General features: G+C 41.6%; 5 protein-coding genes and 2 long non-coding RNA genes across 15 annotated transcripts in view; 4 read left to right on the top strand and 3 right to left on the bottom strand.

Annotated features, from left to right (window-relative positions):
- Positions 1–66,641: 66,641 nt before the first annotated feature.
- Positions 66,642–128,275, bottom strand: LOC125319390. The gene is made up of 2 exons (XR_007200704.1): positions 128,236–128,275; positions 66,642–66,935 (listed from the first exon to the last, which is right to left on the bottom strand). It is a non-coding gene; the product is annotated as an uncharacterized LOC125319390 (long non-coding RNA).
- A 12,419-nt stretch (positions 128,276–140,694) lies between these two features.
- Positions 140,695–143,208, top strand: TMEM252 (transmembrane protein 252). Its single transcript, XM_048292415.1, is given in 2 exon segments — positions 140,695–141,012; positions 142,860–143,208. Coding segments are annotated over 2 exon segments (624 nt in total). The 5' UTR covers positions 140,695–140,737.
- Positions 143,209–150,932: 7,724 nt separating this feature from the next.
- PGM5 (phosphoglucomutase 5) lies at positions 150,933–225,988 on the bottom strand. The gene is made up of 11 exons (XM_048292318.1): positions 225,641–225,988; positions 218,978–219,140; positions 216,337–216,483; positions 212,866–212,991; positions 210,144–210,334; positions 209,090–209,244; positions 177,162–177,277; positions 168,329–168,464; positions 167,201–167,384; positions 163,696–163,830; positions 150,933–152,494 (listed from the first exon to the last, which is right to left on the bottom strand). The coding sequence occupies exons 1-11, from the start codon at positions 225,899–225,901 to the stop codon at positions 152,405–152,407; spliced, it is 1,704 nt and encodes a 567-aa protein (XP_048148275.1). The 5' UTR covers positions 225,902–225,988; the 3' UTR covers positions 150,933–152,404.
- Positions 225,989–239,809: 13,821 nt separating this feature from the next.
- On the bottom strand, positions 239,810–261,670 carry LOC125319784 (COBW domain-containing protein 1-like). Of its 3 annotated transcripts, XM_048291348.1 has the most exons (15): positions 261,440–261,661; positions 260,220–260,306; positions 259,254–259,350; positions 257,964–258,055; positions 256,837–256,896; positions 255,750–255,787; positions 252,579–252,625; positions 251,728–251,814; positions 250,917–250,961; positions 248,359–248,415; positions 244,944–244,995; positions 243,082–243,150; positions 242,916–242,981; positions 241,004–241,133; positions 239,810–240,335 (listed from the first exon to the last, which is right to left on the bottom strand). In XM_048291348.1, exons 1-15 carry the CDS (start codon positions 261,549–261,551, stop codon positions 240,262–240,264), a joined length of 1,113 nt encoding a protein of 370 aa, XP_048147305.1. In that variant the 5' UTR covers positions 261,552–261,661; the 3' UTR covers positions 239,810–240,261. The 3 variants fall into 3 exon arrangements, with proteins under 3 accessions (XP_048147305.1, XP_048147306.1, XP_048147307.1); XM_048291349.1 differs by lacking the exon at positions 239,810–240,335 and having other exon boundaries at positions 241,010–241,114; positions 261,440–261,670; XM_048291350.1 differs by lacking the exon at positions 239,810–240,335 and having other exon boundaries at positions 241,041–241,149; positions 261,440–261,670.
- Positions 261,671–269,530: 7,860 nt separating this feature from the next.
- Positions 269,531–361,103, top strand: DOCK8 (dedicator of cytokinesis 8). 4 transcript variants are annotated; one of them, XM_048292113.1, is made up of 48 exons: positions 269,531–269,810; positions 289,085–289,187; positions 293,396–293,571; positions 296,571–296,642; positions 299,964–300,087; positions 300,820–301,029; positions 301,428–301,513; positions 302,677–302,743; positions 302,998–303,147; positions 303,778–303,858; positions 304,665–304,824; positions 305,418–305,557; positions 305,790–305,883; positions 307,023–307,185; positions 314,757–314,874; positions 316,552–316,622; positions 317,314–317,452; positions 318,953–319,054; positions 319,803–319,898; positions 321,012–321,246; positions 322,174–322,338; positions 324,094–324,269; positions 325,975–326,070; positions 327,020–327,115; positions 327,910–328,059; positions 330,471–330,584; positions 331,515–331,670; positions 334,373–334,512; positions 335,096–335,265; positions 336,563–336,705; positions 337,401–337,583; positions 338,203–338,338; positions 338,928–339,015; positions 340,719–340,815; positions 341,512–341,646; positions 343,606–343,758; positions 344,817–344,975; positions 345,743–345,843; positions 346,279–346,471; positions 351,018–351,161; positions 352,011–352,142; positions 353,755–353,889; positions 354,450–354,539; positions 354,971–355,207; positions 355,849–355,992; positions 357,037–357,143; positions 357,986–358,153; positions 358,761–361,103. In XM_048292113.1, exons 1-48 carry the CDS (start codon positions 269,758–269,760, stop codon positions 358,822–358,824), a joined length of 6,312 nt encoding a protein of 2,103 aa, XP_048148070.1. In that variant the 5' UTR covers positions 269,531–269,757; the 3' UTR covers positions 358,825–361,103. The 4 variants fall into 4 exon arrangements, with proteins under 4 accessions (XP_048148070.1, XP_048148071.1, XP_048148074.1 ...); XM_048292114.1 differs by lacking the exon at positions 269,531–269,810 and adding an exon at positions 282,128–282,302; XM_048292117.1 differs by lacking the exon at positions 269,531–269,810 and adding an exon at positions 282,176–282,306.
- Positions 361,104–380,289: 19,186 nt separating this feature from the next.
- On the top strand, positions 380,290–509,693 carry KANK1 (KN motif and ankyrin repeat domains 1). Of its 4 annotated transcripts, XM_048291664.1 has the most exons (14): positions 380,290–380,384; positions 390,649–390,755; positions 413,314–413,444; positions 459,268–459,384; positions 483,117–485,768; positions 495,580–495,798; positions 496,649–496,757; positions 497,763–497,972; positions 499,262–499,349; positions 502,003–502,222; positions 504,909–505,051; positions 505,599–505,799; positions 507,989–508,087; positions 508,706–509,693. In XM_048291664.1, exons 4-14 carry the CDS (start codon positions 459,348–459,350, stop codon positions 508,766–508,768), a joined length of 4,041 nt encoding a protein of 1,346 aa, XP_048147621.1. In that variant the 5' UTR covers positions 380,290–380,384; positions 390,649–390,755; positions 413,314–413,444; positions 459,268–459,347; the 3' UTR covers positions 508,769–509,693. The 4 variants fall into 4 exon arrangements, with proteins under 4 accessions (XP_048147621.1, XP_048147622.1, XP_048147623.1 ...); XM_048291665.1 differs by lacking the exon at positions 390,649–390,755; XM_048291666.1 differs by lacking the exons at positions 380,290–380,384; positions 390,649–390,755 and adding an exon at positions 380,500–380,606.
- Positions 509,694–516,839: 7,146 nt separating this feature from the next.
- LOC125319986 overlaps positions 516,840–517,379 on the top strand; it is a 2,875-nt gene continuing 2,335 nt past the window's right edge. The window contains exon 1 of the long non-coding RNA XR_007200951.1: positions 516,840–517,379. This exon is cut by the window's right edge and continues 142 nt beyond it. This is a non-coding gene — a long non-coding RNA (uncharacterized LOC125319986).

The following is a 517,379-nucleotide window of genomic DNA, read 5'->3' as shown; positions in this document are numbered from 1 at the left end:
CCACATGGTGCCCACTGGAGAAAGCCATCTTCAGGCTTCCCCCACTGCAATCTGTAGTTTTGGGATATGCCTTTATTTCAATCACCAGCAAGAGGCAGCTAGTCTCTCAAGCATGGAAGGGGCTTGCCAAGGGGACTTGCAAACTGTTTAGAGAATAGACTGATACTGGTTCCTGGACATAAAGGTAAAACAATTACTTGCCTCACAAGCACAAAAGGTTAAATGTGATACTCAGAGAAATGCACACCAGTACTCAAAAGGCACTGTATGGGCTTTTAAGTGTTTTCTTACTTTAAGGAAAAAATGGAAATGTCCATAACTGGAAAGATGTCTGTGAATTTGAAAAGTAAGAGCTGAAAAGAATTCATTTTATCAGAGAATAAGATGCTTACATACAGGTAGGTAATACAGTCATGTTTGAAGTAGCCTGCTCAGGTAGTCCTTTGTTTTATACTGCACTGTAAAATAATATGCAGCTAGAACATGGTATGATAAAAGCTGAACTGTTACAGTCAAGCTGTCTTGTGATGGGTGATGTATTACACATTAAAACCCTAAGGAAAAGAGGTTGTCTTTGGAAGAAAATGGTCTTCAAAGGATGCAGACTTCTGGCCTTGTCCATTCACAAGCATATGCTGCATCATCTGAGATTGAAGGTAGACAAGAAAAGGTGCTTTATCCTCCTGAACACATCTCCAAGGAAGCTGCAGGGTCCCGGCTCCATAGCCACTGTTCACACTGTGACTTGCCCTATTGGTATCTCAGTCAGGTAGATTTGTTTGTCATCATCTTTCCCTATCTGGAAACTAATTTATATTCTGCAATATGGAGCATCAGGTCCATTCCTGAGTGAAATGTGGAGATGTGCTGCATAAAGCTGACTTAGTGTCCTGTGACCCTCACTGTTTGAAAGTGATACTACCTGCCTAGCTGCAGCTAAATCACATAGAGATGCCCTTTCAGTAGAAGAAACAGCAACGTTCGTGGACTAGAGAATATATCTTGCTGTGCCAAAGAGACAATGATTGAGACCCACACCTGTCTGGCTTTTGTTTGTTTTTGTTTGATTTTGTTGTTTCATTATGTCCAATACCAAACTGGAGTTCCAGAGTTGAATATGGTCAAATATTATATTTGAGAGCTGTATTTTTTAGATGTTGTATTTTTTAAAGAGGCAGTTTAAATAAAAGTGCTTGAAGTTTAAAACATGCTTCTTGGTGGTATGTGCCATTTGTTACCACTAATATTCAAGCTTCATTCAAGTTCAATCTTCAAATTTTAAATGAAGTTTCAGTGATGTACAAGCTGGTCCTTTGTCTCAGGTCAAGTGTCATCCCTAGTATAAAAGAAATACATATCCATGTGGATTGCTTTAGACCAATTGAAATGCAGACTGGGGAACAAGAGAGTGGAGAGCAGCACTGTGGAGAGAGACCTGGGGTTGAACATGAGTCAGCAGCCAGGAGGGCCACCTGTGTCCTGGGGGCATCAGGCACAGCATCGCCAGCCAGGCAAGGGAGGGGATTGTCCCGCTCTGCTCTGCTCTGGGGCAGCCTCACCTCCAGTGCTGGGGGCAGTTTTGGGTGCCACAATATAAGAGAGATATAAAGCTATTGGAGAGTGTCCAAAGGAGGGCCACGAGGATGGTGAAGGGTCTAGAGGGGAAGCTGTAGGAGGAGCAGCTGAGGGCGCTTGGTCTGTTCAGCCTGGAGCAGCCTGAGGACAGACCTCACTGCAGTCTAAAACTTCCTTGTGAGGGAAGAGCAGGGGCAGGCACTGATCTCTTCTCTCGGGTGACAGTGACAGGACCCAAGGGAATGGCCTGAAGTTGTGTCAGGGGAGATTTAGGTTGGGTATTAGAAAAAGGTTCTTCACCCAGATCGTGGCTGGGCACTGGAAGAGGCTCCCCAGGGAAGTGGTCACAGCACCAGCCTGACAGAGTTCAAGAAACATTTGGACAACGCTCTCAGGCACATGGTGTGATTCTTGGGGTGTCCTGTGCAGGGCCAGGATTTGGACTTCAATGATCCTCATGGATCGCTTCCAACTCAGGATATTCTGTGATTCTTTGAATTTAAGAACTTTACTGAAAGTGGAGTGTTTCAGAAGGCTGTCTTCACTGAGAGAAATGCCAGAAATGAGGATTGCACAATGTGTCATGAAGGGGGTTCCTCAGGTGGGTAGGATTTCTTAAGGATGGGCAGGAAGGTCTAACTTCTAGAGTTGCAGATTTGCCAGCCTATGCCTGAGGTGACAGATTGACAGAATGGCTGGCTGGAAGGGACCTCTGAAAGTAATTTTGTCTAATTCCCCTGCTCAAGCAGAGCCACCTAGAGTAGGTTTCTGAGAGCTGTGTTCAATGGGGTTTGAATGTCTCCATGGATAGAGACCACCAATAGTGATGGTCTGGGCAACCATCACTCTCACTGTGAAAGTGTTTCTGATACATGATGAAGTCAAGAATATGCAACCAATACTATAGCAGATACCTGTAACATTTTGTACCTTGCCTGATGCCTTCTCAATATGACCATCATTCTCAATACCCCCACTCCACCTCATCCCCCATTTCCTGCAATCAGAAGCTCTACCATCCCCATGTGATCCAGCCTTTACCTCCCAGAGTCTCCTCTGTGCATTGGTCCTTTGAGGCAATTTAGCAGAGCATGCAGCAGCAGTGCAGGTGCAGAGGGACAGTCAGCATGTCACCCTGACCCCAGCAGAGCAGAAGTGTCACCCTGCAGCTGCTGGCCATGGTGTGATTAGTCATGAGCCCTTCCCTGCAAACACCTAGATGTGTGGTTCATGAAGAAAACTCCTCTTGCCTTCCCCCACATTTTAGGCAGGGAAGCATCTTCATCTCTGGCATCCTCAAGCTGGCACTGCCAGGGAAGCTCCTCCTCCAGCAGTGATATGGCAATAGCCAGGGTCACCAGAGAGATCTGTACCTGGATGAGCAGACAGAGACTTGAACTCCATGAGAGACTCTTTAAGATGGGAAATACTTCATGTTTTAGGATGGCAGGCTTTATTTTTAACTACATGCAAAATAAAAATTACTTGACCAACATTAATTTCAGGTATTTAAAATATATTACTTCAATTTTAATGATTACTTTTTAAATTGCAAAGGAGAGAAAGCTTTTATTTGCTTACGGTGAAATATCCATTTCAATTGGTATTTCATCTGTTTCTCATTCCTTACACTTTCTCCACAGAAAAGGGGAAGTTAAATATATTAAAAAAAAAAAAAGTGAAGAAAGCAACACTATTGCTTTTAAAAATAACATCTTCTCTCACTTTTAGCTTTCTGTCTTGAAGTGAGAGAAAAATAACACCAAGTAACATTTTGCCTTAGTTCCCAGTGGAAAAATTAATTATTTTTTATCAGAGTAATTTCCCTCTTTTTCTTCAGTGGAAAACAAAATAGAAGTAAAAAAGGAAAAAAGTATTTAACTGCAATGAGAATTAAATTAAAAGAAAAATATTTTCCACTGGACTATTAAAAAAAGACAAATTAAAAATAATTATTTTGCATAATTTTATCCTGACATTTGCTATGAGAAGAACATGTATCTTTTCATGAACATAAAATGATTGGTTCTCCACTGTTGGAGGGAAAATAGAGCAGTTTTAAGTAATTAGATCATGTTTACTAATTAGGATGATGCTTAAAATTCAGCAATAAATGATAATAAAAGCATTGAAGGCAGTGGTACCCATTGTACCACAAAGCTGGATGGATAATTAAAACATCATCAGCTGCAAAAACAATGGTAAGACAAAGTGGTTGGCATCAGGCAGTAGTTTTGAGCTTCCTTTGAGTTCAGGATTCAGTTCTTCTGAACAAGAGGGAGAATGGTTTGTTGATGTGGGATATAGTTAGGGTTTCAGGAGGTAAGTTTGTTAGATTTTTACTTCTTATTGAAGAACTGCAAGTTACAGAATTTTATTTGGGTTCTAGGGGTAAAATACAATTTATGTCCTATCACACCGACCCGAAGAACCTGCATGTGCTTCCTTTCAAGCCAGTTTCAGAGCTCAATCTTAACTTACGAGGGGAGGCAAATCAAGCCATGGGTTTAGAATGACTGTGTGTACACTATCATCTGCCTAGTTTGGGGTCAGCTGGAAGCTGCGAGTTCCTGCACTGGGCTGTTGGCTGCTGTGACACCCATGTTCAGCCTGGCCACAGGCTGCCCCAAACCTGCCTGCTCTGGCAGCACACCCTGTCCATGGCCATGCTGGAGGACCATCAGCCAAGGTGTTAGTCCCTTAACTCACTACAAGCACAGAGGAGAAAAATATCAATGGGCTGTTGGCCACGTGCTGCTCCATCCTAGATACTCAGGTGGGAAAAGCACATGGAGGTGCTCTAAAGAAAAGAGTGAGTGGGAGTTTTTTTTGTTTTCTCTCCAAGCTGAATTGTCTAAAGCTGCCTCTGGGAACCAAACAGCAAGTAGATATTCTATAAAATATTTTCATGTAGTTTTCAGATGTGCCTTACAATACTTTTCAGAAGCTGCCTGCTAGCTGTGCTAGTTCTGTAGGATTTAAAATTGGCTTATTATTATTATTATTTTACAGGGGTCCTGTTCTCTTGAGCACACGATGATAGAAATGACATTGCTACTATACAGAGAATAGGAAGCAAGAAATCTAGGCAAGCATCATTTCATACAGTGCACTGACCGGCTTCCATACACAGAATCTGGGGAACTGCTCTATCTTCCTACTAGAAAAGTCCAACAGACTGGTCCTACACTGGAGTCATCACAACTCTTCAAGGCTACAGCAATTTCATGTATTGCATAGCTGCAACCAGAGTAGTGCATCATTTTGCACCCTTGCCCAGGACTTCTGGTGCATGCAAGGATCTTGATGCAGCCTTTCATTCTAGCTCTCTTATTATGTAGAAAGCTACAATGACTCCGATTCCTAAAAGAATAGCTTGTGACTCTGATGTTGCCTAAACAGGGTTTAGCCATCCTATTGATGTAGCCTTTAGTCTTGCTGTTACAATCATCCAGTCTTTTAACTGTTTCAGCTACCACAAAATCTCATACTTTCTCAATAGAACTTGGTACTCTAACAGCATAAACGGTATAAATGGTTAACTTAATTTTATATGTATCTCAAAACAAATTCCAGAGTTGCTCATTCAGACCACCTACATGACTGACCATCTGGTTCCCTTCCCCTTTTGTGCACTTTATTATTTCAGCTTAATAGCAACATTACTATTTGTACAATTTTGCAGAATCATTTTGGATTTTTTAAAAATTTTGTTTGGTTTTTTCCCTTTGTTTTCTGTTTTTATTTATTTGTCTGCCCCATGCACTCCAATAGGCTGACACAAAGTAAAGATGATTTAAGGGTGCTCTTTAAATTAATAAGTCATTCCTAGTCATTGGTATTTTGCAGTAGGTTGGGATGTGCTGACTAAGAGTTGCACTGCAGAATTTACTGAAAGGCCTGGGCAGAGGGTGTACAGCCGGGGTGCCCGGAGAGGCCAGTAAGCTGAGCATTTTGCTGAAGTGCCCCTGTTTTGGGAGTGCGCAGAGACCACCAGCACTGTACATTCTGATACAAGGGTTCAACATCAGTGTTTGCTTTGTGCCCAAGGGTGTGCCTTCTAGTCCTGCCATGGCAGTGCCCCAGGAGTCCTTGTGGAGCTGGAACCATGCCATGGGACAGACAGGATCTGACATGATTTCCTCCTAGAAGTTGTCCTGATTTTTTTGTCAGGTAGCCTGCTTGCCAGAAGTTGCATTATAACCTCTTTTGGTAATTCTAGAGTGGTGTTATATTTCTGAAATATGGAGAAATTTTGTTCTTCCTCATTATTTGCAAAGTCAGTAGAGCAACAATGGTGGGAGCCATTGCTGAAAAGTATGATTAAGTATGATTTCCAACGTAAGAATATAGATCCATTACCAAGTACATTACAAAGTGCAGAACAGGAGCATTTTTTAAATGTTCTTCTCCAAATATTCACAGTCTGATTTTTGGGGTTGTCCTGTGCAGAGCCAGGAGTTCAATTCAATGATTCTTGTGGGTCCTTTCCAAGTTAGGTTATCCTATGGTTCTATTAAATATTCCGTTCAGGTTTCCCCAAGATAGCTTGAACTTCTTTGATTGTAGCTTTTTTCCCAACTTCTCCTTATGCTGATTTCATAAACATTTTGAATTCCAAATTTGGAAGGGTACAGTTATTCTTCAAAGCTCAAGGAAGGCAAGATTTTTTAGCCTGACTTACTTCACTGCAGTCACCCTGCAGACATACTTTTGATATAGCAGCTATTATATTGTCATTATGTGGAACAATAGTATATATTTATGTATATCACATAAATAATACAGAAAAACCTCTTTCTCCTCCCAGTAATACTGGAAATACTACTTTTTACATGCAGGAATATCTTTTTCCACAACAGCACAGAAATGTTGCTATTTCTGGGATAACACAACGTGCCATTGCACTCAGTTTTGTGAAAAGGCATGAATGAATATATCCTTTCCAAGCAAAGTCATGGAAATACATTGCATAGATAGAATGTAATCTCCATTTTTGAGTGATACAAAGGCACTGGATTTTAGCAACATATGATCAGAGCTGTGTTTTCCTATTTCCCTGAGAAAATCCCAGTTCCACAAACCACAGTGTGCCTACTCTGTAATAGGAAATAGGTCCACTAATAAAATGAGGGAACAGTTTTATTTATCTGGATATCCTTACCACAAGCTCTGTATGTTTTCTTTGGAGGATTTGTGTTGAGTAGGCTCAGTCACAGAAGATTTTGTCATCACTGAGAGAAAGCACTCAAACAAATCCCTATGACCCATTGTTCATTGCTATATTGCTGCATTTACACATTGTATTTTTAACAGCATTAAAGTCATTATAGATGATTCCTTTGATGAAAACTTTTGCTTATTTCCAGAGGAGTCTCTGATTACCTCTTGCTTTTTTGACATCTCAGGCTAAAGGCTCAGTCTTCCAGTTTGGCCACATCATTTTCCTTGGGTTCAGTTAGTGTCTCAGTCTGAACTGATAGTAAAAAACTCAGTAGGGAGCATAAAACAGTTGTCCATGGCCACTTTCATAGAAAATAAAAAGATATGGTAGAAGGACCAGTAAATCTCTATCTAGAAGAAAACTGCTAAAGCCACCTTATGGTGCAAAGTACTGAGAAGAGGAGTGAATGGAAGAAAAGACTGGGAGACTGTGCTGGTTTTGGCAGGGATAGAGTTAATTTTTTTCACAGTAGCTGCTATGGGGCTGTGTTTTGGATTTGTGCTGAAAATGGTGTTGACAATGTAGAGATATTTTTATTATTGCTGAGCAGTGCTTTCTGCCAAAACCTTTTCTGCTCCTCACACTACCCCACCAGTGAGGGGGCTGGGGTGTACAAGGACTTGGGAGGGGACACAGCTGGGATAGCTGACCTCAACTGACCACAGGGATATCCCAGACCATATGGCAGCATACTCAGCATAGAAAGCTGGGGGAAGATGAAGGAATGGGTGTATGTTCAAAATCACAGCATTTGTCTTCCCAAGTTGCCATTATGCATGATGGAGCACTGCTTTTCTTGAAGACAGCTTGCCCATGGAAAGCAGTGAATTAATTCCTTGTTTTTCTTTGCTGGTTCATGAGGCTTTTGCTTTACCTATTAAATTATCTTCATCTCAATGCATGAGTTTTCTTGCTTTTATCCTTCCAATTCTTTCCCCCGTCCTGCTGGTGAAGGAGTGAATGAGCAGGTGTATGGGGCTTTGTTTCCAGCTGGGGTGAAACCTGACAGAGATCAAGTGCAAAGGACACTGATGAAGTTATAATAAAATGGACAGGGAGTTGTTTTCTCTCTCAGAAATATTTTCTGAAGTCTAGGTTTTGGTTTTATGCCCCAAGGATGATCAAGGTTGATGGGAAGATTTTTATGCCATTGGCTTTGCAGAAAGCCCAGTTGGGAGCCTAGCATGGCAGTCTGGCTCCAAAGGGAATTGCTGGCAGGCAAAGCCCATGTTCTGCTAGCATCCAGCACATAAAAGGGATAAATATCAAGGCTGTGAAATATTTTTAGGAGAAAAAGTTTCTGAATAAGAACAACATGAGATCAAGAAAAAGTCATGTTTATTTTGGCTGAAAAAGGTACCCCAGGTACTATGCAAATTAATGTTAAAACACACGTTAGTACCTCCTTTCAGGCTGTTGGCACAGGAGGAAAAGTAGAGTCAGAGCAAAGAGGTGACTAGCAAGAGGGCCATGATATTGTCAATTGAAATTGGACAGTAATTACAAAAATAAGTATGAGCTGATGTAGGAAGAGACATGGACAGATACAGTAGATATTGAAACAAACATTAAATATGATTACTTCTCTTCCCATGCATTCTTCTTGAAAGTAACAGAGTGGGAATTCATCATTTGGAGAAGAAGAGGAAGAGGAATGGTTCTGGCACAATTCTCCTTCAGCCCTGCAAAACCCAGGGCATTTCACAAAGGGTAAGTCAAGGTGTGCACTGGCATCCCCTCCAACAATGATTTCTTGCAGCAATGGTTGTCTGTGTTCCCCATGGAGCAGAGCACTGGCCATGAAGTCAGCACCAAGAGGGCACCTGAAGATTCTCATGCACCTACAAAGGACACTAAAGCCCCTGCTGTAACCAACAGAACTGTTTGTCCCAGCCAAGGGCAGGGCATCACATCACAGGGTTGCTATACAGCATGGTGCTCATCAGCTTCTCCTCAAGCAGTACCGACGTGCTCTGGGTCCAAGGCCAAAAGATAATGGGATGCTCTTGTGAGTAAGCACTTCTGTACTGAGTGCACTGTGATCTTCATGAACTGCACATCTTTGGGGAGAAATTTCTCAGAATTCCTTGCAGACCCCTGCCTCCCTCTATTTCTGCCTTGTGCCACCGGTGGCTTAGCCGGAACATCCACTACTGCAGCAGCAGTAAGTGCAGAAGGACTAATGACAGGTGTCCATAATATCCCCAAATTGGTGTTGCCTTGCTGTCTGACCAGGGTAGCCACTCACATTTTCATTCCATATGAATCGTATTTCAGTGTCTTCAGCATAAATTCCCATTTAGAAGTTCTTCCTCGGGTTTTTGTTCTGTTTTGCTTGGAGCTTTCTGTTGTTGGTTGGTTTGTTGGTTGTGTTTTTGGGGATTTGTTTATTTGTTTTGTTGTTTTTGTTGATTTGTTTGGGTTTGTTGTTTTTTTTTTCTGAGCATGAGCAGGAAAACATACATCAAAATCTAATAAATATTGAACCCAACCTGGGTTATTTCGGGTTGATGCATCTATAGTGATATTTTGCACTGAGTATTTAATTAACAGTTCTCTTCATGATAAATAAACCAGAATAAAACCAGCTGATCTTCCAAGAACTGAATTTGTCCTCTACTGTTATTGGCAGTAAAAATTAATAAAATATTATTTAATCTGCAGTGTAAGTTTAGATAACTCTGAAAGAATGAAAGGAGCCCACCTGTCAAGGAAAACCATATATTTTAGCTTTGTCACATAGATGTATTTATATTAAATCATACAGTTGGCCTTCGTTGTTCTCCTGTTTTCTCATTTATAAACCACAGATTTTTCTTGGTTCTGGAAGGCTGTTCGAAAAAGTGGATATAAATTCTTCAAGAACAGCAAAATAAGAAGAGTTTCTTCTCTGGATTTTTGTTTGCATTAATTTTCTTCTGCTTAATTTCCTACATGTATATTTTGATTTTTCTGCTAATATTATTCAGTTGAGGGTTTTTACCTTAAGCATTTATAGCCTTGATGTCATTAATTGAAAAAGCAGGGAGATGCCCATATGCAAGGCAGTGAAGTTGAGATTATGTAGCATGAGAGGATGATCATTCTACTTTTGCAGACACCTAACCTGAGGGGTTGTCTTATCTAATCTCCAGATAAATTCTAAGCATGCTGTGGTAATATTACCAAAGGAGTTTATCGTATTGAGTGTTTATCATTCTCACAGACTCTAAGATCCTGGCATGCTGAAGAAAAGTCTACCTTAAACTCACTTTTTTATGTTTTCCCGAGAGAGTAAAAAATATACTCTGTTGGTGTAATAGTATCTCCGGTACAATATAGCAGCATAGCTCTCTTTTTACACGTGATACAATGCCTCTAGCTTAGTATAAAGTCATTATGCAGTACGCCCAGTTTACTGAAATTCTGGAAGCTGATAACAATAATTAAAATACTACATGACAAGTAGTATTTTATTATGCAATCCCACAATGCCTCAGTGAGCTGTTAGGCACACAGCCAACTGCTTTGAACCACCTGGAAGAATTATTTTTACACCTATCATGGATAGTGTTAGGGAATGATCTGATGGGCTTGCTGATCTGTAGTTATCACACACTAATCACATTGGTAAGATTTCATTTCCTGAGTAACTAGACTGATATTGAGTTAAGTGATAATGACCAGGAGTGAACATTGCTGCTGCCTTAATGACTGGTGCAGCTCAACACATGGCCCAAGGCTTAACAACAGGTCCTTAGTCAGCAGGCAGAGCCCCAAATGCAGCTGTGGGTGTTGTTATAAGCTAAGACTGGCTGCAGGTGTTTCAGGAGGAAGGGGAAGCAAAAAGCAGAATATTTGGATAGGCATAGGATATGCCTAAGGAATAAGGTGTCCATGAGCCACATGTTGCAAATGTGCTTAACATTTCAGAGCTGTAAATATGTGTAAATTTATCTGAGTAGCTTCTAGTATTTTTTTTTTTTTTAATACTTAAATTTTTTGCTGTCAAATTACTTAGCCTGTCTTTAAAGGTTACATTTCCAGAAAATGGGATATCCTCAGTCAGGACACTTCATCCTCTGATGTCCAGTTTAATCAATTATTGGCTTGGTTTTCAAATTTGTTTGCGTACCTTTCTAAGCCTTTGCTCACACTAGGACTAACCTGGGGCATGATGAAGTCACAGCAAAAATCACAGTTGTTTTACTGAGATGGTAATTCTTGTATGGTGGTTTTACAGCTTCAGGATACTGCCAGGTTAAAGTTTGTAGTGTTTCTCTAGTCCAGACCACCGTAACTGCATCTCTTGTCTTCACTGCAACCTTAAGAACACAATGGTCTGTCCTTTTGTATTGCTACTTAAGCTTGCATACTTGTACATTAGGTAACAAACATACCAGGATTTTTCAACAATAGCCATGACAAGTTACATTTGAAAAGGCACCATGAGTATTGGGAATAGTCACGTTCTCTAAGAAAGACACTAACCTGGGTTTCTAGGTTAGGATGGAAATTTTTTGATATATTCCTAATAACTCCTTCCTAGTGTCTGTTCCCTGTATTGCAGGAGAGAATGAGATGGTGTTCAGAGCAAAAGCCTAACTGGGGTGCTGTGAGAAGCACTCTGTGCAGGAGCATCCCTTTTCCTCTGCTTGTTATACTGGGAACTGAGGATGCTGAACCATTCAGGACACTAAATTAGATGCCCAAAAAAAAAAAAAAGTTACTTGAAAATAATAATTTAAGCTTATCATGTTAAAATTTTGTATTGTATATGGAAAGTAATTGAGTTAGTAGTTTTGCATGAAGGCTGAAGTAGTTTTGGTTGCTCAGCTGATGACAACTCATTGCTTCTCAGAAGATACTGACTATCGTTGGTGTGCGTCGTGATTTGTGAGTGCTGCTCCCCAATTTAGTGCTTCCACTGAGACTCCCTAAACCATGTTGTTGCTTGCCTGCTCGCCTTCCTCCTCCCCCTCTCCCGCACTGGATGGAGAGGAGAATGGGAGGCACAAAAGGTAAAGGTCATTTACTGGAATTTACTGGAAACAGCAATGACATAAGAAAACGAACACTGACAGCAAGAATATTAATAACAAAAATGTACAAAAGAGAGAGTGATTCACTTGCAAAATGCTCACTGCAGAGTTTGACCTGACCACAGCCATGCCATCCCGACTGCTCCATCCAGCTTGTAACTGGTGCCACCCAACCACTCCCTCTGGCTTGGCGCCAATATTATTACCCCCTTGCTCCTCTGCCATGTTCCTCAACAGAAAAGAACCCCTTCTCCTCAGAAGAGAGTCCCTTTCCCCTGCCCGTGGCAATGACAGCAATAGTGAGGTGATACAGAATAACCCCCAGGTCCTAGATGTGCCCCCTCCTGGCTACTGCAAAAATTAACCCTGTCCTGGTTGGAACGAGAACTGTAACTTAACTGAGGAGCATGAACACTTTGGCACTTGTTCAGTGGTTTTATTGCTGAGTTTCATCTAAGCTTACCTGTCCAATGAGGAATTTGAAGGAAAATTGATTTTCTGTTCTTAATAAGTCAAGGGCCTTTAAGCAGTTTTGTCTTGAGTAATACCTCTGGAACATCATTTTGTACTACTTTCTCAACATTTCAGACTGACAATTCAGAAAATGTATTAACACAAAATTCAGACAGACAGTGTGGTCATGACAGTCCCACGCTCTTTGAAACCCAGCTAGAAGCACAGCTCGAATTCCTCAAGTCTTTGCCATTTGCTGTAACACAAAAGGGAATTTATAACATGCAGTGATCATTTCAGTTGCCTGGCTGAGTGGTAGGCTGGTTTAGGGGCTGTCTGACAATGTCTTGCTCTTGCACAAGCCTTGGTCTGGTGGATTACAGCAGAGGGACCACGTCATGACAGAAGATGCCATTTGATTATGTCACACCCGTGACCATAGGGTCTGTCATAACAAAAAAAAAAAAAAAATTGGCATAACTGATCAATATCTGGGCTGTAAGAAAAATGGGTAAGTGCTGCAGGCATAGGGTTTGTGAGCTCGTACATAGATTGGAGGTGTACAGTATTAGCCTGTCATTTAAATCAATCATGTAAGAGAAAAAATTATAGAAGATGTTTGGGGAATCATAAACCTGGAAAACTTCCAGGTAACGATTAGTCAGGAGAGGTCTGAATGTATACTTAAATGCCTTATAAACTCTCCATCTTACAGAAAACTCTTAGCAGAAATCTTTGGGCAAGCTTCTTTCATGGAAGTTGTTCACAGCAGTGAAAGGGCAAATGGCAAAGGGCATCATCTCTGTAGTAACACTGTCACCAGAGGCTTGTGAACCCCATTTCCAAGAGCAGAGCTGGACAAGATAAGTGAAGCTATCACAACTCTCCTTTTCCCAGCTTTGGACCTGGCATGAATAGCTATGCTGCTTCTTGCTTCCCTGACAGCTTAAAAGAAATGCAGCCTGTAACTATACTGTTGCCAGCCCAATGTGACTTCTCTTTGTTATCAAAATGTTTGCCACAATGTGTAACACTGGAGAGCACAGACAAAACACCCTGCTTTAAGTTTGAATTTGCTATTGTAACCCCAAGGGAAAATGCTATGCATGAAACATAATATGAGAATGGGTTGGAAAAAAAAGACAAATGAAGGTTTTCCTGCTGTGCTACTCTCCTTGGTGATAGGCTTAAAAGCTGGTTTAAAACCAGAGCTCTGCAGGTGGTTGCAGAAGACAGGCACCGTCTGCACCACCTGGGTCTGAAGAAATTTCCAGTTTGATTGCATATAAGCAAGTTGCCTTGCAAGGTGCTATACCATCAGCAACTGCTGCCAAATGTGCTCCTTCTCTGGAAGTTTCAGGCTTTTAGCATTAGGACCCCATCCAACTGAAGGCTCAGCAGTGATGATAAAGCAAAGATAACAATCAGCCCAGCTAGACAGTGAGCAGTCTCTTTGATGTAGGTATGGAAGGTTACTTTTCTCAACAGCAACATTCAAGATTTTCTTTGCATTGTTTTTCTTGCATTTTATCTGGACCAGAGAAATGGGGGGCCTTGAGACTTCTGGCACATACCTCGTTATAAAAGTAGGTTAGTTTTGCATTCCAGCATCGTCTTGTACAAAACAGGATACTATCTATTACAAAACTCCTTTTCTTCGCCTCCTAAAAACTCATCAATATTTTCACTTTCTTTTGCTGTAGTGCTTTGAGTCCTCAGACTTGATTAGTCCTATCTCATATCCGAAGGCAATGCTGGAGATGGCTGAACTCCCTCACACAGCACAGGGAGTTGTGCCAGAACAGATTGCAAGGAGAGTGATGCAGCACAACCCAGCTCCCTCCTTCTCTCAAGATAGAAACTGGGCTTTGAAAAAAATAAGCCTCTCCACTAGGCATGCTCAGAAGCTCCCTACCGACTGCTGATTACTGTTGGCATCCACTTGCTGCCTGCAAGGTGTAACAAGCCAAGCCCCCAGCTCTTTTCTGATGTACAATAGGGTGAATCACTGGTTTTGTAGTCTTGAAAAATATAAATATTTGATGAGCTACAAACTATCATTGTCTCCCAACTCCTTTTCCTGCACTGTATTTATCACACAGGAACCAACTTAAAATCTCTGTCCATACAAAGATCACATAGCCACCCCTGTGAAATGAACTGTTAAGGTAAATGCATCTAGGTGTACCCTAGAGGATAATTTAAATCCTATCACCCTGTACTTTGGATGACAAAAAGACTTTGCCATGAGTTACAGATTTTCACCTGCAAGAGCCAATTTCTTTAGCCATTTGCCTTGGATTTTTCAAATGTCATGAATTTTCAGTGCTATTAGTTGAACTCAACATTGTTAAAAAACTCCTAGTAGTGCTACAACAGTGGTAAATTTTATCACCTCCACCAGAGTATTGATCAGAGATTGGACAACTAGCCTCCAGTTTCTTCTGAACATAGCAGAATGTCAAGCTGGCAAAATAGAAATCAGGCTAAGGGTAAGGTCACCAATAAGCTGAGAACAGAAATACCACATTCAGAGTGATGCAGAAATAATAAAAGCCAAATAATTAGCGTAAATTTTTAGAAAAAAATTTAGCATAAAAGAGTAAAGATTACCAAATGAAAATAAACAGTAAGTTTTAAATTTCTTTTTTAAATTCAGTGTCATCTTTCTATGGCAGAACTTGGACAAAGGGATTTTTGAGAAGCCTGATACCAGGAGCTCAGAGTTTCCCTGTAGTTACTAGCAGAAAGGAATATTATCTGTTTATTTCAACACATGAGAAAAATCAAAGCAATTCTGATATTAAGGTCGCCATAAAAAGAGGCTTGCCTGGTAATTCAAACCATGAGTTTTGACAAAGAACATTCACAGAGACAATCACAGAACCTGACAGTAAAGTTTGTTCCTTGTTTTCTCTATAGCTAGAACAATTCTCATAATTTACTGCACACTGAAAATAGTTTACTCCCACTGTTTCAACAGTCCCCAGTTAGATTAGAAACTGTTGCCCAACACTGTTGTATTACTCCCTGAAACCCAGTATCATGCATCTTCACAGCTCAGAAGCACTTTTGGACTGAATGGTTTTATTTGGATTATTGCAGCTAGAATAGAAAGAATCATTATAACATCTTTTTGATGAAGCACACAGCCTGTACAATGCACTCAGGAATATCACTGATCTTGGACTACTTCCCATGGAACAGCCCCACAACAGGATGTGACCCTCACTCTATACCTAAGGAGGCACAGCTTTGACATGGCACAACTCATTGATACTAAGCAGCAATAAAGATCCATGTTCATGAAGTGTTCAAGGCCAGGCTGGATGGGGCTTTGAGCAACCTGGCCTAGTGAAAGGTGTCTCTGCCCAAAGTAGGAGGGTTGGAACTAAGTTTGATCATTAAGATCCTTTCCAAACCCAACCATTCTGTAATGATTAATATTCCGGACAAAGCCTTGGGTTGCATGCAAAGCCCCCAACATGCTAAAAAAATGTCAAATCTGCACACTCCCATCCAAAAATTAAGTGCCTAAGATGCTTCACTTGGGAATATTCTGTTTGGGGCCATCAATATCTTTTTGATAATGTTTTTACGGCATCTTGAAGTTAAAGGACAGCCACGTGCCAAATTCCATCAAAATGAACAGGAAAAGACATAAAGAAAGTAAGAGCCATACAGCCTCCTCTTTTCTATTGTGAAGGACTCTTTCATCCCCCAAAGAGAAGGAATAATATCTCTAACTCCGATCTCTTATCCTGGGTTATTTCAGTTACTGGATATTATTTTTTCCTATTCAAAGCACAGCAATCTCTTTCATGAATTAACTTTGGAGTAAGAATCAGCTTTGGTGAAATAACAGATTTGAGCTTCTGAAACAGTTACTGCAGACCTGGGTAAGCACATCTGTAGATGAGAACCAGAGCTATTTCCAGGTCCATTAGTGAGAATAAGAGTGATGCCATGGTGATCAATGCAATTATTTTGCTTCAGATGGAAATGGTTTGGCAGGAACATTGCAAAGGGACATTAACTGAAATGGTTTTTTACTAGATAAATGATAGAGATGGTTTCTATATTGTTTTAAATGCATGTTTGCTCACTTGTATTTTCCAGTCTGAGACACAATGTATAAATTTATAATCCAAGCATATGTCCAAGCATGGTATTTGGTAATCAGGACACATGATATCCAGAATATCAATTTAGTAGTCTACATCTAATTGCTGAAAAATACACCTGAAACTGGAAAATACATAGAATGTTCATAGAATCACAGAATTGGTTAGGTCGAAAAAGACCTTTAGGATGACTAAGTCCAATGCTGCAAAGTCCTCAGCTAAATCACATCCCTCTCTAAGTGCCACATCTACACATCTTAAGTATCTCCAGGCATGGTGACTCATCCACTACCCTGGGGACCCTGTTCCAGTCTTGACTGCCCTTTCAGTGAAGAAATTTTTCCAATCTAAACCTCCTCTGGTAAAACTTGAGGCCATTTCTTCTCGTCCTATCCCTTGTTACCTAGGAGAAGAGACTGACCCTTACCTCCCTGCAACGTCCTTTTAGGTAGTTGTAGAGTGTGGTAAGCCACATCTCACACCCCACCCCAAACCAGACCCACCTCTTCTCCAGGCTAACCACCCCCAGCTCCTTCAGCTGCTCCTCACAGGACTTGTGCTCCAGACTCTTTTCCAGCTTCATTGCCCTTCTCTGGATATGCTCTAGCACCTCCATGTCTTTTCTTCCAGTGAGTGACCCAAAACTGGACACAGGATTTGAGCTGTAACTCTTTCTCCCCACCTCCAAAAGAGGATGGAGATTCCCCTTAGCCCTCTTTCTGTTGTTAATGCATTTACAGAACAGAATATAGAATTTATGTTATTGTAGCAATATAAATATGGAAGAAATATTCTATTCCTTCTATTGCTAAGACTGCATTTACTGAAAAAAGGGGCATATGCCATAGACATAATTTTGCTTAACTTAAATCCTTCATAATTTTTATTCCTTCTTTTCAACCAAACCAAAAGAAACCCCCCCAAAATGGATATGCTAGTGATGGATGAGCTAGCTAAAGTGTGGTTTAAGGCTGTCTGCATGCTTGATATGAACATTTGAAAAAAAAAAGTGACTTACAGCTTACTATGTATAGGTATAGACTTTTAACACAAAACAATGGTTTAAGATTCCATAAGATATTTGACAGCTCCCCTTTAATTTGCATCCTGGGTAATGCTGGAGCTGTTGGATGGATGCCATGAGTACAGCTCCAAAAAAACAATCCAGACCATTTTGATCTTGTCCTCCATTAGGGTAATGATATCCCAGGAGGCTGATGATGGAATTTCCTATGTTTGTGCCATGTCACTCTATGCAATTTTGATTTTTATACCCAGCAGTCATGCTTTTATGAACTGAGATCCTGGAAAGGAACATTTTCATACTCCTGTCTTTATGGGCAGGAGTATTTTTTTCCTTTCCTTTTTAAAAAGAAGACAGTCTATTTGTTTATTTTTTGTGATAAATTTGAACCATGATGAGACCATAGTATTTGTCCTTTTCTCTTATTTCTATAATCACTATCTTATGGACTTATTTTCTCTCACTGGAAAGGAGCCCATTAATAGACTCTTCAGTGGTATGATTCGTTATTCAGTACCAATGTATTAAAGCCTTTCATGTAATTTGCTAAAACCCAGATGTCTTCATTTCCCTGAGTTTCACATTCCTGCCCCAGATAGCAATGCTGGGAATGCAATAATAAAAAAAGTTGGATGCATACAGTGATCTTCCTATAAATAAGAGACATCACTTGGCTGTCAAAATGGATGATCATATTGTGTTTTACTGATAAATGGTGTTTACCTTTTATATTTAATGCATTAATTTTTTAAAATGCTTTAACACACAAAACGAAAACATCTACAAAGAAGTGGTGCTTTCTTTCAAGGCACAGGCACATATGCTTCATATCTCAGTAGTAACACACTGATTCACAGCAACTACAGCTTCTGTGACATGTTTTTGGATTAAAAGAAAATAAACGAAATGTTTGGATTCCAAAATACTGGCCAGATCTTTTATTAATTGAGTTACGTAAAAGAACTTGCTTTTCAGTGGATGCAAGAGGAGGCAGGGAGCATTTGGGTGCACTAGAATGAAACAGATTTACAGAGCAGTCTTTCTTCTGTCAGAAAAAAAACATTGCCAGTGTCTTATTGTCCGGAGCCAATCACATCAGTGTGAGACTGGGCACTGCTTTCAAAAGACATTGCACTGTCATATACTAATTTATTAATCCCATCCCTTGAGCAGGCACTATTTAATTGCATACTAAGACAAAGTTTACTAGCAGTCGGGTCAGAAAATTCATGAAAGGATCATGATGAGACTGGATTCGATCTTAATAGCTACATCACTTGTCAAATCTTTATTCATGAAATAAGAAACAGTGCTGAATTTCCACTTCGTGATGCTATTCTGAGACTACAGTGAGCTGCCAGAAGAGGTTCAGAAAAATCTAGGATGCAGGGCAGAGAAAATCCATCTGCCAGAATTTTTAAAAAGGAGGTCTTGCAGGCTCTGAACTGACTTTGAATTTTCTGAAGAACTGACTGATCCCTGGTCTTCAGAATTTAAGGCCTTCAGACAATAATGGCCTTTTGAACCAAGATAATATGCATTTAGCTGTCTGCTACATTAAAATCTCCTCTTTGGTAAGGAGCCTCTTCTATTTGGTGCCATCTTACCTCCATGCATACCCCCCCCCCCCAAAAAAGCCCCACCCAAAATCTGGAGGTTGCACTACAGCATGTACTGAGCTTTTGCTTTGATGATGGTTGTATCTGCCACAGCAGGCAGGGCCAGTGAGCTTGGTATGGGTAGAGCAGCTCAGGCCGATGTACCCAGGAGCAGCTCTTGCTGAGAAGCTGGCAGAGAGGCTCTGTGTAGGCACAGAGGTCCCATCAGGGGTGTACAGCATTATACATGTGCAAAGCCTGGGCCCAAGGACACAGAATTGACTGGGATGTAGGTGATGGCTGGTAAATAAACGAGCACACTGCACTGTCAAATTGCCATTGCCATGTGTTGACATCAAAGCTGGTGGAGTTATTCTGGATGTGTGCTGGTAGAGAAGAGATCAGCATCCTGCCCACTACATATGAAGTCTTGTAAATATAGAATAGCTTAACATGTTAAAATAAAGCATGTGTCAGCCTTTTATATACAGTTTGACTAACTTCAAAGTGGCTTCTGTAGCACAGAAACCATCTCATTTACAAAAAAAAACAAACCCAAAACAAACAAACAGAAAAACCCTTCAGAAGTGAGGTCATTTTCCTGGATCTTACATGCAGTATACCTACTTATAATAGTTTCAATGTGATTCTAAAGATAAGAAAAATTGCAGTCCTATATTCACCTTTTCCCCACTGCACATCAATCTTCTCTGTTAGACACATTTTACCCTACAGCCTTTCAAGATTATCCCTTTTTCCCCACCCTCTGAGTTATCTGAAGTCAGGCTTGTCCTTTGTTGTACAGACTGAGGAGGGGAAGGTATGGAAACCTGCTCTGTGTTACCACACATCCATGCACACTAGCCCCATGCACATCTGGGAGCACGGGAGGCCCCAGTGGCTGTGCAGCCCCCTGTCCATCTCCCTTGTATTCATCCTGCAGCTACAACCAGGCTGGACAACAGCCTTTTTTCCCCCCACCATGATCCATGATGAGTCTCTAACAGTGTGAAAAAGAGTGCCAGGCTATGGCAGTCTCTTATCACTATGCTGTGATGCCTGATACATTGTGTATTGCAGGCTCCCTGGTTTGTGCACCCAGGGATCAGTGCGAATTTGGAAGCCTGACATTTCCAGGCAGTGTTTCCTGGTTTTTTTTGAGGACATGAGGTCAGTTCCTAGTCTAATGTGTATATTTGTGGGGATGCTGCCCATCCCATATTCTGGGAAAGTTCAGAGAATACATCTATTGCAAAAGAACTGGGCATAAAAATTTCTGGTGAAATTCAGCCTATGTTCATAGCCACATGAAAATCATAAACCTCTTAATTTCCCAGTCTTCAAGAAAGTCTGCCAGGATGAAGAAAATATGGTTTACTAATGTAATAAAAAAGCACATTGTGCTATATGGAGCAGAGACACTCTCACACAGAGGTCACAAGCCTTTGTTCACTTTCCACCTGGCTAGAAGCATGTAGCTTCCTTGGGAAAAAAAAAAAAAAGTTCTTGTTGAATTATTCAGTTTGTCTTCATTTACACTCAGGTATACTTTATGATTACTATCATTATTCATTTGTGTTATTTCATTACCCACTAGCTCAATTCCAGGGTAAACTATTTGCTGGTGGGTGTTGCAGAAATCTGAAAGAAAACAAGAGTGACTACTTCACACAGGTGAAAATGTCCTTCTCTGGCTCAATCCTGGCTCTTCCTACGAAAGCATGAGCTGTGCAGTATTCAAGGCCAACATATTTCCACCAATAATAGAATTAAACAATTGCCCCAAACAAATAGATGCATGAGGAGGAAAATAAAGCAAGGGTAACCTGAGAGGGTGTTCATGTACATTAGCCGTGCACAGTTCAACTCACCACCTGCCTCCTCCTAAACCTGCATGTTCAAGATAGCACTGGGTTTCACAGAGGAGTGAGAATTTGCCTGATGCATGTGGATGAAATTGCTGCTTCCTGTACAGTAGTTTGTTCATGGTTCTCCTTCTGTCCCATAATGGTGGCTTTGTTATAGCCATGCTAAACATAAACACTGTACACTTGCACTGTTGTTCTTTATATGTATTTTTACATACGTGCTACATAGAGAAGCTAACATGTGTATCTGCATGCATGTGCTATCTCTACATGTATGTACAATATACACACAAACACCACATTTTTCTAAATGTATTAATCTACACGTAAAAGTTTCATAGGAATAATGGTATTTGAGAGGTGTATTAAAAGTGTATCAAGTGAGCATTCATGAGAGAAAGGGAGTAATAGAAACCCGAATTCAGGTTTCAGCACATTATTTATTTATTATTATAATACACAGCTTGTTTATAGGGAAAATAGAATTTTCACAGGATTAATGGAAAATTTAGAAGTCTTAATATATTTAATGCATGAGTTGCTTATTCAGATTTGTATTAGAAGGAAACAAATATATTGACTAACCCCTCTTAAAATAATATTTGTAAGTAGCTGCCTAAAACAAAATGGTGACTAAAAATGTAGGAGATTATGCCATTTTTCCTCTTATTGCTACAGCTCCTCTTTTCAGACTTCATAACTGGACTCAAACTGCTCTCCCAGGAGGAGCTAGGCCCATGGCTTCTTGAGCAGCGGGCTTCCAGAGGAAAGGGCTTTTCCTACCCTGAGCAGTCAGTTTGCCCTCTGCCAACCCACGTCTCTATCACCCCACCAAGCTTTTGTAAAGGCTGTTGCTTTCCAAGCACAGAGAAGCATCCCCTAAATTCTGAAACATGAATGAGCTGGAAGGATCACAAGCATGTTAGGATCTCTCAGTCTTGCAGATAACCAGACTTGGTAGCCCAGATTTGCTTCCAATTGCATATCAGCAGTGAAAGTGAATTGTCTGCAAAAGCACATGGTATCCCAGCTCCTCATTTGCATTTTCATAGCTTTAGGGTTTTTGTGAGCAAACATGATGCTTTACTATGAGCGTCAAAAGCAAAACACAGAGCTGAAAAATTCAGGCCCCCTATTTTTATTACATTTCAGAAATGGCCCCATCTATATTTTTCTAATATATTTCTGCTAATTTATACTCCGCAGAACCCCTTTGGCTACACAGAGGTCCCACAAAATGTAAGGTCACAAAGATACTGCTTCCAGTTTTTCTTTTATAAGCAATGGAAGCCCCTGACACTATTCACTCCTTAAGGTATTCCTCCATGTCCAAAAAAATCTCATTTAAAATCCTGGGTGGGAAAAATATCAAGATCTGAAAGACTACAGGAGACATAATATCTGCACAGGCCTGTGTGGATTTCAGGTGACAGCTGATCCCCTTGTTCATCACCTAACACCAGAGAGGAGCAAAATTCATCACTTGCATATAAATAAGTAGGTGAGCTCTGTGATGTATTACAGGACCACCCCCTCTGCTCCAGCAGCCTCCTAGATGGTCTCTGCCTGCAGGAAAGCCTCAGGTTTTATAAGTGGCACCTTCCTCATCTCTGCTGTTTTCTTCTGGCTGGCTGTGTTTAATTTTTAAATTTTGTTCAATCCATCTTTCATATCCTCTCAGCGCTACTTTCCTCTCTTCCCTCTGTTCTCTTTCCTAACCAGACACTTTCAAGTGTCTTCACTATAATTTCCAACCACAATCTATTTCTTTGCATGTTTACTCTAGGGAGAATGTGAGCACAAAAACATTAGTTTTCAGTCAATCAGGGACTTTCAAAATTGATCAAACCTCTTCTCCTCATTTTGTAATGATTATTATAATATTCCCATTTTGCAAAATGAGCTTTTTAACATACTTTTTGCTGTCTATGCTTCTAATGGCTTTCTAATTACCCAAATTTATAGAGAAATTTATATTTAATAAAGCTGATGTCTGTTTGCTTAACACAAGAGAATGTTTGCTAATAAGAGGGCATTTAAATAATCAACTACACAGCCCTCAGAAGCAATGCAAGAAAATAGGAAACTGCAAGTCACCATGGATTTGTAATGAAACAATGCTTGTCTACCCAAGCACTCTGTGTGAGAGGAGCACCTGAGCTCTACTGATTTAGCTAATCAGGGCAATGGAGGCCCTCCTTCCATGAAACAAAACCAGTAGATAATGAGTATCTCAGGACAAGCTTCAAAACCAAAATAATGAAAAGGGAGGATCTTAAGCCTGTTGCTGCAGCATTTTCCAAGGTAGGGGATTTTGTACTGTAAAACTTCAGAGCAGACACTGCCCAGGCAGTTTTCACTCAGTGCCTGGATGCAGCAACATGAGAATGATTCCTATTTCCTGCCCTAAACTCTAAAGTTTTCTCAGATGCTCCTCGCTCTCATTTCAGTAGCATTGTGCTTAACTTCTGGTGTCCTAGTTTCTTTTTCCATCAATACATTTAGTGTCATCTCCCAGAATCTTTGATTTGCTCACTTTCCATTGTTGCAGACACTCACAACTGGAGTATCTCCAAGAGTATGCCTCACAAAGACACATTAAAAGATAGCAGAACAGTTTGAATCCCAACATGCCTAAAGTTTCTTGATAACAAAATTTTCTTATTTTTCCATTTACATTATTTTTTGGGACGTTGCCACCTTCCTTAGAGCCCTTGGCCTTTTGCCATCACTTTGAAAGAGAAACCGCCACAAAAGTCAATGGGAGATTAGCGTAACACTCAGTGACAGATTTGGCACGTTGCAACTCTAATACTAAATTTGCTTGAAGGGTTATAAGACTTAATCACTGTTCATATCAACCCCCTTTGGCCATGTAATAATATACTCCATCACTGACGCAGCATTAAAAACCTGAAATTCATTACACACTGAACCACCCATGGTAATTTTGCCATCACTCACCCTAACCCTGCAAGTCAGCTTTGGTACCACAGATATTGTTTCATGGCAGTTCTGCAGTTCTTTTTAGTCATCACATTAGGTTGTCTCCATCCTCTTGCTACTTCTGCCTACCTTAAGGTTCTATTTTCACTATTAGTTTTTAAACTCCTGCCTCTAAAACTGTATGTGGAACATACAGACACGTGTGTTTTCATTCATTCATTCAAATTTATACACTCATTGTCAGATTCTTCCCAGCTGGCCCTTGCATACATACAGAAATGCTAATTCTGAAAGCAGATATAAAGGAAGGTTCAGCATATGTACATGTGAACTCAAACACCAGTTTGAATCTTGCTGGCATTTTGACCTTTTCCACTCACCAGCTCAGATTCAGAGGCAGAAATGTGCAAAAATAAAAAGAGGGGGAGTCTCTGTTTTCATCCAATATATAAGCAATAGGTGATACTACTGAAATGGGGTAACCGTTTAATCACTGAGAGAATGAAGTTAATTCGGACTGATTTGGGATGAAAACACAAAGTATTACTAATCCCAACTGAAACACAGCAAACACAATTACCATTCATTTGTACAAGTAAAATTGAAGATTTGCCAACATTCTTTTACAAACCAAGGACAAATAATAATTCTACACTAAACTTTTTCAGTTGAGTCTAAATGCACACTTCATAGTGTCTAACCTTTAATAAACAGCAAATAATCTCTAATAAACAGCAAGTAACCTCTAGATCAAATTTTAAATAAACTCTAGACTTGGCAAGTGAGCATCCCCAGTTAGAATTGGGACACTAACCAGGATCTTCACCAGGGCCTTTCAGCTGTCATCTGTGGGCTACTTCTGAGAAAGCTGAATAAGAAAAGCAGGGGCACACACACACATACACATACATATGGCATTCCCTGGGGAAATGCCACTCCACCACAAAGCAGCAACAAATGCAGCAGGTCTGGCTCTGTAAAGAGTGGCCTACAGGCTCATTTTCAGCTCACTACCTATTATCCCATAGCATTTCACCCTTACTTTCACAAAGGCCCTTGCTACACCTTCCCTTCTGATTTGCCTCACTGTTCAAAGTGTCCATGACAAAAAATGAGTGTGTGGTGCCTTTCACTGTCTCTGGAAGCATGGAGATGAAAGATGTCCTTTGTAAACAAGAACCCCTGCTGCTGCAATTTCAAACCATTGGGGCAAAACAGAGGCTGACAAGCTTAAAACCCTTTTTCACAGTTCCAGTTCTTCTTTCAGGGTTTTGCTGACTGAAATACTGTTTTTCTAGCTCTGTTACTGGACTTGCATCCAGTGTTTACATTGCATTACCAATATCTGCTCTATATTGCTTCTGGCGCAGTGTTTCAGATAGCATACATTTTCATTTTACAGGTCTCCAGCTTCCCTTTAACTTATGACCTTTATTGAAAATGAACGCATTTGTTTGCAGAATGTCAGGCGAAAGGGTTGAATCACAGGGGCTTGGCATCTGTGAAATGCTTTGCAATCCATTGCAGCTGTATTGGGAAAGTAGTGATGGAAAACTATAAAATGCCCGAGATTACAAGTTTATTCTGGAGGACCCTAACGTCCCTTTAGATTGACAAGCACATTTCACTCACCAAAACAAAAAAAAAGAGGCCTCTTGGGAATGACTCTCTTGATGCTTCCCTAACACACTCTTTTGTTGACTCTTCTATAAGCATTTCTGTCATTTTCGTCATATTTTTACTGCTCACAGTATCTCACAGTTCTCCTCAGTGGGCCCTAGGTGCTTGCATGAAGTGCTTCAGAAGCCAGATGGGGACTGGGTGAGTTCCAGAACGCAGCAGTGTTTGGCAACAAGGTCCAAACTGCAGTGCTGGGACATAACATGTTACAAAACAGAGGCAAAAAGCCATTTTTCTTTAATTTCAACAATTCATTAAACACTAGCCACTCAGGATCTTACAGTAGCCTAAAGAATGCTGTAGTCTAAAAAAGTTCATGCATCTTGTGATGCTTTGTACCAGTGCCCCTGACAAGGGGAAGGATTTATCAGGAGGAGAATGGGATGAACATAAGACTACTTGTATGCTGTTGCTGCCGATATTCCTGGAGATATTCCTAAAAGGGCCTCTTTACACCCAGACTTGGAGCTAAGGAAGTTCTACCTGAGAGAACCATTTGGGGACTGCACAATTTTTCAGTGTTTTAGGTGGAACCTTAAATTGGATTAAGTAATTTGTGGAAGGCAACCACAGTTATGCAAATCATCTGCCTACTGCCCACTACCCCACTGGTAAAGCTCTGAAAGTGTGCAGTGGCAAGGCTGTGTGCAGTTGCCCCCATCACACACCACAGATGGATGTCTCCATTCCTCTGAGTGCAGCAGAATGTGTTGGTTTCCCCTAAATGGGCCCAGCTTGCAAGAGTAGCAAAGCAATGAAACACAAAAAATGGGCCAGAAGTCAGTGGCAGAGTCCTTCTTACACCTAGCTGCTGCACTGGTACTTAGGTTGATCTGCTAGCTACATGCCAATTCATACAAGTTCTAATGACCTTGGCACTGGTCAGAACAACAGTATCTCTGTTGAACCTGAAGTTAGAGGGCTTTGAGGGCTTGACAGTATGTTTGGAACACATTTCTGGAGAAAAAAGTTGAAGTGACAGTGGCATTTATGTGTCATCCATGCATCTCAGAGTTAAGCTGGCATCCTAGGAAGACATACAGCTGATCGAGGTTAAGAGGGAGTGGGAGAGAGAAAAAACCCTGCTGAAAGAAAAGAATTGAACTAAAAGAAAGCATGGAGTCCCTGGGATTTATGGAATGGTTTGGGTTAGAATGGACATTAAAAGATCATCCAGTTCCAACACCCCTGCAATGGGCAGGGTCATCTTCCACTAGATCTGGTTGCTCAGAGCGCCATCCAGCCTGGCCTGGAACACTGCCAAGGGATGCAGCATTCACAATGTCTCTGGGCAACCTATTACCATGCTTCACCACACTCACAGTAAAGAATTTCCCCATAACATCTAATCCAAATATCCATTCTTTTAGTTTAAAATAATTCCTCTTTGTCTTATCACTATCTGCCCATGTGAAAAAATCTTTCTCGATCTTTTATATAAAACTATTTTAAGTACTGAAAAGCTGCATCTACACAGCTCTTTGTAGAACCACAGTGTATGCTGATTTGGAAGGGACCCACAAGGATCATTAAGTCCAGTTTCTGGCCCTGCACAGCAACATCCCCAAGAATCACACCATATGTCTGAGAGCATTGTCCAAACACTTCTTGGACTCTGTCAGGCTGGTGCTGTGACCAGTTCTCTGGGAGCCTACTCCAGTGCTCAATGACCCTCTGGGTGAAAAACCATTTTCTTGTATCCAACCTAAACCTCCCCTGACGCAGCTTCAGGCCATTCCCTTGGGTCCCGTCACTGTCACCCGAGAGAAGAGATCAGTGCCTGCCCCTTCCCTTCCCCTTACAAGGAAGTTTTAGACTGCAATGAGGTCTGTCCTCAGTCTCCTCCAGGCTGAACAGACCAAGTGACCTCAGCCACTCCTCATACAACCTTATCTCAAGGCCTTTCACCATCCTCATGATGCTCCTTTGGATGCTCTATAAAGGCTTAATATCTTTTATTGTGGTGACTAACACTGCACACAATTTGCCTCAGCAGGACATCTCAGGCAATGCTGTCATCTAAACCCCACTCCCTAAAAAAAGAAAACATCACAAAGCATAATAGACAATTATGATATAGCTTGCCTTCAAGGGACAGGTATCCTTACCTCTCAGATCCTGAGATACAGCCTTGAGGATGAAGGGAGGTATGATAGACACTAGGCAAGTCACCTAGACTGGCCTACTGGCAAAGAAAAATTAATGTATAAGTAGCAGACAGGATGTCTAAAAGGTGTTTTATGTGGAAAATGTTATGTTTATGTGGAAATTTCTTTCTCAGAGGTCAGCTGTTCTATTAGGGCCAATTCTTGTCTTCCCTTAGAAACTACGTAGATTTTTTTTTAAAGAATGATTGTTCAGTGTTGTTCTTATTCAAAATTTTTGTCTGCAGTTACACAAGATTATTTGTAGGCTATAGCATATTTTGTGATCTCTTCTTGATGTCTCAAACAGCTGGATCACTCCATAGAAAAACTGGGCTTCATTTCCAAAGCATATTTATTATTCCTTGCTCGGCTGCTGAAATACCTAACCTTGTATTTTCTCCATTTTTTGGTCACTGCATAAATGATGTACTTCTGGGCAGCTTTTTATTGATCTAGAAAAGCATTGTAAATTTTCCAGGTTCAGATTCAAGTTGCATTAACTGGAAAAGGCAGACCACCGTAAAACGCAATATTCTGAAGAATCAATAAATCTTGCTATCAGAACAGATCAGGGTTTTCACTGCCTCCCCTCCACTTTCCAGCCACCTCTTCAGAGGGAAGCAGGACGTCTTGCTGTGCAGGAGGAATGGTCACAAACCAAGTCCTCAAAGTACCCTCCAGCGCTGTTCTGCACAAGGCAGCAGCATCCACTCTTTGGCTACTGGGCTAGGCACAGATGCCAGAGCAAGAGAAGGGCTGGATTTGGCAGGTTGATTAAAGTAGTGTTGGCAGAGCATTTCAGGTCTACCAGTCATCTTGCTATCTTAACAGAATTGAGGTGTGCCAGGCCTGCATCAATCACTTGCATGATCCCTTTTAACATTCCTCTAATTATTAGTGTTAATTTTTAAAATTTAATGATGAATGTCAGTGTTTCCTATTTTAATTCCCTCAGAGAATTTTTTTCCTTGTAAATAGATTTTAAATGTCAAGAATAACAGAATGCCATTTTGATTTTTGTCCTCTTCTGCGTATTCTTCATTGTAAATTCACTATCATGGACATCTGGTCACAACAAAATCTCATTGCAAGGAATGCTGTTGCGTTAGATTTGTTGCTGTCTGTTTTGCAGTGGACAGCTGATCACAGAAATTTTATCCTGTGCAGCATTTATTCCAGGTCATGGATCTATTTCCAACAAGTGGAGATGAAGTTTCCCTACAGTTACTACAGCCACTTCAGTTCTGCATCTTTTCAGTATACAGAAGATTCATGCAAAGACATTACTCATTTGGCCAACACAGCCAAAATATCCAGGATAGCTGAGAAATGATAAAAGAACAGGTGGCCTTTCTGAGAGACTGGACAGGGAGAAAACACAAATTCAAGTGTTTGAACTTGCTTCAGGGTGGGATTTTAATCAAGACTGTCAAAGCCCCTTGTATTTTATTCTTAGCACAAGGAAAATGACAGATCTCACATACCACCAGTACCATCAGCAAGAAATTGCATATTTAACCCCAGCTACTTTGGTCCCACTGACTTCAGAAGTGGGATTCCATGAGAATTTGCCTCTCTAACAATCAGGAAATTCCTTAGGAAACCTGTGCCATCTATTCTTTGCAAGTCCTATAACCAGCACCTACCCATGAGGAACCATACATTTCTTTTGACAGCAGAAAATGCTGAATTAAAGGCAATGTCTGATTTTACTCTTGGTCGCCTTTATCACCTGGACTAAGATCTGGCATAGTACAGTCACAAGAAATCCTAACAGAGCATTGGCAGCAGCACTGAGCAGAGCAGCAGCTCACTTTAACAGATGGCATGGTGGGACTCACCCTTTCTTCCTCCAGCCATCCCAACGATGCCTTTATCGGAGGAGAGACCCCTGCACCCAACAGCAGTTTTGTTACTTCAAGGACCCACCAGGTCAACTGCTCTGGTTGCCTGATGCCGTGCCATCAGGGTTTCCCCCCATACCTGGATGTGGCCAGTCTGACAAGCGGAGGAAAAGGAACAAAGCAGTTAGGTCAGTATCTCAAAGGCTGGGATGGCAACAAGCAAAGCAGGTGGCTGGGGCTCAGTGGGATGCCCTCTGTCTACATGGGAACATTGCCTTTCTTTAAAAAACCCAAACCTCTGGTCTCAGCTTTACCAACTGGGCCCATTGAGGGCTGTCTCATTTTCCCCTGATTTAGCACTCAAATGTTCTGATGCGTTTTTCAAGGCGTGAGTAATCTCATTTTGAGTCTTTTTGCTTTAACCTACTGTTTTCAGCCTTGGTTTTCTTTCTAGGCCCTATATTTTTGAGTTTAAAATGTTATTCATCTGTCTTCAAATTTTCTATTTAATTTATAATTGCTCACTAAACCCAGAAGACAGATGTGACTATCAAATCTGTTTATTTTGGGGAGGGGAGGACAGGGAAAGGAGGGGAATGGAAACAGTTAATAGCTTTAGCATTAGGCGAAAAGGAATCACAACATTCTAGGGACTGTCTGGGACCTCTGGAGATTCTCTAGTCCTGATCCCAGCAGGGTCTGGGGCAGCAGGTTACCCTGGAGCATATCCATGTGAGCTTTTAATATCTCCAACAATACCCAACAATATTGCACCATTGTTAAGAAAATTTAAGTGTCAACAGAGAGCCACAGTTAGCTATAAAATAGTCTTGCTAATTCAGTGTGTTAACAATTTTTGGCAGTATTATCATCTGAGACAAATGATGTCTCATTAACAATTTGGGAACTTCCTCTTATGTTACCAGGATATTTTCAGTTGCATCTTTCCATCTAATCTAAGAAAATTACTACTGCTTTCCTGTTTTCTGATGCTAAGAATTAATTTGTTTCCTGGGGCATTTTAACCACTTGCATGATGCAAATGACATTGCAACCTGAGTATTTTATAATCCTGTATATCACTTTAATACCAGATGTATCAGATTCTCTTGTGACACTTCAGGAAATAGAGCTTTGGGACATGACATCTTCAGGTACTTGTACCTGCAGGCTGGTCCCATATCCTACAACGTACGCATTCATAGCAGTGACTGTGCCTCCTATCACTCACCAGTTTATCATTTGATGACTCTCAGCCCTCAGGCTTCTTCTAGTGACATACAACATGGTCCAGCAATTACCCCAGAGGGACCCCAACAGCTCACCTGCATCTCAGGAGAGTATATAATGAATCTTCCTCCTGGCTTACAGATATAAATCAGTCAAGAGAGTGTATTCAACCTTCACTGCCCTTGCCTGAAGCAAGTGCTGCCTGTTTTGCATCCCATCTGACCTGCTAGTAAGGTCGCTGCAAACTTATTGCCCCTGGTGAAAGGCCGTATTTGCACTGGTCAGCATGCAGAGGTTTATTTAGTAAGTTGAAAAACCTTGTAATAATTTTTCTTTCTTCTGATTTCATGATGATGACAAAATCTTGCAGGCAATTCAAAATTCAGTTCTACAACAGGGAAATAACTGAGCTTTCATTGAAAGTGAGCACTTGTATGTGCAAAATGAAGAATGAAAGATGTGAAAATGTAATGAGAGAGTCATTACCCTGGGGTGGAATGAAGCAGACCCTTGACCCTGGGAGACGCTCCTCCCTTACACGTTAGAGATATATAGATGCATTTGTAATCAGCACAGCCAGGGTGAAATAGCTAGAGAAAAACTAACCCAATCCACCATTTGCCTGGGCCTAGTAGGTGAAAGCACTACACTACATGAGAGGGACTCAGGCTGAGACTGAGGAGGAAAGAAGCCATGAAACCCAACTCCTCACAAGCACAGAAAATGTTGGAGTGACAGCTTGCTCCCAGGTTGCGGAAAGCATGGGGTTACGGAGCTGTCACATGAGTCACAGCAGCAAGGTCGGTCACTGCTGTTGTCTCCTGAGAAGACTGGATATGTATCAGGAAGGGGATCTCTGAAACAAACGTGCTGTTTCACACAAAAGCTGCCTGTGCATCAAGAAAATGCAAGGTTTCTCCAAGCTCCTCTCCAGCCTGCGTGTAAGTCCCACAATTGCATCTGTGCTCAGGTGAAGTCAGCTGAGGTGATAAACATTTCAATAAATCACATGGCTGACTTCTTCTTTAGCATATCCACTTACAATCTGTAAACAAATCCTGACAGGTAGTAAACAAATAAACTTTTCTATGAAATTATTTATTTCTATTCTTCCAACATTCTTACACAACGACAATACAGAAATCACAGAAATAATGTGGATGGCATTTTCTGTTGCCGTTGCAAACAAACAAGTTGATGCTAGCAGTAATGTTCAAATGACATTGTCAAGCTAGACTTTCAAAGCCAGCTTGCATTACCTTGATTCTGATCCCACAGAAGGACATGAGATCAGCTTTTAAGAAATACTGAGGATCTCAGCCATGAAGACTATTGTTCTTATCCATAAGCTATATTCCTATCTGAGAAGGCAATAAGCCATTCAAATGTAAATTACCTTGTGCCAGACTAACTTTGGACCCTGTTGTATGGATGGTTATATCAAAGAGAGTATTGCAGCTCAGACCATGTACCACAGATGGCTTCAGACCCAGCTTCAGTGGTCTGTTCAAAGTCTCAGAGACAGTCTATGGCAGAGTGAGATATTAAAATTGGTTTTCCTAATTTCTGGAGCACTGCTGCAACCACTCTTTTTACCAGCTTGTCACTGATTCTTCAGTATTTATGTGTGGACACCATGTTAATTTATGGTGTTTATTTACGAGTGTGTCTAGAACAGCTGGATTTGTCACAGGTGCAGAAGCAAAGTATCACATCAGACCAAAGATGAATTACTGAGATCATAATCTCATTCACAACTCAATCTCCTCAATTTAAAGGCAGTTAAGTTCTACTTTGATAGCATATATTTTTTCTTTTAATTAAAACATTATCTAAGTTCATTATATGTTAAGAACAGCAATTTTGATGATACTTCTCTTGCCAGAAACTCATCCTGCAATAACCATTTTTCCTTTTCAAAGCTTTTGTCTTACTCAATGTTAGAATATTAATACATTAAAACCATGATTGTCCTTCCAAAGTTGCAGCATAATTGTACTCCATTTTAGTATCAGAACATTATTCAGCAAAAATAAAACTAATTACCACAAGACCAGTTCACATTCAGTGTGCCAACTTATTTTTTAAAGTCCCACTAACAAAGGTATGCACACATTTTTCTCTGACAGTTCCTTGGAATACACTCTTTACCTTTGTGCTATTTTCCTGCTGTTGTGCTATTTGTGATTATCAGTGCAATTTTACTTTATTTTCATGGTACTTGCAGAGAACAAATTTCAAACTCACAGGTTTGACACCCAAAGCACCCTTCTCCAAAGGAAATCATCTCCCAAGCTTTTAATCACAAACTATATTCATCCAGAAAAGGCATGAAACCCTAAACACAACAGAACAGGGCCACATGATTGATGGTCTAGTCAACATGTCTCAGTCTTAAGCACCAAATTCTTGAAATGTTTGCCATAAATCCAGAGTTCAGGAAGAAGGGGGAAATTTTACTGAGAAGCTCAAGGATAGGAAGAAAGGATTGTCTCACTACCATTCTGGAAGAAGAAGGAGCACTGGGAAAAAAAAAAAAAAAAAAAAAAAGTCATGCACAGCTGAATTATTTACTCTGCTACCTAGGACATATTTGGAACAGTATTGCTTTAGAGGGGAGGTTAAACTCAGTGTTACTGCAGTCTGTGCTGTCAGGTGAGTCATATTTCTTTGGAGACAAAGTGGTTCGGGTTTTTTTTCCCAGTGACTGAAGTGCTTATATTCACTTCTTGTCAATCAGCCACAGGGGATTGTCTGGCAGATCTTGAAGTGTAGAGTGACAACATCAAGGGGAACACTACTAATAAAGGAGCAGCCATTGGGGGTGAAAAAGAATTAAACCTCTGCTGAGCCTGGCTCTGATTCTCTGTTCTCTAGGAATTAGTGTTCAACCAGGCATTCATAAAAGTCAGCTGAAAACTTACAGAAGGAGTCAAAAATGTGATTTCCCTCAGTGCTCTATCATAGAAATGCCCATATCACAAAGCAGAAAAGTGTTGCTGTTAAATACCTATCAAATAAAAGTAGGGCAAACATGCTGGAAGAGAACAAAGGGCTTAGAGAAAAAAGAAAAAATAACAAAACAGAAAAACCACCAACTTTTATTTTTCCTTGAAACTACCAGAACGTCTCTCTCTCTCAAGGTCTGTAACTGTGCTCTGTGTCAGTCCACAGCGTAGTCCGTAGGTTTTCAGGAAGCCCAAGTGTAACAGTGCGCTTCTGTTAGAGCTGTTTACATTATTCAGCTTGGTAATCTGGCTCCGACGGCAGCGCGGCTGAGCTGGCTGCGATGCCTCGTGGGAAGGGGTGGCATGCCTGACGGGCAGCGTTCCCACCCAGGGTCCCGCTGGAGCCAGCCAGATGCCAGACCACGAGCCAGAAGCCAGTTCAGCAACATGACTAATTTTCTGCTCTCCACGGCACCGCTGAGCTGTTTGTGACACCTCCCCCTCCTTTCTCTCATGCAACAAAGGCTATTTTATAGGGAGGGGCATTTCCAATTCAGGAGTAGGAAATCTGTGTATTCAGAATTTTTGGGGGAGGATGAGGGGAAATAATTACACATCAGAACAGCCAGTTGCTCTGGTTTTGTCTGATTGCTTAGCAAACTTTCAAAGGAAAGCGAGTAGTCACTATAGAAACTACCACATCATATGGCTGTCTGTGTCACCTCTGATATACGGAATATCTTTTAATAAGACATTTGTATTTTTTTCTGCCTTTAGAACACACTCTACAATAAATAGCTGGGCTTCTTTGTGTGTGGGTGTGTGGGGTTTTTTGCAGGTTTTTTTTTGTTTGTTTTTTGGGTGTTTGTTTTTAGGGGTTTTTGTTGGTTTGTTTGTTTTTTTGGTTTTTTTTTTCCTTGTTGGTTGGTTGGGGTTTTTTAAATTATCATTACTTCTTCAGGTTTGCTTTTCCATCATTGAATGCAGTACAAGGGTAGGGTGTATTTGGAAATCGATTTCCACAAGTGAGAAATTACCGGTCATTTCAGTCTGTTTGAGCTTCATTTTTAGTAGCAGCATCTTATCACTGTGGAAGAACTCTCATTGAAGGATAGGTATAGTAAAACTGAGTACAAAAATAGCCGTCAATCCACAGCTCATTGGGAAAGAGAGGTGAAGATATCACATGCCTACAAGTCCAGCAGGTCCCAGTTTGATGGCCAGTAATTCAAAACTCAATGTCTACAGAGAAAAAAGCACTAGCTGTTTGCATTGACTTTATAGGTAATCAAGCTGTCACATAAAAGGTAAAACATCACAAAAAGCACCAATATGTACAAAATCCCTTGAGACAGTGAAGCTCTCAGTAAGAAAAAACATTGAGAAAAACACAGTGCATGTAACCTTCCAGTGATCATTTCTTTGTAATTCATGGTGACCTATTTCTAGTTTATTATCTTCACCACGATAGAGCTGAGAAGATATAAATCATTCAATGGCACAAACCCACTGAACTTCGCCTTTGTTCGAATTTTCACCTCTCAGTTCCCGAATCTGGTTTTTCTTTTATTTCTCTTCACTGAAAGAAATGGAGGACTTCTGTCAGAAGTTTCTGATGTGCTGTCTAGGCTCCCTCTTTTCCCACAGTGAAAGCCTTTTTTTTTGTTGTGTGTTCCTTGGGACATTTGCGTGAATAAAGAATTACGTATTCAGCAGTACAGGATTATTTAATGAGATTCTCTGGATGTTTTTGACTCCTTCAGCACAGCCTCCAGCTCAAAACAACCTGTTCCACCAATCCAGCCTGCTCCCTCAGCCTCATGTCCTACTGTTCCACCACACAGGCTTAAGCATCCTTGCTAATCCTCAGACGGTACTGTCACCATGTATATTGCTGCTTGTTTATTTTTTCCAGACCCTCCTCATCCTGAAACTCTCCAGTATGCCAGCTGTCCTTCTTGCCTCAAAGCAAGTTTTCCCCTGCTTAGTTCTGCAGGAGCTACCAAACCTTTACTTTCGCCTAAAGTTGCAGGTTGCCCTCTGCACCCTCTGTGCATAGTGCAGAAAGCAGCAGGCAGAGGGAGAAGCATTCCTGGGGCCAAGCGAGGTCCTTCACGTCCATACTGTGGAGCTGGAGGGCAGAGGAGACAGGGATCTGTTGGTCTCAGATACCTGGGTGCGAGTAGTCCCAGGAGCCAGGTGAGGAGCTCAGATCAGTAGGGGATCTGACCAACTGGCCTAAACTGTGTCTGTCTTGCACAGAAATGAAAGCCTAGCAAGCTAGCGTTTCTGTCTTCATACCTTCCTTGGAGCCACCACAGCTCTTACTCCGTTGTTACCAAACCCAGGAAGGGTGCTTTTTTTTTTTTTTTTTTTAAATAATGCCTTCATTACATACTTCATTGCTTAACTACTGGAAAATTACTGTTAATCAACCATAGCGGGCTGGCCATTCCAGTCTGAAGACTGGAATGAATTAAGAAGTACACAGACCTGGATCTCTACCAAGCATTACTTCAGCAGAGCTTTCAGGCCAGTTTTGAATGAGATACTGGATAAATCCTACCCACCAATATAAACTTGGTCAGTAGATACTGTTGTGTATCAGCTTGGCAGATTCATATTCAGATGTCTGCCTGCTGTTAGACCTTGAAGTTACAAAGATAGATGACAAATAGAGGCATTTCCAATGGGCCAAAGGAGTCTGTTCACAGTGCAAAGCTATTTGATGTATTTTCATTTAGATGATGACAAACATACAGCTGGAAAAGTTGAGAGTTGAAGCAGAACGGGTGGACTGGTGACTAGATTACTACTGTCAGATCTGTATTCCAGTGGTCAGACAATTTCATACTAACATGTTGCATTATATCTGTAGATAATATGTAGAACTGAAGGCTATAGGACACACAGATGCAGTCCTAGTTCAGATTCAAAAATGTTCAGAGTCAAGCAGGTTAACCCACTGAACCCGCCCTTCCAGCACACCTAACAAAACAAGCATTAAGCACAGAACTGTCAGCAGAAATAAGGATGTGTTACTTCATAGCTACATGTGGCATTTGTACAGAAACTACGGAATCCCACACCTCTGCTGGGAACCACTGTGATGGACACGTTGCAGCACTGAAAAGAGCTCACAGGAAAACAAGGAGAATGACAGAAAGTCCAGGAGAAGCTATTTACTAAAGAAGCACAGTCTAGTCAGTTTAGCTGAGGAAAGGTTGAGAGGTGACTTGCTGCCTGTCCAGGAATAGCTGCATGGGCAGGTAATTACTACTAGCAGAGAGCTCTTCAGCAGGCAGGGGCTTAACAAGATCAAACAGCTAGAAGCAGAAGCCAGCTGAACTCACAGTAAAAAAACCCTCCTGTTTAAAAAAACAGTAACGAACAGAGCAATTTTCTAGGTTAATGTTATCACTTCAATGTTTTATATCAACACTCCCTTTTTTCTTTAAAGATGTGTCAGGAGTTGAGCTCTTGAGGTAGGAATAACTCGGTTAATTCCTATGGCCTAGTTACAAATCATGACAACAGCAGCTGCAGACCTGACTTCCAGGTCCATGTAACACACCTCTAAGAGAGGCCAATGGGGGTGCCTGGGGAAGGCTGGGCACAGCTCAGTGCTCCCACAGGACAGCCTCCCCAGTCTCCTCTGTTGACAGTGCCAGGAATCAGCCTGAAGAGATCTGCATCCCTGGAGCAAACTGCTAGCCTCTATACACCGCAAGAAGAGGCACAAGGCTCAACCTGCCAGAAACAAGCACAGAGGGTAAACAGAAATACCACCAAGAGAAAGATCAAACCAGCAAGCCTAGAAAGCTCCAAAGACAGTGAGAAGCCTGGGAAAGAGAACCCTCCCTGCTGGGACCTTGGGCCAAGGGCATTGCAGAGCTCAGCCATTTTCCTCCTCCCCTGAGGCCGCCTGCCCTCAAGACCATCAATGGCTCCTGTGGTCCCTTGAGTCCTCTTTGCTCACAGGCAACAAACACTAGCATCACTCCAGACACTCAGCTGCTGCAAAAGTATCAGACCATCTCCAGATGCTCCCTCATTTCCTTCCTCTTCCCTCATCCATGCTCTGATGATACCAGTCATCATCACCTGTCAGCTTTCCTTCATGAGGCCTTCTCCTGCTCATTATCACTGTCTATCTTCCCAGTTTTCCTCCTTTCCCCACACCTCTTAGCAATGTGCAGTGTGATAAATAATCCAGCATACAAATCCTTAAGCACAGCTTGTCCCTGTTGTGTGGCCACCAGGAGTAGGTAGATATCTGTTGGAAAAAGCCACACTCCTTCAAGGAGTCCAAACAGACTCTTCTCAACAGAGGCTTTTGGCAAAGGTGAAAATCTAGCACAGAGTTTCCAAAATTCTATTGTAAAAGAAGTCATGCAAGTATATAAAAAGTCAAGTTAGTCAATGCCAGGGAAATTATCCAGTGCTGTAAAAAATAAAAAAGAGAGAAAGGGAAAGAAAGAGTTTCAAAGCAAGTGCTATGTTAGCAAAAAAAGATAAGGCTCAACAAGGCAACAAAAGGGGAAACAGTGATTTACAATCAAAGTAAAATAGATTTTGTAGGTAGCCAGAAGGCTGTAGCAGTTGCCAGGACTACAGACCTGGTCACACAACGTATCTGGGAAACGTTATAGGTGAATGTCCTTCTTCACTAAGAAAACTAAATGTTTGCACTCTTCACATGTGAACCCATCAGCTCTTTGGAGCAAAGACTACATGCATGTAAACATAAAACACCATCAGTACTCAGTCATTAAGAAGAGTAACAAAATGTTCTGCATTGCTCCCAAAAGAGCAGGTAACTGCACCAGAGACTTGTCTAGAAAACCGTCATTAATTCTTGCAAAAATGTTATCAGAAGAAAATTCTGCTTCCATTAGGAAGGATGGTAGTTCAGCTCCCTTTGCAATTGGCAGCTATCTATTTTTGGTTCAGAAGTACATCATGTTAAGACCATAAATCTCAGAGACAAGGCTATAGCCTCATGCTTCTGTGGACAGCTGGCCACCTGCCCTCACAATAGCAGTGAATTTTGTCATTCACCAACAAGATTTTAATCATTGATCTACACATTCAAACCTGGATGGCATTTGCAGAAGACTTATCCCCAGATCACCTCACTGCAGCAAATCCCAGGAAGTTTGGACTCCTAGGTCAGCTCCATGCCTGCTCAAGTGACCTTTGCTACTGTCAGCACGGGATGCACTGCCACCAGAGCGTATCTCAGATGAGGAAGGGACAAGAGCCTCTACTGTTTGCAGGACTGCAGTTAAAAGCCTTGCAGTATCCTTCAGCCATTAAAAGATGAGTGTCCCTGTTTCTTATAATCTGTGAAAGCAGGGCATAATCTGTGAAAGCAGGGTATTCTGTATAATCAGATGACAGGATGGAGGTTATAGAGCCATTTCAGTTCCCCTTCAACAGTCACTGAGGCTTTTAATTGCATGCTGTACTCCACAAGGATTGCCTGGCCTGTCCCTGTGGTGAAGCAGGTGCTGTTTACCATTCTCACCCTCCCTTAGGAATTTTCTGAAAGGAAAATAGCAGCCTCCTTGAACGAGGCCTGTAGAAAACATGTTGATGAGGATATGAGAATTTGATCCCGTCTGTTGTCTCTTCTCTTATCAATTTGAGAGACATTCTAGCTAAATCTAGGAAGTTACAGTTTATGAGTATCCACAGCTGATTCCAACAGGCTTCCCTGACTGCACCTCATGTGTGTGCACTTCCCTGTGCACTTCCTGAGCTGTGTCCATTGCCACAAATATAGCCTGATGTAGCTCTATGACACTGCATATTTGATAGCTTTATTAATATTCTTTATAGTAAACCATCTTCACCCCAGTGTAACAGGAGTTGGAGCCTTACCTTCTCTGTGTATGCTGAGTTCCAGAAACTTTTGATTCCATGGGGAATACAGGATTTTCCATTTTGACAGATTTCTCTTCCCTTTTACAATCAGTGCAAAATTCTTGACTGGCTATCCTATAAGTTCAATTTTTTGAGAAAAATACAGACCTTGTATTCTATGTTTTACACAGCTGTTGGTATAATGCTGATTATGTTTTATACTTTCATGTCTGAGGGGCAGTTCAGCTGGTAGCATGTAGAAAAAAAGTATGTGCATTGAAAAAGCTCTTTAGAGGGAGAATGGTTGGTTTCATTTCCCATTGAAAAAACTGCAGTCCTTTGTGAAGAAACCTCTCTTACTAAGAAGTGCTAGAACAGTTTTTAATAGGCATTTACAGTGTGCGTGTTTAGGAATTGAGAAACCTCCCACTTGCCTGACTAAGCAGGCAATGAGGGCTCTCCCAATGACTGCCCCACTCAACTGGGCTACAAAGCATCTCCCTGATACTGGGGACAAAATATGCAAAGAATAAATTCTAAACATTTCACTGAGATTTCAGCTATTATTTATTTTTGTCCTTTGAAACAGCCATGTTCTTTGAAACAAAATCCTTCTCTCTGGAAAACACACCTTCTGCTGAGAACCAAAACAAAGCAGGTAAAGAATTTCAAGAAATTATTGCATGGGAAGTACTGTACCAGGTTAGACCAAATCTTCATCTTGTGTCTCATCATTGGCAGCTGACAAAAAATCCAGTGCTCAGGGCAGGGCAGAGTGAGTGTGTTGAGAAGCTGCCCCTGAGCACTCTCCTGGAAGCAACTGGCAGCACAGGATGTTGTCAGCCAGGGCAGCTGGGTCTGTCATTAGCAATTTCCAGTGGCTTTTGCTTTAAGAAGCTCAGTGCCTTTAACATTACTGTGGGAATTTAGCACCTATATGCTACTACTCCTGCACCCAGGAGTTCCCATGCTCAGCTGCAGGTCACATGAAGATCCACATTCCTGTGGCATAGCATGTGATGAAAAAAGCATTGAGCTGTTTTTCCTCTGCCCACGTACCTGTGTCTTTCAGTGTCTACAGAGCCCTCTCAACAACACCCTGTCAGCTCCTCTCCAAGGTCAAACCCTCTCATTTCCTTGGGCAGAGGCTGTGCTGCCTCTGGTCATCTCCTGCCTGTGGTTGAGCTTTTCTAACTTCTGCCATGTACCCACTGAGGCATGGGAACAGAATTCCACAGAACATCCAGCATGTCGGCACATCAGGAATTTACACAGCATCACAAGTAGGTATTTCCTATCCTCCTTCTGAGTAATTCAATTTTCAATCCCAAGCAAATTTAAATTTTTTGGACTGCTTCTGGTTTTTTGTGCTTTCAAAGATCTAATACAAAACCACCCTCTCGTTTCCAAGCGGATACAGTAATGGTGTCTTCAGTCCAGAAACCTAGGGAAACTGCCCCTTCCCTATAAAAAGTTCGGATTTTTATCAGTGCAGAAGATGTTCATGAAAAAGGGGAGGCTTTGCTGAAAAAAAATCCCAGCTGGTCCAGGAAGCAAACTTTCACAGACACGAGGCTAAACTGAGAGATTCATTGCACCTGATCTTCCACAACACTAACTCCTGCCCCAAGCAAAGCTGTGCTGTGCTTCTCCCAGCATCACCGAGAAACTGGTTCCCTACACAGGGCACAGCTCCTGCCTCTTCCATCACTCCCCTGACTAGCACTGTGCCTGTCATGTTACTAATTAGCCCACAGCATGATTAGTCAGGTCAGACATATTGTAAATTCAGTTCTAAAGGCTGTTAAACCCTGATATTTGAGTTAACCTTTAATTAAAATATTTATAAGCACAAACCATCCTCTCTTAGCACACTGCACCAGACAAGACACTGGAAATTAATTGGCCTAGTAAAAGTTAAGGATTAATAAACAGTGATAGAAGAAAGGACAGCAGACACTGTTTTAATGGTAGGCTGCCCTGAGTTTACAGCCAGGAGACATCAAAAGGAAAGCTGCAGTATCTCCACAAGTCAGTAGCTTTTTCTGTAGAAGGTGAGAACAGTAACTACAGTTCAGCCAATAGGTCAAGAGAAAACAAGTATGTTTGAAAGGGTAAGTGAAAAGAGTAACATGGAACATTTCTAAAAATACTGCTGATGTTAATAGAAAGAAATGAGCTAGCACTTTAGCAACAGGCAGAGGACTCAGCGGCTCCTGTTTTCTAACCCCACCTTCCTTTGTGGGCCTCAGCAAGCCAAGCTTGGTATCGATCTGAGGCATTTGTAAGGCTCTACCATTTAATTTCATTCTACATAAATCAACAAATTTTAGCAAAAACCCTCATGCATTTTTAGGAGTTCCTGGCACATCTGCATTTTTGTGTAAAAATAGCAAGCATGGGCATTTTTTGAATTTTGGTTATTTCACTTCTTGTAATGAGGAGCATTTTTAGTTCCTTGGCAGTTTTGTTGTTGTTAGAGAAATAACAAGGAAATTCTCAAATACTAATCTGCCATTTGGGGTCTGTGTCTTGCTCAGGACAAAACACTGCTCATTACCTTGGAGATAAGATGGTTATGAAAATTTGCACACATTTCTAAACCACAGCAAGAGATGACAATTCAGTTCAGGTTGTGACTAGTTGGTTTATTTGATATCTTCTGTAAAGGAGAGGTCACAGACCAGGGGACAAGCACTGGCCTTGTGCTTCTTCCAGACTTTCATGTAGGTTTTTCAAGGCTGGGTGTACCATGGGCCTGAACCTTCTTGGCCTGGTGGAATTAACCCCATCATTTCACTGGCTGGGCTACGTACCATCTTTGACTGGAAGCTTGTAGCTCTATTTTGTTCAAAAGACTCAGGCCAGATACACAGACAAATGATACTGAGCAACCCGAGCATGCGGCTCATCAGTGGTTATCCATCACCCAGCTGCACATTCTTACTGCTTGCTCTAAGTGCTAGGTGGCTTACAACTACCACAGGCAAGCCATTACATGTGCCTGTGACTGTTAAAATCTCTCTGAGGTTTCTATTCATTTCTAAAGGATCTATTTATAGGTGAAAAATAATCTCCATATTTTTAGAGACACATTTGCTGGACCCTTTTAGTGACAGCAGCCAGATCTAAAATAGCCATCCACTTTAAAAGGTAAGAGAGTTTTTTCCATACCCTTCAAATGAGATGGTGTTTTTTTGCACGTATTGAAATTCCATCTTAGGAGCACACACTATGCAGAAAATTCAGGTCTCTCATTGCAATCACACCCCTGTAACAACTGTGCAGACTCCCACCGTGAAGGTAGGGATACACAAGAAGTGTAACCAAAAGCCAGAGAGAAAATTATCTAGTGGGGAGAGAATAACTTAGGGTAAAAACAAGGTTAAAGCTAAGGTGTCCTTGTGTCACATCTGGGGTACTTTTACTTAGGAACAAATTGCAGTAAATTTTGTAGCAAAAGCCTGATGCTGTGAATGCACATGTATCAATCTGTGAAAGGTAATAGGATGACTTTTCTGAGAAAGGTATGAGGTCTAAGCAGCAGTCTAGAATTTTCTTTGTTTCAGAGCTAATAATAAGGAGAAAAAGACAAGAGAATCTCTTTTTACAGAGATAAAGTATGGAAAAATTGATTTTTTAAAATTTCTTCTGGAATTTCCTTTAGAAATGGCTGACATTTGTGATGACAGTTACATGTTTAAATGCAGATGGAGTTGAAAAAGCTCATATGTGTTATGCATGAAAAATGTATAGATAATTATCATGATGGGTTATTGTTTCCTTCCATTATGAGGTGCCTGCTGCTTTTAGGTTAAGTCCTAGAGAAAAAGTATTGGATTTGAATGTACTGCTACTGGAAAGGATGAAAGGCAATAGGTCACCTGGATTTAATTTGAAATCTTTGTGTTTATTAAAAATTATTTTTAAAAAAAGAAATTATAATAAAGAAGATATAAACTGAAAACACTAGCAAACCAGAAGGGCAGCAAACAACCACATCAGTTTGGGAGGTAACTGAAAAGCATCATGAAAAATAGAATCTAAGGAAGATTAGGGATTCTTAACTGATAATAAATGACTTTAGGAGGTTGCACAGTGACAATCTTAAAGGCAGGTTGGACCCAAACACTTTTCTGAAGGGCCGCTTTTTAATTCCTATATCTTTGCCACTAGATTCTTCTCCTAGGTTCTCACATCACTGCTGTGCTAATGAGAGACCATCTCCCGTGAATTTGTTCCTATCACTGACCCTGACTTCTATGCTTGTGTGCCATATATCTAATGTAATTGAATTAATCTCCTTTTACCGTAGAAAACTGAAATACTGCCCACTGGTGATTACTTCCATTTTCCCTCTGTCTACACTGTAAACTTAGCTAACGTGTCTTCACAGAGGACTCTCCCATGGAAAGAAAACCCATAAAAGTTATGAAAATAAATGAACAAGCAGGCAGATGCAGAGATTCACATGTGGATAACCACCATGGCTTGTTTTCATTAAGGGATTCATGCTGGTGGTAGTTGCAAAAGCTGATGAATTGAAGTGAGAGTGATTTTTAGCAGTCAAGGTACAGGCATTAGATGGGCTGCAAATCTGACGCTGCTATGAAAGCATCATGGTGAGATGATTGACAGATAAATAGACATATAAACAAACATACAGATAGTCTCTCTGTGCTCATATTTATGGTATTTCCATCTGTGGCTTGGTGTGATCTTGCTTCATCACTTCCCCCTGTAGATTAATTTTTGCATCTCAGAAAACTTGTGCAAACTGGTTTGTGAGAAGTTAAAGAGAGACATGCTTCTCCCTATTTCATAATGTCCTCTTTCCTTACTCTCCTCTTCCCCAGTACACACAAAAGATTCATTCCTGCTTGAGAAACTTGTGTCACAGCCCGATGAACTCTCAGACTGAATTCTGCTTCTGAGACATCTAGCTGCAGATATCTCACTGTACTGAAGAAAAATTACACCTATGCTGTACTGTGATTTGTCTTCAGATGCATTCAGAGTGTTAAAATCCAGCTCCACAACTATCACCTGACAGATCAGAGAGAGAGGGTGAGCCTTAAAAGGACAGCAAGCCTCTCTGGCAGGGACATGTGTTGGAACACACACAGTCCTGAGAAGGGGCAGAAGGATCAGTTTGCTGTACACGTCCTGCACTGAGGACTGTAGAAAACATCCCCGAATTTAGGCAGAAAAATATGTCAATTTAACTTTTAAATAAGAAAGTGAAATACATTGTACATTTAGGTCTGAAGCATGGTGGCATGGTTCATACAATCACATAGAGAATCACAGAAATGTTACCTGGGATGGCACCCTGGACATCTTTGCTCTGATCTTCTGTCTGAGGCAGGACTTTCTCCATATCTCTGACAGGTTGGTGGGGCTGTGCCTAGACAAGCCTTTAAAGCCTGTAAGGTTGGAGACCCCTCTGTGGAGTACTGCATCACCTCCTAAGGAGTAGGATATCTGTCCTGAGCTTGCAAGCTGCAACGCTGGGGCCTGATCTCACCAGCTGCTGCCACCCCATTGCCTTGGCAGTCACCCTTTGCACAACTGCAGGCAACTCTGAGACTGTACTGCAGACTCCTTTTTTCAGACCAAGCCACCTCAGCTCCTTCAGTCCTTCCATGTGTCTTAGGACCTGAAGTCCCAGCTAGACCCTCAGAGATGCCTCTTGTCCCCCTTGAATAGGAGGCTAGATGCCTTGTACAGCACCCTCAGTGCAGCCTCACCCAGGGCCATAGAAACAGGATTCATAACTCTCCATGGTGCTCTGGCTATAATATCCAGTATGTGATGTGCCTTCATCATATAATGCCCACTGGAAAGGACAGTAGGAAAAATCTGAGAATGGAATTTATTTAGCACAATTACAAGTTATTTTCATACAAGCAGTACTTGCTGGCAAGCATGTTTTCTGCTGCTGTTCCTTCCTTCCTAAAGTTCATCAGACACAGGACAAAGACAAAAAACTGCTTTTGCAGAAATGATTAGTAGTGTAGGAACATACATGGTCCTCTAAAACTTCTTAGGAACATAGATAAAACCATTCACAGCTATCTTTCTCTTGTATTTTTAAATCAACACGGATCATGTATTGACATGACTCCTAAAAACCAAAATTCTTTAGCCAGGCAGTGGTCAGGGGAGTCCATATTTCATGGGCATGGGACTTTCAAAAGCCACAGCTGAAGTAAAGCTAATACCTACAATTGTTTTTGAAGATTTGGTATGAGAAGGTATTGATAAAATTTTACTAGTGAATGATCCCTAACTGATTAATTACTTCAATTTCAAAAACTGGGAGCTTTGGAGAAGACTAGAAGGAGCTTGGAAAGTACTGTTTGAAATGCACAGTCACAGGGCTGCTGAAGGTGCAGGAGACTGTTGTTCGCAGAGGCAGAACTAGGCTATTGCATGCATTGGACATGCTTACATGCTTTGTGAAATCTCAGCATCCTTCCAACTAATATGGCACACATTATAGGAAAAGATCATGGTGTTTCTTTATCTTCAACAAGAGCTCATGAAGATTTCTATAACAATTGTGCAACTCCTGTGCACTGCTGATTGACCTTTGTGTTTGCTTGGCAGAAACAGCAGCCCTGATTGAGGTGGAGGTGCTGTTCAAATGAGAGGTAATCACAGTATTTGTGTTTATGGAAAACCTGAGCACCAGCAGCAAGATACAAAACACTTGATAGTAGTTTTCAGACATGAACTCATGCTAGATGTTACAGACTGTGCACATGATCCCAGTGGAGAAAAGCCTTCCCATAAAAAAAACATTCCACAAGACAGAAAAAAAATCATTTCATTCCTCATTCCAGCAGAATGTGAATGTCATGTCAGCTGCCTGGACCTGCATGCCAGATGTGAGCATGTCACTACTGCTCTGTATCCAGTTTGATATTGCCTGTCAGAAATGAAAGGCTGTCAGGTACTGATTTGAGCAGGTATGTGTGAGTGTGTGCAGTGTGTGTATGCACACATATGCAAAGTTTTGCCGGATACATGCACACATCGCATTTATAAGTCCACCAGAAATGTTTCCAGTGCAGAAAGAAAGCAAGCCACTTTCACTTGAAATCCTCATCTTCATCTGTGTTCATCTTTCTGAATGAAATGTAATTTTGTGAATGTTTCATGGTCAGAACCTCGTATCAGTGGTTTTCTTTCCCCCAGACATGTTAGTAAGATACCACACAGTTCAGAAAATGAGATTGCAACACTTAAACAGTCTCTTCAGATGATTCGTCCTGTTGACTTCAGCTAAATTTAGATTTTAATTTCTAAAAAATGAATGTAACTTTGTCATTGAGGATGAATTAGGGTTTATCAATGCTTCTATACATCCGGGTTCCAGCCCCTTTGAGGAGGTTACAACAGATTCCCTGAATTCAGTGCTTATTAAATAAATGCATTTGTTGCTAAGGAAAGAACACTGAAAAACATGAAAGAAAAGAAAATAGGGGCAGCAATGCAGAAAGGACATCCACAAGTCATGGCCAGTGCTCAGGAACTTCCACTGTCACCTGCCGTGGGAAATTGGAAATACGGGGTGCCTCTCTGTAGACACACCAAGAGGTATGTGAAAGTGATGATTTGCTTGAAAGAAGTGCATGATTAGAGTAGAATATACCAGGGTTTTTAAAAATAGTTTTAGGCTGGGATTTTCATGGCTCAAAGGAAATAGACAAGTGCACACTAGGTCTTGTGATTCTGGTAGCGTAAATTAAAAAAAAAGGAATTATGACGTGCTTTTTTGAAAAGAGAATTCCATGTAGTCACTCATTAGTTTTGTGAACCTTCATTCTGAATTCACGATATTTTCAGCTTAGAAGATGCCACATGCTAGTGTAAAATACGTTGCTAATCAGTCTGTCCTTGGCATCATTTATGTATCAGTTGTGGACTCTACATCATGCAGTTGACCTCTCAGATATCACGGCTTTACCAATCTATGTGGATAATTGCAGCCTTTTAGCTCCTCTGACAGGCATTATGTTGTCAGGCCAGGGAGAAGCTTGCTGGTGAACTCACAAAAGAGCAACAGTGTGTAGTCTCAGACAGCTATAAGATCTAACCCCCCACGCATTGCCAAGCATTATTTAATAGACTGTTAAACACTTTTTAAATTTTAGCTAGAACTGTGACCTAAATTTTATTTTACAAGTACATTTTTGTTGCTAGACTTTCAACTAAGACCTTCAATTTTTGTTTCATGAAGAAAAGGACCCGCACTCCTATCTGAGGTTTCTGGAGAAAGGTGTACCAAGGTGCAAGGAGCACACTCTGCGTACACTGCCTCCGTCAGGACAGTGAAGCTACATGATGCCCAATATGGTTTTAGGGTATGGAAGGGCTGGGGCCTGAGATCTGGTCCGGAGCAAAGGACTGGAGGAGGAATACCTGCAGGCACTGATTTTTCGGCAGGATATCCCCCAGGCAAGCATCCATCTTACTGGAAGTAAATAGCCAAGAGACACACCATGACTCCAGGCAAGAACTGAAATATCACACCTGGGTTCTAGTTTCTCCATAATGAATAAAATATGCTCTCTGGTCTAATCTAAACATACACATAAATGTATCAGTAAAATGCAGATGATTGAAGTGGGTGTAATCTCCTTAATTCAAATGAGAGCTACCATTCTCTGTGCAAAGCCAAACGTCACTGTCATGCTGCAGTTATGCAAGGTTTACCTCAGAGTTGGTGGGGGGTGAGAGAGGAGAGCATGTATGAGAGCTATCTATGAAAAAAATTAGACATTTTGTCTGAGTCAAATAAATCATAGCCCAATCCTACAGAATGGAGTATGCCTAACAAGCTATCAGAATACTAGTTAAAAACAAAAGTCAGAGAAACAGTACTATGTTTCACAATGACAAAGATGGCATAAACCTCATTTGTTTTAAATAATAAAGTATATTTATGAATAATACCCTTTTAGCTGCCTGCTGTGCCTATGCACTCTCATATCAGTGATCATGAAGCTATTTTCCCAGGAGGTTACTTTTCAGTAAGTCACTTCTGTGTGAAACATCACTTGTAAATGAGGAATGGGATCTATATAACCACAAATTTGATGGGAGACGAACTGCTGGGGGTGTTATTTTGGTGGTTGCTCTCTCTACACAGCCCAGGAAGGAGACGATGCATGACACATCATTTATAGACTCAGTGCAATAAAGTGTAAATAATCAAAAGCTTTTTGATATTATCCTGACTTCTTTTAGAACACATCTTCAATAGTTCAATTTTTTTTTCTCTCTGAAGTGTTTTGTTACACATCTTTAGTAATTTCCATTGTTTTCTTGATTAACCTCAGGATAGAATGATTTACTCTTTACATGCCTTTTCATTGTTGTGTTAGTGTTTGCATGCTCTGGGAATTTTCCTTCCCGTACTCATCATTTTCCACTTCACATGTGAATTGTCACACATTCTGCCTCTAGTAATCACTGTTAGCAACAACAGGTAATACAATTACAGCATTCAGTGTTTTAAGTAGTATTATGACTTAAAACCTCCAGTTTCTTCCTTCTTTTTACTGAATGTGTCCATGCTGTCCCTGGAAAATTCAGCCTGATCCTCTGGGTGCCACAGAACATCACTTCCCTGATGCTCAGGCGACATATGATACAGATAACATCCTTAATGAGACCAGACTGCCCCTGATTTATTAACCTCACTTTATATTTTATGACCTATTAAAAACCAAACCAAACCAAACCAAACCAAACCAAAATCAGAAAACTACACCACTCCCCCCCACCCCACCCCCAACTTTAAAAAGGTTTATTGCTCTGCTTGTAAGATGCTATCACTTTTTAAAGTTACAGATTTTGAGGGAGTGCTTTTTTAGACTAAAAAAACTCATTTCTGGCAAAAAATGTTTCATGTATGATCTGTAGAAATACGTATTTCCTTCACTCATCTTTGTGATTTGATTTCTATGCCTGTTTCTGCTCTTACTTCAGTCACCAAAATCTACTTCTTAAACAAATAAGGCTGGGCTCAATCCCTGAAAGTTTCATTTGAAACACTTTTAATTTTTAGGCTATTTTTACCGTGTTTTCCATGCCCATTAATTGATTCCGTTTCGTGTTTCTTTGGATAGAAATATTTTGTTGCTTTAGTACTTCAGAATGAGTTTCTTTGTTTCTTAGTCTTAAAAGACTGTTTCCAAAAAACATGAAGGAACAATACTGAAGAGGAGGCTCAGAGTAAGAATGGTTTCAAAATAAAATCTGTTAGGAAATTGATTGCTCCTCACACTTTTTAATTCGCACTTCACTAACCTTTGGGAAAAACAGACCCAGAGCAAGGCAGGATTCATCTTCCAAAGACAAAAATAGAAAGCATTAATGATTTTTCTATAATGTCTCATTTACATTTTTGCTGTGTTTCATAACATGCATTGGATATTTCTGTAATAGTAAGCCATTGAGATCATTCTGCCATATTATATTTGGTAATAACTTCTAATAATATAAATAATATATTATATTTATCTACCTAGATCTCTGTGTGTGTTTATATTGATGTGCATGACTGTGATCCAGCTTGCATAGGTACTTTTACATGTCTAAACACAACTCTGAAGTATGGCATATGAGATACAAAATATATGGTTTATTTAGTAAGTACATATCAAGCCAACTAAACAAAAAAATTCTATCAATTCTTACAAACATATGCAGTAGATACATTTCTGACACCTATGTTTTCTCTGATTTGTCACCTTTATCCAAAGTAATCAACTGAGTCAGACAGCAATATCTTTCTTTCATGATCTTTGTAGGGCCAAAAGGATTGATATTTCAATATTTATCCCATAAACTGGAATGTTTAATATCACTGAATACACCCCTATTTATGGGTAGAGCAGGAAGTCTACTCACCATTGTTAAATTTCTTCCAGACTGACACTATATTTACTAAACTCAGACTGAAATGCACAATTCGTTTTCAGTAAGATCTCCCTGACTGGGAATTTTAAAACTCTGAAATGTACACTCTGGTAGTGTTAGCTGCTGTGCCTATACCAATGGGTATATGTTATTCAGCACACACAGGTACTTCTGCACAGCTGAACACATTCATGAAATGTGCCAGCTTAAACACTACATATATGACCTGCTCAGTGAGGGCATCATTCACCTAGACTTGACTTTCTTTCCCTAACCTGGCAGATTTTCTAGGTCTGAGGTGGCTCCAGCTAGATGTCTGGAAATGCTTACTGTTTCTATAAACTAATAATAGTAACACCACTAAGTAAAATGCTTCCTGACATGTGTTAGTGCAAAAGATCAGGCAAGCCAAAGCAGTAATGGTGAAGCAAAGAGGGTGAAGAACAACTTTGAAATGGGGCCTGACACACTGAAGTCATTTTGTAAAAAATGACTTCATCCTGGATCCAAGGAACTTGTTCACACATCATATAGTCCTCTACAGAGCCAAGAAGAAATGCAAAATGATTTTGAAATGGTCTATTTTTTTGCACTTACTGCCTAAAAAATTTGTATTGGTCTTACATGGTGAACTTCAATAACAAATGTAAGCAACATCCACACCAGATGGAAGCAGATCATTTACCCCCTTTGTTTAAGCAGCACATGGTGGAACGGAGAGCAGTGATTGATTCTGCTTTTTTGTAGATGATTACACTGATTGATAGCATAACATGAGCAAGAAGGATTGTTCTCAGTCTCACTTGTTGAACATGCAGAACAAAGCAGTTAATTTTAGAGCAGAAGTCATCAAGAAGAGAGAGAGGGAAAGCAATTCTGCTAGCAACCCACCTCACTGTCCAGGAGACCAAGGTCCTTCAGGGCTACATGTCAGTGTTGGCTTTGAATTTATGCCATTTTGGAAAAGATCACCAAACTGTGCCATCCTTGGCCCAAGTTTTGCTGCATTGCTGATAAACAAACTTGTTTGTGGCATCAGGTCTTCAGGCTTGGTGAGGAGGGAGAGGGGTATTAACTTCACAGGTATAGCCTGCAGTCAGCATGCTTTAGGTATGCTGCAGAAGTAGTCTTCCACACTGAACAGAAATGTTCCCACAAAATGTTTTTTCCCAGTGTGCTGGGAGAGGGCCCCAGAGGAAGCCTCCCTGTTAAGATAAGCATCGTGCATACAGCAGCTACCCAAACTCACCATCAGGTGTTTCACATTTCATGTTTATGTGAAGTTTGTGTAAGAATGAAACCTACACGGTTTATAAAAGAAATTATTAAATGTACAAATGGGACCTCTGCCATCAGATCATAGTGATAGGAGAGGCCAGGGAGAAATAAAAGGTGTAAAGAAATCAGTAGATCCATTCACTAATCAAATACAAAGACATGAAGCAGAAATGCCTGTCCCACCATCCAGACAGCACAACCAGTGAGAAGGAAAATAGGAATGAGAAATGCTATTTTCAGTGAAGGGAGCTTGTTTGGAAGCAAAACAGGATTCATGTTGTTGGGTTATCCCTGCCTGTGCACCCCCTGGACACACCAGCCCCCTGGACATGCCAGCCCCCTGGACTTCCTCTGGCAGGGAGTCACCTTTAGACAAGGTGGCGGGAAAGACCCTTCTTGGTACGAACAGTACTGATGATTTTCTGGTTTCATACCTTCCTCTGTAATTGCCAGCATAATATCTGACCGATTTTGATAGAAAATAGCATGCTTAGTCTTTTCTTTCATTTGACTCCAGGAAACTGAATACAGACAGCTCTTCACTCAGAAGGTGTCAAACATATCAGAAAGAGGTGGATGGCTTGTGAAGTGCTGTGCACTCTCTGCAGATGAGGGTGACTTAGCCACACTAAAGGCAGTTGTCTACTAACCTGAAAGACCCTGACTGGGAGCTGCTAACATCGAACTCCAAGACTGAAAGGAGATCTCGAGGTTCATCGATAACCACAAACTCATCATTGTTGCCTAAGAGAAATAAAACCTGATTTTACATTGCTAATGGTCTCTGGGCTTTAAAAGCAAAACCAAGAATTTTGCTTGCACATAATGCAGTTCAGAATGAAAATGCAAAAAAACCAACCCCCAAACCAATCAAGAACACACAAACAGCCAAAGATATACTGCTCATAGTATTTGTAAATGACAAGTTTGATAAACAGTTTCCACATGTAGAATCACAAATTACAGTCAGGACTGCAGATGTGGCAAAACAGGCCACTTGCCTTCACTGGGCGCTCCCCAGAGGATTTGGATGCGTACTGTGGAAAGCTGCACTTGTCCTCCCTTGCCTTCCAGCTGACTTCCAATATGACCTTGGGCAAGTAACTCCCCTGTGCCTCAGATAGATGGCCATAAAATTGTGCTCTCATTTTAAACATTTTACTGACCTTGTTTATTTACATTGTACACTCATCAGAACAGGTTCTGTTACTTACGCAGTGTTTGTACAATAGGTAGCAAACAGAGACCCTGACCTTGGCTGGAGGTCACAGGTGACCCACCATGTTGTGAAAAACCTCAGGGTGTATCTAATCAACAGAAACACAAATAAGGGTAATCTTTCTCTTGTCTCATACCCCTACTATAAAGAATTTGAAACAGTCTACAAAACAGTTCGACAACACTTTAGTTATGCATGGATCTTTTTCTGTATGACTTTCTAAATTTATGTCTAATATGGAAAGTGGAAGACAGTGGACTTGACTTCTCCAGCACATGAGAGTATTTGTTACACTCAGTTCTGCTGCTTCAACAGCAGATTCAGTTTGGCATGAATCCTCAATTACATGACTTGTCTCAGTTGAAAGAGATGTAAAGCACTAGTACTCCAGGTGCCTGTGCTAAATTTAGAGAGGATATTCGATAATGTAGTGTTGTTTTCTTGTCAAAGGCGGAAAAAAAAATCCCCATGTAAAGCAGAATTATACCAAGCCTATGTCTGTTAGTTCACCTAAGGATGGAGGCAGTGAGTGGCTTCTGGGAGAGGACACCAGTGAGATAGCCAGTGGCAGACCAGTTTGCAGCTCCAGAAAAACAAGTCCCAGGACTACATAAGGAATGCTTCCATGTAGACACACATAAATTGCTTAATTTTTGAACTTTTACTACAGTGGTCACAGCAGTCTGCTTCTTAGCATAGGCAGCAAAACTCTTGCTCAACTGCAGAGTCTGCAGAGTCCTGCAGACAGCATGTCCTGAGCTAAGTGCTGCTCCTCCTTTTCTGTAAGGATGCCTAACCTCACCAGGCCAGAGTAGCCTTTTGTCTCTAGACCTGTGTTTGCACCTCTGAGAGCATGAAACAAACCTCAAGATGCATCTATTAGTTTCATTTACAAATTCTAGCAATTGTTTTCCCTAAATGTAATTTTTTCTTAGCTGTAAATGCCATATGTGAGGAATTGTTCTTTCAGAGCATCCCTAGGTCAATCTAAAATTTGCAATAGGCAGTGCCAGTCTCATCAGGGAGAACAAAGCGTTTAACTTTCCTCCATATCAAAACAGTGGTACCCTGCTGTGAGAAAGGACTGCACAGCAGAAGCAGGGAGAGACACAGGGGCGCTCAGGGACCAGCTTTGCGTTAGAGGAAATAGGGATTAGTTTTGCCCTCATCCCTCACAGAAGCAGCAAGGAAATGCTGGAACGGCTGGAAAGCAAAGAATAACAGGAGGTGGGCTAGATCTCTCCAGTATAAAAAATAGCTCTGAAAAAGTACTGGAAACAGTATAACTGAGTTCACTGGAGTGGGTGGTTGAAATTTCCGTGTTGTAGGTTTTGGGACATGCAGCCTCAAGCATGCAGAGCAGCTCAGTTGGAGATGCTGAGGATTTTCACTTCAGTTAGCGGCTGCCAGCGGTATTTACCATGCACTTTCCACAAACTCCACTGATCCTTCTCTCTCTGATCTGCAGTAGAGAGTTGAGCTTTGCAGTTATGATGAAAATTCCTCTCAGTTTTTGGCTAATGATCAGAACCCCACCCAAATTTAGCATACACACCCATCCTTCCCAAGCAGGCCAGCTCTGTGCAGAAAATGTGCTTGCTCTGTTTGTGAATGAAACCAGGAAGAGTCAGGGGAAGACGGGACTAAACTCATTCCTCTCTTCTTACACAGCACCTCCCCTCCATTGCTCTGCTGTCCCTGAAGCTGAAAGGAGAACACCACTGGAGCTCCTGTTCCACTGCAGGCAGGTCTCGCCTCAGGGAAATCATGTCCCTCTCAGCCAAGGCACCCTGCTCTATAACGCAGCCATTGCTTCATGGGAACCAGTCAGTGTGCAGCTTGCTCTATGTCTGTGACCATACGTCTCCACCCAGATGCTCAGCCTCACCTAGATTTTGCTTCACAGGACTTTGAATGTTGCAATACCAGGCTTCCCAGCAACACCTGGATGTGCAGTGTTTGGAAGCTGTTTGCTACCAGCTGTACTTTATGTATGGTGCTGTGGCAAAGAGATTTTAAAACCACTGAGGTCGTCCTGGAGGACAAATTTGACCTTTATCAGTGGCCACTTATAGACCAGGGTCCCATGTCAAAGCAGAATCAAAGAAGTGGTTTCTTTGAAATTCAGGGGAACCAAAATACATGGGAAACACAGAAAATACTAAAGCAGGTCACTGTGGGTTCAATTCCTGCAGACATAAGACATCAACGGTATCAGGATGAAGCCCCAGGAAAGGCAGTGCAGGCAGCAGGGCTGCAGACAGCCTTGCCAGGGGTCATAGCTGCCCTCACCCCTGTCATTTATCCCCACAGGCAGCTGACTCCTTTGGCAGCAAGAGGAGGAAGCAGCCCTAGGCCCAGGCAGGCATCCAGGGAGCCCTGCCTGTTTGCAGCCAGAGGCAAAGGCTCATGAAATCACACTGTGAAGCTGAAAGGCAGTTATTCTGCTCTCTTTATTTTTTCTTAAGACAAGGAAAACATAGGTCTACAAGCTGAAGACTGCTGTGCCATGCTGACAGCATTTCTTGTAGATGACCTCAGTATTTGCTCATTCTGACATCACTGTCAGGAGCAATATAATTCAGGCTGGTGTCCTGTGAAATGCTTCCTGGGCAGATTTACAAGAGAATAAGGGCATGTGCCCTTCTGGACAGCAAGCCACTATGTACTTTTCTTTCAAAACAGGCTGTGAATAGTAATGAGGGGGTTTTGAAATGTTCCCTCTTTTCCATTAAAAGGTTCACTGCTGATCACTTCCAGTGTATTAAGAAATGAGGGATTAAACCCTGAGGCCTTCATGGCATTCTCAGTAGATTTTGAGGAAGAGAATTCTGGTGCAGAGGTCTTTAAATTTCAGAGCAATATCCATCTTCTGCAGAATTAGAAGTTATGTGTTCAACGTAACATTTTGCTGTGCAAAAGATATATTGGTTGGAAAAGAAGGTAGAAATGGCTTCATAAAAGTCAATAATTGCTTTTTTTCCTGAAATGAAAGGGAGTGATCTGAGCTCTAGATCTCCCTTTAAATCCCAGGAATAACCTTGTCCTCTTTGATAAATCCCATGTCCTCAGAAAAATTTCCATCCTTGTACGAGTGAACAGAATGTCATAAATGAAATGAGCGCATCAAAAGCTGGACCAAACTGATCCATACAGCATGACAAACATATTCCCTGAACATGTGTGATAGTTAACAGAAGATCAGCACGCATGCTATTAATAGGAATTGCCCTGCACATTTTGTTATCAAGCACTGAACCCAGCTCAGCACTCTACCTGTGTTTCAGACAACATGAAATCACTAATTGCATTTTGATGACATTCAACTGAAAAATCAGACTGTCTAGGTCCCAAGGACTGCATCCTGGCCAAGGATGCCGTACTAATTTATGCTGGTGCCAAGTTGCAGTTGTATTTCCTTCACTGTGAGCAAAAGGCAGATAACCATTAACATCATGTAGAAGTGAGTGAGGAGAGGAGCCTAAATTGTGTCAGGGCATCTCTGTTGCAATTATTTGACATGCCTCTGCCACTAGAAAGGGCTAGTAATTGAGGCAAAGACCTCTCCAGCCACTGCCACTTAGTGCTACATGCCAAGACATGACTTGATTACTTCATTTTCCTGTTTATTGATCCATCCTCAAGGTGTCTTTTCTCCACAGTTACCTCAAGCAAAAATTTACAGGCAAGTAAAGCATACCAGGCAGTGTCTTAGTTGACTCTCTCAAAGGCATAGCAAACACATGACTGCCATCCGACTAAATGACCGGATATGATATTAAGGATGAGAAAGGCATGGAGTTCCAAAACTTCTGTGCTCTTTCATCCTATTTTCAAGCTTCCAAAGACTTAAAACACTCTGCCAAGTTACATACAATCCCCTTCTAACTGGGCAATTTTTTTTGTTGTTAGGCACAGCATGTGACCTGCAACATGATTTCTTCAAACAGGAGCCAAGACCTATACATTGACTTATTCTATACTGCTGTTGTTTTTGTGAAATGAATAATCACCATTCAGGTTCTAGTGGCTTCAGAATTTTACAATTATTATCACCTATGTAGCTCAGTGGAGGAATTTTATTAGGGAGCTCTATCCACATATGTGTTCTGCTTAAAAGGCTGTGTTCAAAAAGAAATTGCGCTTTTACATCACAGCATGTACTCAGAAGTTATTTGCTACTCAATATAAGTATAAAAAAACCCATGTAAAAATTCAAAGCTGAAATTTCTTGAAAATTATCAGCTAAAGCAGCTGATGTATTTTCCTGGTGCCTTATTTTTTGCCATGCTTGTAATACCCCAGCAGTACTGCAGCACTGTTAAAAGGCAAGAGCTAGAGGCTTCCTGTGCCTGTTTTTTGTTGAATTTGGTGGGAGTGATGTTTGAAATGGAGTCTTGGATAAATAAGAATAGTGAAGAATTTCACCATGGGGCTTAGGGGCACATGACACATTTTTCTTTGCATGGGCCACAGGGACCCCAGTGGGAATGTAGGGAGTAAATGCAAACTTTCTCCCTGCCTGCTCATTCACACCATCGTGAGGCACAGACAAGGACTCAGTTATCTGAGGCTGACCTCCGTCACAAGATAAGTTGTGAGAGATATTTTTGGGCAGCAGAACAGACATGGGTTTAGTCTTGTTAAACAAACAGCCTGTTGTTTTGCCAGTGTTGAACTGGGTACAGAAAAAATCCACTTCCCACATGAAGTTGATCTACCATACAAAGGAGCAGCTCTGGTTCTCATCATTCCCACATAATGCAAATCCTGCCACCTGTGATAAACAAGAAAGAAAAGGCTGCATTTCAGTTAATTTCTCTTCTGTCCTGTAAAAGCTCCTGTAATGAGCCTCCTTCCTATCAAACATGGTTTCATAAGAGTCAAAATGCAAAGAGGCTTACATATTACTTAGATTCTGCTCCGAGTCTTTGTGGAAAAAGGTAAGGCCAGCACAACCCTTCTTTCCTGTCTGCATGCTGTTATTACTACCAAACAGGTCACCACAGAAACAAGGGGAATGCTTGCAGGGCAGGCTGAGCTGCTTCTCTCTCCTATTCAGCAGAGGAGGAGGTTTGGAACATGTCACACTACTCAGTTCCAGAACCATCTTTGCTCTTGGGCAGATGGGATGCTAGGACAATGGGACAAGGAGTAATTCCTCCAGTTTCAAGCTTTTAATGATGCTGTAGCTTTCTCCAAGCCAAAAATTAGAATCTCATGAGCTTCTCCAAACTGGAGCTCCAGAAAAAATTTTATCTAGGTCAACTGAAAGTTTTTTCTTTTCTAACATTGTATATTCTTTTCCATTTGCCTTTCAAACAAATAAGACTGTCTTTCAAAACAAAAAAGAAATATATTTTTTCATTTGACAATTAAATTGATGATAAGCACCCTTTCTAAAGGAGAAAACAGCCCAGAGATCTCCTTTCTGTGATCTCTCCCCAGTGTACCAGTGAAAAACATTACCATGTCACAGTCCTGAGGTAACATCCAGCTGTCCTCCCCCAACAAACCCGGCTTCTCTGAAGTCCCAGAGGTTCACTTCCTGTACTGGGTACAAGATCAGTCAATGCAAGCCATTCATTCCTCACAATGTGATTGATCATGGTTGGCACAGGACCTGGCTTCCTCTCTCTTTAGAACTTTAGAACAGGTTATTAACTAATCATAAGTCTGGAACTGGAAATAGGGAATGTTTGAGTATGAATTTTCAAATGGATGTCACTGATGCCTGGCTTTGTAACATTTCTCAGTTCTGCATGCATGCCTATTAATACAGCACCTCAGCCTACTGTGCTTATGCTAATCACACACAAAGCAGTCAAGCTGAATTGTTATCCTTAACTTCCAGAACACTTTGGTGATACCTTTTTACACTACCTGAATTAGTAGTCCTCTCTCAGATTTGGCTGATGAAGAGTGGCTTTCATTTTCCTTATCTCACCAGTCATCTGTGGCTTCAAGCTTGAATTACATTTTATTTCTTAACATCTTAAGGGAAGGAGTGGGAAACCAGCAGCATTTAAAGCTGAGAGGTCTCTGTCTATAGTCAGCATTAGTGCCCTTCACATAGAAAGGAATCAGACATCCAAATTTGTTTCATTCCCACATGACCCCAAATGGGAGTGTTAAAATACAACACCTGCTTCTGAGCTGGAGTGGAAAGTTTAAAACTTGCTGAAGTTCAGAAGTGGCAGAGACAAAAGCACATCCGCCCTCTCCATCTGCTGCCTAGCCCTGGCACGGCTGTGTGTCAGTGCAGATGTGGTTGCCACCAATAGTCCCCATATCCTTTATTCCAGTGGATTTAGGTCCTGGCAGTCCCCAGGAACAACCTGACGGCTGACATTCTTCCCTAGGCTTTGTCATTTGCCTGATGGTGAGACACAAGGCTGCATGAACATCTCCTTTGGGACACCCAGTAACCTTCAGTGTTATGTGAGAGAGCTACTAATCTGAACAAAATGAAAAGCCTATTTGCAAGATGGTACAGTTACTGAGTGGCTGAAAATTTTCATGCAGATTTCATTGCTGTAGACTTTTAGGGCTACAGCTTTGCTTGTTTTAAACTGTGGGAACAGTTTAAAAGATACTACTGAAGCTCTTTGCAAAAGCCCTGCTGCTCTGCTGTGATTTCATTCATTCCTCATCTCCTATGATTGCCTTATTCATCTGTTTCTTGTCAGGCATTTCACATAATTCAGTATCTTTTAAAACAGCTAGAGTTTGCTCTGCAATTATGCATAATGTTCATTTCTTAATCCTACCAAGATAACTGTAGCCTTCATGGATCAGGTTTCTGCACATTGCTTTCAATTAATATGTGATCTAGGTGTTGCTGATGCAGTCATACTTCTACAAGAAGCAGAACTTGGTGAATCCACTGGTCATCTGATGCATGAGTCAAGGATCAGGCTGATTAAAACAGTTTGGGTTGCCGTCCTCTGGGATGCAAGGGAGCAAATCTTTCATGACTGAGGAATTTGCACATGTGCTATTCAATCCACAATAAAGGAAACAGCTTTGAAATAGCAGCTCTTGCACTATGGTACTTAGTGTAGCAGAAGGATTGCCTTGAAACCCATAAGGATTGAGGAGTGTAAGGAGTCTCAGCCCTAAGAACAGTAGAGACTAAACATTGGTAACAGAACTACCTGTTGAATGCCTGCAAACTGCTTCCACATAGATACAAGATCTGGTCAGACCTGAAAACCGGGAAAGTAAAACATTTCAAGTACACTTTGGAGAGGCACAGGAAACTTTCAATGTTTTCTGCTTCCCTGCTTACCTCTTTAGAGAGGGCAGAGCTCATTGCAACAGTATGTTTCAAGGAGGTTTTTCCTACAGCGTACAGACATCTCTTGTAGCTACAGCTGCTTGTGACAAGCATGCCACTGCTTTTACTACAGAACGGGGACACGTCACAGAATCAATGTCCGTGAGCAAAGCGACCCTCCAAAAGCACGCTTATGCCCTTCATGTTCAAACAAACATTTTGTTCAGGTGTGAGTCCAGCTGGAACTGACTCTATGGTGACTCCAAGTCAAGTAAAAGCCCAATTTTGAAAATAAGTTGTTTTTCTATGAATCAGCACATGCAATTTAACCTCTTCCCATAACAGAAAGATCACATTTGCAAATGAGTACCTTTGATTCTGAAACAAGGATAGCAAGGCTTTCTCTTCAGACTTCTAATGAGTTTGGTGCTGCAAAAAAAGCACTAATTTTTTGTACTTTAAATGCAGTTTTCCACTGCCGATGACAAGGTGATTGCATGGCAAGGGCAGCACTAGATGATCTGAAGCAGCTCTATAAATAAAGGTTGCACATTAAGGTCATGCTGGTGTCATTTGGTGGTGTCACCACAAGCCATAGAAATCCCTGGAGCAGCAAAGACAAGTCAGAAAGCCATGGCTACAGCTACGACTTCTTTGCAAAGCAGAATAAAAGCAGCTGTTTCAAATAAGAGTATGTACATGTTTAAATTGTGCCAAATGTAAAACAACATGGAAACACAAGGAAACCCCTCCTGGACTGCAGTGATACACCCCTGGTGTCACCAGGACTGTGGAGTCAGCAAAACTCCATGACAGATGGACTAACACCAACACTTTGTGCAGGTCTCACTTCTGAGTTCAGGTGGTTTTCCTCACATGAATTAACTGAGCTGAAAAGAACAAGTATCTGCAAAGTTTGCAGAATTCATGCAGTGTTGCTTGACAAATTTGCTTTCGTGTTTCCTTTCATTTGCTCAGATTAGAAGAGGGAAGAAGAGGGGAGACCTGGTGATTCTTGGCCTACCTCATAGCTGAGCACTGGGAGTACAGATGCTGTCGCTTTCACATTTCAGATCTGCTCCTCCCACAGCATGCTGGGTTTGGTGGACTTCCAGTTTCTTGTGGTAGGGATGCACAAAGCAGTTTCCCAATCTCCAAATCTCCAGAAGCAGCAAGGAAGAAGCAGATCATCTGACAAGCAGAATTACATGATGGGGGAGACCAGTGACTTTAAAAAAAATTATTTGATTAGAAGGAGAGTCTTCAGGAATTAACAAGATATTATCAGGCAGCGCAGAAAAAAAGTCCTCAGGAAAGCATTCTAGACACCTCTGTCCAAGGAATGGTTTGGAACTTTAAGGAAACTGTTTCTTGTACTGGCTAAGACACTGTATGAGCAGGTTAGGAAGTCTTGCCAAGCCCTTCCTATGCTTCAGTAAGAATAAGCTTCTGAAAAAGAAAAAAGATAGAAAATAGGAAAAAAGAAAGAAGAAAGAAAGAAAAAACAAAAGAGAAAAGAGAGAGAACAATTTAAAGGGATTCCTTCTGTTCTGGGTGACATAAAAAGTCAAAATGACAGCCTTAAAATGAAAGTGTTGACTAGGTTTTTCCAGCTGGGTCTTGATCACAGAGTGTTCACCAATCATCTCAGTTCTTCCATGTGAGATATGAGACGACCAAACCACCTTGCCCATGGGAAACCCTACCCTGTGCTTTCTGCTTGCTCAGGCATCTTCAGGAGACATCTGTATGCCTATAGGCAAAAATACTATGTGAGTGGCACCAAGAAGACCAGACAACTGCTGGATCTCCTAGAAGGTGCCTGGGGCCACATGCAGAATGGTCAGAGGGGATTTATTGGCAACTTGACCTCAACCACACTCAGGTTGCCAGAGGCACCTTTGGCTGGGAGATGTTTGATTTGTGGTACCCGGTTTTCTGGTCAACAGGTCCCACTTTCCCTGCGAATGCCAGGCAGTCAATTAAGGACCATGCAGTAAAATCAGTAGGAGGTAAGCCTAAACCACATGAAATCCTTCTTTACCAGTTCACCTAGCAAGTAGTAACTTCCTTAATTTGCTGCAGGGGTCTGGGATAGATGGCATCATCATGGTGGGAAATGTTTTAGATGAGCAGATACACCATAGTTCTACAACAGGATATGGACAGGATGTCTCAGAGTTATCTTCACCAACATATCTTGTACCACAGTCACAGAAGGAAGAGAGAGGGAGGGCTGAGGCTTACTTCTGTGCCCCATAAACTTCTCCTATCGCTGTAGCAGGACACAGACTTCAGGGCAGGATCTGCCAGCCTGATCCCACCAGGAAATCCTTGCACCCTTTATGCATCCTCATGTCTCTGTGCAAGAAGGCTCATCACATCTGGGTCTCAGATGGGCTGCTGGAAGTTTTCTTTATTTTGCTTTAAGACAATAGTTTCCATGTACCTTACATGCACCCTCATAATCCTCCTAGGGCACAGTAACATATTAGGCACTGATTTGCAAGCAGAGCATTGAGAACAGGAGAGTGAATCTCTGCCCTGAGGACATGCAAGGACTCTGCAGTCTTGCTTTGAATTGAGCACTGGTATCATTATTTAAGTGCTTCATTTTTCAAACCATTTAAACCAGAAGACTGTTCTCAAGCTAGGTTGGATGCAGTGTGTAAGGTGCACGAGAAACAAGAGGGATGTGCTGTGAGCTCCACACCACGTGATTGTACTACATGTGCCGAAGGCCATGTACTCTGACACACAGGACAAACTGTTGTGCAGTAGCAGCCAACAACGTGCTGCTCTAGAGGGAATCCCCACCAACTTGAGATGCTACATCACAGCACATTGTCTCTAACAGAGAAGGTTTCCAGTGCCTGAACAGAAAGAGTCCAGAGCTGCTGCAGATAATAATCATCAAAATGATGCTATCAAGATATTTACATGTATACAGCCTGGGGCAAAAAAATGCAGTGCTTTGACATGGCAATGATGAACCATTTGCTTCCTCAGAAGATGTAGCATTTCTGCTGTGCTCACCACAGGCTCACTGGCTGGGCACAATCAGATGTGACTCAGGGCTGTATGACTCAGCAGCTGTCCAGACGGCAGGTCATATGCCAGTGCCAAACCTCTGCCACTCTGCACTCTTACAAGGCAGTACAGAAGGAATGCATGTAATCAACATACTAGCTCTAACACTCAGCTATTAATCACATGGGTGCGTAGAGCTTATCCTGGGGGATAAGACTGAATACGCACATTACAGTTCAGCAGGAAAATATCTGTTCTTTTTTTTGGCTTTTGCATTTGTGATCTTTTGGAATCTGACTTCCCACACTCACCTTACTGCAGCAAGTTGTATGGCCTTGTGCTTCAGAAGAAAGATGCTGCCTGGCAGGGTGTCAGGGGCCCACTTGCCCAGCTGTGTGAACCTTTGTGGCACTGACATTGGGTGGATCTTGTCTTGTGGGACCATCAAGTCCACATCTGATCCCTCTGAGCAAATACAGAATGCTCACCTAGGTCTTCTAGGAGCAGGCATAATTTTGGGTGTCTTCCTCAAGATTGAGTCATCACTGCCCTATGCAAGATCAGATCTCTGCAATCTGTGGAGTTGGACAGCTTGAGGCACCCAAACTCACAAACCCTTTGTCAGAGTTTATACTAGTGCTGACTCACTTGCCTGCACAGTATGTGCATCAAGACAGAAACAAGAGATGTGGGCAGAACTCAGCCACTCCCAGACATGTTTCCTGTGGTAAACTGTTGAAGGCAGTTTTCAGAAGCCTTTACAATTCCAATAGGCTGGGTTCTCTTGCACAGGTATCACTGATATCTTAATGCCTTCACCTGCTAACAACTATCCTTGCTATCTCTTCATTTATTTGTTCAGCATTAACCATGAATTTGTTCAAATACTCATCAGTGTAACTGCACTGCTGAATCTCTGTAGTCTTTTGTTTACTCTGCCTAGATTTATTTCACACAGAAGATTGGCACAACTCCCAAAAGACACAAAACTAATGAAGGATTGATTTCCACTGTGACAATTAGTTGCCCATCCAAGTTATAAAGCAAGAAAGCCTGGCATGTAGGTGACATTGGGTGAGACTGTTTACAGTAAGTAAGTGCTTCAGTCTGGAGATTTAATGTAAAAATGTGATAAAAACAAACTGAACTTATTTTTTTGTAACAGTGAGGCTGCAACTGCAATATCCTTTCAAGGCTGGCTATTCCACCCAGCAGTGCAACAACTACACAACTCCTATGGTCCTAAGAGATGAGCAGAGTATTCTACCCCTCTTAGCTCAATTCCTGCTGAGTATTGTGCTACAAATATTATGTCCTTCCTCACTTGCAATAATTTCCACAGGTAACTTTATCTTCACTTGTATGTAGGCTATAAGTAACTCAGTAATCAAAGAGAAAACATCACAGTGATGCTGTAGATAAATTTACCTACACATAAGACCAAATGGCAAGGAGGATGTACTGTTGATTATTGATATTGTATCAGAAATCCTGTAATAACCAGATTAAAAATCATCAGAGCCATATGTCATCAAATGTGGAACTGTTCTCCACTGGGGCATAAACCTTAGCTTCTACAATGATGACAATGTATTTCCAGTGATTTTTGAAGACCTAATGTCATTCAGCCATTACAAGTCTAGCAAAAAAAATGGCTAATAGCTCAAATATCAAAGTAACAGACCCCAAAGCCAAACCCAAAGCTCTGCTGGACTTTACTGTTGCTACCAAAGGCAATGGTATTTCATAGTGCAATGGACACAAGGGAAAAGATGTGGGCACTTCCTGCATGTTCCCATCCCTTGCCGTGCTCATGGTTCACCAGTGTATCCCACCCTGGAAGGGGCAATTGCAAAGTTCCTCATCTACTTTTTGAAAATCAGAAATCTTTCCAGTGCCAGTTCCTCATAGTTTCTGCACCCAGCCAAAGCTGCCAAGCCATTAGCGAAGGTGCCCAGATGCTCAGCAGGAATGCCAGAGGGGGAGCAGCCCCAGCCCCACCAAGCACTGGGTCGGCTGTTTGGCAGGAGCAGGGGTTGCAGAGGGCAAAGACAAAGGAGCAGCAGCTAATCCTGGCAGAGTGTTCCTGCCATCAAAACATCTAGGGCACAATGTGAGATCTTAGTAATAACACAGTTATTATCTATGAGCTCCATGTAGTAACATGGAGTCTTATTTTTTAAATGGGAAAATCAGGCAATGCATTTTTCTGCTTTAAAAGAGAGAATATACTCTTCTATTCTAAAACAATTCATCATATTTTTCCCTTTTTATTGATTGCCAACTGTAAGAGACTACATGGAGTCAGATTCATACCAAGAAAGAGGATAGCAGTCCTACACTGAACTGTGTTTCTTTGTTTGCCATCTGAAAGCAAATACTGATGTGTAATGGCATAAAATCTCACCACTGACATCAGCACAGTCACTTGAACAGTGCTGTGAAAAAATGCAGCACTATCTGAAACAGAAATTAATTTCAGTTGAATAGTCCTTGATGCAAACTGTGCAAATCTCCATCTTCAAAGATAATGTAGAGGGTACATAGTGTAGGCCATCGATAGGAAGCCTTAGCCCTTGCCTGGCTCCTTGGTCACCATCCCACAATTCCCAAGGGGTCACAGTCCAGCATCCACTGGCTCTGGTGTGGGGTCATCCATGGGCTGCAAGTGGATCTTTGCTCCCCTGTGGACCTCCAGGAGCCACAGGAGAATCTCAGCTCCAGCAGCTGGAGCACCTCCTGCCCCCTCCTACGTTACTAACCTCAGTGTCTGCAGAGCTGTTTCTCTCTTCTCACTCCTCTCTCTGCCTGCAGTCGCACAAGGTTTTCCCCTCCTTAAATAGATTATTTTGGAGGTTCTATCACCATGGCTGATGCTCCTCCTTGGCCAGCTGTGGGTCCATGTGGAAGCCAGCTGGCACTGGCTCTGTTGGACATGGTAAACACTTCCGACCTCTTCTCACAGAAGCCACACCTCTTAGCCCGCCCCTACCAAATCCTTGCCATACAAACCAAATACACATAAAGAGCAATAATTTCTCAAAGATACATTCAAACACACCACGTGAGTGTCTGAAATACTCTCTAGGACGTGATCCGGGCAAGACTGCACTACAGTTTCTATTTCCTCCTGCAACTGGAACTATTAAAACATTATTTGAAAAATCAAAGGAGGGGTAATTTAAATATGCCAAGGAGTCAAGATAAGTCAATGTACCATACAATTTCCTGCAAACATGAGCTGAAGAGGATAAAGTTAAAAACAACTGTTTGAATTTGTGAAAGCAGACAAAACAAAACCAACTGAGCAAGGAAGAACTGCAGGCAACATCAAAAATAGGGCAGAAGTCTTAATGTTTGATAGCATTTAATTTAAATTAATGGGCTAATAAAAGTTATAGGATCTTGGGCATAAAATGTTGAAGAAAACAAGTTGGTTTTGCTGAACAGAGATTTTGTAATAAATGCGTTCACATATCTGTAACTTGTGCTTCTGTATTCCTTCCAGTGTTATTAAAAGGCAGTCACTCCACCTGCTTTGAAATTTCAGGTCTTTGACACATCTGGTTATATCTAATCCCATACACTTCCTCAGTTGGTAGGAGCTCAGAAGAGTACTTCAACCTGAAGACACCTGTCAGCATCTGCAAATAATGAAGAAATATTTCAAAATACAGTTTTGTTAGAAACAGCAGTTATTTTAGTAAGGAAAATACTCCAAGGCCATAGTCATGTGGTCACTTAGTTTGGAGTAATTCATCAATACAGTGTCACCAAATTATTGAAGTAGTGAATTATCAAAATATTATTTATCTTGTGCCTATATGTGACATGCACAGATAGTGTTTCTGTGCAAACCGAGCAGGTAGTAGGAAGACTACGATTGCTAAGTTTCATGGGTGCAAATATAGATATTAATTTGCAGTATGGGACTACTGAAATAGAGTAGTATAGTGCTAATTTTTGTGATTTAAAAAGACATAGCTAACAAAATCTGACATGACCATTATTTGATTTATTATGGATGTAATCCAAGGAATGAATAGAACAGCATGCTATGGATCCAGGTCTATGCTCTGTCCTTTCAACCTCCTTAGAAACCAGACAAAGAAAAATAATTAATTTGATTAATAAAATGAAACTTGGATATGTTCCATTGAATTCTTGTCTCAAGTCAATTTGGATATTTATATAAACCTTCTATCCACAACTGATCAAAAAACTGACTTTTTCTTTTAATTAAATATCTCATTTTCTTTATTTCTGGAAATACAGAAATACTGGAGCTTTGTTTCCCTGGTACAATCTAGCCTCCCTACAATGTATCTCAGTGAGATGAGAACATATTCTTGGAGACAGTTTTTGTAAACAAAAACATCAATTCTGTTTCAAACTTTTATGTGTCATTCAAATGGTAGAAGTAAAGAAGTATGTTTTATCCTCCACTGAAAATACTTTATTAGTGAGAAAAAATACTAGGTCACATGCTTAGATTTACTGCTTTGGTTCTAAATGATATCCTGTCACAAGACTAGCTTAAAATGTGTGAGTAGTCCTCTAAATTAGATATTAGATATGCACATAAATAATTAGTCTACATTATGATAACCAAAGAAATAAAAACAATCACTGACAATCAATCCAGACGCCATACAAGCTACATGCAGAGTCTGCATATTTTTTCCACTTTCCTTGCAATTCTAAAAATTATTTTTAATTTAATTCTAATAGCAATACATTAAACAGATGCAAAAATTATCAAGCAATATTTCTATTTTCTTTTATTGTCCTAAAACAGTATCTTCCTTAAAAATTAAAAAAAACCCCCCACCATTCAAATGAAAAACTTTTTACTACAGCTCTATTAAGCAGAAATAAAAGCCCAAGCATGGAAATTTCTATCTACCTCTGGTCATGCTTTGCCATGGTAGATGATCTGTGCTATATGGAGGATGTTCCTCATAAACTCAAACTTCCTGTTAGGTTTTCATTAATCAAGGTATCACAGTCATTTCAAATTTCTGTGTTTCAGTAAGGGGATTAATTTTACAAGGATCTGCATTAGAAATCTTGCATTACCAGTCTTTTATTCTATCTATTTCAAAAAGACTTCAGGCAGAAAAATATATTTTTCTCCTATTTGTTTCATATTTTGTCCTTTGCACAAAAAACACAGCCATGTGTAAAAACTGATTGCGACCTCAAAATTCTGCATTTAACTGCAAGAAAAAGGACTCAAAGGTCAGCCAGCTACAATATACACTGAAATGGATTCAAAACAGAGACACTGTTGGAAAAAGTAATAGAATATTGATGTCCCTACTCTTAGTGTCTCAAGAAGGTAAAGAAAGTGATAAATTATCATCATCTGTCTTTGGAAGGATACAGTAAGCAAACGCAGAGTCTTCCTTCTAGACCTCTTCTGTTGCTGCTTAGTGCTGATAAAACATTACTTCTTGGACCAAGCCCCAGGACTGGAGGCAAAACATCAACACACAGAGAGCAGATAGAGGATTTTCAGTCCTAAGGCTATTTTAAGGGTACCTATTACAGAAACCATTTGTGGTCTCTGTGCATATGCTTGTGGATTGCCTGTGTCATGCCTTACTATAAAGCAGTGAGGGAGAGCTAAGACCCCTTTCTGACTTATATTTACAACTATATTCATCATCACAGGTCTGCCAAATTTTTTAACTGATTGTAAGCAAGTGTTTACCTTTTGGCTTCTAAACTGATTTTATGAGCCCATAATGCTCTGCCTTGCTATCATCAGTCTTTTCTGGTCAGCTCTCTACCAGGCTAATTCCCATGGCATGATCCTATGACTCAGCAAATGGACACAGATACTGCCCCCAGCCCATATTGCTAGTGGTCAGTGCTGGCCATGAATGCACCCTCTTCCACTCAGTAGCCCATAACTTGCTTTCTCCATAGGGTTGCAGGGCAGATGAGCAGCAGCTAGTGAGAAGGAGAGAGTAACTGGGTGGGAAATCAGACAAAAGCCTATGAAAATCTGGGAGAAAAACTTAGCTGGAAGGCCAATGTTTATTATCATTGCTATTCTTGCCAATGAACCTAATGCATATATTTAGTCAGAATAAATGAACAGAATGCAAATCAGAAAACTGAAACAGTCAGAGAAAGCCATAGACAGGAATGAATACATGCTCCACGAGCACTGACTCATCTCATTTATTCATTAAAATATTTATCCTCCAGAAGACACACACCTAAGCACTCCATGCTGCCATCTATTATAGTATCCCAAGACTCTACTCCTTCAGATAAGCTTCCAGTGCTTTTAAGGAAGAACTAAGCATCCCACAGCATACTCCAACCGTAACACACAATGAAAGCTGCCCACAGGTATAGCAAGGTGCTAAAACAAGACAGCCCAGCCCCCAGAAGAACCACAGCAAGAAAAAAGCAAGAGATACACCAGAGGAGGGCAAATATGCCAAGCTGCACCAGAATAGCAAAGAAAAAAAGGTGGTTATGGACTTAAGTCAAGGTGAAAATAAGATAGCGCTGAGAAAGGGCTTTGGGGGAAGAAACCAGTTTGGTCAGATGGTAGAGAGAAGGATCAGGAAAGCATAGTAGGGAAGAAGAGCAAAGTAGGAAAGAGATTTTGTGACACCATAGTGTATTGCCGCCATCCCAGTCTTTGCATAGCAAAAATTTTCCTCGTTTTTCTGGTTTCAGCCCTTGAGACAGGTGGGAATCCTAAAAGCTTGAGCTTTTGTAAAGATTAAGTCAGTAAATGCCCAAGACTAAGCCTACTGCAATGGTGGTAGGGTGGTCTCCAGGGCCTTTTCTGTACCTTCCCAAGGATGAGACAGTATATGGCACTGAAGAGTATGCCAGTGCTCCTCAGTGCCAGCTTGTTCATTACTGCAATGACTGTGATGCACATTTCCTCTGGTCTACAACCAGTATTTATTAGCAATTACTCCTGCAAAAACTGGAAAAGGGTAGGTGATGTGTAATGGATTCAATATTGGTCCCACCATACCTAGAGATTGCAGACCACTCACTAGTTTATGAAAAGACTAACAGGTAGAGCCTGAAGTAAGAGCAAATTAGTGTAAAGAGTTTTTGAAGCAAATGTTAAATCACAAAAGCTATTCCACCTTCTAAACCACAAAGAATATAAATGTGATCTAAATGTTGCTTTGCTTTAACGCATCTTTGCAAATGGAAGATTATTATGCTGTTAATGCAAGTCCATGAAATGTATTGTATTCTTTCTTCTACTACACCAGACACCCAAAAATAATATCATTTCATATTTTCCATTTTAAACTTAATGAGCCAAATTTTCAAGTGACATCAAAAGGTCATTTTCAAAAAAACACGGAACAATTACACGCCTGATTTCTGTTCAGTTATCTTGACAGCACCTACATAGCAGGTAATTTGTCTTCCAGATGGGCAATTCTGTATCACACAGATACAGAAATGCAACTGATCTTACACAGACTGTAGCTCTTAGGGATTTGGTGCCTTTCTGATAAGTAGAAACAAAGGGCACAATGAAAACCTGTTTCCCTACTCCTTCATTACTATTAAATCCATACATTACTTTAACATTTTAAATATCTTCTGGAATTAGGTTTGGCTCTAGCATTTCCTGCAAGACTGTAATAAGAATGTTATCCACTAGCACTGAGTTTCTTAGAAACTCTACTGAATTTACTGTCAGGCCTGTTGTTCTCGTTTATATGTTTCTATACAGATCCCTTTTTTTTCCTCTCCTTGAAAAAGCTTCTGCAATTTCTCTTGTTACCCATTGATCAGAGTGGTAAAGAATGCTGTGTATCATTGAGCAACATCTTCTGGTACAGTAACTCCATTAGCCCTGCAGCTGCTGCCGCAGATGCAGCATATGCACTCTCACAGCAAACAAGCCTTTCTTAAAAAGCTGTGAGGGTGTCTGGTGACGGCAAGATTCCTGCTCCCTGCCTGGGGCAGGCAGTGGGATCTAGACAGCCTCTTTGGCCCCTTGACTTCTCACAAGGCTTGCAGTGCCACCATCTTCATCCTCTCTCTGGACTAGGATGTTACAGGGAGTTTTATGAATCACCTCCTTCTGAGAAATAGCACCTTTCAAGTCACATTAGCAGCCATTGGGAAGAGTTTTGCTTCTGCCTCGACTGCTCCCTGTTTGCCCCAGGGCTCCTGGAGAAGGATGTAGAGACACTGTGAGTCTGCACCATCTCCAGCCTGCCAGGATGAGGGAAACACAGACACTCCAGTCTGTGACTGTTTCCTGAGTGCTGATGGCACAGCCCAGAGAGAGTGTCCTCACCTCAAACATACCTACAAGTCTTCAGACAAGCAGAATTGGTCCATTTTCTCAGGGCAATCATGATTCCATGCACTGTCCACAAGGCAAGTGTTTGCTAACTTGGGTCAGTAAGTCAGTTGTCCTTTTTCCTCCCAAGCAGTTCACTTACAATTAGTCATTTACAATGCAAGGGGCAAGACGGGGCAAAGGCTCTCACAGCTTCTCTACTGGCTGGGGAGCCCATGCAGGCCTGTCCTTTGAGGGGAGGAGGACAAAGACAGTGCCACCATTCCTGGGTGAAGGCAGCCATTGGAGGCCTGGGGATACAGCTTTGGTCTGGTCTCACAGCAGCTGGAATGGAGCATGCTGCAGAAGCTGAGACAAAGCTAAGCCCAGGAACAGGTTCATTTTTGCCCTTTTGGTCAATGAGCACTCAACTCCAGTTATATGAAAACCCCTTCCAGAATTGCAGAATTTTAATTTTTACAGAAATTAAATGCATAAATAATGTACAGCAGCAGATTATCAGAGCAGGTAGGAGATATAACACAGATTTGACAAAACCCACTTCTACTTTGGTATTGCAGGAGCTTGACTGAAAGTATTAGTTCTTGCTACAGCATTTTAAAATTGCCTTACTTTATGGTCCTTTATTCACATAATGCCACTGTCTTCTGATACTGCAAGGGAGAAAATAATATATATTTTTGAAATATATTTTTAAATTGTTTTCTAAGGGATATCAAGAGACAGAATGAAATCTGCTGCCCAGCCCCTACAGTACCAGCCATTTGGAGGGCTGACAGTTTCAGGGGCAGAGAAAGGCAGAGAAGACAAAGCTTTAGAGTTAATAATTGGTGTTGATATGATTGGTAAAATATGCCAAAAGTCTAAGTGGCCTTATGACAAAACAGATCAATTCTGCATTTATGCTGACTGCAGAATCAGTCCCCATGGTTTTTGACCACTGAGCCCTGGCTCTTGTTGTTGCAGCTCCAGCTGTGTGCTACCTAAGAGAGAAAGCAAAGGCCTGAAAGCTGGGTACTGATTTCTTCTCCTATTAATTTTCTCTGTTTTGTTTCTTTTCTTCTTTGCCTCTGTTTCGTGAGTTCTTTTACTCAGAGTTCGAATTAAAATACAGGAGACAGGGAGTTTATCTTTGGATTTAGATGTTTATTATATCTTATCTATAATACAGCTGCACAGAGTGTGCCTCGAAGTTAACAAGGTGAAAATGGCACCAAGTTCTAACTTCCAAGATCTTTTAAAGTCCAATCTATCCAATTACAGAATGGCAACTAATTTATTTTTACTTATAATCCAGTAACTAAACATTCAGGTTCCACACTGCAAGTTTTTGAACCAATACCAAAACACCCAGATTTGTGAAGAAGAAGGAGGAAAGAAGAAGAGCTAAGCCCCACCCAATATCCTCCATATTGTTACTGTATCCCATAAACCTAATTTTTCTACATCTCTACATATCCCACCCAGTGAATTAACTTTAATTACACAGCAACAACCTCAGTGTTACCACACAATTTGGGAAGCTTTTCCCAAGGCCTCAGGTTAAATGCAGAGTGCTTTTGAGGATCATTGCCTATCAACACTGAAAGACTGAAATTCTCTGAACTCAGGGTTCCCACATTCTCCCAGGTTAAAAAAAAAAAAAGATTTCTTCACTTGGGTGAAAGGCAGATGTGTGAATCAATACCTGACAGGATTGTCCCAAAAACAGGAAGAAGGCTTAAACAGTTACTTTTATGTGTTTTATGGCCTTTGATTTTTTTTCCCTGCATTATCAAATTTTTGCAGCACCAGGATTTTGCCAACTGTATGTGATACCAAGACAGGAAGTTCTGCCAAAGGATTGCTTGAAGGTAGGGGAAGAAAGAAGAGAGTGTTCTTCAATTTAATGTCCATGATGAGCAGTTTATAAGGTCTGCATATTTAAAGTACTTTGCATTGTTCCTGCATAATTCCAGCCTTGTTTTAGAAGCAAAGACATGACTGATCATCTCAGTTGGATTCAGAAGTTTCCATTTCTTGACATCAGCTGACATTTTGTGAATTATTTAGAGTGGGACACTAAAGCATACATTAAATCTCCCCTAAAAGCTTAACTCTTCAAGGTGAATATCTGGGTTTCCTGACATTGGAACATCTCATCCAAAGACAGTATGCAGGAGCCAAACTCACCCTTTTGGCCCCTCAAACCTATTGCTGCCATTTTATCATTCTGCAGATTCAGACAATCTAATAAAGCACACTGAACCTTTGAAAATTAATGAAATCCAAAGACTACATTTTTTCCCAAGGCAGGAAACTGCCAGGCTCACAGTGAGAACTTTCGAAAGACAAACACTATAGGCTCTGCTGTGAACATTTTCCTCACCAAATATTCAAAACTGCTGTACCAAGGAAGACAATCCATTTCAGCAGATACCCACAGTCATGGTGCTAAACTAATTCCAGAAAATGATGTTCATCTCCTCTGGGATATGTGGGCAGCCATGTGAGGCACCAGAACACGTGTCAGCAACAGAAACCCAAAGGCTGCATGCTGAGAGACAGTGGCACAGAGTAAGGATATCTATCGAATGGGAGGGTAGAGGTTAAGGACTAGGACTTCCATTCACAGAATTGCAGAAACACAGAACGATTAAGGTTGGAAAGGACCACTGCAGGCCATATAGTCCAACTTCCCCACTCAAGCAGGGTCCTCAGGACCTTGGACTGTCTTCAGGTGGCTTTGGACCATCTGCAGGGAAAAAGAATTTGCAGCCTCTCTGGTCAATCTGTTCCAGTGTTCAGTCACCTGCACAGTAAAAAATTTCATCCTCTTGTTCAGGTGGAACTTCCTGTCCATCAGTTTCTGCCCTTTTCCTCTTGTCCTATTGCTCAGCAACATCAAGGAGGGCCTGGCTCCACCACCTGACACCCTCCCTTCAGACACTTACATACATTGATAAGAAATCCTCACAGTCTTTTCCAGGATGATCAGGCCCAGCTCCCTCAGACTTTCTTTGTAAGAGAGATGTTCCAGTGTTTTCATACTGAGGAGCCCAGAACTGGACACAGCACTGCAGATGTGGTCTCACCAGGACTGAGTAGAGGGACAGGATCACCTTCCATGACCTGCTGGCAATGCCCTTCCTAATGCCCCCCAGGATACCATTGGCCTCCTTGGCCACCAGGACACTCTGCTGGCTCATGGACAGCTTGTGTCCACCAGGACCCGCAGGTCCTTCTCTGCAGAGCTGCCCCCCAGCAGGTCAGCCCCAGCCTGTGCTGGTGCCTGGGCTTGTTCCTCCCCAGGTGCAGGACCTGTGGTGCATGCAGCCTTTGCTGAATTTCAGATGGTTCTTCTCTGCCCATCTCTCCAACATGCCAAGGTCCTTCTGCAGGGCTGCAGAGCCCTCTGGGGTATCAGCCACTCATCCCAGCTTTGTGTTCTCAGTGATTTTCCCCTTTTTACAAGTCAGGGATGAACAAGTTAAACAGTTCCGGCCCTAGGACTGAGCCTTGGGGGACATCACCAATGACAGGCCTGCAACTAGACCCTGTGCCACTGATTTTGACCCTCTGGGATCTCTTGTTCAAGCAGTTCTCGATCCACCTCTCTGTCCACACATCCAGCCCACATCCCTGAGTTTGTCTATGAGGACATCACGGGAAACAGCATGAAAAGACTTTCCAAAGTCCGGGTAGACAACATCCACCCACTGCTCTCCCCTCATCTATTCATGTAGTTGTTTCATCACAGAAAACAATCAAGTTGGTTACGCAGGATTTCCTTTTGATGAATCCATGCTGACTGTTCCTGGCCACCTTCTTGTCTTCATGTTCAGAGATGGCCTCCAGGATGAGCCATTCCTTCACCTTCCTGGGGATTAAGGTGAGACTGCCTGGCAAGCGGTTCCCTGGGTCCTCCTTCTTCCCAGTTTTGAAGACGGGGGTGCCATTTGCTTTCTTCGAGTCCTCAGGCACCACTCCTGATCTTCATGACCTTTCAAAGATGATAGTGAGTGACACAGCAATGAAGTCTCAGTTCCTTCAGCACTCGTGGATGCATCCCATCAGAGCCACAAGTCCAAACTTGTGGATGTCAAATTTGACTTAATGGTCTCTAACCCAATTCTTCTCAGGCAAAGGAAAGTTTTCCTTTCTCCAGGTCTTCACTCTGGTCTCCTGGGTCAGGGTTTCCCTAAGGGATGGGCTTGGCAGTAAAGAATGAAGCAAAGAAGCATTCAGTATCTCAGCTTTCTCTACAACCTTGATTGTGATGGTGCCATGATGATTTCTTGCCTTTTCTTTTATACCCATTTTATATACCTTTTTATAACTTTTGTATTCTTAGTGTTTTTTAGCCTACATTCTTAGACTTATTTGTCAAGCTAAGAGACTAAACATCTTAGAAGCCTCATAGTTAGGGATCAGAAAGCCCCAGACCCCAAGGCCCTCTCCAGAACACATTCTGTAAAGTAAGATAGAACCATCCAGGGGAAGGTTCCTTAGGGAGGGGGTCTCACTTGAGCTTCTCATTGGAGAATCCTTGATAGATATGCTAATTAGTAAGACCTATAATGTTATACCCAAGCTATTGTGGGTGTGCACTGCGGTGTGCATTTCAGTGCATTACACCTGGATGTGGTGCACCTAAGGATCCTTAAAATAAATACAGAGGCAAAAATCCCTTTTTCCCTTCTAACCATGTTTGATTCTTGATTTTAAGACCAGGAAAAGGCATCAGTGAGGGTCCCTGTTCCATTCAGTAGCAGGCCCATATTTTCCCTAGCATTTCTTTCATTACTGATGTATTTGAAGAAGCTCTTCTTCCTGTCCTTAGTCAGATTTAATTCCAGCTACACCTTGACCTTCCTCACTGCAATTCTGCATACTCTGACTATATCCATGTATTCATCCTAGGAGTCCTGTCCCTACTTCCACCCCATGTCTGGGTTTTCCCCATTCCTTGTTCATCCATGCAGGTCTCCTCTTCCTTTTTCTCACTTGCTAGCCCACGGGGATGGATACACCTTCCTTGAACCTGGAGGAAGTAATCCTTAAATACTGACCAGCTTGTTGGACTCAGTTTCCTGCAGGGCCATTCCCACAGCATTCTTCCATGAAGTTCCATGAAGAGGCCAAAACTGGTTCTCCTGAAGTCTAGGGTTGCAATCTTATGTTCTCCATCCTTGCAGGATACTGAAGTCCACAATCCATGGTCACTGCAACCAAGGCTGCCTCCAGCCTTCCTTGTTAGTTAGTTAAGGTCCAGCAGCACACCTTTCCTTGTTGGCTCCCTCACAGCCTCTGTGAGAAACTTAACATCGGGGTAACCTGAGAGAAACCGCAGGGATTTTTTAGGCCTTGCTGTGTTGTTCCTTCAACTGACGTCAGGGTGGCTGAAGTTCCCCACAAGACCCAGGACTTGTGACTGTGAGGCTACTTCCAGATGTCTGTAAAAGGGTTTGTCCACTTCCTCCTCCTCATCAGAGGGCCCGTAGCAAACACTCACAGCAGTGTCACCTTTGTCAGTCTGCCCTTTAATCCTAATACATAAAATGTCATCTCACTCATCATCCCCCCCCAGGCAGAGCTCCAGCTGCTTCTCTGCAGTTCTGTTCATCAGGCTCTGGGCTAAGCCTGTGGGGAGCTGAGGTCCCCATCCCTATTCACAGTAACTCCACTGTAGCATCAATGTGAATATTGCCTTGGTAAAGGTGTCTGCACAGCTCCTCATGTGTCTCACCAGTATGGATCATAAACATAGGCCCAACTGTCTTTGTGCTGCTTTTCTGTAAGATAAGTGACTATTTTCATAGGAGGGGATTTGCTGTTAATACTTGTGCTTGGAAAAGAGAAAGTTTATAAGGCTAATGCCCAAGCATGCCTAAGCACAGATTTCCCTTTTCAATGCAAGTCTCAAGAACACAGAAGATTTCTGAGCACATTTAACTTCTCTATGTCTTCCAGAAAATCCATGTGCCACCTGGGAACTGGGCAGTGATCTTTTAGGTCTTTATGGATGTACAGAACTCTCCCACTCTAAATACAAGTGAAATCCTAGACAGGAAGCCCTTCTTCAAGCACATGCCTTAGAAAAACAATATAGTGGGAATCATTCTGCATTAAATACAGATAGTTCAAAAATTTCTATGCCCTTCAGAAGACATGTTGTGCAGTGCAGCAGCAGTGAAGGACAATAGTTACACTGATTTTTTTGGTGATTCAGGAAAGGCTGAGTTTCAGCGTAGGAAACAGTCACTTTCTCTTGTATTGATGGGCTACTACACCAATAGAACAGACCAAGGCAGTGTTGGGGTTTTAGTTTAGTCTTAGGTTTTCCTGTTAAAGGAATTTTCTCCCATATGCATGTTGCTAGGGGACAAATAGCTGTACTTAAGAAAGACAAAAAGGGGAGTGGGGCGGGCCTGGCTACTCCTTTGTCTACACCTGGGTGTGGGGTCAGTTCGCTCTGAGCGTCCGGAGAGAGAAGCTGCAGGGAAAGGAGCTGCTGCTTCTTTCTTTTTGGCCGTTCTTTCTTCCTGCTGGAAGCAACGCCGGGACCCCAAAAGCCACTTTCCCTGCCCTGCTGGAGACCGAGCTGTGGCTGCCCTGCTCCGCTGCTGCTTCGAGCTTTCGCTACGCTGTAGCCCTGCTCGCCCTGCCTGCCTGGGCCTCCGTGGGGTTCTCCCATCTGGATACATCTCATCTGCCACCCGGGATTTGCGTTCGTCCCTGCCGTTCCAGCCTGCTGTTCCTGAGAGCCCGGGATCAGCTGCCCAGCGGTTTGTGAAGCCTTTGTCCCATCCCTTCCCGGGATCCCAGGGCACCAGAGCCGCGGGTTTCCCGAGCTCGCTCCGGAGCGCCCCCTGCAGCCGCGGGGGAACCATCGCACCTGCCCTGCTCACCGGGAGCCGCCAGCGCCCCTGCCGGCTGCGAGCGGAACTGCACCCGAGGGGAAAGGGCCCGACAGCCGAGAGGGCTGGGGCTGGGTTTGTGATTGCTGTTACTGCCAGAGTTGTTGTTGTTTTGTTTGACTGGTTATATACATATATATATAAAGAACTGTTATTCCTATTTCCCACATCTTTGCCTAAAGGCCCTTGATTTCAAAATATAATAACTTGGAGGGAAAAGGGGTTATATCTGCCACTTCAAGGGGGGCCTCTGCCTTCCTTAGCAGACACCTGTCTTTCAAAACTGAGACAGATCTTGGCGCCCAATGTGGGGCTCGAGGGCATTAAGAGATAGAGGTGAAAAAGGAATAACAGTTCCTGGATAACTTTATTTTGTGTGCTGGATATTGGAACCTTGTTAGGCAGCACTATGTGGTCTAGTTTACCCTGGTTTGGGTGGCATGTAGCCGTGGCTATATTCTTCCCCTTTGCAGCTCCTTACTTGAATATGGGTCCTCTGACTAAGGCTACCATTGCTGTTATCCAGCTTGCGTTATGGGTCGAGAAGGTGAGGAATTCATGGGTTTTTAACTTCCTCTGGAATGTGGGCACATGGATAAACAGCTATCACACACTGAGCACATGTTTTTGGGGTTATGTTAACAATGGTACCTTCTGTGAGGAAATGACACCAGGGGAAGTTTTCTCCCAACCCCTCAACCAGTTCTTTGGGCCCACCCCATCAATTTTCGAAGGGTTTAAATTCCCTCTGAATACTAACCATCTGCTGCTGGTAGGCCTACTCTATTTAGCATTCAAGGATAAGTTGAGATTGGCTTGGATATCTACCCGGACACCAGCCCCAGAGACTAGAGATCCTGCCCCAGAACCTGACATGGCCCCAGAGAGTAGAGTTCCTACCCCAGAGCCTGATCCTGCCCCAGAGCCTGACACGGCCCCAGACACTAGAGATCCCGCCCCACAGACTGATACTGCCCAACAGTCCACCTCAGAAATGGACTACCCAAACTGGGTGGGGGTACTGGCAAAAGGGATGCAGGAGATGTGCCAAGAGATGGGTCAGGTGCGCCAGGGGATATGCCAGGAGATGGGCCAGGTGCGCAAGGAGATGTGCCAGGAGATGGGCCAGGTGCACCAGGAGATGTGCCAGGAGATGGGCCAGGTGCGCCAGGAGATATGCCAATTGCTAAGGGAATACACCTCCTCAGCTAGTGAAAAACCCTCTCCCTGCCCCAAAGAGGGTGAGTCCGATGGTGCAGCAGTGGAACCCACGGATGTTACAACCGTCCAGGCTTCAGCTGAACCACAAGAACAACCACAGCCAGCAGCAGTCGCCCCTGTGCAAAGGAGGAAGTATAAGACCAAATCAGTACGACCAGTTAATGATGATGGGCAACCAGGGCCCTCACAACCAGCAGGAGAGCCAGAGCCAGAAATCATTACTGAGTCCCTGTCGCACGACAGTCTCCGTGCTATGCGAAACGACATTGTGCGAAGGGGGCGTGAGCCTTATACCACCTGGCTGCTTCGGGTTTGGGACCTTATGGGCACAAGTGTGCAACTGGATAGTGGTGAGGCAAGGTATCTGGGATCGTTGACCCAGGACCCAGGTGTGGACCAGATATTTGTGAGGGAGCCAGGGCCTCTCTCTCTCTGGGAGCGGCTCTTAATGAGTGTGAGAGAAAGGTTCATTCACAAAGAAAGAATGCAGGAGTATCATCATAGAATGCAGTGGAAGACACTCGAGCAAGGGATCCAACAGCTAAGAGAGGTGGCAATATTAGAGGTACTCTTTGGGAAGGATGGACAGCATGATAATGACCCCGATAAGGTCAGGTGCACAGGACAGATGATGTGGAACCTGGCAAGGCTAGGGCCATCGCAATACACCACCTTCATTGCAACGATTGATGCTGACAATACCCGAGAAACAGTGGGCTCTGTTGCCAACAGGCTCAGGCATTATGACAGCATGATCAATGGCCCGCTGAAAGCTCATGTCTCTGCTGTGGTCCAGGACCTCAAAGAGGAGATGAAGGAGATGAGGAAGGAAATGAGGGAGGAGATGAGGGAGGAGATGAGGGAGGAGATGAGGAGGGTCAGTGTGGCACCAGTGCGAGTCACAGGCCCCCAAGTCAGAGCCCGTCGTCCCCCTGCTAGAGAGAGAGGGTACACCCCACGAGCTGAGCTGTGGTTTTTCCTGTGTGAGCATGGGGAAGACATGAGAAGGTGGGATGGGAAACCCACCTCTGCCCTGGCAGCACGGGTGCATGAACTCAAGGAGGGAGGCACTAACCGAGGGGGTTCCGCTAAGGTGAAGGTAGCCTCAGCCTCCCGTGACCGAGCTGCCAGGTATTACAGAAGGGAGGATGATATGTCGGATCCCCTTGAAGGTACCTCGAGCATGTACGCCCAGGGAAAGAATGATAACCAGGGCTAGAAGGGCCCTGCCTCTAGCCAGGAAGAGGCACGGGAGAACCGAGTTTTCTGGACGGTGTGGATCCGATGGCCTGGCACATCAGAGCCACAAAAATATGATGCATTGGTTGATACTGGGGCACAATGTACTTTAATGCCATCGGGACATGTGGGGGCAGAACCTGTATCCATCGCTGGGGTGACCGGGGAATCACAGCAGTTGACCCTTTTGGAAGCTGAGGTGAGCCTGACTGGGAAGGAGTGGCAAAAGCATCCGATTGTGGCCGGCCCAGAGGCCCCGTGTATTCTGGGCATAGACTTCCTCCGGAATGGCTACTACAAAAACCCAAAAGGACTCAGGTGGGCATTTGGGATTGCTGCTGTGGAGGCAGAAGGCATTAGGCAATTGAACACCCTGCCTGGACTATCTGAGAATCCTTCTGCAGTTGGGCTCCTGAAAGTGGAAGAGCAACGAGTGCCAATTGCCACCTCGACAGTGCACCGCCGGCAGTATCGGACAAATCGAGATGCTGTGATCCCCATCCACAAGATGATCCGCGAGCTGGAGAGCCAAGGGGTGGTCAACAAGACCCACTCACCCTTCAACAGCCCCATCTGGCCTGTGCGCAAGTCTGACGGGGAATGGAGATTGACTGTGGACTATCGTGCCCTGAATGAAGTGACTCCACCGCTGAGCGCTGCCGTGCCAGACATGTTGGAGCTCCAGTACGAGCTGGAGTCCAAAGCAGCAAAGTGGTACGCCACTATTGACATTGCCAATGCATTCTTCTCCATTCCTCTGGCAGCAGAGTGCAGGCCTCAGTTTGCCTTCACCTGGAGGGGCGTGCAGTACACCTGGAACCGACTGCCCCAGGGGTGGAAGCACAGTCCCACCATCTGTCATGGACTGATCCAGACTGCACTAGAAAAGAGTGAGGCTCCAGAACATCTGCAGTACATTGATGACATCATTGTGTGGGGGAACACCGCAACCGAAGTGTTTGAGAAAGGAGAGAGAATAATTCAAATTCTCCTGCAAGCTGGTTTTGCCATCAAGAAGAGCAAGGTCAAGGGACCTGCCCGAGAGATCCAGTTCCTGGGAGTAAAGTGGCAAGATGGACGACGTCAGATTCCCACTGAGGTCATCAATAAGATCACAGCAATGTCTCCGCCGACCAACAAGAAGGAAACACAAGCTTTCCTAGGTGCTATAGGTTTCTGGAGGATGCACATTCCCGAGTACAGCCAGATCGTGAGTCCTCTCTACCTGGTTACCCGCAAGAAGAATGATTTCCACTGGGGCCCTGAACAGCAGCAAGCCTTCGCCCAGATCAAACAGGAAATTGCTCACGTCGTATGTTGCAGTGGGGATCCTGCAACACGCATATACCAAACCAGGAGTCCCGTGGAAAGGAAATATATATGGACAGACAGATTCTTGATAGCTGTTTCAGAGATGTTTATTTCTCCAGCCGCATGGCCGGAGCTCTGCTGAGGAACTGTTCCAGTCACGGGACCAAGGGTCCTTCTGCCCGCGCAGGGAACACAAACCAACCAATGGGAACGAGGCTGAGCAGGGACAGGGAAGCCCCGTGTCTGTGCCCTCAGGGCCCCTCTCCCAGGGCTACACGGCGGGGGGAGGGACCCCAACACCTCACCCATTTTATTTTAATAAAAGGAGAATGAAAACAACTGGATAAACATAACAAGAACAGTTTCAAGACAAAACAAGCCACCCTCCTGAGTCTTTAAATGTCCAAACAGATTCTGTGGAACATCTTAGGGCTGACAGAAGGGAGACAGGACTCTCTGAGCATGCTTTGTGGGGAAACTGAGGCAGGAGAGGGTTTAACTTCTTCCCTCCCCCTTTTCATCCCCCACTCGGCATTGGAAAGGGATTTTTGGGGAAACAATTGGCAAAAGCATGGTTTTGTGAGGGAAACCATGGATGAAAAAACGGATTGGGAATACACTGGGGGTAATAGGACATAGGGTAAAAGGGAAAGGTGGGATTAGGAAAGGGAAACTGTAGGGGGGGGCTTACAATGGAGATATTGTCTAACATGACTACGGTTTTTTGCATATATACTGCCTTTTACAGGAACACCATCAGGCCCAGTGACCTGCGATGCTTGTAACCCTTTTCTCCCTAGTACAATATTAAATTCCACCACCTCTCCATCTCCCAAGCTTGGGATGCATTTTTCAGGGTTATTCTTTTTAATAGCAGTTCTATGCACGAATATGTCTTGCTGGTTGTCACACCTTGTTATAAAACCATAATTTTGCTTAACATTATACCATTTTACTATCCCTAAGATCTTAATTACTATGATTTTTTCCTTTTTCTGAGTGTCTGCTGTTTTCTGTCTCGCTGCGTCTTTGTTCTCTCTTTCGGTCGCTCCCGTGTTGGAATTGTCGGGGCTGCTCGTGCCTGCGCGCTCTTCCCGGGGTCGCGTTCGGGGCTGCGCGGGCCGGGCCGGGCCACGCCGCTCAGTTCTCCGTGCGTCGCCTCCTCTGGTCGCAGCTTCGCTGCCGATGCCGGGCGCTGCACCCACGTCTCGGCCGGGCCCCCGAGCGACGACCCCCCCGCGCCCCGCTCCAGCGCGCCTTTCGGCTGGGCGCGGCTCCATTCCACCGCCACCGCCGCCAGCCGCCGCCCGCGCGCCGCGCGCAGCCGGGCGGGCACCGCCGGGTCCCGCCGCTCCTCGCTCCGCCACCGACACTGCGGCTCGCGTGGCTCCGCCCGCGCGCGGGAACTGCCTCGCTGCTGCTCTCAGAGCGCTCGGTGCACGTGGCCTGGGCCGCACGGTCCCTGAGCCAGGCTTCCCTTCGCCAGGACACAGCTGACATTGCTCAACAGTCTCGGTAACTAAATAATATTCACGAAAATATTCTTCCATCGGCATATATTTTGACTCCAGTATTAACTGTGTCCAAACGGTTTTCCAAAAGCCCTTGGTAAGAATTAAATCCCAAGAAACATAGAAAAAGTTCTTAAACAACCATGCCAGGAAGTGTTTCAGTTCTTTCTGAGCTTGAATCAAGCTAAAATTTACAAATCGTTGTTCAAGAATCATTTTAAGTTTAAGATAAATGTCCATATGCGGCTCTGAGAGCCAAGAGTCTTCCCACGGTTCCTCCATAGTTTAGATACGGAATAGCAAAGCAAAACCAAGAAGAGGAATCCAAAGTTTCCAGGGTTTACTCACACAAATCAGTCGCTTAGGGATCGGGGATCGTTCTGCTCACAATTTTCCACCATTTGTTGCAGTGGGGATCCTGCAACACGCATATACCAAACCAGGAGTCCCGTGGAAAGGAAATATATATGGACAGACAGATTCTTGATAGCTGTTTCAGAGATGTTTATTTCTCCAGCCGCATGGCCGGAGCTCTGCTGAGGAACTGTTCCAGTCACGGGACCAAGGGTCCTTCTGCCCGCGCAGGGAACACAAACCAACCAATGGGAACGAGGCTGAGCAGGGGCAGGGAAACCCCGTGCCTGTGCCCTCAGGGCCCCTCTCCCAGGGCTACACGGCAGGGGAGGGACCCCAACAGCCGTAGCCCTTGGCCCAGTCAGGACAGGACCAGAGGTGAAGAACGTGCTCTACTCTGCAGCCGGGAACAATGGTCTGTCCTGGAGCCTCTGGCAGAAGGTGCCTGGTGAGACTCGGGGCCGACCACTGGGATTCTGGAGCCGAAGCTACAGAGGATCTGAAGCCAACTACACTCCCACAGAGAAGGAAATCCTGGCAGCTTATGAAGGAGTCCAGGCTGCCTCAGAAGTAATCGGCACAGAGGCACAACTCCTCCTGGCACCCCGACTACCGGTGCTGGGTTGGATGTTCAAGGGAAAGGTTCCTTCCACGCATCACGCCACCGACACTACTTGGAGCAAATGGATTGCCCTCATCACGCAGCGCGCCCGAATTGGAAACCCAAGTCGCCCTGGGATCTTGGAAATAATTACGAACTGGCCGGAAGGTGAGACTTTTGGGTTATCTTCTGAAGAAGAAGAGGAGCAGGTGACACGTGCCGAAGAAGCCCCACCATATAACGAGCTACCAGAGAGTGAAAGACAATACGCTCTCTTCACTGATGGTTCCTGCCGAATTGTAGGCGCTAGCCGGAAATGGAAAGCCGCTGTATGGAGCCCCACACGACAAGTTGCACAGGCCACTGAAGGAGAAGGTGGATCGAGCCAATTTGCTGAGCTCAAAGCTGTCCAATTAGCTCTGGACATAGCTGAAAGAGAGAAGTGGCCAAAGCTCTACCTCTACACTGATTCATGGATGGTAGCCAATGCTCTGTGGGGTTGGCTGGAAAGGTGGAATAAGGCAAACTGGCAGCGCAGAGGAAAACCAATCTGGGCTGCTGAAGAGTGGAAAGACATTGCCACTCGGGTAGAGAAGCTATCCGTGAAGGTCCGTCATGTAGATGCTCACATCCCCAAGAGCCGGGCTAATGAAGAACATCGTAACAACAAACAGGTAGATCAGGCTGCGAAAATAGAGGTGTCCCAGATAGACTTGGATTAGCAACATAAAGGAGAACTGTTCCTAGCTCGATGGGCCCATGATGCCTCAGGTCATCAGGGCAGAGATGCCACCTATAAGTGGGCACGAGACCAAGGGGTGGATCTAACCATGGACAGTATCTCCCAGGTTATCCATGATTGTGAGACATGTGCTGCGATCAAGCAGGCCAAGCGGGTGAAGCCTCTGTGGTATGGCGGGCGATGGTCCAAATACAAGTATGGGGAGGCCTGGCAGATTGATTACATCACACTGCCTCAAACCCGCCAAGGCAAGCGCTATGTGCTCACAATGGTAGAAGCCACCACTGGGTGGCTGGAGACCTACCCTGTGCCTCATGCTACTGCCCCGAACACCATCCTGGGCCTGGAAAAGCAAGTCCTTTGGAGGCATGGCACCCCTGAGAGAATCGAGTCTGACAATGGGACTCATTTCAAGAACAGCCTTATAAACACCTGGGCTAGAGAACATGGCATTGAGTGGGTGTACCACATCCCTTACCATGCACCAGCAGCTGGGAAGGTTGAGCGGTGTAATGGACTGCTTAAAACCACCTTGAAGGCACTGGGTAGGGGGACTTTCAAAAACTGGGAGATGCATTTAGCAAGAGCCACCTGGTTAGTTAACACTCGAGGCTCCACCAGCCGAGCAGGCCCTGCCCAATCCGAACCCCTACAAACAACAGATGGAGATAAGGTTCCAGTGGTGCACATGAGAGGTATGCTTGGAAAAACTGTTTGGGTAAAGTCTGCCTTGAGCAAAGACAAACCCATCCGTGGGGTTGTTTTTGCTCAGGGACCAGGTTGCACCTGGTGGGTGATGCAAAAGGATGGAGAGACCCGATGCTTACCTCAAGGGGACCTTGTTTTAGGGTGAACTACCCATGGCTCTGTACTTGTATCAGTATCAGCATGTATATTTGTATATAATTTGGGTAATGCATAGATTTATATGGTTAAAAAAAGTTAAGTTTCATGTAACATGTTAGTATGGGAAAAAATTTGGGGTGGATAATGTTGGGGTTTTAGTTTAGTCTTAGGTTTTCCTGTTAAAGGAATTTTCTCCCATATGCATGTTGCTAGGGGACAAATAGCTGTACTTAAGAAAGACAAAAAGGGGAGTGGGGCGGGCCTGGCTACTCCTTTGTCTACACCTGGGTGTGGGGTCAGTTCGCTCTGAGCATCCGGAGAGAGAAGCTGCAGAGAAAGGAGCTGCTGCTTCTTTCTTTTTGGCCATTCTTTCTTCCTGCTGGAAGCAACGCCGGGACCCCAAAAGCCACTTTCCCTGCCCTGCTGGAGACCAAGCTGTGGCTGCCCTGCTCCGCTGCTGCTTCGAGCTTTCGCTACGCTGTAGCCCTGCTCGCCCTGCCTGCCTGGGCCTCCGTGGGGTTCTCCCATCTGGATACATCTCATCTGCCACCCGGGATTTGCGTTCGTCCCTGCCATTCCAGCCTGCTGTTCCTGAGAGCCCGGGATCAGCTGCCCAGCGGTTTGTGAAGCCTTTGTTCCATCCCTTCCCGGGATCCCAGGGCACCAGAGCCGCGGGTTTCCCGAGCTCGCTCCGGAGCGCCCCCTGCAGCCGCGGGGGAACCATCGCACCTGCCCTGCTCACCGGGAGCCGCCAGCGCCCCTGCCGGCTGCGAGCGGAACTGCACCCGAGGGGAAAGGGCCCGACAGCCGAGAAGGCTGGGACTGGGTTTGTGATTGCTGTTACTGCCAGAGTTGTTGTTGTTTTGTTTGACTGGTTATATACATATATATAGAGAGTAAAGAACTGTTATTCCTATTTCCCACATCTTTGCCTAAAGGCCCTTGATTTCAAAATATAATAACTTGGAGGGAAAAGGGGTTATATCTGCCACTTCAAGGGGGGCCTCTGCCTTCCTTAGCAGACACCTGTCTTTCAAAACCGAGACAGGCAGGCAGATTGCAAGCCTTATTCCTCTGAGGTGAAAATGAAGGCCATTTGAGAGTATTATTTATTTGGATAAGACCAGTGCTTTGATGAATTCTCAGCCTGTTAGGTTAGTATACATTAAAATACTTAATGATCTTCCATCTGTTAAGTCAACGGCATAGAAATTCTCATCAATAAGGTTCATCATCATCAATATGTGGGAAACAGTGTCAGCTACCTGTCTCCTAGATCCCAGAATCATAGAATCAGAGAATGATAGAATTAAAGAGACCATAAAGATCATTTAGTTTCAATCCCACTGCCATGGACAGGGACATCTTCCACTAGACCAGGTTGCTCAGATCTCCATCCAGGATGGAGCATCCACAACTTTTCTGGGCAACCTGTTCCAGTGGCTCACCACTACCACAAAGAATTTTTTCCTGATATCCAATCTAAACCTCCTCTTCTTTCAGTCTGAAATCATTCCCCCTTGTTCTGTTACTATGTGCCCTTGCAAATAGACTCTCTCCAGCTTTCTTATAGGATCTCTTCAGGTACTAGAAGGCCACAGTCCAGTCATCCTGAAGCCTTCTCTTTTCCAGGCTGGACAAATCCAATTCTCTCAGCCTTTCCTAATAGGATGGGTGCTTCATCCCCTCAATCAACTTGATGGCCCTCCTCTGGACTTGCTCCAACAGGTCAATGTCCTCCCTATGTTGGGCAGGACTACAAAAATGTTCTCTTCCCTGCCTAATATGCATGCATAGTCACTGTCACGACGGCATCTGGTGACACTTTCAATCCTGTGTCACCACTTAATCCTCTTCTACAACCACAGAAACGGAGACATAGAAGACCTTCAGTTACAAGGGAATATCATGTACCAAGCTTCAACTTCAAACAGCAGATTTAAATCCAGAGTTACATCCATAAGTCTTTGTCTTAATGAAAGTGAGATCTTTGGGAAATGAAAATGCAGGTACTCTTTTAAAATGTTGCTATTGGTGCCTTGCTTGCAATGATGCAGGAAATTGGTCATGAAACAGCTGTTTGAATCTGGAGGTGTTGGAAGGTGCAGGATACCACTTTACTCTAGACGTCCCTTTCCTTTCTTTTCAACATGCCTATTTTCCAGCTGACAGCATTTGCTTAAGTCTGAGCTTCTGACTAAGGGATTTAATGGCTGAAAAATTGCCGAAGGGTCAGAATCCTCCAGCTCGGTTCATCCTTGGGTCACTGCATTGATCTGAGACTGCGGACAAGAGCCAGACCTCTCCAAAGTATTTTATGCCTTATAGTGAAATGCAAGTATTGTACTTGATGCACTGTTTAGAAATGTAATTGATTTTAAAGAGCTCAGAGTCTCTTGGATGAAGCCACTAATGGCACACAAAGCTGTTATTGCCATTCTAAAACTTGCTGAAATAAAATAAATGCTATAAAGAGCAAGACCCTACCTAGCAGTCTAACTAAGATTTCTTTTTTGTACATCCTGTTTGGAAAACCTACTTGAACAAGTATGAAATTTATACCCTCCTCTAATGAATCAGGCAATGTGTTGAGGCTATTCCGGCAGCTAAAGGGTACATTGCCCTAAATTCATACCCACACAGGAAAGTGTGTGTCTGTCTGCATCGGTGTTACCTCTTACAAGCATTAAAGAGCGCATGGGTGCAACAAGGTAAATGCATGTATGGATTCAGCACAGGTTGGATACCAAACATTCCATGTGCATGTATGCAAAAGAAATCTTACTTGTCTTCATCACTCTCAGAAGATTTGCTCCATATATTCTTCTGCAGGAACAGCTGAAAAATGTCTTATGTATAACTATGTTACAGTATGCAGACATGGAAGAAAGAGGGAAATGGCTTTAAAATACTCCAAGCAATTTGGTCAGTAAAGCATGTTGTAGTACCCTGGCAGTCTTTCAGAAAGCTACACTACAGGTTTAACTGGTCAGCCATCTGTACAAAACTTTAAAAACATTTTCAGCTATAAACCATATAATCCATAGACCTGTTCCTTTCTGATAGAGCACAAGCTGTGACAGTCCCATATTTTATGCATAGCAAATCTCCTGTGTTCCTGCAGATCCATCCATCTGGTATAAATTAGAATCTCTGTGAAGGGTAGTATTGGCTCTTGGGTTTTTTTATTCATCACAAAGCAAAATGTATATATACTCTTTCTCCTTGTATTTTTTATTCATCACAAAATAAAGTGTAAATACACTCTTTCTCTTTTAAAACTGAACATGGAAAAAATATGGCAATGCAGCAAAGGAAAAGCAAAAGCACAGCATTAAAAACAAGCATAAGCGCATTTTTTTTCCTACTGTCTCACACAACATACAACCAGAGGGCATTTCATGTCTTTATATTCTCTCAACAGCACAAACATATTCTGCATATAAAACCCTGGGGAGAAATTACTATAGAGAAACTCCACCGAGTCCTACACTAGCCTACCACGTGGCTTTTTGATCTGCAAAAGGGGCTTTTCCCACCATCACACAGCACGAGCCATCAGATGCAGAATTAGTGGCCCAAGCCCCAGCTGTTCCTACTCATGAGAACAGGATTTGGGCTCTGCACATGTTACTGTACAGGCTGAAGCACCCCGGCAAAGCACCACTCCCATACAGCTGAGCTATATAAAGGAGCCTTGTATCTTGTGCAACTCAGAACAAAAATAAGCTTTTGCTGACAAATGCCGCCATGATTTTTTTGTTGTTGCAGAATAGAGGTTAGCTCAGTTGGTTAAAGCATGGTGCTAATAGCACCAAGATTGCAGGTTCAAGATGGGCCATTCCCTTAAGAGCTGTGGGTCCCTTCCAAATCAGAATATTCTGTGACCCATGATCTCTATCAGTGAAGTGCTAAATAATGTTTTGACAGCAATGTTAAAGGACAGTTTTAAACCAACTCACTGGTTTTCTAGGACTAGAAATAGAAAAAATTACCTGCAGTTTATTTTACCCATAGCTTATTGTCTCAGTCTACCAGTTCCTGAGAAGCATCGTGTTGATACTGCTGGTCTAAGCTGTAGCACTTGAGACGTTCCCAGACACTTCACTGATAAAGACGCTGATCATCTCAGACATAATTAATGCTGACAACAAATTGGTAGGATTGCCACAGACTTGCTGCCGTACCGTCCCATGGCTAGCACGTTGTCCTGGTACCGTGCGAACTGCTGCCTGCCCCGAGCGGACAGATGGAGTCTGACTGCAGCGTGGGGGAAGCTGGCGAAGCACCTGCTCATGTTCGCCTGGCTCCCTGATGGCAAGGTGTGCGAAGGAGGTAGGATAAAGCAAAGGGACTCCACGTGGAGGAAGTGAGTTTATTGCAGGGTAAGAAACCCATGAGGAAAGACAAACTACATGGCCAGGTGGGGCAGTTTTGTACCCCAACAAACAGGCATGGAAAACACAAAGTAACCAATGATATATCAGCCAGGGGATGTCATTAGGGCGGGGAGAAGGGGTTACAGCAAATGGGAAATGGGGTAGGTGGGGAGGACTAACAGAAACCAATCAGCTACCAAAGAACCTAGAGAAGAACCTAGATCACTCTGGGGAAGTGGCCGGATATGAGAAATACGAGGAAAAGAAGCTGCGGCTAAAGGTAAGGCACAGATTTATGTATTTTTCACAGCATTAGGAATGCTCAAGACTTTTGGGGCTGGCCCTGGGGTTGGTCATGGTTCACTGCAAGAGACTGCTGAAAGATATAGCTCAGGAGCCTGGAGCTGGCACAAGGGACAGAGACATTGCTCCCCCAGAGTGGCTGCACCAAGAGCTGCCACAACATTTCACTAATGAATTAACACCTTTTTGCCTTTCAGGAAATGCAATTGTCTGCTCTCGGGGGTCTCTCACCCAAAGACAGAGAGTGATTACTGCACCTTGCAGGACAGCCCTCAGAAAATCTGGCCTTGGACCCATGTGATCCCTGGGAAGCAAGGCTGGCTGAGCACACAGTGAAGCTGGAGTAAAGCATGCGATTGGGCTGAAGCATTTAACATGCATCCCTTCATGAAACACATGTGGGGAAAAAACCCTCTCATGAACATGCAGGCTTCTCAAAACTGTAAAAGACCGTCTATGCTAAAAAGCCAAACGTGTCCTGGGCTGCATCCAAAGCAGCGTGGGCAGCAGGGTCTGGGAGGGGACTCTGCCCCTCTGCTCTGCTCTGCTGAGACCCCACCTGCAGTGCTGCATCCAGCTCTGGGACCTCCAGGATAAAAGGTTATGGATCTGCTTGACTGAGTCCTGAGAAGGGCCGTGAAGATGATCAGAGTGATGGAGCACCTCTTCTAGGAGGACAGTCTGAGAGACTTGGGGTTGTTCAGCCTTGAGGAGAACAGGCTCTGAGGACAACTAACAGCTATCCAGTACCTAAAGAGGGCTACAAGAGAGCTGGAGAGGGACTTTTTACAAGGGTAGGAAGTGACAGGACAAGGGGGAATGGCATCAAACTGGAAGAGGTAGATTAGATATTATGAAGAAAGTCTTTATGGTGAGTGTGGTGAGACACTAGAACAGGTTGCCCAGGGAAGTTGTGGATATCCCATCCCTGATGGTATTCAAGGCCAGGCTGGATGGAGGTTTGAGCAACCTGGTCTAGTGGAAGATGTCCCTGTCCATGGTGGGGGATTGGAACAAGGTGATCTCTAAGGTCCCTGCCAACCCAAGCCCTTTTAGGATTCTATGCAATTATTTTTCTGCAGATTATAAAATCAGATAGGGTCAGTGAGCAGTACAGAATGATTAAAAAGGTACATTGAAGATGGTAATTATATGTATGAAAAGATCTATTTCTGTCTGTATGTGTCTCATAGCTCTGATTTCCTCCCCACTGCTTGTGGTAATTACACACACATAGCAAGATGCAGAGCTCAAGGAAAGCTGTATTTGTTCACACTACTGCCTGTTGAGTATGGTTTTGCAGTTTTTTTGTATTAGTGTCTGACAGTGTTGCAATTGCCAAGGATTCTGGTGACAGCGGCAGAATAGTTTTGCAATGTCACTCAGTGTGGCCAGGAATGGTTTTAATCTCACGGACGAGCATTTAACTTATGCAGTGCCCTTTGAATCAATGTACTCAGTACACACATTAATAATTAATATTGAAGTGCAATATAAAAATGTGACAATGCTGCACATTTAATCCAATATAGTTACACCAAAGCTGAATTTGGCCCACTGTATTGACTTACAATTAAAAACAGAGGCACAATTAAAAACAGGAGCTGAGAGAAAAAAGAAACTAAATATGTTGCTGTGGGGAAAATATACCCTACAACTGAAAAAATAACTTTATGAAAGAATAGATTAAAACCTGAAATACAAAACATTTATTTCTCTGTAAACTTAGCATTTGGAAAGTGTTTATGCAATGCTATGGCAGTATTTCCCTTATAGATATATGTTGAAGAAGAAAGGCAAAAACAAGCTTGTGGTACGGTGGCGTGAATCTCAGCAATAACCAGGTTCACTGCACAGAAGTACATGCAGCAGTTTGGGGTCTTTTGTTTTAATAAGCCCTCTGAAGCTGGAATTTTCACAAGTGCTTTTAAATTAGCTCTGCACCCTCTTTGTTGTATGAGGACAGCCTGTGTTTGCATCTATTGCCCACATGATGAATGTCAAAAAAGGCAGAATGCAAATTCAAGCTGCAGCCAATTAAAACTGGACTGGAAGACGTGCCAGGGGACTGTGGAGCAGCCGCAGCTCCCTGCTAGTTACTGGCAAACCTGTGGTCTGTGCTTTCAGTTGCAGACTCACACACATCCCCCACCCCAACAAGTCCCAAAGCAAACACACCATGCACTCAGGGTTTGCCTTGCCAGGCTCCACCAAGGACCTGGTTTGTCAAATGCTGCATTTGGAGGGAGTGCAGACCCCCAGCACAGCTGAAGTATGAGATCATTTATGGACAAGATGGTCCCAAACAAGGAGTGCTCACCACTTGCTTGGATGCATAGCTCTGGGAGAAAAATCATGTAAAAAACCAGCTTGTAGTGAGGCAAAACAAAATCAAGCAACTCAAACCATCTGAAGCACCTTAGAGTTCATGTGGGCATCTTTATCTTCTTGAACCCTGTAATCCTGTCATCGACCTCCTGCATCACCACTCACCTTCACTTTCATGCTTAATACTTGCAAGTAGGGTCTGTTTTGACACAGTGAGTTACTGGGAGACAGAAGGCTTTGCCCCAGTCAAGAAATTGAATAGTCATATCTCTCAGCTATAATACAGTTTACTTCCCACAAATGTAATAATACCTCCATGTAAAATTATACGTACAAGCTTCCAATATTATATTTCCTTACCTTATTCCCAGGCATCATGTAATATTTGCAACCTCAAAGATATAAAGCATTCCAGCTGCTCCAAAATTTTCAGAAGTTAAGTCACAAAAGTCACTGTGGTCTTTACATTTTGTTCTGGAGCTTTTAGAGACACTGAACTATACACAGGCAAGAGCAGGATTGCAGAACAGAGGAACAGCAAACATGAACTAATCACTCTAAGACAGCACAGTAAGCAGAAATTTATTTCAAGACCGGTTTAATCAAGACAAAAGATCCCTGCTCCAGATCAAGATGGCATTTTACATTTGGATCACATTAGGCGGAGGAAGAAACCTTTAGAGAATAAACAAACCTTTCCCTATGGATATTTCATATCAGCATCTCTTCTACACCTACAATGGTCCAAGTTGTGCTACACAGCTGGCTTTTCTGAGAAAGGAAATACCATTGGACAAACAGTCGGAGGCATCCAGGGGAACCCTGGTACTTTTAAGTTCAGATTTCGTGCCCCTGCTTTATGATTCAATGTTCCCAGGAAACAGGCTAGTGATGTGGGAACCTTGTGGCACAGAAGCACTGATGTCTCATGTTCAGTGAAAGCTGTGAAACTAAAATTTGCATCTCCTTTGCTAACAGCAGCCAAGAGGAATTAGGTACAAATGGATAAAGGTATGCTTAACTCTTACTGGAAGCTAATATGTCATTGCTGTTTGCTTATACAAGCAAACAGCTTCATAAAAGACCATCACACGCTCACATCTATATATCCAGCTCCAAAAAAAGTTTCTGCACATTTGTAATGATGGGCATTGCTCCTCTACAGGTGGTAGTGGTAAGTCAATTAAAGGAGTACTGACACCGGGGCCAAATAAAGAAGCCAGAAGTAGAAGTTGGAGGCTGCTGAGAAGGGATAGTGAGCAGACGATGAGACCTGCCTTTCTGTAGGCTACCAGTGGGAGCAAGAGGAGTTACCCATTGCCTCAGACACATTTCAACAAAAGTACTGCTTTCTCTATCCTTCATGAAGCTTTGAAATTTCCCTTGCTCAGGAGTGAGCATTGTTTTTTGGGTGGACCATGGTGGTGCCATGGGTGGTGCCCCAGCACAGGTTTCTCCCATCTGTGGCCTATCCTAACTGAAATGGAGGATCAGAGAGTTCACAATGAGATGAGAGAAAAACTAGAAGAGATCTTTTGTTCACCAATGCACACCTGCAAGGCCAAGGCTTCAATTTACTCAGTATTCTGAGTGGATGCTCCTGGGGTAGAGGAATGTTATTTTTTATCATCTTCAATAATAATGTTTCACTGCAATCTCCACAGGTTTCAGCATTGATTTGGCTGTAAAAGTAAAGACACTGTCTGGCCCTGCTCTAGTCCCACAGTTTCTCTGCAATTTAAGGACTCTGCTGTGTGGCTTCCAATGCAGTCCCTTGCTGGAACCAGCAGCAGCAGCAGCAGGCCTGGGACCATCATGGCATGATTCTGGGGCTGCTAGAGGAAGGAGGAAGTGAATGACACAAGGGCCTCTTGACACAAGGATGTTCAGTCAGCAGCTAGAGCACAAAGTTAGTACATGGCTGTAGAGCCATGGAAAGCATTTTATGCATTGTCTGTATGAAAACTGTATGGCTATTTTCCCAACCCAAAAGCTGTTTTTATGACTTTTGCAGCTCCATAATGCCACACAAATAATGCATTCATCCTGGGTGTGCTGGTTTTGTCTGGGGTGGAGTTACTTTCCTTCACAGGGGCTAGCATAAGGCTGTGTTTTGGTCTTGAGTTGAAAGCAGGTTGCTAATATAGAATGTTTTTGTTGTTACTGAACAGTGCTCAGCCTGCTCAGCAGGCTTTTCTGCTTTTTGTACTGCCAATCTGGCAAAGAAGTTGGGGGTGCTTGGGATGCTGGGAAGAAGCACAGCCAGGATAGGTGACCCAGACTGACCAAAGGGATACTCCAGACACTGTGGCATCAAGCTCAGTGTATAAAGTGGGGAGAAGAATGTTGAGGTGACTGAGCCAGCAATTGTGATGGCTGAGGGACTAAGGAGCCCTGAAATAGCAGAGGCCTGATGCAAGCCACTGTGTCTGGGAGAGGACCAGTGCTGCGCCTCCCCGAGTGTCTGCTGCTGATCTGAAAACCTCTGGAGTCCCAGTCCATGGTTGGCAACCCTCAGGAGGGGCTGTAGAGCCACCGCTCGAACACCCACAGACCCAGGAACGATGACGGGCCCAAATGCAAGTGGCTATGTCCAAGCGTGTACACCAAAGACACAGAGGGGTCTTTCGTATGGTTTCTGAAGTGTTTATTCCAGCAGAGGGTCCAGGGACAAAAGATGTTGACAAGGCAGGGTCCAGGGGTCTTACAGGGGTGCAATTAACCAATCCAGTTTAGGCAAAGGGGAGGAGAGAATACAAACAGACCAAGCAGAGACACGGTGGGAGGGAGCAGGGAGGGGGGGACCAACGGGGTATCAAACAACAAAGAACCTTCTAGAACCTATACCTATTTAACAGGATACTACATATTCAAAGAGTCATACACAGAACAGGGTGGGGAAATGATGAATCAATCGTGACTAAGTAGTTAACACAAGGGTCTGTGGGTGCTCACCTTAACCGCCAAGGGAGATATCAAACCTCTGAGCTGGCCCACCATGAGTTTAATGCTGTGGTTCGGCCCTGTGGCTCACCAACAACTTGGGCAGCAGCTACCACCGCCGCAACAGAGACCCGCTGGTGGACCAATTCCGAGGTTTAAGAACACCCCCTAAAATCATGGTGAGAAAGGAAAAGCCTCTCCCATCAGGCTTTGTGGTGCCATGCAGACTTGGTCTGTTTGATTGGCTTGTTACCCTGCACACCCCCAGAGCTTCCCCATTGGCTCTCTTTCCCTAGTCCCGCCTTTGTGCCGCCCCCGTGCCCTCAGATCATTGGTCTCTGATGCTCCCTCTGCTCCCGCACATAAACCCTGGGCACTGGTTGGCCCGCTCTCTTTTGCCTCGGGTCTCCTTTGCGGCTGGGGCAATAAACTGTTGTCTGTGGAATGCCACATGAGAGAGCCCTCCTGACTCTTTGCTTCTGTTAACGCTGAGCAATCTGGCTTGAGTGTGTGTGTGTGAATCCGTGCCTTACAGCCACGCGGGTGAAAGCAGTAAGCTTGCTGGAGTGCTATACTGCACCCACCGGAATGATTCCTGGCCAGGAACATTTCAGGGAAACACAGTTAACCCTTCACGAACCGCATGCCTTGCATTAGAAGAAGAAAGGAGGGAACATTTGGAGTGATGGAGTTTGTCTTCCCTGTCACTGTTATGTGGGATGGGGGCCTGCTCTCCTGGAGATGGCTGTACACCTGCCTGCCCATGGGAAGCACTGAATTAATTCCATGTTTTGTTCTGCTTGAGAGTGCAGCTTTTGTTTTCCTATTAAACTGTTTTTATCTCAACCCTCACGTTTTCCAGCTTTTACCCTTCTGATTCTCTCCCTGGTCCTGCTGGTGGAGGAGTGAGCAAATGGCTGTGAGGGCTCAGCTGGGGTTAAACCACGATATTGGGCCAACTAGAAGGCCAGATACCCACCCTCTTCCATGGGCCTCTTCTGGTGCCATCAGCCCCTCATCCATTCCACTGCATTTTGGAGACAGGAAGAGCAGTGACACAGGCAAGCTTCCCACTGCAGGCTGACAGAGGTTTTCCCTGACAAGTTTGTTGTGTTCGGTTATTGTTTCCATTGGTGCTTCACAGATCCTGAGTTAATGTATTTTTCTCCTGTCAAGTACAATGACTTGCATTAACCTTTTTCATGCAAATCAATCATCTATTTATTTCCCTTTGCACATATTGCCTTCAACAACAGATTGATAATGAGAACACATAGACTGACAGAAACCATATGATTAGGCCTTCATCTCAGAGGACATTGTAGTATCTGTCCTGATTTTCCTCCCTTTATCTCTGTCCTTAAGCAAGGATATCTCCTTTCTCAAGGATAAAGGAAAAGGAAAGGAGAAGCAGGGGAAAAGGCTTCCTGAAATTTGGCCCACTGCAGACTTTTTATGCTTAGGCTCAGCTATAAAAATGATTTCTAGTACTCACATACAAGGCTACAGTCACAGATAATTCTTTGTCTTGGCTACTATGTCATAACAATCTCCCAAACTGTCATACCATGGGGCTGTGGTGCCTGGCATGTGTTGGCTGGACATGTTTGAGCACTCACACTTTGGGAGTGTCATAATTTAAATACACCTTTGTCTCCATAAAAGGGAAAAAATAGTTTCCTGACATGGCAGTGTGTTGTAGTGGGGATTCCTACAACACGTATATATATAGCGAAGCCCGTGGAAAAGAAATACAAGGACCAATTCTTGGTAGATGTTTTCAGAGAGATGTTTATTTCTCCAGCCGCATGGCCGGGGCTCTGCCAAAGAACTGTGGCAATCACGGGACCCGAGGGTCCTTGCCCGCGCAGGGGAACACAAAACAACCAGTGGGGAATGAGGCTGACCAGGGGCAGGGAAACCCTGTGTCTCCCCCCCAGGGCCCCTCTCCCAGGACCCCACGCCAGGGGGGAGGAACCCCAACAGCAGTGAAGCCTCAGAAGGAAATTTTTTGAAGGCAGAAGTGGCAGAGGGAAGGTTAATGAAATGTGTGAATCAACAGAAAGAATTTTCTATTTGCCTCCAGTGCTAATTGGGCATTTACATTGAAGCAAATGAAAAAAAAATTAATAAAGCATTAGATACCAGACATTGAATCAGAATTATAGTGCTGGAGCAGAGAATATTACACGAGTTAACCATCTAATTGCTATTGGGGTAGAATATGGATTTTGCACAAGATTGCTCTCTTCAGCACTGCTCTTTTTGTTCACAGCATGCCTAATTCAGCTCTTTTGTTAGTGGGAAAACAGTCTCATACTCTCATTGTTGCTATTTTAATGCACAAACTTACACTCCCCTGACAAAGGGGTGGGGGCAGAGAAAATACACCTAGCACTGCATAATCAGGCATGGTGCCTTCAACAAGGGTGATGCATGGGCCAGTAACCCTTCTTGCTGCTCATGGCTCATGTCTCCAGTAGCATCCAAGGGCAAGTGCTGGCCAGGGAATGACACCTGCATTAAATGTTCAGGGATGGGCTGCTGCCTCCCCAATGTGAGTAATGCAAGACATCACTCTCCTGCTGCTCATTGCTGGAGTCCTGCCACAGATTTGTGCATGTACAGCAGCACCTGCAGCTTGGAAACGTATTTAAAAATGTAAGATGAGGGCTTATAATTTCTGGTGCTTCTATGTTCCCTGAGGGCAAGGAAGATACCTAAAAGCTACATACACAGCTCAGTAAGACGGAAGAACAGAGAAATACAAAGCCATGTTTGATGGGAATGTACGATTGTTTGGCACCTGCTATTAAAGTTTTATACCAGGAAAAAAAGGAGGAAGAAGAACATGTCTGGGAACACCTTCAATCTGGAAACACTAGCAGCTAAGTGGTTCACAAATACCACTGTTCTTTAATGCTGTTGACAAGAAATCCAGGACTCAACTAAAATACATGTTATTCAGAAATAACTCATGAAGTAATTTTTGCAAATTATCTTTGTTCTCACAAAGGGTTTGTAATAACTGCTGTTCAAAATTGTTTTGCTCTGTTTCACCCAGCTAATGAGCCCAAATCACTGCTTTGGTAATGGCAAGGGTTAGACTCAGATTGCTGTAGCAAATTCATAATCTCAAAAACAGTTTCCCAACACTGTTGCAAATTATTGACATAATCTCTGCATGTCTGCAGTGTGGAGCACAACCTCCGTTTTCAGAGCCAAGCAGTGCTGCTCAGAACCAGCAGTCAGAAGCCATGGCAGCTCATCTCAAAGCCCCACAGCCTGGCTATCGCTGTCTCCCCCGCCTTGGGGAGCACCACTGGAGGAGCCAGTGGGACTGCTGAAGCTGGACAGCAGAAAGGTGGGGTTTCCAGTGCAAGGCCTGAGGGGTTGTGTGTTGTCCAGCTGTTTCCCTTTGCAGACACCACAAAGTTTACCAGATGGTCACGGAAAGGAGGGATAACACACACCTCTGCTCCTTGTTGGCAGACAACAGGAAAGCCCAAAACGCCAATGCTCAGCTCAGGGGACACTTGCCATACCCACCGATTGGAGATGTGGGGTGTCTTCAGGTCCCAAGACTGAGAAACTGTGAAACACTGCTGATACTCACCTGAGCTCAGATTATCAGAGGGCCAAATACAGAGTGGGATCATCCACTAGAGAGACTCAAATCTGCTGATAATGGACTCCAATACTTCTGGCAGTAATTTCATTCTCTACGTTTTATATAAGATCCCAATGAAAATCTTATGAAAAAGAACTGAAAACAAGTGATGGATGATAAGAAAGAATCAAATGAAGGCTGAAAAGAAAGCAGGGTAGATTTCCTGCTTCTTGCCTCCTATGCTTATATAAAGAATGGCATACTTTAAATTGTGAAACCATTTCTTAAGCAGTTTATCTCATAGAACTCATTTTGCAGATTAAGTTTAAAAAAGAATATTTTAATTATAGTGACCTTCTTAAGAAATTCTTTGAAAATTACTGGAAAAAGGCATTATACAGGAGCTACACATTCCTCCACCATTAAAGGAAAGAGCGTCAAAGGATCTGAAACAATAACTGAACTACATGGTGAACAAAGATAAAAACTATCATTACGGTAAAACATTTAATTTAAAAAGCCATGAGTTTTGGCAATGTTATAAGCTTTCATTATTTGGGGCACACACCAGCTTCCCATCAAATGGGACTATAAAAAACTTCTTTTCTGGAAGGGTTGATTTATGATTGCCCATGTCAGAACCTTTGCATGTGTGTCTCAAATCTGTTTCATTCATTGCTGAATACTGGATTAGATCAGCAACTCATCCACTATCACAATTTTCAAGCTACTATTCCAAACAAATACAATAAAAAGGAATGCAAAACCAGCTTAGGTTCTGCTTAAAGAAACTGATTTTTGGGCATATTTAGCATGCTCATATTAGTAACTTTATGCTCGAAAATTTGTCCATCACAGCATGGACATCCCTTACAAGGACATTATTTTCAAGATATTAGTCAACACTGAAACATCCATTTCAACTGAAGCTCCTTTAGTAGTTTCACTAGGTAATCAAGTGGTAACCCCTGTTACTAGCAGTGCAGTTGTCACAAGATGCTTGCCTTGGCCATGAGACTGACAGGGAATGTGTGAGAGTATTTGTTGTACATCGATCTTCAGCTATGCAGAAATTGAAAAATGTGCATTAACAAAATCATACTTTCTTTAATACTTGAGAATTTAACTCTAGCAAACCTACTGGCAAAAATGGCTAATTGTAAGATCAGTTCAAAAAAAGAGAATGTCATTATTAATGTATCTGATCACACAGAAATGCTCAAAATGAATATATGGTTCTCTCTACAAAGCCCCTGTATAAAGCCTTCCTTCATAAACATTTCTCAGTGCTTCATTCAATATTTCTACCATACAAAGAATTAATTAGTATTCTTACAGATGTTAAATATTTAGAATACTTTTTAACTTCTCTGGAATGCTATTTTTGTACAGGCATAATTATGAAATATTTTTGCTTACTTATTTTACTGCATGCTAAACATAGCTGGTTTTGAGTTTCACAAAGTAAACCACCCCAAAAGTCCATTTGAAGACATTAGTGCTACAACCAAAACATAAAACTTGTCTCAGTTCGTCTTTTTCTTGGCCTGAAGTATTTAGAGCTGAGCTTCAATTGGCAAATGAGTCATCCCTTGTCTTGAGACTCTCTCCTACTTCTTTGATTTATTTCTTGGGATGGAAAAATCTTCACTGACAAGAAACAGCCTCTCAGAGCACAGCTAAATTACACATCTGAAATGAAAGCTGCATATTTGAGATTTTGGCTATTGAGACATCATACCTCTGCTTTTGCAGCTGTGATGCTCATAATGGAAAGGTATGCAGAGGACAAGACTTGCTGAGTGCCAGGGCCTGTGGATATGAGCACTCAGTGGAAATGACTCAGAGAGAAGGCTGCCAGGCAAGAGTGTGAGCATTGCTGCAGCCAGTTGCTTCCAGAAGGCTCACAAGCTGCCTGGGAGACTTTCCCAGAGGTCAGTGTTTGCCCAGGTGCAGCAGCCAGAGAGCAAGGGAAAGCTGGAACCACAGAGGTTCACTGCATTGCATCACTAGCCTCTTGTGCTGCTGTCATGTTGCTGGCCTTCAAAGACAAATTTGGAGCAGAGGGGATGGATTTACAAATTGTGTGGAGATCTCTGGTAAGGTTTAGTAGCTGAGGACATAGTTTTGTCCTTTTGGTCTTTTTGTCTATTGTATGGAAGAAATTTCAATCTCAAAAAAAATCCCCACCCAAACAAAACACCAAAAATGAGCACCTCAACATCTGAAAAGTATTTTCCAAATAGTTACTGCCTGCCTAAAACAAATCCCTGAGAACTAAACTATATATTTTCACCTTTGAGTGTCTCAGGCTTGTTATATCCCATACATTTATCCCAATCTACTCACTGCTTGCATTAAGCCAGTATTAGTCTGGTATGCTAAATGTAGAGAACAGAGACTGAGAAAGACCTAATATTAAAAATAAGTTCTATTTATGTATTTTCAAGTGATCAAGTTAATCTGTGTGTACATCTTGAGTGTGACAGTCACTAATCTGCCACAGCAGTTCAAACCAGACCATTTAAAGGAGACATTCTGCACCTAGAAGGTGCAGTGAAGTGATTCTGCACAGATCTATGAAGATAACTGCCATAAGGCTTTACGGTAACTTCTCAACCATAAGGCGCCATGAAAATGGATCATGAAAGATCATGAAAGGCATTCCAGCCTAACTTCTGCCACAGTTTGTGAATGGGTTCTTGCTAAGAAATGTGAAACGCAGAGTCACAGAATCACAGAATCACAGAATAACGAGGTTGGAAGAGACCTCCAAGATCATTGAGTCCAACCCATGCCCTAACACCTCAACTAGACTATGGCACCAAGTGCCATGTCCAGTCTTTTTTTAAACACATCCAGAGATGGTGATTCTACCAACTCCCTGGGCAGACCATTCCAGTATTTTATTATTTTTTCCATGAAAAACTTTTTCCTAATATCCAGCCTATACCTTCCTTGACGCAGCTTGAGACAGTGTCCTCTTGTTCTGTCAGTTTCTGCCTGGTGGAAGAGACCAACCCCCATCTACAACCTCCTTTTAGGAAGTTGTAGAGAGTGATAAGGTCACCTCTGAGTCTCCTTTTCTCCAGGCTAAACAACCCTAGTTCCCTCAGTCATTCCTCATAGGGTTTGTGTTCCAAGCCCCTCACCAATCTTGTTGCCCTCCTCTGGACACACTCAAGCATCTCAACATCCTTCCTAAACTGAGGGACGCAGAACTGGACACAGCACTCAAGGTGCAGCCTCACCAGTGCCGAGTACAGGGGAAGAATGACCTCCCTGCTCCTGCTGGCCGCACCATTCCTAATGCAAGCCAGGATGCCCTTGGCCTTCTTGGCCACCAAGGCACACTGCTGGCTCATATTCAGGTGGCTGTCGTCCAGCAACCCCCAGTCCCTTTCCTCCCAGACACTCTCCAGCCACACTGTCCCCAGTTTGTAACGTTGTAGGGGATTTTTGTGGCCAAAATGCAGAACTCGGCACTTGGACTTACTAAACTTCCACCTGTTGGACTCTGCCCATCCATCCAACCGATCCAAGTCTCTCTGCAGAGCCCTCCTACCTTCCAGTAGATCAACACAAGCTCCCAATGTCATCTGCAAATTTACTAATGAAGGACTCAATACCCTCATCCATGTCATCAATAAAAATATTGAACAGAACTGGTCCCAGTACAGACCCCTGAGAGACACCACTGGTGACTGGCCACCAGCTGGATGCAGCACTGTTCACCATCACTCTCTGGGCCTGACCATCCAGCCAGTTCCTGACCCAGCAAAGAGTGCTCCTGTCCAAGCCATGGGCTACCAGCTTTTCCAGGAGTATGCTGTGGGAGACAGTGCCAAAGGCCTTGCTGAAGTCCAAATAGACAACACCCACAGCCCTTCCTGCATCTACCAGGCAGGTCACCTGGTCATAGAAGGAGATCAGGTTGGTCAGGCATGACCTACACTTCATAAACCTGTACTGGCTGGGTCTGATGCGCTGGCTGTCCTGTAAGCGCTCTGTGATAGCACTCAGTATAAGCTGTTCCATTACCTTACCTGGTAATGAACCTTACCTGGTAACTGAGGTCAGGCTAACTGGCCTGTAATTACCAGGATCCTCCTTCCTACCCTTTTTGAAAACGGGTGTCATATTGGCTAGTTTCCAATCATCTGGAACCTCGCCAGTGAGCCACGACTCTTGGTAAATGGTGGACAGTGGTTTTGCAAGCTCCTCTGCCAGTTCCCTCATCACCCTGGGATGGATCCCATCTGGTCCCATTGATTTATGAATATCCAAGTGTCTCAGCAGTTCTCTGACTGCCTCTTCTTGGATGACAAGAGGACCATTCTGCTCTCTGACACTATCAATCAACCCCTGAGGACAGTTGTCTAGAGGACAAGCTGTCTTCCCACTAAAGACTGAGGCAAAGAAGGCATTAAACACTTCTGCCTTCTCATCTTTAGTTACTGGGTTGCCTGCCTCATGCAATAAGGAACAAAGGTTGGTCTTACCTTTCCTTTTACCATTAATATATTTGTAAAAACTTTTTTTCTTACTTTTAACAGAAGTTGCCAATTTAAGTTCAAACTGAGCTTTGGCCTCCCTAATTTTTTTTCTACATGCCCTATCAGCCCCCTTAAACACTTCCTGAGAACCCAGACCCTCCTTCAAGAGATGATACATCTTCTTTTTATTTCTAAGTTCCTTCAAATCCTCGTTGCTCATCCAGGCTGGACGTTTGCCTTGTTGACTCATCTTTCAGCACACAGGGACAGTCTGTTCCTGTGCCCTCAAGATCTCTGTTTTGAAGCACACCCATCTCTCCTGAACTCCTTTGTTTTCAAGGGCTGTTTCCCAAGGAACTCTCTGAATAAGTCTCTTAAACAGGCCAAAGTCTGCCCTCCGGAAGTCCAGCGTAAAGATCTTACTGGTATTCCTCCTGATTTCACCAATTATCGAGAATTCTATAATTTCATGATCACTGTGCCCCAAGCGGCCTCCAACCTTCACATCACCCACCAGTCCATCTCTATTTGTGAACAACAGGTCTAACATAGTTCCTCCCCTGGTGGGCTCACCCACCAGTTGTGACAAAAAGCTATCCTCCACACACTCTAAAAACTTTCTAGACTGCCATTTTTCTGCTGTATGAAGTTCCCAGCATGTGTCTGGTAGGTTGAAGTCGCCTACAAGAACAAGGGTTGATGATCCTGAAACATTCTCCAGTTGCTTATAGAATAAGCTGTCCACCTCTTCATCCTGGTTGGGAGGTTGATAACAGACGCCCAGTAGAATGTCAGCCTTGTTGGCCTTCCCCTTAATTCTTACCCATAAACATTCAACTTCTTCATCATTAGTTTCAATACCTATGACATCCAAAATCTCCCTAGTATAAAGGGCCACCCCTCCACCTCTTCTCCCTTTTCTGTCTCTTCTGAAGAGCTTGTAGCCATGCAGTGCAGTGCTCCAGCTATTTGACTCATCCCACCATGTTTCTGTGATGGCAATCACATCATAGCTTTGTTGTAATACCATAGTCTCCAGCTCTTCTTGGTTGTTACCCATGCTGTGTGCATTAGTATACATTCACCTCAGCTGGGCTACTGATTTCACCCCTAACTCAGGCTTGCCACCCTTGGGTCTGCTTCCAGACAGCCCTGCTACATCCCCTTCCCCCTTCAAACTTAGTTTTAATCCCTCTCAACAAATTCTGCCAGTTCATGAGCTAAAATTCTTCTGCCCTTAACAGAGAGATGCAGCCCATCCAGTTCCATTAGGCCAGGTGCTGTAAGGGTTGCCCCATGATCAAATGAAATCAAAGAACCTGAATTTCTGCTGATGACACCAAACCTTGAGCCACTTGTTGATAATGTGGGCTCTCCTATTCCTTTCACTGTATTTTTCTGCCACCAGAGGGACTGAGGAAAAAACTACTGTGCTCCCGCCCCATCAATCACCTGACCCAGTGCCCTAAAGTCCCGTTTAATTGCTCTGACACTCCTCTTTTCAATCTCATCACTGCCAGCCTGGAATATCAGCAATGGGTAATAGTGAGAGGGCAAAGACAATGACAAAGTGACTGAAGCAGAAAGACTGGATTATAATGCTATTCCTATTCATACCATTGGTAATAAAGTAAGTTTTATTCAAGTTTTGCACATAGCTGTACTATACATAAAAAGTCCACATATTGCCTCGATACCATACTCCCTCTTTTAGCAGAGGATAGAACTGGAGTCTTGTCTCAGGTGCACATAGTTGTCTATATGGGCACAGTTTGTCTGAAACTCTGGAAATAAATTTTTGCCTATCTGGTTTTTATTACAGAGTTAAAAATAAATAATCCTAGGGTTTGGTAGGGTTTTTTGGTTGTTGCTTTGGGATTCTTTTGAGACAAGAGTGCTGCATATGAATTTTTGTATCTGTAAAGACTGTGCTACAGCCAAACATCTTGAATCTTGACAACAGATTATGTTTTGCGGATGTTTTTGGAACACCGCATGAAGAAATACTATCTATTTAGAGATTAATAGAAAAGTAGGGTGAAATTTACTTCTAGATAATGGTTCCATTTAAATGATAAACTGTGCAGCAAAATACACCATAGATAGTCATAATTTAATCCTAAAGACTATAACAAATTCTGAAATACTCTTATTCATCTGCAGAAAGTGTTTCAGAATGATAAAAAATTCATTTTGTCAAATGTGAACATGCCCAAATACCAAAGCATCCTCTCACAAGACAATTAGGGCTTCATCCTGCTGCTGAAAGGCTAAGCATGTCTATCAGCTATTATATTTTACTTCCAATAATTTTGACCTGAATACCAGCTCAATTAGAAAAATCTGACTTTACATGCATTAACACACACAAACAATGCATTCCTTGAAGAAAAAGTTGGGGCCCAAAGCTTGCTTCAGCAAACTGATTTGTTCTAGAGTTAAGAAATTATTTGTCTGGGAACATCTTATAGGCAAATAGGGAATTGGAAAGTCATTTCACTCCATCACATATTCAATCTCAGGCCTGATTGCACTTTATGAACTGAGCTAGCAATTGAAACAGGTTAATCTTGCTCTATTCTATCCTATCCTATTTTTTATTTTGCAGAAAAATTTGCTGGCCTTTCAGTGTCTCAAGCTTGCCATCAAGCTTGGTAGCACTTTTCATATCCATAATATTGTAGGCTGAGAAACACAGTAGTGTTTGTGTATGCATCTTTTAAGACCTTTGCACCATTTGTATCCATCAAAGTACCATTTTAAACACTAATATGAAAATTACAATGACTGAACTTTCATTTTTGGAGAGTAGAAAGTAGACTTCGGTAAAGATGCATTTTGGAACAGACAGCAAGGAAGAATGAAGAATTCGCCTTAGAACCAATGACATGTAAAATACACTCACTCAACAGGACAGACTGTCCTCTTCCCTGTTCCTGTATCACCTTCTGTACTCAACACCCAGGACAGATGTAGTCTGAATTCAGTCAGCCCACAGTAGGAAAATGAAATTCCCTCTCCATTGTAAAGGGATCAGACTGTGATTGCCTTCCTTCCCCCGGAAGCATCAGGCACCCCTTTTCTGTGGCTGGGGTACCTGGCCTTTCCTCCACATGTCAAACTGCAGGCACACAGGCTCCACAACAGCATACTCCCTCAGCTGTGGATGCTTCCCATTTCTCCTCTCCTAGCACATCCCGCTGCAAGGTCTGGGATTGCTGGGATATCTGCAAACTGTTGTCTTGGAATATTTCATTGTCTGTGCAGATCTTCTCTGCATCAGGTGGCACGTTCTCACTTCCTCCTAAACTCTGTGGAATAAACACCTTGCTTTGAAATGGAAAATGCTGCACTAGTTGTACAGACACTGTACTGGGCAATGACTCTTTTCCAATAACTGGAACTGGTAAAAAGTATTGCCCTGTATTTACCTGAAAGAGAGATCCATAGACATTTAATTACAGTTGTGGATCTGGTTTGTGGGCATTAGGGTGCTCAGCTGGCACCTATGTCATTCTCCCAGATGAAGAATCAGTAAAATTGTACCCTCTGCAAACTTTACTCCTTGAGTCTTGCCACTTTTTCCTTTAACTGTGATCTTTCCAAATGCAAAACTGTGCACTTGTGAAAACATGTCAGAAGCTTGCAAGAGGTGAACACTGCTCTACACTCTTCTGGACAGAACACAAAGCCCTTTCTGAGATGACATTGCTTGTCACTACCAGACACAGTTCATTAATTTGTGAATTTTATAGACAAAGGGACATTTTCCTATGCAAACCTTTTTATGACAGGCTCTTTCCTCCCACCCTTTAGGAGGTTGCTTCCAATGGGCCAGCAGTGATGCTCACTGCCACAGCAATCACAGCCACAGTCACTCATGTATTTTTGCAGAATGAATGTTCAGAATATGTCCCTGAAGGGGATGTCTTTGAATAACTTAGTCAGAATTGTATTTAGCAACTCTCTTTTGACCCTGGAACATGGAGAACTTGAGTCAGCGAGTCTGCAATGACTGTGTTTCTACAGACTTTATCACTCAAAGAAAAGTCATGGACGGTGTGATGTTTGAGAGAGATACTTAATTATGGCATTAGAACATCTCCTCTCATTTATCAGCAAACAGCTTAGCAAAGACCACAGCTGATGTAGCAGTTGCCTTATTTGGTTTCTCCAAAGTTAAAGCAGAAATCTAGGCCTTCCTTTAGATGCAGTGGCATTTTGGAAAAGCTGTTCTTTTCCTGGCAGAAGCACACAGTATATCAATAGATTAATTTCTTTTCCTCAGAGGTTTCTGTTACATCTAATTGAAAATTGAATTTTACAGATAAAATATGTTTCTGAAACAAGATGTGGAGGGCCTTTGATCAGAGGGGCTTTTCTCCTCTGTTGTTTTTCCCTTCAATCCAGGAATAAGAAGATCACTGTAGCTAAATCCAATCACTACAGCCAAGCACAAGCTGTTCTCTTTTTTTTTCTTTTTTGCTGTGGTGCCCCTTGTGTTTCATACACTACTGCCCAGCTCTGCAGTGCATATTCCCACACAACAGCTACCAGCTCCTGAATCACTGGGAAATTGAAAACCAAGCTGTGATTCAGCAAAATGCCGATCAAACTGGAAAATAAAATAATATGCAACACAGAGTGAACCACAAGTAACTCAAAACCCTAAGGACAATAAATGCTGAAGAAAATCACTACTTTTCTATGGAAGAATATTCTTCATTAGAATTGTGTCATCCATCACCAGCTGTTACAGCAGTTAAAATAAAAACAGCTACAAATACATCAATATCTCAAATGCTACTGTTTCTTTCTTGCTTGCTATACACACAACAAGCTTAAAATAGACAACTCTATCAATGCTTGATTTTTGCAATGGCTTGCTCCTGCCAGACCAAGATCTCACTCTCTAAAAGCTTTCTAAAATGCAGGCTTCATTTGTGCATGGCTTTGGTCAACCTGACAGCTACCTTGTGAAATTCCCAAGTTGGAGACTTTAGTCCTTTCCTGATTTCAGACAGCTTCCAGGTAATGAGAGAGTTTTAACCTTCCCCTTATCTGGCCATCTTAGCAAAGCAGGAGAGACCAACAACAGAGAGGACTCATTCAGGGTCTGTGGTTAACCTTTGCTCTTACAGGTTGGTTAAGAAAACTCTGAGCCCATAGTGAGCCTTTTAGAGAGAACAGGGAATATTTTTGATTCCACTGACTAATTTCTGAGGACCCTGAAGAAGCCAAAAGGGTTTCCCCACAAACTGGGAGGGTGCCTGGTTAGACCAGCCCGTTATTCCCAACCATAAGCTTCTTCCACAGATTTCTTTTATGAAAAGCAGCACAGACCTCGCCCCACGCAGCAAAACATGTGAACTTACTCCTATGCACTGTCTAATTAGTCTCAGTGGAGAGTGAATCTCAAAATGTCAGCTCCTGCAAGTCATGCTTTCCTATATCAGCTGAGAATCTGCCTTCTAAAGGCTCTCAAGAGGACATTAAATGGATTCAAGTGTGACATTCTCTGTCACAGCTGCCTGTTCAAGGGGAGTGTAAAGGGTGAATGGAGAAGTTAGTGCAAGGTTACAAATACTAAGTACTTCAATGTCTAAACATTATCTTTTAGGATATTTCTATTTCAGCAGTACCCAAGTCAGCACTGGGAGCTGAGTGTGAGACATAGTCATTTCCCATCCATATACAGAGCAATCTGCAACACTGTACACACAACCCTTGCTTTTGTTCACTTTCTTTTTAGCTATTATTTTTTCCTTAGAGTTTTGAGTAATGAACTCAAAGATGAGAGAAACACCCTACTGTATCCAGAAAGAGCAAAATAAGATCAAGAGCATGAGGAAAGCATTTACAAGATTGTTCCATTATTTTTTGACATAAGTTTTCAGAATGAGTCTTATCTCTGACTTTCTGCATGCCACACTGGGGTGACACATACCTTCCACCAACCTCCATTTTGTGCTACCAGTGGCCATAGCCAGATACCCAAGTCAACAGCAGTTGCTGAAAGCCACAGCTGGGCTCCTGTCCCTACTACCCAGCTGAGTCTCTTTGGGTAACAGCTCTTCAGAGTTTGCCAGACTGTCATGCTTTGCCACTGCCCACATGCAGAACAGACGCACTCTTTTGCATCAGGCTCAGAAGAATTAAAGGAGTCTGCTGCTGTGGTTTCCTTATAAAGCATACTCCTTGTCAGGAGCTGCTGCAGACTCCTTGTCTCCAGCTGGTGCTGGAGATGTTACATTTGCTTTAACATCACTCACAGTTCCGTCATTCCAGATGAACAGCAGCCAGAGTTTCTCTCTAGCTTCTCCAAAGCACAGGTAGCAGGACTGAGCTGTGCCTGCATCTCTCATCCACCCTGAGTAACAGGATGAGGAAAAGGAAAATAAACCCTCCCCTTCCTTCCCACCTCTGTACTGGGTCTCTGCCTGCCTCAATTCCAGTAGCAGCCAAATGGCACTCAGCTGCTTCTTGGTGTGCCCACTGCAAAACTGCTATTTAACATCCATGGGAGATGGATCTAAATCAAAGAACCCAAACCCCGAGCTGAATACCCCAGGAGCATGGTGCTTACTGGTCTGGGGTCTTTCTTCCATGTGCCACCAAGGCTGAAGATGCTCTGCTGCAAGCTAAGACTGCAAAAATTGGTATTCTACTTCTGAAATCAGCTAATTTCTCTTCCTTGGCTAAAGAAATGAAGGAGATTACACAATTTTTAGAAAGAGAGAAAAAAAGGGAACTTCAGTGCCCCAGGCAGCAATGCTAAAGCAGATGGTGAGATGTGCTGCAGGGAGAGATAACCACAAGGATTAAAACAGCAAACCATGAGCCCTGGCTATTATCAAATAACTACTGAAGTATTTGTCAGAAAGAAGGATTTGTCTGAAATTCAGTGACATACTAAGGCTGAAATTTTTAAAAGCAATTCTTTGTCGATGCTTCCACAAGGAACATAGACACAGCAAACATCAGAAAAAAATAAGAGTCAGCTGTGTAGATTCAATAGGCTACATTTTAAAGGATTTTTGGTGTCAGGTTCCAACAACCAGTTTCAAAAACTGGAGACCTATTACCTCAACAGCTTGTGGGAAATTAGCCTGGATAATGGCCATTTATGTTAATACTTGCAAAATGCCCCTGTGAAATATAGAATGCTCACCCAAAACCACCTGGACACCTGCGTCAGGGAGCAGCAGCAGATGATGATTTCTCTTTAAGACCCAAAGGCTCAGAGCACTAGCAGCTAAGCTTTTCCTGGACTTCATTTAAATATAGAGTGAGGGTGATTTTTATGGGAATCGTGCCCTCTGTTGATGCAGGTGAAACACTTTACTGAGTGGTGCTGGCTGAGGTATGGCTGCTTCAGTAAAATATGTTCATAGCTAGGAAAGGTTTTGTTTCTTTGTATAGGTTTTTTATGGTAATTTTCTAAATAACCCCACAAGAGACACCTCCTGACAAGGTCTACATAGAAATGCACTAACCTGGAAAAGCTTTTCTGGTCACTACTTATGAACTTCTCTCCTGGGATAAGTGTGAGAAGAGCAGGCCCATGTGTCCACCTCCTTTTGGTGACTATACGCCTGAGATAAGAATAACAGTGTCTTGAGCAAACAAGAGCAGACAAGGCCGTGCACTGCCACGTGTGCGAGTTGCTCCATTTGCAGGATTTTAGTGCCTGAGCTAAAAAACAGAGCAAGAATGAGAAGACTAATAAAAAATTAAATTTATAGAATAAATTAAGCCTTCATGAGGTATCTGTATTTTCTCGTTTGTCCCTTCAGACATTTGTCTTTTCCAAATCATACTTCTAACAAATATTGTCTCCCAAAAAAATTGGAGAAGGCAGCAAAACTGTTCAAATGTACTATGGCTTATTCAGCATACAGAATATGCCAATATAGCAATACAGAATACACATTAATTTTCCTTTAAGTGTGTTCTTTAAGCAAGGCTCTCTAAGCAAGTGTTTTATCTCCCTGGTGTGTAAGGCTGCATTATATTGGCTCAGGTTAGATGTACCATTAAACCATTGGGGCAGCCCTCCAAGCACTCTTTTTGACCTTCTACCCTGTATACTTTTCTAACAGGACCCAGGTGTTGTGTTCATTAGGGAGATTTCTAATGGCATTCACCCCAAGCCTTTCAAAAGTCTAACTGCTTTGTGCTGGTTTTGGGTCCCCTCATTCTACATATGCTATATCTGTTTTCACGTTTGTCATGCTTGCTGGAGCTGTAAGCCACCCTTCCCAGCAACCAGCCATAGATGCATTATTTAATATCCTCTGATATGTATATTTTCTATTTTTATTTTTTTTAAAAATTCATTACAAGCAGTGATTTCAAATCTTGCTGCAATTCTTGGATGCGAGTTTCAAGCAGATTGGCTGCAGGGTATGTGCATAGATACACACTTGGATGGAAAAAAATCTGAGGAGTTCTGTAAAGGCTTGTTATTGCCATTTGAGAAGTGAATATGTTATCAGAGATCAAGACATAAAGCTTGGGAAACCGCTAGTGTGGTTCAGACTTACAAACTTAAAGCCAAGAAATCTGGCATCTGCCCAGTAACAATACTGGCTGATTCTCAACAAAAAGAGAAAAGTCTCATAAGGATCCAGGAAACTTTGGAAATGTTAATTAAATGTTGAAGTTAAGATTTTAAGTCAATGCACTTAGCCTGACCCCCTGTTTGCATTGCTGCCTCTGCCTAGCAAGAGACAGCCATCTGTCATGCAGCTGCACTGGCTTTCCCAGGCCTCACCATTTCTCCATAGGGAGATAATATTCATCACCCAGTGCCCACATGAAGTGTCCCTGAAAGGGACAGGGGAGGCAAGCACCTTTCCCTCCTATGTTTCTTACCCACCTTGTCCTGGGGTGGCTGGGACTGCTGTCCCTTAGCCTGGGGAAAAATCCTGCTCACCCTGCTCAGGTAAGAAACATTAACGTGGAGGGAGTTCCCAGGCTCAGGTCATATTCCTGCAGATTTACCATAGATGAAAGAGAAAAGGAATACCAATTCCCAACTCCTAGAGGCTCCAATACATACATGTGGGGAGACCTTATGGCATTTCAGTACTTAAAAGGGAGCTGTAAGGAAGATGAGCATAAACTTTGGGGTTTGAGCACAGGGTCTGTTGTCACAGGACAAGGGCTCGTGATTTTAAAATGAAGGAGGTTCAATTTAGATAAAATATGAGAAATTTTTTACAATGAGGGTGATAAAACATTGGCACAGGTTGTGCGGAGAGGGATCCCTGGTCATGGTAAGGGCTTGGACTGGATGATTTTTAGGGATCCATTCCAACCCTAACCCTTGTGTGATTCTATGATTACAGACAGAAATGTACCCTGTGATGACAGCTTCAGTGGGCACAAATAATGAAATCCAAATGGAAAAGGAACCTAAAAGTTCAATGAGACCATGCAGTACCACTGAAAGTCCCATTGCAAAAGGATTATCTCTCTCAAACTAGCTCAAACATCACAGGTGCTTTTGAAGGTGGCACAGGAGCACCGCAGCAAGGGTTTTGTTCATGGAAGCCAATTATAGATGCACAATTTCTTGGTTTCTTGCTCAGCTTGTCATGTTTGTGTACTTTACCTAAAAATGGATATAATCAAATAGTATGTTCACCACCAATTGTTATTATAGAGCCTATTTACATTTGTTTAGAATAGATAATCATAATATACCATGCTACGTTTTGCGCGATTAAGCATATCTATAGTCATTGTCATCCCCTCGCAAATACACATACTGGTTTATTTACACATTTATTTTGTGTCAAAACGTAAGAGTAATATATAAGGGGAGAGGCTAGAGACAAAACAGGCTTCTTAGCTAAGTCTTTGCCTGAGAGGAGTCTGATCAAACATGCTTTCCCATCTTCTGTATTAACTGGCTGATTTTTTTTAAACCCTGAATAGTAAGATAGTCTCTGGAAGTCTGAAATTCTCATAGAATAGTAAGTCATAACTTATCAACTTACCTCATCAATATATTCATTAATTTTATAGATTGGAAGAAAAACCTGGAGGGTTCTAATCCAGCTCCCTGCTTGAAACAGAGCTGATACCAAAATTACATGAGGTATTTTATGGCCTCATACAAAACCAAAAAGGTTTTGTATATCTCCAAGGACAGAGACCCCACATCATCCATCCCTCAACAGCCTGTTTCAGTGTAAAGATTGCCACAATGAGGAACCCTTTCCTAGTATATGATCAGAATTTCCCTTGGTGATAATTGTGTCCTTTTGTCCTCATATCTTGGAAAAGTCTCTGTCTCCATGTCCTCTATAACCCTCATTAGGTACATGGAAACAGCAACTAGATCCCCACCACTAGATCCCCTTTTAGGCTTTTTACCTCCCTGTTGAACTTGGTTCACCTCCCAGGAAAGGCAAATTCAGATGTGTTGTGTCACTCCTGGCCTCTTGAAGAGGTGAGAGGAAATGCATTTCCATTCACCTAAACTGTCATTTTCAACTCCTAACTGCAGATGACTATCAGGAAGATTGACTTTAAACATAACTATTTTCCTCAGTAGCCACGATTCCTGTTCTGGTCCCACATCAGGAGCAGCAAAACAAGCAGAGCACAAACCACTGTTATTTTTTGCTGCTTCTAGCTCAGCCAAACCCAGGAAACAGAGTTTCTCTAGGGACAGGACCTGTGAGACTACCAGGCCAAGGAGTTGTGGTTGCGGATGGAAAAACAGGAGTCTTCCATGTACAGGGTTTTCAGAGCAGCTTGTGCTTTTTCTATACCAGTACTGATCTGGTCTCTCCTTTTTTTTACCTCACAGTAGGAAAGCACTGAGAAAAAAAATCCCTGAGCACTTGATTTATAAGCCCTTTGAAGAAAGGACTGCCTCTCTTACACTTTCCATATAGTACCAAGCCAGATGCCAGATCTTAAACAAGAGATTCATAAATAGGTAGCTGTATTACTAGGCAGATAAGAAAATAGTACACATATAAAAAAGCCTTAAACTTGTCTTGCATTCAGAGTCATCAGTGGCTCAGCACTCCTCTCAAAAGAAATCCTGTTAATTTTAACATTGGGTTATGAACATGGGCCTCTTCCCTGTTTAACTTAGAACAGATGAGGCATCTCTGCATCAGCTGTTCACGCTGCTGCCTGTGTTGTAAATGCCAGGGTGATCAGATTTCTCCTGCTTTTTTAGATCTTTCCACTGCAATTTCCTAAAATAATAAAAGCGTTTAAAAATTACCCAGTAGTATTACCAGTGGTCATCATTTTTAAAAGGAGATAAAAAAGCAGACTAAACTGCTTTTGGGACAGCTCTGTTTGCATTGTCTTTGCTGACCATGCAACTGGGCGAGTGCCTTGAGAATCACTGGGTGCAGGGAGACCTCTCCTCCTGCCCCCTGCTTGCATGGGGCCAGGCTGGCTTCCAGTGCCTGCACACTCCTGGGAGGCATGAGGAATAGCCATATGCCTCTGTTGCACTTATATCAGGGGCTTCCCACCCTCACAACCCTGAATAATTAGTCGTATTATTCTTTGCGAAGGAAATAATCTCTTGGGATGACAGTAGCATATATCTATGCCTTATTTGGCACATGATGGGCAAAATTAAGTACCAGCAGACTTTTCAAAATGGGAATTTTCATCTCATGTCCTCTATAGCTCTGTCTTTTACTTGAGCTTTTTCTAAAGCACAGATGAGTGCTAATGGTGCCCACCACACAATGGTGCAGCAGAGACAACATTGTAGGTAACCAGAGTGTGTACTTGTGGTCAAGAAGGCCAGTGGTATCCTGGAGGGCATGAGGAAGAGCATCGCCAGCAGGTCAAGGGAGGTGGTCCTGTCCCTCTACTCAGCCCTGGTGAGGCCCCATCTGGAGTGCTGTGTTTGATTTTGGGCTCCTCAAAACAAGAGAGACATGGAGCTCCTAGAGCAGTTCCAGTGAAGGGCTACAAAGATGATTAAAGAATTGGAGCATCTCTCTTAGGAGAAAAAGCTGAGGGAACTGGGCCGGTTCAGCCTCAAGAAGAGATATTTGAGAGGGGATCTCATCAAAGTCTATAAGTATCTGAAGGGTGGGTGGCAAGAGGATGGACCAGGCTCTTCTGAGTGGTGCTGAGCAAGAGGCAGTGGGCAGAAATGGATGGACAGGAAGTTCCACCTGGACATGAGGAAGAACTTCTTTACTGTGCAGGTGACTGAGCACTGGAACAAATTGCCCAGAGAGGCTGTGGAGTCTCCATCACTGAGGATACTCCAGGACTGTCTGGACACAATCCTGTGCCATGAGCTCTAGGAGGCCCTTCTTGAGCAGGGAGCCTGGACCAGGCGACCACTGTGTTCCTTTCCAACCTGACCCATCCTGGGATTCTGTGATTCTGTAACCTTTAAAAAATGTTTGCTTTCCATCATCACCATCTGCTCATGTTTTGTGGTGTAAGCACCCACTTATGTAACAAACAGACATGCTCATGTGTTAGCATTTTTTCTTAAGCCATGCAGAGAACTTGAGAAAAATCACTAAAAGAATGAGGCCACATTCTAAATACTGGTCTCAAAAACCCATGAAGTTACAGGTCCAGTTAGAATTTGACTTCAGTTTGAGCTTGAGATTGGTCTGTAACCTAAGATCTGTAGCAGCTGAAATTTCTGCTTTTCCTTTAATTGGCCCTTATTACAGCACTCTGGTCAACACAGGGACAGATTGCTTGATGAGGTTGTGAAATACCCATACCCATCTGTGGAAAGGTCTGGAGAAACCCATGGTTGGTGTTGAGCAGGGATTTGACCACAGATCCGTGTTGTTCTCCAATCTAAAGCCTGCTGTGGCTCCAACACCTCCTTCCGATTCCCCCAGTTCCAGCTTGATTCCCAAGGCATTTTCTGTAGTTTCCTCTGACATGCACTGGAATGAGCATCACTTGTGCTTTGGTATAATGTCCCATCAGCATGTGCCCAAACTCTGTGGCAAAGGCACATCAGCAGCCTCTGGAGATGGCAGGGCTCGGTATCTTTGTTGTCAGCTCTTCAGTCAACACCGTTGGTGGTCAGGGGTAAGACAACAAGCAGAACTGTTTGCTTTTGGATTTTTTCTAAGTGTAGGAGGAACTTCTTTTTAAAAAAAATAATGCCTTGATGACTGCATTAGGCTAGATTTCAAGAAAAAAACCACCGTCTTCAGGCTGTAACAACGCAGGAGCTTTTCTTGCTTTCATTGTGGTCAGAGTTCAGCCTGGGGCTGAGGCCAGAAACCTTCCCTATTTTCATGCTCTCTGGCTTTGCTTCTCCTTCTTTCCCCTTTATTCAGCTTCAGACACTCATATACACATTGCTGAAACTGTTATGGTTGCCATAACACCCCTTTCCTTCTCAACTACCTCTGCCTTTCCCCTTTCAAGCCTTCCATTAAAAACCTTCTCCTTCATGACTCTTATAGTCCACATCATTAGAGATACTACTACAGGCTGTGTTTTACTGCACAGAAATCAAAGAGATCTTCTTCTCAGGCCCACATGCCACTATCCCTGGTTATTCCTATTGGTCTTCATTTTCCATGGCCTCCACTCCCTTCACAAAGTTTCTATGACAAGGAGTGCAGATAGCACTTGACCTGAAGCTGTCAGGCCACTCAGTCCTCTTATGGAACTAATGGAGTGTCTTCTCAACAGTGATATTCAGGGGGAAAAAACATGCCCTTATCATTTCCCCATGACAACTAGAACCTGTAGAGCAGATGTTTCAGTGAGCTACACACAATGATGCTTAGGTCAGAAAACAGTAATTACGGTCTAGCATTATGAAATATGCATAGTAATTAACTATGATAGCTCTTTATGGACTGAAGTAACCAGGGCATATTATGGGCTTTCTTTGTTTTCCTAGTCATCAGACAAGTCTTGGATAAGGTGAAAAATCAGCTTTCTTTTAAAATATTCTGGTCATTTTCTATGCAAGCTTTATTGAGCAACCACCATTAAAATTGCATTCCTTAACTATGCTTTAGGTTAGAGCACCAAAAAAAGAAGCAAAAAAACCCAAAAGAAACCCAACAAAAAAAACCCAACAACAACACAAAACCCCAAAATATTAAATTTTGAAAGAGAACTTTAATAGCTCCAAAAAACATGTGTTGTTACTTAATTTAGTGGTAGCAGAAATACCTGCAACTCCATTTTTTCTTAGTGTCTATCAACCACACATCAGTGATGCTGCTATGAATTATATGCTTCTAGCAATTATTCAGTTTGCAGTTACAATTTTAAAAAATACATTTAGGTAGCCATACTATTAAGGAGACATTCAAAAGTGGCTTAAAAGGGGCAATCATTAGATATATTTCAAAATGAAATATTAGTTTCCATGGGCCTGCATACTGCTGGTAGCAATCACTTCAGCAACAACCACCTCTAACATGGAAGCTAGCTACTTGTAAAATGGCATCTCTGCTTATTTGGGAATCTTCCAGCAGTGATGAGCTGCAGTTTCAGTGTGATTCCACATAAACTAAGCTTAAAGTTCCCTTAGTCTTCTTCAGAATTTGTCAGATGCAGAATTAATTCTATATTGTTTTATTACTCAAAATCAGTAATATACTCCAAGTAAGGCTTGGGAGATGCTGAATGGGGCAGTACTGTTAAAAAAAGCACATGAAAGGATATCACTGTAGAATCATAGAATCATTTATGTTGGAAAAGACCTTTAAGATCAGCAAGTCCAACCATTAAGCCGGCGCTGAAGTCCAGCACTGAACCATTTCCCTAGGTGCCATGTCTACATGGCTTTTAAATATCTTTGGCCATAATGACTCAACCGCTTTCCAGGCACCCTGCTCCAATGCTTGACAGCCCATTCTGTGTAGAAATTTTCCTAATATCCAATCTAAACCTTCCCTGGCACAGATTAAGGCCATTTCTTCTAGTCCTGTCACTTGTTACCTGGGAGAAGACGCCAAGCCCCACATCACTCCACCCTCCTTTCAGGCAGTTGTAAAGAGTGATAAGGTCCCTCTGAGCTGCCTCTTCTCAAGGCTGAACATCCCCAGCTCCCTCAGCTGCTCCTCACAGGACTTGTGCTCCAGAGCCTTCCCCAGCTCCATTGTCCGTCTCCAGTCTTGTTCCAGCATCTCAATGTTTTGCTTGGAGTGAGAGGCCTAAAACTGAACACAGGATTCAAGGTGTGGCCTCGCCAGTGCTGAGTACAGTGGGACAGTCACTGCCCTGGTCCTGCTGGCCACACTATTACTGCTACAAGCCATGATGCCACCAGTTCCTTTAGCTAGCAATGTGTTTTACAGAGAACAATGGAACATAAAGAGGAATAACTGTTTGGTGCCATGAAATTGTGCTGGTTTTTTGGTGTTTTGATAGCAATCTGAGGTATCCCAGTGAAGAGCTACCCCATCTCATGATGTTACTTCAGCTAAATGAGAAATTTGAACAGTCCAAGAGGGCACTAGTGATAACAATTGGGTACTGCATAGAAATTCTTTAGAATAACCATACCAAGTGAGATGGGGCTTTCTGCAACCTGGTTTAGTGAAAGATGTCCCTGCAACAGCAGGGTGTTGGAAACAGATTAAAGTTGCTTTTAACCCAAGCCATTCCATGGTTCTTTGATAAGCACAAGTGGTAAACTCTGGCCCCTCAATTCAATTCCCATAAATAAGGGCTGGAAAGACAGAGATATTTTTCTGCATTGAGCACAGATGACCACAAAAGCACAAGTAAAGTATTGCTTTCATCAACTCTGTGTGCATACAGGTCACAAAAAGGACTGAGGAATGCCTTTTTGTTAAGCTATAAACCACAGACCCACGTCTACTGACATCCTTTTGAAACCTTAATCAAGGAATATTATTACTGCATTTGCTGCCTCTCTAAATATGGATTATTGTCCTCACTCTGGCAGAGAACTTTCTGGCAACAAATGTATGAAGTGTGTATTAAGACCACACCACTCTTGCGCAAAGATATATAAACCACAGGTATGAAGAAGATTAATTCTGGTCACCATAGCATAGACTTGTAAAGCTGCAAGTAATAGCCCTTATTTAAGGAGAACTCACTTTTTACTATAACTGTGCCTTCACCCAGGCTGATGGCATACCTCTGTTTATTCTATGATATTAAATATACACAGTGAGTACTATCATTATGATAATAGGTTACTTCAATCTAATCACAGAATTGTAAATACAACACGTATTTATAAAGTACTGGTGAGATGTCCAGATTAGCTCAGAGCAGTGCAACATTTAAATGGTTTTATTGTGCGCACTTAATTTAATACCCGGCATTTTAGATACATCAGAATTATATGCACAGCCTGCTACTGCCATTCAGTGGGAGTTACTGATATAACACTGGAACAGCATACAGAAAAGGCTGCCAACACCGCCAAATAGGAGGAGTTCCTGACAGAGAGGTCCGTATCTATTTGAAGGTCTTGAAAAAGGTTTAAAGCATACAAAAAAAATCACTGTAGTATTTAACAAGGTCTATTGCAAACAAAGAGAGTGTCCTATCACCAAGAGGTTTTTTCTCTCCCAAGCTTTCCTTGCCAGAGGGCTGCTCCTAGACCCTCATTTCTTGAAAGCTGTGAGAGTGCATGTTTCTCTATTGGTATGGTAGCAAAGCCCCACCATTAACCAAACCTTTTTGTTTAAACTTTACTGGTCCCAAGAAGATCCTACAGCAATGCAAAAAACTTTTCTTTTTGTCTTACTCCCAGTAATGCTGTAGATCAGATACTGCTTTCCAAAACATGACAAATATCACCGAGAAAATGATTTGGAAAAGTTGTTTTTTCCAGCATCTAGCAGAAGCCCCACTACATACCATAATTCTTTCAAAATCCCGTTTGCAATAAAGGGTTTGTGAATCAAAACTCCTGCAAAGCACACAAATCTGTGAAAGAAGGCTGGGGAAGAGGGTACTTCTGAGATTGGGAAAAGTACCCTTGCAGTTAATCAGTATGACCACAAATGATTGTCAAATGACTGCCATGATTTTCCTAGGTTTGGCTTCAGCTCGAGCTAAAGTTAGTGCACAGCTTTGTGTCAGGGACACAAATGATCTTACAAGAGCTGTTGTTCTATCAAGACAGTCAAGACAATCACAGAGGACAAAGGCAAGGAAATAAATATTTCCTAATGAGCATGTGCTATATACGACAGTAAACAGCAAGTGGTGGTCCATGAATGCCCCACTCACTTATTCATTTGACTCCAGCAGGGCACTGGCCTCATTGGTGGGAGTGTTGGGATGGCAAGGGATGGTCCTTGCCTTGCCTTGCCTTGCCTTGCCCTTCTCTCTTTTATAGTGATTCTATTATAATATTATATATATATATATATAATATAATATAATATAATATAATATAATATAATATATATATACCTATATATATATATAATATAATACATTATATGCCTGTAAATTAATTCCTACTATATTCTTCATGCACGTGGCACTGGTCTTACCAAAAATATGCATCTTAGGCATTGAAGTCATCCTATTTTGAGGTCAATTTATCCTAGCTTCATGTAAAACTTTTCATACAAGCAGCAGTTTGCCTTTGACAAGCCAGTAACCCACTTAGAAATCCTGTATGTCAGCCAAGGGATTTGCACACCTGTAAGTGTCAGCAAAATAAACATTTAAAAGTTTATCCTGCAGGTAAGTTATAAAAATTGTGCTTCAGCTATATGGTTAAAAGGTACACGATTAAAATTGTGCTTCAGCCTGCGCTAAATGTGAGCCTGTGTTAACCTAAGGAGGTCTAGGACAGGGTGCTAGCAGTGTTACAACTATTTCAGCAGCACTTTTAACTGCAGTAGCAATGCAGAGTGTGCAACAGGTACTGTTCCCTCTTCCCATCCCGCTGTTTTCCTCATCACCAAAACCACCGTCAGGCCAAAACCAGCTTCTGGATGGGCAGTGATGCTTCATGCCTGTCTGTTTCAACTACAAGGCATACTGCTTTGCTCTGCTCTTGATCTTGTAAAACACATGGTTAGGGGTGCAGTTAACACATGGTCAGCTTTTATAGAAGAAGGCAGAATCCCTAAATCACTTTGCATGGATAATTCTCCACCAGGAAAGAGAGAAAGGCAAACCTCGATCTCACAAGTTAACGTGTATCACTGCAGCAGTATCATGAACATTGTTACTGACTCCTCAGGCAAAAGTCTGAGGGAAGATAGTCTTTTCCAGAACGTTTGGGAGCTGAAACTTCTGACTTTCAGAGCATGAAAGCCTGTCTGCAATTCTGCCTTACATCCACAGGTGTCAGTGAAAGACCAGCACTTCTGACATTTATGGGGTAAAAAATCCCTGAGTTGGATTAAACCACAGAAGTTAAACATAGCTTAACTCCATGACTGTAGGCTCATCACCTGGAAAACATGCAGTTTTCAAAGACTTCAAGAGACATTTCTTGGCAAGTTCAGAAACAAACATCCCTGGAATGAGGCAGGCTCAACAATTCAGCAGGGCAGTTCCTTTCCACACTGATCTAATCCTTTCCTTTGTGGCATAAAACCCCATCTCTTTTTCTTTAATTCCACAGGACAGACACCTCCAGTTTCCCCATCCCATAGCTCCTTCCATGTGCTAAATTCCTAGTGTGTTTTCCCTTTATTTCCCTGGACTCTGCAGGTCCAGGCTCATGTTCTCTGTCAGCACTGGATAGCTCTGCCTCATTTGTACTTTTCCACACCAGTTCCATCCAGCCACTTAGTGCCTCCTGCAGCCCTTCAAATTAAGGCTTCCCAAACAGTTCCTGCTACTTTGAGCACTGCTGGAGGAGTGAAGGAGAGGAGAAGCACCTTAGATGTGGCTGTTCCACAGTCCCCACACCCAGCCCAGGCTCATGGCATACATCTGGCTCTTGCAGTCATGAAGGCAAGATGGGTCTTAAGGAGAACTCTTGTGGCAAAGAGAGGGGATGGATCCTGGTAGCTGTCCTCAGGGCATGGGATCAACTAAACAGCTGCACTCTCCTGTCTCCTGCGCTGTCTACCTGTGCATAACGCTATTTGCATCTTTGTGACCTCCATTCAAGCAGGGTGCTCCTTCAGGAGATGAAGGACACAGCATCCCCTCGCAGAAACCACCTGGCACCGTCTGGGGATGTGTCCTGACGCACACCTCCCACACAGGAGTTACAGATGTAAAGCACCTCTTTGCTGTGAGGGAGAAAAAGGCATATAGTCCTTCCCCGCAGATCACTGCTCTATATCATCCTAGCTGTGTGAGCAAATGCCTACTGATTCTTCATTTGTGAAAAAACCCCTGTGTCACACACCCCTTTCCAGGGTGGTGTACATTATCACAACTTCCCTGCAGAAAATCCTTTCTGACAGGGAACATACTGTGGTGTTAAATCACCCTCCCTTGTCAAAACAGAGCTACAGATCAAGCTGGAAGACAGCTACATGGCTGCTCCGATCATTCCATGATGCAACTGAGAGTGACCTTGGCTTCAGATGAGAGCAGGGCTGCTACCAGCTGCTGAGGCTGGCAAAATCCCAGCCAAGCCAGGGCACGAGGGAGCTCCTTGGACAAGCACACTCAGCTGCAGGATGAGGCTAGGCTGTTTTGCCTCTGACAGACATGTCTGGAAGGGACGACTGGATGCAGCTGTTTCAGACATCCAGGAGCTAGGATTGCAGTGCTTGCAGGTCTGTGGCTCTTCAGAGGTTTTAGCACTGCACTTCTAGAAAAACTAATAAGAGGCATCTTCACCCATCCTATGGAAACTCTCACTTCTGTGAGGTCTTACTTTCCTTGATTTAACTTTTTTTATTTAAGGTTTACAAAGAATGTAGAGAATTTGAGAACTAGGAAAGAACTGAGGTGGATGTTACCAGTGACACTCATGAAATAATGATTGTTGCGTGGTGCTGTTAGCATGTTGTTGAGAAGAATAGTTATGCATATGGTCACTTCTGAAGTGTGAAATTTCTAGCTTGCAGGAGAAGGGAATAAGGTGCAATGCTTCAATCATGCAGGTTTCTTAAAGAAATGAGAAGATGGTCCTATGGAAAAACATGGGGAATTATTCCCTGAGTGAAGGAAATAATATATTAAGAAAATTTCTTGTTGTGCAATGAAAGTTAACATAAATTATTGCTTTTTAAAAAAGTATCAATATAATACATGAATGTATTTATATATGCATATATAAATATTATGGCATGGTGAAAAAATAATGTTTAAATCTGAAGTGTGGTAAAAGTTTCCAAACAAAAATGACTGTTCATGAGATTTTATGTCAAGTGTAAGCTTGAAAAGATGTGGAACTGCATTATACTAACTACTGTATCTTTTGAAAACTCCACTTAATTTCCAACTGTTCAAAAATCCTTCTGATGTAACTGAGAGAGCAACCAAACCAACACTACAGTCTGCACGGACTTACATTAATCTACACTATTGACTATCAGTGAAGTAGTTTCATGCCTAAAAATTTACAAATAGTTCTGGTTACTGAAAACCTCTCCAGCTGCCATTCTTCATCATAATCTTTAAAGCATCTACACAGTGTTCAAGGGAAAAGTCATAATTATTTTATTGTATTGTCCCATTGAGCTGATTTGAGTTTTGCTGATTTTTTTATTTGGAGGAAAAAAGTTCCATTAGATCTAGCTCCAAACCTGTTAGTCTTGCAGACTACTCCAGTTATGTGTTAGGAAGGAGAACCAAGTTGCCTGTAACTTCTGTGTGAGGTTGTGTCTGAGTCCTGAAGCTCTGGTCCTTTGTGATGTTCAAGCTTGCACCTCCAAAAAGCAGCCACCTGTGTGCACGTATTGAGATGAGCCATGGAGCAAACCTCTGAATCCCCAAACAGTGCACAGCCCTGTCTCACCAGCTGGCTGGTTGAGTCAAGGAAATGCCTTTGTGTCCTACCACAGCTGCATCCAAAGCAGACAGGCGGCAGAACCCTCAGGTGGGAGAAGCGTACGGGAGACAGGGAGGCACTATTGCTGAGCTTCTGCCTCTGGGGAGGAGTAAAATGATTTACTGGTGGTTGCATGGGGCAGGGCATGTTGAGAAGTACATTCAGGGCTGCCTCTGCTGCAGATCACCCTTGTAGCTGCTAGTGTTTGTTGGCTTCTCAGCAAGTTGGTTTGAACTAAGTATTAAGGATTTATAAGTGGAATTCTATTTATTTATTTATTTATGTTCTACCAAACAATACATTTGCTGTTTCTGTACAGCAAATTGTGAAGATAAAACAACTCTGACTTCTGCATGGGCTGGCAAATACTGTGCAGCCTTACTTGTTGAATGGATGAGAGTGTTGAATTTTTGATATTTACTTCAAGATGTTTGCTAAAGGTCTTCTGGACTGCACTTAATCAGACAAGGTTTCTTTTGAAGTAAGGAATGAGTTGGTGTGGATACAAAAATGCTGTTAGCAAGGAATTTTCCTGCTTCTTCAAAACTGTGAGATACTTTTCTCTCTCATGGAAGATAATAGCAGAAGTTCTGTAAACTATGAACACCTGCGACATTGTAGAACTTTGTGTATGGTACAGTAGAAAAATATTTCAACAATGGATGTTTAGGACTTCTAGCCAGTCCACCCAGGGGGTGGCTGATCCTTTGTCCAATTACACTATGAAGAAAAAAGAGTTTGTAAAATAATTAAATAAATCAATCTTGCTGCAGAATTCCTGCCTGCTGGATCTTCTTTCCTCCTCCTCCCTACGGCTGTGGGATGCGGTAATATCAACAGTGGAAATAAGTTGGGATTTGTGGATTGTCTGTACACGGGGGAAGCAAATAGTTAAGAGTCTATCAACTACTTCTACAGATGTAGATACAGAACTATATTTTGTATTGTTTTGTAACAATATGGTGTGACTTATTTTGCATTCATGTTTTGGAAGAGTGTTAACACATGTACACCAGTTGAATTCTACATATTATATGTGTATGCTTTTGGTTTCCAAAGAAACTAAGTGCTAGGCACTTTCTGCTGTGCTCAGCTTCTGATGTTTCTTTTTTCCCCGATATTATGATAATAATATTATTAGAAAGCAATGATTTAATTGATGTACATGTGTGTCAGAAGGATCACACGCAGTGAGTTTGCACTGAGTTGCTGCCACCAGTATGATGATATGCATGCTCAGAGATGAAACCACAGAGGGAAATCTGCTACAATAGTAGCCAAGTACTGGCCAGAGGCTTTCTTTTTAGCAGCATTCTCTAAATGCAATCATGTTTATTACTGCCTTCTAGAAATACCCAAATTATTTGGCCTATATGTACCAGATGGATGCTTTTTTTTTCCTGTTTTTGAAAGCAATGGAAGTACATTTCAGAGCTCCAAAAGCATAATACCTCAAAGTACTGAAGTAGCAAGGGGAACAATAAAAATTACTGTTGCTAGCTTGTTGATGGAGATGTCTTTCATGTTCGGCATTCACCAGTGTGTGAATCTCCCTTCTGCTGAAAATGTCCTGTGGCTTTTCCTGATGAGAATGCTGCATCTTTTGCACTACATCCTAAGTAAACTATCTCCTGCCTGAAATCCTACAGAAAAATAAATTATTCACAAAAAGACCTCTCTAGTGTGAAGTGCAGGAAGAGCTCTTGAGCTCTTCTAACATTTCTAGGGTTGTTTGCACTCTTTTTGAACATACAAAGAATGAAACGGAACATTTTCATCTGAAGTCATACATCACCATGCAGTTATCTGGAAATTTGTATGATGCATATCTCTATAGTCAATTAGGTGTGAGGAAACCTTTCCCTTTTTAAGCTGCTCTTAAATATCAAAATACAGCTCACACACAAGTGCTTGAGCTGAATAGTCAAGTCAGTCTGATGTCAGCTCTGCCCCAGGCACATTCAACACAGATGGCATTGCACAGGAATGATGTTGTGCACCAGAATGGAGGTACCTGTCAGGGCCACCGCTCAGCCAGCATGGCAAGTCCTGCCTGACCAATCTAATGGCCTTCTATGATGGGGTGGCATCCGTGGACAAGGGAAGGGCTACACATGTCATTTATCTGGACTTCTATAAGGCCTTCAACACAGTCCCTCACAACATCCTTCTCTCTTAAATTGGAGAGAATTTGTGATCATGTTTCTCTCACTTATGAGCTCAGGTCTTTTATTCTGTATTTAGTCTGACATTTCTTCTGCTCAAAGGGTTATCTTTTTCAATTCATGTTTGTGCAGTGTCTCACAATATTCTCATGAAGCCAAATTATCAGGTGGGAAACTGCATGGGATAAAAAGTTGCCAGCAGTGTATGAACCTATGAGTTGAGAAAGGAGGATTTCAGGCTAGTGGAGAAGATAAAGAGATTGATATTTATCCATAAGTTTTAGTTTTGTGAAGAATATTACCATCTTTTCGATTGTTATGTAAAAGGTGATGACTAGGAAGGTCATGAAACCTTAAAATAGACATGTACTTCTATAAAAATGATGAAACTACTTAATTATCTTTAGCGGGGGTGGGGGCGTTCCGAGTGCTGGGGAGACCGGCCAGAGTCATGATACGAACACCGATACAATTTGAGCATTGTGCTCCCTTTATTGTTTACTTACACTCACTTTTATCTACTTTACAAAGCTTCACGCCCTATTCCCACGGGACAGCCTCTAGGCAGCAGGGGAGCCAGCCAGTGTTTAACTTTTCCCAAGGCTGTTCAAGGCTGCCTGCAGCCAGGTGTCTTTCTGGCCTATCTGCAGCCTGAGCCCCTTCAGGGGTTCTTCTGCAGCAACCCTGGGTTGCCCAGAGTCTCCTGAGGGATCATATGCCCCTGTTCTGCAAGGAATCCCTCTACAATTATCCACTTATTTCACTCACCGCAGAAGATAAAATACTCCCATGATCAAGTTTTCCCAAGGCCAGGGCTGAAGGCACAGTCTCCTTCTTTTTTGTGGAGATACAGCTAGAAAGCAGAAGTGAGAGCACTGCTAAACTCATGTCAGAAGTAGACGCGCTAACGCTGCTAGGCCTCAAACCGTGGCAGGCAGTGAGGCCTATAATGAAACAGTCAGCACAAAAGGTATGCTTGGTACGTACCTGTGATAGTTAGTGCTAGCTTCTAGTTTTGCAGTGTTATTAAGAAACATAGATATGGTTGTTATAGTGATTGCTGCTTATATAACTGCTTATATAACTGCTAAAAAGGTATAAATACTCAGTTCTGTATCAATAAAATTGGCTTATTGCATCCGAGCAATCTGCCCCATCTCTTTCATCGCCGACCGTCTCGCAACACTTTTTGCCTTGACCTGGAACATCAATTTAAATGTCCATCTTGTTAAGAACAAAATCTTAATTCAGATGGGAAATCTGCGGGCCGGGGAATTGGGGTGGTGTTACAAAGGCATATTTTGCACACACATGAGTAATTAGACTGCAGTGAGTATGGTGGTTCTCCTTTGCCACTGCAAGGTGACTCCCTTCCATCAGGTAAGCTTGCAAACAGAGCACAGCAGAGCCTTAACATTAAATTTCTCACTAGGAGTTCAAGATGTTTTGAGTTACATCAAAGGAAATAGCTCCCACAGTGAGATCACGGTCCAAAGTTGCCTTTGTTATTGCACAGGTGGGGAGAGATCACTGAAGTTACATTACAAGAAAGTAACAAAGCAAAATTTAATCATTTATCTTCTAGCAGTCTTCTGTAGGTATGCTTTAGACAGTGAAGATGGATACAGGTCTGGTCTTCTGCAGGGAACAGAAGCACTGACCAATGGCAGAACTGAAATTGTGTATGGACTATGAAATATTATTAAAAAGCCTGAATTGTAATACAGTCATATGCTCTTCCCTTCCTTTTCCACCTGTCTAAGATCTATATAGAAGCCTTCTAGTTTATGTGCAGACATTCTGTATTAAAGGATAACAAGAAATTTCAAAGAGCTCTTTTTTTCCCCTTAAAAAACACTGATGTTTGTTGACATTTGCTGAACATCATGAGTCTGAAGAGTAAAATGCTGCTACATGAAACTCAGGTGTTTTGTACCTGAGAATTTAAAGAAAAAAGTGAAATTTCCAATAGCGAAACCCCATAAAGTTCACAGGTGTACTTTCTTGTGAGAGTTTGTTCTCTGTCATGCTTCATGTAGATCATCTTTGCTGGCCTCAGCATTTCCAGTGGAAACAATACAGGAGTAAATCAGACATTGAGATTAAATGAAACTGAAAGTAAAGCAATTTAAAAATGAACAAGGTACTGAAGGGTAAGTAGACACTTCATCAACTTTGATAGCTGCATAGTCAAGGGTTAGGGATAAAGGGAAGAAGTATTCTTTTTCAGTAACCATGAACAGGACCTGTAGAGTTCAGGAGAGTGTATTGCAAGCAAATAGGATGGAGTCAGTCAGAAAAATGGAAAAGAGTGAAAAATGTTGAACCCCAACAAGTACTGGATACTTTTTCTCTCTAAAATGTATCTATTGTCATTAAGCAAATAACACATTATTTAATAGTAAAGGAGGATTAGTTTACAGTGTTTCCAAAGTGAGTTGTCTTATAATAAACTCTTTCTTTTCAGTAATCTCCCTCTGTTGAGCTTTTGACGGGGTACCCTTCCTTCTCAGACCAGGGTAAAAGAGCAGAGGAGGCTGCTGTTCTGCTAAGTTCTTTATTTCATAGTCTCACAGCTTTCTTGAGGACAGAGTTCAAGGGGATTACATGATAAAGCCAAGCAGCAGCAGCAACAGCAGGCAAAACCAGCTTCTTCTATATGTTCTATATGCTCCATATACTCTATATGCTCTATACTCTGTATGCTCTATACACTATACACTATACACTATGTATACTATACACTATATACTATACACAACATACTATACGTATTTTCTTATAGAACTGTGGATTATATTTGTTAATTGACCAATAAAATTAACACACGATTCTAGTTTTCTTTTTCTTAACCTACCCCGCTCTAATTCTAACAATCCTAAGTCTTACACAAGTGCTACACAGGTATCACACAGATTTGCATATACAATTTCTATCAGTTCTTACTGTTTATGTGAACACTCTATCTAAAAAATGTGAACAGTATAATTCTATCTGTATTTTGTCTAAAGTAAAGAATTCTGTCAAAAGGTAACACTGCTGCAGTAAGAACTGTGTTTAAGGTCTCTGCTACAGTTTTTTAATGTTTAAGGCACTTAGCATATATTTCTACTGAAGTTAAAAATCTATATTTCTATTTAACTTTGGTGTGGCTTCATGTATCTCAGCTTGTCCAAAGGTTTTAATTCAATCCCTGTGCTTTGGCTTCCCTCTGGGCCTGAGTCCAGAGGAGCTTTCACTCCAACATCCCTCCATGAGATGGAAGGCTGCTTTAGTTTCACCACCACCTCCTGCTCTCACTGGGCTAAACAGGAACTCTCTGCCCAACCTTTTCTCATATTTCCTATGCTCCAGCTACAGCTATTTGAGTCATCCTTACCAAGAGTCATTCAACTATATTGCTATCTGTTTTGTAATGAGGAGTTAAAGTTGGACACTTACGTGCTGTTCAACTTGCAATGCTGCATGTTTTAAAGAAGAGCGCAGGAGCTTTAAAGAAAGAAGTTGGATTTGCAAAGACGATTCGGTAAGAGGAAGAAAAAAACTGGGAGAAAATGGTGAACAAAGAAGAGCAGGAAAGAAGAGAGTGAATGAGAAGCAGAGAGCAGAACTTCAGCCTGAGAAATAAAAAACCCTACTCAGAATTTAGGTAGGAACTGTTTCTGCTCTGGGGATATAATCAACAAGTACACAGTTATTAAAAGGTGAAGTTGCTCCCAGCTGCCCAATTCTAGGTGCTCCTTCACTTGGGTAGAGATGCTGAGCAGCTGCAAGCTGAAATGGATGAGAGAAAAAAAGGGAAAAAAAGTTCTTTTCTCTGATTCAAACTGTGGCCATTTGCGTGTAAATGCTGGATCAAATAGGAAGGGAGGGGAAAAGGGGCTGGGAAGGACAAAAGGCAGTGACATCATTTCTCTCAAAGACTACACAATTGTTTTAATTAGAGTATGTTGTATGAGTTCACAAAACTGTGGTTCAGATTAATCTGCTAAAATTAACTTCATAAATAGACCCTTACAAGGTCTATATCTTTCTTTTATAGAAGTCTTGGGAATACAGGGCAGGGAAACTCATCACGGTGGCTAAGCATTCACTGGTATTTAGTCCCTTTCTACTAAGTTAGTTTCATAGCTGTTATATTTTTTCCATGTTTGTTTCTGAAATGAATCAGGAATTTCCCTGTTCTAAGTCTACTCATTTTCAGGCTAAGTTTCTTTCTGGCGATTTTGAATCCTTTTTTCTTATGCTTCCATAGTCAATAATTTTAGTAGTTCTTTTCCTTCTGCCCTTGGTGTTCCCTTGTTGGTGTGTTTGTGGACAATAACCATATTGCCTCTCAGCTTTAATTTTGCCCAGTACACCATGTCCAGCATCTTCAGTTTCTTCCTGTACAAAGGCCTGCTGATTCACTCTTTACTCAATAGCACCTCTGTGTGTCTGCTAAAGGTTCAAAGGAACCTTGACCAGGATATTGTAAGTCATGTATGGAACCAGTGCCTTTGAATATGAATATTAACACTTCTTCATTCCTGCAGAAGAGATCTTTCTTGAGGCCTCTGTCTCTATTACAGTTGTGCCACTGAGCCTTGATTGTCATCAGCAGTACTGCAGATTTCTTCCCTCCCCTTTTGTGAAGACAGAAATGTTCTCTGTGAAATGTTACCTTTCTCTGTGTAGTCCTCTTGTTCCAAGGAACTTGAGTCACTCCAGTATGAACTACATTCCCTGCTTCTTCTTCTCCTTGCCAAGAATATATTTGATATTTCTTGGATTTACTCATCAGTTCCTCTTAAGTCTTAAATTCAAGGCAGAGTTGCTGTTTCATTCATCCAGACAATGCTTTTGCTTGACCCATGATCCAAAGGAAAAATTACATTTTTTTCCAGTTTTCTGTTAGCTTGCTGGTTTTTTTCCTGTGCCTTTCCTTCCTTGTGTTTTCAATCACAGAATCACAGGATCATAAAAGTATTTGGGTTGGAAGGGAACTTCAAAGGTCATCCAGTCTAACTCCCCTGCAGAGAGCAGGGACATCTTCCACTAGATTGGGTTGTTCAGAGCCCCGTCCATACTGACCTTGAAAGTTTCCAGGGATGGAGCATCTACCACCTCTCTGGGTAACCTGTTTCAATGTGCGCCACCCTCATTGTAAAATACTTCTTTCTTATATCTAATCTAAATTGACCCTCTTTTAGTTTAAAACCATTAACCCTTGTCCTATAATCAAATCATCAAAAATCCATCAATCAAAAGCAGTGGCTTTCTTAGATTCTTTTTGAGTGTCATTGTATTATCCACCAGGTCATTAACGATTTGTTGAAAACAAAAGTCTGTGTTACACCCTATGGTCTCCCTAACACTGATTCTGCCTCACCACGAGCTACGAGTGGTTCTACTCGCTGTTTCTAGTATCAGCCCCATCAGCCACACTTTAGATGTGTTTAAAACATCCCTAAATTTTATACCCCAAAGAATAATGGGGGTCTTTGCTAGCTTTTTTTGTCTCTGAGTATAGAATCCATCAAGGGATTCACAGAATACAGTATCTTGTGGTGGAAGGAACCCACAAGTATTGTGAAAGTCCAAATCCTGGCCCTGCACAGGACACCCCAAGAATCACATCAAGTGCCTGAGAGTGTTGTCCAAATGTTTCTTGAACTCTCTCAGGCTAGTGCTGTGACCACTTCCCTGGGGAGCCTCTTCCAGTGCCCAAACACTCTCTGGATGAAGAACCTTTTCCTAATATCTAATCTCATCTTCCTGACACAACTTCATGTCATTCCCTTAGGTCCTGTCCCTGGTGACCAGAAGAAGGAGATCAGTGTCTGCCCCTCCTCTTCTTCTCGTGAGGAAGCTGTAGACTGTGATGAGGTCTCCCCATTAATTCACTTGGACTTCCATGATGTTGCAGACCAGGTTGTATTTTAGATATGCATATATCTGTCTGTACCATTTCTTTGACCAGAAATAGGGTCTGCCCTCTCACTCCACACCAATGGAAGGACTTAGCCATTGACTTCCATAGAGACCCCTACTTTCCTGCAGAACCTTCGTGACCACCCTAACAGATGCCTCTTCTGAGGTGGGAAGTGCCCTTTAGTCTTCTCTAAGTGAAAATCCGATGATCTACAAAGGAGACAGAGTTTGCACATATGTTGTGAGGAGTTGAAGATGTTCCTGTATCATGTATAGTAGGAGATCTCCAAATCATTAGAAGCAATGCCACTACAGCCTTCTGTAGCAGCCTGCAAAGAGAATGGAAATGGTTCCCAGAGGGATGGAATTAGTCAGCTTTTGCAATGGGACTGCCAGCCTCTGCATGCACATGTGAGTCATGCATTTCAGATCCTGCAGAAGCTGGAGACATTTCTCCTTGAATCATCAGGGAGATACCAGCTTCCTGCACTCCATTTCCCTGTAAAGCAGCAACCTAAATGTAGGTCTCCTTGCTCTGTGCATTAATGAGCAGTGTTGTGTAGGTATTCCCTGCCAGTATCAGCAGTCTGGTTTACAAACTGAAAATTGAAGAGCCATGGGGGGTTCTGCTGACTTTTCTGAGTCCACTTGTCAAAACGCAGACCTTCAACCTCTAACCCTCTAACCCCCACCTCCTAAGACACTTCTTATTACTCTGGCCTCTTTTTTTTTTTTTTTTTTGGGGAATGACTTACCTGTTCTCCATCAGTCTGCCCTGTTCATTTCCACAGAAGTGCGAAAGCTTTGCACAATGCAAGCTTTACACATGCTGTAGTTCTTGTCCCTGTGCTTTCCCAGTCAATTCATATTTGTGTGAGCTGCTGCTTCAGCCACTGTGCTTTAGTCTTTTTAAAAATCATTTTGTATTTTCTTGTGATATCCATGTTCTTCATTTTCTTTGGCAAATGAAGGTATGCTGTAAGTGCTGAAAACCTGCTTCTTTACAAACCTGACTGCTTGAAAGATAGACTATTGAGGTTTACTTGAGAACTGATTAACTTGTTTGGTTCAAATCAGAAATGAGTAGCCTTCTGAAAGTCAAGTTACATACCAAAGCAGGCACTGCAATTACAGAAACAAATACAGATAACTGTAATTTCTAACACCAGATTCACTCTGAAAATAATTTTGGAAAATATTTTAAGATCCTGCTACTTGAGACCATTTGTCATCTTTGCATAAAACTCTGCCACAGGATATTCCTCTAACCTAGAGCAGGACTTCTGCATCTACCCCACTTAAAATTCTTAAAAGTTACACCTATGACAATTACACTCGACTAATGTACAATATTTGATTGTAGTGTTCAGCCAACCTCCTGGAATGATGTCAAATAAGAAGAGTTTCAGGAGGTTCAATCTAACTGTGTTACAATATTTAACTGTATTTGAAAGCCAGTAGGAATTCTTGGTTTAATATTAAACCTTCCAGCACTGCTAAACAGCTAGCTCTAAGCTTTTTGTGCTTTACCAGAACAAGAGCTACCAGCACTTCAAAGTTCAGTTTTGATCTGCTTTTGACGAAACTGCTGAAGCCTTCAAGCCAAGACAGAATACCTGACTTTGCTCCTGCTGCCAATGCCAAATAGGCATCAGTGCCAACAGGACTGTGCTTCAGTGCCTTCCACACCATAAAGCTAAAGACAGATTTAAAAACTGCTCAGGGCAGTCCTTGCCTTTCCTAGAGGAGGACAGCACTGTTCATATGGCAGTATCTATGCTCTCATGATTATCTGAGCCCTACCTGGAAGTATCTATAGAGGCTATATGTCTTGCTTTGAGTCCTCATACAAAAACATATTTTACTCCTAAACCTCAATTTAAAAATCCTTAGGACAACCATCTTCTGGAGAAAAGTTTGAAGGAGGAGTAAGAGGTAAAAGAAGAGTGACACTTAAATTTTGAATGGAAAATAATGCTTGTTCACTTCCTCCCTAAGTAATCTTTTTCCCAAGACATTTTATACTGTCATTAAACAATATAATCATCTAATTACCTATGATATCACTGTTCTTTAACTGGTAATTTCTTACTAAGTTATGATTGGAATTCTCCCAAAATCCTCACATGTGTGGTGGTAGAATACAAATCTTTCTGTAAAATGAACATTTCAGCTGGCATATCATCTACACTATTGATGCATGAACAAAAGTGAACTTGTCTCATGTACAGAGGACCCTTATTCTTTGGGGTCAAAGTTATCCATATTTGCTAAACAGGGCTGTAAAATCATTTCCTACTCAGAAATTGTGCAGATACAACTGTCCTGGAGGCACCACAAACAGCTGGAACAGAGCAGAACGGAGATGATGGCCCTACACACCCTCTAATCCACCCTTCTCAGCCAGGCTGTCACTGTTTACCCACAGCTCTGATTCTTGTGCTCAGGTAAACAGACACCAAGGCCTTCTGTTTGGTGGGCTTGGTTTTTCTTGTTTGTTTTGGGGTCTTTTTTCATTTTAAAAGCTTTCTATTCCACTGTACACATGATAATTTTTAACTCTTAATTCCACAGAAAGAACCATAGTGTCTGGTTCAATATATGTTCATATGCAGTTCATAGCTTTCCCAGGCTCCTGGATATCATGCAAGATGTGGTATTTTTAAAGATGTGAACATGAGACAAATACAGCATGCCTGTGTTTTCATTGGTAGAGCCTTCCTCTAAATCTTCTTGCTCAGAGAAAAAGAAGAGCAATAGCTACTGTATCTTCTTTTGGTTTTGGGGTTGTTTTTTTTTTTACACAGCTAGCATTCTGGTTTTGCCAGATATAAATTAAAAGGGAAGGCCTCAGATCTGCTGATAATCCATCATGTTCATGTCAAAGTTTTACAAAAATATACAAGTTCTGATAGATATATCAATAGTCTGACAGACCAAAGATAGTTCCACATTCATTAGGGAACTGTCCCATTTATGTGTAATTTTTTCTGACTAGACAGTTTACATCATCACTTCAAACTATTTAAAATAATGAAACATTAAACTATTAAACTTTATTGTTAGTTATCACAATTGTTATCACAATTACTGTATTTCATTCTTTTAGTAAATAAATAAAACAATAAAATTTGGAAAGAATACCTGGGAAAAAAGGACATCTGGTTCACCAAAAATAAAGTTTAAATATTTGTTAAAATATCATCTGTTAACCTCAACATTTTCTCGGTGATTTTAAAACTTAGTATCTAAATTCTCTTTATTTTAAATATTTATTGCTTGTTTATGTTACCTGTATCCAGAGTAAACTATTCTCAACCCTTTGGGGAAATTTCTCAAAAAAATCCTGTAGTGTACTGTCTTCAATCAAATTAGTTTATCCCTTCTCTTTTCAAGTAGCTGTAGAATGAATTATGCCTATTTTCCTTTATGAAATTCAATCATTCATTCTCAAATAGGAGCTACACCTCCTAAAACCATAGTATCTTCAAAAACCAAGAGTAGCCCTGGTTGTGTTTACGCATCTTGTTTTGCATAGGCATCATCAAATTCTCAGATTGGGAACTGGTCTGTGAAATATGATTTTGATGTTCATATTGCATCAACTCTCAGTCATTCTTAAACTTTCTATGTTCTCAAAACCACTGCAATTAATTCAGGTATGATACGGAGAAGAGACTACATCTGCAGAGCTTAAAATCATTTCTCATTACCTCAATTGCATATTTTCAATGAATACTGGAATTGCTAAAGAAACCCATTGGCAAATCTGCTCTGTATTATTGACAACAACATACAAAACCCTTTGAGTGAGTTATTACAACAAATCATGTCAGATAAGGATGTTAGAAAGTTAGAGAAGAGAAAAACAAAACTGGTGTAAATTCAGAGTTTTAGTTTTGTTAAAAATAATTCCTTTCAGACTAGAGCAAAACATATTCATATTCATATTCAAATTTCTGGTAAAACATCACTTTTTAGTAGCAAATGTGACCTCTAATATGACATTATCTTCTGTGATGTACTGTGATATGATATGCATCTGACACTAACACAACCCAAATATTTGCAAGAAAAAGTTATTTTTTTAATTTTCTGATTATCAAGATTTCCATTTTTTAAGCAGTTAAAAAATAAGTTTGTGTTTCACAACTCTCATAAAAATGTATATGGTATCGTAAATTTCTTTTTGAGTAGCATAATTCTAGAAACTGGTCCGTTGAAACCTTACATGTTTCAACAGGATACAGGATAAGCAGTGACCTTTCCAAGTGAAATGCAAGTTGCCAAACAATCACAATCGTCAAATCATCCAGTGGAACATCCATTAAGTTCATCTTCAATCAGACTTCCTAAGAAGTGTTTTTTCTGCATCTGGACTGCTACCTTTTGACCTTGGTCAGCAGCCAATTCTGCTCACTAACCTTTACACTGTGTTAACTATTCCCTTTTCCCACCTGATCTCATTAGAAGCAACTTTCTTCCTGTTTTTTAAGAGAAATAGGAAATCTGCTCATCCAGTCTGATGCAGTCCAAGACACTCACTGCCAATAAAATAATCAAGCTGCAAAATGTTAGGGAAATTGTAAAAGGTCAAGAACAACATTACAGAAAATATGAAGTGATGGAAAGTAAGAAAAATAATGGAACCCTGATAATTAAACAGTGTTATGGAGCTATTCTCACTTTTCTTTGTCCTTTTCCATTATATACCTGCTGAGTGAGATGCAGTAATTTAGAATCAAATGCTGTTTTCAAGGATAATATATCCGTAGTCTGTTGCAATAGATTAAACTGACCTCTCAGAGAAATCACCGAACTTTTGCAGCCTACAAAAAAACCCTGCAAATCTCCAAATGCAAAACAAGAGGCAGATATACATCTTCCCCATAAAAGGGGCTCCTAAATATGCCTTCTTCTCCCACAGCATCGCAAGGACTAACCCCTCATAGTCTGTGACCCCCCCAGTCCTCAGCTCCCAGGCAGTGCTGAGCTGGCCAGAGCACCTTGCAGCCTCTCCACAGGCCTGCTCCCTCCCCATGGGTGGGTTCTGCTTTCACCATCCTGTGGAGTCAGCAGCTGCCACTGACAGGTCTCGCTTGCTTCCCTTTAATTTCTTATGGTTTTCAGGGAACTGGCTGGCATAGAAAATTAGTTTTTCCTTGGCTAATGTTTATCATGCAATCCAGTTCTTCCCCATAAGTGAAGTGTAGCGTAGTCTCTGGCTTTGATTCTTCTGAGAGTAGTAACATTTATTTAATCTTTTTAACTTCCTTGTTAAGGGTTTTTTCAGACTATCTCTTTTTATCTCTTTTCCTAGTATAAAAAGGGGGTGTATTTGAATTCTTAGATCTTTTTTCACATAGACAAAATAGAATTTTCTCTACAGGTTTTCCTGTAACAATTAACTAATTCTCTATCACCACAGATATGATGCTAATGTTCCAGTTATAAATTTCAGTGACCAAACAGGTCAATGAGTACAGATCTGTATAGAAAACAAGAAGTAAAAATTATTCCTATCAACATCATTGTTTCAGAAATACCATCTTGTAGCAGAGGGAATAGCACTACAGAAGATGGGAATTACATTAATTAAATGAACTTTAGATAGCAGTCATGAATAACTCAGTATCTCTATTTAGGCGAGTTAAGATATGAAACATCTAAAACCCCAGACGTAATAAAAAGTATTTTGTAAAATAAAGTATGTTTAACAGATATGCAGAAAGTAGAAATTATACAGAAAAAAAGTATTATTGTAAACTCAGCTGGATCTGTTAACCTATGGGAAAACTAATTGCAGGAAGATGATTCATTAATATTTGAAACAACAGAGCATGAAGCAAAGATGTCCTGGAAAACAGTCCTGCAGCAGTAGGAAGATGAGCTGGTGGAATTCATAGCTGGCAAGACAGATGTAAATTACTTGCCTATCGATACTGTTTATTTTAATGTGTTTCCGACACACTACACTTTCGCAGTTGCATTTCTGGAAGAGCAGCTGTTGCTGTTGAGTGGGCATCCAGCAGCACTGACTCTACCATTTCAGTGTGCTTCACCTGCCTCTCATGTTCTCAGCCTCCATGCGCACCTTCCCTGCACGAACTCCTACCCCAACACATGAATTTACCCTCCTGGTTACCGATTTCCTCTGTCACAACTGGGCCACTTCTTGTAAAGACCTGAATTTGGTGAAGCCAGTGCCTAAAATAAGTTTTCCCTGACTCACCCCGCCCCTGAGAAGCATGCACCTGCACACATGCTAAGTGGCAACTTACATTAGTGGGAATCTGCTCCACTTTATGTCTTTTCCAGTGGAGCAGCTCTTTTAAGGGAAGTGATCTGTTTGCTGTGCTCAGCAGTTGCTTTTGCAGTTGAATTTTTTGCTGTTTTTGCCGTTGATTTTTTTGCTGTTTTTGCAGCTCGAACCTTACAAAGCAGTATAGGTAGGTGTGAGCTGCCTGCTGTAATACCCATCCAGTAATAACCACCCAAGTTAGGGAGCTGGAGAGAAAGCTGTGAGGGCTAGTCAGAGCCCAGCTTATCTTTGGGGTAACTTCACGTCTCGGAAACCTGCTTACTAAGAGAGGTATTGCCTCCTGCTGCTTCTTCTGGGAGCTGTCCTGTGTCCCAGTCTGAGGTGCTGGACTACTTTATGTACTGCAAAGGTCATGCAAATGCTTCATGTCAACTTCCTAGGTTCTCTGGACCAAGGTATTGGATGGCAACAGCTAGTGCTTAGAGAAGTAAATCCTTTGTTGAACCTAGATTGATACCTGTCAGACAGTACTATTCTTTAGTGCTACCTTATCTTGGCAAGTCAGAGAGAAAAGGTGAGATGACATGGCCTCTCAAAGAACAGCAGTTTTTACCTAGGCCCATTCCCCTCCCATGTCAATGTCCGCATGTATACAAAGCGTATTTTCCCTTCAAACTTTTAATGGGGATTTCTGAACAGCATTTTTTTGGTTGTTGGTTGTTTTTCTTTTAAAGTCAAATTTAACAAATCCAGGTCTCATTCATAAGCAGCGAAGTGTATAAACCACTGCAAATCATGCCATGAATGTAGCAGGCCAAGTTTACACTCCGGAGATTACAGCGGCAAAGGGATGGTTCAGAAAGTTTCTGCTTCCTTCCTTAAAGTAGGTAGAAGGTTACAAATTAATCTCAAAAGGGTTTATAAGTCTCTCAAAGAGTTAATGAGTAAGTCAGAACTGCCTGCTTTTCTTAATTGTTTAAGGGCCAGTTGGTCCTGTAGTATATAAGGTACCCATACATGAAGATGAGAAGTACAGCAGAGAGAGCCAGCAAACAAACAGCAGACAGGAACAAAGTGCTGTGTCTTCTGCAAAAGATGCCAAAATGTCTTTTTACTTTGATTAGTCTATTTATGCTCTTACTCAGCTTCTCCACTCTTTGCCTGGGAGTACTTTGCATGTCCACAGATTCCTCTATGTGCAGATGTGGAAAAAACAAGATAGTGTTTTATTGCCTGTTAGCTTTGGGGCTCTTTCTCCTTGTTACTGGCATTTTCTGGAGCACTTTCCATGAAGCCCTGAAATACAGGGCCCTTGGCATCTTCATTCGAAATCCCAGCCACAGAGAACTGCATGTCTGCACCATAGACAGGTATGTGTTGCAGATGAATTGGGAGGGAGGGATGCTATTATTAAAACATACTGTGAGAAGAAAGAAGCAATACAAGACTTTTACAAGATGCAAATCATGTAGCCATTTTATTATTTTTCTGTGGAGAGAATTGTAGTCTGAATTTTTATTTGCTAGAGCAAGCAGCAATGTGCAAACAGCCATTCATGCAAACAATACGTAAGGTAGCGTATACCACATGAAAGAGAGAAAGATTCCGAGTTTCCAAAGCTTCCAAAGTCATGCATGGAGGCAGCAGGTAGAGTTACACCAACCTCACTCAGGAGCATCCTGAGTTCCATCTCAGCAGACAATTTAAGATGCTGCTGTGGGGTAGATGCTCATGTAGGTTATCAAAGCTGAAGTATGCAAGGAGCCTCAGCTCATTCATTATATGGCTCCTGCTTAAATTTTCTTGTCTAATTGTCCCCCCTATTTGAAAATCTCAAGAAATTCAACCAGGCCAAGTGCAAGGTCCTGCACATGTGTTGGCACACATCCAAGTACAAACCCAGGCTGGGCAGAGAATGGTTTGAGAGCAGTCGTGGGGAGAAGAACTTGGGTGGGTTTGTTGATGAGTAGCTCAGTGTGACCCAGCAATGTACACTTGCATCCCAGAAAGCCAAACGTGTCCTGGGCTGCATCCAAAGAAGTGTGACCAACAGGCTGAGGGAAAGGGTTCTGTTCCTCTGCTGTGTCTTTGTGAGTCCGCATCTGGAACACCGCGTCCAGGTCTGTGGTCCTTGGCCCAGGAAGGGCATGGACCTGCTAGAGTGGATCCAGAGGAGGGCCATGATGATGATCAGGGGAATGAAACACCTCTCATATGATGACAGGCTGAGAGAGTTGGAGTTATTCAGCTCAGAGAAAGTTCCAGTGAGACCACAGCACCCTGTGTACATGAAGGGAACTTACAGGAAAGATGGAGAGGGACTTTAAAAGGAACATGTGGTGACAGGACAAGGGGGAATGGTTTCAAGTAGAGAAAGGTTATGTTTAAATTAGATATTAAGGAAAAAATGCTTTACTGTGAGGGCAGTGAGGCACTGGAGCAGGCTGCCCAGAGAAACTGTGGCTGCCCCATCCCTGGAATTGTTCAAGGCCAGGTCGGATGGACAGCCTGGTCTACTGGAAGGTGGCTGTGCCCATAGCTTGACCTAAATGATCATTAAGGTCCCTTCCAACCCAAAACATTCTGTGACCCTATGATTTTGTTTCTTAACAAAGTCTGATGCTTTGAGAGAGAGAGTTTCTTAAACTGATTGGCACTAGGCCTGGCAAAACTCTTTAACAGGGTTGCTGGATACAAATTACTTTTCCTGTACTGTTGTGGAAACCACACTAGAAACACTGACAATGGGTGCTCTAAAAGACCTATAAAAACAACATTCAGCAAATTTTGGTTAGATAAGCACAGATATACCAATTTTATTTTAAAACTCTGGAAAACAATGGTTATTGTAATAATGAATAACTTTGAACACTGATCTCATTCTTCTTCCAAATTAAACTCTTCTCAGGCACTTGTTGAAATACTCACAAGCATGAGTATTTGTATGCCATGGTTGGGAATTTTCGTGGGGAAGGGTTGTCTTTTTAGAATGCTGTGTTTTAATAAAATATTTTGTACCAAGACAAGGGAAATTATTCCACTTGTGCCTACTTTTTTATATTAATATAATCCATTGCTCCGAACACACTTAGGTGTCTGTTTACAGTTAAAGCCTCATCTAAATTTTGGAAACATAACAGAAAAAGCATCTAACCAAGCTCTGTGAGATAAATCACACTTTACCATGATGTGTTTCTTTTTGGTTTGCTTATTTTAGGCCTGACTTCTCTCCTCCCTCTTATGAAGACAGCATAGATCATGAAAAACTTGTGTCTCCACTGTCAGTTGCCTCCACACTAAAACAGCAAGAATTCATCAATATCCCTCTGCCTCCATATAGTGAAAGTAGTGCAGAGTTTGTCAGTGAAACAAATGAGCAGGAACAGCCACCACCATACACATTCTCTGTGTAGCAGCAGCAAACAGCTGACCAAGACCCAAACCCCAGAGTGGGGTTAAATTCTCATCTATCCACACAAGAAATCAGTTGCCAACAGGATACAGACTTCTAGAAGACCTCAGGAAGAGCAACACCTGTCAAAACATGAGAGACAGGCAGCCAGTAAAATCCTGCATCTGTGAAGCATGGAAAACTTGAAGAAGAGGGGAAGAAGAGCTGTGTCAATGATCCTAATAGTACACTACTATTGATACTATCTGTAATAGTACACTCGCTACTATTTCCTGTGAAATTGCACAGGAAAAATACTGATAATTTGCAACTTAGAGTGGAGTTGGAGGGGATATGTAAAAGTGCTCAATATTGCAGATTAGAATAAATCTCTGCAGAGATGGAAATGCTCAGGCTGTGTCTTGCAGAAGTCACCATCTCTGGCAACAGGAGTTTCTTATGCTGCAAGATAAATGAAGCATCATGGTGTTATCAGTCTTGTCTTGTGCTTCATAAGGAGTTTCAGATGAAAGCTGTCATTTATGGTTTTGAAACTTTAACTGATTTGGGAAACCTATTAGCTCAGATTTTATTTGGAATTTGCAGAGTATTTGTTGCAACTGATTATTTTTGTATTGTATGCCTTTCCAGTTATTTGTTTTATGTGGGGTAAAAATAACTGCTATTTTACTAGTGAATTCATGAATAAATTTTGTATTTGAAACAAATGCCTTGTATTTGCTTATATGATTTGAGGTGCCCATGATTCAGGATAAGGGCACAATAAAATACACCACCTAGCTGCCAAAGAGAGAGCTCTGGTTATACTTACAGCTACTCAGAGGGAGATAGCAATTGCAGGAGGAAAAATAATCTCTGACTCCTCTGAGCCAACTCTAAGAGCAATTGCTTTTGTCACAGCTTGCTCAAGACTGTGGGAACTGAAAAAGGGACCCTGTACCCTGTTTCTGACGCAAGCGGCCTCATAATTACACAACACCAGAAAAAATACAGGCTTGGACTCTTCCTTCTTCAGCTGCATGTATACTTCCTCCTACAAAATCACTGAGGCAAATTTGCATTCAGGCCACTGTCATCTATAATTCCAGATTACAAGAAAAATTTCATGAGGTTCACTCAGATTTGAACTTGTAACATTTACTTTAGATGGAATTTTTCTTTTTGGGTTGGAAGGTTTGAATTAGAGGGGCCTTTAGAGATCATTCAGTCCAAGCCCCAGTGAGCAGGTACATCTTCAATGAGATCAGGTTGGTCAGAGCACTGTCCACCCTGACCTTGAATTTTTCCAGGGATGGGGCATGTATCATCTCTCTGGATGACCTGTTCCCGGTTTTGTCACAGACCAGCAAGACAGAAAAGCTAGCACACTTTCCAGATGCTCACATACTGTAAGACTACAAGTCAAGCATAATGACTGTACATGCAAGCCATGATGGTAGCCATGGCTAAGGCCAGGAAACTGACAGTTGCATCAGTTTTGCCTTTCAAAGAATTTCATCCTTTATGGGAAGAACATACAGTTCTTCAATGGCTGTAAGTAGAAAGGAAAAGAATGAAATCGGGTGGAAAAACTACAGAGGAAGAAAAACCCTTTCAAGACAAGTTGAGGATGAGAAATGTAGTAAAGTACCCAGAGAGAGAAAAATGAGTGCCTGAAAGAGACAGAAGATATAAATATTTTTCAAAGTGACTGAGAAGCAGCACAGCACACAGAACAATAAGTCAGAGGAACAACACATTATTTCCAAAACAGTCAAAGAGAGGATCTACTTGAGTGACCTTGTTATGGTCTTACCTCTTAGCATTACCATACCCATCCCCCAAAACCTCTTGCATCTTTACTCCAGAGTTCCAGATTCTGAAGACAGCTGGCATTGCTCAAGTATTAATGCAGGCATCAATCACAGCAGATGAGGCTGATTAACCAAGAGATATCCCACAGCAAAATGCTTGTCCTGTGCATGCTTAGATTATTTTTTTTTCCTATGGATATCTAACTTTTCCGCTAGGTGATATTAAAGCAAGACCAAATGAGTGGGAAATGGCTGGGACTACAGTTCTGGGTCATACAGAGAGCAAATATTGCAGGAGCACCACTAAAGTTTGGTCTTGGAGCAGTTCACTATAGCAAATGCATTCAGCATTTCCACATAATTTATGAACAATCAGGAAGACCTAAACCTCTCTTCCTTTCTCCCAATTCCACGAGAGTCCTGCAGTGCCCCTTTTTAGCTCCAGCCCTTTGCAGATGGGGTGAAGTCATAATGGATCCAGAAATGTGAAACTGAAGATAAATGCATCTTCAACCTGCAGTATGCAATAAAGTATTCGATACAAAAAAGTTATTGAGATAAGGAGAACAGTAAAGTTAATACCTAATATTTTGATAAAATCTAGTTTTAAGTTTGTCTTTTCAGCTAATGAACAATTTTATTATGAATGGAAAATGGCATGGACAACGAACTCAAAATTGTCAATCTTAAAGCAGCAAAAGGTTTTAAACACTTTGCTTTTGATCATACTTAATAGCATTAAATTATCTTTGCCAAGAGTAGCAGCTGGAAATTTTGCATTAAAATAAATTTTCTTTGGGCTAAAGGATATGAACCAGTCAAACTAAAGCTTCAGAGCAGAACAGATTCTTTCAGTGCATTGACAAACAACTTCCTGACACTGCTGACTGAAGAGCCAATCTTGGCACTCGCAACACCAGAAGAAATGCATGGGCATGAGAAGGTTTTTGCTGCAGTGATCATGAAGTGGTGAATTCAGAAATTTGAGAGGAGGGAGAACAACAAAGAGTGGAACCACAGCTTGCAGAGAAGACTTTTAACATCTTTATAGTTGCTTGGAAGAGTCTGGCCCTGGAGAAAAGATGAGTCCAGGACATCTGTTTGATTCTCACAGATCACCTCCTTCAAGCTCAGGAATGGTTCAACTGACATGCAGAAATCAAACAAAGGCAGCAAAAGGCCTGCATGGATAGCCAGAGAGCTCCTGACTAAATTCGGATATAAACAGGAAATGTATGATAAGTGGAAGCGGGGACAGTGCAATTAGGAGGAATACAGAGCACTGTCCAATCATGCCGGGATGAGATGAGGAAAGCCAAAGCCCACCTGGAGTTGAATGAGGTGATGTTGTGGTTTAAGACCAGCTGGAAATTAAGCTCCTAGCAGCCACTTCCTTTTCCCCCATCCTCTCCAGTGAGAAAGGGACAAAAAAGGCAGAGATTATGGGTTGAGACAACAATTTACTGGAAAAACAGTAATGAGATAAGGAAAACAAACAGTAACAGCAACAATAGTAATAATAACAATGTATAAAAGATAGACATTACATGCAAAAAATGCTTATGGAAGTCCAACCGCCCCATTTTTACCATGGCCAGTGACATGCAGCATTTCCTGAGAAAAAAGAGAAAAATGGCAGATGTTACCGCAGCCCTGGTGGCCACACAGCTTTTCCCAAGACAAAGGAGAGAAGGGTGGACATTACCATAGCCAGCGTGGGGCTTTTTATCCCACGCCTGAGACAACGGAAAACAATCATGGACAAGCCCCCCAGCCAGACCATCTGCACCTCTCCGCCCAGACCACACCAACTGCACCACTCTGTCCAGTGCTTTGCTTCCACAGGTAAAGAGAGAACAAAAATGGCTGTGCTCCCACTCTGCCGTTTCTTCCATCCAAAGCCGTGTTCCACAGCGATGTCATGAGTCATATAGAATAAATCACCTGTGCACATCCATATGGCTTCAGTCTCCATGCCCTTCCCACACCCCCATCCCAGCAAATGCAGAAGTAACTCTGTCCTGGACAAAACTAGGACAGGTGAGAAATGTGAAGGGTAATGGGAAAAGTTTCTACAGCTACACGAGTTAAAAGAGGGCATAGAAAAGCCTGAGGTGCTCAATGTTTTCTCTGCCTCCATCTTTACTGGTAAAAGCAGCCTCAGGAATCATAGGCCTTTGAGACTAGAGGAAAAATATGGAGTGAGGAAGACTTACCTTGGATGGAGCAAGAAAAGGTCAGGGACCACTTGAGAAAACAGGACATACACAAATCCATGGAATGACTTAGGATGGCATGCACAGAGGTGAAGAAGCTGACTCAATGCCATTGCAAGCTACCCTCTATTGCCTTTGGAAGATTGTGGGTGACTGGGAGTGGTCCCTGAGGTAATAGAGCAAGTATCACTCCTGTCTTCAAGACAAGGAGGATCTGGGTAGTTACAGGCTGGCCAGCCTCACCTTAGTTCCTGGGGAGGTGATGGAGTAGCCAATGCTGGAAACCCTTGCCAAAGCTATGACAAAATCCTTGCCAAAGCCAAGGACAAGAAGGTGATTAGGATCAGGAAGGATTTATGAAAGGCAAATAGTGCTTAACCAACTTGATGACCCTCTGTAATGAGATGACTCGTTTGGTGGATGACAGGAGAGCAGTGAATATTGTTTGCCTCGCCTTTAGTAAGGCTTTTGACACCATCTCCAAAAACATTTTCATAGACTGATAAAACACAATTTAGGTAAGAGGACAGTGAGGTGGATTTGAAAAGCAGCTATGCAGCCAGCTGCTGTGATCACTGCTCCAAAGTCTATCTGGTGGCCAGTTACCAGCAGTGTCACCCAGGGGTCAATATGGGAGCCAATACTGGCATCATCTGGATCATGGGGTGGGGCACATCTTCAGCAGTTTTGCAGATGATACAACACTGGAAGGAGCAGCTGGCAATCCAAGCGAATGTGCTGCCATTCAGAGGAACCTGGAAAGGCTGGACAAATAGCCCAACAGGAACCTCATGAAGTTCAAAAAAGGGAAGTGCTGCCCTTGTGGATGAACAAACCCAGGCACCAACACATGCTAGGGCCAGTGGGCTGGAAAACAGCTCTGCAGAGAAGGATCTGGGGGTCACATGCCGAACAAAAAGTTGTCAACTCATCAGCAACTCACCTGCAAAGACAGCAAATGACATCCTGGGTTGCATCGGGAAAAACAGTAGCAGCAGGTGAAGGAAGGTGATCCTTCCCCTCTGCTCAGCACTGGTGGAGTTAAGATACATCTGGAGTGCTTAGGGCCAGGTCTGAGCTTCCCAAGCACAAAACAGACATGGACATTGCACAGTACCTCCAGCAAAGGGCCACAAAGAAAAAGGGACTGGAACATTTGTCGTATGATGAGACACTGAGAGAGCTGGGAGTACTTAGTTTGGAGAAGAGAAGGATCTTACTGATTTTTAGAAATATTTGATGAGAAAGGAAGAAGTATATGGACTCAGGCTCAGTGACAGGATAAAAGGCAATGGGCACAAACTGAATCACATGAAATGTCATCTGAACACTCAAGGTTTTTGGTCTTGGGTTTTTTGTTGGGTTTTTTGGGGTTTTTTTCACTATGGGAGCAGTCAACCACTTGAACAGTTTGCCCAGAGAAGTTATGGCATCTCAACCTTTTGAGATAATCAAAACCAACTAGACATGGTCCTGGGCAGCCTCCTCTACCTGACTCTCCTATGAGTTGGGACACAGACTAGGTGATTTTAGTCCTGATGAACTGGATGGCCCCTTGCTGGGGTTTTAAGAGTTCTCCTAGGTTTTTTTCCTGTTAAAGGAATTTTCCCCATATGTGTTGCTAGGGGGACAAATTGCTGGGTACTTCAGAAAAACAGAAGAGCTAGCCATTGGGGTGGGGTGCATCTGGCTACTCTTTTGTTTCACCTGGGTGTGTGGACAGTCGGTCCCAGCATTTGGACAGAGAGGGAGGCTGCTTTCTTCGGGTGCTTTTTCCTTCTGCCAGAGAAACCCCAGGATCCCAAGCCCGCCTTCCCTGCCCCGCTGGGAGCCAGGCTATGGCCGCCCTGCCCCCACCGAGCCTTCGCTGCGTTGTAGCCCTGCTCGCCCTGCCTGCCCGGACCTGCGGTGGGGTTCCCACCGCGGCTCCACAGTTTGGATACATCTCGTCTGCCACCCAGGATTTGTGCTCGTCCCTGCCGTTCCAGCCTGCTGTTCCCGAGGCTCCAGCCGGACACCGGGATCGGCTGCCCAGGGGTTTGTGAAGCCTTTGTCCCATCCCTTCCCGGGACCCCAGGCCGCCATTGCCGCGTGCTCCCCGAGCTCGCTCCGGAGCGCCCCCTGCAGCCGCGGGGGAACCATCGCACCTGCCCTGCTCACCGGGAGCCGCCAGCGCCCCTGCCGGCTGCGAGCGGAACTGCACCCGAGGGGAAAGGGCCCGACAGCCGAGAGGGCTGGGGCTGGGTTTGTGATTGTTTGCTGTTACTGCCGCAGTTATTGCTGTTTGTTTGACTTGTTATACACATATAGATATATAATAGTAAAGAACTGTTATTCCTATTTCCCACATCTTTGCATAGAAGCCCCTTGATTTCAAAATTATAATAACTCTAGAGGGAAAGGGGGGGTCACATCTGCCATTCCAAGGGATGCTCCTGCCTTCCTTAGCAGACACCTGTCTTTCAAACCAAGACACCCCTTCCTACCTTGAGGATTCTGTGATCCTGTGGTTCAGGTGAGTAGTATATTGCCTTCCAAATTGTCTCTGAACAGAGAAAAGCTGAGGTTTTGGGAAACAGAATTGTCCAAGTAAATGTTAATGCAATCACAGCTGAGTAATACAGGAAATCTTGCAACTTCCAGACTTGAGGAAGCTGATAATTAAACAATAGCACAAAAGGGTGTGGGTCTCTGTCACAGTGCCTAGACACTGTGATAAGATGAACAATATTAATAATCGTTTTCTCTCTGCTGAATGTATGATCTGTTTTTAAAGGAGCTTTGCATCTTTTTTTTAAGTTCATATACCTTGCTTTTTTCCATGCATTCATCTCTCATGTTAATAATTAAAAGACCTATGGAATTGCAGCACACTCTATGAGACTGCAGCTACAGTCCTCTCCCACACACATCAGGTATAAAGAGCTGTACTCAAGCCTCACAAAGTTTTATTTATCTTCTTGCTGAGAAAAATAATTAACTGGTGGAAAATACCAGTTACATTTTATCAGTATCACCTACCACCATAAAAAAAGGGATGGTGAGTGGATTTGGGGTTAGGCTACTTCTGCAAGTCTGCTGTTTGACAGCTATTCAAAACCACACACAGGCAGCCCTTTTCTCCATTTCAGTACACAGGCACAATTAATGTTTCTGCAGCCCAGGACAAAGTCAATACAGAGATTTTAAAATATACACTTTGTTTACAATGACTGCCTTCATGAAAGCAGACTGCCATCTACTGCAGCTCTAGTGACACCTTTAAAAGCACAAATATGTGCTTCTTCACAATATATTCTTCACAGTCCTCACCTGTTTTTCTTGAGTCTTCCCACTGCATCCTGAAGGGCACCTGGCTTCAGTACATCTTTTTAAACTACATTCTCCCCATTCCAGAAAAGCGTGGCAAATGGGATACTCCATAGTATAAACAGCTAGTTCACTATGTGATCAAAAATCATTTCATTGTCAGAGAGTGTGCAAGAGATTTTAGAAATTTTAGTGGACTGACTTTCAGAATGTTCTTTCACACAACGCAGTAATTTGAACCATCATAATCCAGAGTGTGTCTATGCTTGACCATGTGTTATCTACTAGTTACAAGTTTATTATCCTGCTTCTAGAGAAGTTTAATCTATAATAAAGTATTAGATAAACAAGGTTTTTGTGAAGATGAATGCTCTTACATTCAGAAGTAGATGTCCAAACTGTGCAAGAATGTCATAGTCATATAAAAGAAAAATCTTTATAAAAAGAACTGAAGTCTTAAAAATCTCTTTTGGTTTATGGGAACACTTAATCGTAAGGTAGGAAACTACGTGAGAACATTCATACCTCATTTGTTTAGAGTCAATTAAGTAATAATGTAATTGTAATAAAGGCAATTTTATTAGGATGCTTGAAAGTGCAGGGTGTCTTGTCCACAATTATATATTAAGACAGATATACAGCATTACTCTTTATTGTATACTAAGTGCCATAGCCATTTTTTGACAGAAGTGTTGAAAGAAATTGAAACAATTTCCTTTGCTGAGATATTATATAACTTGTACTAAAATTTGACAACCACAATGAGTTGAAATACACTGCAAAGACGCAAGCTGCACAAAGCCACCTTGACGAATGATAGAAGTGACCACACTGTTTCCAAGGAAGCAAAGCTTTCAAGCAAATCACATGCATAAAGTGTTTGTGTTCTTTATCAGAGCACAGTATTGTAGCTAGAACTGCTGTATCATTTCACAAGCAGAAAAATGCTGATGTCCATATCCCCAACAGCCTTCTCAGACCTATGCCGGGACATCTCTTGCACTCCCCAAATTTCTATTGCATGATCCACTGTTACCAAGAGTCTAATAGAAACTGTGTCCAGAGGGTGAATCAGACTAGTGTTTCTATTCAATTGATCAGTGTTTAATTCCCTCTCACTCACTCACTTTGTGGTAAGTGGAGCATGAGTATTCCAAAGACTTAAAAAAACTTCTGTAACTCCTTCTTAAAGAATTGCTGAACTTGCAGAGAATATCCTTCAAACACAGTAAGCACCAGTATCATCTCCTGACATGAGGAATATTGCGGAAGACAGCCATACCCGACATATTGCTGGAAGGACAAAATCAGCTCTATAGCACAAAGGCCTCCTTTTGGAGGAAAACAACCAAAGAGTCAAAAAATATGGAAAATCTGAAGGCACAAGTCACATTGATATGTTTTAAAAGCAGGGGTAAAAATATATGGAATAACCCCATCTTTGGGAGCAAGTGTAAGTGTGTATACACCACTGCTGTCAGTGTGCATCTGTGAGCAACAGGACAGGCTGGAGAAGAGGCATGGTACCAGGGGAGGAAACACACCCTGCGCAGAGCTTAGTACATGGCCTTCTGACTCAGACATGCTCTGTATGCCTCTTCAGAAACCTACCAGAAGGTGATGAGAATCCCAAACAATACTCACCAAGCATGTCTTTGCTTTGCAACTCCTCCCTCTCTCTCCCTAACTGAAATTTCTCCGACTTTTATCATAACATTCAAAACCAAGCAGTTGTCATTTTCTGCTACATTACTGACAACATTTGAACGTTAAGGCCATTTTTTTTGGTTATACTGTTATGAGAAATTACAATACTGCAGGTAAAACAAATAAGTCAATATACTATTGCATTTGGAGATCAATGCAAATGATTATGCTCAATGTTATATTAAATTTTTCTTCCCACCCTACTTCTCTTCCCAAGAAAACTTTTAAAATCATACAAGGCACAAATGGCTAACAAGTCTTAACAAGGTTCTGTCTCTTCCTTGCTGTTCCTCTTTTGGCCCTGGTTTAACAATCTTCCATGGCTTCAGGTGATGACAGTGGGTCCCTTTCGGCCTGTCCTCTCATGAATCTGAGATATTTTCAGTGCAATTGCTATAAGAGGACTCAGCACAGCCTAAAAATGAAGAAATACATTGAATTACATAAAGCAGAAATATTGAAAGACATCTTACACTTATAAATCCGTCTTGTAACTGTAGAATTATACAAAAATAATAGTAAATAATTTAATAATATCAAAAACTGACGCAGCTCTAGTGTCTATTACTGTTATACTTGACTCAATGAAGTATCATGCTTAGTATATGCTTTGTGAAGTGTTACATTGAGTGTACCTAAGTTATGCAGAAAAGAGAAACCAGTAAATATACACTGTACTGATCACTGTCTCTGTGTAACAGGAATTGTGGAGCTCTTTGAAATCTGCAGTCCAAAACAACCTAGAAATCACAGAGGTAGAATTGTTTCTATTCTGATGAGTGGAAGCCACATAGATGGTATTTTCTTCCTAAATACACTTAATAAGTGAAGCTTAGGGTCAGAAGTTACTGTAACAACTACCTTAACAGAATTCACAGATGTGTGTTTTGACTAATACCACCACATGCAATTGTATTAATAGATAAATTCCAACAGAACGGCATGAACTTTCAAGTTTCAGGCTACAGACCTTATTAAATGGCCATTTATATACCTGAATAGGTGACTTACAGATAACAACTATGGTAGTAACACATGAAAATCAAGTAAAACGCTATTTTTAAAATGGCAATTGGATCTTCTTTCAGTAAGTTAAATGATTCAGAAAGATAAAATGGCAGAGCTGAGTTTTGTGTGGAAACTTCCTTTTCAGAAAATCATATATTTAATAACCAAACTAATTCTCCAACCCCTGGAGATTTCCCCCAGCTGCCCCTTTCAAGTTAACTAATTCCAGCTTCACACACATTAGGTTTGAAAATCAAATGAAACAAAACAGTAATTCTAGAGAAATTTACAGACATCTTTTTTTATAAGCCTAATATAATCAATACTTTGAATCTGTTTCAGACACCTAACAGTTTCTGACAGGATGAGGCGATTGCTTTATTCATGCAAACAGTCAGACAGTTATATCAAGAGTGAAGAGACTAACCGTGCAAGCAGAGCCATGGCATAACACCATGAATGCCACTGGTGTCAAGTGAGTTTATGATTAAGCTCAGTTATGTGCAAGTGTGAGCATGTTATTGTTAAAAAAGCTCCATATTTGTAGATATCTATCTACTGAATAATCATTGAAGCAGAACACAAGTCTATTAAAGTCAAACATACTTGGAGAAGATTAATATGTAGAGCACAAATTCACATCCGTAAGCAAATGCTGCAAAAGTAAATATTAAAATGTGCCAATTTATAGGGCTGGAGACTAAAGCATTTGAAGTTCTCTGGCACTCCTCTAAGTAACCTCTTCCTTATTTAATCTAAAAAGCACAGGAAAAAATAAAAAGCAACTCTACTGACCCGCTTTATTGGACCCTGCTTTTTAGGCAACAAATGCATTCTGAATTTTAAAAAACCAAGACCACAAGCAACACTACACAATGCTGGAAAAAAACACAGAAACAAATGAGTTTATTCATTTACATAACAATTTAGCTTGCCAAATGATTCCAGTTACTACTAAGTATTCTGCTGTTGCAATCATGCTTCTCAACAGAGAAAGTCCTTATTTAATTGTCTTTTCACACTTCAATTTAATTTTTACACTTTCTTCATCCAAAAGATGTAAAAAAGGCAAGAGTGCATTATATTTGGAATGGCAAGAACAGGACAGAATGACAAGAAACAAGGACTGCATACGGCTTTTAAAAATTCCTTTACCTCTGCCATGAATAGTTTACATTTCAGTTGCAAGAGATAAATCTTAGCCAACAATCATTTATCGCTAATATTCCTCTAGAAAGACTTCTGTATCTCAAAGAGATCTTTTTAAAAAGTATTCTTCAATGGTTCTGTCTACTTGAGAAATTGTACATTGACATTTCAACTCTAAATGACAATTGAAATTACTCTGTATGTTAAATAGCACATTCATCTCTTGGCAACTGTTTAGGACACATGGTATGTTACACTTTAGATAAAATTTAAGAATTGAAAACTAACAGAACTGACTTAATAATCTTACTTTAGCAATCACCGATAGAAGTTATATCTCTAAAAAAATAACTGGGAGGAATGATTACAAGGAAATAAATCAAGCAAGCAGGTATCTAACATCAGGCAAATAAAGATTAAAAGCCTTTTGCTTGGGAATAATCTGTACCAGAGCTGCCAGACACATATCATTCCTGCTTGGCTCATTAGCAATTTTTCTCTCTGTGATCTTGCAAGAAAATTCCATACAATGTCCTCTCTTCTAATCAAGGTCTCTGATAAGATTTGTCCCATGATACATCCAGTTTATCAGAGATTTAGGCAGGGCTAAAATGTACAGGGCTTGAAGCTTAAAAGCTCAGCATGTGCCTGTACATCCTGCAGGGCTTCTGCCAAAAGGGCTCAACACACAGCTCAGCACAGTGTGCCTGCTTTGGCCTCCCATTCCAAAAAACCCAGAAGTCTTTGGAAAGGTTTATGCTACAGCCACCTGTCCTAAAAGTTCTGTGGTTCATCATGAAACAAACTGAACTGACTCCGTAACTACCACAGCACTGGTGGTGTTCAGCTGATTACCGTGAAGCACACCTTCCACAGAAGAAAAGGAAACTGACCTCTCTATTCTTGTGCATGGTTTGCCTGTTAACTCAAACAAAATTACAGTAAAGGTCAAGAAGCCCGTTGTTCTGCCGCTAGCAGCAGAGGAGGGCAGGCATGACGGGTGAAATAAACAGAAGGAAAATGTAAACTGAGTGGTGCATGAAGACATCTGTGTTTGCAAAAGATTAGTTCTTTTCTGGTATATCCAAAGAGCTTTGGGGGAAGATCAGATTTGATTAACTAATTTCCTCGATTTGTGGAATATTTTATAATTACTGTCCCATGATTTATTTCCTTTGCAGTCGCAATTGATCTAAAATTTTATCACTCTATGGTGTGACTTTGGGAAGAATCTGAAGCTAAATTACCTGAATAGCACAAACATGCTGCATTATCTAAGAGTATGTTCAAACAGATGTAAGTCTCCACATTCTGTGTGTCCTTTAAGAAAATCTTACGACTTTTAATAGTAAAGACAAAACTTTTATTATGGTTCAACTCCAGCCAGCAACTAAGTACCACACAGCTGCTTGCTCACACCCTGGCAGATCAGCAGAGAATTGGAAAAATGTAAAACCCGTGGGCTGAGATAAGCACAGCTTAATAACTGAAATAAACTAAGATACAATAACAAAATGAATCAAAAAAGGAGTAAGAATAAGGAATAAAATCCAACCAAACTCCCTCAAGTGATGCATAATGCAGCAGCCCCCTGCCCACTAACTGATGAGCAGCCTGACCTGAGCAGCCATCAGTCCCTCACAGCTAACTCCCCCACAGTTACTACACTGAACATGATGTTCTGTGGTATGGAATATCCCTTTGGCCAGTTCAGGTCACCTGTCACAGCTATGATCCCCCCCAGATTCTTGTGCACCTCCTCACTGGGAGAGCACAAGAGAAAAGTCCTTGACATAGGTTAAGTTCTACTTAGCAACAACTAAAACATCAGTGTGTTATCAACATTTTTCTCATACCAAATCCAAAACAGCACCTTACCACCTACTAAGAAGAAAACTAATTCTAGCCAGATGAAACCAGAACAACTTTATATGATTTTTATAGACCATACTGTATGTTCTAATAGCTAACCCGTGCCATGCTAAAAACCCAGTGCTTCAAAAATAAACAGAGGCAATAATTGTCTAGCAAACTGCCCTTGTACTTAGTGTTGTATCAGTGTCTTGACAGAACCATAGAGATTCCTTTTGTTTTGTCACAATTAAGTTATACAGAACCCAGAACTTCTGAATTGTTGATTTCAGTTCCCTGCTCTTGGACCATCTCGCACCATAAACAATCACTTTATATAATCACTCATACATACAATCACATATAACAAAATTTTTTCATGTAACAAACAAGATTCACCTGAAAATCAGGGAGTTTGTTCCTCTGCTGCTCGCTGTTCAAAAATGGTTTCAGAAATTCAGTGTTTGATGATCAAGACATATTTTAACCTTTTTTTTTCCTTTTTAATTGGCTTGCCTTTTTCAATAAAAACGCAAAGAGACAACTCCTGCCCCAAAATCTTTGCTTGGCTGCTGCTAATCTAATGATTCTGTAGCTAACTAGCACACTGTTTACTAGTCTTTGGCAAAAGTAATTGCAGCATTTGTGCATCCTGCTTAAAGAGTACCCAATACAGAGGGCACAGGACTGAGGGAATTGGTTGATGTAGTTGCACAGCCCCTCTCCATGATATTTGAAAAGTGACTGCAGTCAGGGCAAGTCCCAGGTGACTGGAAAAGGGGAAACATTATACCCACCTTTAAGAAGGGCAGAAAAGAGTACCCTGAGAAATACTGACCTGTCAGCCTCACCTCTGCCTGAGAAGATCATGGAACAGATGCTCCTAGAGCTGTGCACATGTAGGACAGGGAGGTGATTCAGGACAGACAACACAACTGCACCAAGGGCAGGTCCTGCCTGATCAACCCAGTGGCCTTCTGTGATGGGGTGACTGCAGCAGTGGACAAGGAAGGGGCTACAGATGTCACTTCTCTGGACTTCTGTAAAGCCTTTGGCACAGTTCCCCACAACCTCCTTCTCCCTCAAAATGGAGAGAGAGGGATTCAATGGGTGGAGTGTTCAGTGGATGAGGAATTGGTTTGACAGTCATGTCCAGTCACGTCAGTGGTCAATGGCTCAGAGTCTCAATGCTACTTCAGTGACAAGTGGTGTCCCTCAGGGGTCCATACAGGGATCCATACTGTGTTATTTAGTACTTCCATTAATGACATGGATGAAGGGATCAAGTGCACCCTTAGCAGATTTGCAGATGACACCAAGCAAGCGGTGCAGCTGACACACCTGAAGGATGGGATGCCATCCAGAGGGACCTGGACAAGCTCAAGAAATGGATTCATGGGAATCTCATGGAGTTTATAAGACCAAATTCAAGATGCTGTACCTCAGTTGGGGCAATGCCCAGTATCAGCACAGGCTGGGGATGAACAGATCAGAGCAGCCCTGCCCAGAAGGACTTGGGGGTGCTGGTGGGTGAGAGGCTGGACATGACCCAGCCATGGGCACTCACAGCCCAGAGAGCCAAATGGACACATTTGGGCTGCATCCAAAGCAGTGTGGGCAGCAGGGCCAGGGAGGGGATTCTGCCCATCTGCTCTGCTGTGGTGAGACCCCACCTGCAGTGCTGCATCCAGCTCTGGGGTCCCAGCACAGGAAGGACATGGACCTGTGAAGCAAATCCGAAGGAGGGACTCCAAGCTGAATGGAGGGATGGAGAACCGGCCCTATGAGGAAAGGCTGATAGAATTGAATTTGTTCAGCCTGGCGAAGAGAAGAGGGGGACCTAATCGCAGCCTTCCAGTACCTACAGGGAGCCTACAAGAAAGAGAAACTTTTTACAGTGACACAGCGACAGGACAAATGGGAATGGATTCAAACTGAAAGAGTAGTTTAGATTGGATACTAGGAAAAAATTCTTTACTGTGTGGCTGGTGAGGCACTGGAAGAGGTTGCCCCAAGAAGTTGTAGAGTCCTATCCCTCATCTTCAAAGCCAGGTATGGACGGAACTCTGAGCAATCTGGTCTAGTGAGAGGTGTCCCTGCCCATGGCAGGGGCGTTAGAACTAGATGATCTGTAAGGTCCCTTCCAACCCACACCATTCTGTAATTCTGTGACTCTGTGACAACACCTATTTACTGCTGACAGAATTTCCATAATAAATAATACTGTACTGTAAACAGAGCTCATTAAGTCGTTATCAGAATAATCTGGGCTACTGACTACACTCTTTCCAGGACACTTATCCTGGAACAGCAGGACATACTGTAAAAGAACACACTGGGTTTACAAGTACAACTATAGTGGATCACTTCTTTCGTTGTCTTTGTGTATGAACTTCCTGTCTGAATCTTATCCAAGCTCAATAATACATCCATGTGGCTAAGACAAAGGACAAGACGTGTGGGGATGTACAAATATCAAATAATGAGGTGACATAATAAATTAAGGCTATAAATGAGACTAAAGGTCAATAAACATATCTCTACATTTTACACCCGTATTAAATTTACGACAACTCATAACTCTGTTCACTTAAAAAAAGATGCATGCCAATGCATAAAGGTCCAATGCATATAAGATGTCAGAGAGAAACATGTTGTTTGTTACAATGAACTGAGCTTTCTGAAATGCTAGTTGGATGCCTATTTGAATAGTTAAAACCAAATAATTTTTGAACATAAATCCTCCATGTAAAAACTATCTGGAAAGCAATATTCTCAGGGATGCCCAGAGATGAGAAGGGCATCACCTGTGACAAGCCACATCAATGGAGTGGTCTTTAATTCTACAGCAGAACATTTCAGTTTTAGGAAAGTGTTGTGCATTGTTTTCAAGACTTTGTTTTAGATCTAGATTGCATCACCACTCTAAGTTACACTATTTTAAAATGCATAACACACTGAAATGAATTTGATTACTTTGAATTGAAAACATTGAATTGTTTTTGATACACTTCACAGAGAGTATGATAGTAATTTTTCTTTATTGCTCCTGGTTTTCACTGTTGATACTGGCTTACAGAAAGAACTGAACGGAAAAAAATAGCCACCCCTTATGTCCCAGGTGTCCATGAAGCTGCTTCTGCAAATTTCTTTAAGGGGATCATTCAACAGCTAGAAGTCACTGCTGTTCACATTTATCCATGACCTCAGACTTCTAATTATTAGTGTATTTTACCACTTTCCCCTGGACTCTTTTGTTGTAGATCAGGAAGTTGTGTATGCTTTATTCGAGGTAGAAAGTATTACCAATTGATTGTATGAAAGATGGTACTAAAACATGATTTGGGTGACTCTTACATTCATTAGCACCTATAGTTTACAACACAGCTACTGGCCTACATATAAACTGAACAAAAGGTCAAAAAGGTCCACTTCAACTCAGAAAGTGCCATAATTGGTGTTCCAGAATAATATGCACATCTCGACATGCACATTGGAAGATGTAGTTCAGATATTTGCTTATCTGTGGAATATTCACCATCAGCAGTTACATTGTCAAAGATTACAGAAGTAAACTAAAAGAACTTGAACACTACTGAAAAGTTGGATAATTAATCTTGCTGAAAAGAAAGGAAGGAAAAAAGGATGCTAGTACGAGGCGAACTCAAGCTATTTACCATAATGATCCCACAAAATGGAACCTCCAACACGAGTGAGCTTTCTGTCAAGACAGAGACATTTATTTCTTGTGATAAAAAGCAAAAAGATATATCAAGGAATTTTTGCCTTTCAATTCACGTATTGACTGGAATTGTCACCATGCAAAAACATGAAGCAGTGCATTATCTAAATTAAGATGCTGGAAAGAGGTGGTGCAATAAGCAGACCCAAATGAGTATTTAATTAAGCAGCCAACTATCAGATAATCTTAAGTCTTGGTTTATGATATAAAAGGTATGGAAGGGAGCTTTTCCTGATGAGCTGTTTCAGAAAGAGTGTAATAATACAGAAATTACATATAGTCGTCTCTTCAATTACAAAGATCAATTACAGAAAAATATGCATTATTATTCCAAATGTAACAATTTTCTTAAATACCATAAGGTAATACATAAAGTATGTATTTAACTCACTTCTTTATGTCAGTGCTTTTTCCGTAACTGACCACTTACGTATATGCTATGTTCCTATTACTGACAGCAAATAGACAACAAAGTTCTTGAAACTTCAAATCTGTCACAGCTCTTTGAGATGTGTGCATGTAGTACGAACTTCATAGCAAACCAAACAAAAAAAGCAATTAGAGTATCAAGAAAACTATGGCACTCCTTCCTAGCAATGCTGTTTTCTGAAAAAGGTGGTTTTTATTCCGTCTCTTTCACATACTCCACTGAAGACTATCAAATGTTCTCCTGGGTAATGTTTAGTTATTTTTGTACATGAGGATCTCCTAAAATTTACGTCCCGCCTTGAAGTCAGCCATCTGCCTGTTGGATACAATCTATGACCTTGTTGTTTCTAATGCACTCCTGTTGTTGGCAAAGCATACCGCCAGGGCAAGGAAAGAGAAGCAGTGGGAACTGTGCAATAATATGCAATGAGAAACTAAAGAAAGAATTTATTGTATAAATTGAGATGAAACTGCTATTTAGCCCAGATTTCGTGCACGTGGCAGGAGATGAGGAGGGTGTTTACAGTACCATGTATTTCCTGAGGAAGTCTGGATATTAAAATGCCTGTCTGCACTGTATAAATGCAGGAAAGTCCCTGTAGCAAGTTTCAAGGCAATGACATTCCTACCCCTGGGATTATTATGAATATCCTGATTAAACAGAGCAAAAGTGTTGCGATCTGACAGACTCTGATACATGCACAGAAAAAATCCCTTCTAACCTTTTTTCTGTCCTTGGGAATAACAGACCCCTTTTGGTGTGCTGAGTAAAAGACCAAACTGAAATCCTCAAGGGCAGTCATAAGCCCTACCAACCTGCTTAGGGTCCCCTGAGGACCTTCTCCTGCACCCAGCCCATGGCACATTACAGCCTGTCCCAGGGGTGTTGGTCCCTGCCTGAGCTAAGCTATAGGAGTGCTTGTGTCCAGCCTTATCTCTGGCTCTGCTGCCAGCGTGGACCTCAGTCTCATGCTATAGGCAGCTCCTTTCCCTGAAAAACTGCTTGGATATATGTTGTATCTTGTCTCCAGTTTTGACTTTGACCCTGTCTCCTGGGTAGGTCCACACTGTTGCCCTGTTTCCAGCTTTGTCTCTGGTCCCATCTCCTGCTGCTCCAGATGAACCCTGAACTTGATCCATCACTTGTTAAGGGAGCTTGTTACCAGAGACCTGCCCTGTCCTCCTCTCTTTGCTGCTGTGGGACTGTCCCTGGACAAGGAGGGCACTGCCTGTGGTGCAGCAGGTCTGGGTGTCTGGCTCCTACAGCCTTGTGCAGCAGACCCATTCTTGCTGCTCCCTGGACATGGTCTGTATTGCTGGTGAGACTTTATGTGCCTCTCTCAAGCAAATGCAAGCAGAACAGGAAAGAAATGTAACAGCAGGGCAGCACATTCCTCATTTTCTGAGGACAACCACTGCTCCCTCAATCTAGTCTCTTCACAAGTAGAAAAATCACTGAGAACATTTGCTGTTTTCCACTCATTTAAAAGAACGAATGATAAATACTGAGCATTGACCGTAAGTTACTTTAGGAGCCACACAAGCCTAAATTCTGCCAGAGTATGACTTCTCTCAAAAAAAATAAAACAATCTGTTAATGCAGTAACAATTCAACTTTAAAATGACCATGCTCATTTGCAATAAAATAGTCAAAAGTTTAGCTACATAATGTCGCCAGTATATGCTCCATTGTTTTCTTGTATTTTCTACTGGGATTTGTCAGAAAAGAAACATGCTCAGATTACATATTTTGATTATGCATCACAAAGTTACTGTAAGTCCACTTCAAACCTCTAAAATCAACTCATAGCCTGTCTCTTACTGTGACTTACTTTCATTTCATCTATGCCTTATCTGCATAGCACAAAGAAGCATATTTAAAATGGTCAGTGCAGTCACAACTGATAAACAATTTGTGCAGTAATAAAATTTGATGTAACTGTGGTGCATTGACCTTGGCTGGTTGTCAGATGCCCACCAAACTGCCCTATCACTCCCCCTCCATTCTGCACTGACCATGGTGTCCGCAGAGTTGTCTCTCACAAGTATCCCCCTTTCTCCTTTCCCTGCTGTTGTTGCACAGAGAGTTTATTGCCTTGCTTGAAGATGTTATCACAGGGGGCTACAGCTTTGGCCTGTGGTGCGTCCATCTAGGAGCCATCTAGAACTGGCTCTTTTTAACACAGAAGCACTTCTAGCAACTTCTCACAGAAGCAACTCCTGCAGCCCCCAGATACCAAAACTTACCATGTAAGTAAGCATGTAAGTATAGCAGCAAGTGCAAATGGGGTTGTAGCAGTGTTCCTCCCCAGGCAAAATATATTAATGATCCCGCTAGCTGGGCAAAGCTAGATACATGGAAAAACAATAAAATTGCTAAAATACAGTCCTTTACTCTGTTGGAGGTTTAACATTTTAAATATTCTATCCAAGAAGTTACTGAGGATGCAAACTGTTACTTTAAAAAAAAAGGACATAAATTTAATAGATCATATTTGCAGGCATGGACTCTGCAACATTTCTGTGACAACTGAAGCACTTTTCATGACTGATACATAACTGTTTAATAGCATAAGAAGAAACAAACTAAGTTTATGGTCAGAATCTGGTGAAAGACAAACATCAACCCTTACCTAGGGTTCAAATTCATTTGATAGCATATCTGTTTTGGTAGATTTGCATTTGCATTCCAGTCATGAACACACAAGACTAAAAACTACAACGTTTTTATTTACTACAAACCAAATGCTTAACCTCTTTTCCACAAAATATCCTTAGTCTTCTCTTGTATATAACAGCATAAAGAACATCTGCTGGGAAGAATCTGAGAGTGTGAAGTGTGATTTATTTTATTAATTGTGTAAGGCATCTGCTGGACAACCCAGCAATTTGCTCTCAACTTTCACTCTCCTTTGGAAGAAGTCTGGTTATGATATGACAACTCTTAGACAGCTGAAAGTCTTTCCCTTACAGGGAATCCCTACACTGTTTAGACTCTGGTACCCATATTTCCTAACTGCACTCTGATTGTGAGGAATCCTCGAGATGCCCTAAGTGGCTCTCAGATAATCTGCTTGAAAAACGGTTTTCTAATTTTTAAAATATTGTTCCATAAGTCAGATCACAACTCTAAAAAAATTCTGAAAAAAATTCAGCCTAGAATGGCTTCTCTTAATAGACTTGAAGTCACTGCCCAGCATTTAACATGAGGCATCTCAGCCCTTCACGTTCCTGTTGTGTTGGATTATTAGACTAATGTATATTAAAACTGCTGGTCCTTCCTCAAAAGGTGTACATTTACAACACTAGGAAAATAATCTACAAACACAGGGTCAAAGCGTTGAGTGTTGCTTCTGATCAAAGATGAAAACTTGTAGCCACTGCTATTACAGAGGTAGTGCTTTACTTACTGACTTACTACAATGCTGTTGCATTACCTGTGGTTCCTTGTTGTGTTGGCTAGGATCCTTTTCATAACTCTCTGCATAGATCCGCAGAGTAGCTCTCACATGACTAGAAGCACTCATTCTGAAGATGAGTCTGGAAGCATCTGAAAAAATAATCCGCAGCCCCTGTGGAAGAAGAAGGAACAGCATATATGTAAGGTGGCAGTACCTTTACAAATCTTCATTCACTGCTTCAAAATAAAAGTGAAAGGAAGAGTCATTTGGATGCCATTCTTCTTTCCCCATAACTTTGGACAACTCACTCATTACTCTTTTTTCCCCTCTGAAGACTAGAAATGATGTTGTGCATTCCCTCCCACTCCTCATAACAAATACTCTCTTACTGATGTTTTTATTCTTTTTACTTGATTTGCTCTTATTCTGTGTGGCAGAGCACAAAATCAATGGCTTGAGAAATACGTATAAGATCACTAAAGATACAGGGCCTTAGAAACACCTACAGAATCCCTGGATCAAAAAACAGTTTGTCAGTAGTGAATACAAAAGACAGGACCAGTTGCTACCCCTCAAACACCATGCATCAATATATGACTGCAAGAATTTCAGTAAGTCTGTAGTACAATTTAGAAAACTTAAGGTGTTAATTAATCTCAAGTACACTAATTAATGCACATTAACTGTGTGCATAATAAAGAGGATTGAAAAATTTATTAATTAAGTAAAAAATCGCTCTTTGCTCCCATCTTCACATCGTTTTTTCTTTTCTCCTCCCCTCTTTTGTACTGCATATATAAACACTTTTTTTTACAGACCACAGACCATATACTTGGATCCACAGTTTCTGTACAGGAAGGCCATTAAGGCCAGAGGACTAAATTGCACAGATCAATAGTTGTAGTGTTGCAATATTCTATCAGCTGTGCACTAATACACATTCTAGTTCCCTTTGTGTAAATGGTACCCTTAGACTAAAAGTGCGACCTCTGATAAGCCAGTGAACTTTTCTTCCCCTTAGTCCCTCCATTGACAAAGGTCTAGTGCACAAACTAAGATCCTTGCTACTTTTGTTTAAAGGGCAGTAAACCAAAAAATGAGAGAAGAGAATTAAAAGAGATGCATTTTATTTTTCCAGTTTTATCAGGAGCTTGACAAGACAATGATGTTAGAAACACAGTGTGCCAATATTCTAAAGTATAAGTAAAATGTAATTAAAACCTTTGTTTCCTCAGATATATGCCAAAACATCTTTAGCACCATATAAAGCATTGTTGGATAATCACAGAATCATCGAATGGTTTGGGTTGGAAAGGACCTCTGAAGGTCATTCAGTCCTGATGTCATCAGGTCATCGTGTTCACTGCAGTGAGCAGGGACATCTTGAATTAGATCTGGTTGCTCACAGCCCCATCCAACTTGACCTTGAATGATTCCAGGGATGGAGCATCCACCATGTCTCTGGACAATGTGTTCCAGTGTTTCACCACTCTCATTGTAAAAAAAAGTCTTCCTTATATCTATTTTGAATTTACTCTTTTAGTTTAAAGCCATTACCACTTGTACTACTGCAACAGGCTCTGCTAAAAGGATTGTCCTTATCTTTCTTACAAGCCCCTTTGAAGTACTGAAAGGTCACAATATGGTCTCCCTGAAGCCTTTTGTCTCTTAGTATAATGGCCAACCTGTACCTCTCATCCTCATAATTCAAATTTCACACAAAAATGCAACTGGTCCCATTCCTGGGTTACTGGGCCCTCAGGAGCAGCACTGTTATGCGCTTATGTGTGCAAAAGCACGGTACAGCTTTAAAAATTAAAACAGTCTTCAAGAACAACAGAATGCTTCATTTAAGTCTTATTATTGCACCATGATAAACAATATGCATGGATTTCAAGAGACAGAATTAATTAGAAGCAACAGTCTGTGTGTATTGTTTGCTGCCTATTTTCTCATTGCTGTGTTTATTTTCTGAGTATGTTGTTTATTAACACTGAATAATTATCATGTAGCCAGCTTCTCATTCATGAGACAGTGCAGTTGCACTGAATATAAATTTCTCTCCCCTACCTACTGGGGAACAAAACTTGGAACATGTTCCTGAATACTTAACTAAAAAATCCGCATGAAGCCTATGATAGTCTGAAAGAGATACCTGCGTTTAGATGATGAGCAAGCTACCTGAGGAAAATGGCAGCAGTGAACTGTTGTTTCATTTGCATAGATCAATATCCTCTCCACTTTCATTGTGCTTGAAGAATCCCATTGAGGCTGCAGACACATGAAGCTAGGAATGTGTCCTTGCCAAAGGACAAACTGGTTGAGCTGTACTCTGAATAAGTAAGAGCTTCTCCCTATGAAAAGACTTTTCTTTCTGGTTTTATGGGCTCCCTTTCAGAGTCCGTCTGAAAACAAGCCAAGTCATGTTTCTCTGTTTGTGTTACATGGTGATATGATTAGCAATTATATTCCAACATAGAGTAAGTGCTTTGGATGAAAAAATTAAGGGAAAGAAAAGTGCAATGAAAATTCACAAGCTGCTTTTTTAAGCTACAAAGGTCACAAGTCTGCCGTGCATGTAATTTTCCACTGGACTTGGATATGACAACATCCTCCTATCTTGTTTCAGTAGTAATACACAAAAAGAGAGTAGCTCAGTGGCAGATGGGCTGCTTATATTTTCTGGATGCAAGGATGAATGGAACTATAAAGACTGAGCAGAATGGCATGACAGTAGTTTTAATGGCTTATAATATCATTTGCTAGGGTCTGTTTACATCAAATAATTTAAAAACCAGAGAAACCAGGACCATAAAAATATAAATAGCATAAAATCAGGACAAGCTTTAATAGGAGTCATAGCTCATATTCAAGATACTTGAATATACATTTACACCTGGTAAAAGTACCTGGTTACTTTTGAGCACATCATGAATTTCCAAACACTAAAGATTCAGTTTGAACTGCAGTTCTTGATAACCAAGGAATCTCAGTATAGACAGAATCCAGAAGGAACTGATAATTTGCGCTAGGGAAGTCAAATGTGCCCACATAGGTTACAATCTTATAAAGTCTTCTGCATGCTATTGGATACAGTAGGTATTGAGATTTTGCACCTCAGTTATGTAAATCCTGTCAGTCACCAAGAGCAAGAAAATTTTTTTTTTTTTTTTTTGTAATGTATAGCCAGTGGAGATTTCAGATAGCAAATAGAAAAAAGAAAGACCTTCTTTCTACATGACATTTTCCACTGTTCCAGAAAAGGAACCCTCCCTACACATGCATTGCTGTCAACAGGGACTTCATCCCATCCTATGTTCACTGTGACACTGTTGTCTCCAGTTACATACAGCAAGTACAAGATAAACTAAAGGTGGATTATCTTATCCAGACTGAGCTAATCTTAAATAGGAAATGCAGAATCTATCACAGCAAAGGAAACACCATCCCATAAATAAATGGACAGTCTTGCCAGCTGAACTTTAGAAACAACACTGTTGGAGACAATACGACAGATGCAAAACCAACACTACAGCCATACCTGTCTTTTGGTCACAGTGCCATCCACAGGATCTACGTACTCAAAGCTGTCTGTTCTTTCCACACTGTAGATATTGTTACCCACAGCAAACTGCTGATGGCTGAACGATTTGTCAGTGATCAAAGCTTCCAGGTCTCTCATTATGAAATACGCTGTTCTGGGTTCCAGTGCTTCGTAATCAAACCTTGCACATATATAAAAAAAAAGGTAGAATCAGAAAGTAAATGCCCAGAGATAAGAGTTCTGCTTTCACAGACCTGTATATACTCACAATTAGCAATTTACTGCTTACTTCAAAAATCAGAAGTGTACCACTTAACTACTGATTGCAAATGAAACCAGCACACACATGCAAGTCCTGTGCAATCTAACCATTACATGTGTGTAACCATAGCTTTACATTGGCCACCGGACTCTAAATCAACAGAAAGCATCTAGAAAATGCAGTTTCTAAAGTAGCATAGAAAACATCACCAATACACAGTTAGCTTTCAAAATTTAATGACACAATCAGTGCAGTGCTCAACAGACAAGTGAAATAGAGAAAACTTGTTTTACAAGTTTTGAGGAATAGCTGCAAAACAGAAATTGCAAACTGCTCTGGATTAAGTCTGGATTGACAAAGAGGCAGAAGCAAAGATGAAAATGACAGCTAGAACTCACTATATTGAGACCTTGATAAAAATAAGTAAATATTTGTATCTTTGGAGGAGTTATCCTGCACTGGAAGCAGGCATAGGTTTCAGTTCTCACTAAAACCCTGTCACATGGAGGCACTTAAGAGAAAAAAATGCAGGAGTAAATCTTGCTGGGATTATGTTTCTTTTTCAACATCATGTAACAAGTTGCACCTATATATTCCACAAGTAAATCATTCAAATCTTTCTGCCATTCAATATTAAAAAATTCAATTACACATAAGCTAGCAGTAACATATACGTATAGCTCTTTTTTCTGACACTCCTCTGGAAAAATCTGTCTATAAAACAGTGATAATCTGTGGCATATTTTCATTCTGTAGGCACAGCAAATGCACACCTAAGTGCAGATGAGCGCATCTAAACAAGCAATGACTGTATCAGGATTCTCCTATCAGCTGCATAAGTGCCTTTTCCTCATTTTTCTCACCTGCAGTAGTAGTGCCGGCCAAATTTTGCCCAGTGATCCCTGACAATCTCCTCCACACTCTGCTTTCGAGCTGCTAGGATTGAAAGCCAAACTAGCACAGCCCACAGTCCATCCTTCTCCCGAAGGTGGTCAGACCCTAAAGAGACAGACATTAAGCACATTATTTGGTACCACTGCATATCAGAAAACAAGGTAAGGAGGCTGGGCGAATATCTCATTTAACTGTGTTATGTCACATAACAGTAATCAATAGTACCAGCCCCAGTACCTCTGAAATGCTCCAGACAGAAAACCAGAACTAATGCTTAAAATGTGGTCTATTTATGCATGACAAAGCCCATACTTCTAAGGTTAAGTAAAAATATGTACAAGTATTTGAATAGAAACAGTAGCAGTATGAAAACATTTTTAGTCATTATTCCTGCTTACTGATGTACAGAGTGTTTTCACACCTCTACTACTGTTTCCCAGAATTGGGCTAGATATGCAAACCCCAGCCATGAGTCAGAATGATCTTCTTTATGAGAGTCGAGTTCAACACCCTCTCCTTATCTCTGCAGATGTTCATCTGCAGACGTCGAGCTGCAGAGAAAGAACTTTCCCATTCCATAAAAACTGCAGATTTCCATAATGTTCATGACCTCCCGTCAGGACAACGACCAAGAACTTAAAAGATTTTTTCCTGAGGAAAAAAACAAACAAACAAGCAAACCAGAGAGCAGGACTTTTCCCTTTTCTGTATTTCTCCATACCTCTCAGTGGTAAAGATGTTTGGATTCTCCAATCTAGATCCCTTCATAGATTTTATGAAGGTATTTATGAAGACAGGAATTGTTCCAACAATGAAAACTACAAGCAGTTTTGGACTACCTCATATGATTTAACATGTGAGTCTCAGATCCAAGTAAGATCCAAGACCCCTAGCACTCAGTAGATACTGATGGCAGTTATATAAACTAACAGACTCAAGAAACTTGAAGAGGTATCAAACATGTAGCCATTGATCTGGCATAATACTACTAGATTTGGTTAAAGTTTGTTAGCTGCAGCCTTGTGGTTTTCTGTCTAGTCACACATTATTGTGAGTACAAAGCAATAATTCAGAAGTTTTGTTTACTGCATGAAGAACCTACTGATTATGGAGGCCACCAATTGAACTATCCATCCTTAGAAGATACTTAATAAAATCCACCAGAGAGGAATCTAAAAACTCTTAGGTTGAAAATGTGTTTTCTGAAATATTCTCCTTCCCCAAACAAAAAAATCCTGTTGCAGCAAGACTGCTTTGCAGAGCTTGGTTTTACATAACAGCCTGCAAAGCCCACACAGTCATCTGTCAAAACAGCTGTGTTTTGCTACTGGCAGAGGACAGTTCCCATAATATAAATTGATGCACTGAAGCTGTTAACCCTGTGAAAAACTGTCAACATATTAAAGGCATATAAGGAAAATAACAAGATGTGCAGAGAGACACCATGATTCCTAGGGTTCAGTCTTCCAATCACTGCTGTTGCCTTGAACTTGCAGTCTGTCTTCTTGGGTGAGAGCAACTATCAGGGTATCAGCCTGTGCTCATACGGATTTTCTAAGAGTCCATTGTCCTGGGTCTGCCACAGATCTGCCTGCCACTTATGCTTCTTGTCTTACATTCAACCTCAACACTCTGAATGTAATATTAATCTCAACATTAACTTAACTACCACAGGGTTAAATAAATGCAAATTACTATTCAGCACAATATTCAAGTTGTACAAGAATGATTACTGAACACTTGTTGATGAGGATAAAGATCTGCATGAAGATTATGTGTCTATGTCTATGCATTAGGCATTACAGAAAATGAGGACATCGAACACTGTAGACTGATTTAAGAGCTGAGACAGTAGCCTTCACATTTGCAAAGTAGCCATCATGACAGTAAGAATATCTCTTTTCTGCCACTTGTTATCTGCCTTGATCTGTAATCTGTGAGCTCTCTGCAACAACAGCAGTCTCTTATAACAACAGCCCGAATTTAGGGCTGGTGCTTGAGGAGCTGCTGCAAGAGGAGCCCCAGGTTACTCTGTTCCCAGCTCCAGTACTGGGTGCTGTGAAAGCATGGAGTGCCAACCAGTCAGAAGAAAAAGGGCAGGGTTATTTATGAGCTCTCAAAGCTTTGCAAATAGCTTTGATAAGAAAGGAAAACAAATGTCCCTCTACAGAAAGTCAGTCCTTCAGACACTCAGGTCACAGAATCATGAAATTGTTCGGGCTGGAAGTGACCTTAAAGGTCATCTCTCACCTTTTCTACTCTCTCGTTGCAGTAATATGCTAGATTACTGTAAGGATATCTTCTACAGGAACACCAGCAGTATGTTCTATGGATAATAAAGTCAGCTTACTTGTAGGCAAAGCAGACAGCAGAGTCACAGTCATTGTCACCGAAGCCAAGAGTCTGTTCCCAGATACTGGTGCAGGCTTCTGCCCCTGCCACCAAAAGAGAAATCTAGAATAGAGCTGTCACTTCTCTCCCAGCAAACATTGTTCCTCTGGTAACAGCAGGAAAAGTCATCACATCACCATGGGGGCTGGGGATGCTCACGGGACTGGGAAGAGCGGGGCTTCTCTTGAGCAGCAGAGCACAAACAGCCAGGGCCTGTCCCAGTCCCACTGCCCCACAGTCGGGCAGTCAGAGACACCAGGGCAGACCCAGCTCTGGGCAGCAGGCACTGCCTTGGACTGGGGATGGGAAAGGCCAGGCCAGGAGGTGGGAGCATGGGCAGGCCTGGCTTTGGGGGACCCCTGTCCAGGCACAGCAGGGCTGTGGGGAGCTGGAGACGGGCCCTGCTGCAGCGCTGTTGGGGCAGGGGCTGATGGCCCTGGTGGTGCTCCTGGGTAGAGTGGGGGAGCCCCAGGGGGCCAGGCAGGGCCCTGGTAACAGCAGGCTCACCCTGGAATGCCTGCTGCTTTCCTTCTTAACCTGCCTGCCTCTCCTTTCAGCCATTCATCCTTAGCACAGAAAAAATTCCATTTTGCCTAAAAAAGCCATCTCTGTTGCCGATTATCACCAGCCACTTAAATGGCTTAAGTGTCTCAACAGGCACCAGCAGGAAGCGGAGACATGGAAATGAGCTTAACCCCTCAGCAATTTGTTCCTATATGAATGACCATTTATTCTCCTGCTATGTAACACTCTGCAGACTGCAGGCTAGCAAATCATACAGTGAAAAGCACTGCAGTTGTTCAGCAAAATGGTCTATACATCATGACAATGGAGAAACAGGCTAAGCTGAACATCAAAGAGATGCATTCTGATGTAGCAAACACTTTAAGTACATTTAATTGAACCAAAATGTTCTAGTGAAACATGGACAGAAGAATTTCTGAAGAGCTCTTTGCTGTGTTCTGAGCTTTGTTCTGGTATAGCTTAAGCTCATAAATCTGTATAAGGAGGGCTGAATAGATTATTCTTCATATACATTTAGTAGATTTGGTATATGTTCTGTCCTTGCATGTCCCTCAGAGGACAGAAATTGCTGCTTCTCCGGAAAGAGAAAGCAGTGGGAGAAAGTAATCCACAGACAAAAGTCTGGATAGCTAGAAGCAACTTAACTGCTCCAGAATCAAAAGTCACAATTAAAAATGCTAGCCTGATATGAGTACAGGGACAATAATCCTGTGTGCCCAGAAGGTGTTTCAGTTTGTTAGTCTTAACAGAAGGGAAACTGAGCACATCCATCAGCATGGTTACTGTATGCAAATATGTTGTTGTATTTATTGTCCTTCCTTCTTTCAGCAAATTAAAATCAATTATTGCAATTTTGTTACTCTGATTTTCACCTACCAACATCTGTATGTGTTATTGCTAGCTCTGTCTTAACTTAGTCCTACAGTCCAGCTCACACTGCAGTGACTCTAGGGAGGGACTTTATTCTACTGCCTCAGTTCAGCTAACTCCATTCTTTGCTTCACAGATCCAATCAATTTGCAGAGGGAGATCTGTCCTGTGCAAAGGGAAGAAGGAAAAGGTGCCTCAAAGTTCTGTATTTCTGAAATTGCAATACTGTATTCCCCAATTGCAATAGGGGCTCTGAGTAACCTCAGTATGATCCTCAGTGCTACTTTTAATTGAAACATCACAGAATTAAGGAATTCCTGATTGTTTTAATGAGCTAAAGCAGAAAGAGACAACAGAACAGAGAAGGCAACAAATATTTTTTCTAACACTTTAATTTTCCATTGGTAAGGAAAATTATAGTAACTGCAAGTGTTTCAACAACTTATTTTTAAGTTAATTTGTTATTTTTCCATATAACAGTAGCAAAAGTTATTTTTTACTACAGTAAATTGCTACATCCAGACTCAAGTAAACAACCTGGGAAAAACTCTCAGAGCATGTTCCCATTCATAGAGAAGTAGTCAGCTTACACAGTTTTAGACTCAAAAAAGTCTTCAGAGGCAGTAGCTTGAGAAACAAAGTAAAATCGTGCAAATGTGTTCAATTATGATTTTTCTACTATTTGAAAGCTGTCTATCTTTGTCTGTATCTGGGATATCCAATTCTGATAGAGAAAGCAAGCTTTGTGGGTCATATGCATGAATAAAAGGTAATTACTTTTCCCTAGTTTAGTAATCCCTGTCTATCACTGTGTTCTCTAAATGTGATTTTAAAACAAGAAAATCACAGGAGTACACAAATTCACAACAAATAATTTTGTTTTCACATACTTGAGTCTCACAAATTTATAATCCAGCAGTCTGAAACTTAATGATATTTTAGGCAAATGGAGATTTAGGGACATTCTGATCTGATAATTTATTCAAGTTAATGAGATTATTTTAGATTTGTATTACTGCAACAGACACCACCAAACAGCTCTTTCGAGGCTTTCATTCATTTCAGTAATAGCACATTTTTATATTCTCCACTAGGTTCTTCCACCTAATCTTGCAGGAGAAGGGGGTTGATGTCAATAGAATCTGGAAATCTGGAGGTGAAGCAAGCAAATTTAAGAAAGTTGAAAGTTGTAGCAATTACTGAAATGGCTTAAACTGCAGAGAGATAAATCAGCCACAAAGTTCTCCTAACCCTGATTAATAGCTTGCTGATGAAATTTAGAAACTAATTGCTGCTGCTGAGGCCCTCCTTTGAACTCTGTGCTGGGCATTAGTCATAGAACCAGAAAGCTACTAACCTCATTTGACAAGCTCCCCACACTGCTACAAAAATGGAAGAAGTTTTTAAAGCATTGGTTGAGCTCCAAGATCAGCTGCCAGAAAACAAGTTTGGGAAATACAGCTGTATGGGATATTTTCAACATCTTTTCTCCTTTTATAGCAGAAAATTTGCTTTTATTTACTTGCCAGAGCTAAGTCCCTTTTGTTATAAAACCAGGGCTCTGTATTACTTGGTTCCAGCTAGGCTGGATTACCTGGGTACACAAGGAATTGGTTTCCAATGCAGTTTGATGACAGAAGGTGGATTTTTAAAACTCCCTCCTCTTATACAAAGTAGTAAGTTTCCCACTCCAATCACTGTACCATACACTTATATAAATACTCCACGCTGAAAGCTAAAGAAGTGCCAAATTTCAGTTCCCTAAATAGATATGATTGGGCAAAAGCTGTAAAACTGATTCAAATGCCCAATACTGGCAGAAACATGTGAGGGTCACACAGCTTAGGACATTACTAAAAGATTCGCAATAAGGTAAATATTTACTGCTAAAAACAGCTCACATTGCTAAAGTACTGGTCATCTACAAACCAGACCATGTTTTACAAATAAACCTCCTGGCATATAAGGACCCATTTCAGACATCTGCATTGAATTGAAAGATGGTAAGGAAATTGAGGCAGTGAGGAAACCAAACTTTAGACATCGCAGCCATTGTGTAATTGCCCCGTAAGTATCACAGAATCACAGAACGGGTCAGGTTGGAAGGGACCACAAGAGGGCAACCAGTTCAGTCTCCCTGCTCAAGAAGGGTTATCCCAGAGCACATGGCACAGGATTGCGTCCAGATGGTTCTTGAACGTATCCAGTGAGGGAGACTCTACAACATCTTTAGGAAATCTCTTTCTGTCACATATTTTTTTTTTACACAGCAACTACACGCAGACTGAGGAATTTAAACCCTGTGCTCAAGTTTTCTAGATGCCCATGGGATCGAATCTCAAGTGTCCAGATTTGCCTTTAGATGGAATTGGATAAAACTGGAGGTCAGGAGGCTTTCTGCACTGAATTGCTGCAGGTACAACAAAGTTAATCTGATCAGAACATACTGGAATGCCGAGATACTGCTGCAGACCAGCTCTCCATGCTGGCTAGCAATATGTTGTTTAAGCACCCTTAGCATTCACAAAAGACAGGATTTATCAGGAATCTGAAAAATTGGTGATAGGATGGAAGAACCAGATTAATATAAAGAACACAGAGTGCTAAGGAATGTAGAGACTAGTTTGAGGTCAGGAGACAGGAGCTGCAAATTTGGAAGACAGGCTGGAGTACAAGGCCTTACAGAAAGATAGAAGCAAAGGAAAAAGTCAATGGCAAGAGAAGAGAGAAGTCAGGGTTATTTTATTGCCTATCTAGAGGCAAACCCTAGAGGCACTTCCTTGACCTCCCTGAGTGCTTCTCTTCCCAAATTCAACCACTATCAGATACTCAGGATAATAAAATTAGACCAACAGAGATCACAATGTCCTCACTGTTACAGTAGATCAAAACACTTTATTTTTATTTCTATGTGACTTATCTCCAGGGCTAAAGTCCACTGGTACTTGGGACAGCCTTTTTAGCAAGACCTGAACATGCTTTTGCAATGTGAAAGGGAAATTTGATGTTTGTCTTTTTTTGTAACTGCACCATAAAATTTAAATGGCAAGTTTCCTCAAAAAAGACATCGCTTCTACTAAGCAACCAATGATCCCTCCCTTCTCCCTCACACAACAGCATCTGAAAGAGTCATACTCAACATCATAAGATGAAGATGGCCTAGGAGACTAATTTCCCAAGCAGAGACAGATCTGTGGCAGGGGTTTGTCATGGCATATGGCACAGAGAGGCTACTCCTGTTTGTTTTACATACCTCTACACACAGGCCTGCATGCAACAGGAGGTGCTGCACTCTGTGGGCTAAGGTATCTAGATTACTTCAACCCATAGGAACTCATTATCAAAACTCTTACAAGCTCCGTCCAGTTAAAAACCACACTTAACTTTCCTCAGCATGATGATGAAGCCAGGAGTTTTTGTCTAAATTATGTGGGTGCTAAGAGGTCATACTGATGTCTCTACACCCACACAAGTTTCATGAAAGTATCTGGTTTTGTATGAGCAAGAAGAACTTCAGTATTTAGAAGGAAGGGGTATATAATTGGCCCAGTGAAAAAGTATTGAAAAGCAGTGAGAGCTGAGAACAACCTAGTTCACACCTCTCGTGGGTTAATGGAGATACAGTTCAACAATACACCACAACAAAGCAGTATATTCTGAAAGATACAAGATCTCCCTGCCCTTCTCCCCCCAAATTACATCTCTTTCAATGACCTCACAGAGCACCCTGCAGAGGAAGTATCTGTTCAAAAGATACCTTCAAGGCAATACAAACCTGTGCCACTCACAGCAAATTGTGAAGGCATACAGTTTGCTACACATGGGACATTGGCTCCCATTGACAACAAAAAGAAAATTAACATTCATTATTAATTTAAATTCTCTTCCTTTTTACATGTAAGACCCAAAGAAATCGAACATATTTTTGGTACTTCCATCACAGCCCATTCAGATATATACAGTAAACAAGATAACACATGAAGTGGCATGTCTATGGCTTAAAGGTATCCTCATTTTCAAAAAAGCAGCATTCTGCTCTAACTGACCCCAACCAACAAACTTAATACTTGACAAAGTCAATTAAAGCAAATGAAATTTGTTATCAACTTTTAACAATTTTCTATGAAGAGCTGCAGCCAAGGAATTACACATTCAAAATAGAGAACTCCATAGAACTCACATCAAAATATAGAATAAACTATTAGCCAGGCAAATTATTATGTTACTCTGGTCTGTGCTTTTTCAAAAAGACTTGTAATATAGCCCTACTAATAAATAAGAAGGAAGAATTTCTGTGCCAGAATCCAGGAAAGAAATAAAGAAGCACTTTGAAATTTATTCAGTTATTGTCATGAACTAAAACCACATTTGTGCAGATTTACAGACTACATAGTTCAATTACTTGCTCTAATGCTTACTGTCAATACTATATTTCTGATGGCTCAGATTTGTCATTTATTCTGCATTCTGTTGTTTGATTGGTTCTTGTGACAGATAAGGGAGAAACACCTAGGGAAAACACCGATGCTGACATGTAACATGACACTTGAGCAATTTATCTGACACTTGAGCAATTGTGATGTTCCAAAAAGAGATCCCTGCAACAGTTTTGTTTAGATGTACCATCAGATATACCAATCCTCATACTTTCTACACCTAATTACATCAGGAAAAAATGTGGCTCCCATACAGGCAAAATCCCACCAAATGCCATTGCAGTCTGTGAAAGACTTGCAGTGGAACCAGTGAAGCTTTTCTGACTTATGTCCAAGTCAGAAGAGTGTGCCAGGCACCTTCAGAAGTTGTCTGGACAGTAGTTAAGATTGCTTGCCACTTCTCAATATCCATTTTTCACGCCTCAAGGTGCTGGACACTTACAAGACAAACCTCAAGACATGAAGAACAGACAGTGGTTTAGCATGAGACAGAGCTAATTTGCTGATTCTTTTGGGTTTGACTTGAGGCATCCAGGAAAGATTTAAAGTCTGTGGTAATTTCTGATCATGTATTACTTACCAGTGCCAAAACTTTCCTCACCACAAAGGGAACAACGTCCAGAGTCCATGAGATTTGAAAAATATCTCCATCCTGCTGGTGTCTCATACACAGGAACCTTCATTACTTTTGCCACTCTGGAAAACAAACAATAAAACATCACATGATTAAGACAGTGCTTTTTTTACATATGGTCTGAGGTCAATTGAGGAACATTCTAGGTCTCATTACATCTCTTGACAGGTGCGCTAGAAGTAAAAAAAAAATCCAAACCCAAGAACAGAACACCACGATTCAAAACTGATCCTTGTCTCAGCACCTAACTTCAATCAGAATCCAAGTATGTTTATACATTAAGTGTAGTATTTTGGAAAATGTAGGACCTCAGTTCAACAGGCTTTACCAGTATCTTTCTCTTCTTACTGAGCAAGAAAACACATAATGTAAGGATGAACAGTTTTGTTATACTAGTATTTTAGTGGAAGTTAAAGTATTATGTTGAAGCACCTTCCTTTAAAAAATACAGGTGGGAATATCAAAACATTTGAAAGATACTTCTACTTTTTGTAATGTGCTCAAAGGCAAGACAATACAGGAATGTTTCCATTATGCAGTATGTTCTTCAAAAACCTTCTCCAGTCTCAACCCGAATCTGAACTTACTTTCCCTATATCCTCTTATGTAATAGATGAAATTCTCCCACAATGTGAGTGATGTGCCAGTATTTTCAAGAACCAAAATTAACCACCTTATAAGCTGGATGTGCATTCTCTTCTCCAGCTTGTTAACTGGTAAATATTCCTGTTATAAACTATAATGTAAAAAAACCTTTCTTGGACTATAAAACAAGAAAGAAAGAAAACCCACCCAGCAACTCTAAAGAACTCTAAATCCCAAGATGGGATTTATGCAGAACGAGTATTACCAATCTTCTTGTTTCTAATTGTATTTGGTAGTTTTCATTGTGCACTTAGGGTTTTCAGAACCAACTGTTTTATAATATGGAAAGTAAGAATTAAGATACAATGAAGCAATCTGACCAACTACCAAGGATCCTACGACTGCTTCAACTAACATACCTAACAAGATTTCTTGAAGTGAGACAGTTTACTTAATTTTAACTCCAGTCAAGCCAAAGCAAAGCAGATCAATCAAAGGTAGATTCAACACACTTAACATAATCTGTCTAAAACTATCAAGGTGAAAGCAGTCACCTTTATGATCAACAGAGAGACATCTGTTCTCTGATGGCACATCTCTCTGTCTTAAATTAAGTGTATGAAGTAGATGGGATAAACTGTCCAAATATGCCAGCACTGACCCCTTCAAAACCTGGTACATAAATATGTCCAAACTACAGAATCACAGAATCATCAAGGTTGTAAGAGGCCTTAAAGCTCATCTATTCCAAACATCAACCTAGCACCACCATAATCACTCCAAGTGCCACTTCCAGACACCTCTTGAACACTTCGAGAGAGTTACTCTACCACCTGCATGGTCAATTTATTCCAATGTCTAGCCACTCTTTCAGTGAAAAAATCTTCCTAATATGGAATCTGAACCTCCCTGTGCACAACTTAAGGCCATTTCCTCTTGTCCTTTCACTTGATTCGCGGCAGAAGGGATTGGCCCCCACCTGGTTACAACCTTTACAGGCAGTTGTAGAGAGTGATAAGGTCCCCTTCGGCCTCCTCTTCTCCAGAATAAACACCCGCAGTTCCCTCAGCTGCTCCTCACAACACTTGTGCTCCAGACCCTTCACCAGTTTCATTGCCCTTCTCTGGACATGCTCCAGCACACCTTAGTATCATTCCCTGAGTACAGGGGGACAATCCCTGCCCTGGTCCTGCTGGCCACACTGTTGCTGGGACAGGCCAGGATGCCATTGGCCTTCTTGGCCACCTGGGCACACCCTGGCTCATGTTCAGCTGCTGGCACCAGCACCCCCAGGTCCTTTTCCTGTGGGCAGCTTTGCAGCCACTCTGCCCCAGCCTGTGGCACTGCCTGGGGTTGTTGTGACCCAAGGGCAGGACCTGGCACTGGGCCTTGTTGAACCTCACACCACTGGCCCTGGACCGTGATCCAGCCTGTCCAGATCCCTCTGCAGAGCCTTCCTACCCTCCAGTAGTTCAACACTCCTGCCTGATGGTGTTGTCTGTGAACTTACTGAGCATGAACTCTATCCCCTCATCCAAATGATTGATAAAGATGTTAAACAGGACCAGCACCAGTACTGAGTCCTGGGGAACACCACTAGTGACCAGCCACCAACTGGACTTAGTTCCATTCACCACCACAAGTGGTGACACGACAGTTCAGTCCTTAAGTGCTCTGTCTGAAATTTTTACACTGTTAGCCTGCACTATTATAAAGTCTCCAAATCAACTTTTCCTTTATGTAAGAATACCCATTGCTATCTAAGTTTCCTCCTATTGAGCCTACATGTTCATTTTTGTACTTGTATATAACATCTAAAATTAGTGGTTTTTAAATGACAGACTAAGAATTGCTGATATTTATTTGAAAAGAGCTAAGAATGTACATGAAGAAAAGAGTATTATGAAAAAGTTTAATCCTGAACTCAGATTTCATACCTCTAGTTTAGAGGTAGGGGTGGGTATGTACCTCCTTGTGTTTATACAGCACTACATATATTATTGACCCTTAGAAATGCTGCTGCATAAAGGAGGTTTCACAGGGCACAGCTGAACAGGCTCTGCAAAAAATCAAGAACGTAAAAGAATTTCATTTCTGTGTGACAGTAACTTCAGGCTGGAAACAGGACTGTACTACCAAAAAGAAAGAAAACAATAAACCAGAAGGCTATACCTAACATGCTGGAAGAGCAAAACCAACTCTCTTGAGGTAGCCTAACAATACAGTTGGCTTGCAGAACTGCTGCCATATCCTGGTACAGTTTTTGGAGAAAGAAATCCTCTCCGTTTCGCTTTTCTATACTCCTCTAGCTGGGGAACAAACAGCTGGTAAAGGTAAGATGGACTTACCTTTACCAGCACTAAAGCCTTCCAGAGGCTGTAGCTGTTTCCAAAGATTTCTATGCACTAGGCTAGCAATGAAAATACAAATGTTGTTTCTGTTGGCATGTGGGCCCACTTTGTACAGAGTTTATAGTACGAATAGTTTATAGTAGGAATATGACAGATGGTTCCATGCAACTTCTTTTTGTTGTTGTTGTTTTTGGCTCTTAATACTTTAACAGAGTAAGTAAGTAGAAGTACACTGAAAATTAAGCATACTCCTTTTTTACTGACATTTTTCTGAAATAAAGAATCATCACTGGAAGTCTCAATAAATGCAGAATGTGCCTTTATGCAGCCTATAGACATTCAAAGTGAAAAATCACTCCAGAAAACATGAGGGGGTTCCCAGGGGAAGTTGCAAAAATTCTCAAAGCTGCAGACTCCGAGAAATAATATGCTGCATCAGATCAAACAAATAATCACACAAAATACAGGAAAACACCCTCAGAGGAAGGAAACTAATATGTGACTGTGAAATTACTAGATCTTTAAAGCCAGGGAAAACAGAGATTAGATGCAGGAAAGGGGAGGGATTATTAATGCTTCTACATCTTTCCCAACTAAAAATATGACTGGAATTACTTCAGTGAAGTAAAAAAAAAAAAAAACCAACCAAACAAACAAAAACCAAAACGAATCTTCATTTACCAAAACTTTTTTTTCACTTTATATTTACCAATCTGCTTTTTTATAGACAAAATTACTAAATCAGAGCTTTCAATCACTGCTACAGCAAGAAGCCAGATTTTTTTTAAAGAAGTTCCAGTTGAGACTAGTAGAATCCCTATGGAACAAAATATGGAAATTAGTTTCTGTGTACTGCTGAACTGAATGTTTCCAGCACTATTTAAAGGAGCATATGGCTTCATGACAGGCTTGATAGATGCTAGGCAAATAAATGCTTAGGACAAGGGTTTCAGGAACTTGCAACTCTGCAAGAACTGCTGATGAATCACAGTAAGGATTTCTATCTCTAACACATCACAGGTCCGTTAATTACATTTTACAGTATTTTTAGCAATGTATGTTCACAGGGCAGTTCAATCAAGATTATGGATGTACAGCTTTTTAAGTTTCTCTTCTGTATACTTACACTAGAATCCCTAAATTTGGGGAGTTAGATATGTAAAGTCAAGTAGTTAAGAATTTTGTCTATATAAGATCTCTTGATGAGACAGGATACTACTTCTCTCAGGAAGTGAGTCTTGGAACCAGTACTGCAAACGGTTTATATCATGCAGAGGTCTTTCATAACAGAGTAAATTTTATGTATCCTTATATATGTATAATACATCATCAACAAGATACTGATGCAGCAGTGCACCTCTAAGGGCAATACCTCAAGCTATAAGCTTTCATGTTGTAGGTATTGACTGTTAAAAGGCCTGACTTGATGGACAGAATATACTTCCAGAGCAATTCAAAATAAAAACTAGGAAAAAATATGCCCTATAAATAGGTTCATCTTCCTAGTCTATTTGAAGTGAAGGCATTCTATTTATGTCTAATCACACAGTTGATATACCTGCATTTATATGTTCCATGAGTATGAACTGTGTAGAAAGAATACAACAAACTATGGACATTCTGGTTCTTGTCACCTTGGACATTTAATGGGACTGACTTCAAACACTACTCTTGCTTGCCTCCCTTTATTGTAAGTGCTCACTACATCAATGAGATTATACAATAAAGTTTCTTCAGTCTGGATGTAGCAGTAATTAGCCCTTGCTAGACTAGGAAACAGAGTATTTACATTTGGAACTAAACTGAAAGGTAATCTTAATTACAACCCTAGAATAACCTTAGCTAGTCTGCCCATATCAGAACTAAGGGCATTTATGTTCCCAGGATGCTGAAATACTAATTAAGGAGAAAAAATTAAAGAAGAGTGGACTGTACTTTTTGCAATTACACATGTTATTTAAAACTATATTTTGTGAATTTTTAAAAGGCAGGAGCAGATGCTTTTAAATGTGGAGATAACAAAATGAGTTAAAATAAAAGTATAAATTCTTGTACAGTTATGTAGTTAAATTTACCCTCCTGCTGTTTCACAGTTTCACGGTCATTTTTATTTTGAAGACCTAGTCCCACACTACCTATACCAAACGCCCATTTTTTATTCAAACATAAGGAGAATGCATACAATGCAACCCCAAAAAGTAGTATGAGTTATTTCTTCTCTAGTAAACAGAATTATTGGAGAGTTTAGTACCAATATAGAATGTTAAGCCAGTTCTTGAACTCTACAATAAGTCTTGCCTAAGCATGAGCTGGCCAGTTCATAATAAAGGTAATAGTGAACACAAGTACGGCCTTCTAATAAAGATTAGAATTTTAAACATTTCCTGACAGAAAAAAAATATAACAGCTCATTCTAATACTACTCCTGAAAGACCTAAAAGACTAATGGACCTTTCTTTACCAGGCAACTGGACTACTTATTGTACAGCGGCACATCTGAATATCCCAGGTCTTCTTCCTTATACTTCGTAGCCATCTACATGTCACCTAACCAGGAAAACAGAGGGTACAGGACTCTTGATAGTCCTGATTATTTTCCTTGGAATTCTAAAAATATTAGCCTGCTTAAATTGTGTAAAAAGATAACTTTCCCTTAAAAAATATATATATTTAAAAGTGTTAAAGATCTTTGTGATACCTTTATTTCAGTTTTCAGTAGAGACAACAGACTGTTTTTCACAGATAGGCTAATGAAACAAAGTGGTCCTTGATGGTATCTCCCAGACATGTGGTCTTGCACTAGCAAAACACCTCTGACATCAGCAGAATTACCGACTTACATTCACAAGAGTCAGAGGGAAGTTTTCTCCAATTATATCTCTACAATGCCACAAAAACATCCTGATGAATATAAATCGTTCAGATACAACAGCCTGCGGCAAGCTGACATTCTTATGCCAGGGAAACTCTTGTAACTTCCAAGAATAGATCAGTCAATCAGACAGAATTATCCTGCCAAAGTTGTAACGCCTGTTCACCACAAAGATAGAGATCACAACACTGGGGAAGGGCTTTCTTTGACAGGTCTCCTGAACTTGTAAAGACGCAAGTGACTGGCTAGAGTTTTGTATTGTAGTGAAATGCTCTCTAGGGTGAACTGCAGCATCACGTTCGTTCTGGAGTCTTAACTTGGAGGAAGAAATAGATATTCATGAAAGAAACACTAGAGAAGCAGCTATTGCATGTCCTTGTCTCTCATCTTCCACCACCTGAAGATACCAGCTGACACGTGAAAGATGTTCATAGGGACCTGGGTGAACAGGCTTCAAAACACTGACTGGTATTCCATGGATACATTTATTTTCAATCTGTGGTGCCAGCACTTAGGTAAACAAGGTGCTGTAATTCAGAGAAGGGCAAGTTTTACTCTGCAGAAAGGCAAGCACTGACAGGCGCTAACAATCAGGAATTGAAGGAATTTGTAGGACAGATATGTGGGCCACTGAAGGGATAGTGTGTTGCAGCAGCATTCCGTAAGAGATCAAACCTCTGTAATGGTTTCTTTCAGAGCTACTATGGCTATAGAAGAAAAAGGTTTCTCACTAGGTCTTCTAAATCTCTACTTAGCCACTGAAGTAGTCTATGTTATCTGATCTCCAGCTGATAAAAGCCTCATTTGATTTTAGGTCTGAAGCATATTTTATTTCAAAGACAAGACTATTATTTGACTGAAACTAAGAGTAACTGGTTTTCTTTCCACTTCTGTAGTCTTTCCTCATGCAAAGAATTAAATATATCTCAATTGGGGACCTGCATCTGATTTATCAAGAAAATAATTTCTCTAGCTGAAAGTAAGTCTTCACGCAGTCTAACCTTAGCCTACAAATCTTTCTATTTGATATTTTACTGCCTGAGTTGCTTGGATTTTTTTCTAATACTCTGGACACTTCTGAGGTCAACACAAATGATTTATGTTTGCCTGCATCAATTTTGCTATCCCTTTATTAAAGATACTCGGTTGGCTGCTTTCTAACAATATACTACAGACTTTGCCTTAAGTGTACCTGCGACCAGACCCAAAATTTAATGGGTTCATTCTTTTGGACCACCCTCTTCAACATTCAAATTTCTCTTGCAAAAAGCACCAAACTATTTTTTAACTTTATTGACATAATATTCATTGCCTGATTAATCACCGAGTCCCTATCCCATTCTCACTGCATGATATTTCCACTTGTTCTCTCTTTGGTCTCCTCTTCCTGATTCTGGAGAGCTCTTTGCTACTTCATTTTTCAATTTCTGAAGTCTAATTAATCTCACCTTTGGTCAGTTCTCTCTTCATTCTTATTATTTCTTAAGATGGAAGAGCCATGAACCAAATGGTTGTAACTTTTTTTTCAGTCCCATCACTAAGTCTTTCCTTTTTATCTATGCAACTGCAATAGACTGTGAGAAATTCACAGTAGTAGCAATGACAGCACCAGCACTGGCACCAGCTATAACAAGAAATAGATGTTCTGCTTCTGGATGTTTTCACTCTGTCTGCACCACCTTCCCTTAAAAGGCTTCAACCGCATATTGTGCAAGGAGCAGAACTAAAACAAGTCACCTCCCTTATATGGTCAAGTATTACAGTGTTACTCCTTCCCAGTCTTTAATTTATTGAGCAAAAAAGCAGTGGAATGCTAAGCCCTCGCACACAACACAGATAACCAGGACACATCACTAAGATAAGACATAAGCTGTCACATCTGGCAGAGAGGCTGTCAGGACCATAAGGCAGAGAAAAAAATAGGTAGTAGAAAAGTTCCTTTACTTTTTGCTTTCCAGCATACTACATCTCACAGACAACAATCATAGTAAAAGAAATCAATAAAGAAAAAGCATCTGGAGACACTTTAACTAAGAAGCATCTAAACGAGTTAGGATTTTTTTTGTTTTCCTTCTTCCCAACCCCTGCAATGTTTTAACTAAAATACTTATGCAGGTGGAATAAAGGTGTTCAGGGGTAGTTTCTGTCTTGAAAACCGGTAACTTCAAGCGGATTTTTTTTGGCTGACAGTAGTCCTGAGTAATGGATTGCTAATAATTGCAGAAATCATCAATAAATTCTAATCAGGACTATGTGAATTAGCTTTCTAACAACAGAGGCTTCTGGCATTCATGTAACATAACTGGTGCGAACAAGCTCTTCCAGTATTTTCTCCTGCCTCTCAGTCTCACGCTGGCCTTTCTTTGTTTTTGAAATCTTTCAACAGCAAAAACTAAAAACTGCCCTAGCAAAAAGGCAGAGTCATAGAATCACAGAGTCACACAATCATAGGATGAGTTGTTTGCAAGTGACTTTGAAGATCATCTAGTTCCAACATCCCTGCCATGGGTAAGGATGCCACCCACTAGACCACGTTGCTCATAGCCCCATCCAACCCGGCCTTGGACACTTCCAGGGGTGGGTTGCCCACAACTTCTCTAGGCAACCTGTTTCAGTGCCTCACTACCCTCACAGTGAAGAATGTTTCCTAATATCTAATCTAAATCTCTCATATTCTAGTTTAAAAACACTGTCCCTCGATCTATCACTTTGTGTGCATGTGGAAAGCTGTTCTCCATCTTTTTATAGCCCTCTTTAAGTATAGAAAGCCTGCAGTGAGGTCTCCCCAAAACCTTCTCTTCTCCAGGCTGAACAACCCCGCGTCTCTCAGCCTGTCCTCACAGGACACGTGCTTCAGACTTCTGATCACCTTCACGGCCCTCCTTTGGACCTGCTCCAACAGGTCCACGTCTTTCTGGTACTGAGAACCCCAGAGCTGGATGCAGCACTGCAGGTGGGGTCTCACAGAGGCAGAATGCCCTTCCTCGCCCTGCTGGCCATCCCTCTTATGATGCAGCCCAGGGCACAACTGGCTTTCTGGACTGTGAGCACACATTGCCAGCTCATGTCCAGCTTTTCATCCCCAAGAACCCCCAAGTCCTTCTCCACAGGGCTGCTCTGCTCCCAATGAGTTCTCCTCCCCGTTTGTACCTGTGTACAATCTGGGATTGCCCTGACCCAGGGGCAGCACTTTGTGCTTGGACTTGTTGAACTTCATGAGAACCTCACGAGATTCTCATGGACCCATTTCTCAAGCTTGTCCAGGTCCCACTGGATGGTATCCCTTCCTTCTGTTGTGTCAACTGCACCACTCAGCTTTGTGTCATCTGCAAACCTGCTGAGGGTGCACCCAGTGTTACTGTTGATGTCACTGATGAAGATACTGAAGAGCATCAGTCCCCAGACAGAGCCCTGAGAAACACCACCCCTCACTGGCCTCCACGGGGACATAGAGCCATTGACCACAATTCTCTGTGTCCATCCAGCCAATTCTTTATCCACTGAATAGTCCATCCATCAAATCCACGTCTCCCTGGTTCAGAGATAAGATGCCGTGTTGGGACCATGTCAGAGGCATTAGACAAACCTAGGTATGTGACATTTGTCAGTCTTCCCTTGTCAGTCATTGTAGTCACTGCATCATATAAGGCCACCTGGCTGATCAGGCACAATTTGTCCTTAGCAAACCTGTGCTGGCTGCCTTGGATCACCTCTTTGTCTTGCATGTGCCTTAACACGCTTCCATGAGGATCTGCCCCATGATCTTCCCAGGCACAGAGGCGAGGCTCACCAGTTTGCAGTTCCCCCCGTCTTCCTTTCTCCCTTTTTTAAAAATAGGAGTGATGTTTCCTTTTTTCTAGTCTCCAGGTGACCACTATAACTTTTCAAATATGATGGAGAATGGCTTGGCAACAACATCAGCCAATTCCCTCAGGATCCTGGAGTGCATCTCATCAGGCCTTAGAGACTTGTAACTATTTAGCTTCATCAAGTGGTCTCATACCTGCTCTTCACTGTCAGTGATGGGAACTTTATTCCCTGAGACCCCACACGGAGGTTCAGGGGCTTGAGAGATGTGGAAAGCCTGACTGCCATGAAGACTGAGACAAAGAACTCACCTCGGACTTTTCCATATATGTTTTCATCACTTTTTCCTTCTCATTCACCATGGCGTTTATTTTCTGGCCTTTATTTTCTGACCTATGTACTTAAAGAATCCTTTCTTGTTATTTTTCACATCCCTTGCCAAGTCCCATTCCATCTGCACCTTAGCTTTCCTGATCCATCCTTACATGTCCAAACTGTATCTCTGTAGTCTTCCCAGGTCACCTGTCCCTGCTTCCACTGGCTATGCACTTCCCTCTTATTCCTCAGTTTGAGAAGCATATCCTTGCACAGCCATGCCAGTTTCTGCCCTGCACTCTTTGATTTCCTAAACACTGGGATGGAAAGCTTTTGTGCTCAAAGAACAGTGATCTTAAAGAGTTGCCAGCTATGGGTCTGCTCTTCGGTTCTTAAGGACAGTTTCCCAGGGTATCACATTCACTAGTTCTTTCAACAACTGTAAAGTTTGCTCTTCTAAAATTCAGCGTCCAGACTATGGTCCTTGCCAGGCCAATGCTCCTTGGGATCATGAACTCAAACCAGGCATGGTCACTACATTCCACTCAGCTTCTGATCTTAACCTCTCTAATGAGCTCATCCACACTGGTCCCAGTCCAGTAATGCTTCTCCTTTGCTCGGTTTGTCTAATAAACCCCACGTATACCATCTACCTGGCTTGTGTCTCGTAATACAGAGCAACCATACACGCATACTAGAAACTGAGCTACACGGAACTCATGTTCAGCAGAACCGCCACCATACCCAAGGAATACTATGTGGAAAGTCAGACACTTGGCTTTAAACCTCTAAACCAAACAAATTTAAAACTCAGTATTACCCTTTGGGCCCTTCAAATTCATTGGATTTCATTTGTCTCCCTTAGGAGCAGACTTGCACCATCACAAGGATAATTAAAACACTCACCAGGGAACTCAGGTTCCCCAGTACCTAAAGTGAGGCTTCACAGTCAATCATATTCCTTGTTGCCACCTGTAGGTCATGGTGTGAACACAAAGCTCCGTATTTCATGCCATCAAGTTTTCCTACGCAGGCTCTGTAGTACCTCAGTCAAATGTTACAAGCACCTCGTGCAACATACAAAAAGGACAGCACTTTTAAAAGTACTTGAGACACTTTACAAAACAACGGAAACTAATTTGTGTCCCAATCCCAACAGGCAACTTTCTGATTCTATCCCAAAGGGTAAAACTAAGTTCATATGCCTAACTCCATAGCCAGATGCAGAGCCAGGGGAGCACTGCAGAACTGAAATGCATTTGTAAGCAGGCCAACAGCTGCAGCACAGCTCTGCTCTGAACCTCTGAGAAAGGACTGCAGAAAGCCACTGCCTCTTCCGTACTCTTCAGGGAATTAAGTGGTCAAAGTAAAAATAGCCAGCACAGCTCCTCGCTGAGTCTGCCTTTGCCTTCCAAACTAATGTGATAATCCTGTCCACCATGGGCAGGAGGTGCAAGGATACTTTTTATGGACACTGTACTTTAGCCTAGTCTCACTAATTTGTGATGGAGTGAACTGCCACTGATGCAGATCTCATTGGCGAACAGGGATAGGTAAATGCACTTTTAAAAAATACATGAAGCAGATGGCATGCAAAGCTGAGATTTATCACCCCACACTTGCTGGTGCTGCAAATAGGTTGCTGTTGTAATGATCAAGATATGAAATTACTGCCTGTGTTAAACTATCAAGAGCATGCAAATTACATACATATTATCATAGTGAGATTGTTACCATCCCAAATTTGGGAGCACTATGAGGCATTAAAGAATCTGCTTTCTAGAAAGCAAAATCACTTTTAGGAAGTTACACTGGTGGAGTCATCATATGCAAGCCTAGGTTTTAAGGCCTTGAGTACAACTTTGGCTTAGAAGTTCCTCTGAAATCTGGATGATAATACAGAGTTTTAGCCATGAGATTCCATAGGAGAAAACACTTCTCTGAACAGCTAAGTGTTTAATTCAATTTAATTGAAGTTTGTATATACAGAAACTGAGAGCTATCCCTCCTTTCAAGGAAATATAGCCTTAAAAAAATCCCACCATGGACTTTATGAGTAGCCCCTTACTTCAGACGTGAAACTGCCCAATAAGCCTGTGGCACCTGCTTCTGCTCAGACTATTATGGTATGGATAGTGCTGTCAGCATGAAAGCACGGTAGGTCAGACTACAAAACACGCAATTCCTTGCAGCCTCCAGAAAATAAAAAACATCACAACCTAAATCTCTTCTGTCAGCTTTTAAAAAAAATCACAGCACAGATTTTAGCATGGAGCAAAAGGAATCAGAAATGGATGCAACTCCTAAACAATACCCTTTGGTACAATAATAATAAAATTTAACTGAGTAAATACTGACTCCGTGGTGTTTGCTATGAGTAGAGCTACTAAGGAGCACAGTCTTGTTCATCTCTATTAAATACATTGCTAGGTCAAGCAAAAAAACAATATTCCTGCCCTTTTTTAAAAGAAAAGTTAATTTAGCCATAATGCAAAACCATTAATTTCAGATTAAATATTTGTGCTCTCATTACAAACAATGGAATCAGATCTTAAGTGAATACACTTTTAACTGCTAGAAATTACTCTTAGTTACTTTTTACTAGGAATAAGTTGATTGTAAAATTCTTTTTCCAAACTATTAAAAAGTTTACCCTTTTGAACTTAACACATTACCAACAGTTATCTCTTCTTTCTCTTCCCCTAAATGATAAAATTCAGAACAAATCCAGTGCGTTTAAAACTAACCCAGACCATCAACCTGAATGCCTGTATCTGGACTGAGTTTGCTAGGAGCAAGCATTTATTTTAAGTACGGTATTTATAATAGTGTTGTTTTCTGCTGTGTTTGAGGGAAAACACAGACATGACAAGATGAGAATAAACAAGAAAGGAGATCAGAAAAATTGTGCAGCATTTCTCAGGGGCAGGTCTACAAAGTTCATAGCCAAAATTTTTGTGGGAGAAGAGGACTAGTGATTTAAGTCCTGCTGGATACTCACCCACCTTAGGCACCTCTGAAGGTGCAAATACTAAATGTTACATGGAGCAACAGAGCATGGTGCAGGCACCTGTAACCTCGGGGTGAAGGAGCTATCTGTTGAGCAGGAAGCAGTCTGGGCCCATCAGCGTGGCACTGTGCCCCGTGTTGGCTGGTCTCCTTCACAGGCCAGGTTTGGTACTTTACTGGCACAAGCACACAGGCAGTGGGACTCCACAGAATATCCCCACAATGCTCTGCATGATACCATGTAGACATATGGGCTTATCCAGGCTTCCACAAAAAACACTGCAATGTGTGAAGAAGGTGTAATTCTGGCTTTGCTCAATCTGTATCTTAACTGCAGCAGTGGTCAGGATGCTCACAAGCTTTGCATGATTTCACATTACAGTACTGTCTGTGGACATGCAACCCCATCTTCTGAGTTGTGTTCTTGAGAACTCTTCCCCCTCCATGTCTTATGTCCTTCTGGCCCAGCTTCAGCATGCCACCCACACTGAGATTTATGAAGAGAAGCAACCTAGGAGGTTTGTGCTGGGGGATACTGACTCAATCACAGCACAGCTTCAATTTCTCCTTTACAGGGCAACAAGTGTTTTATACAAGGGCTCAGTGCCAGAAAGAAATGAGTACGAAATAAAAAGGATGAAAATAAAAAACAAAGGAGTAATAGAAAAACCAATACTTCTGTGCAGATCCTGTTTTCTATATTCTCCATCCATTTTTTTTTAATAAACTTCTACAAAAGGCTTTCTTATTTCCATTCAAATCTCTAGGCATTCTCATGAGTCCAAAAGTTAAATGTGCTTAATTATGTTGCTGAACTGGTACCAAGAGGAAAATGTCAACTACTTTGCTTTACTGCGTATTAAACACCCATTATAAAGCAAGATTAATTATGTAGACTGTAAGAGCTGTTTCCAAGAAATCTGCTAACAAATTCAGTACCTTACAGACAGAAATACCACTCCCTAGGAAGAGGGGGGAAAAAATTATGCCAAGGTAATAGGTCTGTGTAAATAAAGATAAGTTGGAAGGTTTACTGTTTTAAAAGGAGGGAAGAAGTAATTTCAAAGTACAAAATGGATGGGTTCATCCTCTTGCTTCTGATTTCTCATCATCGTTTTAATCTGTACAGAAAAACAGAATGATGTGGGCACACTGTGTAAAGAATCCAAACGATTCTGCAGTGTAACTGCAGCTAGCTGAGAGGTTTTCCTGTGCTGAGACTACAGATTGCATGGGTTCCTCCTGCCTAGCCCCTGCAAACTCCTCCTTTGTCTTTAAACAGAAGTACCAATAGGGAAATCCTATTTTCTAGAGGAAAAACTCTTAACATTGCACTTAAAGTCCATCAAACCAATTAGCTTGACCAAGTATCAGTCATCCCTGCTAAGTTAATTGTACCCGAGATAGACTTCAAAGCTTACAGGAGGAAGGTCAGTTTGTCAGATCCACATGATGAAAGAAAACCTTCTAGAATAAACAGCTACTGAAAGTTAAGAAGTGAATTTCCTTCACTGAGACTCTGCCCATACAGATTCCACTCACTTGGGGTGACTTTCCAGCACCCTCCCAAGTCACAGGGCAAAGTTTAAAAGATGTAAAGATAGGTAATTAAATAAGGAGCATGTAAAACAGCTCAGCAACACGCACGGGGAAACACAGTAGACTCCTTGCCCATTTTGTCTCAGGTATGGAAATACTCTTAGACATGCAAAAGCATTGCGAAGACTCTCATCCATTCATAACTAACAAATTTTAATGTGCTGAATGATTCATTTGAAGAATTTCTAGAAACGATACTGCCAGGCTTTCCACAACTCTGTCCAGTGAAACAAAGAATTGACTAATCCTGATAAAAATAACAAAGTTATCTGAAAAACATGACATGTGGGCCTTGATACATCCCACTTTTAATGGTGGCTGTAAGGATAGAAATTGAAGGGTCTGATGAGTTAGTTCAAACTGCAGTTAAGTATCATTACAGTAAACTCAGCAGGACAGCCTACTAATACGTCATTTCAGTGAGTTATAATAACCTTAATTAGCTCTCTAATTATGCTGGCTGAGTGATACCCACCACAGAGACAATTTTTGCAAAGATGCAAAGTCAGATTGAAAACGGACAAGGAGCATACACCTCACAGACTGGTAATAATGACAGTAAAATACTCAAACTGGCAAAAGCAAGAATGAATTGAGCATCTTAAGCATTTCTAAATGATGAAGGAGAAAAAAGAAATGGTATTTGTGCAGAGATTTGACAAAAAGAAGCAAACAGATCTTTAGTTGTACCTGATAGGGAGTTGATGCATTTGAACAAGAGAAAGTACTCTTTGAGATCTAAAAGCTCACAGCAGTGCTCCTGAGACCATATTCATTTGACTTCAGACAATAATTTCTTCTGTTTTTGAAGAGCAATCTACTCAGTATTCTGTTAACTAGGAGGGGTGTAGAATTAGCTCTTGATTCTGGAAGACTCAAGACCTCAGAGATGGTGTGACAAGGGCTGACAACCAATGCTGACTGACCCACAAAGGAGCTATCCTTATGGTCCCATCATGTTCTGTCTTCTCTAAGAAATCAATCTGCCCTTGAGAGGAAAGATATTGATAAAAATATGACACTGTATGATTGTAGAGATAAAACAACCCAGCTGGCTATTCCAGCACTGAGGGATCAGCCAGTCAGGAGCACCTGCTTAAGAACTTAATTCTACAATTTACAAATAAATCTATGACTAAGCTAAGTTCCTAATACAACTCAGCAGTAAGCGTATGGAGACATTTGCTATATCTGTATTACTCCTCTTTGGAATCACAGAAAGATTCTGCAAGCCAGTCAAACCATCCATAACTACACATTCCACACCTCAGATCCATAGTGCCAAATGAAATAAAAAAAAAGAGCAATCTTTTAAGGAAATTCACAGACTGTGGCTTAGTTTACACTGTACTAATTTGGCAACCTCATGATGCTTCAGTGGTAATAAATGCTACTTGGACAGTAAAACCATAGTAAGTTTCATCAACAACAAAGCCCATACTTCTCATAAACTCAAATGAGTGATATAATTGATAAAAGTGATGAAAACACGAAAATTCTCACTGGGTTCTCAGTCAAACCAGATAGGCTAAAAAACTACTGATTATGACAGTCACAAACAATACATATGGGCAACACATCTTCTCTTTAACGTAAGTAACATACTTCCCCACTTAGAACACGCAAGTTTGTGAAAATGCCGTAATTGCCTTTGACGTGTACTTTTCCCCAAACCCCAACGTACAAGTCTGATAACTTCTAACAAAATGTATTACAGCAACTAATGTTGTTTCCAAGAGTTTCTCTTGGTTACAAATGTACTGGAAAGCTTTGCACAAGATGCAGTTCTGTGTAACTTTCTTATTATGGGGTTGTTTTCCTCAGTGTGTGGGATGTTAACAGGTGTACTCATCATGATGTTCCACATCAAATGCTGTCTCATGTTGCTTTAGTCATGAGTTTAAGATTCAGATCCAAAATGCATAACTTTGCACCCTCTTCTGTGTATGTTTCAAGAGTCAACTCCCAAAGGAAGTATAACCTTCAGGACAGAGTGCCTCTGACTCCATGCCTTATGAAAACCTCATTGTCCTTTTCATACAAGCTCTAACAGAATGATTAGAAACAGCTGTTGACATATACAGTATTCAGCTATGGCTGGGCTAGAAGTAAGGATAAAACAAGAGACAAAAGCTCCTTTGCTACAGACAACTAGCAAACACACACATTTCTGTGAGTATAATGAGAGAGAGATGTGCTTTGGCAGCAACATATCCCAACAGAATTTTGTCTTTCACATAATAAAACCAGCTGGCATAGCTCTCAGAGTCCTTGTGAGGTGAAATTAGAATTGTAAAATATCTCAGTTTGGAAGGGACCCATAAGGATCACCAAGTCCAACTCCCTGCTCCACACACAATGACCTAACAATTAACCATATGACTGAGACCATTGTCCAGATGCTCCTTGAACTTTGAGAGACTTGGTGCTGCAACCACTTCTCTGGAAATCCTATTCCAGTGACAAATTGCACACATATGTACTGTATATCCACAGAGAATGAGGTTTGATTGCAGAGTTCACAGTAGTAATGAAGAAAAGTCCAACCAGATGGAAAGCATGTGGCCATGCTCTCCAGATGTACTGCAGTAATCCCTAGGGATTGTGCCCCTCCTGGCTGAGATAAAAGAATCACTTTTCATTATTATTTCAGCATTCATATGCCTACAGACTAAGTTAACTTCTCATCAGTAGGATGAAGAGAATGCACAGTGATCAGACATGGTGACTTCTAGAATTTGGTGAACTTTTACACAACAAATGTAATTCCTTTAAAAATTCCAAGTTTATTTTAGCCTCCAAATTCTGCCATGGCTCAGCAGCAGGAAGATTATGCCTTGTTCTGGAAAAGACACTGTCCACTTCTTTTACGACAACAACTGACTTAGTATCAGACAGTCTGTCTCTGCCCCATTCCCAACAGCATGGCCTGTGACAAGCTAAGCTCTGCAAGCAAAGGCGGGGTTTTCTGAATATACATACAGAAAAACAGCTGTCACTGCTATGCTGTAGTATGCTGTGTTAACAGCCTGACTTGTTGCTGGTTTCCTGAATAAGACAGGAGACCAATCTTAATGCATGGAAATAACAGAAACAAACAAAAAGGCTGAATAAAGCAAGTTGGTCCCTGGAAAATGAAACTTACCTAATAATACAAGACTCACCCGAGCATAAAATGACACAAATGAATTCTAGTAGTGGGCCTTGTCTCATTAAGGATTTGGTAAAAACTTCGCATTTAGTGCAACAATGAAATATCAGCCGGGTCTGTAATGAATACAAACTACAGAAAAACAAAAAAATCCCAAAGCATGAACAAGGGAAAAACAGTACTTAAAGCCTTCTCAACTCCCCACCCCTAAACAGTGACCTTTTCTATTCTAGTCTCAAGTCCTGCACAGTCACTGCTGCATACAGAACCTACGGGGTTTTCAGCAATACAAAGGTCTACGAAGGCACAGAAGGAATGCTTTGTAAGTTCTCTAGTTCTACAGAAACTGTCAGGAAGATTTATTATACTGGAAAAGAAAAGTGATGTCATAAATTATAAGGTATAATAAAGAGGTACTCTCCTTACATTCTTCTGCAGATACTTAGTGAGGTGAACCTCAATAATGTCAGAACTAAAGACTGGCAAGGCCCACGGTCTCTTTCAGGAAATGCAGCAATCCTATGAACCAAGCACAGGGAAAATACCCTCCATTAACACAGGAGTACACATGTTTCATATTCATTAGCCTTTCCAAGCTTAATACAGTGAGGTCAGCTGGTTCACTGTGCCTATGCTCATTGACAAAGATGCAAACCAGATGTGAATATAACCACTATATGTGTTACAAAACTGTACTGACAGTGATTCAAATTGGGTTTTCAGTACTCTGAATTATCTGAATAACAGAGAAAGAATGGCTTTAGGTATGTATCAGAAGTCACTGGTTGCCTCCACAGTTGCTTCTTCACCTCCTAAGGACTGTAATACTACTTCCATCCTCTCATGCAGAGTCAGAAGGATAGCTCAGAAAATGATCAGGATAGAAACAGTGCAGTTTCTCCAGATGGGCAATTTCTTGGTTTTGAAAAAAATTTAAAAATAAATAATTTTTAAATTTTTTTTTGGCAACATGAAGGTTTTCTATACATCACCTTGCTGCTACACAGTAACTACAAGAGTGCAAAGGTGTGGGCAAGCTCAACAACTATGGTGGTGTAAGGACCTTCCAGCAAAGGTCTCTTCATAGGGACACAGTATTACAACTTAGATTGGAAGCAACCATGGAGGTCTCTAGTTCAACATCCTGGACACTGAAATTCCTTCTTTCAAACTTCTTTGCCTCTTGTCCTCCTACCATGCACAGCTGTGAAGTGTCTGGCACCAGCTTCTTAACAGTCACTCCATAGGTGTAGGCAGCTGAAGATGGCAGAGAAGCCATCTTTCTCCAAGCAGAACAAACCCAATTACCCAGCCTCTCCTCTTAGGGCCTGTGCTCCAGCCCCCATCTGTGTTGGTGATCCTATGCTGAACTCACTCCAGTTTACTGATGTTTTTCCTACAGTGGGGATGCCAAACCAAACACAAGTATCTGGGCGTGGTTCCACACATGGTAAGCAGAGAAGAATCACTTCCCCCACTCTCTGCACCATATTCTTATTCATACAGCCCAGGATGCCACTGGCCTCTTCTGATTCCAGAGCACACAACTGCTCAGAGAACTGTCCCCCACGATGCTGGGCTGTCTCTGCAGAGCTGCTCCTCAGTTCCTCTGCTGCAGCCTGCATCACTGCAGGGCTCTGCCTCTCGGAGGGCAGGATTCATGGTTTGTCCTTGCTGAATTTCGTTAGGTCTTTGCCATCCATTCCTGCCAGCTATCCAGGTTCCCCTGACTGTATCAACAACAGTGTGGTGAGCAGGACCAGGGCAGAGATCATTCTCCTGTACTCCTCACTGGTGAGGCTGCACCTTGAGTACTGTGTTAATTTTTGGGCCACTTTCCTCAAAAAATATACATTCTGGAACATGTCCAGAGACGGGCAACAAGGCTCATGAAGGATCTAGTAAACATGTCATATAAGGAATGTCTGAGGGATCTGGGTTTGTTTAGTCTATAAAAGAGGAGGCTCAGGGGAGACCTAATCACTCTCTTCAACTTCTCTGCAAGGAGGTTGTTACCTGGTGGGAGTCGGTCTCTTCTGCTGTGCCTACAGTGAGAGGACAAAGGAAATGGCCTTAAGCTAAGATAGGGGATATTCAGATTAGATACCAGAAAAAAGTTTTTTTCACTGTTAAGAGTGGTCAGGCACTGAAACAGGTTGCCCATGGAGGTGGGAGTCACTATTCCTGGATATGTTCAAGAGGTCTCTGGATCTGGTCATGGATTCAGAGGTTTAGGGGTGACAGTGGTAGTGCCAGGTGGGCAGTTGGACTGGATGACCTTGTAGGTCTTTTCCAGCCTTGATGATTCTATGACTGGTTGACTCTGCTCTCCAGCACATCAACAGATACCACACACATAAACTGGTGTCCTCTACAAACTTGGTTTGAGTGTTCTCCATCTCCACCACTGACAAAGACATTAAACAAGACCACTTACCAGTTCATTAACCAATTGCCCGTGCGTCTGAGCATCAAACCAGACTTTTACCTACCGAGTTGTCCACCCATCCAAATCATAAAGTCCTGAGTTGGATACCAGAATAATGTGGGACAGTTTCAAAAGCCTTGCTAAAATGGCAGAAAATGACATCTGCTATCTTAACCCCATCAACAGATTCCATCATTCCATCAACCCAGGCAATCAGGTTGGTTAGACATGATTTATTCTAGTAGCTCCCTAATGATGCCATTTAGATTTCTAGGATTGCCTGGCTTTGCACTAATTTTTTTCTCTCTCTTGCAAACTGTTCTGTCAATTTTAGAGACTGAAAATTAGTAAGCACTCTGTTTGGTTGGAGGACTTGCCTGGGAGGGGAAAGGAAGAAAGCAGTTTCACAACTATACAACAGTGTTCATAGAAAAAGTACAGAAAGAAGAAGAAAGCACAGTATGTCATAGATAAAGACTGTTCCTACAGAATCAAAGAATTGTTGATGTTGGAAAGATTTGAGGCCTTTTTCATTTCCCCACAAAAGGAAACATGAGACAATGCTTCTCCTTCAAAATTAGTATCACAATTCAAATGATTATTACTTAAAGTAAGATCTAGTCTAAAAGGACTCTCAAATTTCTTCAAATAGTTTAAAGTACCCTGGCTCTGCCATAGTCTTATAATGATCTTCTTCAAAACACCCAGAATGTAAAGAACAATTTACTTTCCTCCTAATTTGTAAACAACCTAGGAAGAGTATACTTTAATACACACTAGAAGTAGAATTTTAAACACACAGTTTTGAAATTCTGTGCCAGAAAAGTTTTCTTTTAAATTAGTAGGAAGCATTCTTCATGAAGGTCACCCATTGACAAAAAATCCTTTGATGGGAGAGGTTGCTCTTGGGTTGATACCAGCTGTGCTGTCCAGCAAGGGCAAAACATGTTCAGACATGCTGATCCACCAGGGAGCCTTTTTAAGTTGAAGCACACAGTAAGACTACATAAGATCTTGAAAGAAAAGGGGCCTTTAAACTTAAGTAGTCACAAAGTCTTCTGTAACTGACTTCTGTAACTGCAAAATTCTCCAGATTGTTTTAATTAAAACACTTTTGGACTTTTTACCAGGACATCTGTAGGAATTCCTGCTGTTTATTCATAGCTCTATACTTTTTGAGATGTAAGACAGATGCAGAACTAAGAAATCTCTGACTTTCTGTTACCCAACATCAATCTATTGCACAGGGCAAGGCCTGCTCCAGGTATTTTGCAAAATGTTTCTTTTTCTCAGGTAGTTTTTCAGATATGGCACATTAAGTTAGACAAGAGTCTCTTTGTTTGTGAGAACTACAAATTCACGTACGTCTGAACAGGAGTCAATCAAGGTTACAAAACATATTTATTTCTCACCAAGCACCGAATCTTGCTCTAACTGTGGCTGACAAACCAATCTCATTCTCAGCCAAAGATTAAGCTGGAAACAGAGCACTGCATAGTTTTCAACTCCTCTTCTTACATGAAGAAAGCTTTCAATACAGTTTTATGTACTCAGCCCTGCAAGCTTCACATTGCACAGCCAATGAACCTGCTCATTTTAAGCTAAGCAGCTACCACAGTCTGCTCCACACACAGGCCAGAATCCAACTACCTTTTTATAAGAGTAAGAGCTGTGTGTTGTGTAAGGCTGCTCTGCAGCCTGCCATTCTCAGCGTGGAACAGCTGCCTTCAGGCCCAGAACTGTCCAGGGAATCCCTCTCAGACTGAAAAGCTTACTTGTGTGCCAAGTAAAAGAAGGCAAGCCATGGGACTGCTTAGCCTCTCTTGCCATTCATCCATAACAGACAACACAAGTACTCAGATGTGATTGAAATATCAATATTCTACTGGTATTTCACAGGACAGGACACCAACATGTTTTCTGTCCTTTTCTTCATAAGCAGCCACTGAGGAAGACAAGATCAATTCTCTCCTGTAAATGTCAACAGTATGCAATACATTGATGTATGCTCATTCTCATCTTTCACTGAAATAGTGTTTGAGTATCCAGCTGCTGTTGTCCTGTAAAGTGTCAAGAATACACTTTTATTCCATATACATATAAAATGTATATCCCTGTTATGACTGTAGCATGTTTTCACCAGTGCCAGCTAGGAAAATGAAACACTGGATAGTTAAGCACATGGTGGATTTGCAACAGTCAAATATGCTGCACACTATACTAAAGCATACCAAATCCAGCATCAAAGAAAACATAAAGACCAAGACAACTCCCTAAGGATATCTTTGAAAATGTTTGCAATGAAAAATCACCTCCACTGTTTAAAAAACATTCAAGGACGAAAGGGTAGCAGCTACATTACAAGCACATTGTAGAAATAAAACTAAGAGGCATACCTAAAGAAAGAACATTAAAGCCTTGTAATGATAGTTGGTTTTTCCTCTGCAAGGTTTCTCAAACATGTCATATCTGTGTAAATAAAACATTTATCTGTAGAATATATCTGAAAGCTGACACAGAAAAAACTAACATTTTTTACTAAATATGCAGGTATACAGAGGACATATGGATACTTTTAATATTCACTGTTATTTAAAAAGTTACAAATCCTGAATATCTTTCCCATCACAGTGCTCCACAACTTCATATTATGTTTCAAACATGTTAAATTACATTCATGAAGGTTTTATGCAGTTGTCCTTCTGCAGCATTCCAGAACACAAATTGTCCTTCTGCTCTATCTAATTTAAAAACTGTTTGTACGTGACATGGACTCAGTTTGACAGAGGTGTCTTAAAAAATTCACAGTGAGCCTATTTCAGATAAGAGGGAGTGAGACTGAATTATCCTGCTGAAGAAAGATAAAAAGAGTAAGGTCATGGCTGGCATAACTTGAACAAATCACAGTCACAGAGTGAATGCAGTATCAACCACATAGAAAGATGTATTTATGACTTGGAGAAGCCTTTATGTTGAAAAAATCCCTTAAACTCAACAGTAAAGGATGTCCATGTAGAGAAAAAGAAACAGTGCCTACCTTGCTTCCGGCACACACTTTTTCAGACAATCAACAACACAGAAGAAATGTGCAAGAAAAGACAGACGAAAATCCACGCAGGATTTGTATCTTAAGAGTTCAAGTAAATAACTACAAAGGCACAAGTGGAATGTGGTGTGCTGTTCTGCATGGCCTGAGGTATCTATTTGAAGAAAAAGAGCAGACACGGAACGGGAAGGAAGTGGGAAAAGAGGAGTAGGGGAAGAACATAGGAATATGGAAGGTAAGAAAGAGAACAAAATAGATAAAAATAAAAGGAAGTGTTTAGCAAAAGAAGAGAAGAATAAAAGCTGGAAGGGAGGGAGAGAAGGGAAAGGAGGGGAAGAAGGGAGGAAAGGAGGAAGGGAGGGAGGGAGGGAGGGAGGGAGGGAGGGAGGGAGGGAGGGAAGGGAAGGAGGCAGGAAGGAAGGCAGGAAGGAAGGCAGGCAGGAAGGAAAATGTTTCCAACCTAAATGTTTCTGTGCAAAGCAAAGCTTCTTGGTGTGCTTCAGACAAAACACACCACACTCTAAACCACAATGTTTCTTGCTGCCAGGGTCAGCCTCCTTCCTGCACCCAAGACAGATTGGTTAAAGCCAATAGCATCTCTGCCCTTCACCACATCAGGACATTTCTTTAAACAAGTCAGAACACTCACTGTCACTCTAGCCCCCCTTAAAAGCTGTCTCTAGATGACCAGACAATAAACAGACAAACAGCAGACAGAATACTGATGTGTCTAAGTTGCATTAAGGGACAGGCTCCCAGATGTAAAGTGGTAGGGTGCAGCACAATAAGGTGCTTAGCTTTGCCCAGGCTAAGTGTAAGCACATACATGCTGTTGAAATAACCTTGCTGTAGAAACAAACTATCAGATGATGCTAGTCAAAGTAGTATTCTCCCAGAAATCCTTTTCTCCAATATCATGACTGGTATTTTATACACACACTCAACTTCGTATTTCCTACAGAAACAATTTTTACTCACCCTTTCGATTCTCATTTTGTACACTGTTAGCTAACATCTCAGTATTTCATTTCCCTTCCTGTTATGCAGGCATCAGGTAAATCAGAATACAAGGATATGAAACAAAAATAGTTTTTTGAACAGGGAACATGGTTTGCATTCCCCAAAACAAAGAGAATACCAGCCTTAGGGTACATATTGCCAGAGAATTGAAGTCTGGAGACGTACTGCCACAATCCTGTTGATGTTGGAGCATATTAAAGCAGATGTTTCCTGTCAAGTGTTACCCTCTCCCTACAGTACATACTAGTATATTCCAGCAGTCACCTCAAGCAAACACATGCAACACTAGTTAAATATTCTGAGTGAATTCTCTTGTAATTCACTGCTCCATTTGTTAATGCCATATTCCTCAGCAACATTTAGAGTCCTTTGGATTATTGCTTCCCTCTTTTTAAGTTTAAAAACTCCCTTTGAAAAAGTCTTAAGCAATGCATCATGCACACAAGTTAAAAAGGAACAGAATTTTTAAATCCTTTCTTTAAATTACTGTGCATAATTTTGTTTTTCTTTAGTACCATTAAAGGTGGTGGGTGCAGGAATGGTATTTCTTTAATACCATTAAGGAAAAGCTCCAGTTCAACTATTTTGGCTAAACTGCAGCCACACAATACGGACACACTATACAAAGCGGTGGTTTTCATTTGTCGTCTAGCATAGACTTCAGGGAAGACCTCCATGACCTCAGAAGACAGTAGCCAAGTGGACAGGAATTGATCCAGTTCCCCCACAGGAGAGCTATTCTTACTACCAAGGTTCAGAAGCAGGCCAAAGCGCCAGCTGAGTACACTACAGTACCATTAATTTTGTAAACACAAACCAAATTACGCCATTCAGATAATAGTGGGGCTCTCATGACCAAAGAACTGTTATCCCACAGACATTGGGATGACATCATCAAATACAAAAGCACTCCTAGCAGAATTCAGCTTTCTCTCAAGCAAAATCATGAAGGATATTCACATACAAGATACTTTCAATCGCCATTATCTCTGTTTCCCTACTCTATTAATATCTCTTCGGAAAAAATTTCCAATTGTTTTAGTTTCCTGTGGAGTAGTGACCGTATTATTAAATCCTAGTTAGATGTGCTTAAAGTTAGCACTTCCTAACTCCTTCAGGAAGACTAATAAGTAAAACATAAGCTTCTTTTCATTTCCTAGGTACTATTTCTGCCATTCTACTGCACCTACTATTATAAAGGTTGCTGTGCCCTTTTCAATCCTCTTTATTTTAATATTTTCTCTATTCCCAGAATTAGAACAAAATACAGAAAATAAGATATATCAGCACTCAACAGCACAGCATAATTTTTTTAAGTACTCTGTTTATTAAATATGCTTTCCCTCCCCTGTTAATCAGATGTTGTTCTTATTCTTGTCCATATGGTTACATAATGTAGGTAACAGTTGGCCTGGAATTCCTTTTCTTTATTTCTAACAAAATACATTTTTCAAAGTACTTTTAAACAATTATTTCCACAGAACTGGATGGTACTAAATATGCATTAAGTGCCAAATTATAACTAACTCAAGCTGTCATACTTAAGATTAAGTCTACCACAGTAAGTGAGACATGTCTAAGAAACCCATGGATGTAGACTGGTATGAATATGAACAAAGTTTATCACCTAATCTCTGAATTTATGAAGATCTGCTATGCATCTTCTACCTCAAATGGGATAAAAACTAACTTGAATGAATGACAGATATGAGATAATATTTAACTATTTAAGAGATTTGGTTTAGATGTTGTATTGGGTGTACATGGCAGGGCTTGTCAGCTGGGGGCTGCAGGGGTGGCCTCAATGAGAAGAGGCCTGGGCTGCCCCATGCCAGACACAGTGAGTTCTAGTCAGCTCCAACAGATCCCAACAGGCACAGATAAGCCTAGCAGCCAAGCTGCTGCCCTTCTGGGAATACACACTTTTAAAGGGCAAAAAGCCATCCAGCAGTGGAGACTGAGAAGAAACGTTGGAACCCTGGGTTCAGAGAATTTCAGTCTCTCAGTGCTGACAGGCAATGATCTTCAAAAGCACACTGTAATTGACCTGAGGCCTTGGGAAAGGCTTCCCAGATTATGTAATAGCACTGAGATTGTTGCTGTGTAACTGAAGAGAAGTTTGTTGTATCCCTGGGTGGAATATGTAGAGATGCAGAAAATTTAGGTTTATGGGATATAGTAATACATATGTAACAAGATGGAGGATTTTGGGTGTAGGTTAGTTCTTCTTTCCTCCTTCACAAATCTGGGTGTTTTGGTACTAGTTCAAACAACGTGCAGTGTGGAACATGAATGATTAGCTACTGGATTTTAAGTAAAAATAAATTAGTTAGCATTCCATAATTGGATAGACTGGACTTTAAAAGACCTTGGAAGGTAGCGCTCGGGGGCCATTTTCACCTTGTTAACTTAGAGGCACATTCTGTGTGGGGTCAGTAGCTCTGACCCAGGAAGAGGTGACCAGTTTGGAGAGATGGTCCCGAAAGGAATTGCCTTCCCAAGGCCCGGTGTCTTCCCTCAGCTGCTGGCTGGAGGGCCCCTGCAGAGGCTGTCGGCTCTTTAGTGATTGTCAGCTCGTGATTTCAGCTCAGCTCTGCAGGGCAGCCTCCAGGCCAGACCAGGGAGAGAGATGAGAGGCTCGTGCAGCTGTTCCACACGAGGCAGCTTTATTGGTCCATACTCTGGTGAAGGGGAGCCAGGGACGAGCATCTCTCTGCCCTGGCAGGGGCAGGGAGCTAGCTTTATACGGATACAGAGGGTAGGTGTCAGAGGGTACAGGCCAGTGGGCTACAAAGGATCTGCACAGGGTCTCCCAGAGGATTCTGGGTCTGTCTTCTTCTCCCTGTAACTGAAGAGTAGCTCCCTTTCCAGGGGAGGTCCTGCTGGGAGATTGCTCAATCTCCTTATCTCAGCAGACGTCCCTCCAGGGCAGTGGCTGGGCATACCCGACACTGTACTATAGATAAGAAATAATAAACATCTGAGTCTGAAGAAAAACTCTGTGTCTACTGCATTTCAATCCAAACTCTGAGTAAAAGAACTCACAAAACAGAGGCAAAGAAGAAAAGAAACGAAAAAGAGAAAATCAATAAGCCTAGCAGCCAAGCTGCTGCTCCTTCTGGGAAAACAGACTTTTAAAGGGCAAAAAGCCATCCAGCAGTGGAGATTGAGGAAGAAATGCCTGGGAATACTGAGAAGGGAGAGAGGAGAGAGGCAGAAGAAAAGATGCTCCAGGCACTGCTTCTCCCTGCAGCCTATGGAGAGAACAGTGGTAGAGCAAGTGGTTATTTTCTGACAGAAAATGCAAGTGGTAAAGAGCCCACACTGGTCTAAATACTTAGTAGTTGCAAAGAAGGCAAAAGCCAAAGAGTTTTGGAAAGGTATGCAAACAGTGTAGATTACAGGAATCATGAATGCCTTATGCATATTATTTTACATCACTGTCCCACTGTAAGATGCCCTTGACACTTGTGGAACTTTTCCTTATGTTTACAGACACATGAAACTGGAATTCACATCAACATGAAACCTATCCTGAGAATCAACCTCTCCATCAGCCTCTCCTTCAAGCAATAGAATGGATTTCAGACAACAATATTCTACAGTTTTACTGAAAAATATATCTTAATACAACCATCTTTCCTGAAGGTCACCAGTTTCTTATGGTGGGCTTCTCTGGTGTCATGGGTTGGCTAGCATAGTCTTGGAAGTGATGTTCTCGCAAAGGGGTGCTTACAGCTTCCCCCCATGACCTGACAGAACCTATCAGCTGGCCAGTTTGAATATGAACAATTCTTTAAGCCACTTAAAGTTGTGGCCGCCTCTGTGATCCACACTTAAGAATAGACAAACCCCCTCCAAGCTCTCTCTCGTTTCCGGCGCTGGCACAGGTGGCTGCGGCCCCGGGCGGGGGCCAGCGGGCCCGGCCAGGCCCTGCTTGGGCCAGGCCAGGCCGTGCCACGGCCATCCTGGAGCCGATGGACCTGTTCCAGCCGTGGAACCCCCCCACATCCCTGCTATGTGCAGACAGAGCGGCTGGGCTCTCCCCCCTCTCCACTTCGATAAGCCACATTCCAGCCGCAAGGCCGAGGTGAGATTAACCCTTTTATTGCTGAGAAGAGCTGAAAACCTGAGGGAAGAGAAAGAGGAGATGCTTAAAGCTGAAATTCTGTTGTAAAGCTATGATATATCAGAGTATCCCATTGTAATTTCATGAAGATATGGGGGGTGGAGTGTTCAACTCGTAAGCAAAAGCACCTGCGTTGAGATAGGCAGATGCTGACGCAGCTGTAATTTCATGAGAAGTTTGGACAGGGAGAGATGGAGCAGATGAGGACTCTTGCTCCAAATGGGAAAGGAGAAAACCTCAGTTCCTAGAGATGCTCCCAGAGATAGTCCTAAAGATGAAGATGAGGAGGACCCTTTGCTCCCAGGGAAGGAGGAGGGCCTCTGTTCTTAGAGATGAAATGCTCCCAGAGATGGGTGAAGAGAACTTCTGTTTCTGAACGGCTCAACCTTAAAATTGTACCCCAAAAACTTCAAGAGTGGACCCTTGAAAGCAGTTGTGGGAAAAGCTGCAAGTCGGGGGAAGGGACTCACACGCAGGCAGAGAGAGTCCTCTTCCTAAATGGACTGAACAAAGTTATTTGGAAGTGGGCGGCTGTCTTGTTGTGATCATGTTTTCACAGCATGAGCAAGAAGAGACTGCTCTTTCTAAATGGACTGAACAAGGTTATTATGGAAGTGATAAACAGACTGAACATCTTAAGGGCTGTCTTTTTACATTGCCAGTGGGAGAAGGGAGGAAGGTGGGGGGAAGAGAAGTGTTCTGAAGGTGTGGTATAATTTTTTTTCCCCTCTTTCAGGTCTGTTAATAAACTTCTTTATATTCTTTCAAGTTTGGTGCCTGCTTTGCGTTTCTCCTAATTCTTATCTCACAGAAGATAAACAGTAATGAGTATTTTGGGCCAAACCACTACACTAAATTGGTGTTTCTGCCCAGTTTGAAACCCAACCCGCTACACCTGGGAATTCTGGAATACCTGAAGACTCAATAACTCATGCAGTGAACCTCCAAGGAAGGTGTCTACGATACTTCTAACTGTGTTCCAATCCATGTAGTCAGCCCACTTCCACCCACCCAGGGACAGATAAGGAGCTACAGAGAGCTTATGGGTGAGGATTAAAGGGAGAGCAGGGACAGGAGACATTACAGTGAGGATCTGCCACAGGCCACCTGACCGGAAAGACCAAATGGATAAAGCTCTCTACAAACAGATAGGAGCAGCCTAACATTCATAAGCCCTGGTGCTCATGGGGGCTTTCAGTCACCCTGGTATCTGTTGAAGGGACAACACAGCAGGGCACTAGCAGCCCAGGAAGTTCCTGGAGTGCATGGATGAAAATTTTCTTCTCCAAGTAACAGAGGAACTAACAAGGAGACATCCTAAGCTGAACCTTGATCTCACCACAAGGAGGGGCTGGTGGGGCACGTGACGTGCAGTGAGCATGAAATGGTGGAATGCAAGATCCTCAGGGCTGTAAGGAGAGCACACAGCAAGCTCCCTACCCTGGACTTCAGGAGAGCAGGCTTTGGCCTCTTCAAGGATCTGCTCGACAGAGTGCCATGGGATAAAGCCCAGGAGGAAGGAAAGGCCCAAGAAAGCTGGGTAACATTCAAGGATCACCTCCCTCCAAGCTTGACAGAGATGCATCCCAACAAAGAGGAAGTCATGTAAAAACACGAGGAAGCCTGTGTGAATGAACAAGTTGTTCCTGGGCAAACTTAAACACAAGAAGAAAGCCTACAGAGGGTAGAAGCAAGGACAGGTAGCCTGTGAGGAATACAGATTAACTGTCCGAGTAGCTTGGGGATAAGGCTAGGAAAGCTGAAGCCCTGACAGAATTAAATCTGGCCAGGGATGTCAAAAGCAACAAGAATAGTTTCTGTAGGTACAATGGTGATAAAAGGAAGACTAGGAAAAATGTGGACTCTCTCCAGAAAGAAACAGGAGACCTGGTTACCCAGGACAAGAAGGTGGCTAAGGAACTCCGTGGCAGTTTTGCTTCAGTCTTCAGCAGCCACAGTGCCTGAGTTGCACAACTAGTGGAGGGTGTCCCTGCCCATGGCAGGGGAGTTGGAACTAGATGATTGATCTCTGTGAAAACTGCATGATCTACACTGAACTACATGACAACATGTAACTTGTAAGTCTTCAAGAAAACAAGGAGAACCACAAAATGAAATAAAAAATAAATAAATCAACTGTCCTGGACACAGACTGAAAACTGCATAACCATAAATATTTGTAGGAATGGAAGGGAAAATATTTACATCCTTCCATCATTATCAGTTGCTCAGTTTTATTTAATAATCAGGCTTAGCTCCACAAAACTAAATAAGGCAGTAAGCACCATGAGACGATCTTTGCACCAGAAGGTCAAGTAAACATAGCAAACAATATAATTCAAACAGTCACAGTGTTATTGGAGGGGACTTGAGTCCATGCCTTCTGACATCTTTATCAAACTTCATGAAAAGAAGACAGACAAACATACGTAAATGTCACTGTTTCTTCAGTTCTTACAGGAATGCAGATATGGTGTTTATACACAAAATTAACTCTATGTATTTTATATCGTATTTCAACATAACGATAATGAGATTTTTGGACTGCTGAACAGAATAAACAAAATACATCAAACACTGACCTAACCATATTTCCTTAAACTAGAGTATCTACCCACAAGCAAGGAATATATTCCCAAAGACCCTGTCAAGTATTAGAGGAAGCAGAAAGCTCTGAATTTACTAACTTTTAAAAACTTCCTGAATAGGCAAACTGTAGATACAGCGATCAACCTTTTCACACAACCTACGTTTCACTTTAAAATTACTGTTTCCTGACTGGACACATTTAAGGGGAGCAGTAGATCGCTCTTGTCGTAGTAAAGCTATGCAGCCAGATGAACACTGAGACACAACTGATTTAGCCAATGCTTTTTCCACACAGACTATATTAAGGCAATAATATTTAATCATCTTATCTTGATATTTACAGAAAATTTAGGCCTGGATGAGACTTGTTCAAAATTCAGCTGCTAACACAAGATGCTCATCCAGGAAATCTTTAAAGAGCAGATTGGATTTATCAGAAATAGTTTTAAATATACTTTTAATCTGTCTTGAAACTGGGAATGGATTTGTCGACTGCCTGCAGCCTCTTACAGGACATTTTATATCATAACAGATCATATATTTCATCAGTTTGTAGTAAGAGGAGGGTTTTAATTTTTTGAATACCTGTTTAGTACTGAATTACTACTTTATCTCTTTTAAACTTCTATGACTTTCATAAAAAGGGCTGCCAGATTAGGCTATAAACCATTATTTACTCATAAAAGAACAAAGTTTTCTGGAAGAATTCCATCAAACAACCGTACATTAGATTTATCAATTTATTTCTTTTCCAGACTGAATTAAACTCTTTTAATGCAAGTAAAGATGGGAAAAATTAATCTAGGTAAAATCAAAATCTCATCAAAACCAGTTTAAAAAATAAAGCACATAAATACTGTGAAAATTAGAAGCTCTTATCAAAGGACTTCACAATTTTGGAATTGCTATGTAATAAAAAGCAGAGATAACTAATGTAATGATCAAGGTGATACAAACAAATATTTCATCTTACTTGTCCAGAGCTGTGCTGGTAGGCATGCTTCTGCCAAATCCTCGGACACCCATCTGACAAAAGTATGGAATGCAAGACAGATTGGCAGCAATTATAGCCAGTGAATCTGATGCATTAACAAAGAAACCATTTTGGCCAAGGATCATGTAGCGGTCCTGCAGGAGAAAAGAAATTTAAAATAGCATCCTAAATTCCATGTATTGAGGACACATAATTTCTTTTCCTAGATCTACTGGAGGTAGAGAAAAAAAGGACAGGCTTTAGGTTACTCACATCCCCCTTTGGGCAGAAAAATGTACTGGCACCATTCTGGCAGGTTTATAATCTCACTATCACACCATCACTCGCTCCTGCCTTGCAAATCAAAGCTCCAGATCAGTTTCTAGCTTCTGCCTCCTACATGTCACTTCAGCAGCTCTGTTTCTGTCAAGAGAATGCTTGTGTAGGATAATCTTTTTGCCAATGACATGCACTACTATGGAGTAGGAGAGTGTTTTGTGTTTACTGAGAACAGAAGACAGCTTTTTTTTTCAGAATCTTTTCATCCTTCTCCTACCTTGTCAGGGGAGAAAGTTGCTTCTGTAATACATTGCTTTTTATAATGCTGATAATATGACATTAGAAAATTTAAATAAACAGAGATTATGATTCAGTGCTTTGTTTAGCTAAAAAGCTCTTAATTTATGATGCTAACCAAAAAGGACTTAATATTGCTACTGTTTGCTTTGACAAGTCTGTATTATCTACATGCTGGTCTGTTCCTAACCAGGGAAAAAAGTGTTACACCAGCACAAGACAAAAACCAGCCTGTTATTTAAATAATTCTCATTCTGCCTTCAAATCCTGCTTAATTTGCAGTCATCTGCAGAGACAAATTACAACATATGTGTCAGATTTATGGGTTGCAAATGTTACCATCTGTACCTGAAAGTAATACCATTTTCAGCTTCAACGACTTACTGAAAAGCAAACAAATTATACTTACATGTCCCATATCTGACCCCAGACAAAACAACAACTATGGTGGAACCTCAAGACAGGTCTAAATACTTACTCCATCAGCATCAAAAGCAGCTCCAAATCCATACTCGCCACCTTTCATAGCCTCCAGCAAGGCAGTTGCATATGTTAAGTTTGGATCAGGAGGCTGTCCACCAAAATCCTCCAGAGGAATACAGTTTATGGCAGAATTTGCAGGAGCTCCCAATTCATCACACAAGATTCTTCTCACATAAGGTCCCATAACTGTGAAAACAGAAACCTGTCATGCAGTCACAAAAGTGTATGCTTGACATTCAAATCTTTCACAGCACTGTGGACATTTGATACAAACCATACTTCCAGCAATTCTATACGTCTGTCCTTGCAACAAACCCCAAACTATTATTTCAGAGAAGTATGTGATTGTCCTCACATTAAATAATTAATCAGTATGAAAATAATCAATTCAATATGAAAATCACAGTTCCCTACTACTGGAAGTGAAAAAGTAATCACTGAATGGTGAAAGATGCAGGGTTCTTTTACCCATTATTAAATAAAGAAATTATCGTACACATAAAGGAGTTTTTCTCACTAGAATAAAAATAAAACACTATTCTATGTGTCTAAATAACACACAATAGCAAGGAAAGTAAACAGTAGGGGAATGCAAATGGGAAATACACCTACCTTAACATCCCAATGCATGTGAAAATTGCAATCGATTAGTCCACCAAAGCATTTTACTACATTTTACTTGCTGAGTAATGCAGAGAATAAACTAAAACTTTCTCAAAACTAACTCCAAAATACTTCTTTATTTTGTTAAAGACATGACCAGTGAAGACCCCATGCTGTTATATACCATAATTATTACATGCTTTTGGTGACTAAACAGTCACTACCCGAGCATTCTGCATCCCTGGTACAAGTGTGAATAGGTCACTCAGAGGTAAAAAATGCATGAGTGACTGCTCTTTCAGCTACCTTACTCCCAAATCTTGCTAAGTGGAGCAGCTGTGACCTGAGGTAAAATTATGTAAGAGAAACTTCTTTTCACGAAAACGTAGATGTTAACTCTGTAAAATATACCATGATTTCAGGTTCTTTTCTAAAGAGTACTCCTGTCAAAGTACTCTTTTTGTCTGCCAATGTTAAGCTACCAGTGTGTAGAGGCATAAAAATATATTCCAGAGGTGCAGAGCTAAAATAAATTTCAGAAGGTAGTCTGTCAACATATACATGTGGTCCTTTGTAATGTCACTATATTGTGGCTAGTGGCTCACTTTTGGCTAATATATCTCATCTAGAAAGTCTTTTGATCAGATGCCACCAAGAAAAGGGCAAACCCCAATGATTTTTGATTGCTCCAACGGCTATTCACTGTTACACATAAACATGTGAGCGACATTTCAATCCGAATTTGCCTGGACTCATCTCTCTCTTTTGATTCTTTTTGGCAATTTTCAGAAAAGAAGACCAAAATTTTTTTTTTTCTGAAAAAAAAAAACCCAAGAAACTACCTTCTTTGTCGTACCAAGAAGTATTTGTGTATACACTTAATCTACATGTACTTTAAATTATAGAACGGATATCTCTCCACCAAAAAGCAAGGTCATAAAGCCAATTCTCTGTCACCTTGTAAATAAAGTAAACAAACTCAAGTCCTTTAAAATGCTTATGATGCATCAGCTTTCTAACCCTAAGACAGACTATGCATCTTTTTGACAACATGTAAAAATTCTTAACAGTCAGTAACACACCTGGATATCAGAGCTTTTTAAGGCACTTTAGTAACATTCTCTCCAGTATGGTACATGGCAAGAGGCACTGCCTTCCTCACTGCATTGCTCAGGGACACCATATGTCCTCTGGACACAGCTTGCCAAAGTGGGTGTTCACACTTATTGGATGCAGACTATAATCCTTGGCCACAGTGAACTGTGTGTTCACACTGACTGTGAACTCACTATGATATTTTGAACAGTGACTATCACACTGTACTAGATAAAATGCTTTACAGAAGTTTTCTAAGTCTATCCAGCTCCTTTTATGGGTCTGTTTTCGTAAACCCATTAAAGAATGAAACCTGGTTTGCTTGATAGAATCTGTTTTCCATATGATAATGTTGAACAGTCTTACTTACACTCGTACCCTTCAACTTATTATCTGCAGAAATCTTTATTTATATTTTCATAATGTAGCCTAAAATAGATCTCATCCTGGTCTGTGTTTCCCTAAGTGACACAGCTTGTATTTTTTTAACATCAGCATACCGCTGATCCCCTTGCTGTCTTCTGTGACATTTTCACCTTGTCTGGAGGACACTGAACTTTGTTCACTTTTAACATTAGTGAGACAAGAGGTCTCAGCTAACTCTTTAATTTCTTTATTCAGGCTTAACTAGTTTTATACCATTTAGAATTTCCTCTTAGTAGAGAGACTGCCTTGTAACCTCCTCAGTCACTGGACACTGCAATATACTTCAGGACCCTGTCATGGCAAGATTACCTCATCTTGCTTGCTTCCAAATGCAGAAAGGAAACTTTTATTGGACACATATGCCTTTACTTATTTACCAAGTAAGATAAACCTCTTTGCCTAGTAAGGCATCTAACCCATTGCCTTTGTTGGTAGTGTAAGGTTCAAATCTTACTACCCTTAACTTTTATTACACAAAAGTCTGACATTTATATGCTGTACTGTTATTCAGAAATCAATGCAGTGTACAACTTTAATTGGGAAGTTATTTCAGTGTACCTACAATTCTGCCCCAATAGCACTTAAGTTCATACCTCCATTCATGGCATCAATCCTTATTTTAATCTGATTGGGTCCGGTCAGCAAATTTCTGATGGCATTGAAATCAAAAATAGTTCGAAGGAGATTGAGGTAGATTTCCACAGAATCCACAATTTCCACTAGAAAAATCACACAGAAAAGAAGTGACTACAGCGCACAAAAGTTAGGTTACTTCTTCCAGCTCTCTTCCACCCAACTCAACTGAAATCAGAGTACGCAACCCCTATATGACACAGCTTTGCTTTGAAGTCCACAGAGGAAAAGTCACGGTCTCCCAGTGCCTTCAGTGTGGCTACCATCAAGCTTTAAGCCTTGAAAAGATCAAGTTCTGCCTCCTAAAGACGGCAGAGATAATGTAAGTTGACAGTTCCTATTTCACTGAAGACATCAATGAGCATACATTATATCAAAGTAAACTCTTCATAGATCATTCACTAAACTACTGGAAAACTTTGCAAGCTAAATAGGTTTATTCTCAGAGGAGGAAGATGTCCATGACAAGTTGACACAAGAGGTTCTATTCTTGTATCTGACAGCAGTATCTCTCTGCATCATTTCTTCAAGAGAGACATACAGTCTATTATTCTAAATTCTGGCACCAGGAATACCTGTGTTCAGTTTGTTGCAGATGGACAACAAACTATACTTTTGCAGTGTAAATCTCATTGATTCAGGAAAGTAAGGCTCAGATGCAACACGTTTTTTTGCTAAGGTCTTGATAACTTGAAATTTAAATTCATAAAAGCAGAGCACTACAATTTTTTAGTTCTTTTGGATGTAAAACACTAAACAAAAATGAATTAAGGAAAATAAGTCTGTCATAATGAAAGCAGTTACAAAACAAATGTCAAAAGCCATGATTCTCAGTCTTCTTGGAACAAATTACATTTCCTGATTAAATTAAAAAGCATATGTTATACAAATATCTTTTCATCTGGTTAAATGAGTATCTTGAAATACTTTACTTACAAGTTAAATTATTACTTAAAATCTCATCCAATTTTGCTCAGAAACACTAACCTCACACTAATGCTCTTCTTTAGAGTAACATGAAAATGACACAGACATTTTTTGAGCCTGAGAAAAACACTTAGAATAGATTGTGACAATATGCTTGAAGAAACAAAAAAAAGTTCTCAAGGCTGAAAAACAATCTAAAACATATTTGAAAAAGAGCCAATTCTACTGTATATATTAAAAGTCTCAAACATTCACTAAGGTTATAGTATTTCATCTCTTCTATGCCCTGCTCCTAACAGCACTTTAGTAAGCCTTAAGCTTTACATATATGAACAAATGTGACAACTACAGTGGAGTTCGTCACACATGTGAAGATAAAGCACATGTAAGATTAAAGTCTAAAAATTATTTTAACTCCTGCCAAACCTAACCTCAGTTGTTTCAACACCTCTGTAGCCTGATTCACAGGAATTAGTTCATACAACTGAAGAAAAAGCAGAAGTTTAAAAAACATTCTCTTTGCTTTTTGTTTGGCGAAAAAAGCCAAACATGTTCTCTGCAATAAAATAAAATACTCCAGCAAAACCAAAATTTAAGGACTTTTTAAAATGAAAAACTTTATTTCTCAAAATGTACATTGTCTTGAAAGGTGCAGTTTGGGTGAAAAACAAAATTACTTTAATTCTAGGGCATCAGGAATGTGGAAAAGTTCTTGAGGCCACAATAGAGTCTTACAGTATTTGAAACATATGAAATATACATGAAATTTGAAATACGTGTCAGAACCCTTATTTATTTGTTTTTGACTCCTTCAAGAAAACAGCTGTGTTAGATAATTTTAAATCAATTGTAAGCACAGAAGTATTCACATGCTTAAAATTAAATATGTGCTTAAGCAATCCCTCTACATTTGGAGTCACTGGATGTACAAATCCCACAACTTTTCAGAAAGTGTGAGCAAAGGATGAATAAACTGAGAGTCTCATTTACTCTTTTGTCAATTAGACTTCAATAAGCAAACCATTCCTAGTCCAAAAAGGTTTGCGTTTGGTGTTTAACTACTAGAAGCATAAGAACATAAATTTGGCAAAGATACTTGGCTGAAAGATGAGGCCTGATGCACTTAGAAGTCTGTAACTCAGATTCCTTAAGTGCAAAACAAACGTAAAAGCTATAAATGCACACAGCATTAGACATAAGCAAGAGGAGCTGGAAACCATGGTGCAATTAGAAAACTATGACCTAACTGCTATCACAGAAACATGGTGGGATGAGGTACATGACTGGAGCACTGCAGTTGAGGGCCACAAGCTTTTCAGGAGACAGGCTGGGAAGGAGGGGTGGGGGCACTGTGCTCAATGTTAAGGAAGGGTCAGATTGTGAAGAGCTCCTCTGGGAAACGGCCACTGAGACCCTGAGGGTGAAAATCAAGCAGACCAACATGGCTGGGGTCTACTACAGGACACTTGACACGAGAAGTCTCTTGATGAGACCATCTTCTTTGTTAAAAAAAAAAAACCAAACCAAACCCTACCTCCACTGGCAACCTCGAACTTCCCTGCAATCTCTCCTCCAAGTTTCCTGGGACTGTGGCAAGCTGTTGGAATAATTCCAGCAGCTGCTTTCATCTTTCAGATGATATATGACAGACCAACATCATCTACCTAGCTTTCTTTATTGACACTGTACCACATGGCATATTATCTCCGAACCAGAGAGACATGGATTTGATGGATGGACTATTCAATGGATCAAGAATTGGCTAGATGGACACAGCCAGAGTGTTGTGGTCAACAGCTCTATGTCCAGGTGGAGGATTCTGCCCCTCTGCTCTGCTCTGGTGAGACCCCACCTGCAGCGCTGCATCTAGCTCTGGGGTTCTCAGTACCAGAAAGACATGGACCTGTTGGAGCAGGTCCAAGGTAGTGCCACAAATATGATTGGAGGGATGGAGAACCTGTCCTGTGATGACAGGCTGAAAGATCTGGGGCTGTTCAGCACAGAGAAGAGAAGGCTCTGAAGAGATGCTACAGCTGCCTTCCAGTACCTAAAGGGGACCTTATACAAAAAAATTTCAAAACAGGCAAATAGTGTTAGGACAAGGGGGAAGGGTTTTAAACTGAAGGATAAGAGATTTAGGTTAGATTTGAGGAGGAAATTCTCTAATGTGAGAGTGGTGACGTATTTGAACAGGTTGCCCAGAGACGCTGTGGATGCTCCATCCCTAGAAGTGTTCAAGGCCATGCTGGATGGAACTCTAAGCAACCTGGTCTAATGAAAGGTTTCCCTGCCAATGACAGCAGGGTTGGAACAAGATGATCCTTAAAGTACCTTCCACCATAAACCGTTCCATGATTCTATACTTTGCCTTCTATTTTGATAACTTCTAGTAAGGCATCTTAAAGAGCTGAAGTTCTGCTTATATAATTACCCATTATAATTCTGCCACAATATTGATGTTTAGACCCAATGGACTTAGTATGCATAAAAGCGTACACTGATACCTCGGAAAGGTTTGAATTTGTTCTCCAGATCAAATTCTTGTCTTCCTAGGCGTGATAAATCAACTCTGAGATCTGGACAAATTGCATATTCCTCCAAGGTTTTGCTGATTTGATAGATCTTTTCTGCAACCATGTCTGGAGCGGGTCCTATAAGAGAAAATAATGTGGTGGGTCATTTCTTTCAAATGAAGATTTCCTATTTTAAAAGTGAGTGCTATAGCAAACATTTTTCTGAATATATTTGAGTTACTATGGAATAAATAAAACCAAAGTACTATAGTAAATAAGGTCTGTCTTTTCACAACACAGGTTTAAAACATTTTTCAAAAAAATAAAACATGGAAGTACACTGCATTACTCACAACATTTTGATTCACATAGAGTATTTAAATCAATTCTTATCCAGGGGCAGGGAGAATGAGGTAACCACAGTCACATTTGTTTGGGTTTATTGGTCAAAGACTGCCTTTTTTTTACTCTGCATGGAATCTCAACATAGCTATTAAAGGAAAGCCTGTTCTTCAGCAGCAGGTTCTGGTGTTTCATAGGACTTTCTGCAAATGCACACCTGTGAAGATCACATAGTTTGGTGTTTCCCATTATTTCATTACAAAAACATACCATTTTTAGAAGTCTTACCAGTTTTACAATGGTACTGTATTGCAGTTTCCCTCTACTACCTGAATGAAATTTATCTTTGTTAGAATTCGGTTGCTCAACAATTAGCAATTACAACCTGGATCAGTTATGTCATTCAGAAACAGAAAACACACCTTACTTGTGAATTACTTTCATTGCCAAAGCTTGAAAAATGGCTTTATTTTCACAGATTTACTGTAAACCAAACAAAAGTTGCAGTCTCGATGCAAAAATTACTAGATGAACTATGCCATATGCAGTGCAAAGGTTGAGTCTGAGTTGTAATTGAGTATGAATTGCAACAAAGTCCCTTCTGGCTGATCTGACTCTTCACAGCTTATATTAAAGCTACACTTTCACTCTAAAAATTATTTCCTTTATTCCCTTTTACATGTTCTCTCTCCTAATCCAAAGCGTCTTTGAAGGTGTTTTCAGTGCAAATTTCTCATTCCTCCAGCAACGCTGCTAGAGCAGTGCATTGCCACATAAATTAGTGTCTTCCATCTCAGATGCAGTGTACCAGATGGTCCAATACAACAAAAACCAGCTACTTAATTCTTCGTTTAGCTTAGAAAATTACTTCTTACTTGTCTAATCCAAACCCAGCCAAAGGGTGAGGATGTCAATAGCTCCAGATCCTCCTTGATAGATGGATGTATTGTCTACTGGTATTTCCAGCTAAGGAGATACCCCAGAGTCACTCTACATTCTCTTCTACAGCTACAGAAACAAACCACTTCTGCTTGACCTGGATCTGCAAATAGACTGAGCAAGAATATAGAGCAACAATAACCTTCCCGAGGAGCTTGCTGCTGTGCCTAACCACAGTCTTAATTCAAACGCCTTGCCTAATACTTAACTCATATTTTCTCAGCTGGAACTTAAACCAACTACTTTTCATTATGGCCCTGTTGATTAACATATATAATTGAACCTTGTGACCTCGGTTTGAGCAGTGTTTCATATATAAAGCTTAACAGCCTTTTTGAATTCTCTTTAAAAAGGCAAAGCACACTAGAAAGACTGCACCACCAACTGTTACCCATCTACCAAGCAGATTTTAAATGCACGTGGTGTTTTAAAGTTTATAGAGTGCTAATGCATCTAATGGTTTGGCTCTGGTACATGTGTGCTGTGACCCTGGCTTTCTCACTGGCTGACCTGACACAGTCCTTTTAATCTCTCTGGGATTCCAGCCTATTCTGTTTATAAAATCACACTCATTTAACCATGCACGTTTTTCAATTACACAAGGGAGAGGGGAGAAAGCACTCCTTCTCAAGTTCTCCCACCTTCAAAATGGGGAAGGAAACATTTTATAAGCCCTTTCAGTTCTTTTTTTCACATTGAAAGCACTCTACATGTGTGAGGTATGCAAGGTGTCAGCTACCATCACATAACGTTATATGAGTGTACACAGATCTATAATGTAAAACATACAGAATGTATAACATACCTACACGTATACACAAATTCCACTATTCAGTGGTGGACTTGTGCTAAAATGGTACAGCTCTCTACCTGGGTAAGACCAGTTACTTCCTGGATAAACATAAGAAGTGCTTTCTTCCACTCGAGACAATGAGTTATACTGCTTCTGAAATTACATGCTTTAAAGTAAATGCCAAGACAAGCAACACAGAAATATGAGGAAAACAGAAGTCCCTCACAGGCATCTTTATAAAAGGATCAGAACCGTTACGGTGATCTGGATGACTATACAAGGTACTGTAAAAACAGGATGGCAAGTCTGTCGTTTATAGAAATCTTACAGCTACCCCAAGGGCTTCAATGAACATTTAATGCTTATTTTTCAGACCGGTGGAGGCAAATACACTTCTATTATTAAAAAAAAAAAAAAAATAGAGAGATAGAGAGATGCCTATGTTCTTCACAGTTTTAACAGAAAAACACATAGTTACAAACACCTAGTTATCCTTGTACGAGTATTTCCAGCATACCAAGATGGAATGTTGTAGTGTGTTTTAAAAAAACCCCATACCTCCATTGGCAACTTCAAACTTGACTCCAAATTCTCCTCCAGGTCCCCCAGGACTGTGGCTAGCTGTTAAAATAATTCCACCAGCTGCTTTGATCTTTCGGATGATACACGAAACAGCAGGTGTGGATAAGATCCCATTCTGTCCAATAACCAATCTGCCGATCTATGTGGAAAAAACAAGCCAAAGTACTCTGAATAGTACCAAATGTTTGAAAATCAGTATATAAACACACACACATACGGGCATGTATGTACAGGATTGAAATGGTAAAGTCCTGGTATGGAACATATTCTTTTGCAGAGAAATATACGTACATGAGTTGGTTGCATGCTAATCTTGAGCACTGACAAAAAATACTGTATCCTGGCACATTTAACCCCAGTGACCTGGATATGACAGCAAAGCAAGAGCACAGCAATGATAGGGATTTGCAAAGCTCCCAAGCGTAATACTAGGCTGTCATCCTGCAACCAAAACTTGCCAGGTAACCCTGCAAATCAGCAAATCCCCTCAGATATCAGCACAGTTTAGGGCTGACTCTGTGGACACATTTGCAGGGCTGGAACTATAATAGAAAGAGAACAGAAAGAGAATTGCCTTTCATAGGGCAGCCTTCCAGTGCAATCACAAGTATCACTCCACACTAGGACCTGCAGTCTCTTGTAGTTACACTTCTGCTGCCAAGACACCCTTGGATGTCCGGCCCCATAAAAAGCACTGCACCTCCTTCAGCCATCAGTGACTCCTTGGCTATTCCAAATGAACAGGGTGTGTTTCCCCGGGCACAGCTGAGCAGGGGAAGTTCCCACCATTCTTAAAATAAAAGAAAACCTTTCAGGTGGTGTTATTAAACACTGACTCAATGTGTTTGGCATTACATGCAGTTCCACTGCAAGGTTCCAATTTCAAAACCATGCCTTCATCCCCTACACCAATACTACAGTTTCAGCTTAACATAAATAATCTAGGAGCCAACAAGAAATGTATTTACAAAGAAATACAAAAGAGTTCCAATTTCTGGGAAACAGGAAGACCAAAAAAAAGCAAGGGGAAAAGGGGAGGTTAAGAGTTACAGATGAGAACTGAGGCAGCTGTATATGGAGCTTAAAAGGATATTGTCCAAGTTTGGAGTTTCTCAATAACATCAATACAAAAAAAAAAAGTAAAATCAGCCCACTCACCACCACCACTACTGAGTAGTAGTTTGGAAGGTGCAGGGCAGTTAGGGGAGGCAGAGGGAGAAGCGGAACACTGAATCCCTCCCACTCCCCATCTAAAAACAGACTAGGAGTTGAACTTCGAATTTCATTCTCTCGTTTGAAGGAGATTTGGTATCTCTACAGTCTGTGTGGCAAAGCAACAGCACAGGAGGTGTCACTACCTGCCTCCTGTCCATGAAGAGCTGTTCCTTCATATACAGATGACCTTCTTCTGGGCACTCACGTGAGGACCTTAATGGTTACTTAGAAGTGTGCTTCCAAATAACTTCAGAAAAGCAAAGGATTAAGAGATTATTTAACCTGGTTTTGTGAACTATTTTAATAATTAAGACTACAAAGAAATTATCAACTTCAACTGCAAGCATAAATTACTTTTTTGATAACTCTCACCAATCAGAAACTATGTCTATCCATTTCTCTTTCACTGAGAATCACAAGACCTGCTTTCAAATTTTAAAAAATGTGCACTCTCCTATCTGAGATTTCTACCTCAAGCTCTCATGAAAGAATGATTGTTTGTCTACCTGCTTCTCTTTTCAGAGTTTTTGCAGATAATTTTGAAGCCTATGGAATGTTGCTGGAAAACAGGAGAGCTAAGAAGTTAAGAAACAAACAAAAAATTATAATGGAAAGAAAAATACTATTTCAAAAAAACCTGAAATCGATTGTTTTGAATATTGTCCCTCCCTTTTTTTAAACTATGAAGCATGTAGAAAGCTAGAGCAATGACTCAATCTTCCAAATACAGCTGTCAGAAATGTGTGCCAGCTCTTAAAACGGTATTGTGTATGGGTAAACAAAAGGAATATGACAGCGATAGCATTTTAAAAAATACTTGAAAATAACCACACAATCTATCTGGAGGTACTCAAGTACAAATGCATTTATGCTTGCATGCAGGCTTATCACAAACATGTTTTTGGTATTTCCAAATCTAAACTAGTGAGTTTTAGTTTTTGTCTTCATGCACAACACCTGTAGTTTTAAAAGTTAGTAGAATATTTAAATTATTCACAATGCACAAATTGCCTAGGACTACCTCTTCACCATATTTAATTTCTTCCCATTCAGCAGATGTTGAACAAACTGGTTTTTCCATTTTTCTGGATGCCAAATATTAATATAAATATGAACAATCTGATTTGCCTTAAGCATTTGTCATGATGCTACTATTTCTATACTACATAGAAATATTATTTATTATGCTGATTTCTGTACTGTAGAAATACTGCAATTTTTAGTATGCTAAATTAAGGATCCTGCAAATCAAATTGCATAAGATACATTGGTATTTTATTTGCAGGGAATACTATAAAGTTTCACCTTATATTAAGGTCATCAGTACTTCTACACAACTCCCTGAGGAGAGTGTAGGCCTTAGAGGTGTAAATGTGCTACCCATCTTCCTTTGCTTTCTTCATTTTGGTGGCAGGAATGCACAAGGTCATCTTCTCCTGGTTCAGAATCTCTTCATTTTGAACCAAATACTAAACTAGCATTTAATTATTTCTTTAATTAATTTAATTAATATCCGATTTTACAGACTTCTTGCAATCTGGGCTAAAACAGTAACCAAACTCTATCCACACACTGACTCACAATTAAAGTTCCAGTAATATCCTTCTGAAAATCTTGGACAATTTCATAGCGTGGAAAAGTTATCTTTGGAATTCAAAAACTTGCATGGCTACAAGATCACAGGCATGTAACATCCCTTCTAATACTGTGTCCCTATGCCACATTCTATTTTGTCACTGTACTTCTAGTAGCAACAGTAGAAACAAAGAGCCTCAACAAACAGTTACAGCTGAAAGAATAAAGTACCCTAACAAGTACTTTACAAGAACACTTTTATGCAATATTACTGCTTGCAGCTGTGCCTTTTTAGACAATTCAGCTGATTACCATGGAGTCACTTAATGCTTTTTAAATTCTTTTTCCCAGTAATCTCTCATATGCCTCAGTCAATTATACTTGAAAGAACATGAAGCAAGCAGATTACATCCTGAACAACTTGGGGCTGTGCCTCTCTATCTTTTACTATAGTACCCTAAAGATGACTGAAAACCACACTCAGCGTAGAAGAAAATAAGTATCACACACAGCCAGGGAGGGAGGGCAAGATTTGCATGAAAAGTCATGGAAAATAAAAGCAATATGGTATTACATAGGAGACAACCAGAAAACTCAACTCTCCGCCACCTCAAACTTCTACAGCATTACTATCAATATTCTGCAATCTCTCTAGCATGTTGTCATGACTTTCCATATTCAGTGTAAGATCATTAGCTTCTCACCTGCCACTGAGACTCACAAACAACAGCTTTTCATTTAAACCTATCCTAAACTTTCCAACAAAAATGAGACACTCCATCCAGCTGGTGAGTCTAATATTTGCATCTAATTCGTAGAGGAACTGTATTGCAACTGCTGGAGCCTTCTACCTCAGTTCTTCCAGACATTAAGGCTGACAGACACTACTACTGGCAGGACACAGGTGGGAAGGGAAATAGAGCCTCAGATATTCTCCTACCACTCCACTTTGTCAAACTGCTTGTTGCAACCCAGAATGGCACAGGACCTCTGTCCGGCCTTCCTCACGCTCCCCCACCTTCCCATGACGTGCACTCCCTTACCCAAATGCGTTTGCTACAGCCCCAGCTGTGTGCCCCACAGAGCTGGTGGAGCATGTGCTGCTTGCAGCTGCAGAGCATGGGAAAGCTGTGCAGGCTGCAGCTGTGGGGCATGTACCTGCAGCCCTGAGCTGGAGGGCATGAGCCAGCAGCACCCAGGATGAGCAGACCAAGCACTGGCAGCTGACTGAGCAGGGGACCTCATCTCACTCCTTGTACCAGAGCCTATGCCAACCGTGCTAAGCTGTTAGCACAGGGGGAATGTGGGATGAGTCACCAAGTTAGAACAAGAGGAACCTAGCAACTCTAAAGGGCAATCCATTTACAGTTGATAATAGAAAATCACTTTTATTTTTGTACTCAGCAGGCACAACTAACCATGACACTCGGTATGTATCTTCCAGGAGGGAGATTAAAGTTCAGTTTATCAGCACTGTGTGGCTATTCCTCTCCTGGCACTCAGGGCAGCTGAACATTTTCAATGCACCTTCAAGCTTTCCCCACATTTTATCTGATCCAGCCTACCATCAGTTCACTTCTTTCACTCTCATACTGGCTACATGATTTCTCATGATACTAACCTCATCTAAAGGGAGAGATTTTTGCTCTCATGAGTCTTCTCTTCCTCTCCCACTGCTTACATAGCACAGCACTAAGCAATGCTATCAAGTAGATTTAGATATTTTCCCAGCAGGTGTATTTTAACAGCCAAAAAATAACACGTACAGATAGTACTAAGTAATTAAACATGAGACTTATACATTTACACTGTGCTTGAGAGAAACAGAGGTGAGGGTGAGCAGGGTGAAGACGTTACAAAGAGAACAGAGGATGAGAATATGGAAATGGGAAGCCCTTTCAGTAGCTCCCTACCAGCTGGGCTGCTGAATTTCTGAGGACTGTGTCATTAGCAAGATAATCATGCGTGAATTCAGATCTTTGTGAGAACTGTGAGCAGAAGAGTTTGGGGTTTGGCTTCAGAAGACACTAGGGAGAAACTGTGTTTCTAAGAAACCTGCAGTAACTTAAGAAAGGGGAAGCATTATTACAGCACGGTGCCAGAAATATGTCAAACTGGAAATCTCCTGAGGGCAGAACGATATTCAAGGAAGACGGGGCATGTGACAGTAAGAAGGAGGCAGGCTGATAGGAAAAATTAGTCAGCATAACTTGTCTGAGAAGCCCCTGCTCTTCTAAACCCTTAACTTCTTCAGCACGTCAGTCCTTGTGGTCACCCTGCACTGTAACTAACCCATTCCTGTAGCTCCTACCAGCATGCAAGGACAGGCAAGAACTTCAGCCTCAGCAGTGCAGTTCTTTCTGCCAGGCTCTTGCTTTAGTTGTTGCTGCACTTCATCTCACCTGGTCAACAAGTACAACTCCATCAGTGAGACTATCTCCACTGAGCTACATGGGCAATGAGGCTAGGGAGCAGCACTCCTCCGCAACCTGTCCCCCTTTCTTGCAACTCCCCACACACCAGCCCACTTCCTCTGCCCTACACCCACTCCCTGCATGCTCCCTTCCCTGACACTGCAGATGGAACCGCTGTGCCAGTCTTGCCACTGTCCCCACTTCCACCAGTGTACCCCCCAGCGCCCTTCCACACCCTGGGCCACATAAACCCCGGCCTCTGCCAAGTCCCTATATGAATGGTGATTTTGCACTAGGCAGACGGTATGTAAGACAGTAAGTCTGACATCTCAGACATCACTCAGCATCTGCTTGATACTACCAGCACATTGAGAACATGTTTTAGAAGTAAATTTAAAATATTCATTATTCATACAAGACTGACTGGTCTATATAGCTTGTACATGACAACAAATCAGCAGGGAAAATTCAAACACGTATGAAGATTCATTTCAAAATGAAAGATCTTCTGAAAGCACTGCCTTTGAAGCACTGAGCTTTTGCAAACAATAATCCCTACAAAAAGAAACCCTATAAAATTATATCACTCCTTCTGCCAAATCTAGAGGATCAGTCTAGGCATCACAACAAGAGACAGCAGCTTCAACTCTGCTTTGAAGCGGAACTTCAAGCCTGCATTATCTGGTGTTTCCAGCTTTCTGTACACAGACATCCACACACGCATGTATCTAGCAGAAGACATGTCTTCTTCCCAAGTTCTTTCCTACTTTCAAAACTGCACAAGAAACGTTTGTGTCCCGTCTGACCACAGGTTTCTGCCACTGTTGTCTTCCTGCATTTTACAATTTGTTAGCAAGTGACCAATAGAAAAGAACTATTATTTTCCTAAGATGTAGATAAAATGCTGAATTCCTCTTCCTTCAACAATACAATTTTCCTTAGATATGTTTAAAATATCCTGAGCAGCAGATGCACGTCTGATACCTTTGTTTCCCATGTACCTATTTTTAACTCTGCTTCATTTTCTCCTGCAGAGTGAACCCTGTGTTTCAGCTCCCATGCCTTCCTCCTTCTAGAATAAGGTGTGAAACAGCACCGCACGGCTGGCAGTCTCTTGAGGTTGCCACCATCCCCACCGCCACACCCCGACAGAGCCATCACCTCTCCAGGGCCCAGCGGCACAGCCCAGCGGACGCACGAACCGGCACGTGTGGGGCTGGCTCGGGCACCTGACGCGCACAGCGCTGACATACAGCCGCACGCGGAGTTCCTCCGGGCTCCGTCTGCGTCTGGAGCGCTGTCCGGGTGATGACATTGGAAGGTTCTGCCCGTGCTTCCCGCGGGAGCGCCGGCGCGGGCAGAGCGCGGGTGCCGCTGCCAGGGACGGGGCGCAGGGGCCGTCGAGGGGCGGCGGGGAGGGTGAGGGGCCGCTTACCCCGTTGGCCGCGGCCATCTGGACGACGATCTCGATGGCCGTCTTGCTGAAGTACCTGCCGTCGCTGCCCACCACCATGGTGCAGCCCTGCCGGTCGCGGAGGTCGACGGAGGAGAGGAGGCTCTGCACGAAGTTGGGCAGGTAGTTGCGCTGGCTCTCGAAGAGCGCCGTGGGCCGCCGCAGGCCCCCTCCGCCCGTCGGGCGCTGGTCCTCGTAGGGCGCCGTCTGCACGGTGAGCACGGGGATGGGGGTCCGCTCCATGGCGGCTGCCGCCCGCCGGGCTGTGGCTCCGCTGGGGAGCGGCGGCCGTGGCGCAGGCTGCCGAACCGGCCGTGGGCAGCCCAGAGGCGTTCCCCGGGCGGGGCCCGGCGTCGCGGGGGAGCCAGGGCGGGCGGGGGGTGCGCACCGCCCCTTCCCCGCCCGCCCCGCCGAGGGCCCCGTCGGCGCCTCGCTGCCCGCCAAGGCGCCCGCGGCTCGCCAGCCCGCTGCCATCAGCATGCGGCGGCCCCGGCCAAAAATAACCCTGGAAAGCGAAGCCGAGAGCCGCGGGCTCCTGCCAGGGGTGTAACTGGAGGCAGCGGGGAGCGGGCGAGCCAGCGCCGCACACTTGCTCGGGGGGATCACGGTCTGTCAGCGTCGGGCCCCCCCGCCGACCCCCGGCGGGCCCCGGCAGCCGCGTACCCCGGGCACGGCGGCAGCACCTTCCGGCCGAGGGCAGCGCCCCTATGTAGCGAAGAGTCCGGCTGGAGTAGGCCGGGCAGTGGTACTGTCCCAGGCGAGGAAACAAGGGAGCAGGCAATTAAAGCACGAACAAAGGGGATCGATTTTTTTTTTTTTTTTCCTGTATTGCTCAAAAGCAAGTTTTTTGTATAGTAAGTAAACTTGAGCAGGGGCTTGCTAAGTAAGCGTTCTCTCCAGGCTCACTCTTTGTAAGGCCGACTCTCAAGGTGCCTTTCCCTATGACAAACCAAGGTATTTCATAGAGATGTATGGCAAGGCTTAGTTCATGGGTTCATTCTGCTTAAATGAAATGCAGAGGCGGTGGCACTAGCTACTGTGAAGATGCCTGACATTTCACAGTATAAAGGCTGTGTTTATAGATGCCTGTGACTGTCAAACATCAGCTGAAAGTTTCCATCCAAATGCTCTTTTCACACTGGGCCCACACAGCACTTTTTTGCCAGGACAATTCTCTTGGTAGGAGAGTTGGAAAAAATAGTCATGTAACTTCGATGTCATTCTTGTGCTTAGGAAATCCCTGGTGTAGACCTGCATCTGAGCAGGCAAAAATAGTTCTGTAAGGCATTTTTCTGGTTTCTTCAAAGGAGTCTGCTCATACACCACTCAGAAGCCCAGTGGAGTGTTATGGTTCAACAAAGCAATGTGTTAGCTGCAATGATAAGAGGTGGCCAGGCAAATATGGTGTAAAATGCTTTCGTCTTTTACAGAGGCTGCAGGTCCATTATATAGTTCGTTCAGTAGTTCATTAAGGGTCAGTGAGAGTCACCTGATGAATGGTAACCAGAGGAACTCAGTCATGATTTTGAGCCCTATTTCTGCAGGCTTTTTAGTGGTTCATAGAGCGTGACAGTTTAATTTAATTTTCTGCTACCCATACATCCCTTTTGCAGGGATGGCTGCCATCACAGTAGAACACTCTACGGTAGGCAAGGCCCAACAGTTTAGTTTAAACGAAGTAATTCATTTAAGCAGATACAAGAATTCTAGCTCTGTTAGGAGAACACCTTTAGCAGCAGAGGGCCAGAGCACATACAAGGAAGCAGTAATCTCGTCTCTCTCTTTTGTTAGACCTCGTAGCCTGTAGTCATGGTTGTGGCTTCCTGTACTGATTCAGAATGCATTTTAAACAGCAAAAAGAAAAAAAATCTGCCCTGTGGAAATGCCAGTTCTCATATCCCTAATGTAAACAAGGCACAGTTTATATGAGGTAGCTGTATCTTAAATAATATTGAGCACTGCCAGCAGTGAAACCAAGACATACAGTGTGCCTTAGTGAAAGCTGAAATAAAATCAGATAACTGCTATTTACCATAGCAAGTACCCAACAAGGAAACAGCAGCAAAGATGGAAAGCATTACAAAGAACAGATAAGATCAAAATAAAGGAAAACACATGACCAAAGTAAGAAATTTGATAGTCTTTGAAATAAAGAATTGACTGCATTTTTCATATGGATAGAGGAAATGTGTTCAGCATTTGGAAGAAAATATATTAATTTGAATCAATTTTAAAAACTGCAAACACTGACATTCTCAGAATGTGTATTTAAGAGTGACAATTTTCCAAAATTGCTTGTCTCCACCCATATAATTTATGTACAGTAATGAAAAAATGTGTTTTACAGTCTTTTCAAGCATTGCCTTGACAAAGGCACTACCAGAAGTGTAATGGGTTGTAATGAGCACTGTAAATTTAGTTCAAACTCAAGCTCTGCTTTAGGTAAGTCCAACCAAAACTTTATGTAACCCCTCTTTCATTATGATTCTTGAAATACTTTGCAAAACTCAGTGTTATTAAGTCATACTATTTCAGAAGGACCTCAGGTTTTGTTTTAAAAAATAAATTATCAGCCTTCTCAGTGGCGGTGCAAAGCATGAGGAAGTTAATGTAGAGAGCCTGAACATTTTAGGACGAAAGCTGAAGAAAAGGAACGATGTTTTTACTTTTTGAAATAAATTCTTCAGTTTTCCAGCACCCAGATTAGCATTATGTTGATACATTTATCCATGGATAAGTGCTTCAATTTCTGTTCTATAGCAATACAAGTCCCACAAGCAGTCCTGTTCTCAGCAGATGTCAGTGAGAAGTGGAGGTCTCTGTAAATGGCTAGTATTGCAGTGCATTAGCTGATTACTGGTGTGTATCTTCAACAAATGAATAATTATCAGTTTGGGATGATATTAAAAGTCTGGAATGTCTTCTTGGAAAACAACAGCTAAATATATTCTTAGTATTACCAAACTCTGTTGTGACTGAGTTTTTTAAAGGTTGTTAAAATAAAAACCAACTTAATGGAGTGACAGGATACATGTTAAATTTGTTCTGTTTCCAACTAAAACAATTAGCTTTCTGAATGCCAGTTTTAGAAACATGGTTTGACATATGCAGTGTCGTTCAGGAACATTTTCACCCCCTACTTGGGTTCTTATTTGTTTCTTAAAGCTTTTTAATTCCTGAGCCTTAAAATGTTTACCATAACTCATTTGTCTTGTGACAACATAGCAGTATTAATTACTTTAAGATGTATAATTTTTGTGCTTGCCCATGTTTTTTTACCAGCATTGTACTGGTGCCTTTGTCCATTTAAGTCTGGTTTTGTCATGCACTGGGCTGGGCATTGGGTTGTTGCCTGTGTGGGCTTGAAGGACAGAAGTCTGTCCCATTGCAACAGAAGCCCTTTATAGCCACACAATTAGTTTTAATTCAGTTGACCTGGTGACCTGAAGTGTTGCCTCTACAAGATGGCAGAAAATACTAATGGATTTTCTTGAAGGTAGGTTATGGAAGCCCAGCCCAGCTCTGATTTGATGCCAACATACAGGAAATTGCACTGGACCTGACACTTCCTTTCTGTTAAGGAAAAATATTTTGTATTGGCTTGCAAATGTTGTAGGAGAATTGAACAAGTGCCATTAACTAAGCAAGTTTTGCCATTGAGCTCACAGTTCATCACTAGAATAATACCTGAGTTTTAGACAAAAACATATTTTTACAGTTGTTTCATGTAGTATGTGTTTGAGGTAGAAATGTGGATACTCAAAATTAATTCAGGCATTCGCCATGGTACCATATTTTGAAGTTCAAATTCTCATTCTGCCATGGAGCTGGATACTCCAGTTCCTCTTGTAGTGCAGTTATCATATGAAGAATGGCATACACTTATTGTAAGTTGTTAACCCGTGCTCTTGAAACAAAAAAGTTCTAAAAATAAAATGTCAGCTTCTTTAAACCACTCGAAAATTGCAACTCAATTATGTTGTTTTGCCAATAAGAACAAAAACACTTTTAAACCCCTGTGCTTCCAAATGAAGCTTTTTCCACGGTGTTTTCTTTGACTTGCAATGATTTTGTTTCAAAATGTAAATTACTTAGGAGTTTAAAAAAAATTAAAGAGAAAATAAAATCAAAAAATTGGTAGATATTTTGACTGACTTTATCTGTCTTGTCTTTCAGCTCACAAATTAAAGTTTTTCTATGCAGGCATTTCTATTATGCTAGAAAAGGCAGAGAAGGATAGGAAGATTGTTATACGGAAGTTAGTTCCCTTGTTGCAGAATTTTATTGAGAAGTAGTATCTATGATCTCATGGATACCAGTCAAGTTCTTTTCTGGAAATCTTACTTAATCCCCAGAAAGGCTATATTTCACTACAGCTGCAAGTCTGTAATTACTGTGAAACAGAGTGTTTGTTTTAAGGAACATTTTCACACAAACTTACATGAAAATTGATTTACAAAGCCCAAACCGGAAAAAATCCCTGAAAACATATTTCTCGTGATTGATAACTGATTTACTGCTATGCCAGCAACTTGTGAAGTTGTGTAAGTCAGGTCTGACTTAAGAAATTGCCTGTTACTATCCATCTAATCAGGAGAAACCAGAAGGAAGAAAAGGATTGAGAAAAGGAACCGGGACAATCTTCAATCATTAACGTAAGAGAAGAAGCAACTGTTGTGAAAAAAAAATCCTCCAAAATGTCCAAATGGTGCAGAAAGTTTATTCAAATAGTTTTGGCCACTGTCAAGTGTGTGATACTCTTTTTCTAACTGAAAATAAGTTAGTTAATCTTACTCTATGTAAAATTAAGTGTGCAGTCTCCACAATCTTGCTAGACAGTGTGACAGAGATAGGTATGTTCTGTTTAACGAGCTGTTTGTACAGCCAAGTAAGCACTGCGTTGTCAAGGCCTGATTTAGCAGGAACTTATTTCATGTACACTGTGGAAGCCTTACACTTCCATTTATGGTTTTTTACCAATTATGTCACCAGTTAAGAGTGGAAAATTTATCCATACGATTGTCATTGCAGCACATGATATGCATAGAATAAAACACAGACTGTTCCTCCTCCTGCAGACCTGCAGATTCCCAGTCTGATTTTCAGAGATGCAAGAAATAGGTACTGCCACTGCATCCAGTGAGAGTGACACACGACAAGGCCCTCCAGGCTGTAATGCTCAGATGACATCATGTTCTACAACCATGACAAAATACATCTTACAGATACTGCCAATTGCATGGCCTCTTTCACATCATCACCCACTTGTGCACTGTGGGTTCCTGGCAAACAAATTCCTTCAGGGTCTAAAGTCCACTCCTTACAAGCAAGCATGTACTCTGTGTATGTCCATCCTTCTCAGTGGTGGAATTACTGAGTAAAATGAAAACCTCAGCTGAGATGTAATGGTTTGATGCTGGGAGCTGGGCAGTGATAACACAGAAATAGGACATGCATTCTCAAATTTATCCCGCCTATCTATCTCCTAGCCCAGGGATGCAAGGTAGTAAAGGTTGCAGAAAAACTGCTGGTTTTCTTGCTGTACAAACAGATTAGTACCTGAAAGAGAGACTGAGTTTATAGTAGAGATCTATTGCTCATCCATTTTAAAAGACTGTGATTTTCAGCATTAAGTCAAAGCATATGAAAAGTTTGAGAATGCAGAGAAATAAATGTTCCCACAACACCTCTTCACTATATCTGAAGGAATATATACACTCAACATAATGATTGGTACAGGGATTCCTTGCCTACATATGTTGGCCTTCTACAACAAGAAAGCAAGGTAATGAAAGCAAAATGCCATCACTGCTCTGAGTCACAGCATCTCTGACGAGAACTCAAAGCTAAACTTCTCAGGAACACAAACAGGGAAACAAAAGCAAACAAACAAAAAAGGAAGAATAAAGCAGCATAGAAAAACAGCTCCTTCAAATGGAGGAGGATTTTAATAGCAGCTTTATTTCTGAGTTTTTGGGAAAGACACAATATATTTGAGTTTCAGTTCAACAAACAAATGCACTGGCCTTTTAGAGAGCATATTAAGACCTACGGATTAAAAAGCCCTGTTTTAAGGAAGAGTCCCAGACATAATTCCTGTGATTCCTTAATAACTGTCAATATCATGGTTTTGATCATTTTAAGTAGTTGCTTAACGGTTTGCTTTGGGGTTTTTTGCACCCACTGAAAAATAAATAGTTAACTTCACTATGCCAGCTGTGTCTGACTCTGCCACTTAAGGGAATACTATTGGACAAAGCACTTGAGATTTTTCTCTTTTCAAGAATTATTCTCTCTCTCATGTCAAGGGTTGAGTAATTTTTCAGCATACATAGTCTAAATTCTACCTGACAATTTGATTTTGCCAGGGAACTTATTTTATTTTCTGACAATAGCTGATGAAAGGAAGAAAATTTCTCACACCAACATGCCATGTCTGCTAAACAACCTTTCCATATTCAAGTGACAATCATTGTTTCTTTTAAAAGCTTAGACAGACACCAGAATAGTTCCTAAAATTATAAAAATAATCCAGAAGAAACCATTGACTAAAGTCCACGGAAAAATCATTAAAAAATGAACCAGAAGTTTAATCTCAGGATAACTCAAGACATTTAGATCCTGGCTCGCAGCTGAGGACCGCGCGCGACTGGAGGTGCCGCTGAGAGGTGTGGAAAGTGGTCGAGCAGCGCCTCCTTCTGTGGGTATATCTGCTCTGTCAGCCTCTGTGGAGCTCTATCCACAGCCGAAGTCTGATTTATTTTTCTGTTATGTAAACTACCAAACCTGCCGGCTCATTTCTGAGGAGTTTGCCCTCACTTCTCCCGACCTGCAAGCCAGAAAGGATGCTTATTTAGAGATATCCATTTGTATGTACACCTTTGGAAAATTGTTGTCAGACAAACTAGCCTTTCTGTTTTGGTGTGACTTCCATTCTTGGTTTTGCCTGACCTTTCATCTGGTTCGTCCCAGGGTAATTTAAGATTTTCTTATTTAGATACTGTGAAAGTGTAAGTGGAAAAAAATTGATGTACTGTGGAAAAAATGAGTGTGATTGTACTTCACTGTCACAATAGAAAGTTATCTAAAGTAAAATAATAAGATGCAGGTGTGAAGTAGGGCATTTCCTTACGATTGCCAGGGACACTGACTTAATGTATATATTTATACCTGCAGTTGACACCTGGGTTGAGGTCTTTGGAGTCTACCGCTGCAAAAATTAATCTGTAATGGAACTGGCTTGAATGAGTCTGTCTTATTTAGACCGTAATGCTTTCAGAGAAGTAACATGCTGACTTAGTTACTCTAGAATTACCAGTTCCTTTTCCCAGGATGCTCCTCTTGCATAGAAGTGACGGGCTATTTCAACCTACCTGTTTAACCAAGGGTGCTGGTTTGACTTGCTCTTGTTGACCTTTACCTATCAGGTTTTATTTTGAATTGGATTATGTCAATGATGCCAATTCCCGTCCAGTCACTTTCATGGCCATATGATTAATCAGCAACACTGTCCATCCTGAATACCTGGGGAGGTAAAAAAAGAATCCCCACCAAACTAAAAATATGTCATGAAGAAAACACTCTGCACTCTGACCATTCTTTTTGAAGAATCTGATTAAAGTTATCCCTCTTCCTTAGGTTTTAACTTTCATATTTTTCAAATCCTGTACTGCCTAGTGTGTAACTCTGAAGTTTCTTGTAGCTTGTTAACTTCTGCTCTCTCGTGCTAGGTAGACATAACAAAGCCTCTCTGGGCCTGCTCTCCAAGGAGACTCAGACCATCCAAGGCCCAAAATGTAAACCAAAGCCTCTGAAAGGAGGGGCAAGCTTGGGGAAGCTACATCATTAACTGAAGCTTTAATTGGAGAATTTACCCTGATATGCAAATGAACCAAACCTATAAAAGTGTGAAGAACTCATGACCTGTCATCCATCTTGGGGTCCATCTTGGCAGTAGCCTCTGGCGCCCCAGGGGGTACTTTGAAGGCCTTTCAAATAAATACCTACCTTTATCCCCTTATTTTTTTTCTACTATTCTATTTTTTCACTGGTTTTAGGTGGCCTCTCAAGGCATCACTATGGTGGTGGGGTTAGAAAGCTAAAACTTACCCTCTCAGGCACTTCTGATATCATAATTCAATCTTGCAACTGTGTCAGCAAAGTCCTCCATCAAAAACATGAAGTCAGTATTCTCTTACTTTTAGAAGAAAGAGGAAAGAATTTGCAGGGAAAAAATAATCTCACTCTGATTTTAGATTGAAAGGATACAGATTTTTTTATTTTTCATCAACTCTCTCCTTTATCATCTAGAAAAGACCTTAAGACCAAAATCAGATAGAATTTCCTAGAAGACTACATCTGCATCGTTGAAGAGCTAACAAAGTTGCTGGAACAAATGTTACCGCTAGATGACAGCAAATACCCATTTACTGTGACATTTTCCTACCTGTGAGCAGATCAGCTACTAGAAGATAAAAACCAAGAAGCGGAGGCACTGGGACAAATCCTCTTTTGGAACAAATTCGGCTTTCCCCTGGAAACATCAGCAGAGTTCTTCACCGAGTAAAATTTGCTTACTTATTGCATAGTAAAGTCATTATTTCAGCTCAAGTAGCATGCTGCTTTACAGTCGTAACTTTGAGTTATCCTCTGAGATAAATGACTTTCTCATATTCCTGTTTGCAAACCAGAACTCCAGCCACTATGTTGGTTTTGATTTTCACTCACCTTCCTCCAATTCCTTTAAGGCAGGTGCTGATCCCACAGGCATATTTTGAGAAACAAGTAGCAGAACATTTACACAGAAGCAAATAAAACCATTATGATTTAAGAAGTTTTGTTTATCCAGGCTATTATTTATAAGCAACAGGATCTAGTTGAAGATGTCCCTGCTCAGTGCAGGGGGTTGGACTAGATGACCTTTAGAGGTCCCATCCAAACCAAAATATTTTATGGTTCTGTGGTTATGACTGAAACCTCCTGGAAAATACAGCTTAAATGTCATAGGAATGTCAAGCCTTTGCTTAGGTAGCCCCCAGTACATTGATAGCAGCCATATCAGTTTACAACAACCAGGCCCTTTCATCTTGTTACAATGTTAGAATGGCATTATGTTGTTATATATTGTTAGCAGGCAGTTGTAGTATTTATGTAAGGGTTTTTAATAGATTTTCTCCATAAGATGAGATTCAATGCTGTGATTCTGAGCAACCTCTTGTGAATTAAAACAAAATTCTGCACTGGTCAAAACAGAGAAAGGTAGCCTTGTCTGTTGCATTTAAGTGAAATTATTAAAAATACCAAATGTAACAGTATAAGATCATTATTAGCTGCTCGTTCCAATTAAAAAGAAGCTTGAAACTTTCAAGAACAGTACAGAGAAAGTAATAAATAAACCAAATAACAAATTAGCTATGCTTGTAGATTGCAATTGTTAAACTGAAAGAGATGCAACAGATTTGAGTCCTATTAAGAGAGCAATGTGAAGTTAGTAGGTATTTCAGACGAGGTGAGTGAGGACAGTAAGATCACTGGGACTCTCCATTGTGCTTAAAGACTGGAAGCAGTACAATAAAGCCACATTTTAGACCAACATTTTTAAGTAAATACAAATTAAAAGTGTTTTACTCATTCCTTAATGGGCAATACACGTCCTAGACTGCTTGACACTTGATCAGTTACAGCTGCATTCTTTTCTGAAAATTTCTGTGGATGTCAGTGGGTGCGGGACTGAGGCCAAGGTGCACTCAGACCTGATGCCTTGAGCAGACTGTCTCTATGAAGCTGCTTTCATAGCCAGACTTGGATTTCCTCTTTGTTCCCTTTGCCTGCATGTACACGGCTGGAAGAGCAAAGGACTGACTACATGTAGGGCATTGGAATGGTAATGTAGCCTTGTCATCCTGCAGGATGCCACTGCCAGTAACAGGCCCCAAGCTTTGCACTAAGTGTGCCACACCTCAGGGCTGAGGTTTGCCACACCTGGTCTGACCAATCTTTTCCTGACCTGCCTGAAGCTCTGAGTCTTTCAATTTATTTGTGACAGCAGTTTCTCTAACTGGCCAGGTGTAAACTGCTAATTTGTTTTACTTTTTTATCCTTGGATATTACAACCATATATTTTACAGCTAGTAGTAACAAGCTGCCATTCTGTGTAGGGAGAGATACTTATGGCTTTAATGTAATGATGTAGCCTAGAGAAACATTCCTAATCAGTGGCCTTGAGAAGTGGAGACAAGGATGTGTTGCAGAGGAGTACAGGTGTTGGGGTGACCCAGCCCACTGCGGGGCGGAGGCAGCATGATGCCAATCAATCCCAGCCCCTCCCCTGGATCGAGTTTCCCGAAGAGGCAGACTCAGAGGGTGGGTCGAGGGGCGGCTCAGAAGCCCAAGCCGCACCCTCTGGGCGGTGCCCGGGTAAAAGCCGCTTCCCCCGGGTTGGGAAAACTCCCGGTTACTCGGTTGTTCACTGGTTCTCTGTTATAACTCCCGCCTCTCGGTTTACCCCAGTGGCTCCTGTTACATTGTATCCTCCCCCTGGCTTGTAACTCATTGGTTGTTTTCCCCTTTTACCGGTTTTCAAATTGCCTATAAAACTGAGGGAAAAGCCTCAGTATCCACAATCGCATCATTCCCATCACATCGGATTCCAGCCTTCCCAGCTCGTTCGGGTTGCGAAACTTCTAACAATAAACCTGTTAGGAGACAGACCAGAACAGCCTCTCTCTTCCTTTGTCTCCGAGCTAAGTGAGCCGATCCCATCGGCTCCTGCCGTGTTTCCTCTGCCGAGAAGCCAGCGAGCTAGCCCAGCAAGCAGCACTTTTCCTGATGCCGTAGTCGCTTCAGCGACGCATGGAGGTAACGCAGCTGGACTGACTCTGACCTGGGCCATGCCAGAGTTGGTGCCTCGAGCACCAAAAGCTGCGTTATACAGACATAAGGGGTGATAAGAAAGGGGGCACAGGCTTAGCCCTGGAATTCCACTGCTATAAACAATTCACCACAATCAGTTAAAAGCATGCAGACCGGAACCTGCATATAGTGTAGACAACGTATATGTAATTTATATAACAAATTTGGATGCAATGTGAAGCTGCAGAGCAGTGCAGGATCAGCAAAGCATGGTTGCAGGGCCGATGTTCCTGGTAGCAGAGGAAATGCCCCACAAGGAGAGGCGGATGCTGTTGCTGTGGTCTCTGCAGGACAGCTGGGCTGATGACAGCAGCAGAGAAACAGGCTGGTTCATGAGGACAGCAGGTGGCTGGGGCCCCCACCCTATCCATCCTGTCCCCTCTGGCCACATCCTGCCTACAGGAGCTCAGATGGAACATGGACCTGCTCCAGCAGGTGGGAGGTTATACATATGGATTAAAAAGCAAGAATATAGTAAATACTACCGAATTCAAAACCACCTAAATTTTAAAGGGCGTAATAAATTAAACCATGATCACCCATTCATCTTCCTGGGTAATTCCTGAAGATTAAACACTACAGATGATACAAACAAATGGCACAAGAGTGCAAGAATATAATTTTTGTTAGTTTCAAGTTTAATGGAGCTCATAAAAACATGTGGAAAGTAGAATACTGTGGAGAAAAATGCTTTTTGGAAATAGACTTTGGAAAGTCTATTTCTGTAGATGTTTGATATTCATGAAGGCACAGAAGTGATCAAATCATTGCAATTTACCTCTAGGACAGAAACTCCTCTGCCTCTGCTAGGGAACAAAATGTATGGAGTTTGTTGACAAGATCACTTCCTACCTAGTACTTCATGTGTCTTGGAGGAGGGACTGAAGCACCTTAAGTGGCAGTTACCTGGCTGGGAAGTAAGCTCAGATCTGGACGGCCGTAATTTCTTCAGAGAAGGTGTGGCTGTGCCCCTTTTGGGACCTGCACAGGGAGAACTGCTGATAATTTTCTTTACCAGATCCCTCCTCACCCCAACCTGAGCATCCCCCAGCTGCCCCACCATCCACACCACAACCCCAAGACAGGGGTGAGTGGTGTCTGCATGTCCCTTTCACCCTCCTCCACAACCTCACTTCAAACCAATTCTAGTTCCTTGGAGAAGGCCATCCTTGACATAGCTAACACAAATATTACAGCAATTTCACTATGGGCAACTTTTACAGAGCCATCATTATCTTTCCTCTTTTCATTCTGTCATGATGCAAAACAAGACATAGCACTCCAGGCTGGGCATGTAAGAACAGACCAGAAAAAGTTGGTTTAATAAATATCCAAGAAAAGTAACCAGTGGTCTTCTTGGGAGATGAGGATAAAGAGGCCCTTGGCATGCTACCTGTGTCATTATGTGTGAACAGAATAGAGGACAAAGCACTGGGGCATCCTGACAGCCAGCAACGACAGAGGAGCACAAACTCCCACCCTGCCCAGGAGCTGCTTGCTCTCCATCCCAGGGGATCCCTTGAAATATGCAGGCAGTTTACGGAAGACAAGCAGAGACAAAGATGTGCATACTGACTAAAGCTTCTCTGGCATCAGCATTGCAAGCAGCGCAGGGAAAGTCCTAGCAAGGGTAAGTAGTATCAACAAGAGCTATCGAGTGCAGAGCATGTACTTACACCTGCAGAGATGCCCTCCTCTACAGCAACAAAAAGCCCCCAGTATATTGACAGTCATCATGGGAATTTTAGAGTGTGGAGCAGTGTGTGGTGGGTGAGCAAATATTAAAAAATAACCATGTAAAATATGACAGTAAGTCATCCATGGCTTTTTCCCTTATGACTCGTGGTTGAAGCTCTTCTTATTAAGTCTCTGAACTTTTATTCAGTTCAGAAGTTAGTAAAATTTCAGAGGTTAATCTTTCTAAAGAGAATTGAGTCCTTCCATTACATGAGGCATTTAAAAGATAAGAGGTAGTTTAACCACTTTTCCTGTGGCAAATGGAAGCAAAAGCAGCAAAAAATACAAATGTATTATCCACAAATTTGCATTTATGTGATCTTATTACTCAATGAGTCACACTGATGTCAACCATTTGACAAATCTTCATGCAGGACTGTGTGTCATTTATGCAGTCCAAAACAGTGTGGGAACACATATTAGTGTTCTCCTGGTGTGAGAACATATATTAGTTTTAAAAATGAAGAGATGCAATTGCTAAGGGAAACAGTCACAGTATCACTCAGCAATATACCCAGTTCACTCAAACACCACTGAGCTCTGCTAAACAGACAACAACATTGTGTAAGCAGATTGCTCTCTCTTTACACCATGCTTTAAAGAAAAATTAAATTCTGAAAACTACTTCAAGCTATCTAAAACTACTTCTGATGTGAGGAATGAAGTAATGCCTGCGGATGTATGTATCTACCAGGAGACTAGAGAGTTCTATCGTAGCTAAGATACTTGACTTAAATATTTTAATCAACTGAGACACCAGCTCCTGGCAGTGAAAGATTAAGAGATGTCTCCATCCTCAGCTCTTTTGAAAACAAATTCCAAACTCATATATTCTAGTAGAAGCGAAGTGAAAAAACTTAAGACTGCTGATGAGGGAATGGCCCTCCTTTGTTTTTTTTAATGTTAGGTATGAGACAAGTAACACACTTCTAGTACTGAAAACAGATTTCTACTTACTCAGACACAACACCAAGCATCCCCAGCAAGCACTATAGCTAGAAGTCCATTCTTCAGAACTGCATGTCCTAGAATTTTATTTGTAAACATTTTTAAGTCTACATTATCTTCTTGCATTCACTCATTTTGCTTTCACCCAGCTGTAGTAAAATATCCCTCTAAAGCTAAGAGGTGAATGAAGAGTACTGGAGAATATACAGGGCAGGAAGTTCAACTCTAAATTGCAATGAGTAGAGAGATAGAAGCTTCAGAGTAGGTTTTCAAAGTAGTGTGACAGAACCCAGTAACAAATCATGCAGGGCAGCCTGAACACAGTGGAAATGTCCAGTTCCCCAGATCCTGAACTGGCCTAGAAGATCTAAGAGTTCAGCTACATCTTTCAAACTGCTGACTATGTGACCAGACACTGCATTCACAGCTTTTATGCCTACAGCACATACTCCAAGTGATCTTGCGCCTCTGCTACCTGTGTATTTTTAGTTTCATTATACAACAGGTTTAGGGGTACCTGGGATGGGTGCATACATTCAAAAATCACAAAGCAAGTGGAAAGAGATGGAAGACAGTTTAATAGTAAACACTAAACATTTTGTACTGTGATTACATCACTGGCAATAATCACTATTGCTTCATTCCCAGTGGATGAGAGTTAGCAAGAGAAAGCACTAGGCTTCAAACACGTTTCCCATATCCACACAGTAATGATTCATATAGAACATAACAGCCTTTTGCGTAGCTGCATTTCTGCAAAGGTACGTGATCTTGCTAACATACGTTCAGCCAAATCCAAAATCAGAGAATTTTGTTTGATTCTACACCGTAAGGGCTAATCTTTAAGCAGTAGGTCAGCTGGAGCTCTTAGGAAGACTTCAGGGTTTAACTGTTGCATAAACTGCAAGAGGATAGAGAAACTACTATAGCCCATGCCATTCAGTCTTTTCTATCATAAAAACCTTGCAGGATGAAAACAGACATTTAATCTTTTTTATAGTTTGATGTCAACTGTTTCCTTGTTCTCCTCTCACAGTGGCTATGAATACTTCTTTGATGGTCTCCTTGTCCAAGTTCCTGCCTGTGAAGAGAAATAAAATATCTAACTGTATTTTACAGAGCAGTACAGAAAACCACATGTGAGTAGCAACCTGATTCTTCTCAGCTAAGAAAATGTCTATTATACCAATGAGTGATAACAGCAGTATGAAAATTAAGGCAACAACAGACTTCAACCTGCTCAAGTAAGGGAAAGGAGAAAAACGAGGTTATTTTTGGTCATAAAACACTTTGCACAGCAAATAGAAATAAATAGAAAATAGAAACATAGAACCTCAGCATTGCAAGCTTTTCAGAAACAAAACTGATTTAAAACATTTTAATGGCTGTAATAACCTTCCTTACAGTTACTGAATATTTGATCCAATATTCAAACTATTCCCATCACCCAATTTATAATTATAGATTTAAAAAATAACATTAAATATGCCAACATAATTTATGAAAACTTAGTATTTTATTTTATTTTGGTGGCACTAATAGAGATAGTGTAGACTCCCCTCAGCTGCAATTTTGAACTGCAGGAAGTTTTGATGGATAACCCTTTGAGTGAGGGTTATGCTGAACATACTCACTGCACTTATTCTAGCCAGGTTAGCCTGATTGCTTTTCACTTGCCAAGTCAGAGGACTGCCTGTGAAAAAAACGAGCTTCTTAAACTCAAGAAGGAGGTGTGTAACTTCCTCTTACCAATTAGGACCAGTCTGTTTGTTCTCTTTTCATCTTCTTTCCAGGCTACAGAAGTCTCTTCTAGGTCATAGAGCTCATGGACACCTTGGACTATCACTTGATGAGATTTGCCTTGAATAGATACCAGTCCCTTATCAGAAAAATAACTGTTAGGGTATATAAATAAAACTTTAAAAATCAAATATATAAGAGGGGAAATAAAACTTTCAAAGTAGTTCAAGCAGGGAATAGTATTTCTGGCAACTATGTACTTGTTAGTCAAAATAAACATATCATATCAATCATCACTTCTACTCATTAACATCTATTTTCACATCTCCTTATTTTGTTAAAGGCTAAGAATTACACTTTACCTTCTGCTCCTTGTTTGGTCAGTACCTAGCCTGCTCAAGCAAAAATTAAATGTCATCATCTACTATGCCTCTTTGAATACATATGTGGAGTTTGACATAGGAGTCCATGAAAGCCTGCCTGCCAACAAGATGATGTAAAATGAACAAGAATGTCTGATTGCAGATTATTCCAATTAAGCTCTTATGCTCAGCATATATACTTTTCTGAAACAGAATCTCTGAATATTAGAGAAAGAACAAACATTTGTGAAGTAGAACAACTAGCAACAGAATTAGAAGGGATTACTGTCAGAGTGAGTCCATTAACCCACATATCAAAAGCTCTATTAAAATAGTTTTCATTACTTCACAGTACAATGTTCTAAAATATTTTAGTGGAACACATTCTGTAAAGCATGTCTTATAATTCCCTAAAGAAAAAAAGAGTTAAAAATATTTCATAAAAAAAGTCTCCATTGACCTATTAGTTGGAATTCTATGACTATTACTGCCGAAAGGGTTATGATTGCAGATAAAATAAAAACAAAAAGCAACAAACTTTGAAACCCATTCTGTAATTAGTTGCTTGGGGTTCATTTGCTTTGGTGTATTTGTCTGTGACTGAGGAACAGCACACATCACAGGCCTCACATCTCAAAGTATTAGTTTGATTCTAATGCTCAATACAACAAAAACGTACTTGTGCCTGGCATTACCGCTTTTCAGGTAGCTTCAGATACATCAGTGGCTACTTTCTTCCATTTGTCAGGAAGGGGAAGAAAAGGCTACTCTAATTTTGTTGCTGAAAAAGCATGAAAACAACTTTCCTTCCAATAAAATTAAAATAATTATGTTGCTATATATGATGCACAAGTGTTCTCAGGAAACAAACCAGAGCTTTACTTTCTTTTATTTCTTACAGCCTGCCAAATGACTGACTGGATTCTCATTTTTTCATTGTTTATTTGGCTGCTTGATATAAGGTAAATTAAAATAAATCCTGAATTTTCACCTCTACTCCTCTCAGAACCAGGCAAATGAAACACATATGAAGTGTCCATGAAGATGAATACTTATGAGCTGCATCTTTAAAACTACAGCCTGAAAATGCTGTAAAATGTTAACTGTAGACCAGAACTACTATTGCAACCCTATGTGATGCCAAATTGAATTTCTGCATATTACGGTAACAATTTTAAGTACACCTAGCAATCTACAGGATCCAGTCTATAGTACCCGAACACTAGATACGTGAGATGGATGATATCTTTCAAAGCAATGGAGGTGGAAAATGAAAAGTGATTTAACTGTGTCTTGATTTTTAACCCTGCCACTGATGTTTGGAACTGTACATCTGCCCTCTCCATTCAAAACAAGTAGGATCAATGTTTGCTCCTCTACCTCCTCTTGCTATCTTCTGAGTCATTCATGGAACAACAACTTGCTACTCTCCACTTCATCTGCTCTGCTAGAGTGATCCAGCAGCACCTTTGATAGGTCTGTAACTGACAGCACACTGCAGTTTTTTAGGTGTAAAGATGAAAAGTACAAAATAAGGAAGCTTGGAATTTCTGACTAACCTTCAGTCTTATGATATCCATGGTGCACCCATTCTTATCTTTCAGAGCCTTCTCCCATAGAAGATTCTATGAAAAGAAAAGTTGTTTCCATAAACAAAATGGCATGAGATGAGTTTCTATAAAAAGCCACAATAATTTTTTGAGTTGACAGTGATGTATCACTTACCTGAATAAACAGATTTAAGTTTTCTTCTTTTATATTTCCTGGAACTTCAAATGTTACTGTAATTATAGCCTGCAAATGAGAAGACACACTTATTATTACCACACTGAATAAACACCTTGTTACAGTAATTTCAAAAAGCGTTCTTTATAACTTGGCCTCATAAAAAGGCTAGTATATGACAACATCAAATTTAAAAAAAAAATCTCTACTTCTGTTCTGCTCTAATTTGCTAAATTAAGCTCTACTTTTTGTTTCTGTTTGGGTCTGCACTTACAGGGCATACACAATGCTTTGAACAGTTGAATGCCATTAGCTGCTACCATGTAATTCTTTGCTGTAGAGACTATTATGATCAAGCTTTCAAATATGGATAAGAATGCTATTTTCTTGGCATACTGATCTTCATCACAATTCTATAACAAAAAATAATCAACATATATGAAAAGCTGTATATGAACAGACTATGTAGGAACAGATCTAGAAAATAAAAATGTCTGAAGTTTTGTTCCAAAGCAACCTCCAGCTTACTGCTCAGGATCAATTATTATCAAAAGAAAATATAAAAATAAAACCTGTAGTTTAAAATTAACCATTTTTTAAAAGACAAAATAAGTCTTGTTTTTGTAACTGTAACTGCTCAATGGTACAGAAGAACAGAAAGAGATTTACTTCCTGTAATCCTTTCACACAACTACTTTCAGATGACTAGTCTAACTTAAAGAAAATTGAAGCACCAAGCAGCAAATGTTTGTCTAATGACCAAGTAAACTTATCTAAACAACCAAGACCTAACACCCTGCGCAGCTTCAAAGCACAGCAGACAGAAGTTCACTGTGCTCCAAGCATAGTGCCGTTTGTTTCTGTTGACCTTCTACACAAAGATAATAAGTACACTTTATCGTCCAACAAGGACTTGCAGCCTACTGTGAGAAGTGTTCTGCCCTCATTTATGCCTCAAATGTCTCAACAAACATCTTAAATATGTGGGTGTTAAACTAAACAGAGATAGTTAAGAATGAATTAATACAAGGATGCTATAACTCATAACATTCAGGAAGACTTCTACTTAACTTTTTTATCTACTTTAGTGATCTATTAAGACTCTATAACTGAGCTTATTAAGAATTTTAATTAAACAAAAACTATCAACATTGTCATCGTAATTGTAACTAAGCATGAACTGATTTTATATTTAATCTTTAGTTCCAAAATTAGATTATATTTGCCTTTTCCTGTTTTCAGCACTAGCAACTCCACAGTTAAAATACGCAGCTCAAGAAGAAAAATACAGGCATTGTATGTATCATATTTTGATCTGAAAATTAAATTTAATCATCGAAACTATCTGAAGGAAAGCACACTTTTCTAAGACACTTAGAAAAAATAGAAGTTTTTACTTTTTGCAGCCACTCACGGGACTTGTGGCCTATGGGTGAACCCCACCCACCTAGTATGGATACCCCAAGGAGGACTGTGACCCATAATTCAACCAGAGAGATTTTGTTTTGGACAGAAAACTTACAGGACAGACTGCCTACAAATTTAAGACATTTTTCTGCAAATACTTTAAAAAAAGTAGTCCTATTTGTTTCACTAATACTCTCCATGTGAATCAACAAATGACATGACTGTCCGGAGCACTTGAAGCTTATAAGCTATTTTTGAAAGTGAGGCTCAACATAGCCATTTAGAATCTATCTACAACAAAGCACATTCCTTTTGTGTAATCTAGGTAACCTTCCAAATACCTTAGAATACGTTACTCCCTTACTGAAACCTTCTGAAATGGTAACAAAATTAGCATGCAATATCGAACAACCCCGTTGCTGCAAAAACAGCAAAGCAGCAGTTTTGGTAATTACCTTATCTAGATGTGCATGTGTTGTCTTTACATGCTCAAGCTTTTTCTGCAAACTGAAAATAAGTGAAGTTAAATGTCGCATTTGAGTAGGGTGGGCAAAATGTCATTATTATGAAATTTTAAAAATTCCAGTATTGCAGAGCAAAACTGAAACATCAAAGATAGACTATATATTCAGAATAAGATTAAACGGTTAATTCAGTTTTAATTTCAAAATAGAAATGTTTAATTATATTTGTTTGATATAGTTAATTGTTTGTGTTAGAAAATTAGGGTTTTTAAAACATAATGAGAATTATAGTCCTGATTTGCAGTACCTTCAGCATTAAAAATATTTATACCTCAATGAATACAACACCCTTGGTACTCCTTTGTGCAAAAAAAGGGCAAACTACATCATTAAAGCAAGCAAGAAAAAATTAATCACTAGAATTTATTAAGTTAATAGATGTTGATTGTTTTAAAAAACTTTACAATTATTTGAAAATCAAGAAGAAAGGAATGTACAAAGCTGTTGCTTATGAGAACAAAATCTGTAACACTAAGTGAAATGCTATATACCAACTTCCACTTCTCAGCCGTAGAGCTCATTTCTACTGTGCAGTGTGCCTGCTAAGTTAAAAGAGATCCTCTCTACTTGATAAAGGAACTTGGGGACTTCTTTCGTAAACTAATATATAGGGTCTTAAGGCATCTTTTTGGGTGACAACATGTAATTTTACTGCGGCTTTAGATTTCACATCCACATCTGTCTTGATTAATCAAGATAGCACAAAATTTCTTCAAATACCATCTTCTGTACTATTTCTGTTTTCTCTCTGTCTTATGAATAACACGCAGAGAAGAAATACTGAGCACAAGTCACTACGATGACAACTCTCTGCCACTTCAGAAAAGATTGCCCATAAAAATCCCTCCTCCTAATTTGATGACTGTAAATTTTAAGAAGCCTTTATGGTGGGGAAAAAAGGCACTGTCTGCTACAGAAGTAACATTTCACATTCCTACCTCTCCCATCTGCCTTGTTTTCCTGTCTTATTCTCATACTGCCCCTCACAGAATCCAGAATTCTTGATGTGTTTCCTCTGACTTCAGGGTATATACAGACTACAAGGTTCTACCACTCAGTCACATCAATCAGATGTTCCATCTGTCTGCTATGCTGACAGAAATCCTTACTGCTGTTAAAAGAACAAATTTATTAATGTACTGGTGTGTAGTTGTGTTCAAGTGGTGCTGGATGCAAACAATTTTTCTGCTCTGTCTTGGGGTGACTTTATGTTGTATCCCATATCACTGCCCCATGCCCAGAAATTAATTTTGTGCCTTTCTATAACTTTAAACTGAGCCTGAAAGGGGGGAGGAAAAACTGAGCAGAACTTTTTCAAAGCAGTTTCGCAGTTTTGTTTTCATGTTTCAAGGACACAGAGATAAGGACTTCTCTTGCTTCTAACAGCATCGGCGGAAGCGGGAGGAGGCAGCTTGCTTTCCAGCCAGCTTTCGGCCAGTTTTTCAGCTTCTCTGTTCTCCGGAGAGAGACGGAGAGTTGGACTTTTGGTTTTTTCTGGAATTTCGGATTTCTTTCCCTTTTTCTGCTGGACTGTTTCAATATCAGAACACATTGGGAGGACTTTTCACCCAGCACAGAGGGCCTGAGCCTGGGCCAAGTCCCAGCTCCAAGGAAGAGGGAAACCAAAGGGGGGACTCTAACATTTTCCCAGGTTTTTCTCCACAGCGAAAGATTTTATTATTTAGCATTATTTTCCTTTTCCCGGGTGTTTGTTAAATAAATGGGTTTTATCTCTTTCACTTTCCATTGAAGAAAAAGTTTCTTTTTTCCCGAACCTGGTGGGGGAGGGGTGGTTTGTGGCCTGCCTTCTCTCAGAGGATATATTTCTAATTTGTCCAAACTGGCACATGCTCAGATGATGGCACAGAAACCACCACTAATATTTTATGTAGGACTTTCTGTACCTATGAACTAAAAACGGGGTAAGCAATTTTGCTGTGCAAAGTTCAAACATAAAACAAAATAAAATAAACTTCATTTAAGTAGTCTACAATCTTCTTGGTACTTCTAGAATTTGTCTTTAAATGCTGACATTTTAGAGTGTTTTCTCTGTTTTAATACCAAATATTGAGAAGCTCTAAAGTAACTGAGTGAGATAGGAGAGAAGACTAGACTGAGGACAGCAATAAAGACTTTTTGTCAGCTCCTTAAGGACTTTCTCAGAAGTGCTGTGGACTGCAGCACTTCCTAGTAAACTTTGCACAACACCACCTAATACTACAAGTAATCAGATCGAACTGTGACTTGCTGTTATAAAGAACAGTCGTTTTCTGGCTCATATCTTCTTCCTGCTTTATCCCTGTTGTGTGGCTCCAGAATTAATCAATTCAGTTAATTGATCCTTAAGCATGAATTTAGGATCTGGCTTTTGAACTACTAATTATCTATTGCATCTAAAGGATGTATCAGCTTCCCTCCTCCCTTAACTTTCTTTTGGATGCCTAGTTTGGTATTTCCCTGATGCTGCCATTGACAGCAATTTTGAAACAAACATTACAGTATTTTACTGATCGGACAAAAGCCAGTGCCAGCAAAAAAAAAAAAAAACAGCTATCAGTTCAGAGGCAAATCTCACAAGTACATGTTATCTAATAGAGGTTACTAATTTGCATGTCCTGCAATTTCTCTCTTCTGTGAATGAGAAAGTGGCTCCATTCCATTATCTGAAGTGAAAAGTGTGCATCCAGGAAGAAAAATGAAGCTGATAGTGCCCTCAACTGCATATTCCCCCCTTTCCTTTATGATTGCTCCAGTACTCCTCCCTCTCTTTGCTGAGCTTCAGCACACACAATGAACAAAAAGACCTTTTCCCCTTCCTTCCCATTTTACTTCTGCACCCATCTAGGATGCTGAAGCATGCATTTGGCATCAAAAAACCCCAGGAATGAGAAACACAGTGATCAGAATTTGTAGAGCCTCTGTTTGCTGTGGAACCTCAGTCCCTCACTCTCTTCTGTGAAATCTAAGGAGGCCTCCAATCCATCATGATACAAAGAAGAAAAATTTTGAAATGCTTTAAAAGAACCAGAGAAGTATACAAATCTACTCCAATACTGATATTTAACAAAAACTTGCATTTTGGGGAAAAAAGCCAACCAACCACACACACTCTGTCAAATTTACTTTGTAAGATCAGAAAGGTTTTTGCAGGCATTTGAAGAGGAAAAGAATTCCAACTGGTAATACCACTTACAAAGCAATTATGTGACTATCCTGGTCTAGACACAACAGACTAAACTAGAATTTGTAACAGAAACTCAAACACAAATTTGAGCCAGGATTTGCATGTGTCTGTTTCATACACAGATATTTTTTCTAATAGAAGACAGCAAAATTATCACCATACCTTACTCCAGATAAACTGTCGAAAGCATGTAGGTCCAAGACATTAGAGAGATCAACTCTAAACAGAGGGGAAAAAAGAAAGCTTTGTATTTTTGGTGTATTTAAATATCATGTTTTAAAGATGTTCACTGAAGCTTATGTTTCTTTTCCTGTCTATCACACTAATGCCATTAATACTTATCCTTATTTTTGGATATCAGTGGTTGGTACTGTCTTCTACAAGGAAATGCTGTGTTTATTTCCACAGTAATATGTAAGAACAGAAAAAAAATTTTTTTAAAAATACAGTAAAATACAAGGTATTTTCAAAAAAGATGATAAAATCCCTTATACTGAATGCCTGAATAATAAATGATTTTCCCTAAATGGGAAAAGGAACCTTGAGCCTCTCAAGACAGACACAAACCCCTGGAATATATGTAGCTTATACTGACACACTGTTAGCAAATGAAACTGAAATAACTTTATGAAGCAAGCACAACTACGAGGAATTTAAACTCTATGATTTGAAACAGACAAATGAAAAGTGTTACACAGAATAGGCAGTACTGATAATACCTGCTCACAAGAATGGCTACCTACAAACTTGCATAAGAATTTTTTCTTTACAAAGCAATACAGACTATAGATTTCAATGCTAATAGCAACTGATAGCTTTTCAGATGCAGTTAATGATGTGACTAAATAAAAAGAACATGAGAGGTTAAAAAAAAAACCACCTCTGGAATACAACCAGAATTATTAAACTTTACATTCAACAGTAGTTGTACCAAGCAGTTTCTAAGATGAAAGATTTATAATGTAATATACAAACAATTCCTGTGTAAAATTCACGACCACCTCAGTGCCAGTTGTTCTCAGCAGTGTTCTACAAAATCACACAGAAACCCTCCCTTTTAAGTGTGGGCTTTTGCAGGACAAACCCCCTTAAAAAGGGTATGTCATAAATAACATTCTAATAAATTAATTTTGTGCTTATTTCACTTTTGGAATGTTTAATAATGGAAGAGACCCTATGTGACATTTGCAAAAGAATATTTACAAGTAACTAAGAATTGTCATCGAGGACTGAATCTGAAGTTCACGCTAACTCATACCCAAAACATAGAGCTAGCTGGCATCAGACACCATAGAGTACTGTGAAGAGATCACATATTGGATCTCCCACTAAAGGACATTTAAAACACAAAGCATGTAGTTTAATATCTTCTTCAAAATTAGTCCTGTCTGATGACCCAACAGCAGCAAGTGTTTTTCTCTACTATTTCCAACTACATTTGACAATAACTTTAAAAAGCCAAGTATACTCCATTAAGGTTATGACTATTATCTTCCCTTTAAATTTGCTTAAATCAAAACCCTGTATTTTAGGAACATTTACCACAAGAATCCACTAATTGATGTAAAAGTGCACAAATCAGTCCTAGCAGTCTGGAAGATACACTGCTCTCCTAATGCTCCTGGGAATACAATATCCACTTAAGTCCTTATTAAAAAAGAAACTCGAGTCAGAATTTCAATTAAAAATAGCAAAAACAGTGCAATGACTTTTCTCATTCTTATAACTTCCTTCCCCTGCTTTCAAAGTCATTTTGTAGTAACAACTTATTTGCAGCAGCAATTATGAGAATAATACTTAAGGTGATACAATAAAAGGAAAGCACTGTAGTGCACATGACCAATTATTGGCTCAAAACCAACCTGGGCTTGCAAGCTGCTCTTCATTTACAAGATTGGTTGTGGCCAAGAGTGTCCTGAGGTGCATTAGCAAGAGCACTGCCAGCAGTTCATGGAAGGTGATCCTGCCCCTCTAGTCAGCTCTAGTGAGGCTGTGCCTGGAGAGCTGTGCCCAGTTCTGGATTCCTCAGTACAGGCAAGATATGGAACTCATGGAGGGGTCCAGGGGAGGGCAACAGAGATGATTAAGGGACTGGAGCACCTCACTAATAAGGAAAGGCTGAGGGAGCTGGGCCTGTTAAGACTCAGAGAGATGACTGAGAGGGAACCTCCTCAGTATATACAGGTGTCTGCAGGGAGGTGTCAGAGGGTGGAGCCAGGCTCTACTCAGTGGTGCCAGGCAACAGGACAAGAGTCAATGGGCAGAAACTGACACACAGGAAATTCCACCTGGACATGAGCAAGAACTTCTTTACTGTGTGGGTGACCAGGCACTGGAACAGATTGACCAGAGAGGCTGTGGAGTCTCCCTCATCAGGGATATTCTAGAACCATCTGGACACAATCCTGTGCCATGTGCTCTAGGATGACCCTGCTTGGCAAGAAGGCTGGACCGGATGACCTACTGTGCTCTCATTCAACCTTGACTCATTCTGGGATTCTGTGATTCTGTGATATGAACACTAACAATGAAAAATATAAATTAAAAAAACATTTTTACTTCCTCAAAAAAAAATTCCAGATGCTTATTAATAAAATAAATTTTGGATTAAATATTTCAAATTCAATAGTTTTCCTTTAATCAAGCTGATCTAAAAGAACACTTTAAACTGTCACAAAAGAAGCAGGATCTAGTACCTAGTAATAGTGGCCATTTAATACCTTGATCTTTGTGTCTCTAGAATTTTAACAAGTCCATTTATTGACCTAAAATAAAACAGAAAAATTTTTAGATGAAAATACAACTGTGATATATTGTTTGAATACATTAAACACGAACAGCATCATGTGAAATAGCCCAACTCTGTTACCAACTTCTATATCCATCAGATATTTGGGTTGAGATATTTGGTTTCCACCCACAGCTGGGGAACTTCATGAGTTCTGACTGGATATCACCAGGGAGAACATCATTTTCCTATCCAAAGCTCTTACCAATACACTCTGCTGCATCTAAGCATTTTTATTTTCATATAATTTTCAACTAATACAGTTGTAAAGTATTTAAAAATTTTTGTGTTTAATTTGGCTTATCATGGTATTGATAGAAAGAGTCATCACTAATCTGATTCAGACCAGTGGTTCTTCTGCTCCCATGACAATTGGGACTTCCTCCATATATCTCTGCATTTGCTACTGGACTCATATTTACCAGTAGATTTTTTTTCCACTTCTGCTAATTCTGAAAAATGGCAACAGCTGCTCAGAAATGGAAAAACATGAACACTTAAGACAAAGGCCTGTACTTGGTATATAACATCAAATCCTACCTAGATAGGCAAAATGCGAAGGTTGCGTAAGCACACAGGAATACCTTTAGAAAGAGGCAGTCTCTTTTCCCTTATAAACGTATCAATTTGTCTCAATCTAATAATGAAATATAATTTCTATTCTAAGAACAGGGAAGAAGTAACTATGTTTAAATTAATTTTTGAGGCAGTACAGTGTTACAGGTATGCCAAAAGTTTCATACCTCACAGATGTTCTGACTTTATTCAATTCTTCCTCTGAAACCAAATCTGTTTTATTGATGATTACAAGATCAGCTAATGCAACCTGCCTATGTATGCAGAAAAAAAAAAAGAGAAAAAGACAACACGAACAAATACTTTATCTGTAAGGCAGAAACATCATCTCTCCTACAGCCCCAGAAGATAGTATCAACCTTGTTAGTACAGAAGGGCAAGCATTAATCAAACCAGAACATCATGGAAAATGATTAAAGTACTACTGGCTTCTCCTCAATGTGTTCTTCTGTGCCGTAAGAGACTAAACCAAGGCTTGCTAGATTCTTTTGTTTCAGGGTTGGTTTTGTTTGTTTGTTTGTTTGTTTGGTGGGGTTTTTTATGTCATCTAAATCAAAGTGCTTAGCGATTTAACAACTTCACAAATTCCTATTTGTCTTGCATGTAGTCCTTGGAATGCAATTATTTGAAGTCTCTTTGCTTTATGAAGACTTCAATTGTTACAATTACCCTTAATTATTGTGGCAACAAATCCAGTAAAAAGTATTCCTCTATCTCCAGTTCTACTTCAAGCATGATAGATCCCAACATGAAACTTTTAATTCCCCCCAACACAGGTGCTTCCCACTCAATTAAATAAAATCCCACCACTATTACAATAGAAGAGTCAGATCTTGGCAGAGAGATCAAATGGAGCATGAAGTTACTTTTCTGTATTTTACTTCATTACACCAATCTATCTTGGTTTAAGCAAAGCAGGAGAAAAAAGCTCTATAAAAGAAAAAGAATCCATCTCCAATGAATTTCTACACAGTGCAATTCCTAACTGTGATATATAAATTAATTTCTACATCCATACCGAGATGCTTCATTGATAAGGCCTTCTGGTTTCACCTCTGTCAAGTGCTAAACAAAAATTAAAATAATTAATCAAATTCAAATTAAATTTAAATTCATTTGCAATTAAAGAAAGTCAAACCCAAATCAGCTGAGGTCTGTTTTTCAACAAAGTATTGAGGAAGATGGCATTTAGAATCTTTCTGTTAAATTATGGTGAAGAAGTACATTTATACATTCACCATATTGTAACTACCTTAACGCAAACTCTTCTAATTAATTTTATTATTAGAATACTAAAGAGTTGGAAAACTTTATAGTATTTATTTTAATTGCTTTTCAGCTTTACAATGAAGTAAAAAAGTCACCATGACATACAATAACAATGAAAAAATATATCTGGAAGAAAATGAAGGTTCAGTAATTTTACAAATGAGTTTGAACTCAACCATGTTAAAACCCAGGCTAGGCTTACAATACAGCATTTCATATATGTAACTTCACACTCTTCTTCTTTGAAGGACTGTAGAAGACAAACTGTACTTTGATAGTAAAAACTGGTAATTTTTTCCAGGTTTGTATGAATAAACCGCTGCTCTTTGGCAAGTTTGTCCAAGATCAGAAGCTGCAGGAGTCTCAGTATCATCTCCACTTGTCTGCCCAAGCTAATGTCTTCACAGAAGAATTAGTAAAAGGGAAAAAATACCTGTATCTCAAGCAGCAACATAAAGTTTAGCAACACAAAGCCTTATTTAATTTAGGCACAGCAACAGACGACACTGAAGCAGCAAAGGTCTAGCTACAAGTTATTTTCTGCCCACTCTGCCATGGAGGCAGGAATCTGAAGGAGATGAACATCACAGGCATCTGGAGGAAGTAAAATTTCAAACTGGTGCTGTAATACTAGTAAGAACTTGCCACTTATGCTTAAATCTCTGGGAAGATTAGAGTCCTGTGCATTCCTTCATCAGCTCTAAACACATCAGGAATATTACTTTAAAATTTGGGTTTCAAGTTACAGAAATATCAAATTAAAACTGGAAGCAACTGTCACGGGAAATATATAGATTTTAAAAAACCTAGAAAACTTCTTTTTCCTTACTGGAATTATCAGGCATCTAACAGGATTTTACTTGAAAAACAAAAATAGGTTATTGCATATAGTCGGTCTCTCATGTTTAAAACAAACAAAATTATTTCCTGATTGTGCACAACCTAAGTGGAGCATAACAACAAGATGACTGTCAGGCACCTCTCCTCTGACCTTTTCTTTGTAATCCTCTGTGTATTGATTCCATTCAATTAATTTTAGGTTTGTCGCCCTGAAGAGAACAAATGTTAGTAGTCTAGATGTCAAGTCCTGGAAGTTGAGGACTGCAACTTCACCTGTCCAATTGTTTGCCCTCGATTAAAAAACTTAGTATTTCAGACTGCTGTGTGACAAACCCATTAGAGTGATAACCCATGGTATTAATTACCACTTCAGTTTCAATTCAGCTGACTGGCCAAGGGGATGTTTGTCAGCTTTTCTTGTGATGGGTTAGTTCTTTGAAGCATGACATACTTAAATTGCTGCCTATTATCTCAATGTCATTACCATGCTTTCAAAATTCTTTGAATAACAAGCAGTTGTTGAGGTCAAGCTTTGCAACTAGAGGAACTGAACAAGTTAGCAAGTCCTTTCATACAAGGAAAAAGTTGGTTTACCTAGTACACAACCGAGAAAGTCTGAAGTTCCTACTATTCTGAGTAGAAGTCAGTGTTTTACAGGTTTACTGATTAGATAATGTTCGTTTTCATCGAGCTGTCAAGGGTAATAGTAGATAGAAAATGTGAATATTCCAAAGCATTTTTGAGTTGTTTCTGTTATACTACTTGAAAGTTTAAATATTTAAAAAACTAATTTTCAAACAGTAATAATTTAGTGCTGCTGTGTGGAACACAATTATATTTGACTTAAAGACAATAATTCAGCACTGCATAAAGAAAAAGATAAACAGAACAACATTTTTGCAAGCAATAAAACACATCTGAATGAGTAAGAGGGAACCCATCTGAAAAGGGGTTGACCAAAAACATGGTATGATTTCTTGTGCTAGTTGAGCTGATTTAGAAGATGGCTCCTGCTTAAAAGGGCCAGTCAACCCTCCCCCTCACTCTTCTACCAACTTCTCCACAAACATCCTTGCAGAACACAGTGAATGTAACTTGCCAAACTGGCTCGCTATGAGGTTAGAGTTGTTCTGTCCCAGTGCAATACAAATTGATGAGAAGACAGGACTGCTACCCTTTTGGTAACACAGCTATGAGATCAGCACAAATGAAAGGAGAAACTCAAGTAACCCAAACAAAAAAACAGGAAGAATCACTCGCTTATTTTTAAACCATTATTCTTCAGTTCTCTGAACCATTTGCAGCCATTGTAAATGCAGAAATATTAAAAACACTTCCACAGCATGTAATTTTTATATGATGAAGGCATTTTTTCTTATGGTCACTTTTTTTTGAATCCTGCAAAATCAATACCCAATCAAAGCAGTAACCTTCTAAGTTACTAAGCTGTAAATAATTATATTTACACCAACCTATTAAAAAAAAAACCCAAACAACTGAAGTATTTGATTTAATCAATATTTTTGCTGACCCGAGCTCACTGTTCTGTATGTCTGTTCTTACATTATACTTTATATACAGATTACTCTTATTACCTGCTGGTTTTGTCTGCTTCCATATAACATTTTTATGTGAAGCAGTACCAGGACACCTGTGCTCTCATTCCTCTCCACCACAGCTGCCATTACATTAGCACCCTTCCCAGTCTGAGCCCTAACTCAATTGTTACTATACTGTTCTTAGTCCTCTCCTTCAAGTAACACAGACCAGTGACCAATTTCTCCAAATGCCTGCTTGGAATAAAAGCAAGATTCCTGAGTGAAGTGATAGAACTAGAAGGAACCAAGCACTTAGCAAGCTGACAACTCTTGTCAGACATGTTGCTGTGTCTGTAAGAATCTGAATTCCTGCAAATATCAGTACTCCTTGTTCCCACTCAAAACATAGTAATGACGAAATACATCCTCATTTAATGTAAGAATTATAGCTATTGTAAAAATTAATTAACCCACATGAACATTATTGCAATAGCTGTTCCAATGCTGCAGTTTTAAACCATGTAACAAATCCAGTAACTTACGTTCAATCCATGCTTTGCATCAACAACAGACACAATACCTAAAACAAAATATTAAAATTGAATAGATATGTGCTGAAAGCAGCTGGCAGTTTAATAACTTGCAAAGCTCCTGTACAAAGGTAACAATATCAGCACATATACAACTAGTTGTAATAAACTGAAAGCATTGGAAGTATCTGCACGTTACCTACATATTCTTTTATTCATTATCATATCTGTGGTAGTAAAATGTCTACAGAACCAGGTGAGAAATTAGAAGGTAGATGCCTCATCTTCCACAACAGCAAATTAGCTGAGGTATGCTTTTACAGAATATTGAAACAAATTAAGGGACTAACTGATGCATGCAATTGTTCTTATTGTAAATGACCAGGAATTTGCAAGTCTCTGGAAGAAACTTAGGAAGCTCTTTCTTATTGAACTTAATGTTTCCTTCCTTGGCTAGATGGCTATTTCACAGACAGACCAAAATGTTAGTAGGGCATTTTTTTTAAGCCACAGTTACTTTTTTCCTATATTAAAAAATTGTTCTTTATATCATATCTTTATATGCTCATCTGCATATAATGATGATTTATCTTTCACTACTCTCAGGTTTTTATTGGAACACAGCAAATATTAGAGCCAACAAGTACAATAGGCAAAAGGCAGAAGCATTCAGGTGTCGATACGTTACAAGTTCAGAAAAATAAGAAACCCTTTAGGAAACACTGCATTGCAGGAGAAGGGGGGAAGGAAGAAAGAGAAAAGAAGTGTGCTGTAATATTACTTCTAAATAAGGTTCTATAACATCTAGCTAATGAGAATTGTCCCCCCCTTACAACACAATCAAGATCTGTCCATATCTGATCCCTTAGAAAAACATTACCAACTTTTGTTGCATTTAGCAAGATGAAACATCTCACCAAGTAGATAAAAAAGCATCAGAATAAGCAAGGATACCTCTGTGACCAAATATGGCAATGTGAAAACCAAGTTCATTCACTTCGAACATTTTCTGGAACCTCGCCTTAAACACCAAGAATACATTACTCTAAATCCAGATATGAAATGCCAATACACAGGAAAACAAGCTTGCATTTCTTACCATCAAGATAGATGTCACTTCCCAGCTCAGAATCCACCCAGAACATGGAGGCCACAGCTCCTAAGAAGTGCAGTATATATACAGTTGCAAAACTGAGATTTTTCCAATAAACTACCAACATTCAGGTATTTCATAGAAAAACTATTTGTAGTGCTAGTAAGATCAGTAATTAAAGTCATTCCAACACCTACCACTGTCCACCTGAAGTGATCAGATGCAGTCTTTCAAACACCACTCTGTATCAAACCCAAATACCTTTTTGTCAGTTGTTCACAGTGCTTACTCATGCAAGATACAGCAAGGGCCACAATATGAAATCGTTTTCTGTTATCTATTGACTTTTTTTCCAAAAAGCTTAATAGTTTTCCAAGTTGACTCAAGCAGAATTTGTGTGTAACACAGGCCAAATCAATGTCCTGTCTTTTGAAGAAAATTACTTTATAATGACAACTATTTAGCTTTGAGCTGGGAAGCACCAGTCTCCTGAAGGGGAAATAACTGAATTTGTGATGAGAATTTCCCTTCCTCTCCATCTACAACACACTTTTAATGCAGATGTTTTAGAGAAAATTGTTTTAGATAGTTATTCCTAACATGAGCTCAAGTTTAAACACCTTTTTATAATAAGTATTACTAAACAGCACAGAAGGATTTTCTAAAATCTATTATTGCTCTTTAAGAAGAATGTATTACTCTGTTTCACAATGTATTTTAGCACTTCACAAAATATAAAGCCTATCACAACCAGTGTATCATACATCAGATGCTAACAATTTAGACTTTAAAAGGAGGAATGTAGAACATCAAAAGTTTACTGAAAACTACTAGTTTCAGAGTATCCTTCTCTTTGCTAAGCCTAGTGTCTTCTCTTGGTAGTAATGTATTTTAGCTGGATTTCTGCTAAGCTTTAGATTCAATTTAGAGCAAGATCAACCAAACAATCCATCCACAACTTCATATTTGCACCTTAACCAATTCATTGGAGTCTCTACAACAATCAAAGCATAGGTGCCTGACAACTCACCACTTTATATTACAACTGTCAAACTGAACTAACTGGTGAGCAAATAAGCACTTCGTAAAAACAGAATAATTATCATGGTTATGAAAATTGTAATGTGAACTACCTGGATCTGCCAAACCAGTTGTTTCTAACAATATATAGTCAAATTTTCCTCTCCTTTGCATCAGGTTCTCAATTGCTTTCACACCATTGTCCCTGTAAGAAGAAACAATTAAACCTGAGAACAGAGAAAACATGCTAAAGCATATATTTAAATGTATCTTCTGATGCAGAACACAGTGTCAGTATCATCAAAGCAAAAGCTCTGAGTCAGGACAGTCGCAGATTTACAGTCTACAATGAAAATTCAGTTATCATGTTGCTGGTCTAATGTTAGGCAAATTTTAGTTTGCTGCTCCATTTTAGTCTGGAAATAGCTATTTGCCTAATCCCACCAGGTGAATTAAACAAAGATTCGTTTTCAAACACTGAACTGTAAAGGACAGTAGGGCTGTGTAGATATGTAACTATTTGGTTTGGCAGCTGAAATTACAGAAAGAAGGGGTGAGGTAGAAGTGAACCATGTTGCCCTGCCTTTCTACCTCACCTACAACAAGATCAACATGTGCCATTTACTTAAATTAGAGCTGATGTCAGCCTGAAGCAGATGTATAGCATTTATATAAGAAACCAATGTATGTAAAACATAGCAGCAAGACAGCATTCCTTACACCCCAGAACAACAGAATGCAATAGCATCTTCTGTTTTCCACTTACTACCTATTACTATTTAAGGCATAAGACCAGTTCTCCCAAATTTTCAGGACACACAGGCCATGACCTTTATTTACAAACTTAGCACAAACAATCCAGCATTCAAACAAACAGGGTAAAAAACATGTCAAAGAAGCAAATACTCTCTTGCTTTTTAACATGACCATCAGTTTACAGTTTTGGATATTGTTTCATTAGGTCACAAAAGGTTTTCCATTTTCCCTTTCTGATGTATGCAATATTGAAGTAGTAAGGAATGTACAAAGAAAGCAGCAGAGTAAGTATTTAATGAGGAAACTGGGAAACCCGAGTCCTAGTTCCAGCCTACCTGAACTTTCAGCTCTCTACATGGAAGCATATAATACTAACAAAAGAGCGACAGCTCCCTACTCTACAATACCCCAGCGGTGTATAAGTTGGTATTTAGATTACTCTTCTGAAAGACACCAAGTCCAAACCCTGTAAGGCAGCAATAGGAAATAAATTTCTACCTCCTAAATTCCAATCCTGGTTTCATCTGACAAAAGAAGTCTCAATCAATTCTACCATCAGTTTCAGGAATCAAATCCTGGATGTCTTCTCCCTTCCTCAATTCCCCACAATATCCACTGTAAGAACTTGTACAATAGTCCTTCCTTACTTTACTGAACAGCACAAGCAGCCATTTCTGAGCTCCAGCCATTCTTCATAGAGCTCTCCCCCTTGACTGATTGCCAGAGATTTCTCCAAAGCACTTCCTGAAAATACAAATAGTGCTATATTTTTATTCCATAATCTTGCATGACAATGCCTGTAAAACAGAGATACATGGATTATGCTCTTTTCTCCTGAGACCATGTTTCTGACATGTTCTTAAGAAATTTGTATTTTCCATTTAATGAGAAATTTAAAAGCCAAGACAAAGCTCATTCTACAAAGATCAAACCCCACAGGATGATGGTACATCACAAGTGCCACAAACTTTGTCTAAAAGAAAGGGATGCCAGCCTGTGCCTCCATATCAAATAAAGGCTCTGTCTGTATATTTCATTTTAGGCTCCATGACCAGAAAAGTGACATACATCTTTGTTGATGAAAACAAACACACAAAAACCCCCCCACAAACACAGTGCAAACTGTAAGCAATGTAAGCTTCTGACTGTGGTACAGATATGAAATTACAACTAGAGCAATTAAAAATCCTGAAAGCAAAGAGTTCGAAGAACCATAGTCATCAAGCACACATCTCCCCATTTTCTTGGTCTAGGGTAATTTGTCATCTGTAAAATGGCTGAGGGGAAAGGAAATAAAGGAAAATATTATCTACCAACACATTATTTTCATTTCCATTTGCTTGAAATGAGTAGGACAAATTGAAGTATAGCACTTCCAACAGGGTGATATATTAATTTACTTCACTCTGAGGGCCTAAATTTATGTGCAAAACAGATTAATGCATATCACTATTTTATGAAAACCAGCAAAAAGTCTTTCTGCCCTTCTGAAGACTCCAAGGTATGTCAATAATTTCAGTAATGGATTTAAAGTGACAATAGTGTTGGTTTCCAGCAGTTTTAGGTACTTGTCATTATGTGGCAAAAAGAAAGGTTTCTGCACACTTACATACCTTCTCCGAATTCATTCAGAATAACTGCTATTCTTTTATTATGCTGTTCTGTCAGTATGTAATTTAGAAGAGTTGTTTTTCCAGCTCCTAGAAGACAGACCATATTTCTATTAAAATAATATTAAAAAAACCACTTAAATTTTCAAATAAAAACAAAATACTGTTATGCATGCACATGTATACTTCAAGCAAATCTCTTCTAAATATCAGTTTTCATTCTAATATCCTACATTCTATTCTAATGATGTAGAAATTAATTTGTAGAGACATTTGACCCCATGGAACTATCAGGACATTAAATGTCAGTCTTTAATGACTCACAGTTTTTTCATTCATTAAGTGTCAGTACTCTATAAACTTAAAAGTTCCTTACTAGCTGGGCAGTCTTTTCCTAGAAAACTGACTTGCATGCTTCTCTTAACAAAAGGCACACTTAATCTTCTCCCTCTCACTGCCCTTTCTGACCAGTTCTGTCACCAGTAGCCACGGAGGTGCTATTAACTGCCTTTAAACGGGGCATTGTTAATAAAGGTGTTCACAATCTCTGCGATACTCCCTTAGGAGCAGCACAAGATCACAGAATTCTCAAGGGTGGAAGGGATCTCTGGAAATCATCTAGTCCAAACCAGGTGATCACTACAACTAGGGAACCTTCCTTACTCGTCCTTCATTGTTTTTTTTCTGAAACAGTGTGATGCAGCACGAAGTTACAACTTTCAGAACAGTGACGGCGATCCTAAATTTAACCAGCTCCTTACTGTCCATAACTGTGTGTAGAACACAGTAACTATACTGGTCGAGAGGTACGGGAAAGACGCCGAACCTCACGTTTTTCAGACTGCAATGCAGTCTGCATTTAACTGAGCCAAATATGTTGCACTATTCCGACATTAAGTGGCCAAAAGCCGTTTGTCAATCGTGACCTGAACGAAGCGGCCCCTGAAAACTGAGAGATAAAAGGAGAAACGGGAGCTTACGCCGCTGCTCAGAGTGGTCCTGCAAATCCACCTGGACCGGCCGGAGGACCCCGCGCTGCTCAGCCGGCCCCCGGGGCGGAGGCCGCCATCGGCCCCCCTGCTCTGCCCGGCGCCGAGCGGGCCGCCCCTGCAGCCCTGGCCCCACGGCAGCCCTGGCCCCACTGCAGCCCTGGCCCCACTGCAGCCCGCCCGCTGGCCCGGGCCTTCCCTGTCTGCACGCAGTCCCCGCCGCGCGCCCCTCACCTAAGTACCCCGTGATGATCGTCACGGGGATCTTCCTGCCGGAGCTGGCATCGGTCTCCTCCGCGCTGTCGGCGCCTATCGGGATCAGGTCGGGGCAGTCTTCGTCCTCCATAAGAGCGCGGACGGCCCCGACCCCGCCACGGGCGCCCACCTGACGTGTGACGACACGCCTGACGTCGCTCGGGTGGTGTCGCTCGAGTGGCGTCACCGGGGTGACGTCACGCGCCACCACGCCTGGCCCAAACGGCGCCTCCCCCGCTCGGGGTTCTGCGCAGGCGCAGCACAGGGGGGCGGGCCGGGGCGGTGTCAATAAAGGAAATTTTGGTTTACGGCGTGCCTGGGTGGATTGGAGGGGACTGTAGTGGTCGTGGGGTCCAACCTCTCTGCTCAAGCAGGGACATCCCAGAACACACGGCACAGGATTGTGTCAGATGGTTCTTGAATATCCCCAGTGGGGGAGATTCCACAGCCTCTCTGGTCAATCTGTTCCAGTGCTCAGTCACCTGCACAGTAAAAAAGTTCTTCCTTATGTTCAGGTGGAACTTCCTAAGTTTCAGTGCGTTGCCTCTTGTCCTGTTGCCTGGCACTACTGAGAGGAGCCCGGCTCCACCCTCTTGACACCTTCCCTTCAGACATCAATAAGACATTGATGAGGTCCGCTCTTCTCGTGGGGTCATTTCTTCTTGAGTCTGAACAGGCCCAGCTCCCTCAGCCTTTCCTCATAAGAGAAACACTCTCCTTCAATCAACTCTCTTGCTCTCTGTTGGACCTGCTCCAGGAGTTCCATGTCTCTCTTGTCCTGAGGAGCCCAGAACTGGGCACAGCGCTCCAGCTGTGGCCTTGTCAGGGCTGAGTAGAAGGGCAGGATCACCTCCCTCGACCTGCTGGCAAGGCTCTTCCTAATGTCCCCCAGGATACCATTGGCCTTCTTGGCCACCAGGACACTCTGCTGGTCATGGACTTGTTGTCCACCAGGATTGTCATGTCCTTCTCTGCAGAGCTGCTTCCCAGCAGATCAGCCCCAAACCTGGTTCAGACACACCAGGAGCACTGAAGGAGCCCCAGTGTGATGAACAAACCCGCTGCAGGGTGCACGCGCTGTCATCTATCTATAATCAAATAATCAGCAAGGCTTTCTCTGCTCTCCATTAGGGACTGTGAGGGGGCACCATCTGTAAGACACAGCTACAGTTAATTTTAACAGTGTTGTGTGCTCCCCAACTTCTTGTGGGCCGTAGGTTTAGCAAATGGGTTCCATTTCTCCATGTCAGAAGGCATAAATGTAACAGCATTGGGGAGGCACAGAGAAGAGATTGGATGCATGCTGATACGTGCACACACCCAAGACCTAGGTGGGGTTCTCTGCTCTCAAAACAAGGTTCAGTAGCACCAGTTTGAGTACTGCACTTCATCTTGTTTGTATGTCTATTGGCTTGTATGGTAATACATGCCATATGTAATATGAGAAATACTTGGTATTTATCCTTGACTCTTCCTATACTTGTGTAGGTTAAAATATTGAATACTGATAATGTTTGATGATATTCCAGTCTAAATAGTTGGCTTCTTGTTTAGTCATTCTAATTTTAACAAGCATGTGAAAGTCTGGTTTAAGAAATTATAAAATAATTTATTTAATCAATTGATTCAGCTTGTCCTTGGAAATATAACCATATTTTTTCCAACAGAAATACTTACAGTATACAGTAGTTTAGAACCAATGCATTATAAAATGCATCTTTTTGCATTCTTGTTTCAGCCACTCAGGTCATCCCCTTGTATGATGCATCCTATTTTAAAGGAAAAAATCTGATCAGCTTTTCAAAGCTGTATCTGCTAGAACCCTGCCTGATGGTAGATGTTTTTGCTGTCCTGGGACTGCACAGCTTTATATAATTCTGTTTTTAAGGTATTGATTTTAAAAAAATTACAAGATTTTCATGGCAAGAAGGCTATGGTGTAAAAGAGGAAAAAGAAAGGCATTGGGAATGAGCAGTTTTGCATTGCAGAGCATATTAAAAAATAGGTGCAAGTTATCTTTCAAAATGAGACTATTTGTAATACTGAAATTTCGGTTACATTTCAGTGACACATCTGGTACTGGGAAAGAAAGGTGATTAAACCAGTGTTGTGGTTCTTTAAGTGGTTCTGCTTTTCATCAGCTCACATAACACTGCTCATTATTTTTCCTTTTGAACAAAATTACCTAAAATAAATACTATGGTTTCTGGGTTTTCTTCTGGTTTCTTTAAAGTTTATATTCAAATACTACAATTTTGCTGTAAGTGTTAGCTGTCCTTTCATTTCTGCTGACCCATGTAATAAAGTCTACTTTGTAAAGATAGATGTAAAACCTGCATAGTTTATTGTGGTGACAGCTAAATGAGCATCACAAACTTAAATCTGGGTGGCAGAGTTGAAGTGTTTTATTCTAAGGTATTTGTAGACAAGACATACAACATCAGAAAACAGTGAAGTGCTGCTGGGTACCAGGAAGTTGTATCTAATTATTGCTTTAGTTGGCTGCGCTTGAAATAACGTAGTCTCTTCCCAAATACTGAAGATCTCAGTGCAAGCAAAGTCGTTTTAATGATGGACCAAAGACTGATTTTAATGTTTGACTAAAGTGTTTAAGGCTTTAGGGGAGGATTGGGAAAGAAGGCTATAACAGGAAAATAAGAAGAGCAATACTGCAACTTGCTGTTTCCTGGTACAGTAGCAAGAGGAGCATGATCTGAGCAAAACAGCAGAAGAAAATCATTGGCATTTCAATATTATGTGGAATATGAGCTTTAAAGCCTAATAGCCCTGTGAGAAGGAAGTTCCCATATGGTACTACTAGCCAGTATAGCACAATATAGTTCAGCACCTCAGAGAAAGGAATTGCAAATTCATACAATGATACCAGTTAGCCTGCAAAACAATAAGGAAACAGGTATTAAGTTCAGTTTTATGATCTCAAAATATAAGCTGGTAGACAGATGCATAACTTCAGTCAGTATGATTTGCATATTCCCCAGGGTACATTTACTTCTTTCTTGTCTGTTATCTGTTTAACTATTCCTATATTATACTATTTTTATTTTCTCATTTGTACTTGCATTGGCAGTTCCTCCTGACAACAAGACTTTATTTTTCTTTGAAGAATGTAGATTATTCATGTGTCATTTAAGAGAAGGAAGATCTTACTTCAGCCAATGCACCTGCTTTTTAACACTGCTACTTTTTATGGCTTATGTTCTCAATATGCTGTTATAAGGTGAAACTTACTGAAACTAAGAACATTAGAAAAAAGGTATGGTTTACTGTCAGGATTTAAATGTCAGACCTCATCTAGCAAGTTGCCTCATTGTATGTAAGAAGATGATATCAGTAAGGGAAAATTTTGTGAGTGTTGTCTCTGCTAGAGTTTTGTTCACTGTGAAGGTGAACAAAGAAACATTTCTGCTTGAGAAACTCTGACGTGAATCTGGCCAGTAGCATTTGTGTTCCTCCAGAAGAATTTGCACAGACAAGTGGAGAAAGAAGATATGCTTTCACATAGACTGTTTTTCTTCTTTAGACTCAAGTGTTCTATTAAAAAAAAAAAATAAAGGCTGCAGAGTGATCTAAGTTCCCTTTCTTCTGTTTCACAAACACAAAAATGAAACTCAGACCTAGGAGTGACTTCTTTAAATTTATTTTTTTAAGGGAGTTCAGTATTTCATTGCCAATCTATTTAAAACATTAATAGGAATAAAAAATTACATTTATTTTTTCTGAGATTTAGCCTACTAAGTTGCATGTAACATTTTTTGTTTAGAAACAGTTTTGACTACATCACTTAGATTTTGCTGGATACAGTTGAGATCTGTGCCAGCAAAAGCACTGAACTTGATGGCATGTCAGCTTCCTTTAAGGAAGGAGTATCTAGCTGCGCTGGCTACATTACACTCTTCTAGTCAGTGATGTGGTAGGAAGGTGGAATATGAGTAAATATTAACAGGCACTGGGTGCTCCTGGCACGAATTGCAAACTGAGATCATCACAGTCTTGGTGTGAACCTCCAGATATTCTTATGGGGTAATCAAATCACATTTATTCATTGCTGAAGTTACATACCACTGGTGTTTTTTGCCAAGGATGCAAACTTAATGTTATAAAAGATACTCAGAAAACTCCCATGGACATAACTCAATTGCTGGTCGATCAGCAAAGGTACATCCTCTACAAATAAGCAGGTGACACTTAAGCAGGGCTTTGTTGGGATACAGACCATGACTGTGGTGGGACATGAAGTTGTGTTTTAACAATGTTTATGGTGCCTTGATACTCTACCATGCAGTAGCATTCCTTGCAGGGATACCACTGCCAGTGAAGAACAAAAAAGATGTTTGGAAATGTGTGCCTTAAAAAAAAAACCCATCCTTCGTAGGTGATGTGTAGACATGCCAATCATTATTTCTTCCAGAGTTTCTTTAATCCCAGCCTGAAAACTCCTTCAAAACAGTATGCAGCAGTATCCGTTCTGCCCAGGCACCCATACAGAACCTGTGCTGTCGTTACCACCACTCAGCTGTTCTCTGTGGCTGGGCCTGCAGCTCCTCAGCCTGCCCAGGTACAGCATGCAACCGGCCATGGACCCAACAGCTCCCAGTCAGGTGCAGGAGGAAGACCAAAGTAGGGTGAGAGCATTTGAAGCCCAAGAGAAATTAGAGGGGAGCATAGCTTATAACTGATTCTAGGGCTGAGGTGGTGAAGCAATGATTAGGACTACCATTTGGGATGTGTGTATGTGTGACAGAAGGATGGGGATAAGGAAATGGGGAATGTCAGCATGGTTTCCACTGTATCTTGTAGAACACCTAATACCAGCTACTGACATCCAAGCAAGCAAGGTCTGGAAAACCACGGTCTGTTCTGAATTGCATTGTTTTCTTTAATTTTGACTTTTTGATGCCTTGACTGGAACCTGGTTTCATATAATTTTTTTAATCCCCTGACTGGAAAGATCTTGTTCTACTTCTTGTTAGAAAGGAGCATTTAGATTTCACTACCTTGTATTTAGTAGGTTGGTTTGTTGCAGGAATTCAAACAATAGTGTTGGTGTAGCAAAAAACTGGAGCACTCATTCTGACAATATTGAATTGGATAAGATAGTTTAAAAAAATCACCAACTTCTCATCTGGTAGTTCTCCAAGTTAAAACCATGTAAACTTTCTTGATAAAAGTCCATACTTTTTTCTTATTTTTTTTCCCCCTTCAAAAAAGGTAATGTAACTGCTGACATAATAGATTAAAAGGAGTATTTGATGAGTTTTGCTGCTCATATGCCAAAGTAGGCTTCTGATAATTCAGTTCATCCAAAAAGATGAGAACTTAAAATTATCTAAGTGTTTGTTCTATATCTGCTGAATATATGTGCTGGTTTTGGCTGGTTTGGCTGGGTTTTGGTAGAATAAATTTTCTTCATGGCACTTGGTATGGTGCTGTGTTTTGGATTTGTGCTGGAAAAAGTGTTGATAACACAGGGATGTTCTTGTTATTGCTGAGCTGCACTTGCATAGCATCAAGGCTTTTTCTGCTTCTCATCCCAAACCACCAGTGAGGAGGCTGGGGGTGCACATAGAGTTGTGAGGGCACACAGCCAGGAGAGCTGACCCCAACTGACCACAGGGGCATCCCAGATCATATGGCATCATGCTCAGCATAGAAAGCTGGGGGAAAGAAGAAAGAAGGGGGCCTTATGATTGATGATATTTGTCTTCCCGAGTCACATTACGCATGCTGGAGCTCTGCTTTCCTGGGGATGGCTGAACAACCCACCTGCCCATGGGAAGCAGTGACTGAATTCTTTGGTTTGCTTTGCTTATGTGCGCAGCCTTTGTTTTCCCTATTAAACTGTCTTTGGCTTGACCCACAAGTTTTCTCACTTTTATCCTTCCAGTTCTCTCTTCCCCATCCCACTGGCTCAGAGTGTGAGACATAGTTGCCAGCTGGGGTTAAACCATGACAGTACCCTCTCTCTCAGTGTATATATATATATATATATATATATATATATATATATATATACATACTAGCCAAAACTATAAAGTTTTGGAAACTTTACTTTTGTGTTTCTCCTCAGGCATTTTTTTCCTGCATGTGGCAAAATATTTCTGAGCAATCGTTTTGTCCATGCTTACCAAGAATGTATGAAGCTGCAAAATAAACAATTGTATCATTAATAAATGGATGTATTTGTGCACATTGGTATGTTATCTGCATTTCTGCTAGCTCTATTTCTATAGCAAGACTTAGCAATCAAAGAAGGTCCTATTTCATGTCACATGAGCTACTAAAATGAAGCCTGGACTCTTTTTTTGTAGCTTCAGTGAGGTAGTGTCTTGCCAGAGCCAGTATCTGTGGCATTCGAAAGTTTTTCTTGTCACCAATACATGTCAGACCACAGCTACATATCAGTGATTTGTAACTAAGTGATATTTAAGTTCAAGTTACCTGTAGGTAAGTGGCCTTAGCTTTATCTTGGTGACGTAAAGACAGGATGGGTGTGGCAGTTAAGTTCCATGCAATAAAGTGTCCAATTTATTCTCCCAAAGCAAATATTTGTTAGGTAACAATCCTATTAATAGTAGTTTTAGTATTTTCTTTCGTGAGTTTCTTTGAACTATTTCAGGTCTTGTTCTGCTGTAGATCCTTGTGGGTTTTTTTCCAAAAAGATACCCATATTTGTTTCAATTTTTGACTTTTTGTTTACCCCTGTTTCCTTTTTCTTAAACCTCTTCAGCATCTCTACATTTCCCTAGGGGCCCTTAGCCAGAGGTTAACCTAGAGGTTAACATTCATATTTGAGACCACACATACTTAACAGTACTCTGAAGAATGGTGAATCCTACAAAGAAAAAGGTAATTGTTAGTAGAAAATTTTAGGCCTTCAGTGTTTGACAGTCTTCTGTTCCTTGCCTCATATCCCACTGTTTTCCTCTAGATTCCCTCCAGCTTACTGGGAATGGAGAGATAGGCTATGACTGCCTTCCAGTAGGTGAATCCTAATGTTGTTGCCATCAAAGCACAGATTTAATAAAAACAAGACAACCTAAAACTGAATTGCCTCTACTACCTCAGAATTCATCTGTAGAAACCATGTTTGGCTTTTGTTTCCCCTTTCAAATGAAGGCTGAGTTCTTATCCGCAGAAGCCATGAAAACTGCATCAAGGCAGAAAGAAAAATATCCATCAGGCAACATAATTTTGTAACACAACCACGAGATACTTAATAAAAATGGCCTTTTCTAAAAGCTGACCTGTAAGTGCTGGTAAATAGAACACCAGTGAGGCCTGCTTTGTGCCAAGCTGAGCTGGTATCTGGTGTTGGTACCTGTGAGTTTTTCTTACACATACAGTTTAGGTGTATGGGAAACATAGATCCTGAGTGCACATGTGTACTGGCAAAATACTGTGCCAGGTAAAGAGCTGACATGTACTTACCTCTTACAACTTGCTGTCCCTCCGTGCCAGAACAGCTCCATCCCTGCTCCAGTGGGGCCGAAGGAAGGCCCCTGGCTATCTCTGATGCCTGAAGGCAGCGGGCGCGGTTCTGCCCTGCTCCGAGCAGCCCTACTCAGGCCTGCCCCGCCTGATCCTGCCTGGCAGGACGGGCTGGATCCTCGGCACCCGGGGCCGGTCCGGCTACGGCGGTGGCCAGCGGTCCGCAGCGGTACCCGCTACTTCCTCGCCCGCCCCCGCAGAGCAGCGCTCGACCCCCGGCGGGTGTGTGTACGTGTGGGGGGTGTGGTGGGGCGGAGGGGGAGGTGTCTGACACTCGCACTGCGGTTTCCAAAAGAAAAAGGTCGTGAGGGATGCGCAGAGATTCCCGCAACTGTGCGCGTTCAGATGGACACGGTGCCTTCCCTTCCTGTGCGTGCCTAAGCGCTTGCGTCGCCCGCTGCTTTCCTCCAAAATGCCCACGGGCTCGGGGTTCGCCTCTGTACAAGAGGGAGGGGAAGTTCCTGCTGTCTCCCAGTGCCCGTGGGCGCCCCGGCCGAGGCGTACAGCCGGCGGAAGCCCCCGGGACGCTGGGCTGGGCGCTGCTGGTGGTGGGGCAGACGCGGCAGGGCGAGCAGCCTGCTGTGCACTAGGACAGATCCCTCCCACTCCGGCCAATTTCGGTGAGGAAGGTGAAATGCGGAAGTTGCCACCCAGAGCTGTCAGTGGATCGTCGGGTTTTTAGCCCGGAGCATGCAATTAAGAAAAATAAATAAATGAAATAAAGCCGCCCTTCGTGCGTACAGCCAGCCTCGGTCCTCGGCAGCCGCCACCCGCGGCTGCTCGCCCGTATGGCGACGTTACCTGCCGCAGACAGGAGGGCGTTCGCCCTGAAAATCAACAGGTAAGCACCTTTCCTCGTACCCGGCAACTATCCCTCGCCAGTCTTATCCCGGCCAAGGGAAGCGCGCGGGCGGCGGGAGCAGGGCGGGACGGCTCCTCCCCTGGAGACCCCCGGGGCGGAGAGCCATCTGAGAGCTCCCGATAGCCGGGTAGCCAGCCTGCGACGGGCATCGCTCCCCGCCGCCCGCTGCGCCTGCGGGAGTTGCAGACCCGGGCTGCACTTCTGCTGTAAGGTTTGCCCTGATGAAGCGTACTCCGACGAAACCGGCTGTGGGTCCGTGTCCTCTGGCAAGGAGGTGACGTCCAGTCTCACCCCAGGAATTTGTTCCCCATCTGTTCTGTCCGAAGAAGTCCCGAATTCTTTGGAGGGTCTGCTCAGTGTCGACGGGGCAGGAGATTGGGGTTCCCCTTCACAAGAAGTGGCAAAATTAGGTGATCCCTCTAAATTAGCACTCCTGGGAAATGATGAGTTTATGTAGGGCATCAATACTGCAATGACATACATCCCTGGGATTTTTTTTTTTTTTTTCATTCTTTCATCTATGAAAAGGAAAAATCCCCCGATGACTGAAAATATCTCTACCTCCCACATTCCCTCCCTGAACCAAATAAATTAGAGTTCAGCTGTTGGAACACCATACTCTTGAGACTAAACTTGCTGTCTGATAGACTTTGGTGTCTTTTCCCAGGGAAGTGCTGACTCTTAGTTGGACTGTGCTCTGTGGTGACAGTAAGAAACCAAGACAATTATTTTCATATTGTTAGGTTAAAGGAAAAAACAGGCCTCCTTTTCAAGAGTCTTGTCATCTGAGACAAAAACTGTGTTTCCAGGGTGTTGATCTAAGTACCAGGTACCCGAGTTTGCTGACACATAAAAGAACAAATAGGATAATGGCAATATAAACTGAGGATAAGTCTCTGTGTCAGAGAGAAAAGTATGCAGAGAAACTCCACCTCCTCAGCAATTTGTTGGAAGACATGGGGTTTGCAGTCAGGGAGGATAAAATTAGCTCCTCTGTGATGTGCCTTTCTCATGGCAGAATATGCATAAGTGTGTACCTTTCTGTATCCTTTGGGAATTTATTTTAAGTTTATGGTGGAATATTCACAAGAGTGAGACACTGTATTTGGAGGCCATCAGATGAGCAGCTCATGAGAGGATCGTACCACAATTCCTGATCATTTGGAGACTTGCTTGAACAGAAATCATAACTAGCTGATATTTACAGGGTTTGAGTTATTTTCTTACTTCCTATTTTTAGGGTCAGCTTTTTGGCAGCTTTCCCTAGCTGTGGTGATGGTCACTGTTCATCTCTATGACTAAAGCCTTACAAAGTGGTGGACTCATAACAATTAGTTCAGCTTCATTTCACAAAGGTTCACAAAAGTTTTGCTAGTAAGAACTGTTGTGAAATTAAATTACTGTTATAATTTTTTTTCATTTCTTTTTCTTTTGAATCAATAGTGAGATATTCGGTATTTTTCATAGCAAGTTAAATGTTGAAATGTATTATAAACATATTCTGAATATGATTCTGATTTAACAGTTTGCCTTTTTATTTTGTGAGCATGGATATTCTCTTTTACACTTACACTTTATTCTCTTTTATCAGTACAGTAGATACTTTCTAGAAGGGTATTTTCTTTCCCTTTCTTCAAAAGGAGCAGGACATTTTTACATGATTCCAATGCAGTTTGTTCTGCTGACAGAAGAGTGGTAGATATTTGCATGAAGCATTTTTTATGTGGTGTTTGGATTTTTTTTAAGTAATTTTCAAAATCAGAGGAATAATAGGTCAGTGTGTTAGCTTTCTTGACTGTACACAAAAGGCTGATTTACAGCTGTAAAATTTTGTTTCTTTCTCTTTAGAGTTCATGACTTCTTCAAATTGCAACTTGTAGTGAAAGTTGGACATTACTAACAAGGCATCATTTACAGGAGTTAGTACATTGCCTCTATAGTTACATTGCATTCACTACAAATTTGCATGCAAAACGCTGCACTTTTTTTCTCACTCTTTCTCCTGCCAGTGATTTATGTAAACTATATACTGTTTTTATGAGGACCACCAGAATTTTAGGCTCTGTTCTGCCTAAGCATCAGCCACCTCCCTGCTACTAACATAAGGTGTACCCTGGTGTGTTTGGTGAGCCATGATAGATATCTGACCAACCCTATGAACTCTGTTCTGTTAAAAATTAGCTATAACATGATACAAAATGTGTTAGTGGTCTCATTTTGATTTAAATTTAGTGTGAGTTCATGGGCACTGGAGTTGCAGATGTTTCAGGAACATGACAAGCAACACATTGTTTAGAGCTAGGTCAAACTTTAAAAGCAGGCCTTCAAATGCCTTGAAACTCTTGTATGCAACCTGCCCACGTAACCATGTTTTCCTATCACTTAATTCTTCCTTCCACTCATCTGGTGTCTGTTGCCCCAACCTGTTGCTTCCTGCCTTTTTTAATCCTGCAAAGACTTGCACATATGTTTTTAATGCATGTATGTGAGTAGTTCCTTCTGTTTTAATAGGATAGGTTTTATGAATAATAATGTTCATTTAATATGTAAAAGTGAAGGAAAAAAATTTTAGTGTCCCTCAAGTTAGGCAGCTGGAAGTCAGCATGGGACACAGAAAGCCATATCATCCTTGCTGAGTTTAATTCGAGATAGTAATTAGAAGATATCTGGATTGTGCAATTTAAGTGTGTCTACTTTCTAATCACGGTATTTATACCCAGGAATCAAGTAAATTGAAAAATAATTTTGTAAACCACTGAGGAAAAAACAACTCACCATTGCTAGAAATGTGGGCTCTAATATGTACCAGCTGAACAGTGTATGTTTCAGAGACCAGAAAAGCTGAATTTTAGTCAGTTTGTCTCAGTGTTAGAATAAACACAGAAGAGATTTTCTATTATTATTTTTTTTTGTTTAGCTAGTGCAATTTACTGACTTATCTTTCACATAGGTCTTGCAGTAGTAGTTACTTGTTTTGCCTTCAAGTGAAGAAAATTGTGCTTTAAGCACCTACCTGGGGCCCTGGTCACCAATGGTATACATTCAAAACATTTCAACACACAAATTACAAAACAGAAGGTTATCAAGAACAGCAATACAGGTCCATAACATATCACTTAACTTTCAGTCATGTGACTCTTGCAATTAGAAACCCTCCCAATAGGCATACTCCTCAACTGCCTCTACAGACAACTGTTGTCTGAATTTCACAAGTATTACATAAGAAATTTTCAACATTCATTTTTGTAATTTCATTTCCTTGTCCCTGAAATTTCCCAGTTGTGAAACAAAGTTAGCTTTTCCTGTTCTAATTTTAAGATGTGCTTAAGGATGAGTTTACATGCATAGACATATTAAAAAGAACAACAAACCCACACTACCAATATTAAAGGAATAATTTAGCTAAAGATTTCAAATTTTTAAAAGCTTACATTAAAAGTCACACTCATACAAAATTCTCAAATTGTACCAGGAGTTCCATTTTACATTAATGATGAAAATACACTTAAATTATTTTTACCTTAAAGGAAAAGGTCAGCTTAAATCTTATATTGTACAGAGTTTCAGGTCTGAAGACCCATAAGAATTTACCCTAAATGACAAAGGGTGTTGTGGAAGAGTCAAGTACAGTGCAAAAATTATCTTAGTGGCAGAACAGATAATTTCCTATATACTATGATAATAGATTTCTGTTCAATGCAACCCCTTTATGGGCCTGAGGCTGTCATCTTTGGATTGAATTTCAATAAAGCCCTAGTTATATGGATATAATAAGATGTTAATTACTTTAAAGCATTGACCAGACTCCATTGTATACACCCAGCTATTTATTTTCATTATTTTTTTCTTTTCACAAACTCTGAATATATAAAATAAGCTGCAGAGAGGACCTCAGTCTTATGTATGTAAAATAGGTTTCTGTAGTAAATATAAAAATCTAGTGTATTCCTGCATACATGTGTGAAATGGTAGTGGTTTTGTATTTGGTACACAGAATATGAAATGTGACAGTTTAAAAAGTAAGATGTATGTATTTCATATGTTAGGTATAGCAATGTTAGTAACAGTTTATAGTAAATGGGCATTTTTCTAAGACTTCCACAAAAATAAATGAGATTATTCTTTTAAATCCTTGGGACAATTACATGGAGTTCATGTGTACAGGATATAAAGATCAGGTTTTCATATTAGATCTCTAAAAAGGTTTGCATTGGAAGGGACCTTCAATGATGATGTAGTTCCAAACTCCCTGTTACTGGCACAGACATCTTTCACCAAATCAGGTTTTTCAGAGCCCCAACAAACCTGGCCTTGAACATTTCCAGTGATGGGGCATCCACAGCTTCTCTGGGCAACCTGTTCCAATGTGTTACCACCTTCACAGTGAAGAATTTCTTCTTAGTAGCTAATCTAAACCTATCCTCTTTCACTTTAAAGTCTTTCTCCCTTGTTGTGTCACTATAGGCTCCTGTAAAGAGCCCCTCCCCTTAGTTGCTGCAAGTCCCCTTTAGGTACTGGAAGGCTGCTATTGGGTCTTCCCAGAGCCTTCTCTTCTCCAGGCTGAACAAATCCAACTCTCAGCCCATCTTCGCAGGAGAGATACTTCAGCTCTCCTCTGGACTCACTCCAAGGGGTCTATTTCCTTCCCGTGCTGGGACCCCAGAGCTGGATGCAGCACTTCAGGTGGTGTCTCAGCAGAGCAGAGCAGAGGGGCAGAATCCCCTTCCTCGCCCTGCTGCCCACGCTGCTTTGGATGCAGCCCAGGACACATTTGACTTTCTGGGCCTTAGCACACATTGCTGGGTCATGTCCAACTTTGCATTCATCATTACCCTCAATTCCTTCTCTGAACAACTGCTCTCAATTCATTCATCTCTCCATCTGTACGGCTCTTGGGGGTTGCCCTGAACACGTTCAATGCCTTGTGCTTGGCCTTGTTGAACTCCATCAGGTTCATATGAGCCCAGTTCTCAAGTCTGTCAGGGTCCCTTCCCTCTGGACAGATCCCTTCCATCAAGTGAATCAACTGAAGCACTCAGCTTGATGGTGCATCCAGTCCCCCACCACGCATGTCATTAATGAAGCTATTAAGTAGTAGTGCTCCCTCTACTTGCCCTTGAGAAAAAGCACTCAGTACTTACTTCCATGCTGGGCATTGCGCATTCACTGCAGATCAAGCAGTGAAGCTATCAAGCTAGTTCCTCCTCCAGCTAAGACTCCATCCATTAAATATGTGTCTCTCCAAATTAGACATAAGAAAGTTGTGGGGTACCATACAGAAATTTAGGTGGGTAACACCAGTTGCTCTTCCCATGTCCACTGATGCAGTCACTCCATTGTAGAAGGCCACTAGATGAGTCCAGCACAATCTGCCCTAGGTGAAGTCATGTTGGCTGTCTTTAATCACCTATCTGTATTCCATGTGCTTCAATATAGCTTTCAGGAGAATCTGTTGCGTGATATTACCAAGCACTGAGGTAAGGCTGACTAGCATTGTTCCTGGATACTGGTTTTGTTTGCAAAATGTTTAATCTGGATATAGGAAAGAAATACTGGAGTATACAGGAATATCACTATTTGTTTTGTTTGCAAAATGTTTAATCTGGATATAGGAAAGAAATACTGGAGTATACAGGAATATCACTATATTTTTTTCATCTTTCGTTCAATTTTTTCAGCTGACTACAACATGTGTTTCTTTACAATTGCCCACAGCATTTATCTCCCATTTCTGGTTTAAAGGGATAGATTATAAACTGAGCAAAGTATCTGCTCAATTCTTTCACAGAATTACACAATAGTTGAGGTTGGAAAGAACCACTGGAAGTTATCTTGTTCGGCCTTTCTGCTCAAGCAGGGCTATTTAGAGCTAGGTACCTATGATCACATCCAGTTAGATTTTGAAGGCCTCCAAGGAGGCAGACTCCACAAGTTCTTTGGGCAATCTGTGCTAGGGCTCAGTCACCCTCATAGGAAAAAAAATGTTTGACATGCAATCTCCCAAATTTCAGGGCAGGCCCATTGCCTCTAGTGCTGTCACTGTACATCACTGAGAAAAGCCTGGCTCTATCTTCTTTATCCTTTTAGAAATTTGTATAAATTGATAAGATCCCCCCAAGCCTTCCCTTCTCCAGGCTGAACAGTCCCAGCTGTCTCAGTCTTTCCCTACTGGAGAGATGCTCTGGTCCCTTCATCACCTTAGTCACCCTTGGCTGGTCTCTCTCCAGTATGTCCATGTCTCTCTTGGACTGAGGAACCCAGACTTGGACACAGAACTTAGGCATGTCTCACCACCATTGAGTGGATGGCAAGGATCATCTCCTTCAGCCTGATGGCAATACTCTGCCCAGTGTACCCTGGCATAACATCCGGCTTTTTTGCAACCAGGGCATATTGCTGGCTCATGTTCAACTTTGCGGAAGTCATAGTCTCCTGGTACCAATGCAGTCATGGTCCCCTAGTGTTGTAACCGCTGGACTCTGCCTAGCAGGCTGCTGCTGCCTGAGAGCTCAGCGAGGGTTTCCTAGGCCATGCGAGCAGTCTCATCCCAGAGTCCATTTCAGACAGCCCCATGATCTGGCTCTGGCAGCCAGCAGTGTTACAAGGCAGTGGTGGTAAAGAAGGTAGAGAAGAGTCTCTCCTGAGCGTTTGAGATGGCTTTAATCCCATCTTTCCCCCACGATGATCAGAGGTAGAGACACAAGGAGGTCTGGGTGAGGGGTGCTTTTGTCAGGGGTGGTCCCTGGGCGGGGTTGGGATACAGGAGCAAATAGGGAGAAACCGAGGGAGTGTCCAGGGCTAGGGCAGGGAACAGAGGGAACATGTGAAATAGGAAAAGCAATGGATTAACAGATCTCCACACTCTAGGACCTCTGATGCTTTCCTGCAGAGCTGTTTTCCAGGTAAGTGCCTTCCAGCATATATAGGTGCATGGTGATGGTCCTGGTGCAAGGCTTTGCACCTGTTGAATTTCAAAAGGTTTCCATCAGTCCATTTCTCTAGCCCATTGAGTTCTCTCTGAATGGCATCATGATCCTCTGGTGCATCAAGAGGGTCATGCTTCACTCTCCTCCCACATCTGTGTCATCAGTAAACTTGCTGAGGGTACACTCTGCACTGTCATCCAGATCATTAACAAAGATGTTAATCAGGATTGGATCCAGTATTGACCCCTGAGTTTTACTGCTGCTTCATAGCCTCCAGCTAGACTTCTTTCCACTGATCATCACCAACTGTTCAGGAAGTTTTCAGTCCAACTCACTGTCTGCTCATCCAGCTCATACTTCACAGCTTTAGGCATTATTACTTTAGACAGATGAAGAACCCCATCTCTTTACTCCAAGCTGTTATCTCCTAGCTTGTTGTAGCATCATTGTCTTGGTGTCTTCTGGATTTGTATTCAGCATAAGGAATGGACTGTACATGGCTCTAATGCAGGTGAAGAGAAGAGAGAGAAGACAGGGTGCTCTGCAACTTCATATGCTACTCATGAAGACCAGTCCCCACGGCAGCTTCTGCACATAGATGTTTTACTTCGCACCTGCCCACTGTTTGAAATGAAAGCAGTTTGAGGGAGCAGAAAAGATAAGAAGGTTTCATTCCTGCTGTATCAATTACAAGTGCTCACAGCATGTGAATGACTAAGTAGCTTTTAAAATCCTCAGATGGCTCTTTCCCTAGGTACGTTGTCCTGTGTCTCATCTTCTGGGACATTTTTACAGGTACTCCTCCACTCTAAGGGAGAGATGTAAACTGCAAGAATAGTGACCTTCTAAATCTACCACAAAGTCAAGAATATTAAAGGATAGGGATGGATCCAGTCTATTGTAAATAGCTCTAAATTGATAGAGATAACTTCCTAATCCCTGAGAAGTTATCTTTTTGTCTATGCTAAAGATAATTCATTTGCCTTTGCTAAGGTGTTTCCAGTGAGCAGTCAAATTTGGATTAAATCTATGTCAGTGCAGTACTTCTAAAAAGTTTTACAACCACATTTGAGAAAACGACAAACTTAGGCAGTATACTCTTTGGCTGGTCACTATGTATAATTCAAACCAATATCAGCTGATTTGCATCTCACATTCTGGCATTGGTAATTACTGCATTTAAGATCAGCTATATCAAAGCCTGTCTGCATTTACACAGCCTGTTGAATGGTATCTGGGAGTAAGCTGTGCTGTAGACCATATGAGCTAGAATGTATCTGGAGGCCAAAGACAGACAACTGCATGAAAGGAGAAACACTGCTACAGCTTTTGTTATGGACTAGGCTTGGATTTCAAGCCATCATGTTTTATTCAAGCGCAAAAATAATAAAAAGGAAAGCAAACAATGTGCAAAGTCATGTTTGTCTGTCCAAAGCTGTGTGCATGCCCTTAAGATGTGTCTAATTCTGACAGGGAACTGTGTGAATATTGCTTCCTCCTGTACCAGAAGTGGCTTGTAAATCAGTTACAGGAATAAGCTGAAGAAGAAAGCAACATCATATGTCTAGATTGTGCCATAGGGTATTAGTTGATATTTTTGTTAGAGATTCCTGTAAGTATCTCCTCATTTTTCAAAGGTGAGGTTATTCAGTATGATGCTTTTACTGCATTTGGCATCATAGTGTCCATCACAAAGAGTAAAAACCCTTTCCTCTGGCATACTCTGCAAAAATTGCAACATTTTGTGCCTAAAATATTTTTAACTTTTAGGAAGTAGAGAAGAAATAGCAAGAAAATGCCCTCTTAACTACTTTTCAGAGGGTACTGGTGCCTTTGGTTATTCACAGTGACTTACTTTTAGTTGTTATTGATTACCCTTTCTGGAGTGGTCTGCCTGCCATACAATCAAGGGGATAGTAGCCACTTAAATAGGAGGTTGCCACCCAACCATATCTCTGTGAAAAATTACAAATGCAGGAAAGATAGGCCCCATAATACAAGTGTACACTTTATCAGCTGGTAGGCAGCTGTAGAAACCGTGTCTTTAGAGAACAGTTGGTCATGCGAGCAGAATACTGTTGTTACAGTTGAGACAGATGTTATTTACAGCTAGGAAGCTCTCTAACTCAGACTGAATACTCAAAAAGGGTTTAAAATATAACCATCTATCTTCTATTACAGTTAAGACTAGTATTATACAGCACTTACATATCTGTGCAATTGCTGAACTCAGGTGTAATAATCTCTGTTACATGAGTAATGGGATATTTGCTTTTTCTCTGGAAGATGGCTGCTGGGCTTGAAATAGACTTCAAACTCTGAGCAGAAAAGCTCGGAAAAGCATTTTAAAATAATTTTTTAAGATCTTATGTCCCTCCAGACTTCAGACATCTATGTGCATGGGGAAGCCTTGGCTGCAATTTATGATGAGATTCTCTTTTTTTTGTATAGTCAAGGAAAGGCTAAGCTTACCAAAGGAAAATGTAGATGCAAATAAGAAACATGTTTATGTCCACCAGGTCCTGTGTATGAATATTTCGTATTCATTGTTCCAAACAGTTTTCATTTTCAAAGACGAAGTGAAAACCAGCAAGAAAGCAATATTTAATGTTGTATTTTATACCTTCTGCCATTTTCAGGTTTTATGGTCATTAAAAATTACAGTTCATGAGCACAAGTCTGTATAGTTGTCCTTTTTTCTATTCTGACTTGACTTTTTTGTAAATTTGATTTGAGAAACCTATACCAGACTTTACTGTTGTCTGTAGCAGTAGGAAAAATATAGTCTGTGAATGTGCTTATCTGATAACACAATTATACTAAGTGTTTGCCATCAGAAATGCAGTTACAGAAAATTGGCCCAGGCCTAACCAGCTCTTGGGCCAAGTTCATACAAAAAGTCCCTAATACCTTTGCTCATGAGTTTTGTAGAATTATACTTGCACATGATGAATCACAGTTTTCTGAGCTTTGGTAGTAATGGAGATCTTTTATAAGAGAGTCAGCACACCTGGACTCAATATTAGTATTTTTCCCTAAAGTCAAGTAAACTGGATAAGAGCATATATTATTTCAGTTGTCACTTGATCTGAGCCTTACAAAGATAATAGTATCAAGACCTCATATTTAGAACATTGAGTAAAATGTAACATTTCTCCAAGCTTGAAATTTTCCAGCTATTTTAGTTTGTAATTTACGATATAAAATGTCTTGCATAATCCATATATGTTTGTGAGAGTGTAATATGTAATAATGAAATTTGTACGTGCAAGGACAACCAGAAGATACAAAAATATATTATTTTTAACAATAGTTTTTAATATATGCCAAATTATGTGAACATTCTTATTTTTAAGAGCGTGAGCGAAAGATCCAGCTTTCAAATATATCTTAGATACTGCTTTGGCTCCTGCTGAAGTTGAATCAAAATTCCCTGTTCTAGAAATAGCAGGACCTCCTCATGTGCTTGAAATTGGGCCTATTTTTTTTCGGGCTTATTGTCCTACTATGTGATCCTACTTTTTCTAGTTCAACTTAGCTCTAAAGAAAAAAATTTTGTTTTAAGACGTGACTGAAAAAAAAAAAATTCTCATGTTTTCCGTAGCAGAAAAGTCACAGTGAAGCTCCACAAATCTGTGTTCTTAGGAAATGAGGGGCCAATATATTAACACATATTATCCAGTTCTGTCCCATTTGCCTTGTCTCCTCCTCTGGCTTTTCATGTACTCAGTATTAAAGACCCTTTTGTGAATATATTATGAATTTATTTGAAGTTGACAGCCACATTTTTTGCTGGTTGATAAAAATACCAACCTTGACCTTGATAAAAAAAATAAAACCTGCCTTATAGGAGCAAAAAGAAAAATTTCCCTCAAATAAAATGTACATGGTCTTTATTTTAATATTATTATTATGTTATTAGTGTCTGACTTTTTCCACTTAGTATCAATAATTGTTTCTTAGTAAAAAAGTGAACAAAGCAGAAGAACTATTAAACTTGCTACAGGTTTTGCAAGATTATCAGTATTACAGTAGCATTTTCTTGGTGAAGCCTTTTGGATGCTCAGATAATACACGAGCTGGGATGTTAAGTCCTTGCACTTATTTCATAATCACTGTTGTGAATTGGTGGAACAGTGCAGACAAAACAAAAACCTAAAAGAGTAAACTAACATTATTCTATTACTTTCAAATCACAGTTTAAAGGGAGGATGGCACATACAATCATTAATGGTTTTGAAATTGCCATTATCATTGTTATTGTAGAGAATGTAACTTTTGGAAAACTTTTAAACAGTTTAGCACCAAAAAAAAAAAAAAAAAAAAAAAAAACTATGCCCTAACTACAGTGTTTTGCAATGGATGGAGTATAGACCTGTATGGTGTCCTGGAGGCTTACAGGGGCACATTTGTTAAAATGCATTTCTTCAGACATCTCAGATGAAAGAAAATAGTAAGGCACTAATGTGAGCTTTAGTACTTCAAGCAGAGAGTGTTATGAGCCAAACAAAATTGTCCTTAGATAAATTGAGGTTAATCCATTCAGAATGAAACTTTGGGTATATATTGCTGTGTGCTGGTATATTTTAAGGCAACGGGTACAACAAAATAATTCTGATGTTTACACACACATTTGTCTTCTGTTAGCGTAATTAATTAGCATCAAATGAGATATTAATTACAGATTTTCTATGGCATGTATAAACTATCATGACCAGTCTAAGTCTATAATAGGATGACAGATGAAATTGATTTATACTTTCTGCTTTCCAGGAGGTACCACTAAACTATCATATAAAATCTCACACCTAAAACCACTTTCATTGCAAGAGCCAACCAGTCAACAATGCATACACGTTGTCTTCTCGAATGTTATATCATAGGTATTCCATATTATCCATACACTGCTTAAAAACTGTATAAAAGCATTGTTCATCAGGACCAAATCATAAGTTTTTGGTTTCTTTGCATGGCCAGGATTAGGAAATTAATTTTTATTGGTGCTCATGTCTCTTCCTGAAGGAGAAACAGCAAAACAGAAAAGCAGAGAAAAATCTTCACTGAATAAATATCATACATGACCTGGGAAAAAAATAAAAATTGAGCTCTTGCCCATTTTACTTTGTAAAGCTGACAGCATAATGAAGTCAACTATTTCCTCTTCTAGATTTTTTTCTTTGTTCCCACACCATCCTTTGTAAGAAAATTGTTGTTAAATTTCAACCATCTTTCATAGGATCTTTATTGCTTTAGCTGATACAGAGTCTTAATGTGGCAGACCCCAAAGTGGGCGTGTGCTAGAGGGTGTACAGCCTACCTGAGCCAACAAGGAAACGGCAGCAGTTCAGATCGACCACTGCTGTAAACAGTGACTAACAAAGTGGAGCTCTGGTGCGTTAAGGGCTAATTAGAAACTTAGAAGAAAAACAGGCAGTTCCACTGGCAGTAAGAACAGGAGATCTAAGCGAGATTCCCATATTTGCTAGTTCACGATCTGGATCATTGCCCAAAACTTTGTGCTTGTGTGTGGGAGTGAAGGAGAGTGGTAGGTAATTGTTAACATTTTTCTCTTCTAGAGCTTTTTAGTTGCTTGTTTTCAGTTGTAGCTAGAGAAGTTTCATCTTAGGCTCAGAAAAGAGCAATTTGTGAATTTTCTTTGTCAGTGTCAGATGTAACCAAGACTGTATATTTTACCTATTAAGTAAAAGTTTTTAGTATTTTTTTAATGAGTCTGCCATCTGTGTACCTTTAAGTGTGAATGTTTCTGTCTTTGGGGATAGTTCTTGTACTCTCTTTTTATTTATGTACTTACTTTCATCTTTCCTTGCTGTCTAATTGCATATGCAACTCTTGCAGAAGACAAATTCAATCTGCTGGAAGGCATTGTAAGGTTGTTAAGGATTACTCTTTCTTCCTCCCCTCTAATAGTAAGTAACTTTGGAGAACTTCATCCAGTAGGCATGTAAAACATACTCTTAAAATTAGGTTTTTTATTATGAAGTTTCTGATTTTCAGTTAATAGGTGATCTTTAAAGCTGTTCTCGTTCTCTTTCATTTTTAAGTTGTTGTTCTCTGTTTAAATTTTCATGTTATATACCTATTAACAAAATACCCATTGTGCCTGCTTTTAAATTACATATTTCAAAGATCTGTGTCGTTGAGCAGAATTTACAATGAAACTGCAGAACCTGCTTTATGCATTATAAGCATTCATATAATTTTAATTATAGAACCAGCAGTGTTCAGCCACAGATCTAACCTATGTTAGAAGGAGAAAAGAAATGGCTGTTTTATCTTCCTTTTCTGATACCTCATCTTGGCCCAACTAATAACCCAAATCTCCGAGCTCAGGATCCTTCAATGAGCTCTGCCCTGAGAAACATTTCAGAATTTGACCTACAAGATGAATTTAATTTTAAGAACCTCCAGGTGTCGTCTGTTACTTTGGTTACACTGTTGTTTTAATATATTATGCAAACTGTATGCTTTGCATTGGAGAGTATTTGTGAAACACTAAGACTCTGTCTCACCTGTTTGCTAGCAATTGCTGGAGGTTTATGTCTACCTGTGGGACAGACACTGGTGAAGTTGAGATTGAGCAGCACCAGTTCGGGGTCTGGGTTTTGTTTTGGTTGGTTTTTTTAATTTGGCTACTCTCCAGTCCTGTCTGGGTGGATCAGGAAGTCTGGTGAGTTCCAGCTTTTTCAAGAATTGCACCAGAGAAGTATGTCATCATCATTCAGGGGCCAAGACATCACAGAGTGGAACAATGAGTTCCAATTTATGTTATTTTGCTCTGTGGTTCAGCCAAAGACCTAAAATCTAGAAAATCCTTAGTTTTCTCTCATCTGCCATCTTTCTACAGGTTTACACTATCTTTCTACATGCATGTGATGTTGACAAACTGTGAATTCAGCAGTGACCTTTGTGGAAAGGTCTTCACCAAATCCACACCTTTTTATTTTCAGCTAGTGAAAAGGAACAGCTGTCAATATAAGTGATCAATAGAGCTGTTAATGCTGGTGAGTCCCATTGATGGTCTTTGAAAGGGTTGCAGTTGCTCAGATGCTGTTCTCCAGGTAGTTCAGGGACATTGCCAATGGGCTCTTGTCACTATGCAGTCACCAGATGGCTGCTTTGAATTACAGAATGGTTTGGGTCAGAAAGTACCTTAAATTTAGGTCATCTAGATCCAACCTTCCCCTTCATGGGCAGGGACACCTTTCACTAGGCCAGGTTGCTCAAAGCCCCATCCAGTGTATCCTTGAACGCTTTCAAGGTTGGGGCATCCACAACTCCTCTGGGCAACCTGTTTCAGTACCCACCACCTTCTGTGTAAAGAATTTCTTCCTAACATCTTATCTAAATTTCTCCTCTGTCAGCTTACAACTGTTGCCCCTTTGTCCTGTCACTATTTGCCTGTAGAAAAAGTCACACTCCCTTTTCTTGACATGTTCCATCAAGGTAGTAAAAGGCTGTGATGAGGTCTCCCCAGAGACTTCTCCAGGCTGAACAACCCCAAGTCTCTCAGCTTGTGTTTGTAGGAGAGGACCTGCAGTCCTCTGATCATCTTCATGACTCTCCTTTGGACCTGATACAACAGGTCCATGTTTTCCTTGTGCTGAGGACCCCACACCTGGACTCAGTACCCCAGGCAGGTTGCAGAAGGGCAGAGCAGAGATCCCTCTCCCTCAACCTACTGGCCACAGTTCTTTGGATGCAGCCCAGGATGCAGTTGACTTTGTATGCTGTGAGCGCACACTGCTCAGTCATGTCCAGCTTTTCATCCAGGAGAACTCCCCAGCTCTTCTCCACAGGGCTGCTTCCAATGAGTTCTTCTCCCGGTCTGTACTCATATCTGGGACTGCCCTGACCCAGGGGCAGCCCTTTGTGCTTGGACTTGTTGAACCTCATGAGATTCTCATGGACCCACTTCTCAAGCTTGTTCAGGTCTCTCTGGGTGGCATCCCTTTCTTCTGTTGTGTCAACTGCACTGCTCAGCTTTGTGTCATCTGCAAACCTGCTGAAGGGTGCACTTGATGTCACTGTTGATGTCATTGATGAAGATACGGAAGAGGACCAGTCCCCAGACAGAGCCCTGAGGAACAGCCTCCACCTGGAGGGTCCACAAGAGCCATTGACCACAACTCTCTGGATGTGTAGATGCAGCAAATTCCTTACTCACTGAATAGTCTATCCATCATAGCCATGCCTCTCCAAACTGGAGATAAGCTGTCATGTGGATAGTGTCACAGAAGCCTAGGTGTATGACAGCAGTAAGACTTTTGTTGTTGACCATTGCAGACACTCCATCATATAAGGCCACCTGGCTGATCAGGCACAATTTGTCGTTAGTAAACCTGTGCTGGCTGCCTTGGATCATCTCCTTTTCTTGCATGTGCCTTAACACTGCTTCTGTGAGGATCTGCCCCATGATCTTCCCAGGCACAGTGGTGAGGTTCACTAGTCTGCAGTTGCCTCTGTGTTCCTTCTTTCTCCCCTTTTTAAAAATGAGAGCAACGTTTTCCTTTTTTCAGTCAACCAGGATTTTACCTGACCACCCTGACTTTTCAAATATAATGGAGAATGGCTTGGCCACAACACCAGCCAGTTTCCTCAGGACACTTTTAGTGTCCTGCTGCTGTTGCAGTGGGAACTTCCTTCCTAATACCTTACTAGAGCTTTCTTGCTTCAATTTAAGCACATTGCTTCTTCCCTCTAGGGACATGAACTGTTCACCATTTTCTTTACATATTTCTATCTTTTACATAGTCAAGGACTATGCTGTCTTCCTTTTTGTGACACATCTTGTTTTTTCGGTCTTTCCTCCTGAGTCATCCTTCCCAAAATGTTTAGCCTTCTGACTGCTATCTTTTGAAGCCTTTTAAATTTGATTGCATCTTACTCTGTGTTGTTATAAGTGTGTACATCAGCCCAAGTATGTCTCATTGGCTTATATTAACAGAAATAGCGTCAGTTTCTCCTCACTTGTGGTACTTTCAGTAAGTGTCCCCATACAGTCTCTCAGTGTCTCTTCTGTGACATGGCTATTTCTTTCGACAGTTAATTTCACTTTTTGTATTTCTGCTGTTGTTTTTTTTTCTTCCTAAGCTTAGAGGTTTGCATTCATTTTTATTTGATCTAGCTGTGCTGATTTCAGACTGTTTCTAAAATACTCACAATTCCTCCTAGGTTGATGTGATTCACAGATTTTAGTCCTATGTTATCTATATCATCATCCATGTTGTAAAATAAAGTATGGGCTGGAATTAGATTGAGGAAAAATGAAATTGCTTCTCGTAGTAAAATTTCCTTGCAATCTTCTTTTGAACTATTGATGACTGTGCCTTCACTATGTTTTATTAACCAGCTGTGAGCTGTTTTGGAACCGGTTGTGATGATTCCATATAGCCACTCTCTCTGCTTATAGAAATGTCATGAGGGACTGTATCAAGAGCCTCACTGAACCAGTTAAAGTACCACAGAAAATCATTAGATTGGTTTTACATGACTGCCCTTTGATAAATCCATATTGGCTGTTCATCATCTCCTAATAATTGCCAATAACATACCAATAATTGTCAAACTTTTTGGACCAGCATTTACTGCAGTCCACATTTTCTAGTTGCCCACCATACACTTCGTCATCAGACTGTTAATAAACAGGCATGTCTAAGGTGATGTACATTTTAATGTTAAGTGCAATTGCATGGTCCCCTTGCTTCAACTGAATGGAAACCACAGAATTTTTTCTCAGATTTTTCAGTGACTGCTTTGCATTTATCCTTAACCATTTGCCTTCTTTCCTTCTTTTTTAGCTTATAGATAGACCATTGTTGCAGCCAAGGATGACTGTAAAGCTCTCCTCAGAATCAGATAGGCCAGTTGTGCAGACAAGGAGGGTAAAAGTATAGCCAGGCATGGATGGACTGCAGCCTCCATGAAAGCTAAGACATGACATGCACTAAATGAGCTACCATTTTCCTGAAGGTACACCAACAGTGCGCAAGGCAGCTGTTAGAATAGCAAAAAGGCATGTCACAGACAACAGCTATTCTGGCATTATCAAAGAGCTGTCTAGAAGGACCTCTGTTTCCACCTTAGTTCTCAAGTTTTCAAAAGTTTCCATGCTGATCTCTAACTGTTACACCCACCTTTCCTCCCTGTTGGTGTGGTTAACTTGTGCTTTTGGTTTAGTGTCTTTTAGCAGTTGGGACTTTCCTTTAGCAGATCTAGGCAATAATTTCTGAGTTGGTTCAAACAAATTTTGCTGTCTTCTGTTATTCTTACTGTACTTTCTTCCTTCAGTCATAGCAAAACCATGAAGTCAGTCAGCTGAACTGTTCTTGTCTGAAAGTCGCCATTACAATTACATGGTTTGTCATCCATTGAACTGGTTTAGTTCGCAGGTTCTTTCTACTGGTGAGACACTGGGACTGATGTCAGTGCTCTTCAGAACTGTACTTGCTCTCAATTAGCTGAGTTTGCCCAGGCTTTTACCAGAGCAAATTTGGCCCTTCATCCATATGTGTGCTTCCTCTTTCATATTGAAAACTCGTACAACTTCCTCTTTGAAGCATATGATGATCCCATATTGGATGTAATTTAAAGATGTCTTATATCACTGTTTACAGCAGCAACTTCTGCAACAGACTGCAACACAGGTTTTACATCTGCTGCTATGTCTACTATTTCCATCAGTAACAGATACTTCTGCACAGGGTAGAAACTGACTCAGTTTGCAGTAAAATAATAATTTTGAATAATTTGAGTTTTGTACATGCATTCATTATCAGAGATTATTTGCAGTGGGAAATTGAGTAACAATAACCCTGATATACAAGCAGCCTTTCTTTGTTAAATAGGTCAATGATAGTTTCAGGAATGCAAAGACTTCATCACTTTCCCTACATGGCTTCTTACTTATGTAATCATTGAATAACCTTTAAAAGATCTCATTTTTGATTCTTGGAATACCACTGATGAATAAAAAATTCTTTTCCAAATGGATCTCTTTACTTTCTCTATAATTCTGGCTTTTTTCTATCTGTGATTGCTGCTGCCATCAGATAGGAGCAGCGTCACACTCACACCTGGCATGGCCTTTTGACCTAAAAGCAACTACTCTCATTTATGCAGCTTTGTATTTTCTAAATCAGGCCTAATACCTCTAATACTTTCAATATCTTCTGTCAGGTGCCTGTTGCTTAACAGGAGCAGAAATTTATTAAGTGAAATTTAGGTTTTTGTCATGTTTATTAAGCAGTTGTAAGTGTCACAAAATAGGTACAGTAGTCATAGGAATGAAGCGGCCACAGAGGAGAAAAGGTGCAGACCAAACAGGCAAAACTGTCCTGTGGCATTTAGTAATTCTAAGATGCCTGTTAATGCTTGCTGGAGTTGAAATACTCTTATATGGAAGGGAGTGTTTTCTTACCTCTGTATTGTCCAGTTTCCCATTTGACTGCTCTGGTGGGCTGCAGGCTATTATTTTTACTTGGAAGCTGCTTGGAATCTTGTTTTAAAAGTCTTGTCCTGAAAACTTACGGTGAAATATAGTGTAGACGTTTTGTTACCATTTCATGGCTGATTATTCTTAAGCTGATTATTCTAAATCATATTAAGCATTAGTTGATTAGTTTCCATGAAAAAGGACAAAGCTACTCTGCTGTATTTTCAGACTGGATACATTATTATCACCCTGGGATTTCTGAATAATTCAGTACTGAGCTCTTTCTGCTCCCATAGAAATCAGTTAATTAGCACTTAAGAAGTTTTTTCCTCAAATGTTCAGTTGATACAGTATAGGCAGATTTTTCATTTCCTTCTTTGGTTTGTCTTGGGATTTTCACAGCAAACTGCATTAGTAGTGTAACTACTATGGGTTTACATTGTTCAGTGAGTGGTCCTGTCTTGTTTTTATCTCTTGATCAATTAAAATATTTGCTTATGTGATGTTCAGTTTTCTTTCTCTGCTTTATTATCCTGTATTTTTGCTTTGCGAAAGTAAATCTTCAAGTATTGCTTTGAAGGTTGCAGTCATACTTCACTTAAGGCTGAGGTTGTGCTTTCTCACATAGCCTTTCCCAGTTGTGAGGGCTGCAATATAATGATGAAAATCTGTTGGAAAAGTGACAGAATCTTAGTTATATAGGACTGCAAATATTTTATGAGATTTGCATCAACTACAAACCGAGAGGAGTCTAGACCATTATCAAAATACCTTTCTAAACACTGGGACAGGAGACTAAATTGGCTAAACTCTGACATTTGAAATTTGTATGGGGATAATTGTAATGATAAGGATTTTTCTCTGCTTAATTAAAGGCACTCCTCTGCAGAAATAAGAAAGCAATTTACTCTCCAACCAGGCTTTGCACAATCCTGTCAACGAAGCTTAAGTACCCCTGGCTTTTCTACATTTCATCTGGTAAGTTCTGGGTTTATCTAATTTGCACAGGTTTGGCATGTACATTAGTTAATGGTTTTAGGGTAAATTAAGTGATCTTCTTAAGCTGTCTTGCTTTCCACTGGCTTCTGTCTGAAACTGTTAAAAAATACTCTCTGGTGAACTGAGGAAATAATGCCTTTGAGAAGCAGGAGAACGTTTCTTGGAGCCTGGAATAGACAGTCCCTCTGCGTATTACTATGAGTCAAAGTTAATTAGTAAGTGTTGGAATATATTACATTCTTTCCCTGATGGAAACATTCAACTTCTTCAAGTAAATGCTTTGTGTGGTGGTCCCTTCTTCTTCCCCCAGTTTTATATACTGAGCATGACTCCACATGGTCTGAAATATCCTGTGGTCAGCTGGCGTCACCTATCCTGGCTATGTCCTCTCCCAGCTTCTTGTGCATCCCCAGTCTCCTGGCTGGTGTGGTGGTGTGAGGAACAGAAAAGGCCTTGGCTCTTCGTAAGCGCTGCTCAGCAATAATGAAAACATTGCTTTATTATCAACACTGTTTTGAGTACAAATACAAAACATAGTCCCGTAATATTTACTATGAAAAAAAATCAACTGTATCTGTGCCAAAACCAGCACAGATCAATGAATAAAGAGAAAAAAAAGACAGGTAGAGGCTCAACAAGCTCAACTTAATACACAGTTTCCAGAGTTAGCAGCAGGGACAATATGCTGACTTTTTCAGTGCTGTAGAATATGCATGTTAAATGAGAAATGAAGTATGTCCCGATTGGCATAGATATAATTGAGTCAACTGTTACATGTCTCCAAATCATCTTCAGCCCTCCACATGTAATCACCCTCTAAAGAAGTCAGATCATATGACACTGACCTTATGACAAAGGGAAAAAATGACAGATCTTTTTATTGCTGTTCAGGAGGATAAATATTCTACAGACATACTATGCCATAAATGAAACTGACTACGATTTTGGCACTCTCCCTGTCCCTACCCTTTTAATTTTTAATTATTTTTGTGAGACCGGATAAGTAGAAGCAGGAAGAGTCTTTGTGCACCAGTGATTGTGAAAAGTGTAGAACACTAGATGCAAGCCATTGCTCCCTGTGTCAGGGCCTCCCGCCACTACTCACTTCCTTAATCTGAAGCGCCTGCGGTCTTAACTTCTTCCTTGAGGTTACTCCGCCTGACGAGGCCAGGTCCCTTCTGCACGCAGACTACCACTTGTTCTACCAAAAACTTGGTAGAATTCAAGTACTATACCATTTTGTGTGCTGTCACAATCTACATGCCTCTAATTCATCATCCTTAAAAAGGTATGTTTGCGGTAATGATTTGTGGCATTTTCTGTAGAAAATTGTTTTGCACATTTTTATGACGTGTGAAAAGGAGTGCTGGCTTCTTAAACCATTTTCTCTGTTTCCTTTGAAAAGTTTCTCCAGTTTTTATGGAGACCATTTCCCTCCATCTGCATTTATTTTTTACACTATCTTTTTTACATTTGTGTCTAATTTACAGTAGTCAAAAGCGCATATTTCTAGTGATTAAAGGTTATTGTTAACTCTTGAACTAGAAAAAGAGGACACAATGAAACGCAATGGATTTGACTTATCAGAATGGAAAAGTGTGATTTCTGAAAGGAAGTGCAATGCTTAATCAAAAATTATGCGTGCAAAACATTACATCTTCAGCAACTGAAAATATTTAGTATGCCTTTGTATACTTTAAGCTATGTTTTACTTTAATCTTCTGTGAATTGCTTTCTTTAGTAGATCTAAATATATGTTATATATATTTATATTTATTATATATTATTTATTATATTTTTAAATATATTTAGATCTACAAATCTCTATATAGACCTATTTACATATCTATATACTAAAATGCAATGTTTTACCCACTGGCAGTACAGTAAGTGAACTTCAAGGATATTATGCTGATAATTAATAAAAAAAAGTAGTAAATAAGGTTTACTATTTGCTCGTAACTATTGATCTGGCATGTTCAGCACTACAGTATGTGCAAACCAGCGATAGTGCTTAAACTGAAAACTAGCAGAGTATATTTCTTTGTCTGGCTGCCTCATAATTTGCTGGACTTGCTGGTAATGTTAGGTTTCCCCTTCGGCTAAAAAGAGCAAAGAAAGGGAAAGATTTTTACCAAAGACATTTTTGATAATTTCAGTTGATGCCTTAAATGTACTGGCAGAGGAGTGAGCTCAGAGACTGTATTTATGTAAAGACCAATATAGTTTCCCTATAAAAGGTGAACCTGGAGTAGGGGGTGGTACTTGGTTGTGTTCAAAGGTCTCTACTACAGTATTTGCAGGAGTATTTACCACATCTGGGGTTTTTTCAGAAGTTTAAATTGGTTTGCTTCTTCTAGCTGTTTCCAGCACGATTCTTCTAAATATGCATCACTTTCTGCAAGATGTTTTTGGATTTTTGTTATCTGAGAAACTTCCTCACCTATATTTCCAGAACACTAAAAAGGTTCCAAAGCTTGTATTTACCCTTATTCGTTTTTAACACATCTTCTTATCTACTGCGGCTGATGTGGCATATTAAGTGTGAGCCATTTTAGTTCAGAGTTACTTTGCCATTGTTGAGCCTCTATGCATGTTTCCTAAACTGAGAAGTTTCTCATTGTCCTGCTGAGCTAAAATTCCTGATGTTGTAGATATAACAGTGGTATGTGCTGCTGTCACTTCATGCTCCAGTGAAATTCCTGTTGACTTCCACGAAAGCCGTGCATGAGCAGGACTCAGTATTAATGAGGAAAGACCTGCTGATTTTCACCTGCAGATTTTTTCTGTGCAGAACACTGGAGTATAAGGATAAGCTTAAGAACATATTGGATGAAACAATAGGCAGGATAACATTGAATATGAAGGTGTGTTAATACCAGGGACATTGGGTGCCTTCTTTCCCCCACAACACATCAACAGCACCTCAGAGGTGCTTTTTGCTGGCAGCTTCAGAAGACAGCCTTGTGAAAGGTATCTGAGATTTGCAGTCCTCACTCTTTACAGACAAGGATGATTTGATAGCTGATTCTTGCTAGAATTCTTCCTCCCAGTAAATAAGTTATTCCTGTGCTATTATTCTAATGCTGCAACTAATTTTCTTCACTCTTACTGTGCTGAGGTGTCATCAGCCTTTCTGGAACTCACAGAAAAAAAACCCTATAGATTTTCTAAAGCTGTAGTTTTTAGATCTACTTTTTACTTGTCAAGAAAATCAATGAGAAGAGATTCTAGTCTCTGTACTCAACTGGACACATACGACATTTCCTAAAGATATACAGGGTTGTTTGGTTGGTTTTTTGTTGGGGTTTTTTTTTTTGCTACATAGCAAGTAAAATAATTTTCAGTTTTATTTATACATAGAATAACATACACTTCTAATACATGAAGTCACATTTATTTGTACGTAGAACATCTCTGGGTACCAAATCAAACTAGAGTTTCTGCCTCTGTTTTTGACACTAAACAGATAAAAACCAGATAAAAACAGCATGCATGAGCTATAGAGCTTGTACTTGTTTAACTTTGTTCTGATTGGACCTTCTGTTTAAGAATGGCTAATTAAATGTAATGAGATACAACAGCTGTCTATCAAGGTGCAATGCCATGTGCTGTAGAAATGGGGAATACCTAAGTACTAGCTTTAGTAGTTCATGTAATCGTTTGCAAAAGGACTGCACAAACCCTTGACAAATCTGATAAATTAAGAACCCCAATAATAGACAAACCAGTAACATTCAGAGATGAAAAATTGTAATTTTTTCTGATTTTGAGTATATATTGGCCTCAGCTTTGTTTGCAGTCAAAAGCACAGAGCATTTCTAATAGTGTCTTTCAGGCACAGCACCTCAAATGAGTGCATCTTCATGATGGCAGCAGCCACAGTGCTTATAGTTGGTCCTTAGCTCCATCACTTGGAGTAACTTCCAAGACTTGGTCTTGTTCTTCCTAGTGTGTTTTGTCTGCTATCTCCTGTCCCTCGGCACTGCCTATCACTGCCATTTTGGTCACCTCCCTTATATCCTTTCTTGTTTCTACGTTAGAAGTTTAGAAATTTTTTTGTGTTGTATAATAAATTCTGTTGTGCAATAAAAAAACAATTACAACTGTTAAATAAGTAAGTCTAAATTACACTATCAAGAAGAACCTTCTGTTGCTAAAATAAAAGCCTCTTTGTTTCTCATTAGCCTTCCTTCTATGATGCAGTAGACCCAGTAGATTTTGAAGGCTTCCTGATGACGCAGATGAACAACTTGGACTTAGATCTAGCACAAGAACTTGGAGACTTTCCTGAAGATGATCTGGATGTTGTCTTTACACCCAAAGAATGCAGGACTTTGCAACCCTCTGTCCCAGAGGATGGGTAAGGAGAGTTTCTGTGCCTCTGAAATGCTGCATGTTTAAAAATAGTTTTGAAGACGTTGATCCAAACACCTTACTCTGCCACCCATCCATTACACAGTTCCTGAACTTCAAATGTTTGAACTTTTCCCACTGACTCTGTTAGGCTTGTTTGCACACTTAAAATTAAGCAAGTATTTACACAACTTCCTAAGCTTGTTGGTAGGCCAGAAGTGAGGTAGGCATAGACCAGGAAGAAGAGTAAAGAAGGGCAGGAAGATGGTATGAAAAATAATTCCTGCAGCTCTGATGCCAGAGATGAAAATTGATTCTGATCATGTAACAAGCCCAGTACTGAGGTTTGGGGTTGGTTTTTTTTGTTTGTTTGTTTGTTTGTTTTTTGCCGACTGTGTGTTACATGGCATTGATCAGACAACTAAGAATCTCTTTCTCAGTACCTGTCTTGATTAAATGGGAGGAAACAGTTCATACTTCACAAGGTTTTGGGAGGGTGTGAGTGTTAATTTCTAGTGTAGAAGTCACTTGTGGTTTTAGGCTGATGTTGATGAAATAATTAAACTTTTTTCAACAGCTTAAATTAAACAGGTAGCATGTATTGACGCTGGTGCTCTATGGTCCTGCAAATATTTAAGCTGGTTTGAAAAACAGGCATGCTATGAGCAAAAGAATTTTTCAGAATGAGAAAATCCCTTGGAGATGGATGTCCAATGTGGTATTAGAAAGGCTATGCATTGTATACAAAATACTCTTCAAAGACTGTTTCACTGTAAATGGTACCTTTAAGTAGAACTCCAAAGGCCTGTTGAGTTTTGCAAGCAGTAACAGTGAGATAAACATGAAGTCAGCACCAGTTAGCCCCAAAGTGCTCCATGTGCAGGGGTGGCCAACTATGCATTGTGTTTGGGATGGGGGGGCTGGCTCCTTCCAGTGTATCCAGGAAATGAACAGCACAGGCTGCTATGTTCTGTGCTGTGCTGAACCTCAGTGCTGGAGAGACAAATAGGCTTTGTTTATGATGTCCTAGCTCACAGGGTGTCCTCCTCTGTTCCTGTAAAAGTTGCTACAGGCTGCTCTAATTTTTACCAGCCAGTTGTTCAAACTAGAGCCCTCTATAACAGCAATATTTGTCCAGTGTTTTCTGCCCAACATACCAAATGCAATGAGGCTAAGTGGGAAACACAGTTTGTGTGATTTTTGCCCACTGTAGATTAGCTGAGAACCCCTCTCTAAGCAAGGTTTCAGTCTGCAAGTTTCTTCTTGGCCCAGTGTTTCTCTCAAGAAGTTCAGGAGAACAGCGGCAGTAGAGATGAGGTGACATGCTGTATCACCTGAGAACTCTTTGCATCACACAGCTTCTAAGGGATTTTCTAATATTTGCACAAAAGGTGATTTTCACTTGAAATTACTCCTAGAAAACTCATAGAAAAAGTTCTAATCTTTACAATGAATTCTTGGTTTCCTGTGGATTTGAGAGAGAGAATGGATGTGGGAGACAATGAATGGGGTTTTTTGTTTGACGTTCCCATTTATTTAAATCATGGACAAAAATACTGAAATAATTATTCAACTTTTGATACTACCTCTAAAATATGACCATTTCTTCCCTATTTCCAAGGTTACTTCCCACCATGCCTGATGTTTAAAACAGCAGTTATCTATTTGTTTTTCCAGTAGGAGACCATATAGGCTCATGCTGTACAATGAGTTTTAAGCCTGATTTGCACCACTAAGATACGAAGAGTTTCTTAAGGAGTCTGGCAAAGCTCAAATAGTCAATACCAACAAAATGCTTTCACCAGATTTTTTTACACAGCAGTTCGCAATTTACTGTTCACGCTACTATCATTGATATTAGTGTTTTCATGGAAAATCCTGCTCAAGTGTGCCAGGATGTGTTAGGGAAGATGAGAACACAGGAGGGGCGTGCACCAAGGATTGGCCTGCAGGCAATGCAGTCTTTGATGTCTGTGTGCACCGAGAGCAGGAAACAGGTACCACCAACCAAACTGGGTTAACGTGCTGCCTGCCAGCAAATACACCTCCCACCTGAACCAGAGGCAGGAACCACCAGAGGCAGGGGCACTCGGCAGCCTGGCATCAGCCAAGGCTCCATCCCACTGTGCACACACAAACGTGATCAGCTGTTACCCAGCCTCGGTAACCAGCTGCAAATCTCTTAAGAGTTCCGTGTCAAAAGTGCTAAAAATTATCATACCTTTCACCTGTTCCTGTATTGAATGTGTATTCTACCTACTCTTTTACTCGCTTGGACTGGAGAATGCTACAAATTATTCTGGAGCAGGTCATAAAAAATTTTAAGAGTAGAGGTAGGGGAATTGTGCTACAGCATCATGACATGAAGTTCATGGACGTTGTCTCTGGCTGATAGAATTGCAATTCCAAATAGTATCCAGTCTGTCAAGCAGCACTGACAATACCCTACATTAAAGATGAGATTTGAAAAACAGAAAATTCAATTATAACGTATTCTTAGAACTTAAAGTCTTGTTATGCTATCTGATTAAAAGCTTACGGTCCCTTTTTAGATTTTTCTTGGTTTCTGTCAGAAAGAGAAAATTGCACATACATAAAAACTATGTATTTGCAAGGGTCCAGGAACTGAGGCTAAAAAAATATCTCTGTATCTTGAGATTCGTTATCAAGTTTTGAAAAGCACAAGGTTGGTTATGTTGTATAATTTATTTAATTTTACTACATTTTATGGCAACAGCACTCTTATATTTATGATTAGATACTGTGGCAAGTGCTTATCTCTGTTAAATGTGTGTTTGTAAATTAATGATCACGGTACCAAAAACCTGCATCAGGGAATTCATGAAATACACAAGATATTTTTAAACCTCAAACCATAGTTTAGCAGTAAAATAAATACACAGGAGAGGACTAATAGAGAGGTCTTTATCTGACTAGCATGTTTAGATAAATTTGTTTGTCCTGAAAGTATGACTTACGTGCTAAAATACATTGCTTTTTCCACAGGGTTGAACTGGACTCACATGTCAAAGACTGTGTTCAGACTTACATCCGTGAGTGGCTGATTGTGAATCGAAAGTAAGCTACATAAAACTAAATAAAATCAAAAATACATTGCATCTTACTTATCAGAGAGGAGATGTTTGCTGTTACAAGTAATCCTGAATTACAATGATTTTAATCAGCAATTGAAGATAAGAACTGGCTTTTCAGTAGTATAAATAACTATATTGTTTTGTTTGAGATGGTGAGCATTGCAAAATACTGTTGCATGTGTTTCTTAATTATCAGGCACTCTGGGAATGGATGGGAAGTTGATGGGAAGAAATTCACATCAACCCTCTGTAATGATGAATTACCTTAATCAGGAAAGCTAGTACTATTTGATCCCACTAAAAGGAAAGATAACAGGGATAAAGATTACATTTGCATGCTTTTCTCCTATTCATGCCCTGAAAATTCAACATGATTTGATTTTTAAATGTGTCTGAAAATTCAAGGATTTTGGGTTTTCCCACCAGTGACTGAGTGCATTCATGGGATTATCAGTGTTATACCCAAATTTACTATTTTACATCAGTATATGATTTCTGCACTTGAGGTCAGTGTAATTCAACACACGGAGTTGGGGCTGTAGTCATTATAAGGGACTTAATTTCTTTTAGTTTAGTTCATTATATTTTAATTTAATTTAATTTTATTCTGTTGTATTCCATTTCATATGTAAAATGTGAAGGGAACTCTCAGTAAGTGCTCTCTGTTGCAAACGTGTCTGTCCCTAGACTCTTAGGGGAGTCTGTGGGATGTCTCGCCTCCTTCCTCATCACCTCATCTTGTTCCTCAGAAAGAGGTTTTTGGAGCTCTGTTTTTTCTGTAGCACTTCCTCTTCATCCACTCCTGCACTTATGCCCAGTTCTTGAGAAGCAGAAGAAACAGCTGGTTGTGCTGACACATGTGCTGCCATTTCGTTGTGCCCCTTCACTCACCCTTGTTACTCTCTATTTTTCTGACATGATGTACATCAGCAGTCAGTGCCTTACGGGTTTGCAATGGTGATTGTAAAGGAATTTGCATTACTTGTGCAGCTTGTGCTCCTCAGCGGAGCAGCTGCTGGGGGTTATTAAGAGACTTCCTCCAAGGGTGCTGATGAAATTGATTGAATTCTCAGAAATGTTCCACAGTGAGTCGCTAGAAGTAGGCTAGTGGGTTTTGTGGGCTCTCCTCCCACACCACTCAGAAGACAGGCACTAACTCTTTCACAGAGTGCTGTTCTGAGCATGCTGTAAAAAGCCAGTGTGTATCTCTGTGCACAGGAGAAGGGAGTGATCAGTAAAGTAGGTGAGGTGAAAAATAGAACATAGATATTTTTGCATTTAGGTTTACTGGTAGAAATGTGAATGGAGCCATAGAAATACACATACGTGGAAAGGTTTTCTGAGTGTTTTACTATTTCATTCATTTGGGTGAGGTGAATTTGCATTCAAAATCTTTATTGAGCAGTTGACTCTGTGGTAAACATGATGATGGACCCTGCCAGAGAGCTGAGCTTTGGCAGCTGTGGCTAACAATGCAAACAAGTTATTAAAAATTGCAAACAAAACACTACGGAATATACTGCAGTGTCACATAAACCAGTGATACATTGTTATTGGGAATCTCATGTTATGCTTGGACAGTATTTTTCCAAAACAGGCACGAGAGAAAGAAAAGATATCAAGAGAGAAGTGAGAAAAAAGTAATTGTAGAAGGCTTTCCATTGTTTTGAGGAAGGCTGGAAAAACTGTAGTTGCCTACTTGACAGATGTTATAGGACAGGTCTCCGAATATATTGTCTGGTGAGCTATGGGTGAGAAAAGTGTGTGAGTGACTTTGATCCATTCAAGAATATGAAGGTTCAGAACAGGAGACTGAGTCTTCAGTGGGTGGTATGAGCAGAGGTCATCCTCAGGCCCCAGGGTAGAGAGGTATGTGGCAGAAAAGCTGAGCACATCTGGAGTCCATATGGTCTTGCAGGAGGCTGAATAGGAAGCTTGTTCCTGTGCCTGTTTCTCCTTTCAATTGTCCTTTGCTCTTTTTCCTCATCTCGTTTTCTTTATTCAGTGTGTGCCCATTAAATTGACATGTGTGCTAAAACCATGGTTTGCCACTTGGTGAGTTTTAATTACTATCATGCTTTTCAAAATAAATAAACAATATAAATAAACAATATAAATAAACTTCCCAGGAGTACTTTAGGGGAAGGGCATCTCTAGTGTAGCTTTTACACTATAGGGAAAGTGTGAACTCAGGTACATAACTTTCTCCATTAATCATTTGTTTGCCACCAGAGGTAGTGAAAAAAATAATCTATACAACCTCTTTTGGATTCTTAAATGTCTTAAAGTCATGCAGAATTCCTGTCTTCTATTCTGGTTGATTACAGTGGTTCCAAAACAAGGTCACATCCAAGGAGAGCTGGGATTGTCTTTTTATGACCAGTTTTCATTGCAGTGAACTGGCAAACGATTAAAATGCAAACAATTAAAACACATCAGAGCATATAATTCAGTTACTCCCAAAATGTAATAAAAAGGTGTCTCCCTGATCAATAATTGCTTATTGTGTCTTCTTTATGAAAGAACTCAGATGTTCAGTCATTTCTTTGGGAGTGTTATGGAAAGGAAAATGAATGCAGCAGGATGTTGTAAATAAGGAGGCTGATTGCAAAAAGACTATCACAGGATTTAGCAAATTGCATGCTAAAGTGAAAGAAAGAGAGCTCTGAATGTATCTAACACCTTTTTATCAGGGTACTTGCTGTTTTTTTCCATCTGCCTCAAAAATGTAACTTGAAATTTCAGGAGAATTTTTCAGAGTTGCCAGCCTGGAGGGTTACATCGTGGCATAGACATAGCCCTCTTAAAACTAGGCATTTTTTGGAAGGTGTAAATTGTTGCATGTGATTAACTTGGGGTACTAGCTAGGTCCTGGATAAGAGCAGTAAGAGCTTTGATATATAATTGGTATGTAATTGAAGAAGCCAGCCAAGAGATAAGTGATCCTGATCCATGTTCTTAAATGTTACTGAAATAATCACTGTGTCTGATGAGGAGATCAGAGCAGAATTTGTACCCAGGTCAGGTTTTCCTGCTGTCTCAAGCTTATACTTTATACAAAAGTGATCTGAATTATTTTTTTTCCTTTTAAACTGTTCTTAATATACATGATAGAGTTGCAATGGTGTGTTAAAACAAGTTAAAGTTGTGGAATGTCACATTACTGCATAAAAGCTGTGCTGTGCTGTTTTTTTGCAGAACAATCTTTTCAGTTTTTAAATAATTTTGAATTTGTCTTTTCTGTTTTATTTTTCCTTGATGCCTCTTCATGTTATCCTGACTTTCTTGGGCTTCTCCATGAAAGAAACCAAGGGAATTCAGATACTTGTAGCCTGAAAAACAAGGGATCCCGAAAAGATTTTCACAAAACACTTCAAAAACAAACATTTGAATCGGAAACATTGGATTCTGGTGATGCAACTTTTCAGGTACATTTTCTTCACTTTGGGAAAAGTGATCAAATACAGCAGCTTCCCTCAAAAGAAGCATCTGGTGTGACCTCCCCTTGAATGTGCAGTTCTGGTCACCACAATATAAGAGAGATAGAAAGCTATTGGAGAGTGCCCAAAGGAGGGACACAAAGATGGTGATGAGTCTTGTGGTGACGCCGTATGAGGAGCAGCTGAGGGCACTTGGTCTGTTCAGCCTGGAGCAGCCTGAGGACAGACCTCACTGCAGTTACAGCTTCCTTGTGAGGGGAAGAGCAGGGGCAGGCACTGATCTTTCTGGCGACCAGTGACAGGACCAACAGGAATGGAGTGAAGCTGTGTCAGGGGAGGTTTAGGTTGGGTATTAGAAAAACGTTCTTCAGAACCTAGAGGGTCGCTGGGCACTGGGAACAGGCTCTCCAGGGAAGTGGTTACTGCACCAGCCTGAGTTTGAGAAACCTTTGGACGATATTCTCAGGCACATGGTGCGATTTTTGGGGATGGTCCTGTGCAGAGCCAGGAGCTGGGCTCTGTGATCCTAGTAGGTCCCTTCCAGCTCAGCATGTTCTGTGATTCTGTGATCTGTGGTGGCATCAAACAGAGCACCATGCTCGCCATTAGGCTTCATGGCAGAGGAGGCGTTAAGATCCCCTCTGCCAGACGGCCAAGAGCCATATTCCGTGACAGCCTGGTGCCCAAGCCACAGCGTGCCATTTTCTTGTTTTCCAACAGATGCCCCAGCATGCTCACGCTGTCCCGGAGGAGGCCTCGAGGGCGACGCTGGCCTGCTCGGACCTGGAGCTGCGCAGCCTGCAGCCAGACCCGCGGCTGGAGCAGCTGCTGCGGCACCTCAGCGCCGAGGAGTTCGAGAGGCTGAACGAGGAGGCGCGCCGCACCAACAGGCACCCCGAGCTCCTCGCTCTCTACCCCGCCGTGGATGAGGTGAGCGGGAGGCTGCCCGTCCCGATAGTCTTCCCCAGGTGGCTGTCCCAGCACGTCCAAGGTTAAAGCTGCACCTCAGCAGAAAGACCTTAGACTGCTCTCGGTGTGGGCCAAGCCACGTGCTGGTGATATGGCTGTGTCAGGGTGTCACCTTTCATAGTAGCATCGACTTGGGGCCCAGAACTGTAAATATTTGGTGTAAATGCTAGATGGGGGTCAGGAATGTTAATATTCAGAAATAATAAATCTATTTTCTTTCATCTCTGGAGAGATTAAATGTCCACTGGGTGGGGGAAGATGCTAGTCTGTAGCAGTGGCTCGGCTGCTGTCACATAAATGTTTTATGCAAGTGTGTAAATTTACAGTCGTTTAATTTGAGTATGACTGTTTAATGATAGGAGGACGCAGTGGAGATACGGCCAGTGCCAGATTGCCCAAAGGAACATCTGGGCAACAGGATTTTGGTGAAGCTGCAGACTCTGAAGTAAGTAATCCTTTACAAGCCTTGATTGCCATTTCTGTGTTCACAACAGCGTACAGCTGCACACCCTGTTACAACACTGCAGGTGTCCTGTACAGCAGCATTTACTGCTCAAGTGCTCTTTCTTAGTGTAGCAGAGGATTATTTCTATCCATCTTTAATGAAGTCTTTAACTTGCCAGGGTGAAAAGGAGTTGGGAGTGAGCCCACATGATATATTTAAAAAAAAAAAAAAAAAGGCGATTGGTGTCCTATACACTACTGGACTTTTGTTGTGGTGTAACCCCAGCCAGCAGCCAGGCCCCACACAGCCATTCACTCACTCCTCCACCCAACAGGATCAGGGAGAGAATCTGAAGAGTAAATCTGGAGAACTCATGAGCTGAGATATAGACAATTTAATAGGAAAAGCAAGTGGTGGAAAGTGTAATAGTGGAAAGACAAGCAAAGGAAAACAAGGAATTAACTCACAGCTTCCCAAGGGCAGGCAGGTGTTCATCCATTTCCAGGAGAGGAAAACGGTGACTTGGGAAGACAAACACCATCTCAGTCCAGATTTCTCCCTTTTGCTCCTTTTACCCCCCACTTATATTCTGTGCATGTTGCCATGTGGTCTGGATTATCCCTTTGGTTAGTTTGGGTCGCCTGTCCTGTGTCTCCTCCCAATCCCCTAAGCACCCCCAGTCTCCTCACTAGTGTGGCAGTACCAAAAGCAGAAAGGCCTTAGTTTTGGGCAAGCCCTGCTGAGCAGCAGCAAAAACATCTTTATATTATCAAGCCTGTGTTCAGCACAAATCCAAAACTCTAGCCCCACTCTGAAGAAAATTAATTCTGCCCCAGCCAAAACCAGCACAACTTCATAAACAGAAAAAAAAAAATCAAAATACGATAATTCTTAATGGATCTCTGAGACCACCTTCCTGTCAAATTTAGAAAATACATTTCATGCAGTTTACTACCCTTCTCTCCCTGTTGAAATTATCTGATATAATGCACTAGTAAAAAAAATCCTCAAGACTTCGAGAGAGCTGAGGTCTGGAACTAAGTATTTCTCTGTATTTTTTAATGAAAGTGCCAGTCAAAATATAACCCTTCCATTTTTTTTTTATTATACATAGCCATATGAGTGCAGTATCAGTCAGTGTCTTGTGTGTTTTTCCCTAACAGGTTTGATATAGAGATAGAACCTTTGTTTGCATGCATAGCTCTCTATGACATAAAGGAAAGAAAAAAGGTAAGTGTGTATACAATATTTTTGTCCAGTTGGCCTGGGTGTTTATCTCTGGAGTAATAATTTAGGAAAACTTACAAAAAACTTGCAACTTTTTTACACAGGCAGTCTTATCCAGGATTCTTTTTATTCGGTCGAAGTCACATGCTTGCAGTTGTTTATTTTGTAGTTGTAGTTACAACTTTTGACTTGTTTTAAAATAAAATTTGAAGCATTTTTGCTTTAAAATATATTTTAATCCTTGTTTTCTTTTCAAGATCTCAGAAAATTTTCATTGTGACCTCAATCCTGATTCATTAAGAGGATTCTTGCGTTCTCATACACCCTCCATTGACTTGTCTACTCAGGCAAGATCAGCAGTATTTTCTGTCACTTATCCCTCATCAGATATATATCTGGTAATAAAGGTATGTTGCAGTGCTACTTTGACACCATTCTGCCTGTTCTCAGCTGTCCCTGTTGTCTGAGTTCATGGAACTGACAAACATGGCTTTTGTCTAGATGAGATGAATTCTGATAGGTTTTAGTAGTAGTATGAGTCCAGTGGTATATCTCATTCTCAAGCTAAGAAGTTATATTAATATCCCGTGTACCAGTTCTACCAAGTATGTAGAATTTCCTATCTCTGCCTAAGGGAAATTAAGAGTATAGTGAAATAAGGCACTTTCAAAAATTTTATTTACTTCTGTGGAGGTTTTTTGGCATTGGTTTAGTGCACTTTGCATCCTTTTGTTTGCTTAATTCTGAAACTGAGTTAGCCTGAAACACTTCATTTGGAATATGTTAATTATCCTGATTTCAGTGAAAATGAAGTAGTAAGTGATTGGCGGTGTTGCCACATACATATATATGTTTTCTGCTTTCTAACAGATGGAAAACTAGGAAACGTAGTATCAGTTACTCCATAAAGACAGTTTTAAGACATTATATACTGCTATATATCCAGGCAGGCTCTTTCAAATTGCTAGAGAAATAACATGTTACTATTTGGATGACATTTTTTCCTTGTGAGTGTCTTATTTTACTGCTTTTTGTAGATAGAAAAAGTGCTTCAGCAAGGAGAAATCGGCGACTGTGCAGAACCCTACATGGTTCTTAAAGAAAGTGAGGCTGGCAAGGTAAGTAAATAACTGTTTTAGATCAAAAAATGCATGCTCAAAAAAAAACCCCAAAAAACAAACCAAAAAAAACAGAGAAAGAGCAGACTCTTTGAAGTAGGATGGAATACCAAAAACACTGCAGGAAAAGCCAGTTAGAGCATCCATGGTGCAAGCAGTTCGATGTCTGTGACCAACAGAAAGAAATCAGGAGAAGGCAAGGTGCATTACCGCTACTGACTCCTTTGGAAATCAATACTGATAGAGTCTTGAGTCATGAAGCTGATAGGGGTGAGCAAAGGAGATGACTGAAATGTAGAATTAGCAGAAATATTTATGCCTCAGAGACGTGCTATTGTTTTGGATGGGCAGACGGCCTGTTGTAGTGTGCAGCTGTCCAGTTCAGTACTGTTGTCCAGAGATAATGAGTTCTGTTCAAGGAATTCATGGTCATTTGCCTCCCTGGAACAGACTGACAATGTTTGCTGGGCTTCCACATGTCTCATCTTTAGCATATTGCTTTCAATAGAATATTTTTTCTGTATCTGATGAAAGAAGTAGAACCTGCTAAAATTTCATGGTGATTGTTCATTCTGGATTTGAAGATTACTACAAAAAGATTGGCCTTCTCCATTTCTATAATACCGATGAACTCATTGAAAAGAAATCAAAACAGCTACAGTTCTGTCAGTGATGTAGCAGGAAAATATGAGAGATACCAATGCACATTATTTAGTGAACTGTAAATACATAACTTACAATTTTATCTATGGCGGCATTACAATAACTGATTGCTTTTTAAACAGTCGTTGTTTTCTTTGTCTCAGACAAAAGAGAAGATTGAAAAACTGAAAGCACAAGCTGAGTCGTTTTGTCAGAGGTTGGGGAAATACAGAATGCCATTTGCCTGGATTCCCATAAGCTTAAGTAATTTCTTCAACCTTTCAACACTTGAACGAGAAGTACAAGAAGGCGAAGGTTTAAACGGTATTTGTCTAACTTCTCTAAGTAAGGCAAAATGACTCTTCAGTAGGACTGGGTATTGGAAACAATGTTATTCACTCTGGCATCAAAAGTGAATCAGAGATTCAAAGTCTTGTCAGCTTTCCTTTTCAGTCCTGTGAACACTTACAGGTTAATTGTGCTCACCATGTCGTCTCCACATATTTATTTTTATGTCTGCTAAATACTCTTTCATTGTTTAAGCCCAATTTTCATTGAACACTGGCTTTGTAGAAGTAAAATTCCCTTTGCCCCATGGAGTTAGCTAGCAATACTGAGCAAATATCTCAGTTTGGTAGGCAGGACCATTGTTCAATTGACCAATGTGCTTTATAACCCATGAACTAAAAATTTAAATAAATTTTTGCTCTGCAGCAGAAATAATGTCAATTCAATAGGTGTGTCCTAATATTCCACTATTTCACATAGTCTGAAATAAAAGGAGCAGAATGTTTTAGGTGCTCTGTCCTCTGGTGTTGGTGAAATGTTCCTGTGGTTTTCTAGTGTATTCCGAGAATCTTTGTACTGCAACAAAAAGCAAAAAACAAGATGATGATTTATTTAATTTCCATTTGAAGGGAAAGGATCCAGTAGTGACAAAAAGGCAACACTGCTACAGGCAAGAAGACTTTCTGAGAGAAGTTTCAACTCAGAGGACAGCTATCCAGCATCAAACTTCAAAACAATCTCTCTGACCCTTGGCACCTTCTTCAAACAGGTATGAGATTCTCTTTAGTTCTGATTTCATAAGGTATTTTTCATCTACGTAATATGGATTATGTTGGGAAAAGCTACCCGTGATATATGTGTGGGAACAGAGGATAACTGCAGTCAAGTGAATCGTAACCCGCTTGCTTTGGATGCCTCAAGGGCATGGTTCACTCCCAAAGCTTTCTCCATGTTACGGAGTATTGTTACAAAGGTACTGATATTTGTCTTTCTCTTGATAGGAAGGAGACAGGCTCAGTGATGAAGATCTGTTTAAATTTTTAGCTGACTTCAAAAGATCATCTTCCTTGCAAAGAAGAATTAAGACTTTGCCAGGTACATTATTAATTTTGGATGGAAGGTGGTGTATGTATATTTCTCCCCTAAACGGTTCTGTAAATTCCAGCCCCAGAATACATTTGGCTTGGGTTTAAAGCCTATAGTATGTGTTATTGTGGAACTTCTTGGTTTCCTGATGTCTGCCTGAACACAGATGCTTTAGAATTTTTTTTCTGCATGAATGAGTATGGAGATTTAGATTCAGCTTGATATTTTTAAATTATTCGCTTTTCTCCCTAATTTACAGTGTATGTACTGGGTATCTTTTGTTATTATTCAAACTGTTGGAAGACAGTGCTTTAAAGCAAGTTTCTAGGATCCTTGCTACTTCCCTGCAATACTTTGAAATGGTTCCTATTATATAGAGAGAGATGAAAATGTATACACATTTCACCTTAGCTTGGTATTTGGGTCAGCATTGGTTAACAGAATAGAGAAGTACAGGCAGTGTTTAGCTACTGTCAAACACCAGCCAGCTTAATTTTTCTTTTTAAGTAAATTACGGTTCAACCTCTTCTGCAGTGTGGAGGAACCTTAAAAAATGTGAAGGCAAAGCTGTTTTTCCTTTCTAGCTGATGGCCAGAATGACAAGTCTGAGCTCCACAAACAGTTTTCACTTATCACAGCAGAGAATTTGAATTGACAGTCTGTTTATACCGGGGTAAATGTTATCAGTATTAACTGTGTAACTGCTCACCACAGAAAGCCTAGTTTTCCTGGTGGGTGGTGCCTATTTTGGCAGAGATTAATCAGGGCAGAATCTGAGGGGGAGTAAGAGAGAACTGTATTAGACAACACCCCTGTTGTTTGTCTCCCAGACAAATGTTATATTACTTGTGTGTGAAAGACACTAGAACATCAGCCAGCATATAATACTCCTTCTTTCTTTGTATTTTCTTTGTAATACTGCAGGGTAGACATAAAGAGCTGTGTGTTGCCCTGATGTGAAGGGATGTGTGTAGGCTACGTCCTCTGTATCTTTCTGCACATATGCTTTCCTTCTCATGCAGCCCAAGAACCAGTTCTTATTTCTGCACGGTTGCTGTGTAACCTTACATATTGTTTTAATTTTTTTCTTTTATTATACACTGATTATTTTCTATTTTTTTGCTAAGATTTTGTGATTTAATTTAAAGGAACACTTAAAGTGGAGATTTCCCCAGCTCCAGAAAACATTGGTTATTGTCTGACACCAGAACTACTCCCACTGAAGCCGTTTTCAGAAAACCGTAATCGTCCTCACAAAGAGATTTTGGAATTCCCAGTTAGAGAAGTGTATGTTCCCCACACCATTTATAGGTAAGAAATAACATATATTTTTAATATTTCTTTAAAAACATGATTCAGATTTTTTTTCAGAAATAGAAACCTAAAATAGTAAAAAAAAAAGGCTAAAGGCTATGTTTTGGGCTGATGATTTAGTCTTCCTAGCCATTACAAGATAAAATACCTGTAGGATATTCCATGATGTGTTTACTAATCTAATTGTGTTGTCTTTTGAAAAATTTTCTGTGAGATAAAAAAACCTGTTTAACAACTGTCATTGACTTGGCATCTATCTGTCTATCTACCTACCTAGCTAGCAAGCTAGCTTTCCTCCTCTGTGTTCGTTTGTTTGGGTTTTTTTCCAGTAGATTTTATTATGATTTTTAACACTTCTGGTAAATGTTTATGCTCAGTGGTTTCTGTTGTTAATTTGAGTCAGCTGAGTATCTGAGGAAATAATGTGTTGCTCTGTGAACTTTTTAACTATGAATGAGCACTCTAGGCTGTGTAATTTAATTTCTTTAAATCTGTTCTGTTCTGGTTGTTTCAAGGTGATCACAGTGCTCAGTAGCATGCAACTGAGCAATTCCCATCATTTATTTCTTAGTAGTGTGGAACATGTTAGTGTCGTATAAGAAATTAGCATCAGAAGAATGTGTTTCAAGATGTTTGTGCAGTATTTCATTGCTAGTGAGCAATGTTGTAGTAATAGCTGACAGTAATTCTGATGGGGTGTATTGCAATATTATAGATACAGAAATAACTTGAAATAATGGCTTTCATCTGACCATTGTGTTAGTCAAGACATGGGAGCAAAGCATAATGCTTCTAACAGTAATTGTAGGTGACACTATTCTAAGGGGTGTTTCTGATCCCTGAAACAGTAGCTAGATACTGTATTAGTGGCAAAAATGTGACTATCAATAAGGAATCACAGAATAAAGGCACTGAATAAAGTGATGTAAAGCTTATTAATTTCTTGCAGTGGAGATTAGCAAAGAGCCAGCTCTCCCACCCACTCACCTGACCCAGCCCAGGAGGGGAGCAGGGAAGGGCAAGACTTGTGGTTCTGTACAACTCAGAACTGCACTGTGGCAAACTAATATATGCCAGGGAGATGCTCCACACTTCACAGAAGACTAGAGATCTGTTTGGCTGTTGGTGACACCTGGGTTTGGGTCTCAGCTTTAAAGGAAAGCAAAGAGAGGAAGTGGCAAATCTTATCTTACAATAACGACTTGCAGTGTGGTATCGGCAGGCACATAAGTAAGCCAGTTTGGCTATAGCCTCCTGAGAAGTTTTGAAGGAGTTATTCTTGGGCTCTGCCACAGTTCAAACTCCTGAGGTCAGCTCACAGCACCAGTAAACTAAAATGCAGAGAGTTCTGGTGATTCTGTCTCCTCTGTGTATCAAAGATAGAATTGGATGGTGGTAGAACTTTAATGCAGACATTTCTATAGGGAAAGTAGTTTTTATAGAATTGAAAGTGGAAATGTAAATGAACACGAGCAAATATGCCTTTTTTTAGTTTAATTAAAAAATAAGACAGGACTTTAACCTTCCTACTCATTGTCTGGCCTTAGCAAATGTCAATTCCAGTGTGCAGCCTCATAGCATCTAAAGGTTTGCTTTTGACAAAGAACCATTAGCAACCACTGTGTTTCTGAGCTGGAACAACAGTTGAGTCTGCACAGAATATTCTCTCTTTAGTTCTCACCAAGTTCTCACTTCTGCAGCCAGACATAATGAATATCAAAGCCACCGTGCCAAAAATTAATTTGTGCTTCTCCCTAAAGCAAGTTTGGGTGTCTGCACACTATCTTTCAGTTGCCAGGGTGTCTGTATTGAATACATACATCCACATTAGAGGAAATGCTTGCTATCGCTCAACAGTCACACTCTTTCAGCAAGACTTCACACCCAGCATGCTTAACTTTTTCTTTTAAGTCTCTATTTTGATTTTCACCCTAAGTAAAAGTCATGGCAACAAAAGAAAGCAGGATTTGTTCAGCCTAACTTGTAATAGTGAAGACAACATCTATGAAGAATAGTTGCTTTCATTAATCTTTGCCTTAGTTAGTCAATCAATGGTAGACGCTGCTGACATGCCATAAGTAGTGTTATGCTGTAATCAATCAGATAATATCCAAACAAAACTCTAAAGACAATTAGTTAGAAATTTTAAACAATGCAGAAATGCTAGATTACACTTTGACTACCTTGTGACAATAAGCATATTTGGACTGAGAAAGTAAAGTTGCCAACTGAAAGTGTTAATGAACTCCAGCAATAATTCCCTGGTAAGTCAGATGAGGAAGTTTTGTAAACATTCTGAAAGAGCAGAGTCTGGAACTTGGTGGGGCCAGGAAATAACACTAGTGTTTGTGCAGTACCACTGGAGGCACCTCTTTCCCTGCAAACCAGAATCACCTAATCACACCACATCTGAGATGGTTTTGCCTCACAATCATGCCAGTGCTCTGTTTGGTGTGCAAAAGCATAGTTAGGTCATGTAGGCTGATGAACATCAAGTCCAGCTGGAAACCTGGCACTGCCGAGTTCACCCCTAAGCCATGTCCCTTAAGCAGCACATCTACATGTCACTTCACAACTTCCCTGGATAGCCTGCCAATGCTTGACACATCTTTAGGTGAAGAAATATTTCCTGATATTCAATTTAAACCTCCCCTGGGGCAACTTGAGGCTATTTCTTCTTGTCCTGTTGCTTGCTATTTGGGAGAAGTGGCCAACCCTCTGCTGGCTACAACCTCCTTTCAAGCAGTTGTAGAGAGTGACAAGGTTCCCCCTGAGCCGCCTTCTCTGCAGGCTAAACAACCCCAGCTCCATCAGTTGCTCCTTAGAGGACTTGTGCTCCAGAGCCATCATCAGCTCTGTTGCCCTTCTGTGGACACAGTTCAGCACCTCCGTGTCCTTCTTGCAGTGAGGGGCCCAGAACTGAACATGGGATTTGAGGTGTGCCCTCACCAGTGCTGAGTACAGGGGGACAATCCCTGCCCTGGTCCTGCTGGCCACACTGTTGCTGGTACAGGCCAGGATGCCATTGGCCTTCTTGGCCACCTGGGCACATCCTGGCTCGTGTTCAGCTGCTGGCACCAGCACCCCCAGGTCCTTTTCCTGTGGGCAGCTTTGCAGCCACTCTGCCCCAGCCTGTGGCACTGCCTGGGGTTGTTGTGACCCAAGGGCACTTGGCTTTGTTGAACCTCACACCATTGGCCTTGGACCATTGATCTAGCCTGTCCAGAGCCCACTGTGCAGCCCTATGGCCCTTTCCTTAATTTAACTGTCATGCAGTTCTTGTCGCTTAGTTCCCCACATGGCGAATACCATTTTGAGTCTGAGATGAAACTAACCCATGAGAAGTAGCTCTGAATTTGAATAGAGCCAAATATGAAGTGTTTAATGTTATTTTATTTCCTTTCCTCTTATCTGAAAAGTAGAATCATCCTGTCTTATTTAAGCAGTTTGACAACATTTATTCATAGATGTGTATCATGGTGCTAAATGTAGTTTAATGTTTTCTAATTTTTGATTATAAGTCTGCAAACCATTTTCCTTTCACCAGTGCTACACATGTAGACATTGGGGGGGGGGGTGAGGTTGTCAAAGGTATTTCAGAGAGATGAGGTTTTTTTGGTTTTTTTTTTTTGATAATAGCTTTTTGCTTTGTGATAGGAAAAGTGGAGCCTTCTGTTATAGTCTTTGAACTCAGGTCTTGCAAGCTTTTTTTTTTTTACTGGTGTAATGCCATTATATTAAATGATGCTATTTCTGATTTATGCCAGAGAGATCAGCCAGCCCACTTTCTTTGTGCACTGTGAAATTGAGCACTTCTTTTTGTTGTGTACTTACATTTCTTTAATAAAAATATTTCCCTGAAAATGTCAAAACATTCCAAGATTTATTTCTTTCATACCCCTCTATTTTTAATAGGAAAAATCATATAATTTAGAGTTTGTTTGTCATTTTATTTTCTCATTAAATATAAATGAAAATGATGCTGTTTACTGCCACTATGAAATGTTGGTGCTGAGGAAGAGGAATTTGTCATATCACTACAGCAGTAACTCAGCTTAACCAGGCACAGGAAGTCCTGTCTATGATAGGGGTAGTACCTAAGGCTTGGGGGATTTTTGGAGGAAGGGAATAAAAAGCCCTTTTCTTTATGGTTTCGTTTCATTTAATTGCAAACCACTTAGCAATGTTCTCAGACTTGTTGTAGTCTGCAGTGTGAGCTGGAGGCCTTCCGCTTTGGTGGAATCATTCTACCCCATCCTTGACTTGTTTCAGGTGAGGAAAGATTATTGATGAATAATGGTGTCTTACTCCTGTTATTGCTCTCACAGCATTATCTGCTCCTCTCTGCCTCTCTGCCCATGGAATCCAGAGAGAGCATATTTACTACATGTGAGTCTTCTACAGGCCTTTGGTCTAGTTTTAGATCTGTCCACCAACTCTTCAGATGAGTCAGAATTTTACCAACATGAGAAAAAATAATTCAAACTATTCTCTAAATTATCCATCCTAAAATACAGAATATATAACTCATACACATCCTCTTGAATGTGACATGTTGAAGTTCTGTCACTGTGCTATTTTCCTAGTCAATGGCTGACTAAAACAGTTTCCATGTTTGGTTAAACATCTGTGATGTACTTTTTAATTTTTAATCTTTTTGTTCCTGAAGGCTCTCCACCAAAATTGTGGAAGAATCAACAAATATTGAAAATTATAACTAATGGGTGCATCAGTTTTTGTGTCTAGTACCATAAGTTTTAAATGTCAATGTTAACTCATCCGTAACTCCTCACCTACAGAACATTTCTACTTTGTATCAGTAGGGACTAATTGCACATCTGTTGAGTTTTGCTGTGTGTGGAAGTCTCATCACAGTCACCAATGAAGATGCCTAATATTCATAAGAAGTTTGAGATGCACTTGTTGACACCTCACATGAGATGTAATCTAGCAAGGAGGAGGATTCTTTTATGTGCATCTGTGCACAAGCAATATTTACAAACAGGAATATTCAATAAGAATGGCCACAGAGTTGAAACTCTGAATAGATTTTTTTTTTTGGCAGAGGGTAGGTCTGTGTTGTTTTGCCCATGGGAAATGATTAAATCACTGCTAAGCACTATGAAAGTGTAGGAAGGTCCGCAAATTTGCCTGAGAATTGCCATGTGGTGTCCTGTGCCAGGCTAGGGGGACCTTAATCTTTCCCAGGAGGTAACTGATTCTGAAATAGTCTCTTATCACTCTGCTGGGTCAGTCTCTGACCTGCAGGAGCTGTTTGGATCTGTGCCTCACCCAGGACGCTGCTGGCCTTTGGGACTGTATTCTCAGTGACACTGGGTGTTCTGCCATGGCTTTTGTAGACTCATGCTGTCCCTTGAATGGCTCTTCTGTTTTTTTAAGCACATCCGACTGTATCTGGAGTTAGAGCCCTGCACTTTCTGCAGGGAGAGTGAAGGGACAAATTTAATCACACTGACCAAAAGTATTTGCTGTGACATGTTGCTGTATTTCTGCTCAGTGCAGAAACTTGGGGTCCAATGCCTCCTGGAGCCTACCACATCCTTATGGGCATCCTAGCTGTCCTGTTATTTAAAAGACAGTATTTGCTGCCCCAATGGCCCTGCTAACTGCCATGTGAAAATGCTCCTTGTCTTTGCTTCCCCTCAGTCTTTTGGAGTGTATGGATGGAGTGCACGCAGTAGCACTTAGGCAGTGGTCAGCAATGGGTCTACAATTCATGGCTGTGTGAGGGAACATCTTTTGGTCATCTTCTCACCTTCCTGCTTTAAATGTCAGCCATCACTTTCGTATCTGCAGGATATCCAGAGTCAGCATTTGCCTCTGTTCTTCCTCAGTGCTGATGGGTTTAATACACATGTAAGCAAGATCCCTAAAACTGCTTGAGCATAAATGGCACAAGCTTTATCTTTTCAGTCCAGTACTTGCTGGAATAATGCTTCCTTGGTTGTGTAGTCAGCAGAGAGCTCTCTGTGTTTTTACATATCTTTCATCTCAAGTCACATCTAAAAGTAAAATCCAGTGCTCAGGTACATTATATAGATTTGTGACATCTTGTCCTAGGCTGCAGATTAATGAAGCAATGACCATATTATTCAACCTTCCCTACACGTATTTCTTCACTTCTGGCAGATGTAGTATTGACAATATTCTTCATTTGATATGTCAGTCCCCCAAGTATAATTCAGTAGAGGTTACCAATATATTTCTCTCTTTCACTTAGCTTTCCTTAACATCATCTGGCAGAGAATTTGGCAAAGCAGAAATTGCACATAAGGTAGTAAGTGAGTGCAGTAGTGTGACAGGCAGAAGTACCATTCTGAATGAAGGGAAAGGCAAGTTACTTGCTAGTTTTTTTACTAAGGCATGCCATGTCCTGTGTTACACGTTGGTTAAAAAAAGTAGCTTGGACTGTGTAGTTGAAGAATACTGTCATGTTGTGACATGCGGCAATCAGGAGAATAAACCACAGTTTTCCAGGTCTTGGGATACAATAAAGGGAAGATGGACTGTCTGACTTAATGACAGTATTTTCCAAGACTGTGTGACTTTTTCAGCTGACAGAGGTACTGAGAAGATACCTGTGATAAGGACAGTGCAATTCTGTGCAGCTTCTGACTGGCACACACAAAAAGAAAGCATGAAAGTCCATGAGTAGTCCTCATTGTTTCTCACTGAACGCTGGCATGTTTCCTCCAACACTACTCTTATTCCTTACACTCAGAGGACAAACAGTGAGAATCCCATACCAGACTGGGAAAACAAGACAGTAAAGAGACATCATCACTATTCCAGAATCTGCATATAATCTAGGTCTAGCTGAAATCTCAGATTTGCCATAAACTTAATCAGAGAAAAATCTTTCTATTAATATTTTTACTCTTCTATTAGAATTATACGTCAGAAGACCATCTATGCTGCCAAATTCCCCACAGAAATTAAAGCTGCTTTTTATGTTCAGTGATATGTTCATATACAGAAGCTAGTAAACAGCAAAGTATGCTCTATTTCGAAGCATTATTCATATTCATTACTAAGAAGAGGTAGCTTACAGAATTACAGTTTCAAATTTTCTTATTTGTATTTACTAAGGTTCACTGATACTGCTTTTTGATTTGTATAACCTAGAAATATATGCCATTTTTTGCTATAAGCTACGAATGTATAAACTTCAGTTGTTGATTTCCTTGCTTTTATCACCTCTGAGTGATTCTTTCCCGCTTCCAAAATCAGATTGTTCACACCTGAGAAAGGCGCTGTTTTCTCCAGACATTCCTGCTTTTCAGTACATCAAGCAAAGATAATAGTTTGTTTGCAACAGAACATAGCTTAGTGTAGGTGTAACCTTAAACATAGGACGATCTATGTGTCACACCAAGAAATTACCTTTCTTTGTGAACTTTTGAAACTGAGTTCTGACAAATCTTTCACTATGAAGGTGGAATTGAAGGACAGGGAGAGGAATCAGGAAGATGCTAATTTGTGCACTTAATTTTCAAACAGGAATGCTTGCCATTTACCCATTTTATTCTTCCTTATCTTTCTTCCAGAAATCTCCTCTATGTTTACCCTCAGAGGCTGAATTTTGCTAACCGACTGGCTTCTGCAAGAAACATTACCATCAAGATCCAGTTTATGTGTGGTGAAGACCCATCCTGTGCAATGCCGGTAATAAATGCTGAGGTTTCTTAGCAGGCTTTTATTTACATGCATTGCTGAGAAACCTCTGAAGAGATAAGTCCTTATTTACTTCCCAGTTCCTAGTGGGGCCTTAAGAAGCCTAACATCAGAGAGCTTGTGAAGCTTTCATTCTCATCCTAAAACAGGGCCGTGTTCCTTACCCACAACAAGAAAGACTTGTCATTCTAGTGGAGCCAGACACATATTGCTCTCTCTTATCTAAATCTTCCTACCCTGTTTTCAGAAGAATGACATAATATTACATTAGTATCATGTTGGAATTTCTAAGGGTAAAATTCACAGAGCGTCAGAGACCTTTTAAGGTTTAAGAATGATGTAGTCTATTTTCCAGGGTAACTCCTCTGCGTGCACTGTGTTTACACAAATGCTCAGGTATTATGCTGGAAGATAAAAGTTGGGATCTTCATTGCCTGAGCACAAATGGATGCACAGTCATGCGGTGTAGGTAGAGCTTTCCATGTCTGAAACATGTGTCTTAGGGTATACGTGTACACTACTAGCAGAGAAGGCAGTCCTGTCTGTTCAGGTTATTCAACATCTCTCACTGTAAGAACCTCTATTCAGCTTTACCAAGCTTCAGATGTTCAGTTTGAAGTGTTCTACCCAGATGTCTGCTTCAGTCTCATTTTTATATTTTCAGACAGTGTTGTTGGCTATTTGAAAATGACATGGAGACAAGAATTTTCTGTGATTTTATGTGTTAGGGAAGGAAAAAATGAGTGGAAATACTACTTTGAGGAAACTTTAGTCCAACAGTATGTTGGACCAAGGACTATCACCCAACCAGCCTTTTTCAGTGTGCTGACATTGTTTAGTACGTACTTGACAGTCTTGCTCCACATAACCTGTGGACCTGAAATCAGAGCATCAGCACAGTTTTTTCCAAGCCACATTTCTTCCAGAGCTGGAGCTGTGCCATGTGAATGTAACACCTTCTTCTGCACAATACTGCATTGCTGATTTCCTTAAACTCTGCCTATGTTACGACTAGGTTTTGACAAATGCTTAGGACAGACACAGTTCATCTGGCTTCCCTCTCCACTCTAAGTGACCTTCCTCTCAGTACATATATAGACTTGCACTGTGCAGGGATTCTTGTGTAATCTCATCTCCCAGGGCTCCCTTTAAATTACTGGATTTCAAGACCTTACCATGGGCCCATGTCTTAGGGAAGCAAATCTAGCACCAGAAATGCCTATTTCTCTTCATTGAGTTTGAAGGGACTTGGGACCTCTAAGGTAAGGTGAGATGAATCTCACTCTGAATGAACAGGCTACAACTGAAAAACAAAACTTCTAGAAATACTTTAAATTTCACTTTTTAGCACTTAGATAAAGACTATGTGACAGTATTTAAGTGGGTTACCATAACTTTTTCCCTATGATTCCAGAGTTTTTAGTTCATGACTAAAGAATGTGATGTGAGGTAGTCAGCGACTCTAGAAATAACTCTGCTCCATTTTCCTGATGTTTTACCCTGAATGGACTGTGGGGAAGGTGCTTGGTAATAAGATATTTATGCCAATGAGCTAAGATAAAATTGAGGAGTCATTTTAAGTCTTCAAATACTGTCTTAAAATTTATACAAGATGATGACAAATAAATGCTGTAATCCTGATTACTGTTACTTTTCTTCTTAATGTAGGTAATTTTTGGGAAATCTTCAGGTCCAGAATTTGTCCAAGAAATATACACAGCTATCACATATCATAATAAGTAAGTGTTGTTAATATGACTTGAGAAGTATTAATCATGATCTCTTTATGTAATTGTTACTCTACATAGTTCATCAAGGAATGCCATTTTAAACATTTCTATTTTATGCAGTTTATCATATCTAATTTGGATTGCTTTGTGTATTTGCATAAGTGGCCGTTGCATAAGCGACCATTGCTTTTCTTGTTTGAAGCTTTTTAGTCATTGAGAATATTCCCACTATGAAGATTAAGGAGCAGGAGCAGTTAGCAGCACAACTTCTTAAAGAACTTTAAGATAATTCACTTCAGTGAATTCATAGATCCAAAAGAGCTGAAGGGACATTCTCATTCTCATGAATGAGAGCTTGGGATTTAGGATTTGCAGAATACTTATGCTGGAATCCAAAACTGAGATTGAATGTTTTCTGAAGTATAGAGATAAGTGGAAGCTGAAACTGTCCAGCTGCTACTGTCTGTTTTCTTCTGATTCAAAGCTGTAGATTGTTCATAAGTATAACTTTCACATTCATAATTAATTTTAAATTCATAAATATATGTGTGTGTATTTATGTATACTTTGTTTAACTCAGCTCTGTTTTCAAGATTTATCTGGTTTTATAACCATAGCATCTAAAAGCCTGCTGGCAAATTTGCCTCTTGCTCAGTCTCATACTAACTTTGGGAATGTGCTTGACATTCTTTTTAAACAGATCCCCTGACTTCTATGAAGAAGTGAAAATTAAGCTGCCAGCAAAACTCACAGAGAAACACCATCTATTGTTCACATTCTATCACATCAGCTGCCAACCAAAGCAAGGAGCATCTGTTGAAACCCTCCTAGGGTATTCAGTAAGTTCCATGTGATACGTAAGAGTGGTTGTGGCAGGGGTGTGGGGGTGTGTGTGTCTGTGTATCCCTTGCAAACAGACTTTTTGCTTGCCAAGAATTTTGTCATTTGTTCCCTTTCTGGTTTTGGCAGTACATCAAAACCAGTGGAAGGTCTTAGTGTGAATTCATAGAAGCTAGATGCAGTCTGAGGTATGTTACATCCTCATCCTATAATTTTACTGTGTTAACTGTCTTTGAACTTAATGAATTCACCCGATTCAACTGAAATATGCACCTAAATGTTTGCAACAGCAATGCTTTATAGCACATAATCCCATTCTGTTAGATTCTATTTATTGCAAAAAACCCCCTAAAATGTATGTAATTACAATTATTACTGTTATCATGCTCATACATGGGGTAAGAGCTAATGTAATATTTTCAGTTAGGTTTCACATGGCACATCATCTCTGTTCTAAATTGTCTTTTATCCACTAAAAACTAAAAAACCAGGAAGAACCTAAAAGCTAAAATGTCATTCTCTTGCCTTCTTTATTTTCATGTTGAGACTAGCATGTCTTAGGTTAAGAAGTACATGTTGTAGGATAGTCTCTCTGACCTTCTTCTTTATCAAACAGTATTTTTAACTGGAGAGATTTTAATATAAAAGGAAAGCATTGAAGATGGTAATGCTTCAGATTTGAAAATGTCCTAGAGCTGTGGTTAGCAGTTGAGCTGTGGAGCCAGGAAAATGCTTTCCATGTGTTCTTGCTATGAAGTTTGGGGCAGTTTTGTGTTTGTGTATTTTTGTTTGTTTGCTTGTTTGTTTCTTTGTTGGCTTCTGGGGTTTTTTAATCACAGTACTGAGAATCCTTTCAAATGGACTTTCTTTTATGGGGAGTTATAGTCCCACCAATGTCAGTGGGATTGTTAAGAAGTAAATTAGTTCAGGATCAAGATTTGACATAGGTGAGGACTTAATTTTCAAGTTTCTGTTCACCTAAATACAAAATGTTTCTGCCTTGTGATACTCAAATGCATAGCCTCTTTCAGACTTGAATAAAAAATTAAATGTGTCCGAGTATCAATGCAGGGATATGAAAAGTCAGTCTGGCATGGTGACCACAAGGAAGATGTTCAGTTTATCTCCAGCAAAACTTTAGCTGTTGATTTGCTTCAATACCAAGAAGCAGTGTATTCAGGATACATGAATTTTTAAATAAAAACATGGACTCCGCTAAATCCTTCTGATAGGATTTATTAGAAAAAAACACGTCACACATGAGAAGCTCTGTGTTTGTTTTCTTCGAAAGAAATGGTTTGTAAAGCAGTCTTGTACATTTTTCTACAGTAGCTATCAGCTATCTTTGAATTTAAAATACAAAGAAATTACTGTTGAATGGGTTAGAGCAGAGAAGCTTGGGTCAATATCTCATTTGTTGTTTTGTTGACTGTATCTAACAAATAAATAGGTCTAATCATATATCATCATGAATATTGCTGTGTTTCCGTTTGTTTCAGTGGCTGCCAATTCTATTAAATGATCGTCTTCAAACTGGACATTATAGTCTTCCTGTTGCATTGGATAAGCTGCCTTTACACTATTCAATTCACTCTCCTGAGGTAACAAACAAAATTATTAAAAGATAGTTTTTTTCTAATGTAGGAGAACAACATAAGTGTTTTACGAACTAACATTGCTGTCTGCTGGTAGCCTTTTTTAAAGGTAGTTCTTTAAAAGGAGAAAGGTCTGGAGAAAAATCTTGTTGTTGTTGTCACTGGTGTTACTATTTTATATCATTATACTGTTTTTTTAAAAAAAGTTAGTTATGCAAGCAAATTCTTGTAAATTGTCTAAGCAGGGATACATTTGTTTAGAGAGTGTCAAGTCAATAATTCTATTTCTTCCACAGGATAATTTGTTCTTTTTTTCTGGGGCTTTGTGGGAGGGGGACTAGAAGTGGAATCAGGTGGTATTACTGGAGCAGAAAACTGGGTCCTCTCAGTAAGCATGGCATGTAGGAAACTTGTCCAGAGGGTATAAACTGCACCACATCCCCATGGAGTGTCTTTGGCAGTGCTTTGACCAGGAAATTTTAGCCTTAACAATATCCCATCAGAAGATGTTTATTTACATGTGCTAGACATACAGCTGAAATTCTCTGAATTTCCCCGTTCAGTGAATCAGCTTCTGTCCAAATGTCTATGAGAACAAGGAGATGCCTAGCTGTCATCCTCTCTGTGGTACTGAATTTGGGTATCTAAAATGAAGTGAATAGTGGGAATACCCTATAGACCTTCATGTAAACAGACTTTCTGTTTGATCATTAAAAGGAAGATGATTCCCATATTATTTTTTTTTTCATGCCAGAAAATTCCATCTCAGACACCACCTATAAAGTGGGTTGAAGGACACAAGGGCGTTTTCATTGTTGAAGTTCAAGCTGTGTCATCTGTTCACACCCAGGTAATGCGTCAGAAGTAAGACACATCTGTAGTTTCATTTCAAAGAAAATTCGGATGTCCAGGCCAATTTAGCAGATTTATGAAACTGAGGTGAACTGAGGTGCCCACACAGGTTTTAAAAAAAAAAAATTAGGAGCTATGGAAATAACCTGATACCCTTGGTGAATGAAACCCTTTGGTGAAATTAAATCTATTGGTAGAAGTGAACAAATGAACACTCTTGGCAGCAAGTCACATTGAGCAATAGAGAGCCTGGTGTCCTCTTGGCTCAGCAGGAGTCTGTTCAGGCTGTGATTGAAAGGCACTGGCGGGGCACAGTGCCAGTTTCTGTAGTCTGCATCTTCTGTCCTTCAAGGCTAGTTCGGACAATGTGTCCACATCTCCAAAGACACAGCATCTCCCTGCCTCCATGGACAGGTTATACGCTGCCAGTATGTGTTAAGCAGCTCACTTGTCAATGCCATTGCTTTGGGGACACAAGCTTAGTGCTGGGTGAGAACTCAATGATTCTGGTCATTTAGATGCCATGGGAAATTGGATCTTTGCCCATCTTATTGAGATACTGGGTTGAGGCAGATCAGCTTTTTTTTGTTTCTGCTGCTTTTCAGTGTCTCTTACCCCTTATCCCATTCTAATTAATCCTAGTAAATATGTCCTAACAGCTGAAGGCCCTGTGTCTGAGGCAGGTCCATCACCCTTTTGCAGCATGCTTTTTAAAGACAAGTAGGGCATACTCGTATGGCACATAACTTGTGTGTAGATGGAATTCTGGTATGAGTGGCAGAGGGACTACAGACCTATGATGTGACAGAGCTTTATCAGATAGAAGGAAAAGTCTTTTCATTAAATGAAGCAATCAGTTTAGTGAGGGCAGGAACGTTTCTGCCTTTAAGCTGATCTCACCGCGGTCTGAATTTGAACCAGATGAATAGGAGCAAATGAAATGCTGTGACAGCTGCTTTACAAGTTCATCACTCAGAGCAGCCAGTGCTGAAAGCCAGAAGGGTGAAAAATCTTTCCTTTCATCCCATCAGGTGGTATAGTCAGGCTTTGCTTAGCTAGCAGTAGCTGAACTGTATCGATTTTGTTAACTCTGAATGCACTGTATTCGCAGGACAACCACCTAGAGAGGTTCTTCACCTTGTGCCATTCTCTGGAAAGCCAAGTGACATTCCCCATTCGACTGATGGATCAAAAGATTACAGAGGCTTCACTGGAGCATGAATTGAAACTCAGCATTATCTGTTTGAATTCTTCACGCCTTGAACCTCTTGTCTTATTTTTGCATTTGGTACTAGATAAACTTTTCCAGCTGGCTGTACAGCCTATGGTCATAGCTGGCCAGACAGGTATTTAGTGGTTCATGGCCTTCAAGAGACTTTTCAATCAACCTAGGAATGTGTGGGAAATGGTTACCAAAATATCCAGGCTCGGATTTAGGATTTAGGGTAGTCCACTTCAGAAAGAGTTGTGCTGCTCAAGACAAAGTTTCACTGCACAATTTAATCAGGCTTAAGTTCCTGCCTTCTCTCCTTTCCCCCTACATATAAGACTTAGTCTCTGGTTGGGAGGTACATTAAACTGTGGTAATTTACTTACCTGAAAATATAGGTCAAAAAGTGGGTTGTGGTTCAACTTTGTTTGGAATTGAGTTGTTTTGCAAGTAAAACACCAGCAAAATCATTGTCCTACAACTGACACTGCTGTCTGCACCATATCCTCTACCCAAATATCTTTAGACAGAGTTGAGTGAGCACAAAATCAGAGAATATAATAGTGAACACTGAAGTGCCAGTTGCCCATAACATGTGTTAACTCTGGAAGAATGGCATACTTGGAGGCAGGGGTGTAGTTAATTTCCTATGTCATTTAGATAATCAACACTTGTCATCCACTCCGATATTTGTGCTAAAGCCTGCTAGCTTGTATTTGTCTGTCAGCTAGAGAGTAACAAGTCTTAGTATTTTGTGAGAATACAGTTTATAGGAAATGTGTGAAGGCTGCTAGAAGTGTAATTAACTGCTACAGCGTGCTTTTATGTAGTACAGAGTGACAGAATAGCAGTGATTAGGTTGAAAGGCAGTGGGTCTGCTGAAGATTGTTTATTGGCCTATGTAGACTTTGGGTCTGGACAGGCATAGCAATTGCTGTCTAAAACTGAACTTGTTAAGGACTGAATTGAACCTCGTAAGATTAGTTGTTGATACAAAGAATGCCCTCACCTAATTACGTTATACCCTTCAGTGCTGACTCTCATTCTTGCCTTTGTTTCACAGCCAATTTCTCACAGTTTGCCTTTGAATCTGTGGTTGCAATAGTGAACAATCTCCACAACAGCAAAGAGCTGAGCAAGGATCAGCATGGGAGGAACTGCCTTCTGGCATCTTATGTGTACTATGTATTTCGTCTGCCAGACCCACAAAGAGAGGTGGTCAAACCAGGTATTACTGGTGGAAGGGTTGCAAAAGTATTCTTTATTGTTGATACATGCTGTTCAGCATGGCACTTTTGAGAGGAGGACTTAAGGCACTGACCTGTAAGATAGCAAACACAACTTCTCAGACCCAGACTGCATACCATTTTGCACTACACTGTTCTGATACACCATTTCTTTCAGAGGTAGGTCAGGAATATCAGTGCTGCAAAGAGTAACATGGACTTGCCCCTCATAATCTCCATCCCTCAGTTATTAATTTAAGATGAAGGGTTGAGGTGAGAGGTTTCCACAGCTACAAGCAATGTTGTAACTTAATGAAGACAAATGCAAGAGAGATTGCCTAAACTGAAGCTTTTTCTAGAAGAATTCCCTTCATAAATTAAAATGGCCTTAAGATGCCAATTTTTTACTGACCTGTACATCAGTAAATTACTTTCCGTGCAAAATGACCTCCTGCCAAGTTCACCCAATATCTCCATTGCATTAAGGATGTCATTGGAGGATAAAATGCTGGATGACCAGCAGGTTTAGACAGGTGATCCTTCTCCTCTTCTCAACCCTGGTGTGGCCATACCTGGAATGCTGTGTCCAGCTCTGAACTCCCCAGTTCATGAGCTGGACACAGCAGTTCCCCAGAGACATTGGAGAGACCAGCCAAGGGCAACAAAGGTGACAAAGGGTCTGGAGCATCTCTTCAGTGAAGAAGGCTGAGAGAGCTGGGGCTGTTCAGCCTGGAGAAATGAAGCCTCAGCGAGGATCTTCAGTGTAGAGAAGGAGCTGAAGGAAGAGTGCAAAGAAGACAGAACCTGGCTGTTTCCAGTGGCCCCCAGTGACAAGATCAGAGTCAATGGGTGCGCACTGAAACACAGTGAACATGAGGAAACACTTCCTCTGAGGGTGACTGAGCACTGGTACACGTTGGCCAGATAGGTTGCCCAGGTCTCTCACCTTGGAAATAGTAGAAAACCATCTGGATGTAGTCCCAGGCAGCTGACTCAAGGTGACCCTGCTTGAGCAGAGAGGGTGGACCAGATGGCCTTCAAAGGGCCTTTCCAACCTCAACCATTCTGTTATTCTGCTGTAGTCATTGTCCTAAAGCTTATAGGATTCATTTGATTAAGTGGTATATATTAAATGACTTACCACAAGCAGTTATGCTGTGGGAGATAAAGAGAAGTAGGCCTTTTTCTGCCTTGAATATTCATTTAAATCTCCCTTGAGGGACATTTAGACTGATGTTAGGATATGCTAAAATCTCTGAGCTCACATACACTTGGAAATTCTTTATCTTGGAAAAATAAGGTCCATGGTGAAACTGAAAACTAGATACCACTTAGTGAAATTCCTGATGGTAGTGCTCCCTGCTTGCTTGGGTATTTGAACATGGTATTAAATCATATGTGTTGTAGGTGGTGTTTTGTGTTCAGGCCTTTGAATATTGACTGAATCTACAGCAAATTAAGAAGAGCTGATGGGAAGAAAGAACTATTGTGATAGTGCTGTTTCTTAGGTAGCCCTATTAATCTTTTGTTACTGCTTGTGCAATCACCCTGTGAGCTGTTGACTGGGATAATACCTGTAACCTGTCATTCAATGCCTATGTAGATTGTTAATAAAGCAGTTGGTAGTGGGTTTTTCAGGAGCTTTATGCTTTTCAAAATGCTGATGTTGTAACAGCACTGGGCAAAACTGGCTTGAACCTCGTGTTTGTCTCATATATATGTTCTTTAGTCTTAATTCAAACATCTTGCTGTGGCAGGTGGAGGCAGCAGTGCCATTTCAACAGAATCTCGTTATTACACCTTTGGACGCACTTCTGCAGTGTCTGTTGGAAGTAAACTCCTGCAGAGCCGAGTGATAAGCTGCAGCAATCCTGACATCACTGTTACACAAGCTGCTACTGATGAGGAGGTCAAAAACATCGTGGCATCCAAGGTAAGAGAACGAAGTCAAATATCTGAAGAATGGTATGGCCCAAAACCTATAATCTATATTTTGTCTTTGAGGGTTGGATTTGCTCCTTGTAAAAGCACTGTATGTATCACCAGAAGCATTTGTTGTTTATCTGATTTGGCATAGATATGTGTTAAATCCCATCACTAAATTCTGATGTCTCTTACAGAGGAGGGCAAGAGGTAAGAACTCTGTCTCTTGTTTGTGCCTGAGACACTCCAGAGAGGCATTTACTTTTTTTCACATGCCTCACTCTCCTGTTTTTCCAGGTATTTAAGTTCTGTTCACATCTGGTGACCTGGTCTGGTCCAAGTCATAGAGTCAGTGCAGTCACAAACCTTTCTTCCTTTTTTTTGTTTGGTGTTAAATAGTTTCCTATTAAAAAAAAAAAAAATTAGTCAGTTATATGACAGCAGCCCCATAGCTTTGTATCAGCTACAGTGCAGATGCCATGTGCCCAATTTGCACCTGGGTCTTTCCAAATACTTCATGCAACTACACAGTGAAATACAACTTTCCTTTGTGTTCTCATCCACGGATACATATGCCACCAGTGGCTTGCAGGACAGAAAGGTTGACAGCATCCAACAAGAAGGATTTTGCTTCTGTGATTGGTGCCGGGTTGCTGGTGTACAGCATCCCAGCCCATCTCAGAGCTTTATGAGAATGGTTGTGTGCAGCTGTCTGGGACAACCAAAACCTAGAGTTCACCATTCAGCTGGAGCTGGGAAGCTATGCCTCTGGCAAAAGCAGGATTTTTTTCCCCTGTGCAAGGAGCCTGCTGCTACTTGCAGCCCTGGCAGAGCTCTACAGCAGCATGTCTGATGAGCTCTGAACTGTATCTCCCCTTGCTTTTCTTTAAGTGTTATATATGTAAATACTGCTTCTCAAGTAGGTTATTTTCAGATATATTTTTAAGTCTTTTTTTTTTCTATTGAATGCCTGTGTGTCTCTCCATTTAAAATGAATAGGTACTTGTGTTCAGCAAATTAAAACAGAACTAGTAAGATACACAGGTTTGTCAATTTATTTAATTTGTTCATATGGGCATATGTATCCATCCATAGCAATTTTTAATAATGTAGATTTGAATTTAATAGCTTTATGACTTTTAATCTAATATACTTTGTCCTAGGGGAAAAAAAAAAAACCAAACCAGAGCTCAAGGCATTTTTCCAAATTAATACAAAATTAAAATGTTATTACAGCTTCATCACACTGATAAATGTAGCAATTTACAATTGGTTACTGCTGTTTCGCCATCTTGTAAATTGGCATTACTTTTAATGGAAGGACGACTTCAAGGGGCTAATTATTTTCGATGTAGAGCCGGGGGATAAATTTACACCTTTTAAAGGGAATCGTAATAGTATCCTCCGAAGTAGAGCTGTAGTTCTGCAATTGGGCACGCGATGGCAGTGCTGGCATTTGCACCCTCCTCCTCCTCCTCCTCCTCCTCCTCCTCCTCCTCCTCCTCCTCCTCCTCCTCCTCCTCCTCCTCTGGTCTTCGGCCTCGACTGGGCAGGGGGATGGGAAGAAGGAAAGAGAAGAAGTGTTTAGATGAACGTCTGTGCATACCTTAAAAAAATAAATAAACTTGCCCACTGTAGGTGATTTCTTCTGGGTTAATTAGATGAAGTTACTTATTAATTTACTATTATGTATTTCTTCCATCTGTGGCCCTCAGCCTATGGATCACAGCTCCAGTCGGATGTCTTACTGTGTTGAAGGAACAAGTGACATGTCAGGCCTTTGTGCAAGCACAAGACCATCCAATAAAAAGGTAGGCTACGGCTGTGCATGAGGGAACTCCTTACAGAATCCAGGGGGTCCTGGGGTAGTGCTGGCAATTAGCACTTCTAAATGCGGTGAGGGAAGCAACAGAACAAGACTCAACCACTTTTATCAAACAAGGAATTTGTGATGAAATACTGACTCAGTGGGTAAACATTACTCAAACATTTCTGCTTTGGCTCCAGAGTCTTTAGATTCTTTTTCCAGGACAGATTTAGACAAGTAGCAGCCTGTCTGGATCCTCCCTTTGCTCTCTTTATCAAGGTCTTAGAGCCTCAGTCGTTTTCCACTGCTATTTACCTTTGGATACATGTTTTTACATGTTACAGTAAACTCCATTCAGAAATATTTGCCTCCTCTTTCTTCTGTAAAGAATTTTTTTCTTTGTCCCTTTTTGTAGCTTTTAGAACCAAATAGTCCAGATTTGAATTTCCTAAAAGTTTAGATAATTGGGATTGTGTGTCTTGTGTTCAGATCTCACTGTAAAAAGTATTGTCTCCAACTACAAATGCCTGTACAAGGTCTGCTGTGGTTACTGCTCTGTCTTTCTCTCTCACCACAGAATCAATCTTACTTCTGCCTTCTCTCAGAAGAACATGGATGTGCTAAACAAAAAACACTCAGCAGGTAGTGGGAAACATAGCTGCTCCCTATCATACATGCAGACAGTGACCTGAGAATAGTCCAAAGGCGTTTCCCTCTTCAGTTTTCTGTGGTTCTGGATCCACAGAAAAATGGGTATCCATGTCTGTTTGCCTGCGGCATTCTTTAAATGTCATTTTGGTCAAATCTGCCTTCTGATCCTACAAAGATGCCCACACGTCCCCATCCAGCTGCTCACCCTCCAGTATGGAGAAGTTTCCCACAGGGAAGATGTTGAAAATGAAGGATGAGTTGATTGAAAAGCCATTTTTCAACAGTCTGTGTTTATTATCTAGCATTTCCATGAGGAACTGGCATTGCAGATGGTGGTCAGCACGGGCATGGTGAGAGAATCAGTCTTCAAGTATGCCTGGTTCTTCTTTGAGCTCCTGGTAAGACTTGACAGTGGTATTTTACAGTTAGTTGATGGTGGCATCTAGTAGGTACTCCAGGCACAGATTCAGTTGGGTGGTAATGTCTTCGGTTATTCCTCTCCTCTGTGTAAAGAAGAGGTCTCAAATAATGAAAGCAGAACTAAAGAATTCTTCATATTACCCCCCTTCCTCACTATGGCACTAATGGCAAAGTTCTGCATGAGCTACATGAGCAGTAGTCCACAGCTTACAAAAGAGTGAGAGACACTCATCAACCAAGCCCTTCCTTTTCAGTGAATAGGTGTTCCTGTCTTTTCCGTTTTGTTAACAACATGGGCACAGTGACAAAGCTCCCCAAACTCACAGTTCTACAGAGCCCTGCGGTGATGTATGTCAGTGGAAAAAATATACTGATTCCCACTGTCAGCATACAAGTAATGCAAGATCAGGTCAAGAAATAAGAATTCCACAAGTATCACTCCATGTCTGTCATCATGAAGGGCAAAAGTTGGAAGCAGCAGCATTTCAGAACTGCAGATGCAAGGGGTTGAGGGAGGTTGATTCTGATTTCAGGTACTGAGAGTAGCCAACTGCCTGAATATGAACAGGAATTAATGTCTGTCTGCATTTGAATCTTAGACCCTCTGTTGTCATTGCCACTACAGGTAGGATTTATCACAGCAGCTCTGAGAAAAGGAGTGATTAAATTCAGGGAAAAAGAAATAGGAAATCTTACTCTCATAAACAAACTTAAAGCAGTATTTTACCTCCAGTTCGGGCATTTTTTTAGTATTCTTTTTTCTGCTTTGTAGATAAAGAGTATGGCTCAGTATGTTCACAACACAGAGAAGGAAGATAACCCACGAAGAAGCCGGTTCTCCGATCGTTTCAAAGATGATATTACCACTATAGTCAGTGTGATTACTTCAGAGATTGCTGCACTTGTAGTCAAACCACCGAAGGTCAGTGTACGACATAAGCACCATGGAGCCTTGCTACTTGTCTTGTGTTACACTGAGCTACATTTAATCTCATTTCTGTATCAGCAGTGTTGCTAGAATTAGGTCAATATTCTCACATGGACCTTAACTGAGAGTTGTGGCAGTGTAAAGGGCAGCCTTGCACTCCCTTGGCAGATGGTTTGGTTTTGTTCAGCTCAGTTCCTCAGCCTGCTTCTGCAGTGCGCAAGAAGAGAGTTCCCTTTTCTATCTACAGGAAAGGCTGAATATCCAGTTTCAGTTGCAGTGATGCTTTATGCCAGGTTAGCCAGCACATCAGACTGCAGCCCCAGCGGGACTTACTCCTTTTATCCCCCTTTGCAGTTACCCTCAATCCTACTGCATTGTGTTTAATTCCTCATTTGACTTCTCTGTAGCAGTGGGATATGCCATAAGAAGGCAGTGCTCCTTGTGGGTATTGCAAAAGCCAGCCACAAGTGATCTAACCCTTGATCTCTTTAAAGAGGCACTGGCCACTTGAAAATTGAAGACAAGAATTAAGCCACAAGTCCCATGAAAGTCTTTCTACTTTTAACAAATTGCACTGATACAGCAGATTATAAAGTTGAAAGGATCACAGATTGTAATTTATATTTTAACATTGCTACTGTCAGCTTATATCACTGATATCACTTTGGACTAGAAAAAGCTAGTGCCACAGATAGGCACTGAGTGACACTTGTTCATTCAGTTGCTGTAACCAACTTGTCTTCATGCCCCAGAGCTGCCAAATGCACTGTGCTAGCCCAGCGAAGTGCTTGGCCGCAGGGCAGGGCAGAGCAGCCTGGAGAGCTGGCCTGCTAGGTCACTTTTCAACAAGCTCAGTTTCCTGATCCACTTCTCCACATGCTGTTGAGGAGCAGAAACTGGGAAAGGGCAAGACCAGAAAAACTGGGGCAGAGACTGGCAGAAGGAATTGTCACTGTCCACCAAAAGGTTGTTCTTTAAGCTTTACCTTGAAGCTCAATCCATTGCTGCGCTTCTGTGATAGCCACATGCAGAGAAATTATTTCCACAGAAATGTTTACTTAGGGCATTAGTGACTTCTTTTTTTTAAATCAATTGTGAAATAAAAATTTGTTACATTGAAAATACTTTAACAGAACTGTAGGCTTTGCAAAGAGATTAGTATTTATGGCTTCCTCACAAGAAATACACAGGTTTTTGTGGGTTGTTAATTCAATTCAGTTCTGATAGAATGAGCATATAGAACCTGATAGTGTGTGAAAATTCCACTGTTGTGTTTTTGGAATTAGGGCCATTGGTTAGGTGTACAGAGTAGTAGGCAATGTGTGTCTGATTTGTAGTAGGCAATGTGTGTCTGATTTTTAAATCCAAGCAGTGATAATCGATGTTTCAATACATGGTTGAGCATGTCAGATTGCCCTGGATTTTTACAGTGATATGTCTGGCGTAGGCTTGCCTGCCCTATAAGGTAGTGGAAAACTAGTTTTTTCTTCACCGTAGAAAAATGTTTTCCTGTGCAAATCCCAGATTGTAGGGAATATATATATATATATACACTCCTGAACAGCAACAAAAAGCTTGAAAAATGAAAAAGTGAATTGTAGCCACCCTGAGGTGCTGCACACCTGTTTGCACTAGTCAGTGGTGCCAGTACAGGCAATATTTTTCTCAGTCATCTCTTCTGTCAGTTTTGAGCATTAAATGTGTGCAGAGCCCTCAGGCATCTCCACTAATTCCTCTTGGTGAACAACACAGGCTGTTGAGATTTTATGATTTAAATTGGTATGTTTGAAGTAGCCTCGTTTTAGAGGGTACACGAAGTTCTTTGTGGTTATTACTTGAGGCTGTGTATGTCTGGTAATCAGGCCAATTCCAAGCATACAAGAGCTTAGGTGCTGAATGGTGACCCTCACGGATTTATCTTACCAGCATTTTGTTACTGTCAGTTTTACACTTAAAATTTCTAAACAAAATACTGGACATTCCATCAGCAAAGCCAGTACAGGTTTTTATTAATATTTTATATGTCTTAAGTACCTAACCCAGCATTCTCTGATGTTCAGTAGAAAAAAAGTTGTGTGCAGGGCTGCAGCCAATAGGGAATTCAGAACAGGTCTCAAATTCCATTTCATTGTTGTCAGCCCAAAGCTGTGCACAAATGAACTGTTCATTCATCCTGTGACATTTCCCTGTGAAAGCTGTGAAACAGTTGAAATAATTTACAGAAGCAATTCTGTGCAATTTTAACAAGATCATGTGAACTGGAGAACTGAAACAATCTTGTCCTGTAATTTTCCCTGAGATGGTTCTGGGACCTGACCCCTACACTATTTTTTCATTATTCTAAAAGTTTTTCCACCTTTATCTAAGTTTTATACATTATAACTGGTGTTTTTTCTTTTTTTAAGGAAATTGAACAAGCAGAAAAAATTAATATCAGCCTGGCATTTTTCTTGTATGATCTTCTTTCTTTAATGGATCGTGGATTTGTGTTTAATCTCATCAAACATTACTGTAATCAGGTAGGCACCATGCATGGTTTGGATTGCATTTGGCTTACGTGTTTTTTTCTGTTTGATTACTTTATCCATCAAGATCCTTTGAGTTGTGTTAAAGGTCCAGGTAAATTTCCTATTTCCTATTGCATATGCAATGATATTAAAACCTCTTTTGATTTGTGATCTGCAGGAAAAAGATTGAGCTGAGGTGAAGACTCTTTTAGAAATGTCATAGCTTGCACTGCTGCAAAACATCCATGGAACCACTTTTCTTCCCTTACTTTTTACATCCCTCAGCAGTAGGGTCTGCAGACCATGAGGATCAACTTTCTGACTCCTCCAGTGCTGTGAGGACAGTATTTAGGTTTTGGGGAGTCACTCAAAATGATACATCTGTATTCTTGCTTTACAAGTCTCTCAAAGCTAAAAATAAATGGTGATACAGGATGTTGTTATGAAATTATTAGTTGTATTTGATGGGGAGCATTTTCCTTCTGTTTTGTGACCTGAATGCATGCAGTTCCCTTAGGTATCTTCACTAATTCTTCACTGATGTCATTGTTGATAAGAAGGGAAATGAGAAGACCACTGATGTCCTGTGTTGCTTAGCAGGACATTTTATGACTTTGCCACAGATTCAGAAAAGTTCAGTTTGTTTTTCATTTTTGTCTTATGCAAAAGACAAAAATATAGTATCTTTCTCTTTTGGGAGAAGAGAAGAAAGCAACAATTTGTTATCTCTTGTGATAAGTCAGCTGGGGAGCAGGGAGAGAGACACCATCACTGTCAAACAAAGCGCAGCTAATGTATGGAAACTAGTCAGGTGCAGTGAGCATTTTAATGCATGCACGGCCTAAGTGTCTATTTCCTTTTCAGGGAGCAGGATATTTCACTGCATGGTAATTCAAATAGTACCAGCCCATCACTTGACACCTTTTTGTTTGTTTTTCCTAGCTTTCAAACAAGCTGAATTCACTCTCCACCCTGATTTCCATGAGGCTTGAGTTCCTGAGAATTCTCTGCAGCCATGAGCATTACCTCAATCTGAACCTCTTCTTCATGACATCCGCATCTGCTCCAGCATCTCCCTCCCTCTCCTTATCCTCCCAGGTAGTCATCCATTAGACGGTATTGCATGAATGTCACATGAGGGACATGTAGAAAAATACTTAACATGGCTCTGTATTTGGATGCTGAAGTTAGAATTAGCCACTGTTGGATCAGGGAGAAAATTTCCCACTGGAAAAAAAGCAACAGAAGAAGAAAGACTACCGGAGTACTATTGCAAAACTGCACCTACAGAACTTAAAGCTGAACATGACACAGACACGCGTTTCCCTGAAAACATGCACACAGAAAAGGACTGTTGAGGTAGACATACAAGGTCTAAAAGGAACACAGGTCTGAAGGCCAGTTTACAGGCACACCCTTATCCCATCCACACACAACCACAAGTATATATTTCAGTGTCTGTTTTGGAGAATTATGGCATGCAGAAGTACACAGCAAACTTCCTGTATGTTTGCCTTCTAATGGAACTTCTTACTCTCCAGGTGGAAGTAGATGGTACCACTATCTAAGTTAGTGACTAATACACTGCAATTTTCAATATCCTGGAGTAATGAATTTCTGTTGAGCCTTCGTGTTGCTTAAAATAGGATTATCAGGCTTTCTTTTTCTAATAGCAGTTGTTCTTTGTTCTAGGTTTCTCCCCACTGCAGTAGGTCATGCTGTGTCTTTGTCCATGATTTCTCTGTGGTTTTTTGGACAATGTTCTCCTTTTTATTTGAACTTTATGATTTTCTGTGTGGAAACACTCAGGTATCCTGAGTAGACTGTGCAGCCTTCATCATATCTCATTTCTCCAGAAACTTGGTCTGATACTGACACAGCTCTAGATTTCCTTAATGTCAGGACATCCCATAATCTTCCTGACCATAGAATTCACAAACACATCCAAGAAAGAAATTGTTGATTGGCACACCACGCAGAGTTTTGCCAGTCTTGTGCTCTTCTCATCTACATTCTGTGGTGATGGTTTCTTGGTTTTCTACAATGGGGCAAACCCTCTGTCGAAGGCTGCTCGCCTGTCTGTTTTCCATCTCAGTGGTCTTGCAGAGGTCAGGACTGGGTTGAAGCATTTCAGTGGAATGCTCCATAATTGCCACAATGCTTGGAGGCAGGGGAATGGAATTGAAACTAAAAATGGTGGGAGGTACAAAAACACTCTGAGTAATGGAGCAGTTCAAATTCATGGCTTCTTTTTTGAGTGTCATTGCCAAAGAATTGGTTGGATGCTAAGATGTGCTACATCTCATACCTTAATAAGGGTTGTCACAGGTCAGTGACAGTAAATAATATTAATTGAAGTTTTTCCTGGTCCTAAAAGCAAGGCAGCAAAGTCTTACAGTCAGATGTCACAATACATTTGGTTAATACTAATCCTGGATGCCAAAGAGCTGGAAATGTGAGTCTTCTGCTTATGGGGATAAAAAATATCAACATAGCTCTTGTAACTAGTTCTAGCAAGTCAGAGCTTGGCAGATACTAGTTTAATTAATCTTTCCTTCAAGCAGCGTCATCAACTCTCTTCTCCTTTAGGAGTAACCTGTGAAGTGCAACCTGCGCAAATCAATAAGGCTTTTGTGGCCCTTGCATGATTTAATGCACCGGCTGACTACCCTTGCAGTAATTTTGATCTGTCTGCAGGAGTGCGGCCCAGCTTGAGTTAGACTTTCAGTAGAAATATGGCCTTGTGAATAAATCTTTTGAAATTCTTTGAGAGAAGCTAAATTCACTTAACTGGGTTCTCTACACTTCAACATTATTTCACACAAACATTGTACAGCCAATGCCTGTCTGTTTGAGGTTGAATGGGAGTGGGCCTGAGTACAACTGTCCAAAATACGGGGCTGCTAAGAGACCAGGGTTCATTTGACCCACTATGCTAGAAGACAGCTGCCACTGTGTGGTATACTGATACTGCACGTATTTGGGCTCAGGGACTATTCCCAGGTGACTGACAGAAATAATGGGAAGGAATACTGAAGAATATAAATTAAAAGCAAAATTTGGACTCATAAAACCCAGTAGCTGCAGTGGGGAGTAGCATCTAAGACTTACGCTCACCTGATCATGGGACAAAAACATTCCAGGAGACCTATGATTGGAGAGGCTAAGAAGTTCACAACACATATATAGCAGCAACTTTCCATTCCTGGGCTGACTGTGTATCAGTCACAGCCATAAGTTAGAGCAGATTGAAGGCTGGTCTAAATTATGCCAGCTACCAGCAAGCTCAGCCAAGGATTTCCTGGGCAAAAGGAAACACTGTCCACATGTCTTTCCTGACTGACCTTCCATACTAGACATCATGGGTGCTGAAGAACAGTGAACAGCTTCTGACACCAAAGTCCCTCTTAATGTAGAAGCAGTTTCTTGCTCTGTGATAGCTAATGGCTACTCTGCAACGATGAGAACAAGAATGGTAAACATGGAGAAAATTCTGGCTTTGCATCCTGTCCAAACTAATGAATACAGGGTAGGAATTTTACATCTCAAAAGGTGTAAAATGAGTTGCTCACACAGAATGGAAAGGATGAGATTGCATCCTAGCAAGCAACTCATTTGAAATCAGATGCTTTTAATTTCACCAACAGATGTCTTTCTCCAAAATGTCCAACCTTCTTTCAAAGTCTGTGGTTTTCCTCTGGTAGAGATTTTTTGTTAGCTACATTGACTGTGACTGTGATCTCTTTAAGAAACGTTGGTCTTGGAGATCATTCTTTAACACTTCTAATATATTCCCCCAGAACTCCAGCTCCTGCTCTAGTTTCCAGGACCAGAAAATTACTGGTATGTTTGATCTCTCAGCTGAATACCGTCAGCAGCACTTCCTGACTGGCTTACTTTTCACTGAGTTGGCAGCAGCACTGGACGCAGACAGCGAGGGGTGCGTATCCCAGTTTGAAGATTTTAGAATGGGATCAGGTCACACTGTTACTCTTGGCAAGGTCATAGTTTGACTCCAGGACGGTCCTGGTTCTCCCACTCTTTTCAGTTAGTTGCTCTGTAATGTAGCAATGACTCAGTTATGGTTTTATCTGCAGTATGTTCCTCCTAGTGGAAAAAAATACATGATTTGTGGTGGTAGTGTTGGCTAAATACACAAATTGAGAACACAAAATTTCAGTTGCTCTTCCCTCTAAAACACCTCTGTCTTTGTCTGAACTTAAGCATTTAGCTAAACTTTGGCCAGAGTTTGATGCTTTTCCTTAAGCATCTCTCTTTACCACAATGAATTTTTATGGGACATTTGAAAGACTTGGGTGCTCTTTGATTGTGGTAAAGTGTCTTGGAGATTTAAGATACCTATCATTTGCAAGGAACAAATCTCTGCTTAAAGAGATTATTGAGTGAATATTGGTGTACTAATTCGTTTCTTTCACCTCCTCTCTGTTTATTAAATCTTTAACTTATAACTGATTAGTGCATGATCCATGAAGAGAACTTATGGATGGTTTCTGTGCTAACAGGATTAGCAAGGTGCAAAGAAAAGCTGTCAGTGCTATCCTTAGCCTGCTGAGTTCCCATGACCTAGACCCACGTTGCTCCAAAAAAGAGGTGAAGATTAAAATTGCAGCTCTTTACCTCCCTTTGGTTGGTATAATTTTGGATTCATTACCGCAACTCCATGATTTTACAAGTAAGACCTTTTTGCCTTTCAGTTTCTCAGCTTCTAAGAGGGACTTGTCTAAATAATTTATCAAACATAAGAGATTAGTCTAGTAAGGTTGAATATTTCTTTACTTAGAAGTAAATTGGATTTTTACAGACAGAAAAAAACTTCAGTGCCCTCACTTCATGAGAAAGTGATAGACGAGAGATATCTCTAAGTACTCCTATGTATCTCTTACTGTAAATTTTATGACCTTCCAAATAAAGCCTGCAGGGTCTGCAAGAAATATTTAGCTCTAGATATACTTAACAGACAGCAGTGAAGATACTGATAATGATACTGACATCATGTTACACCAAAATTATAGAAATAGGATTGTATTCTCTTTTTCTGTTGCTTTTTACTGCTACTAACATGACACCAAAATTGATTAGTTAAAGGTATAAACACTGAAGAGTATATTTTTGTCACTGGATCTGAAAATATTTTGCATTTGTCATAACGAAAACCTTACTAATATGAAAGTGTTATTTAGCACTTCCAATTGGGTAAGGTGAAAGCATTTACTATACATTGGCTAATCAGATCTCACACCATTCTTTTAAACTAAGTATTATCTTTATACTGTAGATGAAAGAGATATTATGAAGAAGCCCAGGTGTACCAATATGTCTGGGTTTTAGAGTGTCTTTCTTTTGAGAATCTGTCACAAGAGGCTGTGATCGCATTCTGAACACATAGTGTCCAGCTGGTGGCTCAGCTTCTCTGAAAAACAGAACTTGAAAAACACAAAATGGATGCTCAGAATCGGACAAGATTTTTACAAAGCTTAGATATAAGTAACTTTATTTGCTGAAAGTGATGTCAAGAACCAGCAGGGAATAGAAGCAGTTAGATGCCTGAAATAAAACTTGCGTTTAAGTCAGCAGGCGATATTGGATCTGTCGACTGTTAGCAGACTTACATACTTTGCTGAATACCACCAAGTCCGTGTCTAGTTTCTGTGCTTCTCCTCTTGACTGAAATGAACTGGAACTGGATGGTTCCAAGTCTTACAAAGCACTGGCTTGGCTTTGAATGTCAGAGATAACCTCATGTTTGCTTATGTATTTTTAATTTTTTAATAATTTGGCAGTCTTTGCAGATGGCTGCAATTTCTCTTGCTGATGCTGTGCTTCTTTCACTGCTTGGTACATCAGCCAGACAGTCTCAGGGATGGAGGTGCCAATTGTTTTGCTAGGTTACAGACCAATGGAAAACTGTGACATGTGAGCAGCAGCAACTGGATTGCTCCTGATGTTCCAATGGGATATTTCAAATTTAGTTTCAGATATTCGCAGTGGAAAGGGACGGACAGGAAACCCAGAAGAAGAAGAGTCTGCAGGTGCAATCAACCAAAACGTGGCCCTTGCCATTGCAGGGAATCAAGTCAACATCAGGAACTCTGGAATATCTCTGGCATCCCTGGTGTGTACACTGCTCTGCCAATCTCCTTTCTTATATCTGTTTTCATCTTCCTCTCCTTTTATCCTTTCTTGCCACTAATAGCTACGGTCATGAGAAACTGCATTTTTGTTTCCTCCAACCCCAAAGAATTCCTCATATTCCTCCTGTCATCTTCTCCTGTTCTCTTCTAGTCATTTAATTACTGCTTTACCATACATTGTTCACTTTTTTCCTCCCGCATGCCTATTTCCATTTCCACACCAAACCTAAACACATTTTCAGATCAGCAAATGCCACTGTGGCAGCCCCACAGTTCCAGTCTTACCTGAATCTTTGGATTCAGGTGCTTCTTTTTCTCGATGTATCTCCTTCCTCATGTGCTTTTTTTATCTACTGTGCAATTTGGCTGATGCAACTGTATGGCAGGAGGGAAGCAAACAGCTACAGAATCTTTTTCTACACTATTATAAGGAAATTAATATACAAGCATGTAGCAAATTGGTGCTTCTCTCTGTGTTTCACTTGCATTTAACTGGTCCTTTCACTATTTACACATACATTCAAAATTACAGTAACTATCACCTGGAAGAGGTCAAACTTACTGAAGTTCCATCCTGAGATTCGATTTCACTGAAATTTAAATAACATTACTTCATCCAAATGGCCTTCCTCCCCTTTTTCTTCTTTCAATTGACATTTACTTTGTCTGCTCCTAGCCCTATAGACAGAGTGCCACATTAGGTCCTGATACTACTCGCAACCTTTTGATCTGTTTCCTCTGGATCATGAAAAACGCTGATCAAAACATAATACAGAAATGGATTGCAGACCTTCCATCCATGCAGCTGAACAGGATTTTAGACCTCCTCTTCATTTGTGTTTCATGCTTTGAGTATAAGGTAAGTGAAACAACACGTGGTTTTGTTGTCCTGGTTTGGTTCAATTTTTTTCCTTAAATTCCATCTGTCCAGAGGAAATTCGTTATTGACAGTGGTTAAATTAGCACTTTTCTAATCTAGACAAATTAGTTCAGATAAAATAACTGACAGTAGCCATCAAGCAAAATGCAGCTGAAACCTATGAGGAAGTCCTATGAAGGTGTCCTAAACCGTTTAATTATTTTCTTTTACCTGGGTATTTGAGCTATTTCTGGTGGGAATTATACTGACCGCCCCTGCAAGTACTGGACAGGACACTAAGGATGACTCTTTAGTTAAGAGCAGGGACTTAATGTCAGGACTCTTCTCTCTGAGAGGATCTGTCTGAAACAACCATCTCTCTGAACTTTAATTTCTCTCTCTGTAGTACTGAACTGCATCTTTGTTTCTGTTAGCAGGACATATTGTACCTCTTTCCGCATTTGCAACATTTATTAGACTTTATGCATTAGTCAATCATATTCATTGCTCTTTGCCCTTTCTACAGGTCTCTCCTGTTGTGTCTCGTTCCAGAGATGTAATTTGGTCTCATGATCAGAAATGGAAGCATTGGTGTTGATTGCTTTAACTTTGCTTTCAGGGCAAGCAAAGCTCAGATAAAGTTAGCACCCAAGCGCTCCAGAAGTCACGAGATGTAAAAGCCCGATTAGAAGAGGCTTTACTGAGAGGAGAAGGAGCCAGAGGAGAAATGATGAAGCGCTGCAGAATACCAGCTGGTACTTCATACCCCTCTACTCCCATTGCCTTTTGAGAGGAACTCAAGTGGCTGTAGACATAGTTTGTTGAGTTTTTGCACACTACCCATTTTCACCTTTGTCAATTTCACACCCTTTTCACCCACAGTCCATTTCCTTGCAGACCATTCTTGGTTTTGCATGGATGAAAATATCATTAGCTTTCAACTATCCAAGGTGTAGCTAGGACTGAGCTCTTTTCATGTGAAGAATATGAAGTCAAGAAAGAAGTTTCAAGATGTTCTAAAAATTAATATTAATGTCTTACAAAGAGCCAAGAAATGGTGTCAAAACTATCAGTAAAAGCAAATTGTTCATAGCAGAAAAGTTTGCTTCATTTAATAAATGGAAAATCTGTGGGTTGGTTTTTGTAGGCATTAAGCAAGTTAATGCTCTAAAAATCCTAAACTAAAAAAGTGATGGGTCTTTTTACTAGAGCCCTGAACCTGTAAGTTGAATGGCTTTAGTTGTGACAGACTGTTACAGAAATCTATCTCCGTCTTTTGGTGAGCTAGCAGACTTCAGATGTCCCCTTTTGTTTTAATATCACTGACATATGTTACACTCTAAGGGAATGACAGATCAGCAGGGCTAAATGAAAATCTGCGCTGGAGAAAGGAGCAGACTCAGTGGCGGCAGGCAAATGAAAGACCAGATAAGTAAGTAATTTAATTAATGCATACTGCTTTTATTAGAACCAAGCTGCTTGGGGTTTTTATGTTCTGTTCTTTCTCCTAGGATGTTTTATTACAAAATCAGCAGTTGCAATCCTTTCCCTCTTTTGTCAAAGAAAAAGAAAATGTTTATGTAGCAGAAATATCCAGCTGTTGCTGTGACACAACAAAGAGGTCACAAATACTTGAAGGAGAATTTTAAATAGCTATCTGCAGGTTTTTTCTTATTATTAACAGTGTGGCAAACACTAGTTAGTGATAGAGCCATATCAAATACTCCGTGGAGGCTTGCTACAATGTTTAATTTGGTGTTGCTCTTGGCTTCTCAGTATATACAGTACTGTGGTACATGTTTTGCCACATTAAATCAGCTAAGCTGTGTTTGACATGCTATGTTAATATCGAGAAGCACTGTTAGCAGGAGTCAGGGAAGATAGTGCTTTGGGATTGTAGCAGCAGTTATAAGATATGTGTCATGTCAGAGAATATCCAGTCAGCATGGGTAATGTACAGAGCTCAGTGGTTGCTGGAAATAGTTCAAACACCTAAAGTTCACTAAATTTGTTCAGTTCTTACTCATATTGGGACTTCTGCCCTTATTATACCACTAAACTTTTGGCAGTCCCTTCTGGTTTTTGTAGCTTTGAGTCATTGTAGTTAATAACCATATGACTTCGCTGATTTCCTTTCTTGGCCCTCCTCAGAATTATCTGTTTGTGCACTAAAGGATGGCTCTTTGCTCTTCTGGTTTTATTTTTGAGTAAATGAATATAGCAGAGCAGCTATACATCTTGAAGCCACTCAGAAGGGTGATTGTAAGGGTGTTGCTCCAGCCACAGAAATGCACCTGAGGAACTTTGGCTGATGTCACAGGATCTTTAGTCTCAAGCTCAAGAGAGCAGCCTCTTGCCAGGCAACAGCACTTTTTTGAGCAGCGTAGGAAAAAGAAAAAAGCCTCTTCTTTGTGTTTTTGGCACAGAAGAGATGTGTGAAAATGCAGTTTTGTTAGTAGCTGCTCCTGTGCTTATTCAGCTGCAGAGGAACTGTGTTCCAGACCTTGTCCTTAAGTCTCAGCTAAGAAAGTATCATGTGTTGCCCTACCACTATCTCCTGTCTGTTATAAATATTTCAGTTCTCTCTTAAATGGCCTGGGACACTGCTGCATGGACTTGCTGTCTTTGGTTGTCAACAGTCTCAGGAATCAACATTTTAAATTGCCTACATTAAACAATGCTTCTATGGCACTGAAGAAATTTCCACTTTGGCCTAGTCTACCATTTTTACTTTTTTTTAATGGATTTGTCAGATCAGTTATCTATTATTCCATTTTGGAGTTTTGTGTCCTGCTACAGGCAACGCATTCAGAAATTACAGCATAGTTTACTGAACAACTGAACATGGTATTAAGTAGCCATTATGCAGATGACTACTAAGGAGGAAAAGCATCTATCTGAACTGTCTGGAGGCCTAGTTTTCAAAAGTCCCCTTTGCGACTGCTCTTCTACAATAGCAGCTTTGCTAATTTCACTCCATAGTTTTTAAGAAACACTTTGGAACACTACTGTCATTGTTTGCTCTTACAGGATCATTCAGAATGGTATAATACGTATTCTGGCTTTGTTTAAACAGCAGGTCATCTAACTCTTGGAGTACTCTCTGCATGCTTTAATTAGAACTCCTTTTTGCAGGACAAAAGCTGAGCTAGACCAAGAAGCGCTGATCAGCGGAAACCTGGCAACTGAAGCTAACCTGATCATTCTTGATATGCAAGAGAACATCATTCAGGTGAGAAACAGTAGAGCTGGCTTAGTACCAATCCCTGCTCCCTCAGAAGCCAGTGGGAGCAAGATTAAATTCTCCTATTGTTTCTTAGACAGTGCAAAATATTTTGAGGATCTTCTGTAAACTTGTATAGTCTTGAATAGAAAAAAATTCATAGGTAGGGAGGAGAAAACTTCATGCTTGGAAACCTGCTAGTAGAAAAGCATTTATCTACTAGACATTTGTTCTCCGGACATTATTTTCACGTGACACCACTCATACAATCTCCCCACTGTTTTGGTTGTGGGTTTGATCAGAATGTACCAGTATGTCTGTTTAGCCTAGATGCTCAGGAAATCAAGGGTGCAAGGGGAAAGATGGTGCTTGCCCACCACAGGATCAGTTCCTAATCCAAAGTACATGAAGGATTGGAAAGAACAGAAACGGAGCTTCAAAAATCACTGCAGAAGCTGACTAAGCTTAAAAATGCATTGGAGGTCTTCGGAACTTCAAAAATGTTTGGGGCATTTTCCCCTCTGTCTTCTTGATCACTACAAAAGTGCTTTGAAACATCTCTGAAGCAGATGTTAACAAATGAAAAAACTGCAAATTCTAAACTCCTGGATGTCTCACAGGCTGGAGAGCAGAATTTCAGTTCCTGTGTTCCAGTTCATTGCTGAATTATCTCATACAGTTATTGTTTCTCTCCTTCCTATGCAGGCAAGCTTTGCAGCAGAATGCAGAGATAATCTCTTGGGAGGAGTTTTGAAGGTCCTGGTAAATTCTCTTGGCTATGATCAGAGCACCACTTACCTGACTCACTGCTTTGCTACACTCAGAGCACTCATTGCCAAGGTATGCTCCTAATGCACTTTTGTTTTCATGCTTCCAGTCAAGTTAGTAGAGCAGCGTTTCTAGAGCAGAGTTGTGTGAATTCACTTACCACTTTTCTTTGACATTTATTAAATATATCTTGCATATGTAAATACAAATTACTATCTATAGGGTTGTTACAGGATTTCTACAGCTGTTGTAAGGTTATTTCATGGACCACACAAGATGAAATAATGAAATCTGAATAATCTTGTGGGTTTAGCAGTCTATTCTTAAATATATAAGATTTACTAATAAAAAGGTAAGCGATTCCATACATTTTATTTCAAATATATTCTGATTTTTATTAGGAGTCTTAATGCCAAGAACCACACAGAATTCCATAAACTCCAATTTAAATTGTTTTAACAGCAAGGCTAGTTTCCAGTCAGATGGGCAGCAGAGAAATCAAAACTCATGAGAGATTGAGGGCATCATTCTAGGTTTCTACTTCTCAGACAGGTTTCAAAATTCTAAGTAGATTCTAAGACATTGACAGTTTTCTTCTTTGTTCTGCCTGAAAACTAAGCCAAATCATAATCTCTCTTCCACTTCTCTATCACCAATACAAAAACTCAAGATCAGAAAAAAAAATAACATAAACAAAACAAACAAACCAACCCAGCCCCCCCCCAAAAAAAACCACCCAACAAACAAACAAAAAAAAACCCCTAACAAAACAAAAACCCCAGCAAACCTTAAAACATATATGAGGACAGAAATTGACCCAAAGTAATTTTTTTTTCATAATAAAGGTCATAATACGTTGGGTGCTTCATAAGGACTCTAAAATCTTTTTTAAATTCATCCTTCTGCAAAGAAGAGCAGTTCCACTAAAGAAGAACCCATTAAATGTTTATTTTCCCTAAACTATTCTAAAATACAAGTAAGAAACAGGATACTCCTGTCCAGTTAATGCCTGTCTCCTCTTAAATGCAGATTGGCTGACAAAGCCTAATTACAGGGTAGATATCTGAATAGTTATGAAACTAATAATTATGTTTTCATTTCACTTTATCTTTAAGAGCTAACTTCCAATTACAGTAATGAATTTTGTGAAGCAATTGTTATTCTCATTGAAATAGATCTCGTAGTTAAGGTGACTCGGCTCTGTATTCCATGAAGCAATCATTCCAATTATTTCTATTATACTGTGAGCATATAGATGTTATTTTACAAATAAAAATGATAAAACCCTGTTCCAGCAGGCTTGTAATATAAATTAGACACAAAACAGTGAGATAATGGACTGAAGAAAGGCTGAGAACTGGGAAACGGGTCTGCAAATTGGAAACCGTATCTTGTGTTCACTCACACACCTTTACCAGTCCTGTGTATGTACATATGGTACTGGTGCATCTGTGCTGTCTCTGCTGAGAGTTTCTCTGGACAGACATCCTGCCCCCTGAGTTTATTGCCTGCTGTGTGCATTGTGAAGACACCGTAAAGGAGGGTCTGGCATGAAAGCTGGGCAGTGGAAGTTTTGTGGCACACCATAGGAGGAAGAACATGTTGGAGGCCTGGGGAAGGGTAGGGCGTTGGTGCAAAGAGCTAAAAATTGCTCCATATACTTGAGGAAGTATTTGCATGTTTCATCAATCATTATGTATTTCTGAAAATAGCAAATCTCCACACTTCTAAGAATTGAGCAATATTTGATCTTTTCAAAAGCTCCTGGAGCCATTATACTCTGAGTTTATTCTATCTCTCTCTTTCTTTCAAAACACAAAGGCTATTTTCAAACCCTTCTTTCCTGCAGAAAATCTTAACAATGGAATCTACAGCATCAGAGGAATCAGAAGTCTGAATAAAAAGGAGTATAAAATGTAGTTTTTGAAAACTTCAGACTTCTTCTGAATCCTGTGACTTTTGTGCATTAGGCTAATGATGTTTTAATGGCTAGAAGTGAGAGTAATAAATGTTTTTGTCTCTTTCCCTTAGTTTGGAGATTTGCTGTTTGAAGAGGAGGTTGAACAGTGTGCCGACCTGTGTCAAAGAGTTCTCCATCACTGCAGCAGCAGCATAGATATTACACGGACTCAAGCCTGTGCCACTCTTTATCTCCTCATGAGATACAGCTTCAGCTCTACCAGTGTAAGATTTTGAGAGTAGCAGTATATTTTGTGCCACCTTTCTTGTGATCAATCAAAACAAAGACTGAAGTTGCGACAGCAAATAGTATGCATCTGCAGATAGTCACCTGGTCTGCTGTTTCACATTGAGCCAAGAGAAGTGCTAGAAGTGTAGGGGGAAAGTAGCTTTAATTATTGTTCACTGCTTTGATTAGGGAAACGTGATTTTTTTCCTGCAACATGTGTAAATGCACCTTCAAATGGAGCAACAGTAGGCCTCTGACAGCAAAGACTGTACAATGCATAAGCAATACTCTTCACATTGTCTTTTTTTTTTCATTCCTGCATCAGAACTACTCAGTTTAGTTCTATTCTAATGCAATTGCAACCTCAGTAGAACTCATGTATACTTGTATTAATGGGAATTCTTCACCAGCTCCTTGGTGTTAGGACTAGACTCTGATTTTTACCGCACACATGGAGCAAAACACATACATTATGCATGTAGATTCATAATGTTCTAGCAGAAAAGGACATGCATTAGCCTTTTGGATAGCATCTGATCTTGCACAAAATTTCTTTCACGAGTTACTGCTTTAAAAGCCTTGGATATGTAAAAAGCATAAGCTTTGCAGAAAGAAAATACACTGCAGACACACCATGAGCTGATGAGTGCAGTGCATCATCAGTTGAAGCTCCCAGAGGTCTTTTGCTTCCCAGATTTGTTTCCAGAATGTTTTTCCAGTCATGCTTCTTCATCTATTCCTCTGTGTGGTGTGATCTACACGGCCACTGGCCTGGGCAAAAGGGGAAAGGGGAGCTTCTGGCTTTCCCTGTCTCAAGCATGCGTACATATTTCAAGGAACATTCTAGCCCCAAAGTACACACATGTCAGAACTAGGGATCTTTGGCTTAAGTGGGTAAAACATGATTAGGTTTGATGCACCGGAAGCCACTTATGTGAGCAGTGAGTCTATTGCACTCAATCTGGTCAGGAGAAAATGGGTTTAGTTTATAGAGGATATGTGAACTGCAGTGCAGCCATCATTCTTTCATGTCTTTGGTTTTTTCTTCTGGAAGAATTTTTCAAGAGTGAAGATGCAGGTGACCATGTCACTAGCTTCTCTGGTTGGAAAATCACCTGAGTTTAATGAGGAATTCCTCCGACGATCCTTGCGAACCATCCTGGCCTATGCAGAGGAAGATACGGATATGCAGGCCACTCCATTTCCCATTCAGGTTCAATCTTTTATGGCATCTATGGCTTTTATCAAGAGCTTTAACATAGGAATGTGCTTGAAGCAAGTTCTAGATCTTGGTCTTCTAAAGCAATGAAAATAAGGATGCGGACATTATTGCATGAGTTTATGTCTAGCACAACAATAAGTGGGGAAGAACTGGATGACATAATTCCATAAAATAAACTCTTAAGAATTTCCCCTGAAATCACATTACAGGAGAATCATCTCTTGGTTTTGAGTACACCTTTCTCCTAGATCCCAGCAGGAACTGAGCCCTCTAAGAGTTTCCCAAGATGAAATTTGATTCATGATATTTTCAGACAAGTATCATCAGGGAAACTTCTCTCTCTTTGCCAGCTCGTAAGGTGTCAGCAGCAATAATAGAAAATATTTCAGACAATTGTTAAATGCTTTGCTAAAATTCTTAGAGTAACTCAGGTTGTGCTGAAAATTTACAAAAACATTTGGTTTCAGATCAAAGATCAATTAAAGCTGAACTCCATTAGCACATTTGATTTTTTTTTCTTTCAGAAATAAATAGATCAAAGGATTTCAGCTCATTTCGATTAATTAAAACGTGTGTGTAATATTTGCTATGTCAGCAGTCTTTGCCACATTGCACAGAGCTGAAAAAAAATCCTGACATTTTCTTTGGGTAAAAGAGGCTTAAAGGGAGTAACATCATCAGGTGCAGATGCTGTTATTTTTCCAAAACGGAAAAAATAAACACCTGACAATTGCACATTGATCTTTGTATTGCTTCAGGTAGAGGAGCTGCTGTGTAATCTGAACAGCATCCTGTCAGATACGGTGAAAATGAGGGAATTTCAGGAAGATCCAGAGATGCTGATGGACCTCATGTACAGGTGAAAGCATTTAGAATTGCTACTGAGAAAATTCTGCAGTGAGGTGAGCTGAACTATGCATTTTAGGGACAAGCTGTGACAATCTGTTCTACTTGTGTACATTCCCTCTTTAGCACAGTTGATCTGTCACGAGGGTCCCAGGCTGCAGTAGTGAGCACATTGCAGGGGAGCCTTCGGGAGGTGGATGTAGATTTGGGCAAGGATAAGAGTCAGGAACACTGAAAAGTCTTGGATGCAGTAGTTTTACTTTCCTCATAGCCCCTGTGTCTCCTCCCCACCACTGCCTAACCATTTCTTTTGCTTTGTGTTTAATGAATCATACAGAATAAAGACAGATATGTCTTCTTCCATTCAACCGAGGTGAAGAATTATAAGGGTATTTTCTGTTACTCGAGAAGTGGTCATTCACTCCTGCTTTCTGGCCTGTGTTGTTAGAATTGCAAAAGGATATCAGACATCACCGGACTTGAGGCTGACTTGGCTGCAGAACATGGCAGAGAAGCACACCAAGAGGAAGAGCTACACAGAAGCAGCCATGTGCCTGGTCCATGCTGCAGCACTGGTGGCAGAGTACCTGAGCATGCTTGAGGATCGGAACTATCTCCCTGTGGGCAGTGTCAGTTTTCAGGTAAAAGGCATGAGGCAGTTCTGGTGTGTGTGTTTGTTCTTGTGCTAAGCAAAGCAGAGGTGCATGTATGGGGCCGAAGTGACAATGGCAGTCTCTAGCTTCTATTTCCAGCAGTTTGATACTGTAATCTCTTATTTGCTAAGTAGAACCCCTCTGTTATCGCATGCCTTTTCTAGGGCTGTTACTTATCAACTGTGACAGATGCATCTTTCAAACTTCTTTCTCATAATCTAGATAATTGGAGCTGCTCAGTTCTTTCAGGCGTGTTCTCCAGTCCTTTGACTGCCCTCAAGTTACTAACCAAACCTTTTTGATTGAAGAGTAACACAATCACCACAGTCAATCCAGTACATCCAAGTCAAGTAAAAATGTCCTGTAAATTCTTTCAGTGTGGGAGATAGCTCTCAGATTATCTCTCTGGAGACTTCACTGGTTATTTTGGCGTTGTTGAGCTCTTTACTCAGTAATACACTGATCTTTTCCAGACAGTTTTCTTGGGTTTTGTTTTTCACCTTATGTTTCTACATCACATAGATGAGAGCATAACTCTTTGTGGTTAAAGGTAGACATTTTTAAATGCAGATATATATATACTTCGTTTATCAGATTACACAGTTTTGGATACCCTTACCTGAACTGACTTCATATGCCAATTCAGTGATTTTAGTGCTTCTTTTCTCCACATTATTAAAAATAGAAATGGCCAAACCCTTAATTTATTACCATGTGTTGATAATTCCTCTTTTATCATTATTCCCTGAGACTAGTGGACTGTTGGCTGCAATGATTAAAGTAAATTATGAATAATTTCAACTAATTAGTGGAAATATTTTGTAGGATTGCCTTAGATGTTCTATAGACATCGACTGTTTAGACATTATTACCTTCATTAGATTGTAATCCCTGTTTTTCAGAAAGTATCAGGCTTGTATAATCTGGTGTTGATTCCGGCTAAGTAGAATACCTTTAAGGTTTTCTTCAGTAATTTTATATCAGTATTTCCACCACTTTGTCCTGCTGCAGTCTGATAAACCTAACACTATCTCCTCACTTTGTACACTTGTACAAAATATATGATCCCCAAAGCATATTTCATCTTCTGGAACTTCCCCAGTTTTCTAAAACATATGGCAGCTCAGTATTCACTGCTTGAATATACTTTTGTTTAGTTTTTTGACCTGTTGACCACATTTTATTTTCAAAGTGAGTTTGAAATACCTAACACAACATTTGGTGCAGTCATCTTCCCTTGATATAACCATACCACTTGGGTTTTTTTCCGTTCAAAATAGTGAACGTGAACACGATTGAACCACTTGGCATTTTGCATTGAATTTAGTTTGTTGGGCATTAGTATTTGCAATTCCACCTTAACAATTAAGTGATGGACAAGTGTTTATTCTTGATTTTCTTCCATATCAAGACAGCTGTATATACTCTTTTTAATGGCTAAACTTCTGGTCATGGATTTATACTTCTGCCATTTTGCATCCCTTATCAGTTTTTTATACCATCAAACTTCTTGCTTCCATGCATTACTTCTATTTACTTCTTTTGTATGTTAGATTCTATCATTATTTAGATATAAGTGAAATCTGCATTCCCTTCCCAATGTCATCTTGCTCCCAGGCTGCCTTGAGTGCTTGTAAGCTCACACACTTGACCCTAATGTAATTCCTCCCTCCATTGCTCCTAGATTATGCAGATTGCTATAAATGGATATGTTTTCATTTATTTTAGAGAATTTAAATCTATTCTACAAGGCACTAGGCAAGCGAAAACTTAGGACTTTAAAAGCAGCAAATCAATTTCTCTCATCAAAATGCTTGTGTAAATACCTGTTTGCCAAAGAAACAGTTGCCCCATAGGAGAGAGGTAATAAAATGCCCCAATGACGAGAACCCAATTACACAACTCTTTATCTGACAGCACAATTTTGAATTTCAGTTTACTCAATAACAGTAATTAACTATAATAACCCTTTGCATTTTTACATAGGCTTTCAAGAAAAGGTTTCCCATTCTTTACAAACAGGTTTATGTTTTGTAGCACCTGTGAAGATCTTACTCAGATTACCCTTTCAAAAGAGGGAAACACAATGCAGACTGGCTTGGCTTTACCTGTAGTTACAGGTCCCACTCACTGACTCTTTCTGTGACCATTTCTTCATTTGGCTCAGATGTGAGATCAACTAATATTGGTGATATGCATTTAGTTGTGGAATTGAGGGTGATAATAATGTGAATAAAAATATTATTCTGGATGAGCGGAAGTATTATCTCCTTTTTACAGATGAGTAAAATGAGTCAGCAAAGGATCAAATCAGTTCTGATTTTGATCTTCTGCCGTGAGCCTATCAGCATCCAGAAAACTGACTCAGTAGAGCAACACTTTTCCTTATACGGTAGCAGACAAAGTGCTTCCCTCTATGCAATCAAAACTATCCCTCAAAATCAGAATGGGGTCACCTGCAGTGGATTTCCCTTTGAGCTCAATTTGTTTTTACACTAAATCCACTTTACAAGCGGTAAAGCAGAGCTAGTGAGAGTATGAACTGCATAGGGACTGCCTTTAAAGCCACTTTATATTAACACAGACAAGTACTTAGTGTATGTGTCTACCTGCTGAGGCACAGGGCTGAGCAGCAGCCTAGTTTGCCTGGGCTGTTGGGGGATCGAGGTTGCAGGCTACCCTGGCCTTATTTAACATGGGTGTAAAGGCTGGGGGGTCATAGGGGTTTTTGAACTGACACAAGTATTTCTTGTCCTTAATGAAAACTAGTCTTGTGAAATTCAAAATAATTGCTGATAAAATACATGGTGATTTATGTATTGCCTTTATTATACAAGGGATATGTAAAATTCTTCAGTATGAAAGGTGGATCAAGGCTAAAGTTGATCTTTGCAAAAGATCACGCAAGCCCCAAGAGTATGTCATGCAGGCTCTCTCCTACTAGAGTGCGTGGACTGTTAAACATGGAAGTACATTCCTGACATAAGTTTTTAGAGGCTTAAAGGTGGAGAAGGAGTAATTGGTGTCTGTGACTTTCTCATTACTTTCGTATGTAAATCAATTCCCTGGACTCTTTTCTCTTTGCTACAAAAGGAGAATTACAAAAAAAAAATAAAGCCACCAGGCCACCAGAGTCACATGAAAACAGTCTTAACAGTCTTTAGTGGGTACTGGTATAGAAAAGGAAAACTAGAAATTGAGCTGCATGGCTTGTGAGTTTCTGGAGGTATGTGACAGTGAACCTAATTCTGGTTGAAGTCACTCTCTTCAGTAAGACTGGTCAGTAAAAAGTGGCATAGATGTGCTAAATGTGCTATAGTTTTCCTTCTGGCCAAGATTCATATGTATTCTTAACTCCTGTGAATGCTCTTCTGAGGCTGTGCTCACCCTTCCAGTAGAGCTGACACAATGTGCAGACTGAGGCAGTGTGATGGCAGCATGGTTGGAATAAATTTCACCCATGGAGAAATAAATACATCCACAAAGCCCAGGGGGGAAAGTCCAATGCTGCTAGTGGTATGTGGTGCCAATTTTTTATCTGAAATCTGATCAATAGTAACAGCCCTCAGTGTCTCTGCTATTTTATAAAGATGCCTTTAAGGACTCAGCTAGCCAGCCAGCTGGCATCCATCCTCCACTCAGACAGATTGTCATTGCCAGTTTCTGCTGAAGTGAGACACTATGACACTAATTTAACTCCTTTTAATTAATAGAAAATCAAAGCTTAGCCTTTCTGCTGCTGTTGAAAGTTACATATGCCAGTCCCATACTGCATGTACACATATTTTGCTGTTGTTTTTCAGGTTTCTATATATAAAAATTACAAAATTTTTAATGTATATGCCACCTGGTGTCATTTATTCAAAAGAGTCCTGAAGAACTGTAGATATGTTATTTCATGGTCTACTATCTCAAAAGAGTGACTTTATCTAGTTTGATTTAAATGCACAATGAGATCCATAACATTAACAAGAAACTGAGTAAATTCTGCAGGATTAAAATGTAATTTGGCAGATGATGAACCAAGAAGAAGCAATCAATTATTGCAGTTTTTAGAGTGATGTTGTCTGAGTCCTACTTCTCCTCTGCTTGGAAAAGTCAAATAAAAACTTGAAAGTTCAATTTATTCAAGCAGGTGGCAGAAGGTCTGGAGTGCAGTTTGGAATTTCCCACAGCCAAGTGCCAGCAGCAGAAAGGGCCCTAGTAGTATTGGGGATTGAGCTCACTGCAGCTCCAGGGAAATCCAGCCACCAGAAAAGAGCTAGTTTGAGACCTACATGAGGTTATGCATTTTAAACCTGAGGCTAGAAAGAAAATTCATGATTCTTGCAGTGAAACTCCTGATCTCCCATTTATGGAGATTTATGATGTTACTTTCACTTCTAAAAAGAATGTAACTATGTGTCCCCTGGTTGCACCTGAATAATCTCATTCCTCTTCTCATCATGTAAATATGTTGAAACTGTTTCTTCTTCAATCTTTATGATGTACTGTTTATTTAAGTTTTTGATTTGTGTGCTCTGATGTATTTTAGAACATTTCATCCAATGTGCTGGAGGAATCTGCTGTTTCAGATGATATTTTGTCTCCAGATGAAGATGGTATATGTTCTGGGAGGTATTTCTCAGAAAGTGGACTGGTAGGGCTGCTGGAACAAGCTGCAGAGCTCTTCAGCACGGTGAGTGAGGACCAGCATCACCAGGAGGGGATGGATAGTGAGCAGTCTGAGCCAGATCCACAGCTTCTTTTCCTGCACATGAGGAAACAATGTAGGACTGCTAACCCAGGCACTCCAGACCTGCCACACTCTAAATGACAAGAGGACTTATTTTTGGCTGTCCAAGGACTATCTCAGTCAGATTGATTAATCTAGGCTTTTTCAGCCTAGCTCAGCCACGTACCCACCTCTACTGTGCAGACCACAGGCAGCATCAACAGAAAGTGATTGTCTCGGGCAGGAACCAAGACTTTCAGTTGGTATTATCATGGGATAGTACATTTAAGAAAAAGATCTTACGTAAAGTATGTATTTTAGGAAGCATGTCAGAATTACTCTTATACTTTTTGACATCATACAGCCACCAGCCTCATAATCTACACTTATTATGTAAGGAGTCATGATTTAGCATCTCTAAAGATATCACTTGGGTTCCTTTTGTCCAGACACAGCTCTGGTTGCCTTGAACCATGCATGATGAACAAATCCATTTCCTGCTGCTAACCTGCATTTCTAGTTCTTCTAGCCCTGAGGCAGAAGCCAGGGCTTTATGCAGGAATTTGGGCTTGAGAGCCCAACAGATCAGAGATCCAAATTACATCCAGTTCATTATCTGCTGTTCAGAACTGCCCATTTACTATTACTAGTTTTTAGAATGGCAAAAGAAGCAACATAGCAGATTAACAGATGAGTCCCATAAATCCCCTTTTCAGCCAAGCCATTGATGGAGATCTAGTTTCTTTTCAGAGTGCATGAAGACTCATTTATTTTCTTCCTCTTTTTCCTTTTTTTTTTTTTTAATGTTCAAAGGGAGGTTTGTATGAAACGGTGAATGAGGTGTACAAAATTGTCATCCCCATACTGGAAGCACATCGAGACTTCAGGAAGCTTACCTTGACACACAGCAAGCTACAGAAGGCCTTTGATAGCATTATTAATAAGGTACTTGTGAGGCAAGGCACTGCTAGCAAGACGCATTGCTGGGTTGCACCATTTGTTTAAGACTGGTGTTAATAAAACTGTTCATGTGTGTACTGGGTTTGTGTGGACAGGTTTTGGCAGTGGAGGGGGAGGGTTAAAATGGTGATGTCAATGAGAAGCTGCTAGAAACTTCATGCATGGCCAACAGAGCCAATGCCAGCTGCTGGCCGAGGCTGGCCAAGGCTGAGCCCATCAGTGACAGTGGCAGCACCTCTGGGGTAATATATTTAAGAAGGGAAAAAAAGTAATTGGCCACATGTAATTGTGCTCAGAAAAGAGAAGAGTGGAAAATATGTGAGAGCAACAGCTCTGCAGACACCAAGGTCAGTGGAGAAGGAGGGGCAGGAGGTGCTACAGGTGCCAGAGCAGAGAATCCCCTGCAGCCCATGGTGCAGACCATGGTGAGACAGCTGTGCCCCTGCAGCCCATGGAGATCCACGGAGGAGCAGAGATCTGCCTGCAGCCCATGCAGAACCCCATGGCAGAGCAGGTGGATGCCTGGAAGGAGGCTGTGACCCCATGGGAATCTCACACTGCAGCAGGGAGGAACCGCAGGCTGGAGCAGGGGAAGGCCTCTCCCTGAGCAGTGGTAGAAACGTGTGATGAACTGACCATAACACCCATTTCCCATCTCCCCGCACCACCGGGAGAGAAGTGGTAGAGCCTAAGAAGGAGAAAGGGAGAAAGGTGTTTTTAAAATTTGTTTTACTTCTCGTTACCCTGTTTTGAGTTTGATTGGTAATAAATACAATTAGTTTTCCTAAGTCACGTGTGTTTTGCCCATGATGGTAACCAATTTATGATTACTCCCTATCCTTGTGTCAACTCATGAACCTTTCATTGTCTGTCTCCTATCCAGTTGCAGGGAGGGGGTAATAGAGAGGCTTTGGTGGGTACCTGGCATCCTGCCATGATCAACCCACCAGAATTTGAAATAGTTCCATTTCCTTTTTCAAACAAAAGCTTCCATCTGCTTTCATCTACCTACATAGCCCTACAGTGTAAAAAGGCTCTCCATACAAAAAAAGCAGAGATGAATATAAAATGGGTTTAGCTGAACATGTCTGTGTCCACCTTGCCACATCTGTTTAACAAAAATAACTTTATTGTCAATTCACTAGTGTTTTCAGTTATAAAACAGAAGAAATATGAAAACCCATCTAAATTCTTAGCACTCATACTGTCCCTTCTCTTTCTTCAGAAGAACCTTATTGCTGAGCCTAGTCAGTTTCAAATTCTTACCAATTTTCATTGCAAAATTGCAAAATTTAAATTTTGTTACATGTCCTCAATGGAATTAAAAAATAGTAAGGTATTTTGTTTTGTGAAGCCTCCTTCACGGTCAGCTTAAATTTTAAGTTAGATTTCAGTCAAATGTCCACTTAGTTTGTATGCTTTCTTTCCTGTGCTTCTAATCCATCAGCACTGATGATATATAGAAGTGGCTTTGAAATGGGGAAAATGTAGGACTCGTGGGTTTTCTTATACATCAGTTGGGGGAAAAAAGGGATCCAAATACTACCATGTCATACATAAAGCAATTGTGAATTTCCTCTTTCTTTTTATCAATTAGGGTCAAAAACGAATGTTTGGAACTTACTTCCGTGTTGGTTTCTATGGATCCAAATTTGGAGACTTGGATGAACAGGAATTTGTTTATAAGGAGCCTGCAATTACAAAACTCCCTGAGATTTCTCACAGATTAGAGGTGAGGAAAACCATGTTAATGTGATCTCAAACGTTATACTTTTCAATGAACCCACACAGTCTAAATAGTATTATTGCTATATAAAAAAATTTTAAAATTGCTATTAAAAAACTGATTTGTACCATATTTGTACCATATTATAAAATAACCATGCACAAGGTTATTTCCTTGGTGCATATCCTTTCCACAGTATCCCTTTTTAAAGCATAATTATCTTAAGTGATCCATTTTCTTGAGGCTATGTCTCTTACCAGCAGGCCTGTAATACACTGAATGATTTTGAGCATGCCAGATATTTGCTTTGGTATCTTTTCAGCTTTTTTTATAGAATTGCTGTGTTCCCTTCTGAATTTTTTACCTCGAGTTCTGTGATTGTCTGAGCAACTCACAGTGATCGTTGTCAGAAGATGCCTTACCCTGGCCAGCTGTGGTTTGTGGAGCAGTATACTGACTGTACAAAGCCCAGAAATCATCGTGGTTGTCACTCCTCTCTCCTGGAATTGCATTAGCATTGCATTAAGAACTAAAAACATTTTGGGATGATTCTGTTTCTTTTCTAGGGATTTTATGGCCAGTGTTTTGGGGAGGATGCTGTGGAAGTAATCAAGGACTCTGCTCCTGTAGACAAAAGAAAGCTGGATCCCAATAAGGTAGGGAAAGTACTACTGAGAGGGTTGAGTGCTTTGTCACACAAGAGAGAGAAGGAGAGGAAGTCCCACTTGCAACTTTTATGCTCAAACAGTACAGCACTAAAAGAAGCCATCCAGCATCGTGTCTCTGTGTCCAGGGGTATTAAAGTCTCTGTGACAGGCTTAGCATGGTTGCTTGTCACAGAGTATGGAAATTAGAACTTCTGATCTCTGGTCCCTGCCCTCGTTCTGATCCCCAGGGTTAAGCTGTGCCCTCCTAGATGCAAGTTTTGTCAGCTCTGAATAAGAAAAGGATCCCTGAAAGATTTTCAGCTCTGTGCATTTCCAGACCATCCTTAGCCAGTGTGTACTATGGGATAGTTCACATGCGCCACTCCTTTTACATTCCTTGGGTTGTATAGCGCTGTAATGGCTCTTCCCTCTTTTCTTAGGCATATATACAAATTACCTTTGTGGAGCCATATTTTGATGAGTATGAGATGAAGGACAGAGTTACCTACTTTGAAAAGAACTTCAACATCTGTCGGTTCATGTACACTACACCTTTCACCATGGATGGGCGCCCCAGAGGAGAGCTTAGTGAGCAATACAAGAGGAACACCATCCTAACCACAATGCATGCTTTCCCCTACATCAAAACTAGAATCAGTGTCATCCAAAGAGAAGAGGTAATTTGGTTTTGAAGACACATCTAATTTCTCAAGGACTGAAGGAGTCTCTGGGTGGGAAGATTTCCAAATTTATGCGTGGCATAAATATAAAAAAAAAGGATGCTGAATTTCTCAGATGTGGCCCTTGTTAACAGGAGTATCACAGAAGGGACAGACAAGGCAAGATAGACATTTACTATGGAGAAGGGAGGATAGCCAATGTACATTCTTCTTTTGACCTCCTAACTTTAATGCTGTGTAGGAGGATGTGTGGGGCTCTGTTTTTAGCTGTACTTCTAGCTGATAAAGTAGAAGTAGGCTAGAGTACAGTCAGAGATTGGGCTCAGGGCTTGCTTAGAGACAGGGGAGCTTTATACTGTAGAAAGTGAAACACCATTTCAGGCATGAATTGAGTCACTTAGAATAGTAATGAATTTATGTGAACAGGAGGTCTGAGTCACACCCTGTTCTTGCAAATGATAAGAGCTTTGGATCTGATGCACCATCTACCAAGATGACAGTTAGATTGAACAGTGTTCCTGGGTTTCACAGCCACTGCTTTTGAAACAGGAGAATGACAGTGATATTGTCAGATTTAAAGCAGGTCAGCTGCATGCATTATTCAGGTAATGAACCATCTTTTCTTCCATATTCCTTAGTTTATTTTAACCCCAATTGAAGTTGCTATTGAAGATATGCGTAAAAAAACACAGGAGCTAACTGCAGCCACCAACCAAGAACCACCAGATGCCAAAATGCTCCAGATGGTTTTGCAGGGCTCAGTTGGGGCCACTGTAAATCAGGTAAGGGATCCAAATAAGCCAGATGAAGAGATTCTGCATACTTTTCTCATTGTGCATTCTTTTTTGTTCCTATTTCTTGCACTGAAAGAAGTACATCTAGTCAGACACATTTAGTTACTGTGTGTATTTAAACTTCATCCCTTGATATTTAGTCATTGTATGCTGTTCATTAGCTATGCTTTTGGTGAGAGTAGTCATGGGAAGCACTGTCCTGGCTGTAGGTGCAGAAACTCACAGAAGCCTTGTGAATGCGTTCAAGGATTTTTCATTTCTAACCTGCTAGCCATCTCAGCCATTTTGTTCATTCCAGATGTATCCTTGGGGAATGGGAATAATAATAACAATTCTCCTGTAGAACCACCACAAATTCAGTTTCACTGAAATTAAGTCAATACATGAAGTCAAGACCTGAGTGCCCCAAAAGAAAGCTGAGATGCAATAGGTATAACATAAATACACAAACTAAAAAAAAAGGCCTAGGCAATTTAAAAAATTGAAAATGGAAGGATGAAGCCATGTGGCTGAGAAAAAACTTGATGATATGCACAACTTACAGAGCTTGGGATTTTTTGATGAAAGCCTAAATACTCTCAGTTTCTCCAGATTCTTCATCAGCCAAAGCATTGAGTCTGAAATAATGTGTCATCATAAGCTTTGGAGAGAGTGATCTTTTTTGGCACTGGGCTTATTGCCTAAAGGTCTTGTAATACCACACACAGGAGCTGCGTTTCTGTAATATAACCAGGTTTGTCACTAGAGCTGTCCCAGCTCCTCTCTGCTGAGCAGAATTTGTTCCCTTTGTTGTGGAACTGGAGGAGGAATAACAACAGGAGAGGATAAGATATGATGGGCAAAAATTCTGCTTGCCAAAGGAAACATCGTGGGGGAAAGGGAGCTAAAAACCATCCCGTTATGGTATCTGTGCACAGATTTATTTTCTTCCGTAATTCCACTAATGAAATAACAAACAGCTTTAAACAAACGTGTGGTCTGTTTTCAGTCTAAGCAGGTGGTTTTGACATTTTCCTGTGTTATTTCTGTAAGGGACCACTAGAGGTAGCGCAAGTGTTCCTGGCTGAAATTCCCGCAGACCCCAGACTTTATCGACATCACAACAAGCTGAGGCTGTGCTTCAAAGAGTTTATAATGAGGTCAGTAAAACAAAATTGAAATGCTGAATTGCATCAATACATTCAATATTAGCAATAATGCAATGCAAATATAACTGAGGAATTATGCAAGTTAGCATCATAAATTCTGGCATCTCCTGCTTCAGACACTCGGACCAGCCTTCTTATCTCTGCTTCATGTGAATGCCTAGGTGGGCATTGCATCTCAAAAGGAAGAAACACTTTAACAATTTAAACTAATAATGCATAAATTAAGATCTTCCATTTGTTTTATCTTCCAACGTCTTATTGAAATCAAACATTTCAGACTATTGCCTTGATTTCATTTTTAATAAAAAGACATTCTTATGTAGAAAGCCATTCATAAGAAAACCTTATCTGTCAAGCAGACACAGTGGTAGTGGCAGACACATGTCCTGTTTATAAATCTCAACAAGCATATTCACATATGAAGATATTCATCTCCTTAGTCAAAAGTATCCTCCTTGGTGAAGGGTAAATTTGAGTTAAATAAAAGCAAGTCTTCTGCAGAAGATACAGCTTCTAATTTCTGCTATTGCCAATTTATCTGTTTATACAGTAAGTAGGCAGCTAGCTCAGTATTCTGCAGTCATGAAATTTATTTTTTATTAGCTCGCTCATGCTTTCCTAATATCTAAAAAATATCATCTCAATTTATGTACTTGGAAAAGACAGAGCTTTCTTACTAGTTCATTATCACTTTAGTCTTGACAAGTTACCAGAGGAATGCCTAGACCAAAGGAACTGGATTCTTGTCCATGCAAATCACCTAACACAAAGTGAATGAGTTTAACAGAAGTGGATTATATTTATCATGTCTTTTTTTCTTTCCTTTTGCCTAGGTGTGGTGAAGCAGTGGAGAAAAACAAGCACCTTATTACTGCTGACCAGAGGGAGTATCATCAGGAGCTCAAAAGAAATTACACGAAACTGAAGGAGAACCTTAGGCCCATGATTGAGAGGAAGATTCCAGAGCTGTACAAACCAGTAGTGAAAGTCCACAGCACAAGGTATAGTTAGGGCAGGGTTATCTGTTGTGGCCATACAAAAATATGCTATTTTTTTGCAAGGAAGAAAGGGAGTTTTACTGGCAGCTAAACCCAAGCCAGAATATACACTGCCCTCTCCATTGCTGATTAAAGAAATCTGCTGACTTCCACTGGAGATAATTGTAGGGTTAGCTGTGTTTCTCAAGCTCCACATTCCAGGGGTAGAGGATTTTTGTAATTTTAATGCATCATTAGATAAGACTTCCACCTCACCCTAACAAAGTTCCTGGCAACATCTTGTGATTTCTTCAACCTTTGAAGCCAGGAACGAGATAGAACAAGTATGGCACCATGTGGTCTTAAGCAGCATGGACTGAGTTGTCCTTTCACTACAGGAAACATAATCCTTTTCAGTCACATGACTGAGACAGAAGAGTCTAATGTTCTTTGCTTATGAATATATGCTTCTTCACAACGCCACTGTGCCCAGTGTGGGGTGGGAGGAGAAGAAGAAATGACCACTCTGACCTGCTGACATAGAGCATGTTTCAGCTCCTTTTCACAAGACTGATATTTTTTTGATTGTTTTTCATTTGCCAACTTTATTTATTAATCTATTTCATTTCAGGGAATCTTTTCGTAACCACAGTTTTAGGAAATATGATGCCCAGACTTCTTCCCAAAGCACCTAAGAACTAGCTGCTTCAGCCAAGGAAGAGCTTCATGCTGCAAGAAAGAAGTGACGGAGTATTTATTCTACATCTGTGAAATCAGAAATCTGTCACAAGACAGCATGTGCGCTTTCTGGATAGCATGCAGAAGAGCATTTACACAAGATCACTGAATGAAAACTAGGGGATAATTCCTAATCAAGCACATATCATGAAGGCTTGGAAAGGAAGGGGATGCTTTTTAGATACTTTTGTATATATTGTACAACAATCACCTAATGCAGAGGGGGGGGACCTTAGAGTGGTCAGTGGCATGAAGTCAGTCATGACTAGGTAACAGACAGAACTTCACGTGGTTTGGTTGAGGTGAATCCAAATAACATGTCTAAGGAATAACGACAAAATTTTGTGTTTTTATGGTCCTTTTCCAAGACAGCATTTATCCACGTGCTTTTGGCAATGAAGCACATTCTGCAAGTTAATCACATGCTTAAATATTGTCTTAATGAGGAGGGACATGGTCACCTGCTCAGTGTTTGCTGTGCTAGCGCTCTAGGAAAGGGTAATTTCCTCAGTTTCTGAACAGATCTCTGTCATGGTCCTTAACTGCACGGAGTTCTGCACAAGTTTTCTCAACCAAAGCATGAAAATCAAGAAGTAGTAATAAATAGTTCTTACAGATCTTCTAAATTTTTTTCTAAGTATAGGGACATGCATTATAGCGACTTGACATGCAGTTAGTAATCTGTGACATATTTAGCAGAGCTAACAAGTAATAAGTTTAAAAAGAAGATGCTAAACTATGACTGATTCTTTATTACATAAAGCTCTTATGTAGATAATTTTATCCAAAATTAACTACAGAAGCTCACAATGGGGATTTCCTGCAAATCACTTGGCTAAGGCTTTACTGCTGCTTAAGCGAAATTAGTGCATAATTTATGATACCTAGTACTTGGTATTTTTTGAGTCCTCAGCAAACATCCTACTAAATAACCTTTACAGCACCTCTCTGAAGTACGGAAATGTTATCACAATTTTGCGGATGAGGATGCGGAGAGAGAGGATAAATTAGGACTTTGGCACTCATTTTGGACTTTTGGAACTCCTTCCGTGAGGCAGTGGAAGAGCTACAATTTTTATTGTAACTATGCTTATCACATAATGTTAGTATTTTGAAACAAAGATCCACGAAAACGTCTTACCTATTACTTCTTCTATGCCACCTCTTCAATGTTTTGGAAATTATACTTTAATGTTGATTAAAGCAACCAATTCCATTTGCCCAAGCACTGAATTTAATGTTAAAATTCAAGGAAATTTTTTCCTTTGTACTTCATTTTAAAAAGTTACAGTGAACTTTCTCAGAGCTGATGCCGTATGTTTCTAAAGGCAAGGCCTCTTTGCTCCAAAAGTGTAAGGGAGATTGAGGCTGTTGGCTTTTAGTGGAAACATTTTGACTTTTTACAGTCACCTGCAGCCTTGCCGTTTGATAATATGAATATTCCAAGCGCTTCCTTGATACTTGTATCATATTTTCAATGTGCTTTGTAGAAGATCCGCATGGATGATCAAACAAGATGAGATGTGGAAGTAGGTGAAATAAACCCTGTAGTTACACAGAACTTGGGAGTGTAAGAAAATAATTTCCTTCCTCACTCATTGTATTATTAAATGAAATAATCAGGAATAAGTACTCCCTGATTTTGAAGTGAACACATCCAAAGTACATAAGCAAATGGTGTAAAAAACTCAAAGCAAAAGATGCCTCTATGTCAAAGTGGCTTCTCTATATTCAAGTTGCTCTGAAACAATTCTAGATTGAAAAGATTACTAATTTCCCAAAGTTTTGAAGCTATGAGATCTCTGCCTATCAGAACCTAGCCCCTTATCTGTTGTTTTTAACTGCTAGTTGAGGATAAAGGTCAGAATACTGTCATCTATCAACCCCACAATTCAACCTCGCTGTTTACAAGATACTTACCCTTTACAGCCTAACCAACAGAAACCTCAGGTAAACAAAACCCCTTACAGGTGTACAATAAACTAGTAATGAAGTAATGAACTGGTTCCTTGAATTGAAGTAATACTCAGGATAATATGAATACTGATGGACTCTTCACTCCCATTTTACAAGCTGAGCACCTTGCAATCAGATGGCCAGTCTTGCCCCCAGTTTGCATTTCACGTCCCTTGTAAATGGAACGTGGCTTGTACATTTCTTTCAAGAGCTGAACTATGTGAAGCAAAGTTTCTATCTTAGGATATTCCGTTTTGCAATAAAGCAACTGTTAAACAGCATATTTCGAAGTGCCTTTGTGTTGCATCTTATACCTCAATAGAATACAGCTGGAAAGAAAATTTCAGTAGGAACAACATTTTCTAATAGAAGCACCATTCAGCAAAAAATATAAAGATTTGGGCAGAGGATGTGTTTGTCTGTCTTTAGGACAAATTGTGCCTGTTGCAGGGATTACAAGCAACAAGTTGCTTCCCAGCTTCTGTTTTTCATTCAGTGTTACGTGAAAAATGTCAGTGGGAAGCTCAGTGACAGTAGTGCCTTCACTACTTCCTCTGGGCTGTAGCTGTAGAGCAGAAATATGCCTGATTCCTGAACTCACCATCTGGGTGATTTAAGACTAGGGAAAGTTTTGTGTGTCCAGACTAGGTAGGTCCAGGGCTAAACTGCTGAGGCTGTCAAAGGGAAACCAGCAGGTGAGCACTACGCCATCCTAGACATTTGGCTGGGAATTCACCAGAGCTCCTTCACTCCTTGCATTTACCACCAGCAAGCACCAGCTTTTAGGAGCACGGTGCTGAATTTGGCACAGGAATCCTCTAGCTCAGCAGGAGTTGACCACGTCAGCCACGCCCTGTCCTGCGGCAGCACACAGGTGGCAAGGCAGTGACCAGCAGCCTCAGGTCTGCGCACAGCCCCGCTGCCACAGGAGAGCACGCCCGATCCAGACCTGGTGTCAGCACACACTTGCACATCAGGCAGATGTAAGGAGTCCGTGCTGGCTATGAGAAGGCAGCAATAATGCCTGGAAGTACAAATGTCAGCGCGTTCTGAAAACATTTGAACGTTGAGGTAGCTGCTTTTGGTCAGCACTACAAATCCTACATGGGCAGCCCTAATGCTGGATTTCCTGGTTTGCAGAACAGCATCTATACAGGGAGCACACCTTTCATGCTACTTGAAAGAAACCATGACATTGAGAGGTGATGGACTGAACAGGCACAGCTATGAGTAGGAGTAGCCACACTTGTGCCAGCTACAGAGAAAAGCAGTGTTGTCACTTAAAATTGGCAGGTCTGGGTTACTTGACCTCTCCTGGGAAGCTGAATGCTTTCTCATTATGTTTCCCACCAATTGTGAAGGCTTGGAAAAGCAAAAGCAAACATTTAAACTCTTTTTTTGTTGTTTTTCTTTTTGTCTGTTGGAAGTATCATTGCCTCAAATATTTCAAAAAGGGCAATTAAAGCTTAGCAGACAGCCTGACACAGAGCCAGCTAGGATGCTTTCAGGTGTTTCAATCTCTCAAAGCAATGGTTCTTATGAAAATAATACTGTTTTACTGGAGTTTACTGCACTACAGTGCTGATGCCTTCCGGTAGAGGGGAACACGTACAAGCAGTGTTCATAGGGTGTTGCCTTTAGTGCTGAATTTGGGAGTGGGGTAGTTTGGGGAGTTGCTTGGCTGACTATGTTCTAACCATCTTTTAAATGGGTTAAACAGAGTGATTAAAAAATAACCAACAGGTCTTGAATAAGGCATCTCAGGTTGGGTAATGCTCCAGTCTAATCAGTGCACTGAAAGGAGAAGGGGCCCCCATGGGAAAAGTCCTTTTTGATTACATGAATACAGACAATGCACTCTCACAGTAGAACCCAGTTAGTGTTTTGGAAAGTTACAGTACATTTTGGCATTCATTGAGCACTTCACATCGTGTATTGAATATGTTTCTGTGACTCCTTATGTTCTTACTGAGGGATTGGTTTAAATTACTCATTTTCATTACAAACCAGACTGTTTTGCAAGTGTTCAAGAATTAAAAAACTAACCTTGAAGAAGTTTTTTGCAAACAATGTTGTCCCTCAATATTGGTCAGTCAAAAATCCTGAAAATATCAAACTAAGTGTTTAGCTGATCAAACCAAACAAACTAAAACCCTGAAGATGCTCAATAGTAACTTTTATCAGAATAATTTAGAAAGCCTTGAACATTTTGTTCAGCTTGGCTGTTCTAAGCAATTTGATGCTTTGCACCCCTCAAAACAAAATTTTCTCCTTAGAAAAAAAAAATTGAATTTTACTTTTTTTTTTAAGTTTCCCTTAATGGATTTAAAAGATACCTAAATCACTAGACACCTTTTTTCTGTGTTCATTTAGGACTATGTCTTGTTCCAGAAAAAAGGTTTTTCACTATCAGGCTCTATTCATGGAGTATTTCTAAACATGCAACTATTAATAGGATGCAAATTACAAAAGGAAATTAAATAACCAAAGGGACAAGGTGTTCCAGCTGGATGGCAAGAGGACTATGTCTTGTGCATTTAATAAACACCTGCAAAACAACTGGAAGGGAAGATTTCCTATCACACATTTCTGATTTCCCCAAATGTGAACATCTGTGCAAATTTCTTTTCCCCAAGAAGAGCTCAGTGGAAACAAACAAACCAACAAACAAACAAATGCAAGCTTAGCATTGCTGATACATCTAGAATTTGAAAGTGCCAGAAAGCTATCTTAAAACCTTAAGAACCTCAAGCAAACAACTGTTTCTGGACTTAATACATAGTGAAGAAAGGAAGTATGGACAATATCCCATCCCTTCCTTTATTTGCAGGTCAGCTTTTAGAGAGATGAACAGTCCCTTCTCAGGTATCAAAGAAAGGCTGGAAGTGCTCCAAAGGAGTGTGCTCCTTTTTGAGTTAAGGCATAAAATCCCAGGCTCAAATCTAAACCCTTGAGGAGGCATTTTTCCCAGGGGAAGAAAATGAAGGGGAAGGGAAGGGGAAGGGGAAAGGGAAGAGGAAGGGGAACAGGCTGATAGCAAGAACAACGTTACAAAAATTAAGTTGCTAGCACTTGCCTCAGAGGCTGGAGATTTCTTGGCAGCCTGGAAGGATGGCATCTTCACTGTACTTCATACTGCCAGCTTTTAACATTGGGAGAATAATATTGAATCAACAGTGTCTAAAAGATTTCAAAGAGGTTGGTTTATGTAAGAGGCTTCAACCATTGATTGAATTAGGAAGAGCAAAACTCCTGTAATCTGTGGCAGGTTAAAGAGCATACAGGACTGTGTAAAAAGGATTGCTCAGCTCAGGTTGTAGGGAAACCCAGTTGCCCCCAAGGCCTGCTGCAGCCTAGGACAAAGGCTGCAGCTGGGTGAAAGAAATCCATCCATTAATAAGCAATCAGAGAGGAAAAGATCAAAAACCCAACACACTGCTGGGAACAAAGGAAGCAGTTTTTTAAAAGGGCAAGGTAAATTGCTGAATGCATCTCACTTTCTAGACCATGTGGGACACTCAGCACCAAACTGAGGACTGTTGTGCACTAATGGCAGCTCTCAGGCAAAAAGTAATCACAAAATATTTAAACAAATACATAAAATAGGGAAAAGTCTATTTTTCTTTTCCTGATAAAAATATTCTTAGGTTTTGTGGGGCTTTTGTGGATTTGGTGGGCTGGGTTTGTTTGTTTGTTTTGTTGTTTATGTGGGTTTTGGTTTGTTTCACTTTGTTTTGATTTTTTTAATGCTGACTTCCTGGATTTTGCTAGTTTCCACCAAGAACTGGGAAACTGCAAAAGCAACAAACAAAAGGCACATGCTTTCTCATCCCTCCGTTGAAGGAAACAGAATAAACATTGGGATTGCTGCTTCCAGGGGAGGATTCAGGCTGTTTAGGAGTGACATGGCCCTGCACATCTCCTGCAGTAATGGGTGCCAAGAGTGACCACTTGTTCCACATCCCCTGCACAAAAGGGGTGCTGTGGATGGAAATTATATAGCTTGGAAATAAATTCATAATCAGGCGTAGTTTGAAGAAACACAGGGAACTGCAGCATGTCCCATTATTTCCACTAGTTTTGGTTCACAGATAATTTTCTCCATGACTAATTGATGGAGGATGCACCCCAAATGTACCCCCCAGTGGCTCTGCAGTTCTGGGATCCTGCTCACAAGGCAAGCACCATCACTGGGGCACCGGCCCTGCGGCATCAGCTGCTGTGAGAGCACTCAGAGTGTTTCAATGGTGGAGAAAATTTTCCTAGAAAGGCTGTCTGAGCCTTCCTACAATGCTGGTCATTCCCACAGCCTGGTAAGGAAAAGCATTTAACATAAGGTACTTGTGGTTGCAAAACTGGAACTTGTTTAATCCTCTGTTCAGCATTGTCTTTTGAACAGTTCCCATCCCTGCTCTCCCTGACTGCTGTAAGTCATTCCCTGCCCAAGATCCCTTTACCTGACTGCTGTGAACCTATGTGTGGTTTGAGTAGGACAGTTCAGTGTAGAGCGGAGTGTCCACAAAAGTGGTGGAGTGGCTCACAGCTCTGCAGGCATGGCTGCAGGGGCACACTGGGAACAAGGACCATGCAGGAGAGCTGGGACATGCCAGCACGGGACACTGACAACAGCTGCTCAATGCCACTGCTTGGAAGGAGGGCAGAAAGCTGCCCAAACTCAAGAAGTCATTTGGGGATTAACTTATTTTTTTGAATCCTCAGCAGTGGCATGAATAAAGTACCAAAGTGCATTCCCTGCATCCAGGGAGAACTACACACCATGTATTAAAAACTGTGACTCTCCATGTGTTCCAAGGTGGTCTGAGACAGTGAGAGGATACCTGAAACAGTGAAAGGATACCTGTGTCCAAACAACAACTGCCAGGTCCCAGCTGAAGCATCTGGCTACCAAAAATAAAGAAATGGTTTCGTTTAATGGATGAATCTGTACTTACTGTCTGTGCCAGGTTGTGTTGTCAGTAGGTAGAAGGCTGAAGGCTTACACTGCTAGTCACGAGTTCACTGAAACACAAATAACAGTGTTATTACACCAGGCATGCTGCACCCCTGCTGCTGCAACCGCCAGTGTTGGATGCTCCAGGATGAGAAATCTCTGTGAGTTATGAGAGAGGATCTACACCCACAACCAGTGCTATAAAGCACAGATTAATCAGCATGGCATGCATTCGAAGAACAGAAAAAAACTGTCCCCAGTCTCTGCAAAGCAGCTGCACACTAATGTCTTCAAAACAGGAAAAAAACACCTGTGGTCTTCTTCAGCTTGATCTCCAGTCAAGGTGAGACCTTTAGTGTTGAGAGCCGTCATTAAATGACCATCAGATGGGTCCTTATTTAAGTCAGTCAGCAGGTGAGAAAGAAGATGGCTCCACCACCCTTCTCAACAAAATGCCCAAGTACATAAAGTTGTTTCTTGCATTTTTACAGTTAAGGCCCTAAATATCCTGATCCTATTTCTTTAAATAATATACCATGCCTCTAAGTTAAAATCCTCTCATGAATTTGAAACTAGAATGAAGGTTGAGAAACCCCATTCTAAGAGGAGAGTTGTCTAATGAATTTGACGAAATCAAATCATGATCATAGGAATCAAATCATCATTTGTACAAAGTAACAAATCTGTCTGTGCAGAAGAGCAGTCCTTGCTGGCCCAATTCTTGCACAGAGCACATTTTAATATGAGAATCTGCAGTGTATAAACATAGAAAACTCCAAATGCCTTGTATGTAAAATGTAGAGTTCCTTCCAAGTATGCCTCAGGACTTACCTATATCCTGCTGTGGAGCCAAAATGAAGGAGAAACTCCTCCAATGACCCACACATCAGGGAAACAAATGCTGGGGTAATGTGTTTCTTCATTCTGCCATTCCTTGGGTTGAACACGCACAAATTTAGGATTGCATCAAATGAGTCTAATTTCGGGAGTTGATTTTATAAATTTCTTGTTCCAGCAAGAAATTGCCAATGGTTTTTCTGTCCTGCCTTTTTCCTACAGTTATTGCTTTTGCCTTTCACTATAGGTCTCCAGTTTGCTGTTGGGGTGCTATAAAATGTTTCCTCCCTGCCCTGGCATGTAAGACAGGTATCCTGTGAATATCCAACCTCATTCAGGCCAACTCTGCCTCTCACGAACTGTTATGCAGACCTGCTCATCTCCCCCAGCACATGCATCCAAACAGACCTTTGGTGATAATTTTATGCTTTGGCATGATTCTCCAGTGTAGTTCAAAACCCCAGTTGCTCTATGCACATATCCATTAAGGAAATTATTCTATTAATCTCTCAGATGAATCGTGACAGACATCAAGTCCAAGTAAGGCCTTTTGCAGAGACTGACCTTGGTTGTACAACTTCATTGTATTGATGATACAACTACATTAAACTGCAGTGGCCTCCTTGCCCTGCTCAAAAATAAAGGTCTGGGAGCTCTGGGGAATCAAGTTTTGGGGCTCGAGTACTGAAGAGCTGGCCAGAGTAGCGACCCATGCACCAATACGATTTGAGCATCGTTCTCTGCTTTATTGTTTAACTATACAAGCTGATATCTACTTTGCAAAGATTCACGCCCAGTCCCTCTAGACAGCCTCTAATCCGCGGGGGAGCCGACCAGTGTATTGCTTTGCCAAGGACTTTCAGGGGTGCCTGCAGCCAGGTGTCTTCCAGGCTTGCCTGCAGCCAGGGGCCCCTTCAGGGGTTTTTCCTCAGCAACCCTGGGTTGTCCAATTTTTCCAGGGGTATCATATGCCCCTGTTCCACAAGGAATCGCTCTACACATCCCCCATTTTCTTTTTGGGCAACCCAGGCCTGGTCGATGATCTTTCGCAGCCCCGCTTTAATGCCAGAAAAAATGCACCCAAATACTATTAAGCCTAATATAACTACAAATAGCAATCGGCAGCCTTCTACTACCAAGGTACGCAGCTATCTGCTGATACCCAGACCCTTAAGCCAATCTCCAATAGGGTTGTCTGTCTCCCGAAGGTTGTGCAGGCCCCTCTGGAAGTCAGAAAGGTGCTTGTGAATTGAGACAGAGTGGTCAGAAAGATCCATACAGCACATACCTTGGAAACCTTCACAGCTGTGGCCGTGGGCTAATAGTAGAAAATCAGTGGCTGCCCTATTTTGTAATACTGCCTGCCTAACACTAGTAACACCTGCGCTTAGCTCGTCAAGCATCTGCAAAGTTATGTTTAGCTCATCCCTCGCCCAGCAAGCAAGTTTATGTAATGTTGCGTGCGCCCTAGCTGCTGAAGCACCAGGTAAAAACATAGATGCTAGCCAAATTGTACTACCACTCCAAAAGATGGGCTCTTCATTCTTTTTACATTTGAGTTCATGGATTGAACGCCGCACCCTGGTTTCAGTGCGGTGGGTGATATTTAAGAGTTGATCTAGGTTTGGATGGAACAGGGTGAGTTTCCCTAAGTAGCACAGTCCCCCATGTGGGCTGGCAGGAACCCCGTTCCACACGCGGTCCCCACATATTAAGAACGTACCACCGGGGAGGCATTTCGGGGCTTGACCCATGAGGTTGATTCAGTAGTAAATTGCTTCGGACTCATAGTTTCTCAGAAACCAGTCTGCAAGAGGGTCAACAGTGGCCCGAAGGCGCCTATTAACATTTAATTGACTGGTAGTAGGAGGCTCGAATGTCATATAACCATCCCCAGTTTGGTTTGTGGAACCCAGTAGATCTAACTCTTCTGGTATTCCCATGGTGACATTGATATTTTCAAGAATGCACCTTGCCAGCAGGCACGCTGCTGCGCAGGCTTGAGTCCGATCAGCCCTGAACAACTGCCATTGCCTGTGGCGTTCCCTATCAGGGAGCTGTTGTCTAGCATCCCTCGGAAGTCTTGTGGGTTAAAATATGGGACCCCAATTAAGCAGGTGCAAAATGGGTCCCCTGGCGTGGCTAGGCTCAGACACATGGAGTCTTGCCCTGTTAAATTAGCTAGGGTGACCCACATGTTTTGTCTCTTTTGGATTGCTGTCAACATTGCGTGGGACCCGGTTAGGATGCTTACGAGAAGCAAACCTCTCAGAATGTTTGTGGGCCCAGCACTGCTTTGTCGCTTCCCAGTGCTCGGGGGCCACCACATGCTGCTGCGGGACACAAACCTGTGTGCTACACTCTCGCCCTAACACTGCCACACTCCGTACTGCCTTCACTCGGTCTAAATGGGCAGACAGCCGATCAAAGATGTCCACCAATGCCCTTTTCTCAAGACAGTCAAAAACAATTCCCCACTCTACCTCTGTGTCTGGTGCTATACCCAAGAATTTATGCAACTCCCCTTCTTGGTTCCGCCTTCGATCACGGTCCGCACAAGGCGGGCACATCTATCACCCTCTTTTTAACGTTAGCTTGTGTGTCCAGAGGGTCTGCCGACAACCACCGCAAGTCACTAGCAACCACTGAGGGCAGCTGTTACATTCGCCACAGGGTCTCGCTATTTTCCCCACTACAGAGAGTGGTGGACCAGGCAAGTTCTCAGCCCCCTCACTCAGCCACGTCTGCAGCCTCTCCCAAGGCTTCTTGGGATGGGGGTCCCAGTGTTCCAGCTGTTGTAGTAGTGGCGTCACTTTACTCAGGAGCCGATGCTGACTGCGCCTTCTTGCTTCAGGGTCCTGCATGCGTACTACGGCACCACTTGCTGGGCACCCACAGCGGTCCCTCTGGGGAGGAAACACCCATATATCCTCGGCCGTTAAATAGCCAGCACTGGGCTGGGACCTTCCCACAACCCCATTCAAGGGTTACGGTACAAAACACTTATTCCTGGAAGAGCTCGCTCGATTCCCCTACCAACTGTCTGATGATGGACTGCCACTGGAGGCTCCTCCCTATCCCTGGCCAGAGAGAGGAAGTTCAACGTAAACAGCACTTTGCTTAGCCATTTATTTGGTTCCATCTCTTCCCCTTTCTGTTGGCCCAGATATTCTTTTAGTGTACAATGGGCTCTCTCTACCACTGCCTGACCAGTGGGCGAGTGTGGGATCCCCGTGATATGTTCTACCTCCAACTGCTGCATAAATCTGGCTAGGTGACTGCTGGTGTATGCTGGCCCATTGTCCGCTTTGATCTTTTTGGGTACCCCCATTACTGCAAAGCAAGAGAGCAGATGCCGCTCCACATGCAGTGCCTTCTCTCCTGTCTGAGCGGTAGCCCATAGGAAGTGTGAAAAAGTGTCAATTGTTACATGGACATAGCGCTGTCGGCCGAACTCAGGGACATGAATGACGTCCATTTGCCAGAGCTCGAGGGCTTTCAAACCCTTGGGGTTAACTCCCACACCCAACCCAGGGCTGTGATGGCTACAGTGGGGACCAGCCTGCACTGTGCCTTTCGCTTCTATCAGCGGGATCCTAAACTGTCTCTGCAGGGATTTTGCGTTTTGGTGGAACAAATCATGGCTACATCTGACTTGCTCAAAAGTGTTCGCAGGTGGGAGATGCACTATGGGGGCACAGGTCACCGCCTCGTCTGCACAGGCATTGCCCTCTCCCAGCCCAGTGTTCCACTGGTGGCTCCGAACGTGCAGGATACAGTAGGGGTGTGTCCGTTGTTGCAGGATGTGCCGCAATGTAATGAGCAGTCTGCCCAGATGTTGGTACGCCGGATTTCTGCATCATGGATCCATTGGGCTACTCCAACGACATATAGGGCATCGCTGACTACATTCACCAGTTCCTTCGACCACTGTTGTAAGGCCCATATCACGGCATGCAGTTCGAGTGTTTGCAGGCTGTCGGCCGGTTCTCCCACTATGACATGAGTCTTCCAGCGGTCATTCTCTTTCCACGCACAGGTGGCCCGCTTCATCTTCCTCCCCGCATCTGTGCACCCTAGTACTGGCCATTCTACATTCAGCGGGCGGTCCAGCCACTCATAGCGCCCCAGCAACTGCCCCAGCCTTCCCTGTGGACGCTTGTTATGGACCACGCCGGTGAATCCGAGCAGAGCTTCTTGCAGTACCTCCGCATGGCGTAGCATCCACTCCAAGTCCCCTGTTCGGACTGGTATACTGATGTCCTCTGCCTCCCTGCTGTCCAACTCCACCACTCGGTAGCGACTCTTTCGGATTAAAAGCGCCACCATCTCTACCCTGAACTGCAGTCTGAAGTGTGGCTTAGTCGGCGGGAAGATCCATTTGAGAATCCGGATGTCCTCCCCCTCTTTCTTTTGCCATTGGTGGATGATGGCATGTGAACCTGCTGCACCGATCAGGGTGATGAGGATGGCGAGTGGGACTCCTTCTTCTCTGGGTGACACCCATGCATGCTGCAGCTTATCTGCGACCTTGGCGAGAGCTGCTGCTTGGTCTGGGGAGCATTCTCGAGGCTCGGCAGCGTTCGTCCCATGCAGCCATGGCAGGAAGGGGGTGAGGTCGGCGTTCATGATTCCCGTGACTCTGCAGATCTCCTAGCAGCCATTGCGCATCATGGAGCATGGAGATTTCTGTGTTTAGCTCCATCTTTTGGGGCCTAACTTGCGATTCTGATATGAGCCAGCCCAGGTGCAGTCTGCTGGATCTTCTTGGGGGCGATCTCTAATCCAGTCTCACACAGTTGCTCTCTGACCCATTGCATCTCTTTATCTGGGAACTCTTTAGCAGGATGTCATCCATGTAATGGTAGATGAGTGCTTCTGCATAGTGTCGTTGAATCAGACGTAGTGCCCAGTCAACATATAGCTGACACAGGGTGGGGGAATTTTTCATCCCCTGGGGCAGGACAACCCACTTGTAGAGCTTAGTAGGCTCACTGTGATTCTTTGTGGGCACTGTAAAGGCAAAACGTTCTGTGTCCTTTGGATGCAGTGGCATTGTGAAAAAGCAGTCTTTTAAGTCAATTACAGTGATTTGCCATCCCGCTGGGACCATTGTAGGAGCTAGTAGCCCAGGTTGCAGCGCCCCCATAGTTTGCATGCGCGCATTCACTTGGCGAAGGTCATGAAGGAGGCGCCATTTTCCTGACCTCTGTGGGATCACAAAGATGGGGGTGTGCCATGGGCTGACCGAAGGCTTGATGTGTCCTGCCGCTAGCTGTTCTGCAACAAGCTGTTCTACTATCTTCAGCCTTTTGTCTGTTACTGGCCACTGCTCGACCCAGACAGAGTCATCTGTTAACCAGGTGAGAGCCCATATGGGCGGCTGATCGGCAGCGGCCATCAGCATAAATGCTGGTCTGTGGTGAGCACAAGGCCTAGCTGCGCAAGGATGTCACGTCCGATCAGGCCTTGCAGGGTCTGAGGCAGCTCCATAACATAGGGGCGACACACAATGGTTTGATTGTCCTCAAACTCTAGGGTAATTGGGGTTGCACTTACTTGGGGTATTTGTGTTCCCCCCACCCCTACCAGCATGGCTGCTGGTTTTTCCAGTCACCAACCAGGTGGCCATACCGCTTGGTTAATTATGGTAACGTCGGCCTCTGTGTCGAAAAGCGGCTGTATTTTGATGGCTTCTGCCCCCCTTCGCAGGATCACTTGCCACTGAGGTCTCTGGGCCAGGTTCAATGTCCAAAACACGTCAAACCCAGAGGATCCAAAAGTGTGGTCTCAGCGGACGTTGTTGTTGCTGGTCCCCCCGTTGGTCATTAGGGGAATGGGGACAATTTGGGCAATGGGACTGCCCTGCAGGATAGTCACGGGTGGTTGCAGTGCGTAGGCCATGATCTTAATTTCGCTGGTGTAGTCGGCATCGATGACTCCAGGGAGCACTATTACTCCCTGCCGGCTGGTTGATGACCGCCCCACGAGTAGGCCACCCAGACAAGGGCTGTCTGATGACAGGGGGCCCTTGGCTGTGGTCAGGATCAGGGTGACCTGGTGGTTCATCAGTGTGACTTCTATTGAGGTTGCCACGTCCACTCCGAGGCTCCCTCAGGTGGCTGGCTGGTTCCGGTGAAGGAAACCATCGGGGTTGCACTCGACTTGTGGCTCTTTGGGGCGCTCACTTGTGTCCTGATGTGTGGCCTCACCATGCTGCACTGGCCATTTCCCGCATGGCGGCATGCTATGGTGGCATGGGTGCCAGAATTGCAGTTGTGGCACCACGCTGTTTTCCAGCAAGTACGCCTCAGGTGCCCCTCTTCACCGCATTGGAAACAGGGTACTCTGCCTGTCTGGGGACCAGGAGGTGGGCCAGCGTCCTTTGCCCCCTTTTTTCTTTGCGCCCCTCCGGTCAGTGCTGTGGTGATGACTTGTCCCTGTTTTTGCAAGACATTCTGCAGCGTTGCAGTAAATGCAACTGTTTTGAGATAACTGCTCTTCACGGCTAGCACGCACGAGCATCTCATCCACTCCTGCTCCCTGGGGCAGTGTAGCAAGAATCGTCTTAGTTTGCCTATTAGCATTTTCAAAGGCAAGGGTCTGGAACATTTTCTCTTGGAGCTCTTTGGAGAGCTCAGTTGCGTCCTTCAAGGCTGCTGACAGACGGTCAATGAACTGACCATATGGCTCTGACAGCCCCTGCTGGACTGCTGCATACAGAGGAGACTTCTTTTCAGGTACTGACAACAAGGCTTTATGGGCAAGAGTCTGTGACAACTGATGAATGATTGTGGGCATGGTCAGTTGCATCACTGTCGCTCCAAAAGCCCCGCTCTCGGTTAGCGTGTCAGCTTGGATCGCATACAGTGGGTCTTGCGTATCACCGTGGTGTTTGCTAGCTTCTTCTTGTGCTAGCCGCTTCCACGTTTGCTCCTAGAGCAGGAACTATGAAGGGGTTAACAACAATTGTGTGATGCTGATGCAATCATTAGGATACAGGACATCTGCTGTAAAGATAAACTGCAGGATGCTCCGTGTAGCTTCGGACCGTAAGCCATGCATGGTGACCGTTTGCTTTCCTTGCTGCAAGAGCTTCCAGTCATGGGGTTCCCACTTTGCAGTGTCCCCTTGTATCAGTACAGGGCAGGCCAGGGCATCTACGGCTTGCCAATCTCCTTCAATGATTGCATTACAGACAACTCCATTCCATCTCCTTCACAATGGGTTAGTCCTCACCATCGGGGCTGATGGAGGCGATGGCTGCACCTCCTCTTGCAGGAATGGAAGGGCCATAGGCACTGTGCCCGGTTCTCCTGACAGGAACGTAGGAGCTCTGGTGGCCGTCTTGACTGGTGGGTCCACGGGATGCCACAGTGCTGATGGTGGTTTCGCAAGCCTTAGACTCCAGCGTGTCCTGACACGTAGACAATTCAGCAAGCTTCTTCATTAATTCATGCATCATCTCTCGGTGCTTCTCCTCCTCTTGGGGCTGACCCCCAGCAGCCCTGGCTGGCTCTGGCTCTGCGGGTGACAAAGCTGTAGAGGCTGCTTCGCAGTCAGACAATGATCCGCTGTCCGGCAGAGGGGGGTGATGCACTGCCGTTTTCGGCCGGGAGATAGGACTGCTCATTTCTCCTCTGCTCGCCTGCGCCCTGCCCCCAGGGTCAAGAGCCTGAGCTTCCACCTTTGCAACCATTTCTCCCTCAGACTTTGGAGGGATAACTTCCTTCCCTGCCGGGTCCAGCAGCTCCCGCAGCAAGCAGACGGGTGCTGCTGTTCCCCTCATAGGTCTACCCGCAGTCAGCCCGAAGAATTGTGCAACCCTGGACTCCGATCTGGTCTCCGGCCGCCGCTCCGTGAGACCCCTGTCTCTTTCCTTTCCGGGGCCACCACCCCCCAGGGCTTCCATGGCCGCCGTGGCCACCTTCCTCTCTGCTTTCATTTCTTCGAGGGTGTTAGTCACGGCTCTCCAAGTTAATCCGAGAGCTTTAGCTTCTTTACCTTCCTTTCCACCCTCAATCATGGACAGCCACAGTCTGTTTCCAACTTCCCACCACTCTTTGGTCGAGGACAAAAGCGAAGTGCATTTCAAAAACCCTGTTCCCGGGCCCACGTAATAAGGGCATAAAGATCTCGATCTTTTACAGTCTCGCCTCTCTTAGAGAGGATACTGGCTAGGAGACGAGTGCCAGCCTCGTATTCCATAGCTTCTTACCTGCAGGGGCTTGCTTGGCCGTGCGAGCTCTGGTCTCTGGCTCCGCTCAACTTTTTTGCCAGGACACTCCCACTCTAGCCCTCCAGGCTCCTCACCATCCTTGTGATGATTCAGAGTCTTGCTGCATCTAAGCGAAACGCATTTAAGCGAAAACCAAACCGCACTTAAGTGAAAAATCACTCAAGTCCCTGTTCGGGCGCCAGGTTTTGGGGCTCGAGTACTGAAGAGCTGGCCAGAGTAGCGACTCATGCACCGATACGATTTGAGCATCGTTCTCCGCTTTATTGTTTAACTATACAAGCTGATATCTACTTTGCAAAGATTCACGCCCAGTCCCTCTAGACAGCCTCTAATCCGCGGGGGAGCCGACCAGTGTATTGCTTTGCCAAGGACTTTCAGGGGTGCCTGCAGCCAGGTGTCTTCCAGGCTTGCCTGCAGCCAGGGGCCAGTTCAGGGGTTTTTCCTCAGCAACCCTGGGTTGTCCAATTTTTCCAGGGGTATCATATGCCCCTGTTCCACAAGGAATCCCTCTACAATCAAGCATTCTTTAAAATACTTCAGGGAATAAAAGTTTGGTGGCAACTTTTTCCTCTGTCTTATTAGAGTTGCTCAAACCTTGCGGGGCATATTTTGACACTGTTTCTCCAAAGATAAGGGGAAAGGGAAGTGCTGCATTTCATCTAGTAAATGAATTCTGGAGTTGCATTCCTGTGCATTCATGCACAAATCAAGAACACAGTTCTGCCTCAAATATCCATAGGCCTAATGGTGAGATCCAAGACAATCAGCAACAGCAATACATACCCTCCAGCACTGAAATGCTGATAATGGAAAATCAGGTGCACTGCTGCATTCTTTCATTTCATTCTGGACTCTCAGGCAAGCATATGGTATTTCTTCCCTGCTGCCACTGATGTCAGCCCTGAACCAGGGCAGAAGAAATGGCCTGCCCTCTTTAGTGTTTGTGTAACATCTCTCCTTTGCAGATGGGGCTCTGCAGAAACCAGCCATGCAGTATGAATTGCCAGGGGGGTCCCATGCTGGGAAAAGAGAGACAGAATGTGCATCTGCCAAAACTGCTGCATCCCTAAAAGCAAGTCAGAATGGCAGATGCACAAGAGAGAAAAAGCTGGGCTTTTACAGGCTTGCAGTGGAGAGGATTACTCTGCCTCTGAGCTGCCATGCCGACTGTGTGGGGTCATTCCCACCAGTGCAATGCATTACCCCTGCTTTCCACTGTGCTGTGCAGAATACTCAGGACAGCAAAGGTCCAGTATTTTTTAAATAGGGTTTTATTTAATTCATCCAGCTTTGGCATTGGCAGCTGCTTGGCAATTGTCAGCACTTCAAAGTGTCCTTCAGAGGCAGAGGTGCACCTGAGGCCTCAGAGGGGGGATACTCCAGCAGCACAGCCCTGCCATGTTCAGCCCCTCTCCGTGTGACACACCACAAAGGCAGGGAGGAATTGGGGGGCAGGGGTGGTAGGGTCACTGTGTTCTGGTCATGCTTAGGCAGGTGCTTGAATGCCACTTCCTACATGCCAAGTCATCCTTTGGGGTAAAAAAAATATGTGGTTTTTTCAGGTAAGTGGTATTTCTAGAATAGCCAAAATAAGGCATGGGAAAGCATTACCATTTCCTATGGAAAGAACATTTCAACTTTTTGTTTTGTTTGGCAAAATCAGAATTATTCCTTTTATAAAATTTTCATTGTATAGGTTCGTTTATACGTCAGGGCTGTTTCCACTACCACAACAAAACAAATGAAGTTTGCTGTGGCTTCAGGGGCTTCCCTGGAGCTGTGAGCCTTGTGGAACTGACAGCATCCAATTTTCTGAGGTTGGAGAAAGGTGGGAGAAGGGAAATCATGCAATTTATGACTTAGTGTGCTGAGGAGCTGCTTGCTGTGGAGCCACAGACATATATTGCAGTTTGAGGACGACCTAAGGCAACCCATCTAGGAGAACTGTGGCCTCTCATGCTCCTCTACAGTGGCAGCAAAGCAAAAACTTTCTGCCAGATACAGCAGCAGAGGGAATGTCTGATCCCCCTTCTTTCCACATGTTCACACAGGCCACGGGCCACAGCTGGGAACAGGGTTGATGCAACCTGCCTCTAAGTTTAGCCCCCAGATCACCTACACTCAGGTGCACTTGCAGCACAGAGGATGCTAATGGGGCTGACCCAGTGGCTCCTGAGTAAGCTGTGTGGGATGTCCAACACAAAACAGGTTTCAGGCATGGGAAATGTTAAAACCCAGAAGGACGGGGCTTGAGAGTCCATGGGAACTCACTCTGCCTGAGCTTCTGCTCAATGCACTGCAGAAGGGCAGGATGATTTCTCTTAAGTTCTTCTCGTTTTGAACATATGCTCAATGTGTGCATAGGGTTTATCTGTATTGTGAGCACCCTGAAATCTCTGTCAAAGCATACCACAATGTTTATCTGGACCAGATCATGGAAAAAATACGATGTGTTCTCTCTCTTCAAAGTATTACCTTTACTTACTACCAGACATGCCACTTATGATTTCCTACTCACAGACATGGGGCATCTGGCTTTTTGATGGAAATAGGTGGGTTTGGGCATTTTAGGGGTGGTAGAGGCTTTTTTTCCTAAATGTTCACTAGTCCAGACTTCCTACCTGGCAGAGCAGATCCGAAATCAAGAACACCCCAGGGAGCTAGAAAAGCCCTGCAAAAGCACCTATTCTCCTCAGTGTCTCTTGCTGGTGCATAGGCTGAGCAAGGCAAACACTCACTCTCACAGCCCCAGGTGATGGTGGGAGCTGCACAGGCAACTCTGACGGTGACAAGGCCAGTGCCAGTACCCAGCTGGGAAGGAGCAGCCTACTCCCCATGGATCACACCTGTGAAAGAGTAACAACACAATGACATCTTCATCCCCCGTTGTCCTTGAGGCTTTGGCTGGGCTAATTTAGAGAGAGACAAGTTTCTCTCTTTGGTGCTCTACAGGGTGGAATCTACGTCCCCTCTCCCAGCCTTCCGTATATATATGTGCTGGGCAGATGGAGCAGATTGGCAGGTGCTCACTGGCCCTCCTCAGTTTGGGCTCCCTTATACACCCCTCTGCCCTATTTGGCAGATCCCCAGGCTCCCAGTTAGTGCACTCTGCAAGCTCTCTGCAGGGCCAGATAAGCTCCAAGGAGCTGAAGGGTGAACCAAGACCTGCTGGTTTTAATTGCACCATCAAAGCAAAAAGCCCCATCCACTGCATGACCACGCTGAAAGACTTCTCCTGTCTTCTTACGTAGGTAATGCAACAATTGACTTCTTTATTTAATTTCATTTGTTTTAACTGTCAAGAGCTGGCAGCTCTTGAAAAAAAGGATTAAGTGGGAGAAGTGGACAGAGTCCTATCTGCTTGCTCTGTTCACTGCTGTAGCCTGAGTGCTTTCATTCTGTTTGCACAGTTTCTGGTACAACATGGTCCTAACCCAACTATTCAGATGAATAAGCTGATGGTAAGGAGCTGCTTGCTAGTCTGAATACACTTTCTTTTTGCTTGTTAATATAAAAAAAGGTAAGTGGTGCTCACTGTTATCTCAATTACTTCTTTCATCAGTACCCCATTTTTTCTAGAGCTGGTAATTCAGCCATAAAAGAATAGCCTCTGGATGGGAAGTTAGCAGTCAGGATTAATAACTATTAGCATCTTAAAGACCTGCAGGGCCTCTTGTTTTGCAAATTGTGTTTGCAAATTTGGACAGCCAATATTTCTAAAAATATGTGGGTTTGAATTAAAATGTATAAAAAATGTTTGTGTTTTTTTTACTAAAAGCTCAGTGGTTTGAGAGGTGGTTTACATCAACGTCATAGCAGCTTTACTTAGAAAAATACTTGATGTGATTTAATCTTTAAAACATTTTAATGGCTTCAGAGATTTCAGAAAAAATACTGGAAATTACTTAGATGGAAATGTCACTGAGCCTATTAGCTTTCTATAGAACAAGAAAACCCTAACATTTGTTGTCTACCACTACTTTAGTGGGGTCCATAGGGAAAAAAAAACCCAGAGATTTTCAAATTTCCTTAATATCCTCCTTGGTCTAATCTGGAATCAATATTCACTGAGAGAAACCTCGCTTGTCTCTGTTCATGAACTTCAGGTATCATGTCTGAAAAAAAAAGCTGTAAATATGCAGGGCTTTGGGGGAATTAATCAGGGAAAGGCAGAAGAAAAGCAGAGGAATGACACAGGAAGAAAGAAATGAGAAGGGAGGATCAGAAGTTGCCAGCATTTGATAGCACATTACAGGGAAAACCAAAAAAAGCAAGGAATGGTGCACCTCAGCTGTGTCCTTTTGCTCTGTGATGTAACTCACAATAATCACCTCGCAGGGTCCTATACATGAAGAGCTGGAAAAGAAAATCAGGTGTTATCATACTCCTGACTTCGCTGAGTCTCCTGCATCTTGCTCATTCCTGGCCTGTGGATTCTGACTTGTACTTGGGAGGGACTGTCCTGTGAAACCCTTCCTGGCATCATCACAAAGCTGAGGAATCATTTGCTCCTGGAGACCTTGGAGCCCTGGGGCAATGGAGATAGCGCTTGAGATAAGAGTAGGAGGAGTGAAAGAAACCACTCATCAATCCATTCCGAATATTCAAACCCGTAAGCGAAAAAATTCAAGGCACACAAAAGCAGGGACTACTGTATCCTTTCACAGCTGAAAAGGCTTTAGAGATCGCCTGTTCCGGTCAGTAAAAATCAAGGCACAAATCTAAAAACTTTGTTTCTAAGCTGAGGTTCACAGAACAGCGCAGAGGGAGCTGATGCCCATTTTGCTCTTTGAAAGCCCTGCCGAGGACCCCATCCAACCCAGTGCAGCCGGAAGGCGCATTCTGCCGAGGCTCCAACATGAAGAAAGCATTTCGCACGACAGCCTCCACTGGGGAATCCCAATCCCTTGGCACTGGGCTGTGCACCAGCCTTGGGCAGGTATCGGATCTGACCCCATTTATCGGACCTGCTGGGGCCGACGCTCCTTTTGTGGGCTTCGAACCAGTCCCTCCAACCCGCACACATCGCGGACTCCACTTGGGTAAGCCCCAGGCAGATTTTCCCAAGGATGCTGAATTTCCAGGCGCAGCCCCGACGGTAACCCTACTCTCCCTGGCACGGAGCTCCCGCATCCCGGCGAGCCGCCGACCCAGGCTCTTAAACGGGGGGGGCAAGAAAACTCCTCTCTGCCGCCGCCAGCTCTCGCCCTGCAGCGCGCCGCCGGGGCTCCGCGGGGTAGGCGCTGCGCTGCGCCGTGCGCTGCTCCCGCCCTCCCCCGTCCCGCGGGGCGCAGAAGGGCTGGGCCGGGGGATGCCGAGGGCCGGCGGCCGCAGCGCCGGGCGGGCGGGGGCCGGAGGCGCCGTGCTGGTTTTGGGCAGCGCGCAGCCGCAGTGCGGCCGCCGGGGGTACAAAGCGGCGGCCGGCGCGCTCCGCGGATCGCGGCGCGGCGGGCGGGACGGAGGAGGGGGCTGGAGTTTTGCGGGGATCGCGAGAGCCCCACCACCACCTCCTCGGCGGGACGCGGAGCCCGGAGGTGAGCGGCGGGGGATGCGATGGGACGGGATGGGGCTGGAGATGGGCGCTCGGGCGAGGGGGAAGTGTAGCGGCAGCGAAGCTACTGCCGCCCCTCTCGTCCAGAGGAACAGCGCAGTTCCCCCCGGCCCCCGGGGAGCTCCTGGCTCTGTCGGGAGCGGGGAGCGGACGGTCAGCCACGGCGCTGCCCCGCTGGCAGGAAGACGGCGGTCCCGGCGGACCGGTACGTGAGCGTGTTGCGAAGAGTTTTTGATAGCCCTCCCCGTTTTGAGTGAAAATGCTTGATTATGCCAAGCGGGGCACAGACGCGCGTGTTCCATGCATCGCCGCATCCCGCCCGCTCTCGGAGCAAGGGAGGCGCGTCTCTGCCCGCGGGACCCCGCCGGCGGCTCCCCCGGCTCCGAGGGAAGCGCTGCCAGGTGGGGTGGGAAGCACCTGGGCAGGGGAGAGGAGGGGGTGGAATGGATCACATGGGAGAGCAGTGTTCACCGGTGCTTTGTTTAAATGGACCGTCACTAACTTGTAAGCCGGCACTTCAAAAGAGTAGAGAGGTTTTTTTGGGTAGGGGGAGGGGACAAGGGGAAGGTCTTGGGCTTTGATGCTCAGTACATGAAAGTGCATGAAACTTTGGCTGCTCTTCACGAATCTCAAAAAAAAAACTCAAAAAACCAAAAAAACCAAAAACCCCCAACTCGCAAACTATTAAAGACGCCTTGAAGTGTTTGAAAACAGTCTTAATTTTTCTGGAACAACGTTGTGGGACCCTATAGCTTGATACACATTTACGTGTAAAAAGTGATTCAGGTGTAATTACAAGCCTCAGTAATGATAGTGACATTCTTGTGACTGCTTTGTCCCCGAGTTACACGTAAGACCAAGCTGAGTTTAACTTCTCTTGTAGCTATGTTAAGGTCAAGCACAGTGTGCTTTTTGTTAAATGAAAGCCCTCAAACATTTAAGTAGCGCCAAAGCCTGTTTGGCAGTTCAGTAGCATAGTTGACAACCTTGTATGTTGGCAGGCCATAAAAGATAGCATGACAATTTGCTGATTAAACATATCGGCTGTATCTTACCCTTTTATTTCACCCCTTCTGTCAGAGTGACTGGGTCTTATTAAAGGTTGTGTCGGTGTCAGTTGTGAAGAAAGGAAAATACGAGAAGAGTGAGAGGAGGCTGATTGGGTTTATGTGAGTTTTAGAAAGGCCAAGCTAATTTTGTAAGTGTTCATGATGTGCAGAGAAAGCCCTGACATTTTTGTTCAGGTGGTGTTTCAAGTCCTTAGAAGTGCTGCTTGGGCCTTCAAGTCCAGAGTCAGTTTTCCAAAGGGAGTGGGTGCCAGGAGGACACAGTGGTGCTGGCTGACAGGAGTAGGGCTGCACCCAATCCATGCTGCAAGCAGCATCTTTGAAGTCTTGTCTGTCTTCTGTCTGGGAACATCTGCCAGCTATTAGTGACCAAGTGAAATGGGATTCTACCCCAAAACTGCCTCCTCAACTGGAGATGAGATATTGTCATAAGACAGGAAAGCTTGTGTCCTTCCTCTGTGGGTTTTGAGAGAGGGTGCAGCTGTGGCGCATGGAGGTGCAGGGCGATTGAGTGTGGAAACTTGTTGCACGAGCATTCCACACAGTGCTGAGTGTGGGTCACACCAGTGCCAGGGGCAGCGGCACAACCCCAATTGCCAGAGCACAGCTTGGGCTTTGAAAGGTAGATGGATGCAGGCTCTTGTGTCCCTCAAAATCTGTGGCTTTGCTGACCATGTTTTTAATGGAATTTTGTTGTTACATTGAACTCTGTTTCATTTGTCTGACATCACAGCGTGGTTTGTCCCTTTTCATTGCTTGTGATCTAACTAGAAGGAAATTCATATTGTATTGTGTATTTTAGTGACAACTTCTGTAGCACTCCTTACAGGAGTCCGCAGTGTCTTAGTTCTTAAATTTGTGCTCACCTGCTTTCTTTCAAGATTGGGGTTTACTTTAAAATTGCACTGGAGAAACTGATTGAAAACTGAATGTGGACTTGGTTTTATGTGGCAGTTCAGTGTGTCTTTAAAATCCCGCCTCCTTGGGAGAACCAGCAGTGGAAGTATTTCTTGTAGCACAAATGACTTCAGTGTGAGATGAGTTGGTCCAGTAGCTCCCCCTCAGCATCTGTTTGCTTTTTCTCACTCTGGCAGTTTTCTCAGGTTTGTAAGCTTCTGGTACAGCTTGTTGTATCAATTTCTGCAGTGCCCTGCATGTCTAAATAATAGATGCTGAAAGTGAAATGAAAACGTCCAAATGAAGAGTCAGTTTTGCAAATGATGCAGAGCTGCTGTGAAGAGCTGTCAGGAATGGGCATCTGATCGTGCTTTTAGTTGCTGAAACAGTAGTTGTTAACTGAGGGGAGTTGCAGATTTTCTCTGGTGGTGTCAGCACCTGTTGAAGTGGTAGGTCATGGAGAAGGAGGGCTTTTTCCTAGTCATTTAGCTAATGGAATTGACTAATGGGCCAAAGGAGGTGTTTCAAGCATCATTGCTTGTACTGTTCATCCATCCAAATTCTCCTCTGCACTTTAGAAAGGGAAGAAACATAGTACTTGCAAAGTGGCTTGAAAGCTTGTGTGTATGTATGTGCACATGTAGGAATTTTATCTAAAATTTTGGTCGGTTGTGTCAAGATGACAAGTGTTAAGCTAATGACTAGGTTTTCATGTCGTAATGATCAGGAGAAGTTCATGTGGAATTGCAACAAGAAGTAGCAATGAACTACTTCCAAAAAGTTATGATTCCGGCTAACCTCTTAAAGGTGCAGTAAATGTAGTTTACGGATGACTTGAAATGCCAGCTGTAATTTTTTACAGAATTTGAGAGGTCTTTTGTTTGAACTACCTAAAAATATATCTAAAAATCACATTCTATTTTTATAAGCCTTCTGTATATTACCATATTTCACAAGCCTTTATGAAATTAAAAAAAGTATGAACGCTATTAAATAAGTTCATCTTGACTAGAGATGGAGATTTATGATGAGGTTTATAATGTGTTTGAGTCTAGTGGGAAATGATTCATTTTAAGTATCTTAATAGTATCTGCTTGCATGGTTGAATAATTGGTGGTGCTGTAAAAAGGCATTTAGGCGTCTCAAGGAAAACTCTGACACTCCACAGTTGTCTCTTGCTCCCATTATAGAGGCTATATATTGAGGGGAAATAACATGCAAATTATGTGACTGTTCCCAGCTGTCAAAAGACTGGTACCTGAAGAGAAATAAATACATGTCAGGAATGAACAATTGGCATAATTGATTTTTTTTTTTTTTTTTTTTCAGTTTATATATTTTATGCAGACTACTCCTAGCAGTGTGAATTATACTCATAAGGTCTATCTAGCGTGTTCTCTAATTCTGAATGCTGCCCATGTATTTTATTTTGGGAAACTGTATCTGCAATCATGACAGTAGTGTTGAGACTTGTGGTTAAATCTGAAGAGTGATTCAGGCCATGTTTATCTTTTTACTTTTCCAAAGGTTCCCTGGCAAAGTCCAGATAGCAGAAAGATGTATGTGGTGATAGTCACTTTTTCACCATTAAGGGTGTACTTGTCCATGATGAGGAAAAAAGGAAATAGCTTGTGAGATGCTGTAGTGAATATAGGAAATGCTTTCTGAACTTCGATAGTAATGAAAAAAAATTTGTCCTTCAGGAGGGGTGGCAAGAGCATCTGATCTCTCTTTCAGGCTGCCACAGACTCTGGGCTCTGAACCCTGTATTAAGCCCAATGACTAGTTTGGCTAAAGCGTAACTTAGAAGGCGGCATCCTGTTGGACTTAAAACACTCCCACAGGCTTACCTTGTCAGTTAATGCCAATTTTTTGTGTCTTTCTGAGCTCAAAAATGTGTTTCTGATTTCTAATTAGAGCTGTACTGAGGAAGGAGAGCTGACAATTAAACTTGAGTCATGAATGCGTGTTTTCAGTGGCCCTTTAATTCTTTAGAGATGCGAGTAGACTGAAGACAGAGGAGTCGGACAAGATCAGTTGCAACTTAATTGTGGATAAGCATTGCCAAACTGAGTCTGGTTTTCTAAAAGCCAAACTACTGTTCCCGTACTTTTCTGATGTATGAGCTCCCTGTTGCACACAGGAACCAAAACTAGACCCAGATGAGTTGGAGGCTGTAACTGCCTTTCCCTAAAACAAGGCATCTCCAGAAAATATTCTGGAGAAGGTGATGTTGGGAGGGTGTTGGGCACTGGGGTTGTCCCAGCCTGCTTTGGGGCTCAGGGATGGTGCCTCTGTCCCATTCCTCACAGACAGAGATGTCTGTGCTGACCTGGAGCACTGGGATGTTGCTGTGTGACGCGCAGAGTTCAGGAAAGAAGTGTCAGTGAGAGAAGTCTCCTACATGCGTAATGTGTCTGTTTCTCCATCTGTGTATGCCGGGAGCTATAGGCATCTTTTTGTGGTGTTTGGAGGTGTTTGGTGACCAGGAGGGCATTGGGGGCACCTCACTGGATTTCTTGGACAAATGTTTGTGACACCACATTTCATGGGATGGATTGCTGATCTGCTCTGGCCTGGTGATATATTAGGCCTGGTTCATCATGTGCTAGAGCTCTGAAGTAGATGATGTCCTTCCTGCCTGTAGATGCCTTAAGGTGTTGGTTGTGGAAATCCAGAAGGATTTACTGTTGAGTTCTTTGCTGCCCAAAGGTGCCCTTTCCTCACCCCAAGGACCTTAGTTTTTCTTACTGGTCTACCGTCTTCTGGGCCCAAAGGGTCCAGTGCATTTACGTGAAGCAGTAGTGCCCTGGCAGGTCTGGGTTGCACTGCTACTGAGGTTTCCAAGAAGATTCAAACAAACAGTCAAAATGTTGGTTATTGGACAAGATTGCTAGCCCTAGTAAGGCTGCCTTGGGTTGAGAGGTTCTGTACCAGAGGTTTTTATCAAATGCACGGTACCCCTACCTCTAAGACTGGTGAGGGCTAATCAATCCCATATGTCTTGTGTGGGTCTGTAATTAGTGAACATTGACTCTTAAACCCTAAGTCCCTGGACTTTTTTTGCCTGAATACTTCAAGTAGTATTCTTAAGTTTAGCTGCAGGTAGGGCTGTTACCCACACAAATGATCGATCCTGCCTTGGTTTTACTGAGCTGATAGCCTTTATGGTTGCCGTGCACTGACAGTGAGTTCTGTAGCATGTGTGCACACATTTCAGCCTCCTAATTGTATAGCTTGATCAACACTTCTTGACATAGGGACAAACTGATTTAGCTTTTATGCACCTTTCATTTTTTTACATAATCCACCAGCCCCCTCCAAATAATGTCTTGTTTGGCCTATTAAAAACTGAACTATTTTACTGAGGCCTCTTTCATGATTTATAACTATTTCCAATCCCTTCCCAATTCTGCAGTGTCATTATTAAGGGGGAGGATGCTGCCCAGATTGACTCAGATAATTTTGCACCACGAATTGCCAAGTGGTGCCAGAAATGTTTCTGTTTCATTCAGCACCCGTACCAATCTCCGCACCTCCTGGCTCTTTCCTGTTGACTGCAGCTGCCTGTGCCACAGGCAGTAAACCTGTGCCGGGCTGAAAGCTGTGAGCTCTTCTCCTGCACTTTTGCTGCCACTTTCTTTCTGTTGGTGCTAATATTTATGTGGCTGTGGGACAAAACAGATTGGAACACTGATCTGGCTAGAAACAGACGTGCTAAAATACCTCCCTCCCTCCCCCCAGCCCCGGCTATTTGATGTGTGCACAGTGTCCCACGGGCTGTGCCAACATAGCATGAGAGGGTGGGAAGCCTCAGCGGTAGTACAGGGATGTGTCAGAAATTAATAGGCATGGAATCATGGCACTGTGATTGCCTCCCAAGCCTGTGAGCAGTTGGAAATCCATATGATGTGTTTTAAACTTTGGTCTATTAGAACCTTTTTGGCAGATGATGATCAGAAGCACTGATCATCAAAACCCTGCTTTGTGGGTGGGACTGGAAGAGCTCCTTATCTTGCATTTTCTACTCATCATGCCACCAGCCTGCAACCTGTTAGTCTCAAAAATGAAGAGTTTAGTTTAAAACAATTATCTCCTCCAAGCTATTCTGATCTTTTCTCTTCTTTTTTTTTTTTTTTTTTTTTTTACCGCAACTGTTTTCCCAGTTAACGGCTGTAAGTCTTCCCTGAAGTGAGACAATGTCAGAGGTTGAATATGTTTGTTTAGGTGCATAAACATGGCTGTGCATGGTGGGGCTTCCATCACAGTGTTTTCATTCACTTCATGAGCTGTTAAATGAGAAAAGGATGGTGCTCATTCCTGAGCTGTTTTCGAACAGCTGTGTCAAAAAAGCCCCCAAGGACCTCAGACAATAGTGAACTCTCTGCAAATGATGCTCTCCTGTCTCAGCATATGTTGATGCAGAGGATCTCTGAGAGTTATACCGAACTAAACTAGTTTGGACAGTGAAAGAAAGATACATACATGAGTGTTTTATGTGGCTCCTCAGTATTTCCCCAGAGGGAATTTGCCAAGGGGTGCAGTGACTGGGGAAAGTAACATTTGGATTCAGACTAGGGAGCCTTTCTCTCTATTTAAGTAGACACTTTTGAGTGTTTTAAAATTAGAATATAAAAAGTAACAAAGGACAGTCGAGATATTGATCGTGAGACAAAAGCATGGACGCTTGACTCATTCATAGTTACTAACTTAAACATTATTGCAGAATTTTTCACCCAATTTCCAGGCTTCCAATAGAAGAGAAATCAGAATGAAAGAGTTGATAGATATTCTCTGTTTTGCAGCTTGGCAAACTCAATTTAAGGTTGTGGGTATTTTCTCACCAGTGCTTTGTTATTAACTCCCCTGTTTGTAGACAGAACGGTTTCAGTTCTTCAGTGTCCTTTGCAGTGTTAGTAGACTGATACATTACAACATAATCTACTTCCCACTGCAGTTCAGTTTTTGGAGGGCTGCACCAGAGCAGAGCCTTGGTTTTTTTTCCCCAGAGTGTATCTACCTCAATCAACACAGCAAAATACCTGCTAAGAGAAGATGTTTAGTTTAGCTGAATCTTTCTTCAGAGTAGAAACTGGTGTTTCTTTCAGGGATCAGCCCTACTGTGGGGAGTTTGTTTGTTTGTTTTGTTTTGTTTTCAAGCAGAGTGCTTCAGTGGATAATGACTCATATGTTGGAATCTGACTTTTCACTCCAATTAGCCACAGATACACCCAGATGTGTCTGCCATTCTGTAGTAGATAACTTCAGTATGCACTGTTTACATTTCAGATACCAAACCAGGGTGAAAATCAGGCTGTTCATTCATCGCAACCTGTCATATAGCTGAGCGTGAGTGCACATCCCTTCAGGCTCCATTAGCATGAGTTAACTTTGTAATTGGGTTTCTGGGGCAAACAGGGACAGGAAGCAGAAGTAATTTGGCAGGCCAGGCTTAGCTTTTTTGTTCTGTGTGGTGTAAGTGTACAAGAGAGCAGAAGTAAAATATGGATGCAGAATGGCTGGAGAGATCCTAACAAAGCAGAAGACATTTGTCAAAACTTCATTTGGATGTTGTGGAATATCATGCAGCTTTACCAAGGTGGGATTTTACAGCTATATTGAAGCAGAATTTCTATAGCCTCCTGTGATTTTCAGAGCCCTTCTCTTGCTGTTCTGTATTTTTCAGCTTTCTCTCTGTCTGGCAGTAGCATCTTGTCTTGTAGAGTCTAGCAACAGGAAGTGAGCTTGCTGAATGAAAAGCACTTGTCACTACTCAGTTTTGAAACTGCTTCACAATGAAGTTAATAGAAATGTAAGTTTTCAAGTTACTCTAAACTCTGTTCATAATACCTAGTTTTGCACAAACAAACCAAAAAGGAGAGAAGGGGACAAAATCCAAATCAAACTGTAAAATGTTAGGGTTCCTGAGCAGGAGAGACAGGTTTGGGTTTTTTTCTTCCATTTTTTAAGGCATTGAAAGTCATCTGGCTCTTTTCAGGTGTTCAGTCTGGATTTACATGAACGTGATTAGAATTAAGCTACTTTATGGTATTTTTTTTTAAATCACACTTCACATTTTCCAATTAATAACTTCACTTTTAAAACAATAGTCTTTTCCCCAGACTAATCTTAAGACTTAGAAATTGCAATACAAGAAGAGATTTTTAGCTTAAGTTCCATTCCTTCCTGATATGTGGGGCTGAACTTGTTCTTAAACTTTCAAGTTGCTGCTTTCTTTTTTTTTTCCTGAAGATAAGCTCTTGAAGGATTTTCTTTCCTCAGATGAATGCTAGTCTTACTCTGGCATCACTGACCATTTTTCTCAACTTATGTTTTACCAGCAGCCTACTCACATGGCTTTCTGTGCATGGCAAGTCAGTAACATTTGAAGATGAGATATAATCACCTGCAAGACTAAGATGAAATCTCTCTGAAACAAAGAGGTGCTGGAAACGATGTAGGCATGATTAGCTGCAGTTTATGTATCTTGTCAGCATCGTTTAACTGGACTGACAAACTTGATGTATGCTTCTTACTTTGTTCTTGTGGTGTTATGGGCTGCTTTACCCATGGGTTTTTTTTTCAAGTAGACAAGGGTTTTGATGTGTGTGTAGTGGAAGTTGCCTTGGTCCTGATCCCATCTGTGATTTAGCACTGAGTCTTTATATCTCCTTTGTGTTTTTCTTGCAGTTTCTCATCCCATCACTGCTGCTACTTGCGCCCGCTGTCATGGTTTTAAGCAATGTTGCAGGATCACATCAACAAAAATACAAGTGGCTGCCGGGAGCCTTCTCACTGAGGAAATTTAAGGAAAACAAACCCTTCTTTGTGTCCGTGCACACATCATGACTGTCACGAGTTATGCAGTAGGCGTGCTAAGAAGATGCAGTCGGTGCTCACTCCGGCAGTGGGAGGTGCCCCTCCTGGGAAGCTGCTGCTCCAGCCAGATTGTGCTCAGTCACTTAGTGGCTGGACTGGGACATGGGGTTCAAGCAAATATGGTCGAAATAAAATGGAGTTCTTCAAGAAGCTTAAAAATAAGCAGTTGACAGAATATTGTTCACATTGTAAGGGATTGTTGGTTTTGGCTGAAGCAGACTTGACAGGGTTTAAGGGCTGTTACCTGTAGCAACTCCATCTTTCGTTAGCCTGGGAGAGAGAAGGTTTGTGCTTGTACAGCTGAATATTAAATCTGTGGCTCAGGATGTGTTAAGTGCATGTGTTTATTAGTCTTAGTGCAGGTATATTTTTCATGCCAGCAACTAGCCCAAAACCAGGAGGGGCCTGCAGTTTGTTTTAGCTGGTAGAATTAATGACAGGTTTATTGCAAAGCTACATTTGAAGTTTTGTTTCCACGAGCACAGGGTGACCGGGACAGGAAGGAACACTTGTTGGTTTGCAGCCTGCAGCTGAGCCTTTCGACCTGTCCACAGATTTCCCCTCCCTGCCCCCCCCAAAAGGAGCCCTACAACTCTGCAGCAACCCTAGCTACCTCTTGGTCTTCTTGTATTGCTCCCCTGGTAATCCCTCCCATCCCTCTCTCCTGGGCAGCAAGGCCCCCTGGCCTCCAGTCCGCATTGCTCACATTCCCGAGCTCTGCGTGCACGCTGTGGGATGAGGGAGGCGGCTAAGCTGGTCCTCTGCTCTGGCTAGGAAACCACTGTTGTGAAAGCAGCCTGCCTGCTCCTGTCCTCCCTTTATATCCATCAGAGCCCCCCTGCCCACATAGCTCACATTCCTGAGCCGCATTTCATTTGGGGTGGTGTTTTGCTTTGGAGGCTGTTACTGCTCCGTAAAAAAGTTTGCTTGTAGCTACATCTTCATGGAAGAGCAGCAATTTATGTCCCCCAGTGTAACACATTTGGTGGCTGTTCTGGATAGTTCACGGTCTCTTTGGTGACTGCAAGTGAGTGAGATGGCAGATGGATGCAGCAGTGAGGAGAATGTGCAGTCAGGAGCCAGAGGGTTGGCTGTGCTCAGGCTGAAGGAGAATGTTTGGGTCCTGGAGGAGACTCCATTGGAACTGGTGTCTGTGACTATTATGTAGGGAGGAAGTTTCATTGTCATTTCAGTTAAAAGATTTTTCCTCCCCGCCTCTTCCTCCAAGCAACTTGCTAATTTGCATCACAAAAGTGAGGCAGGGTTGTTTCCTTACTATGTTTCAGAAAATAACAATTCTCTTCAACTCTGAGTGAAAATGAGATGATTTATGGGTTGCTTTATGCATACTGGTGCATTCAAGTGCAACTGTTAATTGAACTGTCTGATACTCTTTTACCACAGTGTCCAGTTACTGCTGTTCTTGCATCAGTGCTGAGAGAGTCTCATTGAAAGGAGGACTGTCTGGCCTGTGATACTGGTGTTGTCCTGTAGAAGAACCAGCTGGATACGTAAGGCACTTTCTTGCACATCCAGTCTTTAGAAACAGTGAGGTGTTTCCCATGTCTTACTAGTACTAAGCCAGAGATTCCTTGTGTAAATAAAAAATAGCAGTAATGCATTTATACACAGCTAGGAGCACTAACAATTTTATTGGCTGTTAGCAAACAGCCATTTTATATCTATATTAGAGCTTAGTCAAACTGACTTTGTTGGAACTGGAGCATCTCATCCCTTTGATTTCAGTGCAGAAGTTGTCAAGCCACAAAGCTGCCCTGATGTTCCTGCATAAAGTTGCTGTAAATAGGTGTGTAACCAGTGTGTATGTACCATAGGTCAGAAGCAGTAGTTACTCCATAAGTGCTTTTTCTCTCTCCTTTGTTTTAGTCTCTGGACCTTTGTCAAAACCCCAGAGTATTACAGAGACTGCAGGAGGGGCCAGAGGAAGGGATGGAGTCTGTATTCTGTATTGCCTCAAGATTCATGTCTGTACTGTGTTACAAAATTGTCATGTTCAATGCTCTTGCTTTGAATGGAAAGCCTTTTGTGGCTGGCTAAACTTTGGAAAAGCATTAGGCTCAAGGAGGAACATTCTCCTTCCTTTGTCAAGTAAAATCTTCCCTTGGACTGATGAATATTTAGGTTGGACTGTGTTTGGTCTGTCAAAATCCAGCTATTTTTTTGCCAAAACTGAGGTGAGTTCCAGATAGAACTTCACATGTATTCTCTCTCAATGAATTACTCACATAAAAGCACTTGCTAAACAGTGTCTAGACTGCAAAGACCTGGATTTGACTGAATCTAATTAAAGCAGTGGTGGCTTTCAGGTACGAATTTAACTGCAGTATGTTATCCTGGCTTTTGCTAGAAAGAGGCTGACCATGGTTGAGGTGGTTTTGACTTGCATACAGAGGTAAATTCAAGTCAGATACCTGAAATGATACTTCTCCCCATCTACCACACAGAGAACATCATCTGCCCAGAGCAGGATGGCTGAGCAGCTCATGGTAATGCAGGTTTCAGCACAGTCTCCTCAGAAAAACTGAAATCAACTTCCTGCTGGTTTTGGAGAATTAGTAGAATAATTCTGAGAGTTAGCAGGAAGTTTCTGACTGCATTGCAGAGATATGAAGAGGCTGAAAATACCCCTGCTAAAAGTACTGGCTTTGATACTGGAGGTTAAACATACTCAATGCACAGCTCCAGCTAGTCCGTGCTGGCCAGCCACCCTCATGACTAACCTTGTGAGTTCATTGCCCATCTGTGCCCATTGCCTCATCTTAAGTCAGGTTGATTACCAGCTGCTTATTGATTAAGATGGATTAGGGGAGTCCTGGACGTCTAATACAGCTGGTTTCTCCTGTCTCTGAATAAGTCACTGGAGTGGAAGTTGTGGTGTTGCCCATGGGTCCCTCCCTGGAGATGTTCAGGGTAGGTTTTACTGCAGTAGAAAGAAGCATAATGTAACTCCTGGCTTCTGGTAGTTTTACCTTGTGGCCTTGAACGTTTGCCCAGACATGTCTGTGAAGCATCTTGGCTGTTCTCATGCTTTTGCTATTCCTCTGTCTCAGCCCTCCAGACTCCTTTTATTTCCTGTAACTTTTCTATCTAGCGCACACTTTGTTCACTGCCCATCAAGTCATGCCTGCTCCTCCTCTTTCACCCTGACCCTGAATGCTTGCTCTGTTCAATCAAAGTCTCTAAGACAATACAGAGAAGGGGGGTCACCAAGAAGAAAATTGAAGAAATAAAAGGGAGAAGTGAAAGAGCTGTCTCTGATAGAATTCAGGCTCCTCTGTCCAATCTGACAAGTATAACTTTTACTTGAGAAACTGTCCTTTGCTTCACTTTTTCAGCCTGTCATCAAATTTCTGCTAGTTTTGAACCTTGTCTCATGGGGCTGTTGCAGGAGCAGAAGTAATGAGCCAGTAGTGCAGTTCCTTTTCTCCTCATTGGAATTGAGGGGAAAAAAAAGGACACAGCTGCCTCTCACTATAACAACAGCAGCAGTGGGCAACTGCCACAACTTTTTAGGCTGTTGCAGTCTTATAAAATGTTCTAGTTTGGAAATGGAAAAGAAGATATACTGGCCTATTCTTGGTACCAAGTTCAAGGCTCAGCATTGCACAGAAAGTTTGTGTAGCTAATAAAAGCTATACGTACTACTACTTGGCAGTGTGTAGAGAGAAGTTTTTCTGGCAAGGAATGTTAGCATGACCTTGTCTTGTCCCTGAGTTTCTGAGAACTTTGACATCTTCTCAGCAGAATAGAACCTGGGATAAACCCATGTAGTGACCAGGGGTCACAGCAGAAATGCTTAAAGTGCCACGGTTGCTTTAGTGAGTACTCTTGTTTGCAACTGGGTAGTGGGGGCTGTGGACTAGCCCCCTCACTGCCCTCTCCCCTGGCCATGGGCTGTGACCAGCTGTGCCTGTGGCACAAAGCACATACTTGCTCTTTTAAGCTCTTCCTGCTTTCTGCAGGAGTCAGGTGTTTTCTTAGCTGTGAACACTCTTCTAGCCTGATTTACGTATAATTTTTTGAACAGGTCTCTTGATTTCCTTTCACTGTTACCATGTTAATTCACAGCTGGTTGTTACAGGACCGCATGTGTTCTGGGTCAGGAATAGCCCCAGTCTGCTCCTGTATGAATTATGATTTGCTACTGTGGAAAGAAGGCTGTTGTGCTGCATGATTGATTTGCAGTCCATCTTGGATGGCCTGATCAGGACAGAAGTTGGATGGTGCTGATGGATGAGGTGATTAGTGCTGACGTTGAAGATGGAGTTACAGGCAAAGAGGCTCCTAGTTAACTTTCTTATCATGAAAAAAGAGGTAGTGTTTGTCCTGCTAGACTGGCATGCTGAGCTTTTCTCTGATCTAGGAAGTCTCCACTAGCCCCATCCATTTCCTTGATCTTTCTGGAAAACTTCATTTTACATCATGGTGGGTTTTTTTGTTTGGTTGGTTTTTTGTTGGGGTTGGTTTTTTTTTTTTTTGGTTGGTTGGTTGGTTGTTTTTTAGGTTTATTTTTTTTTTTTTCCAGAATGAAGAAAACCCTTCTTACTTTTGTCTTGCTGTCTATTGGAAGTGACAGAAATTGCATCAGAGCCTGGATGGGTTTTTTTTGTAAATGAGTTTATATTCCCTAAGGCTCTGGCATTTATCAGCCCTCGTTTATGATGGAAGTTGCAGGTCATTGAGATATTTTAACTCCTGACCTAATAGCATGTGAGTGTTTCCTCTGCTGTTGCCCAGTTTGCTCAATTCCCTGTTTGGTCAGCAGCTGGGGGAGCTGCTGGGAGCTTGGCTGGCTTTGGCTCCAGGTCGCTCCCAGAGCTGGCTTGTTGCTGGCCTTGGCCTCATCTGCCGGCCAGTGTGACTGGCGGGCTGAGCAGGAGGCTGCAAAGTTAAAAGTGCTGTCAGTGCTCTCAGCCCACGGGCAGAGCTGGATGGCACAGTCTGTCAAGCTTATGGGGGAGAAAGGTGACGTGAGCGCACAGCTCACGCTGTGGAAGCAAAGTCGGCTGAGCCTGCGGTGGAGGCTGCCTGCTGCAGGGCACTGCGGTCCTCATACCTGTTTCCTTGTGTTTGCTGAAGTGTAATTGTAAACAGCCGTTTCCCACTTTAGGTGTAGGTCTTTCCTTGGTGTTCCTTTTAACCCGGATTTTTCCTTCAGTTTGCCAGTTACTTATAGCTCCTAATTCCGGTTTAATGACTTTTTTGTGTCTGGGGATTGTACTTTATTTGCATCACAACAGAGCCCTGTGAAAGGCTTGGAGTAATGTCAGCTCTGGATCTGGTGTTAGGCAGTTCAAAGTGCCAGGCATGAGTTTGATCAAGTTGGTCCCTTTGTGCTTCGAAGTTTGAAGATACTGATCTCGTTGGAAGTAGGCAGGTGGCAGGTCAAGCAGCACATCTGAGAGTTGCCTGCCGAGAAAACTTGTTTTAATGAGAAAGAATAGTATCAAGTCTGTCACAAGGAGAAGTTTCAGGAGTTCGGTTTTAGGACACGTCTAGTAAAAATAAGTTAATAAACACCAAGGCATCAAGAGCATCTCAAGGGTTAGTCAGTCTCTTCTTTTTTATTTTGTGTATTATGGACTGTTGATTTAATGAGATGGTGGGACCAATTTCTCAAAGCCTGGTGATAAAACACATCAGTTAAAATGAGGCTGAAGCTTGGAAGAAATTACTTCGTTTTGTGGACTGTTTCTTTCAGCATGTTGGATTAATAATGTTTGGGTTTTCTTGGTAGTTTTTTTAATTAAGTGTTCATCATACCAGAACTATGTAGCAAAATATGCTTCTAATCTGCGTCCCCCCAAGCTGCATTTCTTTTTAATTTTCAAATGCTCTATTTGCCAGTAGAAGCACGAGTAAATATTAATAACTGAGAGACTTATCTGATGAAAAATGTTGAAAGAAGTGTGCCAGCATCAGGACTTTTTTTTATGGTTGCAAGTAACTGAATGCTTCATTTTAGTAGGAAAAAAGGAGATGACTATTAGACCTCAGCTCTGCGTTCACTTTTCCCAGCTGCTGTCTCAGCTCTTTGTTACGCTCATTTTTTGTTTTCCTCTCACTCAGCTCAGGCCCAGAGGTTTCAAATGGGTCATTGCATTTGGAAATTTGTCGGTTTCTAAGCATCTTTTGGAGAGCAAAGCAAAAAAAAAAAAAAAAACCCAAAAAGAAATCTCCTCTAACACATAACACCTCCAGCTGTAGTACATCCAACAAGTTTTGCAATACTTCAGTACTGCCAAAGTGTCCTGCAGTTGCTTGCTTTCCTTTTGGTAAATTTTCATGGATCCCTGTTCCATTAGCTTGCTTCAGATAGGTAGCAAGAGAAGGAATTGCCTTTCCAGAAGGAACTTCCTGCATGCTGTGAATGCAAATAGGCCGTTTGCTCCCCTCCCACCACCTAAATCTTTCCTCCCGGGCTTTGTGGGATTTAGTGCCAGCTAAGTGTGACAGCTGGTTGGTGTCCAAAGTCCTTTTTGTTGTTTCAACTTTAGTCAGGAAATGATTTGTCAGAGGATCAAAGCACTCTTGGGTGAATTAATTTTTTGCCAAACTGTGGATTTGATGCATATGTAAATATTGTCTGATATTTGTGACTGAGTGGTCCTGGCACAGGAGTGGTTTTTGGCTATAACCCAAACAATACTGGGGTTGACACTGCTAATTTTACAGAACAGCCTGCATGGACTGTTAAAGATCACATTTTGAAATTAGATCAGGTGTGCCAGTAAGTTGTGTGCAGGTGGCAAAAGGTGTCTTAGCTCATCTCCTGATATAATTCTGAAAGCAGCAAACAAGCTTCCACTGTTGACGGAGACTTCTCTCTTTGCCTTTTCTCTACCTCTGTGTCTGAAAGACAGTTGCACTGTTGTCACTTGGCACTGCCTTGGCCTTTGGCAGCTTTGTGACACTGTGGAGATGTGACTTCACGTGTGCACTCCTCTCAGGGCTCCTGGGAACTGCAGGGTTTACGGGTGCTCATCGTGCCATGCAAAAATGCGGTAAAGTAAGACCCCCTTGGGCAGGACTCTGCAGCGTTCACAGCTTGTGCGTCTGTGTGTTTGCAAATATTTTATTGGAAATGCCATGCTGTGGGAGTAGAGTGAGAGAAGGGGTGAGATCCTGTGCCTGGGATTCCTTTGTTCCCTGGAACACAGGTAGGGTGCTGTTCTTGGGACAGGTGTGTGCATGTCTGTGCAGGGGCCAGTGCTGGTGGGAGCAGCATGAGCTGCAGGCATAGATGGAGGGGGTCTTCAGCTAGGGAATGTGTTCTGTGAGGAAATAAAGCTGAGTAAAGTTGTGTTGATGCCTGAGGAGAAGGTGGGAGGGGGGAGGTCAGGGTGCAAGGCAGTGAGGTAGTGGCTGGGTAACATCACATTTTAGAAGCTGTTATAAGAAAGCTTCTTTGGGGGGTGATTCCTTTTGTCCATGAGAACACATAGCTCTGCATGACTATTCGAGACAGCAGTCCCATTATGAAGGATGGACACCTTCTCTTCAAAATTTATGAACAGGTTGGTTTTTTTTCCTATAAAAATTTTGTTTGGGTGAAATATACCCAAAACTAAAGTACACGGTTTTTCCCTGCTCTCTGATTCGAGCTGTTTTTCAGTCTCCCTAAAGGAACTCCCCACCCTGTATGTGCACACACGCCCTCTCTGGGCAGGAAGGCCAGGCCCTGCTCTCCAGAAACAAACGGGTGACACATTGCATGGTAGCTCAGCTGCCGGTATCTATCAGGTATCTGGAGATACCTGACCTGACACCTCTTCTTGACTCCATTTGGAGGGAAAGGAAAGGAAGGTATGGAAGTCTGGGGTGGCAGCCCGGTTCTGCTGCCTGCAGGGCCTTTGGGGATGTGAAAGGCTTGTGCTGCAGCACTGTGTAGCTTGAAGGAGGGAGGGTTGTACTCTGGAGAGGAGGGGAAGAAAGTTGGTAGTACATGGTGAACTCTGGGCTATTGAGTTAGTATTTGTCTGGTGCACCTGAGGGCAAAATGGAAAGAAATGCGTGGTGTCAGGGTGCCTGATGGATATGAAGAGAGTTGGACTGAGGCACACAGAAAAGACTTTAAGTGAGATGTTAATCAGTAACAAGCTGAGTCATCTTGCAACAGCTTGCAATGCCAAGTAGAGATGTACACAGCACGAAAGGAAGGAATGTGCACAAGTGTGTTTATTCCAAGCAGGGGAGGACTCGCCCTCATTCTCACACTCAAGAACGGAAATTTATTGCTTTTTCAAAGAAGTAACAGAATGTAGTAGGAAATGTGTCCCTATGCTTTTTGTTCTTTGTAATGTTCTTCACATAGAATAGCCTTGGTGTGAAATGCCTGGTAATCAACCAGAGCGCAGCTGCTTATCCAGCCTGGCTTCTGGACATCGGTGTTCTTGATACAGCTTGCTGCATCTGCAGGGTCTTCTAGCTGACCTTTTCCTGGCTTCTTGTCCAAAGAAGGCCTTCAAGCTAGTAAGTTTGTCAGAGAGGAGCTTGAAGAGAGGGACTCATTAACTAGAATGATGTCTCGTACAATGAAGGTCTCTGCTTTAAAAAGAAGAAAGCAAAACAAATAGTATTCCTATTGTTTGCCCAGCACAAAGTCTGGTTTGTTTTAAGGAAGTATCTGGTCCTTGACATTTTCATTTTCTTGCTGTTGGCTCTGAATTGCTCACCTGAGACTGAGCTGCAGGTGTCTTCAGGTTCAAACAAAGTAGAACATTCTTGCTTCTCAGATTTCAATGAAATTTGTATGCTGTGGTAAGGCCAGAAACTATATATTTTTTTTTTTTCCCCAGGGGAAAAGAGGTGGCTGAAATTGCTGTGTGGGAGGGTAGAAAGAAAAGGATGGGGACAAAGGGATGAAAAATTTGTGTGAGAAAACACAGCTGGCTAGGCTGCACATCTCCTGTGCATTGAGCTCTGTGTATCTAGAGGGTGATAACACCAAAAAAAAAAAAAAAATTTCCATTGCCTGTGTTTGTCCAGTTGGCCTGTTGCCCACTTGTACTCCTGCTTTACTCTGGGTAAAGAAGAGATGGGAGCTACTGATGTAACTGGAAAAAGGCAATGAGATAGAGCTACTTTGGATGTGGCAGTTTATTACTTGTCCTTCCTCATTTAAAAAAAAAAACCCCAAAATATGAATTTAAGTAACTCCATGGTTTTTGTCCTAGCTAAAATGAGGGACATCTCAGTCATAAATAGAATGAAAGGGAGAAACATACATTAGATTGAGTCTTTGTTCATGCAGGTGGATTTTTTCTATAAATTTTTAATGTTTGTGGTGTTGCTTTGCCACTCCAAAATGCTACAGCTGAGTGCAGATATTTCAGAAGACGCTTCTGGATGTGTCTGCCTAATGACAGCCCGGAGTTTTGACTTTTGCTGTTGGGACTTCTGTTATGTATATTGTGATAGTACTAACAGAGCAGTTAGTAGGCAAACCATTGCCTTAGTAGGCAAACCATTGCTGTTCACAGAATGCTTGCGATCGATAGTGTGAAAAGTGTGCTGAACTCTTTTTGTGGAGTGTTTTTCCATTGTATCTTCTGTCAGACTCATCTCTTGTGTTAGTGCTATACCCAAGCAGCTTTTTTTAGCCTTTGATCCAAGATAACTGACACTTAAGACAACAGAGTCTTGCTTCCTTGGTTTTAAAGTGCTTTAGCTACCCATGTCTTACCCATGTCACTTGCAACTGCGTTTTGGTCCTGCTCTTGCAGAAAGGCATATCTGCCCTGCTCCAACTTGTTCAGAAGTAGTTTATTTCCAGGGAAACTTGTTCAGCTAAGAGATATGAGATCTCATTATATTTTTAAAAGCATCTATGCCTTTGGCATGCTGACCTCCCACCAAACTCACTGGGCAGGCTAAGTTGGTGCTCTGAAAATTAATCAGGCAAGAGCGATTGTGCTTTACTTTCACTTTTTCTCGCTGCTGATAGAGAAAATCTTGAGATAATTGTGCCTTTTTAATGGCATTTTTCAAAACAAATGAAGCCCGTTCTTAAAATGCTATCTAGTGCTTATTCCTAGATAAGCAGGTACTTTGCAGCTAGAAGCATTGCAGTGCCTGGGTGAGGAGGAATTAATTAGCAACCTTCTAGCTAGATGGTGTCCTCTTTCACTGTTCTCAGATTGCAAAGGGTAAGAATGAGAAAAAAACCTACCTGATTATCTCTTGTCGTGATTTGCTACTGGCCTGCCTGAGACAGCTTATGCCAAGCATTCTGAGTAGAGTTCAGTTAAAGTTTCCACCAGGAGCTGGGCTGCTGCCATTCCCAGCTTGCACACTTTGCCTGTCCATGCTGTCCTTCGGCTGGGGCAGTCCTTGTTGGTCACCGCTGAGAGGTGTTGGGGACAGAGGGCACGACTGCTACATTATAAAGGGCAAGAGTTAGCATTGTCACTGCAGGCTGCAGCTTTGCTTGTGCTCATGAAGTTTCACCAGGGAGTTACTGTGGCTCAAGGGCTAAAAAACCCAGCACTTTCTCCAAACCCACCCTCTCTCAAGTTACAGCAAGAAGTCACCTTTCCCTTGGCTTCATTTTGTTCGCTAAACATTGCTCTAAGAAAGCACGTCTTTAGTTACTGTTTTGATAAGCATGGATATTTCTTGAGAATAAAAAATGAAAGTAAACATGTCAACTTTTTTCCACCTACATGGTAAAAATGAAATTTCTCCAACAACCTTTAGAAAAACAACTTTTCACTTATGGTTGTGGTAGAAGCTGTTTTATGGCAGTGTATCTTTGAGTGTATCTATATGTCCCCCCTTTTCCTCCCTGAAACTTGTTGGTACTCTTGTTGCAAGAGGTTTTTTGTTTATACTACAGCTATATTAGCGCTGTTGCAGGGTACAGGCTACTGCTCTTGACCCCTGGGGTTTCTTCGAAGGTCACAATGGAGGGGCTGGAATTCCTGCCTTAATTACATTGCAGCAGAATATCCATGCTGGTTTTCCCAAAAGATTAACAGAATGATACTGCACTGCTTTGAAATGTGATCTCAGAGGAGCATCTAGCTCTCAGGATATCTTCTTTCATGTTTTAACACATGCATGGATTTTGTGTATTTTTAAATGACTAATTACTACTCCTTAGAGTAAAATTTGTGTGGTAGTTTATCACACTGGTTGTCTGCTGTTGCTTTTGTCTTTCTTACCAGAAGCCTTCAGTGCTCTCCTTTGGAGAAGCAGCGAGGAGAGACTTTGTTTCCCTGGTTTTGTGAAGGGAATATTTTGAGATAGCGAAGCTGCACCTTTTATGCAGTTGCTGCAATGTACAGTAAGGCACAGCTCTACAGATTTTAAAAATAAATACACACAAAAAATTGTTCAGTGGTTAGGCTTGATAGACTGCAAAGATGCCAGCAGAATTGCAGTGAAACTGAAGGCACTGATGTTGCTGTTCTAGGACTTTGGGGGAAGCATGCTAGAGAGAACTGTGTGCCTTTCCCTCCTTATATATAGCTTGGCTCCCAGAGCAAGTAGATTCTTGACTCAAATCCAGCTATGCTGTGAAATGTGGTATCAAGCTATCTGCTGTATTGTGAGCAACTGGTTTATCAGTTGTGAGCCCTGGCATGGTCAACACAGCAGAGACGTTTTGCAGGTGCCCTCTTTCATACAGCGTCTGTGGTTTTCTCTTTGCTCTTGGTCTGAGGCGGTGCCAGAGCACATCAGAATGAGTTGTCTTCATCTTAACTTCTGTATGCTAAGAGCACTTCCAAAACGGACTGCACCTCCAGGGAAAATATGAACATATGTGATTTCACTGCTGCTTTACCTCAAAGCATTTTAGTCTCCAGTTATTCTGGAAATAGTCTCTCTTTTAATAATGATACAAGGCTCTTTCTTTCCTTCTTTCTCTCAGAACTTAAGTACTGAGAAGGAAGACTGGAACAGTTGTTTATGCACCTGAATTACCCCTCCTCCCTTTTGCCCCAAATCCTTGTGTCCATACAGACAGGCTATAGATGACAACATTTTTTTGGATGGAAGCCCACAATAATACTTTTTTCTTTCTGTCACTGTTGATGAAAGTGTCATGAAGACACTTGCTGCAGGGCAGAGCAAGGAGGTTCGTGTTCCTAGTGCGTACTCCAGATGTTTATGTAATGTGCCTAAGCTTGCTGTGGAATACAAAATATTTGTGAAAGGCCCCCAGGTTTATCCATGGATAAGCTATTTGTCCAGGTTTTCTGAACAAAGCGGGAGAAAGAGCTTAACTGAGAAGCCCTAATTAGCTCTGTGCTCTAGCAGCTCTTTCCCATGAGAATGACTTGTGGAAGGTTGTTATCAAACCACTTCAAAATTGGAACCTTAAAACTATAATACTGACTTTTCCCTTTATTTTTATTTACTGGAATAGCAAATACTGAAACAGACTGGAGAAATTCCTGCTCTTAAACGGTGGCAACTAAATGATTGCAACCAGCATTTGATGCAAACTCAGATCTTTGTTCTGTTTCCTCTCTTTACTACAAGCCACTTTTGTTTGACTTAAAGCATTTTCATTGCATACCTCAGACCTTTTGAATAGATATTTTAGGTAAGGCTTAAGATGGTTGCTTTGTCATCTTTTAATTTGTTTTTAGGTTATGTGGAAGAGGGAGAAAATCTTCACAATAAAGCTGTTCACATTTTTCACGCGTGTGTAAGAAGGTATGCAGGTTTTAAACTCTGCATAAACCATTGTCTACAAAAACATACTTAAAACTTGCCAGAAAAGTCACCAGCAAGTTCTGGTTATGTAGTCAAAATAACTTGGCACTGAGCAATTTTTGTATCTTGAGATTTCAAATTCATGTGGAAAATATTGTCCTGAAGTTTTACTTTCTATGAGGTTACCGTGGCAACTTGTATCCCCTGACATCCACGGTTATCCTGCGTAAAGGGAAAACACATTGTTGAAACTACGAATTCTGACTTAAAATACTGAGAGGTGTTTCACTACATGCATTGCTGTGATTTCCAAAGTTTTGGAAGTATATAATGACAAACAAGAGATGCAGGGAGCTGGGCTGCTTGAAAAACAAAACAGAAGAATGATTCTAGAATTATTCATGTATCTTTGCTGGAACAGTGTTCCAGATGCATGCATTGTCTCTAATGCCTGGGGAATTAGCTGAAATAAATACCTTCTATTCCACATGTATTTGTGCCAAGCACCAAGAATAAAATGGGCTGAATCAAGAACACTGGAAGTTCCATTGTAGCAAGGAGTTAGTCAAGTTACATGTTGCCCAGAACAGCACGATGTGGATGTTGGTATCAAAATAAGTTCAGGGGCAACTGGGATCAGAACAGCTGTAGATGCTGCTGCATCTCACTTGGTCAGGAGTGCAGCTGGGTCTTGATTTTGAGGGATACAAGAATTTAGCTAGAGGAGACTGTTACTTGACATGTGTGTGCAGTTCTTCTCTCTTGTGAATAGCATTTCCTCCATCTTCAGAAAAAATTGCTTTTTGTGTTGTTTTCTAGCCTTAAAAGTACTGATAGTTTTGTGTATTTCACAGCTCCAGCTGTGAATATTGGCTTGTAGTATTTCATTTTTTTTTTTCTGATTCTGATTCATCTTTCTGAAACTTGAAAGGTGAATGCTGCTTTATCCTTGAAGGGAAGACAAGGCTATATGCAGAGGGCACTCGGTATGCTTGGTGTGAAGGGCAAACTGCCATAAGCTTAGGCAGCCATGATATGAGCTGCCGATCCCTCTGGAGTCAGGAACAAGCATGGTCTCTTTTCTTAGAGCTTCATCTGCCTGTTTACCTTCCAGTGGGTTTTTATTCCAACCAGCCCTATGGATGGTCTGATTCTACCAAAGGTCCTTGGGTTTGCTGAGGAGCAGGCAGGCACCCCGCAGGTGTGTGAGGCAACACCTTGCAGGAATGGGTGGATGAATGATGGGATGTGGCTGGTGCTACAGCAGGCATCCTCAGAGGTGCCACATCAATGAATGCAATGGGTGTGTGGGGTTGAAGGAAACAAAATTACAGTATTGTCAGTGTTGGGGCAGAAAGCTCAAAATTCATGGTTTAGCCTGCTGAAGTCTTGGCTTTGAGTTGGCAGCACTGACGTTTTGTCTTTGTAACATATGCACAGTTAAGTCCAGAGAAAATTTCTCTGGCCCTAAAAAATTTTGTTCTCTTGGGACCTCATAAAAAATCTTCATAATTGATGGCTGGGATATGATCTAAACCTGGAGTGTCAGTGTGACTTTTCCATTCATATTGGTTTACGGATGAAAGAATGTGTGGCAAATACCCAGAGTAATTATGCATGTTTCTAATGTTTCAGCTTGAATAATACCGCCCACCTTCCCAGAGAGGTCAAGTTACTGTTTCAGGCATTGCAGTTAAATAATGTACCGTGTGCCAGAGAGAAACGGTGGACTAACAGCCTGTAAGTTTTTAATATTGGGTTTTTTTGCTCTTTCAGGAAACAGTGAAATCAGATCTGGTTTGTGTCACTGGGTAGGTTTTGGTGTTACAATCTAATGGACTCTTTAAAACATATCTAAATAGGAGAGTACTTGTGGCATGAAGTGGTGATTTGTTTTTGAATGGCAGTACTTAGTGTAGAAGGAGTATTAAAGTATGTGTGTGTGTGCCTGGTTGGTGTCTCTTTCTGGTAAACAAACTGTTTGCAAACTGCTGCAGCAACCCGAACAGTCCCACACAAGTCAAATTCTGCTCGGCAGAAGCAGTGGTGGGACTGTTAAGTTAAATTTGTGATTTTTCATCCATGGTGACCTTGAGTACCTGCAAGCATGCTGAGATGATAAAGTAGCATTGCAAAGCTCGTGCTGGCTTTTTTCATCTGCATTTCCATTCTGTGCTCTCCCTCCCCTGCCTTTTGCTGGCTGCCCTCGCAAATGAGAGCCTGCAACTTTTCAGGCAGAATTGGTTGAGGTCACTTTGCTTAGTGACATTCATGTTTTATGCACTGTGTGGGCAGACAGAACTTTTGCATGTAGGTGACATTTTTTAGCGTTTCAAGAGAAACATACAGTGACAATCACACTGTGCACATGTGTTTTCCCCAATCTACTTTGGAAGAATGTTGTTAGATTACAGCCTTAATGTCTGTGAGCTGGAGCATGAAAATCTAGTGTTTAATGTTTTGGAGAGAGGGATGATGTTCTATATGTGGAGAGAGAGTGTTGTAGTATTGTAATGAGAGTCTCTCACTAGTTATTTTTTGGCAGAAAGAACTGGAATATTGGTGGGTGAGGGGCTGGACGTGACCCAGCCATGGGCACTCACAGCCCAGAAAGCCAAACGTGTCCAGGGCTGCATCCAAAGCAGCGTGGGCAGCAGGGACAGGGAGGGGATTCTGCGCCTCTGCTCTGCTCTGCTGAGACCCCACCTGGAACACTGCATCCAGCTCTGGGGTCCCCAGCATGGGAAGGACATGGACCTGTTGGATCCAGAGGAGGGACACCAAGATGGTTGTCGGGATGGAGCACCTGCCCTATGAGAAAAGGCTGAAAGAATTGGGATTGTTCAGCCTGGAAAAGAGAAGGCTTTAGGTTGATTTAATCGCTGCCTTTCAGTACCTAAAGGGAGCCCTCAAGAAAGATGGAGGGGGACTTTTTACAAGAGGTTGTAGCGGCAGAACAAGGGAGAATGGATTAAGGCTGAAAGTAGATAGGTTTAGATTAGGTTTTAGGAAAAACTTATTTACTGTGAGGGTGGTGAGGTACTGGAACAGTTTGCCTAGAAAAGTTGTGGATGCCCCATCCCTGGAAACATTCAGGACCAGGCTGGATGGAGCTTGGTGCAAGCTGTTTTAGTGAAAGGTGTCCCTGCCCATGGCAGGAGGGTTGGAACTAGGTATCTTTAATGTCCCTTCCAAACCAAACCATTTTATGATTCCAAAAGTATTGCCATTTGTGTATGCTGCCTTTAGTAGAGTTCCTGTTCCATGCTGTTGCTGAATATGCAAGCCATGATAAGTTTCAGAAGAGAAGAACATCCTAACCAGCACTGCCTGTGTCCTGCTTGTCCTCCCCTTGCTAATCTTCCTTCCTTATGCTAGGACAAACTGCTTTGTTTTTTAGGGACACTAACAAATGTCTTACCATGATTGGGCTTGAAGTTTAATTGGGGGAAGCTGTTCTGTTGAGAGCTGATGGTGGAACTCTGGGGTATAATCTGTCCTTTTCCTTTAGGCCACATACTTGGTTATGTAATTTTCCTGGTCTTTGAATCCTTGGAAATGCTGTTTTTGTCTACCATCTCTCATCTAAAAAGAGACTGTTTTGTCTAGAACGTGGTGCTCTTGAAGGCATGGGAACATACAGTAGTTATTCTGGATTAGTTTGGTTCACTGGAGGTAAATTCAAAATGACCTTGCTTTTAGCTCTTCTTCAAGTAGTTGATTAAGAACATCTGATGAGACAGCTGTCACAGCTGCTTTTTTTTCTTTTTGCACAAGGGAAACAGTATTACCATGACAATGGCCCTCAGCGACATGTGACTTTTGAGGACCCTTCTTGTTGCAGCCTGCTGCAGTGAGGAGCGTGCAACCCAATAGCACTGTGCAGCTTGGGGTTCATCAATTCATTGTGTTTTCAGAGCTTTAGGCTGAAAATATGATGGAGTTTTTTTTCTCATCTCGGTTCAGTATCGTAACTTCCTGTTACAGGAAGCTATTACAGGAGCATGTGGTGAGTGCTGAAGATTATTCCCAAACATTGCTGGATTTTGAATGCTGGTCCACCACAGGCCTTCCAAAATTCCCATTCTTCAGGAATATAAACTTTAGAATATCACTAGGAAGATGGTCCTAATATCCACTTAAAAATCCCCAAAGGCCAGCTAGGTAACATGCATATGGAAAGCCCAAGCTGCAAAGAAGTGACCTGGTCCAGGGTTTGACTTGGTGCCAGAGGAAGATGTGAGCCCTGTTGTTGATTGTCATTCTGACTTGAAGTCTCAGGATGTTGCCTGTCCCTGAGTAAGGGGAGCTTCAGCTTTCAGGGCTAGATACGGAGATGGGTATGTGAAGGACGAATTCCCTAATGCAGGATGCAGGTGCAGGTTCTTGGCATGCTTCTAGAGCAGACCAGCTGCCTATTGTTAGCCATAGCTGTGTTACACCCATGAAGAGGTTTTGTAGAATGATTAGAGGATCAGGGACATGGATTATTGATAAAGGGAACAAATTAATAACAGAACTGTACAAGCAAGAGCCTGCAAGCAAAGGCCTGCATGAGAAGAAACCTTCATGAGAGAGTGCCTGTGTGAGAAACAGGCCTGAGAAACAAAAAGGGAGTTTTAAGGAGGTACAGTCCTGTGCTGATAAGATATACTGACCATGAGAAGGAAGGAAGATTTTTGATCTCTCAAAACAAAACATAAAGCTTGCCAAATGTAGTCTTTTATCTAACCCAATTATGTAGAAGTAAGAATGCGCCTTTGTAAGTTTAAACTAATTAAAGAACTGATAAGCTTGTATTCAATACTATATAAGTGCCTCTGTATTGCTAATAAACGAAGCTTGCATTACCAATCACATTGATTGTGTGCATGGCTTCCCCCCACCCGAAAGTCAGCAAAGAGGTGCAGTGGTGACTGACATCTGTCTGGGAATGTTTTCATACTCTGTGTGGATAGGGAAAGAGCACAAAGGAGTTTTTACAGAGATTTGCTTTTATCCCTTGAAATCTAGCAACTAAACATTTTTGGGATTCATAAAGGTTACTAGTGTTTCAGATCTGCTGCTCCTGGAGATAATGTCTATCAGTTCTGTATCTTTAACAGAATTTTAAAGGTTAAGATGTTTAGTGAAGTATCTTCTGCCTTTTAAAAGCTTCCAGGCCCCTTTCCCTCCCTTCCTCTGCTTGTCCAGCTGAGATGGAACCAGAGGAGTAAGCATGTGGCTCTCCTCAGGAGCATCATGTGTCTCACAGAGGGGTGAGAGGCTGTCTCACCTGGGAACAAGGCAAGCAAGATAGTGTTTTATGATGCCTTTCAGTTTCATTCCCCACCTTTCCAGTTCCTTTTCATTGCAAGACAAAAGAAATACCTTCATGCCCTTTCCTAATCTCTGCTTGCCTTAAGGAAGCAAGCACAGATTTATCATGTGTTGTTGCTTATCAGCGGTATTTTATGATATGGTGATGTAAACAAGCAAAGGATGTAACTGGATAAGAGATGTAGTACAGGATTTAATTGATGTATTGAGGAAAGTTAAAAGAAGATGATAGGTAGTTCTGTGCCTAACATCAAGTCTCCCATCTAAACTGGCCTTGTAAAGCCCATCTTGCTCCATCCTGCTTTAGAGCCATAAGAAATAAATTATGTTTTAAAATCTGGGCTGAGATTTGATAGCTTAGTTTTGCAGTCAGAGAACAAAGAATTACATCTGGCTGCACATGGGCATGTGTGGAAGAAAAATCCCTCACAAACAAAGCTGGGGTGTGTTAATGACTCTATCTCCTCAGTCACTGGATGTGAATCCCCTGTATAGGTGAAGTTCACAAGTAGCAGTCTCCCTGCAGATGGGAGAAACGAAAGTCCTGGGTGAATTCTAGCACTGTCAGTGAGGCTTCATCTCTGTCAGCAGCCTCAGTTGTTGGGAGTGGACGTTTGTGCTGTTTCTTTTCAGAACTTTGCCCATTTCTGGTTAAAACTCAGATCTCTGTCTGCCAGCTGAAGATCTGCATTGCAGTGGTGGTTTGTCCTACCAAGCACAGGTCTCCTCTCACAAAGCCCAGCCTGAACTCCCCAGTTTCTGTAGGGAAGGCGCTGGAGGAGGGTATGGAACATGTATCTGACCTCTGAGTGTACAGTGAATGCTGAGTTAACTTCACCTGACTTGACAGCTGAAGGTATTAAGGTTCAGCCCACATTTGTATGGCTTGGTGGGTTTTGTCACAATCTTGACCAGTTTTTGTTATTTGGAGACTGAAGTGTTTACCTATCTTTTCACTTTTACTGTGTACAACTCACAGTCAGCCTTTGGGTAAAAGAAAGTATTTTGAAGGAGACAGCCTTTTATTAGGCAGTCCTAAACTCAGATGTAGACCCTATGTTTTTGACAACATTTGTGAATGTTTTTGGAATGGATCGGGTAGTAAATGTGTCTTTTATGACACCTTTATATTTTTCATGAGCTTGAAGTATTTGTGTAAGTGTGCAAACTGTTGCTTTAACCACCTATTCATGAAAGGCAGTTTAATTTATCATAAGTGAATTATTATGCTTTTTATAGTATTTTATTCATCTGTGCTGTATCTGGCAGACTTAAGTTTGAGTATCTGTCCTCTCTGCTGAGACCATGAAAGTCTCAAGGACTCTTGATACTGTTTAATCGATGTGATTTCTCCCTGTCTCAAAGCAGTGCACTCTGTTTGACAGTTGTCCTTTTGCCACAAGAAACAGCCCACGTGTTGAAAGCAGTCACCAACTTCTGAACACAGTGGTACAAACCCAAGGTGAAGCTGCCCTTCCTTGTGCTGTGACCTCTGTCTGTGCAAAAGTGACTGACACGTGAGAAGCCAGCCTTGCCTGCAGCTTCTAGCTGAGCTGGTGTATCCCATTTACCTGCAACGTGATCCATGTCACTTAAGTAAATCCTCCGGAATTAATGGGCTTTGCAAAAGGTCTCTGTTGAGAGAGGCCATAAGAACAGGATTGTCTCAGAAATTATTAATTTTTAAATGTGTATTTGTGAGGAGGAGAAAGGGGACTCAATAGGGGCTCTTCAGAATCTGAAATTGTTCTGCATGCAGTAAAACACTTCCATTTTCTTTTCGCTTGTTTGTGCCACAGGGAATGACCCTTCTGTGTCTTTTCATTCTGTGTTGTGGATAGGTATGAGGCTGTGTTCTCCTGCAGGTTGTATTGTCTATCAGGTGTTCCCCTTCCCTATTGCACTCTGGTTGTTCAAAAACCAGTTCCTACTGGGACAGGTGCTTTAAGCGACTGCTGAGTACGTTATTCCTTACTGTATGTGTTTTAACAAGTCAAAAGAAGATCAAAGTCCATTTGCAGTACGTGAAGAGCACTTCTCGGTACCAAGAGGTCGCATCAGGTACAGTAGATAAAGTGTTCTGGCTTCAGCGCAGGGCTTGTTTTATTGCCAGAAAGTTGAAAGCAAAGTCACTTTGGCAACAGTGTAACTTCTGCCCTGCTAACAACCACACCATTACCTGCTCCTTGGAGCTTACTAAATGGAGAACATTTACACTAGTGCTGGAGGGTTTCTCCGTGGTCTGTTTTAAATGTGTCTGTTAAAATGTGGCATGAATGGCCGCAGCTGACTGTCAGACAATCACCATTATCGTTACACGTGGCTCCTCTGAGATGCTGACCGGAACCTTTTCTTCTGGGGCGCAGGAGACTGTAGGTATACCCTCTCACATTGCTCCTCCTAGCAGCCGAGGATGCTCAGTAATTGCTTGTCGATTATTTTACTGTTTGTCAAGAATTGGTGCAGTTCAGTCTTGTGTGCTGAAGATCGTCGATTTCAGTAAAACACACAGCTTCTGAGAGGAAACACCCCTCCATGAAGGGCTCATCTTTGGTGTAAGGCTCTTCTTCCATCTGATAGAGACTGCTTGGGGTGGGAGGCAGGTATCCAAATGGCACAATACATCAGCATTGGGAGATTCCCCAGGCAGAGCAGTCACGTTACTGTGGTGTCCTGCCCGGATTAATTAGTGTCTCTGAAGGGGTAATTAAATTAGCATGGTGCTTTGTGCCACCCAGACATAGCCTTAGTTATTTTCTTTAGTAATTATGAGAACTTATGTCAGTGAAATTTACCAAGGCTGGATAGTGCTTTTGACAGCTTAAAGGCTTTCTGACCAAAAATGGTAGAACATGTTCACCAGGAAATAGTGTCTTCACCACTGGAAATGTTACACTCAGATTTATTTTAAAATGATGTCTCCTTCACATCGAGAATGTAACTACCCTTCTGGTGCTATGCAGGACATCTCTAGCTGACTTAGCAGTGCTTGTTGGATATAACATCTGAGGAATATCTCAATAAACTATCCAGGCATGGCCTTGCAGTTGAGGGGCTGGTGTTTTTTCAGGCCAGTGTAAATTCCTCTTTAGATAAGTGAATCGGGCTGCTGTCTGCTGGAGGGAAGTGTGTGTGTTGGAGGAGCGTGTGGGAGGAGGTGTTGAACAGTTTTAGAATGGAAAAGGAGAGAAGATGGAATACATGTGTTACCCATCTGTAGGGAACTTGTCAGGCTAGTGAAGTATGCTGTGAAACATGTGGACCTTTTGTTAAGAATTGTTAACACCATGTCTTTGGGATTTTAAGGACTCTCTGTTACACAGCAAGTTTTGCTTAAATCTAAAATGTTACAAAGGTTAGAACTTCATGTAAAAATTACAACTTTATCAGTAAATGCACTCCTGTTGTATATTCAATATCTCTGCTTGACTGTTTGATGCTTGGTTTAATTTCTGCTTTTCTTTCCTTCTGCTTAACACTGCCATGCTAATCACTGAGTAAATTTTCTGGCTGGAAATGAAATTAGATTGCCATTTGTGAGGCAGTTTAGAAGAACAGTTACTTTTTTAATGTGAGATACATCCATCCATTTTGTACAGATTTAAATTTTGCTTAATGCTACATAGATTTTTTTAAAATACTCGTTGTAACAGAATGTTTTCTAATGTTTGGTGTTTTTATTAATACCTGTTAGGTGTGGTTTGTTCTCCCCTTAAGGGAAAAAATGGGTGTATGGTGTACTGTTTTTTGTTTTGGTTGTGCTTGGATGTGTAGGAGTCAGATGATTGTGTACACATGCATGCTGTGATTTGTTTGGGGTAAAAAGTGAAACTGAAGCATTCTTTCTATCTGGTGTGGAAAACACTACGGTATGTGATAAATCTTAGCTCCTAAAGGATTTCTGACTTTTGATCAGTTCTCTTTGACAAAAAGGATCAATTTCCACAGCATTGTTACTAGTTCATCTTGGGGCTCAAGCTGCATCCTGGTTCTGGCCTTTGGTGTTGCACAGTTACTGTGTTTTCAGGCTGATCTGGAACAGGTGTGGGCATAAACTCTCTTCAGCTAAATTACAGAGTACCCAGTAGGGCGTTTATGCTAGCTGTGGGACAATGTGCAGAATGTGAAATCTGCTGGAGAAAAATTAACCCATGAGAAATACCTGAATGATCTTGACACCATGGTATAGGGACACATGGCAGCAGGGGTTTGAAAGACAGGTTTTTGTGTCCTTGAACAGTGGCCCAGGGTGTATAACTGCTGATTGAACATCTGGAAACTGCTGCACTGCTTTATTCAGAAGTGTTGTGCAGGAGGTTATAGAGAAAAGCAATGATTGTGGTACTTCCCATAATCTGTGAATATAGAGCTCCAAGGATATAATTTGTTTCCTATGATCTCCAGTTTCCTTATGCATTGCAGTCTTTATTATTATGTAAATGGAGATATTTGTAATCATCTTAGAATGTACCCCCCTTATAAGAAAGGCGTTTTGAAGGTATCATGAATAGGTAACCTTGCTGTGTAAAATGTTCATATTTTACATAAATGTCTAAAAGTAAAAGTAAATTGAGAAAGTGTTGGAAACAGGAGGGGTGAAGAAATTTATTGCCATTTCCTTGGAGTAACTTAAGAACACTGAATACTAATTTAAAGCTTATTTAAGATTGGGGCTTTTGGATTTCTGTTTTTTAACAAATGTAGGTGTCCAACTTAGTTTCCCCCTCCACTCCTTCCAAAGACATGGACCCTTGTAGTTTCCCTTCAAATGCTATTTTTTATTTTAGTTTATGAAGATAATTAACCCTTAGGAAGCTTTTTAAAGGATTTGTAAACAGTGTAGGGTTAGAACAATCTATCTATCTCTGTGTAGGCACATTGGCCTGTGACATGCTTTCAATGCTAGATTTTTTATTAATTTTTAATAAAAACCTCTATAATTTTTACTTGATATGATTGGCTTCCACTCCATTAAGCCCCCAATCGCTGTCATTTTACAAAACGGGACAGAGGTCACTTTGTATGTTCATACCAATGCTTTAGGGAAGTACTTAACAACCTGTATGATAAGAAGTGTCTTTTGCCTGAAAATAACCTTTAAAACTCTCTTGAGTAATCATGCTAGATACAGGTAAGTTTTTCTGCTGGCCCATCACTCCATAGCTGTCAAGTGTCAAAGTGGCATCACTGTGCAGCTGTTACACATTGGAACTGCCTCAGGGTGCAGCTGACTGGGACTGTACCTGTGAGTGGCTGTGAGGCAGGATATCTCAGTGCAAGGAACCCTGTTGGTGCGTGTGTGGATGTGCCTCTACTTTTGGGAAGTTTGCTCTTGTGGGGGATTAAACACGGGTTGGAGCTGAAAAACAAGTATCTAAACCTTAATGGTGGAACATCTTTGCTGAGTTGCTGTGGAGGAAGAGAGCTGCCTTATGTGCCGTGGTGGTGCAGGCCTGAACTCTGCTACAGTTGGGAGTGTCTTTACTTAGTACAGGTTGAGTGCTTGTAAGATGAGAATTTTGAGAAAAGCCTGTCCGGGGAAATGAGCCAAGTCCATCTGTAAATGTTTCTCCTTTTCCTGTAGTTTATAAAGTACCTCCATGTGTCTTCCACATACATCAAGATCCTTGCTTATAAAGTGCTAATACTGAGCTCGCATGGGCTTCGGATGCATTTCCCCGTTCAAACTAGTACCAGGTTGCAAACATTTACTGCTCTGTTTCTGTAACTGGTGTGGCTGGTGTATCCTGACATGCCTGGAGCTTTGTTTCTGTGCATTCACATGGACTGTTGTTTGAACAAAGATTTAAATTGGGAAGGCAGGGCAGGATGACACAGCTATTGTGAGATGCATGCTTTCTCCTCAGGGTGCTGTAGCCAAAGTGTGCTTGAGCATTTCACCTTGGAAACAAAAAATAACTTAGTCTTTCATTTTTGTGGTTGTTGGTAATTTCCTTATTGTTCAGCAGCATGGCCCTTCCAGATATCAGCAGTTTTAAGCATAAGATACATTGCACGACGTATGCAATGACTAATTGGTACTTTTAATTTCTGTTCTTGTAGGATGACTCTGAGGTTCCTGAATGTGCTGTCAAATGCTGAAACATTGAATTAGCTGAATCTGCTGCATTTTCTGATGTTTAAAAAGGCCTAAAGGAAAGTAGAGACTGGCACTTCTGTTACAGTCTTTTAAGGTAAGGTATGATTTCTTTTGCTGGGGTAGCGGGAAGAAGACAGACATGGTTCCACAGACTGTTCTAGCCCCACCTCTTGCTGTCTAATCAACCTATTGTCGTTTACTCCCATACTCACTCCTCTCCCACCAGTGGGATGGGGGAGAGAACCAGAAGAGTGAAAGTGAAAAACTCGTGCATTGAGACAAAGTTCAATAGGGAAAGCAAAAACCAGGATGGAAGCAAAGCAAAACAAGGAATTAATTCACCACTTCCCATGAGCAGGCAGGTGTTCAGCCATTCCAGGAAGGCCAGGCCCCATCTCACATAACAGTGACTTGGGAAGACAAACTCCATCACTCCAAATGGTCCCTCTTCCTTCTTCCCTCGGCTTTATATGCTGAGTGTGATGCCATATGGTCTGGAATATCCCTTTGGTCAGCTGGGGTCATCTGTCCTGGCTGCGTTCCCTCCCAGTTCCTTGTGCACTCCCAGCCTCCTTGCTGGTGGCGTGGTATGAGGAGCAGTAAAAGGCCTTGACATTATGCGTGCACTCATCAGCAATAACTAAAATTTCCCTGTGTTATCAGTCCTGTTACTAGCACAAATTTAAAGCATAGCTTTTTACCAGCTACTGTGAGGAAAATGAACTCCACCCTAGCCAAAACCAGCACAAAACTATATGAACCTAAAGTCTTGTATTGGACCCAGCTATCAGTATTTGTTGGTTAGAAGCCGATTCACTGACTTCAGTAAGACAAAATCCATGCAATTTGAAGAAACATTCATAAAGAAACAATTTATTTTCTTTTCCTAAATCATTAATTCTACACTCTTAAGTGCTTGTGTATCTTTCCATTAGAATATCTTAGTCCTTCTATCTATGTATTAATAATTATTTAGTAGTAGGTGGTCTTCAGTCCCTATATAATACCCTGCCGAGACAAATTCTCCATCAGGAAGAATGAGGCTGTGAAGCTAAACATGAGTGTAGCTAGAAAAGTGACCATTCTACTTTGACTAGACATTGCTGCTGTGATCTTTCATTAATTACCCATGTTTTGTACGCATCTTTTGGATTTATGGCTGCCTTTTCAGCTGCACTGTAGTGCTGCTGCATTTTCTTAGCAGCACAGCAGAGCAGCCAGACACCAGACTGTCAGGGAGTCAGTCAGTACCACGTTTATGCAGTGCCCAGTGAGCAGCATGGCCTCTTATCGCTGCAGATGACCAGTGACTGCATGTAAATACCCCAGCAGGACAGGGCTGTATAGATTTCTTTTTTTTTTTTCTTTTTCCCTGTGCGAAGATCAGTGTTAAGAGCAACACCAAAGGGATGGCCTGAATTAAATCTCTAAGAAAGGAAACCCAGATGGGTAAAGGCTCTTTGCTACTGACTCCTGGATTGCTTCACGTTTGACAGCTGCTGTTTGAAGTGGCAGGTGAATCCTGTTTTTATTTACATTTGATGAGTGTCACTGCCTGCCCACCTTATTACATGCACTGCAGTGTGCTGCAGAGTTGGATGAGGGGTAAGACACACCTAAAACTGAACTTCTCTTTTGAAGAGGAAGGATTTAGTCTCTTGACAATTGTTATTATCTAGGATGGCTAATTGTTTGTCTTGTGCTATTTTTACTGTGTTAATCAGAGTGCAAACAAGCAGTGGGGGATGGCTGGTTTGGCTTTTGAGTGTGGAGTAGATTTGGCGCTTACAGATGCGGACTTGAATTGCTGCCAGCTTCTGGGGCAGGTAAAGGGCTCCTGAATCTAGTGATTCCAAAGACACGTGGGCACCAGATGGTTTTCCCCAATTGTGAAAGTGTGGAAAAGCAGATCTCCTGCCATTCTTTGTTACTCCATGAACTTTAGACACATTAAGAGGTCTGTGTGTGTAGTTGGAAACACCCAGACTCCACTGACTCTCTGTCTCTGTTGTGTAAAAAGGATTTCAGAAAGGGGGCAGAGGGTGCTGCAGTAGACCTGGGACACGCTGCCATGATTGGGAAGCCTGTGTGCACTTCCTCTGCAGGCCTCATACCAGCGCATTTTGGATTGTCCCTGGGCTCTCGCTCATAGAGCAGTGTCTGTTCCTCCTTGCAGGATGCTGTTCTTCACTTGGGTGTACTTGGGCTCTTGCTCTTCTGGAGATTATTCTTTTCACCAGGAAAAGCATCTGTAGGTGGATTTTATCTTTGCTGGGGGCAAAGAAGTGTTTTGATACAGAAGGAGAAATGCTTAGAAAAGGCAAAATAAGGAAACATACTGTTGCTGTGACTAGGCTGGTCCCAGTTCCCGTGTGGCTGTGTGCTGCAGCTATGTTCTGGCTGTAGAAGTGGATGCCATCAGCCAAGCATCTGCTTTGAAGTGGAGGAAATGTGTGTATATATGCCCAGAGGGGCTCTTAGGTTGTCTTTGAAGATCCTCAGGCCTGCCAGTGCACTGCAGCAGGTGCCAGTAACATAGGGCAGTCACAGCTTGGATGTCCAGCAGGGTGCAATGGGTGGCCCTGCAAGGTACAGGATGGGAGATGAGGGGAGGGTGCTGTAAGAAAACACATGCAGACAGAGGAAGAGTATGATTGCAGAAAGGCTGGAAAATCCAGAGCAGACTTGTGTCTGCTGTCAGGGAGCTGACAACGGGGATGATTGCTGACTGCCTTGGAAAGCACAGGAGCACCAGGTAAAGTCATTGAGAAGTAGACAGTGTCAGCTCTTGTCACAAGGCTGTGGATATGGAGAGGAGCAGGGTGAAGAGATTTCCTTTTCAGGTGCTCGGAGTTTAAGTACCCTCCACGTTACATGCCTACATAGATACAAATGTATCTTTGCTTGTCCTTAGGTGGAGTGGCGTGGTGAGCAGTCCTGTACACGCCAGTAGCACTGGGCACTTACAGAGGGCAGGGGAGGCATTAATGGCAACAGCCGTCAGCACAGAGAGGTGCTAACAATGAAATCTCAGTACACTAGGTGTAAAGTTACTAATTCAGCCAGTTTTGGGAGAAGTGGGCTTAGTTTCTCTCTGCAAAACACAAGTGTTTGAAGAGTGTGTGTGCTGTGATGGTAACGCACCATTTCATAGTGCTCAAGGCATTTTGCATTTGTACAGGTACTGATACCTTGAAGTACTAATGTGAACGCCCCCGTGCTTTTTGCCTGTGAATTACAAAGCCAGCATCTCACTGGTGTGATACACTCCATGGAGAGGGCCCAAGAGCATTTTGTCTCTTTCTGAACTTCACTGAGTGTGATCCCTTTGCAGATCATTAAAGCACTGCGCTTCTAATTGGATCACAGACTTTGGCAATGTGAGATGAGCAACAGACTTATTAAAATTAATTTCCATTTATAAAACCATGACTGCTTCCCTGGGATTGCCTGGGTTTTCTCAAAGCTGTTCCTGTAGCCTTAATTTAGTCTTGATTTTAGTAAAAAAGAGAGTTTATCATCAGACTCAAACCAGCATTTTCACTTTTTATAGCAGAAACTCAGCCTGTTTAAGAGGGAAAACAATAAAAACAACAACCAACCTTATGAAGAAAACCTTTTACTTCTGACAGATTAAAATGCAGACTGGTTCAAATACAAATGCTCAACAATCTCCTTGTTTAGCTGGTCCTTAAGCTGCAGGTTTTTTACACTTCTGTTTATCTTGAAATCTGGCCTTTCACTTTCTGAATTTTCAGTGCTTGCTGGAGCAGTTAAATTGGAGTTTTACACACTGATTAGTTGGCTTCAGAGGTCCCTGACATACTTTCATGTGCAAGGGAGATCTGATTTTTGAGAAAGTACATGTATTGTGAGTGAAGTTAAGCTTTGCTCAAATCCAAATACGACTGAACAGAATTGATTTTCTTCTCTCAACAGACTGCACAACTCTCAATTGACTGCACAATAAATACAGTCACGTTTTTTTAATTTGACCAGGTATTTTCACTTGACTAATTTCAAACAGTTGTGGCTTAAGCTCTGGTTCTTTCATCCTTCCTCCCCTTATTTGTGGTTGTGCTTAAATGTGCCACAGGGCCATCAAGCTACCCAGCCGTGCTGTGTTACAGCTTCCACCTTCCCACATTGCACAGAAGGACTTTTTCCATGTCATCTTGTCATGCCAGTTGCCAGAGACACCTGGAGGGTCCCAGCTGGAGTGGTGTTCTGTGTATGAAGAGGTTGTCACGAACCTCATGCTTGCCAACACTTCCTGGAGGGAAGCTAGCTGTGCAGCCTGACTGTAAAAGAAACAGCAGTAGAAGTCTGCGGTGTGACCCAAACCCACCTCCTGGTGGTGCTGCCATCCACCTTGTGGCTGGTTGCACCTGACTCCATGTCTGAAACCCAGCTGAGGAGGGCCCGGGTGGAGGCCGCAGCTGCATATCGCTCACTGCCGGAGCAGAGTCCGGGGAAAACTGTTGGATGTGTAGACCTTGCGTCTGTGTCCTGTGCTGCTGGTGGCCAGCATGTGATGTGCTCCAAGTTCCTTGGTGCTTTCTTGCATTTCAGGCATTCAGGTGCTGGGGGCCCACTGTGGTTGGAGGTGGTGGTACTGACCAAAAGCAACCAGCTTGTGCCATACCATATTTTGGTGAATTTGGTCTGTGGAAGGGACCCCACCCCTCACTTCTTTTACTGGCACAGTAAATGCTGCTGAGTTATTTCAGTACAGTAACTAGATCTTTATATTGATAAAAGGCTTGTGTACTTTTCTGATTTATATTACTTGTGAAGGATTAAAAAATAATTCTATTAATCTTTGGAACAATTGAAACATAAAAAAAAAAAAAAAATCCTGCCAAAACATCTTTGGGTTTTAGTTCTTTTGCCTTCAGAACCTTACACCAGTTCAGCACCTCTCAGGATTTTTTGAGAATGACAATCAGTTTCTAGTATAGAAAATAAATTCTCTTGTTTCATGTTTTAGTCTTAACAAGTTTAGGGTTTTGAGCTGTTACCTATCTATTTTTTATTTCCTCTTTTGCTGTTTCTCTCTACATGTAAGGCACAAGGGTAACTCATCTTTCTTTCTGCTAAATGTACTTTTACTTTTTCAAGGGAGACGCTTTGTCCACTAGGAACTGTGTCTCAGCATGCTAATAAAACTCACTTTATGCCTTTAAAATGTTTATTCAAAGTGGCCTGGCTGGCTTACAGTAGCTGTGTGGGTGGACTGTCCTTGAATTTTGTCGACTTAATTTAGTACTGCACAATACCCAGTGATGGAAAACAGCTATAAATTGTCTGTGCGCAGCCATGCATTATTGATAAAGGGTAGAATAAGCTCTACAATTTCTTTATTTGACGTTGTTAGTGCAGCAACTGGCTGATTTGTTAAGACTTTTTTTCCCTCCTATTGGCAGTAAAATATCTCTTCATTTTGAACTCCGAATTTTCTGAATTTTGATTTGTGTGGGGTCAAAAAGTTGCTTTGTCTCCAGTGTTACTAAATGTAATAGAAATATTTTCACAGAGTAGAAGCAAACTTAAATTCAGGGGGACTTAAGAAAACAGTAAGTTTGATTCCATGCAGCAGACAGAACTTTCCTAATTATCTCAAATATTTAGAACTAGAAAATAGAGCATGAAGTCTCACAGCACATTTAGAAGAAAAACGCTTTAATATACTTCATTTGGCACATGCTTAGAAAAAATGCTTTACAGTGAGTTCAGCATGCTTTGTAATTTCAGTGTTCCTTCAAAGTTTCTGAAAAAATCTCAAGCTTTAAATCTGTCATCCTGTTTTTTTTCTGTTGACACTTATGATGAGTAGAGACTCTACTGAATGTAATTTGCATATAAAACTGTGCTGTAAACTAAACAGTTCTTTCCCTGTAGTTGAACGAAGGTACAATGAACTGCTGAAAACTGGAAATTAATAAATATATAAGTAAAAAAAAAACCAACTTGCCAGCAAAACTATAAGGGGCTTAGTCTTCCCAACAAATGTCCAGTGCTGAAACTTCTTTTCAAGTTATATTTTTTGGAATGGTAGCTTCCCACAGGTTGTTACTGTAATACAGCCAAGGGAATGTACAATTTGTGCCAAGCAAATACTGTATTAGAATTATGGAATTTTATTTCCCTCTTTTATGTTTGGTACATACATATCCTTTTGTAGACCTCTACAGATTTTTACTTTTGTCTTTGTAAAAGTGTAGGGCTAGGGAATTCACAAGTTATACTGATGTTTACAGTGGTTTCTTCTATTCCATGGAGAATTGCTGTTTATTAGTTTAACTTTACATATATTTGCAATCTTTTAAGGTTAGAAATCATTAGGTAATGAAGTAATTAAACTGGTTGTGTTGTTGCAGTCAGAAGGCAGGAAAAACCACTGGTGAAACTACTAACATGGCTGACAGAAGCTTGCTAGAGATTTACATTGAGAATAACTCACTCTTCAGAACTTTTTCATTTTCTGAGGAAATTGTGGAGTAAGTCAAATACAGTGGCTATGAGTGATTAAAATGCAAAACTTATGAATTCTTACTGACTTTGTAAATCTGACTCATTTACTGTTAATATAAAATCATTTATCTTAAAGCAGTGTTGAGGCTGTGAATATTTAAATGAAAGCTTCAACTCTTGAAGAAGATTTTGATATTCTACATCATTAATTTTGTGGCTCACATAGAATGCTGTCATGGAAGGGAAAAAGGAGATTCTCTCTATAGGTCACCCAATAGATCTGTGGTAATTCACTTGGTAAGTCAAAGTGGCAAATTTTACCACAGTTTAAATACTTGCACAGTTCAGATGTTACACAGGCATCTAAAAATTCTGTGCTGGTTGAAGAGGATACCGTTGGTTTGATCCTACAGAAGATACAAACAACTGGACATTGACTTGCCTGTGGTTTTGGTTTTGGAGCAACTGTGCAGCTCTCTTTTTTTACAGAAGTGCAGGCTTCAGCCATGTTATTTACAATTCTGGTTTTAGACATTTTGGGAGTATGAGTGTGTGTGTAATTTTTGGTAGTGAAATGCAATTTTGAAAATCCTTTGTTCCTGTTGTTTGTTTAAAAGAGCATCTTTCACTGGCACTGTTAGAAGCTACTGAAATGAAAAACTGTAAGATAAAGAAGTCTCCCAAAGTACCGTGGGGTTGGATTCTCCTCTGCATCTGCCCACTCTCTTTGGGCAGTGCATGGATGGTGTTACTCAGACCTCTTCATTTACCCCCTTCCCCCCCCCGGAAGTCAATCAGTAGTCTGACAAACACAAAAGAGCTTTAATGCAATTTGACATTTATTTTTTTCATACTAAAAAAATATGCCTTGGTCCAGAAAGGTACCTTTCCAAAAGTCACTTGACCTAGATTAGAAATGTACTGTGCAAGTGACCTGAGTGCTGCTTGCTACCATCCAGAATTCTTGGGTGGGCCATTGTGGAGGAAAGTGAGATGGATGAGGTGGTAAGAGATCAGCTTCACGTGACTGATCTCTGCAGGCCACGCTCAAAATACAGGGACAGCTACAGACATTACAGGAATGGCATGATTCAAAATGACCTGAAAGTAGTTGATTTAAAAACAAGTAAATAAAATATAAAAAGCATAGTTTGTCTAAGGGAAACCAGAGACTTTTCCTAGCAGTCAGTATAAATGGAAGAGTGGTAGGGGAGAAGTGAGGCAGGTGGCTTGTGAACAGAAGTTACCTGAAAACCTTCTGTTACTTTTAAGGTGGTATTTCCCATTCCTTTTCAAATGCATCAAAAGAGGATGTTAATTTTTTTTCTTTCCAGTATAGGAATTAATGGGGGAAAGGGGGGAAATCCTTCAATTATTTTTGGAAGGCACTGCCTAAAATATTCTCTTTTTAAAAGCATAGGGGAGGAGAGTAAAACGTGTCACTGCATCCATCCCCACCCAGGAGTACCACCAAGTGCTTTGTCTCTGACAAGTTGCAGTATGCCCTACTAAAAGGGAAAGAAAACTGCTTTCCCTTCTCTTGGTACAAAAAAAATTGTATTAAGCTTGTTTGGGTGGGACAAACTTCATAGGCCTCTTCCAGGTTTGATTACTAGTACAAAGCCTGTGTTGGTTCTAACACAGGTGCCTTGTGTTTCGATTACGTCAACCAGCCAGGACACAGTCGTTCTGTGAATCCCAGAGACGTTGTTGTGGACAAAATCTCTTTCCTCCTTTTTGTTGTTACACTGTATTGTCCTCCACTAATTTGAAAGAGACAGGGAGTACAAGAATGAACCCCCTGATTCTGTCAAATTACTGTGTCAACAATGCAGTTACCTGCTCTGAGAGGCTCTGCACTAGCAGAAACTGATTCTTAACGAGTTCACCTAGAACTTTCAGCTGTAAAAGTAATGAATTCTCTGCAAAACGTGCTTAAGTAGTGCTGTGTCCTTGCCTAATGTCTGTAACCCCGATAACTAATCATGCTTTGTCCTTCTCGAAGACTCTGTTAATGATCTTTCCACAGTGAACTTGGTGAGTCCCTTTTTGCAAAATGCAGAACACTTTTTAACCCTTCTTCTTCCAACAACCATTTTGGCTGGTAATGTTCATGCAGTTTCCATTAAACGTGGTGGTCAAGGCGTGTTACTCCTCTGCTATGTGTACAGAACACAGAGCTGCAGGTTGCTTTCCTGTTTTCCTCCTGTTCCTTTTCCTCCTCCCTTCTGTGCTGCTCTTCATGAGGTGCTAGGGGATGGCAGCAGAGATTTTCCCAGTATACATCAATGCAAACACATCAAAGCTGGATGCAGTATAAACAAAACATTGCTAGATATGGCAGAAGAATTACTAGGTAGGGAAAAACTGAGTAATGTTGTTTGGGAAAATGATTGCACCTCTGGCTAATTACAAAATAATTGAATGAGCGGTTACGTGTTGCCTCACTGCAGGCTTTAAGTACCTGAAACATGATCTGCTTTTTTAGTGCTGAAATTTGCTATGATACAGAAAATTGAGTAAATAAGATTCAGCTCCAGCATGATCCTCAGCTGTTCTTCAAGGTTCCTCACCCTTCCTCCTTCTGGTTTAACCTGGGATATTCTTGTGCAGCTGGAAAACTGAGCTATAAAAATGCAGTTTTGTTTCTATTGTTACATTTATTTTGTGCTAGACAAATTGCCTTCCTGAAAGCTTTCTGTAGGGTGCCTATAGCAAAGGCAGAGCTGGCTTGTGAGGTTTCAAAATATAGAATGGGTTGAAGAGCTCCATTTTAAAGGTATGCCATGAATGACTGGGCTTCATGTGTCTTATACGCAAGGAATTTTCCCCCCTACAGTTTTGAAGTACCTACCACTTTAAGGGGCCTGTGGTTTACTTTGGAGTGAAATCACAAGAGATTTCAGGTTTTATTCCAGCTTTTTCTGTTTTCTTTGCCTTGGCCTTGAATGTTTTGACATCTTTTGTTGCCTTGCTTCCACACAGGGACTGCAGCAGCCTCAGCAGAGATGTAACAGCAGCTATAAATTATTTTCCATGCTAAAGAAAGATGCAAGGTAAAGATGTACATTGTTGCTTCCCAAAGATCAGAGTGAAGTTTCAGATGAGAACAGTGTCATCAACATTCAAGACAAATGTGGGCACAGGCACTTAGGAGTTATTTTAGCTGAATGTAGCTGGCAGTCCCTGGGGTGTAAAAGGAAAATTTGTCCTGGAGTTTTTTTAAAGACTAGTTGTTGACAAAAGCCTTAAGGTTAATTCCCTGAGCAGTAAACCTGTAATGTTGCATTGTTGATTTTTCTGAACCAATTTTTAAACTTTGGAATAACTTTAAAAGGATTGGTAAAAATATATTTTCCATTCCATTGCTGGAATGAGTCCATGATTCCCAAAGGGTAAAAGAGTTCCTGTGCCAAATTCAACAGAGTAGCAAGAGATCTTATTTTAAGTCTGTCCTCAGTGAAGGATGGATTATGGCTCGTTCTGGCCAAATTAAAAACTCTCGGAAAGAGGAAGGTATTTTTTGCCAGGTTACCCCTCATTTGTGAGGAACGCTACCACCCTAAACTTGTCTCTCTGTCATATCACTTCAGGTTAATGGCTCCCTTCATTTTGCTTCAAGTTCTAGCTCCTTCTGCTTTAAAAAGAAAAAAACCCCATATTTCAGAAAGATTCATGATGTTTTAAGGAGAGACGGAGAATCCAGGTGACTGCCTTTCAAAGTCAGTAATTGATGGCATTTCTGTTCAGGGACGAGTTTGGCTTGGTTAATGTAACTTTACAGCAGAAGTATGCATCTCATTATTTTATGTGTTTGTATTTATTTAACTTTTGGCTGTGTATTTTAAGGTACCTGCAACATTCCTTTTAGTAGTGACTGAGAGAAGACTAAGCAGGTAATCATAGATTTAAATGCACAACAGTGTGCCTTCGTTGAGGTTGGTTAGCTGGGCATTCTCTTTTAACTGAAAATGCACAGAAGTAAGAATCAGTAATGTATTTAAAATGGAAATCTCCTTTTGTACAACACAAACAATTTTTCTTTATGTTAAAAAGAAGGGGGGCTACTAGGGCACTGTGTCCTTTGCTAGGTATCGGAAACAATATATGATCTATCAGTGGTCAAAGAGTAATTGTTTGAAGTGTATTGAAAATAGGAAAAGGTTTCCTAGACAACTAGGGAAAAAACAGCTGAGAAGCTCAAGGAATTTTGAAGGTGAAGGTGCCTTCTAAACATAGGAGAAGGTAGGGACATACCCTGGCAATGAACTGTGGTCTGAAGGAGTTGAGAGAGGAGAAGATGATTCACTCTTCAGCCATGATCATCTCTTCTGTATCAGGTTTGCTCCTCGGAAGAAAAGTCATTTACTTAGCTCATGCTAGCTCAGCATTAGCTATGGTGCTAACCTTCCTTTACAGTCTTTTTTGATGTAAAGTAACTTAATTATGTAAAGATTTCTGCATGTGCTTTAGAGGTAGGCAATTGGGTTTTTTTTAATTTCAAGATTGCTAGTGCATTGAGCAACAAAAGCTTTAATCCCAGAATTTTAAAGCAATTATTTTAGCTGTAAAGAACTTCAGAGGTTGACTTTCATGCTTCCTCTTCTGTAGGTGATTAAGAGTTGCCTAACACAGTACTACAAAATCTTCTTGGGTAGGGCACTTCTGAAAAGGCTCTTTGAGAGTGATGGACACATGATTCATTTAAGTCAGATAAGAACTGACCACAGCAGCTGCTACCCAGAGAACTCTACTCTGAGCCTTGGTCTCCAAATGCATGTGCCCTTCTTATGGAAAAAATTAATGCACAGGCAGGAGCACATAATGGGACAATATGAGAGTCCGGAAGAAGGGGATAGGAAGGATGTGTAGGAGATACCAGGACTTAAGAGAAGACCACAAGCCCTAACACTGTTCCACGTTTGAAGTCTTTTGATGCAGTGTAAAGCTTGTAATGGTGTATGGATCATAGTGGAAAACCAGTCTTCTGGGAAACTTGAGGATATTTACATTACTTGAAATAGAAGGTGGAACGCATAAAATATCTCAGAACTAGTCTGTAAGGAGACCAAGAAGAAAGAGATGGAGGATCTGAAAATTAACATTCTTCATAGCATTTTAATCCAAATGAACAGATTATGACCTATTTCATGTGTGCAGAAAATCACGCTATGAAAAGTCAGTATCCATAAAGGAGACAGAGGAGTCTGCAACTTTATTTGAATAAAGGGAGAGAGTCTACTGGGGCACATGGCTGTGGGGTTTCTCTCTTGAGGTTTCGGAGGGTGCAGCCTCCTTTTATCCTAAATTCCCGACTGCATGTTGCCCTCTTTCTTTCCCCTTTGGCTGAGGTACTCGGAAGGTACAGCCTGCCCAAACCACCTACCATGTATTCCCCCCTTGAACCTGTCATTTTCCTTTAAAGTTCAGAAGTTCAGGCTATGTGGGTTCTGGAATAGACTTTGTGTGGACCCATTTGTTCATTACCCTAAAGTTCAGGAGTCAAACTGTCGAGGTTCTGTAACAAACTTGGGGGTGTGAGGTTGGTAGGGACATTAAGACCCATTTCAAAGATATTACCACCCATTCCTCCTAAAGGCCCTCACCCGTCTAAGTGTTTGTAATAGGCACATTCTTGCCTATCACGTGCTTATCTCCCATTCTAATATTCTTTTTTTTTTTTTAATGTTGAAGAACCAAAGTCAGAAGTAGTTCCCAGAGGTATGGTATCACTGTGTGTCTCAGAAGTGACTTCTCCCCTTCCTCCTAATTTCTGATAAAGATTCATTTAGTGAAGTTTTTCCCTGCCTTTTACTCAGTGGAACAATTTTTAGACAAACCTGGAGAAATAGATTGATATTTTACTGAGGTAGATGGAGTACATCATAAGTTTTTTGGTTTTTTGTCTTGTAAAGTATATCAAAACAGAGGTGATGCTGTCCTTTGTATGAGTTTTTAGCAGTGACTAAGACTCTTCCTCAAACAGGGAACAGCTGTCTCTCATCAGGCCAGGGAAGAACAGAAAAAAAGGAAAAAGGTGTTTAAAATTATGAAAGCTGTTCAGTTTGTCTCTAGTTTGTAAATCCCAAATGTAAGTTGTGAGAGTTTCTTTTTAGTAATGATGTGGTTAAAACTAGTTTATAGTTGGAAATGTGTTGATATTCAGTTAGTCTGTACAGGCTACAGCTGTTTTTGTTTGTAAACCTCAATAAATACTATGGTGGCACTAGAGGAATTAATAATTGGAAAAGCAAAACAAGCTTCAGTAAGAACACAAGAACTTTGCAGTAGATTTTATTTGTTGTTTTGCTGCAGATGGATCCTCCCTCATCATGAGAGAAAAGGATTTTTTAATCTTGAGTAATTTTTTTTCTTCTGTTTTCCCTGTATATTCGATAATCCCTGTCTTCCTTGTGTTTTCTCCACTGAGAGCTTTGGAACAGTATTCTGATTCAATAATTGTATTTTATCATTAATATTGCTGCAGCACAGTATTTTGCCAGTGTTCCCATTGAGAAGCAATGGCATAAAGTGGATTAAGTAAGTCAAGGGAGCTGTCATTTAAAGAGCTGTATTAACGTTCTCTCCCTCTTAGTACACTGTACCACAACACAGGTGCAGGAAAGGAAGAGATGCAGATTTTAAGCAATATTCTGGCATTTAGCATTTAGTAGAATTTTTCCGAAATTGTTCATGTGTGGAGGTTACAGTGTTCATGCTGAGGTTACTGTGCTCCCTCAGCCCTGTGTGCTGCAGAGACAGCACACATCTCGTAGGTCACCCTTGGTTGTGAGCTTTTCGGTGAGTAGAGTCGTGAGTGGCCTCAGGTGGCAGAACCTCAGCAGATGGTCAGTGATCACAGTTCTTGCAAGGCTGTTTGTGTTCTTGAGCTTATCAACGAGACCTAGCAGTTGTATATCCTACCCTACTGACAGCCTCATAGTTACTGAGGTTGTAAAACATACACCTTTCTTTAGCACTGGACTTAAAAAAACAGAGTGGCCTTGCTTCCCCCTGCAAATATTTAGCATATGTTTTAGAGCCATATCTTTGGAGTGAGTAGGTTATCACTCTTACTGAGTGCAGGAAGTACATGTTTGTATTGTACTGTGGTTTTGGAAGGCACTGATTGGGCTGGACAGATGCCACAGAAGAGAGGAATATTAGGAAAAGATTCTTCTTTAGGGAAAATAGAAGGTATGTATGTGAATTCTGCGTACTGCAGACTCCTCCAGCAGGTTCTTCAGCTGGAGAGGTTTCCTAGTTTGAGTCAAGGTGGGACAGTTGTGCCCTGGAAAGACAGGGAGTACAAGATAAATGCACAGTTTGGAAAGTGAGCAATGTTAATTCAGCATGCTGCTTAGAAAACTAACCTGACAAAAGAAAGATTTCTACTGTGTTAGAGAAATTAATGAATGAAGTAAGACTTGGAGTGAGAACCTGGGTAATGAGTAGGACAGAACAGCATGACAGTGGTAATTTACCTTAATTGTTTTTTGTTTTGATGTCACTGTTGGTTTTTTTTTTTTTCCTTCACACCGAGGAATTCAGGGAAATATTGAATGCTGGGTTTCAGTGTGCAGTTGCAAAAGTCCATTTGATTCTTAAGCAATGAAGAGTGAAATGTAAAATTACTCAGTTTCATTTCAGGAGACAGTAGCTGTTAATGCTTCAGTCCATAAAAATAATCTCTTACCGAAATGACCTTCAGGCATGTCAAAGATCATTCTCTTGTTCATTTACTGAAGCCAATAAAAGCTGACTGGTAATCTTGGGTACCTGTGATCTTCTTTCCTCCTGTGTGGTCAGGAAAAGGTAGAATACCTGCAGAGGCTTTTCAGGCATCTCTCGGAGGTACTTATAGCCATGAATATATCCATATTCTGATTGCTTTCCCTCTTCTTTTGGGAAGCAAGAGATTGTGTTCTTGAATCTAACACACTGCATATAAAAACATGCATGTTTAGGAAGAAAATAAACTTTTTCACTGGAAAATATTGGTGCGTTTTTGTCACTTAATCTCTGTGAGTCTGTTTTTCAAAATGGTACATTGTTGTGGAATTCGGGAGATTTTGAGGTGTCACAGTTCCCAAAGTCATGAACCCAGTAACAGCTCTGTAGGAGCAGAGTTCTATCCTATGTGTGCTCTATATTCAAGGCCTGGAGCCGCACTTGGGGCAGATGTGGCAGACAGTGTCCATTAGGTGGCTCTCGGTTATAAAAAATGCATTTTCAACTACCTGTAGGCTAATTTTAAAAGGCGTTAGCTGTGTTTGTGTCCTGTCAGGCAGTTAGAACAAATCAAGAACCCATAAATTCGGACTTTCTCAAAAGCTGATAGGTTTTGGTATCTTGAACAGACCTGGAAATACTGTCCAGTGTCTGCTTACTTCTGTTGTTACAAAATGTTCTCTGTTGCAGGCTCTACAAGTGAGATAAGATGGAGGTAGCATTATTGTCTGTTACAAGGCACTGTAAAATGATTATGCTGTTTCATTATGAAAAAGATCCTTTCCATTAGAAACTGAAAAGGTAACAAAAGCACTTTATGACTTCCTTCCAAGTGGAGCAAGGCTGCTGCTGCAAAATTTTACTGCTGCTTTCTTGTTTGTTCCTTAAATTAAAATTTGGTATAGAAATGAGGAAGCAGATGATACTCATGCTTTTGAATGTGTGGACATGCTGGGACAACCACTGAATGGACTAATCTGTCCCTTTTCATTCTTTGGGCAATTAATCCTGGAAAATAAGAGTTGCAATACAAATATGTTGGAATTACCAGAGGGACAGTTACATGCTTCATCCCTGATGGCTAGACTGATCTTTAGATGCAGAAAGGCACCCAGGGGGCCATCAGATTCAGGCAGAGTGGCAGGGCTAGAAAGACTTCTTTCCACAGCCAGCGAGGTCAGCTGAGGTGTGTGCAGGACTCCAGCATTGCGGACTGCTGCTGGCTGTCTGCAGGGGGATGCCTTGCTGTCTGCTCTGCTCTCTGCCTTGGCCGGGGAGCACAGGTTTCCTTGCAATTCACATGCCAGTGCTCAGGCTTCACTTTTTGAAGGAGAGGTTGCAGAGGAAATGGGGCCCTTTTTCCTTTTGGTCTACTTGTATCAAATAGCTTTCTGGAGGAAAGTAGGGCTGCTGGCTTGGATTTCTGTAAGGGAGGAGATAAGATTTAGAGAAACTGAGATACTGAGAATCACATATCAATGGCAAAGTACAGACAAGCTACAAGGAATAATGTTATTTATTGTGGAGTTTGGTGCCTTACCAAGAGACAGTATGCAGATAAATTTAACTGGTGTTTTTATTTCAGCCAACATACACTGTTTATATCAGATCTGGTATGCACAATTTCCCGTGTGTCTTCTGTGACACTACACACACAAAGACATTCTAAGCAGCACTGTCAAAATGGTTTAATTTCTGCAAGACTGCTTGGGTACTCTGTCCTTATTTGATACTCTACATAGGATATATGGAAGTATAGTAAGAGTTTGCTGTACAGCTTCAGTCACTGCAGGTTAGTAATCAACAACTGTTCCACGGGCGCAATGTTCTTTTGTTAGGAGAATTTTATGTTAATCCCAACAGTGCAGTACTTCATGCTTGAAAGCATTTTCATAGATCTCCAGTACAAGCCTGTCACCAGATGCATGTAACGTAGGAAGGAAACCAAAGACTTTAGGCACACATCAATGATGGGACAATTTGTCTAAATAGGAAAGATAGTTTGGCAGCTCTAATGTGCTTGGTTGATTGAAAGTCATGGTTTCTTCTATGTTGTCTACAGACTCTGTCCTTAATAAAGAGAATTATTTTGGCAGTGCTGTTGTAGGTTTTAGATGACAGCAACAACAGATACGAGAGAAATATCCATGTTGGTTTGCTGGGATTTTTTTTCTTGTATTAGGTTTTTGCGTATGTACTTGCATGTCCAGGTTTTGAGTAATGAGAAGGTTAAAAGTTGCATTTAAGCACTGTCTCCATGTGTGTATATTGGCTTCTTGATGAATTCTGTCAGTCTTTCTATTGTCTCCTGGTATTTATGCATAAAAGCGCAACTTGCTTCCAAAATAATCATGAGCTTTGAAACTTGGCCTTAAGGTTTCAGAAGCATGGTTCTCTTCACAATGAAAGCATTAAAGGCAGTGATATATAGTGAGACAGTTCCCAGGGGATTCTAAATCATCCATATCAACGCTGCCAAAAATGTTCTTGCTAGGGGGAAGAGGGGAGTGGGTGGACCTTGGCATTATTTATGGACCACTCATAGCCTTGAACTAGAAGGAAATCAGAGGTACACTGCAGTGTTCACCCTCAGTCCAGGAGCACCCGAGCAGTCTGGATCCCATCCTGGGAGTTAGACAAAGCCCTTGCTGGCACACTTGTGCAGTAGCAGAGCTGGCGCCATCATAGCACTACAATACCTCTCCTAATTCCTGGTGCTTTCCTCGCTCTGAACAAAGGCGTGCTTCCAGTGAGCACAGCAGCCATTCAACGGTGGGCACTTGGAATGATGTATCATCCTAGAGTCCACTTCTGCACTTGCCTGCAAAACAAGTCTGGAAACACAACAAGAGTTTTTATCACTGTGCAGCACTTGCCATGACTCTCTGAGTGCAGCAGTGCCTGGTCTCTCCATAGGCCAGCTGCCCTCCTTTGGCTGCAGTGGGGCATTGCCTATGCTGCTACACTCGGCAGCATTGTCTCTACGTGGTGTTACCCACCTAGCACCTGGGGTGCTCCACATGCTCTCTTCTGTCTACTTAGGGTTTTCCACAACTCATGGCTGTGTCTGTTGTATAGAATGGAGTGTTCTTGGTCAGTCTTTCCAAAATGTACTGAATGAGTCTTTAGATCCCCTAGAAAGATACGGTACATGAACTGGTCTGTTAGCTGTCAGATGCCTTGCAGGACTGACAGTTTTGACCAATATGAAAAAATAGGATTGTTCTTAATCTAGTCTGCACTGGATTGTTTTAAAAAAAAAAAAGTGTTACTATTGCACAGTGTTAATACTACAGAAATCATTCTGCATTGGCTTCAATATCATATGCAAGAGAATTAGTCTAAGTGTTTGGATGACTCATTAATCAGTCTCCTGCTAGATTCCTTGTCTCCTCGTGAGGAGTGAGCTGGGCAGAAAGGTGAGCACAGATGGAGTTCACAGGTCTGTACAGTAAGTGTAGTTACTGAAACGCAGAGATTGACGCAAGGCATCTGTGATGAGGACACAACTGATGCCTGGGTGAGAACCGTGCACTCTGTGCATACAAGTCTGCTGCCCTTTTGCCTGCAGATGGCAGGTGATGGAGTTTGGTATTCATGCATGCTCATGGGAAACCTGTTTGAACAGTTTTTAAAAAAAATTCGTTAAAGGCTTTGCTTTATAAGTGTTAGCTTATTCTGGGCAGAAAACTGCTCCAGAGGCTTGGCTTTCCTTTAGGGCTTTGCCCTTCCTTTGCTGAAAATCCTGGTGCTTGCTGTGCAGTAGGTAGCTCAACAGAGAAGAAGGTGCTGCATGAAATAATTATCAAGATATAAAACTTAGAGTGAGGATAAGCCAAGAATGAACAAAGCAACCTTCAGAAGTTCCCAGGAGTCTATGTAGCAGTCGTGAGGAGGGTGAGCAGCCTCAGCAGTTTGGCAGCAGGCACCTCTGTTTTTCTCAAGAGCCAGGCTGCTTTAGGACTCAGCTATCAGGTAATATCAGTGTAAATCTGCATGAGTATGCCCTGAAGGATGTTCTCTCTCTCTCTGTTCAACAGGATGGCCTCCTTTGCAAACACTGTTTTTCATAACATAGTGTGTATATAAATAAATCATTATAATTAGAAAGGTGTGCAGATTTTCCTCTCCATCTCAGAAAAACAAATTTTCAACACAGCTTGCTGTGGGAGTGAAAAGATCCTTTATTTCCTAGTGTGTGATAATCCCTAGATTTGCCAGGTTTCTCTCAAATGTGTAGTTTAGGTTAGGCATTCCTTAGAAAAAGGCCTTTTGGTAGATGAACAACACCCCCACAAACAATGTCTGTCTGTGGACACTTGCACAACCTGATGGAGAGCTAGTAAAATATTTCCATGCCTTTGAAATTTAGTTAGCAATTATGGGTAAGTTTTGGCATGTGTCTGGAGATGGGATACAGAGCTTGTGCCTTCTTTGAAATGTTGTTCCAAATTGTTTTGAAATGCTAAGTGTTGATTTAAAAAAAAAAAAAAAAAAGGACACCAGGAAGCCAACTGTCTGGAAAGCTTTCAGAGAAGTGCAGGTATGCTACACCATCCTTAGGCTCTTTCTAGAGTTGCAGAGTTTAACATGCATTTGTCCATAAAAGGATGAGGTTGAATACTTCAAAATCACACAGTTACTTCAAACTGCCTCTGTTAAGGCTGCCACTAGTGGAAGAAACGATCTGAAGTGGTACTTTCTGTTTGTCACTTTATTCTGTTTTGTTTATACAGATGTGTCTACTGGATCAGGTCAAGGTCCACAGGGTTCAGTCTGTGACCAGGGAAAAGTGCCCAGGGAATATAACATAAGAATGGGGTAGGCATATAGTGCATTCCTAGAATATACCACTAATCTCTAGCAATTTATGGTCCACTTTCTTAAGCCACAAAAAATCTTTGCTTGTTTCAACAGCCTTTGGTGGACAAATACATTGTATTTTTCTTCCATCTGGGGTTTTTAAATTTAGGTGACTTTTAGCACAGTCAGTAACATCCTGTGGCAAGGAGTTTCATGAACTACTTGGGTTGTGTGAATGCAGCTCATTTTTATTTTTTCCTTTTATCCTGCCTGACATCCACTAGTTTTTGCAAACTTGGAAAACATTTGCTTCCTGTAAATCTGTTCATAGTTTTTAAACCACATATTTAATGTCTTTTTATTAATGGAAGTTTTTCTCTCACACCAGTAAAAATTCATAGAATATGCTGAGTTGGAAAGGACCCACAAGGATCATAGAGTCCAACTCCTGGTCCTGCACAGAACACCCCAATAATGACACCATGTGAGTAGTGGCCTGAGAGTATTGTCCAAAGGCCTCTTGGACTCTCTCAGGCTGGTGCTGGGACCACTTCCCTGGGGAGCCTCTTCCAGTGCCCAGCCACCCTCTGAGTGAGGAGCCTTTTTCTAATACCCAACCTAAACCTCCCCTGACACAGCTTCAGGCCATTCTCTTGGGTCCTGTCACTGTCACCCGAGAGAAGAGATCAGTGCCTGCCCCTGCTCTTCCCCTCACAAGGAAGCTGTAACTGCAGTGAGGTCTGTCCTCAGGCTGCTCCAGGCTGAACAGACCAAGTGCCCTCAGCTGCTCCTCCTACGGCTTCCCCTCCAGACCCTTCACCATCCTCGTGGCCCTCCTTTGGACACTCTCCAATAGCTTTATATCTCTCTTATCCTGTGGCACCCAAAACTGCCCCAGCACTGGGGGTGAGGCTGCCCCAGTGCAGAGCAGAGCGGGACAATCCCCTCCCTTGCCCGGCTGGCGATGCTGTGCCTGATGCCCCCAGGACACAGGTGGCCCTCCTGGCTGCCAGGGCACTGGTGATTCGTGTTCAACTTGCCATTGACCAGGACCCACTGGTCTGTTTCCACGGGGCTGCTCTCCCAGCCTTTTGTATCCCAGTCTGTCTGTACATCCAGGCTTGCCCTGTCCCAAGTGCTAGATGTGTGTCCTGGGGTGATGTTATGAAGCCTCTTTATTCCTTGACCATCCGCTCAGTGCCCAGGGACGCTGTGCCTTTACGATGGACCCAGGGCCGGGGCCACAGGCCCGAGTGGGGGCAGTTTAACGGGGGCCCAGCGGCTCGGGGGCTCTGGGGCTTGGCAGGGCTCGGGAGGGAGTGCGCCGGGAGCGCTGTGCTGCTCTTTGGGTTTCTTTTGTGTTCCAGCTAGCGGGAAAAAGGTTCTGTTGGTTTTTTTCTTTCTCTTTTTCCCTTCCTTTGCCTCACTGCCTCCCTTCCCTCCTCGCTGGTCCGGAGAGCCTGTGGGTGGCCCCGGCTGGTCCGAGCCCATGTGTTTGTTCCCTCTCTGGGCATTTGTTGTATTTTGAGGGGTTTTTATCCTGTTCTACCCTGTTTTGTTTGGTGTTAATAAACAGTGTGGTTTCTTTTTCCCACTTTCACTTCTTGTGACCCATTTGTCTTGTTGATGGAGGAAAAAAGGGAGGCCGTTTTCCCTTCAGAGGAGACACTCTGGAGTGTTTCCTCCTGAAGTTCTGTCTTAAAAACTGAGACAGTGTGTCACTTTATTATAAACTTCATGTGATTGATGATTGCCCAGTTCTGCAATTTGCCTTGGTCTCTCTGCAGGGTCTCTCTGCTTTCAACAGCTCTTCCCAGTTCAGCATTGGCAGCAAACTTGCCTAGTATCTCTTCCAGTCCTGCCTCCAAGTCATTAATGAAGATGTTGAAGAGCACTGGCCCTAAGGAGGAGCCCTGTGGAACCCCACCAGTGACAGGTCACCAGCCTGATGCCACCCCATTCACTGTAACCCTTTGTGCTCAGCCCATCAGCCAGTTGCTCACCCATTGCAGGATGTATCCAGAAGGATCTTGTGAGAGATAGTATCAAAAACTTAACTGAAATCCAAAGGTTTTACATCATTCATCTTCCCTTGATCAGCTATGTGCATTACCCTGTCATAAAAGAAAATTAAGTTTGACAGGCAGGGTTTTTCCCTCATGAACATGTTTTGGCTGTGACCAATGAATGTGTTGTCCTTCAAGTGTTTTTCAATACCTCACAGAGTAATCTCCAAAATTTTGCCAGGCGTGAAGTGAGACTGTGACAGGCTTGTAGTTTCCAGGCTCATCCTTCTTGCCCTTCCTGGAAACTGGGACACTGTTAGCAGCTGCCAGTTCAATTGGGACCTTTCCAGATTTCCAAGACCACTCAAAAATCAGTGAGAGAGGCCTTGTGGTTGATGTCAGCCAGCTTTTTAAATATTCTCAGATGAATCCCATAGGCCCCATAGATTTACAGGGATCCAGCTGGAGCAGCAGATTGGGCAGAAGTTCATGTCTCTGTGAAGTGATCATCCTCATGCTGTAACAGGCCAATGTTACTTCTGCCCTACCTTTTGCTATTAATGTATTTTAAAACACTTTTTATTATCCCCCACAGTACTGGCCAGCTTCAACTCTAGTTGAGCTTTGGCCACACAAATTTTCTCCCTAGAGTAGCAAGCAGCATCTTTGTATCTCAAATAATAATTAAAAAAATTACTGAAATGCAAATTAGAGAATACTTAAAATGTAGTGTGGGGGAGTATATTGGTAATGTACATTATTTCTCCTTCTTGTCCGATCTTGTTTTGATGTCTCAGTACTGGGAAAAATACTTGGTTTTCCTTGCTGCTGTTGAAGGCTTCTTGTTAAACTGTAAAAATATGACTGTGGAACTTCTAGATATGTCTTTTGTCTTCCATTTTGAAGTATTTTGAGTATTTCTAGCACTGCATGAGGAGGAGGGGGGCAGGAATCAAGGAGATCCTGTTTTGCTTGTGCATAAATATCCAAGATTAGGGATTTTACATATTTAACAAAGACTTGCTTGTTTTTTTCATAGCATTTGGTAGTCATTGTTTTAGTGTGAGAGAGGAGGAAACTCTCTGACAGTGAAATTCCTCTCCTTTCTTGCAGCTCAGGTTTGGTTTCTTAATTGCTGTATCATCAGCAGCATCACCACTCATCGGCTCTGCCTGCAGATGGTGAGACCTGAGTTGCCAATCTGGTGAGCTGGCCAAGGAGTTGCCAAGTCCTCCTCCCTCCCAAACCAAAAGATTGTTTCTTCACCAGCTTTATGACTGATCAAATTTCTGTAGGACTTTGCAGGGTAAAATGGCACTGAGGAGTCTGCTTGGTACTAGGTGACCTGAGTACTGTCCCTCCAGGTGGCCACTGATGGGCTGTGGCTAGGCTGGACCTAGAGTGGTAAAGTGGGGTGGAGATGCAGGTAAAGGTAAAGTCTCCTAAATTCATGGTACCAGGTGACCATTGTGACTTTGAGAGAGACTGGAACAGATAACCAGCATGGCCCCTGCAGCTGGCACAGCTAGTGGTGACTGCTTTCAGGAGGCTACTGCTGTCATCTTACTTAACCATGGTGTCTTTGACTGGGTCATTACCCTCCTCCCCCTCTTACTTTTTGCTAAGTTGACAAAAGTGAGGGGGTTTTTTTATTTTATTTTTGGATAAAGGCTCAACTGTAGGTAGTGGATCTATGCAGTTTCAGACAAAGCTTTTCTGTTGATGAAGGACAGCAAAAGAATAGATAGGAGAGATTGGTTCCTTGTCCACACACAGCAAGTTGTAGTCTTTTGGTCACAAAGGTGACAGGATTTACCAGGCAGCTGTCTGTGCCATGGACTAGTTTACTTTTCTCTGCAGTGCAATCCACGCCCTTGGGAGCAGACTCTGTCCTATTATCAAGCAAAAAAGCTTTGTAATTCCACTTGAAAGAAAGGTGCCAGACTAGGGCATGTCCACTGACTGCTGATCTTACATCTCTGAGCTGTTTAGCAGTGCAGGTGAGCTAAGTGGCACAGAAAGCAACCACTTTCCATGGCTTATGCACTCCATGGGATCCTTTCCAATGATTTTTAAGGGACAACAGAAAAACCCTCTAATATCTGATGAAAGTACAGAGTATTCTTCAGACTGTGCCAGTTAGTTAGCAAAGAATTTCTTTGAAGAAGCTTTAGACTCCACACTTGTATGATTTTTGTAAACTGGTGGAACTTACTTCTTTATAACAAAATTGAAAGACCTTTCCATTGTTTTCTGGGATGCTGTTGAGAGAGTGAGTGTCACTGGGTCGCTGCTCTCAAGGTCTTCAGTCCCAAAGTGGAAAGTAAACTCATGCGGAAGACTTGCTCTAAGGAGAGCTGTTCTTTCATAGCAGGAAGACCACTCTGATCTCACAGGGTTACTGAGCAATGTAACTGCGTTACTGTTCTGCTTGAGAGCCATGGGTGGGGAGGCTTATTTAGACACCAGATCTTCTGGTATAATTTTTTTTTTACTAATTCAGCGCATAGTAAAAATCACAAGTAAGCAGGCTGCTATCTAAGGATTTTTTGCACTGTTACAGGTAGCTTTTTCCAGATGCCATACTAGAGGGGGGCATTCGTTTGTGCACAAACATTCCTGCTTTTCATATAGAAAAACTCAAAATGCTAAAAACTAGATGCATTCAGGGTCCTGCGAAGGCATCACTTTACTCCAAGTGAAGTGAAAGCCTTATGGATTATAAATGTCATGTAATTTGGGCATATAATCCAAGAGGCAGGTTTCATCATTTTCCTCATCAACTTTATTAGTTGGTGGACAAAGCAGGCAGGCTCCTGCAGTGGAGCAATCACTAAGTTTTCACCCCAGGGAGGAGCTCCATCTCTTCCCCTCCTGGACAGAGGAAGGCCTCTGCGCTTAATATTGAAGGAGGAGCTAAACGTTAGAGACATAAAAACTCCTTGGTTCGGAAATGACTCCTACTTAACAATACGCATCTTTTTTGGGTGCCAGACGATGATGCCTGAAAGAGTCAGATTCAATTCCTAGTTGGCAATGTGATTTCCTTACACCTCTTGCTGACCAGAGAGGTGGCTAAGAAGTAGCCAGTGTGGACCCCTCAGCATCCCATGATAACCTGCTCTGGCAAGGTGTAGAGCACCTGGTGACCAGGGCCATGTCCCGTGTTCCTGCCTTGCCCCCAGCAGGTAGATGGGCAGAAACTGACCCAAGGTGCCACTGGCTGCCTTAACCTGATCATTCTTGTCCCTCTGTGCCCTTGGCAGCAGCGGCTCGCAAGCCATTGCAGGAAGTGGCAGAGCTGTGTAACCCTTGTCCTGTGCAGTTTGCTTTTGACAGCTATGACAGCCAGCAGAGATTTGGCTTCAGATGTAGTGTAATGATTAGTGTAACACGCAAATAATAATTTTGTTGTAACATCTGCCATCCTCTCGGGGTGAGGCTGTGTGTTTTACCCGTGGGCTGGCAGTTGCTGGATGCATTTCGTTAGGTTCCCAGACACGCCCTGGTTTCTGTATAATTGATGTGCTTATTAAAAAGGGAACAGAAAAACCTCTTCTGTTCCCAATACCTGATTTAATAATAAACTCTCATTTCTGTCCGTGAACAAGTCTTCTTTCGCAATGCTGATCTCACACCTTTGGCTATTATGGTCTGCAGTTACGAAAGTAGAAGATCATTTTTGTTGGCCACTGAAAATACAGGAGAAGAGTTTTGCAATTTTTATCTTTTTGCTTCTTTGTATGGGAGAAACACGCTGAAAATCTGCTCCCTTAAAACTAGCAGTTTCATCTCTTTAAAAAGAAACAAACAACAACCCAGCTTCTTGCACTAGATGGCAGTGTGGATAGTTCAATGGGAAACTTGCTTTATTTAGAAAAATCGTAAGATTGATGCTAGGAAGTATTCTATATAAAATCACTTTATAGTGAGGGCAAAATCACTTTTCATTGCTTGTCCATCACACATTTGTGCTGGGGAAAAAAGTGTATTCCAGATCTGAAAAGTTTGTGTAGGAGGCGCCAGTTTTCAGAGTTGCAGATTACTGCGTTTTTCTCCTTTTCATTTCCTCCTCTTACATCTCAGAAGCGATGATGTCCTTCAGGCTGAGTGTTCATCTACACACTTCTAAAGATGTGTTGCTGCTGTCCTGCAGACACAAGCCTGAGGAGGATTCTGCTGGATGAAGAGGGACAATTGCTAAATATTGAGAAGTATGCTAGAATTATGGGCTGTGACTACACATTACTGGTCAAGGGTTAGCAGTGGATGAATAGGTGTATCAAGTTGCAGATACCTTGAAGAAATATTATCAAATTATCAAAATGAAGCTGTAATTAAGAAAAATATTCCTTCTATACAGGTGAAATATTAAGCACAGTAGATAAACTTAGTTAAATCAGGATGCTTGTCCCACACTTGAGTGCCAGTGTGAGAGTAAAATCCTGGTGAACACTGTCAGTCTTTTATTGAAATTCAGTAGTGCTGCTTTACATTGAAAGAAATTGAAGGGCAGACCTGAACTGAGACATGGTATCTGAAGTTCTCCTCTGACTAGATGGTCATGAGCTTGTTGGATGCTGGGAAAAATAGTGATCCCTGTCCTGAGCCATTTATGCCAAGGCATGGGTCTCTGAGATGGTGGGCTTTGTGGTCCCACATTTTCTCTTTTGCAAGACCGGTTTACCAGAAGAGAGAAGGGATTTCACCTGGAAAGAAAGTCTAGATAATTAGTGACAAATCCACTTGCATTTATTTTGAGTTAGGAAAAATGTTGCTATCAGGTGTAAGAAACTGCTTCTACTCAACTCTTAGGTATTATTAGAAAAAGTGCCATGCAGGCACCTCTGCAGAAAATTTAGATTTGTTTTAGATGTGTAAAAGTGTATTTTCACCAAGTGGTTTTGTGGTATGTCCTTTCGCTCTTATACATAATGCAAATAAAAAATTAAGATTAGTGATTTGAGACCAATTATCAGAAAGGTTTTAAGGTAAAGCTAATTACGTTGCTAGGGGAGAGAATTATGAAACTTTTAATTGCAAATATATATCCAATACCCAGATGCTCTTACACTAAAGTGACAGCATCTTTCCATGGCTTGTGCTATCTGTATGAGATAAAAAATAAAAGAATAACCATTAAAAAAACCCCAGTTGGTCAACAGTAGGAATAAATTGTGGCTTGCAGACTGTCAAACCTGATACCTATTAACTAACACATGTAATGTTACGTGTGTCTATATAACAAAACCTTTCAAATAAAAATGCACCTTGTTTTTGTAAAAATACTGAGAAGAGAGCAAGCAGGTTTGGGAAAAATAAAATCATTTAATTGATGTTCTTAATGTATTGAATATAAAATACATTTTATTGGTTTAAATATATTAAATATATTAAAAAATTTTAAATGTATTTAATATAAAAGTGTTTCAGTCCTTAAGGTCAGTTAACTAGAAATAAAATGGTCAGACTGCTGAGCTTAACAAGCTTAATTTTTGTATTTGCAGGGTCCATATTCTTTCCTTGTCTTGTTCAGATGTCTGCTAGTTACCATACTGCATTATTTCTTAATATGAATACAACTTAGAGTTTGTCCACAAATGTATGCTATTGGAATGAGTAATTATTCTCTAATGTCCATTGCTCTTTGCATATTGTTTATTAAGCTTCTTAATATCAAGTTTCTGAGGCAGAAATTGCTCTGTGGTATAGTCAATTAGACACTCAGATGCAGATTACGTTTTTTTCAAGCAAAGAAAACAAATTCAGTAACATTTACTTGCTCTCTCTGAATGACTGTAAGGGGCACTGCTGAGGATTGGTCTGCATTTCAGTGCTTTGGATGAAAATTTGCAAAATGCTGGTGCTCTGTCGCAGCTGTGTCCTCCTAGACAGTGCTTTAAAGTATATCTGTGGGGTAGACATGGCAGGCAAAGAAGGAGCACAGATGTTATAAAGGAATTTCTTGTGCAATTGCTCTGCTTTGACTGAGTAGCAAAGCTAAAGGACTGCGTAAAACAATTACTGCTTGGACATGAAACTCTGATCTTGCTGCTCCAGGGAATCTTTGTGGTTGAAAAAGGGCCGTGTTCTAAGTACAAGATAACTGAAAACTTAGACAAAGATTAGGCTCTTGCTGAAGTAGCACGTCTCATCTAAGCAGAGCTTGTGACTGCAGCCTCAGCTAACCTTCCTGATGATCCTGCAGGCTACTGGGCAGAGAGTGGGTCTCGTCTGTGGTTCTGCTGGTACCTGCTCAATTTCTCACCCCTGCTTTAGCTTCCCTCTTAAATGTGTCTCTGCCACAATTCACAGCCATGCGCAAAGTTGCCATCCTTCATTCCTACTAATAAAACTGGACTTTCAGCCATTTTAAAAATGTCACTTTTTCCTTAACTGTTAGACTAATTGATGTGGTTTAAACAAAGGGTGCAGTTCATTCAGCTGTCATCATGAGAAGATACTGAATTATTTAAACATCTAGGATTTTGCTTAAATACAGAACAAATCAAATCTCTAGCCTTATCTTGTTTTGAGATAGATAACGAGGTTAGTGCCACAACATATTATGTGGTCAGATTAGTCTACATATATCTAAGTGTCCAGGTGTCCTTCTGAAATGAATAAGCAGTGACAAGTCTCAGAGCAAAAGTTAGGAAAGCTATTCTGGGTAAAGAGAATGCAGCTGGTTTGGTGCATAAACTGCACAACATGTATGAGTTAAAAAAAAAATACATATGGAAAAAAGATGCTTCAGTTTTCAGCTCATACAAACCATCTGTTTTCTCTGCCTGTCTTGTATTTGAAAAGGATAACAAAAGTAGTATGTATTACTTTTTCTTCTACTCCCCTTTTTTTAGCAAAAATAAATAAATAAAAATACACATCCTTTCAGCTCTGTTTCTCCTTCATCATCTCCTCTACCAGTACATTATTGTGTATGATACAGTGTATCCAGTATAGGGGAATATTTCTGGATGACCATTTCCCCAAGGGTGCTTATTAAGAATTATGGCTCTTTATTTCACACTGTGGTACTAAACAAACAAACAGAAAACTCAACCCCTCTTTCCAGCTGGGAGTTACAGCTGACCTTAAAAGTGAGCTAGCGCTGCCAATGAAAAGGCTGTGGTCTACCAAAGATAAATGGAAATGCATACATGCTATAATATAAAAGTTACAGAAAATTGGGTAATGACTGGTTTATATTATACTGTAACCACCGGGCTGAATGTGCTTGAAGTCAAGTATATTTCTGTGAGTAAGCAAAGAGGAATTTGTTGACAGGAACAATTGTTAAATGTCAGTACCTTCACTAGGGGCAAAGGGAAGCTTGATTTGTGCAGCTGTGTCTCGCTGATAGGATGTCTCCCACAGAAGTGAAGCCTCTGTAGGAAAAGACTGGGTTATTGCAAAGAAAACTGCCCAGTACTCTCAGCACAGTTTTTTAGAAAATTGTCTTGATTAAATACTGGTTGAATCAGCTTGAACTGAGAGGAACATAGAGTTTCCTGAAGAAGTAGACATAGTGCTGGGAAATGAGATTTGTAGTCCTTTTATCTATTGATTAATCACCATTTGTCAGTAAATAAGATTGAAATGACTTCCAGGTTTCACACTGGCCTTAGCCATTTCTGCCTTCAATAGCTGAAGGTGTGCTGAAAAACTTGTATTTTCCAGGTAGAGAAAAAAATACATATACCTTCTTTTTTTATGTATTGAGTCTTGGAGTACTTAATGGAAAATGGTCACACCTTGCAAAATACTAGAGGCATCTGCAGCTGAAAGGCTTTGGCCAGAGAGGTTGACTAAGCATAGGAAGCAAGTAACAAAGTTAGAGTTTACAACTTTGACTTCTCCATCTGGGAGAAATTTTGTCTGAAAATTCTGGTTTCACTTAATGAAGTTCAATCATTCAGTCAATTTTTGGGCAATTAAACCATTTCCAGAGTGGGTTACACACCAAGAAACAGATTCATATGTATGAGGTTAGCCACACTGTTCACATGGGAGCTCACAGCAACTGCTCTGAACCTGGGCTCAACTCTCCTGTGAATTTACTGAAACAGCTGCTTATCAGTTGGCATGGGTCACTGCTTTCACATTTTTACTGCTAATGCCTGGGAAAGTTGGGTGTTTGTGCATCCTGTGCTTGCCTATTGTTAATATTCCCTCTGATATTCTGCAAAATAGGGGGGAATAATAATACCTTGTGCTTGGTGTTAGCTTTCAGTTTGTCAGCTCCCAGTATCACCTAGAATAAAGCTAAAGGAAATGGCTGGGCTGCAGAACTGGGCTGGAGGGCAGGATGGGGCAGCCCAGGCTTTGGTTTGGGGAATATGCATATGCACGCTGTCTTCAGCAGCCCCAGTGCTGGAGGCTGGTCTGGGAAATAAATTACTCAATTACGAAACTGGCAGTATCTCTTTGTGGGTGTTTTTGCTGCTGTTTTCACTCCCTGAATGGGCCTTCAGTGAGATCTTAACCATCTTGCAGGAGCAAAGGCAAGGCACTGCAAGCTAGTAGTGGTGCAGACCACAAGCTGTGTGGGAGCAGCCATCATCGCCTGTGAAACTTGTTCCCCTTCATCTTGGGAGGCTTACAGATCTTGGTATTTGGGTCAAAATTCAGAGGCTTTTAGGAGTGTTAAAGTCTAGCATGTTACTAGCATAACTGCTTGAGTGGCTTCCTGCCTTTTGAAAACCAAACAGGGTCCTCACTATTCCATTAGACCTTGCCAGTTGTTAGCTGACTGGTCTCCATATTCGCATAGAAGATGCTCCTGGCAAAAACAGCGTATCTCTTGGCTTGCAACACATCTCCCTATCCTGCTTCACTTTGAATTGCATTGGTTGGGAATATAAAGCAGTCTGCTGCAGCACCTGCGGTATGGGGGCAGGAGCTACGGTCCTGCCAAGAGCAGAGGTATTTTCCTGTTTACACCTGTATAGAGACTCAGAAATTTTCTGACAAAAGTTTGCTAAAACTAGCACTAGCATAAGGCTGCCACAAGTCATTGTGATGCCTTTTGATTTTGTAATACACATAAGTAACAGTCATTTAATCAACAGATCTGGCAAGATCAAGAACAGGACTGATTAGGGCATGAAGAATAGACAATAAATAAAATTAATAAATAATCTCATCTGGGATTAGAGGTTGGTGTGAGAGAGTTGGCAGGAAATAATTAAAACTAAAAAAAAAAAAATTAAAAATTCACTGGGAGATTTGTTTATCTTTTATTCCTGTTATTTATTCCTCCTACTTTTCACTAATGCAAATTTCCACCCATGCTGGAACTATGAGCTGGTGCAAAACACAGCTGGCCCTGAGGGAAGCGTGATGTTTATTCCCCCCCTACTCCCTTTAGTGGTTGCTCTGTAGAGGTATGCAATGCTATGCCCGCTGATGATTTTAGCGAATTAGGGAATAAGCTGTGTAGGTTCCACCTGATTGGGAGCAGAAGCCACTTGCCTTGATACCAAAGCTGAAAATAAAAAAAGTAATTGCTTCATAGTGTTGCACAAATAGGTTTTAAGTGTTGTGATTTGAATGTTAAAAGTGATTTTTTACTGTAATTAATCACTGTTTGGATGCTGAAGAGGGCATCCAAGTTTTTTAATGGTAAATTTTTTTAATGCATGGTAAGTTTTTTAATGAGGTCATTTTCTGGAACTGTGAAACTTCATTTAAAAAGAAAAAAGCTAATTTTTGTTGAAAATATGATTGCCATTGGGGTGCGTTGGAATAACTTTTGTTCTTGTGGAAACTGTCTTTTCTTATGAAATAATCTGTGTTGGTATTCTGAAATCTCACTCTGAGGTGCTATTTTTCTTTGGGGCCAGGTTTTTCCGAGTTCCTTTATACACAGATAAAGCTATGGAGCTGCCACTCAGTGATACCATGCAGGATTGCAGTTGTGTTGTGGAGAGTGTGTCCCACTTTTGGAGGGAGGATGGCGTTCAGTAGCCCAGCTGGAATTTGTTGAGATGAGCTCTGTTCAGTAGCAGCAGTTCATATTGGCAAGACCAAGTGCGTCTCAGTGCTGCAGAGAAAAAAGAGCACAAGAATCTGTCATCCTCATCGTGAGTGATAATGCGGATGAGCACAGTGGCTTGTGATACATGCTACAGTACTTTGCATGATGAATGGGTGGGACTAAAAATGTTTCTGAAGGACTGTCCAAGTATCTTCATGCTGCTTGTTGTCTCTGATTTTATTGTGTCCTCCCTCCAGAAATGGGCAAATGGAGTAATGTCTAATTTCTAAGTAACTACAAAAGCTCAGCGTGCAATAGTTATTTTCTGGAACTAATGCCTTTAAAGTTGTTCACTGGTAGAAATTAATTACGTCTTTAGACAGCAGTTGTCTCTTTCTATCATGAGTCAACTCTAACTTGCAGTATTTATCAACACTTTTTAATAAGATGAAATTTCTATTTACAGATACTATTCATATGCACAGAGTAGCAGTTATTCCTAAAGGTTTTTTTAATGTGTGTTATCATCATTGTTGCTTTGAATGCTATTTTGTTATTGCAGCAGTGTAAATACACCTTAATCTCATGGCTTCTGGGAGGGGCTGGCTGGTGTCTTCACAGGTTTAGGGAGTGATTTCTGCTGTTCTGTCCCACCTTGCCTCAACAACCTGTGTGCTACTGAGAATGAACAAAATGTTCTCTCCACAGTTGCATTCCTTCTGCCACTGTTCACTGCTGCCAAGTCAATAAAACGAAAGTGGAATTTTTTAAAGTTGCCTTTTTTCTTTCTTGTTTTTTTTCACCTTTAATGCTTTTTGCTTTCAGAGCAAAGAGCTGCTGACGCCAGATGTTATACCTGTTCAGGTTTTGCCTTCCCATATACTTGCTAATTGGCACTCTGGGGAATGTTTGTTTCTGCAGCTTTTTTTGAGCGTAGCAGCCACATGCATGTAAAATCTTTCAGGAGGGGAGGAGATGGAGTGGTGTCCATACATACAGCTGTGTTTATTTCCGCATGAGCTAAAAACTGCCCAGCTTCAAAATACACAGCTGTAAAAGGGAGCACCACCAGAGCAACCGTAGGTCACCTTAAATAGGAGTCAGGGTTTATGTGCCTGGCCTGCAACAAGGCCAGCTGCCTCAAGCTCTCAGCAGAGAGAGGTAAACACCATGAAGAGCAGTGCATTTGTGGGTGTCGCTGAGCTGATAGGGAGATGATGGTGGGAGGCACCTTGAAAACCTTGATTCATCTCTATAGTTCTTGTGTGAGAGGCCAACTCTTACTTGAGACAAAAATCCCATTAGTTATGGACCGAGAAATCTTGCTGTTAAACACTGATGCTAAGAAATTTGTTTCAACTGCTTTTTATGCTATTCCTTTCCCGGCAGCTGGGAGCAGACTAGATCACAGAGAGGGATGTTCACGTATCTTGCAGCTCTGGTAGTCCCTGCTGTAATTTGATTATCAGCAGTTCTCCAAGTAAGCTTTGAAAGTCCTTTGCTGCTTCTGCAAGTCCTGCAACGAGCTCCATAAGAAAAATGAAGGACAAGTACCACGGAAAGTCTGCAGTCTACTTTTTATACTGCAGTGTCTGCCACTAGCTAAGTTAACGCTTCCTATTTCTATCACACTTTTTCAAGAATGTATTCTGATATCTGAGTTATAATACAATAAAATAACCCTGATTTTGTTATGTTACTTTGCAGTATGTTAAGCCCCCATGTATTTATCTACAAAAATTTAAAAAAAAAAAGCTACCCACCACAATTTTTGTCAGCAGTCATAGCTACCTAGTTATTATTCTAGAGCAACTGTTCATGTGTGATTTATGCACCAAAAGACAAATATCACAGTTCTCTTAAAATCAGCTGAGAGTTGGTTCTAGTTAAGCAGAGAGATACCTGCAAAGGTTTGAGGTCTTATGCTGCAGCTACAAGACTTCAGTTAAGGATAAAATTTGCAGTCATCCACTTCTTTATTCACTCTCAGCTGCAAGCACAGTTCACAGTGTAGAAGTTGGTGTGACTTGGCACATCAGTTTGTGAGATGCATGTTGCCCAGTAAGGCTTGGCCAAATTTTAGACCTGCCCACGTTTAACTTTTGCTTTCCTAATTTTAGTGGGAGTGAAGACAATGTACACTGAAGAAGTTTCCATAGGAGTTTTGTTTTTTAAGTGCCGTTTAGCTTTCTTAAAATTGGCTCTTAAAGAAGATGCCTTACTTGACAGTTGCTGATGAAAATAGTGCTCGTCTATGTGCTCTCAGAGGCTCATGTGCCTGAGCTATCATATGATGAATTCAGCTATATTTATAAGGAAACTAATGCTGGTTTTTACCCTTTAAGAACTTTATTTTGATGTGTGACCTAGCTAGTATTTTCTTTCTTGGAAAGGTCCTATTTTCATAGCAATTGTTCTTCAGTGTGATGGCAGCAGGTAAGAAACATACCAATGTCCTCAGATAACTCAAAATAACTTTCATCTGGGTTTGTATTTCTTCTCCCAGTTACGAATAATTAATTCTGTGCTGTAAAATAATTAATATATAGCAAAAATAAAGCATTTGAATTGTAATACTCTGTTACATACCTAAATATAGTCTGCTTCTTAAATCATATTTTTAAAATAATAATTCACACAGTGTTCATTTCACATCTTAAGGTGTGTCTTCTGCAAGCTTAGCATTGTTTACCTGATGTTTCTTCTCTTTTCTCTTTATAATTTTCTGGCGAAGCAGATACACTTTGTTGGAAATATTGTTCTGTTTACAAGAAGTATTTGTACTGCCAATTCTGTTCTGGTAGAGGTAAACTCTAGCAGGTTTTGTGCCTGTACTCATGTAGTCTTTGAAAATCGGATCACATTCTTCTCAACAAGGTGTTTCTCCAGCTTCAATGATGGCAGGGAGCTTCCCACCTTGATGACATCCTTCCTTCCCAAAAGAGGAACTGCTTTTTTGAATAGGGAAATACAGAATATTTCTAAATACTGTGCAATCTAATATCTTAAATCTATTATTTACCCTACTGCTTAATGGCAAAGGAATATGCCCTTTGTATAAGTATGTATATACAATATATGTGATGGCATTCAGATGTAGGGAATGGAAAATTAACTGTTTACCTAATGAAAATTTTGCCTGTTTCAGCTTTTGTAACTTCACTGCAGGCTAACATCAGCATGCAGCCTTCATTTTGTTCATTTTCTTGGCAACATTTTGATACTGGATGTACATTATTAGAAACAAAGGGCAAAACATGGATTAATAATTAGCAATACATATGTCCACAGACGTTCAGTTGTAACTCTGTGCTTGCTTTTGCTATTGTATTGAGGAGAGGGGGGAAAAAAAAGGCCATTCAGCACAGCAGAGAAGAACAAAGAGTTAACGCTAGTATTTCCTCATATGGTGATTAGATAGCTTTAGAAACTTAAGAAATTAAAAGGAGGAGGAGGACTTGCAAAGGTCTTTAATCCTGTCATGCGGTGCTGCTTTGTAGCGGTTTTGGTTGTCTGTTGTCTTCCCTTGCAGTAAAAATATAAAGAAATGTAACAATTCCTATTGCTTGCTTTTAGGCACTGGAGTTGTTGCTCCAAGGAATGGGAGCAGATAAAAATTAGGGCTGATTAGCCCCAAGAGAGGTGCATAGATCCTTGGTGGCAGAACAGCAAAAATAAGCAGCTCTTCCAGATAAGTAAGGTGGGGAAAAGGAAATTCAGCCTATCTTAAGAAAAAAGCTAGGGAGAGAACATCTACTTTAAGACCCCTCTCCTATATAAGAGCTTTTCTCAAGATTTAAAATCAGTAAGAGATTAGCTGTATTGCCAAAAAGGGTTATTTTTAGACTTTGTAAGGAAATTACAGTGGCTGCAGAAGGGACCCTTAAGTTCTGCTCAGACTGAAAAATCCAGAACCCAAATCTTGAAAATATTCCTTTTTATCTGACTGGGACAGCCCTTGTTCAAATTCAGTTTCTATCTTTGGAGTATGCATGGAATGAGGGAAAAGGGGGGCAGGTATAAATAAATTGTGTATTTTCTGTTTTGCAGCTCTTCCAAGAAGATAGATGAATGTGCTTTTAAGCTCTGTATTGATTTGTTTGCTGTGGCTGTGTGTATATCAGAAATCCATGGGCACTGGGGCTGGGGAGAGCTCAAAGTATGGCTTAGTTTTCTGGAGAATCACCATTTGGGGGGAATAATCTGAACAAAGAAAGTGCCCTCTGCTAGGACCTTTGTGGTATGGTTTGAGGTAGGCATTGATAATTGTGCAGCAGCTTATTCTGCTCCCAGGATAATAATCCAAGTGAATATGAAAGCCATTCTTTTATTACTAAGAACATCTGAATTAGTTTTAGTTTTATTTACACCACATAATTTCCTGCTTAGGACTTGTCTTCTGTGAAGAAACACATGAATCACATTGAGGATGCATTGTTTCAGTGACAGTACTGCTGTGTTGCTCTTCAGAAGCTTAAGTTCTTGCGTTGCCTTTTTTACCAGGATTTGGTTTGTTGTGCAAGATGCACTGCCATCTATTTGTCTGTTTGCTCATATGGTGACTGATAAAAATACACCTTATTTTGCCATTTCTTTATTAACATTCTGCTGTCTAATAAGAGATCAACTATAAAGACTAAAGGCAACATATTTATGGATCTCCATTTAAAGGTATAGTTTTTGCAGATTGTGGTGGACACAATCCACTGTCTCAGGGTTATAACAAGGGTGAGTTTCAGATCCATACACCATTTGGGGAATTACAGATTCAATTCTAACTTAACACGTGCTGTAAGATATAGATGGCCCCTTGTTTGTTGATTGTTGCAGCTCATGTCAGCGCTGAGATACAGTTTTGGCTGACAGACAATGTGAATGAAGGCTGAGTTTATTTGGATGTGACTGACAGAAACGAGAGTCAGCACTGCCAGCCTTGATGCTGCACACAGCAGTCGTACCACACACGTCCCAGCAGCTTGTCAGCACCTCTCCTGCCTGGCACCCTGTGGCACAGCAGTGGTGTGCCTCATGCTAGTAACCAGATGCAGGATTTTAGATTAGAATTTTCAGGGGAGAGACATAATTCAGTGAGTCCTGGCTTCCTAAGGTGAAAACTCCTTGTGCAGTAAGTTGATCAGCACACTTTTGTCTGCACTGGACTCTCTTGCCACTGTACATCTGTTTGAAAAAGATGGGGAGCATGAGCATAAGAAGATGCTGTGAATAATTAATACAAGTGTTAGTTCACTCTCTCACTGAGAAGGAGGAATGAACTCTATGTAAACTCTATGCTGATTTAAATTACTCAGATTAAATTACAAAGTCCCAGAGCATTAGGAACAGGTTGTTTTAATGTTGACTGGGCTGCAGAGAGGAACATCCCTGGTGAGGGACAAGTGCATTGCCCCAACTTGTGGTCCCCTCTTTTGGGTGGGTAAGTTCCCTGTAGGTGTCCACATGTAGCAAAATGGTTTTGGCCGCATGCAATGCAGAGTCTCTGTGACACTTGTCTGGCAAGCTGACAAGTCTTTCTCTGTGAGCTGTTGAGCAGGAAAAGTATGGAGATACCCAGCTAGACTGGCTCCATCATGCTTCACTGCAGCTGCCGCCAGATACCAGTACTGAGAGGCCATATAGCATGTGGTGGGGTGGAGGAGCAGCCTCTGGCAGGTTTTTGCTGCTGTGATATCTTGCCTCCCTCCTGCCAGAGTGTGCTGGCTTGCAGTCCATAGTGGTGTGGACATGTGGTGGCTTTGGAGACAGGACAAGGGAAACCTCCTCACCCCTGGAATGAATGTGGAAAGCCTCACAAGAGATGGTTTGTGGCTTAGGGAAGTGGTAAAAAAAACTGCACATGTGCTGGCTGTTTCTGAGGGATGCTGTGCGATGGAGCAGCCTGGAGGATGTGTGGAGTGTGTTCCCTGGCCATGCTGAAGCTGTGGGATTGTGGTCTCAATAGAAGAGTTGTTGGCAAGTAGGGTCCCCTTGTATTTCTGAAGGGCCACTTCAAGCAGCTTGAAGAGAAATGGGCCCATGTTAGTATTGAGGTTGTAGACCCAGTCTAGCACTTGGGGATGAAATGTTGGCAGTGTGGGCTATAGACTGAGTCTAATGGAGAGTGAGACTTGAAGTCCTCTGCTGTAAACTGGGATAGATGAAAAGCAAGAGCCTGGCCCTTACAATATTGTCTCCTTTCACCTACAATTTTCTACTTTCATTGTGGAAAAAGCCTGTAATTTCTCTGTTCACGTAAGGTTGATAGCACGGTCCACAGTACCCATATTAGTAGTAAAAGAAAGGAAAAGAGACACCAGGATTTGGGTATTATTGTAGGGGAGGAAGCGGCATTTAGGGCTAGATGGGGACAAAGCTTATCTGCTGGAGCTTTCTCAGGTAAAGATACACCTTCAGCTGGGGTCACAGGTGAATAGTTACATGGGCAAATGCTGCTAGACAAAAGTATTTGTCTTTGAACTTGCCAGCTGTCCCATATCATTGCCCTTTCGTCATAGTAGATTTATGGCTGGTCTGATTAGGTATAGCATCTCAGACCTAAAATCAGAAGAAGAGACAGACTGAGACTTGACTGTCCTCCTCTAAGTATGTTTCATGCTTGCGCCATTACATATGAAATGTCACTGAAGGCTAAAGACTTGGGTACTTTACAGAAGAGTTAGATTTGTCTATTTATCAGAGTTTGTGCCTTAAAATCCTTGCAGTTTTGTCTTAGATGCAAAGTCTAAACAAGATCACAGTCCATTTCATAAACATCCTTGATTGGTTTGCTCATCTCAGCCTTCAACTTTGTCTACCTGTAAATTCTCTTTGAATAAGTGAATTAATTTTAAATTATGGGGATCTGCATATGTGTTTTTCCAACTGTTGTACAACTTGTAATGTTTAAAGATAGAGTGGAAGGGATGCTGTGTTTTGTCCTGCCCCACTGAGTGAACAAATGTGACAGGTAGTTTATATACATGCTGTAGAGAAGAAAGTGGAACTGTTTCTTGTCCCAGACAGAGCAATTCCAGGATTGTCAGCTCTGGGAGGCCACAGGTATACTGCAACTGGCATGCATGCATCATCCCCAACATGCATTCATTTCTCTCCCAACTTTTTGGAAGCCTTTTTGTTATTCATGCTGGTTTTCAGTCTTTGTCAGAGCAGATAAAAATGCCACTCAGCACACGTTTCATTTCCCTCTTGGAGAATGATCAGACTGAACTATTTGAAGCCATGGAAGTCTCATCCCTCCTGCTTTTCTGCAAGAAAAATGCGGATAGGCTAGTTGCGTCCTTTGGGCTCCCTGTCACAGCAAGCATTACAACCCATAGCAATATCATACTGGCTTGAATTAATGTACTTTTATGTAACTCATTATTCACTGGCATAAATAAAAGGGAGTGTCTTCTACATCATCCATTAGGAATTTCAGGTATAAAAAAAAAAGTTGTTTTTTTCTTCCTTGGATTGCCTTTCTTTTTTTAGTTGATTTTTTTTTCTCTAATATAAACAGAAATTGGTTTCTGAGTTGCAGAACCATGCAGTCTTCTGAAGGTGTTTTTTTTTCTTCCATAATGTAATATGATGACAATGATGTTGTCAGGAATAATTTCCAGAAGAGATGGGTGGTCTGAGAATGCTCATAGGGTGTGGGGGGCCTTGCAGCACTGTGTCATGGGTGTCATCCGAGCATACATGTTTGTGTTTAGGCTCAGATCACGTGAGTGAAGATCATGCTCGTGCATATTAGACAAGGAGCACCAAGTCCTCAGACTGTAGCCCAGTTTTGTATGGACAGGATGTCCTCCTTATTACAAGTGACAAAGGCATGCCAACTATGATTTACAGAATCCATATAATGATTTCCTTTTACTAATGAATGGTGATCCTGATAGTAAGAAAATAGCAAGAGCTGCCACTTCTGGCTGACAGTGAGTCTGCAGGATCTCTGAGAACAGGTATGGTCACCAAAAGTCCACTTGGCTGACCTGTCTTTTCGGATACTTGGGAGGGCTGTGTCCAGCCTCTGGCCCATACTAGGGAAAGCTGCTTGTACTTGCAGGTAAGTTCTGTTTGTCTTAACTCCTTAACAAGAATTACTAGAACTGAGGTTTTCCTTCCCACACACTAGCTAGTTGTTACAGCCAAGCGTGGTTACACTAACAAAATTTAATGTACTTTAAACCATTTTGAAAGATTGTTCTTGCAGACAACTTTTTAGTAAGATGCTGTTCATGACCAGGATTTTCCACATGGTGACTTGTACATGAAAAGGTACAGAAAGGGCAACTAAAATTGAGCTGGGGATTGTGTTGCTTATGAGCTGGGAGAGAAGATTATAGTTTATAAAATCACAAAGGGTGTGGATAAGCTGAATCTGCACTGATTTTGACCAAGTCCTGCAATGCAAGAATTTGGTAGCAGTAAAATTTCTCAAACATCAGTTTAAAATAACATAAAAGTACGCAGTGGGTATTGACAGCCTGGGACTTCCTGTCCCACAAGGCAGCAGAAGCTTGTGGCAGCAGCAGGGTCAGAAAGAGTCAAATTCATAGGCAATTTATGTGAATATTAAAATGGCATACTAAGGACATACCTTTAAATATTCCAAATCCAATAATTGTTGATGCTGGTAGAATACAGAAGCATGGACTCATCATCAGGCACTTGTATTAGCCTTAAATAGTATCTCTTGTTGCTACTATTGAAAACAAGATAGTCTGGATGGATCATTTGTCTGCCTCTATAGAATGCTTATTATGTTTATTTCTGCTGGGTACTATTTTGAAATCCTTTCACTTTTTCTCTTTCTTTCCCCAGCAAGTCAATGAGTGGCTTGTGTAGAATGGCTGCTTTCTCTTCTGAATCCTCCAGACACTACTGGGATAACTCCATGTGGAAGGGAAACTAAAACCCAGCAGCTGATGGTAGACCATTTCTGCTATCAGTAGCAAATGTGACAAAGCAATACTTGTAGAAATTCAGAAAATTGCTGGGTTATTTCGAATAGCGAGAAGGATCCAGTGCCTTGGAAATATTTCCATGTTTATCCATTTTCTGAGGCTTTTTCTGTACTGAAAGCTGCCCAGTAAAGCCCTGCTCCTGTGCAGCAGGTAGGTGGCTTGGGAGAGTGAAGCAGAAGCTTTGTGGAAGCTCCACTCAGGAGACGAGAAGATCACTTTCAAGTATGCAGAAGAAAACCTCTCAGACCCCTACATTACTGAAGGTTGCACATTTATTCTCCACTTCCTGCAATAACAAGGTGGGCAGAGAAGCTTAATGCAACTCTGCTTGAGATAGAGGCTGGGGGGCTGGGGGAGAAGACAACTGAGGGAATCCCATGAAACTGATTTATGTTGATTTCCAACATAGCTTGAGAATTGGAGCCTGACATTGCACTAGCTGGGACTTCAGGGTTCAAAAGCAACAAAGCTTAGAGTTGGGTCTGATTTTTTTGTTGTTGTTGTTTTTGACAGAAGGGAAGCATTTGCCCTGGCTGGGAGCACTCTGACTGTTCTTCAGCTTGCTGACTCAGGTCCCAGAGTTTCTGAGCCATCACTCTCTTCTTAACAGAGCTTAGCTCAGCTTTTGCCTGGAGCTCTGCTGTAAAGAAAGACCTTTTTTACAGACCAGTTCCAAAAGTGGATGGAGTAAGGAAAGCAGGCAGGTAAATTCATGCTGACCGTAGCCATATCTCCTTAATTAACTTGCTTGTTGAAAGGATTTACAAGGCTTCTTTTGCTCTCATCCTACTGCAGATTCTGCAGAAAAAAACCCATAGTGAGAGGTGACTTCTTTTGGTTGACTACTTAAATATTGTCCAAAATAAATTACCTGTCACACTGCATATAGTAAGAATCATCTCTGTATCTTGTGATGGAGAGACTGAATCACAGCTGACTGCAGCCTGAGAGATGCTGCAGGAAACACTGGTCCCAGGGGATTTTTCGTTCTGCATTTTAGGGTGGCCTAGCTACTGATTTATTTTGTTCAGTTAGTGAGACTTGAACAGCAACTTGCATAATTTTGCTTGTGATTTGGATGCAACATTAGAAAGACATTTGCTGTGGAAAGTATATGAATGGGTGAATTGTTACATGATTAAATAATTAAGTGAAATTTAAAATCGTTCACAACCCTTATCTCAAAGTTGATTATTGTGTCTGACCTGAAAAAAAATCTTCATATGCCTGCATTCTTACTTGTTCTTTATCTTTAATTCTAAAATAGCATCTACAAAAAAAGATATTTCTCCCTTACAAATGTCGCCTTTCAATTTATTGGCCACTCATGTTGATAAATATAAGGGTAAGAAGAACACAACCAAAGTAGGAGTGAGATTGAAAAGAAAGTATCAGGGATACAGTCATTATCCCAGGGTAGATACCAACCACAGAGCAACTCCCCACATACTTTCTCCTTTGCTGTTGTTGGCAACAGACCTTGCTTCATTTAAATTGCACCTGGCATACTTGGTACATACAGGTTGCAGACATTCCTGTTTCCTGTAGAGAAGCACAAGTTTGAAAAGTGCTCACCACTCCAGCTGAGCAGGAGGGATTCCCAGTGCCAATTTCTTCTTGCAGTTAGAGAAATTACCATCTATGTTTTTAGATGGGTTTTGCATGTATCTTGGCTCTTGTTTGCAAATGTTATCAGAGTCTTGCAGAATGAAACTGGGCAAGTTCTACTGCTAGAACGACCCACATGTGAGAGGGAAGTCTCAGGTAGAAGTCTTGTTGGCACTGATGTATAGCAGGAATGGAGCAGTACCAGTTCTTCTTGAGTATTGCATCTCATGGGTCGACTTGCTCTGTCAAACCCCTCTACGCTAAGCCATTTAATCACCTCTTTGCACTTGCTGGATAGGATTGCAGAGCTGGTTTTTCTCCTGGAACCATCCCCTGACTGAATCCATCTGAACAACTGGGAGCCAGTAGCTTTGAATCCTTCACAGTTCTGATCCAGATCTTAAACAACAGAATTGTAGTCTGAGCTACATTCACCCTGTGAGTGGTTCAAAATACAGTGTTGATCTGGAGCTTGCTTGGAGTGGTTGATGTGACTGTTTGCTCTTATGAATCTGCATGCCATGAGAAAAAAGAAGTTACATACCTATCTATTTAGCCTAGAGCCTCCTTGCCTGGGAAGCCAAAATCTGTCCTGTTGAATCCCACAAACCAGCGTGTGCCCATCACCATTTCCCACATGTGACCTCAGCCCTGGACAGGAGGACTTTCAGGGTTGCTTTTCTGAGTTAAGAGCTGAGTTATATTTCTCCTCTAATTACTGTGTTGCCAACATGCTATTCTACAGCTGCTCTTAGACCAAACCTCAACTGTTTTCTATCTTAAGTGTCTCCTGCAAACATCAGACTGAAGTGTGAGCCTGGATTTTCTGCAAGGTCTGTGCCTCTTGAGGCTACTACATTTCTGTAGTTCTGCTGTATGGATGCCAGAACTGATCTATACGTACTCAGATACTTCTAGTGCTGAAACACTAGAATAGCTGTCGGTGACCTGGCTACATGCAGCACAAAAGAGGAGCACGGTTCTTTTCCCTTGTGACTAGGACAGGATTAGGACATAGGCTTTATGTTCTGCCTAAATAATCACCATTCTGGAAAAACCTGTAAATGCTGGGGTGTCATGAACGTTTGTAGAAACTGAGGATCATGTGTGTTTAAGTTTTCTGCTATTGAACCTCAGGGCAGAAGAGAGTTTGAATATCTAATGCAAAACACTTTAAACAACTGCTTCATTGAGCAATAATTCTTCATGTGGCTAGTCTCTGCTTGTTTTGCATTTGCCCTAGGATCTGTAAATCACAGTATTCACAGGCAAGCATGGGTTGAGCATGTAAAAACACATGAGCAAAGAGCTGAAGAGTTGGGAAAGGAATATATAAGCTCCTCTACTAATTTTCTTGTGTAAGATGTCTCTACCAGAGAGAATATGCTTTGCTGTAGAGGAGGCTGTTTTCCTCCTCTCAGTATTCTAGCTGGGCTCCGGTATTGTCCTGCGCCTCGCCCACATGAGAGACTTGTGTCCAAATGCAGCTTCTGGGGTGTGTGCAGCTGGGGAATCACATGTGGCACCATTCTAAAAATAATCCATGTATGTGTTGTTGCTGTTTCAGAAATACACTTCCCAATGTATGGCTCAAAGCACATTTTAACAAAATTCCCTTCCTTCATGAGTTTGCTGAGCGAGATCAGATTTTTTTTCTGTACTTAAAGAGCTGTTTAATAGGCAGATTGTCAATTCCTGTTACATTTAATCTTAAAAAAAAAAAAGAAAAGAAAGGAATCAATTATAAATCCTTCCACTTAGCTAACAAATTATTAGATCCTGTGTTTTTTCTCTCTTTTTTCTTTCTATCTGTTGGGCTCAATATGCTTCCTGAATAATTTAATTAATCTTCACTTAAACTCAGAAGCAGCAAGTGAGCTTGCTTGAGGTACTCAAGCCTGCATAGCTTTGAAACTAATAGAAGCATACCCAAAGGCAGTTTGTAACAGGTCAATTACATCTCTTCAAGCCACAACAAAATGTAGATCTTGGCCTTGTTTAGACTTTCAGCACTGTTTTTATTAACTTTATGTCAATTCTCACCTCAATTACATTTGTTTCTTGCTATTGGGAAGCTCTCCTCATGTGGGCCTGTGAATGGTGACCAGTGTTTTTAACAGATTTTACTTTTAAACCCATGATGAGGCATGCCACAGTCGGGCCTCATTTTTGTGGTTGACCCACTCATATTTGGGACTGCATTGCACATAAAAGAGGTGTGTCCCCGCTCAGGATCCCCTCTTACCCATGGGTGCATGCTCTCAGATCTCCCCTTGTACAGTGTATATAATGAAAGCAGGGAAGCACACCTGTTGTTAATGCTCCTGAAAAAGCAAAGAGCTATGCTGAACAAATTAGAAGTGGGTAAATCAGTTATCTTTACCAGGATACACTGCTGGTAGACTCTGATGCCCTGCTAAGTGCAGCCTGCCCTGAGACAGTGGCTGTCCTGAGCAACTTCACATGGAGACTGATGATAATTTTCTAGTAAGCATTCATTGTGACTCAGTAAAAATTGCCTGTCTTCAGCTTAAAGCATAACTTTATATCCTTAGAGCAAGCAGAGATGGGAGTGATGCTTTAAAATATCTCTGTTTGAAAGGAAGTAGATAATATTTTCCTAAAAGTTCACAGATCTAAAACTTCTGTCCTGGCTGCAAACTCTGCCAGCAAAATGTTTTTCTGTTTTTTTCTTGTCATGCTTTATTGTTTCAGAAATTTGATAATTATCGTTATGCCTGGAATCTTGTGATAGACTTCTCTGCATCATGGCCTGTGTTGGATTCCTGCTTTATTTTGCTGTTTGTAGCCTTTCACTTACACAGTCTTTATGGCAGCTTCATGTCCTGCCCTCCACTGAACAAGAGATGGTAAACGCCAGCATATATGGCAGAGCTAGGGGAGGAGGAATTGCAATGAAGATATTTCTGCATTCTTGGGAAACTGGTATCAGGATTGTACTAAAAATGAAGGCATTTGTGCACGTGTTCCTTGAAGGAGAAAGCGAAGCTGTATTAGCTTGTGTGATGGAGCTCCGTCAGCTTCTAAAGACAGCCAGCTTCTCTATCGGTCAGTGTATCTCTTGACTCAAATTCACATGGTGCCTGCGCTCATTAATTTTTGATTTTCTTTTACTTTGCTAATCTGCTTAGCTTTTAAATACTTCCCTGCACATACTGTCAGAGCCAAATCAAATATAATTGGAAAAATGTGACTAGTAGTTTGTTGAGGAGTTGTCAGCCCAAGTCAGACAGGGGTCGGCAAAGCAGGGTGTTCTTCATACACCTAAGCTCCACCTATCTGAGTCAACAAAATGAAATGCTGTTTGGACTGCAGAAAACTCGCAGCAGACTCACGAAGAGGCATCTCTGCAGCCCCATATGAGTCAGATCTGTTGCTCCAAGCATGAAAGTTGTAGTCAGGCTGCCCACTGCACCGAAGGTGGGCAGGGAAGGAGGAGCCAGGAGCCCTGTTGCAGAGCTAATGAATCTGGCTTTGCAGAGATGGCCAGCAGGCAGCTAGCCACAGAACTGCTGCTGATTTGGTCTCTACCTCTCATTTGGCTTCTTCTCAGCAGCCAAATGTGCCCTTTTTCTGTACCTGCAGCCTGAGCTTCAGGCAAGCGCTGCTTATTGGTTCAATCTGCCATGAGTGGGTTGGAAGAAAACCTAACACCCGGAGAACTCGTTGCTGCTGAACTTGCAGTGGAGAGGTCTAGTAGTCAGACAAGCACCATTCCTGACAGCATCTGTGCCACCTCTGGTCCCCCCCACCCTGCCAGCTTCCACACAGTAGGTGTCAGTGTCTAGGTTTGTCAGGCAGGGGGATGCCTGCTCTGGCTGCATCTGAGGGTTCTTCTTCCCTCACCTCCCCTAGGGGACATCTGAGCTCAGAAATTGCAACTGGTCCCCCACTCGCTGGTACCGCACTTCTGTAGGTGCTCTTCACCTAAAAAAATCCTCTAACCCTGCCTACATAAGATCTTGGGTAATCTAAAACTTTATACACATGTTAGCAAATGTGAGGAATCTGCGATGGTACAGGGGAGTTTAAAGACCAGCTGCAAAAAAGTTGAGGGCAGGCCAGAAAAAAACAAGGCCAATTGCAAATTCAGCTGGTTAGATCCTCACTGACGACAGATCTGGAGGTTCTCAAAGAACTACCGTTCAGCTTCAAGCACTTGGACACCTTTGGGGATTGTGGTAGCTAGGATGCTGATTTAAGAGGAGCATGTTACTGCTGTGCTGAAGTTTGCACTGAAGATGACACTTTAAACACTCAAAAATGCCTTAATGTACCTAACTTCTTAAAACTGCATATTTTTAACTGCTTTTTACTTGTTTGTTCCAGGTTGCATGTCTGGTTGGACTTGATGCATGGCATTTGCATGACATCAAACAGCCTAGCTGTGGATGTGTCACTGAGCAAACATGGCCTACCCAGCAAATACTAACGGCAGTGCTACAGGTAACTAAATGGGAACAATTTCCCCCTTTGGATTATTAATTGAAAAAATTCTTACATTGTGCGAGCAGGAAAAGGAAGTAATGGCAGTTTAAATACTGAAAACATGTTTCCTGGTAGATCAGAGCCCATCTGTTCCCCCCATCCCCCACCCCGATAATCTTTTAAATATTTATAGTGTGGAAAGTTGTTTGGGAAGACTTAAGGGCTGGCACTCAGTCATTCAGCATGCAGTGTGCTTTGCTCTCAAGGACCTGCAGGGCTTACTCTAGACTCTGGGAGGCCTAGGGCTTTGCTGCAGAATCATGTGGCTGTTACCCTGTGTCTGTAACTAATTTGTGAGATTAACCAACTCTTGCACATCAAATACCCAGCTCTTCCTGGTCACCCTTACTGGTCAGTCTAATTTTTGTTGCTTGCTTCTCCGCAAAGCATAAAAACATTTCTCAAGCAATATCCTGAAGAGGTGTTCACTTCTTTGTTATTTGTAAGAAGCTCCCAAACTGTCTGTTTTGGTTGGGTGATACTCTGTGAAATGGATTGCTTGGCATGTTCAAAGGTTGCTGAGGAGGGCTGGCAGGTCAGGAGGGGGCAGAGATTGCAGAACGACTGATAACAGCACAGCAGCAGTGTTCCTCCTGTGGTTATGTCAATATTTTCCTCTTCTGATCACTGCACAAACAGTTTTAGCCCACTAAAGCTGAGGCTGCTACAGTAGGATTACATGGAAAATTTCAAGTGCATGGCAGGAGCTTGTTGGTTGCTCACTGTGCTCACTGTAGAATTACTCTAATTAGAGCATGGGATTAAAACATTTTGTGTGCAGGACAGTTGAAATATGGAGTGTCATTATGTGCAGTTTATGCAAAACAAGAAGTTTCTTTTAAAGGCTAGTGAAAGTTACATTAAGTCTTTGGAATTACTATTATCAGTTGGTGATTTAAGGTTAAATTCACCAATGTTAAATCTGCTGAAATAAGATATTCCTATTCCCTTCCCCCACCCCCTTTTTATATAATTAGAAGTATATTCTTTAAGACAGAAACCATATCCTTTTGTAACCTTCAGTAATCCTTTTGAGAAAGTGGACTGCAAAACCTCTGCTGTGTGACTTAACTGTAGCTGTTTGCTGCCTAAACCCCCCATGTAACTTGACTTTTCTTTGTAATATGCCTTTAACTTAAGTCATGCAGAAAAATTTCCTCTGCTTACAAGGAAAGAAAAATTGGGCATGGAGTGTTACTGATCGGTTTACTAATTTTTTTTTCTCCCTGCAGTAGAATTGTCTATTGAAAAAGTTGGTGGGCTGACGTGTAAGTCTAAAACAATCTAAATGCTTGTACTGGGGGATATGTTAATGCAAGATGAAGTTTTTGTTTCATGATTGTTATGCAAAGAAGGCTTCTTGCAGGATAAAGCTGTTTGTTCCCTTATTTGTAGAAAGACGCTGTAATAAATTGCAAGTATTTAATTCTGAATTAAATTGGACAACATTTTGCAGAAACTGTCAGGACTTGTTGGCTTTGCAAACCCTTGAGGCTGGCGTTCTAACACGCAGCTATGTACGCCCGTGTCTCCAAATCCTCGGCAGTTCATAATAGACAGAATATTGGGCTGCAAATACCTATGATTTGTTGTGCTGCTGTGCTGCCTGGGAGAGCATGCCTTTGGATGAGCAGGAGCTGATCTGGGCGTTGGAGGTATTGAAGCAAGTTTCTTAATTGCACGGAGCTCTAAGAGTGGAAAGACAAACTTTCAGGGGTGGTGTTTTCTGCACCCTCTGAATCAATCCGCAGCAGGAAAAAGAACTAGAAAGACTTGTTAGAGACTACTAAGCTGCATTTATGTTACTTGAATATTTTGGCAAGTCTGACCACATGTTCAGCTTCATTCAAGTATGAAGTGACTAAGAAGCACTGGTTTGCTTTGGTTAACTTGAGAATGTGAGTACTTGCACTATCAAATGATTATGCCTATGTGCCATTTCGGTAATTTTTTTCAGTGTACAAGCCTATATGGACTACTGCTGCTGCAGATGTAATCTGTAGAGAATGCTTGAATTTGGAGCTTATTTCCAGGAAAGGATCTAGCTATTTTGCATTTGTATAGAGATTTTTTTAAGGGGTATTTATGGGAAGTACATTTGCTGTAAATATTTTAGTGAGTGTGTATGGGAGATAAACTACAAAGCAAGTGATGATATAATGAAAGCACCTATCATAAGTTTCTCTGTCTCTTGCCTATCTCGGTAAAGAGATGAACCTCAAATGTGGTGAATAAATGACAGAGTTTAGAGACAGACAGGTTTATGCTTCAGTGCTGTTTGTCAATAGTTTTTTTTGCTGCTGACTTAAAAGTTTTATCACTCTTCACTGCACAGAGGTCTTGTAGTGAACTGTATTTCTTTGGGCTGCAAGCTTATTTGTTCATTTTTATCCATTTTGGAAGTTACTTTTGTGACTTCGTAGTGATTTTGGACTAGACTTTGTCAAAGCTGTGCTGTCTGCTCAGAAAAGAGCTGAATCCTCTGTGACACTAGTGATAGATAAATTGGTGCTCGGAGAAAACTTTGCTTTATTTTATCAGGTGCTGGATAGTCGTAACTGTTTGCTCTTTAGAGTCTGCCCTGGTGGCATGTGAGCTCACTGCTCAGTCCAGTAAACTCACCAGAGTTAAGGAGTGCAGTGCAAGTCCAGGGCATGTTGTGCAGTCATCCAAGAACCTGCCTCAGGAGCTGGGAAATACCCTCTGTCTGTGGGGAGCTATTGGGAGTTTGCAGCTGGTTTGGTACATGATACAAATTAATTTCTCTTTGCATAGTACAAGAAAAAAAAAATAAATGAGGTGGTTGTTTCTCTAAATAGTATTAGTGTCTCCATTAACTGCTCGGTGAAACTTCCAGTAATTGTTACCTTCTGTGTGTGCTAGGACTGACGCATAATTCATCTATTTAATGAGGCTCTGCTAACATTTCTGTAGTGGTATCTGTAGAAGTGTCTTCCAGTCAGCTACAAAAAGTACAGTGCACAAGCAGAAAACTTACAGGGAAGTTTGGAAATAGTTCTGGATGGATTTTCATTCCTTTCACTAACAACTGGTTCGTGAAAACTCTTTTTCAAAACACATATTCTGAAAGTTCTGAATAAACTTCCAGTCTAATTCTATTTATTCCGATGTGGAAAACAAGGAAGCAGCAAAACAAACATAGGAGACTGATTTAGAAACGATAAAGGATTAAAAACTGTATTTGTCCCTAACTGTAATAAAAACATCTATTTTATTTGACTTCCCTAAGCACCTCATTCTCTGTATCCAGAGACTGCAGAATTGTCAGTCATTTCATAACAGACTTAAAAAAAGCATTTCCAGTTTTCTTGAGAAGGATGGGCTGCAGGGGTCAGTATAGCAAGGCTGTTGCACAAACCCTTTCTTTTGCAGTAAAGCAAATGTATAGCGTTTTCTCTACGTAGTGTTGGAGATTTCCCTGACCCTTTCTCTTTCCTCCCTTCTGTCTGTGCCTTCTCCTCAGTCTAGTGTATGGCTTTATCTTTTCACGCCTTCCCATTCCATTTTTAACATGCTTCTCTACACACAGAAGCGCTACATCTTGCACGCATTCATTTGAGCTGTTTCCCTGCATGTTTAACTCCTCTCCGTGCTTTAGATTCCTGCACAATTCTTAAAGCAGTGGCATTGTAGCACCTGAACATCATTTTTACCGTTCGTGTCCTTACACCTGTAAAGCAAGGAACTTCTGCTGTAATAGCCAGTCTGCAGCTGTCAAAGTGTCTTTGCTCCCAGTTTACTCTTTTCACTCCCAGCTGACCTGGGCATCCAGCTCCATTCCCTAGAGCAAGCCAGGCCTCTGGGACCACAGGTGGTTTGATGAGAGATACAGACCATATTTGGACCGCTGTTTCCTCTGCAGCAGCCTGGCATCTCTCTGCATATTTTATATGTGCACAGTTACTCTGGAGCACCCTGTGGGCTTCTGGTCAGATTTTCTTTGTATCTGAGCAGTTTTCTTGACTCCTGTGTGAAGTTATAACTGTGCACCAGTTAGTCAGAGAATGAGGCCATTACAAAAAGCTGCTGCCTGAATTAATGTTGCTTGAGATACTAACGTCAGCATGACTCAAAGACCAAATGTTTAATAAATGTGTTTTCCATCTGCTGGTATATAAATGCTTAAGCAACTGTTGGAAAGTATTATGAAAACCCCAGCTAACTTATTAACCCTTTTAATTGAAGCTAATAAATAGAACACACATTTCCTTAGAGCAAACGTTTTTATCACACATCCTCCGCATCGATTTGTAACAACTCTTACCAAAGATTTGCAGACACACTTTTCTTTCAGTTACTGTATTATTTGACTTACAGTCTCTCCTTTGATTCAATTTTCCTCATTCATATTAGGCAATATGCAAGGAATTTTGCATGATTTCTAACCTCATAATGTAAATATAGTCTTAAGCAGAAAATGCTGTGCACCGGAACATTACCACTGTTACTAACTTTAGCAGAATATCCACCATTCCTTATTACAGACCATCAATCTGGGAACTTACAGACATGAAGAAGTCAGCAGTTGAAAGTGTTTGATTGAAAGGTAGTAGTCTGTCTGCTTGGAGCCTTTACTCTGAGTACTGCAGGTACCTGCCCCAAGAGCCCAGCTGCCAGCCTCTCTTGCTGCTTCCTGCAGGATGGCTGTCACTGAGGTATCGCTGCAGTGCCACTGACACACCAAGCTCTGCACTCAGCAGCCTCTGAGTTTGCTTAATTTAGCAGATGCAAGTGACCAGGATTCAGGTGAGTTTGTATTTTTAGCAAATCAGCCATGCAAGGGTAATTTGTTCGAGTCAGGACTGTGTATTGAGGGACTATTTAGACCTATTCCTCACATACCATTCTCCCTGCTCCAAGCCTGTTTCCAGTAACTTTTGGAGTTAATGGAGATGGGTATATGCCCAAGGTGTGTTTTGACAGCTGGTGAGAGGCTCTTGCCATCAGGAGAGCCTGCTGAACTGGCCTGCAATCTTGAGCTTTTGGGATGGGCAGATGGCTGTCACTGGGATCCAGGCTGCTGCCTCACCCACAAGTGATCCTGTGAGTCACTCTGGTGGTGCTCAGTATTTAAAAACAAGGTAGGGTGGGACCCTGAAATCTGTGGGGAGAAGGGTGAGTGAGCCTCCAGTGATTTCACATAATCTCTATCACAAGTCATATCAAAATTTTCATCACTATGCTGTAGTACATTCACTGATGCCAGATCTGCCTTAAGGACAGATGGCTGGAGCTGAAGCACGTGCTCTCACAGTGAATGCCAGCTTTTTACTTGAATTAATAAGTGTTTCTGCAACTGCTAGTTAATGCCTGTAATCCAAGGATGCATTTGCCTCAGTGGCAGAAAGCTTAAAAATGCACTGACTTACATTTGGCCAACCTAAAGGCCTTTATGAGACTGCAGAGGACCAGGGACCATGCATCTTCTTTTACTCAGGACTTGTTGCCCAAATAATGCGCTACAGGTCTGATTTTGGATTCTGGTGGAAAGGTAAGGGCCAGGAAGAAGTTAGAAAGGATATGGTAAATACATTGTCATTGGGAGTTTGAGAACATAGGAGTCTGCTCTGGATAGCCCAGTCCTTAGAAATGGAAATTACCTGTGATGGGCAAGAGATGGTCCAAGATACAAAGCCATTATATGCAGATGCTGATGCTCTGCAGGAGGCCAAAGCGGTGTTGAGAAAAGGAACAGATTTAATTGATCTGTCTTTTCTTCAGAGGTTACCACAGTTGTGTCATGTTCTGGATTATCTTCTGCAGCTGCCCAGAAGATTCTTAGATCTCACCTAGGCAGAGGACTGACTGTTCATTCTCTCTGATGAAAGCTTGCTCAGGGAGCAATGCAGGCTTTCCTTCTCTGAGCCATTGTGATGCACTTGTGTGGGCAGCACCTGGACGTTCTCCTGTGGCCTGCTGCTGCTCCCTGTGGAAATAATGTGCCCTTTACACCCTGGGAGGCAGCTCATGGTGCTCCTCTTGTATTTTAAAGCCAGTAGTTTTCTAGGGACTCATCAGGCATGTCTTGCTGTTTGTAGTACCGTGCCACCTTACTGAACTGGAGACTAAAAGTGATAAAACCCCTAAGTTCTCGTGGTGGAAGTCACTGCTTTGCACTGTCTGGTGTCAGCTGGGGTTAGGGTAAGGAGCAAGCACCAGTAGGCAGGCACCTGTCACAGGAAAAACACCAAGAATAAACTTTTTCCAGACTTGAGAAATTATTCTCTCTTCATTGTCTGCCTTCCCCCTCTTTCAAGATACACACAACTCAGTAAATCTTTCCCCAAACTATTCTACAGTATTCCTCACTTCCCAGATTCTTCTGCAGAAAGCAATTTATGAATAATGCATATGAATGTCCTCCCTGTGGGAAGGGAAAGTATTTTGTTTCTTTTAAAAGTACAGGGTCCTTCCGGAAAATGACTTGGATGAAAATAGTCTGATGACAGTTGGTCGTCTTCTGTAAACACTTGAGTGGCTGCATTTAGATATGTTCCTTACAAAAGCGTTACTACTGGAGCAGAAGTCCTTGGGAAGCTTCTTGTAGTGGCCACCTCTCTCCTCCCACTCTTTTGAGCCATTTGTAAGGCTTTGTATTAGAGATGACAGAAGGGCAGCCCTTCCTGTATCATGTTTTCACAGCACTTTTAGGGGGTGAGGGAGCACTCGACTTCCCACGTTGGCATTGCTGCTGTATTTCCATTTCCTTCCTCTGGTAACATGACTCCCCTGGGTAGCAGAGTACAGATTCCTGCCAGGATGTCTCAGTGTAACCAGCTCTGAGCTTTGGGACAGAAGCATGCTTGTGTCCAGCCTCCCGTTTTTTTTCTGCCATTGCCTCCTCTGATTTCATCCAGAAATTATACTTACTATGTTGGCAGAAAGCAGTGGTTGACCTCTGCAGTGAGATACAGGTTGGGGTGTCTGGGGGGAATTAGCAGATCAGCCAGGTCCAAAAAGGGCTCTCCTGCTCCCTATCTCTCTAACTCTAAAACTCTTTAGAGCATATCCTCAGTCTCTTGAGAATTTTCTTCATCTGACTCTTCACACAGACTTCGACAAAACTAAATGCTCAGACGCTTGGAGAGGTAGGTGAGTGTGCAATCCAGTTATACTCTTTCATGTTTTCTGTCCATCCTTCCCTACCTTTTGCAAAGCCTTCTTACCTGTAGAAGTAGGTAATGTGACCCTTACCCCTTCTCACAGTCCATCCCTTTATTTTGCCCAATGTCTCCTCCCTAGTTATCTTGCACTGTAATTAATGTTTATGTAATTGTCTCCTCTTTTTAAAATTAATATATTCCTGTATCTTTTTCCTTTATAACAATATGTTGATTTCCTTCAATATACAGGACCTGTCTGTGGTATTTTTGTATTGACCTTCAGTATTTGTTTGAAAGTGTGTGGAGGGGGGTACTTTTTAATATCTGGGTTTGAAGGTTTGGTCAAATTAGAGTGAGGATTAAATTACCTGATAATTGGGAACAGACAGTATTCCCTATGTAAACCAGACATCCCTTGTCTAGAGTAGTCTCTTACTGCTGAGGGGCATGTTGTTGATGTACTCCTAGCCCCTTCCCTACCGTTGCTTCACACAGCCAACCTCTCTGCCTGGAGCACTGTCATATGGTTTGCAGATCAAATAATAGAAAGGAAACACTTGTGCAACTCTGCTGCTGTTACTGGAATTTCAGGTCTAATACTAGCAAATAGGTCAATTTTTAACACTTCATGTACACTGCTTGGTAAAGCTAGAATGTGCAGCTTTCAAAAAAAAAAGTACAGTGCAAGAAGATACAGCAAAGTGCATGGCCATGGTTGAAAAAAGTGGACTAATATTTGCATATGATACAAGTATAAAGACAAGATCAGGGCAGTCAGGTTTCAAGGGCTTACAAATATCAGCAGGGATTTTTTACTTCAGTAAGTCCATGGCTAAGTCCTTTCTCCCTGTCCCCTCTTCTCCCCTCCCTCCAGCAGAAGTGTGATTCTTTAATTTTTAAATTTTTTCCATATCTTAAGTTATAAAGTTAAAAAAAAGGTATTCCTGTCTAGAGTAATTCTCTTCTGCTCCTGTTCTGTTTTTTGTATTTGGAGACAGATGGCTGTTACATGGCTTTTAAGATTGCCAGGACTTGATGTGCTTACATGCCCATGCATCCTCTGCATCGCCCTTTAGACTTTCACTATTCTCCCTCGTCATCATTAGTTACAGTTCTAGTCCCTTCCTCTCTCTCAGACAGTGTGTCTGCCATCCAGGATGCTCATCCTTCCCTTTTTGTTCCCCGATACTGCTCTCAGTGCTTTTTTCCAGTGCTTGGTTTCACCCCAGCTCTCCCCAGGGATGCACAGGGACTTCACCATGTCTACACCCTGAAGAGTGCAGACTGATACCCAACTCTCCTCTGCCTCTGCTTCCTTGCAACCCATTTTCAGTGCTGTGAAAAACACACTGTTGACAATTCTGAGAAAACTACTTACTGTCCCTTTGCAGAGAAAAGTTGTAAGGCTGCAACTCTACAAACAGATACATGGCTCAGCCAGACCATCTCAGCCCATAGAACAAGACAACACCACAGCAGCAGGAGAGACATCTCTTTATGAAATTGTGTGTAGCATCTCATCCAGTCCAGCTTTACTGTCCATTTTCAGTCCTGTTCCTGTGTGATGTACTGCATGCACTGCTTATCAGTTTATGAGTTACATGGCACATTAATAGGATGTGTAGTCTTTCCCATGGATCCCATTAGGCAGGTCCTGGTTAACTGATCTGATCTCCTTCTATGACAAGGTGACCTGCTTAGTGGATGAGGGAAAGGTTGTGGATGTTGCTACCTGGACTAAGTAAGGCTTTTGACACTGTTTCCCACAGCATTCTCCTGGAGAGATAGGCTGCTTGTGGCTCAGTGGCTTTACCCACTGTTCAGTGGGTAAAAACCCATCTGGATGGCCAGGCCCCAAGGCTGGTGGTGGATGGAGTTACATGCAGCTGGTGGGTGGTCACCAGTGGTGTTCCCGGGCTCAGTACTGGGGCCAGTTCTGTTTAATGTCTTTATAATTGATCTGGATGAGGAATTATCAGGGGCACTCTCACGCAGTTTAGAGACAACACCAACTCCAGCAGGAGTGTTGATCTGTTGGAGCGTAGGAGGGCTCTGCAGAGGGATCTGGACAGGCTGGATCGATGGGCCAGGGCCAGTGGTGTGAGGTTCAACAAAGCCCAGTGCCAGATCCTGCCCTTGGGTCACAACAACCCCAGGCAGTGCCACAGGCTGGGGCAGAGTGGCTGCAAAGCTGCCCACAGGAAAAGGACCTGGGGGTGCTGGTGCCAGCAGCTGAACACGAGCCAGGGTGTGCCCAGGTGGCCAAGAAGGCCAATGGCATCCTGGCCTGTACCAGCAACAGTGTGGCCAGCAGGACCAGGGCAGGGATTGTCCCCCTGTACTCAGCACTGGTGAGGCTACACCTCAAATCCTGTGTTCAGTTCTGGGCCCCTCAGTACAAGAAGGACACTGAGGTGCTGAACTGTTTCCAGAGAAGGGTAACAGAGTTGGTGAAGGCTCTGGAACACAGGTTGTTTAAGGAGCAGCTGATGGAGCTGGGGTTGTTTAGCCTGGAGAAGAGGAGGCTCAGGGCTGACCTTATCACTCCCTACAGCTCCCTGAAATGAAGGTGTAGCCAGGTGGTGGTCAGCCTCTTCTTCCAGGCAACAAGTGACAGGATGAGAGGAAAAGGCCTCAAGTTGTGCCAGGGAAGGTTGGATATTAGGAAAAATTTCTTCACCAAAAGGGTTGCCAAGCTTGGAACAGGCTTCTCAGGGAAGTGGTGGAAACACCATCCCTGGAGGTGTTTAAAAGACAGGTAGACACAATGCATGGGAAGGGACATGGTGGTGAACTTGAGTTAACAGTTGATGATCTTAAAGGTCTGTTGGCACCTAAAAGTTTCTGTGATTTTATGATTCTAAGACAAAAAATATTTCACGAGATTCGAAGGCTTGAATGGTCTACTTGCTCCCACAAGATTTCTTACCATAAGCTTTCCCAAGCAGGTACATTGGGAGAACAGTAGGGATTGTTACTTACCTGAGGACACACAAAATAACAAGTAGTTGAAGTTCATTCTGTGTGAACTTCGACTAGATAATGATAGTAATGGGGTGCATTTATCAGTTGCACCTGAAAATGTACATTTGACACTGTGACTCAAAACCCATCCTGGACCACCCCAGCTTGGGAAGTCTCTGGGTTGCAGGTTTCTCTACGCCAAGAGGAGAAATGTTGCTGTGTGTTTGCTTTCTTCTTATGCCCTTCCAGAGGCATCTGCTAGGAAGGAGATGGCTGGGCCAGATCAGTTTCATGTCTGACCTCAAAGGCTAGCAGATTTTAAATAATTCTATGGAAACCAGCTGCCAAATTCTGGAAGGCTGTAAAGAAAAAAAAAATACAAAATAGCACATGCCCACTCTTTCACAAATTAAAATCTAGACGAACCCCATATCCAAACTTCATCAAAATGCAGCAGCTGTTTTTGGGGATAGGAACATAAACCTGACAGTGGTGTGTATGGCCGAGCTCTGTGCTCCCCTGGACTGTATCACTGTAATCAGGCAGATTATTTCATTCTTTCCAAGCAGAGCCACTCCATTGCTGAGGAAATGGTCTGTTGGAGGCACGTGTTTTAAAGAGCTGTGTTTCATCCATCGCCTTTCACAGATCCATTGTGCCCTCTCTGCCTTCTGTTTTCAGAAGGGGTGTGAAATAACCTGCTTTTTAGATAAGAATTTATCAGCTGGATGGCTGCCCATACACCAAACCTTACACTGACTCTGCTTCAGACCAAGTCAGGTTTTTTGGTCACTGGGGAGCTGTTCTCTGACCTCAGTTTTGTTTCTACTGCAAACAGTAGCTGAATGAGTTTATTTGACACTTTAATGATCTCAAAGGCCAAGAAAATAAATACATATATGCTCATTGCCTTTAGGTTTTACTGGTGCTAACCCAGACATGTGCCTCCATATTTGAATTGCTGGACAAGAGCTGATGTGCTGATACTCATTCTGGGTTATTACATGCACTCGTGGCAGGTCTTCTTCAGCCTGGAGAGTGTTTTGAGGACAGTCCACTCAAGGTGCATGACTTGATGAAGTGCCTGTTCAAATGTCGAGCCCTCAAAACCACAGAGTAATGGTAAACAGATGGAGCATGTGGAGACAGCTGCTAAAATCTGTTCTTCTCTAAACAGGATATCATGCTGTCTTTTTTTAGAAAAATGAAACCATATAATGTTAAGAGATTTTTTTTTTTTCCTCTGAGCAGAATCCTAACTCTTGAGAAGAATGTTCTGGCCATTCTCTTCTCTTCACTTCGCTATTCCAAGTGTCATGTTTGTTTTCACAACAGAAAACTTGATGGTTATTTTAATGATCTCCCCTGGTGTGAAGAACCTGCTGATGGAGATAGAGATGCCCATCACTGACACCCAGTGCTGCTCTGCACTGCTCATTCTCACCTGGCTGGTTGAATGATACGGCTTGAAGACCAGCAAGCACAAAGTCGTGGCTGCAGGCTCCAGGCAGTGTTGCAAGAGCTGAATTTTTGCTTTTTGCCTGAACTGAAAGCATGGGTTGAGTGTCAGCTGCCCTAGAGTTTTTCTGTCTTCTAGCAGAAACTTCAAACCATGGTTAGGAACTGCTCCCAAATAATATTTTATGGAGAGCTGTTTTTCTTCATGCATGGGGTAGTTAGAGCACAGAGCAAACCAAGTTCAATTAAAATTCCATACTTTTTTGGTCCATAGATGAAGCAAGTTGGGTTCTTCAGACTTTTTTCCTGAGCTCATGTTTTATACTGGATACTTCAATGACTTGTAATTCAAGGAAATAAATTTAAAATTACCTAGAGGGCAGGACCTACTTTAGAGTCCAAAAGCTGATGCCTGGAAGTATTGTATATTACTTTACTTCATATTAAATGCCACTGAAACCATCAGACATTCAGGAAACACTTTTATTGGAAGTCTGTGTAATTTTAGCTGAAGGCATTGTGGAGGACTTGGACCTTGCTCCTGCCATTGCAGCACAAGATCCTACTTTTGTTTGAAGCACAGCTCTTCTAGTCTGCAGTGATTTTGGAAACTGTTTTGAGAATTCATGTCGTTCCCACCTCCCGCCTTTTTTTTTAACTGTTCTTGGGAATCTACATGGAAAACATGGAAATAAAGTTATTTTCCTTTAGTCCTGTGAAGTCTTAGGACCTTTGCCCTTGTTAAATGAGTCCCTCACTTTTAACAGCAACTGTTGTTGTAAGCAGAGGTGAAAAGAGATGGAGCTCAGGGCTTTGAGGCTCTTTTTGTGATGCTGAGAAGTGAGTCTTCTTGCATCTGGAATCCCAGTTACCCTTACTTCAGTTAATAGTTGGTGTTATGTGGAAACAAGAAAATTGAATATGGAAAAATCAGATATGTCTGTGCATTGTTTTCAAAGTGCTTTTACTAGCATGAAGGATATCTTCTATATTTTGGCTGTGTTTCAGAAAAAAAAAGAAAACATATACTAGAACTTTTTATTTTTATCCTTCAAATTATAACCTGCATTTGAGAAGCATAAATAAAACAAGATTGAATGTAACACAGACAAAATTGCAAGCAGTGGTGGTTACAACAGGGGTAATCGTTCTGCCCAAATTATATCAATGAACCTTTCTGTGCTCTCAGTCCACATGTGGGAGTGAGAAATAAGTGAGGTGGGGGGTGAAGAGCTTGGGAGGAAAGGAGAACACAGGGTGGAAGAGAAGTGACCTGAACTTAAAATGCCCTTTTGGGAATTAAATGTGTCTTCTTCTGAAAAGAACAAAACAAAAAAACTAGCATCTTTTTAGTGTGTCATTTGGTACAGTTCCTTTTGTCCTGCTGCCCATTTAATGTATTTTAACCCTTGGGGAACCAGAGGCATTGCACAGCATGTGAAGTGCTGTGAAGGAAACCGCTGGGCTGGGCTGGCTGCCGGGCTGGGCTGGCTGCCGGGCTGGGACTGTCTCAGGAAATTCCAAATGAGTATAAATAAATGCTCTGTAGCAACCACTGGGCTCCCTGCCTGCTGATGTGTCAGGACTATGCAGTCCCTTTAAGGCAAAGGAGAAGTGTGCTTCAGACTTAATTTGCTGAAAAACTGAACACAGTAACATCCAGGGGTTTGCTTCTCATGGATCGGTGAGTGAGATCCTCGAATGGGTGTGGGTGAGGGGCTGGCTCTGCTAAAACCAACCCTTGATGTTCTGATAGGATGTTAAGTTGGGATGGGTTGAGGGGTTTTTTCATGTTTTTGACGGTGCTGGGTGAGTCGGGTTGTCTCACAAGTGCTGCCATCTGAAGGGAGCTTGCACTTGCAGTTTCAGGCACCTCTGGTGGCCTCTTTGTTTTTGTCCTTACATACAGAGTGGTTTGTTCCCTTCAACAAGCCCAGGTTTTCTCATGGAAGATCGGTGTTGTGAAAGCTCCAGTGAAGGGAGCGGGGCTGTGAACCTATTTGCTGCAAAACATCACTTCAAAAGCAGAAAGGTAGTAAAAAAAAAAAAAAAAAAAAGCAGAAAGGTTTGCCCTCAAAGTTGCTAATTTTGAATATTTTTCATAGACTTTCAATTATAAACCACTGGTTTTAGCTATTTAGAATATACATAAAGAATTAATTGTAATAATGACCTTTTCCATATTTAATCTGGTGATTGCTTTTTTAACTTATTTGAGAAAATCAGTTTGTTGTTCTGAACTGTTTTAAATGCAGAGGAAAAGCTTTCAATTTTTTTGGCAAATACAAATCATTTAGGCTTTTGAAGTTTGGAAAGCAATACACATCTCATAGAAGGAATCCATACTAAATTAATATAAAAAAGGGGAGGAGGGAACAATTCCCAGTATTTGAAATATCATACTGGTCATGCAGCATAAACCATATTTCTTATGGAGGCAAGCATGTGACAAAATGATGTCCTTCCAGGACTCATAAAAACAAATATTTGTTGAAGCATTCTTGCAGAAGACAATTCTTACATTTTTCCACTCTCTGCACAGCTGTAAGACAAAACTGAAACTGTAAATCAGTTTTAATACTCCACAGCAGGTTTATATCCCTGGAGTCCATGTTCTTTCCTGATGGTTATTCCTGTTACAATAGCCCTATGTATCCGTTCTCCACTTCTCACCTCTGCAAAGACTTATAAGCACAGAAGGGTAATGGCATTATAAATCTAAATATTTTGGGTTTGTGATTCAGTAGCTCTTGGATAGACAGTGAATAGAGCCTTCTTTGCTTGTGCTTCAGCAGGTAACACTGATGCACCTTTGTGTAAAAAGATGTTTTCAGGCAAACAGCCAGCTTGCATCCATGACTCCTTTGGGGAGATGATTTGGATAAGGAAGGAAGGAAGATAAAAATTTGGGAGTTTGCTACTCGTGCTTTACCAGCCTTTTACCTGAGTTTTGTGAAGCCCATCCTACTATGTGGATTCAAGCCCTGGACTTTTTAACTGTTTTTTCCTTTGTCACTTTTATTGTGATAATGAAGTAGTGTAAGGCAACAGAGGATGATGTACTGCTGGAAGAGTGGGGCAGGTGTGCCACCTTTTCAAGTGTTGGCAAGAGAAGTAGGGGAGCTGTGGAGTTTCTCCTGTGCCACAGAGGACAGCAAGGTGCTTCATCAACACTGGGAGTCAACCTCGTGTTCATCAGCATCACTGGCTGACACAGTTAGCCCAGATCTATTGGGATGTATTTACAGAAAGAGGACTGTGGTGGTCTGAAGCTCAGATCTGTTGGGATGCATTTTCATAAAGGAGAGGGCCATGGTGTGAAACGGAACTTCTCTCCCACTGAATTGAGTAGATGACTGCATGTCTTTCTCCCAGGCTGTGAGGAACCTGAGATTGGTATCTACTGTTTGCCTTACATTATTAAAAAACTTAGATTATTTTGTCAGGCCTGAGCTGTTCTGATTTGGAGAGTATCTTTACAATGAATGCTCTTCATTTTTCACAAATATGCTTGGAGCCAAAAAGCATGCAGATGGTAGAATGTGAATGAAATAAATACTTCGGGGAATGATGAAGGACAGTTTTCAGGTAGACAAATACTGCAAGATGAAAAAAAAGTGCAGGGAATCAAGTGCTTGAAAAGAATACATTCATACTGGTTTGGACTTGCCATGTTAGCATCTAGTTTTCCAGCATAACTAAACAGGACAGAGATGCCCCCCATTTCAAGCTCAGAAGTAAAGGATGACACCTCACTGCTCTTCCCAGTGATAACTGAGAGAGCAGGAGGCTAAGTTCACAATGAGGAAATATACATCTTTCAGGGGAGAGCATTTTCTCTGTTTGAGTCAGCTGAGCCCCTGTCACCAATTCAGTGATTTGCTTTCAGTGTAAGACAAGCTGTTTCTGTCTCAGTTACATTGGTTGACATGGGCATTAATGGGGCATTGGTGGAGGATGATTTGGGAAGCACATTAGTGAAATGCAACTAAGGCTGTTTCTGACTTGCCTGATAGTAGACCTGCTCATCATGCTCAAAGCCCCAGGACACCCTCATCTGGATTTGTGACAGCAATTGGCCAAAGTGGCCACTGTTTTCAGTTGTTTCTATCCAGAAGTGGCAGTGCTGTTGGCAACAGGAGCAGTCACCATCATGGTTTCTGCTCTGCTCTTCCTTGCTGCTGGTGGGGCACTTAGCAGACTAAGCTAATGACTGTATCCCTTCCCACCCATGCCTTGCTTCCTGCCACTCGTAGTTTGACTGCCCTTGGGACCTGTGAGTCAGGAACTGGGATGGAGGCAAAACAGCCTGGCCTCTTAGTTTTTTTGGTTAATGGCCTTGAAGTGGTGCACACACAAGATGTCCCAGCACCAAAGTGCCAGATACCAAGCTATTCCAAGTGTTCTGAAAAGGACATTTATTATCAGCCTCAAATAAGGGAGTTGTCAATAATATAAATCAGATTTTGTGAATTTTTAATGGGGGGCATTTTGCAGTCACTCTCAAGATGGTTGTGCTTTTTACTTCCCCAGGAACATATTTCTCATAAAAAAGATTATTTTTTTATTCAGGGTTAATTAATTTGCACACCTTTCTTACAGTATGTATTTTCTAGTTTAAATGAGCTTCTGTTTGAGCTGCAAGTTTTCAGTTCAGAGATTCTAGAAGTAAAACTTTTAGACATTAAAAAGACTAGAGAGGGTTAAGAGGTGTGTTTTTGGAAGGTGGTTTTTGCTTTCAGCTCACAGAAATAATTTTTAGCTGTGGTTATGTGATGCTCAGGTATAACTTCTGTACGTAAGTCTTTTTGTACCATGTGAAAGAAAACATTTAATGGTGTAAAAATAGGTAATGTGACCTTGAAAGACCCCGTTCTAACACCAAAAAGGCTATTCACTGCATATATGCTCCTTTGATTAGCTGGCTGGTGAGCATTCTCAGCATTTCCTATGTGATACCAAAATGCTCTGTCATAGCTGGCAAACATGTACCAAAAGGAAGAATAAGAGAAGCTAGAGTCTCTTCTTAACCTCTGCAAGGTTAAGAAATAGTTCTATGGTTGAGGAATTGACCCCTGAGGAGGAGGTGATAGTGAGTGACTAGTGCATCCATCTGATCACAAGTACCAAAGCGAGAGCTGGCCAGTCAGTCTTCCTTCAGTGCAAGGCAAGATCATGGGGGACATCCTCCTGAAAATGATGTACATAAGAAATAAGGAGGTGGTTGTTGGCAGCCAGCATGGCTTCACTAAGGACACACCATGCCCGACAAATCTGGGGGCCTTCCGTGGTGGGGTTACAGTGGATGGTGGGATGAGGGAAGATTGACCAATGTCATCTACCTGGACTTATGCAAAGTATTTGACACTGTCCCACATGGCATCCTTGTCTCTAAACCGGAGAGACATGGATTTGATGGATGTAAAAAGAATAGGCTGGATGTTTGTGCTCAAAGAGTTTGGGTCAACAGCTCAATGTCCAAATGAAGATCAGTGACTCCCCTCTCAGGGGTCAGTATTGGGACTGGTGCTGTTTAATGTCTTTATTGGTGACGTGATCAGTGGTAGCACCCTCAGCACATCTGCGAGTGATACCAAGCCGTATGGTGTGGTCAACACTCCGCAGGGCAGGGATGCCATCCAGAAGGACTGACAGGCTTGAGAGGTGGGCCTGTGTCCTCAAGTTCAGTAAGGCCAGGTGTAAAGTCCTGGGTCAGGGAAATCCCGAGCACAACTACAGGCTGGGCAGAGAATGGACCGAAAGCAGCCTGGGGGAGAAGGACTTGGGGATGTTTGACAAGAAGCTCTACATAACCCAGAAATGTGTATTTGCAGCCCAGAAAGCCAACTGCACCTTGGGCTGTATCCACAGACACGTGACCAACAGGCCAAGGGAAGTGATTCTCCCCCTTTTCTCCACTCTTGTGAGACCCCACCTGGGATACTGTGTCTCAAGTCTGGATCCCCCAGCATAAGAATGATGTAGACCTGCTGGAGTGAGTTCAGAGGAGGGTCATTATAATGATCAGAAGGCTGGAGCATCTCTGCTATGAAGACAGGCTGAGAAACTGTGAGTTGTTCAGCCTGGAAAAGTGAAGCCTCCAGGGAGACCTTCCAGGAACATTCTTAGTATCTAAGGGGGGCCTGCAAGAAAGCTGGAGAGGCACTTTCTACAAGGGCATGCAGTGATGCTTTTAATGTTATTTGCTTTGTGGCTGTGATTGTTTTGAGTTTTTCTCCTATTTCTGTGATCATCGTATTTAGAGAAAGAGCATGGTATTAAAAGAGCAGATTGATTCTTCAAATTCCTTCTTTTACCAGTGTTGCGTGGTAAATGTGCAATCTTAGCCCAGTGCCCTGGTGTTTGTGTTCACAACCCTAGCAAAACATAGCAGCCATCTGAACCATCTCTCTTCATCTGGTGCTGCTTATGTTCATTGATTTAAGGTGCTGTCCTTAATTCACATCTCTGCGGCTTACCAGTGCAAATACCTGAGCTGGAGCATCTACATCGTGAAATAAAACCCTGTTTATTATACAGTGGCATAGCTTCAGCCCTTCTCTGTTATCATCAGGGAAGTTGCTATCCCCCGTTTTCTGATTACAGCCCCCACCCTAAGCACTGAGTATTTAGATGTCAGATTTAGAAGTCAGCTCTCCAGCTGGGATATTGACACATAAATTTTGAAAAGTAATCTAAAAACCATATATAAATGTTTTCCCAGTTTTCTACTCCTCATTTTTCTTTCAGATTAAATTTGCAGCAAACATTTTACACTGGAGATTTATTTCTTTGGTAAAATGTGCTGTCAGTGCTCCTCTGTAACAGGAGAATCCTCCATACCTGTAAGTGTGGATTTGATAGCAGGGTCTGTTATCCCTCTCTGGCTGGGGTGTTCTGGTTTGGACTGTAATACCCTATACCCAACAGCATCAGGTGCATCAGGAGTTAAATCCCGTTTGCTTGGGGCATAACTGTAGCTGAGCATGAGCAAAACAGATTACCTTCCTTACAAGGCAGTATTTATTGGTTGTTTCTGCATGGCGGAAAAAGAGAGGAAGGTGTTACCAGCCACATCCACAGTACAGTGTAGCGTTCTGGACAGTTGTCCCAATTGTGCCATGTTCTTGTACAAGGAGAGCTGGGTCATCCCAGCACGCAGCACTGGGTATGATCATGAGCAGCTTGGTGGCTTGGCTGCTGTGCTGCCATGCCTCTCCTCCTTGCCGAAGATGAGCAGCCAGCTGGGGCACTGTGTACTCCACACCTGTGCTTTAACTGCAAAGGCAAAAATAAAACACTTGATGCTCCTGCTGTGTCTGGAAAAGTACAGAAATTACTTGCTGTTTCTGTAAGTTTTCCCCTCTAGATTTTTGGAATAAAATAAAAATCTTTTAGGTCAACTGCTTGTTTGGTTTTTTTTCCCACTAGCACTTTTGAAAACAGGAGAGAGCTAGACTGAATTGTTTGGGAGCAAGTATTTTCATGGCACCTTCTGTATATTGCTAGCCAAGAGAAAACTGATAAAATGAGGGTGGAAGGTTAAGGTCTATTTTCCAAGAGGTTTTGTTGTGGTTGTTTTAACTTACATTCAAATCCCAACACTTGAAAAGGAGAATGACAGAAAAAATGGCCAAATATTCAGTTCTGCTTTTTTTAAAAAAAAGCGCGTGGCCTCATGAGTTTTGGCTCTTTTCGGAAGGTGAGGCTGATAGTCATTTATATATGCTAAAGAGAAGAAAAAGAAAAGAACAAAAGTAGTGTTTTGGAGGTGGGAGGAGAAGGGGAAAGCGCACCAATTTTTTCTCTGTTCTAGTAAGGAATCAAAAAGTCATAATTTTTTTTTAATTCCTTTTCCTGCCCCAGAGAACCTTTCAAATTGAAGCTGATCATACAAAAATACTGATTTGACTCCATTTATGCCAACTGTTGCCTTTGTATTTTTTCCTTTGCAGCATTCTTTATGAATTACCTTACGCCACAACTCTGGAAGGAGACTGTTATTCATAACAATATTTCAGTGAAAAAGACTACTTTAGTAGCAGTCAGATCCATGATAAAAATGCGTTAGAGCAGATATCATAACCAGATGTGGAGAGCAGGCCTAACATGGGATGTCTGTATTTTTCAAGGCACCTCAGACTTTCAGTGTTGGAAATACATCTTCAATGGCTTCTCTTTGCCCTTGAATCCTCCAAGGCGCAGCTCTACAGTACAGTCTTTCTGGCTTGCAGAACCAAAACTCAGTGCGTGCCCACATTTCCCTTGCTTTTGTCTTCCTGAGAAGACTTGTAGCACAGAAACTAAATATTCTATTCTTTTCCAGTTCTCCTGGGCTGGAAGCTGCCATGGTTAGTGTGGACTCAGGTAGAGCAGACTCAGTATTTTAATATACTGATGTTCCTGTGTAGTGCATTGGATAGGATATAGTTTAATAGAGGTTGGCAAGACTGGAATGTTTGAGCAGAGCCAGTCCCAGCAGTACAGAAAGTGAGATTTGAGGAGTACATTTTTTAAATGCCACTTGTGTCCTTCCCATGGTTATCCTGCAGCAGGGAGAGGGAAATGAAGTCTTTGTATACTTCTGGAGAAATGCATTAATAACGACAGTACCACAACGAGGGCTCTATTCTTCACAGAATGTTCTACTTCACTGGTACTGGCTTTAAAACATGATGTGTTTGTGTCTCATTGCATTTGGACTTGATGATCTTAAAGGTCTTTTCCAACCTTCCTTTTCTATGAAAACAAGAGTGTCTGCAGCATTTGTACAGACAGAAGTGTATGTGTTTGTGCATCTGCACACGTGATTAATATTTGCCTGATATTCTGCAGAGGCTAGGGAATAGTTCTAACTTTAGCAGTGTCCATGATCAACTGGCCAAGGATGAGACAAGGAGCCTACTAACAAGAGTGTTTGTACAGTGTGGTGTTTGCTATAATACTTCTCTGTGTGTGGGCATAGGAATCTTTTGCTCACTTGAGGTCTTTGGGCATGGAGGGACACTGCTTCCTCTGGGGTTAAGCTGGGGTACCTGCTGGTGTAGCACTTGGTACTCACCCACCAAAGTTAGGAAGTATCCGTGGTTCATCCACCACCTAAGGGCTGAAAAGGAGGGCTGCAGCCTTACCACGTGTTCATTAATTTCATCTTTATTATATATTTTTTTTTCCTTTTGGAACCAACAAAACCATTTTTATTGCTTCAGAACAGCCATCCATTTTGTTTTGTTTCATATTTAACAGGCACACCCATTTTGGCCCTTTCTCCGAGACAACAAAATGCACAAAGGCTTGGCACAGCTCCTGCATGCTGCCTCAGTGTTGTGTTGGTGGTAGTGGATTGAATGCCTCATCCTCATTTGTCTTAATGTATCAAGAAGCGTCTCCAGGGATCAACGGACAATACTGGGATTGGGTTGGTGGAATGCCCATTGTGTTGTTTTAAGGAGAAGCAGTAGGCAGTCAGCTCCATGCACCGTCTTGTGCTGCGCCAGATGCAAACTGTGTCCTGGCACTGCTGCCAGCTTCAGCTGAGGACCAGAGAGATTCCACTGTGAAGACACTGAGCTGTCTGCACGTGTTGTGGAGAAGTTTAGTGATTCAGTGTCAGTGTGGTTGTTTCTTTACTACTATTTATTTTTTATAGGTTTCTGTTGAGCAATCTTAATTCCATGAAGAAGAAAGTACATTAGAGATCCCAGTTTGATTCCCATGACTGAACATGAGATTTGCATGTCTTTTTAGAGGTTTTATGAATATTTTTCCAAAGGTGCATTAATTCTTAAGTCCTAGGCCTTCCAAAGAGGAAGAGTCTGTTCTTCCTCCCTCATCCAGCACTTAAGTATTGTGCCCAAGGACAGTTCAGAGAAAATGTTTGACTTCACTGGTGTAGTGATGGGAGAATCAGAGATGTTGCTGGGTAGGAAGACAAGGACCAAGACAAGCAGAGGAAAGGAACTGGGAAAAATGGGACAACAGGTAAAACCAATGGAGCTTGAATTTACATGGGCTGGGTAAAGTGACTAGGACAAAACCTGAGATGAGGGGTAAGAGTATAACCAGGTTTTGGCCGATAATTGGTGGTGCAAGCAAATGGATGTAAGTAGAGAAAATGGCTGAGAAATCCAAAGCATGGGAAGAAGGAAAGAAGAACCCAGAAGGGTACAGGGAATGAGGGACAAGAGAGTGGGGCCAAACCGAGGGTGCAGGCAGGACCAGCGTAGGGTGTGGAGCCGTAGGGTGTGGAGCCGTGGGGTGTGGAGAGTTGTTTGTCTGCAGGGAATGGAGCCAGCATGAGAATCTTCAGGGAGGAAGAGTAATTCAGAGAATATGCTCTCATTCTCTCCTTGGCAGCGAGAGTCCTGGAGATTTTTCCCGTCTGACATTGAGGCAGTCCTACTGGACAGAACTGAGCTGTGTGTCCTTATGTGTCTGAAGTGTTTTTGTATGGATGTATTTTTGCTTCCACTGGTATTTAGATGGCTATTTTGGGTGTATCTGTAAGTAAATACCACACCATACTGACACTCTGGTCTTTCACCAGAAACATGTGGTCTGGGGCGGGGGGGGCGTTGTTTGTGTCTGTCGAACCGTCTGTCTACACTGCAGAACCGAGGTACTGAGGTGTTCTGGTCGGTCCCACTGCTGTGGCTCTCGCATGTGCGTGCCTGTGTCTGTGCCTCCATTCTGTTCTTTTCCCGAACTGGGGATGGTGGGTTCTTCTGAGCAGTGCCCTCCTCCCATCTATTGCTCGGGATGTCCTGTGGCAGCCAAAAGCCTGACGGATCGCCATGAAGGCAGTTACACTGTCTGTAGGCAAAGCTTTTCTTAAGTATGCCAAGGAGACTGGAAAAACAAGAGCTCCCCCCCCCCCGCCGAAAACCTTTTTAGTGCAACATTAAGTCACTTCCTGTAGTTGCAGTAAGTCGAGAGCTTCTTTTTTTTCCCCTCTCTGCCCCCTACCTCCTCCTCCCCTGAGGCTTATACTCCTTTAAGAAGACGCGGCTCCCAAAGCTCTCCCTTCAGAAGCGAAGGGGAGCGCTGACTCCGCGCCCAGGCACGGTAGCAGCCCTCGGAGGGGAGCGCGGGGGCGGCGGCTCTTCCTTATGGGGCGAAGCAGGAGCGAGGTGGAGGGAGGCAGGGCTCCGGCGTGTGACACATGAAGCTGGGACAGCCGTACGTGGCTGGAAAATTTGCAGTGTGGGGGCAGAGACATGTGGCTAACTCAGGTAACCGGAAAGCCGGCTTTTATTCCTCCAGCGCATAACTTGCAATGGTTGTTTTTCCGTTTTTGGTTTGTTTTTTTCTTTTCTTTATTTGTATTTTTACTCCTGCCAAGTATGAGGCCAGGGAGGAGCAGGTTGTATGGCAGTGCTGCATATAAATACGCAGCCTGAGAAAACCCAGCAGATGTATTGAAGTTTTATTTAGATTACTTCGGGAACAGGCGAGTTCTGCATGTGGAGGGCAGGTGGGTGCACCTCTTATATGACTCTTGTCCCTGAGCAGTGGGGTTCGAGACCCTGCTGGAAGGGACTTAAGCTGCCTGTCGTGGTGGTGGGGGCTTCACGGAGTTTGAAATGAAAGAGGCAGAGGTGCTGGTGGAAGTAATATGAGCTGAGTTGAGAGCACACTTCCAGAGCCATAAAACAGCGCTGCAGAGCTGTGTAAAGTCTAATGGCATCGGTTGCATAAGGACTGGGGTCAGAGTTCCCATCACCTGCTTGAATGCACCCTCTAGACAAGTTGGTCTCCAGATGATTCGTGCGGTATGTTGTAATCCTGTGGTCTTTACATGATAACGTAGCATATGTGGAAGCTCGGTGAGGCATGGGAAGACTGGAAGGATTTGGGCAAGGACAGCTTTGAGCTACTGTCTGTGCCCCTTCATTAACAGACACTGTCTGCGTGTATGCATGTGTTCGCGTTTATGTGGGTATGCACTTCTCAGCATTTGAAACCCCACTGATTAACTTTTTAAAAGTTAATCAGGATTTAGTGTTAAGGGTCAGTCAGCGGAAAGTTGGTCTGTTCGCTGAGCTGCAGCAGCAGTTTCTGCCTCCAGCATGCAGTGAGCACCCGTCTTTCTGCACTTGTGAGTGCGTAGTTTACTGAATGCTGATTTTGTTTCTTCTTTTCCAGAAAAAGAGGAAGCTACTATAAATGGAGAAGATGAAAAAGAACGGAGAGACACCTATTTTGTGGAAACACCTTATGGCTACCAGCTAGACTTAGATTTTCTGAAGTACGTGGATGATATACAAAAGGGGAATACCATTAAGAAACTAAATATACGAAAGGGGAGGAAAGCTGTACCAGCCTCAGTGGGTACCAAGAACTCTGGTGGCCGGTGCAGTGGCTGGACCTCCACAGAGTCTCTCTCTTCATCAAACAGTGATGAAAACAAACAGTCTTCGGCAGCGAGGAGTCAAGTAACCTTGTCCGTCCCTGCAAAACCCTCAGTTTCCTTTGAAGTATCTCCTACCTACTTAACTGTCCCAGAGAATAAACAGCTTCCTCCTCCCTCCCCCCAGCCTCCTCGGCACAACCTCCTTGTAACAAAAACCCTCATGGAAACACGGAGGCGACTGGAGCAGGAGAGGATGATGCAGGTCACACCTGGAGATGTCCGCAGGCCTCGACTTTCCAGCTTTGGAGGTATGGGCTCCACAAGCTCCCTCCCCTCTTTTGTGGGATCCAGTGGGTACAGTCACATGTCTCAGCACCTGCAGAATGGGTATCAGGGGAACGGCGACTATGGCACCTGTTTCAGCTCCTCCTTGGGCAGTTCCATTCGTCACAGCCCCATGAGCTCGGGAATATCCACGCCGGTCACCAATGTGAGCCCGGTGCATCTGCAGCACATTAGGGAGCAAATGGCAGTTGCCCTCAAGCGTCTCAAGGAGCTTGAGGAACAAGTGAAGACTATTCCTGTGCTGCAGGTCAAAATTTCAGTGTTGCAGGAGGAGAAGAGGCACATGATGGCTGAGCTCAAAAACCACAGGAAAGCCACTCAAAACGACACATACGGTTTCAGAAAGCGATCCTACAGTGCAGGAAATGCAGAGCAGTGGGAACACATGTCTCAGGTGAGAAGAGGTGGAGAACTGTATATAGATTGTGAGGAAGAGATGGAGAGTGTGGAACAGAGCTCTCAGAGGATAGAGGAGTTCAGACAGCTGACTGCTGAGATGCAAGCCCTGGAGAAAAAAATCCAAGATAGCAACTATGAAAGTCCAGCAAACCTTCGGGTAAACAGAGAAAGTCTGGCAAAAGAAGCCCGATCTGTTGCTGTGGGTGCTGATGAGAACATGAACGATCTCATTATATACAACAGATCTGCAAGGCAACACAAAGAAGTAGCTGTGGGAACAGAGAAAGAAATGAGGGAGTGTGGAGTTGGGGTGACAGAGGCCATGTTCGGATTGTCTACAGAGGCTGAGAAAGAGATAGAGCTTCAGCAGCAGACCATTGAAGCCCTTAAGGAGAAGATTTACAGACTAGAGGTTCAGTTGAAGGAAACCACCCATGACAGGGAAATGACCAAATTAAAACAGGAGTTGCAGGCAGCTGGGTCTAGAAAAAAGGTGGATAAAGCCATGATGGCTCAGCCCCATGTTGTCAGTAGGATGGTGGAGGCTGTCATACAAACGAGAGACCAAATGGTGGGAGACCACGTGGAGGTTGCTGATTCGTCAGTGGGAAACCATCTGCAGATGAGTAGCATCGGCACCTCCTGCAGACCCGCCACGCGGAGCGCAGCTGCGGGCCCCGAGCTCCTGATGAGCCGATGGCTGGTGAGGGAGAGGGCAGAGGTGCAAGATCAGGGTACAGAGAGGTCCATGGAGCTGCATGATAAGTCAGTGGGCACAGAGACAAGCGTCTGTGAGACAGGTGTCAACACAGAGGAGCTGGCGGAGGTGCCGAGCCCTTGCCAGATGGCACGGGCGGTTGGAGCGGTGAGGTCTGTGGGCTGCGGGGACTGCTCGGTGAACGTGGTGGTTTGTGTGCCCAAGGAACACGTGTCCCGTGAAACAGTCACAGAGGCTGTACCCAGGGCAGAGGCGATGGTGATGGCCATGCCTTCCACAGCTAGCCAGCAAACCAGCACTGCTTTGGAGATGGTGAGCCAGTGCACCAGCACAGAAGTGGCCTGCCTGGTGGACTGTGGGACTAACACCACTCTGAGCAGCTGTGATAAGCAGACCAGCACGGACAGTGTGGAGTTGCGGAGTGTGGCTGTAGGGGATGGCCGGGTGAAGGACATACACGTGTCTACTAAGATGCGTTCGGTTGGAGTCGGCACCGTGCTCTCTAGCCACCCTGGCTTTGAAAAGCCTTCTGCAATAAAAACCAAAGACTGTGGCATTGGACAGATAAGTGTTTATGAGAACTACTTGGTTGGTCTGAAAATGAGGAGCATCGCCTGTGGACCCCCTCCATTGCCGGTTGTCCCGACTGGCACCAGGAGCATAGGTGTTGGGGGAGAGTCTGTGTGCGACCCAGTCAGTGGTCAGTTGGAGAGCCCTCTGCCTCCGCCTGAGCTGAGGACAGGCTTGGATCACTACATTGAACGTGTGCAGAAGCTGCTGCAGGAACAGCAGATGCTGCTTGCTGAAAATTACAGTGAATTGGCAGAAGCCTTTGGGGAGCCCCACTCCCAGATTGGATCTCTGAATTCACAGCTCATCAGCACCCTCACCTCCATCAACTCTGTCATGAAATACGCCAGTACGGAGGAGCTGCGGAGCCTGGACCTTCAGAAGCAGTGCATGGAGAGAAGTTCCCCGTCAGGTAAGCCCAGAGTCCGGGCACACGTCTGGTACATTGGCCGGCTCTTCTGCAGGGCTGCAGGTCAGTTGCCTACTAGGCTCTCGCTTAGTCTGGAAGCCGCTGTGTTGTAGCCCTCCCCAAGGAAGCACAGAGCATTGTTGTTGAATGTACCCATTGGGTATTCTGTCCAGCCCATCACTGGTAGCTGAAAAACCACAGGTGGTTTTATCTCTCCCAGTCCAGCAGGCTCTGAAGGTCCTGATGATGATGGTGCCATGGCTCTGACCATGCAAGAAAGGTGTCTAAAATTATGAAGGGTTTAACCACTGTGCAACATGCTGACTTCATTTTATAACTTTAGGAGTATTTGAGGTTAATGCCCATGGGTTTGGAATTTTAAACTTGGCATGCATGTTTTTAAAAACAGCAGTGTCAGATTGGATGGAGCTGAAAGTCACATACAGTGTCTGTATCAAACTGACTTGTTTCCACAGACCTTTCCCTGGATTTCATAGTGTTTCTTCCATTGCCTTTGTTCCTTGTGCTGCTCAGACAGAGACCTGTGGGGTGCTTTCCTCATTCCAGTAGGGCTGATTGCTTTATAATAGGCAACTCCAGAGAGCTTCACAGAAACCACATCTTGGGCTTTCTCTGTTCCAGTAACTGTTTGTCGTAATCCCTAATTACAACCTCGTGTTTGAAAGGCATAATTACTGCTGGAGGTTTTGGTGACACTCAGGAAAGGCAAGAATCAGGATTTAAATACTCCTTGCCTTTTATTTATTAATTTTAAAGTATACACAATTAGTTTGAGGGATTTCTTTATTCCCTGGGGTAGAGTTGATTACTTTTTAATTTTTTTTTTTATGTGTCTGATAGTCTAGTTTAAAATTTAGCCATTTTTTTCTGGTACCTTACTGGTGAATCCAACCACATTACTATTAAATTTATAAATGGTGGCTTCCTGGAAACCAATATGTAATGCCTGGCAGTGGCTGTTAGATACTTCTTTCTTGCTCCTGCCATACAGTGACTGAAAGAAGAGGTTAAGGAGAACGGAAAAACTGGTGCAAATGCATCTGTATTGTAGATGCTGAATTGGGACAAAAGCCCTGAGTAAGTACTATTTAATGTCAGCAGAATGTCATTGGCTAATCCAGATAACTATATAAAGCTCTTGCAGCTTGCTTACTGTCTTAAAATTTACCTATTTTTTTTTAAATGCAGCTTGGTAAATCTGATTGTTTTCAGTGTTTATGTGCTAAATAGAATCATCCATTTAATGAGCTGAGGTAAAATGTTTAGGTTCCCATAGTGAAGGAATAAGCAACATTTATGTAGCAGTAAGGAAAATATATGATATTCTGTCTGCATACATGCAATATGGTACTATATAAGCAATGTTTTTATCTTTCTGGTATGCACTTTATATTCTAGTCTTCTTACAAGTAGTGATACAATAATAGTAAGGGTATCTAGCAGACATCAAAAGTGTCTGTGAAAACAGTGAACCAGAGTTATCACTAGCTGTAAATCCTTAATTCCTTTCCCAGGTTTACTGCACAGTATCAAATTTGTAGTCTAGAGGCTTGAAAGTATTTAGACACAGGTGGAGAAATAGATCATATTTACTAAAAATGTTCATACTTGGATTCAGATTTCACATTCCTGATAAAATTATTCTGGAATAATTTTATTTTAGCTTGTAATGCCATTATCTTTAGCTGTGGATGATGAGTGTAAAATTTCTTTATTTTTAGTCCCTGGTGAGAACTACATGCCTGGACTGCATACATAAATCAAGCTATGGGCTATAACAGTTTAGACCCACAGAGAACTGGAGTGGAAAAGAGGTCTTAAGCCTGAAATGTTACCCCATCTCTTCCTATTAATTTTGAAAATACTGCCTTTAATACATTTATCTGCTGGTCCTTCTGCCTGTTCCTGCAGTTTTACAGATCATGTGATACATATTTCTGTAGAAAGATTTTTTGCTGAATGAAGCACTAACTTGAATAATTCTGTAATCACTGAACTAATAAAGCCTTTTTTTTCCCCATGCATCAGTATCTCATGATAGCTTATGAGCTCTTAATAAGTCCTTCCTCACATTTAGTTCTCTTGGATGTAGCTTTTCAGGTGTTGTGTGTGTCAACTCAGCCAGTGCCCCTTTCTCCATGCCTGGAATCTCAGACTGATTTCTGTAAAACCTGTGTAAACACAAAAAGCCTTCAGAGCACTGAGTCTCTATTCCAGTTCAGTTCAAATAAGCAATCGAGTTTAAGTTATTGAGAGAAGTGTGACCTCACAAGCCTCATTTTCTTAGAAAAACGGTGAAAATAGAGGCGGAAGCGTCTGGTTTCCAATTAGCATCAGTAGCATCATCTTTAATGCTTTATTCAAAGAGCATTCTTAGGAAGCATCTCTTAGAGGCCAGTTTCTTTTAGGGCAAAAATACCTGAGCTGGCTTTGAGGCATGTGGTTTGGGTACCAGTTTGCCATGCTAATGGCTCAGTGTTCTACGCTGCTTCTGAGGTAGCACGTTAGTCAAGTTCTCAGCTTTGCAGATTTTTCTGCCTGTTGTTGCTGGGGAGATGGGGTGTGCTGCAGGGGCCTCTGCCATCTCACCCTCCCTCACACAGCTTATGGCGGGTGATGGAGACGCAGGCAGGAAAGCTGGAGCCTGCTGAGCAGGACAGAGGCTGGCAGTTTTCATCCCTAGACACCTTAGACCTCTCAGATGATCTATGAACCAAGTCTATTAGCAATTGGTGTTTTGCTTGCTGTAAAATAATCACCTTCCATTCTGTAACTTGGCAACTCCTATTTACATATGTACTGTCTTTCAGAAGCCCTAGTGACCTGAGGGAATTCAGACCTACTGGCCAGATGAGAGCATTTCCACTCTGCAAAGTCATGTTAGCTGCCGTTGGCAGCCTGTGTGTCCAGCTTAACCATATGGATGTGGGTCATAAGCCTAGATGCTAATTGATCCATATTCTTAGACCAGACAGCGTATAGGAAGCCTAAAGGGAGATGAGTGCATTCATCTCCTCTGTTTGTTGTACTGTATTTTTAAAGAAGTTTCAGGATGTTAGATTTGAATGCTCGTATGATGTGTTTTGTAAGATACCTGCCAGAAGCCTAAAGTCACTTGTGCGGGTCCTAATTACATGGACTTTTTACAAGTCTTGTAGGTGGATGTCTTTCAGTGGTAGGGAGTTTTTGAGAATGGTATTTAAAAACAACAGATCTGCCATGCCCTAAAAAACTACCTGAGCACATTTGACCTGAAAATGCATGGCTATTTTGCCTCAATGATCTTTAGGTATCAGTTTTACAGTTGCTTTTTAGAACAATCCTAACTGAGCATCCCAGTGGAAGTATTACACTAATGAATCATCATGAGGAAGGAGGCAGCTTCTTGAGTTAAAACTTTAGGGAGTGAAAGAAAGTAGGAAGCAAGTAGTGTCAGAAAGTCTTGAGGGTAAGGACATCTTGATGTGCCATCTGGTGGAAAGATCTTCCAAGATTCTAAACTTCTAAGTTTAACCAGAGCTGGGGAAGCAGGCTGAGGGACAATGGAAAGACTGAAAGAATGACGGTGATGTGAGAAGGCCCTGGTTCTCCCAAATCAGTGTGTAGGACTAATGAGGTAGTGTGGACATGGTCATCTTTTCCTGTGTTGTCAGTTATAATGCAGGAAATAGGAGAAAGCCGTTTTTCTTTACAGGTCTTGTGTTTGGCAGCCCTTTCTCTTGAATACTGTGTAGTTTGACAGGTTAGCAACTTCTTTCCTGGCAGCATGGACCACGCCATTGCAGTTGAAGACTTGGGGCTTGCCTGAGGCTCGGAAGCCTGTGCTGATGTGGCACAGGTATGGTGGTGATTGTGTGAAGCTGTGGGTTGCTACAAATTGTGGTGGTTGTACCTATGTCTTAGGCAAGTGGAGGAAGCCCTAAGCTCCAACTCTGCCATGGATGCATGCCTTTATCAGCAGATTAAGCTTCTGTACAGATGTTCCTTCTTGTGTAACAAACAGGATCCATCCATCAGTCTGCTGGGAAGAAGGTGACTGACATATGTGAAGCATTTTCCACGTTCTCTGGAAGGTAGTGCATCTGCAGCCATGCAGTTGGTCCCACTTACGTGCCACATGAGTACTGTTTATTTACATGTGTCTGGCTGGTGTTTCAGGGAACACAGTGCCTCCTCTGCATGTTTCATGTGGCAGGTGGTTTCTGCTAGTTGTGACAATATGGAAAGCACAAATGGGAATGCCATTTAAAAATGGTACTAACCTCTCTATTAGGAGCTAGGGTGTTTAGCAGGGTTTTCTCGGTTTTAAATATCCATCCAGTTATATCAGAAGAAGAGCAGAGACCTGGTCAGTGACTGCCCTATAAAGACATTATTTGAATTAAATTCCCTAAACCTCTTCAGAGAAGTTTGATACACCTTCCCTGGTCCTATGTTAGCACAAGCTTTTTACTGTTGTCATTATTAGCATTACAATATTTGCTGGTTTGGTTCTCTGGTAGCACACTACATGCAGTGTTTGAATCTAAAAGCTGCTCTGTCTCCAGGCTTCTGCTTCAGTTAGCAAAGAGCATAATTTGCCACAGTGTAGATTATTTTTCTCTTCAAATTTATTGCTGCTTAGAGAGTGGCAAGCTGCAGCCTGCTAGGCTGTCTGTTAGATAGAGCCCCAGTTCTCTCCCTGTGCTGTGGCACGGGGATAAAATGTTCAGGCACTGAGCTCTGTTTGGAGTTCAGCTCCCATGGTAACAGGCACATCTATGAATACTTAATGGCAAGAGATGCCCATTTTTCCCAAGGAAGTACTGTCATATTTCAGCAACAATAAAGCTTCATCTGAGAAAATCAAATCCTCTGAACGAGAAAGAAAGAAGTTCTCTGAGCTGACCTTCCTGCTGTGCCCAGCATCGTGAGATACTGTGATCCACCCCTCATCAGGAAAATGAAGGATGGCTCTCACCAAGCTTCACACACAGTTGTCTAGGAAAAGAGAGTGTTTCATAAATAAGATGATTAGCTGACTCAAAGATGTGTGATCTTTTCTGGTCAGTCATGTTTAAGGAAAGGAATTGGTTTTAATTTCCAGTTTCAACAAACTGGATTCACAATCCAATTTGGGGATAGAAAGCAGCTTCTCAGCACAGAGAAAACAGCTAAAGAGAGAGTGAAAATGAGATTGTTCTTGTAGTCCTCTTACTACAGCCCTCATCCTATTAGAAGGAGTGTTTTGCCTGGAGCTGAATGGTAGTTCAACATCTACCTATGCCTGGGCCCCAAGAGAATCTGCCTTCTGTCAGTGTATTGTATAAAAAGCCCACATGTGGCAATTTTTTGTTTTGAACTTTTAAATTCACTGACTTTTAACCTGGAATGGCTCAAAAGTACCTTTTAAAATGCAACTACGCTCTAGTCTTCTGAAGGTACTGAATTTATCGGTTGGGTGGGTTACTATCAATCTTTGTAAATGTTTAAACATAACATGTTTGCTCATCACTGCCTTTTTATTTACCTTAGGAAAATGGGTTTTTTTCTTCCAACAGTTCTGAAAAATAGACCAAATTGAAAGCGGATTAAAATTATTTGTATTAATAAAATAACTTTTTAGGCATGAAGATTTAAAACCACTGGAGGAGACTTTGAGTGCTTCAGTGAAAATAATTTTGTAATGAGCTTATTTCTGCTGTGAAGAAATCATGCAGTGTGAAAGAGAAGTATTTCCTTGCTAGGTATGCTCCAGACGATATTTGTGCACTGTCTTTAGTGGGGAATGTATAGATTGTATCACTGACCATTATAAACATACTGTGCAAATAAATGCTTGCACTGACCACCAACATGTTAAAAATAAAATCTTTATGCAGCTACCACATAGTAATAAGCTCGTGCGCTTTTTTAAGCTAGAAGCCTGTGATGTTCCAGCCAGAGCTAGGTTCTCATCCTGATGCTATTTAATCCCCCGGCCTTGTCTGCACTTCTCTTGGTTTCCAGTGGGATAAAAGTATTGTCAAGCTAAATTGTTTTTATAATAATACTTAGGTTTGCTTCCATCAAACTAAATGGAAATTTTTCAAAAGCGGGTGAAGGCCAGACTTCTGTTACCATGAGTTCACTGCAAATTCAGAATAATCTATTGAGTCCCCTGAACCAGCTAAGAGCATGACTACTTGTGCTGTCATAAATGTGAGGGAAGGTCTGCAGTTAGGAAGGAAAATTGCATCTTAGTAACAGTAGACAGATGTTATAGGTTCCAGAAATAGCATGGGTAACTGCTGCTTCTCTGTAGCAGTTTTGCTGTCACCCTGATTTCAATTTGTGAGATTTTCAAAAGAAGCACAAGTGATTTATGAGAGAAGGTTCCTTCTAAAAAATTAAAAATAGGCGCTCTCATTCCTTCAAACCACTGGAGCTAAACCACTGAGGGTGCTTCAGTCACTTGTTTCCCTCTTAAACTGATGAGAGCAGCTTTCTGCGTGTGTTCATGTACAGTTGAAGTCAGCAAGTTTTTTTGTTTTGTTCTGTCATACTTTTGCCTGTAAATTACTCCTGAACTTTTCCAAAATCCCGCACTACGTTGCAAAATACATTAGAAGTTCTTGATAGCTCCCTGCTGTAGTTTGCTATTCCGTATCAATACTTAGAAACTTACATCAAGTTTGCAGTATTTGCCTGGAACAGTAAACTAAGGAATATCATCAGGGGAAGTCTGCCTGAGGGCTTCTGTCTGGAGGCAGTGCCTGACTAAGTATTGACCTGTTGGCGAATTTGCTGTTGGTGTTGTGCTTCGTGACCTGGAGAAGGATTCTGCTCAACCATACTTGAGACCTCTGTGAAGTGAGAGGAAGAGTCTTATTTTAAGATCCGTGTAGACTGGTGGTGATCTTCAGCCAGGGTTGCATTTCCATGCTGGAGAGTTGTGCGCTGCCTCCAGCCCCAACAGTGGCCCTGCAGTTCTGTTGGAGGAAGAAGGAACTCCTCTCATTCAGCTTTTTGGTTTGCACAGCAGTAGATTAATCTGTTAAATCATTGACCATAATGTTGGGTGGCACAGCTCCTTCCTCTGTCTGTTTTTCTGTGGTTAAACTCGGTGCTCTCCAAGTGTCTTTATGTTGGCTGTCTTGAAAAGGGGAAGGCCTGGGACCTGATATTAAATGCTAGTTTACAGCTTGCAGCATTAATGCTGAGTTAAGCCCAAAGCTCTCTTCCCCTCATCATTGGGTACTGTACATGCAGTAAGTGTAGACATCTAAGAGCTTTGCAGGGAGAATGAGTGCTCTGACTGATTTGCCTAATGCACACTTGTTGTCTCCTTGCCCTCGAGTCTTGATGTAATCCTCTTTTGTCAGGGGCCAGCTGAGCAGAACCCTTTTTTTCTTCATTAGAAGGCACGGACATCATGCTCTATATCCTGAATTCAGTGTGGTGCTTCTCAGCCAATGATGCATGAACCATAAGAGAGAACCTACTGAGATCTTGTTGCATTGGAGGCAGGTTGAAGAAGGGCTGTGAGTCAGGGGAGAGAAGTCTACTACTGTCATCCTTTCTCTCTCTCTTAGCCTGCAGCTCCCTCCCCTGCCTGTCCCAGGGCAGGAGGGAGACACCTGGAGAAATGGAGGCTTGGGCTTCAGGGGGATGACAAGGGTGCACCAGGTGCTGCTGCTGGTTCACATCAGGCTGGAGCCCCACGCAGCCCTGCCAGAGTCCTGCCCTCAGCTCTGGCATGCACAAGCCCACCTGCCCCTCCAGACACGCCTTAGTTGTCACAGCTGCTTTTGTAGGAGAACTGTGATGTCTGGCAGAGGATGCAGACAGTTCTGCTGAAAGCAAACCTGGGCATCTTTGGAATCTTTGCATATCCCTGATGCTTCAAAGTAGATTTCCTCCACTCCTTCCCATGTCCTCAGAGGCCAGTCTGGAGCAGAAGGGGTGACCTGGTAAAACCAGCCCAGGCAGCCACCACCAGCTGCAGCTGGAAGTAGTTATACTCTTTAATTGTACCTGTTACCACTCCAAGCAAGCAGATAGACAGTTCGCTTGTTTTTCAGTTAAGGGAGTTTAAAAATCATTGGTTTTGGCTTGGTGCTCCATCACCTTGGCAGCCCTCTTCTCCTCAGCTGTTGGATGAGGGATGATGCTTGCTGTTGGGAAGAGACTCGACCAAAGTCAGTCAGTGCTGCAAAGTGGGGAGTGGTGGAGGAGCAAGGTCAGGACTTCCCTCTTGCTTTTCATGGGTGCCCAAGTGCTCAGACATGTCTCAAGAAGAGTTGCTGCTACCCAGGGGGCCCTGAGAGGCTGCTGCCTTCTTACACACACACACACACACACACACACACACACGTTTCACTCTTTAAGAAAAAGCTTTTTTGCTGTGCTTGTAGTGACATGACTGTCGATACCCTGCTGCATGCCTTTCCCTGCAGACAGCTTCCCCTGTATGTTGGAGAAGCTATAAGTAGTGGTGGAACTGGGCAATAGGTCTCACGGCTGAAGAAGGTGCCCTGAGAAATGCATGCGGGGTGAGGCTTGGTTAGTAACTCAGAGACTTGGGTGGGAATGGGAACAAAAAAGAGGAAGCTGCTGGGAAGTGACAGTGTTTGGAAAAATCAGCTTCATTATGTCCTGTTGTAGGAGAAATTCACTGAGGTGAAGTAACAGGGGGGAAAGGCAGTCTAACAAGAACAGCTTGCTAGACAGAGATGTAGCTATGTGTCTAAAAATTAGGGTTTGGAATTTACCTTACTACAGTGTGTTAGCACCCTGTGCAGTGCTGCTCGTATTTGAATGAGGAGGCTGTGCCTTAATTCTTGATAAGTACAAAGGCAAAAAATAATACGGAGGCACACATCATGGGTGCAAGAAGAGAGTGAAAGAAAAAAAGTGATAATGTTTAAAGCAATTTAAACTTTAGCTTTTTTTTTCCTTGAAGGCTAACAAGATCACTTAGGGAGGCATACGTGTGTAAAAAAACACTCAGTGTGTTGCACAAACAAAAGTATTTGTGCAGATTTGTAGAGCAGTTGTAATAGCACAGCTGGAGTAACTCCAGGGGAATCTGTAAAAGTCTGTGCATAATTAGCACTGCCTTTTAAATACACAAAGGGAAAAAGTGAGTGAGTGCCAGCAAATCAGCGAGGGAAAAAAGTATAACCCAAACATTTGGAATTTGATTTAAATACAGCTACTAGCTCAGTACAATTCTGTCAAAAAAAAAAAAAAGAAATGTAGTGTGTGGGAGTTCATTGCAGTTGTCTCAGTAACTGGGCAAAGCACAAAGCTTTCAGAATTAGTTAGAGTACTGGGAAAAAAGGAAGATTTCCTGAAAAATTTCTGCTTTCATGGAAAATGACATTTTTTAAAAAACAAGTACCATAAAAAGGTTACTGTTATTGCAGCAGGAACCCTGCAGAGCCTGTGAATGTGCTGTGCTCTTCAGGCTTGTCATCGAGGAGCAGCTCAGTGAGCCCACCCTGAGCCAGGGTGGCAGGAGCTGGGGTCACTACTCATACTGAAAGAGAAGGAAAAGGAAGGACTATTCCTTTCATGCATTTTTAAAGCCAGTATCTATATAGATTGTCCTTGTATTGTATGTCTTTATCAAAAGAAAAACTCGTGGCCATTTTTTTGCATTTTCTGAAAGCAGTTACAGTCTTTTTCCTATTAGGTTCTCAGAAAAGAGTATTTTAAAGCACAAGCAGTACCCTTTTTTTTCCAGCTTGGATTTTTTTCTGTTGATCACAGTATTGATGGAAATATTTTCATTTGACTCCTCTGTGATGCCTACTGTCTTCTTTGGCAGGTGCTACTTTGGAGTACATCCCTCATGGCCAACTTGCAAACACACATTTAACTTCAAATTTGCGAACGCTGAAATTGGAGCAGGACACTGTGCCCACTCAGGAGGAGAAGAAGACTCCCCTGGTGGAAGCTGCTCGGGGAAGGAAGTCTTTTTCTTCTCAGGATAAAGCTCTCACTCCAATTAACCTGACGGATGATCAGCTTGCCTCAGGTCTCTATGGTAATAACTGGCTCACATTCACCTTTCGTCATGCTGGTGGAGTCTGAATATGAAATACAGTTAAAGAAGGTTCTCAATATTCTCCGAAAAGCAAAAGCAAGAAAAGATGCAGCTAAGGAGAAAGTCACAGTGTGAGACCCTGTGTCTGCACGTAGTGGTTAGGTTTTAAATGGCAGATTGTAGCGCATCAGTGAAATGCCATTTAGTGTTTTCATAAGAAAAATCTACTGAAAGATAAAGGGTTAATAATTTTCTTTTTAAATACTTAAATTTTTATGCATGTTTTACCTGTCTTATGCATCGAGATTGGTTTAAAAGTTGTTTCATTGAATACTAAATCTGAAAGACCTTCCTTGACTGAGTCTACCCACCCTGTTGAATAGTTTTTTAAATATGCTGTCTATATTGTTAAACATGCTGTCTGTATTAATGTGTTCATTTTGGCAAGGAGCTGCTGCTCTCTGACACTAAGAATTAAGATTTTGTTAACAGAATAACCAATTTCAGTGTTAAAAGTTTTCACAAATAGCAAAGAAAAGCAAAAAGCCCGTGTCTTTTCTTGAAGTTTTCTAAAGCATCATGAAGATTAGCAGCATGTTGAAAGATGGGAAAGTTAGGCTTAACTAGTTCCCAGAGCTGATTTTGAAGCTGTTCTTCTGTATTTCCAATGTGCATGTCACACCATGACTGTATATACATAAATACTAGAAAACCCAGCTTCAGATGGTAAACTTAACAGAGAGCTGTTGAAAAATAGAGAGCTGTTTTGAAAAATCATCTAATGCTGCTGCATTCAAAGCACGGCTACGGATTTATACTGATAGAAGTGCTTTGTCTCCCTTTCTAACAGTATGTGCTAATAATGAGAACACACTCAAATCTATCATGAAGAAAAGGGATGGGAAGAAGGATTTGAGCAACACCAAGAAGAACCTGCAGTTTGTCGGCATTAATGGCGGGTAAGAGACCTGTCTCCAAAACATCTGTCACTGTAGCACTTCCACAGTGGGAAGAAGAGAAAGAACCCAGGAGAGCCTGCATGGGTTTGGCCTGTCCTTCAGGCTGGGGTGCAACTGCTGAGTGTAAGGATCAGAAGGAAGAATGGAACAGCTGAGCTCCTCTTAATCCTCTTGTGCTTGCAAGTCATATATGGCATCAGTCTCAAATACTTGAGATTTGCTGCTAGATTTAACACAGGAAAATGAAACACATGGGGACATTTCTCAGGCAATGCTTTAGTAAGGAAAACTTGTATATATCTTTGGCAGCTGACAAGCACAGCATTATACTATTAAACAATACAGCAAGAGATGCCATTGCCCTAGAATTAATTTTTCTGCCTTTGTGTTAAATAAATACAGAGACCTTCCTACACAAATACAGAGAACAGTATGGAAAATTGTCTTTTTTTAAAAAATATTACTTGCCTTTCGAGAATGTTGCAAAGACCTTTAAAATGGTTTCATTAAATTGTTTTTATATACCTTTCCTGGCCCTTTCCTTAGATTAGTTTTTCTTCAGTACAATTGCTTTGTGCAGTATGTAGCCTAAATACCTCACTTACCTAATCTCCTACATATTAGATAAAAATACCATTACATATAGTGAGGGAATTTCACTGTAGGTGTGTTAGCTTCCCTACTTATATCTGCCTAGTAAAGCAACAACACAATTTACTCTGAATACAGTAATTTCATTTTGGGCATAAGGCAAGGTCTGACAAAATGTTAAGACTTATGTTTAAAACAGGTTGGTCTTTTTTCATTACACACTGTGTACATAATAATGACAGTGTCAGTTGCCAGTAACACTGAGTGCAGTGAGTAGAAGAGGTCTCGTAGTAGAAAACAGAAGGACAAAGCTTTTGCAAGACATTTTTCCACTTGTGCCAGTGCAAGCAAGGTACTGACCACCGTGGAATGGCACTGAGCAAGCACCTCTGCCCCTGCGCATTCTCCCTGTAGGTATGAGACCACATCCAGCGACGACTCCAGCTCCGAGGAGAGTTCCTCCTCAGATTCGGAGGAGGAGTGCGAGGGCCACGAGTACCCCTGCGACCAGCACACAGAGGAAAAGCAGCCCACCCCCCATGCTGCAGAGGTCTGCGCCGTGGGGGCAGAGAAGGACAGTCCTCTCCCAGAGTGTGAGGCCGAGGAGGTGGAAATCAGAGAGAGGTAGGCTGCTCACCCTCTCCAGAGTCTGCCTCCAAGGAGGTCACCTCTGCCTCATGGCATGGAAGTATAAACAAAGACAGTGAAGGGATATCTTATAGAAAATGGGTTTGTCAGCATGCTAACCTGGAAAATTATGTAGGTGGAATAATAACAGTAAAAGAGCTAAAACAAAATTAATGTCATGTTTCACTGGAGATGTAGCTTAGCATCAAGTTATCTGTAATTGTCAGCTGTTAAATAAAAGAGATGCAGAAATTAATAATTAAGAGCTTGGAGGCCCTGGAGCTGTGTGTTTTGAAGAGCCCTGAGCTTACTGAGTACTGTAGCATAGCCTGTTATTTTACAGGTGGCATAAAAATACATGGGCAGTCTCTCAAAAGAGCTCTCTAATTTATATTTACACTAGCAAGGGGTGATTGGGAGGAAGAGCAGCAGACAGCTTAGATAGCCATGTGTATTTAAAGAGCATCTTCTTTTCAAGCTGACTGCTCTGGCAATGCCCTCCAAGGGGAAGAGGCAGGGCACATGGTCATGCATGGCCATGGTCCGTGCAGTGATGGAGAATTTCATTACTCTAGAAGCACTAGCAGTTGGCTTGTAACCCATGAGGGCTAAAATGCCCACCTTACACACATGAATGTGTTAGCTTCTCTGATTTTTGGGACAATTTTCTGGAAAAATTGCCATTATCCTCTGTGCAGGTTGTAGGCAAGGATGGTTGGCTACAGCCTGGTATACATGTGGCACAGGCATTGACCTTATTTTTGAACTTTGTAATGACAAGGGAGTAGAAGTATAAAAATTAAAGAGGGCTGGAGAAAAAAGAGTAGATTTCCAGAGTGGGTGGGATGAGACAGGCTAGTTCCAGTGAATGGGAGCTGGCAGGGAGGCGCCTCTTGAGCTCTTTCCCACTGCTTAATTCTGTTTCCATCACAACTATTGGCATTGCTCCTTGTTAATCAAGTAATCAAAGCACATAGCATATAATGTGTGCTCTGCAGTCATATAGCAGTAGGTGAGAATTTCCACTAGAAGGGTTGCCAAGTCTTAGAACACAAAAGTGATGTGTTTCCCTCTCTTCATTCCTGTTGCTCTTCCCCCATTTGTCTCCATTCAGTGTGGAGGGAGTGTTGGTGAGAAGAGCTGCCAGCATGGTTTCTGCATGGTGGGAGCAGATGGCTTGCCTGGAAACTTTAATTCTCAGAGAACTTTCAGAAAAACTAATGTTTCTGTACTGAAATGCTAAGATGAAAATTGAAACATGCCATGTATTTTGCTGTCTCCCTCAGATACGAGCTAAGTGAAAAGATGCTTTCTGCCTGTAACCTGCTGAGAAACAACGTTGATGACCCTAAGGCATTAACCAACAAAGATGTGGTAAGCAATACAGGTCATGCAACAGGAAAACTTCAGGGAAGGGTGACTTCTGGTTTTACCAGAAACCATAGTGGGTAGGCAGAAGAGGATTTCATTTTTCCTACAAGACTCACAAATCTCTTTCTATCAGGACACTTTCATCCAGAGAATATACCTGGTGTGCTTCAGTGTTGTCTCACGGCACATGCATAAAAATAGTAACATGAAAGTGCAGTTTCAACACAACCTGTGTGTTCTTGTGTTATTCTTGTGGGTGTTTTGGTTTAGCACTGCTTTGGGCAGCTCTCAGGCCTCACATTAGGAGACTGCAGTGGGTGAGGAGCCTGTTGCTTCCTATGACAAAACCTCAGAGTCTGTTCTGAAACACTAGGTGATCTTCCTTCTAAGCACAGGGATGCTGCTTGTCTTGTTTACTGCATTGGTGGTTTTTATCAGTGCTGCAGAGAGTAAGGAGGATTCGTTGTTAATACTTAAATACTCAAGTCTCAAGAAACAAAATGGTATTTGCCTTATTGGAAATGCTTCATAGAGAGATTTCCTATGCTACTCTGTGAGGGCAGTCTGAAAGCAAAGGAACACTGCTTAATGATATGAAATTGAGTTTTGCATTTGTTATACTTGTGCATATAAAAGGCAACAGTTCACTGTCATTGTCCTCTACTATAGAGCATCTGCAACTTCTTAAAGACAATAATGTTGTCTGTATGACACAGTAGTATTGTCTGTGTCCAGTTCTGACATCTGTGGTCCAGGGAATGTTTTGAAAGGTTGTTTCATACAGTTGTGACAGATAGTTTTTAATCCTGTGTTTGTCCTTCAGGAGTAGGTTAGGCATTCAAACAACAAATGATTTAGGCCCTCTTGGAGTTGAAAGTGTCAAAAGTGGCATAACCACATGATGATCTCTGCCTTGGAAGTGTAATTTGAATTTACGTTTTTCTTTCTTGTGCCTAAAGTGTTTTTCAGCATAAATAGTGCTTTGTAGGTGGAAGCTGCACACTAATCAGCTCTTGTCCTCTGTCTGTCTGCTTATACAGAAGTCTCGTCCAAACAGTTTAAATGTCAGTATAGCTAAGGATCTGTATAAGTTGTCCCAACCTCTTCCAACATATTCAGCTCTTGTAGCTGTGGTTTACACCAGAAAAAGCTGTGGACTGCACCTTTTTGAATGTGATAGATTAATGGAATTTAAGAAGTGTGTTGTTTATTTAATAATGTGTGTGATAAGTGACTAAAAATAGTTTCTTAGTGGTATTTTGCACTCAGTACTGCCTAAATTAATAATAAAAAATACTCTATTGTGTCAGTTTATGGGCACTTTTGTGTTTCAATTCCCCATGTTCACAAAATACATACATCACATTATAGTAGCACTGATGTAAAATATTCTGTAAATGTGTTTATGTAGTACAGATATATATGTAGTACTGGTGTGTGTAGAATATTTTCTCTTTACCAGACACAGGCCACCTCTAGAGCTACCGGTGTGTTTTCCCTAGAGGCTAGATAAACTTTCTGAATATTGTCTCTGCAAAATTCCCCTTGAATTTACTGGCCACCTTGTAGGTGAGGAGATATGGTGGTCCTTCCAGTCAGTCTCAAAGTCAGAACTGGTGGTGACTGTGGGAGCCTTCTTGGCTCACAGTGAGATCTGCTCTACCTACCTTGTCACAACAGATAGGTCACCTAGTCCTCCAGTCTCAGTCCATGCCAATGGGAAAGTTTGTCCTGAATGTGTAGCCCGCGTCTTCTCATTGAAACTGAAATCTCATTACTGCAGCCAGCCAGCCCTCAGGTGAAGAACGGGTTCTTTCTTTTTTTTCTTTTTTCTGCAACAGATGTTACAGGGTTTCTTTCCTCAGCAGTTCTTCCAGCAGAGCATCTCCAGTCCTTCCTGTCTGTCCAGTAGGTCAGATTTCCTTGACTTCGGTTCATTCTTGCTGCTTATCTTCGAAACTGTTTCAACCAAATATTTTGTGTTATTCAGTGATCAGACCAGAAAAAGGAGTCCACCTGTTGTCTTCACAGTACTAGGCAGAAGGAAGGGACTGCATCACATGCCATGCAAGCTATAAATCTGTTTATTCACCCCAAAACAGTATTTACCTTTTACATTACAGTGTGATGTTGTTGTCTTGGGTTCAGTTTGTAATCATCTGTAATGCTCTGCTCTTCTTCTTCAGAACTGCTGTCCAGCCAGTTCTCATATACTTTGTGCATTTGATAATTTGTGCCTCGGAACTGGGCCTAATTGACTTAGCATGCTGTTTAAGTCCAGTGAGAAAGTCTTGAGTTTATCAGTGATTCATAAGCTTAGTTAAGTATGTGATGGAAATCGTTATGCAAGTCTTTTTTTCTGTTCACCAGTATTTGATAACCATTAATTCTGGGAGTATTCTCATCCTAAAATTCTGTGCCCTCAGAGGTGAACCATTCCTGAAAGTCAGGTGAAGTGAGAGGAAGTAAACAATTGGTGTTTTAAAGTGGGCTGTAGTCAGAGGGGAAGCTTCAGTCTGTACATCTTGTTTGTGTGTTGAATACTTTCTTCCCACATTGGACTAAAAAAGGCTTGACCTGCATTGCTGACTTGTGGGATGGAAAATCCTTTAAATAGATTGTCCATATGTAAATTTTTCTGTCTTGGTTTCGGCAGAGGTTTTGTTTAAATACCATCCAGCATGAATGGTTTCGTGTCTCAAGTCAGAAGTCAGCTGTCCCTGAAATGGTTGGAGACTACATAACTGCTTTTGAAGAGATTTCTCCTGCTGTCCTCAGACATATCATCAACATGGCAGATGGAAACGGCAACACAGCTCTGCATTACAGTGTCTCACATTCTAACTTCGAAATTGTGAAGCTTCTTCTGGATGCAAGTAGGTTTGCTTTTTTTTTTTTTTTTAATTATTCTTGGGTTTGCAATTCTCATGGGTGAAATCCTTGATGGGCTAGAGGTCAAGTTTGGTCTTCTTCCAGCAGGCGTTCTAACTGTTAACTGTTATATGGTTGGCTCACTTAGGTGGTCTAGAATCTTTGTTTCTAGTACTAGCTTTGGAGGTGATGCTTCTTGAAGAAGTTAAAAAAACACTTAAGTGAATTATATACAGAGTTGAGATAGGTAGATTCCTGACTCTTGGACTGTAGTCCCAAGTTCAGCAGCACCAGCCTCCAGCAGTTTTCTTGGGAGGCAGCACAGCTGCTGCTCAGCACTCTGTAGGGTGCTGATGGAGGAAGATGCATTGAAGTACACCTCAATACCTATCTTGAACATGCAAACTAGTCTAGCTTTATCTAGAGCAGTGCAGAAGCTTTTTCTGGCCACCACATGTGCTGCTTTCCTGAGAAACTGGAGCAATATGGCATTCTGTCTCAGAAGAGCCTTTTCCTAGTCCATAAGCAATGTGATGCTGCTTCATGTAGTTGCTTTTGTTGCTTCCTTTTCTTGATCCCCTTGCAACACACATGCAGAGAGAGTAGTGGCAAAGGGGAGAGTCTGGAGCATCTGCTCCCCACATGCAGTGTGCCAGATGGCATCCAGCAGAAGGTGTCACACACTGAAACTGGTCCCAGGCTGGATGTTTAATCTGTTTAATCCTGGTTTTGCTCCCTGAGTGAAGTTTGTTTTTCTAAACTAGTTGAAAAACCCGTCACAGTTGGTTGTGAAAGCTTAACTAGGCCAGTGACATGTCTGGAGTGTAAGCCAAGCAATATTAATAAATCCAGAAGGGTAGCATCAGATAAACAAGGATATTAATGATACAAATCTCAGCTTTGATAACCTAGCACATGTGTCACACATGGAGAGACTTCCTCAGCAGGAAAGTGAGCGCTTTGAAATCTCTGGTCCTTTTGAAGGCAGTCTGTGTTTGGGAAGAGTGAGTCACAGCAGGGGAATGCAGGGAATGTCAGAAGCATGGTGAAATGGGGCAGGCTGGCTCTGCAGCACAGTGTGGTGGGAGGGAGCTGCCCCTCTGCTTCCCTAGGTGTCTCAGAGTAGCAGGAACATGCTCATCTCTTCCTGTAAGTCAGGACTCCTGTATATAACCTATAACTGTAGGTTATAGCTGCTAGTGTATGCCTGTGAGAACACCAGGGGTGTTACCTGTAAAATCTAACAATCGTGACTAGTGCCCAGGTACTTCTCTCTGCAGGAGAACACTGCTCATGCCAGTACTTGGAAATGTTTGCAAATAGGCAGATTCCTTCAGATTTCAACAAACTTCCTCTGGACTGTGTCTGAATGGTCACTATGGTCAGTTTTGCAGTGTGGTTGTATCACAGGTAGATTCTTAGTCCAAGAACTCTGTGTCTGTGTTTGGTGGGAAGAGTGGACAAGATGAGAGAATCCTCCATAGCATGAAGCAAATTCACCAAGAGAACAAACAGGAGAACAGTTTCGCTCATTAGCCACATAGAGAAGGAGCTGACTGTGACCTCAGAAAACTCTGCTGAAGTAGTCTAGTCAGAGTAGGAACACACCACTTCTGCAAGTTATTCATTACTCATGACATAATGCATGTAGCAGAGTATTGTGTTCTCTGGCTTCAGTGGCTTCACAGAAGTGATGTCTGAAAGTAGTACTGGTCTACTGGGTATAAGGTATCATCACTGATGTCTACCAAACATGAAAAAATTTGCAGTATCTTCCATCTGCACTTGCATTGCTTCTGAAGTGTTGTTTTCACTGAAAAAAAAAAACCTTTTGTCGTTAAGTCTGAAAAATTTCCTAAACCACTTTTGCTTGTTAAGATATCTGTGGTGCAGTTTAACCCCTAGTCTACAGATAGTGTTTACGTAAATCTGAGTCCCTGCTTTCCAATATGATGAGCACACTGAAAACTCTGCTGCCCAGTAAACAAATAAGCACTGCTGAATTTCTGCAGAATTTTAGGAACAGAGACAGACTGGAGGCAAGGTTTGAACAAAAAGGAGAACTCTTGTCAGTTGCTGGCACTGGTCAGAGGACTTGCCTGTGTTTGCTGCCAGAGCAGTTTTGTTCATGGTCAAATACACTGTGGAACTGGCAGCAGTCTTTAACTTAAAGGGGAGTTTTTTTGGCAGCTCCGAAACACGTTGAAATACACTTGGAGATTTTTAAAATAACACCAGTTGCAGGAAGATGTTTGTGCTGAAGAGAAATAGCTTTTCCACTGACCATGTTGCTGGACCATTTTTATTCTGCAGTGTGAATGCCCTTAGGAGAAGAGCTTAAGGACTGTCCTGACAGTGTTTCTGAATATCATGTCAAATTTCAGATCACTTGCTTTTAAAAAAGGAAAAAAATATATACTAATAAAGCTCTAAATGATAACATATAAAATGTCTTTGTGCTGTCTCTTGTGTTGTACACATAGTGCAAAAGAATTCTTTTCTTTCTCAGGTTCAAGAGCTCCTCTGTTTATTTTTTTCTTCTCCACCTTCCCTTGAATTGCATCCATTATGAAACCAGTTGCTACTTTTTCTTTTTATAGGCCGCTCTACTGACAGTTTATTCAGTTGATTAGCACAATTACTGCTTTTTGGGTTCTTGCTTTCTGAAGAAATTATGTCATCCCTCTGCAGATGTCTGTAATGTAAATCATCAGAACAAGGCTGGTTATACCCCCATCATGCTTGCTGCACTTGCAGCTGTGGAAGCAGAGAAGGACATGAGGACAGTGGAGGAACTGTTCAGCTGTGGGGACGTGAATGCTAAAGCCAGCCAGGTCAGTCAAACGGTTCAGGAGGCACAGTTCTTACTGCTGTACTCCTCTTGCCTTTTTACTGTTCCTTCCATGCTCCCATCCCTGTTCTGTCGGCTCAAATGTTGCTCTCATTTGCTTTCTTCATCTGTGGGGTTTTTATGTATGTTTTTGATTGCTGTATACAAAATGGAGGTGTGGAAGAATGGTTGAGCCTCAGGTCTGGACCTCTTCTAAAAATGAAGGTTGATTATTGTGTGAAAGAACTGAATTACTGAATTTTGGGTGGCATTTACAAATTCTGCAGCATTTTGCTCCTTTGAAAAAACTACAGTTGTCTGAAAATAGATTGGATATCTTCCATTAATTCAATAAATATCTATGTGAATGTGGGATATATGACCCATAAAAGATGTTTAAATAATGGCAATCAAAGCCTTGAGAGTACTGTTCAAAATAACATTTTTTTTTTCCCCCCAGAAGAAACACAGTGTCCGAAAAAATAAAGTGTTCATGCTTTGTCACTGATTGTCTCTGTAGTGACTTGGGTTTTCCTCTTCTCTCCATGCAGGCTGGTCAGACTGCACTGATGCTAGCTGTGAGTCATGGCCGGATAGACATGGTTAAAGCTTTATTGGCCTGTGGTGCAGATGTCAATATCCAGGATGATGAGGGCTCTACAGCTCTGATGTGCGCTAGTGAGCACGGACATGTGGAGATTGTTAAGCTTCTGCTGGCTCAGCCTGGGTGTAACAGCACCCTGGAGGACAATGTGAGTTGCCTTTCAGTGCTTCTGAAATCTGCTTGGGTGAATGTCTGACTCAGAGTGCCAAAGTACCAGCTGCATGAATCTTCTGCTTATGCTGAGATTATTTGGCTAGTATTTTTACTTTTCTAACAGACCTACCTGGTAGCTATTTCTGTGGTTAGCTGTAGGTGTTTAGTGGCCAGAAGAGAAAAAAAAAATGGTTAGCTCATAGTAAAACATCTTTCCCTCTGACATTCCTTTCCCCTTTCAAAGGAGTTTTCCAGTTTTCGGTTAGGACCCTATCTGGTGAGTTAAGGCCTCGCTGTGTTACTTCTCTGTGCCCATGGCAAACATCAGTGCTACAATTCTCTTGACAGGATGTTCACACTGTGTTTTTGTCACACATGACTTTTGAGACCATAGGTTCAGTCTTAGCCATGAAGCTACACTGTCCTGACAATAAACAGATACAGACTGTGACTTCAGTGCCAAGTGAGACACCTGCATATTTCTTGTTTGCAGGGATCATTGCAGCCTACACCGTCAGCAGACAATTTGATATATAGATTTCTCAAGCTTGAAAACATTGACTTAGCTTGTTTCTTGCCAGTACTATGTTCTTGTTAACAACATTTCTTGAATACTTCTCTGTTCTTCCTATTGCTTTTCCTAGTGAACACTGAAATGGAGCCTGGGTTTGGGATTTGGGAGGGCAATGGGTGGTTATTTGTTGAAGCTGTTGCAGAGAGGCAAAGACATAATTTCTCTTCATTCAGTCACCTGCTGCAGGAGGCAGCTCAGTTGCTTGTAGTGCTAGCAGTGTGTAACATCTGGCCTGAGGGGAAAATGTAAGAAGACCTCAGTCTAACAAACATTTTTGGGGGCAGTCTAGATTATTGCTGCTTGGATGCTGTTAGCACTATTAGATATGAAATCACTAATTAACAGTCTTTATGGGGACATGATACTTAACTATTCCTGTGGCCAGTGTGATAGTTTCCCAAGCACAGGTTGACTGCTGCTTATTCATGGATTTGTCTGTGCTGTGAGATTGAGATTTTTAGCATTCCCCATGCCATTCTGAGTGTCACAGTGACGCTCTTCCAGTCTGCATGATCAGTAGTTAGCTGAGCATCATCCCACTAGCGTGTGCCACAGTGATTTCAGCACCTCTCTTTAAGAACTTGTGTTGACTGGAGAGTGAGTGCTGTGCATTCGTCATGCATTATATCGCATTCTAGTAGACAGCTCTTCTAGCTCCCTGTCTGCTCAGGACAATGAGATTTATGGATAATTGCTCCCTTTAGTCTCATAAGACTTTCCATGTGGACGCTGTCCATTGTGTACCATGCTGGAAATAGGATTTACCATTTAAGAACTGGGGCCAGCTGTTCCAATACCAGTGCTACAGCAGTGGCTGGAATGTGTGCTCCATCCTCGTGAGACATTTCAAATACTGGCATTATTTGTAGAAACTTCTGTGCGCAACAGCCAAAAGCCCGGCAGTGAACCAAGCAGCAGGTTCACATCACAGGTTTCCTGACATCTGCTTCTTCCTGGACCAAACATGGTCCAAATGAAAACCAGCAGATCAGTAAAACACTCTTCCAGCTAAAGCACTTTTTGCTTCTAGAACCCTCAAGAGCTGGGGTTTTTGAAAGCAATAGTATCTTCTGAGAAACTGAGGTGGCAGTATTTGACTAGGAAAGTCCATTTGTTTGTATTTAGACTTCCATCAAGGAGCATTTGAAATTATGAATGCAATTCCTCTTAGTGTTGATGGGAGCTATACCACAAAAATTATCATTTTAACACAGCAATTATCATTATATTTGACTAGCATTCTTCCCTCCCTTATCATCTCTTCTGCTTTTTTACTGACACTGTAGTTTCTCTGAGACAGCCCAATCTTCTGGTCTTACACAGCACTACATGGTAACGTTATTGTGATAATGGTGTGCTCATTCTTCCACAGCAATAATCGAGACTCCTTGTTGAGAGAAATTACGAGGCTCTGACAATTGGACTGCCTCATAAAACAGCAGTGCAAGCCTTAAAACAAAAGAAATTAAACAAGACTGTAAATTAATGTCTGTATGAGCAGTAGGGCCTCCACTTAATAACTTCACTTCTCTGTGGGCTGATAGGGCTTTTAAGAGGTCTGTTAAAGCGTACAAGCACTAATTCTCTTGTTTCTTCCTTTCTTCTCTCAGGATGGCAGCACAGCACTTTCAATAGCCCTGGAAGCTGGACATAAGGACATAGCGGTTCTCCTTTATGCCCATGTCAACTTTTCCAAAACCCAGTCACCGGTTAGTACACAGCCTCCTGTAGTTTATGTTCTGCCTTGCTGCTGCTGATCAATATAGTGAAATGTAAACAAGAAGTGTACTCCCTGACAGCTGTACAGCAGTACAGCACATGAAATTTTGAGTTTATTCATAAGATAATTTCTGTGCTGCTAAGTGGAATGTGCGTTTTAAAATACATGGTGACTGCAGAAGGTTGAAGCCTGGCTGGGGGATAGTTCCTGCTTCTCCTCCCAATTACCAGGGGGTACAGATAGCTCACTAGCAAGGTTCACTGATTCTGGCTAGTGCACAGAGGTGCTGTTGTATCATTTTAATGATAATTATTGACCTGGAAACTGAAACATAGCTGTTCTAGGTGTTTTGGCAGCTATCCACCTCTTCTCTAGCCCTGACTCACTCTCCTGATAAACTGCTGCTAAACATTTCACTGTCTAAACAACGTGTGCTCTCAGTTAAAAGGCTGTACGATAGCTGGCACTTTGCTTCCTAAAATAAAAAAAAGAAATTATCTGTACAATTAAAGGTAAGGAATTGAACAGAGTAACTTTGAGTGTTGTGTTTTCTATCAGCTGGCTGGAATAATTTCATTTTGATTAACTCTTCTTTCTTCTTTTTTAGGGCACTCCTAGGCTTAGCAGAAGGACATCTCCTGGTCCCACCCACAGAGCCACGTTTGAGTAGTAGCATATAAATATCTGTAAAAAATCTCTATGCCATCTTTAAGCTGCTAAATGTTACTGTTTTACTGAGACAGATACTGAATGTAATTGTCTTGTGCCTGAACTCACCAGCGAAGTGAAAGCAGAGATCTAGTGCTAAAGATAGAAAACTGTAAACTTGAAGCAAGCATAAAGTAGTGCTCAGTGGAGAACCTTAGCCAGAACTGTTCTTTTGCTCACATACTCATCTTTCTGTACACTGGCATAAATCCTGTTTTTCTTTGTTGTAGATTATCCTTTCGTATGTTATGTGCAAACTAAGACTTCTAAAGCTGTCAATGCAGGGGTATCCCAGTGGCTTATTTCTAGTCATTCTAAAATGTATTTACTGTGCCTAGACTTCATCACAGTAAACTTCTCATAAATTTCATTCCAACATGATTTTCATGTTTTTAATTACTTTGAAATTCAGAAGTTGCAGTTGCTTATGTAGTCAGCTCCATGGATCTTGAGCTGGTGGGTGAGTGGGTAGGTAATGGGGATAGAGCCTCTTGTCAGGTCTGAAGTTCACTAAGTAAGTTGTTGCTAATTGGGGATAATGTATAACTTTTTATATAAAAGATACTAGTATCTATAAAATTAACTCACACAGTATTTTCAACATTTTATATTCCTTAATAATTAAAACCTACATGAAGAATTACATGTCCTGTTACCATATTTTTATTAACTGTGTCAGTCTATAAGCTCCATATATGTTTATTGGAGAATAAAATTAGAGGTACCAGCTGTATATTCCCCTTGAGTGGAATTGAGTGTAGTTCTTGGTGAGTATTTATGGAATGCTATTACCTTGTCACATTCACTTTAGTCAAGTGTATTGAAATGTTTGAAGTGCCTTAGACTCTTGCCGTATTTTCAGAATAAAATTTCATTATGCTGTTTTACTCCTCTCCTGTTTTACTTGTGATTTGTCATCATCCAGAAATGCTGCACATTACAACTGCAGCAGGAAAACAAGCTAAATTGGTAAATCATGGCAGGGAGGACTGGACAGTGCCCACATGAGGCTTTTCCTGATGACTGGAGGAACTTTGCCCAAGATGATCCGCCTTTGCTGGTCTTGCACATGTTGCCAAGGCTGCACCCTTTGCTGTTTGGTTAAGAGGTGACCTCTCAGCCTTGTGAAGCATCTTGGGGAGGTGTTGAAGGACTGTGTTCAAGCAGTTTACTTGAACTGAAAAGTATCTATCAACTGAAATAAAAGCATTTGAGCTTTATCTTACAAACAATCCTGGCAGCTTGGTGGATGGGATGCTTTTTAGATGGCATCGAAGCTTTTAGATGGCATTGAAGCAAGTCCTAAGCTAGTGCCTATGTATCCTTGTCAGTTCTGACCTACCTGATGAGACAGAAAGACACCTCAGTGCCTTCCTTCAAGGGATCTGAACAGTTCTGTTACACTCTGCCCTTTGTCCTTCTCTCCCTAAGTCCTTATCAAACAGCTTTTCCTACAAAGTCCCTTTGAAATAGGGACTCACTGAAGCCATTCTCACTTTGGCCTACATTGACTGGGTGACTTGGCCTGCCAAGAAGTTTCTGTGAGCTCTGTCAGACCTGGTTTGGTCCAGCACTGCAGGTACGGTGTGATGACCAGTGCTAGGCTAGTACCCCAGTGCTTGCGAGTGTCTCCTGGACAAAGGGCAGGTGAAGTATCTCTGTTGGGGGGGACATAGCACAGTGGTCCCAAACAAGCCCCCCCACCCCTTGAGGTCAGTCAGTTTTTACTCTTGCACTTCTCTGGCCAGCTTCTCTTCTCACTCTTCACTTGGCATCTAATAAATTGTGGATGCTCTCTCACCTCGATGCTACATGCTATAGGTATAGAGGTACATCACCCAACAAGCCAAATCACTGTGAAAATAAGGTCTTCCCTCTGACACAAGACTGACAGCAAAGAGAGCAGCAGCTGAAAAAACAAACAAACAAAAAACCAGAAAAATGTCACTCACTTTGCCATCTGTCAGTGAGTGCAGGCTGTCCTGTGTAATAGGGAGCTGAATTGTGAGGCACCCACCGAATGACCTGAGATTGCATCATACATAGTACACAACTGCAGTGCCAGCTTCCCAATGAATTCCTCATTCCCTTAGGATCTGGGTGGTTTTATCATTAAACAGAATTAGTGCAAGTTGGATCTCCCTGGCTTGGGCATGGCAAGAGTTGCTTTTGAGTCTTTTTCAGATCTGTTGATCTGCCATCTCCTGCCCCAGTTGAACAACTGTCTGGAAAGCAAAGGCAAGAATCTGTTCTTGTCTTCATGAGTTTAAAATACACGTGGTGCTAGAGATAAACAAATCAAGCTGATGAAGTGGAGAAAATGGATGACTGCTTTAATCTTTCTCCAGAACTTAATCTAATTTTACAGAAAATCCAGTTCAGTTACTTATACATGCTTGCCTGTATCTCATGGATTAAATTCTTGTCTAGCGGAGAGACATACTGCCAGGACAGAATTCGGAACACGAGAAGGTTTCTAATTTCAGTTTTACCAAGAATGTAATTTTTATTTAGCACTGGGTTGACCAAAGCCAGACTACTTGTGCTTTTTTAAGGGTGTTAGTGATCACACATTTAACTCTTGACTTTTATCTTATGACCGTAGTTTTAGGTAGTCTTTAGAGGAGTGGGGAGTTGGACTTCATGTGTCCGTTCCAACTTGGACTTCATGTGTCCGTTCCAACTTGAGATATGCTGTGATTCTGTGGGGCTATGATGGCAGTTTTAAAGCATGTAGATTATGCTCCAAAGTCTGACTGATAAAGAGTATGCTGAGCCGTCTGATAAATGTTCTCTTCAGTAGTGCCTCTGTATTGCCATAGGAAATAGGTTAATTAGTAACATGTCTAGTGGATCTTTACCCCCAAAATAGTTTTTAAACGATGGTCTCTGTTGCTGTGGTCTTACCTTGCTACTGAGCTTCATTTGCACGTGCTATTTGTACAAACTATAGCCTAACTCCCTCTTTGTACATAATGGAGCTAAAAAAAGAATGTAAAATGCCCATGAATATAGCTTTCCAGAGCAGAGGGCCATGACTGTTATTTTCCATGCTGGAACAGGTTTCTGTTTCTCCCTGCAAAAACCAGTGGGAGTGATGGGATTGCTGGATGTGCAGCTATCATAAAAGGGTTTAAAGCAACTAGTCTGGTAGTCTGGGTGACTGATGACACAGCGAGAGTCACCAAAGGTACTTTAATACCTGCAAAAAAAGCATAAGAGGAGTAATGTGGAATAAACATTTCTTCTTTCTTTTGTTTTCGTCCCCCACCCCTGAATAGATCTGGTGTATCAGAAATTAAAACATTTTCTAAGTGACAGAAACCTGTGGAGGAATCTGACCACCCTGACACTATACAAGTGTCAGATTATGCAACTTGGAGTGCCTGCATTTATTTAGTTGCCATTTTCCTGGTAAGCAAAAGAAACTAACTGCCTATAGCTTCAGAAAATGTTAGATGAAGCTTTGAGCTCTGCATTTCTGTGCAATGTTCAGTTTTGCCCCCAAACCTCATTTTCCTGGGCTAAAACGCCTTGTTAAAGAAAAGTGACCCCAGTTTTAGCTGTATGGTAAAGTAGGCTGTTGTGGTATGCCATATCAGGAAGATTGCTGAAAGGAACCAAAATTTTGTATGTGTTAGTGAATATAAGTGAAAAGTACAAAATTAACTTGACTATCATACTAAAGTCAGTGAATATCACTTCTGGCTTAAAATCCTATTTGGGTAGACTTAATGATTAAGCACTTAAAAAAAAATAAGAAGAAAAAGAAAAAAAAAGAATAATTACTTCCCTTAGAATTTTGTTCTCTTAAATGGTACTCCCAGCTCCAAGAGGTGACACCTGAAGTACTTCATACTGTGGAAGTCAGGCCCTTCCCCAGGAAATAGTTAGGAGGTTCCCAAAAGTGTTTGTATCCTCTGATGCCCCTGATGCCAAGTTTAATTCCACCTAGTAATGCTGGATGGCATTTATCACCAGTGCTGGGATTAAGGGGCTTACCATGCATACCAGCTCTGACCTGAGCTCCCCCTACACACTCCTGCTGGCATTTGTTTTTCAGGTCAGATGATGATTGACTCTCAGTATATCCAAGCATGATGTTGTCATCACCTTTGAACTCTGACTGTCAGTGAATATATAAGAGATCTGGCACTTTTTCAAGACTGTAAAATATGTCACTGTCTTTTTCCAGATACATTGTCATACTTGTAAGTGAGTCTGCCACTTAAAAGGTGAGAGTTACTGGTGTAGAGTTTTATATTATGGAAATCAACCAACAAAATATTCATCTAAGAGCAACAACTGAAGGAAGCATTTTTTACAAGACATACTTGCAGAGGTTTTATCTTCTTGATACAGCTGGAAGAATTCAAGTTATTCTAGAAATAGCTTTTTAGTCCATTTCTCCTGGTGTCTCATACTTTTGGCTGAGAAGTCTGGCTGTTACAAGTCCAGTTCAACCATGGTGTGAATTAATGCAAGCCTTGGCGTCAGTCCCTGACACACAGGACTAGCTGTTTCCTGGAAGGAAAGCAGCCCAAATATTACAGGCATCTTCCTGCCTTTGAAAGGCACCAGCAAAGCTGGCCTAAACAACATTTAAGCATTCATGCTCTTACTGCAGCTGCAGACAGCTCTCCTCAGTGGACTCGGCCTGCATGCAGGTCTGTAAACTTCATCCCTTCCTGCTCTTCTGCTGGCACCCAGGTGTGTCAATTACAAACATTTCCTCACTAAAAAGAGATGCTTCAGTTGTTCAGTTCATGTGCTGATGCTTGGGCCTGTGTCTGAAGGCCTGGTGTGGGACAAGGGACAGAAGTAAGGGGCCAAAGAGCAATGTTGGAAGACATGCAAGGAGGATTTTGCATTAAATGCTTTTTGAAATGACCACAGTGAGATTAGAGGAAAGGGGTACCCAGGTTTAGGTTTGTTTCGTATTTCAGTTTGGAATTGTGGAAGTATTAGCCTTTACTATTCACAACTTAATGCAATGCCTGGGGAAGTAAATTTTAAAAATTCCTGCCTGTTTTACTTCACTTTGGCTGTTGTGTCTTTGTGCACACATGCACTGAAGGGAAGTGCTGGTTAAAGCTGAGCCACCTGGTTGCTGTTTTTTCCATCAGTTGCTGCAATTTTTATTTAGTTCGTGTAACATCATCCAATGTGTCAGTACCTTGGGCACCACTGGACAGTAAAGTGGTTTTAGCTGTTTAAGGAGCTGCAGAATTGCATGCTACCTGCACAAATATTTAGGAACCTATCTGTAAGAAACTACTCAGTAAACACAAGATTTTGTTGGTGGGTTGTTTTTTTTTTCAAAGAGGATTGTAACCACTTCTTAAAGTTGTTTGTAAAACAGCACATTTGTTTTCCTGACAGGTTGTTAGGCAACAAAAACAAAGCACATAAGTAAGTCATGCTCAAAGTAGTATTGTCTTACAGCTGTATACATCTGTGGTGGGTTGATCCTGGCTGGATGCCAGATGCCCACCAAACAACCCAGTCACTCCCTTCTCAGATGGTATGGGGAGAGAGAGAAGTCTGGTGGGTTGAGATAAGGACAGGGAGAGATCACTCAGCAGTTACTGTCACAGGCAAAACAGGCTCAGAGTGATTAGTTCAATTTACTGTCAATCAAATCAGACTAGGATAACAAGAAAATAAACCCCAAATCTTAAAACACCTTCCCTCTCCCCTCCCTTCTTCCCAGGCCCAACTTCACTACTGAATTCTCTGCCTCCTCTCCACCAGCAGCACAGGAGGACTGGAATGAGGGTTGTAGTTAGTCCATTACAAGTTGCTTCTGCTGCTCCTCCCTCCTCTTACCTTGCTCCAGTGTGGGATCCATCGCGTGGGAGACAGTCCTCCACAAATTCTCTACCTTGAATCCTTCCAATAGGCTGCGGTTCTTCAGTCCATTGTGGGTCCCCCACAAGGCCATGAGTTCTGCCAACAAACCTGCTCCAGCAGGCAGGAGTAGTCTCCTGGCAGGACCTGTGCATGCTGTCTCTATGATACACAGGAGACTGCTCAACAGTGGGCTTCCAGCAGGGTCACAGCCTCCCTTGTGTATCCACCTGCTCTGCCATGGCATCCTGCACAGGCTGCAGGTGGATCTCGGCTCCACCATGGACCTCCCTGGGCTGCAGGCTGCAGCTGTCTCACCATGGGCTGCACCATGGGCTGCAGGGGAACCTCAGCTCCAGCACTTTGGGCACCTCCTCCCCCTCCTTCTCCACTTTGGTGTCTGCGGAGCTGTTTCTCTCCAATGTTCTCACTCCTCTCTTCTAGCTGCTGTTGCTGAGCAGCTTTCCCCCCTTCTTATACGTATTACGTGTGGATACAAAAATGCTGCTAGCAAGAAATTTTCCTGTTTCTTTCTAAGCCGTGAGATACTTTTCTCTCTCACGAAGATATTAGCAGAAGTTCTATAAGCTATGAACACCTGCGACCTTGTAGAACTATGTTTATGGTATAATAGAAAAATATTTTGACAATGGATGTTTTAGGATTTTAGCCAATCACCCCAGGGGGTGGCTGATCTTTTGTCCAATTAGACTATGAAGAAAAAAGTCTATAAAAGAGTTTGTAAAATAATTAAATAAATCAATCTTTCTGCACAATTCCTGCCTGCTGGATCTCTCTCCTCCTCCCTACCACTGCGGGATGCAGTGATAATTATGCCCAAAGAGCTATCACCATCACTGATGGGCTCGGCCTTGGCCAGCAGGGGGTCTGTCTTGGAGCCAGCTGGCACTGGATGTGGAGAAGCATCTGGCATCTTCTCACAGAAGCCACCCCTGTGGCACTCCAGCTACCAAAACCTGGCTATATAAACCCAGTACAACAAACCTTTGTCAATATATCAGATGGTTCCTTACTACAGGTGATTAATGAATTCTCAAAACTTCTGTTGTAAGCGTTCCATTTCCTTAACTATTTTCAGTTTTTCCTGTTGAAAGAAAAAGCATGTTTCCACACACCAAAACTCCCACCCTATGCATCATTCTTGAAGAGATCTCAAGAATGAGAGGGTTATTAGGGAAAACAGGAGTCTTTAGGTAGTTGGCACCTGCTGTGAGCACTTCACCTGGGGCCTTAGAGCGAGTGGGGGCATGGCAGGCAAGCTTGATTGACCTTTTTTTCTCTCTATCATTTTATCCACCGGTGCCTTGTTGCTTCACCCTGTGCCACTTGGTGAGTGGTAGCCATTCTTCTTGAGAACCATGTCTATGTATGTTTGGTTAGCCAACACCATAAAAAATAAACTGCCTTTTTAAATAGTTCTTGCAATACAAAACTGCCCTTCAAGGACTTCTATGCAGAGACCTATAAATAAGGGCCTCATTATACTTGAGCAGATTATATTAAATACATTCAGCCGTGAATGACAAACCTCAATCTCCACGTACTCCAAACACCATTACACTCATTTGCAGGATTATTATTTAGATAATATAAGGGGTAACATTTATTTCAAAGCTGTATGTGTGCTTTGGAATCTTTAAGTGCTGATTTGAATGTAAGTAGCTAAGAGGTATTTCTAATAGACGTACTGGTAATTTTTTTTCAGCTTTTCACTTAATGGTTTTAGCACTGCTGCAGAAGCAGCCCTTGCTGCATTCTCTAGAGCTTTGGCTAGCTGCAGAGCTGGAAGGGTAGCTCATGCTCCCCCAGTAATGCTGTCCTTCCTCATTGAGCCATGTTAACTTTACTGAGGTGAAGATACGAGATTTCATTTGCACGTCATGGCGGAACTGGCAGATTAGGAAAGATCCTTCTCTACTTCCTGGCTATGGTATCACACCTTTCTCTGAGGCATGAAAAGCCACCTGCTCTGTCTGGCAGTCATCGTGCAGCACCCCTGCATTGCTCTTGGGCATTTTGCTGGAAAGGCAACTTTTCTCTAGTCCCAAGGGTGAGTGAGACTTGGAGTCAGACAGTTACAATCCCTTGGCAGTGAGGAGGTGGGAGCAGGCAGGGGCTGGCCCTGGAAATGGCTTGCCCCACTCCACCACCATGCACTCATTCTTGCAAATTTATCATGAGAATTTTCCAGTCCAACCAGATACATCTGTTCAGGGGCCCTTTATTGTGGTGGCTTAATCTGCATCACTAGCCTAGCAGGAGGAGCAAGAAGCACGTTATGCCTTCTGCATTTGATGATTTGGGAGAAGTGTGAGCAGAACAGCTGTACAAAGAGATTGGGAGAGATTAGAAACACAGTATGACAAAATGAGATTTGTTTTAGCAAAACCAGACTGAAGCAACTGAGGAAAAGTATTATGTATTTGTGGGCACAATAGAAAGTTGGAAATCTGTAACACTGAAAGAGAACTTGCCAGAGAGTTGCTTAAACAAGAATCAGCAGTGTGATGAGAACAAAAAATGATCTGTACATTTTTTGTCCATTTCAGGTGGAGCAGAGGCACCTGACACTGGAAGATGGAATGCAACTTGACACCATTTACAGTCACAGTGTCCCCAGCAGACAGGTCCAAAGTCTGCCACCCTCAACAGAGCAAACAACAGCTGCTAAAAAGTTGAAAGTTGAAAATAAGGAAGAAGTT

Source organism: Corvus hawaiiensis, chromosome Z, assembly GCF_020740725.1.
Source record: "Corvus hawaiiensis isolate bCorHaw1 chromosome Z, bCorHaw1.pri.cur, whole genome shotgun sequence".
NCBI lineage: Eukaryota > Metazoa > Chordata > Aves > Passeriformes > Corvidae > Corvus > Corvus hawaiiensis.
This window is presented reverse-complemented; position numbering and strand designations above follow the sequence as displayed.

Coding starts and splice junctions, on each gene's coding strand:
- PGM5 (XM_048292318.1), bottom strand. CDS start 225,901: ATGGAGCGGACCCCCATCCCCGTGCTCACCGTGCAGACGGCGCCCTAC. Junction 216,484..218,977: donor GTTTGAAGTTGCCAATGGAG/GTATGGGGTTTT, acceptor TTTCTCTTATAG/GACCCGCTCCAGACATGGTT. Junction 209,245..210,143: donor CTGCTTTTGATGCTGATGGA/GTAAGTATTTAG, acceptor TTTCTCCTGCAG/GACCGCTACATGATCCTTGG.
- LOC125319784 (XM_048291348.1), bottom strand. CDS start 261,551: ATGGAGGACGAAGACTGCCCCGACCTGATCCCGATAGGCGCCGACAGC. Junction 256,897..257,963: donor AACTGGTTTGGCAGATCCAG/GTAGTTCACATT, acceptor TGCACTTCTTAG/GAGCTGTGGCCTCCATGTTC. Junction 244,996..248,358: donor GACAGTTTATCTGGAGTAAG/GTATGGTGATAA, acceptor ACTTATTTTCAG/TTTGCAGAAAAAGCTTGAGC.
- DOCK8 (XM_048292113.1), top strand. CDS start 269,758: ATGGCGACGTTACCTGCCGCAGACAGGAGGGCGTTCGCCCTGAAAATC. Junction 302,744..302,997: donor ACATAAAGGAAAGAAAAAAG/GTAAGTGTGTAT, acceptor TTTCTTTTCAAG/ATCTCAGAAAATTTTCATTG. Junction 314,875..316,551: donor ACCCATCCTGTGCAATGCCG/GTAATAAATGCT, acceptor TTCTTAATGTAG/GTAATTTTTGGGAAATCTTC.
- KANK1 (XM_048291663.1), top strand. CDS start 482,134: ATGAAGCTGGGACAGCCGTACGTGGCTGGAAAATTTGCAGTGTGGGGG. Junction 496,758..497,762: donor TTTGTCGGCATTAATGGCGG/GTAAGAGACCTG, acceptor TTCTCCCTGTAG/GTATGAGACCACATCCAGCG. Junction 502,223..504,908: donor GAAGCTTCTTCTGGATGCAA/GTAGGTTTGCTT, acceptor ATCCCTCTGCAG/ATGTCTGTAATGTAAATCAT.